The sequence below is a fragment of the Battus philenor genome, unplaced genomic scaffold (assembly GCF_028537555.1).
Source record: "Battus philenor isolate CCGP_79_NKW_IND1 unplaced genomic scaffold, ilBatPhil1.0.hap1 SCAF_22, whole genome shotgun sequence".
Lineage (NCBI taxonomy): Eukaryota > Metazoa > Arthropoda > Insecta > Lepidoptera > Papilionidae > Battus > Battus philenor.
The window spans coordinates 7,539,468-8,116,183 of record NW_027181685.1 but is presented as its reverse complement, the minus strand read 5'-3'; the positions used below and the strand labels follow the sequence as shown (position 1 = coordinate 8,116,183).

Genomic DNA, 576,716 nt, shown 5'->3' with positions numbered 1-576,716 from the left:
ACCATTGTGTATTTTTTACGCTTTTGTATGTAGGCCACTTCCTAGGTGACCCAACGACTTAATCAAGGATGCATAAAGGATGGATGAAGGCAGCGCAAAACCAGCATCCGTGTTAATTATTAGATTATGGTGACCAAGCTTTCGTGTTTGCGATCTGCGGATTTTTTTTAATTATTTATAACTTTGGTAACACTAAACATTTTTATAACTAACCAGTTAAAAGCAAAAAGAACTTTTCAGAAATCCCACTTCAATTACCATGCTCCGACATGTATTTACAATAAAAAATTATGTTTTGCACATTTAAATCGTGAAAATATTCGTTGTGAGATTTTATAAGTTTTGTTGCAGTCTCATTTAGCAAATACAATAGAACTCTGTTAACTTTTGGTGAAAGAGATTCATCACCTGCTTCTTTCCAAAACTGATATAATAAGTTCCAAGGCACTCGTACTGATCTCAGTAACGATCCGCGTAAGAGATATCCTTCAAAAAGGCTACTAAAAGTAACATCAAAGGTTAGCGGCACATGATTTAGTTCTACAAGAGAGTTATAAGTCAGAATCAAAACATTCCGCACTGTTAAACATTTGAATCTTTTTTTTTTATTAGTGTCGCGATAATATATTTAAATTGTAATCGAAGTGTATTGTAATATCATACATGGTGGTAAACAAAAGTATTTAATCCCTATAAATATCTTTATAAAAGCAAGCTTACTTTAAACTATAATTTGAAACACTTTAATGTCGACATTTTAATGTATTTTTTTTTCTTATTTACCTATCGTTATTAGCTTGCTTAAATCTAAACAGCTTGTACTATACTTACGAAATTTAAGCTCTACACTATAAGATAAACTTTGAATATAACATTGTATGCTACATAATATTACTAGAAATGCATATTACCGATAGATATCCGTATTATGTAGAGATGTACACGTTCGGGAAATCGGAACAAACACAAAGTTCTCGCCTGTTCATTAACTTCCAGCTGCGGAGGAATTCAAACTTAATTCCTCCTATCAAAGTTAGCTACAAAGCTGCTAGGTCAGTTTAATAACATATCGATAGCTTTCAGCACGTTATATGATAACTGGTTGCGTAATTAAATTTAACAGTTTGCTTGACTTATGCAAAGGAAATAATTTTATAATGAGTTAAAAATATCAAAGCAATTCTCTTTTACAATTGTACTAGCTGTCACCATGTTCACGTACTGAATTTTGTGGTTGTGATTTCATAAAATATATTCTTAATCATTTTAAAATGCCGAAAAAATATTTTGGCAAATACTGGGGGGACCGGAAAGTAATGTCGCTTTCTTGAGTGAAATTCACACGACTGCATTTTTAACTAGTCTTTATTTCTAATCAATAATATATTTATCTTCGTTATCAACAACCTTTTGCCATCTAGTATACAAATTTACAATGCCGGAGTGATAAAAATCTATAGTTTTTTTCTGTAAAATATGTTGACAGAAACGACATTACTTTCCGATCCTCGATTTATATCCATAACTATATTTTTACATATACTTAAACACTTTGAATATATGTATGTTTTTTTATGTTTTTTCTTCATTTATATCCTCTATTCGGTAAAAGGATGCAATGGTAGCGGAAGAGTACTGAGACCTGCGATCGTAGGTCGCGGATTCGATTTTCAGGATACAATATTTTTATAATTCACACTTTGTGCATTGATAATATAAGATTGCCACTGCTTATAAATAAGTTTCCAGAGGATATGCAGTAGCGTGTTCGGTGTACTATAATACCACGCTGCAATTGCCAACACGCTTGCCAAGCATGGTGATTATAGGATCCCCTTAGATATCTTTGTGGAAGCCTAGTCTATGGGCTAGAACGACTGTATAAGTAAAATTCCTACACAATTACAAATCTCTAAGGCATTATGGTTGAAGAGACATCTTAATAGTACATACTCTTAAATTTATATAGATACAGAACTAATCTTGATGTAAAAGTCTTGTAAAAAATGAATTAATTTCAACATTTTTACTATGCGGCTATTGATTTTATATTAAAAATATATTTAAAACAGTTCAGTAATGAGTTAGCTTGGTAGTTTTTTGTCCTTACGTATTTCTGCTAAATAATATTATGTATATTCGTTACTAAAAATAACTTCAGCTACGCAGTTTGACTGTCGCGTCATGACAACCATAACACCGAGACGTTTCATTTTCCTAGTGCATGACTTATTAAAATGTAAATTTCAATTTATTATTTATCTCGTGTTCAATAAAGGGGAAAATAGAAAGACGTATTCTTGACATTCACTGTCTTGGAGAAATGTTGTGTCGATGTAAAGTAGAGCAAAATATCTAGATCCTGAAGTGTACAGGTCTGTTTATGATAAAAATTTTTGTGTATATTTTTTATTATCATCATTTTTGTAGCGCGAAATCTAAACAATAAGAGAATTCTTATCAACGTAATTTAAAAAAAAAAACCCTTTCGCGGCGCCTAATTTTCGCCCATAACCATAAGATAAGTGAAAGTAAGGTTCTTAGGTTACAGTGATTTCATATCCCTTAAACCGTAAGTCAAAAACTTCCGCACAAACCTTTCCAAGTGAAATATACCAAAACGTGTATGAAAACCCGGATCCGATATTTTATTGTATGTTTTTGTAGAAAGCTCCTTTAAACATAATTTCCTTATGAAATTAAATGTAACGAATTCATTTAAACTACCTGAAACAAAATTGAACTTTCTACCTATAAGAAAATATTAAGAAAAATATCAGCCCCTGGTGGTTGTAGGTAACTTTTTAAAAAGGTAGGTACAACAGACTAATAATAATAAGGTAATCACAATACCGCCAAATAGTAACGCGTATATTTTGTTTTTTTTTAATCTTTATTTGTTTGTTAATTGGAGTATATTATTATTAGGGCATGTGTATTACTCGATAATTTATTTTTAATTATGTGCACTAGTTATAAACAATTGTTTTCTGTCTTTAATCCTCAAATATATAGATTTACATAACAACTTCTGTACATACAATCAAACACAAATAATGTGAAGACTGGATCTTTCATCACCAACTACTACAAAAAGTCGTTTCCACTTATAAATTTATGTTCGTACTGAGGTTTACATTATCGAGCTCTTAAACTGAATTGAAGTGGAACTTTTTCTCGACGCCGGTTCAACGGAAGTTTTTCCAATTATCAGTCGCTCTGTAAACTTCTATAAAATTATTCATAAACTCCAGATTTCAACTGAGGATCTACTCGGAACTTTAAGGTATTCAGTTAGTTCAATTTATTCTCGTTTGCCTTCAAAATTCAAATATTCATTCAATAAAAATAATAACCAAAAATATACCTAGCGTTATTACAAAGGAAAAAATTTCTGCACATATAGTGGACTTGCGGAAAATCTCAAGTGAGGTCAAGTTAGGTAATTATATCCCTTTATGCGAGTACTGTTTATATACTTGAAAGCGACGTATTGTGGGGATTTTAGTCGGTGCAATTCCGACGTTACCTTTCCTTGTCCAAGGGCAAGCAAAAGCATTTCTCCCACGTAAGACAACAATGTTTTTTTTTCGCTTAAAATTTGATTTAACAAAACATGACATTCATAATTGGCATCAATATTAAATTAAGTAAATAATGATTTATATAATGTTATCATAAAATGCGTTTTTTTTCAGCCGACCGAAGTCCATCCATTTAATGTCAGGGTGTTCTTAATGACCAGCATCATTTTGTATAAGAATTTTGCTGTCAAAAGCCCCGACTCGTGAACTGAATGAAGAATTCTGTAAAGAACTGTATGTAACGGGCAGTGCACCATTCTTCTGTCACGTAGTCCAAATAAAAATGTTATTTTTACAGATTACACCTGTTATTTTTGTCATTTTTAGAAAATAAATAGTTTGGACAAATGTTTTTTTTTTCTATTATTCTTATCATATTACATCTTTGATCATATTTATAATAAAATTACGACTCTTAAATATGTAGGTTAAATATATACGTTTTTCGTGGCATATCATATTTTCGGTTCCCTTAATATCTTTTATAGTTGACATTGAATAAGGTAAATCGCGAGTAAGCGGATATTGGAATATATTAAGATTATTGGGATTTCTCTGTCAACAATAAAGTAAAGGATGGAAATTCTCATAAAAGTATATAATTTTAAGATAATCTTTTTTATTTTTAGGCCGTAATTGTGACTGTATTTTTCTGTAAAGTAATTATATCGAAAAGTAGAATCAATTTTACGAGGAGGCTATTTAGATTCTAGCAAGATTTTTAAATTATAAAAAAAACTTTTGACTGTATTTTAGCACTTTGGACACTGTTGCTAGTAAAATTACTATCCCAGCGGATATAAACTGGACATTGCTTAAAGATTTTCTTTGCACAGTTCCATCCAATTTAGAGTTCAATGTTACCAACGAGTCATATCTGTAGTTCAGAACAAGCTTTTGTAGAATTTATAGTTATTAATATTCATTTTTTAATTACGAATCAACATATGCCATGGTGAACAAATTTTTAAAGTGTCAAAACTTATCAAATTACAATAAAATCGAAAGATCACAAGAAGTTGCTGACAATTAAATAGTTTAATAATCGCGTATTGTCATATTCTCTGATGCATATCTAATGTGGTAGATCTATTTATTAAAATAATAGCGATTAATTAAAAGTAACAAAGTCATAATTTTTCACATATCTATTATTGTAAAAGTATTTTCTTATAAACTCTTTCTTTTATTCGCATGTCAATTTATTGATTGCATTATAAACTAAGAAAAGACACGGTTAGGTTATCTCTTTGTGGATTCAGGAATTAATTAAGCAAAGGCATATTTCTCTGTTTCAGAGAATATTTACAACAGAGATGCTTGCAAAGACAATAAACTTAATATCATCTTAACTGATGATGATCATGATTTTTTGTAATGATCTTATATAATAAAGCCATTATGGCTGACTTTACTTTTTTGTTTATAACTTAACAATATTACTATAACCTTAAATGACTATTAGTATTTGTTATTATTTATAAAGTTATATATGTCGTCTGTACTTTAGCACTTATGTTGCTATATGAATGTAATGTTGTGTAATGTTCTGTTTTAACTTTTTAACTTAACTGTTTTGTTTGATGCTATGAGTATTTGATTTAGTTCTCCGGTGCGTATGACACAAGTCAAATTCTTCACTGAATTTACTTTTTATTTCATCTGTTCATTATTAAGTCAATGTGCTCTATGGAATGTACATATTAATTATTGAAATCTTTTATTAATTATTATTTATTTTTAATAAATATAAAAAGTGTAAAATTCTATTGTTTATTTCTCTTAATATTTATGTAGCGTTAGCGATTCTAATTACTGGCCACTAAGGCCATAATACTTTTATGAAAAAAAAATCATTCTTGTGCGGTCAAATTCTAATTCGAACGCCGATTTGAATTCGAACGCAAATTTAAATTCGAAGGCCATCAGTGATGTGGTCGCTGCCATTGTATTAGAGTCGTGTAAATTATCAATACTCTTTGTATATTTGTGAATACACCATGAAACAGGAACGAGTACGTACTCAGTTAACTTTAGTTAAAGATGTGCTTTTTTAAGTAACGATCAGAATTATTTATGCCAAGATTAAAAAAAAGGTTATATACGATAATAAAAAATATTCCAAGACATTTCGGGTCAATGACCGCAGCGGGAAATATTACTCTATTTTATTAGGCAAGGGCTCCCGCTTCAAGGCGGATTTATGATGATATTAATATTCAGAATGATAATACTTTAAAAATATATTTGTGTGATTTCGGTTATTATTTATATTGTAAAGCAGTGATTAATATTCATTTATGAGAAATAAAACGAATATACATCTTCCATAAACATTTATTAATATAATATATCATTTTATATTCCAATATAAGTTATTATATAATACCATATTCCGTTTTCAGGAACGTACAATGTAAGAAGCTACGTACAGAAGAAACTACTAGGCTGCAATACCATATACCCCCTGACCGAGAGTCGCGTACAATATATTAGAGAATAGTTTTATTAATTATATTACTCGTGTGTTGACACATCTACTACACTTTATAATCTAAGTTGCCAATCGCAAATACAAGAGGCGTTGTTCTTTCCAAAGGCTTATTGTAGCGTCTTCCACCAAGTTTCCGTTTATCGTAAGTTTCTTATACAACTATAACATTTATTACGTTACATTTAAGATTTTTTTACTAATCCATAGTGACTGCTACTTCCTATTGACATAAGTTTACCATCGATTTTAGCCGCTACTTTTTTACGTCTCTACGTTTAGCTTACTTAACTCTACATACATACATTCTAATAGATGAACGCTGCCGGCAGAGCACAGGGTTCTTTGGTTAAATTAAAAATTAAAAAAATGCGAGTAAGAACCCAATGCTGTGGGCAGCTGACGGGGTCTGATCGGTCAAGCATGACGTCGAGGCGTACGGATTGGGCAATAAGGCTGGGTGATTGCCCAACCACGTAAGCGGACGCTCGACTCAATCAGACAACTAAAGATTTCCTAAAGACAGAAAAGGAAACATAACCGAAAAGCTTAAGCCAAATCAATCAAGAATATGCATTCTAAATTTTGTATAATAGGTCCAAAAATATTTTTAAACTGAAGTTCTAGGTCCCTGTTTTGGATTTGAATGGCAAATTCAAATCTAAGAAGATGTAAATAGAAAGATGAGGGATAGCAATAGATACAAATGAAGTCGAAAAACGTAACGGGTCCGATGTCGTAATGCTGTGGTTGTCGCGTCCGATGGAGCGGCGGTCAGTCGGCTGTGGACGTGGTCGCCGCTGCAGGGGAAGCAGGAAGGTGTTCACCCCCATTTTTGGAACAGGCCCATCCGCTGGCAGCGGCAGTTGGACCCCCAGAGGTTGCACCGGCACGAGGACGAGTGGCAGCAGTCCCCGGGCCGATGGTCGCAGTTGCCGCCGCGAGGGATACAGGCGCGCCTGAAAACGTAGATCAGCGACGAACGTCTGAAATCACATCATCGAATACTAGCCTAAGTTCCAGGTCACGCTAGTGCTTCAATGATACGTGATAGAAATTATTCAATGATTATTTACTACATTAACATTAAAAGGAAGTGCATCTTCAAAACATGTCAATGTCACAAGAGAGCTAAGATTGAGCGAAAAGTTTCGCGGAGAAAAAATTATCACAGTATATAGTCTATAAACATATATGATAATCTAGTACACAAAATATGTAAAAATATAAAAAATAGTGATACGCAAAAAGTTAGCATGAGAAATAAGGTGAAGATCTTTATAACTTTCTCTGGGTTTTTACTTCTTTTGTTTTAACTTTATCTGGGATAGTATTATAAAATCTCCATGGTCAGACATACGTTTAATAAATTTAAGAAGATTATTTAACAAATATGTTTTATTCTGAATTCGGAATGAACTGCTGTATTACTTTTTTAAGAATATTGTTAAAGTGAGCAAAAAAAACTGACTTTGTTGACAGCTATTAACAGAAAGGGACGCGTTTAGAACCCTCGTAATTTTAAGTTGAAGTTCTCGTAAATAATAAGAATAAATTAACGAAATGATTACTACTTCTAACATCAATATAATATTAATAATTATGAATAGGAACCATTTATTTAAATCATCACAAATTGAAAACAAAGTTGGACAGCAAAAAGCACTGACTACAATCTATTTGTTATTTACGAATTTATACAATCGAAACCGACGCTACAAATATTTCGCTATTTCAAAATACACGTCAAAGACTTAATATATTGATTTTAAATTTTTATTTAGATTCTTTAAAAATGTTATAAGCTTAGAAGTTATCAAACTTGAAGAACACAACAGATAATATCTTAACGTTATAATTTTTTGTCTTTTGCGCTCAGTCTTCGTCCACGTTCACGAACCGTCTGGTGAATATAAGCGGATGTTTTGTGTGGAGTACATCCAGAGAGAGGAGTCTATCCTCCCGTTGATGCAGTTTTAGAATATAAGGCTTTTTCAGGCGTTTGGAATAATTAGCTGATTTGAAAATTTGAGCAGTTATCTGATTGGTTTGGATGGTTAGCAAGCCGTCCTTGGCTATCTTTGGGTGTTTTTTGACTTTATAGTTAATTATGTATCATGGGACATTATATAACAACGTACTCTTTTAAGTATGATTTACTTTCATGCATTGATTGATTTTATATACACTAAATTTGAGATTCTAAAGAGTGAAGTGACCTCTATTAATTACAATATTAATTAATAATAATACCGTTGTCTATAAACTTACTTTCCGACATCCCGCAACACTTGCCATCCGTTCTCGTCGTCGTCATATTCAGAAACATTCAGGTCGACATCTTCATCTTCTGATTACAAATAATAATTTGTGTTTAATTAAATACAATACAAATTGGACTAAAAATATCAATTCTTACATATATATATATACATTTGAATTACATTTAAATCTTATTACCTTATGAGCAACTTTACCCTCTAAATCTTTGCCGATTGTATTAATTAAAATACTACCATTACCCATAACAAAAGGTACCACTAACAAGGTGTGGTGAGTGTTTATTTAATCTGGTCATGATTACACGAATGCGGTCTATACGTTGTCTAACTTTATTGTAATTATTGTTTTTAGTTTTATGAGCATTACTAAAAAAATTGTGAAATATAAATACAATTACATTCAAAGAGGAACAAATACGTTATATTTAACGTTTTATTTATATTGTAATTAAATATCAAGACGAATTATTGTACTATTGTTTAGCATTAATTATTTATTGTGGCATAGTTTCATTAAAGCGTATACAACCTAAACTATGTAAACTTTACTCGAGAAACTTAATCTCCAGGAAATTTTTTTTCATCGACGTTTCATCTGTGAGAGGTCAGGAAATGTTGCCAGAACATGTTTACAGAAACTATGTTTGACGACTCAGAAACCTTGGATTAGTGACATCACCAGCTTTTATTACTGCTATGTGTGGCAATATTTTTAGTAATAAGTTTCAATACAAAGAACAAAGCTAGATCTAAAATTCAGCCAAAGGTCCCTTTCAAAAATTTTACAGGTTTGGCAAAAGTGTTAAAAAATAATTTTAAAATATACTATATGATGCATTTACCAGGATCAATGTACGAGGCTTGCGCCGACTGCAATGCAATCAGGGCAGCCACTAGCGCCAGTAGAAAGGCGCTCGCGCCCGGCATCTTGCTCGCACTCCACCTGCTGTTGGTCTGTAATATAATAACAGTATTAAGCGGCCATTTTTTTTTCGTAGCGGAGTAAGCCACGTTATTTTAAGAAATCATTTCAAACAATAGTTATGACAGTACATAAACTAAATCAATAGCTTCGGTTAAAAACGATTTAAATTAAGTCCAATAACATAGCAATGGAAATGGTTAAGTTCGCGATTTCTGTACGAGATCAAATTACGCATGTAGCGATCAGTAGACAAACACAAGTAACCGATATTACATAAAGGATTAGCAAGTTGAAGTAACATGAAATAACGCGCAGAACAGACGGCCGCTGAGGCCTTAAAGCTCTGGAATGGAAATCATGGAATTGATTGAGTGGATGGATGGCTTCGCTTGCCGCAATTAAGGATGTTCACTGACAGTGGAGACGGACAGACGACCTTATTAAGGTCGTCAAAATACGCTGAATGCAGCCCGCTTCCGGTCATTCGAAATCTACGAGTGAGGCCTAAAGCCGGTGTAATCCGCAAGTGTCTCTAAAAAAATACTTGTTTAAAATTACACCGGCCTTCAAGTTTACTCTCGGATAAATAAATTTATCTTATTTTTATTAGTAAATCGGAACACATTACATAAACTTATTATTTACTATAATATTTAATTGGTCAATTTTTTTTCATTATGTACGAGTTAAATATTTTCTTTCTTCCCGATTAACATTTAAAAAATTTGCTAATTTAAGTCTACCAAAAAGAAATATTGCAAATTTTAAAGGTACTTTTATTCTTACCGTTGAAACATATTTAGAAAACTGTTTTGTTTGTATTATATTGTTGGTATTGTATTATATTGTGTTGTTGTATTGTATTGCACAAACATTAAGCAATAGTTGTTGACGAGTTTGAAAACTAAATTCGCGTTAATTAAATATACACAAATGTTTTTAACTGCTTTATTAAAATTTGGAATGTTTTAATTGCTAATTCTTTTATTGAATCATCTTTTCATGTCATATCTAGTGACAAAATTATATAAAAATATGAAGATCACTATATATTGTGTACAAAATATATAAATTGAGATTAATACAAAATAAAACGTTGGATTGCATCGAATACAAATCATGAGTGTATTGTGTAACATTTTGGATTAAAAATAAAATTGCACCTCATTTTTATATGCTAGATAAATCCTTTACATCATACATAAAAATTTAGTTGTTATGTAGGTAAGTTGAGAGTATTAACATTACTTGAAATATTTCAAGTTCGATTTATAACCCGCATATAGATTATACTGAAAGAGTTTTGGTTAGACACAAATAAAAAAACCGTAAGATTACAATAATTTACGGCATACACCACTCACTTAATTCGGGGCGGTTTCCGACAAATATCACAGGAGACCAAGTAAAAGGTTCGTCGCAAATGACATCTCTTAAAGTTAACGACATAAAGAGAGTATTTTTTCGGCGCCCTTAAGCGTCAGGTCATTTGAACCTTCTTAAAAAATATACTTAGAGGCTTTCAAAGTAAATGATAACAATTTCGTTCATTTTAACATGTTATTTCAAAACGTTGGTACTTTTTTTACAAGCTAAACAACTGTTTTGTTCCTAATCTGAAATAATTTAATAAGTGAATATTTTTTATGAAAATAGGCACAGATTCACTATTTTATAGAGCGCCATACATAGTCCTACCGACCTAAAAAAAATTACACGACTTCCTTAAGTAGTTTTAAGTGAGCACATAGAATGCTACAATAAATACTCAAAATTAAAGTCCAAGTACCCAAAAAATAATCGTTGTTCGAATTTATATTTAGTTATTTTAATTTAAAAATTTTCACATATTTTTCACTCGTATAATATTTTTTTGTTGATAATTACAATATTTTTACGCTATATTTGAATATTAATTTGTAAATTTATTTTTTTCATTATCAACATAGGATTATATTACAGGAATCACTTGCGTATATTATAAAAAGAATGGGAGCAGAGCCTAATTTGATTCTAATACAATATAACTTTGATATCACTTGCCGACGGGCATTCGTAATTAAAGTTAAAGAAATCTTTCAACAAAATTGACTTCGACAGCGGCTCTTCGACTCGGGAGCGATAAATAAAAGAATAGCTTTTATATGATTTGACATTCATTTTTATTATGTTTAAAAAATGCAAAAAGTAAATTTTCTCGGGTAATTTTGTCTGGTTACATCCTTTATATAAATATAATGTAGTAAGTAATGTTACGTAAATTGCAATGGACAAATTATATTATCAAATGTATAACAATACTTTGGCATTATGAGCCATGACACACGTGAATACTGGGAATCCAATAAACAAATAGCCTTTTCTTTAGATAATTTTTCATTGTGTTAATTCTAACGGGATATTTCTATAAGCATTATTTTAGTATAAATATTGTATTATAATTATGTACGATTGCTCGGCTATCAATACAATCTAAGTCAATCATGAATCATAACCTATTCGGCTATGCTCGGTATTTTTCTAAAAGGTCGAATTAAAAATGAGGGAATATATAGTCCTAAATCGGACAAGAGTAACCGACATAGCCCAGTGGATTGACAAGACAGGTCATATAGATGGTTGTTGCGCTATGAAGTTCTAGAGTGGAGGCTTTGAATCAGCAAGTGTATCGGTGTGTATAACCTTGCTAAGGTCGTCAGAAGACGTTGGATGCGGGCTACTTTATATGTTCATATCGTTAATTTCGTTACGGCGGCAATAAATCAAAACACAAAAATGCCACAGGTGTGGGGCAACAATCACTCCCGAATTTTGAGGAACGTTGGCTATGTTTGTCGAATTAAATACGTAGCCATAGAGGTCGACCCACGTGGATCAACCGAAGAGTATCACAGGATCACCCCTAAATCTGTGAGCGAAGTGCTTCCATTGTGAAAAGGGTCATTTAGCAATCCCTTTGACCATGACTATTGTCCCTGTAAGCCTAACGGCCTTATGTAAAATAATCCACGAGTAACATGTAAATTTCAGCACTGTAATTTTTTATCATAATTTACATTTTTACGAATACGCAAAGTTATATCAGTTCTATAACACGGATATAAACGCAATAAAGTGTAAAAATTCTGATGAGATACTTGACCTAAATCGTTATAGTGTGTTGCCTGCTGAACCATCGTAACAGGTTAAACGATGCGCTAAGAAAATATATTTTTACTTTAAACGTTTTGACTCCTTGCACAGAAATCAGGGGACTAAAAGAGTTTATATTTATTTATAACTGTTACTAAAATTTATAAAGTTCGTATATTTTTATATAACGATTGCTATTAAATTCCTTATTATGTATTAATTCAGTAAAGAAATTCCAAAAAAGCGTCGTTAAATATACTAAAGAAAGTACTTTTAAATCATCTTAAATATTCAATTTAACTCTTATCGGATGCCACGTTTCGTGTGCTTAATTTTCACCAGGTTGTAGTTATTTTTAATAAATATAAATAAATATGTTTTTTTTTAATATTCATATCAATTTAAATATTTTCTTAAAAAATATTTATTTTCTGAAAAAGTAATACATTTATTAATATGTATTTAATGTGTAGTATTTTTGAAACAATCTCCAACATGAGGGAATGGTTTTCTTTTTCAAGTTTAACAATATTAAAGTATTGTTTTTCTTCCTCCAGGCTACTTACGATTAGAACATATTAATCAGTCGTTATGTTTTCCTGCACCATCAGGTTGCAAGATATGTAGTTTCCCATCGAATCTCCCCTCAATATCTGATGTTGGAGATACTATTAAAATTAATAAATTTAATTATCTATCAAAAAGAATAATTCACACACTAAAATAATTATTGATATGCTGCATAAGGTAAATGCTTTGTTGGTAACGATAAACTGAAAAGACAGTCGTATGCACATTCAAAAGGCAGCAAGTTTCATCGTGATCCAACTTGTCACCTCACATGTGCCATACGACCGCTGTAGAAAACTACTGTTGTCACGTCAGATGTGACTTGCGACCGATAAGGGTTAATATTAAGCGGTGATAGACTAGCAGTAGGGGATTTCTCGGGTTCGATTACCGAGATACATGCTTGTATTATTCATACTTCGTGCATTATTTATACGACATTGCCACTGCTCACAAATAAGTTTCCAGAAGACAGCAGAGTTCTCATAATACCACCCTTCGATTTTTGGCCTGCCTGCCAAGCGGGGCGATTATGATATACCCCTACTAGATATTATAGGGGATGGTATATGCCTAGTAGCGGACGTCTATGGGCTGAAACTACGATTTAAGATCAAAGCATTAAAGGATGGAAAAAAAATATTTCATATGTCTTTGTACAGAAGTTTCACAATTATGCCTACGATAAATAGATACAGTAGTATTATTGATTAACTTATTTAGTGACAAATTCACTATTCCAATAAAGAGCTCCGAGAATCGTCATGTTTTTGATTAACAGAGGAACAGTTTTCAAATATTAACGAGAAATCTCGCTTCTATGCCGTGGGTTTGTCATTATTTATATCCACCAATTAACTTGTCCACTCTCAATAAGTACTTTTTAACGATTAAATATCTTAAAATGTATGTCAACCGTACAGCAATCAGTTTTACTTTTGTTTGCTATAAATAATTCTTAAATGTATTTTGACCTGTATGTATTGTTACGCCTATAAATACCCTTCGATTAAACGAAAAGAAACAGATGGTGCTTTTTTATTAAACATCTGATTTTTTAGGCATTTTAATTGCATGTTTGACCTTAATACATAAATGGGGTGTAAGGGTCGCATTATGTATTAAGATATAATTAATAAAAAATAAAACTTACAATTGGTAGTATGTACATGAGGCTATTTACTACAACTATATACTTTAATGATTGATATTTTCTATATCTCTATTCTTATTACAACAAAACCTTCAAATTTATTAAGTTATGTGATTGTGTGGCAAGTTAATGGACTAATGAAATTATTAAAGTTGTCCACGACTAAGTACTTTAAGTGAGTGAGACCCCTGTGCGAAAATTAATATTTTCTAATGGATATGCTTCCATCAGTATTTTAACAATGAGTGGTGGATATTATTATTTTTATTCTTAAAAGTGACGTAACACTGGGCGTTCACCTAATGGACAAATGATTCGAATTCCCTAACAATATAGTTGTATAATATTAACAAAACGTTTCCATATTAACACATTGTATTTCATTACCGTAATTTAAATTTAAAAAAAACAGCTTATTGTCGTACTCTTTCTGGAAAATCGTATCGCTCACTCTCTACTGCTGTCCTGCGGAAATAAGCACCTCGGTAGTTCTTACATTTACAGCACCTAACTTTTTTAACATCGTTGAGACCGCGGACAAGCCATCTCAGCATAGGGGATGTTGACCCACAATGTGGACAGACAACCATGTTAAGGTCGGTTGAAGATTCAAGATGAAGGTTGCTTCTAATCGGAAATGAGAGAAGCCTATGTCCATGAGTGCACGTTCTTCGGTAGAAATGATAACGATAGTGTTTTCTGCTCTTTGCCGTTAACAGCTTTACTGGTCACCCAGGGTCACGCTGTAAAGCGCTAAGTCATTTACACTAGAACTATTTATACTAATTAATTTCGAGTACTCCTTCAGCAATGCAATATATATAAAAAAAATAGTATAAAAATAAATAAAACGTTATAATGTAAGAATTGTGGTCAAAGATGGGAGGAGGTGTAAGCCTTCACATTTCATTTAAAGGAATAGAAAATTCAGCAAAAAAGTTTAAAAGCGAAAATTATTAAATTATACAAGATCAAAGTCCCTGTTTTAACTATAATAGGAGGTATAAAATAAAAAACTCCTACAACAGTTGTTTAATTCGATAGGCCAAACTCTTAGATCGCTTGGCCGTATGCTCAATGGGCTCATATGGGCTTGGCTTATTATTTAAGTCGCGTTTAACATGCCGATTCAAGAATGCCCGTGAAGTGTAAATGACAAGACCAGTTGCTGTTATCGTTATATAAGCTTCTTTTTAATACTTTTATCATTATTATTTTTTGTAGACTACTGTTTATGTTACCGACATTAATTGGTAATACTTTTAACATTTACTTATATTTAGAGTTATTTATTTTAGACATTCGTCATGCGTGTGATATACACGCATGACGAATGTCAATGTACTTTGTAAAAATAATAATAAATCCTTTCTTACAGCTTATCTTTTCATTTGATCAATCAATTATTATACGACAATTTAAAAAGTTATCTTAAATATAACCAAACAGTTTTGGTTTACAATAACTGGTCGCCTAGACATTATTTTTCTATGATTCAAAACAAAAAAAATAATTGATTATTCTTTATTTACTTTAAATTTTTTTAGTGTGAATTTTAATGATCATTATTAATATATTTATGTATAGCATAGCGTATACGAGTACACACTCGTATACGCTATCTTACTGGGTACACACTCAGAGTACATGTGTGTTTCTGTCTCCACATGTGTTGTATATTTATTTTTTATGACTTTGAGATCACTTTAGCGATTACTCTGTGTATTGATATCGATCAATATGCGAAAGAAACTTTTTTTATAAAAATGCAAGTATTTCTATCAAGTGATGAATATTTTTATCCCTTATTTCCATGTAAGCAAATAAATATCTCCTTCCTTTTTAAAGATTTCTTTAAGAAAGCATGCGTGGCCACGTCGCACTTAAAAAAAGAAAGCAAATATTTTGTTTATTATATATATATATATTCAACGGAAATGGGTGTATGAATATGGTTGTATGTACGTAACTCTTCTATCTCCTAGTAACTTAGATAGTTTACAATTGTAATTACAAAACTAATTGTAAATATCGTTTGATATAAAACAGCAAACAACATTTTCTGTCTAACCATAACCTTTCCGCATATTTTTACACAAAGTCGCGTAGTATTACGCAATAAATATTTTTGCCGGAGTACACGTAAACATGTCATTCGCCCGGTAATGAAATTTCAACGCTTTGTTGTTTTAGTAGCTTTAATTAATAATACGTAATTAATGAATAACATCAGACATGCCTATTTTCATATACTAGTTCACATTTTGTGTAACGTAAATTTCAAACTATTTCTATGTCGAAATAAAGAGCTAAAAGATGAAGATGTAAATTAAAAATGTAAATTCATTTAACTTTAATAACCAATAAATTTTAAAATAATGTAATATAGAGAGAAAAATTGGGTTTGCTATCAAATCATTTCATTTATATGTATTGTCTAATATAAAAAGTACATGTAAAATCCGCATCTTTTGTTTAGATCATACGTAGGGTATCTTGAACATCTAGACTACCTACAACCTGCCCGAACCCAAAAAATGACTGGTTTATTAACTGGAAAAAAAATTCTCATCGCTCCATTGTTTAAATGATAATAGACAAAATCATATTATCAAAAACAAAAGGGGGTTACGCTGTATATATCACACAAATTCCTTTCTAGAAAGATGATAAAAGTCGGTCTGGGAAACCATTCATTATGAAAGCACCATTCTCAAGCGCATGACTTAAACACTATAGTATATCGGTGACCCAATCGATATTTTCTTTATTGAAAGTGTTTTTCCAATTCAGGTGCTGTCCAATATATTTTACGGCTGTAATAAAAAAACGATCGATTAGCAGTAAAGGAAGACTAAGTGGATTAGATGTCAACTAACTTAACACGTTTTACGAAAATCTAATACAGAAAGTGTTTTAATTTTGCACTGTAAACACTTATTACAACATTCTGAAATTGATTTAATTCTTTAAAAAAATCATCAATAACTATTAGAAATCTCCGTTTGTTAACTAGAAAATAAATTAACCCAAAGACCATACAACTATAGTGGTGATGTACTACAACCTAATCAATCATATAATTAAGAAAAAAATATTAGGAAATTTCTATGCAGTAGGTAAGGATCGAGAGGTATAACAACTAAACTTTCTGTAAGAATTTAGGCCTGTCGAAAGAAAACGTCATTCAGTCAGCTCATTTCTAGAACCGATTTCAACATTGATATGATCATTTTAAATTTGGTTAGTTAGGACAACGATGAGTTGAACGCATAGCAAAGAGGCCTTTCTAAAACTGCTACACGGCTCGTTTACCTCGAACACCTACAACCCGATTGACCCGGCATTGTCCCAGCAGCCGCACGGTAAACCCATGAAATGCTAAAAAGGAAAATATGGCGTCCTTATTTCCAGCTAACTATAACTCGGGAGTTTTCAAGCCAAGAGTGAATAGGTTTCTTCTAGGCAAGCATGTAGCACGTAGGGTACCGTAGTTCTACGGTACATGCTACGTTATCACTTAACATTGAGCGTGACAGAGGTCAAATGTTTTGTCTGTTGCCGATAAAAAAGTTACGTTTCTAATATATCATAAAGTATTCATAGATCCGGTATTTACCTTGTTTATATTACATATTTTTTTCTTTAATTTAACAAATACATTCTTACAAAAACTTCCCAGTTATCCTTTATCCTTTTCAGTTAACTTTACTTCGAATATAATTAAGTTTATTTTATCAGGGCAGCCTGAAGTTTCTTACAGAAAAGGACTTAAAACATTTTGGTTTAAATATCGTCTTATACACAGCTAATTATCCAAGATAAGCCCTGAGAAAGTTGCGAATCATGTTAATTAATAAAATGTTATAATGTATATATATATATATATATATATATATATATATATATATATATATAAGTGTGTGTGTGTATGTATATATATTTACACACTTGGAAGTGTCCTCTATTCCGTTGATATTGACTGGTCGCAAAATCGCCAGTCTGAGTCGCTTCAAATAAACTAGTTGAAATTTACAGTACTTAAATTCTTAATTTATTTAGTTTAAAGTTTACTCTATTGCAACATAAAAGAAAGATTGTAGCCTAGTTGATCGAAGCTACCTATGGTCAGTTCCTGACGAATTACTTTCTGGGCTGAGATTAACTGTAGAATACATATTAGGACAATAGTTTACTATTACGATTATAAATAAGAATAAGATTATAATTTTTTAAAATATTGTTGATCCGATTCCGAAACATAAGCTCATCCTTTTATAGTAAGAAAACAATATTATGAAAAATAAATTCATTTTGAAAACCATGAAGATCTGAATATAATTTATTAAACTGTCGCTTTAAAATTGAATCATTGAAGTAATTAATAGAATACAAGCGATCGAAATCCAAAGTAGGTATTAATATAAATAAATAGAGAGTAATAATATGACGATTTCAGACCGACAATAAATTTACTTTGTCATAAAATAGTTAAAATAGTATCATATAAACTACTTTTACATATATGTATAAAAATGTGCATTTTTATTTACACTACTTTTAAATTTTCAACGCGAATAGAGTTAGGAAAGAGTTAAGGTTCTGCGGGTTGGCAATTTTCCCATATTTCCGTTTTGTTTTTAACTTGCATGTTTGCGAAATATTTATTCTCCAAAGAACGCGTAGAAATTGTTGTTCCAAAAATATTATAGCACAATTTTATTACCATGTTATTAGGAATTTTGCGTAAAATTAAAAGGATATATTTAAATATATGTACATTCAAATATCGTTGCATAGTCATTTTAGGAATATGTTAGAAAATATTTTTTAGGAGATATTAATGACAATTTGTAGATTTTCATAGCAGATATTGCAATTAAAATGTTTAAACTGAGTGCTGAAATCTTGTAGTTTAATTAGCGCAAAGTCGAACAAAAAATACTGCTACTATATAGAAAAAAATCTTTAAAAATTTCAAATAAATTGTTAGACATTTTTGTAACGTCTTTGTTTAAGTTTATTAGTTTTTCTGTACAAAGTAACGTCACATTATGTTGTTTAACTAATGAGTAAATACCGATGACAGTAACATGCAATACCCATAAAAGCACACTGTATGCCAAGGACTGAAATACAAAACTCGTCACAATTACCTTGATGGACATTTGGCTAATAAACGCAAGAGCGAAGTGACTGTCATTCGACCGATAAATAAAACATAAAATATTTTACTACTAATGAATTTAAAGATTTGATTTAAAAATGGTTGTTCATGATATTTAAAATTAACCTGAGCTCGCTCATCTCATATATAAATATTTTCTATAAAACGACCAATCGACTTATTGCTCGCCGCTCAAATATCTGTCGATATTATGTTCGGACACGGATGATACATATCGTTAGCAAAGTAATTGTATTGACAATGCTGCCTTTTAAACCAGAAATCAGTAAAACATGAACTCTTTGGCGGCACTATACTTAACGCCAACAAAATATTCAATTTTACGTGAAATAAATAACTAAAAAAACAGATTACTGTTTGTTTACGTGCATTTTAATAATTAATGCAATTTTAACAAACACATTCCAATAACATAGAAATTGCAAAGTTATTTTATATGAAAATAAATTGTTAATATTTTATTCTTTCGTCGACTAATTATGGACATGTAATTATGCATAATATAATATCTTTTTAATACTTAAATTTAAAAAAAACATAAGTAATTACTAGTGAGTTAATTCATTTACTAATGTAAAAAAATAATTTATTACTTACAACCTTACAAATCGCTCAATCGTTTTGGCGACATATGTAAATCTCTCATCCTAAATTATTACAGAGCAATTCCACCACCCTTTCGAGATATGTAAATTTGTACGTAAAATTTATTACGTTCAAATACAGAAGCAATCATCAAGAATTTTGTATATCAGTCTAATAAATGAATGTTCTCCAGCCAGCTTAAATACGATTTGCTCGCACGTTGAATACATAACTTAAAAAAAAATAACAAATAAAATAGGCATTTTCTACAAGCATATTGTCTTAAAAAAATGATAAATATAATAATATGAGGTAATTGAATGCTGATTAATATAAGTAATAAAAAACAATAAGCACATTGATTTATACGACGCTAACAAACTACTACAGATCAGTCTAAATTATTCTGTTCGTAACTATATTATTTTTAACAAAAACTGATGCGAAAAAGGCAGTTAAAATATGTAACGCGATATTAACCTTGTGTATTTTTCAAAAATTAAATATAGGCAGGAAGTAATTGTGAGATATATATAGAGCAAATAAAAAAAATATTACCTATGGCTGATATAGGAATATTCCAAAGGCACAGAAGTAACTCATGCTCGACTCACCGTTCGCAGTGTACGCACTAAACACGGATGAGAAAATAAATAGTAGTAGGGGATGGTTATACGTACGCGCGCGGTCGCAATGTTTTCGTATCGGCGGGCGCCACCCCGACTGTTCGGGAGGCGATTCGTAGCACGAGTGACTGCTGGCGCGCCGAACCAGCCCTTATACCGACGCCTGGAGCGAAACCAGTGGGCGGAACTCTATAGAGCTGTTTTCTTAATTTTAAAACCTTTTTTTTTTAATATGGATGTATTTTTAAATACGGAAACTTATGTATAAATACCTCAACATGATATTTATGTATACATTGTTTACATCGTGTTAATGTACAATATTTTACATTTTTTTTAGAAATATAAAGTTTAATTGTTCCTTTTTTAAATTTATTACGTATTTTTTTCCTATGAAAGGATATTTTTGATATAATAATATAAAAAAAATCAAGCTCTATGTGTTATCTCAGAAGCGCTGTCTCTGTCACACCACCGCGAGTTGTCAACAAAATGTTATTAGTCGTCATCTGCACCGCTCTTCGCTCGGTTACTGGTCTAGTAGGAAAAATATTCGAGCAAATGCGCCGAAAGGAAAACTCTCAGCAAACACATTCAAATTTTTCCGTTCACTGCAGGAATAAAAATGGCTAAAGATTTAATCAAACTTCAATATTAATAAATTCAATACGTACATGGTGATTGGCATAAAAGTCTTATTTAGCTCATTTTTCAGCCAAAAGTGTTAACACCTATTTCCAAACAAAGTGTGTAAAATAATCTTTTTAAATTATGTTACATTTTTTTTCATTTACTTCCGGCAGTACGAAGTCTGCTGGGATAGATAGTAAACAATAATTTTTAATGCGTAGTAATCACAATTATGGACACACTTGATAAAATACTTGAACACTCTTACTTGATTTCAGAAATAATTAATAAAATAACGATTATACGTCACGTTAATTATTATTACAAAAGCGATTGCTGTTAGATCATAAGTCGTCTTTCATCCTATAGACGCCTACTGCAATAATTAGGCTTCCCCAAAGGTTTAGGGGGGGATACATCATAAACATCACGCTTGACTGGATCGCTGCTGGATCTTGTTTAAATACATTAAGTTAGAGCAAATAATGAGCATTTACTCCTTGAAACTTTTACGCCTATAACCAAACATCCTTTACATGCGATTCCTTTACATTTCCTTTACATCCATTATATGCGATTTCTACCTATGTACTGAGTCATCGTAATGTCTCTGGTAAAATAGTAATAAAGTTTACAGACTTGAAATTTGATTAGAATATTTGTTAAGACGGGTAGAGGTCAGGTAAGAACTAACTTTACGAAACTTAACGAATTCATTCAGTTGCAGGAGCGTTTTTAAAAATACCTGAACAATACTTCATTTAAATATAAAACTTGAGCATTTTTTACACGTGTTAAAAATTAAAAAGAATATATTTTATGAGATTAAACCTACAAAAGACAGTGCGTGACACTAGGCGATGAATAGCTAATACAATACATCCACAATAAATCGATAAATTCAAACTGGTAATTGCACTTTTGTATTTTTCTATTGTAATTTAAGTTTCTTTTTAAGTAAAAAGGTTAAATACTCTACAATAAATAGTCAATAAATAAATTTTATAAATTCCAGAAAATTAATAATAGCTTATTCAAAGGAGGGGTAAAAAAAGTTTTTCATATTTTTCTTCTTCTTTTCAGCCGATGGACGCTCAATGCAAAGATTGCCAAGATGATCGGTCGTACGCTACCCGCATCCAACGACTTCCTGCGATCATAGCTATGTTGTCGGTCTACCTAGTGCCATCGGTTGCTTCCGACAAGCAATTCTTCGGCTACGTAATCTTGGTTTACCTGCGCAGGGAAACTCCGAGCGTAGCCCTCTCCATTACTCTCTAGGTGATCTTTAGTCTTCTTATGATTTTTAGGGGTTAAAATCCTACCATCTAACTATTATTGATACTATGACTTGTAGATATTAATTGTTACAATCTTTCCCCAATGTTCACTACTATAATATATTTAACAAGCTTCAATTTAATAATAATCAACTATCAAACTGAATTATGAGAAATATGAGGAATAACCAACGCGACCCTGACATTGCCTTGTAAATCCATAACTAACTCGATATTTTCAAGGCGCACTGACGTTATAGAGTAAAGTTATAGTAGCGCAGCGTATAGCACTTAAAGTTGCATCCGTAGCGCTATATATTTATTATTCTGATAAATAGCTGCATTTTATAGTATAACTTAAAAGCAAACGGGGACGAAAAGATTTACGATTTTAATCTTAAGGGATTTGTGCTTCGTGAACTTTAGATATACAATGGTATATTTGTATGTATGAATTTCAAATTATTTGTGTATATGTATATTAGAAAGTTAAAGTAGGAGTGAGCAGATAACACACCGCGCGGAACAGATGGCCGCTGGGATGTTAGGTTCTGGAGTGGAGACCAATAACTGGCAAGCAATAGGACTAGAAGATGAGGAGAACAGATGACCGTGTTCAGATCATTAAAACACGTTGGATGCACGTTGGATTAATCGATTTGGATTATGTGGGATGGCATATTTGTATATTTATACATATACATTTATGTATGTATATACATATATATACACATAAAAATACACAATAATTTTATTTCATTAAATAAAGTCGAATTTTTCAGTCTGCACTTTAAATATTAGGTAGTCAATTAATAACACAAAACCTTTGTTTAAATTTACACTGTGTAACTTTGACATTTTGATATTTTCCAAAACATATTTACATTTAAAATATAGTTTGGTGAATAATTAAACCCATACATATTTAAGCTTTTAAGTCAAATGTATTATTATTGTATCCAACATTCCATCGTGTAAAGGTTAATAAAAATTTAAATAAACTTAATAATATAGGCTCGAATACAATACATAATTCACACACCCGTGCCGTTGGAATAATCCCCTGCGGGACTGACATGCTGTTAGGTGAAGGACTTGATCTTGTTCGATGTATTCATTCCCATACGACCTTCTTTACTACTATACTAATCATGGTGCATCACTTCTATGATTTACATACAATGTCTGTATTTCACAAGTCTATCCAGATGATTGCTTTAGGTTTACGTATATCTATACGCTTTATTTAATTTTGTAGTCATGTCATGAAAACAAATCATGGAAACAAAAAGAAGCAGTGTAGAGAACATGTCTTTGTGTTATAATTTGTATAGTAAGTAGTGTAATTATAATATTTTAATTGGCCAGCGTGTATCACCATATGCTACGACGCTGCTACGCGAGTTATTTACATTACCTCTACTAAAAGTCGTAGACTACAGTAGTATGCGGAAACTTTTGCGTAGTTTAGAGCAGTTGCGTAGTTAATAAGCGACAAAAGAAATTAGTCTTTACTGGTAGGGGTCCAAAATATATATTTCGTTATCTCCTTAGCGGTAGATATGCCATGAAGGATTTCCCCACAATAAAAAAAAGTTACACGAAAAGTGCAGTACCCGGCGCATCTCTGTCGCACGAAATACAACGACTGACAAAACGTCACATAGGTAGTGTGGGACAGAGATGGTGCTATACGAAGCCGAAAGTAGTTTATCTCAATATTAGCTAATATTAGTATATTCGTCACATTTTTTCTTATTTATCCATAATTAAAAAAAATTATGATATAATGAACAATAATCAGTACGTGAATTTTGTTTGTTAATAAGCATATAATTTAAATTTGATCTTCCTTTTTAAACTCCCTTCTTTTGCATGAGAGAGGAACTTTCGATTCGACAACAATTATAAACACTCTATACAAAATTATCATTCTCTGTGAAGAACAGAATCAATACAATATTTTCTAAATAATTGTATTGCAATTGGCATAGTTTTCTGCGCAAATGTATTCATGCCATGTAAGACTCTCTGCCTGTTTTCATTCCGAACATTTGTTATAAGCCGTAGAGTTTTCAGAGCGTTAAAATGAAGCAATTCCAATAAGCTTATTAATGAAAATAATTTTAATTAAATTGTTAATTAGATATAGCACTCTTAAATAATTTCAACAATTTTGGAATGATGTTAGCATTATTAGTGAAAATAACGTTAAACCAAGTTGATGTTAAATTAATTATCTTAATTGAACTTTAGCCTTAACCGCAAGTAATATCGGAACCGGAAGACTGTGCTATGATATTGACAAATAGACCGCAGCTGTCTCTGAGAACAATACTGTGGTGAATTAATAATTTTTATAAGGAATTACAATTTATAAAAATATTGCAGAATATATTAATAATGATATATTAGATAATGTATTGTTTTGGAAATGTCTAAACTGTCTGTCTGACCTAAGCTTTCATCAAGATCGCTAGTATATGCTTTAATTCACCAAAACACATACATCATACATCACATAGACCCAGCTCGGTTGGAGAAACTTTCGGTATTTGATAGGAGAATATGGAGGCTACTTGACGAAATCTATTTTCACCTTATTTGTTGCGGTCTTTTTAAATGATTCAAATGTTTTGTGCGTACCGGGAATATAACCTGAGAACGATCATACTAATAAATTCTCGGCCACTTGACTCTCCGTATTAAATAAGATCTAGATTACGGTAATAAAGCAAGCTATGTAGCCGAGGTTCTCAATGGAAACCTTCAGGTGAGGTACTTAAGTATGGTTTAGGCTAAACGCTCTCCGTGCTCTGTCTTATCACGACCGTGGAACCTGCAAATGCCAATAAGGCAATTGTTGATAATCGGGATTGAAAACAAAACTGCACTCTAACAGCATTTAACTCTTTCTTATATAATACACCTGACCCTATTGTTATAATCGTAATCGGGTATTTTTAACTTGCATTATATTGTTACATATCCTCCGACAACAAAAGAAATAAAATAAAAACATATTTAGTAGATATTCCTGCAAATACTAAGGAACACTGATTTGTAATAATTAAAGTCGTATTCTACAATAAATTCAATTTGAAGTCACAAGACGGTTCAATATTAAACTCCAACAAGTACAAACAAGGTTATTTAAGTGTTACAAACTTATTATTGCGCAGAAACTCGCGGGCGTAGAGAAACGAACAATGTATTTAATTGATTTAACTCGATTCATATCTCGTCGGGGTTTTTCAATTCATAATATATAAACACATATAATATATGTAAATATCTTTTGAACATACGTAATATTGTTAATTATCTTTAGTAAAATTAGATAAAGTAAAAAAATTAACAAGGCGCAGAGGGTGCCTGTGCTAAGACATCTTTCAAAGTATTGCAGCTTGAAGGTTCTTGAGGGAGACTTAGCCATAGATACTACTATTTTATCGGATTGGGGGGCTGCCAAGCTCTGATATCGCTTCGGTGGATGAACCATAGAGTGAATAGGCTCAGGGCGTTTCCGAGAGGACCTCGATTTGGGCTGCCATTCGTCGATAACACCCGTTAACGTTCAGATTCAGGGGCGCCAGAGAGGGCCAAACCTCGAGTTGTTCAGTTGCTATTGCCTGGCTAATATCACTACTGCTACTTCGGAGAGCGTTAGTTCTGAGAGAAGTGGCGGAAGAAACTCCTGCAACGCTTCAATCTCGTATAATCGGGAGTTGGCGTCCTCTGTGATATACCATCCGACTAGGCTTACAACGAGACCTGTTGGTGATGAAATGTCATCAACTCTTATTTCGTAATAGGCTATGAATTTAAATTAATTATAATTAAAGGTAAAGTGAGACAACTTTTATTTTTGTTTTTTTTTTAAGTTACAAAATATAGATTTTTACTTGCAGATATATATTTTAAATTTTCATAGATTATTTATTCACTATTTCGCATTTTACATGAAAACCAAAATTTGCATTGTTAAATGTAATTGGTACATAAGTTTAAACGCTGAGATGTCTCAGTGCCTTTTTCTCGTTGACACAATCTTATGCAATTTAGCGCTTTTCAACGTCGACTTATATCTAGTTTTACAATGAAGCGCTTTTTTGTGCTAATAATACATAGATTAGACAGTACATTATTAATAATTATTGGAGAGAAACTAGCCTAATCTGAAAACTAATCCTAAATGTAAACATCATTTCATTAAAAAAACATGTATAAATGTAAAGAATGTTTTAAGTGGTAATATAGCTTGGAAATAAATTACTGTAGTTAAGGAAATTTGTGAAAGCGGTCCCAGAAAACCTATTAAGTTGGTTGTGGTTCTTTAAGACCGTAAAGCTTTTGGAAACGTTTGTTTATTTAGTTGTATTTACTTGCGTCCCAAATCCTGTCAAATACCACTCTTTAGGTATTCTTCTTTTAACCTACACAAGTGATTGATGAATGAACTGTTGAATCAAAGATTGAATTAATTAAAGAACGGATTAATGCATGATATGAAATCACGACATTCGTCGAAAGCGACAAAGTAAGTACAACAAAATATAAGTTTCAACTTTAATACAATGACAGTAACACGAAAATAACTAAGAAATAAAATTTCAGCACCTGAGATTAATGTCAAGTGTATAATGACAAGTGATAGTTCACTTGGCTTAGAATTATAGTACTAATTCGATTTGTGGCACACAAAGACCTCTATAAATAATCGTCTTGGCTCTGTTTTGTAGAGCATTGTCTTAATCACACAGTGCTCTGACGGCTTATTAACTGGGATAGTCAAAGTGTATACTTTGCTAAATACCGATTCATTTTATTATAGCCTCGCACAGATAACATGTTTTCTTATCTGTAATAAACCTAACAAGACTATTATCTAAATTAATAATAAAGCTATGTAAAAATGATATTTAACTCTAGCTTTTAGATTTGTCGCATTCATACAGTTAACGTAAAAGTTATAAATATGTTATTGAGGTACCCCAATAAAATAATTCACCGTTGGAGGACGTCCCCCTCGTCCGGTCTAGTAAAGTGAGAATTAACGAAAGAGAAAGGTAGAATGAACTGTGTAAAGAAAGAATTGAACAATAGATTATGTGAAGAATGATAGTAGAGAATGAAAATGAAAAGGACAGTGAAAAAAAAATACAAATAAGACAAAAACAACCCTGTCCTTCCCAAAGATAGGGGAACGAGAGGCCCCCAACATTGGAGGCCGCTTTAAAAAAAATAGTTCACCGTTTTATTCATATAAAAACAACTTTAATAACATAATATATATATATATATATACACGAAACATGTTTTTAGACGGTGCAGTGACTTTTATAATTTAAAAGGGAATTTTAAAGTCAAATTGAAATTTTCGTCGCCTTTACAGAAACTTCTGACATATCTAATTTACTCTCTTTTGTCGAAATTTTCTTAGTCGTTGAAAGCGCTTGTTCTACAAAGCAAAGTTAACACTATTTAATTTTCCTGCATATTTAGTATTAAATTAAAATTCTAGCGATTACTAAGAATAGCGTGTATACAGAAACAATTTCTTTAAAAGGTTTAGAACCTTTTAATTTTAAGGAACATAATTTTAAAATAAATGTTTTTAGGTCATGATAAAAATTAATAAATTCCATTGAAGGTAAAAATATAAATCTCTTAAATTAGAAAATTCAATATTAAAGCATTGTCATAAATTATATAAACTATAATGATTTATATACAAGTAACAGAACAAAAAATTTTTCAAGCAAATGGTCTAAATTCAAGAAAATCTTTAAGCTTAAATTTGTAAGCTTCAGTAAAGTAGATTAAAAAAATTAAACTCAAATAATTTTAAAAAAAATGTAATAATGTCTGATACATTGCTGCATTTTCTGATCAAATACCGCTGTGACTGGCTAAAGTTCGAATACCGATTCCTGAGAATTAAAGGGTGAAAAACTCATGACATCTCATTGGGTTCCGCTCATCTTTCACCTACGTTACACCGCATCAAGGGAACCTCGTTTAAAATAGCATATACGTATGAAGAAATAGGACAAATCTCCAAAAATCGCAGCAGTGTATTTGCACTTTGAAATTGATAATTTGAAATAAAGAAATTGTCATCATAAAAAAATATTGGTTCTTTTGTTTATTAAATCTAAAAACTTGATTAAAGAAAAAAATCTTAATTTTACTAAAAATGAAATAAATAAATTACAATGTTCAATATGATGGATTGTCTTTCAACTTAACGAGGTTCATTTCTATTATGTTTTCCTATTCAACCAGCATAAAGATATTGTCCATAAAATTTACAATAATTATTACCCAATATAAAAGTGCTTTTATAAGTTATTATCAATGAATGCATATTCCACGAGGAAGCGAAATGTGACAATAGAGACCTGTTCTTGCGAATTGTTCCAAATGAGCTAGGTCGAGGACGATGTGATACATGAAGGCCGAGCAATTGGGGCACGGTCGACGTCGTAAATACTAACCAAAACCATAACACATAAAATATCGTAGTGTCATTTATGTTATATATGAACGCTACTGCGGTTCGCGCATTTAATAATGAAGTTCCAATCTTCAATTGTAAATAATTATCGATTATTTCAAAACATTTTTTTTATTTGTCTCATTTGTGCTGTTACATAAATTCTTCAGACTATATGGTATAGTAAAACAATCATCCAACATCTTCATTCAGCTTAAAGACGTCTGCTGATACACATAGACCACCGCCTTAGATTCCAACTAAAACCGGTTGCAAGCAGCCTGCTACTGACTATTTGCAACGACCTAGTGGTGGATGTCCTACAGTGTGCTTGTTCATCCGTCGTCATTCCAAAACCTTGAGGTCACAGGAGCCATCTGTTCTGTATGCTGTGTAACCTGCCTACTGCTACTTCAACTTAGCTGAGCTATCTCTATTATTATTTATTTCGTCTATATATATTTTTACGTCTAATTCAATTTCGTATAGAAATCTCGAGCATAACCCTCTCCGTAGCACGTCAAGCGACCGTGAGCTTGCCAATGAGACCCAAAGACAAAGTAAACTAAAGTGTTAAGCCGTTCGTACGTATCGATAGTTTAATAAAGTCTCTCGACAGGACAATAGCGCAGCTATTAGCTTTAAGTGCAGATATCTGCAGCGAACAGCAAACTCAGTTAATTATGTACATCCGTACATTGAAATGTTTACTCGTTTAAAAAGTAAAGCAATATTTTTTTTTAAAATAGTAACAAAATAAAACCTCTTATTAATTAAATCGAAATGTGCATAATTTTTCATGATGTGCTGATGTCATTTTATGTGAAGTTCATTTTTATTTTTGCAAAAAAACAACTTTTTTTAATAAAATTAGCTAATTTTAATAAAGTTAAATTATCAGTCAGGGCAAGGTAAGGCGAATATGGTGAATAACAGAAACTTTCCAGTCGTATACTTCTGGTGTGCAAAAAACAGACTAAACTAAAGTCATTGCCCAGGCTGTTATCGATAAAAGACTACCTTTTCCTATATATTATATAATTAATTGACTAGGTCTTCAAAAACTGAAATTATAATACAAGCACACGTGTCTTTTAGCCGACTAAAGATCGCAAGGTTTCACGCTTTTTCATAGCTATCATCATCTTTTCAGTTAAAGAAATGGTGGAAATCCCAGGTGGATATAGAGCGCTTCTATAAATTTCCAATAGGAGCGGTAGGAAGCGCAATGCTTTAAATGACCTTTACAAAATCATCGCTCCACCTTGAAAAGTCACAAGTCTCTCAGCCCCTTTTTGACATTTTTTTTGTCACAAATCAAAATTGCTCCGCCCTTTATGCTTTGAAAAAATTCAATGTCGCCTTCATTTGTTTGTAATTGCCTAACGCTCTCTGTCCTCCACTGGACTAGTTGATTAGAGAAAATACCTAGAACGGAGACATTGGAACCAAAAAGTCGCACTGTGTATTCGTTTGCAGTGATTGACCCGTATTTTTTAAGCAGCTAAACTTTAAGCAACTCGTAGTGGAAAAAAAAAATATTTTTACCTTTGTAACAAACAGAATGAATAAATAAATTATATTTGTTATTCCTGTTTGTAATTGTAATTAAGGTAATGTAATTAAGGCTAATTTAAATAAAATACACATAACCATATTAATAGTACGAATGCCAAATGTTGTCATCATGTACGCTCAAGGCAGTGGCCGAGAAAGTTCTGTCTTTTGAATGCTGAATTCCTTAATCGTAAGTCTGCCAAACTTGAAATTACTTCGACAAATTTCTGTTGAAAAAATTCATTTCGTTCTGTAAATTAGTTTGAATAATATGCCACTAGTTAGTTGTTGCACTACTAAAAAATAAGCTGCGATATTTAACACAGGGTGTGACTGTCGGTAATAAAACCAGCAATGAACAATAGTGAGACGTTGCTTAGTGGTTGACATTTAACTGCCACGGTTCTGTTCAGAACTTTATAGGCTTATTTTATAAAAATGGTATAAAAGTATAAAAAAATAAACATTAAAAATTTTAAGAATTTGAAATGTTGATAACATGGAAAGCAAATCCGTTCTCGAAAGTTCGTTTTGACATGACATGAAAATTCCTTAAGGGCTACATGTATCTTTTGCGAAGTTATAACGAGAAGACACTGAAATGAATTTTAAACATTATGTCTAGCTTTTAAGAAAAAAGTTTAGACAAAATTTTGTTTATTTGTCCTAATTTTTCAAATTTCTTGTTAATTATCACGAATTTATAAAATTAATAATTTAATAATTAACTATTATAGTTTGATTGGAACCGCTACACCGTGCTATAGGTGTTCTTTCTGTCAGACTATTCTTTTATATTCGGATATGTCAAATTAATACATGGACGTGGAATAATTATACTCTTGGACTTGTAAGTTGTCGATATTTTAAAGTAAAAACAGTAAAATTAATCAGAAACAGCAGTCTTAAAGAACCAATAAGATTAAACTTGTTATAAATAAAGCAACCGCTATTTGTATTTATAATTGAAATTTATTGCATCGGCAACGTTAGAAGAAAATAGTTTCAATTCAAACAAACCGACGTAAAATATTGAAGAACGTGCTGCTGCATTAAGTAAAAGAAAACAGAAAGATAGAAACTTAATCACGGCATTTTGATGCAGCACCCTGTTTAAACAATAAAATATCAATATATTTATAAGACTATGGTATTACACACACAAAAAATAAAAATTAATCATTTAGGTATTCATTTATTTATTTTGAGTCACCAGCTACAGTTATAAAAATATGTTATCAAACAAAATAGAACATAAGAGGACTATAACGCCCATCATTATAAGTGGATACAACTATACAAGAGTTAACTAAATTGAGATTTCAAATCATCAAATGCAATCTATATTAATTAGCTACACAATGTATGAAACTAAGATTTAAACACAAGAATTGAAACTTATATCAATAAATATTTTTAACAATAATTCAACCTAAAAAGTAAAGGTGTGAGTGAAGGTAACTGAAGAGGCTATGAACGACAGACATTGAGACCGAATGGTTCTCGAAACTAAAGCCTCACTTCTGGACACTAGCTAAGTAATCTTTAATGGAGACCTTTGCCTTGCAGTGGGCTTCTATCGGCCGATCGATTGACCTACCAAGTATCGATGTTCAAACAAAAATGCAGAAAGTTAAAAATAAAGTTTTCAGTTTGTCTCATGCGCTTATTGTTTTATTTGTAAATTAATTTATACTAATGAAATATTTAGTAAACTAAGTTTGTATTTAAATAAACACTTTATAAAGTAACTGATCTACGTCCTACATATATCCTTTTGTTTGCTCTTCTTTATTTCTTGATTCACTGCTCACTAAAAATATTTCTAGCTTAAAATTTTCTAGTTTATTTTAAAGTATCGAAATATTAAAGTGAATTTATAATAATTACGGTACCTGATATTTATGTCGGAAAAATCGACAACTATATATATGACGGAAAAACTTCTAATACAACACAGTTTCTTAGAATCTTCTACATTAAAATTACCAGCGTAACGTCTTCAGTGATCAACTTCCTTTTGTGTCTTTGGTACTTCGTCATTACAACCCACCAATAAACAGCTCACCTATATTCGTACACCCTAAATGATTAGTCTTTAGCAAAACTTTTTTCCTGTAATAATCAAAATAGAAAAAAAAAAGATTTTCTCTTGACTGTTCAAATCGATACTGATAACTTTGCAGACTTTTACAGCTTCGAACTAAATAAGAAGATTGTTCACAGATGTAAAAGCTTTAAAGGGATCAATATATTGCTTGGTCAGCAAGCAACTTTAAAGCATTTACACTTGTTTCCAACCACCTATAGCAATGATAACCTATAGAAATGATCACTTTGATGATACAAAGTCAGATAGTAAACAATAATTAATTTAAAAAATTAATATTTTGTAGTCATCAATAATCCAAACTTTAAAACGCTTTTTTTTGCTACATAATTATTACGTTGTTTATTATTTCTAAAACCATTGATTTTTGGCTAGTGCATACCATACATCAATTAACAGCGAATAAGACACATTTATCACTTTAGAACTTTTATACCTATAACCATTCACGCTTCATAATGATAAACTAAAATGAAACATGAATTAAATATCCTCCAACTATATTTCTATTGATCCGAAAGAGTATTGATTAAAACCCCTACTTCACTTCTCAGTTTATTATTGGGTTATAATAGTAAATTGAATGAAATCTATAAAAACAAGAATTAAAAGAAATGACCCATAGCTAAATTCAATCCAAGACGTGTGTTAATGTTAGTTCACAATTATAATATTCGTCACGTATGTCGAGGAATTACTGCAAAAAAAACTAAACAAAGAACAACCAACGAACACGTTCGACATAACTTTTTACAAATTGAGCTCAAGGAACTCACACCTTTAACGAACGCCCTCACAAACTTTGGTTCTTTTAATACACGTCCCGTAGTTGGTTATATAAATCGAGATTTTCCTTTACCGCCTCTATTAATTTTTGGAGTCTGCTTGACCTATCTATACTTAAACATTAGTTAAAAGCCAGTGTTATGTTAAAAAAGCTGAATATGGGTATGTTATACAGGGCGCTCATAATAAGATTCTCAATTTGTTTAAAAAAATACATATTCTTTAGAGAACAAGTTATAAGAACAATGTTAACAATCCTTATTGTATAACTACCTTAAAGAATAAGAATTCAAACAGAAACTATTAATTGTTTATTTTACTAGAACAGACATCATAATTTCATTCATTGGACGTCCACTGCTAGACGTAAACTTGCCCCCCCCCCCCCTTAATTTTTTGAAAGATTGGTAAAAAGCGGCCTGCATCCAGCGTCCACCTTGTAAGACGACATCCTACACTACGCTTGCCGATCAATGATTGTCATCTGCCCACTGCCTTTTCCTACGGATCCCCTTATCCTTGATTCGATCACGTAGAACAGAACCAAGAATAACTTAGAATAATAAAAAAACTGTTTTATATTTTCCCTACATACTGCAGGTTTAAAAGCAAACCATAGCAATATTTTCTATACATAACTAGAATCATTAATTTCACACACACTCTACATACGAACTACGTACATACAAATCTCTGTTTCGTTTTTCTGTTTTTAAATCATCTTTAGTTATTTAATTTTAATTGATAATGATACGTACTTCGTAATTGGCTTAGTGTATCTATTAATATTTACATTGTGTTATGTATAATTTTCAAGAAACAAAATACCGCAGAATAAATAAATAAATAAAATTTACATGAGATATGTATTATTCTTGGCAACAAAAATAAGAACAAATCAAGGTGGACGATTGATATCTATTTCTTGTCCTCTTCCCAATTGGACGTCAGAGTAGATTACACTAAAATCACCTCTAACTCCCATAACATCGGAAACGTATCCGTCGCACTTATGTTAAAGCTTTGCAGCGACACGCAAAATAATTCTGTACGTATTTTTATAAACAACGTGTGGTATAACGTGTGAGAGAATAATTAAAAAGGGTTTATAATAATTGATTACTTATTCACAAAGACACAAAGCGAGCGCCAATGATGTTACCGTAATCTACAAAAGTATTGCCATATTTTTCACAAAAAAATCAAAGTGTCAAAAGAACGCCACGGGGTTTTAGCCGATACGGGCCTTATATGACGTTTTAGTTGCATATGCAATGAATAGCTATGGTAGGATTTTCCATTTAAATAAAATATGCCTCTTATAAAAGAGACCAGCTTCTAGTCGAAATACAGAGTGATAGATAAGATTATCAGTGTGATGTTTCTAATGTCTCGTAAAACATCTAAAGTAACGACCGTGCCGAGATTTAATTACTATAAAGATGCTACTACTGTGGCTACAGTGTTTTGCCGCCGTGATGCTGATCGCAGGTCAAGCAAATTAGATAGAAGCATTCAAAAATGATAGCAGAAATTAGGTAATTAATTAACAAGTATGCTTATAAACTAAGTAAAGTGCTCTAGTTATGTAAAGTACATATTGTATTTAAAAAAAAACTACTTTTTATACAGTAGTAGTCATCATATCTAGCAAATATATGAAAAATAATATAAATATACCGGCTGTATTCTGCCCGCGCAAAGTTCTCTATTTAGACAGAGAATGCAAGCTGCATTACAAGTGTCGTTGTCTTTGGAATATAAATGGAATTCCTTGTGAATAATTCATAATCTTCTTATAATCTGTAAGAACACTGTTCATGTATCATGACATTAATTGTGACGTAATGTAAAAATTGTGGTTGAGGAAGGTCCATAAATTATATATAACATAAATACGATGTTTGTGTTATATGTATTGTACATTTGTAGGTACTTATCAATGTTTTCGACGTAAGAGTACCGAAGCGAGTCACCAATTTTGATAACCCCGATGCATTCTTTCTTTGAAATCACGACGGAAAAGGAAACGAACCTGAAAATAAAAGCCCGATTCTATCTAATTTACCCGTTGGAGGATTCTCCGATTTTTCCGAAGACAATTTTTCAGTCAATTTTAAAATTTCATATCTCACTTTTATTTAGTGACTTGTTCGAAGCAGGATTAATAAAATTTAAAATACTGTTCTAATTAAATTTTAACTATGTTTCAAATCATATTACGTATTCAATTTTTGTGGCAAAGAGTTGATTAGCAGTTGATATTTTTTGTTTATAAATACTCTAATGAAATATACTCATTTTTAATTGCTTTTATTTCGTTCAATTATGGCTGGACAGGCTTGTCTATGGTTTTTTAAAAGTCGTGTAAATGACAACTTTTTATTTATATTTATATTTGATCTCTTCTGTCAGTAAGCCGGTAATATTATATTTGATTTCACGCTTTGAGCCATGGTTTTTGAGACCCCGAGATAAGTTACTTAATCGTGGTTTAAGTTAAACTCCTCCCGTGCTCTATATCTTACTAAGCTCGCGGAATCTACAAATGCCAATAAGGCAACAGTGTAGATTCAGACTGAAAAGAAATTCAAGTATATTGAAAATTCCTTAGTCTAATAAATTCTCTGGCGGCAAAATTCGATTGAACAGGATTCAAATTTCCAGGATGCACTTTCGAAGAAAATTAAATCAGTGAACCACCCCTTTGCAGACTTTCATCCGAAAGTAATGGCACTTGTCTAATCCTCTCGTCGATTTAGGGATATTTAAAATTAACTATATTTCTTTGCCAACTAATTAGTATCGTATTCAGAAAGAGAAATGTTGGCTTAAGTAAAGAATTAAAATTTTATTGCAATTCATTTTGTCCCCAGAATATTGTTTCCATCGTGCACAAGTAATTGCGGTCCACAGAGCATTTGCCATTATTTGTCTTGTCTACTTATTTTGTAAATAGAATACTAAAAAGCTGTTCTTAAATAAATGAACTTAAGAAACAAATGACCTGTCAATGCGTAAAAATAAATGACTTTTAAATGAAAACTATACTATATCATTTATTAAAACTTTGAAGTGTATTTATTGCTTATCCACCGATATTATCATTACCTAATTTTAGACTTATGTAAACAAATTAGTTTATTTTATATTTGACATACAATTCTTAATTTCGAACCCATCCCCATAATTATGTCCCTCTTGGGTTGTCTTAACATCGATGTCAGTATATACGTCGTAAAAACTTAATCAAAAGTTAACGTTCTTTTTTATATCCTATTAGCATAGCCAGGGTGTGAATAGAGGAGCCTTAATTTGTTTTTTATTAATATTTTGGAATACTATATATATATATGTAGATTTTTTATTTCATTATTTCGACCGCAAGACGTCGCTGTCCCTTTGATTTCCAATAAGATCGGTAGGAAGGCGCAAATCCGCTTGGATATGTCAGTTGTATTCTTTAGTCTACGGTTCTCTTAATTCCGTAGTAGATTTACTTCGAGCATTGCCATTTCCGTGGCTTGTTGAACAACTATAATATATATACTATACCAATGAGGCAAGGGGTGAGAGACCATATTACTGTACGTCACTAATAACACACAGTGGTTACAGACTTTCGTTTTTAAAAACATCGTTTTAAAATTTTTAAAATACTTGTGATGCCGTCTTTACATACTTTTTTTTATTTTTATAACTATGTGGTGGAGTTTAACAGGTTCGGTAGGCAATGTTAGGGACAACACCTAGTGAGCTGGAGCAAAAAAATTAAAACGGTTGGATGAAAGATAGACAGTTTATTTTAAAAGTTATCCGCCTACAACTTCAGACACCAACGCTGTAATAAATTATTTGTCATGCGAATGAAATAATTTTTACATAAAACTTTCACCGCTCATTTGTACATATTAAACATCGATTCAAAATTAATATAAGATAGTCTTTAATTCCATATTCCATCACAGCACTAAAGATTTGATACAAATTCACAAACAACAATACATATGTCAGTTGACGTCGTTCGCCATTATTATATTTCATAATATTTTTCGGCGTGAGACGCGGTTTTGACAGCCGCCTACAAATCATACGCCGCGCGTCCTTACATTTTGCGCATGCGTAGACCGATGGATTGACAGATAAGCGAAAGCATTTTGACAACTGTGATTATTTTGCTAAAAGTATCAATGTTTCTCAGGCGTTAATACCTTTGTTTTATAATTAAGTTTATATTTCCGATTTTTCTTCGCACACGTTTTTGTTTATTGCAGTGCTTAAGTAAAAAAGTACGTCTCTAAATCTACGATGCTCTAGCAATGTTCAGTTTTAAAGATTACGTTTCATGCGACCGTCATAGTTAAAGTTGGTGGAAGTCGCTTGATGCGGGCAGCGCAGGACTGGACATCGTGACGATATTTGAGGGAGGAAGACTTGCAGTGGATATCTATCGGCTGAAAAGTGGATGCTACATAGTATACATCAAGTACATATTTACCATGCTTTATAATAAACAAAACTAGAAGGGAAAATAGAGAAAAATATGATCATCACCTAAGAAGATCATTATTTTCTTTACAGTTTAAATCAGTTTTGTTAATCTAACATCTATTAAATTTTTTTATGGCCCAAATGGTTAACTAGTAAGGAACGCTATCGATATAAAGTTTGTAGTTATACTTTATATAAGATATGTATAAATTAAAAAAGTAAATAAGCTCATATTCCTAACATAAATAAGATTACCAAATATGATGACAACAAAACAGAGATTATTTTTGTAAAAACAAATCAAATAAATTTGATTAAATACTTCGTACAACTTTGCAATAATGGAATGTTACTTAGAAGGTGACGGTTCTCAACCGTTATCAACGCCCACAATTGGCATAAATTATAATTAGAATTTCTGTTCTAATTGGACCAGAGCACACGGCGATGAAATGGGGATGCGATTTATTCGATGTTCCCAGATATAAAACGAAATTTAATTTCGAAATTAAAGTTTTTAACGATTGTGCAGTAACAGAACCAAAATATGTTGAGAATGTGTACGAATGATAAAAATAAACAATCTATAAACTCATAGACGTTTTTTATCATTGACTAATATAACTTGGGAGTTTTCATTTACATTTTCACTGGGTTAGATGTGGCGGAATGCAAGAAGCGCATAGCCTTAATCTTTTTTACTTAGGTTGCAAGAGTCTCCAGGAGGGGACCTTGACTTGGATTACAACTTCATAGACATTTAGCATTACGATTCAACTCGATCAGTTATTCAAATACTATGGGATCATTAAGAGTGACCACCGGTGTACGTCATGGGAAAAATACCAAGAGTCCAATTTTATACCAACTAGAATCATATTGAGGTCCCTTAGATCCGATCCCTTAGTCCCATCATTAACTTGAAAGCTGCGAATAGTTCCAAATGTGCTCTGGTCTGAGAAGAGCCTACAACAAAGGTATTTTTTTTTTTGTAAACACCTCAACAATATTCTTAATACAGTAAGTTAGAGAAATTTATTTCGTATCTTTATTGTGACTTAAAATTCATTCACACTGATAGAATTATAATCGCGTGCTCTTACCGATTTATAAGAATGTAGAGTTGCTAAAGTTTTTACGTCGCTGGCAGTCACGGATCTGAGTTCTAGAATATGTTGTTTCTATGCTTTTTTTGAGGCACAAGAATAATGCCTCATATTAATATTTACCAGTACTATAAAAACCAAATATCGTTGGGGATTTAAAAACGTTGTCCTTTGTTGAGCAACTTCTCGTTTTTGCTACATAATAATATTTTTTAGAAGGATGAAAGATAAAATCGAGGGAAATTTCGGATCAGAAGAAATTATTTTAGCGCTAAAATTAAAAAAATATAGGACAGAAACGAGGTCCGCTCCCAAAGCGTTTTAATAAAAATTGTAATGAAATCGACTTGTGGTTCTAATGTAATGATTTATATGAAGCTATGAATGTGAATGCTTTTACGAAATAATATTTCTTAGTAATCCATTTTGACGAATTAGATTTAGACATTAAAAATTATTGTCTTTAGACATAGAATGAAAAATTCATTACAATAAATGAAATAAATAAGTTCAAACATTTTTTATTAAACTCATATAGTTAACATACAAAGCATTATTACATTTTTATCCACTTTTACGAACAAGATGCTTACGTATGTAAATTTATGGTTACAAAATTCAGGCGCTTTCGTATGATGTAGCTTATACAGCCTCCTTACGGGACTGTAAACTTTATAGCCCCAATATTCAAATAAAATATGCTTCATGGTCGTGTGAAATGTATTGCGCATTAGACTGTTTTAGACAAGTTTCTATTTTTCGTTTTATCGTGTTTTCGAAATTTTTGGAAAGTAATTATAATGTTTGTTTTGTCATAAGCGTTAGAAGCGTATACATTTAAAATAACAGAATGAGTTGTACAAGAACAAATCGCAATGACGAGGTTTGAACTCATTGAACAAATTTACAGGTAATGTCTACCCATAACTTCAAATTATTAAAGTGATTTACACTGCTGGAAAATTATAACATATTTTCTCAAATTATTCCTGTCATTTACATTAATATTTAAATTAAGATACTTAATTTATTATATGTAAAACTTATATTTTACTTATGACAAATTTGACTTGCGTACGTTAATTTTCTGATCATTTATGAGAACAGCAGTAGTCAAATTATAAATGACTGTGATTTACGAACCAAAGCGGCGGTTTCGACTTCCAAGGCGCATACCTTACGTACTTTACAACTAAGCTATTGTTCCCAATAACCTGCATATTCAGAATAAATTACAGATCCATTGAGCTTGCGCGGTTGATTTCGTGTATCTCATATTCCGATCGTCTTGATAACCAATGACGTTGATTACAATTCGTTTAATGAATAAATTACAATTTAAAGACTTTATATCAAAGGTAATATTTACTTGCTGTCGACTTTATACTACATATTCATTTTTATTTATTCACTCTTTATTGTACATCAGAAGGACGTAAAAAGAAATTACGTGTTATAGGCAAAAACATTAAGTACAATGTGCGGTTTTATCGCAAAACACGATTTCTTCAGACAATATTTATTTTTACAATCGTAATGTTTCTTGGCTTTACAATCTTATTACAGATGATAGTACAGAAATGGATTACTTTTATCTCAATCCTGGTGCCTTAATTACAATAAATTTAATTAGATTTTAATTGTTTAATCTGAACGTAATAATGTAATGTTGGTTTATTCTCCATCATGCTACGTATACTTATAAACGAATTTAAGATGTATCACTGATCTATTAAAAAAAAAGTTTTTTGATATTTTACTCTGCCAGTATCCTGTTATGTATACCCCGTATGTTAATAAAATAAAATTCATAGAATAATTTGATCAAATAAAGAAATACATGATTAGGTTGAGAGCAAGTTTCTAACTGAAACATTGCTTAACTAAGTTTAATTATTTCATGATTAAATGTGTAACTTTTGCTCTAAACTGCGGATTGAAGACCCATTTATATTGTTAGTGCCACTCCAACAGTATACAGGGGCTCTAACCTCCAAATTTAACTTCGCACTTGATAACAATTGCTCTCGACAACTTATGGTCGGGCGCCAGTTAGTAAACACACTACTACCAAGTAGTTATTTTCTCAACAAAACAATGTCGAAACAATATCAGTGTAAAAGTTATTGTAATACCGTACATTTTTAAAATTTGTAGATCTACTATGAACTATTTTGTATGAACTATTTCGAAATCTTATTAAATTAACATTTCAAACGTTGATACTGGTATTTAGTGTTTCCTTAGTGTTAGCAAATTTTGTTAATAGATTTCTTCTTCGTTGTGGACCTTTTGTTCGATTGAAAAAGTATTTGAAAAACAAAAGTATAAAAAGTTATAAAGGCAGTTTTTTTTCAATTAGAATGTAATTTTATGGATAATGCACTGTTATATAATAGTCACGAACGTCAATTACAATAACACCAATTAATATTTTCATAAAACAACTAAGAGAGAATATTGTTTTTAAATTTTCTCGTAACAATTAGAAGTATTTGAATCCAAAGTCTTAATAGATCACAAAAATTAGGTTTATACAAGTTTAGACCACTCTTTACAAATTTTACATGCGTTATATATATTATGATATTTAGTAAAAAAATATATTAATAGTAAAGTGGTAAAAAAGTGAATATTACTTTAACCAATCTTTTTTTCATACAAAAACTAATTATTCGTTTCTGTATGTCGTTGCAAGGATTAAAATTATTCAAACAGACTTTTTCTTGATAGGTGGCTTGCTCTTTTGATTAAATTCAGAAAATTATTAATACCAAATGGTACAAGTACATTAAACAGTAATAGCCCACCTGTAGAGAACTTAGATTTGCGATCGTAGGTTGCGGGTTCGATTAAAGGAATATGATCTTATACAATTCACACTTTTTGCATTAATTATAAAAGATTGCCACATCTCATAAACAAGTTTCCAGAGGATGGGCATCAGCGCCCTTTGCGTACCATAATACCACATTGCGATCGTCAACCTTTGGCTTCTCGAGAGCGTCTATGGGTTGAAACTTCGACGAGTACATTATAATAAATATAATTTAAATAGAAGTTTTTGATGATATTAATTTAAATATTAATATTCTTTTGAGGTAGTCAAAACAATCATGTCTTTTCATAAAACTAAGACATGTTTATTTAATAAATTCAAATTATCCTTGACAGTTTAATGGCCATGTTACTAGGTAGATGAAACAACGAAAATTAAGCAGGAAAAAACCGTACCAAATTTCTATATTGTATTTAAAAATTACGCGATAAACGCGTTTATGTTTTTTTTTAATTCCTTGTCCTCTTTAACGGCCCTAAAACCTTTTTAGCGAAATTTTTAAAAAGCGTTTATTCAGGTGTTATTCAAAAAAGAGGTCTCTTAGAATTAGCGCATTACCGTGATTCAATTTTGAGACTAATATTATTATATTTCTTTTTCGGTAATATATTTTCGTTAAAAGAACAAATTTACTTTACTAATATTACAAAATTAATTACGGATCAAAATTCGAAACAACCTTTTTTTATAATTATGTTTGCTATTATTTATATTTTATTACGTATTTTATTATTAACCTATTATATTATTGCTTTTATTTTTATACCTGTATTTTATTTTGCAGGAAATAGAATTTTGTTATTATAAATTATGACCTATACCTAATACTGGCCTCATTATCCTTTTCACATAAAAGTCTGATTTGTTATTTTTAATTAAAGAAAGTTTAAAGCTTGCTTTAAAATAATGACAATATTTTTTATCAATAAACAGGTTAGTAATAAAGAATAATCGAGTCAGTGATAATTATATTTATTTAAGATCGTATTGTTTTTTCGAAATCATTTTAGTTCTCACTAACTCGCCTGCGAAACGTGGTGATTACGGTACATCCCCCATAAATATCTTTGGGGGAGGTCAATGCCTTGCAGTGGGCATCTATGTGCTGAAAGACGACAACGACGACTCTCCAATAAAATAGACTTTACAATAGACAAAACAAACAATAATCACGAACCGGATTACTGATAGACAAAATATTAATTTGTTACTGTATTGTAAATTGTATTTTAATTTTGCGACAAATCATGAAGATATTAATAAATTATTTTAAATATTTTTAAAAATGCAAAATGCTTGTTTTTTTAACACCTTTATTTTCCGAAATAATTAAGTAAATATTATTATACACGCAGCAACAAACATGATTTGTTTTAATTTTAAGTTTAAACGCCCACAAAAAATATCGAATAATGTATATTTAGATTAAGACATTACAAAAGCTTTTGAATATAATTTCGAATAGTTTTGTTAAAATTATTTGCTTTTTACATAAAGAAGATAGAAGTAATGTTCAGATATAAGCTTCTTGGGAATATTCTAGTACTCATTATAAAATTAATAATATTCTTCTAATCTAATATGACTTAAATCTTTTGAATGGTGAGTTTTATGTTATGCTAAATTTTACTTGCACATGTCCAATTTAACTTGCAGTTGAAGTTAGGGTGTTTAGCTCTGTGTAGCAGTAGTGAACTTGGTAAGCTGAAGTGGCAGCATCAGGAAGGATGGCTGCTGGTACCTCAAGGTTTTGGAGTGGAGACCAACGAGCGCACTAATGGATGTCCTTATAAGATGTACAGACGATCTTTTTAAAATCGCCGGTAGACGCTATATGCAGGACGCTTTCAATCTGGAAATTACGTATGTTTTTCCATAGATTGCAGTAAGAGAAGCTGTGCGATAGTAAATTCCAATACACAAGATAATATGGACAGCGATGTTTTAGTTCACTAATAACTCTATGGATTTTTTCAAGAAAAACACGAAAAGTGACCGAAAAATAAATGTTTTGAAATGTTGTCAGTCTGTCGTTACATATTAGTTTACTGTTACATAGTTTTTCAAAATTTTAATCAAATTACCACCATCATTTTCTTTCATTTAATCTGTTTATACAACCCACACACCCGCCAACATTTTTCCTTATCGGAAATCTATGAATATTTCATTACCTCGTTGTTCATGATATACTTACCTACAAAAATATATGAATCACAAACAAAATAGGGATATATAAATATAAAAAAATAGTATCTGTGGAAAAATTTAATAACATGTATTAAATAAGTATAAAAAATAAGAATGCAAAATGATATAGCACAAAAATAAAGCTAAAAGAAAAAAAAATGATAATTACCTAAACCTGTAATATTTTAGCAACTAGATGAAGGAAGAGATGCGATCCATAAAAGGAAATTCGTATGTAGAAGAATACTAGAGAATTATAGAATAAAAAAGAGAAAGTTACATCAAATGACGAGTAAAAGAAGAGTAAAGAAATAAAAACAAAGATAAAAAATTTTAGTAAAAAAAATTAATTTCCCTGTCCAAAAATCAGATAGGGGAGTAAGAGACGTCCCCAATAACGGGGGCCATAAATAAAAAAACCTTCAGAAAAGACAACTAGACCCTGTGTTTTACCTTCACTTAATACATACAATACAAGAACATCTTTCTTTTTCTTTGTTACTTGTGGTTGGCGCCAGATAATACAAAGAACATGTACATCGATTTGAAGCTACACGTGCCACACGTCTGTACATAATTTGGTACGGTTGCTTAACTATACCCCCATCATTCATAAGAAAATACATGACAGGTAAACAGAGCAATTTATTTTGTAAGGAGAAAACAATAACTACGCAAACAATATTTACACGTTCTTAAAATAAAATAAGTGACTTTGCGCAAACGAACCGCGGATAATTTAATTTCCTATTGTGTTTACATGTCGCCAAATTATACACAATGTATTAAAATATTTTGTAGTGAAGTGAAACAATGCTACTAGCTGTAACTTGTTCCATCCAAAGAGGTGAAGACTTCAATGTAAGTGACATATTCGCTGATGGGTTTTTTCAAAACTCCATAAATTTTCATTATTTCCTTAAAAGGAAGTCCATTCTACGACCTACCTATGTAGAAATCCTTACTGAAATAGAACTATTAAAGAACCATAATTGAACGACATAATGTTTGAAAGTAAGCGCCCGCTTCATTACAAATAATAACAGGCTATATATAACATAAATCATGAAAAAAGGCAGAGTTACTTTTTAAATTCAATGGGACAAGACCATTTATGAATAGTAATACATATTTCTAGCGAGTTCCTAATCATCTTCTTACTTCTTCTTATGCTCTCAGTAGAGCAGTTGTGGTCACGGTGATCGTTGCATGTCCCTTATCACAATCTCCCTCGAACTCTTACTCTTCGATATTATGCATTCTGATAAATGCATGCATTCAGCGACGGTTTCGTGAAAGATTTATCCGTCCATCGCAAATCTAGGTAATCTCTGGATCGGATCAAAGGGAGTAATTTCACGTAATAATGCTCCAATACACCCGAGACCAACACTGCGTGAATTCTGTCTCTCCCTGAATCGTGATACGTAAATAACACCTCTTTAGTCTTTACACTATAACCTAACATAACTACGTCCAATATGTTTCCGAAAAGTTATCAGTAATTCTTGCGCTCATATAAAGTCAGTTTATTACAACTGACTATATACGACTGCAACAAAAACTAATTATAAACAAAAATTTAAAATAGCGTTATATAAAAATCGAAGAGACAATATTAAAAAGACTGAGAGTGGCTAATTGATAATAAAAACGAAACCCGATTTTGATAATAAAGAAGTATGAAGCGGCTCGAGTTAAGCCAGGTAAAGGAGCCCTCGTCCTTTGTTTTAAAAAACGAAGTTTAGGCTACATGTCATTTGCGCCCCGCCTCCTCAAGCCCGCAGAATCTGTAAACGTCAAAAGAGCAACAGTGATAGAAAATAATAAGTTTTGTTTCAATATAAATCATGAAAAAGATACTTTATAATGTAATATTATCTGTCACTAATTACATACAAAAGCAATTTTTAATAATCGACTGAGCAGTGACAGGACTTGCGATCTTAGGTTGTTGGTTCGAATGCCGGGACGCAATCTTATATAACTCACACTGTGTATTAATTGTATAGGTTTACTCACAAACAAGGATCTAGAGAAAGTCTCTGTTTGCCTAGTCCAAGCGTGGCGATTATGTTATATCCCCCATAAATGTGGTTTGGCCTCCCCCTATGCTTTGCAGTGGGCATCTATGGACTGAAAAGACGGCGACGAATAATCTACTGGCGATTTAAATATTAAACTTGAACAGGCTTACCTCGAAAGTATAATAATAAAATTTCTTTTTAAAATATTTAAATAGGAAAAATAATGAAGGAATATCTCCTATTTCCACGAAATTTACAAGTCGTATTTCCAATATGGTAGAAGGTTACGTCCCACGCCTGGTTCTTGTAAATTGAATTTCAAACTCATATCGAAGTAATAGAGCATACTCGTGTCTCCATACAATAGTTCAATGTATCAAAGTCCAATAGAACTCTAGAATATGTTAATCTATGTGTATAGAGCATATTATTTTTAGCAACACATTAACACTTTTGTCAATTTATTATTAAACAAAAAATACGTGATGCTATTCTTATACGGTTGTGACTTACGTATGACCCTTATTAAAAATATTCAATCTGTTTCAGATGGTGATAGATATTAAAAAATATCAAAATAAATATACTTAGATCGTGAACGGATTAAATAATTATAAAACATTTAATAACTTTGAAAAATAGGTATAATGGCGATATTATGTCTTCATTACGAAAACCAACACCTGCTTGCTGTTGATTACTTTGTTCTATTAAGGTACGCTATTTCCGTTTTATCAGAATTTGTGCGCGAACAATACCCAATTGTTTGCTGAAACCCAACGACTATATAAAACATTTTAGGTGGAATTGTGAAAACAAATATCGCCCAGACATTGCCTAAAATCAACAATACGAGCAGTTGATTAAGATACGGGCGCCCTGGACGATGGCCAGTTTTATTTTTTTCTGAATAAAATCGTGTAACAGTAATAAACATGTTATGTGAGTATTTTGTATTAATTAATTACGTTACATTATTTAATTTTTTCTATTAGAAAATATCAGGCCAATTACTTTTAGCAGTAGAAAGTCAGCAGAGACAGATAATAAACAATAATTAATTTTATATTATCATTATGTTACTTATTATTTTTGTAATCATTGCTAAGGGCTACCATACATTAATTGAAAACAAATAAGCTCTATCTAATTCACCTTCTCATTCTCTCTCTAATTAACCCTTTGCAAGCATTTATACCTGTAAACAATCTTTCTATAAATTGTTAAAGTCGATAGTAATCACGTAAAAATAATTTTGTCAAATGCAAATCTTCAAACAATTCAGATAAATGTACGCAGTTAACGTTTCAAGTATTGTTTTTTTTTTTCAATAATTGTGTAAGAACCGTATGTTAGATTTATAACACGTTTGTAAATTTTTGAACAGTGAATATAATGTGTTTGTAATTTTCAGCAATATTTACCATCATGGCATTACATTATTTAGTTTTAAGTGTCGGCTGCTATAAGAACAAGTTTTTTTCCCACGGCCTGGACACTGAGCCGTCTTTATCGATACTATACGCTCGTGATAAAAGAAGCGACGTTGTTACTAACGATTGTTTAATGGAGATGTACCCACGGAATTTATATAAGTATCCATTACGCATTGATAGAAATGATATTCCATGCATCATTCACTGCGTCCTCAAAAAGTTCGGAATAATGTCGAACGATGGAATTATTAATATTAAGAACTATTATAAAAGAGTCCAAGCCTTCCATCGACATGATCCAAGGGTTTTGATCTCGGACGTCGGGGAAACGTGCGCTCAAAACATCAATGGAATGAATTTAGACCATGATGTTTGTAAAAAAGCCAAGGTGTTCAATGACTGTACTCAGTTGTATGTGATTTCGTACAGAGATGCTGATGATTAGTTTTAAGAGTTTTGTTATTTAAGTACTGTTTATAATTTTTTAAAGATTTATAATAAAACGTTTATAGTAAAACTAAAAACAAAAATCAACATGTTTAAATATCCTTTATAATATAAATAAAATATAAATTTGATGAAGTAACCTTTCAGCTTGATTTATTTTTAATAGATTCTTTTTTTGGGAATTAATTATTTCAAATTAAATACTTTCGAAGTAATTCTTAAATTACATAAAAGGAAAATCGAGTTAAAGGGTAAAAGAAAATAAATTAGCTGACTTTTATTTTAATTCTTTGAGTGTCCTCAAAGTTCTATATTCACAAGAGATGTCCTTAACTAATCTACTATTCATGAAGCCCTGTAGCGAAAGAAAAAAGTGTAAATTTTTTGGATAGCATTATAAAAATTATTCGTAATATATTCATGTTTTTTACAAGTACTAAAAAAGAGCTTTTTACTATGACAAATGTTATGTGTTTATATTATGTAATTCCCAGTAAAATACCAAGGAGATATTATATTAGAATAAAATTATGTTCAGTATTTATAACCCGTGTTTTAAATTAAAAATTTAATTATTTTTCCTTTGTTTAAACAATTTTTATTAGATTAAAATATTTATTCAAAATAATATCAATATAAAGAGTAAAAATATATATTACATAATCTTTGGCATGAATTTTTAATAATCAGAAAAATTGTTGTTTTAGCAAAAATCTTCCTAACTTTCGTGGTTTTATCAAGCGTTGATGCCCGTATATCGGTTATTTATGCACACGACAAAGCTTCCGACGTTGTTGCCGACCAGTGTCTTAATGAAATGTATCCTAAAGGAAAACGGGTCGAATTCCAGGAGTCCGACGAAGCTTGTATAATATATTGCGTCTTAAAAAAGTTCGGAATCATTAATACGAATGGGGTAATCGATTTGGAAATCTATCGGTAAGAGTTAAACTGTATGTTTATTTTTCTTTAAATTTACCTCGCCATAATCTTGCTTCAGAAAACTTATTAACCGGTAATGTTTTCTTTCGTCACAAAATTTTTAGGTTAGTTGGTTGGGTTGGTTAAGAATGCTTACAAAGCATTAAGTCAGCCATTACACAAGTTGCAAAAAGAGTAAATTAATAATTATTTCTGTAATAAATTTAGCGAGACTTTAGATATTACGTACGCGCAGGCAAGCACGTGAATTTGTTAAAACGATTAACTGTTTTGTTATTCATATTGATAACTTATACCCTAACACATATATGGGAGTGTTTAGTTTTAGCAGGAACATTTTAAAATGTGATGTAATGAGATCTGTTTAATTTTTAACAGATAATAATTGTTTTTGTGATTAGGAGGAGGACTAATTAAGCAGTTGTATTAATTAATTTTTTATAAGTAAATTCGAGTATTTTACCATTGAGCATACGTAGTGTCAATATATTACAATAACTTAATCTTAATTGTAATACTGTAAATAAATTATTTTTACTCACAACTTCTTATAATACAAAATAATTTTTTAATGGTCCATATTACATATTTGTATTAAAACCTCTATCAGTTCTGGCATGTTTTAATATTATTACAGAGTTGACATTTTAAAAAAATATATATACAAACCAAAGATTATTTTATCGTGAAATAAAGTGTATCTTAAACTTCTTAGATATATTTATGGGTTTTAGTTATTAATAATACTTAAACAGGTCACCTCAGATAGATTAATGCAGTCTCTTACATAACTCTTTAAGCGTCATATGTATTTTGTTGGATAATTTCATGTTTAATAGGTAGACACAAATAACATTTATTAACAATTTGTATTTCAGTAAACGTGTGCAGGTGGCACACCAATTAGACCAGAGGAAGTTGATGAGCGACAATGGCAGTTCTTGTGCAGAAACCGCCGACGGCACACAGCATAAACAAGATGTTTGCAAGAAGGCGAAAATCTTCAACGACTGCACACATCTTTATAAAATACTATTAAAATAAAATACATGCTTCTTTACTATGTTTTCAATCTTTTACATGCTAGTTTACTTAATAAATAAAAAACTTCGTAGACTTGTAGACCAAAATATCAAATGTAATATAGAATACAAATCGTATTAGCCACGTATTATTTTCGCTACTTGGGTATATCTCTTCTCAGACAGTAATGGCGGTTATATAGCAGTTTATACGTCGAATTTTTATTACCATAGCAGTTTGTAGACGAAGTTTGCATTTACCGTTATAATACAGCCAATTTTTTTTAACATAAATTGTAACCACATCTTCTTAAATAAAAACTCGGTGAAAACTGCAATAGACGTAAGGTCTTTTCAGATCAATGGCCTTTAACTGTAGCAAAGCTAACTTAAACCTATCCATGTTAATACTTTATGAAAATAGACTTATCACCGGTAATACTCCAAGATTGCTCTCGAAGCTTTAAGTTGAACGATGCGGTAATAGGTAAGCTTAATCTGATTAAAATTTTAATCAAAATAAACTCTCCTTGTATCGTATTTACCACGTACACGAGTGGTCACTATAAATACCCTTATGTGAAAAATATTATAAATAAATCAACAGATATTGCTTCGCACTGATAACTTTTCCATTTCATGGAATAATAAACAAAGTAACGTGAATGCTCCCCCTCATAGGTGTGACTAAGATTCTCTTATTACAGGTAATTGACCCTTATTGAGGTCAAAGCGGCTGTCGCCTTATCCCTTTGCCTCGGATACGATCCATGTTATAGTCGATCACGTGCGAATGACAGAAAGGTAGGTCTTAAACATCGTTTGATTCTATAAATATTCAAAAGATTTCTTATTTACAATATTTTTGAATTCCTAATATACATATTTGTAACTCGGCTATAAATAAATCCAACACGATTGTTCAAGATAAGAAAAAAACTATAAACATGACTGTTCCGCCATTCTTTGAAAAATACACAAGTTTTCTAATTGGCAAGTTTACAGTGGCTAAACTAGCAGGTGGGCTGTGCTCGTGAGGACTATGAAATCGCATCAAGAATAATGAAATCAAAAGAAAAACCAAAGTAACCGACATAATCCAGTGGATCGTCAAGTTGAAGTTGCACACAATCCGCAATATAAAATGCCACTAAGGCTTTAAGGTTCTGAAGTGGAGAACAAATGACGTTAACCTAAAAGGAGAACAAAAAACGTTGTTTAAGCCTTCAGAAAAGGCAGCGTGCAGGTCACTTTTAATCATTCCTAGTGTAAATGTATTAGGGAAGCATAAAAGCAGCAATGGATATCCTTCTATTCAAGTGAAGATTAATCAAAACACAAGTATAAATTAATGACCTAACAAACCATATCTTGTGACAAAATTTCCTTTTATGTGAATGTTTTTATGTACAAATTAGATTAAAAAATGTCTAAGTCGTTGACATTTTAAATAAAAAAATCATAAACGTTTCATTTTAAAATTAAACCAATAATTTTATTTATTTAACAAAGAACTTAAGCTTACACAAATAACGTTAATCTTCTTTGTTACAAACGCTATAAATAAAATAGTAACCTTATTCCTGTGTTAGATACGTAGCCGTAATACACATAAATCGGAATTCCCTAACAGATAGAAGATAAAGTGCTCGTGGAATAGAAAGCTTTTAATCAAACCACAAAAGCTCATCCTTCACTTAACCACTTGTTTCCCGGTACATGTTTTGCAAAGTGATTTCAACTATTTGTTAAACTTTCGAACATGAAAACTATTTAAAAATAATAAAAATATGTATATCTTGTTTAACATGAATGAATATGAATCCTTAATGGATGCAAACTAATATAATTTTAATATCAATGCCTAATATTTCTAGCTATATATCATAGCTCAAAATGAACAATAAACCATTATACTGCAATTTTAACTAAATTATTATATTCATCTTTAAAACCAAAAGGACTTCCGTAGCTAGACGTAAGCCTCTCACATAGGCATCAATATATTACTATGAGACCGTTTGGAAGCGAACTGTATTTTCCGACGACGTTAACAAAGTCGTCTAAACACTTTGCCGATGGACGCTACTCTCCAGAATCTAAATGGTTCAGCGGCCATCTGTTTTATGCATTATGTGGTCTACCCACTAGCCCTTCAAGTTCCGCTGAGCTATGCCAAATACTTTATTGTTCATGTACAGATCTCTTTATTCCTGATTCGATCTCGTAAAGAAGTCTTGAGTATAACCCTCTCCCAAGCTCTTTGAGCAAGCGTGGGGTAAGAGACCATGTTCCACTGCTGTAGGGCATCAGCGGTAACACACATAATTAAACTAAAAACACAAGTCTAAATTAACAAACTTACAAACTAAAAACTTCTTTATAATTTTCTGTCTGCTAGTCAATTCTCAAAGCAGCTTTTAATTTTCGGCAACATAACGTTCTTTTACTAAATTTTTAATAGCAATAGTGTCCAAATAGGTAGTGGCCGCTACTGGGAAAGATTTTCCTTGTTTATGACAAAGTCAGGAAATTTATGTTCATCAGATTTTAGGTCACTGGTTTTATATGCAAATAATATTCCGCGCAACAAAAAATAAATTACTTCCTTTTTTATAACACTCGCTTTATGATGAAAATACATATAACAACAAAGAAAACAATTTTTTCTATTTATTGGAAAATTTTGTAAATTAGCTTAAGAAATAGAATTGTATCTTTTTAAGCATTTTAAATAAATATAAAAATACCATTTTTATAAAAATATTAGGTCATACTTATGTTAAAATAGTCAGTAAGTATTTTAATTAATTGTTTTTAAATCCAACTCCGAAATTTCTAGACGAAAACGCTTAAACGGGGTAATTAGTAATAGGTGTAAAATAATTAAAGGAGTAAGTGCATATCACATTAGCTATCAATTAATAGAACACAATGTCAAAAAATCAATGGTTTCATAAAAACGAAATAACATAATAATAATGCAGTAAGAAAAAAAATCGAATTTTTACATATTAAAATCAATTATTGTTTACTCCTGTAAACTCTCGGCTTCTGTATCTTTCAAAAAGAAAAATTTAATGAATATGACGTATTACAAAATAATCACATTTTACATACGAGTGATCAGAAATAGATATAAAAGCTTTAAAGCTAAGTAATGAGTAATATTATCATCTCTTTAAATCTTTAATAATCAACCTGTTTATAAATTAAATGAAACATCAAAGACGAAAAATTTAACATTTAATTTATCCACTCAACAACTGTGATATAACGAACATAACTATTTTTTGGATCCAACACCAAATTGAACAACCTTTCTTGGGAGGATCTTCTTCCTCCTCTTCGGCTTTGACAGTAGTTGTATCTGCAGTAGCAGCATCTGGTTCTTGACAACAAGCGTATAAAGCCAACAAAACGGTGATCGACAGTATTAGAACTATCTTGTAGTGATTCCACTTCATTTTTATTTGAACGTTCCTTTTTTCGTTTTACACTTTTTATACTAGGAACTGATCAAACTGAGGCGTCCGGTGTGGATGTAATAACCTTTGCTTGAACAACATTAATGACTTGTATTTTGTAATTCGTATGATCATCAGTAATTTCAAATATAGATATCTGATACGTTCCGGACATTAAATATTTATAATAGCATGCCAGGTATATTACAACATTATGAGCGGTCAAATTTTAAAAAAATGTTTTGATACAATGTATTGTAATTATAGAAACATGATTTAACAATAAATCTTTCGGTTATGTTATTGTACTCTTAGATATTAAAGTCGATTTTATTTGACCCCAATTAAAATATTTTATAATTAATATAAAAAAAACTAAAATATATTGAAACTAATTAATAATATTGTAAAAGAGGTTTTTCAGTTTTTAATATTTTCGCTATAGCACGATGGAAGACATGGGTAATTTACCAAATAAAAATACTTCAACTCTGTTTTAAAAGGATTTATTGAATCATTTAAATGGTCTTGGAAACAAAATTCCAATGACATTTATGTGAATTTTTAGGAGGTACGGTCCACAAAAAGAGGAAAGACTGTTGCACGTACATCATTTATATTCCACGAAACAGCCGTAACAGTTGTCCTAGTTTCTCAGTAAGCATTCAAATTATAACTTAAAGCAATTTTAAAGGGTCCAAAGATTTGTTAAAATATTCACGGGCTAGAACATAAAATAATAAAAAAAATTAGCAATAGGTGCAAAATATTTAAGAATAAGTAAATATTTTTAGTCATCTGTTATAAACAAATCGAAATTTTCATTCGGGATTGGTTATCGTCATCATTACAGCCACTTAATATATGCCTCCTGCATAGGTTGCCACTGGGACCTGGTTGGAAGCGGCCTGTATTTAACATCTTTCGAAGTTTATTATCTATCAAACTTATGGGTGGAGGTCCCACGCTTCGCTCAAATATCTCGAGCTTAGAATAGAACATTAATTATATTTTAATGTACTTTCTTGTCTGTATCTTGGCTATAACATACATCATTAAAGACACCTTATGACTGGCAGAATATTAAGAAATATACTCGTAGAGCACACGGGTTTTTCCATCTATCACTCTAATGCAACAGACAATAACAACGAAATAAAATACATTTGTGATCGCCAACATCTCACGTAATATGAGACGTTGGATCTCGTGTTACTGAAACCATTTGTTATTTTTATTATCTCGGTCATCATTACTTTGATATAAATGATACAAGAAATTTCAGCAACATTAATCAAATGATGGCACCGTTTTATTTCCTAATAAACGGACAAATATAATTCACAACGAAGTCAACATATTGAAAGAACAAATGAGTTCGGTCCGGTTTCCGAAGTCCAAAATTTATTTTCACAACAAAATGATTAAACAAATTAATCGTATAATGGTCTATCAGCGACTTTTTCACACTTTTAGGGCAAAATGAAATTTCATCTCGATAAAGTTTTTAAAGAAATTATAAAGAGTGAATTTAAAAATAAATAATTTTGCTAATCTGTTAAAAAAAATAAACATTAACACAATGATTAAGTGTATGTTATACAATTACGAGCACTAATGATAACAAACATAGAATAATAACCTTGTATAGTTTAAACATTACAGTATATGACAGTAAAATTTGTTTTAAATAAATAATTTCTGCTATATATATTTATAGAGATTTATGTTAGCAAACGTATAACGGATTGATACCAAACTTATCAATAGTTAGCCCGATTTATAATTTTGCATTGGTTAAGAAGATACTCATTACCTTCCTATTAAACCTATGGATTTACTAGAAAACCCCAAAAAAGATTCAATAACAAAGGGTTTTCTTTATTCATGAAAACGCTTCGTTTAAACGCAAAGTACTTTTGTACAGATATTTTTCACATACATTCGAAATGCTTCTTCATTTTTTACCCCAAAGACAAATAAAAATAGGACCGGTCAGAATTTTTGTAATACATACATTGAGTCTTATCAGCACATCTGTTCGACACCAGACGGAAAAATAGAAAGAAAAAAGAAATATTGAAACAATTCGAATTGTTTCCCTGCAAACGAAACTTGTTAATGCGTCTTTTTATATACTAGCTGCAGGCGGTATTTCGCAGAAAATGCATTGAAATTGCCGAGTAAAGTGTTGCCGACAAGTAAACAGTTTTTTCAGTGGCGTGCATACAAATAAAATTTTACTCTTTTCGCAACAGAAAATTTCGACTGTTGCGTTATTACACCACGTTCGTGCATAAACAAGTTGAGTAATTTTGCTAATAAACTCGGTTACTTTAAACGTAAATTCTGTTCTACAAAATCAATATTTTAAACCTACATCTAAAGCCGGATGAAAATCGAGTTTCAGGTAACTCCTATCCCATATACCTATTACACCCGGAGATCTCTTAGTTTTCACATAAAATAAGATATTAAGAGACGAGGTTGAAGAACTTTAACAAAGTTCGTATAACAGTATTTATTTTTATCTATGCCGTAAAAATTTACATAATGGTGTCTTTTATGTACAGAAAGGGAATAAAAGGAAGAAATTGACTATTCTTGTTATAGCTGCAAATTAAACAATAATTATGCATGCACGAAATGCGCGTACATTTTATTTTTATTACTTTCTTTAGCTTTAAAATAATCACAAATATTTCAAGGAATAAACTATCAATATTCACATAAGTACATACATTTTTATTTATTAACAACAATTTTATAATATTCATTTCCAGAATGACGATTCTTAAGATAATTGTGTTTATTCTTCCGACATACGCACTAGCCATGCGACCGAATTCATTTTCTGGAACTATGGTCGACTTCACCAATCCAAAGGTAAATTTTTTTTTACATCTTCATGTTTTATTTATTTAAAAGTCCATAATCGGATTTTGGATATTCGAATGCTTATTTACCTTTAGTTTTTATTTATAACAAAGGAGGTGGCTTAAAATTACAAATATATTTACTTATTATACCACTACAAGAAAAGTTAAAAATGTTCTATTATTTTACATAATCATGTTTATAATTTAACATTGATTATATGTAGCTTGTTTTATAATTAATTATAGAGTCATTTCAATAATATTTCACTATTTTATTCATTTATTAACGTTTAGTTAAAAGCTAACATAATTAATGCCGGAGCTGAGAACGCCTACAATAGGCAAACATATTTAAATTTATTCATTGTTATAGGAAACTTATGTAAACTTTTATTATGTTTTGCTGTTACGATTCTTAATTTAAACAAATAAATAAATTTATTAATAACTTATTGGTACATAAATTATTAAAAGGTCACTATTTTTGAGGCTTTACCAACGCACATGTGTATAGTCTCTCACATTTTCAAGCAGGTATAGTTATCCATCCAATCCGCCCATTCACATTTCGAGATTATTTGATTACAACATTGCTTTTCAGAATAAGCCAATACTTAACCTTTAATTTAGAATTTAATTTATGTACATGGTTTTCCACTAAGGATCATTTATAAGAGCTAAGAGAGTTTCAGACGCTCCTTAAACTAAGAAGAGCAGCAACAAAAGATGGGTTTTTAGATCAAATTTACAAAATTCGTAATGTAGTAGTAGAGCAATTAATTTCCAAGCCTAATTATGAATCAAAAAGCCTTCTCCCTGTAGTAAGGTTTTTATAAGTTTTTGTTCAATAAACTTCTTGAATTTATTACCACATAATTTTAAAACATTACAAGAAAGTGTATTAACGTTGTGCACTGTTATCCACAAAAGTGTTACTAATTTTATAAAGCGTAGAGAAAGGTTTAACAAGCTTATCTTTATTTCTAGTACTAATTTTATATACATCGTTGTTTTTCCTTCTTTATTAATATTTATAAGAGCATATTAATAAAGAAAATATTAATATTGTGAAATATTTTTACAGGTTCAGGGACATCTAGATGCGTTAGTACGTATGGCACAAGCTTGCGTGATCAAAGTCAGAGCTTCGCCTAAAGACGTCCGTGCTTACTTCACAAATTCTTCTCCAATCACCAGGTCTGGGCAATGTTTTGCCGCTTGCATGCTTGAACAAAGCGACGTTATAAATCATGGCAAGGTAAATGTTTTTTTTTACCTGAATGTTAAGAAGATATACACAGTGATTAAATATAGGAGTAAAGATGTAAAGGGATGAGTGTATTGCTTATTAGACAAGCTAGTTTTATAGTTTTTACACCTACTTTCAATCACACTTTATAAAGTGATCAGTGCGATATATTATTAACTAATTTATACATTTTTTCTTACTGGAATGCAAAACTGGCCGTATTCTAAAATTATATGACTATTTGAGACATACACTATACAATAACTAATTTTAAGATGTAGTTATCCGAATTTTGAAAACGTTTTTCTTACAATAATATTGTAATGCTATTTTTTATATACAAAATCTTTAATTTTCAGATCGGATGTACCATAAATTAATTGACACAAAATTAGCAATACTTTCACTCCTACAAAGTTATAACCAATTACCCTGTGTAAATATTCTTACTCTAGGCTATACGCTTACGACCACATTCATTTTAGTAGATCATCAATATAAATCCGGTAATCTCAATACAGACGCGCGCTTTCTCATTGAACGTTTATTATTAGATAAAATCTCTTAATCGCCTATACGTAGAAGGAAAGTAAACACTTCTCTTCGTAAATCTCCCCACATAGATTATATAATCCAGTGTAATACCAAAAGTGGAATCTTGCAACATCTGTGTTGTACGTGAAGCAGAATATTTCACTAAGTTGATTAATGTCTGTATCTGCTTAATGAGTCATATTATAGTGCTGTAACACTAACTGATTTGACTTACGTTGTCCTATCCTGTTCTAAATAAAAAAAAACGTATTTACTTAAAAAAGTGTTTATAGTTATGCTTATGACACAATATTGTTAGTTCTTTATTCTAGTGCGTAATTAAATAATGTATTTGCTCCAATAAGGAAACAACCCTCTGAAAACTTCATTCATTCATCATATTTCAGGTAAACCGTGAACTGTTAATACATCTTGCCAGTTTAGTAAACGGCAAAAACTCCCGCGTGGTAAGAAAACTGCACAGCATATCACGTCTCTGCCTGGACAGCATTGAGGGCATGTCAGATCGATGCCAACTAGCTTCCACGTACAACGACTGCCTGAACGAGAACATGATAGAGTTCGCCTTTCCTTTAGATATAGCAGAGGAAGCTGTAAGAAAAATGCCATTTCATCTAATACAACCCAAGTAAGATATCACTCCGCTTACAAATATGAAGTGTTTTATAATATCGTACATCTATCAATAACCAATTACAAATCTTAAATATTCATACTTGAAATTACATACCCTACGTATTTTTAAACAGCGTACATTGAACCTTTTCGATTATTTGTGTATACAGGATGTTTTTAAGTTGTACCTTTGCACTGCAATGGCAAAGAATAAAGAATCTTTGAAACAAAATGCATCTTAGATTAAACATATGTATGATTGGAGCGGCATTTTTCGTTAAACGAGCCGTCAATAAATATTTAAAAGTATATATAATTAAATAAAATTAGCTATACACACTTTTTAGAATTTATTTACAATTGAGAAAACTCTCTACAATCATTTGTCCTTTTTACTGGCTTACAAAATTATAGTCGAAAAGTATATCCCCAAACAAGATAGCAACTAACCATTGAAAGTTCTTACCTTATTTTGAAATTAGTAAATTAATAATATAGCTTTTAATAGAATCGAAAAACTAAGAATGGAAACACATTGCTACACATCAAAAACATTGCCGGTCTGAACATCCCATTATCAAGTGAAAAAAATTGTATAAAAACTTTTGTTTCAGCTTACCGCAAGAGATGAGACAAGTGCCGTTTTAGCAGCTCCAGTGCTATTTTTTATACCTTTAATAAAGACAACACAATTTTTTGACATTTAACTTTTGTATGATATTCTTTAAAAATATATAATAACATTTTTTGTATTTTTTGTTTTGTTGCTTCTATTACATAGCTTTTAAATAAAAAGAAATATTTTCTTTCCTTATATACACATGTACAATACCCGGCGATAAATATTGCACATCGACCTTTGGAAAGAGACACACTACCTAGGTGTTACCAGTCATTAATATCATCATCGTTATTCAAACGGAGGTTTACAGCTGGACTTATCCTCCCCCCCCCCCCCATAAAATTCCAAAAAATGATCGGACGCAGCATACATCCAGCGCCGTCGTCGTCGGTATCGTATTTGAAAGCACAAATTTTGCCTTTTTAAGCCTTTTTTGTTTTTCGTATACGAAATGCCTTCGCATGCTCACTTTCTCGGAGATAAAAATGGGTTACGTTAGATTTGCACCGATTAAAACACAATAATATTTCTTAACCACCTCTGTATGCCTGGGCGATTGGAACTGTTTCAAACATTCGCTTACCGAGGACGGAGCCTTCGAATTTTGCGCACTTTACGTTCTGTAGCACTTGGTCAGCGATTTGAAATAATACGGTGCAGTAATCAATGTATAATTGAGTATTATTTTTAAATGATATTGTTTCTATGTACAAATTTATGCTGTAAATACCTATAACGCTGTCGATACACGTAGCTGGAAGAAAAAAGATCCGTATCAAATAGCGGCAAACCATCTCGCAACTGTCTGCGCTTTGTAAACAGATAAAATGTAAACAAATCACCCTAGCGATGCAAATTAGAATTAATAAAAAAACCCACCGACACTACATCCGTGGTTTGACTCCTTTTAACTGGAAGGTAAGGAAAGCAGCTCGTCACATCACTGACAGGCGAACAGGTCGCTGTAGATTGAGCTCATTGATAATACTCAAAGCGGCCTGCCATACGAGCAAACCTATTATATATAAAAAATTAATAGATTTTTCTCAGCCGTAGGAGACTAACATTTGTTCAAAAACAAGTCAACATAAAATAAACAGAAGACACTATTCCTTTTAAGGTGTACCTCATAATAAGTATTTTTTTGCCTTTTGGCAGCGACACTATCAAATGTGATATAGTCTATAAAAGCACTTAATATCAATGAACTAATCAACGAGAGTGCCTTCCTTTTAGTGCTCTTTGTCCAAGCCAATTTCGTGCTATAAGTTTTCACTGCTAGCAAGAACTTTTTCATTAAAACCTTTGCGTTTAACTGCAATTCAAAAAAAATATTAATACTTAATTTTTTTAACATCTCATTAATCGACTTATTTAACATTTTTATCTGTTTGTGTGTCTGTACTCGATAAATTTAAAAGCCATGCATCCAAACGCCGTGAAATTTTGGAAAATTATATCCCCGGGATGACATCTGATATTTTTTTTTCATCAAATTATGTTTGAGGTAACAAAACTGCGTATGTGTTCAGATTAATAAACAAATAGCGCAGCAACGCGTGAACGGTGTGACGTGAAATTATTATTCTTTTATTTATTTATTAATATAATATTTCTATGAATAATTGACTGAGGCAAATTTTGGCTAAAAATGAAAGTTAAAATTGAAGCAAACACACTGCTAAAAATTTACTTTTGCGTTTAAACAGAAATCATTTATACAACATTATATATTAAATAATTTAGCAGAATTGTAGATTCTACAATGCACGGCTAGATCAAGTTGCATGAGGCAGCAAGAAAAGCTAAGTCCCAGTTTTCAAAAGGCTAGTAAAAGCTTAGCTACTTGACGCTCTAGCATTTTGTATACGACAATGACAAGTAGAGACGTATTCTTCTGCTTATCACTGGATATAAGTATGTGGAAGTCTTGAGCAATGAACGTCTCATCCTCCCGGAAAAAAATATGTAGTTTCCTTGAAATTTCTTTGACAAAAAATGTTTCGTGTGGACTTTTCTTACCTGAACTTGATAGGCGATATTCTTGTTAAAATTGTAATAATTTTTTCTTATAGACGTCCACTGTTCTCCTCTATGGCGTGTAGGGTTCTCTATACTGTTTTTGCGAATCGTTTTGCTAGCCCGTTTCTAGACGGGGAAAAGGGCAGTTCTACGTGTAATGTCACTATTAGTGAGATAATTTTCAAATTCTTGCGAAATAAATTGAGGTCCCTTGTCCGACACAACGATTCTTATCAGGCCAAAATTACAAAATGATTCTTCAAGCTTCCTAATGCACCAAGATCTTGTGTTGTTGGTATACTTCAAATCCATTTGTTAAAAAAAAAGAGATAAAAGATGAAATTCGTTTATTCAACATTGGAACTTTTAACAGAACTCTTATTGAACATCAACTTCTTATCTATTTATTTTTTTTAATATTTTATTTTTAACTCTACTCTTCTTCGCAAGGTGTTATAGTTGTGAAGAAGAATAAGCTGGAAGAAACTCCACTACAACACATCTTTTAATAAAGTTTAACACAGATTTATACTTATACACTTTAACACATATAGCCTAAATGAAATCAAAATAATCAGGCAACATCACAAGCCAAGGATTCTTTTCATATAAATATTCGTTTATTGAATAATGAGCTTTTTCCGTCAATTTATTATTAACATGCATTTTTAATTTTGTTAGTTACGCGGTATCTTGTGAAAAAATCTAATTCCGCTTATTACAAATAAATTGGAGACTTTTTGAAGATGAAACTTTGATAAACTCAGTTTTTCTCAATGCCTTGTAAATATGCTAAGGGAGTACCCTATTTTTTCGAAATTATTATAATTATTGTAAATGGTACAAGAATGTACAAAATTAAACAAATAATATCCGACCCGAATTTATTTTATGCAGGATTTAACTTTTTTTTTTTCAATACTTTTGTCTTTATTTTTACAGTAGACGTAGCTCTGAGCTAATATTCATTAAACCACGGCGCGTTCCTTATGCTTTAAAACTTAAAGTCGAAGAAATTAATCGTGTTACCTCCCAAGACGTAATTACTAAGATAGATGACTCGGAGAGAAATACTCCGATTATACCTTTCGAGAGACCAAGCGGCAGTACACACCTTTACGCTAATTATAAAATTATTATAAACATAGTAATAAAGGGCTTAAAATACTTAGGGTATTTTGAAGGATATTGAAGACATTTTCGCTGAGATAACTAGAGGTTTGCTATTGAATACGTTAGATATTAGCCAAGCCTACCTTAACATGAGAAAAAGTGATGACAGTGCAGTATTACAAACCCTAAGTACATATAAAGTAAGTAAATTATTGTGTAATTAATAAAAAGTATATAGCAAAACCTTGTCTATCTTTGATAACAGCCTGATCAAATTTTCCTTATTAAAAAAGTTAGTCTAACGGTTATCTGGAAGAAACCATCGTTCGCATTGAGAACACTATTTGTACTTCATCGTTTGGGATTAAATAACTTATTCTCATAAATCTTATACATAGTAACTCAAAATATTACATTATGCTAAATAACATTATTTTAACTATTTTTAAAACGACTCTATAAAATCTCTCTCTATCGGGAGTCTATAAAATAAAGAATGAACACAAGCTTTTAAAGATACCAATATAATTAAATTTTTCTATTGTTGTACAACTGCACGCCTGCAGACAATATAGTTTTCTTTCCGTAGTCGTTGCTGACAGTAATTAATTGCAATAGGTGTCTGTTTCTTAAATTATAACTATGCTGTGTTTTTGTACAATTTATATAAGAATGGGTGGATATCAAATATTTTTTATCATAATATATACAAAATTTGTGTAGGGTTGCTTTGATTTGTTTATTTGAGTTTTTTAATGCAACTGTGTGGTTGGTGTGGAATAATGGAAGTTGTGTAATGCTTTGTTTAATTTATTGTCACTTCTTTGCCTATTTCACGTGTTTTATTTAAATATTCTTAATACAGTAGACAGAAAAAAATAAAAAAACTTTCCTGTGATAGAAATTTTAAGCACATTTTTGTTTAACAAAGTTCTGAAATTCCGTCGTTGATGCATGACAGCACGTAGACGCCTACTGCAAGGCATAGATCTCTCCTTAAGATATTTATGGGGGGATATACCTTAATCGCCACGCTTGGCAGGCGGGTTGGCTATCGCAGTGTGGTATTATGGTACGCCACGGACGCTGCTACCCATCATATGAAAAGTTGTTGGTAAGCAATGACAATCATATATAATTAATGCACAATGTGTGGCAAATCTACTAAGATTCCTTATTCCATATATCCTTTTCTTACTTAGGATGGACTTCCGCAAAGTAACGCCTGAATCCATTAGAAATCCTAGTCCTCTGCTCGTTATTATGTTTCTTTATTTAAATACATATAGTATTGTAATACAGTACATACTTGACCACAAACGAGTTACTAATTTGATGAAGCCCAGAGCACGATGTATCTAGCTTACCTTTATGCTTTTTTATGTAACTCGCCTTGTTTCTAGTATTTATTAATATTGTTATACACATGTTCCAGGTTTTCATACGTAAATCAACTAAGCACTGTCACAATATTTACCTTGCAAATCTTTTCACTTAGAATGAAAAGTTTATCACGTATGATATATTGTAATACTATCGCAAGTTAATCTTAGTCACAGCTAAACCTCGCTTAATGAAATGCTACATGTTTTGTGTTCATTGAAAAAATGATTGAAACAAGCCTTGGTAATAAAACTCTTTCTATATAAAGCTAACTACTTGAAGTTTAGCAACGTTAGCTACACACAACTGCCTATTACCGTTTAGTGGCTTTTACCTTTAACAACTTAACTTTTTGGTGCCACCTGACTAAGTGCAAATAAATGTAAACCTTTATATCCTAATGCTTCTGGGTCCGTAGAATCTACAAAGCTTATGTGTAGATTCACATCTTTGATTTCATTACAGACGTAACCCACTTTTTTTTAACACACACATTTTGGTACGGGGATAAATATAATATAGCTTTTTAAAATATCTATCAACATTAGAGAAAAATATTAACCAAGGAGAGTTGTAGGTGCTTATTGCGGTTTCATACTTCTATAATTTAAAGTATCTTAAGTAATGTAAAAGAAAACTTTAAATATTACAATTTGAAAGCGGCCTGCATGGAAGTTGCTGGCAACTTTCGACGACCTTAACAAAGTCGTTTGTCCACCTTGTGGATGGATGTCCACTCCAGAAATTTAAGACCCCCACGGCCACAGATTCTGCGCGCTTTGTGACCTGTCCACTGCTTCTTCAACTTGCTAATCCAGTGGGCTATATGAGTTACCTTCGTTATCCTACAGATCTCTTCATTCCGTATTTTTCAATCCGGAGCATAACCCTCTCTAAGGCTCGATGAATAACTGTAAGCTTACCAGTGATGCCTAGAGTGAGAGAACACGTTTCACATCACCGATAACACATTGATTGTAGAATTTTACCTTTAGGCACAAGGTTAATAAACAAGAAGACGAGTTTTGTAGTTTTCAACAATTTTTAATTCCTTATACTTTACAATCATTGTTACAATTGCGTTCAAGGTGGAGACATATCTTTTTAAACATTTCACTGTAACCTTTTCAAACAAACATTCAACAGAACATTGAAACTCTCCAACATTTTGTATTGTATTCTTTGCTAATACTGAAAAGGTCACCGTAATGTCCCGACGTATGTGGGCGATTTTCCATGAACTCTGCTATACAAAAGAAATAAGCTTCAATGGACACAAAGAACAAACTTTTACCCTCTAATAAATAAAACTGTTAAAATAAGACTTACTATTAGTGCTAAAATAATAATAATAATATAAAGTAAAATTATACAAAAATTAATCTCTTATTTTTCTTGCTCACGCCGTAATTGGAGAATCACTGTTTACTTACTGTCATTCGTTTATTTTACAGCTTTCTCAACACTTGTTAAAAAATGGAAAGGTGCGCCGAATCTAAAAAGTAAGAAATTGAAATTATATGTTCAATGAAACTATATGTTCATAGTTTACGCTCAGCAAATTTATACTATCGTTAAATAGGTGCATCACTTTGTTCATATATTACACATTTAACCAGTAGTTATCATAAGTCAAGAAAGGTTCGTTTACCTATATTTTCTTTTTCCAACTGTAAATCACCATAAAAATAACAACAAAGGTGCCTTAATTGTTAGAAATATATTTATAACTTCTTAATGTTTAATACCTCTTCGTTTATTATGATTGACCACAACTCTCAACACCATTGAACAGTAACTTTACTCAATACTAAGTCAAATGGTTTTTTTCAACCGACGGGCCGCAAGATTCTCTAGTGAAGAACACGAACACACGGCATGGGTAAGCCCTCCACTACATGGATTAACGAGATCGATAGGACCGATCATCATGGCGCTCTTTGAGGACCCCATCTATTTTAATAAAACTTTAGATACACAGCCACTAAAACTCCGATGTCATACGTACGTGAATGTAGTCATTTTAATACACCGGATTTGCCAACTCACATCAGAGTTTGATGCATTTCAAACGCATATTAATAATCATGATAGTAATAATGAATGAATTCCATTGTAATAGAATACGAAAAAATCTATGGGAAAGGAGTTGATAGAAAAAAATCTCTATCACCTTTATCTCAAAAAGGGTCAATTATTATAATTCAATTACCCTAACTAATGTTGAAATTTTGCGATAAAATAACTGCGTATTTAACCAGCAATCGATGTCTTTGTTTCTCTTAGTGCCATCGTTATTATTTAATTGTTATCAATCAGGAAAACGTTTCTCCTTAAAACTGCTCATTGGTCCTTAGCAAACAGCGTCCATTTGTCTACTAAACAAAAGACAGATCTTCATTATCAAATGGAATTCTATATTAATGGTTGCTGTACAACAATGTAATGGAGAAATTAATTATAAATTAATCAAAGCGATGAACCGTTACAAAAATAAGTTTGATACATATAATATGTATATGTATGTGTGTGTGTGTATATGGGTCATTGTAAGTCGATCAGCGCAAGACGTCGTGGGGATCGTTGAGTTAAACCTATACCTTACAACGGGCGTCTATCAGCTAACATGAAGATGATGATGAAGTATGTTAAGAAATGCATACGAGTACAGAGATAAATCTTACCCAACACCACAAGTTGAGAAATAATTTAAAATATAAACTTATGTGGGAATAAATTCGACGAAACATTACCTTAAAAAATAACACAATGATGTGTAAGCTGTAGTAGTAGTAAAAATATACATCACAGTCTAATGAACAATTCTACTAGAAAAATTAAATTATATTAACTGAAAAAGTTGTAAAAGTGTTAATCTATAAGTAAGTACTTTTAGAGTTTTTCTTTTTGATTTTTTACAATAAATGTATTATATGTAGAATATTAAAAAGTAAAGTAAAATGTATAACAGCTATTTCTAATTACACTACATTCAGTCGTAAAGATGGCAGAATGTAAGCGTATAAAATAAAATCGTTTTTACAAGCGGATACACAAGGCGCACTGTGAACGTAAAATGTTATTTACTTGACTCTAACAACACGTGAGAAATATAACGATTCTGTCGTGTGAAGATGATGGTGTATTATTATAAAGAACGCAATTTCCACGGTCCGTTCAAGAGCGAGTGCGCTGCGAGTTTTGTGCACTTAATATCTTTTTCCAACATTGTGTACAGTCCTCGCGTATACCAACTGTCATCTTAAGTAATAAATTACGCTTAACATAATATTTTTCTAATAATGGCACTTTGTCACATATTTATTAATATTTATAAAATACTAGCCATCCCGTCAAACTTTTTACACCATGACGAAACGCGGTCGCAAGGTGGATACAACGGCGAAATGGTTGTGCGTAATTCTATTGCCTGTTAAAAGTGACCAAGAATTAAAATATCTATTCCGGCGCAACTTCCTATTTTTAATAAAATGGTTAAAAACTATTCACTAGACCTATAATTATTTATCCCTTGGTTCTAATTTTAACAGTTAGAACTCTTATCGATCGACAGCTAATTATGTATTTATTTTTAATATTTTATTTTTTATTCTGCTTCGCAAATAATTGTATGTAAGCAGAAAGAAACTACATAACAACACATTTTTTTATAAAGTTTAACAAGACATATTTGTACATACTTTGTCAGATATAGCTTAATAATCAAGTGCAAGAATTTTTGTCATCTAAATATTCTTTTATTGAATAATAAGCCATTTCCGTCAATTTACCTTTAATATAATAAAAACCACTTGGTAGACGGTGCTACGTCGAGTTATGTCAGTAGCCTTGGTGGACCTTGTTCTCTTGTGGATCCTCTTATATCTGATTCGATCTTGCAGTGAATCTCCAAGCATAACTCTATCCATTGCTCTCTGGGTGATATTGAGCTTTCTTATTACTCCCATTTTGGGTTATATGTTATCAAAGTTAATAACTTTTTTGTTATTAAAATCTAGTCTTTTACCACAAAAGCATTATTATTGCATTACATATATTGAGTAGTAAAAAAAATAAGAATAACCCAACATAATTCCTTACAAAGAAGTAAAAAGGCCAAGTTTTATGAAAAGAATAAATGATAAGTTGCCATCATTCTTACTTAAAGGTATTCTCCCAGCAGAGTTAATTCATCATAGAGAAAGCTTTTTCTTGTAGCAGAAATAAGATTTTAAAAAGGTACGTTACCATAAAATCTACGTGACTTGACGAAATACTATACTTAATACGGTAAGTTTATTTAATTTTCCAATATAGATGTGGGTACTAAAATTTATATTGATTAATATACACCTTTTGGTCACTTACTGGTTATATATATATTATTACATGTTTACAATATTAACAGCTTTTCACCTCGAGACATAGAAGGTAAAACTCATTTATTTTCTATATTACTATAAAATATTCATTGTTACAATGATAATACAATAAAACTCTTCATAAACGTTCTAATCAAATTAACAACAGTTGAAGAAAATAAAATTTACGACTTTAGTGTCATCATGACTACATAACTACCTGACTACGCCTAATTCCTGTGCTATTCATTTATAGAGAGTCATTGATTTTTATTTTATATTATAATTTAGTTAAAATCCTACTATCCTAGAGAAGCAAAGTAAGTGCAAACAGTGATAAGCTTTACGAAACCTTTTCTTTAAAAATAAAAGAATAGTTCACATATGTTAGAGAAATAGTCACAGTTGTCATTATAAAAGTATGATGTCAACAACTCGAACATCGATCATATTATTTCGATGATTACAACATACAATATCTTTCAGAGGTTCGTCTTATATTTAACAGCGTAACAACGTATTGACAGATTAACAATACAACTCTCTTCTGGTACTGTCGATGTGACATTATTTAAACCCACGAATAACCAAGTTATATTTCATCCACTTTCAGTTATGACTTTGTCACAACAGGTGATTATAAAATGTGTTCACAAAAATATTATTTTTCTTTTCAGCCGATAGGCGCTACTGCAAGGCATAGACCTCCGCCCAAAGTTCACCACGATGACCGGGTTTGCGCTGCCTTCATCCAGCGAACTCCTGCGATGCTGACTATCTTGTCGGTCTACCTTGTAGGGGCCCCACCCCGCCGCGTATAACGACTCGTGTTCGCCACTCGAAAATCTCTCTTCCCCAACTGCCATCGGTTTCACCAGTTATAAAGAAATGAATTTTCGACAAAATAGCGATTTTACAACGCGGTCACGTTGACATATATATTTTTTTTCAGAAAAATATTATTACTTCATTTCATAACTTTTCTGCTACGTGAGACATCATCATTTACTTCTGATTCCCAGTGGTCAGCCGAAACTTTTTGCCTTGTGAAATTATTTTTGCTCGCTATAAGTTCCACGCTTACTGACAAATATGTTATACTATAACTATAATAATAAATATTCTCAGTAAATAACAAAAGCAATAACGGCCGACTTATTGGAAAATTGTTCAAATAAAATTGTATAGAGCCGTACAAACAAAGAATCGCTTTCTCCTACGTCTTTAATCATATTTGTTCAGGGTTGACGAGGGCGTTTCAATACTTCAAAAAATTGCTAAGGTTATGTCCGCCTATTGTTATTTCTCAGTAAAATTGTATTGTAAAGTATTGTTCTATTTTTTCTATCGAAATCTTTTTTAAGCTTTGCTTTCACAAAAAGCTTAGTCCAAATGTCTGAAAATCTTTACACATAATTTTTCATAAAAACCTAAAGCTACGAATTTTATTTGGTGCATGAGTTATAGCCTCAGAATTCTAGTGAAAAAAATAACTATAAATAAAGTGATTGTGTGCCTTTAATAGTTTACCGACATCTTTGGAATTACATTTTCATATCACGCCGCTAGTGGAGTCCAATGAATCCGAAACGGAACGTTTATAAACCCAAATGACACCGTATGAATATTGCAGATTCGCCTACTAAAGTAGACGTATATGTTACACTACACATACGTAAACAATTTATAAATATTTTGCATTAGTATAGAAATAAAACAAAATAATGATGTTTCAAAGCACCGGAAGGTATCACGGTCGCTGCACGTAAATAATGACATGCCTGCCTTTACCGCCTCCGTAAAATGCTTAAAACGGGTTCATTACAAAATAATTTGTTGTTCTCTCCTCTCACATTTCTTTTAATGAAATATAATTGTTTTTTGATAACATCTTAACAGTAATTGTTGTATTTTTTTAATCAAAAACTAACTTGTCATACAAAAGAATACAATACTAAACAGGGTTTTAAAACACAAAAACGTAGCGAGCAATCATCTGCTTATTTCTTCGAGGCATTAAAAAAATACACCCTTATAAGTTTACTTTGCTCTTTATAAACCTGAATACTATAACCCTAATCATTTGAATATAATAACTCGTATCTGTATAAACTTATCTATCCTTTATAGGCTGTTATGGACAGCCAGTGTAATATCGTATAGGTGAAATAATATTGACCACGGAAAATTTATTTATTTATTTTCTTAAAGACCAGCAACGATAGGATACAAACATAACGAGTATAACGAACATATTTCTAAATAAAACTGTGACGTGTTCTTCAAAAATAATATTTAATCAATATTTAAATTAAAATGAAGTTAATATTTAGTTAACGAAGCAATTGTAGTAACTTTAGTTAAATATGACATTGTAAAATTAATAAAAATTTTTGAGTAAAGTTGAAACAGGAAACTGAAAATAAAATAATAAAACTTATTTGTTATTTGTTATTTGATAGAAAATATGTCGTGGTGAATTGTAACAAAATAATTAAAATAATCCAAATCTCGCGATTTTAAGGTAATCGTCATTCATAAAATTAAATAATTTTTTTAAGTCTTATGTTTTGTATTGCTACAAATCTAAAATATCAATAAAGCTTCAAATATTTACATTTCTAATTTTCGTTCCCTTTCATGCTACATTGAGTAACCCTTCTGCAAATTACAAACAAAAAATATAAGCCTGATTTAAAAAAAATGAACTTCATTGTAAATACATCAAACTTTAACCATTTTTGTGATATAATGAAGTTTTTAATTAAATTTCTCGTGTTACCAATACCTTTGCTATCATCTGATTTCGGATTGATATTGATTAATAGATCATACCGTTTTCTAAGATTTATTTTATTCAAATCAAATGAAAATATTCTTTATTTAAATAGGCTTTTACAAAAACTTTCGAATCGCCAATCAATATAAAATGTCAATATTGTCAATCCTACGGGAAACTACCGCCGGCTCGGAAAGCGTTTCTGTTGAGAGCCAGCAAGAATTTCGAAATTTAAATTTAATATTTTTATGTGTGGACTTAACAGTATAGTATTCTTGGATAGAATAATTTTTTCAATAAAAATTTTTACCATAAAAATTTTTCAATGATAATAATATGAAATTATTACAATACAGAATTAATTACAAATACACATAGTTCGGAATGCAATATGACAATAATACAATTACAAGAGATACGGTTTCATAGAGTAGAAATGTATAAATAGATCCATTCGTTTCAACGTTTGAATGTTCTGCACTAGGATACAAGCCTCATCCGAGATGATCTCTTCCGTGGGACTAAAATAGGTTTATTTTTTGAAAATCCATTGCATACTCCCACTTTGCCACCGGATGTGAATCCCAGAACGTCTCATTGTTAGAGGAAATAGACCCGTACATAGATAATAACGTCTTCCGCAGAAACAATAGATTTAGTCTATGTCCATTTATCATAACAGATCTCTGCATTGAATATTCAGTTGATTCAGCGCCAGCACTAATTCCCTTTTAACAAGTACTTAAGCGATCTTAATTGGAAATCGTCCTGTGTTAATGCAATGGTAATAATATATACGTGATATAATTTGTATTATCTGTACATTTGATTTATCGTATAATCAAAGAAGTTCCGAAAAAAAATTAATGAATCGGAATAATGAAATAAAAAAAAATGAAAAAAAAAATTATTTACACTTTATTGGACATGTAATATAAGAAAGACGAACTAAAGAAATTACATATAAAAGTACAACGGGCGGCAAAATGAACCACAAATAGCGAGTATTCACCATGAAGTACGAAATGGTTTAGAATATCAAACACACACACACACACACGCACACACACACAAATAATCATTTGTCAACAAAATACTCTTCAACCATTTTCTTTATTATCGGTGGTGATTTCATACGTTCAATAATTACAAACAGCCTGTGTGAAGAAGGATTTAGCCGAGTACACCACGTAATGTGCCCAGCATTTTAATTTACTTTGAATTTTATCTTTAAGACCGTTCGAATCATTCCCACAGAATTATCCGTGTAAAGAAATTTAAGTAACAACCATCTACAATTTATGTTCAGTGATATAGGATATTTTTCTTTAGGCATTTAGTTATTTTAAAATAATATATAGATGCTTCGTACCAGCGTTACTGTTAGTAACTTGGCGATGGCCCATGGACATTCTACAGCTGTAATGATGACGATGAAAATGGATGTAACATAATTTGCAAAAAAAAATTATGTAACATTCATTATTCTAGTTTCTTATTACTAAGTTTTATATAAGCGCTAAACTAATATTTTTTGCACTACTATTAGCGATACATCAATTTCTCTAGTGGTTGCGGAAGTTCGGTTTGTACTTGAGGTATATGAGATACAAAAAGTAAACTAAGGAGCAATTTAGAAAGTATTTATTAATTATTACATTATATTCTTTGTTTCACCTCCGACGCATCAAGCAGCCACCAACCATCATTTGCGCGCACTTTATTGGATAAGTAATATATCCGAAAATCTGTTCTGGTTTGATACACGTCGCTAATGAAATTATTTGTTAATAAGATACCCCGATATATATTGTGAACATAGCTAGAACAAATAACCAGATAAGTCATATTACCTTATTAATTTCAAAATTTATATAAATGTCAAGTTTAAATGCTCAATTGTTTAAATAAATATTTTACCTCCTATCTACATAATAATTACGAATGCGTTGTACAATTTTGCTATTAAATTTTTTCCTGTACATCACATTTTTGTGCTTAAAAACCTTTCTATATACATAATTGAAGATAGCGATAAACGGTTGTTGCCTTATAAATAACAATAGCATCGAGTAAAGCGACTAAACACGGTTTATTTTACTTATTTTTTCATGCCAACAGCATGGCATTCAATATATTTCGTAGATTTTATATAATATTGCATAAATTTTTAACACCTTGGCCTATTGTACACGTACACGGGTACTTGATCGAATCAGGAATAAGAAGATACGTAGATGCACGAAAGTAAACGACATAGTGGTGACAACAGGCCTACCAGCGCAGTGTAAGACGTCGAACCACAAGGTGGACAAACAGACAAACTTGTTAAGATCGTCGAAATACGAAGAATGCACGCCGCTTCTCACCGAAATTCTTAAATATCACCCGTGGACGTCCTAGGGATGAAATTAAAGTGTTGGCGACTTATTAAAGGATGTTTGTAACACTTTATCAATTTATTTAACACACGAACAAATTTTTATTAGCGCTTGAGGGCGAGCAAAAAGGACGTGCATTCGTCGTAGGACTCTGGGGCGCAATGTGCTCGCTGCACTAATTCGGCACACTAAGTTCGCCCGTCGGCTACGCTCGCCCACAAAATCTTACACCTATTATTCATTCAGACATCACATCAGTGTATATACGACTCCCACAGTACTCCCCCGCTGAGACCGAAGGTCACTGAGGTCGATAGTGGTCTGGAAAGCGGACAGTACGTCCCGATCTGGTTTTCCTTACTGGAACGGTTTCTTCTGTCAAAGTGGGGTTGATATTTTCAGGAACGGAATTGGCTAAAGTCGGAGTCTGCTCGGTTCTGGTTTGTGGTGTCGTGTTATCATCTCTGGTCATATATGTTGGTTTCAGTCGATCTATGGTAACGGTGGACTCTCTTCGTAGTCGTAGTGTTTCGCAGTACTGCGACCGGTCCGCAGCACCATACATGTACGCTTGTATGTACGCTGTATGTACTTCATCTTATGAGCTAACACTAACGTCGGTTCGATTGGCCAGACTCTGAATCTTGTAGATAGGTGTGCGTAGTTGCGCTGGCGGCTGCGGTTGTGGTTGCGGTTGTGGTTGCGGTTGCAGTTGCGGTTGTGGTTGTGGTTGCGGTTGCGGTTGTGGTTGCGGTTGCGGTTGCGGTTGCGGTTGCGGTTGCGGTTGCGGTTGCGGTTGCGGTTGCGGTTGCGGTTGCGGTTGCGGTTGCGGTTGCGGTTGCGGTTGCGGTTGCGGTTGCGGTTGCGGTTGCGGTTGCGGTTGTGGTTGTGGTTGCGGTTGCAGTTGCGGTTGCGGTTGCGATTGCGATTGCGATTGCGGTTGCGGTTGCGGTTGCGGTTGCGGTTGCGGTTGCGGTTGCGGTTGCGGTTGCGGTTGCGGTTGCGGTTGTGGTTGCGGTTGCGGTTGCGGTTGTGGTTGCGGTTTCGGTTGCGGTTGCAGTTGCGGTTGTGGTTGCGGTTGCCATTGCCTCCGGTCAGCACTATGTTTACTTCTCCTCTGCGGCATATTGCTGATCCAGTTGGGATATCACATGGTAAAATTTTGTTGCCTCCGATGTAATTCCCGAAACCTGGAATTGGCCTTCACACACGCTCGCCCACAAAATCTTACACCTATTATTCATTCAGACATCACATCAGTGTATATACGACTCCCACAAAATAATGATGATAATGATGACAGCCCTAAACTTAATCATTAAAAACACCGGCTCTTCGAATGGGAAAACTAGCTACAATAAATCGATACTAAATTAATTATAAACAAAATAAAAGAAGACAATATTGAGACATGTTTACATTACAATACTATGATTTGTTGACAAAGGGATCCACAGATATTAGACGCGGTTGAGATTTGTTAAATTATCGATGAATAAATACTTCATATTTATTAATTTCAGTACAGTTATCTATGTAAAATAAATCTCTCTCTAATTTTTTTTTAATTGTACTAAAATCACTATTTATACTTACAGTTAACAGTCATGAGAACCCATAATTATAAGAGCTATTACCACTGTGACCTTACCGTTGTGTGTCATATATTATTAAAAACAAAAAAAAACGTAAGATGGATACTTCCAACGGAAATGTTATGTGATATTATTATTATACGCGTCACGCGTCATAGGCGGTAATCTGTCATATTTATAGAAGATTATCTATATACGTCATGGAGCTTTTACGCCCCACTCCCCACACTTTCATCTCCTTACGGTAACATATTAGATGTATTTATACGTCGAAGACTATATTCATTGCTGAAAGAAAATAGACAAGTCTATAAATTTCTGATAAAAAATGTTGCTATTTTAACAAATTTGCATAAACAAAAATTATATATTTTTTTTTAAATATTGCTAGTAGTAATTTATTTGACGAAAAAAATCTTATGACCGTACATAATAAGAATATTAATATATATATTTTACAGAAAAACCGCTTGATTTTTTTCGTTACTTTCCGGCATTGAAAATTTGTATACTAGATGGCAAAAGGCTGTTGACAACAAAGATGAACACATTGTTGATTAGAAATAAAAACTTGTTAAACAATGTGATTTTAATTTAAGAAAGCGACATTACTTTCCGATTCCCCTAATATAAACAGAAAAATCTTTTATATAACTGTTATACATTTCACTAGGATTAAAAAATGTATTCTTATATAGGCATGTGAGTTCGATAAAAAAATATAATTTCTTGTAACCTCTCTGAATTATTATGTAATAAATTCAAGAAATTCATTAAACGAAAAACTTTAAAAAAAAGCCAGTTATAATTTGAAGTATTTTAAAGGTGATTATAAATCTTTGGAATGAATTGTTGAACTACTGACTTGCGATCGTAGATGCCCGTTTTGATTATCGGGATACAATCTTACATAATTCACACTTAGTGCATTAATTATATAGGATTGCTACTGCTCCCAAAATAGGTTTCAGACGATGGGCAGCAGTATCATCTGCGTAGCAAAATACCACACTGCGATCGCCACACACCCACCAAGCTAAGCCATTATTGTGGCTTTGCAGCGAGCGTCTATCACCTGTAACGACTACGGTAATAAGGATACTGTACAAGTTACAATAATAAAAACACTCGTCTGAATTTTCTATGGGCTCTTCTTAGATTAATGGCGCGTTTTGAACCCAAGTAATTCTATATTCAAGGATGTATTGGAACACTCAGCCGGATTCTACCTTCTATCAATTGAACTCTTCTGGCATTCTTCTCGTAATGTATACATGTCGTCACTGTAAATGATCATATGTGGATAATGATGTGACTAAATGAGTACTCCACGATTGCAGGTCTAAAGCGAATAATATTCACCCTTGATAGGCTACGGTGATAATCTTTCAAGAACTTTGCCCAAGGCTCGCGAAAATTTCACAATCTTTTTGTAGTAATATAGTATATATATCATATCTACGCACATAGATATGATATAAAAATGTACTTTATATATTTTTAAAATTATTATTTAAAACACCTAAAAAGAAGTGACACTATGTTTAAATTTACCGTAAACGCCTTATATGGAATGTATCAGATATTTTTATGAAAATTTTACTATTTTCTAACTTTTTTTCTTCTTCAAGTTCAAGTGCTTCTTTAACTATTGAGGTTAAATTAGGTTACCAGCTGATTCTTAGATTTTATTTTTTGTTCTTAACGCGGGGAAACATCGTCATCGTCTAGAATGATCTTCCTTCACGATATTAATCTTTTATTTTTTTCTTTACTTTGAGCGGTTCTTGTTTTTTCCACCATATCCATTATAGCTAATAGAATCAACCGTCTATGGTGCCAGAGATTGTGACTAATTCCGTTATGAAACTTGTTTTAATATCATTATTGTCGCTTTAGACTGCAACTTTTTATGTACCGACTGCAGGCCACTTAAACCTAGTGTCTAGTGGATCACTACTTCTAGCACCAAACATAAATTCGCAAGCATTGTTCTATTCTAGTCACAAAGCGCACTAAGGTATTAAATTTTAGACAAATAACAACGTAAGGAAATTAAGGTACTTCGTCAGCGCAGAAGGTACATTTAAACACTAACTTTGTTATTAAAGCAAATCTTAATTAAAATCTTCCCCGAACAATACCGCATGCTACAAAGGCTTATTGTATAATCTATCATTATAATTCTGTAAACGTATTAATGTAAGTCTTACTTGTAATATAAAATTATTTTCGGCGACGTTGGGATTAATTGCTTGTACCACGTCGCCCATTGATGCCGAGATTGGATTTACAAAGTAAGCCTTATAAAATAGGCATTATATTTGATAACTGATTGAATTTAATAATGTACAATGTTAAAAATTCAACCAACCCATTAGAACTACAACTTTCTCTGACTTATTTTATTCTTGTGAAAGAAACAAGCACAATATTGTCCCTAAAAAATACTATTTATGCTAACACAAGACCAAAAAAAATTAAAACATCTAAATAAGAATAGTTATAAATCTCCTGGGTTAAACAATGATAGTATTTTATTTGTGTCACTAATTACGTATTCAATATGAATAATTTTTCGATACTAATGACAAGGAAATACCTTCTACTTCTCTTTCGAATTCTAAGTTTTACAAAACACTGTTTATTTCCTCGTGAATTTCTTTCTCGGAAATAAAGATTCTTAAAAAAAAATATGCGAAAATAGAAAAGATCATGAAATATAAATTAAAGATTTTTTTAAAGTTTATACGTCATATCACGAGTTGAATTTATCATTATACTCTTACGAAGCAGTAACTTTTTTAAATAAATTTGTGGCCAACTTTATCGTAGTAACAGGCATCACTCCTCGATCACAATTTATTTACGTAATGTCTAAAACTCTAGATTTCCTCGTTTGTAAATGTACCTGTAGCTTCGTTTATTTTGCGGGTATCGGTAAATTCAATGAACTAAGGAATTTTTTAAGGATTTCTTCCATACTGTTTTTCTTGAGTTTTTTTTTAAATGTTGCCAATAACATTGCGCTGAACCTTAATCATCAACAAATGTCATACATATCTTAAGGTCATCATTATTTTTTTTAGAAACATGACGTCTACTGCTAGTTAACTCTCTCCAATAGATTCCCCGTATCGCTAGTAAGAAGGGGCCAAGATCCAGTATTTTCTTACTACATTAATTAAGCCGTTTGTCTGCGTTGTTCAGCTGTTCTACATTGTGCTCGCCGGTCCGTGGTCTGCAAGACCTTCAGACCCCAGCGGCCATCTGTTCTGCGCACTCTACGCACCTGCCCACTGTCGCTTCAAATTGGCAATCCTTTGGTCTAAGCTCCTCTTCAAGTTTGTGAGGTTTCGAGCAGTCGAATAGTATCCCATATTTCTAATATTTTTTTTTCAATCACTTTCTCGCTCGTTTTTTATATTTTTTGGTCATCTTTCTATCTCTCAATATTCTCTTTGTATTTTTCTACATACACGTTCTTTAAAATTTCATCTAAAAAAACTAATTAACTATTGTCAGATATTCTAATTTAGTTGTTATATCTAAAAGATATGATATTATAAAACATAACTATTAAAAACTAAGTTTGTTGTTAAACTAATAAAATTGTAACAGATCTGTAAGCACGCCTTTTATGCAAATTAGTCCCTAAATAAGTAGTCCCTTAATAATAACGCTATCTAACTGAAAATTTTGTTTAAATTTCAAGAACTTTGCTTTTAATACTTTTACATTTCAACATTTACGACGCAAATTTATCTGGTGACGTTGAAATTATAAGTTTATTATTTAATTTCTGAAACTCAGTTGAACGTTGAACTGAAAGTTGTAGATGTACTGGACTAAACGGCAGTAACTAAATACTATGACAATTTGTTTTTAATTTCTAATCGACACAACAAGCGGTAGCGCTTATTATACTTGGGTGTAAATCTCAAATCTCAACTGTTTTATTACACGAACACTATGCAAAACCATCTCGACCTCGATTCATGGTGATTGTGTTAATCAAACGTCATGAGGACAATTTCATTAGGTTCGATTAACTTCGCAGTCTACAATTTTCATCCTTCGCATTTATCTGTCATCATTTTCTTGAGACATTTCAGCTATGAGACACGCATTATACGATTTTGTGTTGTATTGGGTTTCATTACAGTCAAAAGATATCATTGTCCTGTTCCAAATATCGTAAAAGAGGCCAATAACAAGCTATTACCTGTCTTTTATTTATTAATATACAAGGTATAGTAATAACATAAACTTTGACGTACGTAAACAATGATTTTATGTCAGTAATGTATCTATTACAGACGTGCACAACATTCTTATATATCAACTAAAGGCAAATAACAATTATTAAAATTTCATCAAAAATTAACATGTAATAAAAATATGAAATAAGAATCGTAATTCAATTTGAAATCCTATTCAAAGGTAGATAGTACTAAAGAATATTATTTTTAAAATTAAAATCATCATAAATCCTATTCAAAGGTAGATAGTACTAAAGAATATTATTTTTAAAATTAAAATCATCATTAACATTACAATGCCTGTCGCACTTTAAAAAAAACTTTTTTTTAATTGTAGCTGGCAGTTGAAAATCGTACCTAAGATACATACACAATACAATGGTTCTCAAGTTCTCAGAGTGACGCTCAGTTTGGCATCTGAGGAATATAAATTTTTGTTAAGTTAATAAGAAGATTCAGCGTCCAGATACACTTGTAACCAAGCTTGCAACTTTTTTCCACCAATCATAAACACTGTTCGTGTAGTTAATCAACCAAAGAGAAGTGTTAGATTTAAAAGATCAGTACTTCTCACTTCTTTATTAATATATATTTTTTAAAATAGTTATCGAATAAATAGAGAGAATAAAGAGACAATTTTATAAAGGTCAGTGTGCGAATATTATAGAATGCAAAAGTGATTGCCTCTATGATTTACATGCCCTGTATAAAATCTAGAATTGGACCAGTGCCAAAGACACTAACGTGGAATTGTTCCATACACTGGCAAAAATATCTTTCTCTGTGATCGGAAATTTCTCAATAAAATTCTTATTACATATACCTCTAATCATTATCGTGAATATATGTTTTGATACCATTAAAGTTTAGAATAAGGTTTTAGCTTCCATGAAATGCGAACAAAGTATAACATAAATCAGTAATAAATAATTAGATAAAAAGTCGTACAAATCAATGAAATATTATGAGAGCCAAGATTTTTCTAATTCTGGGACTAGTGGAATAATTAATTACGTATGTAGGAGTTCTTTTAAAGACAATTGAAAATTGCTCATCAAACTAAATAAATGGACAGAAAAAGAAAACACTGTATACTTTATATTCAAATTAATACTAACCGTAAATGTTGAATTTCTTATTCCTATTGCTATAAGGGTTGAATTAACATTAAATTCTATTTCCGCGCAATCTCAAATTTGATTTTCAAGCGGAGCCAGGAAACCATTTAGCAGCTGTGTTATGAATGAAACGTTCGTTGTAAATGATGCCTATTGTCTTAAAGGATGACTCTAAACCAATCAATTTCCTGACACAATAGGGGATGAAGTTTCCGATAAGCTCGCGACACGTGACGAGATGAGTGTAGGTTAAGAGAATTTAACTATAAGTAATTGAATTTGCTTATCGTAGTTCATGTGTCGTTCGTGTTTGTCGCAAATTTATATCATAATATGCCTAACCACGTACAGGCTATCGGAAGTATATATGTATATATATGCATACAACTTTATTAAAAATATTTGTGAAAAATATATAGTGATGATTGGACACCAATATTCTAAATTTGGACAGATATTGGCAATGATGTAGCTTGATTATTTTGTTTTCATTAAAGCTATATCTGACTGAAAATGTGTACGTAAATCAATATTGCTAAACTTTTCCAAAACTGTTATAGTTTGCGAAGTAAATAAAAAAATAAAAAATGAGTTTTGTTAACAGTTTTAATATTAAATAGTTAGTTAATCTTTATCCTTAAAAATAGATATTTGGGAATCCTTAAGTGGCCCAATTAATCTTGTAGGATTGGCGTCGGAATGGAACGAGCACTTAATATATTAATTTAATGATTATGATTACACAGTCTTTAATACCGTACGTTGACAAGTCTCAAACTTCATCTGACAGGCCGGTCAGGGTTTCTTGTACATTAAAATAATTGCGTACAGAAAAACACGACAGAAAGAAACAACACAACATTCTTCCTTATAGCCTCAAAGATTTTTTTTTATATAATTGAATAATATGCACAGTTCACATAATACATTACATACATAAATTAATCTAAAAACGGAAAACTGAACAAGCAGAAGCTTTATTAGTAAATGTAATAAAATATGTCACCTATTTTAGTAAAAGTTTTAGCTAGATAAGGTTGACCAAATGTTATGTCAAAAGGTTCCTTGCAAAATCAGGATTTTTGTTACTCGTCACCAAAAATATTTAATACAATGAAGTTTTTAATAACGATTCGGCTTAGTAAAGAATGCATAAAATTCTTTTTTTTATCAAAATTTTTTATAAAAAAATTGTAACAGATTTTAAATCCTATATTAACCATGACTTATCATTGATCTATGGGACAAATTTATTTTGGTAATTTGTTTATAGATTCATAGTTTATTTAAGAGAATAATTGCACTTTTTTCCACTCAATATGAGCGCAGTGCCGCCAGGTTGCAAAAACCATCCCGCAAAGACAAAACAAGGCAATAATGTTTGCACAACTAATAAGATATTTTAAAAAAAATCCGCTTCGAAAATATCCGTTGTATTATGCATTTTCCAATTACCGCAAGACTCAACTATAAGAAACATGTGAAATTTTCGTGCCCTAATAACAATCATGTTTTCTTTTGTTTACTTGTCAAAACGAAAATCTGTCAGAATTTTTTTCTCCTTATTTTGCCTACGTAATAAAAACCACAATTTTATTATTTTTTCGATTAACACAACACATTTCAAAGCTGTTACGCGAGTATATTGTGATAAACAAAGTAAATATTACCTATTCATTCGCTTTGATACAAACCATTGCAAAATTATTCACAAAAGTAAACCGTAACTAATGAACGTTGTTGTCTCTGTACATAAACCTGCAAAGGTTTGCTGATTGCATTCAACTCCTGTTGATCCAACTGAAACAAATTATGGAAAATGGTTTTCAAAGCAATGGTAAAATACTATGAATTTTTTATCGCAAATATATTATAACAATAAAAGTAAGACTTGATTTTTTTATTTAAAATGCTCAACTCATCATCATCAACATGTACAAGGAATTTGTAGTTTTATTAATATTTCTTCATTTATACATTCATTATTCCACATAAGCTTAACTTCTGATGAGAAGTGACAAGCCGTGTTTCTAACATTAAGAGATACCTAAAATTTTAATGTCAAATTGTAAGCAACTACGCTTTTTGAAAGCATTTACAGATTCCGGGAGCTTGAATGGGTAAGGCTTCTCCTTCGAGAATTCCGAATCAAGCTGCTACATATTTTCTTTGCCGCCGAGCTTTTAGCTTGTTTAGGCTCGTTAAGCTAGTCACTAAAACCGCTTACTATTGCTTTGCTAACTTTTTCTTGATGGGTAGAGGGAACCAGGGACGAAAGCACGCTTAATTCGAACACTGATGACGTGCGCACTGAAACTTTAAATCACAATAACGATGATCGGTGCTTTCATGTTTCCGGTGATGACTTATGGATATAGTCTATAACGATGGGTTTTATAAAAAGACCCAAGGTCTTTTTTTTCGGAAGTTCACTGCGAAATCAAATCAAAAATAAGGAGATCAGCAGAAGAACCAAAGTTACGGATTTAGCTCGAAGAATCGCTTGTCTGAAATGGCAGTGACCGTGGACATCGCTCATGTCACCGGCGATCGCTGAGGCCAAAAGTTTCTCGAGTAACGAACAGCAAACCAATGACATAGTCTAGGTCGCAGAATATTTGTTGAATACGGGCAGCGTCAGACTGATCATCTTGGCGATTTACAAGAAAGGTCTATGCCTCACCATGGGCGTCTATCTGCTGATATGTTTATGACAAATATACTTATTAAATTCTGCGAAATCCTCTGATATATGCGTTAATAATGGAATGAATAAATGCATCAAATTACTAAGTACTAACTCTAAAAATCTGCAATGCTTGTTGATTTAACCGCAGACCTCTAACAATGCGCTGAAAACAAAAGCGTTATTATCGTTTAGATTGCCTTGAGCTACCTTTAAATTAACTGCAGTTTCTCTCGTCTAATTGTTTTCAAGCTACTTAAATCATCTCTGTAGGTTTTTATTTGTATTCCTATAAGTCATATTATTGTATGTATAATGAGCCTTTGTATTTATAGGAAAAGATTAAGTAAAATTTGATAAGAAAGAGGGCCTTGTAAGTTCGCCCCTGCATTTTTTTCCTACAAACGACTTTTCTTTCAAATCTAAGAATCCTTTAAGATATAAATAATTATGTTAATAAATAACGCGTTAATAAGCTGTAGATATTCTAAACAGATTACTTTACACACGACGTGGTCGTACGATAGGTCCCGACTCCAAGACTCAAGTCACCTAGAAAAGAATACAGATGGTCATGCTTGGAGCTTCGTTTTCTTGAAAAGATCTGTAGAAAAGGCACGGTCAATGACGTAGCTCGTCTGAATTTGCAGTGGGCGTGTGTAAGCGTCTCACTAAGTGAATCGTCGAAATAGTTAAAGTCGCGGGAAGTCGTTGGAAGCGGGTAGCGTAAGTCCCATCATAGTGGCGATCTTCGGAGCAAGTCTACGCCTTGCAGTGGGCGTCTATCAGCTAAGTATTACACAAGGATCATTAAAAATCAAATAGACGTTGAACAAGTCAAGGATTGTTTTTATAATAGGAATAATAAAACTCGTTTATTTTAATCTCAATTATGTTTTTATTTCTGCATTAAATATTTCTTTAATTACATTAAAAAAATCAAAAACAGAACAAAATCATTATCCGACAAATTGTAAAATTATTACGCAATCTAGCCTTTTTGTTGCAAATTCTTCACAAGTAATGCAATTAGCAATTCTAACGTCTACGATGAAAAGTCATGTATTATATTTAGACTTTGAACTAAACAAAATTTTTCTTAAATAGAAAATGTAATACTTATTAATACCAAAGTAATGTTTTTTTAAGGGGTTATGAAGTTTTTAAGAAAATAAAACCTTATTACTAAGAACTACGTATAGATTTACATTGGCCAACGTCATCGCATTCGCTGCAGTCAGCGCTATGGAAAAGCCTATAGTTTTCTAACAAGCTCGCTACAGGGCTGCTACTAAATCGCCTGATATTGGCAAGACCGCACGCAAGGAGACACATCGCACCTTCCACGTAAAACCCATACAGAATCCGAACATGAGATTGTACCTGAAAAGAATTAAATATTCTATTTAAGTTTATTAATAAACGTTTAATTGATTTATTTTTACTATCTTTATTAGTTATTTACCGTGTCTTGTTATTAACTTTTTACACATATTTATGTACTTTAGAATGTAACGCTTTACTATTTTATTATGTTATAAGTAATATAAAGTACCTAGGGTGATCGGATATATATGTTAAAGCCTTAAGGGATAAATGTATGTAGCTCATTTGTCAGCAACGGTTTTAAAGATTTTACACCTATTTGAATTACGGTATAAAGTGGTATATCATATAAATCATGGCGTAAGCAAGTAATGGTAATTAATTTTTTTTTGGTTTTACTCTGGAATAGAATTCAATATTTTTCGTATGTACGAGAGTATTATTTTTGCTGACGGCGGACCTCCAGTATTAGACCAGCGGGACACATGCGGCCCGCGGGCCGCGGTCTGTGCATCTATGATTATAAAGTGACCACACTAAAATATGTAATTATTTTTTTTCTTTTGAAACGCTATAGACCAATAACTTCGGGTAATACAAAACCTGAAGGGGCAGATAGTAAATAATATTTAATTTTAATAAGTAGCAATCGGAATTATGAAAACGGTTCTTACTGGATTATCATTACGTTATTTATTATTTCAAGTAACATCTATTTTTCATTCAGATGTACAATACTTTAAATTATTTTATGTATAATCGAGAGCAAATAAACTTTACATTCACATTTTTAAAGCTTTTAACCAATTAGTCTGTAGGACTTTATAGATACTTTTGTAACTAATTTTAATTTTATTTACAAAGAGTGAACTTTAAAAATAGAAGTTCTAAATACTCTGTAATATTAGGTAAATTATATGCATATAATATGAATGTTATAAGATTATGTATTAGGCGGACGGGAAAGTAATGTCGCTTTCTTAAGTTAAATTCACACAACTACATTTTTAACATTTTTTTATTTCTAACCAACATATATTCACCTTCGTTATCAACAATCTTTTGCCATTTAGTATAAAAATTTTCAATTCCGCAACGATAAAAATCAATCGGTTTTTCTGTAAAATCTGTCAACAGAAACGAAATTACTTTCCAGTCCCCCTAGACACCACCAGGACTATATATATAGTATGCGTGCGATTAGGGAAGCAGATGTATGTGAACCATTTATTCTTAAATGTGCATTTGAATTCTGTCAATCAATCCTCCCCTGTCTCTACGCTCACAAACGTCATGTGGAGACTAACACTTCTACTATAGGCCCAGGTTAAAATATTTTTACTCAATAACATTTTCATCACATTAGCAAACATTTTTCCCTTTTAATATAAATAGCCCTTGAGTTATGAAAATGCTAATTATAATATTACGCTAATGTTATCTTATTTAAGGGTATGTTATCAAGCTTTATAGTATCAAATTACGATTTTAGACTGTCGTAAGACTTATTTAAAAATAACTTCCGTTATCTGATTTAAAATATCATCTTGTAGATCTTGAATTGGTTCTGCGAACTAAAGTTTGTATAGTAAATTTAAGAGCATTATTAATTAGTAAAGAAAGGAATGAACTATTATATTTTGTTATTAAAATAAACAAGAGTGAATAAGATAATATCTAATGACAACATAAAAGTACTTAATATAATATTTCGGGGTAAATTATGAGCTTTTAAAGCATCATGTTAACAAAAATATGGATCTAGCCGGTTGCTATACAAGAAAACTTGGGTTTATGAGCTTACGGTTTATGTAAATTAAGATAAAATACTTCTTTTAATAATAAATATATTAGCTATATTATATTAGTCTAATACTAAAATAATTTTCTTATATAATTTCTTCCATATCATCGAGAACTAGAGATTAAGAGAACACAAAACAATTTTTGTTTGTGTGAATAAATAAGTATATAAGATCATCTTCAAACAGAGTCATAAATACATTACGTCAGAAGCATTGATTACATATGTAAATTGAAATTAATATTTAACTAAACATATACTCGTAGGTGAAATAATGTTCTTATTCATACATATACAATTATATAATCACCACTAGGTCAAGAACGGAAGCGAAACGGCGTATTTAGAATTCATGTAAACAATTACTATTCCACTTAAGTTAAAACATGTCGCTCTATTTAAAAATGTATTAGTAAGTGATCGATAGTTTAAAAATAACATGCCTTTTTAACCATCATCATTGTTACTTCCGTAGGAAGTCCATTGCTGGACATAGACCTCCTAATAAGGTACAAAAGCGTCTTTCAACGACTTTAACAATGTCGTCTGTCCACTGGTGAACGTCATTGCTGCGCTTGCAGGCCCGTAATCTCTGCTCAAGAAACTTAAAGCCCCAGTTTCCATCTGTTCTTGTTGCTCACTGGCACTTGCCAACCCACTGGGCTATATCGGTTACTTTTGTTCGACTACCGATTTCCACATTAATATTACAATGACCAATCAAGTAAAAAATATATAATGCTATGGTTATTTGATATTGTGATACACTTAGATCCTTTACATCATATACACATGTGATCACACATGAAAATGATGCCGGAAGAGATAGATTTATGAAGTTAAACAATTTTAATCACAAATTCTTCTTTACTCCTGTCGTTATTGTTGGCTTATACTATTTCCAAATATTAAAAATGTAATCATTTTTATTTCGAAAGAAAATATTCTCTGTAATCATTCAAGAATAAATTTTAAAAAAGTACTTACGCTTTCCAAGCCGCCAGTTGTAGTGAATTCCAGTGGAAACATAATAATTTCTAACGGCATCCTATTCCGTAGCAGACCAAACGCCAGCGCCCCGAATATATAGTAAATTGCCACTGACAGTGAAATAAAGTGACTTAAACAGAAAATCACCAACACACACTGTGGGATTTAAAAAAAATCATATTTTATTTTTAGGAACAACGTGTATGATATCCTATCCCGTGTCCTGTGTATCATAATCCTTAAGTAACCAGTTCTAGGGTATAGCTTTTCGATAAATAACACCCTAAAATTTTCATAAGAAAAAAAATCGTAATTGTTATGTCTTAAAAATATTTTTTATGAAATTCCAGTTGTTAAAGACTTTTTTACTATATTTTTATAACATATATTTATTGACCGTTTACCGGGCACATATTACAATATTTTTTTTGGAAATATTATTGGATGCCGTCTTGGCAAACAAATCTACGACAACAGTCTTCACTGCATTGATTATGTTTATATAGAACTAATAAATGCTGAACATATGGTAACGAAGTAAAATCAAAATTTGATGGTTCTCTGGTCTCAGCATGAATTAAGGATTTTAGTAATTTTAAGACTAACATATCGTAAAAGTTATATCTCAAGCTGTGAACCATACATAAAAATATTATATGCTGTAAGAAATACTCACAATAAGTTTATTGCAGATAACTTTGCTTGGGTCTTTCGAATTTTCATTACCGGAACTTTCTAGAAATTATAAATTCATTATCGGTAGAAGCTTGTAATTAGCGAACAGGTTTGATTTCATATTTTGTCTTGTCTAAACTTACTAAATTGTTTTATATTATATAATTAGTCTGCGAAGTTTATATAATTAAATAAGCTACAAATTCTATCATTTACTAATATTAGATTTTTTTAACGTCTACTTTTTCTATCCTTTCTATCACTGCTACCAAAGTACTGCGCAAATATAAATGTGTTTCGGCTTAAAGAGCGCCGAAGCTGGTGTAAGATCCAGACTAATGAAATGTACTTTATCATGTATCAACATAATGAAGTATAAATGTGACATTGCGCAGGATTTTCATTTTAAAACCTGTCCTACTCCATAATTTTTAAGGGCAAAGCGTACAACGTGGACGAACAGACGACAGTGTGAACGATTTTCTAATCTCATCGTGACTAAGAACGTTTGCGTAGCATCTTCTATTATAGAAAAAAAATATGCATAATAGAATTTAAAATATAGTCGCAGATAATGAACAGTGGTAGCCCATAAGGTAGAGGACTGTCTCTTGTGATCACAGGTTTTGGGTTCGATTCCCGGGATGCAATATTATACAATTCACACTTTGTGTATTAAACTCAAACACGTTTCCAAAGGTTGAACAACAGCGTCCTCTGCGTACCATAATACCGCACTGCGATCGCTAACCCTCTTGCCTAGTCTGGCGATTATGGTATAACCTTTAAATATCTTTTTTGGAAGAACTATGCCTTATAGTGAGCGACAATGGGTTGAAATGACAAACAAACTTAGCAATTTTACATAATGAACATGGTATTTATTTTTTTTAACGGTTTTTATAACTTTGCTAACTACATATAGAAAACGGCCATATGCAATGAATACCTTTCTTTGTTTCAAAAGTTGATTTATCCGTGGATGTATTCTTCATAATACAATATTTCCTCTTTAAACTTTCCGTACATCGTTCAATGGTCACAACTATAAATGCACTAACATTCCACACTTTAAAAACAATAATTGTTATGAATATTACAGCATCTCTGTTAATTCGTACTAAACTAGACTAATGTTTGAGACTTACTTAGATAAATGTGGGTGGGAACAGCCAAAATAGCATAAATTAAGGCAGACATTCTTCCACCAGTAGTATAGGGTACTGGTGCACCAAACCCTAAATAAACAGAATCATAAGAATAAACTTAGCGTAATTTTATGATATTCGTAATATATAACATGGTCATATAATACAATGCCCATAAGATTTACAACAGTATGGTAAACTTTAAAGAAAATTTATTATGGTTTAACATCCATTAATTCAAATTTTTTTTATTAACTAAAAACAATTCCGATGTTTAATAATCTTTTATAATTTGATATATTAACTTTGCATCTGGAATTTAAAACTAATTAAGGTCATCGTTATCATCAGAGAGTATATAAATTAAATAACAATAAAGTTTTTACAAAATCCCTTGATTAATTTGTCTTTGGATTCGGATTTTGCTTGTAGTTAAAGCGCACTTAATGTGTCTTGACATGAACCTAGCTTAATGAGAGTTTAACTGCTGTCTATATAACTTATGATTTTCTTGATTTTTTATTGCTATAGAATTTCATCAGTATTAAAATATGTAAAACTAGAATATAAACATTTTTCTAATACTTTTTCTCAACGGTACAACAAATCATGTAATTAAAATTAGTTTATAAGTAATGTTCATATGCTTCAAGAATAATTTTAATATCATACCTAAAGCAGTCATCACGTAGATAGAAAATAAAAACGTTCCGGGTAAATCCCAAAATAATCCGGGATTCAGTTTTGCGCCTTTTCCCACCGCAAGCATTGTAAGTTGTCGAGCGTCTTCTATTCTTTGCTCTATCGCCTCACGCCACTTAGGCGATAATGGGGTTATCTGTAAACATGCGATACCATTATAGTGTAGTAAGGTTGACATTTAAAGATATAAATAGCCTAAAAGTTTACGTTACGTTATAACATGTGGAAATACTACTATTATACTTATCGGTAAACCGCATAGACTTAAACTATCTGTTTCATATTAGGCTAATCTTTTGCATGTTGCAATGTTTAAAAAAATCCACATATTTTTTTAACTTATTTCCCTCTCAATCTTCCCTCAACTGGTCACAAAGATTGTATGCATTTAATCATTTTTTCACATTGTTAGCGACTAAGGATCGTTTACAGTGGAACACTTGTGAATATCATAAAAAGAATACCATAAGTACTCAATTTAATAAAAACTAGAGTCAGATTAAGCTCTCATCAATAACTTCCTTTATCTTAAAGTATGAGGGTTCCAAACACGCACCGATGTAATAAGACGACGACGTCAAACTCAAACTCAGACTTCTTTCGAAATTCCCCTTAAAATAATAAAAGAACGATTCTTTCGTAAACTTTACTATCACTTAAAAAACCTACACAGACTATTAAGATTTTAGAGTAAGTTTTATTTTAATAAATTATTTGAATTTAATGCATAATAATTTAAAAACATTACGTGGAACAGCAATGTAATTCAGTACAGAGTTGTCCATGAAAGAGTTACCAATTTTATGAAGGCTAGAGAAACGTGATAGTTATAATTTCTACGTCCGAGGAGATCACATGTATTACTTTTATACTATAATCAGAAAAAAGCAATTTTTTGTTAAATTGATTTATTCCCATAGGAATGAATAGTTTTTAAAAACATACTCATAGTCAATATCGCGTTGCGCTTGTCTTGAAACAATATATTAATAGGTTTTTTAATTCAGTAACATATTATAGACGACATGAATAAAACCGTAACTTTATAAAACTAGTACACGGATAATTGAAGGTAGGTCGCGATAGTACCAGTCGAACCCTTTGTAAATTAAACCTGTATCCTGAATATTAAAGTATTTTGCATTTAATATATAGTAACCGCCAAACAAGCCATGGAAATGGCCTGGCCTGGGATATGCTATGGATGGGGCTCAACGAGATATATTAAGGATGTACGAAATGGATTTCATAAACGAAAGTAATCTTAATAGCCTAAAGAATAAGAGCAGATTAAGAGGCAGTGGGCAGGCCACACAGAGCTCAGAAAAGATGGCCAAGGATACGTTTTGAAACAGAAATAACGAATCAGCAAGCGAAACTTTATTAAGGTCATTAGAAGACGCTAAATGTAGGCCGATTGTAGACAGTCTTATTGAAAATATAAAGGGAAAGCCTGTCCAGCAATGGACATCCTAATGTAATGTTCATGTCAATGATCCGCTACTAAATTTAATTGTAACCTCCTTACAATACTCAATTTTATTAATCATGTGGTATTTTTCATATATTAACTGTTCAATAAATGTTGTAGAAGTTTTAAAAATATATCTATTTATGCATATATAGGTACATATGTCCAATAATTTATTTTTTTTAATTCATCGCTCAGTTTTTTCGCCTAGTCAAGAAAGGCGGGAGTAATCGTGTTGCGGATTGATTGGTACGAAAATACGTTTTGTTTTTCAAAATGGCTTACACAAATATGGCAACTTAAATAACACTTACCATAATGCGGACGTTTTCTTAATTTTATATAGAAAACAAAATCTATGAGAAGTACTATATTGATTTGGAGCCACAGGATAAAACGTAAGAAAATATATATGGGAAAGATTTTGTGAAAAAATTATTTCCACAGTAAGCAACACCTCGGAGACAGGAAATCTCATGTTGTATATTCAAATTTCATTTTTATGTGATGTACAAATTGGTGCCGCGCAAATTTTTTCTGAACCAACAGCTCCCAACGTGGCCCATTCAAATGAATAAATTCAGCGTAATTCACGAGACGTTATCTTTCCTTCAATATTATAAGATATTCGTCGGGTGTAAGTGTTTTATAAAATTGTGTTTTATTCTTTATATATATATATATATATATACAAAGTTATACATACACATATAAACAATAAATACACAATATTTTTAAATATCATCATTATATTATTATATATATATATACAATAATACATATATGATCGTGTTAAGAATTATCTTACCTGCCGTAATTCTGTGGCCAAGTCAATGACAAGTTGATTCTGCTCCTTATCAAAATCTAAAGACACTTTAACTTCCTCTGGTCCTATAAATTCGTTATTATCTTTTATACTGTAATATATTATGGTTAGTAAGCGAATGTATTTATAAAATACTAACTGGCCCCCGCCTGAATTTACACGCACAAAGCACAAATTTCATTTAATAAAAAAAAATATTTAGGGGCTAATTTTAAATTAATAGTTAACTTATGCTACTTTTTAAGTAACGACCCTCTCAACCCCCCCGGTGGAATTTTGTATGATTATGCGTTCTTTAAGGACCTTAACGTGAGTAAATATTAAATAACCGAATTAAGAAATATTCAAATTCAAGTCACGAGTCACTCATAAATGAATATATATATGCACATATGTATATATATACACACACACATATATATATATACACATAAATATATATATATATATATATAAATATGTGTGTGTGTGTGTGTATCAATTTGAAGCAATGATAGAAGATAATGAAATGAACTAAAAGGACACCCCAGTAGGTGGACCGATGACATAGTTAAGCTCGCTTGAAATCGCTGGATGCGGGCTGCGCGAAACCGGTTATTGTAGCGATCTTTGGAGGAAGCCTATGCCTTGCAGTGGGTGTCCATCGGTTTACATTATTTTGATGAATTAAAAGAGAATATATTTACCTTCGAATGAATTTATAATAAATACCCAAACAATATTCCATATTACAAGTACCGCTGTCAAGCCAAGTTGGCAAAATACACATCTGATTATTATTGAACACACAGTTTCATCTAGTTTTCTTGGGGCTGGGTATACTCTAAGCCATGCATCCGAAACCTTTGTTAAAGTATATATTATGTTTATAATTATCAAACATTATTGTAATAATACAATCTTTATTATAATTTTTCCAATACCTTGTGTAGTACTATCGATTTATTATTCTTTCCGAATTCTTTGCTTCCTTCGCCTACTTTACTTTCGATTACTTTATCTAACATTTTACTATATTTACGATTCTCCGGTTTGACGGTAAAAAAATCTCCATGTAAATAACTTTTTCGACTTTTATCGTTCTTCTCACTTTCAAAACTCAGACAAGTCTCGCGATCAAAACTTGGCTCACATACACCGGGAAGTGAATGATTAGTATTTTTAACAATATTAATATTTTTCAGGGTTCCTTCGCCTTTCGTATTCACATTTCTACTGACGTATACACCGTCGCCACGTAGATCAATAGAACTATCAAAATTGAGAGCTAATATTTTCACTTTGTCTTTATCAACATGCCTCGATTTTTTGTAAAGCGGTTTAACAAATTTAACTTTACTTTTAAACATGTTGAATAAAACTCCTTTTCGCATGCTTTTCCGTGAAAAACTAAAAGTCGATTGTAGTTTCCAAAACTCTTCTAACCTAGGTAGCGTGTTTATTAACTTCCGATTGTAACCTAGTCTACGGGAAGTGGTTACTCATCAAACTCAAAAGTAAAGTTAGGATGTTGTGAAACCGATGAACTGAACGCGATACTACTTTAACCTAATTTTTAAACAATAAAATTCAATTTTGATTATTGCCTATTATGTTAAACATTATTTGAATTTAAATAATCACTAAACAATAAATTGGGGGTTAAATCTTGATATTTATATATATTACTTAAAATAGCAATGTGTTTTGAACACACGGTTCTGTCGATCCAATCGGATATGAAATTATATATTTAATAAAAAATTAAAACTTATTATTAAAAAAGCCTATTTATTGAAATAAGAAGCAACTAGCAATCGCAAGTCTTAGTATCATCAAGAACAGAATTCTGCGAGTCGGTAATCATCACCCAGTCTCCATCAGCACTAATGAGTTACCAGGCATAACTTAAGTGGTCCCTAATTTTGTGTCTCATTACAACCGCTTAACCAATCAGGATTTATCTTCGAGATCGAAACAGGAATTAGGATTGACAAGACAAAGTGGCAGTGGGCCCTATGTAACCTTCGTACGCAGAACAGGTGGCCGCTAAGTCCTGAAGGTTCGGGAGTGGAGACCAAGGACCGGCAAGCGCATTTGAAAGACGTCTGCTGGGAACGACGAATTTTTTAACCTGAAAGACATAGAATACAGGACCCTTCCAACATACTGCAATTGCGGTAGTTCGTTTGCTACTAGTTATAAGATACCAGAATTTAAATCAAACATTCAATTCTTGAAATTAAAAAGTCTATTTCACTGTTTAAATGATTTGTAAGGAAAGTTAAGAACTCTAATGGATTTTAATCACTTTCTGTATTGCAGTTAGCGATGAAGCAAGACAGAAGTAAAGTTTAAATTGAGTTCGTGCGGTCTGTCACTCAGCAATGCAAATCGCTTTCTATCGTGAATTTCACACTTAAATAAATATCTTTAACTGGTTGTATATAACATACATATATCGTGGACAGGACGAGGAGAATGCTTATCTAATGAATGGTCCTTCGTTTAACAATGCCTTTCCTTCCGCAGATACATCTTACCCATAAATACGGGTACTTGAACACTACAGCTGTCATAATTTAAACTGAAAACCTTAATAATACTGATATTACCTTTTCAACCACTACCTATTTATTTGTAATATATTCTCCATTTCCACAATTACTCGTTACATATTAAAAAGGCAGAAACTTTTTAAAAAGGTACACCGACAATAGACATAGACCAATGATAGTCCGTTTCAAAATATTCGGTATGTGTGAAAGCGTAGGGGGCCCATAGAATCTTCTACTGGTAGGTAGCCACTCATTAATTAATTCATGTTAATTGATAGATACAAGGCATATATATGACTTGCCTAAAATTTGCCACAATGACCAATGTTGGCGGCTGGCTGGGACACTTAAGCCTTTTTTATGTCTATATTTATATTTGTTTTTTACACTTTTTATATTGATAGTTTGTGCCGATTGGCAGTTATACATGTTCGTTTGTTTTGTCTATTGTTACGTATTATTTTACTGTTACCTAGTATTATAAAATTGTAATTAAATTACCATTATCATTTTCATTTGTCAACATTTTTGCGATCTTACTATGTCGCCGGTCCATCTGCCACCACCTGGGGAACCTGCCCACGCCGCATCTACAAGCTGGTCGCTATCAATCGAGAACCTTTCGGCACTAACGGCCATGGGATGCACGTGCGGTCGCCACTATTTAAGTAACATTTACAACTATCAGTCTCTTAAACGAGAAGATGATATGGAAGATCGATTTCAGCGGATCTGCCCGCGAGCCTCGATCCAAGTTAATCCATGATCTCGTCAAAGCGATTAGTAACCAGTAAATAATGAAGGAATAAAAACTTATTTGGTACATTAGAAAAGTAAATAATGATTATCCAATAGCCTCACTTGGTACTCGCTGCTTAAGCACTATAGCTTGTTTGAAATTAATAAAAATAAGCGCTACGAGAAACAACTTGCAAGCACCACCTGCCGCGTGAACTAATAAATCATTGTAACATAAAATTTTCATTACACTAATTTACATAAGTCTTATTACAATATGTAACGTGGAGATTATTCGACGTTAGTATTATAAATTACATAATTAATATCCACTGTAGCAGATGAAAAACGAGTATAGCAAAATTAATTTAATATTGCTAAAATAACGTAACAAAGCGGCCAATGAAATACTTCTTGCCTTAATAACAGCACTACTTGGTAGATTTTGCAAAATAACGTCGTTTCCTAAAGCTATGGCTTTATCCCACCGACACATAACAAGTAATTAAAAATCAATCTGTAAAACTTCATGTTTGTATCGGTTCATTACAGCTATGTCGAATGAGTTTATATTTCCTTTATAACCAAAAATGTGGTGTAAATCAGTAGTGAAATAGAATAAGCTCTAAATGATAATTTTGACCTAGCGGAACATTTCCCTCCGTAGCGCTTGCCTGTATTGATTGTTTAGTAGCGCTTTGCGCCACCAGGCGGCGCGCGCAGTAGCTGTCAAGTCGAAATTGTGTACACTGAAAAAGTAAATATTATTCAGTAAATTATTATTTCTAGTTGTTTTAAAAAGTTCTATATATAGTGTTTAATGGAGAATTAATATATATCTTAGAAAACAAGTTTAAAGTATAGATAAAAGAAACCGTTTTCAAATTAACCTTGGTTCAGTGAAATGTGAGTTATTAAGACAAGGTTAAGTTATTAAGATGATAAACTATTCTTAGAACTTTAAAATAATGTGCGACGGTAAAAACGTTACGTTTACTTAAAAGTATTGTGTTACGGACATTTTTTGATTAAGTTAAACGAATAAAATGAAAAATAGAAATGACGAGATGTCTGCGAATTTTCGGAGCGTACACTTACCGCTTATCACGAAGACATTCGACGATTCTGCTTATAGCAGGTATCATACTTGTTCTCACGACCATATTTCATTTGTATGCTTACAAACAAAAGGATCATCACCGAGCTGCTTTGCAAGTAGGTGACTTTGAATATAGACCTGGTTCTTTTTTGAAAAATATACAACCTAACGAAAGTGTTAATTTTTGTCAGTTTCAATACGGTTTGCCCAAAATGTTGAAATGGGACACCTTGAAAATATACCCTTCTCCAGAAACGGGCACTAAAGGTCCATACAGAGTTATATACAATGCTATTAAAGGTACCGCATATGCAAATAATAGCAAATATGACGCAGTGACTTACGCAACGCAAGCAACACCGGAATTCATTTACCACGTCGCAGAAATCGCCCGTTTCTGGGATGGACCAATCAGCCTTTCAGTTTTTGTTCCAAATTATGACTTAGACATTACAATGCAAATTATGACTCAGCTCTGCCGTTGCTATTCTGGCATGTCTAAAGTTTCCCTTCACTTATTTTATCACAAACATCATCCACCCAAAATAAGAACGGAAAAACAAATTCTTGCTTCTTTAACAACTGAAACACCAACAACAACAGCAAACATAACAATAGAGCAAATATTAAAAAAGAAACTGGAAAACTACAAGAAACTTGATAACAAGACGCGGCCACAATATATTCAATGGGTGCGAAAAAATAAAATAGAAAGAATGATGAAACGCATGTCTCGGAAAAATAATGTAGTGCCCAATTTAAAATTTAACGATTGTTCTGGCTTGGAAAATTTTGATATAGCGACCTTTAGAAAAGAGAACCGGTTAATCTATCCGATAAATGTTGGAAGAAATTCAGCTAGGAATGCGTCAAACACAAATTATTTTATAGTGTCTGACATCGAAATGGTGCCGAGCGACGGACTCGCGCAGAAATTTCTTAAAATGGTAAGAAAGCTAATGGGAGACAAGAAGCGAGATGAAGGATGTATATTCGCTAAAACGATTTTCGTCGTTCCTTTATTCGAAGTGGAAAAAGGAGAAGAAATTCCACGTGATAAAAAAACGTAAGAAGCATTTACTTTACCTCTATTGATTTTTTTTAATATAATTTAATACTCATTGTTGTACATGACCAACATGAAAAAACGTTAATAACATGAAAAAAGTAAAATAGGCGGTAAAATCCCTCGAGGCAATTTCTTAAAAAAACCACAGTATGGAAAAATGAGAAGGACATGTAGCGGGTAGCCAACCTGTTCATTCGAGATAGCTTAGAATATAACAAAAATATAATTTACTCAAAATTACAATTACATACATACATTTACTTGTATACACAAATAAATACATTTATTATAAATAAAAAATATATTCGTATACTAGTAAAAACAAAAGTACATTGAAATATGTTATTTTAAACACAACAATAAGTAATAAAAAAACATGAAATCTTCTTTGATAAAGTACGCACTAGTTCGAATTATAAAAGAATAAATTTAAATATACAAATAAATAAATAATCAACTTTCCAAATTGCATACTCTGAAGAAATTTTCTTGAATATTGGTACTTTTTATTTGGTATTTTATCACGAAACATTTACATTACCAGTTTATTGTAAACAGTTATTTTTAACCGCATGGAGATTAGAATTTAAATTTTATTGACTTATATAATTTAATCTTTACAAACACTAAACTTTGGGTATTATAAAATTCGTAATCTACATAATAATAAAAAATAAGTCTACATCAAAGTCTAAATATATCAACAAATAGCGCGTATTGATCTTGTTCTGATTTAATTTAAAGATAATTCGGTTTTATCATATACACGTACGAGTATATGTTTCCAAAAAGGCTTGAATTTTAACGACTTTTCCAAGCGGGCTCTTTTCCCAGCATATACCAACCGTTTACATTCGTTTTCTTTAATGAATATGAATACATTTACGAAATAGTATTGTGGTAGTCGTATATATACTGATGTGATGTCTGAATGAATAACAGGTGTAAGATTTTGTGGGCGAGCGTAGCCGACGGGCGAACTTAGTGTGCCGAATTAGTGCAGCGAGCACATGCACGCACCGGTGACGCGGGCGCAGACCTTTTATTACTTTTGTTTCTTTTATTTCTTTTGCGCCTTTGTTCTATTGCCCGCTTTCACTCGGTCGCAAACCACATTGCGCCCCAGAGTACTACGACGAATGCACGTCCTTTTTGCTCGCACTCAAGCGCTAATAAAAATTTGTTCGTGTGTTAAATAAATTGATAAAGTGTTACAAACATCTTTTAATAAGATACTAACTCTTTAGTATCTTCACCTGGTTTATATTTATATGTAATTTGTTATGTAACAAAAAAAATATCAATGTATAATAATTATTTTTAACGTTTGCATCTTGTCACTACATTTAAATAACTATATAGCGTTTTTTTCTTTAACTTTAACAGGTTAGTTCGTTTAGTAGCAGCCAACAGAGCGTCTTATTTTCACCAAAAGGTATGTTCCCACTGTCAGCGGTTTCCCGGGCTGCAGTCGTGGTTATTGAGACCGTCGCCTAAAGTTCTGGAGGTTTGTAACAGCATAAAATATTAAATCGCTTAAACTTACAAACGTGTTTTGTTTTAATAACTACTAGTTGACTTCAACATAATCCAAAATTATCACCATATCTATTAAATAATCTCAGTATTAAAAACGATTACTTAAAAAATAAGTTTTCTATTTCGTAATTCCAAGACTTAAGTGATATTAAAATAAAAAGATTTCAACACGCCTGCTTAAATTTATTCTTTTTGATAAAATATTTTAATTACTTCCTCGTAATTTTTTTCTGCGTAAACAGAACCATACTGGAATATTATAAAGCGACTTTGGTGCATCCGATCACGACATTCGCACTCAAAACATGGTAATAGTATTTAATAGACATCAATTTTTACAGCCAATGTTGATTGCACGTCGAGAATATCCGTACCATAGATGGGAACCTTTGTATTTCGGCACACAGCGCGAGCCGTGGTACAGCGAGACGTTGTCATGGGAAGGAAGGCAGGACAAAATGACACAAGTAAGATATCGCAAACACTATTTTATACAATGTGATCTTGATCATTACTTGATATTGTTGACCGATAGGACTTTGTACGACTCTATACGTTAAACTCAAGTGATTAGTAAGTTTAAGTGTCAGTGGGAATGCCACAGTGATCAGACCAGAAAGCCACTATAAACTTAAGGTTTTAAAGTGGAAAATACGAACTGACAAGCTCAGAGAAAGTCGATCACCCAAAAGGTGGATAAAAAACTTTGTTAAGTACGTCGGAAGACGCTGAATACAGGGGACGACCAACCATTGCTATTAGAAGTCTATTTAATCTTTTTTCTTGTATTACATGGTTACCATTTACCTCGGTTCTTTCTCATACAATGGTCCCTTTTGTTTAAATAGATGCTGGAACTGTGTCTTCAAGAATATCGTATGGTGGTGCTGGATGGGGGTTTCCTCAGCCACGCGGCGTCCCCAAAGAGCATGGTTCACCATGGCAATACAGAACGTTTAAACAATCAAAAATATATGAATATCATTGGAAAATTAAAACATAGGTATCCAGACCGGCCACAGTGCAGAGTTATGTGGGGCTGTTAAACATTAACACAAAAACTTACGCACACAGTGTTTAATTTCAAAGAGAAAATTTTAGTGTTATAAAGTTGAGAAAAAAATTATTAATTTAAAAATAAATTAAAACATAAGTAACATTTAATTATTAAGTAAATACTCAAATAGAAACTGACTCATCAGATTTGGCACAGTCTTCCGGTTCCGAGATTGTTAGTGGTTAAGGCTATGGGCTCACTTGCGCTAACTTATTTAACATCAACTTAGCTTAATGATGCTTTAACTAATGAACGTGTAACGTATGATTTGATTCTCTCGTTGCTCCCACTGGTAGCCAACAGACCTGTTAGGTCTGATTTACCAAAAGCTATTCAACCTTATTTTGTTCCTTTACAAATTAGTTTGATTAAGATAAAAACATTAGTTTGATTTACTAATCATCAAAAATTTAAATTAGGCACAAGCTTTTTTTTGCTATCTATAACATATTGGATTAGTTCGAAACTCTTTAGACTTTCTATTTTGACTTAAATAAACTAAAGTTATGTGACACTAATATTTATACTGATTAACATCATATAAAATAAGCAATACTGAGTTTCAATTGTTTTAAATTAATTCATAATAGACATTTCATTTCCTTAATACACTTTATACTACTATAAAAGTTACGAATAATTTATTTATTTACATAAATAAATGATGTTTTGCTTTACACATATTTAATGTTGTATGCTTGAAAGTCTACCATTTTTAAAAACTAATATTAGTATTTAAGCTAACTGTGATTACTTAGAAAAACCTTATTACGAGGGTCAAACTGAAAGTTCTTAGAAAATCAAAAACTAAGCATTCTAGCAAGTTATTAGTTTTATTATAACTTTTCAAAATAGCGTCCATTTACATCAATACATCGCTGCATTCGATGGAACCATTGAGAAAAGCACCTTGCCCACTCGGCCTTAGGGGTCTCTTCGACGGCGTTTTGAAACGCAGCCACTGCTTCTTCGGCGTCCATAAAATGTTTTCCTCGAAGTTTTTCTTTTATTTTCGGGAATAAATAAAAATCGCAGGGTGCGAGGTCGGGGCTATACGGCGGGTGACCCAGTAATTCCACGTCTGAGGTCGCCAAATAGTCGATCGTTTGCCTGGCGGTGTGCGACGAGGCATTGTCGTGATGAAGGAGAATCCTGCTGCGAGGTCGTTTCTCTCGAATTTTTTCCAAGACAAGTGGCAAACAGTTGTTAGTGTACCACTCTGCATTAACCGTTTTCTGATCCTCTAAGACAACTGTCGCGTAATGACCTGTCTTTCCGAAGAACGAGGCCACCATCTTTTTTCCAACACTTCGACCTCTCTTCACTTTAGTTGGCAACTCTTCGGAAGGAAACACCCACTGAGCAGACTGTCTTTTGGTTTCCGGATCATAACAGTAAATCCAGCTTTCGTCACCCGTTAGTATGTCTAACACAGCATTTGAGTCACCTCCGTTAAATTTTTGGTTCATTTCTCGGCACCAATCAACACGGCGGAGTTTTTGAGCCTCGGTCAAATTATGCGGTATCCAGCGGGCACAAAGCTTCCTGACCGCTAAATGTTCATGGAGGATTTTGTGCACTTGACTCATACCTATGCCTAGACTTGTCCGAATCTGCTGATAGGTCACTCTTTTGTCAGTCTCTATCATACGCCGCACAACACTGATATTGTCTTCAGTCGTCGCTGTAGAAGGCCGACCCTCACGCAAATCATCGGTGAGATTATTTCGACCACGTTTGAATTCATTAAACCAGTTGTAAACTGTGGCACGAGATGGGGCTTCATCGTGAAAAGCCAATCGAAGTCTATCATAACTTTCTTGTTGACTTATATGACATCGAAATTCATAAAAAATCATTGCACGAAAATTTTCTTGGCTTAAATTCATTCTGACGTGCACAGACAATTTTCAATTTGCCGCCAAATCGTAAAACAAATGACAAATGAATGAAATGTATACTCAATATTATTGGTAAAAAGTTCTATTCTCAAAATTTAAACTTATTTTTTTAATATAATGCTTTTAAGTTGCCAGTTCTAAAAACTTTCAGTTTGGCCCTCGTACAAACTTTCGTAGTTTGACCGTTCAACAATTCTGTCCTTAATTTTAATAGGTTTAAATGAAACATCATCATGTTTTTTATCTCTAATCGGTTTTTACATAATAGAAATTAAAACTGAAAATTTTCCCTAACGATCGATCAATAATTAAAATAAGCTGTAATAATTTAATAAAAATTATAATTTTGTTATAAACTGTTTTATTTCATCGTTTTGTACAATAAATATAGATCTGTAATAGACGTCCGACAACAGTACCACTTTGATTTTTTCATGCTTTAAATAGAGTTTAATATGGGGTTATAAAATAAAACAATAAGGAAATAAAAAAAATATACTAGTGTAGACATGAAAATTCTCGGCTGTATATATATATATATATATATATATACAGCCTGTATATATATAAATATATTTATATTTATATTTATATATATATATAAAAAAATGTAAATGGTTGCGGTAAGAGAATGGAGTAATGCACTGGTCTTAGCACAACAAACTTATTAGCCAAGATTAGGATGAGGTTTGATGAGCTACGTTGATTACACATTTACTTGTCTATGCTCGCTTGAAGTATACCGCAACACGTACTTCTTCCATACACTTCTTTGAAGCTGTAAGTTATCTTACCGAGCACTTCCACTACCTGACTTATATGTAATAATAATTCTTCTTTCTTTTCATATCACTTAGACATCATTGAATGCCTTACGAAACATTTGAGGCTCTGCCGTATTCACGGACAATTATCATCAGGATTCCACTATTGTACAAAGGCCTCCCTCATAGATTTCTATCGAGATCGGTTGGGAGCGGCCGGCTTTCAGCGTCTATCCATCCTTCTAGTCCATTACTCGTGAAATCCCTCCAGAACCTTAGGGCTCCTGCAGCTATTAGTCTCGACCATATGTTTAAAAAAATATTATTATTATTTTATTTATTTATTTAATTTAAACATAACATAAGGACGTGAGATATTAATATACATTCTTACATAAAATCACCGCACTCTATCCTTTGCTTTTGTGCGATTTTCTCGTTAACATTACAAAGACGAACTTCAGCCCACATCTGAGCAGACGTAATTCAATAGGAGGAAATGTCGTCGTCATGATATTTTATTTATATCAACCTGTTACCGAGTACGCGACATGCCATCTTTTCGAAAACAAATCGTATATAACATTTGCTATCTTGCGAAATATTCTATAGCCACTGCAATGGTCACAGATGTTTAGAATATTTATGTATACTATGCTTATTGTTATATATAATAGGCTTATATTATTTGAAGTAATATTTAAAATTAGTCCCTTAAAAATGCTTACTTTCAATTACCAAACGTCAAAAAGAACATAAATTCAAAACTTGTCTTTCTCGTCTTCTTAAACGCTTACTCTTGATGATCAAGCAACTCTGAAGCTTTTTAATGGTCTCCCGCGAATTGTCTCCCACTAAAGTATTTGTCCATTGCTTGAAAAGATTTTATATTTTCAATATAATAATATTTATTATTATTTTTTAATTTCATAAAACAGAATCACTAGAAATCTTACTGATTAAACAAAACACTCTCAACTAAGCGTTTACCGTCTCATAGAGTAAATTACGTAGAAGTAACATTTTGAATTGGTGTGAAAAAAAACTTAAAAGAAGTTGTTAGAACACAATACGTACCAACTATAAAAAGTATACACTATTACCGACAATAGCAATGTCCAAAAACCTAAAATTAAAGGTTTGTAATATTGGGCATTAATAATACAAGTCGTTTATATTCTTCATCAAGATAACTAAAAACACGACAAATCAAAAATTTATTTGTCTTATAAATTTGTAGCATCTTTAACATTTTTTACTTTTTACTTCAATACAATATCTTTCCAGGCACTATTATTTTTGAGATTCTTCATTTATGATTATTTATAATTATTTTTAAAGTTGTATTAAAATATTTTTATATAAGTATAAGAACGTAATAAGTGTAAGAACGAAGGTCTTTGACTAGTATCTTGCCAAAAATGGCATTTGTCTCTGTGACGTAGACATTAACGATGAAGGAATGAGAAAGCTGATAGTCACCCAGAAAACAACGTAGGAATTGGTAAATCCGCAGAAGAACTGGGGTCAACGCCATATCTCGAACAATTGCTCTTCTGTAGTGCCAATGGGCGCGACACATCGCTTGTGCAACTGAGGACTGTTGGTGCGTTCGTTCACTAGTAGCACAAAACGAGCTGATAGCTACTGTGTCGGTAAGTGAACTGACTGCATGTTCAAGGTCACAAAAAGTCGCTAAATACAGGCATTGTAAGACCGATCATCATAGCAATCTTTGGGGGAAGCCAAAGTCTCGCAGTGGGTGCCTATCGGCTGACATGATGCTGATAGTTTTACACCTAAAGTTGACTACTAGCAGAACACTGTCTAGATATTTTTGTACAACAATGTGGCGGAACTAGCGAATTGCTGAGCCAGCTGTTTCACCTTTCATCTCTCCATGTTCTGACGGGGTACTGCCCAGGATATTGTATAACAAAATCCGATCCGTATCACTGTATCAAATAATGAATTCACTACAATATTTAAAAAAAGGGTCTCGTTAGAACAGTTATTGCACTAAGTACATTGTCTTACAAAACTGGTCATTATAACATGAGTCTACATGTATCTAAGTAGAAGCCTCTTGAAACAAACTTATTTTTACCTTTCCCACTTTAAATATATTGACAGTAATTAAAAGTATATTACGACATTTTCTTTAATCATTGTAATAGTTTATAACAGCTTTTACGATTATGTGTATTTATAAATATAGTTGAATTAAATAAATGATTTAACCGGTATCAATAATAAAAAAAGCATTTTAATAATCACGCGGTTGTATTTGATTCTCGTATTTACATTCAACCCGATCAAATATACAAAGCGAAAATTACGTCTCGCTATCTGAAGGGTTTACACGCCACGTCCCATAGATATTGCGCTGTCACGTCAAATTCTTTTCTATCCATTAGGCAGACATGGGTTTTATTTCAACGGGAAACGGGTGCGGAACAGAAAATAATTCTGCTTTATCGTTTCATTTGTTTAATCAGCTAATTTCTATCCGAAATAATTCCCGAAAATGTATTTTTGAATAAATTTTTATAGGACTAAAATGTTTCCAATAACAAATTTGTAATAGAACACTATTTTATAATACAGTAAAGGTTATTTACACCGATTCAAACAATTCTAGAATAGCAAAAGTAAAAGTAGTTATATGACCGTTAAGTACAAGTACTCTTCTAAATCATCAACATCGTTTTAACCGTAAAACGCCCACAGCTGGACATAAGCATTTTCCAAAGATACTCAATTCTTTCCGAGATCTCGCACCCAGCGTCTTCCAACGACGTCAAAAAGGAACTCTGTCCACTTTGTGAGTTGAACGTTCTATCAATTACCGATACCGACACCGGACGTTCTGCCTTTCCGTGGTCTCGACTTCAGAACCTTAAAGGCGCTACGTCTGCCCACTGTCACTTCCACTTGCCAACCCCCTTGACCATATCGGTTTTTCCTGTTCTCCTATGGATCTCTTTCTTCTGAATTCAATCTCACCGAGAAATCTTAAGCATAGCCTTCTCCATGGCTCGTTGGAACGAGAAAACGAGGACGAGTTCTGGCGAAATATGTAGCAGAAATTCTCTCCTGGTGATCCTGACCATCAAAACACCAAATATCATAAAACATACCAATGTCATATAATTAATCTGTTAAATTTGTTAAAATTTAGTACAGAAAAGGCGTGTAGTCCATAAAATCTGCTAAAAAAATATAAACAGATGCTACAAGACTACAAAGCGGTTAGACATCATTAGCGTCGACGTAACTTTTTAAGCAAACAATAATTTCTTTATGATTATACGTGAATATTTTATGTATTTCAAATACGTACGTACAGCTCTATATGAAGCGGCACAGTATGGGTCTTAAATACAATATCTTAAACTTCAAACTTCTTTCAATTTGATACTTATATACTCGGAGCTATGTGTATCTCGCTTGGGAACAAAAAAAATAACATGTTATATTTGTTTTTTAAAAAATTTCACATTTACTTTACATTGATTTTCAAATTAACCTAGAATCTGCAGAACAATATTTATTAAGTATTTTTACGAAGATTTAGCTGCCACATTTGAACTTACATATATTTTCGCCCCTGCTTCTGCAAATCTCGACCGATGCTACACTTCAAGCAAATAATGCATAATCGTTTTGTCGACAGACTGAAGTGCTACCAGTAATAGCTAAAGTGCAACAGGAATATAACTCATACGCCGCGCGACGCAGAAAACTTTCATGATATTATTCCCCCGGGTGTATAAACAGTCATTAAACTTAGGCAAAACAAGCATTCTGTAATACTATTATGCGAAGTAATAGATTAAAATAAATTTAAATTAAAAAAGTTTATATGTGGTTGAGTAACAAAAGAATTATAAAATAAGAAAGAAGGAAAAAATTAAAAGCTGTGAACTAAATTTTGATAGTAAAAGAATGTGGCAAAGGAAAATAGACGATGTGTGGAACGATTGTGAATGAAAGAAAAGAATATGCTAGAAAATGTAAAAAATGAAGATGTGAACGATGAAAGAAGAGAACGCTAATAAAAAAATTACTAAAAATAAAAAATAAAAAAAATCCCTGTCATAGATTTAAGATAATCATAAAAAATACCATTATGTGTGAACCAATCACATGATTTACTTCAGTACTTTCGTAACTCTATTTTATTTCCTTTAGAATAGAAACCCTTTCTCTACTCCTAAACCGGTGACCTCTGCTACCAACTAACGAATCTGTAACCTTCTTACATTTAAATATTATACAAAATAACAGAACTAAGACCGCAATATTTTTCCAAAAAGTTGTACGTAATTTCTGTAAGAAAATTAAATTTCCACAACCTAAATGCTACATATGCCCTTACATCGTAAACCAGACGACATATACGCGTTAAAAGCTTTCAAGCATAAAAGGACGAGAGACATTGGACTGGACCTTTTTATACCATTAAAACAGAACAGGCCTTTTTTAACTTTAGTATATTATGTGAAGGTTATTGACGATGTTTTTACTACAACGATTCGTTTTTTTAAATATATAAAAGAATTCTTAATATTATACAACGTGGGAATCCGCGAATGTAATATTCAGCCATGTTGAACAAACCCCGGCAACTATGCGCTATCATGTGAGTCGAATAACTCGCGCTGGAGTCAAAATGTGTAAAGATTTTTCTATTACTTTCGCACGTGTGAGCTGTGGATGGTTATATTTGAGATTCAACATTATGATCCTTTTGTTTTTAAAATATTTGTATACCTACGTTCATTTATGAGATTTGTCGAGTGTTGATATCTAATAAAATTATGCAGGTCACTTTCAACCGTTCCTACTGAAAATCTATAGGAGAGATGTCTACCAGTGGACGTCCATGGGCTGAAATAATAAAAAAAAATGACAAACCAGTACTTTGAGTACTCTGGGTGTGAACCGGTTCCAACCTGGAAATATATTGAAGAGTCATAGGCCTCATGGACATGGTCCAACAGCTTACTGCTGAAATGATGTTGATGCATCAATAAGGATGGGTGAATATATGGTACAAACAAAAAGAATTGGCTTGTATATCTCAAAGACAATGTTTAGCTATTAGTCGAATATAAGATTTTCCAAATTTATGTTGTATTAGAAGTTAGTTTGTGATTGTAATCCTCGATACAATATTATGCATGACTACATGGACATAAAAATGAGTATATACATCAAATTTAACTTATGGATTACATCTTGTGTTGACGTCAAGATTAGTATCTGAACAGGTCGATAATAAACGCCTTAGAACTGAGAGAACAAGCAGAAGAAGCTCAGCGGGACTATTGATTTATTTGAAAGATAATATTACACATTTATTTAAGATTGTAATATCCTGTCGTAAAAATTATTTTCATTTGATTGCTACCTTCTATGAATATATTGACAGTGTAATAATCCCAAACCTATAAACGTTCTTTACCATTTTTTTTAAATCGGAACATTATCCATGATCTTATTATAAAAGCGTTTACATGCCTATAGAAAGATTTTCTAAATCAATTTAGTCGAGTCTTAGTATACAAAATAGCATCTGAATATATATACGCATGTATTTAACTATTGACTAATTTTTAGTCGAAACCACGTTTTAGCAATTCCAATTACAAAAGCTTACGTTGGCTGAAAGTTTCGTTTAATTTAAATCCGATGCTAAACCTACAGATAATCTAAACCGTTTCTAAATTTAAACGTATAAACAATTTATTGTTTATTGGTTTAAATATAGTATACGTAAGTGTAATGTAAGTATTGTGGTCAATAAAATAAAAAAAGCTACTTAAAAAATAAACTGTTAATGTTGCTGTTCAAAAAAAACGAACAAAAAGTGTTTATTTATCTAACAGTAATATAAATATTTTTTTTACAGAGTAAGAAATAAATAAAAAGAATATAAACCTTTTGGAATTGTTTAAGAAGAATTTAATTTTCTTTTTATTGTGTTTAGACATTAGGGACTAAAGACTTTACAGCAAGTGGCCAAGAAATGATATCATATTATATTTTTTATATTGTGTAAATTAATATTGCAGAATTAGCACCGTTTATTGGCAACGGTGACGTAATTTTGAAAAAAGTGTGGTCCATATTCCACAACCTTTACTCACACTTCTTCACCACTATAATTCTGCAGCTAATATTTATTTAATATAATTTAGGCAAAAGTTATAATAATTTTTAAGGCGTTCATTTCAATTCACAGTCCTCAAAAGAGTATAAAGTTAAAAGTTTTTAAAACCAAGAGATTTATTTTCATGTTAATCTGTCAGACGATGTACTTTCAGATACTCTATATTAGCTAATTACCGTTGTGGCTAAAAGTTTGTCTATTTAAAATTTAAATGTATTTATTTGTGATTTTCAGAATACATTTAAGGGCTCCTGCGGCTCTTACATAATATTCGATGCTTCAATAAGGTTCAAATTACAGTACCCTATGCAAACAAATACAGTTATGCTTATATGCAACGTATATGGGTAACATAAGCATATAACTAATAGTTAAAATATCTATAAAATCATATGTTATATTATTTTGATTCGATCATGAAAAAGGGTATGCTATTTCACTATAATATCAAATCAGAAATAAGAAGATCCCTAAACGAACGAAAGTATTCAATATAGACCAAAGGATTCGCAAGTGAAAGTGAAAGGGGTTAGGGTATACAGCGCGCAGAACTGATGGCCTCTATGGCCCTTAGCATCTAGAACGGAGACCAACAACTGGCAAGCGCAGTATAGAACTTCCATCCTCAAGGCGGATAGATGCTTTGTTATGGTTGTCGGAAAATGCTAGAAGCAGGCTACTTCCAATTCCTAGTAATAATATGTTAGCAGTGAACATCGTACGGCTGAATTGCATAAATAATTTTGTCGCGAAGTTATTGAAAAAATATCGTACCATTTAGGTATTTGAATGTCCTTTGTATTTAGGCAAAAACCGTTTCACTTCAATGTTGCAATGTACTTTATCATCTTTAGCCGCAAGATTTTTATTGAACTGTTATTGTCGTGTATTATATGTTGTGTAGTGATCAGATAATTCGTTTATTACTTGTTTTGCCGTTACACAGGATTGCTATAATCTGGAATTTAAAGAGATAATCGCCTCTATTATATTAAAAATAATGCATTTTTGTACGCACAAAGCTTTTGAAATACAATACATAATCCTGTACTTTGCACCGTGTTTTAGTGCGTTAATAAAACCTAAGCCACGTAACATATCATATTTAGCAATTTCATTTATAGTATTTCATAACAATTTAATTTCCAACGACACACTTGAACCTGTTATAGACAGTGCATTTTATTTGTACATACATCCCCCAATCATTCTTGTGTAAATACTCAAGCGCTGTTTAACTTAGCAATGTTTCTACACTTTCGCATTTGCCTTAAAGTGAACCAGAGTCAAAGCAAAGGCTATAAAAAGTCGTTAAAGTTAATGTTTAAAATGCATAAGCTTGGGGTTGAGCTAGCTTCATTAGTATTCAGAAATGCAAACGGATTTACTGTGATAAATTGTACCCTTTGAAATTCGTTAAGCTGTAGGAAGCTGTTCGTTCTTATGACGTCAGTTTTTAATGCTAAATGCTGCAACTTAAATTATATCACGAATAAATTCAACGTAAAATTTTATTTATGTTGTGTGCATTGATTTAACTTATGTATACGCCACGCTATATAATATATATAGCGTGGCGTATAATAGTAGATCCCAAATAGATATTTTTGACGAAGGCCTGATCCTTACAGTGGACTTCTTTGGGCTGACATGGTAACAACGACGACAGTCAACATAAAATAAATGTCAAGAAGTGGGCTAGGGGGGGTTTAATTGTTATTTTATTGCATTTATAGATATTTTATGAGAGAAATTTTATTAGCTTTACATCTTATGAATTTTACATATTTTTTATCCAGTTAGACCGCTATGTCTCAATGAAAGTTCAGCTTAATAGCTTTTCAGCCTCTCTAGTCTAGATAATAAAAAAACTCATTTAAAGGCCTTTAAAAATTATTTTCAAGTCATTTTTCAACAGTTTTGTCTGGAACTTAATAATATAAAGCGTAACTGTGTTCATCTCTATAAGTCACGCGAGAGAAGCCAGACAAATTACTGAATTTATTTTTCAGTGTTCAGTTCGATGGGTGAATCAGTCGACCGATAATTTTTAATATTTACTCTCCGAATGCAACACGTGCGATGAAATTGTCCGACGTTTACAGTGTACCTATATTTTTATTCACATTTTAATATCTTTCATGAAAATTATCCTTTTCATAACTTGAACTGGATAAAAAATGGGTTATGTAGATCATGTAAAATAAAATTGTCAAAGAACTAATAGTCAATTTTTCTCCATTTAATGTGCTATTAAAGACAGTGACAGAACGAAGCAGCGCCAGTGAATTTTTTTAATATGCGTTTCCGTTTAACGATAGATAGCGTGCGCAAAGATACATTATTTATTCACTTCTGTAAGCAACATCTATAATCTTATAATAGCATAACGATCGGGACGAGACCTAGTTTGTCTGGCTTTAAGCTACAGTCATATAGGAATACTAAACTAAATGAGAATGACAACCTAAACCGAGTTCCCCCTATCGGGAGCTTTCCACTCAACCGTTGCTTGGAGACTCCATCTTAGTAACCCAAAAGCACCCGAAGTTTCCTTCAGTGTTGAAACGAAACCGTAAATGCTAATGTGCAAAATGCTTTGTCCTCAAAAAAAGTTAATATCAATCTAAACGAATGTTATAAATTCATCATAATCATAATAGCATCACGTGACGCCACGGTGACCGATCATGTTAAATTAATAATAATAATATGTTATAACATTAAAATTACGACTACTAACAAACTAATTTGACATTCATTAAGATTCAATAAAGTTACATATATAGAAAATTAAAAAAAAATCAGTATCTGACAATGTACAAACATAGCCATAAATTTGCTTAATCATTTTCAATGGCACGACCGTTTTTGAGCTTCGTTGAACGCGGCTGGCGGGTGGCTTTTATCGAAAATTGAGCGAAAATTACAGCGAATTCTTGTTCATTCTGCTAAAAATATGAACGCGTACGGACGCAAATTGGAATTATTCCAAATTATGAAATACTCAATCGGCGGAATAAAAAATTTTTATTTCGATAGTATATCGGTATAAAAAAAAATATAGTATAAAAAATTTCAGCGTTACTAACTGATGTTAATGAATTGTTATATATCATGCATTATTATAAAGTATTACTTTTTATGTTAAAGTTTATCATCATTATCATCATCATTTCCGTAGGACGTCCACTGTTGTCCGCCCACTACATGACTTCCTATAGCACTGATTATAAACGGCTTCAATCCATTGCCTTCCAATGCCCTTAACGAGGTCTGTCCACTTTGTGACTAAAAGCCATACGCTGCGATCACCTGTCTAGAACCATAAGGCCCCAGCTTCATTAGATCTGCGTGCTTTGTGACCACTGCGACTAAACTATTTGCATTAATTGTCTTCTTCTGCATCGTAATCGTGTCCTTCATCGATACAGCTCGTGTCAGACTTAAACGCCTTGACAGAGTCGTTGACGTTCTGTTTCCGTGCTATTCTTTCTTTTAATTTTCTCAAAGCGCAAGCAGAAAATCTCCCTTATACAGGCAAGATTTGGACAGGAGATGGTGGACAAGAGCACATTAATGTGCTCTCCGTATTCCCTACGTATATCATCAATCAAGTCAATCTCTTTAAAAAAAAACTGTTCAATTATATACGCAAGGTACATATTTGTTTTCGAAGATAAAGAACTGTGATCAACCGTCTTAAACTTAATACAGAAATCTCTTTAGTACTCGTACACTTCTTGAGTATTAAGTTATTTGATTAATTGTACAAATAGTAAAATGAAAATCTAGTTACATTTTTCCTCAACTAAACAAAAACATATATTTTTTTAACCTACATTAAAGCTAACGTAACGTTAAACGTTAAAGCTAAAAACGTGAATTTACCGAAATATTGATACTCAGATAAGTATTTTTACATCATGGCTGTCCGTTTATATTTATCATAAAATATATAAAAGAAGCTCAAGAAATAAAGGAAAATTAATTGCGATTTATATTGTTTAAGTTTTGTTATAAATACAAAGGCCGCTGTTATACTTCAGAAGCTAAAATAAGACCCCAATTAAAAGTTGACTAAATCCTTGTGTTGTTAATCCGGCCACTAAACCACTGACCGTAAAATAAATGGGTTAATGTGAACTTAGTTCCAGCAACACTATAATTTTTTGTTATACTTTTGTAGTAACTGATTATGATTTGAAGCAGTGAAATTTATGTTAGCATAATTTTGTACAATAGTTATACGCAACACTTATTTTCAATGAAATTATTTACTTTCAAAAATTAAAAAATAAAGTGGTGACTCTGAAATACGTATCGTGTATTAAATTTTATACTGGATTGCTACAGGTCAATTACTTATAGGCCAGCAGTACAAAATCTACCAAAACCAAAATTTAGGAGTAATGGTTAAATATTCAATTACGTTGATTTAAAATTACATTACGAAATACAGCATCATGGCCGAGCGTTCTGTATAATTATGACTTGTAAACGTCACCACTCGCAGGCCTTCCAGCCCAATTTCCTGCGACGTCAGCAAATGTAAAATGTGCCCGTTTGAGGTTTGCGAGCTATAAATAAAATTCTAATACTGGAAAATGACATTTCGAACCGGATTTTCTCTAGTAATTAAATGTCGTTTTAGCTGCAAAAATACTTTAACTCATCCTATTTATAATCGTTATATTATTAAACACCAAGCAAGACTTCAAAGTAAATAAAAATTCAAATTAGTTTTTCATAATTTTAATCTCTTTATTTTTTATTGTCTATTTATATTTTCTATTATAATTAATCTGTACTATACAGATAAGCTGCCGCGGGAAGTCCCTGCAAGGGATTGTACAACCGGTTAACGTTGTTTTCTTTGGAAAAAAAAAACCTATGCCTTGCAGTGGACGTCTATCAGCTTATATTGTGATAATAAAGAAATCTAAATAATTTATGCACAATCCTGTCCGACCCCTCTTGTCACTTGATGATCATTAGCTTTATTTATCCTTCTGAACCAAGCCCATCTAATGGTTGACAGGAAGATATAGTGTTTTGCTCCGCGTGACTTCTTTTAATGTCATGTAAAATAAAGAATTAGAATTGCTAATTTTTGATTTTCTTAATTTTTTTAACCAGCCCGTAAACGCTCACTGCGGTGCATGGGTATATCAACTCACCTTAACACATCAGCACTCTTTTACTATTATAAATCCAAATAGTTTTTATTGTTTGATAATCATCAACGGTGACGACCATTTCACGAATAGGATGTCCGGTGTTGAACATGGGCCTCACTCATACATTAGGAAGACCGGTCAGAAGCGGTCTACGTCTAGCGTTTTTCGAATACCATAACCATTTTTGATTTATTAAAAACAATTAAATCACCTAATTTAAAACTTGTACTGCAAAAAGTTTCGTATTTAGATAGCAATGTAATTCATGCGAAATATGCAAGCGTTTAATATTACCTCGTCTCCAAAAACATACGTTTCATAAAAGTATGCGACCCATCTAAAACTTTCATGACCGAATAAAATTGCTAGAATGTTTTAAAGGAAAGTATTTACGGTTAACATACAGTATTTTCTGACCCAAGGATCGGGAACTAGGCCGGAAAATAGGCCGAGTTTATAAATGGAATACAGATTATATAAACAGTTCCTTTACGTACCGTTCCTTTATCCGCATTCAAAATTTTTAAATTTCTTTGCCTCATAGTGGGTCGTTACGGCTGCTGCCACTGCGGTTTTTTTCTCATTAAAACAATTAAATCAAATTTATACTAACCATAAATATTTGTGATATATCTATTAGTATAATAATGCACTGTTTAACTGCATTAGACCATTTTAAATTATTTGGATATCTAAGTACTACCATTATCACCAGCATTTCATCAGGTCCATTGTTGGAAATAGACCACCCACTTAGATTTCCAATAAGACTGGTTGAAAGCGGCCTGAAAGCAGCATACTTGCCGGGCTGTAGTCTTCACTCTAGAACCTTAAGGCCGCGCTACCATCTGTCTTGTATGCAATGCGATTTGCCCACTGTCGCTATAACTTGCCAATCCGCGGGGATATGGCCCACTCTGTTACTTTCGTTCCTCTACGGAAGAAACTTTCTCCAAAAAGATTCAAAAGAATAATTTTTACTTAAAACTGCAATATAGTTAAAATGGCTGACTAGCGTTTTGATCAGCGAACGGTTAAGCTATGTACGCCTACAAAATATAATATTTTAGAGTACGTGATAAATTCTCAAAGAAATTGTATCATTGAATTCTCGTAACGTGCAACCGACGCCCCTCCCTGGACCAGACGCAGCACACCCGGACAGTTATTGCAAAATTAAATTACGCCGGGTCACTGAACGATATTTTATAACGACCTACGAGAACACCCTTCCTTGAGAACATAAAACGAAATGTTTCACCTTATCAATGTTTAGCAGCATATTTTCAAACGTAAGTTGAGTTAGCTAAGTTATAATATTTATGTAATATAAATAAACCCGTTTTTGCATTAGTTTCCGCTTTATTATGGTGGAGGGCTGAACAAGGAAACCAGGTTAAGAGTTGCCTACAGTAAAACCTCAATTAACCTAAGATATCGTTGACCCACGGTAGCTGCTCTGGGTGGGCTAGATGAGGTAACTTCTGAGACGTGCTAGTGGACTGCGGAGTAGAGAAGTGCCTCTGGTCTGTTTTCACATTGAAAATGATGTTGAGTGATGACGTGAGATAGATGTGATAGTTGGGTGCCCAGAAAGAGACAGACTGTACACGTGTAAGTGTAGAGTGTAGTGAGTGTAAGAGAGTGCGACTTGGAATCGCAGCGAGAACTACTCGGCGATCGAAAGTAGGATATAGATCCTACTCCGGATCCCCCTTGCTATTTATTAAGGGAATATGAATGAACATATACCATTCAAAAACAAAAAAGGGCCTTTTATTGTCAAATTCAAAACAGCTATGCTCTTAAAGCAATCCCCGTAAGCAAATCTTAGCTTAACTCCTGGAGCAAATCTCAGAAATATTTGGTAGATACCCGGATATTTCGCAGGTATGAATTTTAATGAATTGAAGCTTTTATGTTTTCTCTTTTGCCATACGTGTCCGGCTTAAAGCACTATTTGTACCTTATACTTAGAATAATCTAAGGGTGCCTCTTAATAGCTTAGTTTTTAAATTTAGAAAGTAATCATACAACCATACTTATTTGCTTAGTTTTATAATTTCAAACCAGGCGCATTAAAATTTTAAATTGTTATAGGCTTTAACTGTACCATTTTAATGCATATGCTTCTGGTGTGTTTTTCAAATTGATTGATAAATAAATAAATTAACACTGCTGTAAAGTTTTACAGTTTTTTTAATAAATTATTTTCTCATTTTAACAAGAATTTTTTCACTATTCTTTTTCTACAATGTGTAGAAATATTCTTACACAATTTGATGCTTCCACCTCATACAATATCACTTTGTTACCTCGTCACTTCAAATAAGGACTCTCTAGGGATATGGAGCTCCTGGATTTTTTTCCTAATATACGTAAAAGGGTTTTGTGACGGATTGTAATCTAGTAATAAATGACGATAACCGAATTTTAAATTTGTATTATGTCAATACATGTGTATGTACTATATAAGTTGTTACAGGGCCGAATGTATAGCTATTTGTTAGTAATAAGCTAAACCAGGACAAGCTTTAAAATAAAACAAGTTCATTTTTCTAGAACGATGACCAGATGGTCTTTTTAAGAAATTAAGTGCTTTATTTCCAGAGCGAGTAAAGGTGCGTAAACCATTAGCGAATAAATGTCGCCATACTTGCGACATTCGTTCACTAAGGGTTAATTTATGTTTGCTATTGAAACGCGAAAGGTAAAAAAGTTCTGACAGCTTGTAGAAAACTGATAGAAAAGAATAAATAATTTTAATATACGTATTATTATTACGTTATTTAATAAAAATTTACAACCATTGAATTTCCGAAAGACGGTAATAACGAATCCCTTGAATGATATAGAAACTAGCTAACATTGCGAAAATTTATTTCTGTTTTATACTGACTTTTATGTTTATTTTTTATAAAAGAAAGTTAGAAGAATCAAGAAATATCTAATTAACGTAATTGTATATTTAATATTCACCTCCGCGATATAATAAAGTATCATGGCAACGACGGCACTTATTATCAAATTACACCTACAGGCGACAAAAGCTCCATCTTGTTCTCTACATATTAATATACACGTATATTACAGAGAAAGGTTTTATATATATTTACGTAGTAGAAGCTCAGGCAAACATATTTATTATAATTTATTCTAGGCTGTGATGTTTATGTTATCTATACAAATTATTCACAATTTTACTTTTACAAATTATAATATTTACACATTAACTCTCTTATTATCTATGTCTATATCTATAAAACAGATTTTCATCTATGTTTGACCCACCACCATATATATGGAACCATTAGACCAAGAAACCAAAAATTTTCCCGCAAAAGAGCTTGGGGCTATGGCTCTTATAAGTATAATTAAATGGTTTTCAGGATATTCACATCAGATACATTTTCATAAAATTAATTCATAATAAATAATTAGGTAACTACTTAAAAAAATATTTCTCTCCATAATTATAATACCACGCGAAGCGGAAAGAAGTTACTGGTTATTTATATTTTAAATAATAAATTGTTTTTACACCGATATTACATTTTATTATTTTGATAATGTTATACGAGTATCGCTATACAAATTAAATAGAAAATTAAATTCATAATATAAAGAAAATAAATTAATTGACAATATGACAAAAGGATACATACGCAGTACGCAAACACATCGTCAACAAGACTGAGGCTTGCGATGCATAATTCCCAGGATACAATCTTAAATAATTCACACTTTGCACATTAGTTATATAGGATTACCACTGTTCACAAACAATATACCAAAGAAAGCAACAGCGTCCTTTGTGTACCATAATAACATACTGTAATTGCTTATGCGCCTGCCAATCGTAGCGATTGTGGTTTATTTCCCAATAGATATCTTCGGAAGAGGACTGCGCCTTTCAGTGGGCATTCATAAGCTGAAACCACGAAGAACACATACAGATGTCTATTTTTCTTTTTTTCTGTTATCCATAAATAGACCTTTACACCAAACGAACAAGTAAATCGTAAGTAAATCGTAAAGATCTCTTTATCGCATCTAAATGTGGTTCAACCGGTCGTGTTTTTTCATTTGCTTACGCCTTAACGACACACATCGTTTCTGATTTATTTCGCACTCAATCAAAGAGTGTTAATCATTATTCATTTTATTAACATTTCTAGATTCTTCTTAGATACAATTATGTGGGAATCCCACTATAACCCCTTTATTGTCTGACTTCAATGCCTCCGTCATTATGTTGTCTCCTAACCAATATACAGGGTGATTGGTAAAAGATGTAAAAGCTTTAAAGGTGTGAAGCTCACTTGTCAATTCCGATCAACCTGTATACAGTTATCACTCTAAAATATGTTACAAATGTTTTTCTATTGTAATGCGAGAGGCCAATAACTTCAAGAGGTACAAGGTCTGATATATAGTTATTCGAAATTTAAAGTTTAGTGATATGCAATTTATGTGATTTCAATTTTTGTATTTTCTAAAAGCGAACTTAATATAACAGCCTACAGAAATCTTCAAACATTAATATAAATCCATAAAACGTCCAACCTATCATATCATCATCGTAGCCGATAGACTGTAAGTAATGGGTATTACAAGGCATAGGTTTCCCCTATAGATCACCATCTCAGATATATACAATACATTAATGAAATCACATTCGAAACATTATCTTGAAATAATGTGATCGGCTATATTTACTATTTTAAATCTCATTATAGATTCAAAATAAAATAATTAAATTATTATGCAACCTTTACTGTCGTACACCAACAACACGATTATGTAACATAAGTAATGTAACATTATGAATATTTTATACACATTATTACTATAAAATAAACAAGAAATCTATTCAATCCATTACACACTGTACAACAAAACAATGTAGGCAGCTATGATTCAAAAAATTCTAAATGTGCGCTTCAAGTAAAACATTAGAAAGGGATAATAATACAAAGAAAAAAAGATTCTTTAAAAAAACCTTACGTAATAAACTAAAGGAATAACATAGTAATTTTTAAAATAAAATTAAATATCATGTACCCATGCAATTACGATTTAGTTTATGTGTCGAGTTTCCAAGTATCTTGATTAAAAAATAGTAAATTATTATAATTTACCTTATTGTAAGCATACGTAGTGTGTGCTTTATGAAAATAATTGCTTTACACCTAACCCCGGCGAGGTAAAATTACAGGACATTCATTATTTTCACCGCACATTTATTATTAAAATAAAAGCCAACGGTGTTACCTTGATTTGTTAAGGTGTTCGTTATGAATGTACGCGTTAACTTGATTATTTGGGTTCGCAATGAAAATGTTATAGCGGCCGTGAAACCCCTCAATGAGGAAAATTTTAATTTTTCACAATAAGGTCAAAGAAAACACGACAAAGGTAAGGATATTTTGTATTACAATAGTTTCTTTTAGCTAACAATTATTTCAAGGTTTATGTTTTATAAATTATGTACTTACTAGTAAAAGGTATACGATAACAAAATAATTTAAAACTTATAATAAATACGAATAAATAGGTTTATTAAAATAATTGTACATTTTTATATCTGAATTATTTCTATCAAGAAAGATTGACAAGTCGACAAATAAATTATGATAATGTATCCTTGATACGTATACTTAGATAATGTATACTTGAAATGATATTTTGACGTGTATAATAAAGTGAAATTAATGAATTAAAAACCTTACAGTGTTAAAAGTGAGAATCGTTTATATTTTGTAGATTATTATTCGGTCTTTGTAAAAAGCAAACAAAAGAATTTGATACATGATATATAGTATGTTAATATACACATTATTGGACACGAAATATTAGTAAGAAAAAGATAAAGATAATAAATTACAATGGGCGGTTTTATCATTTTGATAATTTTTAGAGAACCATAAAAATGGAAAAAAATTGGAGGATTAGAAGATTAATTAGTCCGTTGTGCGAAATTATTAAGAATTTTAAACGTTACATACGTTGATTTATAATTACTAAACATATAAATACAATAGTAAATAAAAAATAACAAATCCACTTATCATGAAATTGCACTTACCTGAAATAGAATTGAAGAAAAAATCAATTGCAGAGTCGGCACATTCTAAAAAGCGCTGGTGTAGTGCACTCCCACGCAAATTATTAATGTAAACTACATTTCGATTTAATCCATACTATTCTTCTTTCTACTGTACTATACCTCTACAATAGCTTATTATATTTCCTATACCTAAGCGTATATTTCGCGCCAAGTTAAAACGAGTGAAACGTCAGTAATTGCGCTCCTATGAAACAAAGTTCAAAACGATTCCCATACTGTATTCAATAAGAGGAAGAGAGAAGCAACGACATAGGCCAACGTATGAAACAGTACATTTCGTTTGAGAAATTAGTCTGATCTGGAACTGGAAAATATGGTAGTGTACTAAAGAGTAATATATCATGTACTACACCTATATACACAAACAAACGTAACACCTTCCATGGTTACTTTGCATTTTATTTGAACAAGCATTGTTTTTCGACATTAAATAAAATTTAAACGTTTTCGCGAAATGCTCTGGCGCAAGACAGTATTAATGCGTCATTTATGGTAAAGTAGAAAAACGCAAAATTATTTCAATTCCTGATTTTCACAAGACAGTAATAGATAGCTTCGATCGCCAAAAAGACCAACGAATGAATTTTTCGTTCAAATGTAATTTATAGTAAACTAGTTTTTCGGTTTATTTTTTGTGAACCTTCATGAAAAAATGTACCAAGCCACCTCTGATCAGTGGTCTAGAAAATACTCCTGAACTATTTACAAAAAAGTGTTAAATACCAACCGGAGTGTTAAATATTTGTATTAAGTACCGTTATATCCAAAGTTTCTTATACTTTTACTATAGTGAAATAAAAATAATTATTTTCCAAATTAATAATATCGATTAAATAGTGTTAATGGAGAATAACACACGTGTAACGCCGTGCATGACCCCGTCGTCTTTTTGAAAAAGAATACATTTATTTATTTGACATCTATTTTTTATTTTATATTAAGATTAGGTTTAAAAATATAAATATAACTATAAGTTATGACTAAGAATTGATTGTTGAATTATCACTATTTTCTGACGATATTTAAGAAATTAGATATTAAATGTTAAAAGTATCGTTCATAACATGGAAAATGTAAATACACGTGTCACAAATGTAAGTATAATAAATATAAAATTATTTCTAAAGTAAATTCAATTTTACCGCGTTGTACGAAGCCGTATTCGGTTCTCAAGAGTGTGCGAGTGAGGATTTTTCAATAGAACGTAATTCTGTATTCAAGAATGTCGGCCACTATTGAATTTCATTCGTAATATCAACGGCTTCGTTTTCATTAAAGAAACGTCTTATTTATATTAATATGTTTAACTGCCTTTTTTACTTTGCCTTTTTAAATGTGTTTTTAATTTGCACATACTCTCACATTCGTATTTAATAAAACAGTTATCTTCTTATTTACTTAAAAACGTTTTTGTTAGTTTATTAGAAAAAAAGACATTGAGAAGATATACATCTAAATGTAATTCCGATGCTATCAGGTAACAAAGTTCAAACTGTCTCTAATAAAGATCCATAACCTTATCATTTTGGTAAAACAAAAAATAACTCTCTTAAAATATTTCTTTGTGAAATACTCGCACATTATTATAGAAATGATATTTGTTCTTTAGTTCTTTATCGATTATTTATATATATATAGATTGTAATCAAAATCTTACACATAGCAACGCTGTTCTATCTCTTCACCATCTTCACTATTTCAGCCTTAGGACGTCAAATGCTGGTCACGGGCACTAATCGGTGTAACATAACTCCTGAAGATGCCTCGTGGAGGGGTGAAACACGTGTTGAGTGATTTAACAGTGGCAGTTGTGTAATTCGCATTGTTTGCCGCATACGCATTTATCGGCGGGCTGGCGGGCGGTGCACTTTGTTGCACGACTACCACTGCATGTGCGGAAGTGGCTAAATATTGGTCCTTTTCTTACGCCTATAAAGATTTCCAATAGTCTGCATTCTTCCGCCGACCTTAACCTGAATAAAATCGTCTGACCAACTTGTCGGTGGATTTACTTCGCTATGCTTACTTTGTATCTATTCTGAACGCTACGTGGTCTGTACTTCAAGTTTCAATACCCGCTGAGCTATATCGGTTACTCTCGTTCGTCTGCGGATATACTCGTTCCTGTTCTACGTAAACTTAATACAACAAACAGCGTAATGGTACATGATGCTTGGTCCCATTTGACATCATATGTAACGTTTGAAACGAAACACAATAATATTATATCTATACTTTTTGTATAACGAGTTCAAGCAGGAGCATTCTCTCTAAACAAACCTATCAATAACATTTATTTATATTATACTTACACACCAAAAATAAATGTTAAATCTATAATATGATCATATTTTCTACACGTGAACATTAACGAACAGATGAACGAGTCAAACAAGAAGCATCAAACCGATTTTGTGACCCAAGCCCGTTTCACTATTAAATTGATCTTTCCACGCATCAACGGATAAGAGTCGTTCATGCCCACTTCACCAAACATGCCAACCAGGTTACATGTACCAAAAAATGAACAAATCTGTCTTCACGAAAAAAATAGATATTATGTGATTTATTTATAAGAATCGTCTCGTTTTTATCTAAACTCTGTAAATGACAAATCATATTAGTAAAATTACAATAATAAAATCGAGTATTTTTTTAAATAATATTTTCTTTTCTTAATGAAAAATCACACCGTTAGCTTATGCATCAAAATAAGACCTTAACGCGGTATCTATCTACCTTGAAGACAGACGTGCTCCATTGCGCTTGCCGATATGTGGTCTTCACTACAGACTGTTAAAGTAATGAAAAGAAATATTAATGAATATCCAGTTTTGCTATCAGATGATGACAATTTGGTCATCATACTCATAATATATTTTGATTAAAACGACCTAAGTACCCTAAGTGAAGTAAGAAGTAATCACATTATTAACTATATAACTTAAACATAATGCAACTTCTCTTGGGCTTTTGAAATATAAAATCTGCGTTTCGCTTGTCCTTTTCTTATAAACTTAATCATTGTACAAGCTTTACAGTATTAATTAAACAATACATTACTTATATAGGTACTAAGTAAAATTGTTAGTTTAAAAAGTAACGTACATAACCTATGTAGACTGTAAAATATTTCAATAGAGTTGCTTTTTCAATGACAACGCATGACAAAACGTTTAACTTTGTATTTACAAAGTCCGTTAGAACTATAAGCCGTCTAGTTGTGACGCATATATAGGGATTTAGCGTCACCGCTTCATAAGATGAGGAAAGATTTCGCTGGCTATTATATAAAATATTTATCGGAATTTTCAAGGAGACGAAAATTCCACGGTGCTTTACGTAGCTGAGAATTTTCACATCGTTGTAGGCCAATCGATATCTATTATTTTTTCTAATTTCATTTCAAATATCAGTGTTATATACGCTACAATTATTTAAGTAAATAGATACGTGTTTTAAGACCGTTACCTGATTATTTTTATCTTATAACCTGGTTGACAAAGTAGCTCATCATCATTTTAGCCATACGACTTCGAAGTTGAATTCAACATTTCGATGATTTGAAATTGGACCGTTTAGAAGGGATCTGCATGCATCGACTTCTGTCGACTTTTACAAGATGCTACTGTCCATAGTGTCCACATTTACCCCCCTCTGCCACTTCAACTTTCCAATCCGTTGAGCAATATCGATTACTTTTATCCGTTTACAGGTCTCCACATTTTTGATTCAATCTTGTAGGCGCAACTCTTAAAAAGACATAAAATTGAGTTGGACGTATTTAAAAATAAAATGGGCAACCTGCTACTGTTAAAAAACAAGTAAGTTAAAGTGTATTCTAACAATTTTTTACAACAACAAAATATATAACAATGCATATAAAAATTGAATTATTATAGGATTTAAAAATAATATTACAATTTCTGTTAATAATTTAAATAATAATATGGATAACAATTACGAGTATATTACAAATATAGGATGCTTTAAAAAACATTTTTATTATTAATTTATTTATTTATTAATAGCATTATACTCTTAAATTTAATAATGATAGGTTACGGAACATGAAACAACAAAATATTGTAATAAAATAATAAATATAATATTCATGTTTTCATTATAATTGTATGAATAAACCCATATATAGTTTAGTTGAGACTTAAGTTTACTTTTTATATTTCTAACTTTAGCACCATCAATGGGATGTAACATGTTGAAAGAATACCACATCTGTAAGGATACATAAATACTTATGTGTAAACTATTACAATTTTTAAATACCCTTAAAGGATGTAAATGAAATCCACATTTTCCTGGTTTGACGTCATTAAATAAACCAAGGATGACTGCGTTAAAACCTTTTGAAACGACGAAGTAACTAACACCTTAAAGTAACCTTTTAAAGCGGAAATACCAAAAGGGCAAACGTCTAAATACTTCTTGCCCACTTGTATAGCAAACTACATAAAATATCTTTTAATCTCATTTTATAATTATTTTTACTAAACGTTATATTTTAAATACACGAGGATGTTTATATATTTGTTACTTGTTAAGTAGCAGTATTCTGACATATTTTACATGAATTCAACGCTAAATAAAATTTAAAATGCGGGTTAAAATGTTTACACTTACTACTTTAAACAATGTACATTAATAAAAAAAAAAGATTTTAAGGATAAAAATATAATAGTGAAACGTAATTAAAAAAGTATACATCCAACAACATACTGTGTAAAAAAATTAAATACATATTTATTTCTATGTTACAATGAAGGAAACCTCGATAAAATTTCAATTTAAAAAGCGAATAGATTTGTGTATATATGTATTATTACTATTTAAAAGTGAACGTTTTGTAACGAAAGACACAAAACAAAGAAATGGTGGACCTAAAGCGGAGTTGTCAAAACGGCGACTAACTAAAGAATTATTAGAGACCCGATAAACTTTTACGTATTTACAATCTAAGACACTCAATAAGAAATTAGGAGGAAATGTGAATTAAAATTAATTACAAACCCAAAAGCATACTGGAAAGCACATCAGTATTAAAGCAAAGGCATTTTCGTTTAGCGAAGCAAGTTCCAAGCGTTTTCAATAGTAATTGGCGTGAAAGTGCGGTTCTGTCCGGACTCAAAATGGAGGCAAATGAATAATGCGTTAAATGAAAATTTTGAATGTGAACGGGCGAATACATCACGATTAAAATTTATAAACGACATTATTCAATTACTAATTGGCATGCATTAATAAATACTCTGAGTTATAATTGTATTTAAAATAAATATATTACGAGGCGTATATGACATCTATCATTATTATGAGACCTAAAGTCATGTAGTGCCAATAATTTAATATACTTCGTGGGAATTATAGACATAAATTGGCCAAGCTACTGCACCCATATATTTAATGAACTTTGAAATTTCACAAATCTGACAAAGAATCGAAAAAGATCGTTTGAACTTTATCGCAGTGCTTATTCAAATAGAATAGAAAGAAAACAATACCAAAAAACTACAGTGCACATAATAACAGTTGGAGCCAGTTCAAAAGCGATTCGACCCACGTCTGCCGCAATGAGTCGGAAGGAACTCGACTTGACAGCGCGATGTTTTCCGCAGTGCTAATGTTTAAAACCTTTCAACGTCTTGAGCAAATCTACTTAGCTTCTGTTAACGTAGAGTTTCTACACATAATTCTATTGGATAGGTGCATTTAATAAAATTGGAGTCTTTAGACCATAAATTTAGTATTTTTACTTTAAAATTACAAAAAACAGGCAGTAAAAAGGGTCAAAAGGTGAGTAGCGGCCTCGAGTCGATAGACGCGATGTGGAAAACCACTCACAAGTTGGACCTAGTTGATGTCGGAGGAAGTCGCTTGATCGGTCATAGTGGCGAAACTTGCTTTTGCCTTGGAGCGAGCGTCCGTCGGATAATAAGATGATGATGAGGTTCACAAACTAGGTGTAACACTTCATCATCATCACTGTTTTAGCGATAGGACATCCATTGCTTGCCAAGAGCCTCCACCATTCGAGAAAACCTTCTCAGAGTCAGTTATGAATTCTACACATAATTCTATTGATCGGTGTTACAATAATAAAATCTTATATTTTTTTTAATTTTTATATCATTATATTATTGAATTCTTAATTAATATTAGTGATTTCGATATTTTTAATAATATTTATTTCAATGTAAATTTGGACCACATTTAAACAGAAACAATATAAACGAGAACTTTCTTTTAGTTTAAAACAACACAAATTCTCTGCGGTTCATTGTTGCCGGCTCTCAAGAGACTTCGGATATAAAACAAATATTCTTGAGGCTGTAATCGGAAAATTATTTTCTGATTCCAAATTATTAGAAATGGAAATTTATAAGATGTATTCTTTATACCAATCAAGGTCAATCATTTCAAATCAACATTGAAAATAATATTGAAAGAGCATTATGAAATTTTTAACCCGGATTTTTTTTACCTAACCTGATTCAGGCTATTGTGTCCATAGAAAATCTTATTTTTATACAAAACTAAGCATCTTGTAAAATAATGCTGTGGTAGATGATAAAATTTAGACGTACCGAATATGAAATAAAATTGTTTAAATAAGGCAGCTTAGCTTAGCAGGATCTAGTCTGTCATGAAGCTGGTAAGAAGAATATTGAAATGAACACGGCAAGTCACTTGTCATTAGATAAACATCCTTTATAATTGTAAATCTAGTGTACACGAAATACTCTGCGCTCTAAAGGACAAGGTTAAGTGTGATTCCAATTCGTTCTATCCCAAAGGTAGACCAACCCCCGACACAAACTATCCGCCTAAGGAACCTAGCATACCTTACTTCACTTGAGAAGTGCTACCGAAAAGCATCCGGTCTCCGCCGAATGAGTCACCCAGAGGCTAAAGATACCGTAAGAAATACAATATAGCAGCATCACACTATAGTGGCATCACTGTTTTATAGTGGCATTAATCAGAATAATTTCGGAAGATATGGTGTTTGGCACTGGCAACCAGAATTCTGGCGGAAGTGATAGATGGTTTTATGTCATTCCTTTTTACTCGAAGGAAGTTGTGTATATAATACTTTTAAGGAGTCCCAAATCTATCCCCTTCGGACATATCCCTGCCCCATGAAATAGTGCCTAGGTAGCTCCACGAAAGTAGCCTAACCTCCCGTAGCATTTCGGCTTGTGCCATAGCAACGTGGGACCACTTAATTTTTATATCCTTCTTCTAGTTAGTCAGTATGTGTTAAAAGAAATTTTAATCGAATATAATAATATACAGTATAAAAATCTACAACGAAACTCCATTATTGTATATGCATTTATTTTACTCTAGTTATCTAAGTACAGCAGAGAATATTCATTTTACCCTCTTCTTATATTACTTTCTGTTTTAAAAAATGACTTTATTAAATTTTCTGGCTACCAGATTTATATGGTTCAAATACAGATGTCACAAACCTGCGCACACATTGACATATATTCTGTCCGTTCCAGAGTTCACCGCAGCCATAATAAAGGCAAAATAAATGAAAACGTGACTACACTATTTAAATAAAGATAACAATATCATGGCAACATGAATTTAAAAAATACTAATTACATTTTAGGTTAATAAAAGAATAGTAGAAATAAAAAAAAATTGTTGTTAATAAGTATTTATTTACTTCTTTATTTACATTTACTACTCTATATAGTTTGTTTTAAATAATCAGTCCTAAGTTCAGCTGTGGACGTACTAAGACTGATGCTAATGATGATTTAAAAAATTATATTGTAATCAATATGAAGGTAATTGTTTATTTCGAATCCTTTTAATCAAAATATAGTAAAAAGAACAATTAACATTTATGCATTCAATCTCCGGAAACAATCTCAAAGCGATAAAAAAATCTTGAAATGTACTATTTCTGAAAGCTTAATCTTCACTCTGAGCTCGGCTGCATTACTATGCGAGAAATACGAGCGGATTTACTGCGACAATTTGTACCCTTTGAAACTCCGGTAAAGTGATGGAAAAACTTTATGATTGCTTTACAGCTAACTCGCAAAGTTACGGTATTTATTGAATACTTCTGCAACTAACATAAATATTAGTATCTAATTTAAGTTGTCCTAGAAATTGATTATCATTTTTATGACTTAATAATAAATAAAAATTTGAAAGCTTATTGAAAATCTTAAATAATAAACATTTCTAGTAATCGTCTGAGGACCTGCACTGACCTCGACAATACAGACATAAAAGTTATATTCCAATACCTAATTTTTCAATGACTAGCTTCCAGTAATTAGCTGATGATAGGTGCCACCACCTACAATCCAATCACACCTGGTACATTTAATGCCGCAATGTTCTGAGATCAAGACACGTACTTGAGTTTCTGGAGGACGAGACATTAATAAGAGAAGCAACCTACACTGCATACCGACATCGCTGCTACCTTAAAAGAGATCTTAGGCTAGGCGCCTTTTGCGACCTGCAGCTTCGAACCCGCAATATCTGCTAGTTCCATTTGAACAGCACTCAAATTAGCCCGAAACTTAACATGTCTTCACGACGTAACCGTTTTAACCCCACAGCAACATCGTCATCATCAACACCTGTGGGAGAACAGTTATTTTATAACACTACTTAGCTTTTTAAACGTCACATTTTAGGTATCAATATTTTCATTTATTCATTTTATTTTCTATTTTGGATCATTCATAGTGATCACTCGCAGTCGTCTAGAGAATAATGCCAAAAAGATTCGATTTTATATCAACAATAAATTGACCTCTCCGGGCAATTTTCAAGATGTTGTTTTAAAAAGTTAAAAGTGTTGCACAGAATATTTAAGAGACAGTATCGTTTAAAATTCGTTAAAAGTCATCCCGCCAATAAAGCCAATTAATATAATGAAGACCAGTCATAAAAATTACATATTTCTATCAAAGATATATACAGTTTGGTAAATTTTATAATAATAATAATAATAAATCCTTGCAAATTTAGTAACTTGAAATTGGATAAACACGATCAATGAGGATGCGAGGTATTGTAATCCAAATGTTATGATTCTCGGAACTCGACGAAATTGCTTCCACATTTGAACAAATTTCAATAGAGATGATCTCGTTCCCTTATATTTCGAAAAAATATTATTTTTAGGTGAACGGAGGCTACATGTTTATTGTATTCTTGCGTTATTTCAAGCTAAACGAAAAACCAAAATTAGTGCAGTATGCGACGACCATTCGTAACTTAATAGAACAGCACCCATTTTTTTTTAGTAAAATTGTTCTTAATTGTATTTATTTTTTATATCATATCAATATACATAACGGTCAACTGGTAGAGAATGACTTCAGCATGAAGTTCGCCGTTATATATTAAATGTATAAAAAGTGTTTGAATAAATAAACAATCAAACAAATATACTTGTTGTTATGTAATATATACTACTATCACATTGTATAGCTGCCCAAAGTTTTTCAATATAACACTTGCCTTTACCAGGGCGAAGCCTTTTCTGGGGGCCCTTGAGACTAGTCAGTTCGTGGATCGTCCGCCTTAGCAATATAAGAACTCGGTCGATTTCCAATCTAGTGAAATTGTAGTATATATCCGAGCGAAGGCTTTAACGGAGCGATCGAACTTCGCTACCTTAAAAGAAGTTTTAAGCTAAGTACCATCTGGTGTGCGCTCTGCTCACTCAAACTCGCGGAATCTGCAATTACCACTTGAGCACCAAACTAAAATAAGAAAAAAAAAACTAATAATTTTTCATAGTAATTTAACTAAATTGCATGCGAATTTTACAATTTTTCTTGAGGATTAAACTAATTAGCGATAATCTTAAGACATTTCGGTTTAGCCACAATATTAAAAAACGTAAACAATATTGACGTCAATTTCATTTTGAATATTTTAAAAAGTAACTGTTATTTTAAAATGTTGCGCTAAAAAATTAGGGCATTAAACATTGTGTGTGGAACTCGTTTAGCCGTTTTAACTAAAACCACCTAAACTTAATTAAAGTACGGCCAACCGTTATCTTTTATTGCACTGTTGTTGCTTCGTAACGTTACCCAACGGTGACCAAAGTATTGCGGCGTTCTTTTTCTTTTTAGTAAATATTTATTAAGTTTTTGCTTACTACATGCATTTTTAATTACACTGTTGTTCGTGATGTTGATTGACGTTGATAGACGTGATTCATGTATATCAGAATTGTGGAGCCTAATGATGCTATCAACCAATATAGCACAAATTTCAGGCTTCTGTCTGAGAGAATTAAGGCTAATATACAGTGAAGAAATAATAACCTTTTTATTCTTAAAACTTTAAGAGCAAATACGACCCTGGACAAAATATTATATTTCCTTTCTTCATCATGAATTTAATTTGTTTTTAACTTTTTAAAGTGTCCAGGCAGGCAGACCATTTAACTTATGGTTAGTAATATATGTCTACCGTAGAGCTAAACCTATCCAAGGAAACAAAATTGTAGAAAGATGAAAACTTGAAAATTGTGTAAAAAAAAAAACTAGAGTAATAAAAGAAAATTATGCGAAGAATATTAAAAATGTTGTAATAGTATTCATGTCACTGGCGACAAAATCAGAGCGTGGAATTGTTCAGTAACATCACTCGGAGTCTCTGGAAATTCCAGACAGAAACTAAATTATGCTGCATTGTTCCAGGATTAGGTTCGCCTACTAGAGAATGCAAACAATTTCGAGTTGTCATCACGGTTTTACTGTTTTTTTTTTTTTGTAAATTTCATTATAAACATTACTTATAGTGGTGTAAGTATGTAGGTGCTACATCCTTTTATTTATTTCAGCCGATAGACACCCACTGCTAGGCAGACTACTTCCCTCTACCTTATTTCGTCAGTTCACCCAATGAGGAGCCACTCAAGAACCTTTCGGCTCCAATCGGTTATTAGAGTGACGTGTCTCGCTTACTGCCACTTTAGACCAAAAATTCTTCAACCTACGTTGGTAACCTTTGTTTTTTTATTTCTGCTTCGATCTAACAGGCTTAGATATAATTATTTATCTAAATGCTTTATCCACCAGCCAAGCACAATAGACGTTTGCATTACTACATTTCTGGGGTTGTTAAATAACTCCGCGACTTTTTGAATATCCCACTCAGTAGTTTTTAATAGCACACTGCAGGCATTTACCACTATCTACTAATAAGCCACTGTCAAATTTTGAATTAGAAGAATATTACGCTAATAAAAATTAGAGACTTATCGAAGAGCCCTCGTATGTTTTAAAAGCGCCGAGGGCTAGTAAAATTATACACTAATTTACTTGATGTCGTTATGTCAAGGCAGTAAAATTTAAGGTAATAAAATAAGGTTGTATTGGGAGAGGTTTATTAACAGTCTCTGCAATATAAGTAACGACAAAATGATGTCGAAATATTATAGTAACATTTGTCTGTAACATTATGTGTAAATGATTAAGTGAAAGCAATTAGATTAAAATTTCTAAACTTTTAATGTTTTTGTAATTTTTAACTGTCACTATGTAAAATACAATTACCTTAATTACAATAAATTTATATAAAACTTTGTCAATTGCCACTATGTTAGCTAACTTCAACATCATATATTTTATATATATGTTGAAAAGTGGTAAAATGTCTATATTATTTCACAAAACTTTGTGTGACACTTCATATTACGAGGAGAACTAGGTGATGGTCACTAACCATAACTCTTCCCTTCTTGTCCCTTTTTAATATAAAAAAGAAAGGAAAAAGTTAAAGATACTTTAAAAGGATAAGTCCCTTTATGCTGACATACCGATTCTTTTTGATACAGACGATTTCTTGTATGATTTAATCTCGTATCCTCCCTGAACGGCGTAAGCCTCTTTTCATGCACGCGACTATTCGCATGAAGCTTTTATTAGCTTTTGTGAAAATATTACCCACATTTTTTTATCGCTTCAACTATTTATTATTACATTTATTAATACTTTGTATTATACTTTGTTTTGTTAAACTACATGAAATACATTTTGATAAGGATTGCCGGGAATAAGGTAACCAAAGTATATTTAATTAATACGTAAAATGAAAGTCAAAGTTGTATCACCAAAATTTCACGTCAAAGGCTCAATCAAAATATAATTTGCAAGTCTTTAGACATCATGAATAACATTACACGAAAATAATATTAAAACAGATGAAACCCAATTTTCAGTATCTTTCTTGTTATAAATATACTGTATTATTTATTTATAAAGGTTACATTAATCAACATGATTTTACAAAAAAAATATTATATTGTTAACATGGTGATTTAATGTTTACTGCTGAATACATGCGCATTTCTGTATTCCACTTTGTGCGCTAAATGTAAGTTTGGACAGCGCTAAAGCCGCTTCCCCTTTTATAAGATTAGTCTTAGCCTTTGGATAAGATAAAATATTTTTTTTTTCTAAGAAATTACACACACACAAAAGAATTACAAAAATATAAAACTAAAGTCAAAAACCTGCAACAAAATATAATAGGTTTTTATTATATTTTTTTTATTATTTCATTATTAACAAAAATATTCATTGACATGAATAAACTAGTCGACAAAACACTGATTATCAATCATGACTCTGCAAACTGTTACCGGCTGAACAGTGGAATGAGCACAGTTTTTACAATAAATAAACTTGAATTCGGTCTTTATTGCCAAATTCACAGTCGCTCAATAAGTGATAAAGAGGGCTATACTCTGGATTTGTTTACGAGATCGAATAAAAAATGAATAGAACCATAAACGAACGAAACTAACCGGCATTGCTGCTTAGCACGAAGTGGCAGAGAGTAAGCTTCGTCGCTCGCAGAACCAATTTCCGCTGGATCTTAAGATTTAATAAAACATTATTATATTCAGCGCGAAATGCTGAAAGCATGCTAGTATCTAACATTTGCTTACACACTGTTGAGAAAGTTATGCGGAGCAATTTTAACCGTATAATTGCATGCAAAAGGACAATACAAGTTTCGCTAACAAATTTCCTCTCACGTCGACAAATGTTTAAATCTGACTTTAGTAATATTACTTTTGGAATTAATTAAAAACTAGTTTCCTCTTAGTTACATTATTTAAAGCTGTAATAATTATTATTAGAATTGTTTTATTTATTTTAAGTTATTTTAAAATGATTATTAATACAGTAGGAAATGAGAAGATAGACAAACGAAAGTAACCTGTGTGGTCCTGCAGATTGGCAAGTATAAGTAGAAGTGATCAAGCGACATACCATGCAGAATAAATGACTGTTAGGCCTTTAAGGCTCTGAAGTAAGCGCAGGTTAGAACATCCGTCCACAAAACGAACAGACGACCTTCTTAAGGTTGTTGCATAGTTTTCACTAAAGGCCGATTCAAACCGGTCTCATCGGGAATCTATGGAGGTGGCCTATTAACAACAGAAGTAATGATGATGAGGGGGAAAAAATGTCTTCGATTTATCTAAAAAAATTGTTAAAAAACGATATTCAAAATAATATTCGATATTAACCCAAATGTTAGTTTTTAACATTAATTCAACTTTTTACCAATAGGCCTCGTGCAGACTTTAGCTTAAACTATATACTAATAATTGATAATATTATTAAAGTATATAGTAGTATCTTTAGTAACCAAACAATAACATTACTACAAACACAATGCATAACAAAGAACTTTACTTCAAATTTTCTGTTTATTATACTTTTATTTATTCTATTACAACAAAAAACTTTACAAATTTGAAGCGATGAAAGATTACGTAGGCTAAAAGCAATTTTCATTTCCCACCACAAAAATTTTCATCCTCAAACACACGCAAAACGCGTAAAATGCGAGTGCTTACTTAATCTCTCCCGTGCAGTCACTTTATAAAAATATGCCAGTTATTTACGTCAACTACGAAAACATGAACTTTATTCTTTAAATAATACAGTCGCAAATGTCACATTATTTTCCGCGCAACAAATTATAGATGTAGATTTTTTTTTGGTTATTCCAAAGCTTTGTAAGTTTATTTTAGTGATTTATATACTCTTCATTATAATATTTTATATTCAATTAACATGTTTGCGAATACGAGAATGTACATATACAGAAATACCGTAATATGACTGTAAAATTTAAGACGAATCTCATTATAAATATTTTATGTATAGATAAATTGTATTACACTTGTTAAATACCAAGCCCTAAGAAATAGTGCTAACTCAGCATTGATATCAAAAAGACTTACTGTTGCAGAGACAAATCGCTATTCTCTGATGACGTGACATGATGCGTGACCTGATGATGCATAAGCGGACCGGACACTACGCTAGAGTCTCGGTTCGGACGGTTCTCTTCCAAGCGGTCTTTAAGAAAACTATGGAGGAGACCTATCTCCAGTAAAAGACGTTCAAAGGCTAAAATGGTGATGATGATAATTGCATATTCACGCTTGGAATTGTGTAGTTTAGTTAATTAATTGTGTAGTTAAATTAGTTAACCATTGAGATTGATACTGTAATTTTATTCTACAATAAATAATTACAGGTTAAGTAAGCTTTTTCGGTGCTTCTGTTGTAACAATCACAATTTACTAATGTCATATAAATTTATTTGAAATTGTTTACTTGCGAAATATAATGAATCCTTTAATTAAATTATTGTTCAATCCAAAATTTTATGTAAAATAACATGAAAGTTTTCGATCTTGACGAGGAATTTAGCGAATAGATTGAATAGTGAACATTGAGCAATGTTTGTCTCCGTCTCAAGCTAATTCCGTAGACAAATAACAGTGCTGAGTAATGTGCCACGAAGCCGTCAACGAAATCGAACAAGTTCCTTGCATTTATTAAATTCTAAATGAAATTGTTGACATTGCAGAAATTAATTAATAATGAATTTTTGTAAAATCCTTTGTTCTGTTTTTTACCCTGACAAACAAACTTAATCATAATCAATAAAAGCGCGTGTTTTAAGTAAATTAAATATTTTAACGTTTTTATAAGTTATTCGTTTATATGATCATTATGTTTTATGTTAGAAGATTAATACCAGTTCTTATGTTAAGTATTTTATGGATAAAATGATATATATTTATGAATACAATATATATTGTGGAATATTGGTACCGTACCGGTAGTTTTGGCTATATTTTACAACATATTAGTTAAAATTTTATTCTAAAAAGGTTTCTAAAAGGTTGTGCCCATACAGGTGGCTTCTGAAAAAGAAACCTTCTAGAGAAAAAGACACAGCTAGAGAAAATATATTAAAAGGAAAATACTAATTCATAATACACGTTTGTAGTAGATTATTGTTTGCCTTGTGTATAATACGTTAATAAAATTTCTCTGCGCCGGATATCACGCGATTTAAACTAGTTAAGAAACTCTCTGCTTGAGTTCTGCTAGTGAGAGGTTTTTTTTTAATTTATACATAGAGGCTCAGAGACAAGAAAATTTAAACCTGCGTTACGATTTATTTTATTTTAACACAAATGAACTTTAAGCATCATTGGCAAGCGTAACGTAAGACAACCGTCTTCGAGGTAGATAGACGATCTTGTTAAGATGGTTAGAAGACTCTAGATCCAGGTCTATTTGAAATTTGCAGTTGAGGCCGATGTCCAGCGGACATCCTAGGGCGGAAATGAAGAGGATTTGGTATTTAAGACATGGATTATTAAATTTACTATAGACTAACGCATTTCCTTTTTGTATTTTATGTTGTGTGTAAATTACATATTGTTATGTATAATCTTTATCTAATTGGTTTAATTACGTAAATATTTTTTTTTAAATTAACCTTACTGTTTGTCCTCGGTGCCTTATAAGTTCTAATTTCTACATTAATCAAAAGTATTTTTTTCTGGAGTTTAATAAGGAACGTTTTTAAGCGCTAAATCCGCCTCTGTTTTTTACCTGTATCTTTGAACTTTAAAATCAAATGTAAATTTTCAGAGAATTGTATTACTTGTAATATTAGTTAATTTATGTTTAACATATATATTTCTAATGTTATTATTAACGACATAAATTTTCGATTAATCTATTATACAAACACATTTATACAATAGAGCATTTTAAGTATTCTGTTTCAAAAAGGATAGATGGAAAAACGTTTTTAAATAAAGCCCTTGAGATTTAAAGTTTTCATGAAGAAGATATCTGTACAGAACATGTAAAAGAGATTAGTTACGGCTTCTTTAAGGACATTAGAAGATAGCAATTGTACAATAAAAGATAACGTAATGTACTGCGATTAACCTAAGGCCGATGTCGGTAGGAAAAGATTTTATTTGACTAAGAAGACAATGATTACATTTCTTAACTGGAATGAACAGTACTTTTATACATTAAAATACTTTATTTTTAATCCAAATTATAATTTTTAGTAGTCATAGATAAATAGGATTTCAAGTAAATAGAAACTTAAGACAATACTGACTACTTTTATTACATTTAATTTATTCAACAACTTCAAGTCCTTCCTCGCGTCTTTCAAGTAGGAATATAATAATGCATTGCATCATGTCATGTCTAGAATGCCACAAGAGTGTTGTTTTGGTTTAATATTTGTCGGTCTCAGAGTTCGCGAATCGTGAATTAGGTTTATTCTACATGAAACAAAATGTTCGCAAAAGAAACCGCCCCTAGGGTGCTCGCGTTTAATAACTGCCGCTACTGCGCTGTCTGGCCGCTCCTAAACTTTAAATACGTGAATTAGGTTTATTCGACATGAAACAATATGTTCGCAAAAGAAACGTTAGTCCAAAAACGTGATGATAAAATTAAAATTAAATAATAACATTAAATCAATTTAAGAGGTACATACTACATTGAAATAGCGATCGAAATCGAAATATAGATCTTAAAGAAAAGATTAATCGAGTTGAGTGACTGACTGGTTTGTTGAACAGGGTGTACCGGACTTAAACAGGAAACTTCAATTGATTTAAAACGCTTGTAAAGGGTTTTCCGGACCTTTGGTCGATTGCTTTTATGAATTTGTGACTCGTATGTTCATTTATCATATGTCTATTAGAAATAATTTGAAATTTTCACTGCAAATAACTGTAATGTCTTTAACAGTAGTTCAGCTTTTCTTTTTACCTCAAGAAATATTTGTTTTTAAGTAAAATATTATTTATTTTACTACTAAAATCATTTTCAAATATCCACAACACTATAATTCTTGGTATTGATATCGTTGTGAGGTCTTTAAATGGCTTAATAATTAATCTTCAAATTCACAGAAACCGTACTTCCATTAAAATGGTGAAAATGGTGAATTGCCAAATTTTATCGAATAATAATTCAATGATGTAATTTACCCTTTACTGGAATTAACTACCAAGACAACTATTCAAGCCCAAGAAGCCTCTAAATTCCGAGCTCTGAGTGATTCAAACAATTGTGTTGAACCCTCTCTAACCTACCTTAGTAGAAATGTGCGTCGAATTGTTATGATATTAAATTGATTTCGACTAAACTATTGTTAAAAATAAGACATTTGTATAGGTAAGAGAGATATTTAAAAGACAATGTTTAAATATGTAATTTGCTTCATTTGACAATCGTCTATCTTTGCTATCCTTTTCGGCGAATATACAAGTAGTATAATAAAAATATTATGCAAACAAACCATATTATCACACGTCTCAAAGTAATGGCCTTATGACCGTATGTATTTATGTATTTTACTAAAGTAGTCAAATTGTATCAAAGTCCTCATCGTAACGTAACAAATGATGAAAATGATGAAATAATGAAGGTCAACATCACATTATTAGATAAACGATTGATGTTTTTATAGCGCAGCGAAAAGTGCAATTTATTATCAAATTTTAGATTTCATTAATTTTAATATTAATTAACTTTCATATTTAAGAAAAGGACAAATCGCTCGTTTCACTGTTTTGTACAATCTTAACATTTCTATACCTTCTTCTTTTCAATCGACAGACACCCTTTGTAACGCCTCTCTCAAAAATCGCAACGATAGCTGATGCCCGTATCCAGCGCCTCCTCACAACTGAAACTATGACGTAAGCCCACCGGGTGAGGGGCCTATCCACGCCACGTCTTCCGGCTCGAGGTCTCCACTCATCTGGCATCTACTAAGGTTTAATTGGTCTGTTTAAATGTAATGTATTGAAAAAAACACCAACGCACACCAACGTCGTGAAATAGTTGACTACACTCTTTATAAAATTTATGTCTAGCGAAATTAATTGTCCAACCCTATCAAACAAGGTTTTCTTTCACGTTAAAAATTATACTTAATATTACCTTAACCTTAATCCTCTCATCAAAGTCCCATCAGCTTTCTCTAATTACCGACAAAATACTTACACGGTGTGAATAAGGACCAAGATTAACACAATTTGCTAAAAAAACGAACTAGACCTCTTTAACACTAATGCTACAACAGTGCGACAGTTGCTAAGCCTCTTTATCTCCGCGAAGTATTTTGACTTTAGTTGGTGACGTCATAGTTATAAATGTGAAAACCTATAAAGAGTCACTTATTTTTTTTATTTTTTGAATTATTAAGATGTTGTTTGTTGGTATTTGAATAAATAAAGAAATGTAAAAATGATAAAGAATGAATGTATACATTTTAATTTTAGTTTTACTTATTTCATGACATCCAATGTCTTTTCACTTTCTGTCTCATCCTAGTCTAATTCATCAATATCCTAATTATTGTAGATAAAATATTCTACTTACATCTATAGTTTGGTAGTCGTTTTTCTTACAAAGTAGTTATCTAAATTATTTCCTGTTGCGATAAATCCCGGCTCGTAAATCAGGCACCGCAAAATGCTCGTCTCCTTGAATAGTTTGACAAATAATTTACGCTTTAGCCAGCAAAAGCCTCCGCCATTCCTTCAAACGCTCCCTCTAAAATTCGGTAATTCTGGCCAAGCTAAATAAAGCCAAATTCAGCATTCGAAAATGTGGGTACCGAGGAAAATGTTTTACAAGATGAAAACTAATCTTTTTATTACATTATATAGTTCGTGTTCTTTAATAATGATTGCGGCAAATTCCTGGAATACCTTTACTAATATTAATAATCTATTGTCTTTATATTCAGAATAATATCAAACTATGTGATGGCTTAGTAATCTGAAGATTGCAAAAAATTTACAAACTATATTGCCGCTATGAGTACTAGAACAATATTACTTAAATATTATTTACCGTAGTAAAAAGATTAATAATATTTATGAATTTAACAATTATATAAACATTCCGTAAAATCATCAATCCGGAATCCAGGTTGGCCCAAGTTGTCATCATCGTTTCAGTCACAGGAAGTTCACGACTGGATGTCCACGGCTTGCCCCACAGATTTCCGACAGGGCCGCGTGAAAGCGCCCATCGTCTTCTGATGACCTTAATTAGGTCATTTATCCACCTTGTGGGTGAACTCTACAGCCTTAAGGCCTCATTGGCAATCGTTTCTGCGTCACATAGCACTGCCTACTGACTGGCACTTCTGCAGTGGTAGAAAATGATAACATTCGTTCGTTTACAAATCTCGTAAAGAAATCCAGAGTATAGCCGTCGCTATAGCTCATGGAGTAAATACTTTAAAATTATATATATATATATATATATATATATATATATATATATGTGTGTGTGTATATATATATATATATATATATATGTATATACTAGCTGTTCCCGCAAACGTTGTTTTGCAAAAAAAATTAGGGTTTTAATTAACAAAAAAATAAGGGTTGATCGTAGAGGGGTGAAAATTTAAGGTTGTATGTATTTTTGTATATCGTAATGTATATCATAATAAAATAAAAACCAAAAAAATTGTCTAAAAAAATAATTTAGGGGAGGACCACCCTATTATTATCACTAAGGGAAAATAGGGGAAAAATAGATAGTAGCCGATTCTCAGATCTACTGAATACGCATATAAAATTTAGTAAAAGTCGGTCAAGCCGTTTAGGAGGAGTTCAAGTTCGAACACCGTGACGATTTTAAATATATATATATATATACACACATATTACAGTCATACGCATACATATATTACAGTCCTTTGATTACTTATATTGGAACGCAGTTAATTTGCGCTTGCGGCCGTAAGGAATTCAATCCGAATCAAGACTGTGGACCGAAATAGGTCACGTCAATATATCAATGTCTCTAATTCGATCGAAGCGATAGTTCGGTATTCTCATGTCCCTCTCATCGCAAACATATAAACCAAGCATTTCTTATTTTCTCACATTTAATTTATGTTTAGGCTTAGTTTGCTCTTTTGCAAAAGATCTGTTATTACTGAGACACCACCTCGAAGTCTATTTATCTCACCAATCAGTAATGCGTAAAACATCCTATATTACTGTTTATAACTAACCGTAGCTACTACTATCCCGACAGATATTGTACTGCTAAAATATCGGTCTGTGCAGTTCCAAAAGTTAATAGAAATTCATGTAACTTGTTTCGGATTGATTACTCTATTAATTGTTTATATGTGAAATAAAGCGAATATTTTGTGACGGATAAACATTGACCAATGCAAATGGTAAACGACATTAAAATTTTTCAGCGAGATAACAGTCAAACGTATGAAGTTCAAAGCTAACTGATAAATGCGCAAAATTTAAATGGTCACTAAATTTTCTAAAAACAAAGAAACCTAAAAAAAGACGAATGAAACCCTTGAAATCGTTCTCAAGCCATGGTGTGACCAAAGCAAATAAGTATTATTTGTTATATATATGCAGGTTATTAGACACACAAATTCATCTCTCAAGTCAAAAGCTCAATATTGCTTATGTTTTGTAATTTAATACCTTACGAATCTAACAATAGTCATTATAATAGAAAAAACCTCATAGTCGGAATTGTCTGTTGACTACTCACCCTTAATAATATAATTTACGTAAATGCACGTGTTAGTCTTTATTGAACGTGCTGTTAGGCGCAATGTTGACGAATTGATGAAATATACCTAAGTCCGTGTCCTCATTGGGCTCAACCAGTACTCTCTTAAAATCCTTGCTCATACCTCCACAAACATGGCATTTATCAGAATTTTGTAAACTAAAATCCTGTTTGATCTCTACGGTAATCACCATCTCGTTAAACTTTACGTTTACTTCTTAGAGGAAACATACTAAATATAAAGATAACTTTGTCCTTGTAAAATAAGTAAGTCTTCATCTGTGTACTATCTTATAACCCTAAAAGTATTTCTAAATTAATTATAGTGTAAAGTTTATTCAAAATATGAATAAAGCTTGGAAATAAATTGCTCTGTTATTGTAAAGACATTGTGAAAGTGATCACATAAACAAGGGAGTTTGTCGTGGCCTCTTGAAAGATGACGTTACTTCCCTATTCAATCTGTTTCTAGTTTCTATCTAAATGGGCTCCTCTAGCATTTTTCCTACAATAAACACAAATGATCACTGTAAAAGATGACTCAGATAATGATTTTAATGAATAATTATCGAACGAATTGTCTATGAACTACTGATAGATTATTTTTAAATGTTATAATAATTAATATTTATTTTCAAGAACAATCATCGCGATAATCCTAAAATCAGCGTTATTAATAGTTACATAAAATTCGTTTAGTGTCTGTTTTGTGCACGGTACGTAATACAGTATTGATTCCAATCAAAGGTAACTTAATACAAACATTTGTATGCCGAAACGAGATAGGGATTGCAATGTAGATTTCAGAGGCCAAAGAACCAATTCCTCTAAAGTTCTCGTGTAACGGCAAGCTTTCGTGATTCACGCTCGAGGGAAACCTAAATTTTATACAAATCTCTTTACCGAATCTCACACTAGATCCATATTTTCTTCATATCTTATCTTAGTTAGTTTCATTTTACTACGACACTTTCTCCAAAATAACATAATCATTATTCAAGAGTATTTATTAGACATGCAAAGTAATTAATAGAGGCGTACTCCCTTTTGAACCAAAAATATTAGTGGCACAGGTGACATCAAATAATTTACTCAAGTTAATTAAAGTTACCTGAGCTTCCCAGTAAACTATGAACTTAGACATAAGTTATTAATGTGATATCCCTACTAGAGACAAAAAGCTTTTAGAAAAAGCTTAGACCAGGGGTGGCCAATCTTCTTGATAGTCCGAGCCCTTTTTCAAAATTTAAAATTTTTCACTGCTACTGCTACTGCAAGCTGCGATTGAAATCTAAAGGAATTTATTGAATCACATTATTGTACAAACTACGCGCATTGAATTAAAATATTATAAATTAAAGACATTTATTTTCTTCTCTTGGATAAATTTAAAATTTGGTGAATAAATATTCAAAGCCAATAACTTACAAGATATATTGTAAAGAATACGTAAGGATAATATTTTTTAAAATACGGAATGGGCCACAAAATTGCATATTTCGAATTAAGGTACTAATAAACAGACGACGATGTCCCAGCTCAAAAACAATATTCACGAAGGAATGTTCGCTACCACTGCAGCAATGTACCATGGAGTTTGAGGCATGTGTGCGATTATATGACACACCTATAAGTGAAGATATTATTTAAAAATTTAATTCGCTTGTTTACGCTGTATCATAAATAAATATTTTATTTGCAGAACTTTGTATGTTTTTTAAAATCCGCAAATAAATTTTTAAAAAACTTAATGGCCTACTCTGTGTGACAATACAAATAATTAAAGGGTACATCTATTGACCGCCACAAGTAATCCTTCGAAGAGGCCATATGGTTGGCCACCCCTGTTACTCCTTTACTTTTTGATATGCAGTCAAGCTAGTTCAGATTTCTTTTTTTTTTTTTTTCATAGTAAGGTCTACAAGAATCAACAGTCGTGATGATGTATAATTCTGATACCAAGATTCGCCAAGCTCTATATAAATTTCTTTACTCCTACTTTCAAGTAACTTTCTTTTATCCTCTACAATGCAATTTGCTTTTATATCTATAAATATCTATAGTTAATCTATAGTTGTTAATATCTATAGTTAAAATGACTTCCTCAAAAGCAGAATATCTATGATAAGATCTAGAATGTATTGTTATTTGAAGGCAGGAATAAAGATATTTAATACTTGTAGCTATTTAAATAAAAAAAAGGAAATTGGCGTATATAGAGTTGAAAAAAAAAACATTTAATATCCAATATAAGGGTTTAAGAGTTAACGTTCTTCGAATAAGTTTTTCTTTGTAATAAAATATATTTCTACAAAACAACTAGCATTCTTTACGCCAGTAAAAGATTTCTCAAATAAAATTTGTACGCAGCTGCATTTTATTACAGTTCCAGAATACAAGGGTGTCTTAAAAAGTATTTATTGAATAGTTCTGTTTATGCCTTGAATAGTTACGAAGCGTTTTAGTAAGACTTTAGTATAACTTCTTATATCTAAATAGATTTTTACATTAACATGCACTTTTATCATCTAAAAATGTTTCAATTTTTTAACTACTGGCTAATTCGACACACGTTCTCTTTTAGCTATGAATAAACATGTGAACCTAAGTAAAAATAGATAATATATATTTTAAATGAGTGTTTACTGCAAAACTTTTTGATACACAACATTAGTTAGTTCAATTTGTAGTTCAACACAGGAATATGTAAATAACGATGTAAAAACGTGGATTTTCAAGGTCAATAACACAAATACAACGACTAATTCACTTTTGCGATTTATTTATCGACAAAGCAAGCGAAAGCCGCACTGATTTTTTTTATATATAAAATAACACAAATCATCAGAATATATATACCTTAGAAAAAGGAAACAAGGATTAATTAACATAATTAAAAATCAAAAATATATATTCATATCAGCGTCTTGTCTGAATTCTCATATGTAAACATTACGTATGTACTATATATCCGAATCATTTATATTAATTAACATTGGCAACTAAAACTAACAAAGGATGGTGCAATAGTTGCCGTAAACTTGAACAGTAAACACGGTAGGGTTTTCGAAGAAACCTGTCAATTCAAAGTGTATAAGATCAATATTCTCAACCGATATGCTAATGTAACATATTCATTACACTTTCAGGAGTAGAGAGGTTCTGTATTCTAACTGTAATGAAACACTGTTGGGTGTAGTAAACCACACGACTGTTCCGCAGTCAAATTTATTGACAAATTTACATTGCTATTTATAAACTCGCGGGAACAATGTTTTAAAAATTTCCGTCATTCGCAGGTATGGAATGGCACGTAGTTTATGGTTGCCACGTTTATCAACTTTTCGTTATTCGTAAAGACTGGTCGCATGTCAAACAAGAGTGTTGTTTAAAGGGATTTGGTTTCGTGCGTATTAGATGCGTAGCTTATTCTGTTTAACTACACACTCAAAGCCCGTTGGTGATCTAAATTGTTAGATCAATCGGTGAAACGAAGAACTATGTTATATGCACGTATTAAAAGTAGTTCGGCACATAATAATCTTTAAATTTTTTTCATGCTTTTAATTTTTTCATTGGTTTCTTGATCGACATTATCTAGTCTATACATACGGGTGATTGGTTATAGGTGTAAAAGCTTTAAAGTTTTTATATACAATTCCATTCGCCTGTATAAAGTAAGCACCGTGAAATAATAAATAGTATGCTATTGGAATGCGACAGTTTCCTGAGCTTAAAAATTTACATTTCAATTAATGTCTGTAACGTTTGGTGTTACTTAAAATTTTAAGGTTAGTATTAGTAGCATTTTTTTTTGTTATTTCACCCTTCTTTGAGTGTAGGTTGCCTCTAGTGTACTTCATGCTCTCTGGTGTTGATTTAGTCCTTTCCCCCGAGATTTTCGTAATATCAGCAAATAGCAAACATAAACAAGATTTACACTTTTAAAATTTTATTACTGAATTGTATTATGTGTAATGGCATAAAGTATGATGTACAAGGTCATACTTTCAATGTGTTTTGTGCTAAATTTAAAATGAAAAGATTAATATCCTTTTTTAATTAGCGTGCTTTGCTATAGTTATAATTTTACTAGGTATTGTATTTACCGTTGCTTTTAAATCTCTGCGTTTGTAAAAAGGATTAGGAGTGAAAAACTGGAAGAGTATTTGGGAGAGGTTCTTGCTAATAAAATAAAAAGGCAATCGTTTGAAGTTGACCGCATGGCTGTTCCTAACGAAAATCTTTTACGGAGTGCTTGGATTTGTTTTTAACTATTTATTCACTCGCGGGAATAATATCGTGAATAGTTTATTTAAAGTGAATACCTAAGTGGCGTACCGCATGAGTTATAATCTTATTTACTAAGGTTTTAGATTAGAATAACGTTTCAAATTGAATAACAATAATTTCATAGGTATTCTAAGATACAAAACGTTATCGATACTTTGCTGTTATATAATAATAAAATATTAAACCTTGTGAAATAAGTAAAAAACTGATTTTAAAAGATCTTGTAGTTTCTGTATGTTTATTTTTTGATTCCATGAAGTAATTAGATTTTACATTTGCTACATTTACATTTTAAAAGTATGCTGCTATTCGCACGCCGATAATTTTATGATCCTATAATATTCATAGTTGTATAATATTATTGCAAATATCGCTTCGTAACTGTTTATATCTTGAGCATGCTTATTGTTGTTTCATACCGGCACAAATGTTATTTCTATGTAATTAGATCTACGAGCGCTTACTCTAACAGTGCCTACGAGACAAGCTGTAAAAATAACAATTATAACTATATTATTTAGTTAATAAATTAAATTAGTATCTGCTCCTTGAACGGACTTATTTTATCGGCTGCTTTGTAGCTCGCGGGTCCCAGCTAGCGTCAAAATAATCATCTTGTTGACAAACGACGGGTTTTGAGCAACGGCTGTGGTGCAATAGGCGACATTATGACATTCCACGATATAGCACTCTTAAAAAAAATAGACAGTTAACTTTAACAAATACAAGCAGTCCGTAATGGCGTTCCGTATGGAGCAGTTTTGCGGTTTCGAAACTATCTTTACAACTAAGGTAGGTTATTACTAAAAATTTAAACCTAAGAAAATTCGACTAGGGATACAATGTCAGCAAAGAAAACATCTGCCTGGGGTAAATGAGTTTCTTATAATCTATAAAAAATGTTTTAGAACAAAAGGTAAGGCATTATCATCGAAAAGGTAAGAAGGAATAAATTATATAAACAACAAACCTGTTTCACTTTCATAAATATAGCGACCCTTCAACGATGCCGTTTTCTATAAGTTGCCCTTGAACAAAATTAAGAGAAAATGAAGAGATGAAAATTGTTTTGAAAGCACTTGCCCTCTTAATAAATGAGGGAATTAGTATTTTAGTGAATTTGAAATAACAGCGCTTTCGCCATTAAGGTATAATATTTTTTAATTTTTTACTAATTAGTTCTCTTTCGATATTTATCTTCAATATCATAGCGAAACAAAGATCGTGTAATATTGCTATTTTGTTACTTAATTAAATCTTCTAACTTTATGTCATTAGTTACAACTGTATGTTGATATATCATAATACATCTTAATACAATCACTGACATAGTGATCAGGAAAAACAAAATTAAATGATCATCATTTTAGCCGTAAGACACTGCTGAATAGTCCACTTTCAGATATTTTTATTCTTTCTGCTTCCGACGACCTTAACAAGATCAGCTATCCTTTTTGTGGGTGGACATCCTACTCTTCACTTGCCGATCTGTGTTCTCCACACCAGAACCTTTAGGCCACGGCGGCCATTCTGCGTCCTGTGTGGTCACTTCAACATTCTAATCTGCATGGCTAAGTCGGTTATATTCATTCGTTTACGAATCTCTTTATTCCTTATTCAACATTTTAAGCCTTTTTGATAAATCATAGAAAATAAGAAAAAAATTATAAATAAAATATGCGCACTGAATAACTTTACGTAATTTCAACATACTAAAAATAGATTTAAATTCCGCAGGCTAATGTAATAAATCGCTTCTCGTCTATCTGAAGACTTATGAGACATGTTGAATAAGAAGTTGATGAAGGAATTAATAAAAAAAACGAAATTGCTACGTGCTTAGCAGGGAATTTATTTAATTTATTACGTACAAACTTTTTTTCTCATAGTCAACGACATCAAATATTTGATATTACTTTTAAAGTGCAAATTATATCTCTGAAACAGTGTTTATGAATAAGAGGTTCTAAATCTTCAGGGCATATGTTTCAGCTAAGATTTTTCTCTTTGAATCACTCTTCGTTTTACTTTAATTAAGCCTTGTATGATGTGTTCTACGAGGGTGAATCAAAAAATTCTTGGAATCAATATTGTAATACCTCCAATGCGATGCATTTAGAATAACGCGTTTCTAACTTCCTTATTCCTTGTGAAAAAAAATTATTTTCATGACTCTCGAAAAAGTCCTCTACGGCAGCTATAACCGCGTCATTATCGTGAAATTTTGTTCCACGAATTTCCTCTTTTAATTTTGGAAATAAGTGAAAATCACTTGGGGCTAAGTCCGGAGAATATGGTGGGTGGTCAAGGAGATTGAAGCCAGCACAGCGGATTGCGTTGAGCGCAACTTCCGATCGATGAGCAGGAGCGTTATCTTGAAGGAACAACACGCCCAACGACAGTTTTCCACGACGTTTTTCTTTAATCGCTTCACGCACTTTCGGGATTAAATTTGCATAATAGGGTCCAGTAATCGTCTGGCCTTTTGGCATGTAATCAATAAAAAGGATTCCTTCACTATCCCAGAACACAGAAGCCATAACTTTGCCAGCGGTAGGAGCAACTCGAAATTTCTTAATGGATGGAGAGGATGGTCGTTTCCAAGACATGCTTTGTCTTTTAGTTTCAGGATCAAAATGGTGGACCCACGTTTCATCCATGGTGACAAGACGACGGCAAAAATTATCCGAATCACGCTGGAACATTTCGAGATTACGCTTGGAAATTTCCAAACGTCGCTTTTTGTTTTCGTCGGTTAACATTCGTGGCACCCATCTTGCAGACACTTTTTTGAACCCTAGTGAATCAATTAAAATGGATTGAACGCTACCAAAAGATACCTTTAGGATCTCAGCTATATGTTTTATAGTCATTCTTCTGTCTTCCAAAACCAGATTCTCAACCTTTTTGACATTTTCTTCTGTAACGGAGGTTGAAGGCCGCCCAGAACGCGGGTCATCTTTACAGCTTGATCTACCTCTTTTAAATTCAGCCACCCAGTACGCAACCGTAGAATAGGGTACAGCATCACCCCCTAATGTCTGCTGAATGTCCAAAAAAATTTCCTTCGTAGACATTTTTTTCAAACTGAGATATTTTATCACCGCACGTAACTCACTTTTATCCATAATTTTGATTTTTGGCAACTCGTTGCACAAAAAAATTTATTACATGCGAACGAACTGACAAAAACAAGTGACAGTCTGCATAAATATAGTGTGATAGACACTATTTAATTTGAATATCGAACTTGATCCAAAAAGGTTTCATATATATGCACTTCTAAGAACTTTTTGATTCACCCTCGTATTTGCATTTTTATTTTCATACCTATCAAGGTACGGTCACGGTTTTTGTAGCTCGGAAATTTGCGAGTTAAAATGTATTGTAATGGTTTGTTCTTTTTTTACGCCATAAGATGGTATATATATGAAATATAAATAGGTACATATATACCGATCTCATATAATTGAAAATTTTTGCATTAAATAGTTAAGATTGCCACTGCTTACATACAAGCTACCAGAGCATGGAAGCGGCATCTTCTTCGTACCTTAATACCACACTGCGATCGCCAACTCGCCTGTCAAGCGTATCGGTGACGGTGACGGTAAATCCCCCCGATATCTTTGGGGGAGGCCTATGTCTTGTAGTGAGCAATTGGTTAAAACGAGGACGAGACCCAATTCAATAATCAATGCTCTCAGAAATAATTAATAATGTAATGATACTTTTTAGATGAATGAATAAAAGAAACCATTTGGTTTCTTTTATTCATTCATCTAAAAAGTCCATACTGTCATTTAACTATCTTCTAAAAGGGGCGTTGTATTCTTTTCATTGTAATAAAGAGACCGTATCCCATAAAAATATTGGAGATATGTGGTTCAGACCATGGTCTTGGGGCTTTGTTTTTATAAACTGTTACATTACACCAAAATAGTTAATCATAATAACCATTTGTTCCTTCATACTTTATCGGCCGGGTCTGGTCAGGCCAGCGCCAAAATAATCGTCTTGTTGACAGAGGACGGACTTTGAGCAATAGCTGAAGTGTAACAGGTCTATAATTTGTGCACCGCACGACTGTGGGGCTTTCTGTGATATTATTCCTGCTGATAAAATAATTTATTGATTAAATAGTCAACCTTGTCAAATACAAGCATTTCGTCTTGAACAACCAATTGGTCTTCTTCACACAACGGTCTTTTGTTTCAATTAGAAAAGAAAACCTCTCAACTCATAAAGTTCTCTACTCCTAGAGTTTTAACACAGATTAAATTACATCACAGTCGAAATATGGTAAATGTTATTAAATAAATAATAACTGTGTATTAACATTAATTATTTATTTAATTATTGATTTCAAAACATAAAACCAATAAACGAATTAGCTCGTATTTGTAGTACATAATAAATTTAGATTCTTGTTTATTTAAAAACATCAATTTGAATGTAAACTCAACAAAATCTGATAAGTTTAAAATACCTTCCTAAGCGTTTCGGTTTACTGATTAAAGTCTCTTGAACATAACTTTGTCAATTATAGATAAGGGTTGGAATAAATCGACGCCAAAGCCGAACAATCCGTGAAACCTTTGCTAAGTTTAGATTTAACATACTACATATTTGATTTTATTGAATGGATTTAACGTAACGTTATAATGATAATCTATAATTACATATTATTATATATTATTTATATACTATAACTATATATTTTACAATGAGTTTTTCTTTTATGCAGAACAGAAAGAGTAGTAAGAGTGTAGTATAGCACGATGACAAAGTAAAGGAAATATGGATACTTATATACCAGTTTTAGAATAAACAAAAACTAAACTGTGATGCATGGCATTTTAAATTAGGTAACCGTTAAACAACCGTCACTCGACTTATATTACAAAAAGACATCTCTCCAAATGTACTGTTTTCTTTCTCCGCCACGCGTATTATATACAATATAAGCACGTGTTAAAAACTTCGTCTAGTGTCATGAAACCGACCCATAAAACACTTACGTCCATAATAAATAAGTTTTCATACTATTCTATGTTATTCTTATTTTACTTTAAAAGTATTGTTTCATTTTAGCCATGAAGTTTATTTTATAAAAAAGACAAAAGCATTTTTAATATGAATCGCATATTCGAAAAACAAAAATCAGAAAATAATCAACACGAACATTCTGGGTGCCATAAAATAACGACGACGAAACTCTGTTCCTTTAATGTTTTAAAGAAAGAATTCGCGACTCCATTTAAATGAATATTCAAAATGCTTTCGCTTAAAAGTACGATTTACATTTTACTTAAATACTTTTGTATCTTCTCTCTACTCTTGGTCTTGCGACATTTTTTTCAATTATTAAAAATAACTGTGATCAATTATTACAACCCTTAGCGACAGTAAAAATAACCCATTGGTCGTTCAATCAGTAAAATATTATAACGAATATTTCAAAACATAATTACCAATAATTTCTCAAAATTACGATAGCTTCATTTGTCTTTAAGATGCTATACCAATTTGATAATCATCACCATCTTAGCCATAAGACGTCCAATTAGATATAAGTTACGCCCAATGATTTCCAACAGCTATAAAGGCTATAAAGTCATCTCTAGCGCTCTGTCACGCGAAACCCAGAGAAACAATAAATTCCAAAAGACAAACGCCATTATTTTTTGACAAAAAATCGCTACAGTATGCAAATACAGTATCGAATAATAATCTGTAACGTACAAAATCAATATTGAGAAAATTAGAACAAATTGTTATAATTACCTGAAAGAAAAGTTGTTTACGAAATTTTAATTAAAAAATTTAACATAGAGGGTCAACATCACTGCTAGGTTTAAGTTGCAATGAAAGATAATTAAGGTAGCTCCTAAAAAATATATCTTGCCGCGAAAATTCCTGTTTTTAATTAAATAACCCTAACGAAATGAACAGAGCTTAGCGCAACGTCTTAGGTTTCCGACATTTTACTTCCATCTTTAAGAAATTAAGATTTCATACGTTTACAATTTTATATTCAATAGTAATACTTCTAACAATTACAGTGTCCTAGTTTCAAAAAAAAATACGCAAGTCGCATACAAACAAAACGATAATTCTCTATTCGCTCAAAAATTGCCGTCGGTTGGATCTCACGGGTTAAAATTGTCCGATTATAACTCCCAAAGTACCACTATGTTTAGAGACAAAGTTCTTTGACCAGTGTGTGTTGCCAATGATGACTTATGGATCTGAACATGGTCGTTAATGTTTGACCTTATAAGATTTAAGATCACCCAAAGACCAATGGAGAGGAGGTCTATGCCCGGAGATTCGATGTTAGATCGAATCATAAAAGAGATTCGCGGATTCAAAAGTAGATGTAGTTCGAAGAATCGCTGTTAAGAAGAGAGTAGAACAAATCGCTCATGCAACAAACGGCCGTAGGAGCTGGAAAGTTCTAGAGTGACAATCTCGAATCGGCTGACGCGGCGTCGGTAGGTCTCATACTAGGTGGAGAGACGACATAGTCAAAGTCCGGAAGTCATGAGTTGAGAGTAAGGCAAAACTGTCATCGTGGAGAACTTTGGGAGAAGCCCATACTTTGCAGAGGGTCATAATCAGTTGACTTGATAATGATATTATTCTTCGACTTCAGTATTAAAAGAATGTTTTGGGTTTTCATTTATTTATATAACGTGATTAATACATATATAAATAAAACAACATTGTAATATTCGATATTTATTTACCATTTCCTACACACTAGTCAACCGCTATGTACAGCTGTTTGAATGAATATTCAGAGATAAGAATTAACTATGTGCCCTCCGTTCAAGCGAAAACTACGGATAATAGCAAATTTATTTTATATCACAGTACTGAATAAAATGAATGGAATAAAACGTTTTATGAAAATAATATGACAACACAATGACTTAATCATTCATTTATCAATGTAACTAAAATCAGAATTATTTCAACTACATTTCCATTGCCCCACAACCACATGATTCTACTTGGTTATTATATTAAATTTATCCTTTGCTTCTCTTCGATTCTTTTAAGTCTTCAGTTTCAGGAGAATGAGTAGATCCATCAATGCACTTTTTTCCTTTCAAAGCTTCTTTAACAGCGTCCACAAGGTCCTGGGGCTCCGATATCGAAATTTTCTTTCCTGCAAATAAATGATATTACATACATTATACAGAGATAATTGATTATAGGTGTCAATGCTCTGAAGAAATAAATGTATGGCTCATTTGCTGTCCATCAATATATGTATAATATATTACAACCCCCGTGGTTCCTCCTGGTTTCAGAAATAATAAATAACATAGTGATAATATAATAAGAAGAAGGGTGTGTCAAAATTCGAATTACAAATAGACATTGTATGGCATGTAGCACTTCCAATAGAAAAATAAATTAATGTAACAAATTCCAGAGTGATGACTTTATAGGGTAATTGGAAATAGGTACAAAAGCTTTAAAGCTACTTGCTGACAAATGAGCTTGCATAAAACCCTGTACATAAAAACTGTTATAAAATTCATTAACTCATAAACGTGTCGGTGAGACAGATTCGCGAATTCATGGAATTGTGAGAAAATGAAAACATAAAAAGTATATGATATATATATAAAATTATATGAGATATAGATTATGATGGGTCTGGTAAAACACGTGATAGTGTTGTTAAAAACATTAAAATTTAAACACTTTTACATTATTACAAATTGGTTTACAGAAACAAATCTCCAATAAAGATTTAAAACAAGCTTTAAATTTTAGCATTTAATATGTGCTTCACTTTTCTATATTGTGTAATATCATGTATTTCAGGAGTGGTAGAAACAAGATATTACAATAAAGAGAAAAATTTTGAAAGTCAGTCACTTATCATAAGCTGATACAGCTATCCATAATTGTGGTTTTCAATAATATCTTACACAAAATTAAGATAGATGTGGCTACTTATCATATTAAAACTTTGTAGTAGTTAGTCTTATCAAGAGTGAACCTAAAACAGGAACATAGTGTTAAGATAACAATTCCAAAATAAAATTCTGTACTATTAATAACTTTGATGAACTATTTATTATGTCAAATACTTTATATTACGACAAATATTTATAACTACTTTTCCAAAAAAACATTATGGACTAATTATATCTACATTTGATTTATAATATAAACTATGCAACAGCTTATATCAACATTTAAATAACATTTTCTTAAGGTCATGATGAGGTATCAGAATATTATGATGCATTTTATCTAATGTTAAATATACCCCTATGCTAAGGATGTGATAGATATATAGCAGTATAGAACCACATTATTATTCCACTATCCAAAATAATGAAATCAAATCTACATTCTTTAACTACCTTGGTAGATAAACTCACAATAGAAACTTCGGTGTTTATACCTTTCCACCTAGAGGAAAAAACATTTAATTCAACTAGCTTTCATGTCAGGTCGGATTATAGCATGATGGTGGAAAAGGAAACCAAAAGGGTATAAATGAAACAACAATTTCATTTAACTCTCTTTATATTCAATTTATAATTTTCACAATATCACAATGAAATAACCATCATACTATATCCCCTACATACTAATTCATTAAAACAAAAATAACCAATGCAATAAGTACAAATTAAAAATAATATTTACATCAGTATATAGTGTGGCTAAAAGTTTAACAATATTAGCAAAGAAATTGTTTCATTTTTTTGTAAATGGAATCATTTAACAATACTTTATAGTATTCCCAAGAGACTATGTTCTTTTGTAAAAATAATTCATGCTTCATACAATTCTGGATTCCGTTCCCTGTTTCTCTTAATTGTTCTTTGGTAACCCAATGGTTTGTCAATTTCTTTATAACTGTCACCATTATCCTCATTAAGTTTTTCGAAATACTCCTGAACGCCTAATCTATCACTTGAATCAAGGAAACTCATCATAAAAATGGTAACAACCGTCAAGAAGAAACCAGTGCCAAAGGCCATAGTGTTTCGTCGGCAAGAATCGATTAAACTGTCAATAAACGTCCACGGCTTAGACTTATGTCCTGAATAGTCTGAATCTTTATTCATATCATGGATCTTTTGTGAATCCGTATTTCTCGTTTTACCGCTACTATTTTTGATACTTTCTGTAAAATAAATTATTCACAAATAACTGTTGAAACCTTGAACCTTCTTAGAAGCCCATATAGCAATGATTGTCATTGGTTTAAGTTCAAGTAAGTACTAAAGAGCAATTTAAAAATTTTAATTGCATTATTAGATTATTTTCACATCTTTTTTTTTAATTTATCATACTTCCATTTGTTAAGTGATCAATGTTGAATAATGTTCAACTTGTTTTCTGAAAAAAACATTGAAGAATGTTCCACTTCTTGAAATATCTAGACTTTCTTACCATCTCTGTCAAATGAAACCCCATGTATTTGGCCTGGTGTGTCTTCCTCCAATTCAGCATATGCATACATTAGCGCCTTTTGCTTGTCGGTTAATGATTTTGGTACCTATAAAAATAACATATTCTTTGTCACAAAATAGACATGTGAATATCATTATATGAATGAATATAATACCAAATAAAAATAATAATATGAGACCAACAGTTCAACAGTAAAAGGCAATTCTAAATTTTCTTGATATGGTATAGTCTGACCTAAACCGCTATTTCAAAAGATAAAAGGTCTCTCTATAAACACTTTTATAAATTTTATTAGCTTATGTACCACTTTTAATTAACCATATAAGTTAATTTTTAATCTATATAAGACAATACCTTTTACTTATAAAGTATCAATTGCAGACTGGACTATAATAAAAATTATAACTAACTAGATGATATGTTAAAAAATTATAAACAAACCTGTATCTTTATGTGAACATAGTGGTCACCATAGCCATGCTGGCTAACCCTCTTCATACCTTTACGCGACAAGCGTATTGTGCTGTGAGATGAGGTGCCTGGTGTTATCTGTAAAATTGATATAATATATATTAATCATATACTTGATATATGCTGAAATATTTGTAAATTAAAATTTTAGACATTTGGATTGTTTATTCAGTCTTGTACTTAATTTCTTGATAATGTATTTAATTAAAAATAGAAACTTAGCATTTACTTAACATTAACTTAATCTATAAGCCGATTTGTTCTCTTAAGTATATATTAAAAAAAGTTAATTTAGATCAGCTTTGTCAGACAACTTACTTCAAGAAATTTTTCTAAATGCCCCAGTCATTTAGAGCTAATCAATTTATTGGATAATTGAGTCCAGTAGGACTAATTTCAGCATTTTATATAAGCATTATTAACATATCTAAGAAAAAATTAGTTAATAATTATATAAATTTATGAACCTGTAATGTGTGGTCTTCATATAAACCTTGAATCCTAACAGTGCCACCTAACACAGCCTGTGATACTGAAATCTGTAAAAAGAAAGAATATTATTGGACAAAAGTTAACACATTTATACATTTTTCAAATTCTGAGGTAAAAAGATATTTATTTTCAGTATAATCAGAAATAATGATTAATATAATTAAACATTTTTTTTAATTCTTAAACATGATATAATAAGGTTGTAAGTAGATTGACAACAGAATGCTTACAGCACAATCAGTGTGAACGTCAGGTCCATCTCGTTTGAAATAGCTGGACTCTTCAACTTTAAAAGTTATGAAGACTTCATTGTTTCCGACACTCATGCGCACAGTCTGTCCATTCTCTACACCTGCCGGAACTGGAACCGTTACTTTTTTACGCTGCACCTGTTCAACAAGGTTACAAATATATGGTAGGTATTTTGTTGGAAATTAAACCATAGGATATTTATCATTATTATTGACTTGTGGGTTCAAATTAGGCTGATACATTGACCCAACAAACCTAATATTACTCCTTCAAACCCATGAAAAAAAATTATTTATACATACCGATTGTCCTTTCCCTTCACATTCAACACATGGAAATTTGATCAGCATCCGTGTTCCATGACAGTGTCGACAAGTAGAACGCATTACAAATGGACCTGAAATTGAGACATTCAAAAAACTGTAGCATCTGGTTATAACTTTGATTTATTTTCACACATACACAAAATTACCATACTGATGATAGTCCAATGTTTCCAGAGGTTACTGAGTCAGAAATGCAAAATGTTGATATTTGCATAATAAACATTTGCATTTGCCTATTACAACATCAACATATCTACAATTACAACATCACTGGGCAAGGCATTCAGCCTACACTTCTATAGTATGCAAACTTGTGGGCTCCCTTTAAAGCATCGAGTTGGAGAAGCCCCTGAGATTGGACCTCGGATAGGCTTTAACTCAATATACATTTAGCATTCCAATTTGTGGATGCCCAGGAAGGCCAAACATTGATCTAATGCTATCATCAGCATATAATATACCAGGAGACCCCAGCTTGCTTAGTCAGTTTTAACAATGAAATTATTATTTAAACTTCTTGTTGCATAAATATGTACCTTAGCTAAGTTCAAACAATTTAGTATAATTAGGGAATATTTTATGCACCTCTTGAAAAAGTCTCCATCCCGGAGCCATTACAGTAAGTACACTTAATGGCTTTAGTGCCTGGTTCACAACGGGAACCCTGGCATTTTGGACAAGTGTCAACTACATTTAGATTTACTTCCTTATTGACACCTCTTGCAGCTTCAGTGAACCTCAGGTTGACTATAATCTGCAATTATGTAAAATATCCACTTAAATACATTTATACTATAACATCACACTATTCATTCATAATTTTTAAAAAAAACTTCATAGTAATAAAGATTTATTAAACAAAGATTGAATTTTTTAACTACTTAGACAGCTATTCACTTTACTTGGAAAATTTAACACTTGTCCTGTTTTTTTAGTATACAAATATGCTTTCTATTTTATTATTTTATTTAAGCACAATAGACATTATGTGTTTTGTTCCATTTAGTTAGAGGTATATACTTAATAAGCTTATATTTGCAAAGATAGTGGGATAGCACTCTTGAAAAATAGAGGCATTTTTTGTAACCCTAATAAGGAGATCCTTATCAAAAAAATTAAACAAAATCAAAATTACTACTCATCTTATTTATTTGAATAAAAACTAAATGTTCTGCTAGGCATACCTAGAACATCTATTAATTATTTTTATTTTTTATAAAATGGATTTCATTATAATTGGTACATTTTTTATAAAGAGAATGCTTAATTTTTGTCTAATTGATATTTTCAAAGATTTCACATTCCACCAATATTACTATTGGCCTTTATACCTGTTTACCAGGCTACCATGTAACAATTTTCACAAATTTTTAAAAATGATTATCATATTAAAAATTTGATGGATGTAAAAGCTGTGTCCAAGTGCAATACACAGCATACAATATATCAATTTACCCCAATATCCCTTTTTAAATAATTCTTACAAGACCACACTTACATAGGAAAAATAAAGAGTAATATTTGTAATGTTACAATAATCATAACAAAGTAATTTCACTCATAAGTACATACCTCTTGTGATGCACCAAATCCAAACTGACTCTCAGCAAAGTCACTGAATGCCTCACTTTTAAAACCAGCATCACCAAATATCTTACGAAATAATTCCTCTGGGTCTATGGTTGATTTATACTGCCACTGGTGAGTGAATCCATCTGGACCACTAGCACCACCCATACCCATTTGCTCTGATGTAGTTCCATATGTATCATATTGTTTACGTTTATTGTCATCTGAAAGAATCTAAAAAATAATGGTAGCAATTTTAAAGTTTTAAATTTTTTTTATAAAACCAGTAACATAGTTATTACAGTTCCATATCATTAACATTTTTATCACTATATATTACTATATAAGTAATAGAAAGTAACATTTTGTTGTTTCCATATAGTTTTACTGGCGTAAAGGTGGCACAGCATTGAGGAAACATAGCCTGAGTATGAAGCCTCAGAGGTTGCTCAAATGGATATGCAAAGAATGATTAGGAAAAAGAGCTCTCGGTTTGGGAAATTTATTGACTCAGAAATTGCATTCGAACCATTTTGAAACAAAAAAACATTTATGTCAAAATTTTAATCAATTTTCACATAAACATTTATGATAGTTAAATCATTCTACATAAATAAAGATTTTAAATGTAAAAGACAACCAAATAATCTGTGTTAAATTACTTCAACAATCATAAATCATTTTATATTTACCTCATATGCTTCAGAAACTTCTTGGAACTTTTTAGAAGCTTCGGGATCCGACTTATTTGCATCGGGGTGATACTTTTTAGCAAGCTGGTAATAAGCTTTCTTTATATCTTTAGATGAGGCATTTTTTGACACACCAAGAACTTTATAATAGTCGACGCGAGCATTTAAATTATGCGTGGTGTGAATAAATCGATGTTTTGAGCCGCCAAAGTTATCTATAGACATTGAGGTTATAGTTAGAAGACATCATACTGATGTACCAAGTAATGTTTAAAAATTCAAAACGATAAATTCATTTAAAATAAAATTTCAGGTCAGGCTAAAAAAACTATATTATAAGCCTTTTCAGTGATGTAATAACAGCATACAAAACTCACATTTTAAATTTTTAGATCCTAATGTAGCTATAGCTGGGCTTAAGTAAAAATCACGACAATTATTGCACTTATGCAGAAAACGACATGGCGCTTTAGATACATTTTTCGCAAAAACAGAACTAATAGTTTTCGGATTTAAAAATCCGATCAAACTTCGGGTCGGAGCCATTTTTACTGAAAAGGAAAATTGAACTTACACAAATGATAGATTTTATTGAGTGTGGCCAGCTTCCTCTTTCAGGTTACTTTTTTCAGCCATTGTTAAATTATCAGTAAGTACTTTTCATTTTAAATTTATTATTCTTGAGTGATTTTTTCTTCCACTTTTATCAAAAATAATATTTGCAATATTATATAACAACATTCTTTCTAATCTTTAACGTTAAATAACATTTTTATTTGGTACAACGAGGAGTTGTTATAAGTAAACATTTAATATGTTTTGTCTTATACAATTCAGTGCCTTACCATAAAAATTATACTACATCGATCAATATTTTATACAGGGATTTTTCTTTAACTAATTAATGTTTAAACATGGTTTGTTTTCAGAAATGGTTTCTGTGATTAGGTCTAGATCTACCAAAGAATTGAAAACCTGTGCAGATTTTGAGAATTTTGAAAACACATTTATCACTACATCATTTGGAACCATGTGCGTTATATTTTTAATAGCAAAAAAGGAACTAATTTTATTTATTGTCCTTATTATTTGATAAAAATAATTTGTAACATTTTTTTGACACATAAATATAAAGTTGACAACACTGTTATACTCCTAGGGCAACGGTAGGCAAGATGATTTATAAACAAAAAAAATGAGCTTATTTGCGCCAATTATTGTACTTAATAGTATAATTACTTAATCAATTGTGCTATCAAAATATACAAAGAATATTTGCCGTAAAATTGCAATAAAAATGGCATCTATTAATACAAGGGATCAAAAAATCGAGCAGCAAGTGAGTTTTTTACTAGTCTAAGAAGTCCCGATTTATTATTTAACGTGATCGATATTGTACTAATTTTAAATTTGAACTATGATAAAACTCTTATTCTACTTCAGCGACAGTTGATGGAACAAAAAATGAGACAAAAAAGGCAAAATTCTGGCATGGTACAAGCTAACGATTTACGAGTGAGTTCGGCTAAACGTCCTATATCTGGCAGCCGGTCTCGAGAACTTCACGGTATTTATTAAAATTAACGTGGTTAATTTGTTAGTTAGAGTTTTAATTTTTTTTCTGCATGAATGTGAATATTCAATTTGTTTTTGTTATGCGCCTTATTTTTTTATAACAGGCTATGATGGGCCGATGCAATTTCTTATGTCACCAATCAATCCAGATCAAGTAATCCCACTTCAAACAAATAGAATTTCAACTTTTGATGGTAAGTACATGTTTTTATTGGAAGCTTATTGTATTAGTTTCCACAGTTAATACTTTTGAAAATATGTTTGACCTTGCTTTGGTATTATTTATCTCATTGTTGTAATTTTTGTTGCATTTGGTATGTGTTAAATTAAAATTAATATTTTTGTAGTTATAATTTAACATTTTTCTTTTAACATTACTTTTTGATTACATGATGTGAAGTGAACAGACATGCATAGTTATTGTGTGTATGTACTGGGTTTACCATAAATCAATGTTGGGCCAATATTCAGCATAAAGATTGTGGCTTATTAAAAAAAAAACTTAGTAAAAATATTGAAATTAATACTTAAATACTAATAATACATTGTGGCCATGTTCTTGTTGTAATGTTTCATGTTCTCGTAGTAAAAAAGAGCAATAGAATTATATATGGTCTAAATATTATTTTTAAAATAAAACAACAGAAAAACTCCACTTATAGCGATGTAGTGCTTATTTGGCTGTTAAAAAATGAAGGAGCACAGAGCACTAAATTTGCACTCATCTTTAATTGTATAGCACAAGGTACTTGTAAGACAATAATCTTATAAGTCCTGTACAATTTATTAATAAATCTCAATTGATACAAATATATTATGAAGTGAATAAGAATTGAATGCCATTAAATTTTCTTTTTGTAAATTTTATACTGGCATAGCTGTGACATGAACATTGTCTTAAAGTCTTTAATATTTTTTAGAACTGGGTAACCAGATTGAAGTGCTAACAATAGGTGATGGAGACGGAAGTGGAGAAGAAGAAGGGGAGAGTGTACCTGTTTGCAGCATGGGACGTGACATCAGTACTGATGATGTGTGTGCTGATGCTGCAGTTGCGCCCCTTCAGGGCCGAACTGCCCGCCGAGATGTTTCGCCTAGTCAGGTACTTAATCTAAATATAGATAATGAAGTAAAATTTCATATTTTATTTATATGATATCTTTGTGTGTAAGCTTCAAGGACAGATTGTAATATTACTGTTTTGCCAAATTAGATTTAATGCAGAACTTACTTTTTTTAACACATTTTTCTTACTAAGTAGAAAGGATAGACTATTGTTTACATAAACAAATGTATATGAATATAAAGGTATGTATACTTATAAATAGTTTATTTATATCTTTTTTTAATACAATCCAATTTGTAATTTACATATGCTTTCAGTTACTTTTTTCAAATATTATTAATAAAAATGTCAGACATTGTTAAATAAATAGCAAGGTACTTGTTGAGTGTTCGTGAAATCATAGAATTTTTGTTGGAAAAAGAAGATTTTGAACTGATTTTGAATTGGAAGAGCTTGAACATTATTTATTTACACAATTGAAAATAGAACTAAAAATATTGTATGTCAAAAATTGTTAGTACAATGTTATTGGACATATATATATTTAATCTCTTTACTTTTGAATTGATTATTTATAGCTAAGACAAGACAATGACTATTGAGTCAACTAGTTAAAAAAAAATTCAGATGGTGAATGCAGATCCATTACAGGTAGAATTTTGTGTAACAAAACTTTTCTGATAGATAAATCTAAAACTGTTTGATGTTTAATCTAACAGGTAACAACAACACAGTACTTTTAATATGCTATAGTAAATCTTTTTTTAATTTTAGAACACAGAAATAGAAGGTTCAGTAGAAGGCTCAATAGAAACATTTGTTGTTACTCCAGCTAAGCATGGAACCTTATACAAATGTAGGATAGCTCGAGACCGTAAGGGAATGGACCGAGGGCTATACCCAACATACTTCTTACATTTAGAAAAGGACTATGGAAAAAAAGTATTTTTACTAGCAGGTAATGCAAATTTCGATATCAAAAATAAGTTGACATTATCTTAACCTTTTGTTGGCCACAACATGGCGCCTGTCAGAGTCGGCCATGAATTTTTTAAAATGATGAATGAAATATTATTGTTTATGGTACTGTGGTCTGTAGTATATATAGAGTAAGCAATTTTAATGGTATTTTAAGGGAATTAGATAGAATAGACCCATACTCACCTGGGTGTTACAGGCAGATATGTACATAGGCAGTTCCTCTATATTGAGAATAAGATATACAAGTATTGTTAGATATTTATGTACTTGTTTTGATTGTGTTTAAAGATAGTTAATCACTTCCGTAAGCACCTACTTTTTTGGCAACCACGAGCTAGTGGTACACGCACGTAGATGAACCGACTACATAGTTATGTTGCGGGAAGTCGCTATATGCGGGCAGACCCAGACCGGTCATTGTGGCGATCTTTGGGGGAGGCCCATGCCTTGCAGTGGGTGTCTCAGCTGATATGATGATGATGTAACTTACACACGCGATCATCATGCGAATTTAAATTCGTTTTTCTGCATTTAATTTTTGAAGTAACTCCTTTGACACAACTCAATAGAAGACATAACAGACGTAATTTCTTAACACTACATGAGGTCTACACGTGTACTAGTTTCGTACAAGAAGGCCTCCTCTTGTAATGCATTGGCGTTCACCTTCACCGACTAAGGTTCTATTCCCCACCTAATAAAATTTTAAATGCTGCTTTGTAAGCTCGTTACAGAAATGAGCTGATGTTCGTTATTTACAGGCTTGAGTCCTTCAGCGGGTTATTGCAAAATTCGCTGTTATGCACTATGAATTTAATCCTGGACTAGGTCGTAGCACTTGTTCACCCCTTTTCTTCACAAATAGTATTAGTCCGGTTTAGAAAACATCAACACCAAAATAACCGAATGGGATCATTGAGGTTAACAAAATTAAGCGGACAATATTTTTTTACATAATAACATAAAACGTTTACGACTACGTTATAATCTTTTCCTGTTGATTAAGGATCGCTGTGATGCAAAGTAGTGGGTCTAATAGTAAATGTGATATGAAATTTGTTAATGTGAAAATAATTAAATTCAATTTAATGTATTTTATTTCAATATATTTATTTTTATATATTATTATTTAATTAAACATTATGTTTGACATATTGCAGCTCGAAAGCGTAAAAAGTCAGCCACTTCGAACTATCTCATATCAACTGACCCGACCGAGTTGACGCGTCAAGCTGATAGTTTTGCAGGCAAGCTGCGATCGAATCTGCTCGGCACAGCGTTCACTGTATATGATAATGGTAAAGCTTGGCGGAAACATGACCACGCGCATACAAGACAGGAGTTAGCAGCTGTTGTTTATGTAAGTGTTGGTTATTTTTACCGGTCATTCAGCGCTGCTTCCGTGGCTCCCGGTGTTGAATAAAGAAGAAAATTTCAATATCGACAGCTAAGGCAGCAGCTCACTATGACGGTAACAGATAAAGAACGAGGACTGCTCCATCCAACAACATGCGAAGTGGTTTCAATGCGACCGAGTCACAGACGTGACACATAACATCCTAGTACACTTTTTATTAGCAGCCACGTTACTTGCATAAATTAAATCCTTATACAAAAATAGCATTTTTTTGTGAAACTATTATTTAATATTCATCAGCATTTGCTTTTTACCCAACCTAATGATTCTAATCGCATGTCATCTTTTTGCTAATATATCTTTCTCTTTAAAAAAAAAGATAATTGTTCTTTTTCAACTTTCAAATTGTTATTGAATCCAAAAAAAAATGTTTTTTGCAAAAAAAAAAGGTTTTATATGATTGTTGATATAATATTTGGCGGTTTTTCACTCCCGGCCCCCTCTTACGGAAACGTACCGAAAAATCTAACCTGTCTAGCAAGGTCGCTTGTAAATGGAACAAAATGAACGTTATAGAATTCTTTAGTTTTAGAATTCAATATAGTTAGAAATGTTATTCAATATGGTTAGTAAGGAGATAAAATTTTAATTTAAAATTTCTATGTTTTTAATCACACATTTCGGGATTTTTTAGTCACCTGCATAAATTTACACTGCTGTAAATGTTTATTTAATTATAATTCTATTTGTTAAATTGATCATAATCTATATAGATATTTTAATGTAAAGTTATGGGTTTACAGGATACGAACGTCCTCGGTTTTAAGGGACCGCGTAAAATGACGGTAGTGTTACCAGGTATGACGCCCGATCGCCAACGTGTGATGATCGCCCCGCAAGACGACAGTGAAACTCTGCTCGAACGACTAAAGACCCAAACTTTGGACGACATTGTCGTTCTCCATAACAAGACCCCGGTGTGGAACGACGAGACCCAATCTTATGTATTGAACTTCCACGGTCGAGTAACCCAGGCAAGTGTAAAAAACTTTCAAATAGTTCACGACTCAGAACCGGATTACGTTGTGATGCAATTCGGTCGCATATCGGAAGATGTTTTCACCATGGATTTCAGATATCCTTTGTGTGCGCTTCAAGCGTTCGGTATTGCGCTCAGTTCGTTCGATAGCAAACTGGCATGCGAATAAAAAATGAATTGTAAGAAATATTAATACTGGTAGCCCTAAACCAGATTTTTTATTGTATTTTACACTAACTTTCATAATTTAAAAACTCATCAATATAATTCCAACACTTAATCATAAACAAGTATTCCGGTGTACAACTTATTCAAGACATTTTTACTTTTGTAATATTTATTGAAAAAAAATCATGTTATCTTGAAATATTTATGGTGATTTACTATTTGGATTTCATACAATAATAAAAGGAATGGTTCTTGTAAATTTAATCAGGGATCTTAAAAATTATTTTGACAAAAGAGTATGTCTGATCATAAGCAATTGTCATATTATTCTTTTTAGTGATTTTGTATTTTACTAGTAGAATTTTTCCAATGAAGTTAACTTACATTTTGTGTATCACTATTGTAGGTACAAATTAAAAAGCCAGTGAAAACAAAAGTTATTTAGAGTCAACACTGCTTAATCTTAGTTTTAATGATACAGATGAAAAAAAACTGCTTTTAAAATCTTTGCTATAACATATATGTTGTGTGTTACACATAACAATATCTACTGATTTTTGATTGAAATTTTAATAATTTAAAATCATTTGTTCAAAAGTTTTAATTCAATCTTACACCTGTATGAAAAATTAACTAAAATAGACTAAAGTAAACACAGATATTTGTTTCTTTGGTAGCTGCTGTAAAAATATGAAAAAAGAAATAGAAAAATATTTAAATTTATCGAAAATTACTAAAATAATGCACTATAGATTGTGCATGTATTATATAATTTCATCTTTATTCAATTCATTAGAAACATTTCAATGTTTGAACTTTTTGTTGTACTGGTCTAAGTTAATTTTATAATAATATTTGGATATAGTAGTAGCACCTTTATTAGCATTAGTGTATGAATTGAATAAATTTAATATTTTTATTCTTTATGTTATATATATGTAATGATTGCAGGTTTTTCACATTTAGATATCACTATAGATTTCGCACACTAGTCAACATTAAAAAATTTTGGTTTAAATAAATTTCAAATAATTTCACAGATAATAAAACTATATGTAGTCTTAAAATAATAGAAAATTGTAAGTTAATAGAGTATACCTTTTTCATATCGATGGATGAAATATCGACGATAAAATAGTTCTTAATTATGGATGTTAGATTAGATGTGTTTAAGAAATAAGCGCACACATTATTTTTCGGTGCTTTTCATGACATTGGTTGTGTTATATTTTTCATTCATCGACGATCATAAGAACGAATTTAGGATTAATACCTTGAGTTACAATTAGTTTGTATTATTTATTGTAAGAGATATAAAACGAAAAGCGCCTATTTGAGTGCAAGAGCTGCAATTACGTTATTACACATTCTAACTATTCTTGTCACAATGAAACCACGTTGTTAATTACTATATTTTATTACAATGGTCCAATAAAACATAAGGAATTGGTATTGTAGGGTTAGTATTATAGACCATATAAGTTACATTCCAATATGCTTTAATATTAAATGCCATACATAATTGGTGGCATGGTAACTATTTTACGTACAAAATGTTTTTAGAAAACGCCTGGAATAATGTTGTCCTAGTCATTGTATAGTGTAAGCTTGTGTAATTTTAGTTTTAGATGTAATTTGAAGGCATTTGTGTAACCTAAAACACAACAGAATTTAATTTCATTATTAATGTTCAATTCTTGGACTGAAGAAGTAACAATGATTCAGATTACATTGAAAGGAAAAATAAACGTAATTGAACTTGTCTTTCCAATAAAAATATTAATGTCATTATTTTTCATGTAAAAATACCTATTTTGAAACAGATGAACAGTTTTAAAGTGATTTTTTTATTATGTATCTGCTATACGTGTGTTATAATTTAAAATGTTACTTAGCAATGAGTTCTGGAAAAACTTGTTACACAAAAAGATGGTAACACAGTTGTTTTGAATTGTCACAATTTGTTGTAGAACTATAAAATATTAACACTTGATGAGTTATTCCAACTCTTAAAATTAGAATTCTGTCGCGTTCATATATTATGAATTGCACTTTGGCTTTGATATGAACTAGTGGCCCACCCGTGGGAACAAAGTTAGCTCATAATATATTACTTTTTTATTTGCTAGAAATTTGATAAAAAACATTCTTTTTGTACATATCTCAACAAAATAATTACCACATCAGTATTACATTAATCATGAAGACAATAAAAAATTTAAATACACATTCCCAGTCACTGCCTTCTTATTGTCATTATATCTCTAAATTATTAAGTAGCAAGAATTGTCTTTTTTAAATTACTGGTACAAATTTATTTACGTTTTAATAAATAAAATATGTCCTGATTAATACTAAAACGTTTTCAATTATGCAGTGGTTAAATTAATTCATAAAGAATATACATTTATTGGAAAATAGATGTAAATCTGATTGTATTAATGCAACCCATAAATCAGGATACACAAGTTTTAGTGAAAAAGGGAAATGCAGGTAGTGGTAACAAGTATTTTATTTGTATTTATAAGAGTTATTCTCATGCTCCAGTAGGAGTAGTTGGAATTTAAATTTCTCTACTTCATTAATAAACAATTTCTCCATTAAAATAAATTAGGGAACATATTGACAATCAGGTGCTAGATGTGTACTTCTTCAGTATACATTTCCGAGCCTATTGTCATGAACAGAGATCAAATGATAGGATGCCTATTTCCATAACGTTTAATTTATTTCAATGGGTTTCTAATAGAATACTATCAAGAGACACTATTTTCGAAGTGTTTACTTCAGCAGAAGTCTGCATATTCTGCAGTTTGAACAGGACATCATCTCCGAGGATTTTTAAGGAAGTGCTTATGGAAGTGCTTTCTATAATAATTCCTGAACTTACTTTGATATACAACTGGATATGCAACCTCTGGTCACAACATAGCACATCTAGGTTCAGTTGGTAATGGTCAGACAATACATATAGGATTAATATTTGTGTGCCTATATAGGGTATTTGTCTAACTAGTTAGATAAATTGAATATTAAAATGAAATTTGTATAAAATTAAATTGATGGAGTAATTTAAAGCGACATTTTAAATTGAATCGAGCTTCTAGAACTGTATAAAATGTATTTATAGTAAATGTCTGTTTAAAATTAGTGTTTTAAAATGAACTTGAATTTTATTACAGTAGAAAAAAATTTACACATTAATGACAAATTTTCTTTTAATTGTACACACATTTACAAAAAAAAATTAATGTTTGCTAAAAACTCAAAAAAGTCAGAAAATTTATCCGAATACACTGAAAAGGCTTTTCACATACATTATGTATGACTATGTAATGTATGACTTGAGTAAATTTTACTTAACTTAAAATCTGATTTTTATTCGATACGATAATTTTGAGAAATTAAATAGTCATTTAAAATATGGATTTTTGTGGTGTCGTGCCTTTGAATACTATAGGCTAAATGTTTGTGCCTTTTTTTAACTTCAGCATGTATTGTACCTGAAACTGTTTTAGTCAATTTTTAATAATCTGTTTATAACATACCTGTACTGTTAAATGATATGACATGAATGTCACAGAACAAGATATTAAAGAAGATATGACATCTTAGCATTTGTTCTTAGAACAAAAGTTTACCAAAAATAAATATTATTTTCAATTTAACAATGAAACATTGCAATGAATAAAAGCAAACCTAATAAATATATAATTAGTGTTTCCAGTTCATACCATACTCATAACAAATTATAATTCATCATTGTTGTCATAACTGGATACAAGTTTTTAAAATAATATCTTTGCATAAATATAATTTGACACCATTAAATTTATCTCATATGGAGTATTTTAAGTTAAATTTTCGGTTATCTGTGCTGCCGTGATACAATTATTCAAATTTTAAATTACTACTGCATTTTATAAAGTGTCACAATTTTTAATTTAACTAAGAAAAGTAATATAACTTTAACATTATCTTCACTACCATATTAAATACACTCAAAGACTAATCTTCGTTCTCGCAATGGAATTGTGAATGCACCCTATTAAAAATAGATTTATGCTAAAACTCGTACAAGTCGCGATAAAAATATTTTAGTAATTACATGTTAAATTTTCAATTGTAATTAATTAATTGTTGTATTAAATTTGTGTATATTTGCAGATGGATTTGATATTTCAGGATTTTCTTTGCCGCTATGCTATATATTATATATATACACTGTTTTGTGATATTCTTCGTAATTAAAGTCTGCACAAATAAGGGTATGTAATAAATGATAAAGTATTAAGTTCTTTCATTTATATTTTTAAAGTTAATATAATTATTATTGTTCAGCCGTTTGAATATGAAATCATGCATGAGGCTAATTTTTTTTGTATAATTGTATGAAAAGTTTTACATTCCATTTTTATCTCTTGACAGTCATTTGTTTTATCAATAAATGTTTGCAGTATTCTTTGTGTTTCATTTGTTGTCGTTTACAATTTTCATGTCTTAAATTGTAAATTTTATCAAGTGTTAAAGTTTTTATTTACTTGTGAACTATGAAATATGTTTTTTTTTTTCAATGTTGGTGCTGACCGTGATATCAGCACGAATTAGTTGAAGAAGATGCAGAACAAATAGAATCAGAACAAAAAGAAGTCAAACCAGTGCTTGAATTATAGTACTAATTCACAAATATTAAAAATACCTCAATCTTAAACTTTTAAGAACTATTTAACCAGGCATATACTATATACAGGAACCTTGGTTATACGCGTAAAATCTTTAAATGGGTGATAAAAAGTCTTGCATTTGTCAGCAAAAATACCTAATGCTAATCACATTTGTGTAATAAGATCACTGTGAAATATTTTCTCTACATATTATATATTTTACAGTAATTTAGTATCATTATGTGATAGGTTATTAACTACTAGCAGAACGAAGTCTGCTGGTACTCATTGTAAATAATAATTAATTTTAAGTATAGATCCTTATTTTATAGACACCATTTCTTACTATCGTTATGTTGTTTAATATTTCTGAAACCATTCATTTTTGGAAAAGATTACATTCAGAGGAATGGTATTTGACAGCAAATGCATAATATATTCACTGTATTAAAGCTTTTACATAGGTGTAACAATCATTAGACAAAATGCAACCCAATTATACCACTATTGCTGAATGTATTAAAATGAAGAAAATTACAATCTCAATCAATTATTCAGTTTTACAAATGTTAACCTACTATAATCACTGTTTAATCGTTAGAATGTCCATTGCTGCACATAGGCCACCCCTGTTGATTTCCAATATACTAAGTCGGAAATAGTCTGCATCGTCTTACCACATCCTCAACCTTCTATTAACCACAACACATAATAGTAAGATTTTACAAAGTGGTTCAGGTGGAAACAGGAATCCGCAGGAAACTTAGAAGAACATAGAACATATGAGTATGGCAAAAAAGGGGGTTTACAATTCATATGTAGCGATCCATATATCTGCTTTCAATAGTGAAGAACTAAAATGTTGGCTTGACTTCATCTATGTATATAGGCACATTTTACATTCAGCAACTGTTACAAGCAACATCCATATTCCATATATATGCAACACATTTTCTAATGCACCTAAATTTGATTATGTAGAAATGATGCAGCTGGGAATCGGCCAGACCAACCAAACTTTGAAAGTGGTCTAATGGAAGAAAGTCTGGATACCTCTGATCTAAACCAGGCAAGCAAAAATATGTACTGGTTTATAATATAAATTAAGCATGCAGTATATTCCAGTTTTTGAGAACAGTCAAATTAATTATATAGATTTGATTAGACTAAAATGTTCCAACGCTGTTTTGAGTTTACATATTCATGTAATTGTTCAAGAATACTGAACCAAACTTCAAAGTTAACAAACAAGGTATTTTGATGTTTATTAAAAACATTAACCTTAATTCATGACCAATAATACTAAATCATCAAATAATAAAAATATATTTATTTGAATTTTGTGTAAAAAATTAGATAGGTATATTTGAAGCTTACAATTTGGTATTATTATTATGTTACTTTTTTCGAATTTGAATAATATAATGTAAAGAAAAACTGGGCTAACAGAAGAACATGTAATTCGTGAGAATGGATAATATGCTTGACATGTCTTTTATGTGAATGATACTAGGTTTATTTATTAAATATCATCAGCAATGATAACTTTCATCTAAGGTTAGATAATATAATTTAAAATTTTAATTATATTAAACAGTACATAAGATGAGGTTAAGGATATTTCAAAATAATACCAATTCAGACTTTTACATTTTTATTGTTAATTTAAACAAAAATTATTCGCTCTTCGCAGCCGCTGCTTTAGGTTTCTTCGCTTTGATGGGCCTTTGGGAGCGGAGGATGGCTGATGCACGACGGAGTGTAGCTTTAGTCAAGTCGGTACGGTAATTGTTGGCTTTCAGCAGCCTCTTTACCTTGAACAAGGATCGCCTGGCACCAGCTTTAAATGGGCGACGTACAATGTTTTTGGCAGGTTTGTTTGTCGCCCTGGCCTTCTTGTACACTACTGTAAAGCCTTTCCTGTCAGGATTCTCAACCACGCTGACGGCTTTTTTGTGAATCAATCCATTGTATCTGTAAGAGCTGAGGTTAGTTACATTGTTCGGCTCCTTACTGAAAGGTTTCTTGATATTACGTTTCTTCACGAGGAAGGCGTTGTTGTTGCGAATAATCATCCAATTCAAATGAGACGACATTTTTGTATTTTAATATTAACACTACCTAACCACAACGTGCACGCGACGTGTGCTTAGACAAAAAAAGAAAGAAGCTGATAGTGATGTCAAAATGTAGATGACATTACTAATCATTAATCGAAACGAATCGATTATATGAGAAAAGTTTAATTGAATGCTTTAGAATTAGTTGTAACTAATAAACTTTTTTATATTGTTCAATGGATTATATATGAAATATAATGGATTATATATCAAAAGTATTATTTGCAATTCAGTTTTTGGAAAATATTTTGCCATTATAGGAGTTAAACTATTTGTATTGTGGGATATGTTTTAAAATGATTTTCGAACCGTGGACGACCTAGAGCTAAAATAAAGATGATAATGAATCTTCGAGAAGATATTAAAACAAGAGACTTTGTAATCCATTATATATAATAAATGTAAACCATAATTTACACAGTTTGTTGATCAAATTCAATGTTTTCAACAGTGATAATATTAAATCTGTGCAATCATATTCTTATTAACCTACCGGTAACCATATTACATATATTAGAAGAAATTTCTTTCAATTTTTCATTATTTATTAATACGTTGCAAATTCAGAAATTAAATTATTGTAAGAAATTATTTACTCATAATTTGATTCTAGAAAAACGTTTTATCTTTATAAAAACTGCAAGCGAAAACTTTACTACTAAAATACAAATGAGAAAATTTCTTAGAGTTGCACTTTACGTTAATAAATTTTATATTATCTTTGAAGCTCATAACGCATTGGTTAACTCTGTATAAGTAATTTAACTTCTGTGTTTAGTCCAAATCGATTCCCATTAATTACTAGTGTTTATATAATGCCTAGACTATTATACATCTCTCTTGAAAAAATTAAGGTACAAATGAAATATATTTGGATCAGTTTCCGTTGGTTTTTTGTATTGTACGAACGAGTTGTCTATGAATTTTACCGTTGATTCGTCATATTTTTGGCACTTTATGGTGATATGTCAAATTCCAAACTGGTCTGGGACTCGGAGACAAATTGTGTTAGTTTATTTAATAAATCTTTTCTTATTTATTTATAGTGATTTTCTTAGAATAAATGTTAAAACGTGATAGTGTGAAATTTATGTGTTTAGTGTGAAGTGCCAAATTGATGTCTCGCCTATATTGGAATTATGGATCAAGTTGATCAAAATATAAACAAAGATATGATTGATTCTGATCTCATTGACTTGGATTCACTAGATTTTACTAATGATCAAACCTGGTAAGTAATAAAGTTCTCCAAATATTTATAAAAGACCGTTCTACCTTATCTTGTCCAAGCATTTATAAAATCTCTTCTACCTTATCCAAGTAATTATAAAAATACCTTCTACCACCGAAATCTATGTCTTATTAATTTGTCACTGGGCATGTGTTTATCACCGGTTTGTAACTTGTTATATATAGGTTTATTATATGTATTTTTGAAAAATAAAAAAAGTCTTACCTAGTTTTTATATTTTGATACATTTATCTGTGGGTTTTTAATTTTCTAATGTTACTAATATTTGATACATAGAGAATAATCATGTTGTCAAGTAATAAACATTAGTTATATTTAAAACAATAGATATAATAAATTGACCTTATCAAAAGATAATATTAGTACTTGCTAACAGACTTGATTTTTATTTAACTATAAATATTACATTTGAATTATAATCATGTTTTCATGCTATTTATAAATTTATATTCTTGAAATTGTTAATTATATGTCTCTTGCTGTTTTTAAAAGCAATAGTTTTATCCACAATGTTTGACATTATTTACTTATTCTGTAGATTGTATAGTAAACAAGATGAATGTTATATATTCAACAACAATTAAAGTTGAGCTTTTCCCCAAATTTTATGTACATTTTAGTGTTTTTGCCTATTTTATATATATAAAATGTTGAAAGCTATAACCATAGAATTTGAAACTATAAAAGAAATTTCTTGTTAGTTGTACAGGTTTATGTTAGTAATATTAATAAAATATAAATACAAAATAAATATTTTAAGAAAAGACCAGTTAGTCAAAGTGCCTACTTTGACTAACTGATCTCATATTCCTTATCTCTTTCTTTTCATATTTTATTTATATAATATTGAAATCAACAAATAAATTTTTATTATTACTTTGTCTACAGGTTATATGTTGTCCCGGGTGACACTGGTGGAAGAGTGGATTTAGTTGATTGGAATTGTTCTCTTGATGAGTATGTCAACAAGGACTCTGAATACTTTAAATTAGAAAAAGAAATCTATTCTATATTAGATAGTTTGCTCAAAAGTAAGTAAATTATATAATTTTATTCACTTGAATACTCACTTTTATTATATGCAGGAATCTGATGGAAAATGTATTACTAGATACAAATGCAACAATTTAATAGCTTGTCTGCCAGTAGTCCGATAATAGCAACATCTTCGGGTTTATTATTTTACTATTTTGTTTGAATTAAAATGCTATAGAAGAAAGAAAGAAAAAAAGAGGATTATTACAGGCTTAACTTAAAATTATTATAGGCAAGATATTATAAGAGTACTAATAATGGGAACTCTTACACAACTTACTCTCTTCACCAAATCCATGTGGTTGAAACTAATGGCAACATTGAAATGTATACATATGTTGATAGCAACAGCCCAATCAAGGTCTATGAATGCAATAGCTTAAGAAACATAAAAGCGTGCCATCTATGTTAAAATTACTTCTGAATAATGGCATATTTATTATAATGACCTAAACAATCTTAGTGATGATGAATTTCTTTTCATTTCTTAGTGATGTATACACCTCGGGCCATCCCAAACAGATGTTTATTATATTTCTGTTATCCTCATTCATCATAATTTTATGGCTTTCCCCAAAGGTTGCTATGATAATTGGTTTCTCACTGCTAGTGTTCACTTCCCGCAACTTTAATTAAACCAAATTGTTGGTCCACCCAGTATGAGGCATAATGCTGCTTCTACCAACTTGTGGTCACCTCTTGTAAACCATTTTTCGGCAGCAACAGTCAAATTTAATTATTTTTTAAATTAATACCTTTGTTTAACTTAGTCTCAAATTGTTTTCTTTTATGTTATATTTTATCTCTGATAGCACAAATGCTAAGCCAGATGGTATTTTACATTATCCACTATAAAAAGTGTATAAATCTGTTTTATATTATTAAAAAAAAAAACAACAAATAAGTGCATTCAGCTAAGTAGAACTCTTACTGAATATGAGCAAATAGTATTAACATATAATTTTTGGAAAATAGTTAAATTTAAATAATACATTCTAAATTAATCATTATTTATTTTAATACAATGAAACATTCTTAAGATACTCCACACAAATCATCTGCTTATAGTCAATAGACTGATCTGATATTAGATTAGTGTAGAATGAAAAATAATTGTAATAGGTGGTTAAGTTATAGAATACATTGATGTTCTAATATACTGTAATAATAAGTTTATCACAAATTAGTGTTCTCTTTTGTACACTGCAAGACATCACAATTTGATTAAGTTTTCATTGTCATACTTCCTGGTACTTTATTTTATTTTATTAAGGATAAGAAACAATTGTATAATGTAATGTGGCCAAAGAATAGAAGTAAACAAACTTGATACTTACACAATCAACTCCATTGTGCACTAAATAATATTTAAAAATAATGAAAAAAAGCACTCCCATATAAAACACAAGGAAATTACAAAAGTTTGGGAAATACAAGGAAATTTTAGTTATTCCATACTCTCATTTTTCTATATTTCAACTTTATGACATGAATCGTCCTTGACCCTTAATGAAAATTTAAAAACAGGAATTAAATAATTAAGTAATAATATGTAACATTTGTGTAGAGGAGTATTCATCAGGTTGACCATATATAAAATTATATTTTTTTGTCATTAATTACATATTATTTGTATGTATAGGTTATTAATATTGATATTGTTCAAACTCTTTAAGCACTCCCTTTTTTGAGAATGATTAATATCATATGATCAAAATATTAGTCAGTGAACAAAGGAAAGATTTGTAGGATGGGCCGATACGCTTGATGAGCTGTAAACAAAGATCAGACTTCTCTATCTATAGTTGCTATACAAGGTTTAGGACATATTTAATCTTCGAAAATTATAACTAGGTCTGTGAACTAAAGCATATATATATATGTTTATAATTAAAACCTGATTCATTCACACTAACAGTTTTTTTAATCAACTACACTATGAACTACATTATGCAACTACTCTCAGGTCCATGTAATAAAATGTATAATGTATTATTATTGTATTTTTATGTGGAGGCATGTTAATACTTATTTTCAACATTTTATTACATTACATTTGGAAGTTTTTAAAGTCGGTATTTTTTGAATAACAATAATATAATATGTTATATTCATAAAAATTGCTGTCTTTTCAAACAACACTGCAAATGAATTGTGCTTGTACAACAATGACAAAAAATTGAGCAAATTGGTGCTCTGCCTACTACATGTTTAAACAATGACCCAACCGTTGGAAACGAGACTGGTTCGTACGTCACCGGGGACAACTCCCGATCATACTAGCACAAGCGTTGGTGGGGTTTCTTCCACCACTTTTATCCCCATCGCTAACGATTTCTTTAGTGGTAGTACTGTTATAACTTTTTTGGTTTGGCCCTTTCGGGCGCTCTAGGTGTCTTATGGGTCAAAAAGTTCTTAGGCTAGGCGTCGTCTGCCCTTTGCCGCCATGAACCCACGGAATAGGCAAAAGCAATTTTTGATTACTACAAAAAAAATTAGCTATTAATTCATTTAGCTGTACGAGCAATGTTTTAGGGGCAGATGGTAATTGTCGAAGCCATTTTCGAACATAACTATTCTATAGACTTAATTTGTATGCATTTCTGCTTTTTAATTCAAAATTAAATTGTCTCGTCATGGAGCGTTATTTATTCGAATTATTTTTCGTTTACAATGACGACTTGTGTATGTCATGCAAAAAATGCCAGAAGAGCCTCAATTTAACAGAAACCACTCGGATTGAGCTGACTGTAAATAGCATCCCTTAGCTTTAATCTACAAAGGTTCCAAACCTGCCTTGATCTTAGAATCGCCTACAAATTCAGACGGGTATACAAAACTATGATCGTCTAAATATATAATGCTGTAATAAACTTTCCTCTATGTCAAAATAAATAAAATGCATTGTTTCTATAGTGTCTATAAGGCTCACTTGTGATAACATATTTGTTGACTTACTTTAATGATTCTTCAACTAAGATAACTAAAGAAATAAATAATTAGTTCACTCTGCATATCAGATTAGTATAACCATGAAACGGCGAATGAAACTTTAAATAAGAATTAGGCTAAAAAAAAGTTTAAATTTTTGCAAATTAAAAGAAATAAAAGCGTAAACTAAATGCAAGACATTAGGAAAAAATATAAAAGCGAGTTATTGTTTAATATATATATATATATATAGTTTATGACAGACCTTGTAGGCCACAATTTTGTCTCTTATAAATTAAATGTCATCACATTTAAAACGTATTTAGTCATTTTAATCCGAATCAGAGTATGCAAAAATTTAAATTTAATGCACTGCCCGAACTACTCCGCATTCAGAATTTTTTTATTATAATTTACTTATTTATGTAAATTAAATTGTATCTACACGAGCAAATTACTTGCATGTAAATGTGGAACATTATAAATGTATTACATGAATCAAACGGATCGTAAATTAATTAACAAATCAAATATTCTGCAGAAGATGAATTCTATTTGTAACTCGTACATTTGTGTCATGTTACTTATAGTGTGATTACATTACATGCATGTTGCAACGCGTGAAACATAATGATATTTGAGTGCACAAAATTAATTGAAATTAAAGAAACGGTTGGTCAACGTGTTATATAGAATTACGATCCGCGAAGAAGCGATGTAATGACCTGTCATTTTACAATACATTAAGCCAGTCGTAAGATGTCTTCAGCCGGATATGGGCTTCATCTATAGATTCCTAGTAGAACCGGGTAAGAAACGCCTGCATTCATATTTTATTTATTTGCGGTTAATAACGAACTAACGAAAGCTTTGGATAATTAGTGAATTATTAGTTAAGATACTGGTAAAGAAAACATTTCACTGGCGTAAGCAGTCATTAGGTGGCCCGTTTATTTAATCAAAGTCACGGGAAGTCGTAAGTATCTAGATACGGGCATCGTGGGGATTTTTGGTGATCTATTATACCTTGTTCTTAAGACCGAAACTTATTTTAACGGTCTGAAAATCCTCCCACATACAAAGTGTTTAGATTCTTAGTGTAATGATTTTACTGCTTGATGTTTAGTGTAATGATTTTACTACTCGAGTGTTTTATAGGCTGCCCGTACAGCCTCTAGTTTATATATGAATAGGCTAAAACTTGATCAAAGAAGAAAAAATATTGTATTAAAATTGTATTAAAATGGAACATAAAAATCAAGGCCTGGTTTTTTTATTATGTATGGTTTAATTTATAAACAAATTATTATTTATTGTTTTAAAAATGCGAAAAAAAAAACAGCGCAAGACGTGAACGAGTAAAGTTATTTTTACTACAGATCTGGAATCGATTATCTATATCAATGTCTCGCATAAAAGATATCTATCGATTATAACTCGGCCGTTGAGACCTTAAAATTTTCAAGTGGCGACCACTAAGAGGTAGTCGCAGCGTGAGTAGCCTGCGTCCTCTAGGTGGACCGACAACGTAGTCAAAGTCGCTCAAAGTCGCTGAAAGTCGCTAGATGTGGACAGCGTAAGACCTTTTAACGTGTCGATCTGTGAAGGTGGCCTTTTGGCATGTTGGCAGACATGATTAGAATATTCACTTCATTCGAAAGAAGTAGACTGTAGTTATAATAAAGAGGTTCCTTTAAAAAAACTTATGAATGAAAACTAATTATCATATAGCATTAACACTTGATACGCGCGTGTGCAGAACTTATGCCGTAAGTAAGAAACAATGCTATCTATAAAATCACAATGCGAAATAGCATGAAACACTCCCGGCGATTAAAATAAAGCTTTTGGTTTAATTTTAATTGCAAATGAATTAATATAAATGAAGATTTGAATTCAAACATGGTTTTGTGCGATGAATCGAGTAGCTAATAACGAATAGTTTTCGCAATACAATTAAAAAAAAAACTTAGTTTGCAGAAATTAGAGATTCCATAAAAAAGTCTGAGGCAGAAAATAACTTAATACCTTTTCGAAATAACCAGGAATTGCTATAACGTATAATTATTAGCCTTCTTATTCTAACTATTACCGAACTTTTATGCGGTAACTAGCTTAAAATCGCTATCGTTATTACTTTGCACTTGTTTAGAGTTGATATTTTTCAGTTACCAGTCGGTGATCAGTTTGTGAAGAATGTTGGTTTATTAGCTGCTTGTAAATTTCGATATACCCAAATATACAAGAATCTACCCACTGTTTTTTATTGTCAGTGACAATTATGTTCCTATATGATTGGAATTATCATATACCACAAAAAAATCGCATTTAAAAAGACCAAAAAAATACAGGTTACAGGTTTTAACGGTAAAAAAGTGTCATTTCAAGAAATAAAAAGTTAAGAAAGTTGTTAAAGTTTCTAAACTATTTAAATCTTTATCGTTATAAACTGAAAGAATGTTTCTAAAACAAATACAACAACCCGTTAAATTCACACAAGCAGAATTTGAAATAAAAAAAAACAATGGCTTGTAATTATACAATAAATTAATTGCACTTTATATAAACGTGCCAATGAACTTGAATACGTAATCATACAAATAATGTTAAGTTTCCGTTACAGTTCTTTACAATTTTTTTATAACAAATGTGATATTTTCATATATAAATAAAATTTAATTTATTTACATGCGTATGAAAAGCTTTTAAAAATAAAACAGTTCATATCAAAACAAAATTTTAATTCCAGAAAAAAATCACGTTGATTTTTATCTAAAAATATATTTTTAAATTATTAATGATTTTTAGATAAATTTAGCACGCTTTCCTTTAACACTATTAAAAATTCGTTGCGGCAATGAGTTATAATTGCTATTATATGAATACTTAATAAATAATAAATTCCTACATAATGGGCAATCTACCTAAAAAATTCTTAGTTTTTCAAAAAGACAGTTTTTATTTGGTTGACCGTATGTTAATTAACGCCTGCGCTCTATACACTCATTCATGAAGACACTCCAATATTTCTATATGAAAAAGATTGTGAGGTGTTTTGTTTTTTGAATAGAAGTTTGCGCGTCAAACTTCTATTCATTTGCATAGTATATTAAAAGAGTACATTTGAGAGTAACATACTTGTATAACAACAGATTTCGAACGATGAATTTTAAAAACGGGTCCCGCGTTAGTAAAAGGAACTATACTGAATTCGCCGGACATAGTTATTGTAGCAGTCTTTAATACTTTATAAACAAGTGGAAGAAACAGATAGTTGTAGAGAGCGTCAAGTAATCTAAAGACTGTTTAAAGACACATTTATTGATCTATTTTCCTTGCTATTTCATTAAAACCTTTGCAAACAATTATCTCGTATTTTATTAAATGTAATTCATAAATTCGTTTTTATATATAATATTAATTTATATCTGGTTAAATAAAAATCAGTCCAAAAACACAATAAATTCTAGACTTATCAACTACAATCAACGTCCGCATTGTGCAAATGATTGATGTAGACTGACTGTATGACGTGTGTATCTGGTGTTAATACATTGTACACTAAATATCACTAGCCAGCTAAAAACTTCGTTTTACCTCATAAAGATTTATTGTAGAAGTATAACATCATTGTTTTCATGAAGGAGAAATGTATAATTTTAATTTTAGATAAGTATTGGATGAGAACGAAGGTGTAACAAAAATAATTTAAAGATGTATTTAAGTTCTCGCTATGAAGTAATTCTATAGTCAGTAAGGTAGTTTTAAAATAAACTTCTTCTTTGTAAATGTTTATGCGATAGTTAAAACGTAGTTAACTAGCAGTAAAGTTTACGATTTCATTGTTAATGGAGTTACATCAAAACGGTTATTTTATTTATATCATAGTTGAAGCGTAGATTAAATTGTTGTATATTACCTCTTATATTATTTTCATTGATAAAATTGCTCGTTAGCACGTAGAAATTAGGAAGACTGACTGTACCCAAACGGACGTTTAAATCTTTTCACATTGACACACAGACCGATACATAATACATTCTACAGGGTTGCTAGGCTGCCAAGGTCTTAAGATCCGTAGAATGATGCTTTATTAAATCAGCAATTCAGAGAAGACTATTAATGCGATGATGGGGAAGAATTTGTAGCGGGTCTTGTTCGTCTTTATCATTGAAGAATCTTTGATAATGGTTATTTATGTGCGAATGTAAGTTACCGATATAACTCAGCGGATTTCAGCTCAGTGGCATTGGTGTACAGGACGCACTGGGAATATTTTTGGGAAACTTATGTCCAGACGTGGACGTCCTATTGCTAAATTGTGATTATAGTGTGCATTGATCTTTCTTAAGCGAAGATTGTTTTGTTTTTAATTAGAAACACGAAGCTAGTTTATTATGAACACATCGATCTTACACCTGAGAACGTCAGCAACTTCAACGGTCTGCTGGGATTTCTCGAGGAGTTAGGTTGGCTTGTCAAATTCTATTCGAAATGAGCGCATTGCCGCTTGTTTGCGGAAACCAACCCGCTGAGATAGACAATACTTCAACCTTACTATTATTTAAAATTATAACAAATGCCTGTGTTTAGATGTACAAACATATCGTTGTCATCGATAATATCTTAAATGGTGTATTAAGCTTATCAAAGTTATATCGTATGCGTATCGCGGCTAATTGCCGTATTACGTGACATTCGGCATGTTGACTTGTTAATTGTTTAATATTAAACTTGGCGTTTATTCTACTGTTAATCTTACTGTTAGTTCCGTATTAAATTAACTAAATTCTTGAGTAAAAGCAACATAAAATGATAGTTTGTTCAAAGTTGATTAACACGAGATATATAGAAAGTTGTTCTGTCCATCTATATATATATCTTGACCAATATTCTTTTTTACGTAACAATGTTATTAATACTAGATAGAGTTTGGTTTAAATTATTAATAGTTTTAAAAGCCTTCCCACAGAAAGTAACATTTAATTTAGAAAATAATTAACAGTGAAACGTTAAGCTAATTTTTCCATACACATAAAAACGAATTCATTAATGACATGTCTATGATTTTAACATTCAAAACTTAACTATATCTACAGAAAAAACCGTGGCAATTTGACTAAAAAATACACTACACTACACTACAACTGACTAAACTACAGAAAACGCACTAGTAATTGAAATGTTTTAATCCAACATGTGTTTTTTTATCATTTGTTGGTGAAAGACATAGTTTTTTATCTCGTTCATAATTATCTATAAAAATACTTGAATATAAATTTTGAAGACACTCGTATGGTTTTAATAACACGCTATGATTTTTGTAACCCGCGGATAATCACAAGATATAAAGAAAATTTTCCTCGCGGGCTCCCTTGTGCCGGAATTCTAAGCGGGTTTTTACCAGCAAGTGGCAGCCCAAGCCAAGGACACCTCTCGGTGGCTTGCATAGACACTCCATGAAGCATCAGCCGACGCGATCTAAGAGCTCTGCGGTCTCCTAATGGGGTGAAATAGTAGTATGTAAAAAACATTAAAAAAGGTCTTAGATTAGGCGCAAAAGTAAAGAAAATTATTAAGAAATAATTAAAACAAAGATAATTTTTATACTGTTTTTCTTTACATCTTTGAAGTTGACGCATAATTCACTAAGCTTACTTGAAAGGTTTCAGACAAAGTGATAGATTCGAGGTAATAAATTACTTGACTATATGCCGGTTATTAGAACATAACGGTTAAAGTGGTTCTCGTCTTACAATCTCGTCTGACCATACACGATTTTTGCCTTAATCTGTTTTGGTAATTTTGTACCTTTTGAAGAAAGCAAAAAAGTATCAAGATATTATTTAAAACTAATAATAATTACAATACAAGAAGTGCAAGATCGTTTACACAAGGTCGACACAATCAACTTATCAATGTCCTCGGAAAAAGGTACCTTCTAACCGGTTTTATTGGAATTTTTTAGGGCAGCCAATGTTTGGCTGTAGATCTCCTACGGATGTAATGATGATGAACATCATTTATATTTCTTGGACAATAATCGTTTATATAAAACTATGTTTTGTGTATAGAATGTTGTACTTCGTACTGGGTGATAATGCCGATAATCCGATAATTGATCAGCAGCTAACTGAGCCGAAAGACGGCTCTCTCGTATTTTGTACACCTCTGAATAGGATAGGCAAACGCGTTTGTAGCCTCAATCAAAACAGGTCTACCTTACGTGCATCTATTGTAGTGACTCATTAGTCACTACAATAGATGGGTACCAGTTTGGGGTAAAATAAAAAATGAGCCCAATAAACAATTATTCAATATACCCAAGTCGAAGGAGAGTTGAGTTTAGGAACTGCTGACGTTAGTTGCTGTAAAGAAGTTTGGTCTAAGCGCCTTGAGCGCTCTGTTAACTAAAAAAATTATGTCAACGGACAAACGGCATTTGTCTACAAAAAATAACACTGTCTTATGGTTTATAATTTTAACACAATAGTGTCTGATTGAAAATTGAATAAGAACAGATGGCCGCTAGGATCTTAAGGTTCTGGAGTTGAGTAAACGTAGCGGTAAACGTAACGTTGGACGTCCATTTATAAGATTGACAGAAAACGTCAAAAGACGCTAAATAAAGACCGCTTCCATCCGTTCCCATTGATGATAATCTATAGGAAGGTCATGTCCAGCAGTGGACGTCTTACGGCTGGAATAAAGATATTAGTGAGTGTATGATTTAATTTTAATTTCAGGGATGACATTTCGAAAACCCCAAAGTGGCAAAAGTGAAATTCGCATTACAAGGTTTCCTAATACGTTGTGACATTCCGTAATTTTCACAAAGTCATCCAAACAGCGTGATCGTTGACGTCACGAGTGACGCATTGATTATGTCGAAATGTCTTACCGAGCGTTAGCCATTAAATATTATAAACTCCGAAAGGTACATTCGCAATCATACTGGAAAGAAGCGTTGCTAGAGTTTCTTTCGCCACTCGGTTTTCGAAGTGGCAGTAGTTTTTTAAGCCAGGCAATAGTATGCAACCAAATCGAGGTTCGGCCCTCTTAGGCGCCCTTATACAGAAGTGCTAAGCGGGTATTATCGACAACTGACAGCCAAGCCGAGGTCCCCTCGTAAGGGCTTTTGAGCCTAGTCACTTCATGGAACAACTCCCGAAGCTATCTAAGAGCTCGGCGTTCTCTCAATTTAGTAAAGTAGTAGTATGTAGCAGCTAGGCTGCCTAGGGAAACCTCGAGCTTATCTACCTTAAAAGATCTTAGGCTAGGCGCCCGCTACGTCCTGCTGTCTCCAACTCGCGGAATCTGGGCGAATGTGGCACAAGAGAAGTAGCGAAAGTCTGTTCCAAAAAAAAGAAACGTGTAAACAGGAAATAAATAATCTCGACAAGTGAACGGAATAAATAGAGGAAGTGTCAAAGGAAATGAATTAGCGCTATATATTTTCCCTTCCTCGGATAACAAGTGTACTTTTATGTCGTTTATTGCTTTTTACGGATTGTATCAATGTGAACTGGTGTTTATTACTTTGAATGCATATTATGTGTAGAGTTTATTATAAATATCTATTTTAATTAATTTCGTGCCGGTGTTCGTCATATATACCGATAAAATGGTTGCGTTAATGCAAACCGTTGATTTATTAAGATTAGATATCATTTTTTTTTTATTAATATTGGTAGAGAATTTTGAACGACTATTTCAATTATATTAATAATTGACAATATTTTCTAAAGTGAAATTGAACGGAAGTAACAATGTTTCCTGTACTAGTACTGAGATAGACGCGTGTGACCCCAAATAACAAATTGCCTTAATCGTTAGCTAGTGTAAAATGTATTGTGTTCGATCCGACTACACTCCACGGATGAATCATGTCATTTAAAATGTTGCTTTTAAAATCCAAAACACGTGTCTATTTTGCTAGTAACAAAAGTTATTCTTCTGTTACATTCTAATCTTCTACATATTATGATGTTATTCGCTATTTGCAACTTTGTTCATGAGTTTCAATAAATACAAAGTTCTTAAATTTGAAGAAAAAAACGATAAAAAAGTAAACTTGCAACATTATCGTTTTCCGCTTATCATGTTCGTTGACGAATAAGGTCACAAAATGTAAAATTCACCTGAACACGTCATACACAAATGTCACCGACTTGTCTGCAGATTTATCTTCCGAAATCCAAGCTTGTTATACCATCCTTTAGATTTCAAAAATTAGTAACTCTTTTGTTGGCTACTGAGTGTACTTCTACTTTTTAGCCGATAGAAGTCTATTGCAAGACATAAGCCTCTCTCAAAAATCGACACGATGTCCGGTCTTTCGCTAACAGCATCCAATAACTTCCTGCGGTCTTATGTCGTCGGCCCGCTTAGTAGAATGCATACCCACACTGCGTTGGCTCGTGGTCGCTACTTGAGAACCGGTCAGCGCCAATGGCCATCTGTTGCACGAGTGATATGCCCCGCCCACTGACGTGCAATTCTTCGAGCTACAACGGTACCTTCGTTCTGCAAATCTACTCTTGTCTGATTTGATTTCGGAACGAAACTCCGCCCATAGTCCTCTCATCATCTCATTGCTCTCTGGATGGCCTTGTGTTTCTTATGAGCCCCATCGTCATTGATCATGTCTCGGATCCGTATATCATCAGTGACAACATACATTCGTAAAAGACCTTTTTATCTGAGTAAACATAAAAATAGAGTCTCTGAATTATATTGTAACCAATTTAAGAAGTTCATGAAACAAACTTATTACTATTTAATGGATTCAGGCGTTACATTGCGGAAGTCCATCCTAAATAAGAAAGGACCAATATCTAGCCACCTCCGCACATGCAGTGGTTGTCGTGCATGAAAGTGCACCGCCCGCCAGCCCGCTCGCAAATGCGCATGCGACAGACAATGCAAACTACACAACCGCCACCGTAAATTCACTCAACACGTGTTTCACCCCTCCACGGGGCATCTTCAGGAGTTGTTACACAGATTAGTGCTACATACACATACTCGGTGTTTAGCACTAATCTGTGTAACTGTGCACTTTCATGCACGACAACCACTGCATGTGCGGAGGTGGCTAGATATTGGTCCTTTCTTATTTTTAAACTTATTACTACTAATAATGTTATAAAAGTGACCAAAAAAGTGGCGTTTCAAACCCCAGTAGCTTTGAGTTAAAGGATGCGTTATGGATGAGTTCAATGTGATTCTAATTTCTATCAAATGGGGTACTTCTTGAATTCTTCTCACAACGTTTACGTTTACGTGGACAATGCTGTAAATAAATGAACAAGGTTGATCTTTTGGATTCAATATAGGAATAATATAAGTTAAAATAAGTATAAGAAAGTATGTTGATAAAATGTATTACGCTCACATTCAATTAGCTTTAGCCGTCCGTGCACAGTCGGTAATGTCGTTCCGAGAAAAACATATTACGTTTTATAATCAACACAGTGATGAGAAGCAGAAATCGAATCAGACTGCGAGGTTTCAATGGTTAATCAGATTAGTCGAGTGCTGATTTCAAAGTAACACTCGTACTTGTAGGAATGCTTCGAGTGCACAAGGTAAGTTTATACAAATGAGTACCATAGCTGTTGCTTGTATCAGAAATTAATGATACGTTTCTACATATGTGTCCAATATGGTATTTAATTGGATACTCGGAGTCTAGTACTTGTTCTTCACCCATAATTACACTATTAACTTTAATCGTTCCTAGGCGTCAGCGATTACGAAGTAGCCAATTGCTATCCTGAACTTTAATTAGTCAAATACGGAGAGTGAGAATGTCTCAGAAAAATCGATGTTATAATTAAATTACACTTCAACATTTGTTTAGCATTAAACGAATTTATTTATTCATCTATATTATAGATTTCTGATTTAGTGCCAGATTGCAATTCTCATCGTTTATAATGCTGAGCAAAAAAAATCGAGAATTGCACGACTTATTCGACTATATTTTTTTATTTTCATAAAGGTAGGTAGTAGTATCTTAAACAGAGAACTTATGGAATAAATGGCAGGAAAAAATGTGAAAACAATATTTTATAGAAACCATAGAGTAAATTAAAATCCTTGTTTTTTTCTGTAAAAAAATCATTTTTGTCGTCAGGCCGTAGGATGTCCGGATGTTGGATATATGTAGGTCTCCCTCCATAAGTTTCTGTTAAGATCGTTTGGAAGCGGCCCGCATCCAGCGTCTTCTTGACGCCGACTTGAAGACTTGAAGCCGACGCGTGATATCTTTGGTAACCTTCCACGTCTCGCATCCATAAAGCGGTTTTCACGTTGGACCGGAATATTTTGAGCTTAATTCTCCTAGTCAGCTTCCGTGATTGCCACAGAACGGAGCTGGCTAGGAGAATTAGTCCGAAGGCTGCCTTTCCCTTGGAGATTCTTTAAACGGTGTTTTCGAGACAATTACTGGTCATTAAATTTATCCATATTTGACGCTGTAGGAGATTATTCTATACTTCTTTATCAAAATTAGATAAAAATAGAAACTAAACTTTGATATTTTTGGAATTGTGGCTATATATAATTAGCGCAAAATAAAAATCGGTATCGAGTTATAAATGTGAATGAAAATATCAAGTTTAAAAACGTGGGCGCGACCCGTCCCAGTGGCGGTCAAGGTTTATAAGGCATCCGGACGTATTCTATTCACTACGTCGTTGTAATGGCGTTGTGAATACGATTAAATTGCGTACTGCTACGTAATAAAGTCGCAAATAGTTTGAAGTAATCCAGCACGCATGCTGCGAGCGACTTCTGGATACATTGCAAAAGAATTATCACATCTAATTAAAATGTAATAGGAGTAAAAGTCATTTTATCTTCGTGAAATAGTTTTAGGTTTATTTTTGCTACGATTAATACTTATTTAATATTAATATTGAAGTGCATAAGTAACATTATTATTACAAGAGGTAAATCATTATTTTAATTTATTAAAATATTTGTATTAAACCTCCATATTTCGTATATCGACATAACGTCACTTCATTCAATTTCGTCGGTATGCTACAGATTTGACTGATATTTGGAACTACACCTATCCCCCGATTTACACGGTGTAGATACGTTCCTGAGAAAAACGTGTAAATCGAAAATTAATATTTTCCAAGTCAAAACCGTGTAAATCGAAAAACTTGCAGAAAATGCATGATTTTGCTATTCAACAGTTGTAATTTTTTTTTTTCAATATTTTTAGGTGTACACAGAAATAAAATAAAATGCATTGACAAGTCAAAATATTTAATATATTACGGAAACACTGTTTTTTTTTCATTTAATTACAACACATTAAAGAGAAATTACTCTCATTATTTTTTTTGGAATCGAAGGTTCGAATTCACTTTCATCGCCCGAAGTTATTTGTGCCGATTCGATGTTTGAAGCAGGAACATTTACATTATGAGAGATGGTAATAAAATCGATTATTAAAACAAAAAAAAAACAACAAGTACCGTGTAAACGGGGGATAGGTGTACTTGTGATTAATTACATATTAAGGTTTAATATTCATTGAAGTCACGGGAAGACGATGAATGCGGGCAGGGCAAGACTGATGACCGTGGCGATTTTTGGAGGAGGCCAATTACTTGTAGTTGGCGTCTATCAGCTAACATGTTGATGATAATAATTTAACGAATCAATGTAGTGTTTGCTATTTGATATTATGCAAAAGATGAGTTTTCATTTTCTAGATTGTTTTATTGGTTACCTGAAAAAAATAATTAAGGTACGTACATACGTAGTTAATAAATAACAATATTTAGTGACAGGACCGAAACCTTACACCAAAACCGGCATTAATAATTGTATAACCGATGTACAATTTAGAATCGCATAAATTTGCAGAAATTAAAATTGACACTAGAATAAAAGTATAATGGAAATCTTTTTAACAAGAATCCTTTCTTATAACATATACAAATCGACAGTTGTTTGTTATAAAAATTATGTTACATAAATAATGAATATAAACAAGTCTTAGAAAAATTTATTACACTAATTCGATATATTGATACGGTTAGATACATAATTTACGTAAAGAAATGCTCGACTGCGGGAATATTTTAATATATGCCCCTTTCAAAAGAGATCTGTAAGAATAGGATACTATCATTTGGAAGGTAAGGTCACCGATGTAGCTCGAAGAATTACTGGTCTAAAGCGGTAATAGGTGGGGCACATTGCTCGTGTAACCTATAGCCGTTAGGGTCAAAGGTTCTAGAATGTTTCTAGACGTGGTTTGGCTTTCCACTTGGACCGACGACATAATAAATGCGGGCTAGACCTATTAACATGGCGGTCTTTAGGAGAGGCAGATACATTTAATGGAATCAGGCGTTACCTTGCGGAAGTCCATACTAAGTAAGAAAAGGACCAATATTTAGCCACCTCCGCACATGCAATGGTAGTCGTGCAACAAAGTGCAACGTTCGCACACTCCCACACACAGTCTCTATGTTTGGCACTAATCGGTGTAATAAAAAAAATAACTTTTGAAGATGCTCCATGGAGGGGTGAAACACGTTTTGAGTAATTTGGCGATGGCGGTTGTGTGATTCGCATTGATTGTCGCATACGCATTTATCAGCGGGCTGGCGGGCGGTGCACTTTGTTGCACGACTGCCACCGCATGTGCGGAAGTGGCTAAATATTGGTCCTTTTCTATCAGAGGCATATACCTTATGGTTGGAGTCCTATCAGCTGTATTGACAATAATGATCACGTAATAAAAATGTTTATTCCGTACGTTAATGATTTACAAAGTCGACTAATACGTTCAGTTATTAAAGGATATTGAATAAAGTGTGGCAGTGGCTTCGCCCGCCTCGTCTGATGCACTCGAGTAAATATAGCGTATTAACTTTAATAACGAATGATTTATTTTCATTAGCAAGCTCTACCTATCCGATCATACTCATTCGCTCACAATGAAGTGGTATTGAAAGGTCGACTTTCAAAATCAAAATACCCATCTATACAGGAATTTACGTATCAAGTAATACCACAAGCTACCAGGCAAAGATTTGTTGCATTATTTATGATTTAAAAACTCAATCAGTATTTTAGCGGTTGGACGTCTAGTGCTGGACCTCCTAGACCTCCCACATAGATTCATAAAAGACCAGTTGGAAGCGGCTTTCGTCATTTTCCAATGATCTTCACAAAGTTAATGTCCACTTTGGTGGTGGATGTTCTACACTGCGCTTGACGGCCTCTTCATTCTTGATTTGATTTTTTTTTGAAAAAAATCCAGACTTAGCCTTCTCCATAGCTTGTTGAGTAACTATGAACTTGACAATCCTAAAAAGCTTCAGAAAACGTAGCTGGTATAAAAAATTGAGACGTCATGCATTTTAGCTTAATTTTTATGAAAAAATCTTCACCTAATCGACTTAAAAATATAACTATCACTAACTATAAATGAGATTTAATATTTTGTAAAAGAGGGAGAATTTTTTTTTTGTAATAATAATTACAAAAATTGGTCTTTAAATGATAAAAATTTATTATCCAGTTTCTAGAATTCGAATTTAAGATATTGACATAATAGTCATGTAGATGTGTTTTAATTTAAAATTCTCATATGACGCCCAAAATTTTTATTATTTTTTACTACAAATTATTTTCTAAGAGAGCAGAGTTTTTTTTACAAAACATTATAAAGTAGGAACTTATTTTTAATCGCTTATTAAAAGGAAATAATTTGTTAAACACCTGTTATTCGTTTATCACACTTCAAGTTAAATGTGTTGCATCTTCTAAACGGTTACAGGTGCCTCGGACTATTTGCGGTGTCAAACTAGTTTCGTTGACAGGTTAAACTTTTCAGCCGGCCAACTGTCTATTTTTAAACGTTCCGTTAAATTAAACGAGGCCGAGATAGTGCATGCCTAATTGTTCGGCTTATCTATATTAAATAGATTAATTTTTAATATAATTAAATTTAACTAGTTTTTAAAACTACTTAACTATTTAATTACAATTATTTCATTAAAAGTTTTTACTAACATTTATATAGCGAATAATTTCCAAAAGTTAATTTTTTGTTTTAAATTTTATCTCCTATTCTACTACAAATGACATATATTGTGAGTTATATTACTGATATACAATTCACCTTCAATCTTGTGTACAAAGTAGGAGGAAGGCATATTTATTCTGTACTTAAAAGGCTTTGTTGTCACTGGGCAATATGGCTAAAATAATTTAAGACTCGTTGGTATTGTAAATTTTTTTGAGTTTTTCGAGGATTGACTTGTCAAGTTCTGTATACATTGGTATAAAGCAGATGGTATAGATATGTATATTCTTGTTTTAGTATCATAATTTTGGTTTCTTCCGCAATCGTGGAGAACAAAATTCTATAAGAAAAAGTGATATTCTATCGGAGAGACTCAGTCCTAAACACTCCAGTCCGGGAATTTTGTACATTTCCTATGCGATGACGTGATTTGTATAGTCAAAACATTTCATTATAAATCAAGCAACGGAAACTTATGAGTCACTTTCCGAGTGCTTAAAACTTGGATGAATGTATCCAGTCGCAATTTTTTCCTAATTCTCCGTAATTTATCTATGCCTCTTACGTGTTTTTTTTATAAAATTGATTAGCGAGGTCTTTGTCGTTCATTACTCACATCACATTACATCGACGTCTTTATTTCAGCCATAGGCTTTCCCTTTAGATTTCAAATACCGGTTGAAAGCGCTGCAATCAGCATTTTCTAACGAACTTGTGGGTGATTCTTGCCAGTTCGTGGTCTCTATTCCAGAGCCTGAAGGCCACAGCTGCCTTAAGCTCTGTGCGATCTGTGCCTATTACGTCAACTTGGTAATCCGCAGGGCTATGTCAATAACTTTCGTTCGTCTAGGGATCTTCTAATTCCTAATTCGAATACATAGAGAAATCCGGAGCAACTGCGTTTAAAACATACTATATGTAAAGTTATCTATTATATTTTTCTTATTAGCACCTAGAGTCTCAGCGAACATAAGAAGGCTTAGTTTAGATTTAATTTGACTCCAAAATAAGTTAGTAAGTACTCAAACTTATTTTGGTAGTCTATGACAGATATAAAAAGTTAGTTGTTTAAGCGCCCGTTTCGTTATTCAATAGAGGTTGCCGTGATCCAATTCCTCCGCTACGTGTATCAACTTCAGATACACTTGATCGTCATTACTATTTGCGTCTCAAAGCAAGTGCATTTTATCTGTGTCATCACTCACCAACTCGATCAGAGCTCGCACCTACGCGACCATCAGAATTCGAAACTCGTTCCGTTTATATTTGCTTTCACTTTTATATCGTTGTCGTGGCCCATTGATGGCCCGTTTTATCGCGCATGTCTAACTGGTCACTGAACAAGGAGTTCCGTCCGGTATTGCTACTGTGACAAAATGATAAGGGCTCCTTATATGAATCTAGCTGTCGAGTCTTTTGTTTTAATGAAATGCATTGTTATAATTGTCGTTTAATTGCAGTTTTAGAAGCTTATTTAGTTGTTAAACATTTTAGTCGTAAAATCTACAGTTGATTATAATTTTTTATGTGTATTAGTAAATTATTGAAGCCCTCTATAATTTTTTATGACAAAATAATTAAATTATAATTGAGGACTTTATGTTCCAATCGAATTATAGTGACGGCTTTAATAAGTTACAAAAACATAAATAATATTTGTCGTGTGGTATTCGTCTTTTTCGCTCTTTCGTGAAATATTGTTCAAAAGTGCTATCCATTCAAAATATTTAATCTGGCTGGTTAACAAACTAAACTACGAGTTTGTAGGATAGTGTAACGCCTATAAGCATTAGATGCAAACTTATTTATTATTACTTAAATAATCCAACCAAAGACGAACTCAACAACCCGGAATTGCATGCCTTTAGGGCAAGTTCGATCAAAAAAATTAAATAAAAAACAAAATTACATGCATATACACATACGCCTAGTCACTCCGAACAGACACTTGTTCTCTTTTAGACATTGCCATAGTTTATGTTTTTATAATTTTATTTTAAAAAATATGTATTATACCAATGTCAATTTCGTTACTACATTTATAACCCGGGCGGTTTCTTATTCTGCCTTCCATCAAAAATTGTAACTGCTAATAAATAAGAAAAAAATAAAACATGATGTTAAATAGAAGAAAATATAAATATAAAATGATATCGCTTCCAATGTTCAAAAGAGTTACGGCGGTTTATACGACTGTTTTAAATTTTCCGGCTTATTAATGCTATTAAGTATTATAGTAATCGACATAAAATAAAATAAATTAATTATTCATTCCAGTCTAGATTGAAGTATAAATGACTATTTTTATCGCTAACATCCATAGATTATTGCAATGAATGCGCATTTATTATTACGTACTATTGTAATCTTACGACATACCGGTTTTTATAACAATTTTAACAGCTTTTTATATAATCAAATTAATACATTCTTTCTCGATAATATTGTCGTTGAAAAAAAAAAAATACCGTAACATATGTTTATTTCATTGAATTCGTTAATTTGAGACTAGTGACAGCTCTGATGGACTAGTTTTACATTAATTTTGGTAACTCGACAAAAATTTTAGGTAAATTTTTTTGTTTAATACGTGCAAGTTAAGTTACAATTTGATTCAAAGAGTTCTTTTACCATTGTACACGTAATTTGTCATCATTTAATCTATATCGTACTTAACGGAAGTATGTCTGTACGTTTTTATTAAAGCAGATTTCTAATAAATGTAAAAAGACATATAATACATTTTTAGATACAGAAGAGTCAAGGTCAGCAAAAGTCGCTCCATGCCGGAAGCACAAGACCACTCACCGTAGCGTTCATTAGGGTAGGCCTAGGCTTTGCAATTAGCGTCTTTCTGTTGACATGATGATAATGAAATAGAAAAACGCACTAGATTTTTTGAAATAAAAGTGTAGTTATTTAATTTCACTCTTATTTTAAATTGCTTATTTTTATATCCTCTAGAAACTTGGTTGTGCGTAGTGGCAAACCTATATGATTAATGCAAAAATTGTGAATTATATAAGATTTTATACAGGTAATTTAACCCACAAGCAAGTCCACGTCACAAGATCGCAAGTGTTTGTTCTCTACTGCTAGGTTACCACTGCTCTCAATTATATTATCTTGTTTATTATTTTAAAATATGAAAATATTTATTTAACGTGTCAAATAAATTGTTGTTTTTTCTATACCAGATACATGTTTTTTCTTCAGAATTTGTTTTAGTTATAATTAGTTACGAAAAGATTAATTTAATAATTGACATTAAGGTTTAATAAAGCTTTATTTTTTAGATGACGACGTCGCGCTACCAGATAAGCATAAGTTCGACTCGCGAACGTATGTTAAGCCAAAGAAACGAGTTCAGAGGCCGAGCATCCAAAGCATCGTGGAGGTGGCTTCTAATCCGCCATCCATCACGCCGTCTATCACTTTTAATCAGACCAACAGATACCTAACGTACAACAAGTATAACAATCCACTGGGACCAATTTCTCCGATGTTAAGGCTGAAGACATTCAATGTAGACGCGAACACAGATAATAGCCACGCTTTTAAAGAATACTCGATGAAGAGAAGAAGTCTAGCGCAAGATGATGATCCTCAGGTAAATGTTTTTTTATTACTTGATCATTGTCGTGACAAAAATGGTAATTTAAACACATTTATGAATAAAACCTAAGCTCCACAGTCACGTCATGACATGTCCGTACATGTTACCTCAATAGCAGAAAAACAAAATACCAAAACATATCGTAGATTATTTTATTATTATTATTAGTTTTATTTCATTCTCAATGGCGATGGGTTAATGTTTTTTTATGATGATAGTTTTAATTTACATAATCTGGGTTACGATTGAACTTAACTGCTTAATAAAACTAAAAGAAGATTAAGCTGATATAATGTAGGTATGTAGGTACAAACGTTTAAAATTAATGTAGACAATAGTAAGATTTTTCAAAAAAATAAATAAATAAATGTATGGCTTTGATAGTGACTAATCACTAGATGCATTGTATATTGATTTAAAATTTGAATTAATGAGAGAAAAATATTTAAATTTTTACTTTAGATAACCGTATTTATAATATCATTGATTTTATGACGAAATTGTTGTTTACATATCTCCACTTATAATGATGGCACTCATTTGCCTTGGTTTTATATTATATTTTATTTTTGATAATAATATTTTTTAAACCGTCCCTGGTGTATATCGATATTAATTGTAACAATTGATTACCGAGGAACATATCACATTAGCAGATATACAAAAACTAAAACTTTTATTATTTTTGTCTAAAAATTATATTGAAAAGAAATCTATTTTAAATATGAAAATAACATCATGGACGTCAATTTTTCGCGTTGTATTGACAGCGGCTATTGTTCTGCATTCAAACATCAGCATATGGTATTTCAAACATCGCATTATGATATATCTTATTGTTTATTAATGTTTGCAGTATGGATTTGAATGCGATCAACACAGTGGCTTAATAATTAATAAACATAAAAAAGAATGCACTAATTATTTATATTTAACTTTTATAGTGATAACATAAGGTATACATCAAACATGGTTAAATATATTTTAAAAAGGGGCAACTGTTGAATTTCTGGCTGGATCTTTTCATCAGATGCTGTACTGCTGGTACGTGACAGTGGTAGCTTACTACTTATAATATTAAAATAATTGACAAAAATATCTATTGAAATAAAAATATTTTGGTCTCGATATATACACGTGAAAAGAATCTTTGGAAATGGAGATTGCTTACACAGATTTATAATAAAAAAATTTCTTGAGTTAACCACACACGAACTTGTTGAAAATACCACACAGGATTATTGCAGTTTCATATTTCTGCTTCTGTTCGTTGTATAGATAGAATGTTATCTAAATGTTTTGCTATCCTGTTACATTCTCATAAATATATACAGTTGTTTTAATGTATACTTCATTGTATATAATAATCTTTTCAGTGTCATATCTTCAAAAAAATGATAAATGCTTTTATTGTATTTTTATAAGTTGTAAGGTATGTAACTAAAAAAATTACGCTTTAATTTCTAGGCATATGAGAGGATATTTGAAACATCAACATAAAATGCCGTATTTTATTACTCATTGTCTTTGAACATATTAAACCATCAGGTTTAATGCAGAAACAAAAAAAAATGTTATCCGTTGCGAGTTATTACCGGTAAAGAAATTAAAATAACTGAAGGCGTCGTGCGAAAGTCGGGCGCTCTGCATTGTATCCGCAGATAATGACCGCAGTCTTCGACCTCTACAGTTAGTAATTGAAAACGGTTTGTGTGGAACCATTTATGGTCCGCGATCCAATTCATATTTATCATTCTGGACGATGAACTTTAGAGAACAACGATGTTGTGACTCAAGTCGTTAACGCGGGGGCCCTGTTCCGTTAGCCACGATTTTTTTTTATTTCGAAGTAAATCTTCTGGATTTTCAATAACAACCAAAGGTAAACCAACCTGTACTTTGTTTGGTAGGAAAAATCTAATGGAAGCTTAAGATATCCTCTAAAAGAAAGTCGTTTATAGTTATTGTTCTAATTATTCAAGACTTGTTAATTTTAAAAGTTATTTCAAATGCAAACAAAATAAAAACAACATTCGCTTTTATGTACATTGTGAATAATTTACGTTTGTGCCCGGCTAACGGAAAAGCGAAGGCTCAACAAAAAAAAACTGCCCAGCGGCCATCGGTTGCACGAGTGTTGTGCCACGCCAATTCAGAAGAGCAATTCTTCGAGCTGCGTCAGAGACTGGTTCTTCTGCGAATTTCCTTATTTATAATTTGATCTCGCAGCGAAACTCCTATTATACATCTATACTATTAAGTATTGACGAAAAAATTATTCATTTTAAAAATTTCAATTAACCACTCTTAACTCTTATTATCATTTACGACACTATATAAGAGAAATATTTAACCATGTTTAATATCTTCAATTCGTATGAGACTATCTCTATGTGCCATCAAAATCTCATTTTAAACTTAATAGGTAATTAATTTGAAAATTGATTCTATTATGCACCAGATAGCATTACAACTGTATTATTTTATGCGTATAAAGCTACAGTAATGCAATTTGGTGATTGTTGAAATTGAATGCATGTTTCGCAAGTTTATCATACCTTGTAATTCTAGGCTATCACTAGATAAACATTAATATGCCTATCATATATTCCATCGTAATTCATGATAAAAGGTTTATAATCAATTTGTGTGAATTACTTCAGGTTATACTTTAATTAGATTTTAACCGCGAATAAGTTGGCTCGGAATACTCGTACTGTTCGGGCTATGAATCTTTTTCAGCGCACTTAATTTTTCCTACCCTCCCGTGAATGCAACCAACCCGCAGTCAGTCTCCTTCCATCATCCGCAACAAACGGTTGCCTTTTTAATTTGCCTTTTTTCTTTTTCATTCAAAGCCTATTCCCGAGGTTCATAACCTTTTTTTTTTAATTTAATTACTTATTTTTTTATAAAGGCTTAAAGTAGCTTGAGATAATATGCGTCAGTTTTCAAATTGTACACTTTTTCAATCAGATTGTTTGCTTTGAATACAAAATATGAATAGAAATGGTTTGATGATGATATGCATAATGCAACTACAATTTGGAGGTATTGCAATACCTGCAAATTCAATTCGGCGCGCTACACGTTTGTTAATTTGTAATTCAAGTTCGCCCACGGACATAAAGTATGTTATAATTTGGTTACAACCTTCGTATATAAATCGGTACTAAGTTTCATTCACTTTATTTCTACAATTATAAATTTACTTTTAATACGGCTCTATTAATTTTTGGAGACTAATAAAATGGTACTCGATTTTTTGTGTCGTTTATTACAATACATGAAACTAATTTATATTTCATCATCATTTTGGCCGTAGTACATCCACTGCAGGACAAAGGCCTTTCTAATTCCAAAACGAGTAAGATGTGACCTACATCAGAGTTTTTTGGTGTCCGAGTGTCTTGAGGTAAATCAGTAAACAATGAGAGAATCTAATCCCAATTTATTTCTACATTGATGTTAAATAAAATAAACTTTAGTGAGCCTATTCTTAAACAACAAAAAGAATTGTGTCAAGTCTGATAGTGCCAGTTGAAAGTCGTTCGTTGATATTAGCAAGGTTGTCAGTCCACCTTGTAGGTGGGCATCTTTAGCTACGCTTACCCATCCGTGGTTTCCACTACTGAACCATTAAGCCGGTCATCTGGTTTGCATGGTACTTGGAGTGCCCACTACCAGTTCAAGTATATGTTATGCTGCTTATAATAGTGTAATATAGGAAATATTTGTGTTTATCTGGGTTCTTATATCGCTGGTAAGGTGATCGTTTCCCAGACATCAATTGTGGAACTAATTTTTTTTGGTTAAACGTTGACTTTAAGTAGGTTACATTTGTTTCTACTTACAATAATTGCAGTTTCTGACTTAAATGTTAATGTTATGTATTTAAATACGAAACAATAGCTGTAGGAATATAGATAAGCGTTTTGCTTATGTTAGATTGTGGTGAGGAAAGTGGGCCTTGTAATTAGATCAGTCTCGCACATATGCAGTCCGGTTGTACTGGTCCGAAATCTGATATCGAGCGTTTGTGCAATGTTACTGTAAAACTATTAAACATTTTAGTGAAATAAATTTAAATTCTTATTATGTTTATTCAAGTAGACATAAACACGCACTTTTGAATCGTCAATTACTTTAACATTGTGTGCTTTATATGATTAGCTACCACCGGTTCGTAATGCTGATCTGCTGAAAACAGCCAGCTGGAAACTCAACAGTTGCTCTTTTGAAATAAAATTTAACAATGTTTGATGTATATTTTATAACATCTTCCATGTAAATCTGTGTACGAACCAAGTTCCACACATTTCGATCAATTGGAAACTCTTGAATTGTATAATAAGATTTTTTTGATTATATACGTTTAATTTTACATTTAAAATTAAGTACAAAAGGTCAAAGATATGTTGTGAAACTTTATTATTTATGCAGGATCTTTCCAACTTGTATTTGTAGTGTCTTATAGTATTTTTCAAGCAAAAAAGCAAATAATAAATATGTAAGACTAAACCGAAAGTGATAAGCATTTAACAGTCAATTACGTAACATTACTAAATTGGTATTATTGTGTAGCTGAAGTCGGAACAGTACAAACGCGGTAGCTTTCATTTCTTACAGCACGAAACGTGTTACTGTCTTGTTTTTTATGACTTAGTATTTACGATTTGTCGACACAAAATATAACGAATTCATATTATTACTAATCCAATATATATTTAATTTATAAACTTAAACCAATGTAACTTAATCCAATGTTGCTATATAAGTGTCAAAACATGAATATATTGACATATTTAATCTGGTATTATTAACTGGACATAATAACATGAAATTGAGAAAAACAAAAATATAACAAATTGCTAATAACATGCATCCAAATTTATGTTTGTTACACACTAATTTAGCTGTTGTTTATAAACTAAAAAGGGAATTTGACAAAACTTGACAAATATTTATAAAACGTTTGAACCCAACCAATCAAAATTTCCAACGATTTTGGAAAAAGAAATTTCTACTATTTTCGAAAAACTATATTCTGGTGTTAAATTTATCACGATCCGAATGATGAAGTTCGTTAAATGCTTTCGCAAGTCACAAAAGGAACGTATTATTCCTGCAGTAAGTACTTACATAGTAAATAAAAAAGTAAGTCACTTAAATATAAACAATGTAATAGTTTATTAAAAAAACTTTCTTGCGCAGTGTATCTTAATTCGGTTTTTTAATTGGATTTTAAGATAGTTCTTGTCAAATTGTAATAACAAAATATTTGCTCTACTAATTGATGACAAAAAAAAATAGTTACGGCTATTTTTCCAAGACTACCTGCTATATGAATTAATACCGGCAAAAAAAGTTTTTCTAAATTATTTTCAAACTTCTAAATATAACAGTGTTAACTTGGTCAAACTTGTTTAACTACTGGTTACCCTATGTGTCTACACTGCCTTGGTGTTTCGAAACAATGGCTCTCCTGAACCAGGCCGAGCACAAGATTACTATGATTAATCTTTGTCTTCGCTGCAGTTGGAAAATTAAACGAATATTTTGTTTGATATCAAGTACACATTATTAGTTGTTAAAAACGCGAATGAAGTTTGTTAGTTGCCATGTTTTAACTAATACATGAAATTATTTGATCTTAGTAACCCATTGTGATATAGATAATGTTATCCCCTAGAGAGACAAATCTCTATAATGTTTAATATTTTTACATTTTATTTGAATTAAAATATACAATAGCTTCTTAACCTTTTGGGCTTTAAATAGTCCGCGTTGAAATGGAGGAAAGGAATACTTTTTATAATAGACTGAACCGAGTATTGCAACCGCAAGCAGTAATAAATTATTTGATTATTTTTGCATGATGTTAATTAAATAAAAAGTATTATTTTTGTGGATAAATTTTTCCGCATTAAAATTGTCGAAGAAAATCTCAACAATATAATACACAATTTTACAATGAAATCGTCAGATGTATATATAAATATATAAGTGCCTTTGGTCCGCGCCCATGACAGAGAAAACGCATATCTGCCTTCTTCGCCTACACCAGCTACTTTCGCCAAACATATTCGGCCATAGAGCCAAAAATGTTACATATAAATCATTCAATGGTATAGCCTCTTATTCAAAATATAACTGCTTTTAATAAGGTTCTTAAGTTTGGACTTAAGAAGGTCACATTACTCATTTGGAATAAAATGTGCAATGTTAGTAAATATGCACAGCAAATAAATGCCAACACCCACACACATACACATCACTATTATACGTAGTTCCTCATCCGTATTACATCATAAGTCTAAATTAGAACCCATGTGTGAGTAAAGAATGAAAATAGATGTTGAAGGAAAATCAAACGTTGTCACTTTGCGCATTACTTAAACAAATTTAATAGTCAACAATAATATTAGCTTTGGACATATATTTGTGTGTATAAATAAGCTAGTACAATATTTGTGTCATACTTTGAACCCAGATTTCTTTAATATGCTGTTAATAATTATGTATTTAACATTCTTAGTCTTAAACTTTTGATCGCACTGTCGTCGTGGTGATGCATTCCATGCAAGTTGGTTACGGCTTTTGTGATACCTTTCAGTCACATTAGTTTTATCAAATTAGCTATTTAATCGAAAAGGATTGCATTTTTTATTTAATACACTTCCCATCGAACCATTGACAATAATTGAATATGGTTGTGGAATATCGTTTACATGTATAACAACCAATGATACAGTTAACTGAGTCGGCACAGAGGTATTTAAATAAGGATCAAGAACACATGAGTTGATTTACAGTACGTAAAAGGTCGGATCGGTATAATTTTCGTAGGGTGTTCACCGCTAGTCATGGCCTTCCACATAGATTTCCTATAAAACAATTGAAATCGACTAGCATCCGGGGCTTTACCTTTAATACAGAACACTACGCGCTACATGGTCAGCCGTCGTTCAATTGCGATTGCTGTATTCCTGATTTGACGTAGTAGAGAAATTCCGATCATAGTCCTCTTCATGGCTCGCTTGATAAACCAAAAAGTAGTAACCGGAAGTATACTCTGATGTTATTTTTTCTGCTATTTGTCAAGGTTGTCATCAGTTAGCAGCTATTTTTTACAACTCCATTAGTAACAATACGCTCACTCGTATAACGATGGGGAGTTCAATGCTAAAAAAAAACTGTCGTGCGGTAGGCCTCTCTAAGCTTCCGTCATCACATGTCGTGTATGAATCACAGTAAAATAAATCTTAATTCCTACGACATAAATGTTTATTAATGTTAGCAATAATTTCATTACATGATTAAATGAGGGTACTTTTATAAACTATAGTTAATGTAACTGCAAGAAATGTAGGGTAATCATAAAAAATAAGTGATAACTAAAAGTATAGTAGCAATATTTTTGGTTTCTTACATTAATAACATCTATAAGAGACTAGCTTCATAACTAGAGGAACGTGTAAGTGCTTAAAAAAATAATCGTTTTTCCAGCTGGAGGACCAGGACGTTGGTCTGTCGGCGGACGCGTCCGACTGGCTGTCCGGGCCGGCGGCAACGAAGCCAATCAACATAGACCTGTCGCAGCCGGCGCACAACTTGCATAACACGTTCAACAAGTACGTACCCAGATGAACAGCTGTCGCGATCACAATTTCATTAATGTTTACAGTTTCATTCGCACTGGGACAGTATCGGACAATAGCACTTAATTTATTCATGAACGCACAGGTGTCTCGATTCATTTACATATTTTATAACATGAAGTATAAAAATATTTTGCAGAAAAATGTTTTCAAAAACTAAATAAATTATTTATGACTAATTGCCCTAACACTTTCTTAACTTCCTAATGTCAAAAAGTATAGTCCTGTCGCAATGCAACAGAAAATTATGTAAATTAATCATAAGTATTCCGTAAGCGGTGGTGAGGGTAAGCCCCTGCTAGGTAGACCAATGATGAAATCAGGGTCGCAGGACGGACACAGTGAAGGCGTCTCTCGGTAGACATGTTGATGATTTAGTTATATTTTTTATTGATTTCTATATATATATGTCATCATTGTATTATATATATTAATGCTTTATATTTCGTCTTTTTAGTTTTGCTTGACATCAAATGTTTGATATGTAAAGACTAGTATTGGTATTACAATTTCTAACGTCTTTTTTACTTCCATTTCCCCGTGCCACTACTAGAGTACATAAAAATTAAACTGAATGAGTCGTCCCGTGTGTTTTTGATAGTGAAGACAATCTAGTTTTCAGAATTACCAACGTATTATTTAAATAATAAATTTTTAATACTTTTCTGGTTTCGAATGATAAGTCTCTGTTTATTTTATACTATAATCTAAATATATCTTTTTAGTCATAGAAATTTTGTAGTATTAGTATTAATAAAAATATGGCATATTTTTTAATCTTATTTATTATCTACAATAATGAGACGTGCGATGCATTTTCGCGAAGGTTAGTACGATATGTGACCTCGTTTAGGTCATTGGAAGACGCTGGATACAGGCCGTGTCAAACCGGTCCTATTAGAAAGTGTATAAGGAAGACTTATGGCTGAAGTGAAGGTGATGATGAACCGACACGCACAGTCATGATAATGTTATTATGATTACTATGAACAGTTCTGTATTCTCTGCCTTGACGTTAGGTATGACCCGCCTCATTAACCTAGTGATTTTGCTTGTTATGAAACTTAATGGTTCATGTATGAGTTTATGTTGAGGTAGTCAGAAAACGCTCGGTGTAGGCCTCTTTCAGCCAGTCTTATTGCAAATCTATGCGGGAGGACATGTCCAGCAGTGAACGTCTTACGGCTAAAATGATGATGATGATAATAGTATACGGTCGTGAGTATTTTAGCACCTGTACAACCTGTTGTTTTTTTTGTACTTTTTCAATACTAAATTTAGGCAATATGATTAGCTAACTTTTTTCCCTAATGGCTTTATAAATTAAAAAGAAATTCAGATTAAACGTTGAATTATCTGTATTTTAATTATGAGTTTAGTTTTTACATAATAGCATAGTCCTAAATACTGTGAAATTGGCTAAAATCTAATTGCATCTTTTTGCGCCAATTTTCATGTCAAATTTGTTCATGTAAAAATAACACAAATATCGTCTAGACAGTTCAGTGAAAGTGAGAATTATGAAAAATGATCGCAAGAAATTACTAGTAATTGCGTGTATTTTTTTTATTTTTACATTCTCTTTTCGATCCAATTACATATATATGTAAGAAAATAAGATAAATCGAAAAAGTTTCTAGTGAGGGTAATACGTTTTGGACTGACCGTAGCACGTATAGATAAAGCTTAACAGAGGTAGGTTGAAGATTACGAACACCGTTAACCTCCAAGAAATTTATAGAAAATTGTGATGTTATGTTTTGTGAGAAACTTGTGTTGTTATGATTAGCTATGACTTGGTTGATGGCAGACCAATATCTTTAAGGCGCACTTTTATTTCGACAGTGTCTGTATGGAATAGTTTAGTTAAAAATGTATAAAAGATCTGTGTGATAATGTTATTCTAGGCCTTATTGTACTATGGTGCTATTTAAAAAAAAGTCGTGTTCTTCATAAAACAGATTTTTTATGTATATATATAAGACGCGGTACAGCGGTTTCGACAGCAAGTATATATATAGTCGATAAAAAGTGAACTGTATGTTTAGAATATTTTTCATTAATAACAGAAAGTTTTAATTAAAAATTTCTCTTATTAATGAAAAATATGAGAACGATTGTTAATTTTTAAATACAAGCAATTAAAACCCAGGGCTTTCAGACAACGGAAGTCTATATGTTCCTTTACCTACACAAGTGTTGACTTAAGTGCAAAGGGTCAAGAGAAAAGAGGGAATATTTGATGCACGCAGCGTTTTGTCTTTTGTAATATGTGGAGCAACTGACGTTTAATTTTTCTTTTCAATACAGGCCGGGCCACGCTTGGAATTATAAAAAGCTGAACAATGCTGTGACCTATTTAATAGTCAACGTGATTCTTTGCTTTTAGTTCAGCGGCGAAAATTATGAAAGGCTTTTCTTTTTCAATTTTTAATTACCCTTTTTTAAAAAATTTGGCTATATTCATCTTATTTATACAGACTGTCCCATAATGCAACGCCAAGATGGAATTTAATGAAAGGGCTGAAGCGTAGTGGGGTAAAAGCCGTCAGGTGTAGTAATAATTTTGAGATATGTTCTTAAAATATAACAAAAAGTACTATTTTTTAAATCAGGCCATTGTAACAAGAATTCTTATCGTTAGTTTACTGAAGGGTTGCTCACGGTAAAGTGAAAACTAAGAATAAAAACATAAATAAAGATAAGTCTTCATCATAGGTCGTCAGACGACCTTGTTAAGGTCGACGGAAGACGGCTGCTTCCTATCGGAAATAACTGAAGGAGGCCTATATCCAACAGTGGACACCAACGGCCGAAATGATGATGATGTAGTAATAGTAAAAGATACAATGCATGCACTTTTTGAAATGCATTAATTTTAAATTTTAGATACAAATATTATTTTATTAATTTTCTTCCCTAACAATATTTCGGCTTGAAGTTAATTATATGATATCTATATCCGATGCTCACTGTATCGAAATTTTAGCTCTATATTTTAAAAATATGTGCTTAGCAGTAATGCTACAGCTACAACACGAATGAATTCATTAAAATGTATTTGACGACTAGTTAAATGATACAATTATTAGCAGAACTGTGCTGGCATTTCTTTATTAAAAAGTAATTTAATTTGTCACCGTGCAAGAAAATGACGTGACAAGACATAAAAGAACGGTATACTGGATCGACGATCGTTGTATGGTTATTACGCATCGATAACAGAAACGAAACAAAAGACGCAATCAATGGTTACTTTCGTGAGAATCGACCGAGATGAGCGCAAGGCAGAGCAGCGTGAAAGTGATCGGCGCGGAAAGATGCGGCGTCAGGCTTTTTGTTAACGCTTTGTAAGATTCCATCGGACACTTTTGTTTATCGATTTAATTTCAAAGGATAACATGTCTTTAACGACCTTATTGCAAACATTGAGGGCAGTTAAAAAAAATCAACGTACCTTCACCGTAGGTCGGGCCCAGTTTAGACGCGGTATGGTGTGTTTCTAATCCTAATTCAATAATGAATATTAAGTGCATCGTTATTAAAAAAGTCTCGTTATAATGTAGGTACAAAGCTTCGTCTGTTTATTGTATTCAAGTGCTAAAATTATTCCTTTGAACTGTTCAACAATGTTCAAATAATCCTATTTCTTTTTGATTGTTAAATTACTGAATTATAAGTAAATTTATAATATTTTATATGTATGTATGGATTATAAGTATGTATGGATTTTATATGTATGGATGTCTAAAATGGGATAATAATAAATTATTACATTGAAATAACTTTTCCAATGAGCACAAATGAATCTGCGATAAGTGGCTATAATTATGCTTATAATTATTTATAATATTATTTAAATGACATACAAAGTGTATTCATAGTATCGCTAAAGGTATAATGAAAAACTTTAAAACTTTGGGTTGTCAAATGAGCTATACTTTCACTTCTTTCAGGCTTAAATTTTTAAACCGATCACCCTATATAAAACCTTTTTTAAGTTAAAAAGTTTAGAAAATAATTATATGTGTTTTAAGCGAGACTATGTTTTAAGTATTTAAACACATTTAAAACATTATAATGCATATTATTTAAATTTAGCATTAACATATTCTTCATAGTTGTGATTTTACGCTTATTTGTGTGTAATAAAGTTCCAGAAGATTACTAAAACCTTCCTTTTCTTAGTTTTAAATCTAAAATTAAATGTTTATTATTAGATAAATATCAAAATGACTGAAACTTGATTTGTTGTTACGTCAAACATTGTCAAATTTCATTGAAAGAGCTGGAACATTTTCTGATCGGCTCTTCTGAGTAGATCAGCGTTCTTAGCCTGTGGTAGCTTACTGTTTATTAAAATTTTGAAATTGACTGTTCAAGAACGCGTAAATTCCTACTTGAATAAAAACATTTTGAATTTTATATCTACTTGTAATATACCGTAACATATTTGTAGGCAATATAAATATTTTGTCTTTTTTCTGGTTCCAGAGGTCTAACGAACATTCTGAACGAACGCGGAAGTCTCAACATGTACCAAAGCGGCGAATCGCTTATGCGGATGTCACCGCCGAGCCTCGTATCGTCGCTGCTAATGGAAAGTTCTGGAACATTCAACGCTGGCTCTCTAGAGAGTAAAAAATCAATCAATTCTTATAAAGACCCAGGCATGTAATTTATATATTCATAAATCAATCGCCATAATATCCGATGATAGCCTATCATGCTCTTGCTGCATTCAGCGACTTCTCGCGGCCTTCCCTATTTAATCGGTAGACCTAGTGTGGAACTTACCTAAACCGCGACTGTTGACTTATAGTCTCCGCTGGAGAACGTTCGTTCCGAAAGATTGTCGGTTGCACGAGCAATGTGTTCTCAGTCATTTAAGACGAGCAATTCTTGCGTAAAGCATAAAAACATAAGAGCATGAAACAATATCTTTTTTTAGTTGTATATTAGATATTTCTTCAGACTATGTACCATGAAATATATTGTCCTGTTGCAATCCAGTGACATAACAATTAATGTACCTTATTATAAACTAATGAATTTATTTATTAATTTAATGTGAATTAGATAAATACATTTTGTGATCTATAAATACCGACGGGAGCAGCTGTTAAACGTCAATTTAAATATGCATCAACTAAACTGCCAAATGCGTAAAATTCAAAGGAAACTAACGCGCACAATAGTCAACTTAATAGCCTATAGCACAATAGTCTCAACACGTTTAATAGTCGTTATATGTGCTGACATTTTCCAAGTTTCTGTGCAATTTTCTGATTTTATTAATCCTTGTTCAAAGCAATAGGATACTTAAAAAGAAATGCAATCGGTCAAGTCCTGCTTAATTTAGAGCGAGGTATGTGTGTATATCTATACACACACATACCACACGTATATAGATATATGCATATAAAAAAATGACAGTATGATCGTCTGATAGTAATACAGTCCGTTCATAACAGTGCATTGTAATGTAGGGTTTTGCATTATAAAATATAACACAACATCCATAACAGCTCCTGTTATCCTGAAATCGTACGTCGCTTTTATAATGCTTATATACCCTTGGAATGAAACTCGGTTACGAAAAAGACCTTTATCGACAGAAGTCGCTGCTTTGTATGCATGTTTGTTAATAAAACAACGGTATTTATTTTTTATTTGTAACATTACAGGTTTGCCGGTATCGGGTCGTGATAGCTTAGATCCGATGATGACCAGTATGAGCCTTAGCATTTTAGACGAGAAAGATATGAACACTAGCTCTCTATCGCAGACGACCTATACGGACAACGAAAGTCTATTAGATTCCCTTCCACCAAGCTTAGTTAACTCTGTCAACTCCTCATACATCGTCAACACGTCCAAACAAAAAACCGACACCACAGACTCCAACATATTCAGTTCGGCGACGTTCACTCATTTAGAGCAATCGGAAAGACTACTCACTGCACGACCGAGGTGCCAGCTCTACCACAGTTACACGAAGAGAGATTCAGGCATACGAAATACGGAAAGTTACACAAAATCAAGAGAAGAAGCCTGTCAGATAGATCAAGTTAAAATACTTAATGAGAATTTAGATAAGAAAGATACACCAAAAATTACAAGAGCAAATGAAATGAGCGAAACAATAACGCTACATTATGCAAACAATAAATATCAAAAAGATGCAGAAAAAGAAAATCTTTACGAGACGTTTAAGGCAGATGATGCTTTCTACAAAGAAAACGGTATACATAAAACTAACGATTTAGGAAAAAACAGTCTAAACGTGACTTTGGATAAACAGGAGCTGAATGAAATTAAACAAGCACGCCAGAAGCTCTCGTTGGCACGTAAAGGCTTGCCAACCGAGCCAGATAAACCTTTGCCGAATCAAGTTGATATGTTGCCTAACAAAACAATACAGTTGCCCAATCAAATAATAACAGTACCGCGACAGAGCGTCGAGAGCGTTACAGAACTATTAAAAAAAAGGACGATGAACTCTAACAACTATGAAAAATCCGAGGAACCACCGGCGAGGGAGACCCCAAAGAGAAATGCGACATTTAGAAAGGTGTCGCCTAAACAGAATGCAATGGATACCACTGTCGTTTACGTTAACCCAGAAGAGAATCAAATAATCGATATTAATTCAGCGACTATGAACTTAATTGATGCTGGCGTAAGAAATTTAACAGAAAATGTGAGTAGAAGTATTACATTGGTTTGGCAATCTTGTTACTTGCTTATGAAAAATTCTTGGTTTATAAATTATTTATAGATAAAAAGGAGGATTATAATTAAAGAGGTTCCCAATCTTAAATTAAATAAAAGAATATTGTGTGAAGTGAACCACTGTTGTTCTTTAACGAATCAATTCATTTTTATCACTTCAATGTATTTAGACAACTTTTTCAAAAACAGATTTTCTATTTCAACCACTAGATGACTGATATTTCTAGAAGTGTATTGTGAAAAAAAATAATACCTTTGTAGACTATTATTGATTGTAGATAGATAATATTTGTAAAAAGTACTTAAAAATAACCGATTTTAAACAGGATTGGGGTTCCCAAGAAAGAGCAATGGTGGGATCTAGCGAGAGCACTGACACGGGTACGTTCAGTTCGTCCAGCCCACCAGACAGCGTTCCCGATACAGCCGTACATGAGCACGGACGTAAGTTAAAGAAAAAAAATCGAAGTATCTTTTTGCAAGTAACAATTTACACTAAATTTTTATCCTTTGATAATTTTAATATTGGATATAGTAAGCTACCACCGACTCGAATACTAAACTGCTGAGTAGTGCCGAACAGAAAGAAAAAAGTTGTTCTTTTTAAATGAAATTAAAAAAGTAAAAAAATAGTTTAAACAGGTGTCTGAGAGACAATCAATTTTAAAATAAGACTTCATTTACAATGTACAATGTTTAGATGAGTGAGACATATATAATGTAGGAGTCATAAATAAAAAATTTACCTTCTTGGCTTCTATATTGCAAATAGTCTCAAATTGTTTACACTTTTATTTTCTATACATTTTATTAATTTTCAGACTTATGTCAATAGTCACAGGCATTAAAAGTAAAATAAACAATCTATTTTCTTTATATAGGGTGTCTGGTAACAGATTTATGATTCCAAACTGAAAAATGAAGATGTTTTATTTGTACATAGTTTTATTAAAAGCATTGAACATATATGATAGAATAGAAATGCCGATATATTTTTTTAAAGAGTATGCCATTCATGCGTCCTCTGTTGTAACGTAACAAATATTACTGTTAAAAAATGCCTTGACGGCGAACGTGCAAAGCTCACTCGACCATTGCAACATCGTAACTGAGAAATCTGAATGTTCTATGATTCCAATGATACCGTCTAACCCCGTATCGTTTATTGTTTTTTAAAATAATCGAATTTAAAAACATAAATCTGCCACCTGGCACCCTTCTATAGCCATCAAATACATATTTTAGCAATTTGTCTACTTTTTAGCTTCTAATACATCTATTAAAAAACTGAGTTTGATTGTACATATAGGCAAATGACAATGATACAGATGGAAGGATGGAAACTATTTTTAAAATAATAATGTAATTAACTTTTTGTTAATTAATCAATAGAAAGCTGAGTACAGTTCCTAATAAAATATTAGAAGTAATAATTGCTAAAAGCTCCAATGACATTCTTCCAGGGAAATTTAAACGACGCAGGAAAAATTAATTATTGACACAATTAGTTTAAAGTAGCTGCAAATGGCGACAGATTTCAAATTCACTTTTTTATGTCTCAACATTATCGGAAATACTCAGTTTGCAACTCTCTCTAGATATAGTAAACAGATAATAATAACAAGTCTTCAGTAAAGCCAGGACACAGCACGTTAGCTAGTCTTTGTTAGCTATAGTAAAATGTATTTTTTTTGTACATTTCCATGTGGCCAAACCAATTTTAATGCCAGTCTGCAAATAGTTCTTCCTCGCCGGCCACCCCTAAACCAAGTAGCCATCTTTAATTAATTTTATGGTAGAAATCACATGGTGCCAAATATAGCCTCTAAGATGTTGCGTCGCCTAAGAAGAACAACCTTTTTTGCCAAAATTATTCTAGTTCCTTTCAAATAGAAGCTACATGTATTTATGCATACAATATTTTCTCATGAACATAACAAACTTCAGCCACAAAATATTACATAAAAACAGCACTTTCAATTCTTCTATAAAATTCACTTTGCATTCATATTATTGGAAATAGTTGTTCATGATTATTTTTGTAATTAATTCACAGATGCTCAAATTGCCTCCACACCACTGATGGCATTAAAGAAGAGTTCTCATAGCGAACTATTGAACATTCACACAACCATATCGCCCATATACGATGCCTTCGACGACAAATCGTACACACTGACTAAAACGCAAAGCTCTGGATTGGAACGTGTCTTCGACGTGCACAACGCCACGGTTATAAACAGCGCGACTCTTGTAAAAAAAAGTAATCCCAAGAGGGATATATTAGCAGGAAAAACGAGCCCAGAAAAAAGTATACCAACTTATAATACAGCAAAGACTTCTCCTAATCGAATAACTCCTGCTAATGTAGGTAAGGAATTTCCCATAGTGTTTTAATAAAGTATAGCTGTCCAAAAAATAAGAGAATGAAATAAATTACAAAAATATACAAATCATCATCTTCATCATATCAGCCGATATGCGCACAATGAATAACATAGGCCACGGCGTGTCTACCAGCCCAAAATATATAAATAAAACAAATATTTATAACACAACCCTACTTTGCGTCTTATATTTTTACATATAAGACATATATATCATTTTTATATTTTATCACGTTCCAGGACCTTACAGCTCAATTGCTCCCCCGACAGCTATGCCGAGAAAAACTGGCTTGCCTACTTCTAAATTAAGACAATACAGTTCACACAAAGAACTCAATAGGATACCAGGTAAGTTTAAATTTAAAAATTCACTCTGCTATCGTTTATTAGGAAAAATCATCACTTAATACAGAACCTTTGAATTTTCCAATATAACACGTAAGACACGTGTTATACAAAGAGAAACTCATTAATATTTGCGCATCTTCAGTCTGATCTAAACGCTAATTATTTAACACACAATGTTAAACAGTATAATAATTGAAGTGGGTGTTAACAAATATAAAAAATAAGACGCGTTTACAAACAGTTAATTTATGAAAGTTATGCAAATAACATTTTTATTTCGATTGTATTGGTAGTTGAAGAAAAGATCCGTTGCAATTTCTTTGTATCCCACAAGGTTAACAGATAACCACGTTAAGGACACCACTTTCAACTGGCCCTGTTGGAAATCTCTTGGGGAGGCCTTTGTTCAACAGTAAATTCTAGTTCACGGACGCTTCCGCTCCGTGAACTCAGTACCGATGAAGCTGTGTAAAGTGTTAGTAACTTTAGCCAGATAGATGCAACCGATCAAGTAAAAGGTCGGCCCTCTCAGGGCCTTTTAGTTCGAATGCTAGACGGGTATTTTCGACGAGTGATAGCCCGAAGTATCCTCGTGGGGTACCGTTGTCATTTCAAAAAATATTTGTCGAAGCGATCTATGAGCCCTGTGGCCTGCAAATCTAGAGAAATTGTTATATGTAGCGACCCAAGCCAGGGCTTTTTTAAGCAGCCAACAAACCATAAAAGTGGTTTTCAAATGCCACTTGGCAGAAGTTCAAATCAGGTCAAAAAACTATGTTTCGAATAGGTTTCGCACTTTTGAAAAGTCGAGACATTAACATATCGTAATTTAAATATGTGTTGATATATGGTCAATGTTGATTCTATTAAGAATACCTAGCAAGAAACTAGAAAGTTACTCGTTTAACGCTAATTTTAATTTTTTTTCCTATAAAAATCGTCTATTCGCCTGAAAAAACCTGATACTAATCTTAGGCATGTTTATCTCCTAAATATTCTTTAATTGCAATAATAGGCTTTATTGATCAGTGTTTAATTTTTTCATGATAAATTTAAAATTACAAGTCTTGGAATTGAATGTCTTACATCTGAAATGATGAATTTGATCTGTATTTTATTTCAGGAGGCAACCCCAGCGGCATTGCAGCTCCAAGAACGTTCGTGGGGCGTGTGATGGTGCGGCGTGGGGTGTACGCTTCGAATCCCGCGCTCAGTCCCACCGCACCCGCGCCGCCTCAGCAGCTCGCACCGCCCGCACACCCATCCATCCCTCATCCAAAATTCGCACAGCCACCACCACTCACGAACACCGCACCGCCAGTTAGAAGAGACTCTTATACGGTGGCTGTTGATCAGGTTCATTGTCGATCGATTTTTAAACAAAAATATATACAAAACTTTATTCGCCGGACGGAGTTCTTAAGTGAAGGGATAGATTGTATTCATCATCATATCAGCCGATAGACACCCACTGTAAGGCATTGGCCTCCCTCAAAGATCTCTCCGATGACCGGTGCCCGCATCCAGCGACTTCCCGCTACCTTTACTTTGTCGTTGGTCCACCTAGCGGGGGTCACTCAATAGCCTGTAGTGGTTGCAGTGCTTGTCAATAGTTATGAAAAAAATGTAGAGATGTGTTTACAAGCTACATCTTTTTTAACTTTGTCGGTCGATAATATTACCAATATTACCAACTTACAATTAAACAAGAATTTATCCCACATCACGCCCAATTAAAGATCTAATAGAATCCAGATAATTAGGAATAATTAACATAAGAGCAAAAATACACGTCTACATTGTGGAAATAACACGCGCATAAAAGTGCATATTTTTTCACACAGAAGTTTTTCATCACTAACCAATGCCATTTGTTTTTCATTTTGCTCTATTAACTCTGTCCAGTGAATACAGACTCATGTTAAGTTTGTCTCCAAAATTCTTCAATTATCTAGACTTAATTAACATTTTTGTTGATAGCTACTTGATGTCTAAAGACATTTTAATATCATGAGTAAGTAAAGACGTATTGTTGCCTATCATTAACCTAACATGATAATTATTTACTAGACCTATAGGAACTTTTGCTTCGCCAGTTAAGTAGACTGACTGGATCATTCATAATTTATTACTTTTACTCATTAACATTCCATAGTAGAAATATTAATAAATTAATCCATAGTTCTGCTTGCTGATATCACGTTTTTTTTAAGGTAAATTCCTTTAACCTGTAGTGATATATCAGTAATATATTTAAGTAATTGAAAGTATTTCTAAATTGTGTAATTTTTTAATATAATGTACTTAGGAAAATATCAAACGTGTACTTTAGTACTAATAGAAGTAAATTTGAGACGAGGTTGAGGCCCAGGAAAAAAGAAAATGGGAGTCAATATTAGCATTGACGGCAGACTAACGAAACAATGGCTGAAACTTCCACCTTCATGCTGCGCGCAAACATAAGGCATTGTAGTGACTAAGCTAGTCCTATAACAAAGCCGGGTCACCTTGAATTGAAGTTTAAAAATTGTTGCAAGTGAAAACCCAAGCTGAGGTTACTTTTCAGGGTTCCTTGCACAAAATTTACAAGCGTTAAAACTCTCCGTCAACTATGCTACAAGTTCATAAGCGATGGACATTATGTTCGTTGGCATGCGTTATAAATTATCACATAACATATTTATGTGTCCAGGCACCCCCAGATGAAAAGGACAAACAGACGCAAAAGCCCTCTGTGCCCACACTAGTGCGACAAGGAACGGAGACGTTGCGACGAGAGCGACCTCAAAGCCAACTCGTCGCACCCAAAGATGTGAGCGAGCAGGTTTATGTAAATTCTAAAGTTTCCTATAGCTTTTTGTTTTTATGTGTGTTTAAAATTAAATTAAAAGGGTTTTATACGGTGGTTGTTTATAGGTGTAAAAGTTTAAATGTGATAATATTATCAATTACCCTGTATGAAGTGATCATTCTGAAACAATAACATTTATATTTAATTTTAATATTTTGTTATCCGATTTTGAATAAATTTCTTTGTATATTATCATTACATTATTTATTATATGTGAAAACATTGATGCGCTATACATTTACTCATTTAATGCTTATACACCTATAACTAATCGTCCTGTATACATAAACATTAATGTATATAGAGTAACTAACAAAGGTTCATCAATGAGTTTTCATTAAAAATATTTGTGGGGTATAACAAAAAACCTTAAAACAATTATGGAACTTTATATCACAACCATGTATCTAATGCACAGATTAATTGATTAAATAAACACTTAAAGTTTCTTTTATATTATAAATGATTACACAGCAAACTACAGGCTACAATTGTATTATTTAAAAGGTCATAAAGTCTGTGCGGATATGTCAAACATACGAGTGACAGACCACGGCTGTCTTATGAAGCCCTTACCGCTGGTATTCGTAAAGCGACCGCCCGTGTGATCTAAAAGTTAGTCGGCCTCGCGATCCAGTGAAATATTTAATGTAGAGGTTCCAGAGGTAGCCCTGTAGCATATTTATTATTGCAAAAAAAATTAGTATGAGGATACCTTGTGTGGACCTCAAATTATCAATTAAACACTGATCGTTATGTTTCTCTAGTAAGAAAAATTATACTAAAACGGAATTTCAAAATAATATTTAAATAATCTGGTAAAACATTTTCGTTTTTTGAATGCACTCTATGTTCAACTGTATATTGGTGTTATTTTGCAAAAGAAATCATTATTGCATGTCAATTATTTATTTTTATCGTCAATCTGGTTTGGTTTTACTTATTTAATACATTTGTTTTATTTGTTGAGGGGATAAGGTTAAAGGTGAAATTATAACTTTTATTTAACATATCGAAATGTTATAAATCGATAAGGCATGTAGCAGCAGGCAGGTATGACCTGAGCATAGATAATTGGATGCACCTTTGTCAATGTAATCTTTTATGAAGTTACAGAGGCGGCTGTAATAACTTAATCCTCGTCGTCATATCAGCGATACTCCCAATGCAAGGGGTAGGCTTGTTTCAAAGATTGCCACAATGACAGGTTTTGGACCAACTTGACTATGTCGTCGGCTCAATGAGTTACTAATAGATCAATTAACAAAAAAATCTACGTTATTAATTCATAAAGTATCGCGAATGTTGAATTACTGTCGGTTTCGTAATGTGTGCAAAATAAAATTAATTGCGAGCAATCCTTAACTGGTGGTGAGACTGTTCTGCCAAAAGTTCTTACAGAGAAGATGCTTATGAATGTGACTAATAAAGAGGGTATCGGACGGCCGATCTCGTTAACAAAGAACGAAAATAGTTTTGAAGTAGTGAAAATAATATTGTTCAATCACCGTTACGTTTGTTGAAGACATAAACATATTGATTGATTCGTGCCATTACGTAAATTCAACACGAGGTGGAGCGAGAACATAGGTAAAGCTCGAAAGTCGCTGGATAGGGGCAGTTAAAGACCGGTCATTGTCGTGATCTTTGAGGGAGGTCTATGCCTTATTGTGAACTTCTATTCATAGACATGATGATGATGATTCGATTTTACCAATTTTTCACCAATGATTTGAACATGAGACAACACATCTCAAATTTCAATGATGATTTAAAAAAAACTGGGTATACTACTTGAAGAGACCTTCTATGTTAAAAGTTACATATAAGCTTTATCGTCTCACACGCACACTACAATTCATCTTGCTTACAGAATTTTTTTTTAACACAAAAGTGCTTGCTAAAAGAAGTTAACACATCTTAAATGTATATATATATATATATATATATATATCTGAATATACATTCTCTGCTAAATATATATTTTTTTTCATTCATATAATATTCTATGAAAAATAATACACCTTTGCTTGTTTTTATAACCGGTATTGTCGAATATATCATTACTTATAACAACTACATGTGTTAATGCAAAGGCAACGACAAACTACATGTGTTGGTGCAAAGGGCGACTTTAACAGTTTAATTATTATTAATGTGTATGTTATAACCCGTTTTATCTTTTAATTTATAAATTATCTAATTTATTATTATTATATTCTCAGATTTTTGAGTAAAATGAATAATACACATTAATAAAGACAGAAGAAAAGGAAAAAATGTATTTTTTAATAAATATTGACTAATCTTGACGGTTGCTATTTTTAGAAGTAGTGAACATTTGGATTGTCTCTAAGTACACTAACGAAATAAAATAAAGACTACTGGGTGACCCTTTGAGGTTGTTCTTTGGTTTAAGCTTTCATCTAGAAATAATTCCAGGCTAAACAAAAAAGCATTACATATGTAGGTATATTTGTAACGTTATCTAGAAAACAACTTCTAAGGGTATATTCATATTTACTATAAAAATAAAAATTAGAAATGTGGCATTCTTTTTGGTTTAAAGTTCTATTGATGTTGGTTATGATAGTTATGTGTTTGTGATTAACAATGCTTGCTTGTCTGTCTGTCTGTGTGCGTGCAGCATCGTGCATCCGGGGCGAACACGGGAGTGCCGCTTTCATTGAGGAACCATTATATGTTTGTGAGTTTATTTTCTACAGTTGTGTTATTTTAATACGTTTACAGATAACAGTTTGTGAGTTAATTCTTGCATGACTTCTTGACCTATGATAGATAAAGCCATTCATTTGTTTTGCACGCTTTGTTAAGTCATTATCATATCAGACGATTCACACCCACTCCAAGATATAGACTTCCCCTATATATAGCATCTGTTGTAAGATACAAGAGAATATTGTATATATAATATTATAATTACATACCGTAGTTCGTTCGCGTGTGAATCGTTCCTGATTATTAAGTTCACTTGACTTTGACCAGTTGAATGTATATTTTAGAACCGAATGGTTGTGTCCAACGATTTGATTAGTAATCCGGCGTGGCAATGCCGGTGGACAATGATAATAAAACATTCTTAACGCGAATGAGAATCTAGAAATAACAGACATGGTAATCATAAAGGCAACATTCATAAAGATTTCCTGGGACTAAATTGTAATTTCTCATAGTTAGTCAACTCTTAGCACAGAAAATATCCACCTACAAGGTGGACAGACGACTTTGGTAAAATCATCAGAAGACACCGGATGCAGGCTACTTAGAACAGGTTTTTATTGAAAATGTGCTGGACATAGGCTTACAGTGGACGTCTTAAGTCTGGAATTATTATGAGTGAACTTATATTCGGGTAGAAATTATGTTTTACTAACCTGATCGCTTATCCCTTACAGCCACCTGCATCGCGTGCGTACGGCAGTTCGAGCGCGACCATCACGAGAGTATCAAGGCCGACTTCGGTACCAGCACAGAGACCAGTTCAAGGTCAGTAGTGTGTCCCATAAATCAACGTCAAGATAAAATCCGGCGGTAAGGGCAAAACCATAGAAATATAATTTAAAAGGACTATGTCTTTTTTACGCGTATATTTACGCTCGAGATGCCAGTAGATTATCAAGTTCGTCTATCTTTATCAAAGTCGTATTAAATTTTAGTTTAGTTTTAAAATATGTGTATGATTCCATCGATAATTAAATAGTTTCTTTTGGATTAGTGCCAGCGGCCGAAAGCCGCCCAGTCACCGCTGCAGAGACCAGAATTTCGGCCTTGCCCAGACCGTCGCGTCTGCCCGCACCGAGGCGGGCCCCCAGGTAGACATTAGACATAGAAACATTTTTCAGGTAAATGCACTTGTTGTCTACAAGCACTCTATTGGCTGGGGTATGTAATAAATACTTATTAATTGTATTACTAATTTAAATAACAATACTTTAGAATTTTAAAGACTAGAACTTTATTCAGATAGGCACTTTTGTATCGCTAATTATTAACAATATAATCCTCTTTTTAAGCAAAAAATGTTTGAGGTATACATTATAATATCAACCATATAAATAAGTCTACGAACCAAATTCTATATATTTCGATCAACTAAAAACTCTGGAATACTAAACAGGGATCATTTATTAATATACTTTTAACTTAAGCTTTAAAACTAACAAAAGAGGTCTAAAATGTGTTGGGGAACTTTTTTATATATGGCATACTCGCAGACCCATGAAGGGTTCGTTAAGTTTTATTATTATATTAAAAAATTAATGTTTTTCAAAGTCTATTTTTTACGGTGGGGGAAGTAAATAATATTGTTTATTATTAACAAATGTGCTTGTACTAACAAGTTCGCTAATGCGTTACGTGAATGCAATTTATGTTTTTATGAAAACCACTTAATTTTTTATTCAATATTAATAGCGATTTACAATCTACGACAATTTTTAAAAACCATTTGTATGACTATGATTTAAGTATTATTCAGTTGTTGAATATAATTAATAGAGATCATAGACCATATTTGTTTATTTAAGTTATTTAAGTTAGTCTAATTAGTTTTGTAATGTGATTGTAATGTATGTATTTATTAATAATAGGCCTAAAGGTTCTAGATCGGCACCCACGAGCCGAAAGACGCGGTGTGGGCAATTCGATCTTTTGGGGAGGCCTAAGTATTGCAGTGAGCGTCTGATAAGATGATGATGATTGACTAATAGCTGATATGACTGTAAATGAACTAAATATTTTAAATTTTTGCATCCCCACTAGGCGGATCGATCATATTGGTGACAGCGCCAATTGATCATCGTGGGAATCTTTTAGGCCTTGCAGTGGGCGTCTATCGGCTGATATGATGATGATGATGATTGTGAGAAAGTAAAGAGGATGACAATTTCTGTAATCACCTACAGCCATCTAATGAATTTTATATTATGTGACTATGTGTATATTTCGTAAATATTAATTTTATCTCAATATTTTATTTCAGACCACCATCAGTATACTCTGTGGCCCCAACAGCAGACACTGACCATTACTGACTACCTTTCTTTCTGCCCACATTCTGGGCAAAATGCTCACAAATAACTGTGTTAATAATAAATAAACAAAATGTGTTATTATAACAACTGACTGAAGAAAAAAAATTTGGTGTCTTTTAGAGTTTGTATACAGCTTTCATGCGATACGTTTTTTACTGTTTTATTCACAGAATATATTCTTGATATTATTAAATTTGCGATTGTAATGTTTGGCAGTATTGTATTTTATGGTGGTGTCATTTTTACAACTTTATATTTTCTTAAATAAAAGAAACTCGTTTTGAATGTAATAAAAATTCAATTGCTGCATATTGTGTAATATATCGAATATATTTTATATTCCTTTTAAGTTGAGAAAATTGGTACATGATGAATATCTCTTTAAATAGACACCACGTTTAGATATGCGAGATTGGACAATAACATGTTAATTGTATATTGTATAAGTTGCATTGTAATAAAACATTTACAAATATTAATTAACAACAGCATTTGCACCAATACATTCTTAAATAAACTTCCTATTAAACAATTGGGCATTCAAAATTTTTCGAGTAAAAATTTTGTTATGTCTTTTTCAGAGGTGAATTGAAATAGACTTTTCAAATATTAGAAAAGTATTAATTTCTACCTCCTTTTTCTTCTTTGGCTATTATCTGTTTTCTCCGTCAGCCACTACTTAAATTTTCACCTGAATCATTATTTGGTACAAAAATATACAAAGTAGATAATATTTCTATGTTATTTACAAATTAATTATGTAAATTTAGGCAATGACATAAAGGTTAATAATTTATTTTTGAATAAGACATTTTTGCATTTTGAATAGATATTTGTACTTGTTTAGCTTTGTGTAATTCTATTGTATGTTTTTGGTTTAAATTTCATGAACACCGATATTGTAACATACGCACAAAGCACCGATCCATTTCGTCGCTAACAAAGATGTTTAATAGTTATAACGTTTTGTATGCCGAAACGTTCTGCGACACTCGTTTTCCGGGGATGAGTGTACAAATTGTATTTATATCTACATTTTAAAATAAATTTATTGTATATTATGTAAAGTTTGGTATTGCAGTATTATTTAAGATTACTGCTATTCCTGGCACATATCCATATAGCAACTGGCCTGTATACTGTTTGACCATATTCTAGAATAAAATAAATTAAAAATATTGTCTACATCAATACTTTTTTTTTTGAAAGCAGAGAATGATGGTGTGAAAACATGGAAATGCTTGTTTGTCTTCTCATTAGGAATATGACTACAAACTACTAATTTAAAAGGAAATAGATAGTTTAATGCTATTTTATTAGATTATGTGGACTATTGTCTGTATACAAATAATTCCATGACAAAATTTTATGATACGTATTATTTTGGCAAAGTTACTATTTATAATATTAATAAGAAGTTAAATTCGCTGCAGTGTTATGGCTATTTCAAAGTTTGACATATCATTTGATTGCTCTTGCATTTGCATACACCATAGAATTTCATTCCGTCAAAGCGTAAAGTGATAGAACCATGGACCCAATTTTCTAAATTGCATCATTTGTTTGAGAAATATAACTCTTATATCGACTGATTTTTAGAAAGTATAATATACAAATTGTTGATTTACCTAATGAGCCGCATTGCTTTATATTTCTCGTCGTGTTCTACATTTGATTAGTCACGTCGTGCCTTATTTAGGTAGTGTAAGGAATTTTGTTTTTAATTTCTAATAAAATTATGCATGTTTACAATAAGTGTTTTATTTGTCCCTATATTTTAATACCTTCTTCTATTTATTTTAGCGTACATTAGAATTGAAAATGAGTATCAAATTTATTTAATAATTTGTGCAAATCAACATGGATTTAAAAGAAATATAACTCGACATTTGATTACAAACATGGCATGTCAACAAAGTTGACAATCTAGGAGATTATGTGGTGAGATACAATTGTTCAAGTTTATTTGAAATTAATACGTATGATGAGCTAGCACCAATACGTATTGTTTTTATGATTTTGCTATCAATACAACTATCACAAAAGCACAATTACGTATTTGAAACGCATATATTTACGATTTCTATGTAAATAAATAATAAACACAATGCAGCTTCTTATGGAATAATATAAATAAATTATTTAATAAAATGATTTAAAGATAATCCCTTCGTATAAGCATTTAAATATTCGTATATTATAACATAAATTAATCCTGAATACATTTTTACATAAATATACCTACATATTTTCTCGATGTTAAGAATGCTGCAAATATATACCAATATTATTTAATGTGTATATTTTTTAGTGTCAAGACACGAAAAAGTATTGTTAGTTGTTTAATGGTAAATATGAAAAATAAAAACTGGCGTTTTTTCTAGAAAAAATTCTTGTCTTAGAATCGATAACGTAAAGATATTGTAAACAAAAATAGGATATCTATTTTACAAAGTTAGTTATTATTCGGTTATATATAGACATTTGTTTTTTGCTTAGGACAAAACATTTTTAGAAGTTTTTGACATAAAACTTTTTGTCTCGTAGAGAAAATGTTTTTGATAAAATGAAATAAATGTTTTATGAAACGTTGGTTTTGCTTAAATTTCCAAATTATTGAAAATAAAATAATATCTCATACAGGTTAATGTTGCCATAGCGATTGGTACTGATTTGAAGTAGGCCATTGTTATCTGTTACCTTTATTTATACGTGTGTGTGTGTGAGTGTTAAAAAGAAATCGCACGTTATACGCGAGTGTGCAACGTCGCGAGTGCTGTCTGGGAGTAATTTATGCTTTGTACATTTTTATTTTTATAAATAACACACTAAGACGATGTGGTTAGTAATGTAATAACGTCAAGTGATAAGAATTGTGATATTTCGACGCAATGGCTCTGAAAATATACAGTGTTTTCGTCTACTATGTGATCCCGTGCAATAGTTCGTCACTTCGGTTGTTTGTCAATGACGTCTGCGTTTAGCGCAGCGAATAGTGGAATTATATTTTGATTGTGACAAGTAGTGCAAACATAAGTAATATATATTGTGATTGTTTATGCGTGTTTGTAAAATGGATGAGTGTTTTCTTTATTGGAACATTCCTAATACAACCGGGGCCATCGAAGGTGGCTCATGAAGAAAGGGTTAGTTCACCTGTTTTTGTTTACTTTACTTATCAATCGGGTTAAATATAAAAAACAAACCTTAACTTCCAGTCATATGTATTACAATGTATATCTACAAAAATATAGTTAAAATGTATGTACACAGTGCACAATATAGGTTATGAATCAGTTTGTTTGTTATGCATTAAGTCTAGTACGCGCTGATTTAAATTAAAATAAATACTGCTAATTTAACGGGTGATGTGATTATGAAGGCGGATACGGCGTTTGTTGTAGTTTGAGGCTGAAAAGTATTATTTCTCTTTTGTTACTTTCTCTTATCCATGGAGTGAAGGGAGAGAGAGCGATGGCGAGATTGTATTCGTAATGTGAACGAGCGGGACGGCGCTCTACAAAACTAGATATAAGGCTTGTTCACATATGATTATTACCTGACTTTTCCATTCAATAATTAGCAGAACTATATTTCCTAACTATATTAATGAATTGCCTAAATATAAGCTCTTGGTGAAAAGGATTTCAATGTGTTATAAGGTTGACATTGTTAAGTTTTTAATTCTATTTTTTTTAATGCTTAATCTGATTTTTACATTGATAAATCTTGACATTTTATTAAAACTGAAATGTTTCTTACTATTAGCCACCATCAGTCATATTAATAATGATAAGCACTTGGTAAATATAAAAGATGTAACTTTTTAAATACAACTCTACACAGATATATTCTTAACAGTTAAAAAACTTTAAACTTTTGAATTCACTTTAAAGTTTTTTAATTCCAGTAAATATTTTATTTTACTATACTCCCTTTATTTTGTATTTAATAAAGGAAATATTAAAGTTATTTCTTTACATATTAGACAATGTTATATCAGACACTACCATCAGGAATATCATGAAAACTGGAAAAACAATTTTTTATATTGATTTATAAATTTTTGTTTAATACACGGTACACAGACAAAGATGTTTAAATAAAAATCCAAAAAATTGTGATTGTATTTATGATATACTTTTTATAAGCTTAAGAATTTTATTTGAAATGGCTTTTAAATAATTATGAGAATGGTGATAGTATGTATCAGTAAAAATCACTTTATTTCTCATAACGTTATTTTGTTCAGTACATTTTCTCTATAGTAAGTTTTCATAAACTGATGAATCATTGACCAATTTTGTTTTACTCAGCGTTTTGTAAACTAAATTGCCCTGACCCTCTCACAGGAAAATGGTATATCAAGGTCCTGCTTCTTCTTAAAGAGTAATTCTGATTCATTGTCATATATAATTGGTACTATATTGCATGTCTTTTTATGGATATTTTACTGCAATAATGTAAGGGTCCGTCCCAGTTGTAATATTGTTTATTTAAATAATTATTACTTTAATTAAAATTACAAAAAATATTTTAGTTTGTTTTTAAACTTAACTTTTAAACTTAATGCACATATATAGTTTTGGTTAAGCCATAAAAAACATGGTGATTACATCATATTTCTTGGTTGTACTTCAAGCGAATTGCTACTGGAAGGTCACTTTTTAAACTAAAAAAAGTCACATCTACTAGTGAAACTTAAAGTATAATAATGACAAACTAAAAGCATAATAAGAATAAATTCATGCACACAATTAATGAAAATCGCCCTCTACTTGCCTTATGAAGGCTAGGCACCAAAGCTAAGAAATTATATATTTTTTGTGCTTGAATATTATTTTGATATTTAGTCAAATTTTCTAAATCTTGTCTGGTCTCATTTCTAATCCATGTCTTTATTAATTTTGATTATTGAAGGATAGTTGGCAAACTACCAATCTCCAAGGAGAATAAAAATATATTTTGTATCTATGATACATTTTTTTTAGTTACTCCAGTTCGATATTAGATTTAAATAAAAATATTCTATTGGTATATGTTATGAAGTTGACTGCAGAGCTTTTACAGATATGTTTTACTAAGTATAAAACTGTGGTGTGCCCTGTGTGATCAATCTAATTAAGCACATGACTCAAAATGCAAAGAGTATGAGCAAAAGTATATGTGTATAACTTTTCAAAATTTTACTTTACAATAAAATGAGATATAGGTATGAATGTACTTAGTTATTAGACTTTGATTCTTTAAATTAATATATAATTATAAAATAGCTTACGCTATTAGACGATAAACTTCTTTTATTTAAGTTACTAAGGATTGCTAACAAAATTGAGGATATTACTAATAAAATACAAACTAATGACAATAAACTAAATACAGAACTAATTTCAATGATAGGCAATCGCAACATGCACTCAGTTAACATAAAAAGTATTTGAAAAATAAAAATCAAATCAACAATAGTTTTTTTTACCTACATATCTTATTAAAATTTATGAATTTAGTAGGTAATTATTATCTATTTAACTTTTTTTTGTTTGTGGCAATATTGTAATATTTTTTAAGTTACATGTATAAAAAATGATAGGACCTTTAAAGCTAAAGTATTGCTTTAGCCTTTCTTTTAGTAAAAAAAACAATAACTATTGAATTATTACTGTGGGATATAGAATAGGTTAAGTTTGTCTATCTGTCATTATAGAGTATAGAGTAGGTAGAGTGGTAATCTTGTTATTAATGTTGATTGATGAGTATAAAACAGATTTTTGCAGTCTGTGGTTTTACAATAAATAAAGTTTATTTACTATAAGTTATTGTAACATCTAAAGAAATAATTATAGATCAAGAAATTTAAATAACAAAATAGGAATTGTTTAACTTGTAATAAAATTTATTATCATTTAACCACAGCCAGATATGCAATGAATTATCATGTCATTTAAATAAATGTAGACCATGAGCCTACAGTTATAATTTAATTTTAAAACTACATATACTACATAACTACTTTTTCATTGAAAGCAAATTATTATGATCATAGTAGCATAGATTTCCCCAAGAGATTTCTGATGGGACCTGTTGGAAATGTCTGTATTAACAAGATTATCTGTCCACTTAGTGTATAGAAAATGAAGGCTGTAAAAAATTATTATTTATTAACTTATGAACAGTTGACTGCATTATATTAATAACTTAAAATACCAACAATTTATTAGTACCCTTTACTATAAATTTTTCACTGCAGAAAATTGCCCATGTCTCGAAAAGAAAATGTTTCTATTATAATTACTATAAGTGGGCGTGATATATTTAATTTATTATCTATGGTATAATCTGTATATGTACAATAAACATAGATAAAAAGTAAAGTATTAAGAAAATCAGTAAATAATGACATAGTTATAACCATCCACAATGATAACATATTGAATGCTTTATAAGAGAAATGTTGGTAAAAATATGGTGATTGATTTATTATCTGTAGATACACCAACCTGGGAATTCTTATGTTTTAGTTGCATCAGCAAACTTATACATTTTATATAAACATTGGAAAAACTAAGTATGTGCCAATGTTATAATTCAAGATGAGTTCAGTAATATACATTTAAGATTAGTTAAGATAAGTAATTGGTTTATTTGTCGACTACTAGTAATTAGAATCACAAACAAATACATACATATACAATATTTTCTAAAGGATTACATACCAATAGGATGCATTTAATTTTTTTTAAATAATAAAATTCGAGTGATTTTATGAATTCATTAAACGTATTTAAAAGTCATACAATTATGATGTCGGTTTAATATAATTATAATAATACTAGGTAGGCGTAACGATATTACATAATCTATTATGCAGCTGCATAGTTTTTAACAAAAAAAAATTGTCACCAAGCAAAAAAAAATTACAGAATTATACAGCTACAAAAAAAATCGATGCCGTGCTGGACGCACACGTACTCAAATCTAAACCGTAAATAAAGAATAAATTTTCTTTTAGTACATTGACGATACACTTTCATTTTTGGGCACAATGGTTGTAATATATAGTATCGATGTACGAGAAATGTTCGTATTTATAAACTTTGCTTGGCCTGTGTTTACTAGCATATATAAAATAATAATGTTACAATATTTAGTAGACGATATTCATAATCCAAATATGGTAGGCGATTTAAATTTTTGGAATTTTAAAAATTTTGATACTTTACCAAAAATACACGTCATGTGAAATGTATCAAATAATTGAGAAATGATCACCCCGAGCGAAAAAAGATATGTAAAAATATTACAACGACGCACACGCAAGCTTGAAGCATGGTATGTACACCGTATGAATATTTTGCATTCGATAGCTAGCAGAAGGGCCTTAGATGGTTACACTTGGGAATAACTGAGAAGTTACAATACAATACTCATCTGTGTAAGCCGTAAAAGTTAAAATTTAAAATATCTTCTTTCATATAGGCACTTATACGCATTTTTAAAAGAAATATTTTATTATTATAGGTAGTAAAGCTATCGCTGACTCGGAACGCTGATGTGCTGAGAGGAGTCAGCCATAAACTCAAAAGTTTCTCTTTTTAACAATGTTTGATGTATACATTATAATACATTTCGTTCAATTAAAAACTCTTGAATACTGTAAGAACATTTATTTAATATGAATTTTAGATTTCAAACTAAGAATTTGGTCTATGATATATTATGCAACTTTATTTTACTATATAAGAAGAGTAAAATGGTTAAGCATATAAATAAAATAAAATGGTAAAAAACGTATAAAACGTTACTAATTATCAAATTACATTTCTACTGCTCAAAAAGGAGTAACTTACATTTTTTATAGGCATCTTTATCGGTTTTTTTTATGCCATGTACTTATCAGTCGCTAAGTTAGGTCGTTGACACCGATTGTTCTTTTTCAGAAACGAGTTAGTACCTAAAACATAAAAAAAGACTGAGCTTTTGTAATTGCAATAAACTAATTGAAGAAGTAAAATATTTTTAAGTAAACATCTTTATTTTGCATCCTTTCATTTTGTTTTATTTCTGTAGGAATACACAAAAGTACATTTAGATTCAGAGGTCAATGAGGTTAGGTTATTAGATACAATTTTGAGATTATTTTTGAATCCATATGTTATTCAGAATCGAATCGAATATTTACTTTGTTTATAGCAGCGTAGCAGGGCGCATAGCGTACAGATGGTCGCTGTGACCAACAGATTCTGAAGTTGAGACCACAGGCCGGCAAAGGCAGAGTAGGACGTCCACACACACGTTGGACGGATGAGCTTGTTATAGTCATCGGAATGCGCTGGATACTGGATTAGAAATCTTTGGTGGAGACCTATCTCCAGCAGTCCACATCGGGCTTTATAATTTTATAAATTTTGAATTACTAAATTTGTACCTATTAAAAGTATGTGTTTGCTTGTAAAAACATCATGATAATTTTGATGGCTTTTAAAGAAATTTCCCGTATTGTTTATTGTACATACACTATGAGAAGTCACTACGAGTACGGCTATTTTTCATTAGCTGTATCAGATTTTTGACTCGTTTGTAGTACAGATAAAATATCACAAAAGTAACAATCACTTCGTACTTGCATTCTGTGTTTAATGTCCGTACAATGAGGTCATACACTTTTTCAAACAAACGTATCTGTGTGCGTGGGCCCTTATGATTTATAGTGATGTATAACATGATTGTCTCTTGAGTTCTTATTCTACCGTACACTTCAAACACGGATGACCTATTTGATTAAAATTGGACATTAACGTTAGAGTAGATGGCAGAGCTATTGTAATACAATAAACCGATTATGCTTATACGTGTTTGACTTTATTTCCGATTAATCGTACTCTTAGATGGATTAACATAGTTCGCATAGCGTTATGCATTTTACACTGAAAGAAACAGTATTTCGGTGAATTAGGAATTTTATATTTGAAGCATTCGTGTAGTTATATTATTCCGGCACCGAATAAAATCCCTATAGCTGCAATACCGTCGTCTGCAGCGTCAGCGAAGCAACCTTCATATACTTTTGCAAAACTGTCGTGTTGGCAGCAGAATCGGTTCCTTTCCGGATATCATAACATACAAATCTTATAACACCGTCTCCTTCCCCGTCACGACGCTCTTAGAGTACGCGTTCAATTAATCGTCTGTCGTTAAAATAGGACGGGAGTCCTCATTACCTGTACACCGTTGCTGAAAGGTTGAAAGAGGTCGACATTCCTTTTCCTCGGCAATACCACCCCGCTTGTGGAGAAAAAAGACGCCAGAATTGTTTGCACATCACTTTCATGAATGTTGTTTACTCCTTTAAGTAGGTTGCGCATCAGGATATGACTTTTTTATACTACACCTGTATAAATTTGATGTACAACATGCCAGAGAATCTGAAAATGAGAAAATCTCACGGGAAAATCTAAAACGGGTGTTTATATTCGCCTTGATCTTGTGATGTGGGGATTATACAATGTACCTCATGGCGAATATAAGTATTAATTGACGTGGGAAATACTGGAGTAAATCACTATTCTATAAAAAGTTATCATAATACTAGAACTTGTTGAAAAGAGAAGACTAACTCGTAGTAAAAGTCCTGGCTGTGTAATATCAGGGAATTTAAAACGGCGCGTGGTACTGCAGAACTATTTCATCTAGCTAAAGACAAAATAAGCAGAACAGATTGGTCGCATTGTAATGTAAAATAAATCAAGCGCTCATCGTAACTTGTGTTACGTTTGTCAAGACTTGAATTTAGCGATAGCTTAAATGCTTTTTATCTGACTTCTAAAAGTATGTTCTATTAGAACATGTTTGTATGTAGACAACGCTGTTTCTCTAATACGTTGAACGAATATTAAAGTTCCATCCAGCGTACGTACCGCGGACTCCACTGTCAAGAAATCCGCAAATAATTGCAATAAATAGCTAACATCGGGTGCGCGTCGACCGCTTTGGCACGCCGCCCGTCCGACTTAACTATGTCTTTGCGACCACCGACAGTCCTGCGATACTCGCGCACAAATATTTGACTTGCGCTGCGATTTGATAACACTATCGCGAACCGGCATTGTATTCCGTTCTATCATTTTGAAATACAAATGTTTATTATACATAAGTCCTAAAAATGTGACTCAAATTAAACCTTTGTTAATTCATCATTATTTCAGTTATAGGATGTCAACTGCTAGGTATAGGACTCTCGCTATAGATTTCCTCTATGACCTGTTGGAAGCGGCCTACATTTAGTGTCTTTCGTCGACCTTAACAAGGCGAACTGTCCACCTACTACAGGCAGACGTTTCACGCTGCACTTGCTAATCTGTGGGCCAGAACTCCAGTGCTCCAAAATTTTAAGGCCCCATTCAACTGCAAATCCTCGTGATCTCCTGATTCACTTTAATAAGGAAATCCTGAGTATAGGTAGTCATTTGTAAGGCTCGTTGAGCGTCTGCGAGCTGCTGCATGCTATTATGGTCTTTCACGTTTCAGTGCCGACAGTCTTTAAAGATCATCAAAACTATGGTACATTATGTTTCATGGTTTACAAAAATTTAATAAAATAAAAGAGTCATTACCAAAGATCACTAACAAAATCACACATTTTAACTCCTCGAAGCAGTTTAAAACTAAAAGAGAGGGGATCATGACTTAACGTAACAACGTACACGCATACTAATGTCGTGTAAGAACTTTGCTCACCAAATTTACATTTTAACATTAACTCTTGTTAATTTGTTCAACTATGAATAATATTTAATACTAAAATATTACAATATAAATAGAATAATACACCAGAACTATACGCCAATTCTGAGGATAAAATTACTTTCTAATTAAGTATTATACAAATTCGTGTAATTAATGAATTTTCAGTACTTAAATATTATAATTCTAGCTCTACTTGAATATACAAATTATTAATAGTCGCTTCCTCGTATAAAGTAAGAGACAAAAAATCCAGTTTAAAACTTTTTGAAACTGTCTCCCCACGTGACACGATTTAAAAACGTAATCTTGTGCCGTAAACTATTAACAGAAGGGGAAATGCCGTTCCATTAACCTCAGATTAACGAGGAGCCCCTCGTTCACATTTGAACAATCAACTTAATAGTTTCTGATCTCGCCGCAAGATCAACTAATTTTTTTAATGAGTTTTTATTACTTTATCGCCTTATAAACTGCTCATAAAGCTATGATATATTTATTCGCGTGTATGTTATAACATACACTATAAAGTTCCATGAGATATCTAAGACCTTCTTTTTCTTAGTTTTAAATCTAAAACTATAAGTATATTACTAAATAAATCCTATTATAGCATTCAAGAGTTTTTAATTGATCTAAATGTGTTGGACTTGGTATGTTATTTACAATGACACATCGTTGTTAAATTTAATTTAAAAAGAGCAAGTGATGAGTTTCTGGCCTGGTTTTCTCATCTGATCAGCATTCCGAGCCGGTGGTACTTCTACATATAATGTTAAAACAATATATGATTCAAAAGTGCGTATATAGTTAGACTTGAATAAAGATATTTGGTTATAGTTATCTTTATGTATAAATCAAATTTAACGCCAAATTCTTGTTAAGCTGATAACTCGAGGACTATTATATAATTCAGCTTTTTTAAATTTTCGTTAAAGCACGAGCGAGGATTAAAATTATCCCTGGAGAGAGATATGCAAAAAAACTGTACAAAAATTTATTTCTATAGGAACTACTGTCCCTCGCTGTGTTGAGATATTAATTATATAAAAATGTCGATATAAAGAACATAAATATGTTGAACAAAAAAAATTATTAAGTAATTACTGTTTATTATTCATATTAAAATTGCTGTAAATTGCGATTTATTTATTAATTCTTACTGTTAGACTGCGTTAGACTGATACTTAAAGTGTTTCGAAGCGACTAACTAGTTAAAAAAAAACATTAATTACTAAAATGTTAAACGTAAATATCCGGCACTATGTGCGTGTTTTACCAAGGAAACTGAATATGTTTTTTAAAACATACCAAGCGGAACTTTTTACCTTAATCTTATAATGGATTGAGGACGATTACAAAAAGCACAGACGACATCCATTAACCCCACGAATAATTGTCTCGCGCATGTGGTGCTCGTGCCACGGCGCCTAACCGGATGTCGCGGGTCAAAGGCATCCTCCGGCTTGCCTAACCGGATTGTTTGGGCTTTTTGTTGCAACCATTTTTAACTTTGCGTGTAGATGGGATTTTGTTACAATTTAGTTTTCCATTAATCGAATGCGATTTAGAAAAATAAAATATTTTATTAAGAATAAATTAACGTTTTACTAGGCAATAATACAACTAATGTATCATCAAAAAGCTTTAAAAGTTTTACACATATCTCACTCTGATATATGTTACTTTATTATTTTTATATTGAAAAGCGACAGGTCACTTACCACTGAATGTACAGTCTGCTGAGTCAAGTAGTATATAATAATTAATTTTAATACGTAGTCATTCGAATTTTAAAAACGATTTTTCTTACCATGTTGTCATTACATTATTTAGTATTTCTGAAACTAATGATTTTTGTTAATAAGGTCTGCTATGCAGGTATTGACAGCAAATGGTAGTTACAATCAATCATCCGGTAATAAATTTTTGCTTCTTTAAATCATTACACTCAAGGAACAAAGTTATAATAGCACCCAAACATTTGTCTTACATTAAAAAAGTAAATGAGCGTAAACAAATCCAAATACATTTTATTCGATCCTTGAACAAAAGTGTTAATTCGGTAGCAATCAACCCTTCACCTTCACACGACAAGAGCGCTAGCCAGGAGTATATTTTAAGTTCGGGGTTCAACAGTTGGTCGAATGGATACGTTTGGGCCGATGAAAAGCCTACTCGCACCGCTGATCGCGTTAGCGATTTCATTTACATTCAATCGGATAACGAGTCACTAATTTACGTAAACTTTTATTCATTTTTAACACAATTGACTTAAATACTCAGTAATATTTCCAAAAACACTAAATGCATGCAATAACAAGAAAAAACATTATGGATATGCTGTGAGAACAGTTTGTGACGGCGGTTGTACATTATCAATTTTATTTCATAATGATTATAATTGAGGTACAGCTTATTATTTCTTTTTCATTTTTGTTTTTAATATTTCGTATATTTGCTGACTAATTTTCTTACTACTGTGTCCTTATACTTATGATACCCATTGTTTTGCACCGTATTTTCAATGTTAACTTGTTATTATTTCTTGCTTTCAATTATTTGGAGGTTTAAATATAAGAAAAAATCATGAAAATAAACTTAAGTGCATTATACGGGTACGATGTATAATAATTCATTGATTTGAGTAATTACAAGTTTCATAGGGCCTTATTGGTAATTGTAGATATTAATTTTTTATACGAAATTAAGTCTAATTATGGATTGTTTTCGGAGCCCGCACACGTTTAAAGCGAATGCTTCTTTTAGACTTTGCGTTGCGTGACGACTTCACGCTCGTGTGAACAGGACCTAATACAGATGTTTTTACAGTTGCCTCATTTTACCAAGGCTAAAGATAGACGCCTTATGGGCAGGTAGGGTATATAGAAGAATCAATTCTGGTCATATCAACTTTCCTTACTGATATGTTTATATTTCTTTTACGGGTATTTGTTTTTACGAGTTTAGAAATAGATACAGCATTTTAATATTCGTAATAGTTTCTTAAACAACGCTTAAAGTATTGTAAAGTGTTTTAAAATCATGATATATATATATATGATGTGTGTTTGTTTCTCAAACTGTTTGAATGTTACAATAATCATAAACTACAGTCTACTGCGACGTGTACTATTTATCTTTCATTGTCTCCGTTATAAATAAACAAAGTGACTTCTTAAATTTGATATCCATCACGTTAACTCGTAGTTTTATCCATACTCATATTCCACGCGTACTTGAAGAAATAGAAGAGCCGTAAGGAAAATATATATAAAAAGCCGTAGAGGAAAATTTTAAATGTCAGATAAGTTATGGTAAAAAGGTCATATCACTTGTGGCAGTGTCATCTTCCTATGGTTAAAAAATTCTCGTTACTCAATTTTCGAAAATAAATTTAGCTACTAAATTGTAATAAGCACCGGCTTTATAATATTTAGTTTAATTAATTCAACATGCACTGTTTTGTGGGACTGTAATAATAGCGATTAAAAAAATTATTAAAATCTTATCATTAATGTCATTATCGTGTTGTGAAAGCTAGGAGAGGAGCATTTATTAGCTAACCGGTAAACGTAATGTTTACATGTGAACAGTATTTTCGAAAAATGTTTGAACGTGGTCGGTTGAGCTGCTGTGTTTGGAACATGAGTCAGGGCACAGTGTTATCGAACTTCCCTAGTCTGGCGTTCTTTTCCAATAATGCGACGATCGAATCGATTTCAATACAAGCGGGCCCCGGGCCAGGTGTAGTCGATATCCTTATTCCCGTCCACGCCTATATGGGACATGACGATTTGCGCAACTCTTTATATAGATCTTTTTGCTTGTGTAAGTACTAAACTATTTGGCATTTTCTAGTTGGATTAAACACGATATATACTTAATATATAACTTTTTTAAAAGAATGACACTGTTGTTAAATGCACCTCACAACGATTCATTGGACGATGTCTTTTTCACACTAATAATAGCTTATAAAAAACGATCCCCAAAACTACTTTTACAAGACAATTTTGCAATTGTTATAAATAGAGGATACTCTATTTATAACAATTGTAAAATTCCCTCTTTTCAAATACTTTTCATAAAAATAATTTTAGAATATATTTCTATGTAATTTTACCAATTGCTAACACTTGTTTTTTATAATTATAGGTTTTACCGAAATCCTTGTATTTATCTGTACAGATAAAAATAAATCAACAAAAATGTTGCCAAAGGCAAAACTCAAGAAAGGCTCGATCTATTCTGCTATTTTTTAGTTAACATTTTGGTTAAGATACATCAAAGATTTTTACGTTGCGAAAACAAAACTATACTTTTGTTGTCCTATACAAATCACAGAGTAAATTCAAATACGTCACTATTCGTCAAATATTGGACATCAATCGAAATCCAAAAAAATGTATACTCCGATGTAATAAAAAATATGTACCTTGCACATGTGTAATTAAATTCTTGCACTATACGAAATAAATAGCCTATTGTTGAAAGTAACCGTTGTTTATTATAAAACCAATGATAAAGTGATCACTTAATTTCATTCTTTATTTATTGCAATGACCTTTTGACAGAACAAATACTGTCGTGATTGCAAATATAAAATAATTTACTTATTTATTTATTAATTTACATAGTATACGACATTAAGTCCATCTTCACACAACTTGTGGAAAGAGATATTTATATGTAACGTGTATAAAGCTGATCTTAACACTAAAGTAGTTTACAACGAATCTAAAAGATAATTTAAGAAAATCCAATTGCATTTTGCGATGAAGTTTTTTTTTTTAACGAAGAGGCCGTATTTGTTTTAAGGTATCGTATTGTAACTGTTGGATTTGTCAAGGCTCTTTACGAAAAAACATTTTCCTCTTTATATTTATTAATGCAGTGGACATAAGAACTTGTTTCAGGTATGTTTATAAATTTTTCTGTGTTCATTTATTTAAATTCTTAGAATGGCTTTGTTATTTAGCGAATTAAGAGGAATGTGTCTTGATTCTCGCCACGTTTGAGTTGAAAGACTATAGAGAGAGATTTATGTTCAGCTGTGGACGCTCTACGGCTGAAACGTTGATTATAAATAATTCCGTCTTTTAATACGATAGGTCATTGATTTGTTTAGTAATATGATGTATATATTTTTATTATAACAAATTACCGAAACTATAGATTCTATACGTCTTACTTATTTAATTTTCAAATTCAAAATTTCTTTATTCAAATATGCATTTACACTCACTTTTGAATCGTCTATTATTTTAACATTATAAGTTAAACGCTACCACCAGGACTGAATGCAGATTTGCTGAGAAGAACCTGCCAGAAACTCAACAGTTGCTCTTTTTAAATACAATGTAACAATTATTTACACGTATAACAATTGTTTTACACGTTATAACACCAACTATACAAATGAGTCAACAAACTACAGCTTAAAACTTTTGGATGCTGTAGTAAGATTTATGGAATAGTACCTTTATATTTTAGATTTGAAACTCTGAAGGTCTTAGGATACTTTGAGAACTTTATTACTCTTATATATATTCGTACACTCAGACCGATGAAAGATTTGTTAACTTTTATTGAAAATATAGCATATTTTTTTAGAAATATTTTATGGCACAGTTATTTAATTTATTTTGATTTGTTATCATAGCATTTAAATGTGCTTTATTTCTTAATTTTTAATGCAACTGGTTTTTTTTAAACGTTAACACATGGTTGTTTTTTACCCTTAGTATTGAAGTTATATTTATACATGTGGCGTTATCGGTAAAAACTTTCTTTTTTGTGTAAACTAGTTAAGGGACCGCATTACGTGTTTATAAATATATCCCAGAACTGTCTCCTCCACCCCAAACAGTATGTGAGTGCGCTATTTTCTAACTCTCGACGGAACGTACTCTATTAATATCTCGAAAGCGTTATCGCATTCTATTTCCGTGCGCTTGATTCATTGTTTTGTTTCCATTATATATCGGTTTTGAAAAACTTATCATTAGTTATTTAGACCGCTCGTGTCTTTCAATACTTTTAATTAGAAAATCTCCCCTTTGATCTGCTCAAAGTTTGTTTGTTAATCTACCGTTTGCTTCGTCGATATAATATTTTATCAAACCGTTGATCTCATGAGGTTCGGCCTCGATTCGTGACAAAAATATTAGAATATTCTTGGTGTAAATAAACCAGTTTCATACGTAACGCCTGCGGCGGATATCGAGGAAATATCTATGGTTATTTACGGTGTTCGAGTTAGCAGATATATGATTATGTTACGATGGCCCGAAGGTGGCTTTAGATTGCCGTTTTCTATTAAATGGGCTGGTTATTGGCGTGTTAGCGAAAGTGAATCAATTTTTAAAAATCTATCCTCTGAATATGGCGTTTTCATATCATTTTCCTCACAATTTATTTGTAGATTTACCTTTTACATTTACGTAAAAAAAATATATTTTTATTAATCTCCCACTAGGAGGCCCGACGATATAGCTAAGGTCGCGGAAAGTCGCTGGGTGCGGTAACCCAAGACCGATCATCGTGATCATCTTTTGGGAAGGCTTATTGCCTTACAGTGAGCGCCTATCACCTGATATGATGATGATAATGATGGCTATGGAAATTAAGAATACGTGATTTACGATAATATTATGATTTTTCGATCGTCAAATTCATGAAATTACTACTAATGGTATTTTAATATTTGTAGTATAACAAAAAATACTAATACTTGATATTTTGTCTTCTTATTGGGCACGTTAATAACGTTCCCTAATTGCTCAATCTGTATGTCGGCAGTGACATTTTCAATTTACATTAATTACTGATACAAAATCTTTTTATTATTGTCGGTTACAAATCTAAAAACGTTGAAACCAGTTTAATTTTGCCAATCCGTTACAAGCTACAGATATTGAACATTTTAATCACATTGAAAATAGCTTGTGAGACATATTAAGTTTTTTATTGAACATTAATATTATTTGCTTGTGACGATTTTATGGATGTAATTAAAAACGTATTTGTTAACGAATACACGTTATTAAGAGGTTTTGCAAAATTGCAACCATTGTAATAAATTATTAGTAGGTACTTTTGTACTGGTAGGTATTTTTGTACTGAATTTTATATAAACTAATCTGCTAGTAGAAAACAAAGCTCAAAGAATAAAATTGGTCGTCCATGATGGTTTCTAGAAATCTGAATTCGCATAATAATGACTTCTTAACGCACTAATGCTTGTCAACTTACCAGACTTTTCTGACTAATGTGCTATACATTGACCCGCTTGAAAATTTTACACCTTTTCATACCACCTTGTATAAAATAATCACTTTTAAAATTCGTATATAAATTAATTTTTCGAGTATAAAGTCTGCGGTAAGAAATAGTAAACAATAAACAAATAAAACAATAAAGTTATGACGCAATTTGAATTTTCAATAATTTTTTTATTACTCTGTCATTTTATTGTTTATTATGCCTAAAACATGTTGACATGTTATATTTTGGAAACGTACATTCAAATAAAAACTTTAAATATGGATTTGAGGCAAAAATAATGAATTGTACTAAAACAAAAGTTGTACAATTTACAATTTTACAATTTGTAATTTTTTTGAGATACAATGTTTAACCTAATTAATTGGTTTTTAAAAAATTATGAAATCTCTTTCTAATTTTAAATTCTAATATTAACATAGCAAACATTGTTATGATGTTATTTATATATACCATAAAATGATTGACTGCAAATGGGCTTTAAACTCACCTTATTAATATTTTTGTACGTATTTCCCATCACTCTGTATGTTATTTGTTGATCAGCAGACGCCTCTAAAATTCCTTAAGCCCCTTTGTCAGTAAACAAATCCGGGCTCCGGGTCCATTGTTTGCAACTATTGTCGCACTAATTACGATAGTTTGAGAGCGAAACAGTTTGAGTGCGCATTAAAGTTGGCCGATCAGACATCATATGTACGGAGCGGTCGGTGACCCAAATTGCGTTCGGCTCAATTAATACAGCCCGGTTTATGTTAAGTCGACGTATAGCTGCCCTATGACGAAGGTGCCTTATTGTAACTTACTTGCTATCCACATTTTATTCTGCACTATAGTTATATATTTATACAGGGTGCTTTAAATTTATGGATATCAAGTTCATTTATCCTCAATGAATTCTTTGACAATAATAACTTGTATGGTACACACTATCCAAAATTCAAAAAAATAATGAATATCTCAAGTAAGAAAAAGCGTTTTGATAATTTAGACATTAATATTAATTATTGTTAACTATCTATGCCTGCAGGCCTGTGCTTCCAGAAAATGCAGTGTGTTTCTGCCCCGTCGCATGCTAATAGAAAAATTAATGTAACATATTTCAGAATGATCACCTTATATATATCTTGTTGCTGAAAAACGGGCTATATATTCATCCCTTTAAAGCTTTTAGCCCTCCAACCAATTAACCTGTAATGAATGCACATATTTGTGTTATACACAAAGCATTTACTAATTACCATAGTGTAAATACGTTTTTATGTATTTACATCGCTTTATCTACGATGGGAAGTGATTAATTCACTGATTGCTACAATTAAAAATTAATCGGGACGACCAGTAAATAAAAATTCTAGGCTTCATTCTAATCAAAAAATATTACTACTATTATAATCATTTCTGCCGAAGAATATCCACTTCCGGCCCTTCCCAAAGATTCCTAATAGCACCTGTTAGAAACGGCTTGCATGCAGCGTCTTCTGATGACTTTAACAAAATCGTTCGTTCAGATGGAGGTACTACGCTGCGATCGCCCGTCTGTTGACTATTCCAGAACTTTAAGGTATAAGAGGACCATAAGGTATGCGCGATAACACTCCTATCCAGATTACGCGGAAAAAGATTTATAATGACGCAGGCTTTGAAACTATTGTTCTTAATAATCTATTACCACCATAAATTATATTAAAAAAATATCTTTTAATTTTTTATCAATTAAAAATGCAAAAACCGTTTAGGCATAATTTTGTACGTCATTTAACATGTCTTACTCGTTTTCTATCTCCGCAATTACATGCTTTTGCAATATTTATATCTCTATAATGAATGTTAAACATTGTCTATCATAGTAACAGCGATAATGTGGGTTGTGTCTCCGCTTTATTTATAATATTAAGGACGTCCACACCAATGAAACATCTTAGTTTCAAATATTAAAGGTGTTATAGTTATAAATAAATACAAACAAAAAACAACGTAGTCAACGTTGTTTTTTGTTCCGAACATTTTGAGCTTCTGTAGAACTATGTCAACAAATAAAAGGTGTTTCTAGTTTAAGACCAAATTTATTTATAAATGAAGTATGAATACAATAGAATACCTAGTATATCATTGTTGCAAATGGTGAAAAATATATGTTATATAAACATTTTGGATATTTAGAGATTTAGACCATTATGACTTCTTAAGTCGGTATTTGATTTGACACGTAGGAAAATTTAATCTTTAACATAGATATTAATTTAACTATTTTATATTAAAACAATTATTTAGTATGCACATATATATGTATCTCTACTCTATAATAAGTTTTCCGTATGAAATTTATACGTGACTAAGTAATACAGTATGATTAACTGGCATATGCTGCTGCCTAGGAAACAATCCCTTCAGGGATATCCAAACGTCGCGTCGTTTTCATCACTTCTCCCGGCGCTAATGTTTTTACAAGTAATAGACCAATTTAGATTCGGTTATTCCCATGCCAGCGGATCTGTAAATACCAATAAGGCAACAGCGTAGACCCCGACCAAAAAAAAGTTAACTGTGTCGATGAATTTTGATATGTCGTCTTTTTAATACTTTGGCTAAGAAGATACTACTTCTGTATAAACAAAGGCTTACATTGAAAGAGATCGTCTAAACGGGTCACAGCGATTTTTGTGGTCCACTTTGCTTGTGCGGCCGTTTTTATTCGAAGGCAGCAAAATGTAAAGTTGGATTGGCGCAAGACAAAGTCGTGCCAAGTAAACAGTATGCAGCACATCCCACCTTGACACTGAAACATTATATTGTCACTTGCACATTTATCGTTTGGCTAAACTCGTGTTTCAAACTATATTGACGTAGGCGGATTTTTTGTAAACAATACCTTATGTAATAAATAACAATGTAAGCTCTTTGTATATCGCAACGTTCAGTAATATTCGTGTCATTATTTCGTAATCTTATATTATTAGTCTTTTGGCGTTTTCATTTTTAAAACACAAGCCTTCTGTCATGGAGATTACGCGCAATAACTAAACTTAGATATAATTATTAAATTACCCCTTATACGAGTAAACATTGTCAATTCTAAAGTTATTTTTTTATTTGTGAAAGGTTGTTACATGTTTTCTGATAATCCCACAGTGTAATATTAAAAAAAAAAACATTTGTTATGTATTAGTAAAATGAGTTTGCGTTCAAAAGGGAGTGTTAGTATTTAAGAAAACAACCTTTATTATGTTAAGTTGGCACAACTGCACTTGTAGTGTTACGTTGGCTAGATTAGTTTTAAGTTTGCGCTGCATACTGTTGTAAAAGTTCTTCCCTCAATACAAGATCAAATTTATCCGTACTCTGAATGGTTTTATTTAATAACCCGTCTCATTAACAAGAACAAATAAAATTGGAATAACATCGTAAAGTATATTTTTAAAACCTATTATTTATTTTCTACATCTTACATTGTTTAAATTCTCTTTTCCATATTTTTTGGTTTAAAAACCGATCGTATAACTATGTGCGTATATGTATAACTGTCTAACCATTAACATGATCCGATCTCCATCAACATTCTATTCATGCAAACTGCTCAATAAATATTACCATGAAGGTAAACTCTGACAAAAGGACATCTTTTCTATATACTACATTATTTAAAAATAAGAATACCTTAGCTCGCAGATACAATTACAAATTAACATAAAAATCTCTATATCTTAGTATAAAAGAAAAAAAGTTCAGCTTTACGTTGACTTTAAGGCGAAAAACTAAAAGATTTGGTGGTGATTCCATTTAAGCGCGAAAACAATGTTAAACGTAGTATTGATGCGCCATCTTGAATAGTGGCCGCCACTATTGAACCGTTGTCGCTGCGTTATCGCTACAGATCCGTATCGCGAAGTTGAGTTTGTTCTAGTGGTTGCGACTTATATAATTGGATAGCTGCAGTGGTATGAGGACGGTTTGAAGTAGGTCACTCTGGTACGGTAGAAGCGCAATGTTATGTCGTCTTGCTCTATGTAGCTTGTGGTTCTGCAAATCGGTGAAAGTGTTTTCGTTTTAATCATTAGTTCCGAGTAATTTCTTTCGATTGAAACTAAATATCGCTTAACTCTTGTTTAAGTATTATTAGGAAAACTTTGAAGTGGTACTATTATTTATTTATGCTTTTACGAGATTGTTGTTAATATAAAGTATTTACGCAAATTATAGCAAAGCATTGAATGATATATCCTTATAGAAAATCATCATTTATGGCTTTGTATTTATGCATATGGTAACAAGTCCTATTTAAAGTAGTTCTCAGAAAACTATGGAATGGACGATTTGATGTCTGGATTATAATTTTATAAGTATTTGCTAACAATACAAATAACAGGTTTATTTTATGTTTTATATTTGAAATGTTTATATTATATGTTACACTATTTTATTTGCTTATTTATAATAACCAACAAAACACGTAAATCGGCGTGTGTGTGTGTAAGGTTCGTTATTTATATTTGACATGTACTTCACTTGAATAACGTCTTCGAAATAGAGTTTATATCTGTGGGGAGTGATAACTCCTTTGTAGCTATTGGACGGAAAGGAAATAGTAATGCAAACAGTAGAATGATACGTTGGGTAATGGCCGAGGGCAAATGTTTGACGATATTTGTACTCCATTGAACATGCGTGGTCCCGATTAACCCTTTTGATGTCTTGATTATATGCTATATATATAATATAATAAATTTATTTTACCAACTCACAGTCGCTTAATGAGCCATGGAAAGTGATTATGAGACTCGGGATTATGAGAACGAATCAGGAATAGAAACATCAGTAGACGAACAAAACGTAACTATCTTCACTCTGCGGATTAGAAGTAGATTTGGTAGTGGGCAAGCTACATAACGCGTAGAATAGATGGCCGCTCTAGCTTTATGGTTCTGGGATAGAGACTACGGTGTGGGAAGCTCAGCGTTGGACCACCTGTACAGGTTGTCGAAAGACACACCGCGTTTAACTGTTACCATTCGAATCGATCATTGGTGGAAGCCTATGTCTGGTAGTGAAAGTTGTACAGCTAAAACTATTATGATAATATTCCATGTATGTGACTGATTAAGTAGGGATCGTCGAAGAGCTCATTCCTGTTGCCAAATTTTTATATTGTAAATTTTATTACATTTGTTTAAGGAAACAACGTTTATGTAACCGTTGTGAAGTAAAACATCGCCTAAAAGTACTTCTTGTTTGTAAAGTGCCTTATTGAAACGTAATAACGTGAGAGCGAGTCGTCATTGCCTCACACCGGTAACGGGCGAAAATAATCATAAAATCGTTTAATAATACTAACTCAAATGTTAAATTCAACGGTGCCATTAATTTTTACGCGTAATGAATTGTGAGCGGGTCGGAAATAAATTATTTTCATCGGTCGTGCTTCTGATTTATCGCGGCGTGTTGTAATTAATCGATTCAGGAAGTCGGAACGGTAAAAGTGAAGCGTGCCTTGACAAACGCCTGTTTAGCGGCCTCTCTAGTACAATCAGTTCAATTAGCAGCTATGACAAACGCCAGCATTCAATGAAGGACAATACTGCGATTTGTTTCTCAGTCTTTTAAAAGTAAAAAGAAATTCTAATCAACTTAACAAGTTACTTTATTATCCACATAATATAATAACTAATATTAAACACTCGTCCTTGAGACACTAACACGCCCTTATATAAGCGATGCCTCCATTAAAATTTTTTCAAAGATTGCCCTGTATTAATAATCACTCGCTAAAGTATTCTCACTTAATTACATAATTTCACTGACAGCCGACATCTGAAATATATGTTTGTATTAATGCCGTTAGTGTCGAAAGCACAGCCCCACCGAACCAGTGTGACATTAGTTACGTAGCGAAAAAAAAAACATTCGCGGACGCATATTTCCGCGGAGAAAGTGAAAGGTCGTGCTCCTTAGTCCGTGTCCGTGATACAATATATGACCATTTCAAAATGTCTCCTATTAGTAATCTATCTTCTCTAAATGTCGGCCTATCTGTTTTAGTTGGGTTATATTGCGTGCCACTCGTTAGCTATTATTTGTTGATTGGCATGCACGAAATACTATTATATCTGTGTTGCGTAGACGTGACGCGGTACGTTTTACGTTACTTAACGAAACGAAAATCACGGACTTGGTGTCTATACTATAGAGACGATGCTATTAATTTAGCGATTGAAAAATGTTTTACTGAATAAATTCAAAGTCTAATCTCTATTGTATGTACACCGAGGTTGAGTTTACTCATAGTCAGTGACTTAAAGCAGTGAAATAATGTAACGGCCCGACCTAAGGTTTCCGAAGAAACCCTTAAACTTACTTACCTTAAAGAGTTCTGGCCTAAATACCTTTAGGAGTCTGCCATCCAAACCCAATTTAAACTGTCATCTCCAACAAGAAACACATACAACACACAATGTAACATCGATCATTAAGGACAAAAATGTTTGAAAAATGCTGTAGCAGTAAAAATGATCCTGGGTCATAGACAGTCTCTATATTTCGGATGTCGCGACAAGAATAAGAAAAGTAATGCATAAAATAATTCGCACCCAGTCGTGAACAAGCCAATGAAGTCGGCTCATATACTAAAATGGAAAACAACCAAATGATTGATTTAAAACGTCATTGGAGTAGCTTCCGCCCCTTCACCTATCTCTTATATTTACTGAAGTAATGATGGTCAGGCAAAAGCAACCAACAAGGCAAAAGTCAGTTCCTGGCGCCTTACAGTTGCAAAACGTGTTTAAAGCGACAACGAAGCAATATGTAACGGCTTAAGCTGAGACTCCTGAAGCCCGTGTATTCTGCGCCCTGTTCTTTTAAATCCGCGGTGTGTGATAATGTCAAGGGCAACAATTACCATCCATCACAAGATACATATGTGGAATGTCTTCTGTTAACGAAAACAAATTTTTAAAATCCACTATTACCATTAGCAGCAATTACCAACAGATGATAGCTTCTAACATAAGATCACTTTATTACAAAAAAATCTAATTTGATGTTGTGTTTAATTTGTGTACATTTTTGGTCACATTTTTTGTGTGTTGTATTTAAGTTATTTGTAAAGCTTACCGTTCCTAGTTGATTAGCTGAAGCGTTAGAGATTGACCCTGCGCGAGGAAATGGGACCTACGTGTACTGTCCAAGGTACCGGACGCAATTAGTTCATTGCGCGGCAGGGGGAGGCTCTTCCTGCACTCTATAATCATGACTCGACTATATTTCCTCAATGAGTATAATGAGAATAAAACATTTCTCTATTATCTTGTTTTCACTATATCGTTCTATACATATATAAACCTCACCGTCAAATATAGTGCTAAACGGGAAATTCGAAAACGACTAGACTAGCATATTTTTCCTATCTCCGTTATAATACGAAAGTTCTCATGCTGCGATCATGATCGCTAGAAGAATAATAAAAACAAATCTTTGCTTTCACATACAAACCCTATAGTTAATTTAAAACACATATCTCTAACTTCAAAATATGCAGTAAATCAAAACCACACTAAAGTCTTCCAATGTATGAAAATAAAAAAACTTGCTCTTCTTTAGTTTATTATTAAGACATTAAATCAATAAAAAATCACTCTGAATTACTTTTTACTTATATTTATTTACCCTATTCGATTGCCGCGGGCCAATAATTTTAGACAGTACGAAGACTAAGAAGAAAGAATATATAAATGTAATCGTCATACCAGCTACTTGCAAAATGTATTCGAAATATTTATTCTGTATGTGTGATGCACAACGATTAAATATGAATGTTTATACAGCATTAAATTTTGTTCGTCTTATGTATTAATTTCTTGGCAAGAATTTTATTGTTTTTAAATTTTATGATACCTGGTCATTTTATTTTGTCAATAGTAGTTTTGTAAAAAGCAAGTTGAGAAGGTCAGGGCTTAATGGGAAAGTGAAAATAATAATATACTGTATATATTGTTTATGCGAGAATCACGAAGTTTATTGACGTCGTAAAAATAGATTATATAAAAAAGTTGAATAAATTAAAACATTTGTTTGCATTTTGTGGAATGTTCTCAAAAAGTCATTCCGGTTTTCAATGTGATTTTTGTTTATGCAAGTTTTATATTTTAAACATATTTATCTTAACGATACTCTAAATATATAAATTGAAATACTTTTCGATCATGTGCAATTGATAACAAATTGTCAATATTTTACAATTAAAAGCTTTCGAATTTTATATTTGTTAGTTATATGATACATTATTACAACCGTGAGACAGACACTGCTAGACACGGGCCTTCCCCAGAGATTTCCGATAGGACCTGTTATAAGCGGCGAGCATACGGGGTCTTCTATTCACATATTGCTCACTTTGTGATCTACAACGTATAACTAACTCATTCTGCGTACAAATTTATTTAAATATTCCGAATCTACATCTTCGCGTGTTCTTATTCCCGCCCATTCGGCTCTTTTATTGTTAAAAAAAGTATCTGTCATAACAAAGTAGTTATCATATTCACCTCGTCATAACTCGTATCATATAATTAGTTAAATAAGTTTATCAAATACTTTCGTGATTAAAGTGCCAAAACAAGATATTATAATTAATAATATTTTAATGTTACGATATATCATATTAGATGTATGATTTTAGACTATATCATTTTACTATTATAGTTTTTGACAATAAAATGACGAAAAAGAAATTTCCTCCATTATGAACGATTGTAGTGTAATATTTCGCATGTGTCATGAAAGAGTGGATGAACGTGACAACTGCTGCACTTGCTTATCTCCTAATTCCTGATAGAGATCTCTGTAGCGATGAAATTTCTCTATCTGAAATATAAATTTACATCATCATTATTTTACCTCGTAAATCGTCGGTTAGAGATTATGCTTTTTAAATATTTTTGATATACGTTAAAGATATAAGACTGTACAGTAATTAGCATCTTTTAAGCATTTCTATTCTTTTGTTAATTCTACAGGGTGTGATTGATTATAGGAGTAAAATCTATGTATGTACATCCAATGTATGTACATTTCATTTGCTAATGTATCATACACCCTTTACATTTAAGTTTGTAAAAATAAAAAATAACGACAGGATGAAATAGTAAGAAAATGATTTTTCAAGATTCGTATGATTACTTATTAAAAATAATTATAGTTATCTGTCCCAGCAGGCTTTGTACTGGCAGAAGTTAATGGTCTGTCGCATTCTAAGCAAAAATAACTATAAAATATATTTCTGGGTGATCACTTTATACAGATGAATGGAGATAGTTGTAAAAGCTAAAGAATTTTGATAAAAATGAGCTATAGTTTATACCACAAAGCTTCTACGCCTATAATCCTGTAAATAGCAGAGAAAGAATAAAACCGTGTCAATGTTTTGTTGTATAAAACACGAACGAACTAAAGAAAAAATAAAGACACAAAATAAATATTTAAAAGAAATATTAATATTTTGTCACATTTTAATACCGAACTTACAAAAAACTTCGTTGCCAGGCAGCCTGATTTCTACATAGGCCAATAATAACAGGAAATAATTTAATTCATATTTATAAACCGACCTTATCCGATCTAAAATCGATTTAAAGATAAAAACAAAATTTAATCACGTGAAAGTTACGATTACGATTAAATTTTGTCTGTTTTAGTCTAATAAAAATCGTTTTGAAATTTGTTTGGTCTTTTACTAGAGAGGTTTAAAAACTAAATCTGCTAAATATTTGAATGGTAAATAAATTGACATAAAAAAAAATCGCGGAAGTGTCTGCAAAACATATACAATACGGCACGTGCATAAGTATTAAAAATCTAACGTTATTTAATATAAGTTATTTTAAAGTTAAGTGAAATTCATTAATTGAGTGCACTAATAGCGGTCGTCATATAGTTGATATAATGGTGATGAAGATGAAATCCCGTATCAAATCAGTAGGAACATTATGCAAAACTCAATATAGTCAATAAAAAAAAAACTTTAGTAAAAATAATATTTAAAACTGTTCGGCTATCTCCTTGATATTGATAGTTAGCATAATTTTCTTTATCAGAGTTTATCTTATGGGTGTCAGGTAAAAGATTAGATATTGTCTATGTAGCCTTGAATATTTAATTGTGTTGTATAATTTTGTATGTTAATATATTATATTTTAAGTCTACAAATCGTATGTCAGAGAAATATATAAAGTTTGTATATATGCTTATCACTATGAATTATTTATAATTTAGAGAAAAATATACGTTTATAGTATCTTTTAGCCAAGTTAAATTTTTCTTTTTTTACTCTGGTAGCCTCACTCAATGACTTAACTGATGTTGAAACAATTGACGATTCGACAATATAAAGTAATACTTGAATAAAGAAATTTTGAATTTGAACTTTAGTTTCCGGAGGGTGTTGTAAGTGATTTGTATCGAAAGAACCAAATTTTCTCACAACTTTTGCAAGTAAAAACCAAATGTGTATAAATTGAATAGATTGAAGGATGAATAGACATGTCAATTATTTCTGAAAGTACCGTCAAGGTCATTAAGACGTCGTCGTCATTATCATAAAATTTCGCAATAACATACTCATTCGACCTTGTTCGGTTTTATCCGTCATGTGCCATTCAAATTTGTGCTCAGTAATCACGGCTGTAGGATTGGTAATTAGATGTTACCGCAGTCAATGTTATTTATCGCAGTGGTGGTAACGTCGAACGTCAGTGTAACGCTCCACCGGTCAGATTGTGGTATTAGAAGTAGCTTTTCAAAGTATTTGTTATTACTTGTTTTACGGACACTTCATAGAAGACATTATCATATATAAAACAGGATAATGTGATGTGAGGAAAATGATAAAAATAACATGAGTGCTGTATATTGAATGCTAGCGATATATTGTAAAATCTATAACAATACCAACTACCTTTTATTATAGTCGTGTTAGACTTTCAAACTAAGTAGAACAAATTGATTCTTGTAAATATTATTAAAGGATGATTTTGTTTATTGAATTCTGTTTCAAGAATACGGATAAATATGTTAATACTCGATTCTTCCAATTTGTTATACACTATTCTTCAATCCGTTTTATATAATGCAGATGTCCAAAGAGTTAAACAAGTTTGATTTATCTATAATAAACATAATAAACATAAAATTACTATGTTATGTTATGATATATAAGTTTGGTAGAATTTTAGATTGTTTTCAATATTTATACGTTTTCAGAAATGAAACCCTTAATTATAGGTATAAGATATCGAATTTTTAACGCTGTGTTTTATAAACCTATATAAGGCTCATTTGTTACTTACAGCTTACTATTTCATAGTATTCGTAAAAACAGTAAAATACGTTCCGACGTAACTCTGTCGTATGTAAATAAATTTTCATTTGCCAAGAAGTTTTTATGTACTTAGAAACATTTCCTGTTCTATTTACGTAAGTGGAATAAAAAAAATCAATTAATATATTGCGCTGATATAAAAATAACTGTAACAGCTCATTTTCAACGAAGCGAGAAGCGCTTGGTTGGGTTAGTAAATTATTTTATCCTATCCATATGGGCGCGGCGGAGGCGAGACTAACCTTGTCATCTCATCAATGACACACTTAAACAATCATGAAGATAGATAAGCAACGTACATGTATAATTACATGTAGCTGCGCACTATTTAAATCGGAGCATATTTTATACAGATGTGAATATCAAACGTTCCAATCTTTAGCTAGTACGATGTAAACCAGCTTTATAATCAAATACCAAAATAAGTTTACAAACTGAGGTTTATGGTTTTGGTCCTCAGGTAGGAAGGAATATTTGCAATCGATGTTTTGCAGAGAGGCATGTTTAAAAAGAGACATTGAACGTACAGAACACAAAACAACAATTAAAAGTATTTTCGTAATCAATTTTTATGTAAATTTTGGCTGTAATATGATTACAATAATGCTTGAACTTTTTCATAAATATGAGATAACAAGTACAAAATTCTCCGACAATTTTCAAACTGAAATCGGGTCAAACTTCTTTACGTGCTTAAAGAATTTTCAGTTCTAGTAAGTTCAAACTTAGTGTCGAAGGAAATAAGTCCAATTCACACATTTTCCAGTCCCACACACGAGTGCTCCTAAAAGCCTTGAATTTAATACGACCGCTACGTCTAGATTCAGCCTTGCACGGGCGTATAAGGATAGATGATTGTTTTTGAATTTTAGAAAACCTTTCGTCAATTTCCTAACTCTTGCTTTGAATAGTAAATTGCGAACAGGAGATTGTGTACGATGTATTATTTTTAATTACCCATAGACTCTACGTATTTGTTGTACATTTTATAAATACTGGATTGATGTTCATATATACATAATACAACATTAAGGATACCCACGAATTTACTTGTGTTGTCGCTCTTTGAAATTTATCAAACGCGTATATGATTACATCAAAAGGGTTATTTGCACACATTTCAAAACACACGAGTCAGCTACATAAATCTGTTAAAACCAAGATTGCTATTAATTTCCGTTTCAAAGTCGTTAATTAGTTTTTGGTAAGAATCTAAATTACGATTTGTAAACTGTATGGTTTAATTACTGTGTATATTCCTTTCTCTGTTGCTGACATATCTGCATTTTGGTGAAAGGTTGTAACAGTAATGATTAAACCAAAAGGTTTAACTTGTTCTTCTCTACGGATTTGAAGTAACGATCATTTGTGTCGTAGGAACTAAAAATATAGAGTAATTATGATCAATTATTATCAATTATTACAAGTATGTCAATATAATGATTTATGTGTTGGAAATTTCGCCAACAAGAAAACATTACTTAAAATTACCTAATTAGCTCAAAAATTATTATTTTGATTTTAATTGTACTCCTCAATCAAAAGGGTTTTTTTAAGTTATGGTATAAGATACAAAATAAATTTCCACTGGTCGAACAAACAAACCACATGAACTTCCAATTATTGACGCCAACCCCCGATCATACTAGAGATAGAAGCTTTCCTGGAGTTTCTTCTGCCAATTCTCTTCTCAACGCTAACTCTTTTGAAAGTGATAGTAGTGATATTAGCCAAGCAATAGCAAACGAACAAGTCGATGTTTGACCATCTTTAATGAATGCTAAGCGGGTATTATCGACGAGAGATAGGCTTCAACAGTCTGTAAATGCTATTTGCACAGCAGTGAGAGTTCAGTTAAATAAAGAAAAAAATATGCCGATTACTTTCTTCATTTGAAAAATGCTTATGTATATTCTTAAAATAGTCCTAATTAGACATTCTGTTCTATCTAAAAAAAAAACTTAGCGATGAAGTTTCGCCCGGTAATGTTGTTTCAAATGTTATTGTAATACGTTATCTATCGATGTGTAATTAAATACTCGTTATATTCTTCTACCAGATCTAAATTAAACATGACAGTCACGTTACACGTAGCCGTATACATTTTGGTGATGACCTTGTATACGAACCGTGTTAATGAACCACGATCGAAACCGTCTGCTCAATTAGCACCTTCATCCCAGGGTTGCCAAGAGAGCATACGTAAGTATTAAAAATTTTAAAATATTAAAGTACAACGATTAGTATTAAGAATGTTACCAAAGATAAAGAAGACAAAGAAGTTTAACAATGTCCTGATCGATATGGCAACCCTGCATTTATGTGTATTGCTCCCTCTTTCTAATGCATTTGTTGGTAATAATGTTACGTTACTTGAGCTAACATTGAACTTGCGGTGACGCGATATTTTTGTTGCATTTTTCGGCAAAAATTTTACGATGAGGTAAGTCTTTTGTAGTATGAAGTCAACTGTGCGTCCGTTTATACTAAAGCTCACACAATACGTAACATTCGTAGAAGTACGTTTGTGTCGTAAGTTCGCAGTTCCTGTTCCTTCACTTTTGATGTTACTAATGATATTGACTTTTTATAATTACTTTTACGAAATCGCTATTGAATTCCATAAAATAACGCTTAAAGTTTATTATTTTCATTTATAAATTGTCCATATGTTTAGTGGGTTCTTTTAATTTTTTTTTAACGAAATGAATGTCTGAGTTTACCCTTTAATTTATCCCCAGACCAAAGCCGTATCAGCCCCTTTAATTTTACGATTGCAAAAACGTGCACCTGGCACCCCTGTGTACATTTGAAATCACATCCGCTGTACAAACATTGTCGTTAGATTTTAAACAGACACTTAGTGACTAGTGGGCTAGTTTTATAAACCATAATAATTTTTTTTTTCAAGTACAAGTTTATTGTTAATTATTGGCGATGTTTAGGTACTGCCTATTTAATGTCGTCGGAAGATACTGGTTGCAGATCGCTTTCAACGGGTCTTACTATATAGGGGGATATATATGTATAGCAGTGGATAACCTATGGCTAAAATAATCATGATGTTTAAATATTTAGTTGTTATACAACACTAACTGTCTAAATCCTGTCCATATACAAAAAGAAACACTAAAGATAACTTAAATAAATTTATGATTTATTTATTATACAAAGATCAAAACGTACATAAGAATACGATATAATAATAAAAACGATAAATTATTACTACTTTATAATTGATTATTACAGGCCTTGAAAGCGATACTTCGATATATAATTTTATAATCAAACAGTAGCGGACATGCATTATTGTGTTTCGATACAAAAGATAGTGAAAATGTCTAATGACACGTATCATTGAGTGTCACAAGATGGTTAAGCCAAATAGGGCATGTCGCATACCATAATTTGAACGCTTCGAGTCTCATTTGAATGCATCAAAAGTAAACTCGGTAACAGCGCCGTATTTATTCTAATTGCTCTTATTAATTTGGATATTATGTTCATAACCCTTATATATATATATATTTATAGACTTTTCTGTCCGCCGAGTAGAGGCCAGTTGAGAAAGGAACTTAAACGGAGTTGGAAAGGCAATCATTAAGTGTGCAAACCAGGCAGGAGACAGCTAGTTTATAATGAAACGATGTACACAAAATCGTCTAGGCGACTACTTCCCATCGTAGGCGCTATATTTCAGTGGCCAATTCGATTGTTATAATTAAAAAAAATAAAAAATACTTTCAAATATCATCTTCATCACCGTTTCAAACTTATTACATCCCCTGGTGGTCACGTGTCTTCCCATAGATTTCCAATAAGACCGAATACAAACGTCTTCCGATGACCTCAATAATGTCATCTGTCTAATAATAAGTAATTTAAAAATTTAAAGGCTAGTAGATAGCCAATATAATAACATGAGAGCTAAGAAAAATAGATTTCTTGGTCACATAGTTATAGAGTAACTAGAAAATATTATTTGGAGCGAAGCCAAAGAAAGTTGAGAAATACTGGTTTAGACCATGTCCTAGATGACCGGAAGCGCCCAGTGCATCCCGCGCCGTCACGCGAAAAGTGAACGTGATCGCGCACTGTGTCGCCGGCCTTATCGTCGATGTATACCTCCGACTAATGTTCGGTTGAATTTTTGATCTCCATATAGTATTAAAAATAATAACACTCCAGCATAAGTCACCCACGCGTGTACCTGGTGATTGGCTATGGGTGTAAAAGCTTTCGAATGTCAATTAATGTGTACACCTTATTCAAAGTCAATGGTATTAAAAATAATAAATAAAGTTATGATGTAGTAAGAAAAAGCGTTTCCATAATTCGGGCATTACAAAATAAAATTAAATATTTTTTGCTATCTATTCCTGCAGACTTTGTAAAGTTATTGACCTGTCACATTCATACAGAGTTCCAGACTAGTCACTTTACATAAAGTGATTGAAAATAGGCTTTAAAGGTTTAAACTCCTTTAAAGCTTGATATTGAATACTTTATGTACAATATTATCGAGACTAAATAGGTACATTCGAGGTGATATTAATACCTGCATGTGTTTATTTATTTCTTGTTTCTTCGTTTGTGACTGCATTCTTGTCTTATAAATTATATAAAAACCGGTAGTACAGTGTAGCAAGATAAATATTTGGCACCGCCTAACTTCGTGTTTCATTGATTGCTATGTCCAACTTGCATCTTGTTGCTTTTCTTAGAAATGACATTTACATGTAATTTTGATAAAGTTAAAATTTCGAGTTAGTCGAACAAAGTTATTTTTGCCAATTGTTGTCAAAATCCCAGTGAGATTTGGATGGTTGCCCATGCAGAACATTTATTTTTTGTCAGTGCATAAATGATTTTATATTCGAGATATCCAAATCAAAGTGCAATAAACCTTCCTAAAAAGGCTTAACAAATATCTCTAAATTGTATATAATTATTTAACAACATTCCATTATAAGATGTCTCCCTTAAGTTGAAATTTGTTAAACAATTTTTCTACGTTAATAAGTTCTAATAGACTATTATAGTAGACATTTGCCGCATGAGGTCCAATAGGCGGCATCTAACATCGCCTGTTGACTCTTAATGTAAACTGTTAATAAGTGCCATCTATATTCATGTTATAAAATAATGTTACGTAAGTACTGATGTTTACCAAAAGAGGTCGCTGCATCGTGGCTATGTAATGACATCATCGGATTAATCTTTGCTTGTAATACAAGTATATAATTCACCGTGTTATTATTAATTTACGCTCCGATAATCGGTGATTTAAAGATAACGGAGCGGCGGGCGCGTAGCGAGTGCGATGTGGAAATGTTTGTTTATTACGGCGTGTATCGCCCGCCGAGTTAACCTTGTTCGCGCGATGGATGCGGCATGCATCGCGCCCGCTTCATGTCTACATAATGCTCTGCTCTGTCGCTGTTTTCTAAACAAACTACCGTGGATCACTCGCATTTAAATGTCGTTTGTTCGTACAGGTTTTAATATCATCATCATCTACTTGCGAACATGATACAACAACGTAGGTTATACGCTAACAAAGTTTTCTTTATTGAAAATACACTACGTCATTATTCATGTTAGCCTATATACACCTACTGCAAGGCATTCCCGGAGGTCGCCGTTATGACCGGATCCTGCGCGACCCACATCCAGCGACTCCCTTAACTATGACAACGGTCTATCCACCTTGTGGGTAGGCGCCACAATATACCGGTCGTTGTTTCGTAATATACGCTACATAAATGTGTTTTATTAATATTTGCAATTTTCGATGCATTGCAATATATTAAAGATAAGTGTAAGAAATGTATGAAAACAAATTAAATTTGTAATAAATTAGAATAATGCACATACGTAAATATTAATTACACATTTTTCCTGTTTGAAATTAAAAAATTATAAACATGTACACATATAATATATATATGTATATAATCTGTACATGTTCTTCTATCTAAATCAGTTTTCCAACAGGAGGGCCGTTTGATAAAGATTAGAGTGAGCAATTCGAAAGTGGACTCGATACGAGTTTAACCGTTTCGCTTTAATATAAAACTATATACATAGGGGTACATTGAGGAGCGTAAGAATTTTATAAAGGCTGAGGAGGCACATAACAGGTTGAAAAATACTGGTATAAGTTGATTCAACAATAGAAAACAACACGGGTTTTCTTTATATTTTATTTTTTAATTTTATATAAGCTTTCCTGTGGATTGTGTAATTTTCAGGATGAAACAAAATTTTTTTTTGATTTTTAAATGCAATTGCTGTCACCCCATCCATCTATTTTGAAAGTTAATTTTATAATATTTCTTAGGTAGGGAATATTATATAGAATAACAAAGAATATTATAGATACAGTTTTGGAACGATCTCATCTCAATTACATACGAGTGCATATTTCTTGTTACTGAAATGAAATGTATTAACAAGAATTGGTCAAATCGAAATTATTCAAATCGCAATAAAGTGTAGTTGTAAAAAGTTGACAATGTGTTGTTATTTTAGAGATAAACGGCTTTTGGCGTTACAGTGTCGCCGGTCCGTGACATCTGTAGGCGAGCATATCGCGCTTATCGACTTATCTCCCCGCGCGTACCCACTCTGCGGCGCAACCGCTCGTTACACTAACGAGTACAAATCATTTTCGGCCTGCGGATTTAATAGTTTCATTATCTTTCACCAATCTTATAACCAAGAGCATTCTAGTGCCACCATTCTGTTTTCCTGGTACCGACAATTGATGTTAATTATTGTTTGTTACGTAAGTACTTATTTATTTTGTGTATTCTTAACGTCCTATTAATATTTTATCTTCAATAAAACTGAACATGTATTTCTATCGACAAAAACTATGGTACGCCAATTACAGTTAAAGATTTTGAAGGACGTTGATGGTAATGATTACTCAGCTACTTAGAAAATGGTAAATATGCCGAAGCGTTTACGTAGTTTTAGCAAAAAGTATCAAAGAAGGACATAGGGTTTTATTTGGTAGGAGTCTAGCTTAACCCTTTCTTTCACTCCGTAACGAAAAGGTGTCCAATGGAAAAAATTGCTGTCACTCGACTTGCGTTTAATTTAATGGCAATAACACCGTATTTCGGTATGTACATACATAGGCAACCAAAGCGTTAAATATAATCAGGTTAATAGATACATTAATTAATATTGATGAAAATTCGCCAAGTTTGCTAAGGTTTCTACTTTTGTAATTGTATCGTTTGAAAATATTCTTGTTAATTTCAGTTCAAACTGTTTAAATAGTCTATGAATGTATATTGCATGAAAAGCCGTTGAATATGTCGATATGTTAGGGGGGGCACCGGACACTAATGTCGCTTTCTTAAGTTCAATTCACACGACTAAATTTTCAACAAGTTTTTATTTCTAATCAACAATATATTCAACTCCGTTATCAACAACCTTTTGCCATCTAGTATACAAATTTTCAACGCCGGTGCGGAAAAAATCAATCGGTTTTTTTTTTAAATATGTCGACAGAAACGACATTACTTTCCGGTCTCCTAATAGAATAATTGACGGTTTTTGAATTTAGAAGTGACCAAGATGGCACCTAGGTTAGCGAGGCGTTGGTCTATGTTCAAGGTCGCCTGTAGTGTATGGTAATTATAAATGTGGTCTACGCGGAATGCGGTCGAGTTGGTTGTGTGCGTGGAGAGATAACAGTAAAACACGCGTAAGGTCCAAATAAATTATACTAATTATGTCAGTAAAATACTTTCTACGAATTTTTTACTTGTTAAAATGTCGTCATGGTAACACAAAAATAATTGTTTGCTTTATTGATACAGGAAATCCCTTTTCTTATCTCTATCTTCTTATTAGTGATTTTATAAATACTATGTATGAATAGTGGCGTGTGCAAATAGTCGGATTATATATTTGCAAGACCTGAATGTTACTGTATTGGTATAAGTACTGCTCATTACTGCCGTTAAAAGCTTTTCGCAGTTTATGACAAAAGATAAGACAGGTAATATAGGATGTTTTTCTGTTTTGAATATTAATGTCTTTATAGCCATTTTCAATAATTTGTCGTAATAAATTATATTTATCATCAATAAATTCTATTTGCCTTAATCAGTTTACAGTAGCTAATAAATATAGTGATATATAAGCGTTTACATTAAATGTATTTCTACGTATCAAACTGTACGTTGTTGCAGTGTTGTACATATTCAAATGCTTGGGTGATCGAGGAATGCTGCATCAATTTCCGCCTCCACATACGACGAGTTAACGGCCTTGCGACCTATTCGTTACAATATCTCATCATTGTAACATACAGGTTGATTGGTTATAGACATACAAGCTTTGAAGGAGTAAAAGTACTTAATTACTACATTATCATTACATTATTAATTATCTCCATCTTTGTATAGCGTTTATGATACCTTAATTGACAGCAAATTAGTTTGAGCAAATACATTCATCCCTTTAAAGCTATTATACTTGTAAATTAAACTGTCATTTTAAATGTTTTTCTTGGCTATAACAATTTTGTTGTTAAGTATTAAGTTTGGTTATGGAAACATTTGGAGTCACGGTCTTGAAAATTTTGTCTTTCGGTTAGTATTAAAAAAAATTTATTATTAATTAAAATGGGTTTTAATTTTATCTATAATCCGACAGGAACTTCGTTTAGTCGACCTGTCGTTAAAAATATGAATATTGTCTGCAATTGTAAGTAAGGAATTAAGTTTTCAAATAAATTACAATAACTCAAAATATTAATTTGAGTTTATATTTTTATACACACGTATATGAATTAATTAAAATATTGTGTTAAATCTTAATTAGTTAGGCGGCATCGCCGTAGCCGTGTCACTCCGGAGGCAACAATTGGCCGAGTTTAATCCGATCTCCGATTTCTAAGTTGCGCGCGAAGAAAATCTCTTATTAATTATTCAATGTTAGGGATTGCCATTCAGGACCGCAGCGAGCAAGTAGGTCGCCGGAATACCTAATACCGAGAACATTTGTTATGCCGACGTGCCACAATAATGAATTTATTTGGCACCCGCTGCCGCCCGTAAGCTGTGAGCGCCTTTCATTGCTCTAATGATTTTTTCATTTGCGTCTCCATTATTTATGCTTTATTAATACTTATCGGTTAGTTTCCCCGTGCTTTTATAATGACTTCCTGTTAAGTTTGTATGAATATAAAAATCTATTAAAATTTATTTAATTATTCGTTTACTATTATTATTAATGAGGTAAACACATTGATTGTTATTTGCTAAACACATTGCTTATTTACAGACAAATATTGTATGGTACATCCTTTCCAAAAATCAATGTTTTAGAAGATAATGAACATGATTACAATTAAATTGATCACTTACAACCACTTACACCCACAATGTCTTTGTTACGTATATGCGCAATAATAACAATAGAGGAAGGTTTAGTAACGAACAGAAAATAAACGACTTTATATTCTGTTCCCTCTATTATTTCTCCGTTATCAATTGATAAGAATTATTGATTGCCAAAACTAAACTAGTTCCTTACGAAAGTGTGCAATGTCGACAAGGTCGGTAGACGCGTTCAAGTGCGGGCCGGTTCGTTTGTCTAGTGTCGACGTGTTACTACTAACTACACTGTCTTTCTATTAAGCATTCGTAGAATATCTCACCGCTTTGTGACTCTATCGTTTTCCATTATTTACTCATCATTATTACAGCTCTAGAGTCTACTGCTAAACATAGGTTTTCTCTGTAACTTTCCAATAAGACCAGATAAGGTAAGGTTCATGGTCTCCACTCTAAAACCATAAGACCCCAGCTCCCATCTAATCTGCATGCTGTGTTTAATTAGTAAAATATTTGACATTGCAAAGCATTTGGCTGCGATTCGTAGAAGAAAGGATTGGATATTTCCACTATAGTGGATTCGTTTAAAGACTTTAGTGACTCATTCATGACATAGCGTAGCCTCGTTTTAATTAATGATATCACATTAAATTAGAAATCCGTGTTCACATTGAGCAGTTGGTGTTAACTTCAAAAACACCGACGAGTCTTCAGTAAATTTGAATCGTAAAAAAAATGAATACGCGAGCTGCTGGCGTGAGCTAAGTGTGACTCACAATTTCTTTAAGGCGAATACACTATAGTGCAAATATAAAATTGTCTTCCACGAATCGCCGACAAAAGCTCTGTAACGTAGAACATTTCACAGTTTAACCGTTTCTTATATCTCTTTCAAGATATCTTGTTTATGTTACTTACGTACGTAACGTAACGTCTTTCTTTTATCCTACCGAAGTTTTTATTATGTAAAATTTATTACTCAAGGCAAAAGGCGTCCAATCTGTGGGTAACGCACTATGCCTGCAGGGAGGTTTCGTTCAAGGCTTTGAAACTTTTGAAACTGGACCTTGAAAATTAAAACATTATGGCGCCTTTCAAACCGGATATTTTAAGATTTTTCTTATACTCTTTGGTGTAGACGCATGTAAACTTCGCGCTTTGGTAAGCAGCTAGAAGAATGAAAAGCTATGCCAAATTAAAAAATAAACACAAAAATGCCAAATTTATTACTAAACTCAAAATCATGAACCCTCTTGACCAATTAGGCTATTTATTTTCGGTAAAGCGTCGGAAAGTTTCTAATGAAAAAATTGGCAGAAAAAATTTCTTTCAGAAGTGAAAATAAATTGAAATTATTATTAGTTGTCAAAAATTTTAAAGTCAATAAAATCAAAATGGCATATTAAAGTGTATACAAACAAATAAAATCAAGTACCATAAAGCATTATTATGACATTAAATCAATAAATAAAAAAATATGATTACTCTGGTATTTTTCTTTTTTTTTTAATAATTCGCAATAAAAATTCTTGACATTATGAGTTTAATGGAATTGGTTACTTTCATTTAATTTTTCTGTCCGTAATTAAACATATAAAAACCTCTATTAATCAAAATAGAAACAATGTTATCTAATATTTACACGTTCGTATGGAAACAAATAAGTTCGATAAATTTTCTCTATAGCTACGCGCTAAGTAAATTATAAACACAATGTTGTGCTATACAGAAGTAAAAGATTGATAGCCGACCTTTTTGTTGTGTAACATATAAATTTAACTTGTCTTATCTTCAGTACGATATTCATTTGCAAATATGCCGGTGTTATTACAATGTAGAATCCCACGTACAAAAGTGAAATGAACATTTGTTATACGTAATTAAATTTTGTACAATTACTTTTGTCATGTTACTGCGTGTATGTCTACGGTAAAACATTTCTATTTTATTGAAGAATGGGAGTCAAAGCCGTATACAATTCATTTTAAATTAGATAACGTAATCGTTGTAGACAATTGGAATTTAAATCTGCCAAAAGGTCAGTTTAAGCTCTGTTGTTTACAGAGATTGCAAAATCATCAATAAAAAATTTACTTATCATTGGAAATTTATTATTTCGTATTAATTAGGTAACAAATTCAGCTACTCCAGGTGAGGCCGACTCCGCTGTGTGCAGTTTCTTTACTCAATTTTGAAGTTCACCTAATCTAATATCAGTTTAGGATAAAGATAAGTTGAGAACTACGATATAAAATTAGTTAGAGATTCGTAGGTGAACAAAGTTATCGACATAGCTCAGCGGGCTTACAAATTGGTGGCAGTGACCATAACCCGCTCAGAACAAATGGTCGCTGGGGCTTTAATGTCCAGGAGTAGATACCACCAAGGTAGACAGACAAGCTTTTTACTTTCAAACGGATGGTATATGAGGGAGGCTTGTAATCCTTGATCTGTCCAGAACATATCGTTAAGTGCTTAATGTTATATAAAATATATACAGATGCAGTTTCGCGGAGAAAATATAACAACTGTACTTAGTCGATATGTCAATCTGGTCTATGTGCGTAACATTATTATTGATTAGACATTATGTTATATTTCAAAAAGAGCTTTTATGGGTTTCTTTAGATTTGTTGTATAGATTTTAAACTCTTTAAATCACCAATTAAAATACATTAAATTTATGAAGCGTGTGTCTAGTAGTGGACGTCCTTTCTGTTTCTAATTAGGTCGCTGTGAACTTTGCTTTGTAAATTAAAAAACGGATTGTACTATTTCTAACATCGACAAAAGAAGAGTCTGCTCAAGCGTGAAAAGGTTTTGTTATACGTAATTTCTCGAAATACCGCATATATTTTTATCATCTGAAGAGGTAAGAATGTACTTCACAATTATATTAATGGTTATAATGATAATTTCTATCACTTCGGCAATCTGCATTGATGCAACTCGGGGTAATGTTACGTTTGATAATGGTCATAGTCCACAAGTAAATGAAACACACATAACAATATATGTATAGAAACTATAAGAGCAACAGAGTCGCTTGCTCGTTACACGCGACGATTGTAACTCGGAGGAGGACTTTAAAACGTGCCTTTTAAACGTTGAGTGTTGGCTCGGCTTTTCTTGTCTCCTCTCGTTGCATTTCTTCCATTTCCTTAACATCTTATTTATATATATAAAAATGTCATTAGATTTATATAGGTAAACAATTTTATTTACTATTGCATTATGCACAATATAACTTTTAATTTGAACTGTTTGTACGTATTTCTATATATTAAAGTATTGTTTACTATATGTCCGTGCAGACGGTACTGCTAGAAGTTATTGGCCAGTCGCATTACAAAAGACAAAAAAGAATGTGACATATTTCTGGGTAATCGTTTAATACAGGGTGACTGTAAAAAGGTGCTTTGTTGTTTGTTTGTGATTTATTGAACTGTTTAAAGTTTTCGCACTTATAACCAATCACTCTGTATTTACACAACTACAAATTTATCTACATTGGCATAAGCACGTCGGCAGATCTCTCAAAATAATAGTCTTAATAGGATATTACTGAGATGCCTACGAAAACGCTATGTCCAGTATCCCAAATGCCTTTCAAAATATTGCTTTAGTTGTTAAAATCACAGGGCTGTTGGCGTGCGTAACTAAAATAAAATTAAATAAAAGAAATGTAAATTTGTTTGTTTTGTACAAAATAAAAGGGAATGAGAACGGAAACACATGTTGACGTTCAACGTGAACTCATCAATGACGTCGCAAAGAAGGCTGTTTGCATGTAAATCGAGTAACCTCGCGACAGACCCCGCGCGAGTTTATCGCCTCTGCCCCTGGTTAGGCGCTCACGGCTACTTCAGTTTTGTCGATGTACCCCGAGTACATTGTCCTCGAAATTTGATTTTATTCTATTAAACATTTATATTTCGTGTTATTGTAACATGGCATTATGATGCTAAGTGCCAGTTGGTGGCCAAGTGGTGGACTGAAGAGCCTGTGCTTTGCTGCGAAGCTGGAAGCTCCCAGGGAAGCCTCGGCTCTGGATGCAACAGACAACTCATTTTACTGGAGTGCCTGGCCGCTGAGTTCTTACCGTGTTGGCAGACTATCCCTGGAGTGACTACGCTCAAAGATCCATACGAGGATACTTCGGCTTAGACTGTCACTCGTCGACGAGTTAGTGGTCATTGACGTTCCCATCACGATATATTGTACCGTCTTAATAACAATCATATTTATAACAAAAATAGTTTTTCTGTTTAGTATAGTGAAAGACTACAATATTTTTTATTAATTTTATATTCTAACGCCGTTTTCGATTTTGATTGACCTTAAATATTTTACCTAGTGGCAGGTGCTGTATTTTGTAGTTTGTGTAACAAAAATATTTCACCTGTTTTCTCCAATTTTTTTACATTCTATGTTTTCTTAACTGTTTGCGTAGTTCTCGCACTGAGCTTAGCAATACATATGCCGATAATTTTTTATTTGTAAAGATTACAGATTTTAATGAAATGTATTTGTACGCTATTTCAAATATTCGTTCCTAATGAAAGTCGAAATGTTGAATATATTGTGAATTGACTGAGCATTTTTATGCGGTTGTGAGAAACCGTCCCCATTGTTTAGCGGGTGGTAACAAACGTACGTTTTTTGCTCGGCCGTTCAGACCGGCGTGGACGCGTGCATCCGGCCGTTGTGTCGTGGCTGTCTAGTCCGTGTTCCTTACGTTCAATAACTATAACTATTACATATGTTTTTATTTATTTCATTCCCAAAAGATGAAAATACCGAAATTGCACACGGTTGCGTAATTTACATCGAAGGTTTTATTACATAATACACGTTGTTTTTTATTTAATTTATAATTATTTGCAAGAATCACACCGGATAGATACACACTCCACTGCACCATACGTAAACTAGGCACTCGTACACATTGCTTTTTCCACTGATCAACAGGTGGCGGTCTATAGGATCATGATTGAAAATCAGTGTTTCGCCTACTGGGTGATTTTTGTCATTGAATTGTGACCCATTTCACACCACTGCGAATCAAAGCAATTGTACTTGCTAAAATATTAATAATAAATGTTCATTTATTTTTATCATATTCTATTTTAGTGCTGTTTTATGTTTTATCTTTTAATTGTTTTGTGTGGTAATTGTGCATGTCGTTCCAATGTATAACAAATTTTTATCTTATCTTACATTACTTGTATGGAATTTAGTTCTGACTAAATTTATAAAAAAAGTAGTTGAGAATAAGGACCCAACTATCCAGAGTCTGCTTGCGCTAGACACCCGATTATTGCGTCAATATTACTGGAATTCGGAAAATATAATAGTTATCGGCAATGCAGAATATAAAAAGTTTAGTCGACGGTCACCTAATTGACAGACTGATACAGTTGCAAAAGCGGGAATCACCGCCTTGCACGACTTCTTAAAATTGACAAAATAAAAGAGCCTGGAGAGAAATGGTGGCAGAGACTTACATGTTTGACCACGACCCCCAGTCGTAGTAAGCAAGCGATTTAAGAATTTTTTACAACTGGCCGGATTTGTTTAAGAATAGTAAAGGCTTGAATTGCTGTTTATCTATAGTAGTAACAACGCCATTGACGTCTTTAGGTTAGGGTTTCAGATATATATTATTACAAATTTTATATAGTCATAAACAGCTATATCAATTCATTATGTAACAAATATTTCTTTCATAGAAACCGTTAATAATGTAGCATAACCATTAACTTAATTAACGATCAAAAAAAATTTTGTCTTACAGACAAGGCGAGTAAGTTAATTACTTGAAATATTATGTAAAGAATAATTAATTTGCTAGAGGCCGTGTAGAAGCGGAAATAGAAAGAGATTTGCATTCGTTCAAATGGCAATTGCGGATACAACAATATTTACAAACGCATATTCAAACAATGATCAGTCCGAGCATGGTTCGGAAAGCGTGAAACGAGCTGAAAGCCATTTACGGAGGGGCGAGAAATGAGCGAGAATTTCACGTCTTCCTGAAAATTAATGAGGACCGCCGCTTAGGACGTTTGTGAACGCGCCACGTTTCCACAATACGCCGTCGGTGGCGCGCCGACCGCCGTCCGCCAACTAATGACTACTGTACGCAATCTTAAAAACATGTTTGTCTTGCTCATTTACTCCAACCGAACCGAGTGCCTCTCTCTTCCGCACCGCCCGGTGCGGCAACGTAGCGCTTTAAACCCGGATAAATTACATCCTATTAACTTGGTCCCGCTGCTCGATTTACGCTTTAATGTCATTGTCTGTAAGGCTTAAATTCGCATATGTGCATTTGTTTTACAGTAAACGTACAATTTAGACTTTAGGGTTTTCATTATAAAGTCGATGTTCGGGAAGATGTTATGCGCATTAAGGCGTTCCGGTTGCTTTTGTAATTATTAATTTGCTGTCAAATAAAGGGGCCGCTCACTTGGGCGTGCGTGTCGGCGCAAATTTCTGCCATACTTCGAAATCGGTAGTGATTATTTTTTGTTGAGCCGACCGGATTCGCAGACCGACTCGAGCGATCAGAGCGGTAATATTTCAGTCTTATAACACAGGAGGAATGCCTGTTCGTCTTTTAATTGGAGCTGCAGTATCCGAACTTGATACTTGTTCGCCCCAATTTAAAGTTTCATTGACAATTATCGCTGTGACATGTTGAGGTCAATTTTAATTATAGTCCAATCCAACGGAGCGTTGACTAAATTTCAATAATTGTCCGACAAACATTTTCCTCAATTTAACACATTTAAATGTCAAATTGTTGATAAATTTACACACACATTTAAAAAATCTGCGAAGTAAAAATCTTTAATGTATCTAAAATATATCTAGAGAATTATGAACTTTTTGGTCAGAAAAATATTCATTTTGAATATTTTATTTATTAGGATTTGCTATAAAGTAGTTTTTTAATCCTTTCGCATTTTAAGTTAGTCAACTATTGTCTTATTTAACCCTTTTGTGGTTAATCATTTGCTGTCTACTTTGAGAGGTATCTGAAACCTTACACATAAGTACAATTGCGAATGAAAATGCCGAAATTAGCAATGGCTGTTACTTTTCCTCTATCCTCATTTTAGTAACAAGATGATTAGTTACAAGGTTAAAAGGAGTCAATGTATACTTCATTTGTCAGCACAAAAAGCCTTTCACCTATTACCAATCAGCCTGTATGATGTGATCACTGTGAAAAATTTTAAACATCTAGCAATACAAATCACACAACTTACAGTAAACAATGATTAATTTAAATATGTAGTAATTCCAATTTTGAAAACTATTGATTTATGGATAGATTGTACAATACATTGACAATAAATGAGCTTTAGGTTCACCGCCTAAAGCTTTTACTCCTATTAGCAATCACCCTGTACGGTATACTACTTACGTGTCACCTGTATGGTAGACAGTGTAACCCGTGTGGGAAACAGTAAAAGCCAGATTCAATTATAGTAAGTAAATAAAAGTAAAAGCCATATTCAGATATAATTGAAAAACGCCGCGCACCATAAAACTGGCCTCCTATTTTTTTCAACGGCTTTTAGTGATATTTATTTTAAGAATTTTGTGGTAAAAATTTTATGTATTTATATTCAATTTTGATTACATGTAAGTTTTCTAATTTTGGATGAAATCAAAGGTCCCTTTTAACTGTTCTCTATGTCTCAATTTTTAAGGCTATACCATCGTCTTTATAAAGTAATAATGCTAAACGAGTATTGTGTGACAACCGAAGGGATCTGGCAAAGGCCCCGGGAGTGGTCCACAATTCACGAGGCTTTTGCGCCAGGTTCCTCTATGAAGCATCCGCCCAAGTGATCTTAGAGCTCCGGTCTCTGATTATGTAGTAATACAAAGCGGCCTTAGCCAAAGCCGCTGAGGGAGCTCTCGAGTTTTTTTTACCAAAATCGAGGTCAAGGTCGAACAACGTCACAAAAAAATTAATATCGTGAATGTTTTCCTTTACTGTTAGTGTTCAAGGGATCGAATCTACTGACACTTACCCGTAATAATCCCAGAGCTTATACGTGCTGTTTTATATTGATGACTATATCGGTATTTTTAATGTTTAGCATGTTTTGGTCTGTTAATATAATTCGTGACTTCTATTCCTTTTTCTTTTAAACAAGTCAAACGGCGCGCCGGTCATGGGGGTGTTGATCGTAGCACGTTTGTGAGCACAACTTCTTATCATGTTCTCGGAATATCTGCTCTTTGTTATCTACTTTTTTACGACAGCCATAAAACTGGTATGTGATATACATATCATTGTCTGTTATCGGAATGCGCGTATTTATACAACTTAAATAATAAACTTTGATTATAACTGGACACGTTTGAATAATATTAAATGTATATAACAATAGTAGCAAATTCTATATGGGACAAATAAAAAAAATTAAATAAATCATCATCTGCATTTATCCGTAATCATCATTTCTTGCACAGATTTTCCGACTCTCTTCCGCCATTTTTCTTCTCCTGAACGTTTCGTGTTCGTTTTAGTTTTAATTCCGTGGGGACTCTGACTAGGCCCATCTCTCGCAAAACTGGGTGGCCACTCGATCTAGAGCTGTTTACTTTGTCCTTACAACATGTGTCTATAGCTTCGTATTGATGATCGTGGCCAATATTTTGAAATTTGAGTATGAACGATTGCCTAGTGCTATTCCTTGGTCCAAAACTTTTAAAGAACAGAGACATTCGAAGACAATCGAGGACTGGAAAAAGCATTGGCAAGTTTGTTCCATCGGTCGGGATTACTTTGAAGGGGTTGAAAATAGTTTGAAAAATAAATAAAAAATTTACATTTTATAAACAAATTTACATTACTTTTTGATCACAGTTCTATGTCCGAAAGGAAGCCAATAATTTTGCACAGAAAAATATTGAGCAATGCCTTCCGTATATTATATATGATAGGCCGTGTTGTTTTTTGCCATAAGTCGAAAACACGAGGCACATGCTCCCATCGCATAGATGTTATCTCAGCCCGATCCAATTTGACCTCATTCTTATTCAACGCTCGCTCCCAAACGGATTCCGCTGTGTAGGGAACCCTAAATGCGATATAATAAAAGCGGGACGCAGTGGCAACTATGAATTTTAGCGAAGTATTGTGCTTAAAGTATTTCTCTTTTATTTGTAGTTTAAAAAAAAACGATATGTATTGTATACCAATGTATAAAGGTCACATGATTTATTAACACACTTATTAAACTAAAAAGAATCTAAATAGTGATCATACGTAATTTAAGATATGATTGTAAAACGAATGTTGGAGTCGACATTTACCGCTAGGATGTCTACTGCTATACCTAGGCCTAGAGATTGATTGAAAGTAGCCTATATCTCGCGTCTTCAGACGAAATGGTCGTCTATCCACATAGTAGGTACACGTTCTACGCTAGCCCTTTACATATATTGAATATAACAGTATAACACTGTGGCCAAACACTTTCTTTGGTATGTGTTAATCATTTTTTATTAAGTCCATAAAATGAAAAATCCAAGAAAATATAGCTTATTTAATAGGTACTCTTATCAACATTTAAAGCCGAAAAAAATTATTACAATTTTCTTAATACGTATATACAAACATTCCCCGCATGCGAATGAAGAATTTGTTTCGTTTAATGCGCACAAAGGAAAGAAATAGTTTGCCTGCGTTAGTGTTTCCGTTGAAACATGACGTGGATGTCTTCAAAGAAAAGTGAATAAGCTTCTACAGGGTCAGCGCGTTTTACTAAAGAAGTCTCCGGTCACTACTTAACACTAGGAAAGATCAAAGACATGCGGTAGTTTATTATGATCAGTAATCAGGTTATTCCGTTGCTCATTTACCAAAGTTACGTCGATAGAAATAATAACAACAGAACTATTTAAGTTTATAAAAGATTAATTAAGAAAAAAAAAATATCGTTATAGTTTCTGTAAATTATGCAAGCGGCTTCAATTATCCAATAATAGGTCAATTAAAATAACTATTTTCAGAGCTTCGAGGAATTTTAGAGGCGGCTTTAACAATTTATTATGAAAAAAATGAACTATTTTCGAAGTCTCTAACCTTTTTACAAACAGAATTAGTTCTATATCTTTAGCATCGGTCTAATTCTAAAATAATATCATTTTAAGTACAGTGGCTGACTTAGATAAGCCCAAGTGCACTGACTACCACGAGGTACTCGGGGTCCAAATGTTCGAAGTTACTGTTTAAATTTAAATAAATTGGTTACATAAGTTTACATGGTGATTAAATGTAGGTGATATTGCTATTTGCTGTAAAATGAGATATATTTATACCCCTTTAAAGCCTTTACACCTATTTTTAATAATCTTTATAATAGATGATAAAGGATATTAACAAGGTATTGAGAAATTGATTCACCGTTTAAAACTAGCAATTGTATATGTGAAACTTACAACTTTAGAATTTGGAAGTGTGGGTAGAGGATGATAATGTAAAAAAGTGTGTATTATAAAAATATGGGAATAATTCATAGCTTCACAAAAGAATCGTTTAAAAATTCAAACCCTCGACCGTATGATTCTGAGTCCAACTACAATAGTCTTGTGAATGGAATGGAAAGGAGCGCTTCGAAGTGATTTTCTCTTGAAAAAAATTCTTTTGGATATATATCCTTGTATTAAAAAATAGACTTCGCTACTAAACTACAAATACTTTTTTATTATGTCAGGGGTCTGTCTTTACACTATATAAATAATATACATATTTATATTTATGTACGATATTTTAGAATAATACTATTACAAAACCAACTTCATAATAATTATGTACTAGAATATGTATACAAAATAAAATTCTGTAATTGCTGCCACTTAGATCTCTGCGATTCTGGCTTTCTAGCCTAATGAAAAGATTGCGTGTTATTAAAAAATACGATGCTACTAACTTGGAAAATGAATAATTTAGTGTTATCAGCAATAACCAACGGAACTGTTACGTGTTCCCTTTATGAATAAATACGCTTCTTCATACCAATATAATACTACAAATATAATGTTTTTGCGTGATAATGAAATATAAAATTCTTGTAAGTTATAGCGAAGGATGGTAGTAACAATGTATTTCGTAGTACAGTTAATGATTATACACGGACCCTCACACCGTTATTAAGAGACGATTTGTCTGGGCCATAATATAACAAGTGTGATAATTGGTAAGTTGAAGCGGCAGTAAGTAGGCTATATAGCGCACAAGACACATGGCCGTTGATGTCTTAAGGTTCTACAGACCATAGACCAGCAACGGGGGTAGGACATCTACTTAGCAGGATAGACAGCCTTTTTAAACTCGTGTGGGCAACCCCACAAATGTCATTTAAATTTAAGAGTAATAAGATGGACATAAGAACGTCAGTACGACAATGACATGCGTTCTGCTAAATTTGTTATCATTAATCGGAGCACTCCACTATCTCAACACCCGTAAGACGCTGTATGCGGGACGCTTTCGACCGATTCTATTGGGAATCTCGGGGGGGAGGCCAAGTCCAGCTGTGGACGCCTAAAATGATGATAAAAAATAACCATCGGTTTTCCCTTGAATTAACAATTTAAATACACATATTTTTGTCCAGTACAGTTGAATGTGGAAAAAACATAAATATGTTTCATGAAAGAAAAACAATGTTTTGCCTACACGAGAACAGATGTTACATTTCACAGGCGATAAATAATTGAAAGAGTATGCTATCGAGTGTATAATCGGTCGGGGAAAAAAATAAATCGTCAATTATGGGATGCGAAGTAGCAAATCTTGTTATTGCTGTTAGATCGACTTGTCGCCGGTCGTGATGGCGGAGGATAAAAAGACTTAATGGTCCTGTCGGAGGACAATCTAGCAACGCTACATCGCTGCCGTTCAATTATAAAAGTATGCTGTGAAGAAACAAAAGCGTATCTTTTGTGTAAGTTACTGATCTAGTTTTTTATCTTTAAAAATAATATCTGCAATTTAAATAATATGTTATTAGAAAAATTGTTACGGATATAAAATAAAGGGTTAATAATCAAAGAACTACGTTTTTTTGTACTGTTTGTATTAATCTTTTATTTTCCAATCGAATACTATTAACCTACGTAACGTTTTGAACTAAATACTTGTAACTCTATCTTTTGTAGGTTAAAGTTGGATTCCGTTATCGCCATTTATCGAACCATACGCTTGTCAAAATAGAGTAGTAAAAACACGATGATTAGTTTTACTAGCGGGTGGGCAGCTTTTAAAATAAAAGCGACGTTTAACGAAGCTCAGATAACACTATATTACGATCACGTAAACGTCGACGTTGAACCGATGAATAGGCAGAAGTAAGTCCACTGTATTCATAGATAATAAATTTAAAAATCCATACATGAAACTTATTTTCTAAATTTATTATCATAGCGAATGAATAAATAGAAATGAGTAACGTAATTTAATCTTACAACTTTTCTTGTAACAAAGCGTCGGCCACGCCACGCGACGCGCCGACCCGGTGAAGAGATCAAGCGCTGCCTTTACCACGAGCAGGAAGGAAGGTCACCAGCATGAGTTACCACACGGACTAGATACGTCCAGACAAGAAGGCCACTAGAAAGAACAAACCCAAAAAAGAAGGAAACTTCAATACCGAGAGCTACAGAAGCAGCGCAAATCGCAACAGCTACGGAACGAAGACTGCTCCTCCCAACAACAGCCAGAGCAATGAAAAACTATATTCTCGATTCAGGGAGACGTGACACATAACTAATATACAAGTAGCGAACGTGCACGGGCAGAGTTAGAAGGAAAAATTTAAATTTTATCTCTCAGATCTCCAATCCGCGATATGGACCGACGAAGCTGTAACAGCCACACAAGGCTAACATCTTCCGCATTTAACAAAAACTAAAGATAAATAAGAATAATTACTATTGTAATTCAATATAACTTATATCCATTCGAATTTTAATACGTGTGCAATTTATCTTAAAGGATTTTTTATTTTATTTTTTACTTGTGTATATAAATTGGTGATTTAAATTGAAAGAAGAGGAAGAAACACATAAGTTGCATAAAACGCAGTTTCAGTGAGTCGTATTCTACCCACAGTAGAACTTATTAGGGCCAATATTCGTTAAATTTTAAAGTTTATTTTTTACTATCGGATGGTTACAAAATTTATGTTAACCATGTTTGAAAAAGTGACTCGATATAAAAGTGATGCGAAGCGATATTAGGGGTTGGATAACAGTGCGTAAAATGAAAATTAATTGCCTCCCCCGAGTCAAAGGCGCCTTTTATGTTTTATCACTTTTAATCCAAAACACGCTACCTAAGAGATTGAAGGAAAACCTTAAAAAGTCAAGAGTAATTCGGATTAAAACGATTTTATGTAATTTTTTTAATTATATCTATTCCCCTCTTTGCCCGGCGCAGCGGAAGTCGTTACAAATTGAAGTGGTATAATAGACGGCTGTGGGACTCTTTTAACCGCTGAGCCATTTCCTCTCATCCTGGCAAGCATTTGCAGAAATATTAGTGATTATAAATGTCTACACAAACATTTTTTTAGGGAACTCTTATTTTTTATTTGAAGAAAGTAAGAAGATTTTGTTACAATGTAAGTCTAAAGCAATTATCACTTACAGCATCCTTGAATTATTTATTAATTAAGGAAAAATTACAACTAGACGACAGTGTACGAGTTCTGACAAATATTAAATAAATAACACAAAGATATGTGGACGGTATCATAAATATTATTATTACGATTTCTTTACAAATATGACTCAAAAATTTTATCAACGCTAATTTGCCAATCACCAAAGGAAATAGCGGCAAATTCTGTATTTGGCAGTATTTATTAACAATATATAAATGTGAATAGGCTAAAATGATATATTTATGTATCGGTACATCAAGTAGTAATGTACCAAAATACACAAGTGATTTGCATCTGCGGTTTGCACAGCGCGGACGCGTTCTCTTGCTCTAATATTGATTGTTCTTATTTACTCTACTCCAGGCGGACTTCTGGACTGATTTCTGTTTATCCTGTGAATTGGAGTGTTTTTGCGTGTATTAATATTCGATCTAAACTTGGTCTTTTCTCGTAAAACGGATGAAGTATTGGAGGGACCGGAAAGTAATGTCGTTTCTGTCGACATATTTTACAGAAAAACCGTTTATTTTTTACCGCTTCGACGTTGAAAATTTGTATACTAGGTTGCAAAAAGTTGTTGATAACGAATTGTTGACACTCATTACAATCCTAATCCGGTAACGTAGTAGGATTTTTCTCTGGATTTGCTACCTATATAAAAGGTTTTAGCTAAGCGCGATCTGTTCTTTGCTCCTTCGGACACCTGATAACACTGCTGCCATATACTCGAAAAAAAATAACACTATCATCAATTGTCTCTTTCACTTACAAAAGTATGGTTGAAATAATACTTCATTATCTCTGTCATAAGCAGGGTATAAAATATTCTATTTAATTTTTATTTAATATTCTTAATTGTTCACGCATTTAAATAGTTTAATGATAATAAAAAACTGTAAAAAGTATAACTGACGGTCCTATCACACAAGGCAATCTCTTATAGACAACCATACTGTGGAAAGTATAAGTTAGGGTAAAGATACAAAAGATACATCGACATAAATATCAGTTGTATATTAATTATTTTATGTGTTGAAAGTGCTCATTATACAACTTAATTGAAATTCGCAGTGACTCGAATGATTAATTAACAAATTAAAGCCAACTAAATGCATGCTACATGCTCACCTACGCGCCTTTTCAACGTAAACTGATTGACCTTTAAAGGGGAAATCTTATGATCGTTGTTACTGTTTTCGCTCGGAAACGATCCCGTGTGGGATGCTTTGTGCTCGACCTGAACCCTCGAAGGTTCGTCGAGTGTTATTTAACAAATGTTTAGGCGCCGCCTTACGCTATTATATTGAAAGCGAACGAATGTTATCGTTGCTTTTTATGTATGAACATTAAACATTTATTTGTATACCGTGTAAACGATTTTATTGGTTATTTATTATAAACGTTGGAATTTAAAGCTTGATACGGTAATTGGATAAAAGGTTGTCAATAATAAGAGGTCAAGCTCTACCCTAAATCGCCAAGGCATAAAGGCCTACGTGTAATAACAGGCGTCAAAAGAGGATCGTGAGATTTTTAGTTTTAGTTATACTTGTTCCTTTCATGTTAACTGCATTTGTTTAACTCCTAGCAGAACTAAGCTCAGCTATTAATATGTTATTGCTACAATATGTCATAAATACATACTCTCCTTTTATTCTCTATTATCATTATGTATGCCGATAGACGACTATTACAAGACAAAGATCTCTCCCAAAGATGGTCACAATTACTAATATAATTTCTATGCAGTTGATTAATTTATTTAAAGATCTTGTTTACATTAATCAATCTAATATTAAATCTTTTCTTTCTGTGCACAAACTCAGACATTAAATAGTTTATATTTTAACTTGTTTCCGGGTCATAGGCACACGCCGTATCATTACATTTATACCCGTGTCTCCTCTTTGTAGAATTTTGATACGAAAAAAAGTTACTTTTTAAAATCATTCTGGTGTTACAGACAACAGACAACTCTATAGCGCTAGCGAAATTCACCGTGGTATATAGAACTTCCCATATCAGTTACTCTCTTGATACGCAGTACCGATTGATGTGATAAACAGAATCACTACCAACCAATAGAGGAAAGTCCAAGGGTTAGGCAACAATAATGTATATAGGGAATAAGATGTTGTAAAAATCGGGCTTTTAATGTCGACATTTTAAGTTATTGTATTATGTAATCCTCAGTTTCTCAGTCGAGCATTTGTAACTTTGTTTTTAGTTATCAAGGCATCACTACAAAAACTTCGCTCTTGACGTAGTTTATAAGTCGCTCTATTGATCTTGAAATCAAACCGCTAAAATTAAACTTGTCCTGATTATTTCAAAATAATTTCTAAACGATTTTATAACGTTATTCGATTGATATCTATAATCTTTATTAAATTTACAATATGTAATATATATGTAATATATAAACAAGTGTTGTGTTAACTAATATAGTATGGTTGCGGTCAGCCGCTCGATGCGTTCGGTCATCGTGACTATCTTCTGTTATGGCCTAAGCTATGCAGTAGCCATCTATAGGCTAATATAATGATGATTGACATGAATCTCAAGTTATTCGCAACATTAATGTCCAATAGTCACAAGGCATTTTTTATCAAAGACATGTATCAAATAAATAAAACGAAATAAACATCAGTATACCAAGTGTTCTGCACATAAATTATAAATATTTAAGAAAATGTGATTTTAAAGTATATAAATTCACACAAAATTTTCAAAAATATATGAGGCTTAATAGATACATTGCAAATTACGAAGTAAACATTATCTTCAATTTAGATTAAATTACGAAAGTAGAGTTAAAAGAAAACGAAATAGAGTGTAGTAGACGGTGGAGTATATGTTAGATTAATAATTTAGTTAAAGATATATTTACTCGTATAGGATACATCATGTAGTACATTGAATATAAAATATATCGTTTATAAGATAAAAATGGTATATAAATAAGGCATATTTATATTACGTTTAACGAATAGCTCCAAATGGTTAAATTAGCTCAAATGATATTCGTACGCTGTCAGTTTTATCAGATTAGCCCGCTTTAACAATTCCAGCGTATAAACCGTATCTAACTGCATGTCTCGGGGTTCCTTACGTAACAAGTTTGTTTATCACTAACACACGTGCAGTTTGTGGTGCCTCCGCAATTGTGTGCGCAGACTAAAACGAATGATTGTTATAATAACATTGTAGATAAACAATCTTAATCGCAAATAAAAATCATTTTATATTAAAGTTCGTAATGTTTATGTAAGTAGTTTTTATATTTAATAATTTATGAGTTAGTTTATTATGATTTATTATAGAAAAACAGCTATCGTTGAGTAGATCGTGCGCCACATATTCATGTAATAAAACAAACGATTTTGGTTTTAAAATTATTTACTTTTTAAACATAAGAGAGATTTACAAGTTCTGTAAAGATGTGACATAATTATATCTCAAATTTTGGAACACTCTCTTACTATTTCGTAAGTTTTCCCTATAACTTTAATAGAATTTGTACAACATTATAGAGACCAATCATCTTGGCGGTCTTTGGGGAAGGTTTATGCATTGCAGTGGGCGTCTATCGGGTGACATGATCATAACGATCTCCTTTTTCTAAATTAATGTAACAACTGAATTGCTGTAAATATATCGACAAAGTTTATAAAAGCAAATAAAATTTAAATTTAGATTTAGGTATCTAACTGTAACGGAATGTGTAACCTCTTTAAAAGCAATAATAAATATTGATGTATGGGAACACATAGTCACGGGAGCGTGTAACGATCGGCCGTGTTGAACATGTCCCGATTATTCAGTAGCGCCCAGCTGCGAGGCTGCGTAGGCGTTACCGACATTAACGACTTATCTACGAGATCGGCCGCTCAATTAACCGTACCCGTTTAATGTATTTATAAACGCTTAAAAGCCAAAGATTGTAAGACACACCTACGCGCGAAACACGGGTGCACAGCTCGCGTCTCGCTTAATGTATGTCTTAATACTGTTTCTAGTAGTATCTGGAATTATTTTGTAGATCCATCACTCTTATGGGACCACCCACATGAGCTTACGTGAGATGTTTAGAATTTATATACGACTTAATTAATTAATAAACGTGTTTTTTATACGGGTTAATTATATTCTTTGTAGGCATTTAAAACGTCTGTTGATTTGTGGTATTTGATAAGTAAAGACAAACGCCTTGGTTGGTTAAACAACGAAGACTTATATGACTGTGCTTACTTCGCGGGCTGTCCTGTATGTTAGCTGTTTGAGGATGATACAGGATATATTTTGTAATGGATGGCTGTCAAATTGAGTAGTCTCGTAGAACGCTTCAACAGAAGCTCCGTGTTGTAAAAGGTCAAAGAAGTCCCCGCAAGGGTCTTTAGCTGGAGCTGTAACTCGTAACGTGTTAAGCATTCTTATTCGAAAGTGTTTCAGAGGGCCAAATCACAGGTCGATCAGTTTATATTATCGAGTTATCGGAAAAACATTTAAAGCTGTCACTACCACAATTTTAAAACGCGTTAAGTCTGGGAGAAAAGGAGGAAGACACTTACTAGGAAAGTGCATGTAAATACTTAGTTGATTAAAGGTAATTAAAATTTGAATCTCAGGTATGTGATCTGGATAGATGCCTTTCCTTTCCAATGATCGCAACAATGACCGGCCGTGCGCTGCTCGCATCCAGCGACTTCCTTGCCTTGATTATCTCGTCGGTCTACCTAGCGGGGAGCGTATATGTACATGAGCAAAGGTGTAGTGGTGTACTTATAATTAACCGAAGCCGTTTCCGCGACACCGCTAGATATCGCGTCGAAACAAAAAGGTCAAAGCGGCAAGGCCGAATGAAAGGAGGTATCGCCGCTTGGTACGAAGACGATGAAATTGCGATAAGGCGGCGGCTCACCACCTAAATTATAACCAATTTAAATTGAAACCAGGTCGCTCGTCTCTATCACTTCGTTTTAACAATAGCATTACACATTTAACAGAGGATTCCATAATATTAAACGCGTAGACAGACTACATGTTACGAACATCTTATTTAAAGTTTAAAATTTATTTATATTACTTAGTCAAATAACTAATTGTTAAAATCTTTCTCTTTATCATTTGTGAAATATTTTTAACATTTGTCAATGTCAACAGAACAATGCCAGTAGACATCAGTTTGATATAATCTAGTATTAAATAATTTTGTTTTACGTCTAGGGTAGGATACAGCCGTTAGACTGTGCAGAATATATTTTTTTAGTTAACTGTAAGAATGCTTAGAGTCTAAGTCATTTACAAAAATTGGCCAAAGTGATAACTGTAAAGATGTCGTATGACTCATAAAGTACACATTCACGAAAAACAAAGAAGATAAACAGTTTTCGGATAAATACGATCATATTAATAATTCGCGTAGTGCTAAGCTCGCGAAAGATCGGACGTTATTTTTCTCGGTTTGCGCATAGCAATAAGGAATCTAATTTGCTTATATTGTACTCTAAGCTTGAGCGTGTTCGCATTATAACTGTATTTGTTTGTTGTTACAGGTATGTTTTAAGAGGTTGGAATGTTAAAATAGTGCGTCATAAATAGGAATGTGGAGGGTCGCCGCCTCATTCGGTATGTAGAGGTTGTGTTATAAAACATTTACATTTGTTTGTTTCCCACTTGATATAGGGATTCATGTAATGAATTTGTGTTCGTGTTTTTATTTAAATATACAACGCTATTATTACTTTCTTATCAGAATATCCTCAAATGTTGTTTTCATATTAAAATTTACTTTATTTACTCTACAAAAACAAAATTGAAAATTGGAATGTTTAATAAATTCTAAATTATAATACATTTCTTCGAAAACACATGTTTTGTCACTTGTACTATACAATGTATATTAATCACTAATGACCATATTTCGTACTATTTATAAATATATATTAACCTCTTCAACTCTTTTTTAAAAAGTTCAAGTTCTTACATTAATTCGTATAGTTTTTGTGCATATATTAAAAGTTTTCAGAAATTAAGCTATCTTTCGTTATATATTGAGTATTAATTTATAATCAATTGTTAATTTGTTTAGTAAGAGCACACCACCAGAAGCAAATGTGTTAAAATACATGACATACAGTGAAAGGCTGTTAGCAGTTATAAATTGTGAAGCATTTAGCTATTGAAACATTATATTACGGCGAGTAATAAGTATAACTAAGTTTCAATTGTTTTAGTTTTATGGCGAAATACCAATCTATTTACAAAATTGTATACAAACTAAATAGAAAAGGTGTGGTGCCGGCTTTGAAGTTAATCCAATAATATCAAAATCGAAAACATAGGATATGGAACAAGAAATTCTATAAACACGGAGCACTATTCAATCGGAAATTAGTCGCCGGAGAACTACGCCGTCTGCAGGCTGCGGACTCGTCTAAGTACACATTCTGCGCAAAGAGCTGCGACGTAGATGTTTATCAACCGAATGTCCATTATAGTAATTAACGCTCTACTCTTTTGGATTATTATTCAAGTTATTACTTTAGCCAATTATTACAGATTTACAGCAAAACAAAAGTAATTAATAAATTTCAATCTTCATAACCGGAGAGAAATCAAAGAATTTTCTTTTATTTATTCATTCACTAAATTTTCTATTTTCAATTATGTGTTTTGCAAAAATAATAAAAGCATTTAACACTTGAATAGAAAAATGTCCATAGATACCAGTTTGTTAGTAAATGTTATTGGATTTCAGCTACCTTGTAATCACATCCCTTAACTGTATCAGTATCAAAATCATTTTGTATATGGCAGACGATACGGCCTAACCATATCTTTCAATGATAAACAACCCATGATACAAGGTGATAAAACTGGATATAGCTATTGGAATTATATATTACAAAGCTTGTGTAGTATCGTACTCTTATAGGCAAAAGTTAATTTTATTAATAATAATTTAATTTATTGGTATAATAAAAAAACTACAATCTTTTAAACTAAGTAGTCTCTGAAACTAAGTATAAAACAAATTAGAGAAAAAAGAGTAGAAAAATAACCACGTCTTCAAATAGGACACATGTTGATAAGAGGAATTGACTTATAAGGAGGGAAGGATGTGCTGAAGGCCTTAAAAAACCTGTTCCATGTTTTCACCCAAATAAATTACTGTTAAATATTAACACTGAGCCAAATGGCTTTATACTATTTTGGATTATTAAGAAAGTACATATTCAATAAACGAGATAATATTCATAACACATGTATTTGTATTGATTATAAAACTTGATAATGTTGATGGGAGTTATGAAGAAATTTAGTAGTGCATTGTGGGCATTACTTCACAAGAACCTAAAATTGTATTTTCAGCGAGCTCAACGTAAGACGTCCACCGACAAAATGGACAGACGACCTTGCAAGATAGGCGGAACACGATAAAACAAATTGTATTTACGTATAAATAAATAACAAAGAACTAGCATCATTTTCTCATCTCACGTAACTGCATCTGTATCTAATTGTTGAAAGTTGTTTTTTTTTTCGATGGCTATATAGTGATGTGACATTAGAATGATAAACGATAATAAAATTTATATCATTCATTTCTTTTATAACTCACAGCAGTTTACTGTCGCAGGAGGCCGTATAAATCATTATAAAGTATTAAAAAGGGGAGTATCAGGCGAAATCACTTAAATACTAGATTTTTATATCATAACGACGAATCCGTAAGCATTACTCATGTTTATGTATTTAATAAACCATATCGATACTGCTGTAACAGGTAATATAAGGTCAGTGAACTCTCATCATCTGAGTAAACTTGTGCCAATGTATTTCACTATAAAACATTACACTTCATGTACGTACACAGTATGCACATACATAGTCAAAAGGCAAATATAGATGTCTGGTGGCAGATTTATGTTTTAAAAAGTAATACCGTTAGAATCATTGACAGCGGGGATTTATCAGTCAGGATGTTGCAATGGTCGAGTGAGCGTCGTGCGTTTGGGGTAGAAGCATTTTTAAGAGTAATTCTTATGTAATTGCTTGTGGACAATTTTCACGCTAAGTTATTAGATGTATAAGTGATGGACTGTATGTAAATTTAATACGTTTCTGCGTAGAGTACACCCCATGGCCAGAATCTAGTACATCTTCAAGGATTCGCGAAAACATTGAATTAGTTGAAGTTAGTTTTCGTGAAAATTCACGAAACGCTAAAGAGCAGCTTCATAGGGACTTTCAACGATTTATAATAAAATTTAAAAAAAATCTGAAATTCCATCCTTTCAAAAGGCAAAATATTTAATAAAAGATCGTAACTTTATTTTACTCAAAAAAATTTTCTCCAACAATGTCTGGGCGTTTTTGCACTGTACATCTTGTTTATGGGGTGTTCCCATGTGAATGTATGTATGTTATGGCCCGAGCTTTTGAACAATTTCCGCGGGCTTCCTAGACATCATAGTAAGAACGAGGGCCCTAGTGCTCCCTCGAGTGCCTTGTCTAGGACTGCTACATATTATTTTCATTACTGGAGTGGCAGGCTTCTGAGTTTTTATTTCGATTACGCGGACACTACACAGAGTGACCTGGCGCAGGCTTAAGCAAGTCCTTCATTACGCGTTTAGCATCTGGTCACAAAGGCACCCAAGAGAGCCATATCTTTATTTGATCGGTTGCTATTGTTAGGCTAAGATGCGCTTTCAGTGCTCAGCCACCTTTTACCCGGTGAAATTGTAACTACCAACTGAAAAACAGTATTTATCAACAAAAAATACGGAAATAACTAAGAAATGTGTAGTTGTTAAAATCGTTGGCATTACAAAAACTGTTATAAATATCATCATCATCATCATATCAGTCGATGGGCATCTATCTATTGCAAGACAGTTTTCTCCCAAAGACCGCACCGAAGAACCGGCCCAGCGCTGATGGCATCCAGTGACTTCTCGCGACAATATATTTTTTACCGCGGAATTAATTAAAAACAATACTATTGTTTAACCACGCTGGACTGCGTTCAACGTTCACAGAAAAATTCACACGAACGACGTCGCAGGCAACGGCTAGTTATACAAAAGCGACCCGTCATTCCACTTAGTCTGTGCCACTTACAAACGTTTTCTACAATCGTACACACGTGATAAATACTTGTCGCCTCGTTGATATGTCTCATATTTAAGTTTCGGTAAATTGATCACCAAGTTTCACCATATTCTATGAGAAAGTGTTTATTTTTAAAAATTCCCCTATCTTTTATTTTACATACCAACACAGTGTTTACTAATGATTTGGTGCTGATGGTACAAAACGTATCATGAGATATTGCCAGATATGCGAATGGCGTATTTTACTCACCATATATACAACTTATTATGATGTCATCAAATCGATGTTGCTAAATCTCTAATCCACAAACGCTACTTCGAAAACGTGACGTTCATTTTGAGGAATAATGAATTTTATTTAATATTAATTAATTTTAAATTATCATTTCTCATTACTTCTAATGTACAAGTAATAGCGCAAACATCTTAAGGAGCGATAAAATAAATCTTTAGTTTATATTGGCTTGTATAATGATGGGTAGTGTAGCGACTTAGGAGAGAGGGGGGAGGGGAGGGGAGGACCGGGCTGGGTACAGTGCATTCTCACATACCTCGGGGCGGCGATAACCGCTCCAAAGATAAACTGTGAACTAATGTGAACACCGGAAGACTTGGACCACCCATTGCTTGTTGACTAAAGTATCCAGTTTGGCACTTTCATGCTTTAAACTTTTACTTTTAGCTTCATTACTCATTATTGAATAGTGTTTTATTATTATTTACGCCGTAAATCTTTCTGAACAATATATGTAGCATATTTAGTTTTGAATATAGCTAAAAAATATTTTATTTTATATTAAGCTATATGCAGATATGTATGTGCATGTTAAATATTATTTGATATTTTCAATTTAAATTATTAAATCGTTTAATGGGGTCATTTGAAAGAAATCTTCTGTAGCTACATTGCTATTTGTACTTTATGTTTTGCCTATTTTATTATTTATTTTATATCCCGTGATGATGTATAATAAAGAGTTAAATAGATAAAATAACATATGTATCATTCATTAAATTTATTTATTTAACTACTATAATTTACAGAAATATTATTACGTCGTATTTGTTTTTATTTAAATAACCTTTACATCAATATATCTTATTATCATATCAGAATCAAAAGCGAGTAGGTAAATATCTCATTTATCAGGAAATGTAACATGTAATTATTAAACGCACATTTTTACTTAATAAAGGATTTAAATTTTGGTTAAATATTCCCTGAATTAGATGTGTCTCAGCTCGGAAAGAAGTATGTTAATATGTAAGTATTTAACGAAAAGAGTAATCATTATGTTACGTTAAAATATGGATTAAAGTAAATTTGAAATTCGAGTGCACGTCTAATGATGCTATTCAATGTTTGTTTTAGTCCGAAATATACGATTTGTTTTAACTGATCCATAACTGAAAATGCTGTCAGTTTGTTGGTGACAAAATAAAGTCTGGAAATAGTAGAACTGTCACAAAGAGCGTTACATGTTTATTTCGGTCTAATTCCGTACGCGTCACGAGCAGAACTGCCCGGTTGTGTCACTGCGCCTCTGTCGTAGGTCTAGGATTTCTGAGTGTCCTGGACAGTCCGCTTTTTTAACGACACTATCATCCTTATTGTTTGTGTCTTCCTATATCTATCGGCAAAAGTCTTAATGTCTTCCTATATCTATCGGCAAAAGTAATAAATGAACAGCTATAATATTACTTTACATTTTTATTGGATGATTGGAGAGTTCTGATTTTTTAAAAATTAATCAAATAATAAGTAATATAAATTATAACAAGTCATAACATTTTTAGGTTAGAAAATAAATAGAGAAATTCCGTATTCCACTAAAGCTAATTTTTTGGGTTAACAAAATATTTTACAAATAATTTGTTTTATCGTCGTAATCGCAAGTTTATTACATAGTAATTACAATAAAAACAAATAATAAGAATGAGCACGTAGTAGCATGTAGTCTCCCACGGTGTCCGATATTTTTTCGTGTAAATCTGTTTATTCTAATGCTTCGACAGCTTCGCAGAAGGCCCTGTTCACACTTATTAACGTTATTTGTACCGTGAATATCTTATAGAGTAAATTATTATTACTAATGGCGCCTATTGTCCTTATGTGATTAATATCTTTATATTCTCTAATTATATCGTCTTTGTTGTCTCTGTGAATAATTTGATACATATATTTTTATTTTGGCATGGTATTCCTGAATATAAAATTTCATAAAATTCATATGACCATATGCACAAAAATAATTTAACACTTTTTTGTAAATGGTACATTTATTAAAATAAAAACCTCAGAATTCAGCAAATCAAGTAGTGCGTATAATTGTTGAATTTGAAAAAACGTTGGACTGTACAAGTTTCGTGTACAAGTACTTGTATACTTATTAATAAATATAATTAGTTATTAAACAAATGGCAATTTTGTGTATATTCTATTAGATTTATGGTGGATATTTCCTCTTATATTTCGAAATTATATGAAATTTGTTTTTAAAATATAATTTGAAAAAAGCTGTCTAAAAAATAGCACAGAGATGCTTATTTTTGCCGTCACGATGTAATGTTTCCAGTTTTACAGATTTCTCGTTTTAGGGCGACGTAGTTACTGAAATACTCGAGTTAATGAGATATATCAATTTTTATGACTTTTGATGGAACGCAGACCAACTATTTGCGATCTATTTAAATTTCTCTGAGTTCGCTTAGCTAGTCATACACAAAAAAGTTTGATATCATCATATATGTTATACAAATTTTTAATTTTGTAAGCAGTTTTTGTTGGATAAAGGCAGACACAATATTTTTCTTACGTTCATAAGGAAAACTGTCGTGACAAACTGTTCGTTACGTCAACTCTATCGTATCTCCAAAAATAAAACGGCAACCGTGAATACGTTTTCACAATAGAGCTATAGTAGTACATAATAAAAATATACCCTGTATTTAATGCTTCACTTTCCTTTATAAAGAATGTATAGAAGATGCTGGATTATAAATATGAATGCAAATATTTATATTTAAAACACTAGTTATAATTTTGCTATAATTGCAGATCCGCTAAAACAGATTATTGTATAAGATACGCATTCTAATAATTGTAAGATGTTAGAGGTGACTGACAGTAGGTATTATTAATTAATTATTCTCGAGTAAAACCTCAATTATCTCCTAAGCCGAATTATAGGCACCGCAGCAAAAAGTGGAATAAAATTGTTGTTTAATGCAAAGAATCCTCGCAATTTATAAAAACTTTAACAACGGGTCCTTATTTCTCGGAAAGCTTATCGCTTACCGAGCCTCGAGCCCGCAGGCCCGCTGTGCATCGATCGCTTGCTGACCTCTGATGCGGCGCGTTCAGTTTAGCATTTTTTTTTACTTAAAATTGCTATTAACAATATGAAACATGGTAACAATTAAAAACCGCGGAAGACAAATGTTAATTTCTTTGTTTGTTTTCAGACTATTCCTGTATTGAATGTTAGAGTATTGTGATGTTCTGAATAATTGTGCACCTTTCACTATGGCGCGTTTACACTTTATAATGTAAGAAATTGTTATTTACAAAACACAGTCTCAAAAAACCTTATTTTCCAGTCGCTGAAATGATAATGACAACGATGCTGTTGCAATTATAATGAATACCATTACTAATATCATCATTTCAATCGCTGGACATAGGCCGCTTACATTGACTGTTCCGACTGTTTTAATGATGATTAAAAGGCCTAAATGTTTGTGTACTTTTCTGATATAGAAATTAGATATTTTAATTTATATATATATTCATAATTTAACAATTATGCTATTAAACACAACGACAATTTATAAGAACAATTTATTAGAAGTGTCGTGGACGCAAGGCAAATGGAGCTTTACCTTCTAATTGCTATTTCTAAGTAGAGGCGAGCCGGCGTCACGCAACCGGCTAACAGGGTGGCGTGTGGACTTCGGTTGCTCTTCGATGTACACGTGTGATTAGGGTGACCATCATGTTGCACTTATATTTTACTAAACTTTCATTAAATTTTGTTGGAATGAGGAGACGAGTAGACGAACGAAAGTAACAAGAGTATCATATCCAAGCGGATTGTAGTACAGTTGCAGAGGCAGGCAGTGGGCATGTCAATACCGCGAGGAACTGATGACCGTTGGGGCCTTAAGATTCTGTTCTGACGTCCACTCGGTCAAGGCATACAAGTACATTATCTGAAAGGAATAAATCTTCATAAGTCTGCAGCACACAATTAAATCGAAGACAAAGAGAATTTTAGATGCGATTGATATGGTGGTTTTTTCTGCCCAATGACTATTATTTACTAAATTTTTTAAAATAAAAATAAGTTATTAAAGAAAGACGTTAGTTTTTTTTTAAAGAATAACGTGCGTTAATTCGGCAGAATATGAGATATGTAGAAAGATTATGGGCAGGTCTAAAAAGAAAACGTTTTTTGGTCATCAAAAGCACTAATTAAACTTAAGAGATATTCCTAGTGGAAAATTCTTACAGCATATTTTCCGGCCTTATTATCTAAAAGAAATACTTTTTAGTCAGACACACAGTTCGGTATGTCTATGTGTTAACTCCAATCGTTAATCTTCTAAATTTTTTTTAAAACTTTTTTCATCGTTTAGGTCTCCGTGGTCTTCCTTAATTTTTTTCTGTTAAGTCCCATGACCTTTTCTAACTTATTAGGAAGTTTCCGCAGGATGTGTCCAAATTAATTTGAAACTCTGTCTAGTAATATATATACTTAATACAATATTGAGAGCATCTTTTAAAAAGTAGATAATGTTATTTTGTACAGTTTAAGCAAGTTACAAAATATTGTGAAATTTTAAGGAAGCAAAGAATTTCGTCTTGATTAATTTTATTAGCTACCAATTTTACAGTTAAATGCGTTATACGGACGACATGTTGACCGACTTAGCTTGTTTCGAAGCGACAACTCAATCACAAGGTATATTCGAACCGGATGTGTTGTTTACTTAGCAAAATCCACAATCACGTTTGTGTTAATTTCTTATCTTTTCTTATGGTGAATGAATGGCGTATTGCGTACAAGGAATTTGCCTGTATTTAGTGGATAGTAAAAATAAAAATTGCTAATACAACTACTAAGCGGTTCCTGTGGACCCTCAGGGATCTCCAGTTAACATTCAGGGGATCCGTGAAAAATTCAAAATAATTTGGGATCTCCCTATGTAAAGAAATAACACCCAGCATCTCATTAGATGGCACATTTTAATAATTATAATCGTCTTTAACAGTCGCTTAAATATTTGATACACATTTTTTTACATTCTTTTGCTTACACTAGAGTCTAAGTAATAAAAATAAGAATCGTTGTAATGATACTCACCTTTGAGTACGTTAGCGGTAATGCAAATAAAAGATGTTATTAAATTCAATGAACGCTGCACGCACGAGACACCGGATGTCCCGATGTACTGGATAACGTGACCAGTAAGTTATTGGCCGTCGCTTGACCGGCTCGCAGTATCGTTCTTAACGCCTAAAACAAGCTTATTGCGGCTCCAATAATTCTCAAATAAAAATTTAATATTGGTGTTTAATTTTTATTGAAAGAGGACCATCAGTATTAGTTAAAATTATTAACACTATTGTCTACAAATTATAGATAAATTGTAATGGAGTGGAGCACTTGTTAAAGTCAGTCGCAATATCCAACATTTTTGATACGGCTAATTAGCAGCATGGCTTAAATAATTTGGGATTTAAAATTGAAACAGAGTAAAAACTGACTAAAACTTTAATAAACAAATATTTCGAGATTTTAAAAGAAATTGCAAAAATATATTGCACGGCAAAAAAACTAAGTAATTATACGATAATTAAACGGTTACTTATTCAGAATGTTATGAACTCAAGACAACCGATTAAGCTATTGATTATTGAGATTACATAAGATAAACAAAAAATAGTTATAATTACGATATTGATCAGATAATTGAAAAATTATTAGCTGTAATGGTTTGTTGCTCCTTTATTAGTTTAAAACCTTTTATCATGATAAATCTTACATATTCACCTAACAATCTATGAGCTATGAATGTTTTATAATATCGTAATGGTCGTTGGAATTCGTTGGTTGTTGAAAAGGAAGCCTGTCCAACCGTGAACGTTCTATGGCTGAAATGGTCATTAAGATGACTGTAATAGTAAAAAAATCACTATTTACGAAATTTTTAAACCTGACTAATTCGGTTCGCACAAACTTTTACGCTGAAGATATAACAGTGGCCAAGAGGCCGCACCTGCTTTGTATATAACCTCATCAGTTTTTTACGCTTCTTGTTCGTATTGATTTGATTAAACGGTTCTAACACAATAAGTATCCAATACCATTAAGTTACAATTTACCGTTACCTCGTTTTATTGTATAACGGTATGATTCTTATCAGTTTCAATGCCTTATCTATCAGCGTTTAACCACTTGGCTAATGTAAAAATACGCTGATATTATAATTTTCGTTTATTAAATATGGTTATTTAATATACAACAGTGTCTTTAGTGTAATGCCTAAATTCGTTCTTATTGTTTTATTTCGCTGTGTCCACGCATGAATACTACGAACATTTTCTGATTATATTAGGGATAATTTTATATTTTTCTTTATCATCATTTTAGGTGTAAAGATTTCCTGCGGACATAGGGACACATTTTTTGCAATAATACCGCTAGAAAACGGCTTGCATCCAGCGTCAAGGTTGTTTGCTCAAAATGTGGGTAGATGTCCTTCGTAGCGCTTGCCACTCTGTGATCTGTTCTGTATAAAATTAATAACAGCAAAAACGTTCCTTGTAAACCTAAATCATGCATGTTTACTTACCTTTATTAACAACCTTAACCAAAGTCATCCGTCCAATTTTAATAGACATTATGTTAATTCTTTGCTCTAAACACAACAAGTATTTTTACTCCTAGTGATTGAAATTAAATTCTTACTTATAAATTTATTATTCTACATTTTCCAAATACCATTAAACCTTCATTGTTTATTTTAATAGGGAGAGTCGTGTATATAGGACGGTTGTTATATACATTGGGGTGATAGAGATCCTGATAAGACAAGTGTTTTTTCAAATATTAGGAAAATAAGGCACTGCGTAATTTGTACAGTTTGAACCACATATTTAGAATAATGTGCATTATTTAAAAAAAAATGTCGCAAAAAATATTGCAAGGAACAATAACAAAGTCCCGCTAAGCTATTGTTATCGAATAGACACGGAAACCTTATGAATTGTAAACCATCTCTAATCTCCCGTCCCAGCCGGTTACGCGATAATACCGGCTGCTCTAAAACTTTCTTTGCAGCGAACAATACTTTGAGCGTAGTCAAACTTCATTAAAATAGTCCGGCGTTTCAATGGCAACAATACTCTTCTTTCCGAATTGTTTTAATTTAACACATAGTCCATAAGTTTAAAGCTATCTGGCAATTAATCTAATGATTGTGATAAACTTTATTTCAAATCTCTTAAGTTTTATCTGGATGTACGATACAGTTTTGGGGAAGCGATTCAAATGTTTGTGTTACATAGATACGACAGAACGCAATTCTTCGAACCATTAGGTGGTATGGCTCTGGTATGTCACGAATGATAAAATACACCACCACCTAGTTATTCTCTTAGTCAGGAGAGATCTGGCTAACTATAAAAGTACAAGAAAACGCTTAAAAACCCACGCAAACGGTCATTTAAAGTCAGTTCTGGAAAAGGACTGTAAGCAGTAACCAATATATAATTGGCGACACGTGCAGGTAGATGCAGCGTGGGCAGGCCTGCCACTCCGTGGATCAAGGTCACAGTTAAGGTTACGGGAATTCGCTCTATGTGGACAACGTAAGTCTGGTCATCGTAGCGATCTTTAGAGAAAGCCTTTGCCTTTCAGTGGACGTTTATCGGCTGATATGATGATGGTGATAATAGATATACAATTTGTGAACAGATGCTTCGGAGCTGTGTACGCCTGGCTCATCACAAAGCATTCAATATATCTGCTTATAACCCTGAAACATATTATAAATTTAAACAGCAAAATAACTCCACTAAATAGCTTATAATTGTACAGAGTTGTTTTTAGCTTTAAATGTATACTCACTTCTGGTTACAGTTCGCATTTAGGCCACATATCATGATGCGTATCCGCTTTTTACCGTTATCTATAGTATATTTAGTACGAGCTCGTCGCGTTTAGTTTCGGTGCAATTGACACCGTTGCGCTGCTGTCCTCGCTACGGGATTAAATATTGTGGTTATTGCTAAATTCTCGAATAATATTATACTATACAAGGTGATTGGTTAAAGGTGACAGGAAATGCATAGCCTATTTTCTGTCAATTAATATATAGTACATTCTATCAAAAACCTATGGTTTCTGAAATAAACAAGGCAATGATAATTTAGTAAGAAATAGTGTTTATAAATTTTTATTGTTACATTTTAAAACAATGTTTTCGTTACTATCTGTTTCTGTAGATTTCGTACTGCAAGAAGTTATTAGTCTGTCGGTATTTCAATAAAAAAATAAATTATTTTAAAATTTTCAGAGCTATCATTTTACACAGTATGATTGGAAAGAATTATAAAGTTATACAAACTTTTTGCTGACAAATGAACATACGTTCTCACCCCTTTAAAACTTTTAGCTATAACGAATTATTCTATATATTTAATAGATAAACATATTTATCGTTAAACAAGTATTTATCTATTAACAGGTATATCGCGACGAGTATATAATATTTCTACTTATTATTTTAGCTCTGTACTGTTCTCCTTTAAATGCGCTATTCGAACGACTACCTGTTCATCGAATGATTTCATATAATTCTTTTAAATGAAATCCACCAGGTTATTGGCCACAATTGTTAAATAATAAATTGTTTTAATCACACGTGCGAGCGCGAGCGTTATTTAATCTTTCAATTCAGTACGGCCGGCCATTACACGAGCCGCTGGACTTGATGAATAATGTTTTAAATGTACATTATACGGAGTCGCGATATTAAAAGCACACAGCGGGATTATTTCGGAATTAAATCAGCGTAAAATAACAGCTTCATTGCTGCATCTCGCGGTGAGTAACGAAACCGGGCACTTGAATAAATGATGACGCGGCATTTCATCTTAGTCCTCGGCGGCGGCGACGCGTACCTACCGGATATAGATACACGCGGCTATCGCTTAGGTAAATGTGTGTTTATATCGCTTACATATAAGATAACGTCGTTCAATCAAACAAAATTAAATCCATAATAATTCGATAATACACAGAGATGTTATATTTTTTGATAAATTTGTCTCCTTGTCACCGCGGTATAAGCTATATAAGCTCACGTCTTTTTCAAAAGAACTGTTAGTATAACAATTAAAATAAAAACTTAAATTGAGGATTAATAAATTATTTTTGGTTTTATTTTAGATTTATAGACTAGCTGGAGCACCTAAAAAAACTTAGTATTGAGTTTTTGGCGCAAGAAAAAATAAAATGAGAAACTTACTTGATGTGAATTGCATTTAAGTTATGAAATAAATATGTACTTCTCTCGCTCTCTTACAATCAAAAGTTTTAAGAATGTAAGTATATAATAATATTAGATTTAATAATGGTAACTTACAGGATATTAAATAAGGAACATATTTTTTACATGAGTATTTATAATTATTATTAACTTTTTAGTCCTATTTAGAAAAATCAATTTCTATATATTCAAAATGTCTATGTCTAAGAAGCCATTAACACGCACTTATGAATCGTCAATTATTTTATCATTCTTAAACAAACAACGAAGACAAAAAAAAAATCAGCAGTTGCTCTTTTTTAACGAAACTTAACAATTTTGGATGCATACATTATAACATCAATCATGTCAATGAATCAACAAAGTTACATACATTTCGATCAATTGAACAGGTTTGAATGCCATAATATGATTTAATTTATGATATAGTTTTAATTTTAGATTTAACATTAAGAAAAGGAAGGCCTGAGATGTTTTGTGGAACTATAATATATACGCAAAGAGGCCTTCTAACTGAATATGTCGTATGAATGGTTTAGACTTAAAAATAAAAAGTGTGTATCTTAAAAAAATTACGTATAGTGTACACGTATAATATACCAGTTTCGTATTATCTGTTCTCATATGTCCAGTAGTCGAAAGCACAGCTAATTTACTAGTGTTGTGTAGTAGAGTGCAATTAAAGTGTGCGGGGTCAACAACACCAGCTGCGCGTGCACGCCCGCCGAGTGCCGTATCAAGTGAAGCGCCCGAGCCTGATTGCGAATTTTATTTCATTAATAAACCAGTCAAATGTCTCACGGGTCTGCGGACGATGTTCTGAACAGTCTTATTACGACATTGCTTTATAACTAATTGTTTTAATCTATCAATTATTTTATTGTATAAACTGCATTGTTTTTTTAGAACACCTAGTATACATTAAACTTGCTAATAGTGTTTTACATCTCTAATTTTAATTTTTTTTTCTTTTTACACAGACGCTCACTAATATATAATAAATAATATATATAATTATACTCTTTTCGAAAATAGTGTAAATGGGTTGGCGTAGTTCTTTCGGTTTCAATATGAAAATTCGACTTCTCAAGTTTTTTTCGCAGCGTGAGTTACGTTTGTCTCTTTTTTTTAAAGTAAAATTTTGAAATGTATCATATTTATTTAATAGATTCACTCAGAAAAATAAACACAGAAATTACAGAAAGAAAAAAAAAAGAAAATCATGGGTTTTTACAGACTATTTGGGGGGGGGGGGGGACTTTCCCTAATATATACTTATAATAAAGAGAAATTCTATAACAAGTTATACAAGGCTGTACAATTTGCATCTGGCTTTTTCTGTCAAAATAAGTTAATCTCAGAACTGCGAAGTAATTTTTTCTGCAGTGAGTAAAAACTGTCAAAATTCCTAAAATATAAAAGCCGTTGTTTGCAATGTGGTATAAATGTCTTGTTTTCTTTATCAGGGCTAATATTTGATATTTTGAGTTACGTTTGCCAACTAAACATTATTATCGTGAAAATTTTATTACGTTGTAATTGGTAACATAATAATCATTAAGGTTTAAAAAAAACCGAACGCGCCTACGGCTCGCCACAAAACTAAAATTATTTAGTGTATAGAATTAGAGATGCACCGAATATCTATCAGAAATGGAAGCGGCGGCGTTCGGGCGTCTGCGCTTCGTCGTTTATCAAGTGGGTTTGTGATCAATCGCGTTTGATTTACTGCACCATTGTCACGGACAGCGCCGGCCCCGGGACTGGCGCACTCGTGTTATGTCACCGCCGCTGCTGCCGGGGCCAGTCCACGGAGCAGCACTTTACTAAATAAGTACAAAATCTTGACTGTAATTAATTTTAACAAACATTGTTTTTATTACTCACAGAGCCTCTGTTTTATTTATATCTTAACTTATAAATATCAGTTAGTATAATTACGGCTAGTACTTTGTACGCCCACAGTCATTGTAAACATCATCGTTTCAGCTGTAAGACGCTCAATGTTGGACAAAGGCTTCCCCCAAACATGTCTAATAGGACCGATTGGAAGAGGCCTGCATCCAGTGTTTTCCGACCAAATTAACAAGGTCGTCTGTCCAACTCGTAGGTGAACGTCCCACGCTGTACCTACAATAGAGAAACTTATTCAAGTTTACGTAAATCTTTAGTAAGTTTTGTTGTTAGCGTGCCTATTTAAAAAAATACATCGTCAAACGTCCTAGTATGTAAAATGCTATGATATAAAAAATTAAAACATAATATAGCATATTCTTTTAACCTAAACAAATTTTATATATTTTAATTAAAACAAAATCACCAGAAAGAATCTTTTTTTCTTAGTTTAACGATTAATAAGATAATCTAAAATACACTTGGAAGGAAATTAATACCAATGCTTTCTACCTTTTTGAATTTATATCGCGAGCACTTAAGCAGCGAGTATACTGGTCTTGTCGTTTTAATTGAATGTCGATATTTCAGAAATTATCATTTTTGCGCTTTGAGTGATCTGTTAAAATAACGCAGTCACTAACGCAAGCAAGTAGTTTCGATTGTTTAAGCGTACCCATTTTATGCTGTTAATGTATATATGAAAAGATAATTCATGATTGATTATATCATATTGTTAAATGCCATTGTAAGTCTTGACAAAAACTCTTTTACTTTATAAATTACATTAAATTTTATTACTAAAGATTAAAATCTCATTTTGCCTCTGTATAACATAATCCTACTATTGATATTTGTATTAAAATCGAGGTTTTCGAGAGGTCTAATCAATTTTAAAGTTATCAAGTATATAGTAAGTAAGTCAAGAAGTTATTACTAGACGTCGCCTTTTAAACAATTCCAGTAAACAAAAAAAACTAAAAAAACAAACAAAGTAAAACTAAATACAATTAAAAATTGTACATTTCGATATGCCCAGGTTGAAACATAAGAATAACGGATTTGAATTTACAATGTAATAGAAATAAAACTAAAATGTAAAAAAAAATCTCCCTCTGTCCTGTTCAAATCGTATTGGAGTCGTCGGGTCGGCAAACACTACTATTTAAAAAGATATACGAGACCTATTGGCAGAAGAATCCACATCATCACCTAATTGTTTACTTGTAATAGTTACATAAAAATTGTATGTTCTTATTATCTATGTATGTGTGTTAATTAATAATTAGGTTATAAATGTGATGTTTATCATCTGTATAAACTGTATAATATTATGTTTGTTTTGAATTATTTTTCTATAACATTTACGCACCTGCCTACTTATAAACTTTACACCACTTTGCTGTCTAGCAGAGAATGCATGTATGACATGAAGTCCGCTATTGTACCCAGTGTAAAAAGTAAATATATAAATAAAAAAAAATCTTTTTACTTCGTTTTGAAGCACGGGCAAGTCAATTATTTTTAGTTGATGTAACGGGCATATAAAATTCTTTTACTAATTTATTTTGTAATGGATACCCGTCTGCAAAACTGGAGTGCGGTTCATTGACATTATTCAATATTTGGGGAGTCAATGTATTGCGAGACTAGGCGAACAGAGGACGTTAGGAGGTAGGAGTTCGCAGGTCGACCCGACGGGTCGTAGACCGCGGCTCTCCGCCACTCACGCTTGAGGTAGGTCCCGTTACACCACCCGGCCTATATATCCCTTTAAATTTTACGACCCGTTTTTATAACCAAACGGTAAGAATTTTAGCTTAATTGTTTATATTAACAAGCGCGGTGGATTTAAATCGTAAAAAATACACGAAACGTTCGACATCACCGCGTACAGTATGGAGGCGGCGGCCGTGGGAACGGAACTCAAAACGGCCTGTTCACCGAACTGGCTTATCTTGAAATATCTCTGCCGACAGCGAGTCCGGCCGTCGAGGCGCTACCGTGAAATACGTGATCATCGCCCTCGTTTATTTATTTTAATATTAGGACGACAGTGGTCAATATTTGGCTATGAGAATTTTATTCTGTATAAAACCTACTTCAGAAGGAAAATTTTTGTTGAAGCTGCATAAACAGTTCTTTCGAGAATGTATGTATGGAAATAAATTTCTTAATGGGACTAACTTGAATAATAAAAGGTTTAAAGTATTTTTTAAAAAGAGTTCGTAATACCCGAGACAATTCCATAAGTCAGGTACAGTATGCTCCTTTAAACTGGCTTTCATAAATGTTTGCTCTATAGACAAGACTGATATTCTAGATTATGTTATCATTAAATTTCTATGTTTAATTTAATCTTCATCGAGAACTAGGTTTATTGAGATAATACTAGTTTGAATACAATGGAATTTAAGTAATCATTGGTAAGCATTGTTGCATAAATCACATTATTATTAAATATTTTGAAATATGGTGGATATTTTATTAAGGCGTCACTTGAACACACTCGGCCGGTTGACCGATAACGTTATTAAGGTTAAACTAATTGACTTTGCATGTTTAATAAGCATATTTCACAAAACAGAAAGAGACAGCGAGATGCGCGCAAGACAATGCCATCAAAATGTTTGCGTAATTGTTGGTCGGGACGAGGGGCTTGAGGGGTTGCGCCGTGGGTCGTAATTATTAAAATACCGTGTTTAGCGGTTGCTTTGCGCCGGTTTTATGGTAATGTGGCGGTTTGTGTTGCACGCTCGATTCGCCACGTATCGGGATGACATCAGAGCGATGCTCGCTGGTTAAATGTACCATGAAACCCGTGTATTATTAAGGCGGTGTCGAGTTACCGCGGCTTGTAAATGAGATCACTTCATAGATTATCGATTGTGTACTTATGCCTTGAATTAGTTGCACATAACTATATAAACATAAACATAACACCACAAACACAAACTAAATAGTCAATGTAATCGATTTATTTGCATATGTAACCTTATACTACCGTACATAAAATTATAATATATATTGTTTGTAACCTAGCCACGTGCATAGATTTGATCAGAGACATTTAATTCAGAAAAGAGATCATAAAATGTGTTCGGAAATTGTTTTACAAGAATAACGAGTAGTAGTAACGAGCATCTGTGATCGTCTAACACGTGGGAGTGTTACACTAGTATATATATATGTATATACTACGTGCATAGTTGATATGCATCTAATTGGACGTGGTCGTCCATCACTAGATACCTACAGAATAACCATCTCAAGTACCTTTTACTTGCATATTATTATTGTTGATCTGATCTTCGTAGAGATGCTCACGGTATCATTATATTAATATTGGCTTTAAGAAGCACCCGCACATCGCCATCATTGAAATTTGTTTTTTTTTTTGGTTAAATAGACTCGTGAAACTTCCTTGGTATGAACCAATAATTCTAATTCGTTCTTATATTGAATGTACGTTTGTCTTCATGGAGAAATTTCTTACTGTGTTTCAAAATCTGTTTCAAACATTTAATATCATTATTACTGGTTTTTTTTTATAATGTGGCAACAATTGTTCCTCGCCTCTGACGGGGTTGTATTGTTAACTTGATTAACAACGTCTTCGATGCGACAAATGTAGCGTCGAGCAGTCACTGTCCCGTCGGGGATGAAATAAAAATTAAAATGTCGGTTATTCTCGTTTCTGTATCATGTCATATCAAAGTATTGTGATCTAAATTTCAAGATTGTTGAAAGAAAATAATTGGTGTTCGTATAGTGGGTCGAGGCCTGATACGTAACTGAATGAATAGGTTGGCTCGGCCAGATTTCTTGAACGAGAAAAGTCTTTTGCAGAAAATTGCCTGGAAATGTGAGGTTACTGATTCTCTAGTATATTCAATAAGAAAAGAAACTCGAATAAAATGTACTACAGTACAAACACTATTTGTCCTATTTGCCCAGCACCTATTTTTTATACAAAATACTAGCACGAAAGCACTCTGCGGTTTTGGTCCTTTTGGCGTTTGTTAGGCGTTTTGTTAGTATAAGTAATTAACTAATGTGATGTGTTATTTATATCTTGTAGTCGCCTTTGTATCAATGCATTGTCACGAATGAGACAATTTAGTTATAAAACGTAAATTGCTGTACCCATGGATATACCTCTTGCCTCTCCCATAGATTTCCCATACGATTTTAATAACTTTTTCTGTTCACCTTGTGGTTCAACGAGGACGTCCTTTGTTAAGCTGGATAGGACTTGACATCAGGTAAATGTAGATAGTTCATTACCTTTACATATAAAAAATCATCAGTCATAACTTTTAACAACTTAGTAGCAGGTATGTTGTTGTAAAGCTTCATCCTGAAATATATTGCTTAAATTTCGAACACAGCTGTAGATTAAGCAAGAAGGCAAATAATTTGAACGTCACAATTATTAAAGCGGTAAGAGACGATGAATAAAATGATTCGGACTATCCAAACTCTGCAGTAAGCACCTTATATTGGCGCGAATCCAAGCGCGGAGGTATAATAACGTTTACGTAGCACCTTTATGCTTATCCTTAGGCGTTATGAAGTGCGACTGCTGTATGTCGGTTCATTTATACCGAATATAATATTGATTTTTTTTAATCATCGTTGTTTTAAGGAATTTAAATAAAATATTTTTATTTTTACTGCTTTCATCCAGTGGCTTCCAACTGCCTTAACAAATACGTTTGTTCACCTTGTGGGTGGACGTCCTGCGCTCTTGCGTTTGCCAGCTTGCCTATGTCCGAGGTCTTTCGAATGCCCTGCGACTGTAATGATGATAATGATGATGATAACAAAGAAACATTTTGTTTGCGGTGCTTAAATTACCGAAATTTGGCGGCGAAGCTTATTAACTAGTATAATATTAGTTTCGAACAAGCTACGGTTTCTCCAATAAAGCTCAATATAGGTATTATTAGTGTTGTCCCCGTTAGAGGTGCCGCATATGAGCCGAAGTTTATGCGCACATTTATTGGCCTGTACGATAAAGGCTATCAATCAATATTACTTGGCTTTGCTCGGACGATATCGGTCTTCACAGTTAGTGTGTTTATAGTGTACGCGTAAATATCGACTAAGCATTCTTAGCATAAACATGATGAACTCCTTGAGAATGACAACTGGACTAAAAGTAATTATTGGAGATATAGTAACATTGGCACTAGAAATAAAGATAAGTTTATTATACCTTTTTCCAGGCTTCATAAAGTTGTAACAATGTTCTTGCAACTGTTGATGCTATTATATATTTATACATTGTATGATGTATGGTATCACAATGATATTAAGTGATAATAAAGTTTGGTGATGAACTGCTTTCTTTAAATATGTAAAAGTTAACATGAAAAACTGTTTGAGTGTGTAGGTTCTTTTCATATCAGAGCACCTTTCGTACTCTCGTAGCTTTAATTTGAAAAAATGCAATTACAAGGACCTCAAATTGGTTTCTATCAAACAGATTCTTCTGGCTTTCTTTTCATGACGTACACGAGTGGACATTGCAAATGATCCGTATAGGTAAACATATACGTGTTACTAAGAAAAATGCTGTTTATGAACAAACACAAGAGACTTTACTCCTGATTTGAATCTGCGATAAATAATCGTCAGTCAGTTTTAATAACTTCTCAACTCTAGACTTCCCACTATTTCAGTATAGTAATGCAACATAAGAAAAGACTTAGTTGTCCTATCTTGTACGCCCATCTATGTTGAAATAACTTTTGAACTACTTGTCAAGTTGTTACTTAAATTTTGACCGAATTGCATAGTTCATTAAAGAACTTTGCTCACTTCGTTAGCAAAGGATAATGCATTTTATTATTAATAAGGTCATAATTGCTGGCTTGATTATTAATATAAAATTACATTTCTGATACCCATAGTTATACTAATGCTATGAAATCCTTTTTTTATTGATTTTAATGTGTTAAATCGCGATGAAAATTATCTGTGCAATAGAAATGTTAAGATTTTTAATTACATAAGTGTATAATGTGGTCAATTTTTGTTGTTTCCTCTTTATTCATTAATTGCAGACTCGATCGTACGGTGCCTTTTATGCAAACCGCGGCGTAAAAGGTAATAGACCACTAGCGTCATCTATCCGCGCCTTCCCATATTAGAGCTTTGATCATAAAAAAATATTGTTATTATTTAGTTAATACAAATTTTATTTTAATTTCTCGCTTAGCATCTCAAAACGCATTTATATCGACATTAAATAAATTTAATTAGATTTTGCATATTCACTGAAATGTTCTAAAACATTTAGAAAAATTTGCAATGTCACATTTTTAAAACAGCTTGTTAATAAATTTATATAACTTCACATATTTTCTAAACTTTGATATAAAAAAAATCTGTTGTTCTTCCGATTTTGAAAAGAAACCTTTGTCTTTACGATACGAATCCTATGTTTTTTTTTAATTCTGTATCAGAGTCTGTGGCGAGAGTATTCAAAAGCTTGTTTGATGTTAGAAGATTTTCTGGTTTAATTTTTATTTCTCTTTCGTTCATATACCATAGTACATTTTTCTCTTACGTTTTTATTTCCTGGTATCATCGATATTATTATTACCTTCATTACAAAAAAAAATAGATTCCTGAGACCTGATATTAAAGGATTTCTAGTATCCATGTGTTAATGGGTCAAATATATGACTTCAATGTGTTAAACGTTATTTATCCTCTTGCGGTAGAAATTGCATAATATTTGTTTATAAAACAGCATAGAAAAGTTTGCTCTCGGATCATACAGTTAATTGCAAAAATCGCGGGCCATACAACATCCACTGCCTCGTAACGAAATCTGTTATTATAATTGCAAAGCAAACCGGTGTAACATTAAAACCCTTAGGGTCCTTGCGGGTGCAGGCACTTGATTTAATTACCGCTGGAATATTCCTTTTACAAATGACATTTTTTTTTAATTTACCTTTCGAATATGAAATAGCAACACCGACTGCAATTATATCTTTGTGAATCGTAATGGCGGAAGCGTTTTTTGGTACAAAAACTGTTTGTTCATGCGCATAAATACATACATAATTTTCAATCGTCAAATATTTAAATACGGTGTTTTAAGATATTCCATAATTAGTTTTTTGAGACTAATTATATAGGATTAAATGTTATTTAGGTCGTTTTGGTCTTATGTTTTAAAAATACACACACGACTATCTTGGGTTTGGGTAAAAAAACCTACGCATGGAAAATAGTGATAGATTAATTCCTCGAGGTAAATACAGGTTTAAGGAATTAGCTTTTAATTTTATGATAAATTAATAATACACCTTGTATTATTATCAATAATTATAGAATTTGCATTTATAATATGACTTGCAATGCAGTTGAATACTTTAAACCTAAATCGTATATATTCCTTGTGCTCATTCAATTACGTACGAGGAAGTAAACGGTGGAGTTGTTTCAATTCATTTTATGAACCCGATCGGCAGGAAGTGTTTCAACCGAAGTGAAAAATATTCGAGCGATCGTTTTAAAACACCGCACGTGATCAGCGACACTGAAACAAACAACGTGCATCTCGTTTGCGCAGACCAACTCGTAAATGTAAAATAGTAGGACGAAAATTTACATTTTGATTGGAATTTCTCTCTCCAATCCCCTTTCCCTATTGTGAGCGGAAAGTTGTGAACTGAAGAAGATAATGAGCTAGCCCACATCGCGTAATTCTAACTACGTTGCGGAGGATATACTGATTGCGACATACGTTTTAAGGTATCGTAGTGAAAATTTGGAAATATTACATATGGTTTCTTTTCTAAGTTTTTATCAAATTATGATACGCAGCAGGAAATTCTCGCGTGGTTGTGGTAAAGCTTCAAAGTACCAAGGTACAATATCGAGTGGAGGGTGCATACTGTAGAAAATTCCCTGAGCTCCTCAAATCCCTGTTGACTACCGATGGGTTGTTAGTGGATTCAATCTCACATGCTATTTTTTGACCCTGAGCCAGTAAGCAGCCTGAGTAAATACATCGTTTGACACCTTATGTTATTAATATTATTTTATGACTCGTTTGTTGTTATTATAGACTTCCTTATTATGTACTTGTCGAATGATTTTATCGTTATCTGAACTTTGCCCAAAATTATCGGTGATCTTTTACGTAGCAAATTATTTTATGAAACTTTAGACTGCCTTTGATCGTTACGGAGGCAATGTTTAATGAGTTTTGAAAAGTTAATAAATATTGTAACAGACGGTACAAGATTGTTGTTTTATATCCGATTGAAATCGCGAGTATACACAGTGGTTGGTTATAAATGTCAAAGCTTTAAAGAAGTCAATGTATAGCTATTTTGCTGTCAATTATAGTATGGTAGGTACACCCACTCCAAAAATCAATGTTTTTATAAACAACGTTTTCGAATCACTAATATTAAAATAATTATTGTTTACCACATGTGACTGCAGACTGTACAGTCAAAAGTTATTGACCATAATGTGATAAAGTAAGAAATAAATATAAGTTGATTGAAAACAGACGTAAAACTTTTAAACATTTTTCTGATAAATGAGATAAACATTAGCTCTTTAAATCATTTACATCTATGTCTAATTATCCTGAATATTAAATAACAAAAGGCAAATCATCTTGTATATTTAGAAACATTTTTAAACACAACAGTGTGTAGAAAAGCCTTAATTAGTAAAAGCGTCATTGGGTGCCTTATTATATTCCTGTTTAATATCCAACTTTGTATTGTTCTTAACAAGAGTGGTGCTCGTCACAAGAAAATGTTTCATTATACAAAGCAAAACAATTACAGGTATCTGCGTCGTACCGGTTTACGTAAATTAACTTCTCCGTGCCGTGACAATAGTGCTCGTGAACTATTAAACCGGTTGTTGATAAGTTTTTGTAATCGCGTAGAAAAACATTCAGGTCAGCAGCGAGAAACAAAAACTGACCCGACCGCTGATGTTGCGGCGATTAATACTTCAGCTAGGTCGCGCTATTTGCTTCATCTGAAAACATTGCGGTATCCATTTCATGACGACTTCAAAGCGACATATTCAAATTGTCGGACGCTTAAAGACGCTCTACGCTACGATCGGTGTAGTGCGTAACGTTGGATTCCCAGGCAATAGTATCGGGCCATACCTGGTAAATCATCTTCTATGCCAGATCTCATCTCACAGAATTTCACCGAAACGTCTATTTTTTCAGCCAAATATTAGGGAGCACGTATTGTAGTTTGGTTGATTTGTATTCATTTTAATAACGTGTCGGTGTGTAGTCAAAGAAAAAATGTTGTATCCTGTGTAGACGTTACATATTTTATATACCAAAATAAAAATAGTCTTTGTTTCTACTATTAAGCAGCAGTCGCCTATTTCCCTAAATTCAAGCCGAGAGTTATCTCTCTTTCTATTTCTTCTCCTATATTGTCTTCAAATGTTGCGTCACTTCAGATCTATATACTCTTTTACATATTCAATCTTTTAATTCTTTACCGTAATCTCTCGGGGAATTCCATTGGTTAGGATCTTGGTTTTTATGGTCCTTAATAACAATCCTACTTTTTGACTTTCCCTTGCCAATTCATTCATTATGCTCTCTGGTTCAGTAGCACTCCGAAAATCAAAATTTAAGAAGTTTGTTAAAAAAAAACTTGAAAATGAATCTTTTTATAGTGTGAAGAGTTTAAATAAAAATAAAGCTTAGGAATTATAATTGTTCTTCTACTGTGTTAAAAACTACTGTCAAAGTGACCGTAAAAGAAGTCAGAGTTTATTGTGGACTTTTCTTAGATTGGACGCGACTAAGTTGTAAAATGCTATTCCGACCTGCCTTCTTCCTGGATTCTTATACGATGTACATAATTATCAATCTAAATGGTACCATGTGGATAATTTGATTTTAATAAATGAAATAAAATTAAATCTGATAAACATTAAAATATTCCCAAGAACCTATGAATTGTGAAATTTGAAATGAAATATTGCGTTTCATTTTAACGCACAGATGATTTGTAACACTACTATAAGGAAGTTCTTTGAAGTTGCAACAATACCAGTGTAATAAGAATTTTCTCAACGTCAAATATAAAGGGCAACTAGTTTTATAAAACATAAAACCTGCAACGACTGTTCTAAGCTGTTTGCATTACGACATGTCATCTCTATTCGCTGTCAGCGCGACGCGTTAATCATGCCGCGAGGTAACATTTTTACGAAACCGGCGACTCGGGTTTTGTTATGCATTTACTTGCATCTCTTCTTAGAAGCGTACCTCAACCTGTTGTGGAAAACGATTTAGTGCAGCGGAGAAAATTATACGGCCTGCCAGCTATTTAGCGCGGAGTTGCGCGCTCTTAATTACTGTTTGTTAGCGACGGCGGCTTCTAATCAAAATGCTATCATCAAGTCTTTGTTCATTTTATACTTATTTCTTCATTGGTTGTTTTGTGATTGAACTAATATATCAAACAGTAAAATTGAATCATACAATATTGTCTACGTATCAGGTTTTATATCACATTATTATAAATGAAGCTTTCACTTTTATCTATCTAATGTATTCGCCGTCAACCAATAGCGCTGTACCTTGTGCTTTGAGATAGCGTGCCGACATGAGTTTCGATGAAAAAAAAATGAAAAGGACGGAATGGAGCGTCCGGTACCCCGCGTCGATACGTTACGTTTACGATATATATTTTGGTAGCACTATAGTCAAATTGCTGTACTTAAACATATTATGACAAGTCAGCTTTGCTTATCTCGCCGCTGTCAGTATGGATCTGATAATATGATTACACGCTATTGTATATCGTATGCGCAAAGTAGCGAATTTCTAACTTGTTCGGTAAAACATATCCGGAATAAAAAAACTTTTGATTGAAGTAAGTCGTTGTTTTAAACTGTTATGCTATAAACATCATTGTTGGTCATTATTCGTTCAGCCTTAGAATGTCCACTGCTTGACATAGGTCCCCCCCCCCCCAATAAATTTCCAAAGAAAGTCGTCGATACGTCTTGTGAGTAGCCAATGTACGCTTGCCAGTCTATGGTCACCACTCAGAATCATAAAGCTTGAAAAATTTCTGGTCTGAAGTGGAAGTGTAGGCGGCAGATCGCTTATGCAACTGTTGCCGTTGAGGGCAAAAGGTTCTGGAGGTGCGACCATGAGCCGGTGGAAGCAGCGCGGGAAGAACCCTACTAGGTGGACCGACGACATTGTTAGGGACGTACGGAATCGCTAGAGCCGGGCAGTGGAAGACCGGACAACGTCACTATCTTTGGAGAAGAAGGGACGTGGGTTGCAGTCGGCGTCAATCGGCTATAACTTTGTACGTTTCAGTTGAAACAATAGTCTCTTCATCTCACTTTCGGAGTGTACTAAAAGCGTATCATGTATAAATAGTGTTCGCAATGGAACGTCCGGACGAGATGACAGTCGCCGAGTCTATCAGTCAGGTACGTTCGACGTCCAATAGCTTTCGTAACCGGTTGCATTCAACGTTTGCTGAAATTTCGTAAAGGGTACGACTAACTGGTGTCTCTGTTAGGATATGCAGCCTTTGTGGGATATCGAACGTTGTAGGGAAGCCGTCTTGAATGAGAACTTATATGAAGAATTATTAAATGGTACCAATGTGGTTTTGAGGTGGAAAAAAGGTGGATAGATTTTTAGGTGTATGTATAGTGAGTCTAGCCTTTAATATTATAACAAAGGAATATCTTTTTTCAACTGCTAGCTTGCTATTCCCAATTTTTTTTTAAAAGTAATATAATATTTTGTAATTGTTTTGATTTTATTGTAACAGTATTAAAGCTAGACTAAGTACGTCGCATTTTTAATAAGGGTCGTATTAATTTTTATTTTGAAATAGTTCTGGGATCTAATTGTTGGTTCCAAAATTCTACTACACTAAATTAAAATACATTACTACTGAACTAAAATTACCTTCCATATCACAGAGTTTTTTTGTTATTTATCTCGAACACATAGGTCCATAATATTGCTTCAATGTACAGATAAATAATTTGTTGTAATTTTTATTTTGATTGATAACGATGTGACTTTTAATTGGCGCAGTTTATCTATTAATATTTATATTTCGTTTTGTACGAATTTGTCAGTGGTAAATAAATAAATGATTATTCGTTGATTTTATATGGTCTTGTTTAAATAACTGATTTAATAGTTATGTAGAATTCTACAGATTTAAATACTGTTTTTAGTTATAGCAATATGATTTTCAAGTATATTTTCAGAGGCTTGTAAGAGCATACGCAAAAATTAATTAAATAGTTAAGTCTTTGAACGGAGTAGCGCCGCATTAACAATGAAGACTCGTGTATTTGATTAGTAGAAACACTACCTGAGATAGGATTTGCAACCAAAAGCGAGCGTTTGTTCAAATAAGCCCGACGATCGTCCAACAAGATTAACGCGCCGCCCCGGTCGGGACAAATATTCGAAGCACTATCGATGGCTCGCACAACACAGCCTAATTTATACGCCCGTTGTCCAACGTCCAAATATACTGCCTGTGCGGCTTTACACTGATACGGTGCATGCAATTGTAGCCTTTATGCTCGCACCACAAAGTTTTTTTTACGTTTCCTATTACTAAAAACTGTGTTCATATTGTCTGGCAAAGTAGAATCTGTTTTTCTATTTGGTTCAAAACAGTACAGGTCAATTTTGAGTACGTTCTAAAATGTTACGATAAAACTTACACTATGGAGGAGTATTTGCGTGTTCAATTTTTTTAAAATGCTATATTCGACTATTTTTTTATATCTATCAGAAAGTATAATATAAGATTACTGCATTTCTCAATGCGTCAACTTTCTCCATGTTTGTATCCGTAGACACATACCTACTTTACAAGGGAAAGCGGTGACGCCTTGTATCTTTGCATCTGTATAAACCTACAGTAATAATACTACCTGCAGAACTGAGCTAAACGTAAAAAGGATATCAGGGGAAAAATTGGTCAATAAATTTGCACAAAGTTACTGATATTAAATTTTCGATAAAAAAAATTAACAAAGATTGATGAAAATGAAGAGAGAAAAGAAAAAGATATTCATCGACATAGATATTATCGAAAAATTTTACAAAATTATTAGTGGTAACGTTTTGATACAAGTTGTCTAAGTGTGTAGCATCGTGCTGTCTTTCAGACTGAAGGCGCAAAGTTTATATACAGTCCGTTAAAAGGGAGGGTAGAGGCCGACGTACAACATAATTCTCTATAATCTTAATACGAATGGTCTGGAGCCTGTACGCCTATGGTCACCAAAATATGTGTTATGGGACGGCTCTGGAAACACACACATATTTCGTCCCTCCTCTGTGGCAAAGAAAATAAATCTGCTGTCATCTGTATATGGTATATATAAAAAAAATATTTTTAAATCATAATGAACAAAACATTGATGCTCACGTCTATCTAAACTGTCAGCGCTCGAATTCAAATCGACCTCCGAATTCTAACTCTAACAAGAATATGTTACAACTAAAAAGTATGGACGGCCTCGGTTATCATGTTAGCAACCTTCATATTTCGTTTCTTACTGGTATTAAACATGTATTTTAAATCTAAAAACAAAGTTAATTTGTTCTCAAAGCCTCAGAGATCAAATATGTACAGTTCATTTTCTGTTATGGTGCGTAATCAGACTTGTAAAGTACGAAGCGTATAATATAGTACAATACAAGACCCATAGGACTTTGTATTGTTAAACAAAGCATTATGTTTTGATTCCATTCATGAACTCTGCTAATTCGATATTCGCAGCGACTGTGGAATAATCATGTTGCTCGGGAGCAAGGCGCTTGATCTTCTTTCGCGCCGCCGTTATCGAGTGAATCGAATTCAGAGGCGGGCGGCCTTCGTGGCGATAATCGCCAACTTGTTGGATGTGATGACTCCATGCGCCTCGACACCCCTCGGTACCCGGAACTCTTTAACGGCGGAGTTTACACGCTCGCGATGGATTTGTTAATGCTTAATTTACCCTCGCGCCTGTGTAAGGTTTCATATTGATAAAATAAATCAGAGTTTCAGTATCATATTCTGTTTTAGCTCTACCTAACGTACATGTTAATGATACATTTACGAAGTAAGTTGAATAAACAGAAACGAGATGAAAAAGATATAGTTCAATAAGCTAATCAGTGTTTTCATAATCTACCAAAAAATAATAACAATCCTTCGTACCAAAACTTGTTTAAATAACTATATTTCCACTACAGCATTTTATACTTTTTTTTTCGATACAACCTTTTTTTTATTTATTACATAAATTTATAGTTGTTTAAATAGAAAAATACTGTTGATTTATAATATGTATATTCAATATTTTTTGTCTATTTATACCCTAAATATTTTAATCTCATTATCAGGCCTTTGCCTTTTTAAGGAATTTTCGGTTGTAATTGTTAGAAGCATTATAATCAAAATTTCAAGTTCCCCGCGTTCATCTGTTCTGTGCGCTATGTAACCTACCCACTGCCGCTTCATTTTTCTATTCATCTTCCCATTCCCGATTCGATCTTGTAGGGGAAACCTGGATATATCCCTCTACATTGCTCGTTGAGTAATTGGTAAGCTTTCACGATGTCCAAAGTAAAAGATCACGCCCAACGATCAAATGTTTCATATTTAAGTTTACCATATAAGTCATATCTGTCTTCTTTGTAATTTTTCGATAATTGTGTAAATAATAAATTTTTAAAGTGGTGACAGACAATCATATTGATAAAAACAGCACAATATGATATTACTGAATAGTTATGTATGAAAAAGGTAATAAACAGTGACCATTAAAACGTAACTTCTTACTCGCCGCCTATAGACAAGTTCGTAAACTAGTCCGACCGGATGGGCCGAGTGCATTTGCAACTCGTGCCGTATCGATAGCATAGATTCTTTTATGCCTCATTTAAATTCATTTGTAAACCAACTCTTCTATAAAATTACGATAGTATATTGGTACAATCAGTTCGTCCCCGCCCAGTAGGCGTAATGGAACATTTTATTAATATTTAGCGCGAACTATATTAAAGCAGTTTGGCGCCATGGTGCTAATTCGCGGAAATTTTGCAGTCGATTTATAAAATGGAGAGTACTATTCGGCTAATATTTATTATAAGTGTCTGAGAAATATCGTTTTTTTTTTCAGACTTATGTAATTTCGGAGATTGCAGCAATCATCTTATACGAGACAGTACCGGAGAATCTTTTGGTATTTGGCTTACAGCGTAAGCGATCCGGTTGTTCAATCGTGGAATCCATCTCTTCGTGCCGTTAGTGCGACGTTATGTATACCCACCAACATGACTGACAAATACCATTCATCTACCCTCAATAATAAATTTTTAGGCTAAGGTTACAAAATATATTTAGCCTTTTTACAATGCAGTCTCGCCGATTCAACTCGGAGTTGTGTGAGCGACAGTCATCGAATTTAAAAACTTTTTTAGATTGCTTAGTAAATTAAATACCGTTAATGTTTTGAAGCATATTATATTAAAAATTAATTATATCGCGAGGAACTACTCACAATTGGATCTGTATGTTTTGAGTAAAATACAATTCTTAATATAGGTAGTAATTGGAAGCAAGAAATTCTTGTCTATATTTGGGTATTGTAATTCGCTAAATAAGCCAAACGTTATGATTAGTATTCTACGGAGAATATATATCTGTGTTGTAAATGTGTTTTAGATAGACAAACATTCAAAAAGTAGAGTACGAGTTTAGAAGATAGACAGGCTTTCGATAAACTATAGTATGGGTGGAAATAGTCCGGATGAATATCTTCGGCATTCAAGCGTGGTATATGAACGATGCGCTTGATCTTGCAGCGATTTAATAAAATTTGCACTCAACTTTATCCGCTTTTGCTCCAGAGAATTTAAAATTTTAGACATTCTCGAGTCTTATTAACGACGGTCGATGTATTTTCCCAACCACCGATCGCAGGACGTTGATTACAAAATATTTGGGTTAATTAATACTGGTAGCAGTTTTCGGAATAAATATTTCAACTAAATAATTAATTTCTTAGTTATCTTGGTACATTAAACGTACCTTTTATTGATTTGTTTATATAGGGCCTAGCTCGTACGTGTCCATAGCCCACTAAATTTATAAGAATTAATTTTTCTTTAAACCGGCATACAGTTAGCTCTAAAGTGGCAGTAAGACGTTATAGTCGTTTCTATTGGCACAACTTTTGGAAAATCACACCATGTATAAGCTTATAGCTTATTTTTTAATTGCTCACAACATACTTAGCATGATAAAAACATTAATAGCCCGCGTGTTCTTGTAAACTGTTTTTCATGTTTTCAATCGTCTCTTTTACTCATCTCTATATTCGTGTATACTGACGCAAGCAAAATTTTATGCATTGGTTTAATGGAAAAAAACCGCAATTTTCATATAACTGAAACATTTCAGTTTTTACAAACTCATCAGCTATAGTTACTGCAAGGGTATGCGGATGGTTCTAAATTAAAAGAGCAACGACCTCTGCTTTCTGAATAAAAAAAATGTGTTCTCATTGCTGATACGTTCGCAACAGATTAACCGGGGCCTTCTTGTGTTGGACACGTTCTCAATTATTGATATCCTGTCGTTTGGCTAATTCATCAAAATTAAATTACAGGGCTGCGAGCCGAATGTGAGGCAAAGAAAAGCATTTCGGGAATGATTGTTATACTTAGAAATCACAATAATGCTTTTTGGAGATATTTATGGGTTTATTAAAAAACCTATTTTATTTATATAATCGTGGTAAGGACCATATAGATCTTATTGGATAGCGTATATAATATTTTTTAATAGCAGTATACTTTTTGTGTTTATCATAAATGATTTAAAAGTTTAAAAATTCTGCTAAGCGCCATAGGCAACCGTAGAGAATTACCGGCAGTTAGGCTATCTGTCTTATATTAATTAATGAAATTTTATTTTTTGTACCAGTACCATTTTTTTACTACCACTAACTAAACATACTTTGTACTGTATAATCTTTTTTTCAAAAGAAACATTTCCTTATATCTCGTTCTTTTGTTCAAAAAATTATCACCACTAAAGTACCAGTAAACTCCGTATGGAAGTGTGCGTTAAACTTGCATAAAAATACTTTTATGTGAAACGTAAAAGTTAAATTTTATCTTTATGACCATATTTCGATGTTTTAGAAGGTCAAATAAGCATTATTCTATAAAGATTTACCTACATCTATTTCTCTAGCTTATCACCGAACTTACCTTATTAACAATATAAGGTCTTAATATCATTATGAATGAATAAATTTAAACGTAACACATGAATAAGTTTATGAAAACATTTTGTTTTTATTTACCGATGCTAGTTAAATATTACAGTACATTTAATAACTAAATACTGTGTATATAATAACAAATGCACACCAATTAATATACATCCGACAATCAACAAACTCGGCTTGCATATAAATTCGGTATCATTAAATTTGTTCTGTTGCCGATTCAAAAGTTTGTTGCTCCGAGTCTATATATAAGTAATTATTTATTCAATATTTATATACCGGATTGTCATATCTCAATCCGTGCAATTTAGGCATTAAGCAGGCAAGCAAATTAAGAATTGGTTGAGTTGAGAAATTCGCGAATAAATTGTAAAACACCTTTTTATATTACACTGTTTCAAATATTTTTTTATAGTTTAAAAAGTGCAAAACTTGGTCTAAATGTATATAATTCTTTGACATATTCAAGCATCTGTGTAAATAATATTACTATATTTCACAAAAGTAGTGACGCGATGTGTTTTCTTATGACTCATTAAGTACAATGATCCTTCCGTTACTAGAAGAATTCAATATTTTTCAGAAGGATCGCCATTGTAGAATACCGACATTCGCGTTCCCGAAAATAATATCAAAGTAATTTAAACTCCAAGCCTATGTATTAGGATTCAAATTAGTAGCAAAGATTTATGTCACTCAATGCTGTATAAAAATAGACCTTAAATTGAACCAGTTAAAGTTATATATTAGTTTCGCATTGACCATTTTAGTTTCTTATGAAGACACCGAAAGGAACGTTAGGGTATTGCAAAATTTACCTGCTCAGAGAAGTTTAATCTTAGAAGAACTTTAGTTGTGTGAAGATGTGTTCATGTTTGATTTACAATATTAATGAATTACTTTCTGCGACAGGATTTGGATACTTCCTAATTTGTATGACATCAAGTGTTGTGGTGCATGAACGTTTGGACACTCGTGGGATGAATTTAGTGAACTTACGTTTAAATTATATTAACACACTTTAGAAACAGCCTGCGTTACTGATAATTACACATATCTATCAATAAACATATTTTTATACGTAGATCAAAAACAATGTTTAACATTTATTTTTATTCAAAGCAGTTATACTTGGACGTTGCAATTACGTAGAAATGAATGAAACCGCAGAATGATACAACAGGATGTGGTGATACCTTGCACCAGTCAAGTTTTATATATAATTATCGAGCTATAGATTACAGAACTTAACTGTGATAAAAAATATGTAATTTTTTAATGAAGAAAATATGAAGGATATAAAATATATAGAGTGCTAATGATGTTCATGTAGAAAGCGGTTACTATGTATACATAATAAAAGCCAATTGACAAAACATTTATTTAGTAAAAACAATATTACTATTATTGAATGGCAAGGATTTAAGTGGTAGTATAAACATTGCCATCAATTCCATATCAAAACGTGCTAGGAACTGTTAACGTTGCTCTTGACATAATAGCTATATGCGATAACAGAGCTATTTACGATAACGCGCGATAACGTGATGGATGAGTATGGGCTGGCGGAGTAAAAGGTGGTTAAAGCGAAATGACGACCTTGACGACCTTGACAAATTGTTCGAAAAATTATGGTGAGTCAGATTATAATTGAAATTACCTCCACTTTTTATTTTGTATTTAAATTTTTTTTATTTCAATAAGAAAATGTGTAAACTGAAATTACACTTTGGAGAATTAAACACTGAATGACTCCGCGACCAAGATGGGTAACAATCAATGAGTAGACTACGCGGTGTGGATTGTAGCATCAATTCATTATTAACATTGGATAAAATTAATTAACTGTATGAGTTTAATTCACTGTCAAATTAATTACATATGGTTCTGAAAGGCCAACCTTTATACATTGCGAATAATTGGTTTGATATAGGTAAATTACCTATCAAATACGTAGGCAGGGTTATTGAAAAGTTACTTATACCTTTAAAAAATTCAAAAAGTACCATGCTTGCTTTTATAACTACATTAATTGTTACAATGTAAAAACTTCAAAATGGAATCATTATTATGCAGTTAACGTATGATTGATTATATAAAAGCTATGTATAAGACTCATACAAAAGTTCTAGATATAAAATAAAGACATACAAATAGTGCGATAATGTTTACGGGAGCGATCTAAAAATTATTATCTCAATACGAGGATACTGTGGAAAGATTCTATGAAATATTATCTATATAAAGCAAGATAACGCGATAAGAAGTTTCCTCGAGGTGATCGATTAATACCTAATATCGGGGTGGGCGTACGTCGCTTGGGAGATTAGCGTGATTTCTTACGAATTATGTAACGTCTGCGGTCGGCCGGCCGTCACTTAGTACTTTTTTATTTGTTCTTAATAGTTTTTATACATTTAAAGTTGAATTGACGAAAATAATGTGTGTCAAAACAAGCAAGTGGACAGAGGCCATATAACGCGCAGAACAGATAGCCTCTTGATCTTTAAGGATCTGGGGAAGAAACCACGGCAAACTACGGTCTGACAAGATGAAATTATCATTCTAGACGATTTTTGATTGCAGGTTGCATTTGCTTATTGAAATAATCCTAAATTTTGATTTGCAGCTGTGTAAATTTAAAGATCTTTTGATAAACGTGTTCCTTTTTCATTCCATACATTTCCATAGATCTTTGAAAAATTGACTCAAATGTATTGATTTATACATTTGCGTGAATATTTGAATATTTTAAATTATCGTATATGTAAAAAAGTTTGCCATAAACTGTTTACATCCCGCCGCGGTTCAAATGTTACATGTGTATGAATAACTCCGATAACATGCACCTGCCAGTTTTATTGGCTAGTTACGCACCAATAATGTTTTATTTGTAATAAATAACATTTTTATAGCCCTTTATAATTGTGCAATTTAAAATAAGTTTAAATTGACATTTATACTTTTAAGCTAAAAAAAATCATCATCATTATTTCAGCTGTGGGATGTTAAATCCTAAACGCAGTCTTCTTTCATAGACATATTCCTATCCTGGGTTGAAAGAAACCTGCTTACATCCAGCGTCTTCCGATGGCCGTAACAAAATCGTCTGTCCACATTGTGGGTGGATATCCAATTGTGTGCTTGTCGGTGTGTGTACTTAAACAATAGTATGCTTTAATATGTAAGATTTTTTGTTACCCATTTTGTTTACGAAAAATTGCAAAACATAAATTTAAAACTTATAAAAACCATAATTAATTCAATTGTGCTAAACTCTGTCTGTTTGTTCACAGGCCACACAAAATGATGCTGGAGTCGAGCCGGTTAGTATGATACTTCACACACAAACTCACACAAACACGCAACACTAACAAATCGTCAGCCGCGGGGGCACGTGGTTTTTTTTCTTGTAGCCAGATCGTTGCAGCTGCCACCGGCGGCAACTTACAATTGTACCTTATTAATGATTCGACTCGTGCGTGTGCTTAGAGGGAGCGATTCGTGATTTCTTTACTCTTAACTGGCACTTAAATGAACAATGAACAAGCGTAACCCCAACCCAATGCGATGCTAAATGTGATGTTTCTTGAAAGTTATTTTAGTTAATTATAATGTAAGTAGAGGCGTCAGATATAAGTGAGAGGAGGCCGATATGCTAATAAAGACTTCTAAAAAAGTGAAAAATAAAAGTAACTAACACAGTCTAACACATTGGCAGGTTGAACAGGCGCTGGTCAGGCCAAGCGTGCAAGAAAGATGGTCAATTAGGCCTTAAGGTTCTTGGGTGGAGGTCACGGAGCATCAAATGTCCAGTATAGAATGTCCTTCTAAAAAGTGGATTAATTACCTTGTTAATGGTTTCGGAAGACGCTGGATGCAAGCGGCTTGAACTAGTCTTGGAAATACATGTGGAGGCCTAGATCCAGCGTCGTACGTCCTACGGCTGAAATGACAATGACTAGTATAATGTTACATACAGAGCATAATGTAATTGATGTAACACTATAAAGTTGTTTTCGTTTGCCATCCTAAAGGGACATCAGTTGTTGAGTTTGTTTTTAAAATTTCATAATCTGTTCCCCTCATTTCTATCCGTCTTACACTAATCTTAGGCGCCACTTTGAATGGTTTGCATGTATTGCCTATTGTTTTATTAAGTACATTTAACAGTTTTTTGACCCTGCGTTATAATTTGCTGTCATTGCATCAAACTCCACAAGTTTTAAAGTTAATTCCATTCACATTACGTTCATGTATTATCAGTTTGGATACCGCTTATGGGTCGAAGTTTTGCAGGGCGCTTTACTTATAATAGATGGAAAAATGAACGCCGTGTTCCACATAGGGTAGAAGGTATTAGGTAACTCGTATTTCCAGCAGTAAATTAATGTAGGCTCATAGTGAGATTAGTTCAGAGATAATTTTAAATAGATTTTTTTTACTTTAAGACAATATTTGTATATCGTTATCAAAAGTTAAACAACACAAACACACAAAGCTTCGAGCATAGATTCGTTCTGGCGCACCTTTCCTTGTACAAAAGGGGAATTTTATCTTCTACGAGGCGTGGCTTCGTGGGCGTCTGTTGGCGGAGCTAAAAATCTGCGCGAAAACATATCCAGTCTATACTTCCATAAAAGTGAGTATGAGGAAGATCTTCCGTGTAAACCAAAAGTTTGAATGTAAATCACCCGCACCAATGACCCGGAACTGCAGCCGGAACAGCGCTAGATGTATTTGGCTGCAATCAAGCGCTCCTCAGTCACGCATTAATTTATATTTTATTAACAATCCTCACGCCGCAGTACGAGCGATGTCCGCGCGTGATTTGTACCGCTGTTCGACTCGCAGCTTCGTTCGGTTATGTGAAAGAGCGTCATTTGCCGACAACTTGCTTAATCGCCGCCGTACGCGGCTCGCCGCGCCGACAGTTAATTTACGCGATAATTGGTTTAGTAAGTTAATGACGAGGTTTTAGAATTGTTGTAAATCATTGTATAAGGAAATGATTGAACGAAGTCCGACCACCAGTTTTATTAGCGTACCTTGAAGTTGTTTGCTGTTTAAGTTTATCAACTCAATTTTGAACTTAATTTGATATAATACTGTTTATTGTACGTAAAGAATTAGCGTCTTATTACTTGATGTACAAGTTGAGATACGAGTCGAGATCTTTTCAACACGTTCTTAGTAAAATAATTTATTTTTATTTTAATTTTTTTTTGGGAATCCATATTAAATTAAATAAGAGAACGACTCTTTCTCAAGTTAAAATATTTAAGTAAATTGTAATAATATCAATATTTAATGTTTATTTAAGAAATATTCATTTTTTTAAGTTCATAGTCATCTAATAATAACCGCGTAAGCTTTTAACTGGTTGATGTAAGCTGTCATTCACATAGTTTGACAATCTTTACGCATCTCCCCCGCGCTTATTCAACGAGATAAAATAATTACTTTATTGCATCATAATCACAATGCACGGCGCGCTACGGACGATGTAAGTAGCTTCGACTAGTGTGTAAAGCTCCAAAGATCATAAATCACGGTTGGAGAGAGAGAGAACAACTGAATATATATAACTTTGTTCTGCTGAAGCGAGATGCCTATATGTTCCTGCGTACCGTACACATGACGGCCGTGAACCGCGCTCGTAAACATACGGGTTACCAGCCGCCCGGCCTGAGCTGGACTGTTTGTTATTCGCGTGAGAATTTAAACCGTATTAATTACCTGATTTCCTATAGAGTGAGGGTAATTATTAAAGCGCGAAGACATTAATATCATGTCCTCTCAGGGCATACCCTGTACATTTCATTGTACATTTTTTGAACATAGACATTTTCCCGCGGAAATTACGAAACATTTTCTAGTCAAATATTTTTCACTGCATTAGACGAAGGTCTACAACCAATGTGTGTTACCAGTAATGATTAACGGTAGTGAGACCTGGTCTCTTACTATGGGCCTCATTAGCAAGCTCATGGTCGTTTAACTAGCTGTGGAGAGAGATATGTCCCGTACACGGACAAAAGTTACCTATGGCAACAGCGGTTTAGTATGTTGAAGTATCATTAGGTGGTGTACCCAAAAGGTGGACAGACGACCTTGTTAAGGTCGGTCGAAGGTTCTGGATGCAGACTACGAACCGAAATACAGAGTGTGGCCTGGGTCCAGCTGTGGATATTCTACGGCTGAATGATGATGATTTACCTGTATTCAATATATAGCTTTACAGAATTGGTGGCAGGGAACTGGAGGCGTTTAGCTAAATCTCCTCTCACGCTCCTAAACTAAGGGATATCTATCGGCTAGGGTAGTTAGAATATTTATTTCATCAAACAGCCAAGCTCTAAATTTGCTTAGGCGAACGCTCCTAGAAGTGACTTGGCGTAAGAAGTAGAAACTCATCTTGAGCTGTCACCCGAAACACATTTTCAGCATATCAATTAAATTACGAAAAATACGTTAAGTAATGTTACGTTATAATTAAGTACTTTAGTGTAGTTACTTGTTCAATAATTACGATCTTACATCTTTGTGTGATGCGAGTTCATAAGTTTGACTGATATTCAATTATCGAGCTTTCTCTATCTTTCAATAGAAGACTTTGTTATTCTGGTCTATGAGTTTCGTCATATTTAAAAGTTTTAAATGTTTCAGTTAATATCGTGTTGGAGATTGCCGTTCTTTATTTGAAAAGACTATTAATTCGTTGCATATTCTTATCATTTCATAATTCGTCTTCAAAGTAAGAATATTTCCATACATGTCATAATATTTTTATTTACAGTTTCGATATCTCGAACAATAAGCTTCGTGACCGCAATAAACGCTGTCCGTACGGGCATGTTTCTTGTGTAACGTTGTTTCGTCTAGGGGCAGCCGCGTGCACTCAAAATAACACTCAAGGCCCCGTTCAGCGATATTGGTCGTTAATGTCGATTACTTTATTTATTATCCGCTTCATGGCTCTAGTAAGATTTCATTTACTTTGTTTCAATTTTTTTTTTTATAGATGGCGGTAATTCAAAAGTGCTTACAGGTCAACTAAATCGTTTTAATGTAAGCAAGACAAATTTATATGTTTGGACACATCCTGACAGCAATTTTGTCATGTTAAACAATTATGAATATATTCTTTCTTATTATGGTAACAATATATTATTGAAACTATTTTTTTTAAAACAATGATAAACTCTAAAATCGTACGTAGACATCATGAATGAATTAATAAGCAGCTCTTTTAAATGTAACTAGGTTGAAAAGGCATTTTGGGTTGATGCGCAAAGTTAAACAAAACTAAAGGAATTTGAGAAAAAAAAATCTGTTGGAATAGTCGTATTATTAGTAGTATATAAAGTTATACCTATGTAATGAATGTATGTATGATCAAATCATTAGCATATCTCAATAGAAAAGTAGTTGCAGTGGTATGTGTTTAAAAAAATGTGTAATGTGTACACTCTTTTTTAATTCAATACAGTAAAACAGTAGAAATGCATAATGAGGAAAGTGTCCGTGAACAGGAGGTATGGTGGTCGAAGCTACACGTTGCGGAACAATACAGGAAAATATTTTAAAACAAGTAATGCGAGCTTGCATTATTCATGGCTGATTGGCGTCTTGTCTATTGGTGTGCGCATTGTATGTAAATGAATTGTGCTTATCGCTTCCAATTAAATGTTTATTTATATTGAGAGACATTTACACTTTATTATCTTTTTTTGCAAACGTTACGCATAGCATGGACAATAAAATACACACACAAGTCTTTCCATGACCAACCCAAGATCAAGACCATGCAGTCTACAATGTTACCAACGACTCCGTAACTTATTTTATAAATATCACCCACAGTACGATTAAGAACAAAATGAGCGACCACGTGGTCCATCGCCTACCCGCTTATCCGATCAAATGAATAACTGAACTCAGTAGAGGATGGAATAGTAAACATAGATAGGAAAGTCGTCATCGATTCCGTTAAGACTTTTCAAGACGGACACGACCTTTAGTAATTTAGAAACAAGTAGAAGATTTAATATTCAATTACAGAAGTTTACTCAAATACTCGTAGTCAATTTACACAGTCATAAATTCTTAATTTTTGCTGTCAATTAATGTACGGCTTTATAAGGTTGATTTGAATAAGCTTTACTAAATGATAAATGATCATAAGATACAACCGTGTAAAAAATAGCACAACAAACTAAAATTATTTTATTGAATACCTGGTTGCCACAGAACGTAATCACTTCGGCCTTTCAAATGTTTTTCATTGTTAAACACTCTACAAATAAAATTGAGGATAATAGCTACAGCAAATTTTGTTTAACAAGTCCATTGTCTCTTGACAATTCTGGTAAAAATTCTATCATAAACCGAACCCAGGTTTCCGGGTAAGCTTAGTTGTCGAGAAACGAGATTTACCCTTATGTCTCATCACTTCCACTTCACGGAAACTATTAATGCAAAGGTAAACCATAAACCTTCCGAAAAAAAAGAAATACAATAAGAAGTGAACAGTTTTAAAGTTTCTTTTTTATTACCCCAAATACAATAAATAACATCATCATCATATCAGCTGACAGATGCCTCCTGCAAGATATCGGCCTCCATCAAAGAACGCGACGATGACCGGTTTTACTTTGTGTTTTAAACCACTGGGGCAAGTGAGCATTTTTAATATATTATTAAAATGTATTATGTAAATATGCGTTAAAAAGTGTGTAAAGTGTTTCATAAAAATTGATTCGTAGAACGGTTCAGAACGGTAGCCGATTCCGCGCTCGATTCCTATTGCATTATTGTCGTCGGCGCAAGAACGCACTCTCCTTCCTCGCGTTGTCCCATTTCAAGCAGTCGCGCCGATTTATGACTATACGTATGCTGCTTTACGATCCGCCCGCTAAGGCAGTCCCAGACGTGCGTGAGTAACGCTCGTTTTTGTGCCACCAGCACCATATATAGTTTGTGTTTATTAGACTACTATTTGTCACAAATGTTCTTTGTGTTTTTCTTTAGTTATTAACTGTATAACTATGACCTTTTGATAAATTCCCAAGCAAGAAATTTTTTTTTATCTTGTATACATGATAGTATGATTGTTATGAGCGTACAAGCAGGGTGTAAAAATAGTTGAAATCAATGGTTTCTGAAATAGCAAATTACATTCTAAAAAAACGATTTGAAAATTCTGATTACTACGTATTAAAATACTCCCTGTCAAAAAATACAATCTGTCTCTGCAGAGTTTGTACTTCCAAAGTTTATTAGCAGCAATAGCATAATAAGTTAATTTAACATATTTCACAGTGATCACTTCATACATGTTGGTGGGATAGAGGTGTAAAAACTTCGCATTATTTCGCTGAGAAATGTTCACAGTTTCATCCCCTTAAAGCTTTTACACCTATAACCATACAGTATAACACAATCATCAAAAGCATCTCGCCTTACATTTTCTAGCGCAAATTGTAAAGCGCTTGAAGTTGAGAAGTATGCATTTTATTATATGACTGGTTACTGTGCTTTATTTACACCATTAGCCTAGTTAGGCGTTACTGAAACTGTCCTGATCGTGCAATAAAAAGTAAATATGTAGTTACATTAACAACTTTCTCGTTATAATTTCTGTTATGATTATTTTCTTGTTTAATCTTCTAAGTCTTTGTCTAAAGTTAAAAGTGCTTTTAAATAAATTGCTTACATGTGGAAACAATAAAGCGCAGTGATCCTTTAAAAATTTAAGTCTGAAAGGGTCTTTATTGTCCAGTTTACGGTAAAATGGCGCTCATTATAAATACGGAACGGACAAACAATAGGACGACAGCGGCACGAATAGCGCGGCCGTCTGGACTCCGAAATGTTTCGCAAACAAAAAACCTGCATCTAATCAGTCTTGCCGATCCTAAATAATACAAATAAGTGATTTATTTTCATCGTCACTTATTTGCGTATTTCTATTTCACTCACTTGTTAATATTGCAAAACTTTCTGGTTCACCTGTAAGGCAAAAGCCACAAGCAATCATGCTAGACGAGGCTAAGGCAAGTGATCCTTGAGAATTATATATTCAACTTCTGACCTCGGTAAACAGAAGGATGTTTGTGCGACAGTTGCAAGAGCTCCAACGAATAGGTACTCTCTACTAAATAAATTCTATTTGAATATTTTCTTGCGCGGGGGTGATTTCAACAACAACATATAGTGGGTAGGCGTAGTTATTATTTATAACGATTACAGATTATTGAGCTCATAATTCGTGTAAACGATAAGATTTCGCTTATAGCATGTTAACGCAACATTGCTGTTTCATTTGAAGCTTTTTACAATATAATATTATTTTTATTGTCAATTATTTCATAATGTCGCATTAACAAAATATTTGTCTAATTTCGGTTTGGGTTTATGCTATGCCAATCAACGTTTTAATCTTATAAATGTTAAAAGTGAAGTCGTTAAGAAACATAGAGACACTGTGAGAATAAATACTTTCTCTTTGGTACCGCAAGCGAGTTTTTTTTTTCATGTAAAAAGGCCCCAATCTCGGTTCTCACGCTCGCTAATACAGATATAAGAAATGTTAAGAATGGCGCATTCTACAATTATCCATTCACGAGTCCGCGTAAATGGCATGAAATTACAGTTTGTAATTGTACATTACAACTTCGCTGCTGCAACGAGTTCAGTCGCTTGTCCATCGTTGAAATTGATTAATAGAAATTTAAATAAAGCATTTTCCAATAAATTTGTATAGGGTTGTAAAACAATTGATATCATCTTATTAATACCGCTCGTATTGAGATTACCGTTTAAACTAGTTTCCATAAAAGTCAATTAAAGCCGTAGATAGAGACATCTTAAGGGAGGTGATTTAATTTTACGATTTTTAAAGTAAACTGTTCGAAATATATTTTCTAATAACTCCTTGTGCATTACAAAGATTAAGAAACCAGTCAAAGGCTGCCTAACTTACTTGAAGCAATCAATTTTGTCAACACCGAAACGTCGGTCACCCCGGCTCGTTTCGAATCGAGTTCCTTATCTCACGGTCGGACGTGGAAAATTATGTTGTTGTTTCGGATGACCATTGTGGGGAGTAATTACCATAAATCAGACGTGGGAAAGGGCGGGCGGGGGGCTGAAGTGCGGACGTCGCTGCAAGGCGCATGACGCGCTGCCGTCTGATTAATTGTTATGAGGTCGAAGCGTTCCAGGGATTCGCGGAAACTCGAAATTTGATAACGCCACGGGTAACTGCAGCAGCAGATAAAATATAGCGTTAAAATGCTCGTTTTATTTACGAAAAGCCTAATAAATGAGTTTATTTCGAGACATGTAATTTACTCTTTAATTATTGTCAAATCTTTTGGTTGATTAGTGGTTAATAACATTGATGAATCATCTCACTGCGAGCCTCATTGTAAAACTCACAGTTGCCCAACGAGCCATGAAAATGACTTTACTCGAGACTTATCTATAAGATCTAATTAGAAATGAGCAGATCCGTAGACTAGCGAAAGTAATCGACATAACCTAACGGATTGGCAAGTTGAAGTGGCATTGGGGAAGCCAGATAGTGCGCAGAACAATCCCCGGGGACCGTAACGTTCGTATGTCCATAGGACGAAACGCGCAGCGTAAAACTATCGCCCAATAGGTGGACAGATGACGCTGAATGCAAGTCGCTTCTAACCTCTTTTATTTGGACTCTATAGGGGAGGACAATAGTCAGCAGTGGACGTCCAACGGCTGAAATGTTGGTTGTTTCACTTTAAAACGCGAACCTTTTTCAAGTATAATTTTCCAGAAAAATAATGATTAAACTTTTTAACAATTATTTGATGTAGTATAAAATATAAACAATTTTAAAACGCACTCAATCCTTATTATGTATGTATTGAATATATGAATATTAAACTCGGTGTCGCTTTCACGTCATTGCGGCTTGAACGAAAAAGTTCACTTTTATTGGTATTATGTTAAAGTAAGCCGTGATAGATTCAATAAAAAAACTGTATCTAAAAGTGATATCCATTTTCACATAATTCATATGTATGCTTGTTAACATTCTTCGTTAACCTGTTGAGGTACAGTATGCGCTTTGTTACGCGTCTCTAACGGAATCCGTTATCCGAATCTTTCAAGATAAGAAATATTCCATCATTATTAAACGTGACAGGAGAAGGGAGAGATATCTGTACCCCTACGGTATAGTCCTCTCGAATCACAAAAGAACTTAGAATGAGAATTCGGTGATCATCTGTTGAGGTGATAATTTTTCACAATAAAGAATTGCGAGTATAAACTACGTTAATCGATTACAATAAAAACCAACCGTCAAATGACTTATACTGTTCGCCCATAATGATGTCACTTAGTACTGTTTCAGCTTGTACAGACGGAATGACCTGCTGCGACATTGAATTATAAATACATTACATTATCATTGCGAACGAACAAAGCAAGGCGATAACACACAAAAAGTTATTTCGAATTAGTTTCATTATTAACAATTTTTTACAAATCAGACTTGAGATCGAAATCTTATTTTTTTAATATAACGTTTGTGTTAAACAGTTCTGGATAAATCGTAATCAGTCTACATTCTACAAGAGTACACAGACTTTTCCCAAAACTTTCCACTATATGTTATCCAAGAGTTAAAGAATTAAATTTAGATAAGGAATAGCGAAGTAAACTTCTTACATTATAAGACTAATTGCCCCATAGAAGATAGAAGACCGCCGTATTCTGACCAGATCTCTGTGTTAATTAAAATGTAACAAGAAAAATAGATATTTTATATATTGTTTTATATGAAAATTATATGTAGCAGCCATTTTTATTCTGCCGGGCAAACTAACTTTTGATAGTCAATTTTATATATAGTTATCTTTATGAAAATCCTCACCTGCTTTTATATCTTCGTCTGTTGATAGGTAATGTGAAATTCATAATTTATGTAGAGTATACGGTAGATGGGGTAGTTTTATCCACCCGTTCCGCACATATGGCCGAAGCGGGGATTAACAATACAAATGTGTTATATATTATTTATTAACTTCCTCGTAGAAGGGGGAGAGAAAATACATGTCTACGTCTTCTCGTGGGAGTCGTTAGAGGCAACTGATTAAACTTAAACAAGCAAACGGTTAAATTACCTCCGTCTTGTAAGAGCGACGTTCCGCGGTCCTAATTCCTAAGTATAGTAATAATTAATAACACAATGTTGTACCCGTTATAAATATGCTATCTATCATTGTACGACTATAAGCTCAATGCTGTGATTTACTTACGTAGTCAAAATTTAACACAAAATGATATTTGCCGCAATTTTTGCAGTGAAGCGTTAGTAACTGAGAGATCCTTACTGGTGCAGAATATTTTTCAATTAATCCTTTTTTACATAATTTTTTTTTTCAGAATTGCCAAAAAATTCCGAAAAAATGGAGCCAAAGTAAAACTCTAGATCGATTTTGATCGATAACCTATATTTACAGCAACATTACAAAAACTTGTTGATATAGATTAAATCGCTATCTTATTATTGAAATTTTTATTATACATTCATATCAAACTAGATTTTTTTAAGAGTTAAACTTATCTATTTCATATTACCATAGAATAGATAACAATTTTCGGTAGTTTAATAACATCAGTAAACTCATGTCTCATAGTTTCTTAATAGTAACAGAACGGTATCTCGGAGTCCGGTCATTACTTAATTAGATACGCCGCGGCGGCGTCACGTGTGAACCCATTCAGTGAGATATCTACTTACCGCCCAGCGCGCTCAATACATTACGTCTTTAACATCTCGTGACATGTCGAATACCATTCTTCTCTTAAATATTTCAGTCTTTTTTATAAACTCACGTAAAAGTAAACAATAGATCATCATTTCAGCCGTTTGACATCACATGTTGCCTTTAGAGCCATATATTTCCTATAAGACTAGTTGAAAGCAGCCAGTTTTCTACGTCTTCCGAACACTAATAAGGTCGTCTGTACATCTTCTGAAAGGACGCTGGACGCTACGCTGTACATGCCTTTTCGTGGTCTTCGCTTCAGAAACTTAAGGCTCCAGCCATCTGTCTAGGCGCTGTGAGGCCTGCTCGCTGCCTCTTCCGATATCCTTATTCTTGATCGACCACGAAGAGTAATCCCAAACAATGCGTACTCCACGGGGAGCTGAGAGCTTATCAATAAAGCTCAATGTTATTCCTGAAACTTTAAAGTTTGTGTACGTAAAGTTTAGGTAGAAAAAAAATGCTGTCATAACAAAACATGTATAAAGATATATGATTAACCTTATAGTTATATAAAATCGAAATCAGTAAATTGATTGTCGATTATCGATTGTCTATAGGATTGTATGTAAAATGATATTAAAACATTATATTACCGTTACTTTATCAAAACTTCGTCAGTTTTACAATAGTTAAAAGTTTTTCGATCTCTAATTTAAGTTTATTCACTCATTTGAAGCCTTTTTTCTTACGTATTCTTTGAGAGTAAAATATCTTTTCTATTCTACTTATTTAATTATTTTATAAACTTATAAGTTGTGGGTTCATGACAAATGAGCCTTTGTATTATGCTCCTCATAAACAGGCGATTCATCAAACCTAACCCAAAGTGTATAATCATGGTATGACTCATGGACATCACGTTTACAACTAATGAACTTGCATGGAAGAATTCTTCAAATTGACCTACTGCAACTGTTTTTATCTTTTTGATTTATTTAAACAAATTAACAAAAGTTTTTGTTAGAAAGTATCCTGTATGTTACTCGAATAGAAAATCATAATTGCATTTGTATGACTCGAGCATTTGTGTTTCGCTTGTGTATTAATGCGCAGTAAATTAGGGTAGGAAAACATAGAACGACAACGTTAATTTTATGGTTAGCATCCAATTAACTCAAAAATACCAACCATTCTTTACAATCAGTTGATAGATTACCTTCACTTCTAACTTTTCATGGACATCCGTATTGAAAATTTTACCGCGTAATTTGAATGCTTGCTAACACTTATGTGTTCAAATTATACATATACATTCTTAACTGTAATGATTTCTATTAATTTGTCTAGTCTGTTTTCTGCGTAATAGATAAAAATATTTGCATTAGATAATTGTTGCCCCGCCGCAAACAGTTAGTTTGCCTAATTCCGCGATCAAAATCCCGTGCAGCCTTTACAATAGAGCCGATAGAGTGTAATTGATGAGCTATCGAATTAAATTACACACGAGAGCACAATACGGGCCAGCCAACCTGGACACGCGGCCGCTCTCCATTAGCAAATTAATACCGATGTTCCTCAGCGCCCCATGGCTTCCCGTGTTTGTGTAAAGCATTTTCATTTTTAGAAGCACTTTTTTTATTTTTCTTTTTATAACAGTATTTCCATTTTTTAACATAGTTTTCAATTATTATTTATCTATTTCCCTAAACTAAAAAACAAAAGTTACAAATAAATTAGTCTGTATATATACTACACGGTCGGTATTGATAAAAATAAATGGTAACTTCCCGTGTGCGCATACGTACCGACGACAATGTTAGGGTCGTTGAAAAACACCTTGACCATGATCTTTTGGAAATCTACGGAGGAGACCAATGACCAGCAGTAAACGTTTTACGACTAAATCATTAGTTCATGGGATATTGGAAGTGCTTCAATGAATAACATCAGAAAAGATAATTATTACAATATGTAAAATAAATTTATAGGAAAAAGTGCACGTTGTCTAACAAATAGCATCCATATGAGTAATTGTATTTGTTGTTATATGATATTATTGATAAAAGGTTAGCAATCAATTTTAGATCGCGAAGCTCCGAAACATCTCGTTCAAAATACAGCAATGCCTGATGACGAAGGTCTTTGACCAGTGTGCGTTGCCGGTGATAACTTACGGATCCTTGACGAAGTCGCGCTTACGGTAGCACTTATAAGAAGGTCAGTGAGACATGTTTAAAATTTCGCTGCAAGATCGAATCAGAAATAAGAAGATCCGCAGAAGAACCAAGGATACCGACGTATTTCAAAGAATTATTCGTCTGAAGTGGCAGTGGGCGCAGCACAAACGCTCGTGCAACCGATGGTTGTTGGGGCTAAAAGGTTGTCCATTGGCGAGAAGAAAGAAGAAAGAAGCCTCAATTTTATATGAGTCTTTAATAGCGACTGCAAAGAAATTTACAAATGTGTTTACCAACTACCACTTTTTAAATTATCTTCTCGATTGACGAAAAATTTCGTCCCAATCACTTTGTTTTTGTTTTTTCCTATATAACACGCCAAGTCCTAACGTAGGCCCTAACAATATATGTGACACTAAAAGAATGTATTCGCACCGTGCAAACGACAGGACCATGCAAACGTATCCTTAGATGGTCATTAATATATCAATGAGATGTGCGTTTTCTGCTTGGGCGAATAGTTTATGTTTATGTTTACATATTAATGCGATAATTTATCTTGTGTATGGTGTAATGTTATTATTATTTTAACTGTTTCCATTCAAGATTAAGAGGACATGAATCATACGCATAGGTATATTGAGCTTTAGTTAACTTATGTTATCGACATGTATTTGCTTTAAAAACTGATAATTCACTATTAATACGAATTTTAAATGTTTCGTAAATAAGAAATTTTTTATACTATCTAAGTATTTTTACTTGCGTTTTGTTTTGAAAGGGTTTCGTACATGGTATTTTAAAGTAGCGGAGATCTAACCTGCGCGGATTAATTGTTAATAATCAATTTATTAAGCCGTCACCCGCCGATGTCGTGTAGCGACACGATCAATTATTTTCCGCAATATTTCATTAAAGCCCCCGATGAATGATTGAACCAATTCCTATCAGCAAATCGCCCGCGCGCCTGCAAACCCAGACGATATAAGCCTTTTTATTTCCAAGCATTCGACGGTCTAATTATTCGCGGCAGTATTTCGTGTTCGTTTCGTTTGCAGGAGCGACGCCGCCGATGCGTCGCGACCACCGGTACGCTTCGGGCCCATGTTTGTCCAAACATTTGTTTGTTCGCGTGTATCGCGTTTAAAATTAAAATGTACGAATTCGTGCAACGTTGCGTTTAGTTTAGGAATCCCCGGAGAGTTTTTAGTCATGGCTTTTGTACGCCCTTAATTGGAGCTTTTTTTTTCAAAACACATCCAACCTGTTATTTAGCGGGACAGTAGTGGTCTAGTGCTTAAATATTACTTCCGTTTATATATAGTAAAATTATTTGATATTACTAATTTTAAACACTAAAAATTAACGCCTAACGAAAAGAAGCACGTACAAAGTATGACCCATTTTTCCTTTTATTTCGTTTGTTTGTCCTGCTCGGGAGGATGCCCAGATGTCAAGTCATAAAATTCCGGATTAGTCACGATATTTAATCTTTTATAAAACTTAATATGCACGTTCGTTATAAATTTTCGACATAATTTTTCTATATGTTTGTTACATATAGAAAAATTGCGGGAAAATAAAATTAAAATGAACATGGTATATTTACACATAACTATTTATCAGAAAATTGTATCATTTCAAAATAAATTCATTATAATTTTATTTTTCTATATACTTGAAACAATTCTATATACTTAAAATATCTTCAAAGATACTATAAACTTACAAAAGCTAATTTCGTAGCTATATCAGATTTATGTCGCATAAATTGTGGAATATTAAGTTAACATATGTCTAAATGTTTATTTAGTTTCTATTTTCTATTTCTTCAAAGGCGATCTCTATAAAAAAAGCCGCAAACACCTTTCTTCTGTGTCATAATATTGAATAAAATACTTGACCACTTATTTTTACTTTACACGGATTTATTAAAATTTGTTTCAATTGTAACATTTAATTAACCGTTTAAGGAAATTTTGGTAGAGTTATTCTTCAAGGTACGTTCTAAAAGGAGGTTTATTCGAAGAATGCACTTTATTCGAAGGTTGATTCAAGAAGGATCCAAGGAGATTTCTCATTAGTGGAACGGATCCTCCAGGGTCCTCAATGCGCTTGTGATTCTTTGTTTTATAGTTATTAATTGACTGCGATAACCGACTACCTTCTTGGCGATTCTACGCCTATATTAAGTGGGATACAAAGAAAACATCAGAAAGCAGCACGAATGTTATTCATGTTAATTTCAATTTAAATTAAATCTAAAAAAAATGTACAATACCTTGTGTTTATCAAGGTTAGAGACATACGTGTCAATATCTTGTAATAATACACATATTAGAGATTATCGAGGTTAATTTTGTATTATAGCTTTGCTAGGTAAAACGAATAAACGAGCTTCTTATATAAGCGAGTTGGTTCACAGAGTGATTTAGCCACGAACGTATAAGCTAGGTAGATAAGCCGCAGTTTTGTCTTCCAATCTGCTGTTGCATAAGATGGAAAGCTTCTCGTGCAATCTAATCTCGAACGACGGGTGAACGCTGTTTTGTTTTTACAAAAGTCAAGCTGCAATTGATACGATTTTATTATATACCCGGGTACATCATTTAATTGATAATATTCATCTTCTTTTTCTCTCGTGATAACCTTAAGGAAAAAGCTCGTAATTGGTCTTTTTCAATGTTTAATTTAATGTTGTACTTAAACTATTCTTTATATAATTATTATGTTAACTCCACAGTAAATATTTTTATGTGTTAACATTTTTGAAGAAAGTTATTTATAAAAATTTTATCCAAAAGTGTACGTGTACTACATAGCCCTCATTATACGATAAATCAAAAGTTAGTCTAGTTTCATGATTTGTCGTCGTGTTAGATACATTGGGTATTTAAATCAGTAGCATAAGGGAGTGGGAAGCCAACGACATTGTCTGGTGCATCGTCAGGTACAAAATGCATATGTCTCTCTATGCAGAATTCTTTTTCCAATATTACCTAAACGGTTAATTTTTTTAGGTACAAAGTACAATAATTATAATATTTTTTGTAATTGATATTATATGTGACTTTTAAGGTTAGAAGAGACTTAGTTTAGAAATGGATTACTTTGTGCATATGCGGCCAAAAATTATAATAGATTTCATTATATATGAAAAATAAATATGACTTGACTACGACCATGAATATAATAGGATTTAAAACAAGTAATTAATGTTTGGTGTATGCAGTGAAACGTAATATAAATCTGAAAAAGCAGTATAATTTTATTTTTTCTTCCCCCAGGGACCGGCTCCAATAACTCTGGCTTTATTTACCAAAGCGTTCTCTACTCGCCCTTTTGTTTCTCTGTTTGCGAAAACTAAATCCTTTAATACATTTTTCTTTAAATTCCCTCGGCGCTCGATTACGGACTAACGCAACAGGTTTAGCTCGAGACGGACATCTGAACTTACGGAGCCTGGAGTTCTGTTCTTAGATTAATATCGTAGCGTTGTGCCGAGTAATGGCGGTAGCGGTAACACCCGAGTGACAGCAATTTAAGCTCGATGTCTTTTTCCGAGTAAACGATGCGATCACCTAATGCAGCTCGCATTTGCATGTACATAAAATGTTATAGACCTGGAGTGATGTTAATTCGAGAAAACTTAGATTTTCATCTATTTAGTTAATTGGGTCATGCTGCTTATTCGTTATGTTCTAATCCCGGCAACTAATGAAAAGTTGCCGGGATTGTATGACATGATGACGAATGAATGAATTTCATAATGTTAGTTTCAGGACGTCTGCTTTTGGACAACCAACCCCACAGATTTCCAACAACACCAGTTAAAAGCGGCTTAAATCCACCATCTTCCGTCGACCCTTGTGTATAATCTAAGCTAAATGATAGCTAGAACGGGACGCTGAAATTATCTCAAATAATATTAAAATTTTCTTTACAGAGACCATCTTCGTTTTCTTAGTACAGTTAACTGCTTACATAATACAGACAAGACTGAATACAGAATATATTATCATTTATTACCGCGCTGCGATAGTGCTAGTTTTCAAGGTCTAACTTCATTGTTTTGATAATAATTGTATATTAAGAAACACGGTTCGATTTTATACACGTATAAAATAATTTGGATTTTAAAACTGTTTCTTCTTTAACAACGGTGAGAAATTATTTCTGTTTGATATTTGTGCGCTTACTTATTATAATGTGCTTGTACTTTTAATATTGTTAAAGGCATGTCCTCAAATAGTGGTGCATTACTGTTCCAATTTGACATCGCCACAGTTACTGCTCAAGCTCAGGTTAGGATGCCCGCTCATAAGGTGGACAGACGACCTTGTTAAGGTCGTTGAAAGATCGTCAATTTTTCATACAGGACGCTTACAGATAAGCGTAATTAAAATTCGCGTAATTTTTTCTACACATTTTCTACATATTCAAAAACATTTTATATGGAAGGCCTATTTCATGCAGTAGACATCTTTTGGAATTTCACTTACAATTAGGTGAACACTGCCACAATTATATTTAAAGTAAAATACTAAAAATATGTTGCCTTTATACTTTACAGCTGTCAAATAAAACAACAGTTATATAAAGAGAAATGTCGTGTTGATTTTTGCCGCCGCAGCATGCAATGCGGTCAACCATCTTTTAATTCTATCGTCATTGTTCGATTTATCACATGGGCAGTTTCGATCAACATAATGAGGTGACCGCTTATGTCAAGTTTCATTGTGTAGATACCTCGCGTCCGTAAATGGAATCACCAATTTTACATCAGCTCTCAACGACCGTGCGCTTTATGGCCTATTAAATAAATCCCAATGAAATGTACCCTACATCATACGGCTTCTTGACATAAACGAACTACCTCTGGCATTACGCGCGACTCTTTTGGATCGCTGCATAATATAACATACATTGAGCTCTCGGTATTCGTGCTTTAGTACTAGATGGATAAAAGCGGCAATGGGAGCAAAAAGCGTGTCATGTGAAATATCATCGTAGGCAGCCGGCGCCGCAGAGTAGCGAGCGAGGCAATATTTTAGCTTATTTGCCGCTATAGCAGAGCGCCGCTTTGCAATTTAAGAGATGTACATCTATATTTGTTAATGTTTTTTTCGACTTAGTATGTAAAAATGCGCTCGTATCAATAATATGGCAACGTTTTCTGTTATAATTTTATAGTTGTCTTTATTATTGACCGTATGTTTACATTAATTAACAAATTCTTTGTCGGTCCGAGTGTACGTACGTGAGTGTATGCATATGTAATAAAATTCCACACCATGTCTTAGACCATCCTTTTCTAAGTTTCAAATCAAAAAATAAATCTTTTTTAGCATTCAAGAGTTTTTAGTTGATCGAAATGTCTGTAACATTGTTCTTGAACTTATTTACATGGTTGGTATTGTATGTATATATCAAAAATTGTAAAATTTCATTAAAAAAAAAACACAACCGTTGAGTTTGCTTTTCTCAGCAGATTACAATTGCGAACCGGTGGTGGCTTACTGCATATAATCATAAAATAATTGACGATTAAAAAATGCGTGTAAATTCTTACTTGAATGCAGATATTTTAAATTTGAAATTATGTTTGAATATCTTCATTACGCTGACTACGTGCCATTTATCATTCAATACTAACGATGACATCATATTTAATGCAACAGTTTATTTTAGTGCAACACAATACAAAGGAAGCGTTTGTAAATTTGTTCATATAAATGTACATTGCTAATCACAATTTCGAAGGATATAACCGTACATAATATAATATCAAGGAGCCTTACGCCTGCTATTATCACCAAAAGGAGAAGAAATACCTTGTTAGTGTAGTAATGGGTATATATAGGTAATATATATAATAGTAAGGCGCTCTCGAAATATATTGCAGAAGTAATATATCTCTAACTTTTAGCTACATAGTTTAGAGGATTGGCAAGTTGAAGTAGAAGTGGGCAGGACGCCACATGGCGCGCAGAACTATTGGTTTTTGGGACAATAAAATTTTGGATTACCGGCTAGAGCAACTACAGACTACCTTGTTTAAGTCACCAGAAGACGCGAGAGGCCGATTCCGACCGGTCCTATTGGAAATCTACGGGGAAGCCTTTGTCCAATCGACGTCTTACGGCTAAAATAATGATTATTCAAAAAATCATCCCTATAATTTAAACAGTGTCACACTGAGCTGAAAAAGTAGCGAGAACATGGCGCAAGAGGTTGACAAACACGAGCGACCAAAGAACAGAAAACATGGCATAAACAGATAACTACAAGAAAAGTCGCATTCATTCGACAGCAAGTGTCACAAAATGTATATGTGAAGTATTTACTAAAAAGGAGAAACAGTGTCAGATGTAGCACGGTGTAACGGTGAATTATGAATATAGAAACCGAAAATTAAGCCCGTAGACGTACGTTTCTTAACAACTTCAACGAACATAGGAGTTCAAGAATTTGTTTCGCGTTGCTTCCTTATTAAGTTATTTCGAGGAGCAAGAAAATGTGATGTCGATAAAGCAACAAGTTCCTTTCTGGCAGTTTTATGGCAATGGTGTCGCGTATATACCGTGCGAAAGGAGGTGTAAGGGGGTGGGATTGTCGGATTGGGAAACCCGTTGAAAAAAAATGTTAGGGGTGTAAGAAGAGCGACCACATGGGTGGAGCGTTGCGAAATGTTTAAAGCTGAATCGAAAAGTTAAAAGCAGTGGATAACCGTCGCGGCTCCTGCAAATATGCATGAATAAAATATATTTCAGTCCCATATAATTGATAAATAATATTCATTTATAATGTATAACGAATTCAAATTAAAATTATATTTATTTAAGTACGTATTTACATACACTTTTGAATCTTTAATTATTTTAATTATATAAGTAGTAAGATAGCACCGGCCCGGAATGCTGATCTGTTGAAGAGTCGGCCACAAGCTCTACAGGTGCCATTTTTAATTGAAATATGTAATGTCAACCATGTAAATGAGCCAACAAACCAAATTCCACACATTTCGATTAACTAAAAACTCTTGAATGCTATAATAAGATACATTAATAATATATTTTTGATTCTTTAGGTATATTGTGGAACCCTAATTTAATTTGATTTGTCTGTAAAATCCGAGATCAAAGCTCCATTGTCAATAAGGATAAAAATATATTTATACTGTTTTACTTTTTTTGCTTCATTATAACAATAAATGTTTCCTCGTTTTTTAATATTTTATCAAAAGTTCACTATGATAAACAAATAAGAAAAAATTATATTGACTCGTTTAAGATCTTCCGTGTTGTTTCTTGTTTCAAATAGTTATCAGATAGTTAATTGTTTTAATAATCGTTAATTACAAGATTTCTCGAGATAAGAATATCAATTTTGTCATATGTTTCCGACGGCATTAATGATTTGAAGCAGCGGGTGTGTAATCGCAGTGAGATGCTCGCAGCCCTGCGCGGCGGCGGGGCCGGTGGCGGGTGGGTGGGGGGATGTGGCTACATGTCGCGCTGGTATAATTATTTCATACTTTGCATTTCGCGTTCAGAATAGAGAAACAATCCGAACGACTTCGTATTTTTCCGTCCCGGCGGATGGGGCGAGGGTATTTCTCCCCCGTTCTCAATAACTAGAGGCTTCAATGCCGATGTCTTTGTTTACGATTTACTAGCGGTCTCTGCACGGTTGTGCTTTCTGCGATTATTTTTTTACTTTTGTTAGAGTCAATATATTTTGACTTATCATATATTATAATACATTTTACGATGAAGTAGTCAAGGTGGGAAGTGGGAAGTAGTCTGACACGGCCGGACATAACAATTCCTTTCATTCCGGCGATCTTAGAATGAGGCCATGTATTGCAATAGGATTCTATCGACGGTCACCTTTTACTTTAATTTTGTATTTTAAAAACAATTTTTTCTTATCGACTCAGTCTTATACGAAGAAATACGAATATGAATGTGTAAATAGTCTCTGCTAGAGCAACATAAATGGCGCGCAATTAAAGCGGCCTGTCATATCGCAGCGGGGAGCCGTTTCACAATGCGGTTTTTGTTATTATTGTGCACACTCATACACTCCGCTGACCTTTCCCGAGCCACGGCTGCAGTTACAACCGCTACCAATCGATTTTCTTGGCGTTGCGAATAATTTCGTTTCAATTATCGTAGACGACCAGCGTTGCACTGTGATCTTGCCGGATGTTAATTGGCGATGTAGCCTTATTATTTATTAGTTTCTTTATCCCTATCCGTTTTTTAATATTTAATGATAACTAAAAATTATTTACGTGTGAAATGTTTAATGCGAAACGTGCTAGTTTAAGATGGGCCTTATAAGATTGCTCAAGGTCATCCAGTGAGCAATACAAAGAGCTATGCTCAGAGTTTCGTTGCGAGATCAAATCAGAAATTTGGAGATCCGTAGAAGATAGATCCGTCGTAGCTTAGACGTAACTGACGAAATTCGAAGAATTACTCGTCTGAAATGGAGGCGGGCGTCGCTCCGTGTTCGTGCAACCGATGGTCGTTGGAGCCGAAAAGTTTTCGAGTGACGGATACGAGGCGGTAGATGCGGCGCTTATACGCCCCGCACAGGTGTACCGACGACATAGTTATGTTCGCGGGAATTCGCTGCATAGGGCCAGCGCAAGATTGGTCATTGTGGTAATCTTTTGAGAAAGCTTATGCTTTGTAGTAGACGTCTGTCGCCTTATATGATGAAGATGATAATGTTGACATGTATTTTCGTTAAAGATAATATTTAAAACGAGTCGTTGATTTATCTATCATCCTTGTATTACAAACATCCAATATTCATCCAGTTGTTAAAGTTAAATTAAACGTTAATTGAATATAAAATTAACGGTGCTCCACGATTACTTTACCCTTTCCAGATAAGTTAATTACAAAGCAGTTCTTTTCCAGCAATAAAGTCATATGCGTTATTAAAATAGTCTCTTACGGGAGCGCACGTATCGCTTTGCCTCAAATCAGACAAGTACGGAGGCGAGTCGGCTGAAGCAGCGAGTCCCAACTTTGCGCATTAACTTTGTACCGTTTGCACGCGAGCGAATTAGCTCCCGCCCTACTCGCGCTCGGCGGCAAAGCGAGTAGAAACTTCCATAAATATTTAATTTGTCACGCCGAGTTATAATCTTTGTTATTATTTATAGAATTTAATTTGCGCAACGGAGCTCTGTCATAGCAAAAAGGGATCGCGCGTGAATGTAACTGGAGACCTTATTATTGGTAACGGACATCTTTATGGATGCTTGTATGTATAATGGGACCTCAATCTTTAAATAAGGTAAAAAGTTATAAAACATATCTCGTTATTCTAATTGTCGTAGAAAGTAAAATGAGATTTTATTCATTGATATTTCTATAACTGATATTATTTCCTCGATCGCAGTTCGTTTTGATATAAAGAGTGAGCCGCTATCTAGTACAATTTTCCATCCACATTGCAGTAAATAAGTTGCAGATGCACCAGTGCCCCTGAGGACTTAGATCGCCGGCAACTATTTATTTAGTAATTGTGTATTAATCAGAGGTTCTCCGGGCTCTATTCATTTACCGGCCATGTCCCAGAGCTGCAACATTTATAATGACGTTATTTATCGTAAAATGTGACCACAATTATTTGTTGTTAGGTTTTTTTCATTGCACATGATCTGTCTATGTATATGAGATTTCAACTTTTGTCCAAACTTATCACGATATATTCGAAAACATAAGGATTATATATTGTTAATTTGACACAAACATTTCTTTCGCACTATAGAGGTCAGCTAAGAAAGAATTTTAAGTAATTTCACTCGTGAAATGGGCGAAGGTGTTTATTTTATAAAAAAAAAAACTATTTTGGGTTAAAGAAAACTGGATCAAATACTCTTTTTGGTGTGTTAAAATTACAATAATAGAATTTTATGAAATTATGTGTACAAACACAGTGCAAGCCACGTGAAGAAGGCGGAGGACAGCTAGTTTGTTATATAGGCACAACTTTCTTATCGTTTTCTTAAGCCGTTGTTTGTTTGGGTCCTAAAAATGCTGTCTAACCACACAGCTTCACTGGATATGAGAGCAGAGCGTTAAAGACGCTTCATCCCGACCTCTTTACGGTAAATACCCTCGAAGACTGAAAGAACTTCGGCTCGTGAAGCTACATTACTTATCGTAGCTGCTCTACACAGCGAAGGGACTATCATTGGAAAGGAAGAAATGTCAAAGGAATATTAAGGAATATTACTACCAAATTTCAAGATATCGTGAAGAGTCAGTACATAGGTAAAAATCTCTTTTATAGTATTTATAAATATGATATATATTCATGAATAAATCTACAGGGCTGTGGAACTTACATGGTTTGTTACAAGAACAGAATTCATCAAAAGTTAACCGCAGCTGGCTTAAGAAAAAGTCGCGTGAAATAGTGGAGGAAAATTTGTAGTGAAGTGTAAACACATTCATAAATGCGCACTCACGCATCCATTGATGCGAGCGTCGTTACGGGAGCCCCTCGCCGCGTATCTGCATACAGACCCGGCTCGGCCCAGCCCGCTTTAATGCAAATCCCTTATCACACATGAATAAGAAGTAACCTTTATTACTTTCTTCTGAACTCTTGCCACTCGTTTGAATTTTTTTAAGTCTTATATGTAAAGAGTACAATAAATTTGTTACTATTTTATTGGGAGTTATTTATTTAGAAAAATTTAAATAGTCGAGTCTGCGAATGCCATGCTCAGTATATTTAATTACCGGACGGCGTATTTAAATAAATCTTGACCGTTAACTTTTATTTGTTGTATTTAAATGTTAAGGTCACGTTGATCCATAAAACTTTTAAAAATGTAATCATATAGCATTTATATATTTAAGTCAAAACTTTATTCGTAGTTGGCCACAAATTCATTGATTTACACAATTTTAATAACCTATTTTAAATATCAGGCTTTGACGCTTTTATGTAAATAATTTTAAAAGAAGGCTTAAGACGGTCAATGTGTATGTGTTATTAGTGATGACTTACAGCACTGAAACGTGGTCTGCGATTTTGGATCACACTGGCTAGTTTACAATCAGAGAGGCCTATGCTCGGGTTTTGTTTACAATAGAAATTAACAGATCCTAAGACAAATGAAAGTAAATAACATTACCCAGTGCATTGGCTTATTGAAATGGCAGTGAGCAGGCCATCTCGCAGAAATGACCGCTACCGGCAGGCTCAGCATGTCTACCTTCAGAGTCGGAAAAACGATCTTGTTAAGATCATTGGAAAGCATTGGATGTACCCTGCCTTCAGTTTTTATAGTAAATCTAAGTGCGTCATACGACTAAAATGATGATAAGGAGAATATATTACAATTGATTATTAATGTGATGGAAATCGCTTAACAACTTTAGTAACATTTATTATTTCCTCTGGTTACGATATATTGACCTGCGTTGAATGAATTCGATAAAAATCTCAATAATCATTTAAGTAAATAGAAAGTCGCTTTTGCTCGACACCATAACGCTTCAGCCGCCATAAGTCCGCGCTAACGACGCTGCGAATTCAGGCCACTTACGTTACACATATAATCCTGCGTAACAAGCGCCCGCGAATAAACATAAAAGGCAAAAGGATTATAATATCGATATGTACGTTCACTTTCAATATGTATTACTCTTTTCCATTATTATAACTGTTATGTTGGTCAGATCCGGGCAACATTTTTGGGAATAAATACAGGTAAGGAATTCGTATTATTATTAAATAATACATATTTTTTCGACCCGAAAGATCTAAATTCAGTACAATGAGGTTTACAAATTCAAATCTAAAAAATATTTATTTAATTTACCATGGATTGCTCTATGATTGCTCTAATTGGCATCAATAAAAGTATACCGCCTGTTCGGATGATAAATATTTCAGACCCGAAATTAACAGGTGAAAGAACACGCAAAAAATATGTATATAATTCCGTTATACATATAATCATTCATTCAGGTCAGCCAATAAACGCCCATTGCACGGCTTAGGCCTCCCCCAAAGATCACAATGACTAGTCTTGCTCTGTTCGCTTCCGGCAACTTCCCGCGGCTTTGATTATGTCGTCGGTTCACCAAGTAAACAGCTTACTCAAGTGCATTTTATGTAACAATATAAAAATACACATATTTAATTATGATTTAAATAGCCTGAAGCACCTTGGAAATTACGTGTTTGCCAATTTCCAAGTTGTTTTATCTGTTATATTCATTGTAGTAACCTCTAGCCCGCCTAACATTCTTAATATTTCTTTTAAAACCTACCATTAGATTAGCATTGACATTATCTGGAATATTATTGTTAAAGTGTATACTCGACATAGTTCGATTCTTAGGTATATAAAATTTGTTTTTCTTTTGGTATTTCCATTGTATACACTTACTAAGAAAATTGGTAATATTTTTGTAGATACATAATACATTTTTAAAAACGTATTTTGAACCAACAGTCAATATTTTTATCTATAAATTTTTGACCCATTCTGCCAATTTTAAGTCATTGCTGTATGTATTTTGTGTGTCCCTCACAAGTGACGGCAACAAGAGAGCCAAGGTATGCAGTCGTGGTTATAAAAACATCATCAAGATGGATAAAATTTCATTGAACTTTCACTATTTCAATGGTAATAATTTTAAAAAAATGTGACATTTTTTAATTGTTAGTTGACGTTGATTTATTGTAAATACTCTATATTTTAATTTAGTTCCAATGTCCGATGTTTAATATTTATTCTTAATTGCCTTTATTTTTACCACGTTGGGCTGTTCTCGGAAGTAAAATTTTTCAGAGGTTATTTTGGCAAACCTAGGACATGCAATCGGGCGTTTTCCAGACATTGAGTGAAAGCATAGGCACCGCATCGCAAATGTATGTCAGCGAAGTAAATTGGAGCGCTCAATAGAGAAAGATTCACCCTCTTGTGGATCGTTCTCGTATGTATCGCAGGACATGTCTCATAAAGCAACAACTTACAATGAAACCAATGTTACGAAGAAGAAGGAGAAGAAGGCGTATCATTATTCACCACATAAATACTTTGCTATACTTTGATTTTATATTGTTACAGAAAAAGACTCTTTAGAAAAGATATGTCTAACACTGACGTGTGCAGTCTAATATTTTTAGTATCCCGGGCCTATGTTCTTATATTCTAACTTAGAGTAATATACATTTCATTGTGTCACTATGTTCATTTCTCGACGTTTTTTTTTTCGTTGGTTTCGTCCTCTTTAATCATACTTATTGGCACTGATTATCAACCTTTAATAATAATATTAGTTTCATCATATTTTTGTATTCTTTTGTTTACGTATCTAACATACTATCTAGATTCACATCAAAACATTTTTTTTATTATTACATATTCCAATTATTTGTAAAATAAACTATATATTGTAACCGTCGTAAGTTTCTAAAGAAAAAATAAATTATTACGAGACACACTGCCAATGTGCACAGAGTATAACGAGGACACCGCAAATTTCTGTGGTCTGATCCTAAAGCGGACTAAGCACAACCACTTTTAAACATTAAAGCCGTTCCGGTATTTTCCCCCATTGAATTTTTTTATGGCCGAATCATATTCACTTTGTTAAGGCTACTTTATATATATCAGTGACAAATCGTTACGATTATATTATATCATCAATGTTCTTAAGTACATGTATAATTAATTAAACAACTTGTGTATAACATTTCTAAATATCGTAAAAAATCTGATCACATTTTTTAAAGCTAGAACTGTTTGTTTGTTTCGTATAATTTTCTCACAATAAAAAAAAAAACTATTCAGCAAGACTTGTCAATTTTTTATAATATTATCATTAATGCTAGTATTGAAAATATAATCAAGAAAGAAAAAATTAAGGGATTGTGTGAAAAATAGTAGAATCAACACCATACTTCTTGCATGTAAACAAGAGAGTAAATTTTAACATCTCTTGTAATTGTCTAAAAAAAACGACGTTTTTTTTAGTTGTATGTATGTTAATACCCGTTGCGTAAGGATGTTTTCAAACAAACCTTGATATCTACTATGAAGTATTTCCGTGAAAATATAATTAATCATTAAAACACAAAGATATAACATAAAGACTTATTAATTCCATAATGTCGAGTCATTGTCATACAGTTATTTTTTGCTTCCAGTATTTACATTCTGTGTATGACATCTTTGCAGAGTACGAAGTTACAAACTTATATTTGTAAGTAATGATCATTTATTATTATTAGATATTAATTAAGAGTGGTCACTCTAAAAACGTTTTCTTATGTTTGTATTGAACAACGAGCGGTATGAAATCTGTCGAAGAATGTAGTAGATTATAAATGTAATGTACAATGTACAAGTGCCGCTGATACTTTTTATTTATTAAAGCATCTCTGCACTTTTATATTTAAATTTGTTTGATATTAAAAAGCAAATTTATTTAAATAAAAAGTGTTTCTTATAATGCGACGCTCTCACAGAAGGAATGCCATATTTATTATCGACAATACTCGAGGCACGCGTATAAAGCGCTGTACGCTACACTCACCTGCCGTCTAGACGTCTGTGTGCCCGCGAGAATAATAATATCAAAACGAGCTAGCACACCGGAGTTTGCGGACTTCAGTGGTTTCGCGTTCGTGCTGTTTTGTGAGAGATGTCTGCCTTCATTTGCATACTTAATAACGACGATTTTTGTAATTAAAAAAATTAAACTGTTTAATAAAAATATTATAACTAAATATTATAAACATATTAATGATAAATAACTTGAAAAAAAATAAATAGTATAATAATAACCATATGACATAGCCCGTGTACGCAATGACCGTTGGGGCCGAAAGGTTCTAGAGCAGTGACCGCTACCCGATAGATGTGACGTGTGTAGGCTCCGCAGGAGATGGTTCGACGACATATTTAAGGTCGCGGGAAGTCGCTGAATACGTGCAGTGCAGGACCTATCATTGTGCAGATCTTTGACGGCAGCCTATGACTCGTAGTGGGCGCCTATCGGCTGAAAAGAAAAGTTTAAAAATCATTTTTTATGTAGATACATATTTTATAAATAATTCTTACTTACTACTTAGTAATAAACAAAGTGCGGGCAAAACACTTCTAGCTATCCGAGTCGGGCATCAATTCTTGGGCCAGTATATTCATTTGACCGTAAACCTTCGCATGTGCAAGGGATAATCACATTAGAGAGCACTACCTCCCGACGTTGTTCTTTAATGCGCCGTCAGTTCGCCGTTTGCGTGCATATTTAAAGAGTATACGGGGCGGCAACCGCCCGGGGAATGCTCCCGTAAAACGGAATTAGTCGAACAATTCCGAATATAATTAATCGCGGGACGCTTTGAGCTAGTTGCACCTTCGAGCTCAAGTGGGGAGCGACACTAATGCTTTGACCTATGACTTTGTGTCCACTTTGTACGGATCTGTGTGATTTAATGGTAAATTGTCCGTGATACGACGGGGAGTAATGTTGTATATACATGGGCTGCTGATTTACGCGTGGAAGAGCTGCTGGTCTCATAATAAAATTTATTTTTCACTCATACCAACCTAATAATTCATGTATACTTATTAGCCTACCGATCTTACCTGATTTCTCATCTAATTGCCAAGCTTACAATTGACGATCAACGAGCCATAAAGATATATGTTGTTACGGTTTATTGTAGGAGGTCGAATCGGGAATGAGGAGATTCATAAATGACAGAAAGTAACTGACATAGCCAAGCAGGTCGGTAAGTAGGAGTAGTAGTGGGCAGGCAACATAGCGCGCTCACACATGGTCGCTAGGGACTTGAGCGGTCTCTACGAAACCGACAAGCGTAGCGTAGAACGTCCACGCACCAAGTGTGAGATGTTATTGTTAAAGTTTTTTATGACAAATCAACGTAAATGTGCTACAGCTAAAATGATGACGATTACGAAAATACTTACAATGCCTAACTTTAAAGTTTTAACTACAACAGGACGGTGGTGTTACTGCTGATGTAAACATTTAAATTATTGTTTAAGTTTATCATGTAAACATCTTGAGACGTTATACAACTTGTTAAAATTTTAACTGAAAATAATTATTTTATTTAATATAGTACAAAAATACTTAATGTCTTGTTTTTAAATTTACACGAAATAAAGTAAGAGCGTCAAGTCACACGAACTTTGAAGGGAATATAGTCGTTATGCCTTTGCATCCTGAAGCGTAGTACCTTATTGAACATAGTCAAAACTTGGAAATTGATTTTGTATCAATAATAATAATAATAATTGGTACTTATAATGAAAATTATAATATAAGATTAATAGTATAGTTTTTAAACGAATAATATTCTAATTGTACCATTTAATAATTGTATTACGATAAAATTAGATGTTTGTGTAATTTTACCTTTATACTTCATTGTTGTACAAGGAACATGTCCACCATACTTGGTATAAAATCTGTACTTAGACATGTTCTATGATACTTCATTGACAATAAAATAAATGTTAAAATTGTAATTAGCATTGTAATCTTAACATTTATAATAATCTTTTGTTATTCTGGTTTAATTTTTAATCATAATTTTGACCACAATTTTATTTTATTTTTTTACATTTTAATTTTTGCTTTCGTTAAAATTAGCGATTGACATATTGTGACTTGAACAAATGTTAAATGTAAATTTAATTTAAAGTATAATAAAGGTTGATCACTATCGGCATGAGGTGTCACCGCACTAAACGACGACGCACAGTTCCGATGGAATCATCTACTGGCTTCCGTCGCTGGCGCGCCGGGTTGCCAGGTGTCCAATGTGCGCCCAGCGCTCCGGAAGTCCTGCGCGTGAGAAATAAATCCTCCGGATCTTACGTTGCGCATTTGTGATTTTATAAATTTATTCGCTGTACCCCGCAGCTAATAAACTGATCAAATTATGTACCTATAAGAACTATAATACGAAAATGTGCATTTTTAAAAATGAACGCACCAACATTTCTCTTGCAGGAGGTATTTTGTAAAGTTCGTCCTCAGCTGGCCTTTACGGCTTTATTGCTGGCGCTATTACTACAACTATAATTATTTACATATATTTATATAAATCAAAATAGTCTTCTTATCACAAAAATCGTATATATTGAATTGTAGTTCCAGCTTGACCTCGTTGAACATTCTGCAATATTATGTATCGCCGTATTTCTTTTTGTTCTTAACTTTTATGAAAAAAAATGATCACTGACTCAATTAAAATTCTTAGCGGCCACAAATGCAGCCCCTGTTAGGCGATATATAGATAATGACAAATTATTTATTAGCGCAATCCGCCCAAAACAAATCGTGTTTGACCGTGGCGATAGCAATCAGATGGAATTCTACTTTGAAAGATTGTATGACCGAAAATACAATCAACAGGTTCTGAGACGAAAATTCGCAAAATAGAACGCGTGGAAACATATTGTGTATGTGGGAACACGTTGTGCGTTCGGGACACTCAAGAAAAGACTGGTCTGCGTGAGTAAATATTTATTTTTGGTCTATTATGATAACAGGTTTGGTTAATACAATACACACACGCATAAATAGATAATTGTTTAGCTGGGACACGATACAAATGCATGTCTTTAAAATGCAATACGTCTTACTTAACGTAACGTTAACTTTTTTTTTTGTTTTGTATAAGTAGTGCAATATAATATTAATATACTACTTTAGATGTCACAGTTTTTGCATATTATGTGTAAGTCATACGTACAGCTCCATAGATTTTAAGTGATAAGGAAGTTAAACATAGCACTATTAGTATATATTTTGATAATGAGATAAAGTCGATTAAAAGATCTTGTGTATACAAAATTTAATAACACGGTTGTATGAATGTTTATTTACATCACATAAGATTCATTCAGTAGAATCTCCAGTTTCATTTGTCTAGCAAGTTATTTGCGGCAACTAAACATCGAAATGTATTTAGACCCACTGGAGAGCGCGTATGCTAATTGATGTCAGCGTTTATTTTAGCGTCGACTTTGGTACACGGCGCGAAGTACCTAATAAACATTTAGCGTGTATGAGAAACAGTTCTCGAGATTTGCGCTCTAGTCTCGCTTCAACGTGAAACGTAAACAAAGCAAAATCACACGTGTTACACAAATTTAACCAATTTTTAGTCAACCATTCCTCCATCCTCGGTAAGGTAACGGACTGTCGAAATTTTTTTATATGAAGGAGTTCATTGTTTATTTTATTAGTTTGAATGAAACGGTACACTCTTTTGTACACCATTCCATTTTTATTTCGCCGCCAAGACTTAAGTACAGTAAAGGGATATATTTTTTTAGTAGTCGTTATTTTTCAGGATTTTAATTTCCTTTATTTCTTAAAATTTCATGAACAAAATAATTTATCGCTTTTAAATATACCGCACGACTTTAACCGTGAGATACATTCATAAAAATAAAGTACCACTTCAATACTAGCAAAATGTTTTGCTACATTATGGGTTGATAAAGGAAAACATGTACCAATTAGCGAATTAGGCAATTAGGACTTTACGTTGCAGTTAATACGGCTACTTTTTATGCCCTATTCAAGTACTAATAACATTCGATATTTACAGAGCGCGTCACAATAAGGCGCCCAATCCTTTATCAACTTCACGCAATTGGGATACGGTACAAATTTCGGAGATCGCTAAAAATCAACAATTTCCAATAGAATGGAATAAGTGTGCGCAAGTGCGGTCTGCTAAGCGATTTGTTGCCATGCTGTGTTTGGTTTAAGGTAAGTTTTTGTTTACGTCGACACTGATCGGCGTTTAGGACAATAAAATTATCGTGGATGTCGAAGCGCGGCGCCCGACTTGTTTCTGAATTCAACTTTGTCTTTGTTAAGGATCTGTTACTTACACCGTCGAGTGCGTTTTCGTGGCATTGATTTTTATATAGTGATTAGTTTGTTGCTTATTGCTTTGTTAAGCACTGAAATATATTTTTAAACGCGATTGTCATTAAGCTTTCAACCACCTATAAGTATAGGAGAGAAGTTTAAACAAAAAAACAACATACATGGGACACAGCGTGCTGCCCAACAATATTTTTTTAATCCTGTGAAGGTTGGTCGCTGACGCTGCAATTCAGTCCGGTATTCGGGACGTTTACAACATAATAGAGAGCATTAGTCCGATCCACTTTTGACATCATTATCTGTGGACGACTGACGATAACCTGCGAGCGAGCCGTCGCTCCCGCCCCTCAGGCGGCAGTCGCGCGCCACTTCGCTCACCGAACGGTTGTGTCGTGCGTTGCGAGAGTCAGTTCGTCTGAGGGCGTTCGCTTTTGGCGGGCATTCGCACGGACGAGCGAACGTGCACCGAATGCCAATGTCCGCGCACTGGCGGCCCTCCCCTGCGTGCGCGTAAAATCTCACGGACTATTTGGATTGCAGTGTTGGATATTCGGATTGTGGTGCGATCGGCTGCGGTTTTTTAAGAATCCGACGGATGTAATGTCCATAATGTTGACTCATGCATGACGCTCACTTGGTCGCTGGAACTGGGAATTGTTTTCGATAAACGCTTGCAATTTATGGCGTCGCTCATTTTTTTTATTAGGTTTCGAAGTTTTGACAATCATTTCCTCTTTATCGCTGCCCCTTTAAATTATTTCACTGGCGTTCATTAACGTAGAATTAATTAGTTAAAAAATATTTCAATATTATTACCAAATAAACTTCTTTTTAACTACAAACCAAAATTAAAATGAATTAACTGTTTCACACCTGAAAATTTATTTATTTTGGGTTAATCGCGATTATTGCTGACACATTGCTAATGCCATGATTTGCGTATTACAATGTGTCGGTTGTTCGGCTCGCTATCGTTTGATAGCGCTAGTGAGGTCTTTAAAGTCATAATCTTAATAGGTAGCTATTATTTTTCTTGGATCAATTTGGCAATTTTTCAAAAAAGATTGATTGAAGTGATTTAGTTAAAAACAAGTAAATCGTCATAATATTTGGTTACGCTAAATTGATTATAAAATTAAATAAACATATTATATTTCTTACTAACGAACTTTTAATATTTATTACGTGAAGGATACGACTGAAGGTTCATTAGAACAAAGAAGTTAGGCGCTTACGTTACATAACGTCTCGAAAGTTAATTTAAATCTTATAGTCACCAATGGCGAAAGCAATTTGATAAACCAACTTGATATTCGCTGTATAATTTAGAATTAAGCGCTTACATTTATTACGGTGCGGATGTATTGAGTTAGTTGGTTTTGATTTTCTGAATACTGCATTATATGCTTGTTTAGTTTTCTGAGCTTTGTGTTAATGAATTCTTAGGTTAACTTTTAACCCGAATTGATGATTGACCCGACCTGATGATTTATTTTTATTTGTCAATTATCTTTAAAAATATTCTTCATAAAGATGTTACAAATTTATACACTACTCTTATAACTTATTTACTTAATACATTACTTTTCAGAAGTACGGATGATTAATGAGAGGTGGTTCATTTTATGCAACTTTACAATGTTGCCCATGCTCCATTATTAGCTTAATGTGATTTATCAGAACTAAATAAAACAAAACTCTTTCTGTTATTGTATTCTCGTACTATGTTTATTAAACTGAACTTGTTAAAAATCCTAGTACAATGTTAGTAAATAATGTTATTTAAGGGTATTTTGAAAGTAACCACAGCCTGAGATAGTTATGAACTAATCAAATCAGGATGCATTAGGAACCTACTAAACTTTTAGTTGAAGAATACCGCTATAGTTCTATTTGACTTTAGTTTCTATAAAATTATAAACTTTTGGCATTCTTCTCACGACGCTGTGAATGATTCGACGTGGATAATAATATAAATAAATCATTCAATTTCCTTTGCTCACATTTACAATATCGTAATAAATTCAAGTGACGCAATGACATGTCTCCATTTAAAGTAGGCTAATGTATGTGATAACGTAGACCACTTGAGACTACAGACTGAATAGAATTCCCTCTTTTGCGTATGCGCTGGCAATTAACCTTGAGTGATGTAGGTAGCACTAGGATATCTTTTAGTGGATAAAACGTCCGTGAACAAGCAATTCCTTTACAACATCGGCACCTCAACCTACAATCTGCACTTATTAAGTGCCACTTAAACTTTATGAACTCGGTTCCAATGTATTATAATATTTTATTAAGACAGAGGTATTATTGTTAAAAAAAAATTCAACGGTTGACAGTATCGACAGAATAAGTTTTTATATATTATACGTTTTGTTGTGTAAGTTCTATGTCATTCAATCAGACAGTAAATGGTCCGCCTAATGACTCCTTATGGCCGTAGGAAAAACCTTATATTTATAGCGCACCGCTAAATACAAGGAAAACGTTTTTTAGCTTCGTTTCGGACCCGGCCATTAAATACGTTGGGACGTGGAAATTCATACACAATCACTGTTCTTTAAATTGATATTAGTTATTGGGGTGCGGCTCCAGTCAGTTTTTATCGTTTTATGGCCTCTTCTGCTTGGAACTGATCTCGGTTTCTATTTTTTATAAATATTTCAATGCATTTGTTTCATAGTAACTCTTTGGGACGTATTATTTTTTAATAGATACCTTTACTAATCAGTACTACTAAATTGCTAATTTATCATCATGATTCGATTGAAAGACGTGCACTGCTCGATATTGACCTCCACCAAAAATTTCGCATAGAATCGCTTGAATGCGGTTTGCATTCAGCGCCTTTCAACTACCTTAACAAGTTTGTCTATCCACCGTGTGGGTAAACGTTCTACGTTGCGCTTTCTGACCCGTGGTCTCCACTCTATAGCCTTAAGGCTAGGGCGGCTGGCGTTCTGCGCCTTATGTGACCTGACCATTGCCAATTTGCTGGGTTATGTCGGTTACACTTGTTTGTCAAATTATTTATTGGCTCAAATGAGTGTTGAATGATATTAATAATACATGGTTTTTCTTTTACATTATTGCTTGTGACAGTTATATTGGTTTTCTTTCACAACTTGGTTACAAAACACATTTATCGCTCACGCATGTCTAAGAGTTACATGTTTGCATGTTTTCTAGAAGTGTTAAGTTATACTTCGGTGGTCAGCAATCCTGTGGAAACTAAATTGATTTATTATTGTCGATGCTTGTATTACTTTATTTTAACACAATCAGCATCATGCATAATAAAATAATCATATCGTTAGAAAAAGATACATACTCCTTTTATGGTTTTGTTTTCTCTACCCTCAGTTCATAAGTTTGTGCATTTTAACTTCGAAATAAAAATTTAAACAATTATGTGTATTTTTCGTGAGTAAAATAAAGCAATTATACTGAAAACCAATTAATATATTTTAAATACTACGTAATAGGTACATCTTTTTAATTTTATTGTTGGTTTCATTTGTGTCCCATTAGTTACGACTATGGATATGAATATAAATCAGTTACAGCGATCAAATGATACACGTTTCAAAATTTTATAATTAAATTCGATTGATTTAAATGGATCTAGCTACAGCGTAACGGATTATAAATTTGCTCCACAGCTCTCGTCTGGAATGTATCGTGGCTTACTTTAAAGCTAATTGCTGACGAAAATGTTCGTGCGAGGTGTAGATTAAACTATATCGGTGTGAAGTATACGTTTCTGTGAGTGCTTGCGTCATACAATTGTTTGTAATATAGTATTTACAATTGCTTTCGGTGTCAATAAAACGTGTTCGGACATAGCTGGTATGCATATGTGCTATGTGAGGCCTGGCCTGGTGACCCCCTTGAACGGAGGCGTTGGGTAAGAATATTTAATAAATAATGATAATTGTATTTAAGTTATAAATAAACACAAACTGCGTGTAATTTTTACGAATACAGATTACAAGTGTTGTTAAATGTTCAACATCAGCTCAACATGCGAGTAAACTACAAACATGCACAGTTCACACGAACTGGTGGAATCACTAAGCCCGTTGCATATTTATGATGCATAAACACTTAACTCTCCTTCGCGCATTATAACTGTACTGTGCGATGTTTCACTATCACGTTAAAACAACTCACTGTGTGCTTAACGCGTCATGAACTATATTGTTTTTACATATCTGCCTATTTATTTAATAAAATAAATACCAATACCTGTAATGTTGAAGTGGTAGTGGTCCGGCTACCTGTCCACCGTAGTCAGCGTGGTTATCTATCCATCATAGATACATACCATCTGACCCCGGGAAAGTCGTCGAAACTAGAAACCAGCTATTTCTCACGGGCTTTTGTGTAAATTAATCAGACCGCCCTCCAGCTGAAATGATGTTGATGATTACCTCCCTTATGATAACATAAAAGTTATGTTTTCTCCGATATGGGACTTGGATTCGGACGTTTCGTAATTAATGGCGCGAAAATCGCTATTAGTACATTACTGGAGTATTAAGCAACATGTCGTTCGCAAATTGTCAACAACTAACGCCTTGTGCAAATAGCTTGCGCCGCGAACATGCGCGCCCCGCCCGGGGGTAATCCAATAAGCTGAATTGGAAGTGGCTCCGAGTCAACCTCCTTACCCGTACACTAATACTATGTAACCTGATACTGTGCAAGCGACGGAGCTGGTGAAAAAAAAAACCGGTCTAAGTGTAATGTCGTTTACGTAGATTCAAATTATACTACGATCACATTATTTAATGTTGTGAGAAAATTGTTTAGAGCATCTTATAAAATTTGAAGTAGTAGAAGTAACTAACATAGGGTATAAAGATTTAATTTTTTTTACAAACTAAACTATTTTTTAATCCGGCAGGACATCCTGTATATAAAGTAAAGCATGTACAAGTTTTTTTTTAAGTTTGTTTTTAAATATTAAAATATCTTTACATTTCTTCAAATCCTTGAGTAGGATATTGTAAAACGTGTGTGTACTTGTTTAAATAACTTAGTTTTCTTTCCCTAATTTGTTCGGACATGAAGTAATAATAGTTTGCGTAGGTTCCTTAAAATATAACTATGCTGTGTTGTTGTACAATTTATTTTAGAATAAATTTACAATAAATGGATCTCAGAATGTTTTTATTAATAATACATTTGGAGGGCCTTAAGTTTAATGTATATTTTTTGTATATAAATGCGTTGTTGATGTGCGATAGTAGTATATTATCTTTTACAATAATAATGAACGCGATTAACTGCAATTAAAATAACAACATTATAGTTTAATTGATGAAAACGAGTTAGCCATGTCATTCGTTCTTAATTTGATGCGGGTTAATTAAGGTATTCATTTGTCAATCCAACGAAGCAAACGACCGAAACTAATAAATATCCCCAGTGATAGGTTCGTTACAATGGAAGTTTGAAAGGGTCATTGAACAGTGATCCGTCGATATTGAGAGATTTCGCGACACGCTGCCTATGACATTAAAGCAAATAGAGCACCAGACAGCTATTCAACCAATTAGAGCGCTAAACAGATTATAAAATGGTGGGAATTAATTCATCCGGTCCGAGCTCCGCGCCGCGTTTACTTTTTTACATGCACCGACGACGGCGCTTCGGCTGCCTGCTTTATCAAGATTATCGCAAAGACAATATTCAATTATACAACAATATATCATTTTATAGTCGTGTATTTATTCACAATGTTTTAAAATCATCGTATAATCTCATCACTCAACAACATTCTTATAATCTTTAAAATTGTTTTCAATTTTTTTTTACAATATTCTTTTGGAATACTTATAATGGTGTAGGTAGTGTTAATTTAACTACTCTAAAATTGTAAATCTAAAATAATTTCGTTACTTTAGTCAAGCTTTTCATTGTTAAATTTATATCAAATACAGTGCGTTGATTTCCTGTTTTACTTTAAAGATAAAAGTGCTTTAAGTTGTATTTATCATTGAAATTTCAGCCATGTGGGCTCATGTGGACATAGGCTTTCTCTATAGAATTATGACTACCTGGAAGTGGCCTGCATCTAACTTCTTTCGATGCGCTTACCGAGATTATATATCTACCTGTGTAGGTGGACGTACAACGCTGCGTTCCCTAGTCCGTGGCCTCCGCTTCAGAACCTTCGCCAGTCGCCAGCGGCTATTTGCTTTGCGCGCTATAGGACCTGCTAACTGACATTTCAACTTGATACAACAAGCTGAGCTATGTCGGTAACTTTCGTTCGACTATTGTTACCTCATTCCTGTAATGCAAATCATACTCTAAAAAAATACCTAAATTATTTAACCAGAACTAAATTTAATATATCTATAAAGATAGGGTAGTTCTATTATTTTACTGTATTACGACTTACGTACAGTTGCTTTCAACCGTTAAAGCAGTCTTTGTTGTGTGTTCGGCGTTATCAACACTCGGTTGTTGCTCGGTTATGATGCCGCGGCAGTTGAAGCCGTTAATTATTGCGAGCCAACAACATCGTCGGCGACTTGTTACTTCCATCCATTTACTCGCTCTTGTAGCTTTGTGTTTGATTTAATGACGTCACACAAATAACTTGGTATAATCTATACAGATATTTGTAGTTTATTAATTGTAATTATTTTAAATTTGTTTATCAATTGTTGAGGTCTTGATGTTAAAAGCGTAATAGTTTGCGAAACGCTCCGCTCAAGTTCAATCGCTCAGTTAATTGAGTGAACAAATTTTACAGGAAATTTTGAACGGACTGCGGTTGATAACCGAAAGCCTAAGTAGGGCAGGCGCGGTCGAACTAATTGCAAAAACTTGCAGATGTCGATGGGGCTTGTGGAATATTTTGCGTCGCTCCAAAATCGTTCCGACCGCGCCCTCGCATCTCCAGACTCAATCGTTAGCAAGTAGTCGAAATCATTGTCGTCTAGACAGATATTTTAAACGAATGCAATGTCTTTATACATGTCTATTACTGAACGAGGAAAATATGACACAAAATTTTTATCACGTTCTTTCTGGACATCACGTGAATAGGACTAAATTAATATTGGAAATGGTCATTTTAATTTTAAAACCATTGTTAATTTTAGTAATATTTGACTTTTATATTTATCATTATGAATACGTTAGGAGCCGAATTCAACCATCTAGTCTTATTGGAAATCTATTAGATAGGTCCATGTTCAGCAGTGGATGTTTTACAGCTAAAATGATGACGATGAATTTTTATAAATTTGCTATTAATAATTTTAAAGAGGGACAAAATAAATCGGACTGTTAACCTAATTAAAGTTGTTGATGATCAAGAGTATTATAGTAAAGGACATTAAATTCATCGCCGCTTCACATCCGTCACGTTGGGACGAATAATGCCACGTGTTGTTGCTCTAGTAATTTTACTGGCAACAATCTCATAATACAACAGATATGCGTCCTCGACGGAAATTGGTGCCGCGGTACAGTTTCTTTATAGGTGTAAAAGCTGTAAAGGGCTGAATATAAAGCTGAAAAGCCCATTTACGGTCAATCAATGTGTGGTACCTTTTCCAAAAATCAATAGTTAAAGGAATGATAAATAAAATAGTTACGATAAAGTATGAAAAAGCGTTTGCATTACTACTTAAAAAAATTAATTATTGTTTACTATCTGTCTCTGCAGATTTTGTACTACTAGTTACAGGGCAAGATCTTTTTCATTTCAATATAAAAAATAAATTAATTTAAAATACATCAAAGTCGTTTAATATAGTACTACTGAAATTAGGTGTAAAAGCTTTAAGCTTATTGCTGACAGACAAACAACACATTTACCCCTTTAAAAAGTTTATTTCTATAACTAATCGCCGTGTATAGATAGATGGTCTGCTTTTTATTGATGCAATTTCAAACAGAATTAACAATTTACCGGGCCTGATTTTGTTTTTCATGTGGCGTTTCTAATACGTATCGATAAAGTCCACGATGAGGATCCGCGCCTACTCTGTGACGCGGCCGTACGTTTAGAGCATTGTCGCGGCTCCCGTAAGGTCGACGACCTAAGATCCGTACGACATATTATACTGGTCACGACATTATTTTTCCATCTCGCTTTGTACCAATTAAAAAAAAACTATTTACCATCTTCGCATACGAATGTAGATTGTGTCATCTTGATTTTGTTTTCCGTCGATTATTGCCTTCCATAAATTATCTTCGAAAATGTGGCTCAAGTCCACAACTGCGATGAGGGGTGGGTCGATTGAAGCCGGGTGCGTTTACACTCATTGTAAATGATGTTTTATCCTCGATAAAGGAAAAGTACTATCTAGTGAGGCAATATATTTATTTATTTCATATAAGCACCTCAACTGCAAAGTTTATGTTTACATTAGTTTCATATTGCATTGTTTAAAATAAATATGTGAACCGATTGTAAGCGGAGACAACCTTGGCTAAAATTATACTAGACTGTAATTATGTAAATACGTTAAAAACTAAATATTTTTTTTTACCGGATCTCTTAATGATAATAAAACAAGACATGAACAATCTATCGATCAAGATTTTATATACTTACGTGCAGTAGTGATATTTGAGCCGTTTATTTTAAAAGTGGCTTAAGTCACTTTGTTTTTAAGTCCAGATATCTAAAAAAAAAATATACCGTTCAATTGTATTTAGTGTTGCTATTAATTCATTATTTAAAAAAAAAGTAACTTATGCTACTTTAAAAAAAACAACGGCTCATTTTTTACAACTTTTGCTGTTTATAATAAATACAAGAAATTTGCGTCTTTTCCTAGCCCATAATTTTTGTGGTATAGAAAAAAAAACGACAGAACTTAGGTGAAATGAATTTTAAACTAAATTATCTTATTTAATTAACTATTTAATTGATATTGACGATTAAACTGCGGATACTTAAAGATTTTTAAAAGTATTAAGTCTAATATTGCTACCTTGTTTTGTTGTTTTCTTTATCAATATGCATTTTATTATTCCATTTCAAAATTTTAGTGATGTACAATTTTCTTATAATGAATATATCACTGAGCAATGTAAATATCTTTAAATAAAATTTAAGCCATTTTAATAGCTGAAAAGTTAAAAAATGTATAATACAAGAGAACAAATTAAAACGTGATAAAAAGGATAGGAAGGTGTAGTACGGCAAGCTTAAGAGTGAAGTAACAAAGAAAATCATAAATCGAGAAAGTGCTGCATTGTGTTTTAAATAATATTGCATTGTTAGAGAACAATAAAGTAACATAGACAAGTTTTTATGCTTTACTTAAACTTTGTCGTCATAAAACAACCTTTTTTCTACTAGCAGATGTTGTTTTTAAATCGAGTTTTAACAAGAACTTTGAAGTTGCCGGTAATTAAATAATTTAAACCAATAATAAATTTCCATATTATTGCTTGACTTCTAAAACGTAATTTCTTGCGTTATGTGATTTATATATTTTTATCACGAAAATATTGTTATACCCCTAACACAAGCAGTAGTTCTGCGCTCTTAAGATTTAAAATTAAAAAAATCTCATGCTGTACTCTGTGTTTGTGCTATAACAACTATACACAATTTATCGAAATGATTTCTTTAAACATGTATATGATCAGAGAAAAATTAGTGAATGTTTCAGTATTTTTCCTGATCATGGTTGGTTGGTCCAATCAGGTTTTTTTTATATAAAACCTGTATTATGCAGTAATTTTATTAAATTAAACAATAAGTTAAAAATTAATATCATTTAATAAAAAGCAGTGTCTTCTTACGATTGTAACAATAATTCATTAATCTGATGATACCTTCTACAGAAGCAATGAACGTCTGATTTGTTGTCATTAACGGCGTTATTTCACGAACAACAGAGCGTTTCAAACCAGAACACAGTAACGTTTGTAAACAACCGCATAGCGGCACATCAGGAGGCACAGCGATAAACTTCAATATTGGATAATAAAAATGGAACTGATTTACGTTATAGCATATTCGGTTTTCGATATTTAATTTGTGATGTCATCGATAATCTGTTTTGAATGAAATGTGAATATTGCAATGCCGGCCGTCTACATCCATTAGGATTGTAATGAGCGTTGATGTAGTCTCGGGCTCGCTCCTAAATATATTCATTGACGCCTCGAGCTGGATCGAAGTGGTGAGTAATTACGGCGGTAAATCACAGCTGCCACGTGACGGACTGGCGTACGGACGGTGAAAGTGGTATAGCTAGTTTCCATAATTGCACCCGATGCTCGTAAATCCTTGCCGTATCTTTTGTCCTTTCTATACAGGTTTCTTTTTGTGTTCCGGAAGCTATTAATATTTTTAAAAGTAGACATCTTTATGGTTTTACTAGAAATACACAACTTACAGAATTAAGTCACCGTGTCATAGTATTCAATAATTATTGTCAAAACGAGGGTAGAACTAAATATTAATCACAGTTAAAATGTAATAGTTTGACCACTAAAACCACGGACTATTCGACGTACTTAATATTAATTATGTTCTACAATATTAATTACGTCGAACAATACAAAGACTGGTAGTATATATTCCTATTATTTTATCGGTTGTGCAGTCTAGATACTAGATCTAGACTACACAGCCTATGTCTCCGATATCAGAAACTTCGTTTATGATTTGGAACACATTTATATAACTCATAATTGTACCGGAAAAGTAAGAAAAGTGATCCGTTAGATGTACATATAATATCCAATACTGTAGACATTTTTATAGTTATTTTGTTCTTTACAACTTGAATATCGTATTTAAACTCATTTATACATGATTTTTCAATTGAAATCATTTATAACGATCACTTCTACCATAAGTCATCGCACATCTGTTTGTAGACCTTCGTCGTCATACAATTAGGGACATTGAACGAGAAAGATGTTTCGATTGCACTTAATAATATATTTTAGGAGAATAGCGTGTACAACTATGTCAATACGTTCGTCAGAAATCGCTGCCTGTTATAGAGACCTCTGACATCTGCCAATATGAACCTTTTTAATAAGACTATTCTTCTTTTTTCGCAACAAATTTGACGATTCATTGGAGACCAAATAATTGTTTAAAGGCGTTTATTTAACACTATTATTTAAATTTATTTATAGTTTTGGAAAAACTTGGCACTACGAAAAACTGGGTCAAACTGTTTGAAACGGCTAACTTACAAAATATGTAAAACAAGACTAATAACAAATAGAAAGGTTAAATTTAGTATCTCAGTACTTATGGTCTGCTTATCAAGTTATTGAGAAAACTGAATAAATATGCATAAATTTGGACTTAAAACAGTTTAGAAGAAATAACTAGAAGTAGCAGAAAATTAATTCAAAATTATATTTTTGTCATACAATTATTTCGTCCATTTTTCAAATGAATATTTGATGATTTCTCCAACATTCGTCATCGTAATGTTTTTGTGTACTTATCTGTTTATCCCAAGATATTTGTTTTTCAATCACCGACCCATATCTGAACATAGTTCAGAAAACAGGCAAATATCCATATGGACACGTAGACTTTAACAAAGTCAGTTTATTTAACTATTATAAAGTCCATAAATGTTAAAAAAAATACAGATTGTGTCGTATTACATTCTGTTGAGGAAGACCTGTGACAATATAAGGAATTAAATTGCTTGGATTATGATAAATAGTTTTCATAATAGCATATTGCAAAAGCATACGTGATCAATTTATTATTACTAGATGTAGATAAACAATGCGTCACATGTGGACACACAATGGAAATATTATAGCAACGTGATTTTGTTTATTGAATATTGTTCTACTCATAAACAGCGTCTTCACAACTTGCACCTACAATTAAATCTTGTTGTGTTGTTAGTCTAGCGCCTGAGTCTCATTTCGCGTTTAATGTGCAAACATTGCCTATTCCGAATTCACTACGAACGGCACTATCGAAACGCACAGTGCGTAATGTGGCGGAGTGCGTGCTCCGTTATATAACCGGTGACGACGTACACACCCCACGTAAATAACAACACTGTTACACGTCAGAGTACAATAAGTCTCGCTGTTCTCCACGAGTGTACGCAATTTTCATTACTTTATGTTGGTTCTTTGTGACTGTACAGATTTATCAAGTCTATGTCACTACGAAATTACTTTTAAGAAAATTTCCAGATGACCTCCTATCCTAGAACTAAATGCCTGATTCGTATTGATTCACACTATTTCTTTTAGCATGTGTAATTTTTAACAAGTAATAACTTTCTATTTATCTACAGCGATTGCAAATTTTATTAAATAAAAAAAAACAGGTGGTTAATATTTCGATTGCTAAAAGTATATACCCATTGCCGGAATAATGAATTAAAGTGAAAACTTGTTCTCTAATGCAAACGTCAAGGACACTGGGCAAGCGAGGCGCTCGAGCAAGTCGCGGCTGTTGAACACCACGGTAAACATGGTAATAATGCATTGTAGCTATTGTTTGGGAAGCACTGAATTATTTTAAAAGACAACGATACATCGTGGCTAGTGGCGACGGATCAAACAATTGTTTAGCACCATAATTGTGTAGGACGTATTTGAACCCGATTATAAATACATTTTTGATATTTTAATAACCAGTATTTTATGCTGTGTTTAAAGTTTATGATATTAATATTTTCCAACACAAGAAAACCTTTTATTAATACTAGTAGTAATTTATCAGACAAGTTTGTCTAATCTTTTTTCAAAAGCAACTGAAACATCTGCAACTTTCAAGCGTCAAATATAGACATTTTGCTACCATGCAATCGCATCTTTGATTCACGAATAACATGAGATGGAATTTTGACTTTATCCGGCTACTATTGAATTCTCTGGACCAAGTCCGTGCAATCCGTGGAATGTGGGAGCTTGTCTGATATCGGAGAAGCGACCAAAGTTCCTAAGGCCCCAACAGAATTGCATATTATCGCATAAATGCAAAATTCCTCCGAAGATCAGCGGATATCCCTTAAAGTTATGAGTTCTTAATAAGTCTAAATTTATAACATTCTTATATAAGTATCATTTAAGTGCAAAGATACAAGTATAAGCTGTCTATACACATTATTTGTTTTTAAATGTAAAGTTAGTTAATAAGTTCGCTTTCCTTTACTTTCTTGTCTGCTCCGTCAAAATATAAAGTGGTACCGCGATCACTTCGCAGTTAATGTCACGTTTAGATCTCGCACTGTAATGAGAGTCTAACAACGGATATTTTGAAATTTGATATTTGCAGTATTGTGATCTGTATTATAAACATAATTTTATTCGATTCATAATTTGTCTGCAACATTATATAAGCTAAATAGTTTTCTTTGTTTGTTAGGACACTCTTGGCCTCATACCTAATTAATATTCTTTGGCCTTCTAAGAATCCACTTCTACAATTCTATTTAAATTTGATTTCTTTTGTTTTACTGATAGCAAGTTTTCTTTTAATCTCACATTGGCATAGTCGCGAAAGGGCTGCAGCGCGCGCTTTTTGCCCGATGATGAACAGTTACTGCTCAAATAATACTTTAATTTTTATTAATTCCTGATTTATATGACACTAAATAGATAAGATATATAACACTACGCGACCATTTTAAAATCCTTCGCAATAGATGTAGACGAGTGATATTTGCAATCATAATTTAAGCTCTCATTAAAGTGTACAGTTGTATATGAAATATATCCCACTTAATATAAAAATTATACACTCTCCTGGCGCCTCTCCAGAGGGGAGGAAAGCTGTTTTAAAAAAAATTATAAATAAATATTCTCAACGAACCGTTAGTCGCATTTTACGACACGTTAAGAGGGATGCTGGAGTTTTATGATCCCTGCGCCGCGTAGTGCATAGGAAGAGGAAAATTATTTGCCGTTTTAATTTACGAGCGTAAGGCAATCGCCTCGAATAGTCTTGAAGTATTTATTTGGAACGCTCCAGCTCTTCTACATTCTATTTAAATCATTAAATGAATACACTTGATAGGGTAGGGCTATTGATGGAACTTAGCCTAAACCACGTTTTTGGTAGTGATGCTCGTGCTCTCTGTTGGGAGCGTCGGATCGAGCTACAATGTCAAATTATAAAAAATGCTGCGTATTTTTTCTTATTCGTTCACACACAATTCTAATAAGCAACGTTCCTGGGGTTGTTCATATACAGTTTTTTACACTTTATTTGACAATTTTGGCAATAGATTATCATTTTTAAGTTTTCTTTTTAAAATGAAAAATGTAGCGATACGTCTATATATACTAAAATTGTCATACTAAAGTTTTCAAGTTGTGACGTTATAGTTAGTTATTATTTTACAAAAGCGAAGGTATTTTTGTAATTTTTATTATTTAATTAGCACTTTACATATAATACGCAGCAAAAGGTATTGTATTCCATTCGCATCAAGTTCTAAATTACATTGCAACAATACGTTTAACCTGCGCACTAGTTAATTAACGCGTTGTCTTACGTTGCGCGCTACAACTGAATTATGGTGCGAGCGAAGATTTATGACTGCTTCAATAAATGTACTAGGTTTCCACCGGTGTTATTCATTGGCATCGATGTTCTCCGGATTACTGCAGCGTGGAATATTTCAAAACACAAATGTACATTCAACTTTATGCTACAAATTTACTTTTGAATCGTATTACCTTTTTTTTATTAACATAATTAACTCGTATTTTTGTTCTCTTATTGCCTGGTTCTCGATGATATCATCACCATTCTATCCGTAAAATGGTAACGGATGGATATATATCTAGCAGTGACCTACACTACACAGGTATATTATACCTTCCATATGGATAACCGACAGGTAGCGGCCTACATCCAGCGACTTCTGACGACCTTAGCAAGGTCACCTCTGTTCCCCTTATTGATGGACCCTGTTCCATCTGTGTACTGTGTAATATTTCAACGCGTAAATATTGCTATGTAATTTGAAGGAGACTATGTCTGCTAAACTACTAGGTGTGGGCTATTGAAGCATGACTTAGTTTCGTGGCGGTAAGCGTAAAGGCGGTGTTGTGCAGGAATTAGTATTTTATATCTTTGTAGAATCGTACTGTTCGGGCTACTAACTATTGTAACTTTGACGCCGTGTTCTTTATTTCACTTAGCGGCACAGAGTATATTATTCATCTCTACAAGAAAGTACATTTTCTTGTTAGAAAAAAGCAAACTTATACAACACAATTTATAAGTATAAAAGTGGTACTCAAACAATGATACAATTTATTCTTTCATAACTAAAATCGTGCACCCACTTTCCACTAGTCCCTTGTGATAGACGTGGAATAAATTTCTGAACTTTTCCCATCACGAGACTTCTTAATGGGAAACGTGGTAATAAATTAGGATTACATATTATTTAACGGATATAAGAATACTTTGTTGCTTAATTTACTCCTTATTAATTAATCATTACGTTCTAATTAAAAACTCTATGTGAAAGGTTTGAATTACAGTGATAAAGGTTTACTTTTTAAAGTAATTAAATGAGTATTCACGGAGCGGAGTGAAATAATAAATTATTAATAATGATTATAAGCTAATGAAACCAAAAAAGGCGTAATGAAATGTAATTGATGGTCCGAATATTTATGGTAGTTATATTATAATGAATGCACACATCGATACTAATGTTTTTTATGTTCGAAATTTACATAAGAGTAATCGTTCTTTATCATTGTGATAATAATATCAGCAGCATAAACTGCTAGTGATCGTATGGGAATAATCATATGTATATGTGTTTCAGGTACGACAAGTGGGAGCGTGGCGGCGGGGGCGGTGGGGGAGGCGGTGGGGGCGGGGGTGGCGGTGCGGGCGGCGGCGGTGCTGGGGGCGGCGGCGGGGCTGGTGGCGCGTGGGCGGGCCGCGAACGCGAGCGCGAACGCGACCGCGAACGCGAACGCGAGCGGCAGGCTCGCGCGCACCAGATGTCGCACGCGCACGCCGCCGAGCCAGACGCCTCGTCGCTTTTCCCGGCGCCTGTCAGAGTGAGTTCTCATCATTCTATAACTATCTTCCTAGTATTAATAATAAATATTTTCGAATATTCATAGTAGAATATTTGTGGTCATGGGGCTTCTTCTTACAATCCTCCACTCTCTGTCTTTGCTAGAAAACTATGCAAATGGGACGCACAGGTTCAGGTGTAAATCCGAGAGAGAAGGCTCGTAGAATCGCTTAGTTGTTCAATAGCTCACATAATCAAAGCAAAGATGAACGCCAAACTCTGGATGTTGGTCTATTAATTGAACTCTGGGTGACAAACCTTAGCCTTAGCTTCATCTTTCTTTCCCATTTTATTGTAAAATTTCAAAGAGAACGATTGCCGACATTGCCTGATATTAAGCTATTGAAGAACAAACACTAGAGCTAGGCTAAGGCATATGTGTCTTTTACTACGCTAAATATGTTGTATAGCATTATACTACGTAGTTATTATTACGATATATTTCTAACAATATATTTTAGAACATATTGATGATAATCATATAATTCGAAAATAAATAGTTTATTCTAGCATAATAGTTACTATCTAACTTTTTAAAATTATATTATATTAAGGTATGTAGGTAAATAGGTGTATTAAAGAATTGATTTTTTTTTCAAATAATCTTGTTGTTCTATAGCTTGCACCGGTGTTTTCTAAAATGCTTTGTATTAGTATTGTATAGTAAATAGAATTATGAAAGTAGTAAATGAATAAATAAGTTATAATATATATGTATGTACATGTACTTCTAATAGATGGCGCTACATGACCGCCCGCTCTATTTCTCCGTATTAACGAAGTCCTTTTAATGATTGTATGAAGGAAATCGCGTTTTGCGGGGGTCCAATTTTTTTTATTATGGCATGGGATGTTTAGGAAGTATTTATATACAACAAATAGAAAATAAATAAACAAGTAAAAAAAGAGAACTAGTGATTACGTGGTTGTAACACTATCCGATGTTAAATGTGTACATGCAAAACGTAAGCAATGCGAGATGATCAGACGCGGTCGCAATGATTCGGGAAATGCAATCCACTTCCAGTGGCGGTAATGTTTTCGAACCGTCGAGCTTATCGCGGCCGCCCGATGCGACCCACTTCGCGACGTACCGCGCCACAATGCATTTTCAAGTACCCGTACCTACGTCACTGTGAATGTCGTTTGCAGTAAACCTTATATAGTTTTATTCTTTTAATTATGCGGTTTTCAACCATAATTAATTACCTAGTGCCGACTATTGCTATATTGTGTATTACTAACATTTTGTCTTAAATTCGCATTAGAGCGCGCAGGTTCCTAGAGGGCTGAGATAAATTATATTGATGGATATTGGAGACCTAGAAAATTACAGTAACTGATTTTATAAAAAATGTAAATAAAGCAGTTTTTAAAAAAATCAGCTCTGTGTAAATGTATGCTTAAATTTATTTACGATTTTTAGCACTCACTAAAATAATCTGACTGATTTGCTTACAAGTCCGGAAAAAAAGATCTCACTGAACTTTGTTCGGCGAATATAGTAAAGCATATATTTATCACTAGATAGTGATGATATGTTTTACATCGTAAAAATGTACGTGTTAGTCTATACTGCAACGGATAAAATACGCTAGACTTCGAGAGTTAAATTCAATAGTTTCTGCAACAACAAAAGCGATATCTTTCAACACCGCAATTAGTCGCGCCACGAAATAAAAAATTGTTATTAGCAAAGTAACGTCCTACTTGCAGAATAACGATGGGCCGGCACCAAATTTGAAACTTGTGCCACGAATTCCGCTCTGATCCCTTTTTAATGATACCACTTCTAATAAAATGCGACGCTGATCTTCTTTCACTAAACTTTGACTTTTAAATAAGCATCAAGTCGTGTTTTTATTTTAAAATTCTTTAGAAAATAATCAAGTGTATAAACCATATAGATTGTATGAGAAAACATTTACTTTATTATTTGCTTGTATTACAATGAAATACCGAAAGCCGCTAAAACAACCTTTGCGTTGCAAATCAATAAGCAATATTTGAATGTAGTTCTATATTTAAAACTTGGTTTCCCGATATCGAAGAAATTGATATTTTTAGAACAAAGTTTAAGTATAAAGGTTTGCGTTTAATGTTATTCGTAGCCTCTAATTGCCAATCAACCTCTGACTTTATGGCTTCCATTGCTAAGAATACATCCTTAATTCAAGCTAGATCTAATTTGTATTGATTAAGACAAAAATATTTAACAAAATCTTTAAAAAAGTAGGTTAGGCAATATAAAAATATGGTCTAATATTAAAAATGTCTCAACTATAGATTCTTTTTATAGCTATGAAATAATTTCACACTTCACTGGTCGGTGTTTGATAAAAAATATTCTTAAATCAAGAAAGGATGTCTTATCTATTGAATTATTTCTCTACTCTCTCTCACTCCCACTCAGAATTGATAACGCTTTCGCATCGCAGCTTTATTAGTTTTGCGAAGGTGGACGGAGTGGGCGTAAAAAGATCAAAATATTTGTAAATGGTTAATGTTCTTTGTATTAGCTACGTGATTTGTAAGAGATCATTGCTCTTTTCTAAAGTTTTAAGACGTGAGTTTTACGACACAAACTAACAAACGCTATATTCTGTTCGACTTAAAGCGTGTCTGATGAACTTCTTTGCCACCAAAATTTATTGATTATAATTGTCAATCAAACTTTGTCAGCCTGCCCTCGAAGAAATTATTATTAATTCGAAATACCCGATGACTTTTAGAGTCTGTTATAATATTGAGAACAAATCCAACCTTGAAATGTTTGTCAAGATATATTATATTCAATATAATCGAAAGATATATTAGGTATAGCGTACAAGATATTTATAGTTATTCATTTATAAATGATCTTTGATAGCAAACGGAGGAAGCATCATAAGCCGAGAGAAACTGAGTTAAATATTAATTAAAACCATAATTTTACTATTGTCGTTTTAAAAATACAAGAATAAACGGATAGATTGCTAAACTTATCTAAGAAGCCATATCTAAATGAAGCATGCCCAAGTAATTAACGCTGCAATAGCTCGTTACAAAAACCGGTTCCGCTAATGTGCAATTTAAATGCATCTTGGGCATGTGTATTTAATATGCGATACGTCGCTTCAAACTTCGACGCGATCTAAGATTTGCATGATACATTATTACCTCTGTTTGTAATTGAAACAGGTGTTGCTAACAGTGTATTCGCAAGAATATATCTTCTTTAGCTTATATATATTTCATCGCAAGATATCATGAATTATTAGACTATGATCCTTCGTCCCTCACAGCAGACGATCTCTTATACTTGCATGTATGTAAAACGTTACGACTTGTTACTATCATGGCACTCGCGTAAAACCTCGTGGAAAACTCGGAAAATTAACAAAAAGTATTTTTTTAAAGGATGGAATGCTTATACGCGTTTAAAAATTATCATGCATGTGAAGAATTATAAAGCACACATTACCGCCTGCAACAGGTATTTCCTCAAGGGCTGTCTTTAACGCATTTTCTGACGACAGTGTTTACTTTGAGAAACATATAGAATTTGCACTATGCCAAATTAGGGGTGTAAAGCAATTGAGGCAAAAGTTTTACTTTTGTGGAATCTGGATGTCCCTTTTCTTGATCGCGGTGTGTGTGTCACCTTATCGTAAGGTTGTGGAGCTTCCGGTGTGTAACGTTTTTTGAAACCGATTTCTTACGCTCAAGTGTTTCTGTGAATACCAGGTCTCTTAAAGCTGGTTAAAACTTAAAAGGAAATTTAAATTTGAAACAGGTGTACTGAGGTGTGTATAAGGAATGATTGAAAGTAGGTGTTAATGTTTTAAAATAAATAATAAATTGTCGTCGTTTTGTATTTAAAATTATTTTTGACAATATTTTCTGAAGAGCGGCGTACTAGGTCAATTATAATGTTCAATTTAATGTTATTTAGATGTAAACTGTTGTATTATGTGAAATATGAAACGGATTAAACAGAGGTTGCGGCGGGCGCGGCCCGCGGAGCGCCGTGTACTGTGTGCGGTTACATTTGAATATGCAATTAAAGCATTTGGTAGCGCTAAGAATCCCACTGTGTTTTAAGCACACATTCATCAAATGCTTATGATATCTTATGTAAAGTTCTTTCGATATTTGTTACTCGACTAACATTAGTTTTGATTATCACAAAAGCTGTTTTTATTGCAAGCAAATGTCACAAGCTATTTAGATGAATTTAAAGAAGAATATCGCAACAGGTGGAATAATATTTTTAAGATGAAAGCTAAACGCGAAAACTGTCGGTAACTTTAAAAATACAGAATCGTTATGGTTATTATATTAAAAAAAGGTTACGTTTTGCGCAATCTGACAATATAACATACATTTCTCTTCATTCCATCAGTAATTGAATAAATATGACATCACATAAAAAAACCTCTACAGCTATTGCTATTTCTATCATGTAGCCAAAAATTTCTTAAAACTATATTATTTATATAACGCATATTCAGGCGTAGTAAAATATTTAAAAAATCTTTAATTTATTATAGATGAGTCCAAAACTGTTAACACTTATTGTTATATACATGTTTATGTTATATCTTAAGTAGACGACATATAAACATTAACATAAGCGAAACAATCTCAAGTAAATATTGGGTAAATTTAAAAGTTAATTATTCTCCTGAACGGCTCTGAAATAATTTTACATAATAAACAATATTGGCATTGTCAAAGTACAAGTCCAATGCATAGGTTACAATGCTTTCTGATTCGGAACCTTGTTCTGAACATTGATAAAAAAATTATCAATTTAACAATTGCATATAAATAATATTAAAATGTAATTCTCATTTTATAAATATTTAAAACTTTAACCTTCAATACATACACGATCCCTTTTTAGATTTATTCTTAACTATTCCACTAACGCTTTCGTTTTCAAGAATAGTATTTTTATTGAGCAGCCGTTGGTTAATTAATAGTTACGTATGAGTAAGCCGGCGTAGTGGAGACCGTTTTAATGTCGGGTTATACGGCGCAAGCGATGTACTTGCGGCGATGGGTTCCCGATAGCGCGGCTTATGTAAATAGCCTCGGGACTGACGATAAAAATACGGAGCACTCGCGGCAGCCACTGCGTTTGCTGCACTACTCGTCTGCGCTTAATTATCATTGTTAACGTTGGTATGAAATCGTTCTGTGTTATTTTTATGTCTATTAACGAAAATTGCGTCTGTACGTCTATCAAACTAAATGTAATGTAGTGCGCTATTGTCAAGACACGAAAGTTGGAGAACAAACGTCTCGACGTTTTTATACCTTTCCCTTCCTACCACTTGCGTGTATGCCATAGTGTTCTGCACGTTTTACAGTAACTTTTTATCATAATTTAGTTTTTTTCTCTGAAAACACAGCACATTTGAATGTATAGGAAAAATGCTACTGGTCTATGTTGGCACCAACGCAGCGTCTATTATTGCCGACATGCCATACTGATTAACCATTACAATGTTGCTCTCTATAGAAAACGTATTCCATCTTATGTTATAAAATAGCGAACGCAATCCGAGTATAGTGCCACTGAAACTGTACTGCGCCTTTGGTATTCGGGCGGTGAGAAAAGATAAAGTATCGGCCGCCTCCATACTGTCGAATTACCGTCGACACTCGAGGAGACGGTGCTTTTGCTATATTTTCCTCGACCTTCACCTCTCCACCCTTGCTATGGCTCGGTAAGGTACAGTAAAGCGATTTTGTTAGCATTATAGTTTTTTCACTAGATTGAGAGGCTGCAGAGATTTAAGGCGACTTGGACAAATGATTCGTGGAGTGATTAAGCGCGTGGGCGTGCGAGAGGAAATATTGGCTGGAGCTATTACTCCTATCGTATTTGGCATTCGGTAGCACTATAGTATGAACTATTCTACTATTAAAATTAAAAGTTTCAGTAGTAGTTTGTGAGGAGTAAATAACTTTCATCAACGTGAACGAAATGTCGCAACAGTGATTATCTTAATGTCTAAGTGAAGTGGTGTTGTGGTTTTTGTGTTACCCAAGGATGTACGTCCGAAGAACTTTGTCATCGTAACTAACATTGTGCAAATATTTATTGTATGTATATACACAACAATGCGAATCATTTCAACTGTTGAAATTTCGTACAATGTATCAATTTTGATGGACAAAATTCTAAATACCTGCAAAGATACAATGTAACTGTTTTATGTTTTGTTTGGTAAAGCATTGGTGTATAATATCTATGAAATAAAATTGTGTTATGTTTAGCTAATGAATATTCACTCTCTCTAGCCGTGGAAACCTAGTACGTTCTTGTATCGGAATATTAAATAGAATATGAATATCAATATTAAATTATCACCTTTGATTTAATAATCAATGTTAAATAAAACAGTTGTAGTAATTTAGATAAAGGTGTTAACACTGTATATGACCACAAAATACAGTTTTGACGGCAATGGGCCAGTTTCCGTTGTACGCTTCTCCCCAAGTCCGGTGCGGTAAGGGAGGCATGCGGATGTGTGCGTGTATATGTACACACGCCTCTTCGTGTTTGTGTCACGAAGTGGGTCGTGGCAACGCAGCCAGCTGTGATAAGCCAACCGCTTTGGAAACATTACAGTGAGTGGTGCATTTCGCTCTTGCGACTATTCTGGCTAGGGACATGCAATGCTGATATCGTTTAAGTACAGTTTAAAACGGTTGACGCGAGAAATCAGCGCTTGTTGGCGGTTTTTATAATATGTTTGCATGTCTGTGTTATTCCTCTAGTCCACGGTGGATTTGTGAGTTGAGATAAAAAGTAATAGTAACTTTGCAGTGACTTTAATCGAAACAAAGTTCTATAAAGTAAAAAGCACGCCCGGACAATGTATTTGTACTCGGTAATATAATACTCATTAACAAGAAATGCAGTCGTCGAGAAGTGTTTTGGGTGCGACTTTTCTTGACAGGTTTAAAAATTAACTTGGCGCTTTTCCTTATCATTTAATTTCTCGAGCTGTCAAGCGTGGCTTAAAAAAAGATGTTGTTTGGATAGAGTGCGCTTTTAACATTTGAGTGAGCTTTTAACATTTGAGTGAGCTTGATAGCGTATCTCTCTTAGTTCAGTCGAACAATGTTAGTCATTTGAAGGACTTTATGGATCTATGAAATTGCTGTCAAAAATCAATTTAATTTTACAAATTAAAATATTACAAACTCTTCTGTTTGTATATATTCATTCGCTGAAGCCTTAAGGTTCTGGTGTGGGGGCCACAAACCAGAAAGCGCAGCGTAAGACGTCCGCCCACAAAATTGTCAGACGATGGTGCGGGCCTCTTCCAGCTGGTCTTACTGGAAAACTTGTGGAGGGAAGCCTATGTCTAGCGTGAATGTTCTACGTCTAAAACGATAATTACCACGCTTCTTACTAAGCAAAAATTGGGCGATTTTGTGTCTAATGTCGTACGGCATAGAAACAGGCGTCTTAAGAAATAAAATTTAAGTAATTTAGAAACAAGATATATTTATTTAGGCAGCGTGTCGCCGTGTAATTACCGGGCGCGCACCGTAAACAAGCGGCGGCCTCGAACTCCGCTGACATTGTTCCGAGCAACCTCGCGCTCTTCCTCGACACGGTTGATAGTCGAATCGACGAGCGCGCCGAGCCTGTCGCGACACACTATCACGGATCTCATTAAACCGAACGAGCGACGGTTGTCAAGGTGGCCGCCAACGACCGATTCCAACGCGGGGCACGTCCCGCGCTTAACAACTACGTAGTTATAGTGGTAGCGATGGAGTCATCATCTTCTGCCCGTAAAAGGGTTTAATATGGACAAAAACATGAGTGTTTTTCTTGCAAATTTTTATAATGTCAATTCATCGACGTCTGTGTGATATTTACACGTGTAAATGGTATCTCGTAAGTTTTTTTTTTGCGTTCGTGTGTTAGTGGACGTATCGCTTAAACAGTACAAAAGTCAGGTTGCAACGTTTATTATTTCCTGAGGCAAAGGAGGTTCTAGTGAAGTAATGTAAATAAGAAATGGTAATGGTAAAAACAACACCTTTTTTCTTCGCAGATTAAATTAAAACACTCGTCTCAAGCTGTCAAACATTTGATGTCAGTAATAAAGAGCAATGAAGAAGTGTGAGGATTACATATGTAGTTGTAGACTGGAAAAAAATAGGGCTACGAGTAGTCGCAAATCAACAATGCTGTGCGAAATAGAAAGTTTTAATAATATTCATTAATTAGCGAGCACTATGAAATACGATTTATCGGATTGCGAAAGGCAAATAATTTTTGAATGTACGAAGTCTTTCAGACCAGTAAGTTTAAAACATTTGGCTAGTAAGAAAATACTCGTTGCTTCATGACATCTTGTCAGTCGTTTCTCGATAAAGCCGTTGTTCTGTGATCTGGCCTGTACCATTTATAGTTGCCACCTCTGTATTGCATGCTTATATTTTTATATCGCATACTTGCATATTTTACCATAGCTGAGTGTGATCACGCGGTCCCGCGAACAGGCGACCACACCGACTGTTACGTGTTCTGCGCTCGCTCGACATCGGAAGCCGCGCCGCTGATATGATCTCTACGCGGGCTAACGGGATAACTATACGCCTTTTTCATGCGTTCGATTGCGTGATTTAAATAAATACCACTCGACCGGCGTTTGTATGTATATGTTCATAGATTCACACTTAATGACGCGTTCAACTTTACGATCAAAAAAGGGGGTTGACTATTTGCTTGTTACTTATATTATTTATTTATTCACTCTTTATTTTATATATTGTACATCAACAGGACAACGAAGAGGAATAATATTTAACAGAGAAAAGAAAATGAAGTACAAAGGACGATGTTATCGCAAAACGCAATTTCTTACAGGCAAATATTATATATTTTTTATTAATAATTTTAGTTAAGTTACAATTTAAAAATTAATTGATTATCGTCATCAGCTACAGGGACTTCCATTGCTGGACGTAGGCCCTCCTATCGAATTTTCAATATTATAATCAATAGCATCAAAGGCATTTCTATCTTGTTATTGTACAAAATAAAATAAATAAAAAATGAGAAGTCGGTCGGTACATTTGCGAGATTATTAATTTTAGGTAAACACATCTGTTATTACTACAACTCATTTCTATTATATAGTATATTGGAAAGATTACATAAATGTACTTTTGTACAATTAAAGTAATCCGTACCTCTTTTGGCGACAAATCATCATTATCCTGTTAGTCGTTAGTATAGGCTTTGCTCAACGGTCGTGGTGATCGGGCTTCACTACCCGTACCCAGCGACTTTCCGCTACCTTGACGATATCCTATACCCAGTATAAGAAAAAAGTAAAAGACATGATATTGTATTTTAAAAAAAGCATTGTTGTTTATTCTTCATGATTTTATTTTTGAGCAATACGCTCATTAATCTTTGGCATTTAATTAGTTAGTTGAAGATTTGGTAACCTCATCTGAATTTATTAACGGCATTAGCGTTGCGCCAGAAGTAGAGCGGATTGGAGTAAATCAATGAGCGCGTTCCGTGTCGCAATGAGAACACAATTTTGAGGTATGTGGCCCAGATCGGCGACGATCGCGCAACACCGCATTACCTTTCAATGCCACGACCGGCGCTTGATTGGACAGCGTGCAATAAATATACAATGGGTTTTAACGAGAATGTTTTGTATGCGGGCGATAATTAAAAACATGATAGCGGCATGCACGGGAAATTACAGCCAAATCACGTCCGCGCGTGGAATGTTTTCAATTATTTTATCATCCAATACGATTACGTCAATGATATTTCATTTACGTTTCTTATATTCCACTTTTACTACAGTATGGCTGATCCCTGATGCAGTCACATTTTACATTTTGCCGCACGTTTGCCATGAGACTTAATGCTTTTACCTTATTATTTTATAAAACGAACAGTCAGTAGACTCAGCTTGACCCATCGTAAATAGATAAAGAATTTTTGATTTTGAATACTCGTACATTTGAAATAAATTTAGTATATAAATGTGATTCAACTAAATATAATGTATGAATGATATATTTTAAGAGAAAGCCTTTTTAAATTACAATTACTTCAATATATCTTGTAGTAAGTGAAAGAAAATAAAAGACTTAAGTACATATAGTAATGAAATCTGTCTTTTCCGAGGTTTCAGAACGTTAGTTTCCTAACTAAACTTGTGAGCTTGTTGGTGCCACGTGCATCATTTATCACAAGTTGTAAATGTGTACGTACAGTTGTCAGGTTATTAGAAAAAGATAATAACGCAATCAGTCGACCTTCAGGCTATCAACATTCAAATAAAAGCGAAAAAAATTTATTTTTATCTGAACACTAAATTAATAAATTACTAAATTTCCTGTATTATATTTATTTAAAGGGGTGAATGTATTTGCTGTCAATTATTCTACACCCTATCCAAAAATCAATATTTTAAGTTCTTAAAATATTGCTCAATATTTTCAGTAATGCGAAAAAAAAAGTTAAATTCCGGATTACTATTTATCATTCGACTCTACAGTTTTTTACTGCCCGAAACTATTACTCCTTCGAATTTCAAGAAACAAGTTATTGAATGTATGATATTTCAGAGTGATCATAACTGTATTAAATGTTTATAAATAATGTACTGTATATTATATATAAATTGTTTTTGACGTAGTCACCGGTGCACTCAGTAAAAATATAAAACATTTAGCATACGTTCGAAAATACCCGGACAAATGTCAATGTCACCTTAACACAGCACGGCTCCGCGGAAGCGATCGCCGAGGGACATGAAAAGAAAACGACCTTTAGAGTGACGCCGTCCATCTTGCTCGTACGTAAACAGCTTTATCTCGTTATTTCCGAATAATCAGTTATCCGTGACATTTGGTTAATTATACGTAGCTTACGTCATACGGAATCAATGCGTCGACAAAATGAATTGGTTGAAGAAAGTCTGGTCTGATATGACCGGATAGACTTTGTCTTGTCTAAGCTATGAATTATCTCAAAAACATGATCTTTTTCGTAATGTTATTTGACATTACTTTGTTAGTATTGCTTATTCGTGCATAAATAAATAATGTTGATGCTTTTCTAATAGGCGAACGGGCGATTAGCTCACGTTTCTCCTGTTTCCGCCAGCTCAATTTCGATGAAGCTGCATAAAACCTTAGCCGGCTAGCAGCATAACATCTTTCACATCAAATACAATGGAAACAGGCGACATACAGTTGAACTTGAAAATAATCATAAAGCAAACGCATATTATTATTTATTTTATTGCTATTATAATATTTTTTAAACAGTTGTATGTAATTGCTGTTTATTAATAATCCAAAACATTAATAACCTATGCAAAATATCTCTGAAACACGCTTTATTTAAATTTTAATTATATGGAACTTCCTCGGTCTTATAATATTTGACCGTACGAAGTCTATCGACTAGTGTATTAATGATATCCGTTATTATGCTATCGCTTTACTTCCGGCGACTGTACGATACTACAGTCGAAATCGGTCAAGAGGACATTTTCCGGACATTGAATGGAAAGTAATTTGGCTCAACAGTGAGTCGGTCGGTGCCAACGGACGGACAACGTCGTGCACCGCAATCGCCCCGCGGACTAATTATTCAACTCAAACGTTGACCCACACTAATATTTTATTTGCTGATTCTTGTAACGAACGCTGTTGGGATAGAAGTATTTTCTTTAAGAGATAATGCATGTCATACTTTACCTTGCATGATCTGTACGTAATTGATAGTGTTTTTAAGCTAAGATTTAAGCAAAAGATTGCTCCTTTCCTCTTTCATTCTACGTGTTGCTTTAATTTTAAAAAGCTTAGATCTCTTACGTTCTGTTTCAGTTCTTAAAGCTATTACATGAGAGTGTTTAAAATATTTGTAGAATTTACGACGCCATAAACGTTTTTATAGCGCTAAATGAATTTGTTCGAAAGAAACGAGGTTACTGGAGCAACGTTTTTAAATCTGTGTTTGGGTCATTTGGATGCATCTTATCATTCACATAAGTGTTTTGTACTGTTTATACTGTAGTAATAATTACGCAATATATTCCTTTTATCAAACCACGCGTACTTTGATTGCAGTACTCAGAATCTCCAAATATTTCATGTTAAAATTTCTATTAACAAAAGTACTTCTTTTTGTACGCTACACTACATCTCCGAGTATTTCAACTCATCATTTACATCTCTCGTTTGGAAACCTGCAACACTTGTGTGTGTGTGTGGAGTAGGATTATAAATTCGCTGTTAAATTAATCTAGTTACGGCCCTTAAAAAGGCTTAAAACACTCCAATTTTCAAAATTGGTTTAACCCGACTCGAAACCTTCGGAAATGTAGAACAAATTCAGCCCCTCTGATATTCATTTCGTTTCGGGCATCGACTATTTATCCGTGACAAAGCTTGGATGGAGAATCGGTTCATTTTCTTGACCAATGAACCCACATTGTTGTTCTGCGAATTAAAGCTTAACGTGTATAGTCCTACGTATCGTTTTTACATGTCACTATTTTCACGATCACTAGTTAAAGCTTATTACGTAGTACTAAGGCGTATATTACAATGCACTGTACGCGTAGCATTAGTTAACAAGATGAACAGGCTATCAACAATGGTTGCTCGTAATTATGATATATTCATTCCATTATGATGCGGCGCCTAGTCGAATGTCAAAGATATTTTTTAATGCACGAACAGAGCGTAGCTCTATTGAGGCGCGCCCTTTAGAGATATGAACAATATTCGTTATTAAATTTTGATTGGTAATAATATTTTATCATCTTTCACATAATTTCATATAAGACAAATTGATTTTGTGAATTTATGAACTATATATTGTCAACTTGAAATATTAATTTAAAGTTATGATGTAATTCAGAACCGAAGGTAATATCAAAACACGTTGGGTTTTCATCTTAAACTTTCTATGATTCCGTCTTGTCATAAGGGTTGGTATGTTCATTTACATTTTTATCGAACAAACTTGTGCTTCAAGAAGTTTATTGAAAATATATCTTTGTGCAGTAACCTCAGACGCACCGGCGATTGTTAACGCTATTCGTTAAATGTATCTTATTTCGAAATAATCATTTTTAACGTAACAATTTAGTTGACTTCTTCTTCTTTCTTCTTTAAACTTTTGAAAGTGCAGCGCTGGAGTATATATGCTTAATTTTTAAAACTATTTTCTAGTCCCAATCACAGAATTTCGGGTCAGAGAAAAGTGATTGTATATCAAGAAGGCGAAATTGATAATACGTCAAGTCGTGTGTTCGCTAATATCTCATGTGCGTGTAACCATTATAAATTATGTCTGTGTCACAATTGACATATCCTTACTTGGGTGCTTACCTCGGTAAAAATGGTGGGTGTGTTGTTGCAGATCACACCGTATACCTTAGGGTAGAGCCATACTGTCTTGTCAATTGGTAATATTTTAATTTACTTTTCCGACTTAATGAACAGAAAATAATTTAACCTTTTAATCCACACTAATCCAAGCGCATTAATAATACCCTGGTCTCCAGAGTCTCCCTCTGCAGCATAGCATTATATATTATTTAAAATATATTTTATACGTTTAATGTTAACTTTCTTAAAATGGTGTAAATATTACCCGGAACCGTGTGCTGCTCTATCTAGGAGCAACCATAAAATTATGTTTCGGTGTATAATTTATTGTTTGCATCAATATGTAATTAATATAATACGACATTATCCGCCCAACTTTGCCATTAATTGGAGGTAAAGTCGGGATTTTTTGTCCTGTACTTCTTGCTTCGTACTATACCAGTTTTTGTCTCACCTTGCCAAGGCTGTGTACATAAATTCTCAGGTGTTTGCGTATTCTTGTCCCGCTAATATTTCATCATTTTGTTCATGTAAATATTTCCTCTCACTTTTCAATGTACAGGATGTTGTGAGACAGTAAGATAAATGATTACTTTCAGTGAGTAATGGTCCTCGTACTCTTCCTTAATGCTTTCCTATTAGTATTGCCTATTGGTTAATAATCAATAAAAAATAGTCAATAATATTATGAAATAAGGTTAACTGTTACCAAAAACAACTTCGTTTTCGATAAAATGTAGCTGGTGTAGCAAAAACATATTAGTATAACATTATACAAATATATAATTGGAAACTGTCGATGGTTGCATATGTAATCTTATGTTTGTGCGATCGATAAAGAGCAAAAAGTGATTGTGACGTCGCACGTCTACTGATCGTCTTACATTAAATATTTGCGAAGCGTTCGCGTCGCTAACAAAACTCAACGCTCGAGTTATTTTAGATCAGCATTTAAATGTTTTCTGCGAAGTTGTTAGGCAATTTGTTCTCCGTCTTTTCGGCAATCAATGCCTCTATTCGAATCGTCTGTTTCATTATCTCAGATTGTTTGAAATTAAGTTGCCTGCGGAATCCGATTATTTGAGTTTGTTGATTGCATTCTCTGCCGTGCGCGAAAAAATTATCAAAGTTTACTCTTTTCGTTCACGTCTCGGTTACCCTTGTTTTCACTGATTGATATTAAAACTCAAGAGTATTTATTATTTATTGTTGTGCGGCAATCTCTATTTATGTTTAGACAAAAATTCAAATAGACTTTAATTATCTGCAAATAGTCCTTACATGGCCTCTAAACAAAAGTGTATGCAGTACTCAACCTCTAATATGAAAGTTATTTGTTTTATCGATATTAAAATCATTAATAAGATATTACGATAAACTGATTTTTATTGTTATTGAATGTTAAACCTCAAAACCGTTTTAGTTATAAATGAAAGATTAAGTATTTATGTAGAATAGAGAGGCTACAAATTTCAGTAGCTTTTCGTGGTCATTAATCAAACGCAAACGATAAGCTAGGATCGCTCAGTTGTGGCACAATGAGGGCACAGTATAAGTGCGGTATAATAGTACTGTAGCTTTGGGCACGGCGGCGTCTAGACGTCCGCCCTGCTCCCCGGTCGACTCCCAACCCCTCACTCTGATATCTGACGAAAGTATGCCTTCGTTTATTGTATTGTTTGAAGTACCCATCTTTTCTTTACACCATCGGTCGTAATACTGACTAAATGAAACGGGCTTGTCTCCAAATGAACGATAATGTTTATCCAAAACACTTTTAACGCTCTTTAGATGTACGCATTGTGATTGTTAGTCTTCTTGCGTTAGTAGCTTCAAAGTTTCAGAAAGAAGTGTCACAGGACATACTAAGTTATATTTAAAAGACATAATATATTATAAATATTTATGTGAAATACTATCACAAAACACTGAAAAATTATTAAGAGACGTAATAAGTGCTATTAATGGCACATTTGTTCGCCGCCAAACAATTGTTAAAAATTATTGTTTCAGTTTAAAATCCATGTTACTTTGAAATAATTCGTGGAAATTAATAAAGTTACATATTGTAAATTGCAGGATGAGCAAAGAATAATGTTTTGTACTAGACTGTATAGCAGTTTATAGTTATGACACATCGAATCGCATACTTACAGAATGTTCAAAAACAGGTGTAAAAGTTTTAAACTCTCTTTTTCAGAGCGATTTATACTTTTTCGAGGTGTGAACGTATTAGCTGTTAAGTAAAGTATGGTACATTTTTTTCAAAAATCAATGATTTCAGAGATAAAAACAATGTACTTATGTGTTTACATAAGAAGAAAAAGCTCTTAATGACTTATGATTGTTACATATTAAAATGAGATGTTCTATCAGAAGTTATTAGCCGCACGCAAAACAATAGAAAAAATTAAGGTAACATGTTCAAGAATGAACTTTATACCTGCATACCAGATCAACGTAATGCTTATCTTGTAAATTTGTAATATTAAAAAATATGATGAATGTCTGTCATTATCTTAAAATAATAAAAAAAACTAGAAAATATGGGTGTTTTTTATCTATATTTCAATTTAATAATTTAGAATTTGAAGGAAAGATTGAGGAGATCAGACTCTGTCTGATTTGTCATATAAGTTGCCGCAGTAGTACATTATGCTAATGACTAAAGCGTAACGAAAAATGTCAATCAAATACCACACAAGGATCTGACCATAATGAATGAGCAATACGGTTTCTTTACTTGAAACTACGGCAACAGTTGTTTTGCATAGCTACTTTCTGCGACATGTAAATATAGCATCTCAAGTAACGATAAAGTTTCTTTGCAGTTAATGAGGTTTTGGTCTTCCTGCTCATACTTAACAGACATCAGTATTTACAGCGGATTCTTTCTCTCTTTATTCTTGTTAACATAAGTTTTAATTATTAGCGTCCAAATAAAGTCGTGAAACCTATTTATTATATTTTGATCGTTTTCCTCTTAATCTTAGAAAAGTTATTAAGTATGTTTGAAGCTTTATATTGAGAGCTCGTTTTTATCCCTTTTTCTCTATTAACTTGCAGCCTCGAGGAGGGGTTATGTCTTTTTAGTGCAGTGAGTGGAAGCCTTCACTCTTCTAAAGTCGTGTGTCGATGTTAGTGAATGATGTTCATTATCTCTTATTATCATTGTTGATTCTTATTCTCTGATGGACTATATGTGAGCGGTATGGAATTATTCCGGTATCGATATCAATGTATACAAGATGTGAATTTGCGGCTACAGAATTTGCTAGATGCTATTATAAGATGTAAACCATTTGTTTTAAGCCTTAAGAGAGAATACCGAAATTTTTCATTAGTTACATCAGTTGCATCGATATGTGTGATTGTTTTTTATCAATCGATATCACATTTTCGCACATAAGATATCCTTGAACCCAATTTCGTTGTTTAGGTATATAGTGCTCGGTGAAATATCGGTCACCTGGCAACCCTGTCGTATGCGGCGTCGCGCCCCACTGTCAAAGGGGCATTGACACGAGGCGGGGCGTGCCCCAACCTACCGAGATTTATTGTCTACATAGAAAGCAATAACGCACACTCCCCGTGTTTGTTGACGCGATCCTTATTTCGAAAATCTTAATCCGTTAATTGGTTAGTCTAATTGAGATTTGTTTAAATAACTATATTTTTAAAACTATTTTTTACTACGATGATTAATGTATATAATGTACTATACATTGATTAACAGCAAGCAAGTTATAACCAATAACTCTGTATATGTTTTGTCTTTCTTATAAAAATACATTATATGCATTGACTATTTTTCTAACGTGATGCGTATAAAAATGCGTAATTACTATAGACATTTTCTGTCGAGTTTGTAAAGTATTCATTTAAAATTGTGTTTTTTAAGATCGGCACTTAAAATATAAATGTATTTTTATCGTACTTTGTATTAGGAAATTTGGCTGTTTCTGGACAGCCAGAAGTGAACCCACAGAACCTTGATGTTAATCTTGCGTACCCTTGCTCTCATAACTCGTATGACCGCGCCTTGCAGTCCGATCTAAAATAGATTGATCGAGCACGCTTTTTGTATATATGACGAACGTATTTATAATTTGTAACCTCTGGGACATTAGCTTGGTATCAGATTTTTTTGTAAAGATCATCATTGTTTTCTAAACAATAACAAATGTTATTGCAAAAACTTCTTTCTGTATAATTCTTAAACATTGCCATAGTATTTCCGACGATTATAATACAGTATATGTTAATAATTTTATATTACTTCTGTTTCTAACAATTATAACTCCATTATTTTGAATATTCGTTGAAAATGATTAATATAATAGCGTTTTTTTCCTTCTTTTAAATTTTAAGAGTATGAAAATGTTTAAACCACAGATAAGTGACGAAATGTCGAACAATATGTTAGCAGTTCTAGTTAATATGTTAAATATATAACAATAAAACATCTAAGCTCTCTGGGCACTAAGTTATAGATACAAACATAGCAGTTGACAAAGCCGCTGATAAAATAATAGCTGTGAAAATATATCAAATGTATAATAATTTTCACTTAAAAGTAAATACGATCCGCAATTATTCTTAGCGTATTAAATTTTTGTCTATAATATATTCAATAATAATGGACTAACCTTACAAAATAAAATGAAATAATCAATGTGTCATAAAAATACACAGTGACTGATTATAGAAATTTAAAGGTACTTTTTCGCTTACAAAAACATTGTTCTTATCTATAAATTGGTAACCCAAGTTTTTTATTAGTGTATTGTAAATATGTAAGAATTATAGTTTACCGCTAATCCTAATAATGAGCGTTCGTCATAGGCAAAGCGTACAAAGGCACGGTTCACGGTAATGCGATGTGTGAGTTGTTGCGGCGGTGGTCGTCGCGATGAATCACCGGGCGCGGCGCGGCGCGGCGCTGGGCCGGTTTATTTGGGACGCGAACCGGCGTCGCGATGCGCCGGCCTTGTCGCGGTGCATGCGTGTAGACAGCTGTTTACCAAAACACCGATGTAGGTCGCGGGTGCGTGCTGCGGGTATTTGCGGGCGCTACGAATGCGTAGGATGCGTTCGAAAATTAAAAACGTCCGTCTACATTTGTATCCCAAATAAATATACAATAATATTTTATGACGTTCCATCGTCTGTTACAGAAACTATATTAGTTTAAAGTAAAATAAAAAGTGAGTACCATGCCTGTCGCAGTTTCATACAGAAAAATTAACAATTTAATTACTAAATCAAATAACAAATAAAGATTATTTAAAAATATATATAAATTTTTTTGTGATACTGCAAGACAAATTGAAACTTGTAATTTATGATATTGTAACTTTAACTATTATATTTACAGTAGTATTATTACTAGTAGTGTCAACATACCATATTGTATAGATGTGTATACAATATGGGATGCTGGCACGCATTGTTCAAGCGATCAATTCCTCTGCATTTTGTGGACATAACAGTAAGGAACCGAGTAGTGCTTATGTTTTGCAATTATCTCCGTGAGATATGGAAATTATTGTGTAAATTTACTGTTAAATATGATTGCAAAATGATTTAAACAAATACCCGAGTGCGTGGATTTCTGCGAGTACTGTTTGTCGGATTAGCAAGTTGAAGTGGCAGCGGGAAGGCTACACAGCGCGCAGAACAGACTGCTGATGAGGCCTTAAAATCCTGGAGAGGACCACGCAAGCGCATCGTCAACTCACGTGGTAAACAGACAATCTTGTTGCGGTCGCCGGAAGACGCTGGACACGGGCCGCGGGCCGCTTACATCCGGTGCTATTGGATATCCAAAATGATTAGATAAGCGCTGTGGGAACATCACATACAATGAAAGAAAGTTATTACATACTAAATTTAATTTTCTGTCCACCCAATAAAACATAATAAAATTATTTAGCTTGAAATATATAAGCAATATCAGTAAATAAAATCGTTATAGATGAGAATCAACGGGAATTCAAAACAGAACTTAATGCCTGTTCTTTACACATGTAAACTGTAGACGAAGCGTTTCTCCAACCTCGTAAAACTACCAATTAAACGTCAGGACGCGGCTCTCCTGCGGACTTTATTAAGCGGCCGCCCGACGCCGCCAGACGCCGCGCGTCTGTCTGTATGACCTATACGTACCCACAGTACTTACACGTGTACGTTTTAATGTGTTTCAGCAGTAATCGCTCGGCTTGTTTATTGCCAATTACTCGGCTAATACGTAGGTGAAATATAAATAGCCTTTGACGTTTAGCGATATAAAAACAAGTCGTTTTGCCATTTCCTATGAATGTTCGTGAGTAGAAGAGAGAAATAAATGTTTTTTTTTATAAAGTGTCCTTTTGCTATAAACGTGTGGAATGTTGGAGTTCATTATTTTTTTTAAATTAGCAATAATTTTATAAAATCCATTAAAATTCCTTTAAAAAACTTATGTGAAATACAAATATGTATGAGGCATAGTAACTTGACCAATTAAAAATAATAGTTGTCCGATGTTTTTAAATTTAAATATCTGTAAATTTTTATTTATAATCGCGATCGTTTTATTATATCGCCTACTTTATTGAATTATACGATAAAATTGTAATAAAACGTGGTTAAACGGCTTATTACTTCATAATTTTACAAAAAAAAGTTTAAATAAATTGCCCATTCAACCTTACTCTTACCAATTAACTTAACTCTTACCAATCATTAACTGTCAAATATGATAAGTGATAAGCCTGAAACAACTAAAAGTTCTTACTAAAACCTGGAGTAACAATTATTTTGATTACCATATTACGTCAGTGAACGTTAATTTCCACACGTACGGTCCACGTCACGTTATTACACTAACACACGGGTAAATAGATCACGTGAAACGTAAATGTTTGACGTAAAGACCAAACTCGCGTCCGGCTGGGATGCTAATGAATATCTTATTTGTAATGTTAGAACTAGTACGGTGTACTTTATGAATCCTAGTATAAAATAGTGTCGAATGAATACTATATAAATGCAGAGGTATGAACATAATACTGGTAAAACATTCAAGTAGAAGTTTTGTCCGTCAAGGCAGAAGCTACAAATGAAATAAAAGAAAGAGCAATTATAAAAATACAGTCATAACAATGACACACATCTGGTCACGTTACGTGTTCTTCAGACCACGCCCTCGTAGATATACAGTTTAATATGCCGTTTTTATAACGGCGAAAAATTTTAGCTTTAATTCTTAATGCTAACGGGTCGATAAGGACATAGAATTTTGAATTCCATTTACCTACAAGTCTCCGAGTGTGGTATGTAAGGATACGGTTCAACTATCGGGAAATGATCGCTCTGCCCCTTCATTGATAAGGTTTCCATTCTTAATAATTTAAAAAAGATTTATTCCCGTTAATGTAACATGAGGACTTCTATAATTATGTGCAAGGTAATCAAATGCAAAAGATAAAGTAAGTTTTAGCGTGTATAATTATTATTATCATTTCATCCGTAGGACGCTCATTGCCCATATATACTTTCCCCACGGATTTCCTAAAGGACTGGTTAGAAGCATTTTCCGATCTGTCCACCTTGTGCGTGGAGATCCTACGCTGTACTTGTAGTCCGGTGATTACCACTTTAGTATCTTTAGAAGAATTCTGTAATAAACTGGTTATTATACAAACTTCTGCAAATAACAAATAATACATAGGGCATAGCATTTTTTGATGTTAAGTTCTTTGAGGATACATTCATTTGCAAAAGCCTTTCATGGTAGACGATATGATATGTATAATGTTTATGTCTTTTTTAGGACTTTTGATATTTATTATTTTGGATAATCTTTTCTAGACTTTCGGAAGTTCTTATAATGTGGCCAAAGTAGGTTAGAATTCTTTGAGTAACAACTATAGTTACACGTTATAAAACATTTATTTCATTATTAAAAGGACAAGGATAACAGTTTATCTGCCTTTTGGTCGTACTTTAACCAGAAAATTATAACCTTAAAAAACCTCCATTTTATAGCGAAAATTCGTTTCCAGGTCATCGGCAACAGGGACCGCGTGAGCCAGCAGATTCAAATCAAGCTCGGCGACTACCACCTAGCGCAGTCGCTGCTCGACGACCCCAGCAAGTCCATAGGAATTTATGCAGAGCCACCCAGCCCTGCACCATGTGAGTATTCCATATTTACACACACTGTATTTCCATTGTTTACAGAACTAATTTAAGTTAGATAAGCAATACGTAATAACAAAGGTATTTCAGTATGATTGTCGAATGCTTTGTTTATACGAACACTTCACATAAAAACTGTAATATGACAATTAAAGGCAATAAATTTGGAAACACTTAAACATGAATCGATTTAAAAAAAAATATTCGTGGTTATAAATTGTTTCGATCGATTACGTGTATTCTACCCTTGTTGATTATTGTCATTTGCAATTAATAGTTATATATTAAATTGTTTATTATATAAAAATGCAAAAACATATCTTATTTATTAATTCACTAATTTGATGAATGTAAAACTTTCAATTAGTCGTATTAGGTCTTTAAAATCATGCAGTGAATAGCATATAACGAAATAATCTTTAATTAAGATTAGATAATATTTGCTACGCTTAGATTAACTTAGCTAAACTATTTTGTTTGTCTAACGCTAAGCGAAATGTTATGCCGATGTAACTATCTGTATATTATTATTCGTCATGAGCGATGTTTTCGTAAAGATTCTTGTTTTTTTTTACGATGATTTCTTAAATAAAGTATAAGTAGACGAAGTAGCAATAAATCTCAAATACATAAAAAACGCAGCCGTATTAGTTACACTATTAAAAACTGCAGAAAAGCTGAATCAATAGATTTATATGTGTTTGGATTCGATTTCTTCTGTAATAGGGTTATCAAAACATTAACATTAAAAAAAAAGTCAAATTATCAGTTTGGCTGAGTAAAAATTTAAATTACGTATTTTGTGTAAATTTGAAAATCCGAAATCTTCTCATTTATTATCTGTTAGGCGTTAAAGAGGCTCGCTGCGATAGCTAGAAATGATAAAATTCACATTTATCAAAGCATATCTTTCTAATATTACAGAGTCATGTACAATCTAACATATAAAAAGTCTTTGTGTAATTGAAATAAAATTAGTAAATTTGTGTGAATTTCAGCACACATTTTCCTTGTTTACGAAAATTTGCTGTTACATTCTGATTTACTTAATTTAGACGCATTGATCATGCAAAATTTTAATATGAGTAGGTGCATTAGGAACTTTCTATTGCCTGTCTTATTTCTATTTGAAATGAAACTATGTTCATTTTGAACTTTGTACCACTAGAAATATTGATATTTTTCTTAAATATAAGTGTTTTGTAAAATAAGTTATAGGATAGTAATAATAAACATTTCAATTGATTGATAAAAAATACCAGTGTTCATGGTCGTTTCGTGCTCTAAGCTAACACATTGTTGTGATGTACACGGCGAACCGTTTGATCGTCTCTTGAATAACGGACATTCCGATCTCAAAGGCCCCCAAGATTCTCTAACTCGTTGGAGTAGAAATTCGATTTAATTTTGTTCAGATTTGCCCGGGCGGGTTAAGGTGATAGCAGAGGTGGGACAGGGGGGTTTAGGGGGACGGATCACATTCTCAGTAACCCCTCGGAGGCTTCCTTATAAGTACGACAAATTAGAATAAATAATGGCCGCTTTAAGATTTAAACATAGACGTATTAATGAGTCTCCTTTGAGACTTAAAACTTTTAGATGCAATCAAATTTCATATTTATTTTAGACTAACATATGAATATTTCTTTTCGATTTATTAATTTTGTTCGGACTTGGTACATGCTATACAATACAACACAGTAATAATTTTATTTAACGGAATATTACCATTGTATAAATCTACAGAAAGAAAAAGATATTTAGAATATCTATTTATTACTCATATAGATCGAGAAATAATTATATTCTATTACCAGTAAATTATCATTAAAACAACAATAAGTCTCAGATTCGATATATTTAAATATGAAAACCTTTTTTCATAATTGAAAAAAGAAAGTTCTACTTTTAATCTTATCCTAATAGGATTGTTTGCGTGGAAGTTCCTTGAGTTTATTATCTCTGTAAAAGCGGCGGAGGTATAGATTTCAGGTGAAGCCGAAAATAAAGCCAGGTTTTATGTGGCAATGCGTACTTTTTTATTTGTTTCGGGATTATACGCGGAACGGATAATTTCGACGGGGCATTAACATAACAAAAGGTAAGTTATTAGATGCGCGGCGAGCGCCGGGGCTCGCAGCGAATCTACAATTTTTTCAGGTGTCTAAAAAGACACTCGAAGTTTTTTTTTGCCGATTATCTCGTAACAATGTATTATTTTTACGTGGTGGGTATGTCTTCGTATACTCAAATTTGTGACGAGGACGGGTTATAAAGGGTATTAAGAGAGTAAATGCCCAAACCGTGCCCATATCGTTGGGGCTCTTGAACCTAGTGTTTATGGAAGGTTCGCCAACCTAAGCGCTTGTCGGTCACCCAATCCGGTGAAATAGTGATATATATAGCAATCTGAGTCGAGACTCATCCGAAAGCCCTGGAGCATCACTAATTTAAACGAGGTCTGAGGCTAGGGCTCTCTGCGCCCCTGTCGCCTTAAACATGCAAAATCTGATAACTTATGCCACTAAGGTTACTACCTAAATGAAAGAGCGGTTATAAAATAGTACAAAGTAATTTTATGTACGTAATGCGTAATAGGTATCGACGTAATGTATAGAATACGGCCATGGAAACTATTTCGCACACCGTCGCAGTGAGACGGCAACCGTCTTTTCTGCCTTTTGTCTCAATGTGGACAGCGAAATTCTCTACGCGAAAGAACTAAGGATACGAGTGTAATGTCGTTTCCTTGGTTATTACAAGCCCCTTGCAAACCTTTGCTATGGATCTGGTATCTCGTTAATTCGATAGTGAAACATGATTAGTCACAAAAGATTATGCATTAAATTATAAGAATAATTAACCTTTTTCTAGTTAACGTGCCTTATAATTATTGCTTGTTTTATGTTTTATGCCACTTGTTTATGTATTCGTTTAAATAAAACTTATAATTATTATATTATATGTTTTTTAATACTTATTTTATTTTTTAATGAAGATGCACAGAAAGTGATATTAATAGCTAAACAAAGTCCAGTTAGTTATTACAGTTTAATTTATATTTCAATGCTATCTAAACTTTTCTGTTATTACAGGTTTTCAAATGAAGTGTTTGATACCATTAGAGTAATTCGGAAAGCCGTCAGAGCAAAACAAACAAGCCGTCCGAGCTAATATAATTTGAGGGACCTCGTTTCGCTTTTAAATTTTTTCCTAGTCCGTTGGCCATCACGTCCCGCTCACTGTATCGAGTCCTGTTGGTTTTCCGATGATTGATTAGAATTGCGACAATATACTATTAAACTGGTAGAGAGTGCATATCGAGCAATGATTATATATGTACGTACGTGTTTCATTCCACGGCCTTCGTATCAAAATGAAATCCATGCTACAGTATTTGCATCTTTAGGCAAGAGTCATAAAAAGGAGTGTAGGGAGTTCGTTTGATGTTAAGTGGTACTTTATCTACTATAATGCGTTGCTACTGTTTTATTAGAAAAATCCTTGCACTCTACTGTTTAGCGATAAAAATAGTCTCTGAGGTTGGGTTTTAAGGACGACCTGTTGAAAAATAAAGTTATTATTACCAAAGAATTGATATTAGATTTATTTAATATCTCTTATCTCTCCTATCTCCTTTAGGAGCGCACAAGAAACTGAAAGTGTAAAACCTAAATAGTAGCAAGGTAATGTCGTTTCGACTAGGTAGTTCAATGTTAGGTTTTCATTTCTACCACGCTTTTATGATCCTTTTAAATATTGAGCGTTTAATTAATTTTATCGTGGAAATTTCGAATAAATTTTTATTTTTATTACATCATTTTTCTATAATCATTATTTCCACCCTCGGACGTACGCTGCTAGAAAAGCCACCCTGACTAGTTTTTACTCAAAGAGGTTGATAAGATTATACTTTGTATCTGACCTGTGCTTTTATCATCATCATATCAGCCGATAGATGCCCACTGCAACGTATAGGCATCCCCAAAGATGGCTACGGTAAACTATCTTCTGGTGCATCCAGCGACCTCCCGCGACTTTCATTTTGTCGGTGGTCCCACTAATGGGGCGCCTTTCCGCCCTGCATCTGCCGACTCGTGGTCGCCATTTAAGATTTATTTATCATATTTGTTTTTGACTTTTGAAAATAGTATTTTCGTTTGTATGTTTCAATTATGCATATCATTTATTTTGAACTCCTAAAAAATCCCCAATAAGCTATTATCTTTAAGGAAGAGATCTGATGAAAGCGGGACTATAAAGTATAAGCGATCGACAAATTATAAATGAGCTAAAGGGAATTTCAGGTTGGAGCGACGGGCGAACTAATATCGCAGAGTAACGGACGCAGGTACGGAGCCGCCGTAAAGTCGCAACCGCTATAAAAACCAGTAATAATGATATCCAGCGGGAGTAAATAATTGTAAGACACGGCGTTAAGAGGCAATCGCGGCCTCTTTACGATTATTCGCTGCATGAGGAGGTGCTTAATTAAAAGCGATCTTGGACCTGCACTTGTGCTATAGATCTGTCTGTCTATTGATCTAAACAGAAAAAACTCTATAAACTACATCCTATTTTTTATACCGATGTACGTAATTGACGGCAATAGTACGAGTCCCATAGACAGCGCACAGGTACAATAAATCCTTTCTCGACGATATGGAACTGGGGCTTATATATTATCTTCTATTATTATCTTCGTGTTATTTTCGGTTTTTCGTTAAAAACCTAGCGACGGCCTCTTAAAACTCATTTTCACTTACAACGTCGATGGCAAAAAGACATCGAGTAGGCGTATTCCTATGAGCGGGTTTAACAAAGATGTAAGAACATCGTAATAAATAAAAATAAAATAACTGTCTGATTGAGGTCACGAATCTCTGAATTGAGGAAACAATGCAAAAAGCAGTACTAAATAAAGCAAATGCAATGCAAAGATACAAACAATTATATCTGTGAGTGCAGTAGAATGTGAAGTAATTGACGGCGCTGTAGAGACTTGTTGTACAGGGTAGAATGAATGGCTTAAGGTTCAGGTTTGGTCAGCTTACATTACGATGAACAAATAAATTACGTCTCCCATGACTATGGCTAAGACAGACGGCCTCGGAGAAAGAGAAGAGAAAGAATATCAAAGCCTCTCATAAGCAGTCGGAGACCTTGACGTAGAAGGAAATTTTACCACGTTCTCCTACCCGCTTAATCAATCGTGGCGATAAATTCTAGTTACACCGCTGTTAAAACTACAGTAGTGTGAGAAAGCGTTCTCATAGCTATAACAAAAGGCATCAAAGAATTCCGACGGGATTTAGCGGGTAGGAGACGTAACTCTTTTATTGCCCTCTTAACATAAGGGTATCCACCAAAGCACAACTAAGAACAAATTTTGGAAGACGTAAAGATAATTCACATTAAATTTATTTTCGACCTCTGAATGAATAACTATATTTATGTTTGGCGATAATAATACGATGCATCGACAAGTTCAAGTTATTGTTCCTCTTACATGTTGTAGCTCAAATGAAAATTAAATTTGTATTCATAACCAAAATATCGCTTATTATGTAACGATCTAAAGCTGCAACATGTGTGAATAACGTTTTGGTTTATATTTACTTATATTTCTACTTAAATAATATGGTGTATTACTAAATAATTTTTAATTTGATACAGAATTACTGCAAATAGAGAGCGAAAAGTTCACATTCTAAAACTCAAGTCGCCAATTGATAATTTAAAAGGGTCAAGGCTTTTAACCGGTCGGATCGCTAATCCTTTTAGTGTTCGGCCAGTGGTCTACAAATAGGCTCCGGGGAAACTGCGGCTCGCTCGTTATCCTCCTAAACTGACTGGTCTTCAATCGCAATACATATTTTTTACGATCCTTATGTTTACCAGTGTTTCTACAACAGTCGATTTAGGTTATCAAGCATGACTGAGTACTATCATTATTATCATTCATTTCCGTCACATCCAGTGCTTTTCTTATAGATTTCTAAGAAGACCTGTAGAAAGCGGCCAGCATCCAGCGTATATCAATGATCTTAACGCCTATCCACCTGACGGGTGGATGTCTTATCCAACGCTTGCCGCTCTGTTGTCAAAGTATACAGTTCTGTGCAGAACCCTATAATAGTACTATGTGTTATGCAGTCACCCCATTTGCCCTTTGACTTGTCATTTCGCTGGTCTCTTGCCAGTATTTTTAAGCCTTTTAATAGCAAATTACAGGTAATTTATAGAACGGAATTACAAACTACGGTTGGTAGACTTATTTAAAATTTTATTAGGCAGAGAGAGGAGTGTGTCGCTGAAGGCAAACGCCAAAGCATTGCAAGTTACCGATTCTCTCTATTACGTAATAGATCCGTCGTCCGCACGGCGAATACATGGAATGCTTAGTAGTTACGTATTATACAATGTAGTGTATGATTTACATCAATCCGCACTGAAACTTTACAGTCTGTTTACCAGCTTCTGAGAGCAGTCTTGTCCCATAAATACTAAGCAATAAATATAATATTAACGCAGTACTTATACAAACATAGTTATTTATTAACTTTATATAATAAATTGTTAGAGAATTCTACGATATCAAGACACCATCGAGTCCAAATAGTAGAATCAAATGTGTGTACAAATAGCGTGTATCAAACGGGCACAGTGAGTACACCAGTGCACATAGATAAAGCACGCTGTTACATACATCGGTTCGCAGACTAGAAATTCAATCATGTTGAAAACGTGGAACGGATTTTGGAAGCAACCGGCGCGCCTTACGGGCTTTGTAATATCACAATCTTGTTTAAGAATTATAGACCTAAGCAATTTTCGGTAATCGAAAATTTTATATTGACAAAATAGTTTTATCGGAAATAAATATACATATATATGGAGGGCGACTCAAACTTTAGCGTCCAGCGAAAGAATAAATATTTTTTTATTGGTAACTTAGCGCATGTAGTGGTTGCCTGTCATTGTAATTGCAAAAAGTCTTGTATTTTTAATTACTTTGTGGTTGTATGTAACATTGTTATTTTTTAGCAATACTTCATAAACAAATTTAAAAAATAGAATAACTTGCTACTTTTATAACTTCGTATTTGCACTAGCCGGAATTTTTAATGCATTGACTAATTGCAAAAAAACATACAAATTCAAATTAATTCTTAAGAAATGCTTAGGGTTGGCAATATTCCAACGGTACGAGTATCTCACACACGGATGTTCACCGAAGCCGGCCGTAATTTCCACGAGCATATCCGGCACTAGGTATCGAGATGGCGACCCTCGCGCACAACCGTTAGTAACTTACACCGGCGCCTTATCGGCCCCTCCACCGGACGCCTTATTTGCTCACCATTATTTCACGCGACTTGACTTGACTGCGATCGCGGACTACGCTAAACGCCGCTTTCCTGTTCTAATTTATTGTTTTATTTCAATAAACAAAAGCTTAAAAACTATCTTAAAGTGAGTTTAATAATAATATATATTCATTGCACACAATAATTACAGTAATTTAACTTGTGTAAGAAATAACTACACTAATAATAAATAGACACACATAAATGCTTTTCAGTTGTTCCAAACAGAATGCATGTGTGACATAGATGAAATGATCTTAACGTCTTTCCATTTTGCGGGTGGACGTCCTGCGCTACGCTTGCGGGTCCGTTGTGTTTACCCCAGAGCCATCAGACCCCAGTGGCCATCGTTTATGTATTCCATGTTGTTTACCCACTGTTAATATGTATATGCTTTTAGACATTAAAATTTCTTTTTAATTACTTTAATCACTGTTATAATATTTTTAGAAATAGTTCAATCGTTTATCGTCAACTGCGTTATAATCCTGTAAAAATTGTTTGCTTTTTATATTAGTTCTTGTTAAGAATATTTTTTATAAAGTGCTTCGCTTGATAAAGATGTTCAATTACATTTGCATGAACTGACTGATGTCAATAAAATGAAACTCCAAAGCTTTCGGCTTTATAAATAAGTTTAAAAAGTATTCCATATGAAGCAAAGTTTGTAGAATAAACTTTACAAAAGTAGAACATGAAATATAACCAATATGTGATTCTAATGTAACGGAATTTGGGACGAAATGTACGAATTCTCGGAGATAGTTATTGAATAACATCGGCTGGAATTACTCCAGCATTGCTAGCAGCTCGTGAAATTTGCTTTAAAATGTGCAGCTACGGGGCGGTAATTTGTACGCGTGAGAGTCATCTGCCTTTGTCTTCCTGTGCGTTTTTAGGTCCTTCAATACAGTATGAAATTGCTAAAATTAAACAACATTTTCTAATTGTAGTGTAATTTCTGGTCTAAGATCATAACATTTCAGGTGTGTGAGCGACAAGTACAAATGTGTTGTGAGGAGCTATTCGGTTAACGTGTGTTCGGATCGTGTGACCGTCTTGTCATTCCGGTGAAAAAAACAAACTTTTTTTAATACTAACTAGTAGTTTGTAAATTAAGGCTTTGCTACTCATATTGTAGATATATAAGCGATTTATTCCGTGTACTCACGTTATTCATAAATACGATGGTATTCACGATGTCTCTAGAACCATAATACTTAGAGATTTAAAATTTAGTAAAAGTATTCCTGAGTAGACGTCAATTAAGAATGATTTCAAAAATTTCACTGAGGACACGTTCATTAAAATATGAATATGTCCAAATTATAAGTTTTGCAGGTATATAATTTTAAATTACTATGAACAGATTTTATTAAACATAAGGTAGTGCCAGGTGAAACGGGCGGGGAGTAGCTAGTATATTACATAACAGAAATATCAAAGCCTCTTATTGTTATATAACTATAATTTACTTAAGAACTGTTGTAACATACACAGCGTTATTACAATCTATACTTATTAATTTTACTTTAGTGAAAAGAACAAGTCAATATGACTGACAATATGTTATTTAAAAGCTTTTTTAAAAAAATTGCGGTCTTTAAATATATTTAAATGTTCGTGGCAGGTCATCATTACAATGTTCTTGAGATGTAACTGGTTGCGAATATTTAGGCATCACTATTCAGACTTGTCGACTGTGTGTCGGAAATATGGAGCGGTCTTTAGCGTGGTCAGTGTTCCGATTTGACATGTGAACGCTCCGGTTAATTCCGTTAACGAGTTCGCTCGAAACCACGTTGTTGTGTGCGTATGTTTATGCGCACATGTGTGTGTGTGTGTGTGTGTGTAGTGCATTCCGCCGATGTTTAATGCGCTTCGATGATAAACGACTCGGGGCCTCAGGGCGCGCAATTGTTCACAATTTATCTTAGATACATAACGCGGTAGTTTTCTTTGTGAGACATTATTAACTTATGAATCCACAGATATTACTAATAAATATATGACATATACATAAGTAATCTACTTCAGCCATCTCGTGCAACGCAAGACCGGTGATCGCGGGGATCTTTAGTTGAAGCCTATACCTTCCAGTGGGCGTCTATGGATTAATATGATGATGATGAAATAACTGGTACAAATAGAATTCGCTGAGAAATAATAATGAATTTATAATATGAATTAAGGTATTAACTATGTATAAAACCACCCATCTCATTTGCAAGAAAAAAATCTCCTGTCGTGTTTACTGCATGAAAGTATCGTACCAATAATATGAAATTTTGAATGTGTTCAATATCCAGTTTAAATTAGTACGCCCGCTTTTCTCGCATATAAAATTATATAAAGCACAACAAGTGGAAAGGTATATATGTGCATACATTTAGATAAGTAAGGAAACTCGTTTGCGCTACGAGTTCTGTTCAGTTCACGTGGATACGTTAAATACAAAAATAACAATGTGCTCCGGTCCCACGTTAAAAGCTCGACGATGTAAGACGCATCCCGGCCAGAGTAAACACGGAATTTGTGTAAATAATTACGAGACATAACTAGATCGGACATTGTGTATCAACGATATCGAAGACGTGCGTACTTAGCAACACGATTGTAAGCGACTAAGTATTGTACTCGTATTTTACTGTTCGAAACCGTCGCGTGCAGGCGATATGGAAAACGCGATTAATTCATTATGCCACTGAACAATTAAAGTTTATCTACACTTCGAAAAGGTCGAATAAAGATGTGGTTTATTTTCCACTTAGCCTCTTATCCTTTTTTATATATTAACGACCAACGTATATGTACACGTTAGAAAGATGTATCAGTAAGAGGACGTATATTAAAACTATAGAAATAAAAACTATTAGCCGAACGCACTCCACAATTCAGCGATTGTTTTTGATGATTTAGTTAAGGCATTAATAAATTCTCATTAAATAAAAACGAGACAATTTGATTTACACGAGCCATTGAGTAAAATGAATCATGTGCCCTAGCTATCAAACATAAGACGTCAATTAAAACCAAGGAATCATTGTACTTTCGAATTAAATACTTTTTTTTTGTAAACATTTGTATGTTATTATTAAATCAATATCTAGAGTTATTCTGAAACATGTTACATTTTGGCTTTATATTAAAAGGCGGTAAACTAATAACTTTTGCACTATAAAGTATGAAGGGGCGGCCAGTATCACACTAACAATATTTCTATCTTCGACATGTTACAACATGAAAAAGCGCTTTTTGCTTCCAAAAATGTAACTTTTCGTAACTTTATAAACATTAAAAGATTAAGTCTGTGTTAGATAGTGACATATTTTTGATTTTCCTTTCTAACTACTTTCTTTTAAGTGCGAGTATTGACGTGAAGTTTAGTTTAGTTTACATTTAGTAGCTTTGCCGTATGCTAACAACTCCTATTCTATCACAAATTGTGCGAACTCTTTTTAAACCAATTTCTTGAAATTATTAATTATTGACAGCGCATGACATAAATCGTACTATATTAGTGTTACATGAAAAATTCAAAAATTATTATCGTCGGCGTAATGATGCATATAGCTAAGTATACTCGTATATGTAATCGTTCCGGTTTCTATATTTAGTAACGCCATTAGAACATAAAACTAAATGTTTACTTAAAAGTTTTTATAATTTTTAGTTGTGTAGATTTCCAATTTGTGATTGTGAAATAAATATGTTCTTCTAGTCGTGACTAAGATTTTATGAAATCGTATTCTACGTGGACTTTCTCCTGTTTTCCGATTTTTATCCTTATCTGATTCTTATCTGACATACTTTTCATGACGTGTTCAGTAATTACAGTAAATGATTATAAGTGGATATTAATATGGATAAATGTACTTTGATAATAAACTGTTGTGCTGTGTGATCTATTTGTCGATGATTTTGTTGATTATTGTTAAATATCTTTTATTACGAGCAAGGCGCTCGCCTGAAGTTCGAAGTTCGGCTGTCACCAAACAGTAAATAACAAAAATTTTATAATAATCACTACATGAACTATATTATGGTAGCTTTATCACTCCAGTAAGTAATAACTACCGTAAAACTATGGTTTAGCAAGTAGCAGCCCTGCCACTGAGCTGATTAGTCGGGCACGCTTCGACAAGAGCTCATTGCTATCATCGATGCGCGCACTCCAGCACTACGTCACTAATGACGTCAACATGTCAACAGTCCTGGCTTAGTTAGATCGAGAATTGCTGGGGGATTCGAATTGCAATCGAAATATTCGACACCGGCACGTCACAGAGATGTCATGACATATTCGGGCAATCTTGAGTAGGAATGCTGAACTCGAGTGAGGTGAAAGCCATACCGAGGTCCCCTCAGGACCTTCGGAAGTCCTTGTGCCTAATTGAGTGACCGTCTTAGCGATCTAAGAGCTGGGAGTCCCCAGTGGACTATGTAATGTAATCCCAACAAGTGTCTGAGAGAAACGATAAGGTAATTAAATAATATATATAATAATAATAATAACGAATATATATATATATATAGGTTAAGCCTTTAGCACCATGCCATATCAAACCAGTTGAATGAAGATGCAGGACTAGAATAAGGAAAAGATATAACACCGTCGTAAATATTGAAATTATTATTTTGTAGATTATTAGATATTAAACTGATTACTCTTCGATTTTGTACAATATTACGGTCTGACGGGCATGCGGGAGAATATATATTTTAAAACTGTGTACTGACTCCTATGTTTTTTTTTATTAGAAAAGTTATGGTTCAAAGCGCGTCGTGACGTTGAAGGCGCGTCGTTATTTTTATCTCGCGTTTGCAAAATACAGCGTAGAACTTTATAATTCAAAGTCCTTTATAACTACGTCACCGTGGAGGAGCTGAATAGATTTCTATTAAGTGAACTGGTCGATTGCCTAGCACGTCAAAATAATCTCGTAATAAATACCGATGTAATAATTTGAATAAATTAATACTAATATTCTCTATTTTGTGACTAAAACCTATTTTGTGCTTAATATATGACTTATAACGCGATATATTTTTAAACTTCATATTAAATTGGTGGTGATTGGTTATAGGTGTATAGCCATTTTTTGTCAATTGACGATTTGTACACCCTTTTCAAAAATTATAAAACGTTATGAAAAACAAACGTTTTATTTTCACTAAACGATCACTACGTAATAAAATTAGTTGTTTACTTTCTGTCCCTACATTGCACTTCCAGAAGTTGTTGGCTTTGGGCATGCCAATAGAAAAAAATATTTGTGCAACAAATCGGAAGAATCACTTTATACAATAATTATAATTAAAAATAGGTTTAAAGCTTTTTGTTGAACAATAAAGTATACATTGATCCCTTTAAAGCTTTTACTCCTCTGGCAAATCATCTTTGTATTAAGCTGCTATACTATACCTTTTTCTATATTGGTGTATATAGTGTTTATGTTTCCATTTTTAATAACTGGATTACTTACTCAGCCGTGGTCACCCTGTCTGTTTATAATATAAATACGACGTAATCAGAACACGACGTAAAATAAAACCTTCGCACATCATCCCGAATTGCGCGGACCTCGATTTAAAAACCGCTGTCGTGTCCGTTCACGTGCAATAATAAGCAGCTGGATAAAAAGAGGAGGCGATTATGAAGCGTTACAGTAGCCGTTGCTTTATTTACTCTTATTACGGGTAGTATCCGGAGTTTCGGGTGAGCACATTGTGATAAACTGAACGGTTTGGTCTCGACATGTTGCCGTTTGAATCAGGGGCACTAGCGCACACGAACTCTAATATTTTACCTTTTATTATTGTGGTAGAAAATTTTCAAGTTTTTTATTATATTGTTTAATTTTAGTCTTGTTATGGGCAATAAATAAGGTCGTCCAAGACGAGTCTTGAGAAAAAAATCTACGAAGTTTTAATTATACACGTGTATGTATGAAATTAATATTTTAGATATTCAATGGAAATTTACTTGTAACCTATACAGTAATACCTTTCATCAATTGTTGATATTGTGTGTTGTTATGACATTGTGTATTTATTTGTAGTGTTTCATGTTTAGGTTTTGGTTTGTAAAATAGTCGCTGTAGGCTATTTTTAGTATAGTGACTTGTATTAAGAGATTCCAGTAAAACATGTATTGTTTTTCTTCCGTGTACTTATTTCTTGAATCATGCATGTTGATAAAAAAAATATCACAAGTACCCGTATCTAGTAAGTCGTATGACATTGACTCCCCGACCTTACCTTCGATTATCTACGTGTAATTGTCTTGCCTTCGCCGAGTCTCGCGGAGCCGAGTTCTGATGGATACGAATGATGACGATATATTATTATTCTTTAAGCATCTTTGTCTAACAATGTATCAAAGAAGGATAGGATAACTAAAAAAACTTACTTACGTGTAATATATGAAATATGTTATATTTATTATATGTATGTGTTTATTCGTAATTACGTAATAAGTATAGTACAGTGTTAATCTTATTTTCCGTCTACCTGCTTGTGTAGAAATTTACACACTTGCCGTCTAGTTACTCCTGCGCCACTCCAGGTTCACTGGTACAGTATGCATAGACGATATTAATCCAGTTATTAAACTTAATATATGTAATAAGTGTAAAAAGAGTTAATAAATAAATAAAATATGGGTAAAACTTTATAAAAAAATTTATGTGTAGGGTCAAAATTCATTGGACATAATTTTTTTATTTGAAATACCACATCACTACAATACATTGCGAAAAAATTGATTATGAACTAGCAAGATACGAGTAAGTCAATCGTAGGTGGACAGACGATCTGGTTAAGGTCACTCGAAGACGCTGGATTCAGATCGCTTCCAACCGGTTCCATACAAGATCTACGGGAGAGCCCTATGTAATGTGTAGCCCAAAGAACGTCTTGCGGTTGAAATGATGGTGATAAAGAAATAAAAGTTTTTAATGAATATAAAGAATCTTATTAAATGTATAACTAATTATACGTTGGAATAGATGAATTTGCGTTGTCGTACTATATTACCTAAATACTGAAGGACCGCTTTTCGGTATTCGCGTATCCGCTGTCGTAGCCAGCCGTCTGTCAACGTCGCGGACACGCGGCGGGTGTGCGTCGTGCGTGCGGCGTGCGTTCGACGTTCCTCGGTCACCCTTGACATTCATTCGGCTCCGTAACGCGTTACAACACTTTACGTGTTTCGTAAACGCAATCACATTGTATTGTTACAGCGTCGTTCGGAAACGAGGCGAGGTTTTTTTATTATAAATTTAATGCTGATGACTGGACAGAATACAGATGATTAATGGTTAGGCTAGCTGATGTCATATAAGGTTTTGTCGTTAACGCTTCTTCTTTATATAATTAAAAAGGCGATAAACGAAAATTTTTCACACAATTATTAAATCATCATCATATCAGTCGTAGGTCGTTCAATGCTGAAAATAGGAGTTATAGTCAATGTATCCGGTTGTTCACTAACTTATAACAAAATGAGTTGGCAGAAAAAAAACGTGCGAGCGTTGAGCGCCCGAGCTTAGTTCCCAGCGAATGCTCGCGAAAGGTAGATGCGTTGCATAGTTCACAATAATCGGTCGCGTAAGGTAGGTGCAATTTTATACCTCAGATCGTCATTCCATAAATCATCTCTAAAGATTTTCCCAATAGGACCTGCTGAAAACTGCCTGCATCCGGGTTTTTCCGACAAATTTAATAAAGTCTGTCTGCCATGTGGGTGTTATCGCGTACTCTGATCTAGCTCGCTCGTGGTCTCCACTTCAGACCCTTTAGGCCACAGGAGCCATCTATTCTGCGCGATGTTCTCAAACCGTATTATTATTTTTAAAAAATTGTAGCATAATTTTAACAATATCGGTAAAATTTAAAATAACGTGAACCTTACGTTTTTAAATAATTAAATAATCGATCGATACGGTCAGAATTTATTTATGTTAACAATTGGACATTCAAAAATGTTACTTTTTTATCACTGCCAATTATAATTTCGAGATATATAAAACTTTAACATCAAGTAAACAGTGTTCCAGCCTCTAATTAAAGACATAAAGTACCCACGGCATCTTTTAATTTTTTTTCGTAAACGTTGAAGCTTACGCAGTTTCCCTTAATTGTATTTTATTAATTTTAAGTTCGTACTTTTTCTGCAATGCGTTTCTTATTAATTTTTTACATTTGCTTTCTTACACCGGGTCACTTTTTCATTCCACATTAATAGCAAAGTACATGTTTTGTGGTTTGTGATTTGTATTTTGTAGATTGTGATGGTGAGCCTTATTAAATATGTTTTAGTGTTATTTTATATTATAACCGTTACTTAAATTTTAAAAAGGTATTTTGATAATTTTACGTAACAGCAATAATGTCAAGTTTATTTCCATAACACTTACTGCTTAGCATATTACTACACTAGGAATAGCCGATCTCGCAGAGGGAGTTAGACTATTGTAATATTTTGGACTGGTGTACAGCATTAGACAGTATACTAACCATATTTGTTACTTTTACTTTTTGTCATAATATATCGGTATGTGAGTAGGTCCAATTTGTCAATTCTTGAGAGTTTTTTCTAAATAATGAAGAATGTCTTCTCACAACATACTGAGACTATAAGATATTTAAGATTTGCCTGTTTATAATAAATCTCCGTAGACTGAAGAAAACGTTTTTCAACAATACACCACAAATATTATAATTTATTTATGAAGAAACAATATAATAATAATTATTTGTAATATTAAAAAATGTTCGTGTATACGTTAAAATAAATCGCAATCACATTAAAGAAGCTGGAGAAAATCCGCACGCATTAAATCCGGGGGTTATTTTAATAAGCCCGCCCGGCCAGCGGTGATTTACTGCTCGCGAATGAAATATTTATGAGAATCGCTCATTTTAAGCCACCCTAACTGCGCACGGGGTAGGTAAGGCGCTTTGTGTCAAAGTTTCCTGTTTCAGACGCTACCTTACCGCGTTAGCGTCCTTTGATCGTAACCATCCATTGTGAAGGTTCCTGAACCGTGAATGAAATAATATTGGCGATAAAAGTATGGTGATTTCTGTAAATGTCTAACATAAACATTTCCTGTCTTTTGTAATACCGTGTTTGACTTACGCAATTCCTTTGTCAAGAATGATATAAGAAAAATAATAATTATTTAAATTGACTAGCAAGAACGACACAGTTAGGTTTTCAAGTTGAAGTCGCAGTGGGCAGGCCATATAGTGCGCAGAACAGATGATGGAAGCGGTCCTAAGGTGCGGGAGTGGAGACCATGGACCGGCAAGTCCATAACAATATAGACGGGCGACCTTTTTAAGTTAAGGTCAGAAGACGCTCGGTACAGGCCGCTTTCAACTGTTCCTGTTGAATATTTAATAGGGGGTAGAATTTATACACTTGAGGTAACATTGAATAGACACTGGGATTCACGATCCTAACCAGTTAAAGATCAATTGAAAAGAAAAATAAATGATATTAATATATTAAAAATAATATTAATGGTATCTAAACCTGTCTATTACAATGTATTAAAGCATTTGAAGTAAATAAGTAGCAGAGGCGTGGCACTGCCGTAACGGAGGCGACCTCTGCAGGGGTCACTCATTGCGTATTTGTATCAGGCTCGTCCCGGGAGGATAGCGTGATGTACGATCCCCCAGGGGACGCCAACGAATTGATTCTGACACCAGCATAAAAACGCCGAATATAAACAACTGATATTGTTCTGGGCTATCTGGAAAGGTTGAGCTTTAAAAAACAATTTATATTTATAATTACTTCTTAGATTTAAGCACACATATTCTTCAAATACAATTATTTCAAACGTTTCATCATTCATCGCGGTTTATCTTTTTCTCGTGGGCACGGCCCTAACTATAAACATGTGTGCTGCAATGTTTTGAAAATTATATTCATTCGCAAAATATAACTTTTATTTGCTATTTTGATTACTTATAAATTCCAATCGTGGAAACTTTTTAATCTTTTTAATACAAAATAATTACTACTTAGATATAAATTACCATAAGATATTTTACCAAGCTCATCGCATATTTGTTATTTTATTTACGAACACTAAACCTTTGAACCCAGCGTAGCTTCTTATTGCCTCAGTTTAATTTATATGTAACAGAAGTACCGGTCCTAAACATTTATATTTTATGTAAACATTTGCCCAAATAAATCTTACTCAGAAATGAATTTTATTTTCTAAGACGTATCTTCAACAATTACTTTGCTGATGAACGTGTTCTTTCTTACGTATCCCAGTGACATAGACGGCGATAAGCGTAGAATTTAGTTTGAAACCGTGGGAATAGCAGCATTAATATGTGTAAGGATGTTTATATCAGGTGAAAGTGTTGCACCTTTCGTCCCCTTTTTTAAAAATAATAATAAGTTGCATTAGACCCATCGTTTTTGTTATTCACGGCTTTTGTTAAGAGGGTTACATGTGATAGTCGCAATCAGTTATACGTATCAACAAATAGTTGAATAAGAAATATTAATTTATAAAGCATTACATAACAGCGCTTGTTTATTTCTTCAGTTTATAAAAACATGAATTGTTCGCGTCACGGATAGTTTATGGTTGAACTTTAGCCCTTATTAAAGCCCCTTCTTTAGTAAAAATGGTGTTGGTGAGTTATATTTAAACAATCAATGTATTTTTATACTTTTAAAACATGAAATGCGATAAGGCATAAGTTCGTGAAACACTTTATTTTTGAATGCATTTATGATTTATGATGCGTTAAACGCTAACGCCAGTTCGCACATCTGCCAGCCAAGTGTGCCGAAAATCCTCGTGCGGTTGGCTATTAACCCACGGCTGAGGTTGCCAACCTTCGGGAACTAATGTGTGATCTTCGCAGTGCGATATGACGGCTAAGGTTTGCTAACTACACAAATTTGTATATTAAGCATGCATGGTGTTGCATTAACATTATAACTGCTAATTCTAGCACAGTTTTGAATTGCGTTTTTGCCTCAGTTTCGTAAATTCTTATTTGCAACAGAACCTGAGAAAAATGTTTATACCGAAGCGGTAACCGTAAAATATATCAGCGATACATTCGAAATGAGGTTAAACTTGGGAAGTCGAAAAAAGAACCGTAGTCTAATAGAATATTAAATTATTTCCGCAGCTGTGTTTCGTGCGATGCCAGGCTATCGCAATCCCCAAGAGTGATATCATTTTTTTGTGCGCAGTATCAGCAAGTTTACGCAACGGAAGTATGTTGTCTGTTGACTAACATTTAAATAAATCGTTTTTATTATTTAAATCAAAATTATTAAACCGGTAGTAACTAAATAAAGCCTTTAGTGGACGTGGAATCTCCATCCACCTCCGTATATGCTGTCTCTATCAAGTTTCTTAATCAAAGATATGATGATGATATGAGATATGAAGTTTTAATCTCGATACCATTATTGTACTATAAGATATTTTCTGCATACATTGTCAGTAATTTATTCATTACCTATTTGAAGCCTCGTGGGGGAATGTTGTTATTACATGTTATGACTTTTAACATCATGTTATCGAGTTTTTAAGTGTTTATATTCATGTAACACCATCCGCAGTATTAAGGGCTATTATCATTTATAATTTTACGTCAGGTGGTTCGTTTAGCTTATAACATACAAAGTTGTACCAGAGGTCGGTCGCGGGCTGTTTGTGTCACTTATCTGACTTAATGTCCATTTACTAATGGCTAAAATTACACACGATCCGAATAAGTTTGATGTATTCATAATAACTAATATGCATTGTGATTTAATCGTATTTTAATTTACAGAATTCTTAAAGACAGTAAACTTTATAGGATTTCTTTAAATTAATACAGAAGTGGTTTCTAGAATTTCAATGCTGTTCATTTAAAGTTTTTCTTAGCCACTATAGATTATTACTGACCGACCTACTGCAGTGACATATATTTTATTCTTTATTACTTTGTAGCATATATTATATACTCCAAGAATTTACCGAGTTCAAAATACGTAGAGTATTTGTAAAGTTTCAGTTCTATTGTAATTATGTCAACGCTATCCGATATAAAATGTCTGTAATTTGATATTGAATGTTTTATTTAAAATAATCAATTATATCTACATAATTATTTTTTCTCTTTAGACATTTTTATTTACATTATAGTATAATAGGGCGAGTGCAAATCACATTTACACTTAAGTGTTTAATCAATAAAAATCAAAAATTATATTCGCACACGGTTGTTTCGTCCACAAATTATTAGGTGTTTCTCCTTATATTTCCAAGCGTCTTATATTTTTTCTTAGAGTCGGTCTAACGCAATAAATTTACGTAATAAACCGATACATTGATTAAGGCTCTAATTTTTTTACATATAATAGCTATAAATATAATCTCTCATAACCTTTCGATGTAAAAGTTAGCGAGTTCTAGCGAGTATAGTAAACGGATTATAGTATAAACGAATGCAGATTTGTTGTATTTAATAAAGCAAGAATAAACTGGCGAATATTTAAAATCGCTAAAATTCACTAAAACGAACATTTGCGCAAAAAAAATCTTGCTATTTACCTGATACTCATTACTCTACATTAAAATTTACTTTTTTATTTAGGCCTACATCCTCAATTATAATTTGAAACGGCCATTTTTAATCTGTATTAAATAAGCAGCACAAGTTTAAGCTAAAGCTCAAGGCGAGTAATTTTAAATTTAATTTGAAACTTTCCGATGTCGTTCGGCGTACAAATCTGTCGCCTAAGATACGGATACTCTACAGTAGATGTCTATGTTTTTATATGTTATATTTTTATGACGTGTAAAAACTTAGCTGTATCAGACATTATTATAAAAAAGTAAAAAATATTGTTTATGACGACTTCATTCGAATTTAGTAAAATGTTTTTCTCATATTATTATTATTTCGTATAAAGATTATTTAACCCAACACAGAGTAAAAATGTTTAAGATTCTTTCATCAAATTTACGACATGGAGCAAATATCTTATACACTTATCTGTTTAATACATCTTTATGTCACTTTTTAACTAATATTTGTTTGAAAATAAAATAAAAATATCTTGTAACATTAATAATATCATTATTTTATAAGATTATTTTATTTATTCTTAACTTAACTGTAAAGAAAAATTAAAATATGCCGTTATTAGTTAGTTTTGTAAAGTTCTGATTGGTGGGACATTAGCCTTCGCTAAGATAAACACAAAAAAGAAAATATAAATTGATATAACAATGTTGGACGTAGATGTTACTTTCAACCAAGCATTTGTTATTTTTTTGTTTTTAATAATTTAGAAATTTATTATTCTAAACTAACACGTTGAATGAAAAAAAATTAAGCTAGGAGTTTTTAGATTTTAAGCATAAAGTGTATACGATACTAATTTGTAACATAAGGTTTATTTATTTCCAGGAGACTTGCGATTATTCCGCCACTGCTTCCAGCGCTAACGTTTTCTGAAGTGGTAGGAATGTTAGCCAGGCAATAGCAACCGAATAAGTCTAGAACCGTTACCGTAATCTCTGGTTCACTTCTCTTAGGAAGCTAAGAACTTGAGTGTCTAAGAATCCGAGTGTCCTCAAAAACAAAGCTTAGATCACACGCCTTCTACGCCTTGTCCAATCATAGCCCCGGAATCCGTAAATGCATTTGGCATTGACAGTGACAATCCGTCGCACTAATTCTAGAAATGTATTAATAACAATGTAACATAAAGGTTTATTTCTGTGGCCTGTTTTTTTGTCGCAGGTGTATATTGATACCATAAACAGGATTTTTTATTAATTTATTAATTACACAGTACGTAAACAGTTAGCTTGAACAAACTAACAGGAATTATTGGAAACAACACGTACACACGAGGTACGGACGCGCCCGTAGGTCGTGAGTTGTAGTCGCCTTGAAAACATATTCCTCGCTAAAACGGCGAGTTATACGCGCGGCGGAGGCCATGTTTGCGGACGGCTGTCGACTGTCTGCATATTAAATGCGCTTCCCGCGATGCGCTTTATCACAGAAAGCTGCTGATTGTCTCTATAAAGTTGCCTCATATCACGTTTTTATTACGACGCACATTCTTGCATTATTTTAAAGCAGGGGTGTCAACTTAGATGGTTTTTTTCATGTGCGAATATCTGTCAATAAAGGTCAGCCCTATAATATTTTCTTTATGTAAATGTATGTAGTAAGTATTGATACTGTAAATAATTAATGTAAATTCGGTCATATAAAATTCTTCAATACATTCATTAGTGTTATACCAGTTGTTCCTCTTGATGGCGCCCGTCTTAGTAGCTAGTAACTATCTGCAGTTCTCATAGTTTTCGACTATCAATAATGTGTTAATATTATCATATATTACTCCGATCTTAATGCTCCGTGACTTCATTTAATACCAGACAGACCTAATATAGCACCTTTTTACGTTTTAAGGTAGTGGAATGAACAGATATTTGTTAAAAAAAATCTAATGGAGCGTTAAAGAAAAGTTAACTATTTAATTTTTTTTAATATTAATAAAAAATTCGTTGTTTTTTGGTTCACTGTCAGTTTTACATTAGTTATAAAATTATAATTCTACTTTTATTTTGTTCTTAATATTAATTTTTAGTTGTACGACCTTCACATATTTAAATTCAATCAATCAAAGTAAGAGAATTTGCTTGCACCATGCAATTGACAGATGTAACACTAATATTTTGCCCTCGTGTAAACGCATTTTTAGCTAGTTATTACTAAATAGAAAGTCCCAGATGAAAATCGTAAAACATGTCATCTTCTGTCTTAGTGTTATGCTTTAGCGTATGTGTGCAGCATAGTTCAGATCAGATAGTATTATTATTACATATATAGATATACTTATAGTAAAAATATCACTTGTCCACAAAAACATAAAACAAACATGGTCATTTAGACATGTACATTCTTTGTTAGTTTACTTTTAACCCTTCTTTGCATGATTTTTACTATTTTTTTAAAATAATTCAGGGTGATGTAATTAATGCTCTAGATTAAAGGAAAAATATTTAAAAAAATCCTAGTGTGAATAAAAATATGTATTATGTAAAAAACAATATGGAAAATGATGGAAATTTACATCATCATGCAGTTTCACATATTTAGCCCGGTACTAAATAAATAAAAAAAGTTGTTTACTTTGTTCTTAGTGAACGAGCGTTGTCTTCTTTATTCTTAGTGATAATTCAAAAAACAATAATTATTTTATTTAAGCACCAATTGACGCCACATTTATTACACGAAATTGTAGAATAGCCTTTACATTTGGGAAATTTGCACCGGGGTGACCCACCTACTTTTGGTCAATGTTCAGCACCATCTTTTCTTATGTCTTTTGGAGGTGGTGGAGCTGGAGAACCTTTTCTTTTTTTGATTGTAATTCTTCTTCTAGTACACTGGTACCAGGATGCCCTCTTTTAGCTGCTTTGGTGGTTCCTTTGTTGCATAGCACAAAGGACAATTCATTTCTGAATTGGCCCATTGTAAGCAGACTCTTTTTAGGTTCATCACTTTCTTGAGCATTTTTTTTATAAACAATCCAAGAGTTTATAATAGCAAGATCAAATAGATGAAAAAAATACGCAAATACCACTTTTTAGACCCCATTTTTATATGATTTCTGCCCAAAAAGCTATCCATGAGATCTACTCCTCCCATATGTTTATTGTATTCTTGGACAATAAACGGACAAGTAATATCAGTATGTATACCAGTATGATCTTGTGCTAGGAAATTTGATTACTGGCATGTATAATAATATACCAAAGAACTTATACAAATCATATTCTGTAAATGATATAGATGAACTGGGATTACTCTGTTTTTTATATAAATTTGCCTCCTTTAATAATGTTTTGATAAAATCTTCAGTGATAAAATGGTTAAAACATTGATATGGAGTTTCTAGGTGTGATAGACCACCTGAAGCAGCAGAACTCCCCAAGAAAGTAATTTTATCTGTGTCACACACCAGATTCCTTTTTTTCCAAATCAAGTTTCTTTTGTCAAATGGAAAACTGGATGAAGACTGCAAATTAGATGAATTTGATGTGTGAGAGGGTTCTTGATCGTCTGGTTCTACAAGAGGAGGTTCAACGTCAGCAGTTTCATCCACATCGTCATCATCATTCTCCTCCTGCAACACTTATAATTTCATCAGCATCGTGGTTTTCATCATCGGAATCTTGGTCATTGAGACCATCTTCTGAGAGCCAACCGCCTTATAACTTACAAAGATAATCTGCAATATCTCTTTCATTCAAGTTTCCCCAAAAATCAACATAAAATAAACATTTACAAAAAAAATTTCCCTTACATTACAAGTGAAGTTACTGCATAGTGATGTAAATTTCTATCACAACGTTTTGAGAAATTCATTTATAGTGTTTTGATATAAATTGTACATAAAATAACAAAAACATGAAAACAAACCTTTTTTCCACTCATTTTCATTTTTTATTGTATTTTATATCTCCGTTTATTTCCATAAAACAATTTAAAATCTCGCTCCTTTCTTCCAGTCTCAACAAACAGCAGCATAACAAGTTCTTGACCTTTGCTATTTTTCGACAACCGCGTTTTGTTGTACGCAATAGTCGCTTAAAAAGTTGCGAGCAACAACAAATTTACGTTACAAGGGTTTTGAGTATCTTTTTTTGTTGACTAAATGTTATGATGGAAATTTCCATCACCATGCAAAGAAGGGTTAAAACAATAACCGTGTACATAAGCATTGATTAAATATTAAACGTCTTTGTTAATAAAATTAACACTGCGCGGTCCTATCAAACGTAAACAAGCGCGAGATCAACCCGTGATTATCCGAAGGCGCTAAATTGCGAATACCTACATCTCCGTTGTCTAAAGCCACTTGAATTATAATAGAATACTTGATAGAGGCGATACGGTCGGGCCGCTGCTAAGATGTGTCCTTCGTTTATTTTTGCAGCGGAGATACATTTCGTCGATAAGGAAATTTTCTTAATCAAGTTATATTAAAACACTATTTATTTTATTAATAAAGCTTCTTTCGTTAAAAATATATTAAGGAATCAACAAAAATAAAACACAACATTTAAAACTCTTTAAAATATTTTAATAAATATAAGCAATAATAGTTGACAATTGGGCGTCTTACGGCTGAAAAGTTATAAGCAATAAAAACTTTTTGTCAACCCTGTATATAGCATTTATTTTAGTAATAATTAACAATTAAAACATGATCGATTGCAAAACAAGACTAAAGTCGATACTAATAATATAGCATTTTAACCATTTGGACTCGGCGAATGGTCGTTACAGGAAATGAATCATTAGCATTATTACACATTCATTATGTCCCCGAGCGCTCGTTGTAGCGGGTTTGCCATTTCGCTTCTGCATTTATATCTAAAATTAATATACGATTCCCAATAAATTTTATACGGATCTTAAATTATTATGTCATTATTATATTGTGTCTTACCGTTAAAATATATAAATATAATTGGTGTTTTAAAAACTATATTTATAACGAAAATGTGTTGAAAGAGGGTCCCTAAACCTTTAAAATATTACAATTTACGGTTCTGGACTTAAGAAATAAACTATAAGAACATACAGCATCATTAGGAGAAGGTGTAAATGCTTGGAAGGGGTAAATGTATAACTCATTTAATATCCATTGTATACAGTTCATCCTATCCAAAAAGCCATAGTTTCAGAAACAATAACTAACGTAATGATGACACAGCAAGAATAAGCGTTGCCAAGATTCGAATTACTACATATTAATATTAATTATTATTATTTAATATACGTCCTACAGATTAGTACTGCCCGAAGACATTGGCCTGTCGCGTTCTTATGTAACGTTGCAAGTTAACGTCCCATAAATCTTAGTTAAAATTTTAACCAAAAAAATATTATCACGAGAAACGTCTCATAAATTGCAATACAGCAAAAAATTGTTCAACCCTTAGCGGGTAACGGTACGTCTCAAGTGGCGTGGGGTCGTGGGAGCATGCTATTGGTTTAACGGATCTTTGTTTTTATAACAAAAATTCTAATGCGCCCGCGCACCAGCACACAGAGTTTACACAGTGCTCGGGAGAAGGATCCAGGCCTCGGTTGCGTTCACTAGCTAGGTGTCGTCTCACGCACCGACGCACACTCTTTGCGTCGGTTGCGTTCACCAGCTATGTGTCTTCATACGCGCCGGGGCCAATAAGAATTTACGTTATAAATTCACGCCTTGGTCCTATTCATTCTCCGGGCATCATTTAGTTCACGCCACAACCTTTACATCGTCTCGCACCCCAAGGGGTAAGTGTTGAACAAATATTATGAAGACATCATTATTAAGTAGCATTTATCTATAAGTTAGAGCTCAACATTTTGTCTGTGTCCATAGTTCCATCATTATGTATTCATTATTACTTTTTAATTTGTTTAATTGTTTATCTCTCCTATTATTGTTTTACATGCTTTACATTTTGTAACTCCGTTCTGACAGTAAACAATCACATCAACTGCTTTCGGTTTCTGCCCTTACTTCATCGCAAGCCATCTCCGGGTTTAGTGTCAGCGGAGCAAAATGTACATATATTTATATATGTATATCATAACTGTGACATTTATTCACAGGTGCGAATTTTAGACTGCAAGTTTTACGCTACGAGTTTTATACTGCGACTTTTATACTGCGAGTCTCATACTGCAAGGTTTACACTGCAAAGTTTACACTCCGACCTTTACACTGCAAAGTTTATACTACAAGTTTTAGACTGCAAGTTTTACATTGCAAGTTTTAGACTGCAAGTTTTACACTGCAAGTTTTACACTGCAAGTTTTACACCGTTGAAATTATATCACCGTGCACCGGAACCGACACATACTGCAACCTACCGGCGCTCCCTGTTCTCGACTTGCTGCCGCCTGACCAGTCCTGGGAGATCGTGCAGCTGCCTACCACCACCATCAGGGGAGTACCGAACTGCGGTGCAAAATTAGACCAGGCCTTCTGCCCACTACCCTTTTATTAAATATATATTATATATTCATCTTCTTAAAACGGCACACTTATAGAAAAAAATATTCCGGAGTGACGACTTTCTACACGATGGTTGGAAGGTGTTAAATTTTTAAAACGTATACACCTATAACTATTCTCATTATACAATCTCTTAAATAAATAATAATAATATAAATGAAAAGGCGTTGAGGGGTAAATGTGTATCTGATTTTTCAGTCCTTGAGCTATATTTTCTTCTTTTAAGCCGATAAAAACACATTGCAAGGCGTAGGCGTGTTCAGAGATCGTCACAATGACCTATATCTACCGGCGTCTTGCTATGCATAATACTAATTATTTCCAATCCCGTATGTTTTAGTTACAATCACCATTTGTATGGCATAGTAAGTTTTCATAGTTTATTTCTAAATTCTGAACTACACGGTCTCATCAGGAATTAGCTTACTTCGATGTGATTAGTAAACGTGTGCGGGGATACGTGTGTGTACCGAAGTTCCTTAATGTTAAGGTTTTCACCTTGCGTTATGGCGGATTGCATTGACCCTTTTGTTTGCAGCCTCGGAGCTGCCGACGTGCCTCGTATAACGTTAACGGCGCTGAGTTATTTCATGTGACAGCTTTACTGCCATGGGATAAAGAAATTGATTGTTTTAAGGTCAAAGATCTAGTAGCTTCAAGTAAACATTCGGTGCAAACATTATCGCAAAATGAGAGAGAATGTTCGTTAGGATAATTTCTAAATTCTCGATAGCACTCTACCTATTTCTTTTATTAAGCACAAACTCAAAATATTTTTTTTTTCAAATCGACATTTACATGTACTTTTGAATCGTCAATTATTTTAAGATAAGAAGTAGTAAGCAACCACCTCTGATTGCTGCTCTGCTGAGAGGAGATTTGTACCTGGTGTAGCTTTATATTCGAGTTTTCTTAATTGTATGATATAATGAAAAAATATTTATCTGTCGACTCTTCCCACGTAGACAACATATTTTCAGGCGTTGGCGTACGTTCGTAAATCGGTATAGCATGCTAACAAAAACTACACAAACAATAACATTGACTTAGCGCGAACCTGTGGTTTTGAAAAATATAATATTCCGGTCATTCATTTAACGATTATGTCGCTTCTTATAAAATACTTTAAATATCATTAATATTGACCATACATCGATTATTGTTTAAACAACATGTATATTTATTTTCATATCTTTAGTAGCAAGTTTATGGCATAATCTATTTTGTTTTGTGTATTATAATTGAAAAGCAAACATAAAACAGAACACCCACATTTCCTGTTTCCTGTGAAAGTGCACATAATTATCTTGGTAATTATCTCAGTCGTTATCTATTCATTTGCCAAGTTATCCTTTGGAGAATCAAGTGGCAACTGTTGATTTGCAGGTGTTTTATTAATACAACATCAATGTGAACACTGTAAAAAGTGGATTGACTCATATCACATTGTGAAATCGGAGCGATAGATGTCATTAACATCAATGTAAGGTCTTCAACCTGTGTAATCAGACTGAACTGCAACATTTATTTTTAATATTTTAATGCCACTTTCTTTATACAAAAAGATGTTTTTGGCTTGAATATCTTTGTCAATATTTTAAAGTTACAATTTATTGTTTAGTATATATATTTTGTTAAAGGTTTTAAATCTATCTGTTGCTTCAATTCAGTAAAATTGATAATGTAACGGCTCAAGCCTTATTATTGCCTTATTAATTAACAAATTCTGCTGAATTGGAGTAAGGCGCTGAATTCAGAACTAAGCTTGTAATCTTCCATGGGAGCCTTGGCTCGGGCTGTTACACATACATAGACTTATCACGAGATTGTGAGACTTACCAGAACAAACATGTTTAATTCAACAGTTATTTGTACTGTTATTAAAACCTTAGAACGTTGAAGTTGTTCCAAGTTTCACTATACTAAGTACTACTGTCCAAATAATAAGTTATTATTCGCAAGGAAATTGTGATTAAAGGCGAGTATCGCGTGATTTGCGCGCACGCACGTGTCAACGGCCGCAGGTGTGCGAATGTCGTTGCCCAGCAGGCGCCATTGTTCTCCCCGCCGTCTCTCCTCCCGCCACTCATTGTGCACCGCTGATATCGACAGAGGGTGGTTACGATTTTCCCCTATACACATTTATACAATTGTCTATTGATTACGATCTCTTAACATCAATTATTGTTCAATCGCCAATCATACTAGAAAGGTCAAAAAAATATAGTAGCACACCGTCGATGGATTTACAAGTTACAACTTTTTTTTATTACGGAAACCGCTGAAAGTAAGAGGGTCATGTCTAGCAGCGGACGTTGTTCGACTGAAATAATGGTGATAAGCAAATATAAATCTACATATCTCAATTATTTGTCTTCGTACAAATTAAAAGAAATTAATTAATCTAAAAGACAGAAATAACGAAATGACTTACTTACTGAAATATAATACGTAAAAGTAAATTTACAAAACCTTATTAAAATAAAGGCAATGTAAATGCTGTAGTTGATTATTTAAATATGAGACATTGATACAGTCTTTAAGTAAGTGAACCATGAAAGTAGTTGGTGTTAGAAACTGTTTATTATTCATTATGCATATTATGCTCTATAAACATATTAGAACGACAATTACTTGGCGCGAGGGACTAAGTGGATTAGGTACTAATGGACCAATAAAAAAAAGTAAGTAAATACCTATATTTCTGGATGTAAAGTTTACAATATCTTTTTGTTACTCTAATCGTGGATGATGATCAAACTGCATTGAATCTAGAAACTTGACGTTAGTTTAGTCTAGAACATCAGTTCCATCTCTCTTGAGTATGTATTTATGAAAGCCAATTTTGCAGAACTTGGCTTACCCCAAGACACTAGGACCCCAAAGCATAAAATATATTTAGTTTCGCAAAATATATGTATAATGCACATTATGGCGTTATTATACCTCTATCACTTTAATAAAAAACATCACTGAAAGTTTATTCAAACAAATACGAAACGATTACTTTTTTTTTTTCAAAATAAAGTTGAATAAATATATTCAATGAGTAATACGTGAATTCAATGGCCACAATTTTACGATTCGTCTTTGACGTGGTTTCCGGAACGGTCAGTGATCCGACGAATCTTCCATTGGCAAACATTTATACGACCGTAATGTGTGCATTATTAGGTTTTTATTAATATTTCATCATGGAAAACGATGGAACATTCTTTTACCAAACTAACTTCTTACGAGACATTCACAACTATAAGCAATTATAGTTTAGATTCTTCTTTGATTAACATTTTAAGATTTGAGAAGAATAGTCGAAATGGATAATGGCTGCATTACTGACCCTAGAATTAATAATGATAACTGAATAGTAGGTTCATTGTCGGAATTTTTATTAATCTTAATATTTATTCTTTACCGTATGAATACATGTCGGGCATGCATGAAAAAGATTTTTACTAACCACATGCCTTGCACCTGCCTCTCGAGCCGTTTTAATGCTAACCGCTAGGTGGCGTTTAAACCTGATGTGGTGTTGTAAATTTATGCATAAATATTTTTTAACCCTTTTTATCCCGTCGACAAGCTTTTATGGTCGATACGTACGATATTCCAGGACAGATATAAGGATTTATTAGCTACTTTAAGACGTTCAAAGAAGTTATCTCAACACGTTATGTATGTTTTCGCTCGTAATTATTTTGTGAATGTTTATTAACTTTTTTGTACTTAATTAACTATTAATGAGAAAAATGTATTCTTTTTGTTTCGGTATTAAATCTCGATTTTTTGTTTATTTAGAACAGCACTCCACTATTTAACGAAGAGTAACCAAAATACCGATTTTTAGTTTTGAAAATAATTCAAGTCGTCATTCAATGTGCCATCTTGATCATATTGATTTTATGAGTTTTGTTTATTTATTGATAAATACAGAAATAGTAAAATATATGAAAAGAAATTATATTTCTTTTATTAATTTTCATATAGCAATCTTTGTAAAAGGCGTCTTTATGATTGGCGTAGTAGTGGACATACTCTATAAACGGCACTCCAAAAAATGACGTTTGACGCGGCCGCTGAAACAAATCGTTTTTAGATAAATGGCAGAATTAGCTGTAATTTGGATTATTGTTTATTTTGTGATTAAAAAGAATAAATAATATAATTTATAAAGAATAAAAATCGTTATTGTCTTTTAAGAATCATCATCAAGATGTCAGCTGATAGACGTCGACTGCAAGGCGTTGGTATCCAGCGGCTTCCGACGACTTTGACTATGTCCCCGGTCAACCTTATGTAGTGGCTACCCACGGTTAACTTCCGACGTATATTATAATAATAACTACAACAAATGTAGCATTTCTGTCGTTAAAACTATTCTACAGGATTATATTTCCGTGTCTACATGGCCGTTATTTTAAAAATGATTCCGATACGCGGCGCAACATGCGTATGTATTGACTCGGAAGCCTTTGCATTAAACATTAAATGTTTGATTTATGTATGTACACGTGCTGCTGTTAAATTTCTGATTAAATTGCCGCAGAGAAAACAAAAATTTTTCTTTCCCATCATTTCTCTTACGAGTTGGAGAATAACTATTTGATAATTTTAATTTCCATAACATTAGAAGTATGGTAATAAGCTAAAGATTTTGGAGCAAAGTCCATGGACTGACAAGCGCATCGTAGATGGTCAATTCACAAGGTAGGAGACTTTGTTAAAGTCGCCTTTGTTCATAATATGGAACATATTATCAATAGTCATGAAATGATACGTTACGCCAGTATCAAATTATTTTTATAAAAAATAATATTTTTAACGTACATTAAATGCTTAGTCATAAAATAATAGCCTTTTCTACTTTCGTTATGGTGAGACATCTAAAGATAACAGGTGCAAAATCTCGTAAATGCCTGACACAAATGTGAGATGGATATGAGTTCGGTCGAAAAGGGCAAAGAGGCCGATTTGTATTGTGATAGTATCTTGTTAAGCGGCAGCTGAGCCGTTCCGCTCGAACGATAGCCTTATAGAAACGTTGAATTGACCAATCACATTTGAATGGCGCTTCGCCATAACAGAACCGCATGCCAACCACCGAACTACTAGTTTTTAATCCAATAAAGTCTATCAAATGGCCGATCGGCTCTTAAACGTTGTTTTGAACGAGATTATTTCAATGGCAATGATCATCAAATTACTACAGAATATTCCCGGTCACAGGTACACAAATATAATGTACGAAACATTTTTTATCTGCAATATTTATATCGTATATTATATGGTCTTATTATCATTATAAATTTTATATAAATTTTAGTTGTAAATATAGGATTTGTTTTAAAACACTTAATATACAAATGTATTCTCAAGTAGCAAACTTCGACAACATAGTGTTCTAAAGTAGATCAGTCTACGACACCAAAGCGCACTATTCCTCCCTTTGCAAAACTTTTCTGTCTATATGAATATATATTGGTATACTAGATGTTTCTAAACTTTGCAATGTCAGTAGCCTAGTCTACGTGTTGTTACCTATATTGAAAAGGTTTTTGAAATAGTTAAATGTTTTTATAAGTAGAACTATTGGTCAATAAACCAATTAATGGCACTAACTGTAAAGTTTACGCAGGACTATTGCTAAACAGGTTTGTCCTTTAAAAACCAACACAATTGGTAACCTTTACAAAGGTAAAGTCGCCGCTTATTGCGCTCCCTTGGAATTGCAAGTAAATTACGCAATCGAGGGACGCGTAATTTGGTTGCGGAGGCAGCGTGCCTAATGCACCTTATCTAAGCGTCGAGCAATATTGCCGGTAAGGTCTCTTTTTATTTGCTATTCGATGGCTATCTCCCATAATCACACGACCACTCGAGGTTTAATCTGCACGTGCCGCTCGACATGACGCTACATCCAGTACATTCTAAAATGTTTTATTAAAGTTTTAGTTTCGGAAGACCATAATGTCCTAATATGTATCATTGAGTAATAATAATGATGAAGACGGGCAACAGTTTTGATAAGAGTTGATTTAGTTTGTGCGGGTCAAAGATATTATACCATGTGTAATAAATTTCCTTTGTAACAATTTTTTTTTCCAAATTTTATTTCTTTTCAAGAGCTTTCAGATTATTAAATTTGGATAATCTGTTTTTATAGGATTGCATTTAATGTTTGGGAAAATTTGTTATCGAATAACCTTTGCAACGTTCGATAAAATTATATTAACAACACGTGAGGGCTTACTTATGATCCAAATCTTGTTCACATGTAAAAAAATTATACTTTTTCAGTATTTTATTGTTCAGAAAAATTGAACGAAAAGGAAAAAATATTTATAGGGAATCGCAGAAGGCATTAAAACCGCATCACGTGTACGGATCAACCGCAATGTAGGCATATCGTATGTAGCTCCCGACTCCTTTGTCCTGTTCGCAATCTCCATAAACCAGCTAAACACCTACCCACTGTTCCCCTCGCGGTACCCCTGAGACTCGGGTGTGGGGGCGGCCACCCCGTACAGTTATACGAGACTTAAAGTGCCTTATGACGTCCGCCCGCAACTTCAACATCTTACTTCTATTAATTTATAAAAACTGTGCTGTCTCCGTATCAAGAATTTTATTGATTTAATTAGACATAAGAAATAATTTATGCCACTTTTAACCTGTCCTATTGAAAATTTACGAAGTCTACACAGCCGAACATAGGCTATGTTCAGCTGTGGATGTGCTGAGGGTAAAATGACGCCGACAGTGATAATGATTAAAATATTGTAAAAATTTTAAAATGTGTTTCTACATAAATAATTGAATTGATAATATTTATAATTTTAGAATAGGGATAGAGATTTTTTTTCTATCGAATTAAGTTCAAAATTAAAAATACAAAAATCTGTTTGGTAAAATAAGTGGAATAATTTTTCTAGGTATGTATAAAGAAAAGTTCAAATAGACGTAATACTTATCAAATATTTTATCCCACAGGTCACACGTCCCGGCGGGAGAGCGAGTTCAAGAAACCGGTTCACGCTCCTCAGAACGGCCGCGTCCACCACCGACCGCCCTACCCCTACAACAAGGTCTTTTTTTAATTGTTCTTTATGACCTAACATATCATGTGGAACGTGGGATCGAGACCACCTATCTGTTATATGAACAGTCGTCGCTGGATCCAACATCCACCCGAGAAAAACGTATGAAATTACCATTGAACACTTGCCCATAAATGAATATTTATGCATGTACGTTTGATAATATCGTAGACAACTGTGTACATTTTAAAATAAACTCCCTTGTGATGGCTCTGAATTATCCCGTTTTCTTTTTTTTTTTTTAAATATCACCCAAAACTAGTTTACACGATTTTTATAGGATAATATAACACAAATATGATTATCGCCGGCGGCATTTGAAAGGAGGCGTATGCCTTTCAGGGGGGGGGGGTCTATCAGCTGATATAATGGTGATGGCGACGACGACGAAAACGATATGGCTTGAGAATGGATCCTTACTGCTTTATTAAGAATATTTGTAAAAGTGATCATAGAACAAAATAATACCCGACCGTTTCTTGTGGACTGCTGTCAGGTCAGGGCGCGTGTGGAGCCTTCATATCCATGTTTTTTTAAGTTATTAATGAGGGAGCTTAATGGATTTCTTCTCATTGTGTATACGCGTGATCACGGTAAATGATCTGAAGTTGATAACAAATATTATAAATTGCAAAATGAGCGCTGAAATAATATAACAATTATGATTAAAAGGTCGCGGATGTTTGGCTCGGGAGATCCAATTATCTCGTCCTTTTATGTTCCGTCCCGCTGAATTCAATTTATAGTGCGAAACTAACTTCTCGGCAATCGACTTCAAAGTGGCTCGTAGCTCGTGCAAAGTTATAAATTTTTTAAGTTAGTTCACTAACTGCATCTTTGTATAACCATCTCTTATAATGAAATCGCCGTGCACCAGCTAAATTATGCTTAAGTAAGCGCCGCCTCGCTGCGTCGGCTGCAACTTTGAGCTTTCAACCTTCCCAAGGAGTTCGCGGCACCCGCCATCGGTAACAAGCGATATTATGTTTATATTGTGTAAATGTTAAACATAGGTTCCGGCGACTTGAAGTTGCTTAATGAACTTCATATTTAATTTAAAAAGGTATCGAGAACAAAAGTTCGTTTTGTTATTCGATCCTTAGGGGAGGGCTATGCCTAGCAGCGGGCGTATGTCGGCTGCCGCGATGGTGATGAACAACTGAATGTAAAAATATTTTCTTTAAATTCTTTATTTGAAATATAATATTTGTAACTGGCTGCTCGAGAGTTCACGTTACAAGCTTGAATTAAAATAAAAAGTTTTCTCTCGTCATGGACTTTTTTATATAATCGTGACGTTTCACGAGAATATCAGATGATTTGTGTACCGATAAAGTATTTCTAAAAGTTTTTCTACTATTTACGTTCATCGTAAAATATTTTAAAAGTAAATTTTAATTCTGCCGTATAACGGTGTATATAATGTCTTGAAATAGCTATTTAAAATATACGCTCGAAGGTGTATCATGGTGGATGTGAAGCAATTAAAATAATAATTGATCTCTTTATGGTTCCCACAAGAACATCATAACAAAACATATTTTATGCTACGAGTTTAATATTTGCAGCCCGCACGGCGATAAACACATTTAACGTTCACAATAAAAATTGCCTTTCATAAGGTTTACTTACGGGCGGCACGAGCCACTGTCTAGTTTACCTTATATATTAATGTTACTCTACATCGCTTTTGTAAAATAAATTCAAACCGTTTCGCACTAGTTTTCATGTTTTATTTATAAATATTTCTATGTATTTAATTGTTTTATTGTCATAACATGTACGATCTATTTCATTTATTCCTTATCAAAATATATTTAATAATTACCGAAATAAAGCAATTATTGATTTTAGTAAACATATCTACAAAAGTATTTAAGTAAAACGAGGAAACACGTACAATACACAATTTTTAAAAAAATATGCAGGATGATTACTTATAGGTGTTAAAGCCTTAAAAGGATGAATGCATAGCTTATTTTTTATCAATTAAAGTATGATAACCTTAACAAAATCAATAGTACCCGAAATAATAAATAACGTGATAAAGTGATATAGTAAGAAAAAGCGTTTTTAAAATTGGGCTTACTACATACGGAATATATTATTGTTTACTATCTGTCCCTGGAGACTATAGTTGTGTTAGTATTTGCAGACTATTGTTATAGTTCCAGAAGTTAATGACCTGTCGCATTTCAGTAGTAAAATCACTTAATTTCTGTATAAACTAATCACTTTGTTACGAATCAATGTTACATATGAAATATTTTACATAACCTGATTGGACATAGGCGTAATAGCTTTGAAGCTTTTTGCTTACTGAGCTATACATTCACCTCTTTAAAGCTGTAACATCCATAACAAATCACCCTGTATATTGCAGTGAAGATTAGAAATGATATATATGCTACCTTAAGGAATAACATAAGAACTTGGATATTTTGACGTAATTGTGAAAAGATCGAGTGAAATTGTGTGAATCATATAACGATTTTTGTTCCGTACAAGTGGACGGTTTTCGAGAAGTTTATACATTAACGGTTATATACACGGTGTATCTTGTTACAGAGCGAGAGCCTCAGCTCAACGGGGGCTCCCGCGCACCGACCGCCCCCTCTTCGGATATCCAATGGCTTCCAACCACAGGTGAGTGGGCTGATCTTTGCGTAGTTACGCTTAACATTTCGATATGCTTATAATTCATGAGGTAGTTTACCAACTAGCCCATGGATGGCAGTAATCAAATGCGTCGCATTCATAGTTAATATAATAAAGAAGTTTGAACCAACATCCGCTGTATACAAAAAGTACATTTTTTGACGTACGGAACCAAAATTAAAAAAAATCATAAGATCACAGTTAACTGTAAGATGCTTAAAGTTAGATAGCATTATTTTTATACGAAAATTTTCTTAATAAACTAGACATAATGAACAAATATGAAATATCCGGAGTGCCAGGTATTATTTTTTTACAACGAAAGGACTTTGGTATTAAAAAAAAACATCTTTTTTTTTATTAAATGAGCTCTGGAATGTCTTAATATTTTATCATTAGATGAAGGTTGACATTTATGATATTTGTTTTAATATAATAATACACGTAGAGACATTTTTGCTATAGCGCTAGTTAAACTGTTGTACCTCCTCTTAGGTATGCGCGCGGCGAGACAGAGATAGAAAGTATTTTTAAATATAAAATTTGGATAGCATTATACTTATTCTTTTTTCTAGGGTACATTGATTAAATCGTATACTAATACGGGAAACTTCTTATTTTACCTACTTTCCGCTATTTCCGTGTAAACCGTAGGTTAATGGTTTTGTATCATAAAATCGCTATGGTTAAGTCAGTAATATATATAATTATAGTATTAATATTATTCAAAACAAGGAGCCTGGTTATTATTAAAATCTTTATCAAAATCTGAAAGTTCAAGTTTTTTGTTTAGGTTTGTATGAATATAAAATAATATTATTTATTCGCCTTTCTTATTATAATATCAATTTTCTTTATAAGTTGTCATATTGCTCATGTGTAATTTTATTTGCAGAATTCAATCGATAGCAGTCAACCGCCAATAGAAAGTATTTTAAAAGTAAGTTTTTAATTTAATCTTCAAATATTATATTAGATTGACATGATTTAAATCTAAGACTTTTTAATTATTATTAATAAAAAGTAAAATACTTAGTAATAAAATCCTTGACAGCTATATATACGTAGAAACTAATTATAAATTTAAAGTTTATTGTAAACTCTTTCTCTTCATGATTGATATTGATTAGACTCGTTATTTTCAAAAAAGTACTGCAATAAATACAATAAACTACTTTAATGTTAAGAAAACAATTTGCAAGCACATCTCGCGTAATTGCTACAAACCGTTCCGGCGAACTCCAAAGCCGAGACGCAGTTTTACAAATGTCCTAACTTTGGCAATAAGTTCCCACTTGCAAATACACTTCTTATTGCGTCATGATGTTAAGATCTTAATTCGTTTGCCGTTTACAAGTGACGTGCGTAAGCCCAATGATCCACAGTTTCATTACATTGTTACCGGGAACTTATTTACGACAGAGTGTTTACGTTTCAAATAAATTAACAAAATGCAAAAGGAATGTTATTTTACTTTTTCAACTTTTATGGTGATGATATTTGTAATGTTTCTTAATATAAAGTTTAGAATCGGGGTTATTTTATTAGCAGCAATAATTCGGTGCTGTCATTTTTAATATAGCGAAATAAGATATTTGTTTATGAATTTCATTTGTTTTAATATTTATACTTATTTTGAATATTCTTTCCTACATATTGCCAGTTTCCAGTCAGAATCAACGATTATTAGGTGATCCTATGGAAAGTAAAACGCCATGCCTTTAAATTAACATATGGCGTCGCCTATGATGTGAAATAATTACATATTAATTAACATAAATTTGTATATAGAAATTAGCAGTGTTTTAAACCAGAGCACAATGATGCTTACGTAACACTGTTTGGCGCTCAAAATTGAAATCGCAGTGGCATTTAAACAGCCGCACGCAATAAAGACTATTTATTTATATTTGTAAGTAATATGCATCATCATTTTATTTGCTTTTTTCTATAAAGGAAATGAGGTCTCTGCCTACGCCATTGTCCGTAATAGCGGCGACGCCGAGGAAGGAGCTCGAGAATAAATTTATCTTCAACCCCTATACCAATAAGGTAAATATCTAATTCAAAAACTTGATCATTGTAGAATAAACCTATCTTAATCAAAATAATTAAACGATGTAAGCTCATTTATAGAGTATTAAACGCATAGCGGAAAGCGCACTGTAAGACGTCCAGCCATTAGGTAGACAGACGAATTTGTTAAGACGCTGGTTGAAGGTTGCTTCCGGCTGAACTTATTGGAAATCTGTGGCGGAGGCTTATATCTAGTAGTAGACATAGCTGCTCATTTATAAATAACTTAAATTTTGGTTTGTCGGTTCTATTACAAAGAACTGCTACAGAAATATTGTTGGTGTTTTACTACCGGTTTGTAATAAAAGAACATTTCCTTCGTATTTTAAATTAAAGTTTCCAAAGCTTCAACGTTTTGCGCCTTTATTATTTTTTAGAAAATACACCTTTGTATTATTTCGTTTGCAACGGATATCTTGAAATGTGCATTTTCTTTTGTTACTCGAGTACACTTCTCAACTGTAGCGGTCCGAAAGAATTTTGAATGACTAGCAGACTTAAAATTTAAAGAATATTAAAAGCAGTTTCATATTCTAAGGTATTACAATACACAGGCACTGGAATACAGCTAAAATATTAAGCAGTTATATGTAGAATATAATACGTCAGTTTTTAAATTTTCCCACTATTAGGTCACAAATCTTTGACCAAGGATAAAGAGCCCTAACCCAGTACGCTGGTCCAGTGCCGGAATGCCATGATAAGTATTTTAAACAAAATTTACATACAAAGTTCTATAAAAATCTGCGAAGTAAATTTACTGGGGAGAGTAAAAATTACATTCACATTAAGGTTACATATACTGATATTTATTTATAAATGAAATTTATGTATCACAGTGAACATAAATTTTGTTTACGACTGAAAACACATTGAAAGCGTATCTCTCACTTTTCTACGCGATATCCATATTTTTCTCCGTTATTTAGGGACACACTCATGGATTTAGGTTTAATGGAATATGTGTATTTTGTTTAGATTTCCGTTCTCAATTCGTTTTCAGATTTTCTGAGAGTACGTGAGTTGACTTTATGAAATGTAAAATACAATCAATTCGTGTACATTCATATTTATCTTTTTAATATTTAAGAATTTCTATTTATTTCAGTTTTGCAACCATTTATTATTATTTTCTCCTGTTTTTTGTGTTCAACCATCAGCATCTCTCAGAAATTTTATAAATTAGCTTTAAAAATTTAACAGTCAGCATTCTTACAGGTGCAAGAGAATCCTCAGCTCGCGAATAACGATCTCAAAACACCTTTAGCGAAACCCGGTAAGTAGTGTTAATTATGTCTATTTTATTTAATTTCTTCAAGTTTCCTTAGCAAAATAAAGTAACTAAAAGCTGAAAAGTTTGTAGCTAAAAGTAGCTGTCAACAAAAAGTAATATAAGATTTTACAGTTAATATAAACAGTGAAAACCATTTCCTCCTTTTCCCGGACGGACTACGAATAAAGTCCATTACAGCTTTAGTACCACAAGGTGTACCGTGCAAAAGCGACGATGAATAGACGAACCGAACTCTTAAGTTAAGAAAATAAAAGTTTCGATTAAGTAAGGGGAGCTCTCGGAAAATAGTGCAACTAAACCGCTTATGAACAAGAGAAAATAAAATTATAATCAATATTTAAATTTTGTATTCTCGTGGTATTAGGAAAATGGTTGGATGGTTATGTATACATGTGTCTATAATCCTAAAAAAAAGCTGAGTTCTCAACAGTTTGAGATCAGTCATTACGTCGTTGAATCTTAAAACACTTCCCATTCGGAATACCGACGTAATTGATCCAGCAAGTGGCCAAGTCTTACCGACTCGATGCTTTTTGTTACTTAGCAGACTACTTATGACTTTTGTTTGTCGACAATTAGACGTTGAAACCCATTACTCGCTGAAATTAGAGCTATTTCCGACAGTAGATCTTACTGCAATATTACTTCTGTTTTTGGTTGTCTGATCATTAAAACATAATTTTATTGTTTATTGATATTATCAATTTACTAAATCTGTGACAAAATCAATTTATCTTTTAAAAAAAATTTAGTCACATAGTGTTATCAAAAACTAAATTGCCCACAAATGCCTATCAACTAGTCAAATCTGGAAGAATTGAAAGTCAATAATTAGTGTCGTGAAAAGTTGCCAAAATTTATAAATTATACAATCTATCTCTAAATAAATTTCAATTAAAACATTTACAACAATGAACCGATATCTATACAAGTAAATCATTTATATTTTAAATTATTTAAACACAATTAATTGGAACTAATTTTATTTAAAACAAATACACCAGACTTACAAAAAATTGTTTACTCGGGTCTTCCTTGATACCTGGTGGCGGGGTATTATGAACTAGGGCAGGGAATAAGTCTCCCTAGTAAGTTTTAGATTTAAATATTTTCTATACAAGTCTAATACAAGTACAATATATTGTCTACAATCATATTAACATCAAGTGTTCGTGTATTTTATTATTTCTTAGGGTGCCTTTTATTTTTTCTTGTTTTATTTGTTTACTATTGTTTAGGTATAAGCTAGTATAATTATGTCTAGGGTTGTGAATTGTCAGTAATAGCAAAGATGTAAAAATATAAATTTGTGTGTGTTTATGTGTGTGCCAATTTAGAAAAAAAAAACAATAATAAATGAATTAAAAAATATATTTTTTTTTAATTCAAGATCAATCTAATCTAGCTATTCACTTTTGAGGACTGGGGTAAAGCGGATGAATGATAATCATTTAACTAATCAAAGGTGTAATAATTTTGAAAAGGTTTTTTTTCGATATAGAGCCGGAAAGGTCCGTTGAAAAGGGCCAACAGTTTGTCCGCTTGCGCAGGTCTGGTTGCTAATTGGCACTGTAATTGACGGGCTCGGTGCTCGGCGGGTAACCACTCCGTTTAATATTGTATCGCCAACAAAGTCACAGTTTTGCAAAATTAATATTTCATAAATTTCTCTTACTGAATTACTCTACTTGGTTATTTAGCGGCAAACTTGTCACGGTTGTTGGCAGTCAATAAAGGAAAAAAAGAACGTAGATTTTTAACTTTAATTATTACCGTATATCGATCAAATTGAAAAGTCTACTTATAATTTCCAACAGGTCCTATTGGAAATCTATGTTAAGGACTGTCCAGCTGTCCTACAGCGTCCTATAGCTTAAATGATGGTGATTTAAAATTATCTTTACGTAAAAAGTTATATCATTTAATAAATTTAAATCAGCTATTATCTTATTTATTTTTAAACATCGAGTTTACGTGAAGTAACACGCATTTTCAGTAAATACGTAGTCTCAGTAAAACCAGTTGTTAAAATGCATGCATTGGCGTTCGTTTTCTACTGTTTTAGTCCTATAAATCGAATTCAAACCAGTTCAATTCTTTAAAAACATTCTTTTCTGAAAGGGGAAAACTTCTAAATTGGCGTCACTTTGCGTAAAACAAACTTTGAACAACGTCCCGTTTAGGGTTCCTGGCTGAGTAGATTTAAAATATACGCATGTGAATCGAATGTTAAAATAATTTTCGTTAGGTTTATTTTAAATAAAGTAATTAAATGTATTAATTAAACCTTGCTGTAAATTATTTTAATAATTCTGAATCTTAAAACAAATTCATAAGATTAATTAAAAAAAAGATCTTGTGCGTCCTTCCGGTTACCTAATGTGAACATCCTTTATTAATATTTTTATATTTACAGCAAATCTTATTTTGAAATTATTAAACGATTTTGAAAGGCGAAGTGCTCTGCACGATAATAAGATTTTATAATATCGATTCTGAGCCTCAGCGCATTTCCTTTTGCATCTGAGGCACGGGTTCTATAATAGTTATTGAAGTTTACGAGCTCATGTTCTAAACAGTCTAGTAGCGGCGTTTTCAGTGTCAACGTTAACTGTCATTTATGTTTCATTTTGACGGATTCCGGGAAACTGGGCACGTTATACTGGTCTACTAATCCACACAGCCACCGTGCCTCAATTAGATATTACAACATTTCGAAACGTTAAAAAAAAACTATTGATATTCAAACCACCGAAGCACAATATTTTAATGAATTCAGTTACATAAATATAATTCATTGTGCCTCGTTTGAGCCGACTGGCTATTAAATAATAAACAGAAGTGAAATATTATGGGGTCGTTTACACGTTCCTCGCTCACAGCTCGCCGGGCAACGCCACCTGTCGGCGACGTGCGAAAAAAAATTATTTTAATAACACGGAACAAAACGAGTATCAAATACATTCCAGGCCGACCAGTGCAGCCAACTTTTTAAAGACGACGTTGCTTTTAATGACTTCTTTTTAATTGTTAGTTCATATTTGGATGATGATTTAAATGAATTTTAATGTATTTTATTTCAAAATTTTGCTCTTACCCGGTTTGATGCGGGAATTTATTTAAATGAGCAAGATTACATTTTAAATATAAAACCTCCGAGAAATAAAAGCTAAATGATTTTATTTTGGCAGTTTTAATGCCATCTTTTTCACAACGGAAGTAAAACGTTTAAATTCATTTCTATGTTTCTGAGCCTCTATAAAAAATTTCTGTCAACATTCACTGATCAATTAACTTTTTATTTCGATAATTATTTGAAAAAGGATTTAATGCCATAGACGCCCCTTTGCAATTGCAAAAATATCTATGAAGGATATACCAAAATCACTGTGCGGTATATGGGTACGTACAGAGGATGTTGCTGACCATCCTCTGGAAACTTGTTTGTAGTCAGTGACAATCATATATAATTAATACACAACGTGTGAATTATATCAGGTTGTATGTCGTGAAACCCGCAACATACAATTGTTAGTCTCAGTCCAATGGGCATTAGGTTATCACTGCTGATATTTGCGCACTTAATACAATATCAACTAATTACTATTTTTAGTGCCTCTAATAGACACTGATTGCCTTCAAAATTGCTATGACACTACTTGTTTTCATGGAAAAGATTATTAATATTAACAATGACAGACTATGAGTACTGCGAATATTCTATACCCTTTCACTAAACCGAATACCGATCATCACGCGCGAATCTAAAAGACTACTTAAATATCTATATTTGGAATCATACGATACTTTCAAATTCATACTTGTTTGTTGAAGTCGTTGCAGACATATAAAAAAATTTAATTTTTGTCAAAAATTCGTCGTAAAACTTCTCTAACATAAGTATTAGCACTGCGCAACAGTGGAAAGGTTCTCTTTCTTCTCGAAGTAGTCACTTAAGTCTGTGACAACATTATGATAATACACTTATAATTATTAAGCAACACAAATGTGAACATCTACGACATAAATAATCACTTACCTATTTTTTATTTGTTTTAATTATTTTATAATATGTGTGATTGCTGTTGATTTTATAATAAATGATTAAATAATTCTTGGTCAGTTCTTTTCTTGAAAGAAATCATTTTTGGGGCTCCGGCTGCTGGCTGGGGACGTTACGCCAAATACAGATTACCTAAAACTTTACTCTTCCTCCGGTATCTTTTGTTAGAGCTCCTGCTAAGCTTTCTTATAGTACTATATTCAATATGCTATATTCAGTGCTATGTTTCAAAAGCGAGGGCCTTGTGCCTTTTCGACTGATGATAGCTGAAGCTCTTCATTTCTAATAATGTGCGTTTTTAAGAGCGCCGTTGCAAGGCCTTAATGTAGGATCGACGAATCACTCTAACTTATTTTGAACTCGTAGCTGATGTTACAATATACAAGGAACTGTCATAATATTTCCCGATATCCAGAGGATGTCTCCGGCTACAGGTCTAATGTTGTCATTCTCTCCACAATCTACTACCTTAACATGCTATTTAATTCTAGTTTTATTTTGATAACTGATTTGTAATAACTATCGACAACTGTGTATAAGTTCAACAGTAGAAGACTGATTGTTCTACCACAGTAACAACAAAAGGTACAGATAGAATGCAGGTTTTACGTTTAGACGGTATAAGTAAACATACGGCTGCACTCAATGTGATCAACTGTACACTAAAAACGTTCATCTCTAGTTTAATTTAAAATGTTTTTTTTTATTTTTATTTTCGTGCTATTTTTACCTAGAAAGATTTCCTTTTATATCACACGTGTACAATATCTGACAAGGTTTGATAAACAATTTATTTATGTATATATTAGGAGTTCCCGTTCGTCCCTTTGTAACGATCCACTCGACGGATGAGAGCGCAGTACTCGAGAGCGACACAAAGCATTTTCGTTTCCGCTCATAATTAATTAAACAAAATGTCATAATTCTTTAAAATAAAAAGTATTTCTTTTATAAACAGTTTATTGTGCACCTCGGCAATGTTTCGAGTAGGCGACGGACGTAAGCAGGCGGTTCATTCATTAGGCGGTTGTCTCACTTAGGATATGAGCCTCATTAACTGCTTTAATTGGCTAATGTTCACGTACACGGGAGTTTGCGTACGTAATGACATATGGCGGTAGTATTTTTTTTACGTTAACTATATTATTAAAATAATAAGCTGTGTTAACAGACATAATAAGATGTTTTTATTCAACATAACAATAGAAAAATAATACGGACTTGTTAATTATTTTTTTCTTATATCTTTTGTATACAATAGTATTTATTACGTAACGCGTAACTTTTTTTGTCGTTAGAACAAAGAGACGATAAAATGGTTATCTTCTGTGTCGGTTTTGTCGTCGCGAATCTAACCAGTATCTTAATCTAATAGTTGAAGTAATGTTTGTCTGCTTGACTTGTTCATACATTATTTGTGTTACCATCATCATCATTTAAATTTTCTTTCACTATCGGGCTACTAGATGTGCAACACTGACGTGTTTTCATCGTCCTTTTTATTATTTGAGTGGTAGGACGTCCACTGCAGGGCAGAGACCTGGTCCATAGATTACCAAATATTAATTTTGATAAAAAGTAATTAGTCATCGTGTTCTCTTATAATTTTATTAATTGAAAACGCCTATGCATATTTACGTTTCTATTATTTTGATAGTAGCAAGCAGAACGGTTCAGCACAATGACTGTTACTTGCAACGAACAAAAAAATAAACCGAAACGTGAAATGTTTCTTTTTGTCCAATTTTAATAGCTGCATTGAATAGCCTTTACGCCGCTCCCGCAAATTGCTACATACCTGGCAACACTACGAGCAACTCGTCAGCCAGCGCGCGGTGGCGAATGCAAAAATAAAAACTGCAAAGCGCAGATTAAAAAAGCGGCGCGCATTGCTGCGATAGCCGACGGATTGTGAATAATATACTTTAGACCCGTGTCCTAGTGATGTTGAGTTTCGTGTTCCCTGTTGTATCGCGAGTTCAAATTTGCGATGTTATGATTTCTGAGCGGGGGTGTACCCAGCAATATTTTTAAACATATTTAATATAATAATCCACATTCGTTTTACCACAACATGTTATTATTAAAGTTGCCTTTCACTTGTTTAAATTTATCGTGCCATTTGCCATTCATTTAAAATATACAACAGACTGGTTAATCGAAGATGAAAAGGAAACAAAAACAAATATGTTAAGTACTAATAACGCTGTATGTATGACGCAGTTAATCCTATTACGAGAACCATGACGAAAAAAAAAAAACAAAGAAGCAGTAATTGAAAAAAGTTTCATAAAAGTCAATTTGAACCAGTTCCCGCGTCGTGTTGATGACAGTCGTGGCAGTTACCGAATATCGAGCGGATTGAAAAAAAAATCTCTCCCAGGCCCTGCGACCGACACTGCCCATTTTACGTAATTTTCGTTCGATGCCGTCCGTTTGTCTAGCGTACTTTTAGTTTTCTGTTTGCCCCAACCAATTTTTGAAAGCTTTCTGTGAGATCGGCACTGATCGATTATAACACTATTCATTCGCAGTGTGTATTATTTGACTGTAGTTTAACATACTAGTAGTGGTTTCTTGAATAAGATATTTTATGATATCGGATCTAAAGTAAAATACTTAGAAATACTTAAACCAATAATCAGATCTAGTAATCAGTTTTAGCAATGTTCTCATAATAATCTTTAACTTGTTTAACGAGATTGAAAGCTTTTGGTTATAAAACTATTTAGTTATAGGACATGAGAAACGAATTAGTGACTACATTTACCATGTGCAGACCGAATGTACCGCCTCATTTATACTTTTGTAAACACAATTAAAATCGTAATTTTTTGTTCATATCATAATCATGTATTAGGTTAATAATTTATTAACTGGGGTACATAATTACTTAAAATCTTGAAATGACATCAAGTAGAATGCTGCGTTAGATGTCGAATGTCGCAGATTAAATTTTAGCTAGCATTTTTAAAGTCTTGACCACGTTGTGAGACACGGTTTGGGTAGGCCGTTTTGGTGGACAGATGGCATAGTTAAGCAAGGAAATCACTGGGCGGGTAGCGCACGATCGGTTATCGTAGCGACCTTTTGAAGAGGCCTATACATTTAAGTGCGTGTCTGTCGGATGATATGATGATGATTATGATGACTTTTAAGAAACCTTATTAATCGCTAATTTCATTTCAATAAATTCTTTTGCGAATCTTACAGCGGTTAATGATTTCATGTGCATATTTTATTACAACTTAATGGTAATTCATTTTCATTGCTTGCAATAAATTTTTACATGAAATCTGCGCCAATAGCTATCGCGTACCTACGTAAACATGATCGACACGAACGAGGGGAGTGCTGTGATGTGTTTTGTTCTTTTTTTTATATCTGTTACATACAGCGCCGCCGTATTTAAATGGCTTTTTGCAATATTGTTTATAAATTTTAAGGTATGCAATCAATCTGTTGATTAAAATCGTATTCATAACTACCATAAATGTTATTTATTATTGACTCCGTTATAGTCAACTTAAATGTTATGAATTTTACACATACTTTCAGTTAATATTTTCGCTGAGTTTGTTATTTACTAAAAATTGAAATTATAAGGATCCTTTTTAAGTGAATTGCGATTTCATAATATTGAATAGTTTTTGGATTAGTACATGTTAATGAAATTTATACAGTTATATTACTTCGCTCCCAATATAACTTATAATAAATCGATTTATATAATACTTTTTATAAACTAATTTTTATTTGTTTAGAACTTTAAAGGCAAACATTTAAACATTCTTACGGAAAGCAATACAAAGGCACTTATGTAAGTGTATTAAATATTTAAACCATCATTCTTTGAGATTATTTCTTCCGCTGATTTGTGATATCTTTATATGATTTTAACAATTGTTTTGGTTGCTTCATATATATCTTTATCACATTTCATGGGTCTTACCACAGGTTTAATATATTGTGAATTCCATCATCATGTCTTTCTTTATAAGGTAAATTAACCAGGTATTGTATGTTTGCATTCAATCTTACAACAGTAAATAAATACCTACAACTTAAACTCCCCACACCCAGTAAAGGCTCCTTCCCATAATACGTTACGCCGAAGCTAAATTTACGATTCTCGTTCATTCCCTGTAATCCAATCTCCAATGAATCTATCGAACAGTTGGGTACTTTAATCCTACGTCATTTACATGGAAAATATTTACTGTAACAGAATGAATAGCGTTTTGTCTCTTATCTATTTACAAAAGTAACACATTTTTATATTGAATTTCTTATTTTAGGGACTTAAATAATAATTTCTCAATATTTAGAAAATTAATAAATATAAACTTCATATTTGCATTAGGAACCTACATGAAAGTTACTTTAAATAACGATAGCTATCGATATTTTCAAACCATAACATGTATAGTTAATTAATTGGATATCTCCTGCCAGTCTGTTTCATAATCAAGCCGGGAACGTTATACGCCGAAGTTTTGCGGGCGTAGGGGATTATTTAAGTGAAGGTACTTGTTTTATCTATGTTTCAAAAGTGAATACCATGATTTATTAAGCTAAAAAAAGTAATACATATAAATCTTGTGTAATAGATAGGAGTAACTATATAATCATCATTATGCCGTCGATAAATGTTCTGCAAGAAGTAGGCCCCCTCCAAAGATTGCTTCGATGATTCGTTTAGCACCGCTCGTGTCCAGTGACTCCAAGCGACATTAACTATGTGGTCGGTACACCCGGCGGAGGGATCCGCGCCACGTCTACTGGTTCGTGATCGCCACTCGAAAACCTTTCATCACCAACGCTGATACATAACAATATACTTAAAATAATTAAATGTTCTCTTTGAATTCTTTTAAAAATACTAATAAAATGATAAAACTTATTTTTTTATCAATCGTGTAATATTATAATTTAGGAGCATTTTTGCACCGTTTGTATACGTCCTGAGAAGAACGCCAGATCTCAATTTTGAATCAGATTGAGATAATCTACTAATCAGATAAGAGTCGATAATAAACTCGAGCGGGTTTTTGTATTACATTTAAGATTTTGTTTAATTGTAAATTAATAATTTGAGGTTATATGTAATAAAAATTCGTCAACATACATTATTAAAGTAACTTTTATAGTTTTTATTGCAATCTATTATCTTTGCGGCCAGCGTATTTTATGTAAAGCTTTATGTCGCACGCCGTCACGTCGTATTTTAAGGAGATACACGTGCTAAAGTGAACAAAATTAAAACGTTTCTCTTTCATAATCTGGCAACAGAAACCGCTCTGTTTCAACAATGACCCAATATTTTTCGTTTAGGCGAAGTGGCCGCAAGAACGTCGGAAAAAGGAAGCAAAACAAAACACAACACGCTTTTTATTGCGATACCCAAAGCTTATCCTGGATCCGAAGTACGGGTTTTTCTGAACGTACTGTATCATTTCATAAACTCGAACTTTTTATTCTTAATCAGATACATATTGATATTTATTTGTTTTAGATTACAATTTTAGAAAAGGTCATAGACTAATAAGTACTAAAGTTTAAAGGCTACAAGTTTGCTAATAAATTTACAAATGTCATCTATGTAAGCATGTCACCTTTAAAAAAATAGATAATAAGTATTTTGAATTTTTATAGATACGCGTAATAAAAAAACAGATACTGTATAAAATGAAAACAGTTGAAATATACATGAAGAAATGGGTGTACAGTTTAAGTTGCAAAAAAGTGTACAGTTTTAAATTATATTTTGATGTCTATTAATTATATCGCAGGTAAAAAGCTTATAAAGAGCTGAAGGTTATTTCCGTTACTTATTATTCAGGTGTTTTATAAGCTTTTAAACAATAGTATTTAACTTCACAGTCATTTCGTGCGTTAGATGTGCACTATAATATAGCCGCAACTATAGGCGTACCAATATAGTATTATTGTATGACAGAGTCGTGAAGGAATCATAGAAAGGGTTGCTGTGAACACTGGAATATCATAAATTTCACAGGTTGATTTTGAAGAATTAACTGAGCTTTTAAAACCCTTGTTGATTAAATAAATAAAACGGTAATATGTTTATTTTTATGACACTATGCTGGCAAATTCACTGTGTACATATGGTAATAAGAAATTAATATTGCTAACGAGAATTGTGTATACGTTTGAATGGATATTAAACCAACACTGAAGTATTCAAACCTAATATGATACCCGTGAAGGGTAAATTGTTTGCAAACTAAGATACACATTGGAGCATGCTGGCCACCATTATAACAATATCTGCGTTACTATTATCTCAGCGAGCTGCGGTCGGTCGGCTTGAGATCAAAACGGAACGCAAGTGTCCATTAACCCCCATGTATAGATCAATATCGGTTACCGACAATCACAGCGGACTGTAGCCAGCATTGGACGTGTGCCGGCGTTAAAGCTCCGCTCTCCGGCTAATAACTCTGAGGAACTATGGATAGGGTTACCATAATGAAAATCTCAGATAGACAACTAGAATAAATTATATTAGTAACTTATCATCATGTATTTAGTTTTAGGATTTAATTAACCTGTTATCCCTTTTGGTAAACCTTAAAATGTGTGTATAAAAATTATCTGGTCATTAGCATCCGTTGTCTAATTTATTTGATAGTGTACGTAATTATAATGGAAGAAGCAAAATAAACTTTTGTTTATACAAAACAACAATTTGTAGGCAAATACAGTAGGAAATATATTTATTGGGTAATTTCCACTGGTATTATTATAAGCATTTATTTATTACATACACATAAAATATAAGCTATATATATAGTAAGATTTATTAGTACACCGAAGTCCCTGTCGCGTGGTGACTCCAGCTATTCTAACTGCAATAAATCTAGACCCGAGTATGGACACGACAGGTACTGAATTACTATATCTAATAGGATTATACACGTATGAGTTATGTGGGAATAAATAAACTCATTTACTACTACCTTATTGATATTGCGAAGTTATGTTTAAATGAATATACGTGATATATTTATTAACTTATTTTAATAGCGTTTAATAGATATAAAAAACTTTTTTGTTGTTGAAATTGTCAGCGTTATTTTTGGGATTTTGTTTGCGAAATTAACAAATAATTTTTATTATTATTGTTCAATTATGAAAAGTAATTAATGAATGAGGTCTCACTGATGCTTTGTGAAAATAATCGTTATGTTCGAATCCCATATTTCATATTTACAAATGTTTAACTGTTTTGAAACTGCATTGCAACATGGATGTACGTTTTTAATATTTAATTATAATATACGGAATAAAGAGTGCCTTAATCAACTTACCTTTTTTCACATCATAATTTTAGCAAGATCGAAATAGTCACGATGGTTAAATTATATTAAAATGTAAATTATAATTATATTAAAATGTACCAAACTATTTTAATTACAATATGAAGTGAAATATATTTATAATTTGTGTACTTGAAGTTATAATGAACAAACAATATTAACCTAGTTCGACATTTAGTTTCCTTAGGCGTTCGTTAATCTTATTGACCTCTCCGACCAAAATCCCAGAACGGTCTCCATTCGAGTCCCGTTATGCTTTGTACAGACCACGCCCTTTGTGCTTAGGAGTAACTTATGCACTCAGTGGGTTACTTAAATGAAAAGTTCCCAGCGATTTCTTTTACAACTTTCACTTTTAAACTTTTCTACTTAAGTTTAAATGGACAGTTTAATTATATGCTCCTTTAGTTTGAAGCAGACGTAATCAATTCCTTTGTAGTTTATTCAATTCTTTTAGTTGGTAATATTAAACCGATGTTTGTTAAATGATATCTTAAACTCTAATAATATTAAAGTTCATTTTTGTAGTTATTTAATCAGCATTTGATAAATGTCTAATAAAGTTTTTCATTAGAAGTTGTATACAAAGGTTTAAAATCATTACCTTTATTCAACTAACATACTTCTGTGCTTAAGAAAAATAGACATGTTAGGTTGTGGGTCATTAATTGATATTATAGTTTTTAAAATTATACAGACGTGATACGTCTTCCAAGCAGTCAGCCTTATATTCCAATGCGTTTAGTTTAAACATACCTACCTCCTATAAAACTTAATTTGTTTCTTCTTTGACTTTAATTTGTGTTTATTGTATAACACAAGTCGCATCTTCCTTGCCATCCACTCCGTTAACTTTTAATTAAAGCGCGTAGGCAGCGTTTAACCTCAGATATAATTTTGTGTATACGACGCGTTTAGCTGTCGATTTAAGTAGCTCGTTTTCCGCTAACGACCGATCGTTAAGCGACGCGTTGAATAGTTTCATTGGTTTTGTTTCTTCTTGTTCTTTTTATTTTTTAAATTTTGTAGAATCTACTCTAATAAAATAAATAAAACTTCATCAAAACCCTTGTTCATTAAATTATTAAACCTTAAATGAATACAAGAGATTGTTTTATTAACGTGTACATGATTTAAATAAAAGTGTGTCGATTTAATTTCACTTTTTTTTTATTGTGAACTAATATCTTAATATTTCTATGGTATTTCTGTTATACTGATCATTTCACAATTGACATTCTACCTGAACATTTCATGTAAATGATAATAAAATTACATATATAAGTACAAAAACTAGCATTTTGTTTTAAATAATCAAACTACTAATACTGATTTGGAGGAAGGCTCATCTCCAGCAATTGACGTCCTATGACTGAAATGATAATCCTCATGACGATACTGGTTTACCATTAGCTGGATTGTTTTATTGTTGTTCGTAATAAGTAAAACAAACACATTTAGAAGTGAGCACAGATAAAACAGTATTCGAGAAAATAGTAAAAGCTGTTACAATTACTCTTCTTTCCGTAAAATGGACAATCTATCACACTCCGTGTCTGTCGTTAATCCCGATTTGTATAGACGGTGGATTCGCATCGGAGCTTTTCAATCGCAGCTAGTTGGATCCGAAATCGTATCTCAATGTGGCAATTTAATCGCGCAGCGCCATCTATCGAGCGACGCGGGCGGTGGCTACGGGGAGAAGTCCCTCCCTTGCTCCCGTCCCACGTTCTTACTACGTCTACTACGTTGTACGATAACGTAGATTCGTCTATTTTGAGAGCAGACACCGGTCCGAACTGCAACCGCTATAATGTATTGATGCTCAGTGATCCACTTTATTGGATGCAAGCGGCCGTCGAAATCGCAGCTTGGAATATTTAAAAGGGTGGGAAACGTATGTGATTTGGCTTATAAGTTAATTTATTATTTATTTATTTAATATGGATGCGCTTTGCGTAGCTTTTTACATGAATATTTTAAAATAATTTGAATATTTCTTATATTCCTCAAACGATACGGGTAATTAGTTCATGCTGCAAGCGCCTATACGTCGCGTGTGATCATAAACTTGCCTGATAAACATATTTTGATTTAATTGATTATTTTAAATAGATATTAGTTTTTTAATTCTGTAAAAGTTTGCACCTTAGATCAACACAAAATACATTCGCGATATTTAAAATTGAAAATTTTATTTATATTTTTGTTGAAAATGTTTGAACTAATAATGAAGTTCTACTGAATATTTGTAATTCATTCCTGTGAGAAATTATTGAAGTTACGAAATTGTATTTTATTTCGTTTGTAATAAATGTTCAGAACCTGGCAGCCAATCTCTAAGCAAAAGTAATCAATGTCTCTTGAATGGTTTCGAGGTCCCTCGATGAATTTTATCGCGTCAAAAATCTAACCAGAAATTTTATCTTAGCTTATAAATTCCTTTTTTCGATGCATGTGTCACATGGTGTATTTAAATCTCAAGTTTTTATCTATACGGACTAATTGGTTAATAATTGCATAAACTTTAAAGGGGTGCACATGTCAGCAAAAATCTTTCAAGCTTTTTCAAAACTTTTCAATCTCCCTGTATAAAATGAACATTCTGAAATAAGTTGATGTATATTGATTTATTATTTTATTGGAATGTGATTGCGCATGAACTTCTGATAGTAAGTCTGCAGAAAGAGGTAGTAAACAATAATTAATTTTAAAATAAAGCAATTGAGTTTTCGAGAGTCTTTGAACTAGGAAACTATCGATTTGTTTATACGGCGTATCTTACATTAAGCGACAGCAAATAATCTCTATATTGACCCCTTTAAAGTTTAACATCTATTTGTCTTCAACCTGTATTTTTAATTACATACCTTTAAGACTATTTATAGTTTCTTTGTAACTGTAACGTTCGTATGATGGTTACATGTTGTCATCATAATTCAAATGTAGAGTGGCTATAGATCAATTAGTAATAAATGATTCTCTCGCTCCACGCAATCACTTTTAATCAACCTCTCGCCTCAAATAAACCTCTTAGGGATAGCAAGCTCCTTAGAACAAATGTCGGTACAGTTACACTCCGCATCTCGTATCTCCTGAACAAAGGGAGGGGCCGGGTGCGTCGAGTGGGGCGCCGTTTGCAAGCGGCCCGCTCTCTCTTTTTCCCTTTAGTTATTTCCCTTTTTGTAGACATCTGAGGCGGCGCTAAAGCGGTTTGTGTACCTATGTTTATTGCGATATTATTACTGTGAGCCCGTAATGACGAAAGTAAAAAAATAAGTCACATTTGTTGACGATTATAGATCGTATGAGCGCGTTTAAAGTTAATAAATTACAATAGCAGTTCTGTCTAAATGTTTCATAAGAAAAATAAATAAACCCACTTAGTCATATCACTTACGAAAATAAATAAAGTGTAATATTTTGTTCAATGCAAGACTAGTAATAATGTTACATCTATACAAAAACCTTTTTTTTTTAATTCCACGCGGGCACAGCCAGTTTTAAATACAATGATTTATAGTTCATAATGTTTTTTGTTTGATTACATCCTAAAACGTCTCTTTAGTTTTGATTATTGTCAAATATTTGTCAATACGTACGAGTTTTAATTTACTCTGTAGTTTATTTAGTAAAGGGAATTACATCTTTTTTTTATTTGTTTCCTTTAAAACTAACCTCGGGCATTAACGAAAATATTAAGAAATTTCCGAATTAGTGGATGCATTCCAGGGTTTTGCCCTCAGAACACATTTAGCGATTATTATTTTTTTTAAATTATTAGGCAAAGATTTTTTTGAGCATTAAACCTTACATTCTGTGACTCGTTACTGGTCACTATTGAATTTTAGTCTGAAACTCACTGCAAGTGACAATAAAATAGTATACAATCTCAACAAAACTGTTTTTATTATTGTTGTTTGAATAAAATATAGTCTTTGTCAGTCTTCAAAAGTTGGAGATATTTTCTTTCTTATCTTAAAACCGTACTATTTATTTCTTAAAGGATAACAGGTTTGCTTTTGTTTTCCTTTTTAGATGTTACACAAGTCGTATAATATTTTTGCATACATTTTTTTTTGATATCTGATAATGGTGCATCAATTATGCCGTATTTGATACTCGGTGCGTGAAGTTGCTGTTTAACAAGAGAGGCTTTCATGTAGTTGCCGCAGGGCATTTGAGTACATGTCACCGACGTTGTTATTTTGAATCTTTTTCGGATGATGTATTTAATAGAGGTTGTTAATATCACCCTCCTTAGTTATTGCTATAGTAGAATGGATATACTGTCATTTAGCAATTTGCTGCGCTAGTGCGATTCTCCTTTTATATGTAGTTGTTGGAATTAATAATAAGCTTCGTATTAATAAGTTATTATTGATCAGCCATAGGATGTCCACTTATGGACATAGGCATCCATATTGTTGTTGAAAGCAGTCCGCTCTCAGCATCTTCCTACGACCCTAACACGGTTATCTGTCATTTTTTGTCATCTCTCCCTTATTGGTGGTTATTTTACGCTGCACTTACCGAATAACTTCTATAAATCCAATCTAGTGCCTCTAGATCGATACCGACGTTCTAAACTATGTTTTTATTAGTTACTAGATTGTTTATATTAGACGGATTAGAAAGTACAAGTTTACTAAAGTGTTTTTAGATTAATTAGTCCATTATTTGTTTTTATTTATTCGTATAAATCGAACGTAAGTTCAAATATTAGAAGGACCGCAATGTTGCTTGCTTGAGTAAAATTCACGCGACTATAATATTAAGAAATTTTTATTTCTAATCAATAATATATTATATAATAATACCTTCGCTATCAATACCCTTTTGTCAACTTGTATACAAATTTTCAACGCCCGAGCAGTAAAACTCAATAGGTTTGTCTGTAAAATATGTTCACAGAAACGACATTACTTTCCGGTCCCTCTAATATTTGTAATCATCCGTGGTTACTATTCCAAACCTTAAGGCCTTGTGTCCGCCTGTTCTGCCCGATATGTAGCCTATCCACTGGCACTTAAAATTAAAAATCCGCTGGTCTGTATCCATTATTTTCGTTCGCCTGTAATTCTCCTCATTTTAGATTCGATCTGTGTTAAAAATAACTTGATATATTTATGAATAATGCAAAATGCAAAGATATTCACATAATATTTATGAATTGTGTAAATTACTTCAAAACGCAGATATCGCATGTTATATTGGCCTATTAAGTGTGCGTCTAACGGCTGATATGATGACGATGTGTGTTATACGATTATTTAAAACTGCTTTAAAGATTTTAAAATAATTGGGATTTAATATTTCAGAACGACACCAAGATGGCATCGTAAGACATTCCAGATCTTTTTGTAATATCACTTAAGGCGACATTCAGTGTCATTAAAATAAAAAGAGGCCATTCCACTATGATATGAGGTAGTGCCCCCGTGAGGTCTGCGGCACGTCTGTGAGGAGGCAGGGGTTTCGTATGCGGGCCTGCGTATTAGCATGCAGGGAGCGTACAGCCACCCGTCAGCCTTCGGGGACGGTTCGTCACTCTATTATGTTGAATTCTTGCCGATGACATGAACGATGCGGCGAGTGCTTTTATGTCACGTGTTGTGCTCGTTTAAAATGGAATGATGTACGATGAATAAAGAAGTAAAAACCTATTGCTTTTAACGAACCACTAGATCGCCTTTATTTGTAGTTACATAATATATATATATATTTACACCTTCCATCAATAATCTGTTTTTGTTTTTTACAACTAAACATAGTTGTACTAATAAATAATTAAATATTTGTCAAAAATATGTTAATCCTATACTCTCATAAACTATATGTAATAAAAATGCTAGTTTTTCAACATAAGTTTGTTTTTATGTATGTTTATTTCATAAAACCACTCAGTTATAAATCGAAGTAATATTCCCTTAGAATTCGTAACGTTCTAATTCGTAAAAAACGTATTAGTATTGAGGTGTATCTTATATAAATTTACTCATAACTTCAATAAGAATCTCAATATTCAAAAACACTAAACTACTCTGATTGTTATTAAAGATATAATAATTTCCTTTGTTCGAGCTTTATAAAATTTGAAAGAAGATTCACAAGGACGTCTACGACGCGCGTGTGCCACTAGTTCAAAAACGTCGTAACTAAAATCTATTTAAATCAATACGCATTGTATTTCATGAGTAATAAGAACGATATTACAGTACACGAATTTATGTTTGTTAATTCATAAGATCCGCTGTTTCGTGGAGACAGAAAACTGAACTCAATCTGTGAAGTTTTACGGTTTCATTTTAGTTAAATCTTAAAGGTTTACTGTTTATTATGTAGGTAAGATGCAATAATGGTGTCTGAAAGCTGAAGGCGCAGCGCTTTCCGCTTCCGGGTTGAGAACTAATTTTTTCTTTGTCCAAGTTTGTCGTCGCCTCTGATTTATTTCGATATTTTTTTGTTTCGATGTTTAAGTGCAGTTTCAAAGTTTGAACGCTCGCAGCATAGAGACTGGTGGTAAACAGAATTTTAAAACGCCTTTTAAAAGGCTGTATACCACGACTATTATTACTGCTCCGTTGAATTGTTTTATATTTACCTATATCTTGAAATTTTATTTATTTTGGACTTGTTATTACTTGATATTGATTCTTATTCAATTTATTTATCAAATACACACTAACATTACCCTTTGTTACAATGTGTAACAACTTATAATGAGCCCTTGGATTACATTAACATTCCATAGCATCATCGCTGTTTCTATAAACAAACATCGCGGACAAAGAAATTTTCCGGAAGCCCGCTGACGAATTTAGTAGGAGATCTATTTATATGACTGCCTGACGTGATTATGAACGAGGCGTTTCTACTCGCGGGTTTTCTTGTAATGAGAGCGTGATTCATATGGTCATCTAATGAAACTAATTTTACACTACCCAAAATATTGACTGTATACATGATAGGTTTTCAATTATCTATGTACTACCGCCCCCTTTACAAAATAGACTACCTATTGTATATATTTAATTAGATCTAGAAAATATAGGTATTTCGTAACGTCGATCATAATATAAATTAATTAATTGGTTCGAATTTTACAAATGTAAGATATCGCCGTACTATACATACCACAAAACCAATGCCGCCACATTTGTCAACGAAACATGGTGATTCTACTTACAATGAAGTATAAGTTTTTTATTGTTTTAATGGAAAAAAGTAAAAAAAATATCACCAAATACTTTAATAAAAGTTCAATAGACGAATGATCAACGCCCGCATTGCTTATTTATAAGATTTTACCTGATAATATAGTAAAATAATTGATCAAACTCATCACGTATTAACATTAGCAACATGCAAACTCCTCCTGGCGGGCCTCCACTTTGTTGCACGACTACCACTGCATGTGCGGAAGTGGCTAAATATTGGTCCTTTTCTTACTTATGCAAACTCCGTTCATTTATAATACCGTCTTCTGTTTCATTTTTGTCCATAATATCTTACTTTTTTGATTATATTTTTGTATCAAATAAATCGCCCTATTGGAACATAAATCTAGTCCCCGAGCCCGCCACTTAAATCGCGTTCACACACATCAACCCCATCGATTGCAAATGTTGTTTAGCGCCAAAATAAATTGCGTTCTTCTAGAACCTTGCTCCTTCCCCCTTTCATCGGCTAAGGGGCGGTATAATACCGGGAAATGGACAAGGCAACATGGCACACAGTGTTTGTTTGAAACAATTAATTTTTCTATTTGCACGAGTTCCCTGATATTTTTACTGATTTTTTTCGGTAACATAATTAATGTTTAAGCATGGCGTTTGGTGGATTTTGAAATATTACATAGATGATAATTTATTGTCTGTTATTGACTGGGTGACTTGCAGTTGATTTTATGGAGATTATATTATTTCATAGTATTAGGTATGTATATTTTACTACTATTTAAAAAAAATATAGGGACAACAAATAACTTAATCTATTAAAGTGTAATTAATTTATTTTTTAAATTTGAGATTATAAGAACGTGTAATATATATAAAATGTAATTGAATATACTTGCATGGTATTGGATTTTTCATCAATATTTTTTTAGAACAAATTAAAATTTCCTTGTTGTTAGAATTAGACTTTTGCATTAGTCAAGAGTATTACTTTTTAAAAACTCAAGCGTCGCTTCGAGGAGGCAGCGTGGCGTCTCTAATTCGTTACGGAGGGGCAGGTAATGCGACCAAGTATAAATGTTCCTACAAAACAAGCGGCAAAATACTGAGTACGCGACCGTTTAATTTAGCAGAGTGATATTATCATTTAAGGGTTCCGAATTCGCAGTTAAATTCATTCGCGTACACCCCCACCCACGAAACAACGTTAGTAATAACATGGACCATCAAATAAAATTAGATCATCTGATTATAATGAAAACCTTTAACTGGACAAATACCGTCATTATAAAAGCTTTTGTGAATAACATAAAAAACTCCGTAATTAATCTAGACGATTTAATAAAATCATATTTTGAAGTACTTGCTCTAAGAATAGACAAAAAAATGCGATCAAATGTCGTTAAATGGATAGGATTTATTTAATATTCCGAATTCGAGCTATTCTAGTAACTATTTAAATAAATTATTCGATACATAATAATTTGCGCATATTAAAAATAAATTGCTATCATGGTCGCAAATCTTTAAAAGAATATTTTTAATAATACTTATAACTTGTTTAAACCAAACGGGTAAAGTTCAATATATACCCATAATGTTAAAATTCTTACTAATGATAATAGCTGTAATGTTACGTTGTAAAAGCATTACAATATTACGGCGAGTGATTGTATGATAAGTTGCATTTTCACTAATCCACTGACAGATAAAAGTCGACGTCAAAACGTCAATGTCGCCTGTCACTTATCAATCACTTCCGATTTTCTCGCTTCGCAGACATAATGTTATCGTTCCAAAATATCGCCTTTTTGAAAGCCACTCGGTCTGCTTTTATTTCTCAGTTAATTTCATTAACTTTTGCCCATTTTTTGTACTTATAATCATTAATTGTATGCAGATGTAGAGATGTAAAGGTAACATTTTATAAATGTTGTTGCGGTACATTTAATGTATTTAAACATTTGTTTCTTCGTCTAGCGCCTCTTTTATCCCTCGCCTCAGCTATAACTATGTCATCGACTTCGACGTGTACTAACGAAACAGTCTTGAAAAATTTAAATACGAATTCGTGTAATGTATTTCTGTCCGGGAATTAAATTAAAAATAGCTCACTTTGTGTAATACTTATTGTTTATAAGAGGTTATTGCGGCGTATAGCTAAAGTATTATATTACAAATATCTTACGTAATAGTTGGTCTATTTTAAATATATTATCTTTAATTTACACTAACACAATGATAATTTATTTATTTGCAAAGCATGTCTACAATATACATGCTTATTATTTATTAACAATAATAAGTGAATAATATAAATTATAGTTAAATAAGGACATACAATTATCCTTAATAACCAGCTTTATATCTCATATTGACTTGTTCAACATTGAGAATCTATTGCCAAAGAATAACTATAAATACAATTTCAATCACAATCAAAATTAAAAGATAATACTATAATAAAAAATAAAGTCAAAGAAACTATACTTCTGCCAGAGAGCATTATCTTATTAGGTTATATTTTAGCTGTTTGCATAAATTAGTTTACAAGGTTTTCTTCCATTCCAACTGAAGCGCTGAATTTCTAGCCTCTACAGCAAAATTGGGATTGCCACGGAAGCTTTGATTCAAACTATTATTTGATTTCAATTTTTACAACAATTTATTGTGTTAAAATATTTTATCAATATTTACTACATGCAGAAGTAAAATAAACGCAGATAAGTTATTCGGAACTTAATTAGATAAGCTCACCTTTTGTTATACATACTTGTTGATATGTTATCCTGAGTTTTCTTAAATTACAATAATCAATAACACCAGTGTTTATTAAATTCATATGTTAAGGCTGTATGCGTTATGGCTAATATGTAAATATTGATGTACAGATCTAATTCTATTTGTCTACAGATGTAGGCGACATATATGTTCTGAGCTCAATTTTCCATGTATATGGTGTAATCAGTAGATTCACAAGAAATTGATGTTTTCAGTAATTATTTATCAAAATTAAAACACCTTATTATAAAAAGTAATGAGACGCAGTGTATTTGTCAAGTGTTATTTTTATTTTGTTTTGTTTTGTTATAAAATATTTTTTTCTTATTATTTGTAATTCGTTTTTCACACTTTAATTTTTAATAGTACATTTGATATCTATTTTTTTACGTAATTCATGCTATCTCCTTAGACTATAGATACTTATACCTTTCTATTTTACTAATGTTACTTGTAATTATTTCTTGAGTAATTATTTTTAAAAAGTGGTAAATTACTGTAGTGTACGTAAAGTTTTACTTTTTGAGGGAAGCTAAGCGAAGGGCACATTGTGTAGCCACATGTTACCCAGTGTCAGGTGGCGTACAGGTGTTATTTGGTTCCTTTTACAAGAATCACGCAGTGTTTCTTCGTCCAACTTTAGTATAATATAACTAATGTAACTTATATATTTATTCATCGTCGCCACAGACACAAGCCAAATTACTCCTAACCGTCAATCGCAAATTTATATGTCATTAAAACATAGTGATTTAATAGGGGATGTAGTACTGTATATAAATCATACCTAACTGTATTGTAAAGTACAAATTATAACTTAGCAACATCGAGTCATCATTTATCAACAAATATTTAATAGTGTCCACATAAATTATAGGGCCTCAATAAAATTTACCGCAGAATGATGTACTAAAGAGCCCAATACATTAGTTTCAAATTAAACTGTAAACAGTGTATAAAATATCGCTTTATGCTCGACTCCAGTCCGCTTGCTCCTGGGCTACGAAAATAGAATGAGCGGCGACGCTCGGCTCGAGCTTCGACACCTGATTTATGCGCCTAATAACTAATTAATGGTCTCCGGCTGGAATTACCTCGGGCGAGACACAGGCGGCAGATTCCTATAACGCTAGTTTTAAAATCAGTTTGTGGTATAGGTTTTTTCTTTATGTGTTTAACTAATGCGCTTTATCATAATTACTTCAGCGAATGGATTTCCACTGCAAGGCATAGGCCTCCCCTAAAAATCTCCACAATAGCCGTTGTTGCGCTACCAGCATAGCGTCATCCCGCGACCTTGACTACGTTGTCTAATTCGCTTGCATCAGCTTAATTGATAGGCACGTCAACATATCGGGCAGCCCATTTCACTTATGGTATATATTTAATATATTTATTGAGATTAAAGTGTGTGATTTAAAAGTCAATCATAAGACGTCCATTGAAGAATATAGGCTTCCCCTAGATTTCCAATAATACCAGTTGGGTACGACATGCAACCATGCAACGAACGATTCGTGGTCTCCACTTTAGAACCTCGAGGTGGCTATGTCCTGAATTCTGTGGCTCGCCCACTGCCAATTTATCTTGATAACCTACTAGGCTGTGTCGATTTCTTTCATTCAGATCTCAAGCCAAAGCAGTTGAATTAATATTATTTGACATATAATGTTCTGGCCTCCACGACTAAAGAAAAATAAAACGGTACGGAAATGAGGATTTCATTTGTATTAAATAAAAACTACTCGTCGCTGTCATTTGGACCTACATATTTTCAATGAACTAAAAGCAAAACTATAGTGGCTATTATTATATGACCTTTACTGGCCATTTCTATATTAAAAAAAAAAACTCGTTATAAGCAGATAAAGTCATCAACTAATTTTCAATTCGTACGTATACAATTCGAACGCAGTAAAAAGTAATTCACACGGGCATATCCTCATTTCTCTTACGCGGTGCATGCCTAATAGTGCATCGAGTGACGTCCGTCCGAAAGGCGCGTGCGGTCAGTACACTCGCGCGCGCTGTTCCGACGCCACGCCCGCGCGCACTCTCCCGCGACTGTACCCACGTGAGCGTCCGGACAAAACCTCATCCGGACAGTAAACCTTAACCCTGAGGTTATTGTCCGGTATTCCGTGATAACCATTGCTGTTTTTAGGATATAACGTATTATTCCTAAACAAATTTTTACACTCATCCTTTGATTTATGTATGTAAACATTGCAATCTCCTCTGGTAGCAGAAATCATGGGTACATTTATTCATACGGTATCTATATTTGGATGCAATCGCACGAATGTACACGATGATTATTTTTATTTGTACGATGGGAACGCGTCTCGACGGTAGAAATCGATGAAATGCAAACATGTTGATGTGAGAATAATCAAACCCCGATTCAACCCTCCCCGACGCGAGCCGAGTAATAATAGCGACGGCTCCCCATGTACCCGCTCCGTGCACTTTCTGCCGCACCACCATTGTTGCGACCTTATTTCTGAGCCCTCTCAAACATTTCCCTTAAATTTCAAAACTTTGAATTTTTTCAATTTTAAAATCATAACTTTTCATGCTTTATTGTAATTGAATATAGTGTGAGAATTGCTTCGTAATTAAAGTTCATGCAAGGACTTGAATAATTATGTGTTAATTTGCATAATTACATTAAATTTTGCTAACTTAATTGACGATACGAAGAACTGGTTTGAATAAAATAATAATTAAAATTCGTCCTGACGTACATGAAATAGTAAGAACTCGGCCGATCAGTCGGCGGACGAGTTGCCGGAGGTGCGTCGTGAATAGAGGGGAAGTAGGGACTCTTTGTCACCACCTGTCCATCTTTAATGGCTTTCGGAAGACGGCGCAGTAGTAACTCGAAGCCGGCGCGAGCGCATCTGTCGGTTTCTTCGCGCCAAAACGGACGTTTACAATCTTTAAATAGTTTTCCAGTGTTCCATTGTATGACTCTCAGTGTTCAAACGTGAATCGTGAAGTGTTCATGTGTGCGGTGTAGGAATTTATCTTGCAAGTGTGTTTACGATGTGACAATGTTGGGATTACTGACATCGGATTTTGGATACCAGAACCGTCTGACATTGCTTCAGCATCTAATTGAGTGCGGCGATGTGTTGTTGGGCCGGGATTATGTTTATGGTTTGTTTTGACTTGGTTAAGCTTTGCATCTCAGTATGTTCACTGTTGAAATTATTTTATCGAGTCAGAATTTAACTACAATATTTTTGTTTTAACACCATAAGTATTTAATAATGTTTACGAGTACAGCGTCTAAGTTAAAAATTGCATGGTTTAATTTGTTGTGTCGTACAATCACGTTTCGTTAACAAAATTTATATTAAGAGTCCCGAAAAACGTTTATACATTATTGTTATTTATTTAGTAAAATGTTTCCAGCTATGTTCCGACTCATCACCATGTCTGACAAACTTAAGACATTTGAAAATTGGTAGGAATATTTGTTTTGAATACAGGTCCGTTGAGATTTTTTCGGATTTCGGATTTTACAAAGTTTAACGCGAAGAAAGGGCGGGTCAGGCGAGGTACCATAAAAACAATGTATGTTGTCAAACCATAGTTTACAGGTATAATCTTAGAGTCGAAATGTTTTTTCGGTATGTTAAAAACTACCAAAAATACGTTTTATGCATTTACACCCTCAAAAGGCAGTACGAGCCACGCGTATTGGGTGTACATATAATTGATGTAAGATAAAAATATTATTAATACATATTTTATCGACGTCGATGCGAACCCCTTTCACTACAAATTATCTTATGCGTGAATCTAATTCATTTACAAGTGCTAATAAAGATGGGAATGCAATAACGTTGCACGCTCGTTGTTTATGCTGCGAGATAACGTTTGGGCGTCCACAGTGCAATTTAGAAAGTGGCGTATACGCTGAAGCTCGGTCTTTATTTACTTTTATTGCCGCACTAAACCGAGATCAAAGTAACATTTTCCTCGTATCGCTTTGCAAAAACTATGTCCCCCGTCTCCCGGGCACGGTGGGCACGTAACCGATACAGAAGATATCCACTCTGTATTTGCTTTAACGTATGCATAAACAAAATTTAGACGAAATGTTTAAACAAAAATTTTCAATGAGACAAAATGAAATAGTGTTTATGTTAACATTTTGCTGTTTTTTTTTTAAAAATGAAAATAATAATTTAACGTCTCTTGATTATTGCGTTTTATGTTCATCAATAACATGTCACTTACCATCTGAATTGTCCTCGGACTGACACGATGAATATGTAACGTAGTCAATGTGCATATTTAGCTACGAAGTAAATGCAACGAAGACATCCGTACATTGTGTTATTATTACGCTTAAAATTCATTGTTTGTTTACATCCTTTTCTTTTTTGTCTCTTAAACAGGGGTCAGGAATCGAATTCACAAAACGTCGGTCGAGAAAATTTTAAATATAGCAGTTTTGATTTTATATTTTTTTATATTATAATTTTCTCAGACGAACATAAATTTTCAATAAGAAGATGTCCTTTATTAACAAAGTATTTTTTTAATGAAGCCATGAAAGAATCACAAACAATTGGCGACATTCCAATCAACTCTGAGCTTCTGGGACTTTCTCATCTGTTACTCATTTATTTTCCTTCGTCGAATTATGCTAATTATATCACGTTGTATTTATTATTTTGTCTGTGCAGGGTTTATCCATCCATGAAATAATTAAATACTTCCTTAAATTGCTCGATGCTTTAAATGAAGGATAATTTTTTAATCTCTACGTAATTACGTTTAATAAGAACTGAGTTTTTATTGACTGTAAAAGGAAAAGTATTGTAAATTAATCGACTTTCAAAATCGTTGTCATCGATAAACGGTAATATGAATCGAACTATTGATATTACTTCGTAACCTTGAGTTTTTCTACGTGCGTAACATTATTATTATTTGTACATTATGTTAAATTTAAAAAAAAGCTTTTATGGTTTTTTCTCTAGACTTTATAACATTACATTTCTAGACTTCTCGAATAAAAATTTACAACACATTCTCATGTAATGTTTCTCAATTATCACGTAATAAATTTAAGAGGCATGTGTCTAGAAGTGGACATCCTAATTATGAAATATTGATGATGAAGTTTGAGAGATCATTAAACGTATCTTATAATAACATTCTATTATATTGTGAATGATTTTTAAGTGATAATAAAGGTTGGGAATAATTTCCTTTACTACAGTCTTTATGATGTTGTAAAACTGACCACAAAAATGTGTTGTGTGCTCCACTCAGATCAAGGTGTGTTTGGAGTGAAATCCTTGAAGCTTTAAGTTGTAGGATGCCTTATAGGGGGAGCTCAAACTGGTTCTAGTTTCTATCAAAATTGGGTTCTGGATTTCTTCCCATGACTCAGTCAAATGGTCATTAAATATTCCTAAGTGGATAATGACTAAATGAATAAATGCTGCTATTTACTGCCTCCGAGAACGTAATAGTTAAAACGTCATGACATGGCAAAATGCGTGCACGTCAACTGATATCTGTTTACAAAATACTTATCGTTGTATTGCCTACTTACGTCATAAGTATAAAAGCAATTGGCATTTTATACATAATTAAATGGAAACTAGCGCCCTCAATTTAAAATTGAAAAAGTTGTCGAGCTATTGAGTATAAAATAATGGTTTTCAGAATACGATCAATTTTCTTCATACATGATTTCGACTACTGTTATAATCGTGTACGACAAAACTTAAGGCCGAGTTTAAATAAACTTACAATTGAATATCAATTCAGTCAATTGCTTTTACTTTCTGTTCCGCATACGATGTTTATATAATTCTTAAATAATATTTTATGTTCTTGTACCAATGAAAGAATGCAAGTTATAAATCTAAAGATATGTTACTTTTTTTACCTATAAACTGAGTCATCACGATATCTCCGAAACCATATGTCATAGAGACTCGAACTTTGGTAGAAATATTCTTTTTACCAAGAAGAGGTCAGCTAATTTACGAGTATCACGAAATTTCACTCGTAAGGAGAGCTGACTAGTATTCATAAAAAAAAAACAAATTTATCAACGATACTAAACTAGTTCCTATAGATTCAAAACTTGGCGAGTATATTTCTGTTGTGTTTGATTAATATTTTACCCAATATTTTACGTCACGCAAAGTACGATTATATAGTTACAAACAGTTAACGCTCAAATTTTATTTAAAAGTTAAACTAAAACTTGTTTGTAAATATAATGAAGGCCAACGTCACTGTTGCCATTTTAAAAAAGGATGTTGTATAATCTTAAGGTGACCTCGAACGCTGGTAAAGGAAGCAATGTAGTCGCTTCCACGCCAGTCGGCCAGTACTGATCTGCGCTAGTGAAACTAATTAAATTCTTGCTAAATATCGTTATTATGTACTTTTTATACTCGGGTAATTAAATTGTTGACTGTGTATCTTACAAAAACTCTAGACTTGATCACTTATTTTTATATGTTCAAGTTTTATACTTGTGTAAAGAGGGACGTTGTTTATATATTATATATTGAAACTTGTTGCTTATCCTACTCGAATCATATCGAAGCATGTCTGTCCTCTTTCATGAACTTATGAACACCACCTCTAACCTCTCTCAGCGAAAAGAATATTCTTGACAGAGTTCAAGTCTCTAAACCTTATGATTCCAGAGACACCGTAATGAGTCAGTTCCTTCATCGATACAGTTAAAAATTTGAAAATGTTCATGTAAATTAATAAAATAATAAAAACTTTACAAAATATAATAAAAAAAAAAACTATTTTGGTTAAGCCCTCACGAATGAGCTCGCCTTGTATCTATCGTAGATATTTAGTCTGCCGAGACAAATTTAATTAAATGAGACCGTTGATATAATTGTATTTGTTTGAACGGTAACTCTAGCGAGTAGTAGCTAGTTTCAATTGGGGTCCTAAATTCAACACGAACATCTAAATACAATGATGAAATGATTCAACCTGAAGCCACTCTGGATAGAATAATCTCATATTTCATTACGTGCAGTTGCAAAGTGCGCCTGTTTTGAATTATGTCCTTAAGAAAATGTGTCAAGAGTGCATAATCAACGTCACTCTGTTAGCATATCGCCTGCGTACAAAGAAATAAAAGCGCTGGTTCACTATTTCTTTTTTAAAAAACGAAACAAAACACCAACTGCATTAAAAAGTTTTAGAAAAGAAATTTCAAATTATTTTTCTAAATAAAAAATTCGATTACTATTGTATAATATTCGTGTAGTATAATAGTTAACATATAAGTAAACCAGGTATATAAGACAAACATTTTACGATAAAATTTGTGAATAAATTAATTTTTGATATTGATTCTGGAAACATGCTTTTATATGTTACACAAAACATCGTTAATCTTTCTAGAATCATCGTAACTATAAAACCTTTAGCTTCGTTGCTTCGCTCGCAATGCACACAATGAGGCGACTCCCATTACATCACAATTCCTTAGAAGCAATTAAAGCCGCTCGGCTAGTTTTATTCTCCGAATACCCTGCAGTATTACCTGCATACGAGGCGGCTTCCATATAAATCCCGTCGCCGGCATACGGCGCCAGTAATGCGTGGTCATGTACACTGTCCATGTGTCGTATGTTTTTCCAGACTATAATAGAAAAAAATAAAAGCGTTAACCAGAGAGCTCTAACAAATATGAGCACAAATATGAGGGTTACTATTTAAACTATGTAAAATTGATTATAACTTATTTATTTTATATGTAACTGTTTATCCCCTCCGCTAGCTCCTCAAACTCAATGAATGCTTTTTCACATCTCAGAGATATCGTGACGTTGTCAGTTAGTGCCACCTATCTGGTGGAAATCTCTTATATACACGTTTCTATACGCGTTCATTTCACAATAAGGTCGACGACCAATTCTCTTCACTTGGACAATTGTATCTTTTTTTAAATGCAACCATAACTAATCGTTTAGGTTTTCCTCTCTAACGATTTTTGAATTGACCGTTACCTTTTGATCGCAGCATTGGACAAAGTATGTTTCAATGAATGAATGATAAATTAATTTATAATATAGAGCCATGTCATAAAGTCTCGATTTCGTATTAAATTAAGCTTGAAGTATACTTAATTTTTTATTGATTTATTAGCAATGTTGTATTGGAGAATGTACACTTACAGTTGACACTGAGCAAAATAAATAAACAGCACTTATTGAATGATGGTAAGCGAAATGATACCCTGGTCTTAACGTCTTCTAAAATTTACTACACAAATTAACAAAGGAATCTTTCTATAGTCCACGGAGACGTTTCACTCCGATCCTTATTATAAGACTATTTAAAAATATTATGAAGAAACTTGAGTAGTTGAAAAAAAGACTTCAACACCAGCTTTGTTCAGCTCCTTGTTTACATAAAACAATAGGGCGTAGCACAAAGACCGCTAAATACATCGACCTCTTTTCTGCAGTACTCAAGGGTACTTTCTGGGAAAGGTATTTTTATTGCCTTCATACACATCAACAAATACCCGAGCATTAGTTATGTGTACGGTGTCGAAAGAACGGTCACGCGCGACGGGCGGTGTCATTAATAATGTTGCCATCATAAAAAGATTCCTTAGTGTGGAATATTTTACCCTAGATACACGAGCCGAACCAAACGCTTACTACGTCATCATCTCGGGACGCTTTGATCAAATTCATAAGTCAACGATAGTTTATGTTTCGAATACATAAATACTCAAGTCTGTCTTTGAAAGCTAGTCGTTGAGAATATAAACACGTAAACAGTCTAGAATCAAATAAGAGACGCCAGGGTCGATGTTGACATACTAAATTGAATTGATGGAAGGAATTCGGGCAAGCGCAGCGCAGGACGTCCATGTACAAGTTGGAAAGATGAACTTGATGAGATCGGAAGATAGTTGACGGAGGTCGCTCTCAGTTCAGTAGTGAACGTCTTATCACTGTAACGATAAAGATGTTTCCAATCTAAACTTAAAATTGAAAACTTCATAAAATGTAAATTAAATCAAAGTGATGATTATTATGAGGTTTCCACAGACAGCACTGGCTTCCGCAGGACGGGACAGTTGCGCGAGCGCACCTGAAGCGTAAAGCCTTAAGTCTATTGTGAAGAGCTTGCGACAGAATGTTCCCACCATTAGTGGTCGCAACGCAGACCTCTTCGCTTTTTGTCGCTCTTCGATGTTTTATGACATTAGATTTCTATAGATATTATTTGTTTTGAAAGTCAGTACCAAGGTTTTTAAAAAATGTAATACAAAAAACTTTGTTTTTGTTGGAAATTGTTCAATTGCGTTGTAGTCAATATACAATACTTTTTGTAAACATTTTTACTTTTGTATAGCTTCTAATGCAACTAAGGGGACTTTTATTCCAGTCCAATATCCTTTTGACGTCCGGCCGTGTCGAGCGGCCTTTAATAGGAATGCTAAATACGTTCTAAATGACAGCCGAAGTCCTTGCACCCGATTATATCATGGAACGTCTTCCTTAGCAATTTAAGAGCTCGGCGGTCTCCGATTCCAGTAATGAAGTAATATATAGCGGCCCGAACTCTGACTCCTTAAGAGGCCCTCGAAGTTTGCTAAACGAGGTTTAGGCTAAGCAGCATCTCCGCTCTTCCGCTATAAACCTATATACACGCAAAATATACACCAATAAGTCAACAGCTACAACCGAACGCAAAAAACATAAAAGAGACTTCGTTTTTGTGGAAAAGTAGTCTTAACAATATCTATCAATTTAATTAAGAAGGACACTTAATAATTTTTTATTATATGTACAACGTTTTGCAAACGTTTTTTACCATTGTTTAATTTTCTGTGAAAAAGGAAGGTCGTGACTTTAGTCGAATTTGCTTTTTTAACACGAAATCAAGTTAACATTCGTTGTGAATACCTTTGTGTGTACAAGTTTGCATCATTTCTAACGTTGCGTAATCTACGCTTTTAAATTACAATATCCGTTAGAATCCTCACGTCGCTTGAAATGGACCGGGAAACTGGTGAATAAACGGATCGTTTGATGTCGGAAACCGCATAGACGTTTGCGTCATATCCCTTATATTTATTCTCAAGTGTAATAATAATACGAACAAAATTAATTCAGTATTGGCGAAATATTCATTAATCATATTCACTTAATCGAATATTGTTCCTTAACGTATGTCTTTAAAAAAATTGTTTTCTTTTATAAAATAACGATTTAAGTTAAAATTCAAAAGCAATAATAGTGTGTTTTAAAGTAATTAGTTTATTACAAAGATTCAATGCTTTTTCGTTTTTTTATTTTTTTTTTTAAATTCGTACATAAACCAAAAGTGTTTGAACTAAATTTGAATGAGGAACTACAGAAGTATGATGAAAAAGTGCTACATGAAGACCAGGTATTAGACTAATTTCAGAATACCAAAGATTTTCCTAGAAAACATCTGAATAATGAGGGCTCTTCTATTCTGATAAAGCAGAAAAAATTCGAATAAAACCCTTTTTATAGAAAAATGAATTAAATAATTATCGAATTAATGTTAAAAAATTTCGTAAATTTCCTGGCCATGGTAATAAGGAAATGACCTTGATGATTGATTGATGATTTTATTTTAAAAACTTAACGTTGTTCAAATAGAATTGGTTTAGAGTCATGTAGACTTATAAGAGTTTAGAGTTTTTATTTTAAAAATGTTTTAATACAGAGATGCTAATTATATCAAAACATCGTAACGACAAATGTCGTGGTAACTCTGTCTTCAACAATGTTCGTAAACAGAGACTACGTATTTTGCAGTTCAGATTTAAATCCGTCGGATTACAAAATAAAACAAAAACATTTCGAGGAGAAAGGCTACGCTAAACCTTAACAGAATGTGTCGCCTCTGAAAGCATCCCAAATTACAACAGTGACTGATATAGTCATTAACATTCTGCGTGCTGCGGTCCACTAATGGCCCACGACCTCCGGGGCCTGTATTCAAATTCAAGACATTTCGAATTATTCATATAATTAAAAATCAAACTTATTTTTTGTACAAGAAAAAGTAGCTATATATGAGTATATTTATGAGAGAAGTAATGATGGTGTGTATTAGCGGATATTTTCAATTTATTCAAGGGTTATGCAAGATCTCTTTCAATTGATTCTATTTTTAAATGGCACACCTGCGAGATGTCTTTGTATCACTTCATGCTAAAAAAAATAATAAATGAAAAAATAAAGGAAAAAAGGAGTTCGGTTAAAACTTATTCAATGAAAAGCTCATTCTAAAAGTAATTTATGTCACCAGAATTATTATTTTATATCAATAATTAATTTAAAACAATGACTGATCTAGAATCACGAAATCATTCCTTCTCTTACGTAAAGCGATACCGTTGTGAATATAACGAAATCGCGATTCATATATTATACATGAGATTTTGCGCATATTGTTTCTTAAAGTTGGCCGGAACTTCCGTGAACGTGAAATATTGTGATGTTTTAAAACCTGCGGTAACGCTTTATCTGATATTTTCTTTACTAGGAAATAGTTTTTATACTTAAAAAATTAAATTAACGTTTTACAACTGTGATCTTACCATGGAGGGTTTGAAGTGAATTCGAGAAGAATTTTCTAGAATGTTTCATCGGTCTACACCCTTCCGGGGTTTGCATTTTCGTTCAAAAACAAATTGCTTAATGATTATATGCAACGAGGTGTGAAGAAAAAATACTATGAATCAATTTTTCTACCACGAAATACGGTATCTACGTCCTTTTGAATGAATACATTCGTTTGTATGATTCATTTAGATGGTCTGTAGCGAATTTAAACAAGTTACGACTTGTGTCTCAGCTTCCACAGCTAAAAAACTGAACTTATATTTGTTGTATTGGTGGCACATCATGGATTTTGAACAACATGTTTTTTGTTTTTAATTGCAAAGAAACGCCTAAGAAACCCATGAAATATTAAAATCAGTGTATGATAATAACGTGGTGACTTCAGGCTTAAGACTATTTACAAGTGTTATGAGCGATTCAAAAGTAGGAATGTATCAGTTGAGAAAGAGCAAAGGTCGAGGCATCTTTAGACGTCAAAAACCGACGGGAACGTCGAAAGACAAGCAAAAATAGTTCGATCAAACAGGCGATTGACAAATCGAGAGCTTGTCGAGGAAATAAACATTACGTATAGGTCCAATGCAAAGTATGTTAACTGATGATTTGCAAATTAGACGAGTCATTGCGAAATCGTTCCGAGACATCGCTACTGATTTGCGAGTTTTTGACTCACCCGCCTGACACTCGGGATTTAGGACCATGCTATTTTTGACTGAAACCGTTTTAAGACATTTCCCGACATTGAAAGACATTGCAACTGAAGGGCCTTCCGAAAGAAGCATTTTATAAGTGCTTTGGAATCAACGATGGGATAAGTGCATCGTTAGCCAAGGAGAGTACTTTGAAGGCGATTTAAATTTGATATTAACTTTATTCATTGATTTCAATAAAATTAGTCATCGTTTTTTTATCATACCTTGTAGTAGGAAAGGAGAAACGTGTCTTTAAAATTCCTCTCAGGATACTACTGCCATATAGTACAAAACCAATTACATTTCTATTGTTGATAAATCTGAACCTATTTATTGCTCAAGGGTCACTGCTATAGCAGAGACCGGCTTCACTTGGCTATGGGGGCGGGTGTGAATTATGTATTAAACCGTATTCGTTATAGCTAAGTGGACTATTCTATGACATCTTTGCTTTCGGCAACCATACCAGGGGAGCCAGAATAAATTATGATTTCTATACCGTACGTTCATGCGTAATAACCTTGTTGTATTCGAATAAAAAAGGTAGTCGCGACAGATATATTGACGATGCACTTATTCGCATGCACACGACATCGGCTAAGTAACGTCGCTACAGTCTACACAAAACGTGAAAAATTGACAGGCGCAGCCGTGGCGTGCAAACGCCCGATCGAGTTTTAATAATATGTAAGACGAACTTTTAAAAAAAAAACAAGGCTTGTTTGAATAATGTAATCAAACATTGTGACCTTACTTATTATATTTTGTGCTGAGAGTTGTTGCTACTACAGGATACTTAACGGTTTGTGTATATATACCATTTTTCTGGTGATTATTAGATTACATTCCAATTACTGATTAATGTAGTTTACAACATAATAAATGTCACATAGTAGTTCAGAGTTTATCATAAATATATATATATGATAAAATACACTAGATGAAAAGTTTTATAATTTAATAAGTATAATCAAAATGAAAGAACACAATAAAAACTTTATAGATATAAATGAGTTTAGCTTGCGGCATGAGTTAGTTCCGAGAAATGCAACCGCAAACTAATTTTAACACATCGAGTACGGTTTAGTAAACCTACTTGTAATCATCCATTGCCCGATTATAAATTTGCGTTGTGAAGTCGTTTACCTTTACATTTTGTTCGTCGAAACGATTAAAATGTTTGTAGAGGTTCTCAAAGTTCTTTATACGGCGATAGAAGTCACCCAGACTTCCCCGGGTCGTCGACCCTATAGGTCGTTGATATAAGAGTTAATATCTCGTGAAGTTTGGAGGTTGGACCTGGATAGACCGTTTCCTTTAACATTTGGCAAATGAAGAATTGTTTTACTCGATGTTTTTTAAATATAATTGAATTTTAATTAGTAAATTGTAGAACTAAGTTGTAAGTACCTCGCTCGGCAATTATCTTAAGAGATATGCATGGGCGTAGTCATCTTATTGATTTTAACATGCCAATGATAGCAAATATTTTTTTTTATTTCTTAATAGATACGATGTGTTTAATAGCATCAATAGTGATAGATTTAGTTCTTAGTGTCTAAATATTAGCAGCGAGACGTCTTAACTTTGCTCCCCTGCTTAAAATCGGCTCTTTCTTACTTCTAGAACAAAAGGAAGAAGTAAATGATGTATTGGAATATAAGGTTTGTATGTTTAAGCGAAAACTTCTTTGAGTGTTTTTATTGAGTACTCGTAAGAATAGGAGGAAAAAATTTCACAAAAAACGCATAGGTAATTACAAATGTAGAACTGCATTCTATGGTAAAACCCCGCGTTACGGTCGATTGCGGTTTCCATATTACGAATGCAGCGGGCCGACGACGTCAGCACTATGCTAACGTGGATATATGATAAGATCCTGGAAAGTTTTTATCTACAGCCGCGCGACCGCGACGCCTAGGGATAAGAATAACGCCGCTGTTTTTCCCCGCGTGCATTTATCTCGCTTTTTATCTTTTTAAATGTGCGTTTTTTTATACTCTTCTTTTAAAATGTGTACTGTCTTAAATCAGTTTTCACTGCTTTAAGTCGTTTACAAATGGGAAATACAATGTATTTATTATAGTAACAAAATTCTATTTATATCATATATACACCCCATGGTCTTCAATGTATACAAGCCTGTATCGCGATACGAACATGAAACTTAGCTTAATTAACTGCAGTATACGTTTGTTTTGGCAATGGTGTGATCACAAACTTGTACTTAATACAAAATGATTTATATATAAGAGATTTATAAATGTGATAAAACTACTTTATGATATAACCACTATATCATAAATAAATACATTAAAGATTTAATTTAAACTGATATAATTATGACATAATTATGTTAACTTTTCAGCCTCGAACATAGATTTTTCATGAATGTTATAGCATTTTTCTTTGTTTATATTATACAATCAAAACATTTATTATTGTGATTCACTTTACGTATTTGGCTTTGAATGTATAATTAACTTGCATTAGTGCGGTAAGTTCCGTCTTGCCTACTGTAAAGTTCGTAGACCGTCACAGTAAACATGGTATCGACGAACCGAACTTACTATTAACCACTACTGCCTCATGTAGACAATGTTTGCTCGAGTGCTCAAGCCTAAACAAGCATTAGGCCCTTTCCTTAAATCGTATGCACATATTGTGTGTAAAATTAATTTAACGGAAATTCGATCTTATTGCAATGAAATAGAGCTTCGTAAATGTTAACTCACTTCTCATTAAATACATGCTTAACATAAAATATCTCCAAATGTAAGAACGTAAGACATTATTATATTTTTTTACCGATACAAAAGTACGTTTCGAATATATAACAATGCAATATTATGTAAAAATGGGAAGTGCGAAGGATTATTTTGTATGATTTTATAAGGACACCATATCGTTTATGGTGCGAATCGAAATTTTATTTTACAAGAAAACAAGTACTGTCATTGCGTTAAATATTTTATTAATCAATAAAGTAACTAGACGAACAGAATCTGAAGGGATTTAACCGCTAAAATAAATATTATAAGTGTTTGGCTCCGGGAACGTCATTATATGACAGTCCTTCGTTATTTTCAGAATTTATCCTACGGGACTACCACTGATGAACATTGGTCACCTCCCTAGGTTTCTAATAGACGGTCCCATTCGAAATCGGCTAGCATCCAGCGTTATTAACGAAATCTGTTGTCCACTGTATGCACTCTATGTAGCCTTCACGCTGCCATTTCCACTTGCCAATCCGCTGGGTTATTTCAATTATTTTTATTTGTCTACACACCTCCACATTTCTGATTCGATCTCGTAGAGAAATCGAGCATAGCCATCTTCATACCCCGTTGAGTGACTGTGAATTTGTCACGAGGCTCCATAGTCCACGTTTCTGTGCCGATTTTTAGACTAATAGTCCGATTAAAATGGCTAGTCTTAAAAGTGGAAGATCTACTACACACGGCAATATAGGCAAGAACGTGGCAAACATATATCTAATCTACCGGTCATTGGATAGTTAAGGCAAGGTCAACATAACAAACATGCATTGTTATGTCAATAATGAAAAGTAAATACGAAAATACTCAGGAAAATTTTGAATAAACATTTACTTCACTCTACAGTCATACAATATTGACGAGCTTTGTATACACGCAAGCGTTTGTAATTATTTTAAAATAAGTTATTTCGTTTGCCAAATAAATTTCGACGTGTCTTTCAAAGCCTAAATATGTGTACACAACAAAGATTTGCTCTCTTGCTGTATTCATTATTTGAATGATTACTATAGACAAATTGATTATTTTTATGAAAATTGTAGTCTGGTCCATTCATGTATATATTTCTATACTCTTCAGCTACAATAATATAAGTAGTAATTATTTTTCTCTTTAACTTGATTATATTGTCTCATGTCCGTAAAAATAGTAAAAACACATTACTATACATATATAGAGTAAAGATTTTCTAAGGATAATATAATCTTATATGAAGATGGTCACAAAAAACCGACTGTATTTGAGATAGACTTTAATCTCGTACTTTTATTTTCAGTACAAGTAGTTGAGGATAGAGCATAATTTGATTCCTGCTTGTATCTTCTCGTTCTCTAACTATTTTGATATTCTCTTGTCTATAACGTGCACCAACGATCATAGTAATTGATTCAAAGTATAAAAAAAGATAGTATATATATATATAGTCTAGTAGTGAATACCCTATAAATGTCACTACTGGGATCTACCTTTAACCTTTTTTATTGTTATCTTGTAAAATTCGACTATTTCTAAGTATTAATAAATTATAACATGAAGCTGTTTACTACTGGAGTGAAATAAATGCACAACTTTTTCGCATATAGTTATTAGGATATATTTATTTGTGAACGTTACTGACAATATTTTCTCTTATTTCAGGTCTCGACAACCGGATATCTAACTCGAGGAGTTCAGTCTCGCCGTAAGTATTTATGAAAATGATCATTAGTAATAGTGTACACCAAGTATTTAAGTTTAAACTTTAAATTCGAGAAATGCGTGAGTCTACAGAGAATTACCATTCTAAGAGTTCGTCAAGTAATTTCATACTGATCAATTTGAATATACATATAGATTTATGAGTAAAATTATTAGACAGTCAACTTGCAGCTACAAAGAAATGACAACTGAGAGAAAAAGAAAGCATATTCTCTTTATGATTATAATCCGTATCGAATTAATTTTGCTGATCTCTAGATTATTTTAGCCGGGACCAGAGTTCAGGATGTCTTGATCATCATTATCACATCACCTGTACAACGTTGACTGCTGGACATTAGCATTTCCCAACGGTAGCAAGCGATCTGCATCCGTCGTCTGTCGAAGACCTTAAGTCCTCCCGTCAATCTTTAGGGTAGACGTCATACGTTGCGTTTGTCGTTTAATGATCTCCATGACAGAATCTCAACGCCTCAACGAACATGTGGCCTGCTCACTGCGATTTCAACTTGCTAATTTGCTGGACTATTCTGATTACATTCGTCCGTCTCCTCATTCTTGATTCGACCTCGAAAAGAAATTTAGAGCATAGCTCTTAATGAAAATGTCTTATTTAATTAACATTGTCTGTCTTTCTAGTCATCAACTGAACGTCCGAGGTTGCAGTGAGGTAGTGAATAAAGACCTTGGGCTCTCGGAGAGTGACGATGAGGTCGCCGCCACTACCACCAGGCTGGAACCGTAAGTTCTTAACTTTATGCAAGGTGATACATCGAGTTACCAGGTTAAACTCGTGAAAATTGTGGTTGGCCCATCTACTGTTACTTTATTTTAAACGATTTGTAAGTACGTACCTATTAGATAATTTGACCAGGTCACTAAATGGACCCAATGCAGATTTTCTTTTTTGATAACAGTAAATACTCAATTTATTTTCCTACTTGTACTTAGAGACCACTATAACTTTAATAGAATGAATGAAATATTATCATCAAACAAATACTCGCGGCCCCAGACACTGCAACGTATTTGAAACATTACATAGTTTAATAGTTGTTTTTTTTTAAAATAAATATTACTAAATAGTTGTTAATTAAATCATTACATAGTTGTTTACTTAAAATAGCAACTATCTTGAATACCGAAGAATTCATAACTTCACATATTTTGGTAATTATAATTAAAGTTTTTTATTTTAAATTTTGTGGTCAGCTATTATTTGAACTGATGGAAAAAAGTTGATTATTGTAGGATATTATTTTGAGTTAAAGCTATTTCATGTGTAGTGTAGTAGTTTTTGATTGTTTAGAAAAGAAAATCAAACTAAATTTATTTTTCAAAAAAAATATTTATTTCTTTCGTCACTTGTTAGTATTTATTTATCGTGGAGAATATCGTGAAACAAATTTAACTTTCTGAAATAAACGTCATGTATTGGAACAAAATCTGTAAATTTCATCAATAATTACACCACAGGGACTCAAATCAGTGTTGTGTGCCGAAGCAGCCATGGAGTAACACTCATGTACCATATTTAATATTAATAATTTTAATTACGATTTTCTGAAAACATATTTTTCTGTAAAGTTAATGTCTTAATACATTTATTTTCAATAGTACGTGTCCAAAGTGGTAAAAATTTTTCCATAAGCAAGATTAAAGATTACACAATATACATTAAGGGTCATAATTGCTTGCTTTATATACACGTGTCACGGAACACGTGCGAGCAGTTAGCCGCAATCGTTTCTGCGTATATTGTTCTATACGGCCATGTTTATCACGTCACGTGTACAATCGCTAATTTAGAAACGCTAATATTGAAATCAACGTCTAAAAAAGAAATTTATAACAGACAAGGAAACAATATAATACCAAATAAAATTTTTAGTTTAACACGTACAAGTTTCTGAATACACAATCATTTATTTCAATCTTAAATTTAATTCCAGAAAATGGGCAACTAACTTTTTCGTTAGCAATAGGAGTTAAAAATGTGTTAACATATATTTGTAGTTTGCATAAAGTTGAAGCATTTTCTTGTAATAATTCATATTTAACATTAACATATAGTTCTTTTGCGCATATCTAAGGCTCGGCAGAACTGTATTTGAAAATTTATAAAGTAAAGGAATATCATCATCAACATGACAAGCGATAAAATGCAATGCGTTCCTAAATGCTAGGTATAGGCCTCCCAGAGGTTGCCACGAAGACCAGCCTCGCGCTGCCAGTATCCAGCAACTTCACGCGACTTCTGTTTCGGGTGTATAAGAAGTATATATTATTTTCAGGATCCTCTCCCCTATCGGATCCGGTGGCAGTCCGAGTTCCGGTAGCGAATCTTCCCCCTCTGACTCGGAGTCGGAGTCGTCGTCTGGCGAGTCGGCGGCGGAGTCAGCGCCTGCGCCGGCCGCGCAGCCTGCCGAGCGGGCCTCCTGGAGCCTGAGCAACTTCGCGCCGCCGCCCGCGCACCCACCCGACCACGCCGACCATACCGCCTACGACGCGGGCAACGAACTCCGACACGCTCTCGCCGTCGTCAAGGAAAAACCCGTAAGTCTAATAGAAATACTGAAACATTATTTCGTCCTTGTCATACTAACATTATTTAACTACATTCTTTATAGATTTCTATGTTTGATCATCAATTTGGTTTAATAATCAAGTTTTTGTAGAACCATATGCCAGTGCTGCAGAAATTAATACTCTATCTATTTTACCGGAAAAGGGCTGTTGCTGCTTATTTAGAACTTAAAAGCTAAAGTAGAGATTTTTTAAGAGATCCTCTTTATAGAAATAGATATATTATCGGTTGTTTCTGTGAACATTTTGTTTAGCGCCAAAATTTACATACTTACATAAAAATAGTGAGAGAAACACGATAAATACAAGACATAAAAGTAAACTCCTAACGCATAAATTTCGTATTAAAAAGTGAACAAACTCTTCATTAGTGTAAGTGTACGGATATATAATAGAATTCCACGTAATATCTTATTTCTTTTCCTTTTCAATCATATACATTTGTGACTCTCTATATGCGTGGTTTTGGTCTAGGTTTCATTGACTTTTAGTAATTAGAGGATTAATGGTAATTGGATTCCATCACGAGTAAAATATCTTACACCACAAATATTATAAGTGAGATACTTGCGTCATCTGTTGTTTACCTACATACATACAAACTGAGCAATACACCGGTCGATATTCAAAATAGCAGGCGAAAGGTGTGAAATGTCCAGCTAGTTTGTTACACCAGAAGATGGCGCTAAATGTGAAAAATGCATACGTTGTTTCATCGAGTGTGCGTTGCTTTATTACAGAAATTATCATTGACTCCCCTGATGATAAATATCATATTTATGCGGAGGAAACCCAATCATTCGTCCCCTTTAATGCTACACGGACATCATCGGTCGTCTCCATTTCAAATGAAGATCTGGATAGCATTGTTACACGATGTCGTAATTCACTCTTGTTGAACCATCAAGAATTTACATTTATGGTTTTAGGGAATCAAAATCAAATTATAAACATCGTTTCATTGCACCATGCTTATCAAGATCTCGGAACAAAGTGTAGATCCAAACTGCTGGAAACTTAAAAATCGCATAATAGTTGAAAGTTGAAATTGAAAGTTTACTACATGATTTTAAAAAGCGTTACCTTTAGAAAGATATGAGTAAATAGTTTAATTTTGTCATAATAAAATTTTTGCGACGTATTTTACCGCCCCGTGTATATTGTTCCATGTATAATATGTAGCCTTTATATTATTTATATTGCGACTGAAATTAATAGTTTCATCTTTCTTTCTTATTATAAAGTGCGAATATGAAAACACCTTTCTCATTATAAACGTTTCCCTTTAGCTGTTCACACTGTTGTGATTTTGTTATAACATAGAGTCGATAATACTCAGTTATATTGAGTATTCGATCTAGGTCAAGTTTAATTATCACGTGGGCGGTACATTAACCGTAACAAGTTGCAAAGTTCAAGGCTATTCTAGACAGACATTAATATAATACATAACTTCGTGGCCAATCATATTATTATTATTTTGTTTGGTATGTAAAGGGTACATTTGGATAATGTCTTAGTTACTGGTCGACAATTAAACAAAAAAAAAACTATTACATCTTTAAAAGTTTAAATTTTATTACAAATTAACTGCTTCGAAAGACTACTGCTAAAAGTTATAATATAAGGCATATTGGAGTCGAATAGAAAAAGTAAATAAATCAAACGTATTTCAGTGGTTATTCATTTGTTGACTTAACGTCTCATAAAAAACGACTACTTATAAATATATGTTTTTTAATTCGTACACTGTAATGTAATATAATGTGTTTTAACTTTCTGAAGTTTTATGGAAAATATTAAGTATTTTTTTCCTTGGGAATTTTCAATTTCTTTGTTCAAGGCGTTTAAAAGAAAATAAAATATAAGTAAGGCCAAATTTACCGACCTTATAATTTTTGTTTAAAGTATAGTTAATCTTTTAATTTGAATTGATATTTGTGAATATTAATTGCAAGTTATAAACGGACTAGCTACATTGAATGTAACACAAATAAACTTATCTTACAGCAACGACGCTATAAATTCGATGAGTCCGTAATTTCTCAGGTGTCTGTTTGCAACAGTCGGGCAGTTCGCCGTAAAAGGCTACTGAGTAAGCATTCCCCGATGTTTGTCTGCAAAGTTCCCGTTGCCGCTTAGGTTACATTGTACGCCGTTGCAATATGTAGCTCATTCCAGCACCTACCACGCCGGCGATATGGAGCGTCATCCGTTTAATTTTCTAATAAGTTTGCTTGATAGTCTCAATAATGGGCGTGAAATGTCCGGCTATCAGAAATGGATCAATCTTGGAATACTCAAGTATAACCTGCGGAGTTGTCTTCTTGATTTTGAACGATGCTTGGAAACAGTACCCAATGAGAACAGAACCGTAGTGCTTAACGATTTTCTGAGGTTGAAGGATGAGTTGTGGCGGGCAATTGGTGCTCTGCACGGGAATATAGCGACGTCTTCCAACGCAACTGAGGTCTGCCGTTTATCTAAAATCTATTTTATCCGGATTTATTTAAGTAGTTTTAATAAACTGGTCTTATCGTACACGGTTGAAGGTAATTCTTTGCCCCACAGAGCCCAATTTCGGAGCTGTCCGATTCAGAGACTTCCTCACCGTCCCCCGGAACATCAAGACGGAGAAGATCAGCCGCAAATCGCATCTCGACTGCTTCAAGCGACGAAGACACCTCACGCTCTCATAATACGGTGAGATAGAATTAGTAATATTTCCATTTTATTATAAATATCTAGCGGGTTACGGCGGAATTTGATTAATAGCTTCGTAGGACAATAACGTTGTTTTTTTGTCTTTAAATCTACTTCATATTAAAATGACCTATTGCCGAATCATTACATGTTTTTCGCAGCTTTTAAATTCATTATTTCCTTTTACCAATATGTCATGTTAAAAATGTAAAAGTTTAATCAAGAATCGCAGGTTCCCCAGTATTTGCATTATGTGGGTAAACTTACACCTTATATCGAATTATCAACCTTGTTGAATATTAACCAATAAAGTATCGTGATTGTTCCACAGCAAAAGTCTCGACTTAATTGTGAGTTATTGTGCCTATGATTTTTGTATGTACTGTGTCCTATAATGACAGTTAATTTTAAAGTTAAATTTATACGATACATATGAGTTTGCGCTGTCTTTTTCTATAGCACTACAACCCATTGTCAGCATTGTTTCCCGCTTAATATTGGTCGCTCTTTGCAAAGATATCTTCCTACCAATACTCCCAAGATCTTACATTCCAGCCACTTATTTCTGGGTCTACCTCGAGATCTTTTTTGTTGCGAGGTCCATTCGGAGATAACAGACCTGGTGTCAGTCATTCGTTGCAAGTAGCCCGCCCATCTTAGCGTTTCAGACTTCTCATTTTTTTCTCCAATTGTTGTGAATATATGGATCTTTGCATAAATACATATAAATATCTTTACTTTTGGCGGTATATAACAGAAAATTAAAATTTATTAAAATTGTTGTGTGCAGGCGTCCCCTGTGACAGCGAACGCGGCGCTCTCTACTGCCAACGCCCCGGTAAAGAGGGGTCGCCCTCCCAAGCCTCGCACGCCGGAGGAGAGGCCTGTGAAGAAAAAGCGCGGTCGGCCTCCCAAACGGCAGGCTTCCCCCGCCGCACCCGAAAGCGACGTCGAGCCTGATCCACCGCAGCATCATGTCTTACAGGACACCAAGACGCACATTTTCCGAAAAGTAAGAACCAATTTTCAGAATCATTACTGGTCACAAGCAGTGAAGTAAAACGTCATATCCTACTAGGCTACTTATATATACATAATAACTTACATCATTAGAACGTGACAAGCTCACAGCCGCTCAACGAGCCATGGAGAGGACTATAGACAGATGATGGACCATGAGGAGATCCGTAGACGAATAAAAGCAACCTACGTAACCCAACGGATTGCCATGGCTATTACAAAGCTAACGACAATCGATACTAATATTGCATGCATTATAATTAAACAATTGCTGTAGTATCCCATAAAATAGTACACAGTAAAGAAAAAACAACTTTGTAATCAGAATTTACATGTTTTTTATTTAGACAAAACTACTTTATTAAATTATATCAATATTTACCACTTGCGAATACATTGAATATAAAATCATTGTCATAATTTTTGTCGTAGGACGTCCTTTGCTGAATATGTTCCTCTCACGCCGATGACTTAATAAAAAAAGATGACCGAAATCTAAAAATACCTCACAACTATTATCAAATGTCAATCTTAGGCGGTAACTTAAATTCTTCCAATAAAAACTTATACATTCCTTATATAACATATAAATAATATTTTAGAAATCATGAAAATTTACAAGCTAACATTGTAGTGATCTTGAAATTAATAATATAACTGTAGTTTCATAAAGATATTAATTACAGGTGTTCACACCCAAAAAAGGCGATGAATGTGGAGGAAAGGGTGGAAAAGGCGGCAAGGGAAAAGGAGGCAAGGGAAAAGGTCAGGTGACGATTATCGAAGTTACTGCGCCAGAATCCGGTGCTGATGACGAAGACCGACGTCACCGAGAACGATCCACCGAAAGAAGAAATGAAGAGGCCATCGCCAGGGTTTCCCCACCACAGGAACCCGAATCGTTAACCAGAAGGAGGGAAGCAGAAAGAATAGCAAACGAAAGAATACAGGAACGTATGTCCATAGAACGGCCAGACCACAGGCGATCCGACGAAAGAATCCCTGACCGACCGACGGAACGGACGTCAAACGATCGCTTACCGTCTGATCGAATTCCTAACGATCGGTTACAACCCGACCGAGCGTCGAGTGATCGATTTCAAAGTGATCGATTATCCAATGAAAGATCAGACCGGACACCTAACGACCGATTACCCGACCGAACGGTCAGTGATCGCTTCCAAAATGAACGGACGAACGATCGCGTACCAGATCGAATGTCTAACGAACGAGGATCGGAGAGGATGGCGAATGAACGGTTAGCGCCAGAAAGAGCATCTAGTGATCGTTTGCCAATGGAAAGGATACCTAATGATCGTATACCTTCAGACCGCTTGTCAAATGATAGAATATCCACGGAAAGGACGTCGAATGATCGAGTGCCTTCTGATCGGTTATCATCTGACAGGGTGTCAAATAACGATCGGTTATCAACGGACAGGCTCACAGTTGGGATGGCGGCGTCCGGTAAAAATGAACGTCGATCGTCAGAACGGATGCCAAATGAAAGACTTTCGAATGAAAAGATATCAATCGATCGTCTCCCCGGTGATAAGCTAGAACGGTTGTCTGGTGACAAGTTGTCCCACGAACGGTTATCGGCTGACAAATTGTCATTGGAACGTTTGTCAGGAGAGAAGACGTCTCTAGAGAGAATACCGAATGATAAACTAACGTTGCAGCGGTTTGTGTACGCCGAGGCCGATGTCGGTTCAGGGTTAAAGTCTGGACGGGGATCCGAAAGGATGGAGGAAGCGTCGTCCAATGGTAAATTTCATTTTAACTATTTATTGAGTAATTCCTTTGTATAAAACACCGATAGTTCCACTCTAAAGATTAAAAAAAAAATTTTTTTTTTTCATAATTCATAGCCAATTGAGGGACATAGTAACAGATTAAAGCATTGTATTTTTGTTTATTTTAATATTGAAGAGCACACAGTTGTCTAATAGCGTTGTCGAATTTAAACATCCTGCAGCAATAATAAAGCCTATCATAGTTCTATCTTACTACGTCTAGTGGTTTTGTTATGAGGTACGTTGTTAAGTTAGTTGTTAAGTCAAGGATTAAACATTTGTGAAATGGTATGTGCAGTGACGGAGCGTCGTGTCCGCGGGCGCATCCTGGTGCGAGTGCCGCTGAGCAGACTGCGGGCGGAGACGCTGCGAGTGTTGCAGCGTGGGCCCCCGCGACGAGCGCCTGCACCGCGGCCGCCCACGCCCCCCAACGACCAGGTAATATATTTATTTTCAACTAATAGGCAACGAGGGGCGACCATGAACTGGTCGACGTGGTGTGGGTAGGCTGGCGATCTTTCGAGCAGGCCTATTGCCATGCAGTGGGTATCTATCGGCTGATAAGAAGAACTTGAAATCAAATACAAATTTCGATTCTCGAAGCTTAGCTTATCATAATGTATCTATATAAACTTGTATCATATACACTGCATTTATTTTATATCTGTATTTCGTTATCATAAACTTACACATCCGCAAGTGCAGCGATTCCAAACCTTTGGTTAACATATTGGTGATGATAGAAATACTTATAAGTTATCTTGAAATATATAGGGTTACTTGTACAAATATTGTTGTTTTGTGTTATGTCTATAATATATAATTTAAATTAATCCATGAACTGTTAACCAAAAATATTAATGTTGATGACTGATTTTCATAGGCATAGGTTGGTTTAGTTTCAGTTTTTTTATATTTCTGTACCCGCGGCACCGAGTTAAGATATCCGACTCCCGTCCACCATAATAAAGGAGATGCGACTCTTGAGACATACCGCAATGATTGAATTATAAGTAAATTTTGTTAATGTGTGCATATTCTGTATATAAGGAGACTTCAACAGTTAATCTGTATAAATATCTAAAGAAAGTACGACAATTAATAGACTTGTCTATAAATTTAAAAGTATTTACTTTTTATTGGAATAATTTTCATTTTCGTCTGCAGGCGGGTGAAGTGGCTTGCGTGACGCAAGAGCGCGCGGCTGTGGGCCAAACCCCCATCTACTACTCCTACTTCGAACGTCTACCGGCGGACGCGCTGTCCGACGAGGAACGGGATCACAAGTTAGTGTTTACAAAGAAAAAAAATCCTACATAGATCTATATTTGTTTACTAACCATTAAGTTTGTTAAAAGTCCTCTGTCCTTTAGTTTTTACGGTTTTCGTAATACGCATGTTGTTAAACACTGACAACTAAATTCACTTTTACATAAGGTAAGCACCAGGTAGAAAGTGTAAAATGTACAAACCCTGTTGTAAAAGTAACATCTATGGAAAAATAAATTTTTTCATCATGGATATATAGGCCTTTACCCATAAATTTCCCGTAGGACCGGTTGGAAGGGACCTGCATCCGGCGTCCTTCGACTAATCTAAAAAGCTCGTCTGTCTACCTTGTGGTTGGGCTTTTTACATAATACTTTTCGGTCCGAGGTTTCTGATCCAGAATCTTGAATCAGCGACCATCTGTCTTGCGTACTATGCGGTTTGTCTTTCACTCACTTCCATTTCAACGAAAGCATCTATTTTTTTCCCACGGCCTCTACCTCGCTGCGCTCTCTTAAGGCGCAATACAGCAATTTCGGTAGCACTATAGCAAAGCCGTTTTCGTTGGCTGTACTATTTATAAACCATCAAGATGTGTTCCAACAAATTTGAATGGATTTCACTGATATATAGTTTCAAGGAAATATAGCCACCAATTTACCATAATTTGATTGCACTTCAGGTAAAAAAATCGAAATTAATATGCGTCGTCGATATTATATTTCGTTTTCTATAACAGCCCAAACTTATTCTTATTTAAACGAGTAATTTGTGCAACCGACAGCTTTTAAAAGTTGTTGAGTGGGATCCGGTAGTCTAGATCCGTGCATGAGTAGGTTTTCCACTTGGCGGACTGATGACGTGATAAAGGTTGGGGGAAGTCGCAGGATGCGGTCAGCGCATGACCGAGCATCGTGGCGATCTTTGGGGGAGTTCGTTTGCCTTTGAATGAGCGTATTGGCTGACGATTTCCGGTTTTAATCGTAATAAAAACCGGAATTATTTCTTCACACAGATACTACCTGAGTGAAGCAGCTAGGTTGCGGACGGCGGCCGAACGCGAGCAGGAACCTCTGGCTCGGGTTATGCTATACTTGGAGTCTGTATTGTGCTTCGTCCTGACCGGTCGAGTGCTGGAACTGGAGCTGGACACCAAACGCGCCTTCACCATTTACCGCGAGACCATCGAGTACATAAAGTCGATACACTCGATGCCTCAGCGATTCCGAGCGTCGCCGCATTCCACATTCAGTTCAACGTTTAGCAAACTCGATATTTTAAGGTATGTGTTATGTAAAAAAAGTTGATATTTCAATGAACTTGAAGCGACATAACTATAGTTTATTTATAATATCATTTATTTATTTGTCTAACTCACAGTTTTAAATCAATACAAAATAAAGGATAGTGCGTCAGAATACTACTTATGTAAACAGACAGGGCATTCACACACGTGCATACCTTATACAACAAACTCGAGAGCTGTTATTTGCTAACTCGACAAAAATATAGCAAAACATGTTATATTAACAAAATGTACCTGAGTAATAATATACAGGGTGGATAGTAATGGGTTAAAAACTTTAAAGGGGTTAATATCATATAAAATTAGGTTAAATAGTTTTAGATATAATAAATAACGTAATGATAATATAGTAATAAAACATATTTACAAAATGTGGATTGCTACGTTTTAAAATTAAATATTTTTTACCTTCTGTCACTTTAGGTTTTTTAGTGCCAGAAATTATTGATCTGATTGATTAATCAGTTTTTACTCATTTTGGAAATAGATAAATGAGCTTTCAAGCTTTTTCCTGACAACTGACCAATTTACATCTATAACCTATCGTCTCTGTATAAGTATACATAGTATATATATATATATATATATATATATATATATATATATATATATATATATATATATATATATATATATATATATATATATATATATATAGTATACATATATATATAGTTTTTTGTTCGAAAAACAATAGAAGAAAGTTCATTTCTGTGTACTCGTAGTTTACATAAAATGTAGTAAAATTGATGTTTCAATAAAATAAATGTCTCTGAAACCATCATAGTATTATTTATATTATGTATCATCACGTGCATTATGCGGCGGTTTAAGTTTAATATTACGTTTACAGTCTACGAGTTCAAGCGCTGCTTTACTTGCGTATGTTCAAAATGTACAACCGGGAGGTGAAAGAGTACAACAAAATCGTACAGGAGTACCAACAGAAGGTATGGAACCATGACGTTTTTACGTTTTAATAAATATTATACCTTTACTGTCACAACTACTGATTCACTGAATCGATGACAATACAAAAGTTATTTTAGAGTTGAACGGAGCCGCTTTTCTGTTTATTTGTCTTCAGGCCAAAAAAACAAAGAAAACTCTATCTTATCACTATATTAATCAACTTCAAGGAGTCCCCTGGTATGCCCACGCTAGGCGAAAGAAAGACTAAATTATGAAGGCTTATAATATATAGAGTGAATGACACAAGATCCAAAGGTTACCCAGCCGCCCCTGAAAGTATAATTTATGTCCATCTCACTGTATAAAGTACAACTCGAGAGATGGCCGGCATTTTAGATGTCTTAAAAATGTAACCGGTAGTTCTTAAAAAATAACTGAAACTTTTTTCAAATATGACCTTTATAACACCTCTGCACTTATTCCAAGCTAAGATGTGATGTGGCTAATATGTATAAGTTCTTTCGTATTGCATGTAAACTTAGAGCGGAACAGTCTATATATTATACATATTTATAATTACGCTCTGACTCATCACGCTATCTCTGGGTCCATAAGACTTAGAAACCTAAAATTTATTAGAAATATTTCTTTCAAGTAGAGATCAACTAAAAACGGAATTTCTTGGAGGTGGAACAGCTAGCGTATGTGTCGTTAATTCTTATTTTAATATAAAAACTTTATGCAGCCGGCGTGTGCGGAGTCGGTGTCGCCTCTATCTCCGACGCCGTCTCCAGCTGGGTCTGTGGGCTCGGTGGGCTCTGGTGCTTCAGCGTCGTCGGGCTACTGCTCACTGGCGCACTCGGTGCCGGCGCACGCGCACCACGCGCTGCTGCAGCTCACCAAGTACTACACGTTCCTGTACGTCGCGCACGACCTCTGGGAGCAGGCCGACGCGCTCTGTCGCCTGCGCCCCAACCAAGGTACATCCTCATCTCTTAACCTCCTTAAACCTCACGAGTACAGTTTTCTATCCTAATTAAAATAAAACACCTACAGCGTTCACGTTTTAAAGACGGTTGTATAGTGTAAACGTCGTAACTGTTCCATGCTTGTATTTGTCAAAGTGACATGGTTATTTATACACCAGCAGGAATGTATGAAATCTCATGCGGGAGTTACAAAAATTTACCCAGCTTTTACGGTTACTAAGAAGCTTTAGACAACAAATATTTATTTTATTTACTTATTTCATCAAGGTTTATATTGCACACCACACAGTTGTTACAAAATAATCACCATCGTCAGTTCAGACGTAAGACATCCATTGCTGAATATAGGCCTCCCCCATATTTCCTTTAAGATCGGTCAGTAGCCGCCTACATTTAAATAACAATGTACTATTAAATGTTAATTAACCAAATTCTAAACTCAAACCTAAATAGACGAAAAAAAACATTTTATTTTATTGTAATGTGGCCGTAAATCGCTCCACATTAAACTTTTGATAGCTTGTTTATTCTCATTGTATGTGCTTGTGCTGACCCCGTGGCTTATATATCTAAGAAATCGATGATCTTTTGTAAAATTTTATGCATAACAATTAAAGCAGCGTATGACGTCCACTTCTTAGGGGGACAAACGATCTTAGATGTAGAGGGCTGCTTCCAACCGATTCTATCGAAAATTTATGCAGGACTATGCGCAGCAGTGGACATCATCTGGCTGAAATAATAATGATAAATTGAACATTAAAATTAATAACATTTTTTTAATTCCAGATTTATTTATCGCAGTGGACCGCAAGTGCGGCCCTCTCACCTTGTTCTCGACTTTCCGGCATCTGGTCCAGTACGTGCGGCACGCCATCTCGTTGCTGAAGAACGCACCGCGCGAGTGACCGTACGCCTTCCCGCCGGGCCATCGTAGCTTGCGCGCGTTGTACACGATGTACTTTTAAAGAGCCGTACTGTAGCTGCAATGTACGCCGTGCGTGATATACTGCCGCACATCTATGTACGTTGCAAGTACGGGACTTTGCCGCAGAGTGCGTCGTGGTTACTATTAACGATGCGTCGTGTGTTTGTAACGGACTGCGCTGTTACAGTGCTCTTTAGCAGGTCATGCTCTTCTCGACAAAAACTAGACTGTACGTTCAAATCGACGGTTCGATCTATACTATCGAATCCTATTTCGAAAGTACACGGTTTGGGAGATGGTTAATATTTACTTATAACAAATCATTAATTATAAGCATAATTAGATGAATTATTTTAGATCATCATAAATCATTTAAACCATCTATATGTTCAAAAGATAATTTTATACCTATCAAAGAGAATTTGCATTTTCGTGAAGTATTTTTGCTCTTATTACAGCATTTAAAATATTTAGTTAATTTAAAATTATTAAATTTTTTATCATGCATTAATTTATTCGGTAGTTTTTTTTTGTTGTTTTTCGTGTCGTGATTCATGTTGTTGTGAAACAGATCTTTAAACAAATTTGAATTTGACGAAATAGAAATTGAAATGTATTTAATATAATCGTTTCTCAAACCGTGTACCCCTGTATCGGCATCGATCTAAAGCCACAACGTTTGGAAAGTCGCTCAGAACAAACAGAATCAATGATTAGATTCATTTGCGTTATACGGAAATGATCTTTTACGCCAGTAAGTCTCTAAGGCTACATAGATCGGTGCCGGTATATTCCATTCGAAGTTTTCTTCCTTGTTAAATCACCTTGCCCTTTACGAAAACACCAATGTTTACAAATATTTTGATGCTTAAGTTGCATGAAGGTTTTAAAATTTTTATCATATTAATATTATAGAGCGTTTATTGTTTGGTGAAAATGCAGTTTTGTGTATAAAGAATATATTTTTTAATATTTTTATACGTTTGTGTTGTTGTGTAGCTTCTCACTTTCCCGGGAGGCGCGTAATCGATTCTGTCTGGAATGATATGTAACGAGATATTTTTTTATTATTGAAGCGAATGGAGGGCGTTGCGCTAAACGTATAACACAGAAATCATTGTGATAGGATTGTGTGGCGATTGAAGTCGGCCAGGTCAGGATATTTGATCCATTTGCATGTAAATAAATTGGGGGAAATTGATAGTGCAAATTGTATGATGTATTTGATTAGAATAAACTTAATGATAAACTTTCACAAATACATTTGTTTTTTAACTTTAAGCTACGATAAGACGTCAAGTTCACATTGCAATAATTTTAAAATGTATTTGTGAATGATTGTCAATTACTTTAATCGGTGTGAAGCGTTTAAATAAACATTTGACACGCAATGTAACAATTGTTACAAGACGCTTTTTGTTACATTAAAGCTAAAATAAAATGATATCATTTAGATATAATTAAGTTTATGTTTTGGTAAATCAAAACACGTGATTGGTTCAATCGGCAGACGAAATGTCGTCGGTGGATTTATTCGAGGGGCATCAGCACGACAATGTATATAGTTTGTTTACAATAGTTGCGACCAAACACGGGATGTGGGTTCGATGGGATCGATCGGACGGGTCGATTTCGATCTTTGCGCTTCGTTCTGTTCCCAAAACGTTGACCAAAAAATTGTGTAAATTATTACAAAGTAATTGTAAATAGGATCGGATCGCTAAGCGACGCGTGTTCCAGCGCACCCACTCTGTACAGTAAGCGTAGTCGTTAGTTGTTATTCATATCTTAAGTATCATTGTCGCAGTAGTGTTTATCCTCCACCTAAGGAAACTACCGTCGGGAACACTTATACGAATTGATTCGCGTCTAAGTATCGGTTTATTCGTGGAAATTAAATTATTCAGCGCGTGGGCCAATCGAGTATATTACTAATACTTCACTTTGTATGGGAACACTTGTAGGACTTCGCTTTTGACTTACGTTCACCATTTTCATCACCATTCATCTTTTGCGCACTATTATAAACATTATTAACTATACTATATTCGCTGGACATAGTTTATATATCACTCTTTAAAAACACTCTTAAGCAAGTGGAAATTTTATAATTGAAATCATGTTTATAAGAAAATGGATTATGCAAACAACATCTTTTTATTGAACCAAACAGATTTTACAATAAAAAAGGTAAACATGAATTTAGGAATGTATAATTAATTGTTGTCCGGGAAATCCTATTCACAACACTCAACACGACAATCACAGATTAAATGAAAATAAGTCGCAAAAACATCACAAGCCGTTAGATAAACTAGTAGAACCAATAAATAAGAGCAAAAAAACACCTTCGCATCGTCCAAACGAGAGACATACTGCCTGTATTTTTTTTGGTAACATATTTCAACTTCGCCCTGCGAATATAGTATAGTGTAGTCTTATGATTTAAAGCGAAAAATATCAACTGACCTAAAACTTTATTATAAATGAGATTTATTAATAACAGAATCTGAAATCATTTTGAACTTATTTTACATGATAATAAATGAATTAGGAATTAATTGGATGATAAATATATTAGTTAAGTTTTGAATTATTTGAGCATGTATTACACTAGATTTCTAAACAGATATTCAGGTGTTGAATAAATATTGGCACTCCATAAAATAAACAAAATCTATATTTGTGTGACACCAAAACTTGATGCCGCTTCAACGCTTTCTTGAAACTAGCTTGATCGAATAGGATTAGCTTATGTGGACTGAAATGAAACACTGATGTTGTCATTAGCTGATTTTGTTTATCGCGCTCGGAACAAGTCTCAACAAATCGCGCCACGGATCCCTCTGTCGGCGGCGCAGAACAACTTACGAGCAAATACAATAACACATGACGTCACAATTTTTTATTATACATATCAGCGTGTAGTTATCTTTGTAATATCAATCGGTACTACTGGTACGCTAACAGTGTGAACTTTTTCTCTTTGAGTTTAAGGATGAAATTTGAATGACAATAATATTATTTTTAGGGCAACGCTAGATTCGTTTACATTTTATATTCCAAAGCAATCGCCGAGCAGGAGGCATCAGTCCATCAACGCGTTACAGACCGACTAGGCCGGTGCGGGTTCACGTATGCAGATGTATTAATTGACTGCAACAGTTCCTTCAAACCGCAGGAAAGCAGACGACGCCATAACACCCGTATAACTTCTCTCGGTTGTTTATCAAATTTATGTTGTGATTGTAAATACATATATTATTATAAATTTTGTAATGGATATACATATTAGTGCCAGATAGGTTTTTGTATGGACGTTTTTAGTGCGCGAATCGTCGTGGGCGCTGCCAACCCGGCGCCGAGTGAATCGTAGTTGAATATTGATCATAATTTCGGTGTTAGATTTACGCGTGTGGATAGTGGAAACGCTTTCAATTTAGAACGTTCGGAGCTGCCGGGAGTGCCTCCGGAACCTCGATGAAGAAATACAAACGTAACGTTTTAATAAGCCTTGTACATATTAACTTGTAAGAAATGTGTAATTTTCAGTCTATGTTTTAATTTATATGTAAACTATATTTATGGTTAAGCGAACGAGGAGATACAAACCCAACTCTCTTTTACACGAATTTTTCGTTCGAGCACGATACCTTAAAAAAGGCAATTGTCCACGGAGCATATTAAATTTCAAATAACTTTTTTTAGTTTTGTGTAACCGTATATCAAGCAATTTAAGAAACCAAAAATAACGGCCGTTTGCTATGACTATAATAACAAAACCCAACAGATTTCGTTAAAAATTTTCTTCGGATCCGACCTTTGTTTTGTGTTAGCATTTTTGACTTAGTTCGTTATAAACAAGCACGCTTGTTATCAAGTGGCTATGAATATTTTAATTTACGATAAATTGCTATATTTTTATACAATTTTTTGATAGTATTTCTCCTTAACGTATACACCGTGTAAAAAAAGAGTTGGGTGTAATTTGGAATAGGGGAGTGTGGAGTGCGTGGCGTGCGAGAGGGCGTGAGGTAAGGCACTTACGCATGTCCCTGGCCGGTAGAGGAGCTTGCAGTGTCCAGTTGTCAGTATGTTAGTTTAATCCGGTCGCGTTACCGTACGCGAGTTACCTGCTTCGTTGCGTCGATCGTTCTCTTACGTATTTATTGTCTCTCAGACCTCAGTTTATTTCGTTCAGTGACAATCGGTACTTACGGTTCGCACAAATGTTTATATTTAGCAACGCGACCACTGCGCGTGTTGTATTACACACAGCGAAGTTTACTTAACGCCATTGCAACGGCGTTTGTAAAGCGCGCCGCCGCTGGCCTTGCTTTGCGAACGCCCGAGAGTTTGTTATGTTATTAGTATTTTATTTGGCCCGTTACATTTAGGTTTTTGCTTTTTTTATTTCAAAAAATCGCATGTATGTACTTGGTTTTGTATGTCCTTTTTTTGTTATCGTTCTTAGTTCTTATGTGTTGTCTTGGTATACATTTTCATTTTTTGTTTTGTTGCTTATTTATGTTAAGCACGTTGCTAACTGGAACACTTCGATCGTTTATTGTATAAGGTACTGTTGATAAAACCTAGTGCCCTTGTATCGCAATATAAACGTAATGTACTTGTACGTGTAGTGAGAGTATTTGAAGCAATTGTTTAAAAACTCTAAGTTGTCCGTTTGTCATAATTACGTCAATTATGTACCGTAGGATGCCTCGCTCGTGTGCGGTACGATCTGATTGTGCTCAGGCGGAAACTGAGTTAAATCTCAATTAATGTTCTCTGCAATTGACGCCAAATTTCTTCTTGACAATGAATAAAAAATAGACGGTGAAGAAGTGAGCGCTGGATCGAACGTGAGACGATTGTTTTAGGAAATTGTAAAAATTTACTGTTTTCTTTTTTTAAGTAGAATCTTGTGTTGATAGCATGTATAATTTGTTTTTTTATTATTATTATTTTCGCGTTAAGAAATATGTATAAATTTGTTTTCCTCTAATTTTATTATTTGTGTAACTATACTCTACGTTATTGATAATATAATACATTAATTTTTATGTATGGAATATTTTTGGTTCTTTATTTACCTTATTTTCCTTTTGCTTTGAATCTTTTTTTTCTGGCAATGGTTTGATTACGTCTTGAAATTGAGGTCAATTTGAGGTCATGTGTGTATAAAGCGCGAAAATATATGACCTCATAACCCTAGCGTACTTTTTCTACAGTGCTACATAATAAGTAATAATTATAACAAATCTCAATGGTCAATTTAGTAGTTATTTACATAATTGTTGCCAAATGTCTGTTGGGTACTACTACAAGATTTGTGTCCATGAAAACATCAGTCTCGTGTCCTTTTCTTTGATAACATGATTTGCTAGCAACGTAAATCTTATTGCCTTATTTCAAGTGTCTTGCATTATATTGAGTTAATATTAAATATAATTGATTTATGATTTCTGTATGTTAGGTGGCAGTATATCAATGGACAAATTGTTTCAAAAAATTTAATTAAATTATGTAACTTAAAGCACCGTCAAATCGTAATCTCAAACGAATGCCTAGATTTTTAAAATGAATTCCCATAATGACTTATGTGAGAAAGCACGATATATTACTTATAATAAGTGATTACGGATCAAATACAGCCTTCATTTTAAGAAATTCTAACAAGTACAAAAAGATTTGTGCATACAAATACATGGAATTAATAATGAACGCAATAAATACCATGTATGAATTGGTATATATTGTATCATGTACGATTATTCAAACTGTGTGTTGCCCATTCTGGTTCGCTGCAAGCTCATTAACATCTTGTTCGTATCCTGAGACATATTACTAAAAGATGAAAAAGAAATTTAGATACGAACATAAACAATAACATTGCATTTTTTTAAAATTGAAATAAGTAACAGATGCAGCAAGTAAATTAGACCTAGATTACAGCCTTGGCGTATGCTCTTCACACATGCACACACTCAACATCCACGCACTCACACACTCACGCCTTGACGATGTTTCCAAACAAATAATACCTCGCTATTGGAAATTTAAACATCTTGCACGCGATATTACTTAAATCATGAAAATAAGTGAGAAAATTATATACAAAAGTATATTTGACTTCCTCATATTGCAAAAGCAGTTTTAAACAGCGACAAGCTTTTTGTATACGATAGTTAAGTGTATATATATAGACTATATTTTAATGCAGCAATACAGATAGTTATATATTCTAGCACAAGTGGCGAGCTTTAATCAGGATACAATTGAAATGTCCAATTGAAAAGTTAAGAACCGCTCCCATCTTAATGCAGAATTTTCTTTAACTAGTATTTCGCTAGAATCATATAACTTAATATGAAAAAATATTTAAGTTGAATTTCAGAGATATTATAAACATTAAAAATCATCGGACATTGCTTTAGTGGACCAAGTATCATGAAACTGTGACTTTAGCGCGACAGTCGTACGATCCCAGGGCTCGCCACGAATGAGTGCCTCAATAACACGATTCTAAATGAAAAACCAAAGATGACTTTACTTTTACATGATTTATCAATGTTGAAGATGTATTTTGAGGTTAACTTTAATATCTTTATAATAATATTGACACAACAAGCAAATCGCAAAAAGCAGCCTTCTCGTAAAAGTAATGATATAATATAATTAGTTTATAATGCCTTGTGCTATGTAAATGCAATAATGATAAGTTCCGTGGCGACGTACCGGAGGCTCTGTGTTACAATTTGTTAGTCAGTGTTCTTCTGTAAGGGACTCGTGAGGAGCGGTCGCCTCACGCACACAAGAGGGGAATTGACTTTGTTTATTTTATAGTTGAATAAAGTTCAAAGTGGAAACCTAAATTGTGCCTTAGTGAGAAATCGGTTAGCCTCCAATTTCGTTTGGACGCAAATGTTTGACAATTGGTTACGGTTATGGGAATGTTGACATGATTTCGCGGACGCGGCAGTCCGCCCCGCCGGTCGTTCGTAATCTCGCGCACTGTAATAAACTGCACGTATAGTAACGAGACTACGATTGGTTGAACTGAGAACCCCTTTTCTGAGTTATAGTTGAACTAAATTATTGCAATAATGTTTAACATATTTTGTTTTATTGGATGTTGTAACTGATTATTAATTATATTTACATTATTATATAATATACTTAGAGCGGTACGTATATGTCGTAGCAATAACTTAAGCGTGGCAATAAGGTCTAGTGGATTCGCTTTTGTGTCTTTAAGTATTAAGTAGTAAGTTGTATAGAACACCTCCCCTGCGTGCCCGCGACCCGACCCGCTGTACACAGCTTCACACAGCCAATTGACTTTGTTAACTCCTTGAAGTTATATTAAAATATATATTTTATAAAAACGTAACGTCGCAGAGTAAATTAAAAGTAGATCGATTTAAATAAAAATTTACATTTCGTCAAAGCTCTATTCGTGTTTCTTTAGCGTGGTCACCGTAGTCTGTTGAAGTCTTTTTGGTCTCTATGTAAGTATGGGTACGCTTATTTAATCTTCCTTCGTTCTAATTCAAGTAGCTTAGGTGATTCACACCCTGTACCGTTATTCTGGTACTTGTATTAATTTAACGAATCTTGTCTTCTTAAATATATCACGAACAAATTATTTAGCGTAAGATAAAGTGCCAAGACTTTGAAATCCTTTTCTAAACGCAATTCATTCTCAATTACTTTACCTCTACACGTGTACAAACTCCTTTTAGCACGTTTCCACTGACCCTGAACCAAAACCTCCTTAAGTTTCGCTTTTCCTTACCGATACGACAGGATACTTTTAATATTTTAAATATTAATGTAAAATAATTTTTAATACTACTAAGAGTTTTCGTTAGTTATTGTAGCCTAAATATATAATATTATTTTAACTGCATAATGTAATTTCTTAAAAATAATAAGTATCACCAAACAATAACATTCATTTTAGTTTAATGAATGTTGAAAGTATCCTGCGAAGCAACAGTGAGAGTTACTAACGTGTAAATTAATGAAACGCATAATGTAATGACGGCTAATGTTAACGATATTCTAAATTATGTTTTGTAGTGCATGTTTTTATTCTCGTGGATAGTGTGTAGTGTGGAAGAGGCGTACTTCTGCGGCCGCAGGCTCGTCCGGGTCGAGTTGGTGTCGCCGGGGAGAGGCTTAAGATCACGGCGATGACCGCCGGGCCGTTTCTTTTGTAATGAGTAGCGAGTGTATAAATTAAGAGACAAACTAATTATAGTATAAAATTGTTTACCAATCGCCCGCATTCCGGGCGCTAGACGAAAATATTATTTTTCTTAGATCACATTATATTGTAATAAAAGTAAAGTAAAGTATGGTCGTATGCGCGGTGCGGGGCCGCCCGAGTCGGTTACAAAGCAAATGAATATTTTTATACGAGCACCGCAGCCACCGCCCGGGCCCGCGCACCGCTACATATTTGTTATGTTTAAGAGGAAATATCTATTGTCTATTCCAATGGTTGAATAACTACCAACACTTTTTTATATTACAATAATTATAGAAATTATTATTGAACCGTTGTTTCTTTTCTATAACAGTATCCTTTATTCATTATGTCCACATAAAACCTGAATATCGTCATCATTACGAAAGCCGATAGACGCCCACTGAAATGCCCCGGTCTTTCGCTGCCCGCATCCACCGTCTTCCCACGACCTTGACTATGTCGTGGGTTCAACTAGTGAGGGCTTTTTCGCGGCGTTTGGCTGACTCGTAGCATTGGTGATTATAATATTCACGATATGATCAGTGATGAAAGTGTTGTGCCCCTCGTGTCGGAAATATAGTAATGACGAAGAACAAACCGACGCGATGCTTATAAAAGAAAATCAGCTTTTTCGACATAGCTACCATAATTTGTTGTGATGAGGTCAAATACATAACACTTTCAATAATCTTCTTCTTTTCGACCTACGGCATGAAAACAGCAGAGATCCGAAGGTTCTGGCAATTCAACTGACATCTCTGTCAACTCTTTTCTGTCGTGTATGACTGGAGATTGCCGTCCCGCTATAAAGTAGGTATACTCGTTTCTGACGAGACCGGTTGATTATAGAGTAGCTGTCAAGTGTTATACATTGTTATTCTTAGTGCCGCTTCATCCTGAGATTCGAAGACATATTTCGGTCTGCGGCGTATGAATTTAACTAGCACGACGTCGATTATAATAAGAAGTGATCAGCTAGCTGCACATTTCTCGTGAATTTTATAACCAGGGGATGATATTAGATTGGTGATAGTAATTAGCCATGTTCCTGTTTGATAGAGGGCGCAGGTAGGAAGCCCGTGAGTCGGGAGAAAAGTATTGTCCTTGGGAGGAGAACAATCTCGAGGTGCCGTGATCGCCGGGTCACTTTACCCATCAAGCGCGAGCTTCTTAACCCTTTCACGACCACGGGGACGCCGGTGTCCCAAGCAAAAATCATGGATTAATTAAATATTTACGCAACCATTGCAAATTAATTTTTTGTTTTAATATTTCGAAAAGTACCTTTTTATTATTTTTTACTGGCAGTACATGATAACTAACACCGTTTATTGTTTATCGTCACCGGAACGTTAGAGTTCTTTTGGCGCGAATGATCTGCTGTTTGGAATAAATAATTGATATTGTAAAAGTGCTTTTCAAGTTTTTACAGTGTCAAATTATCATTACCTGGTAACTAAATTGTTGTTCTAAATATTCAGTAGTAAGGTATTTATGTTGTATTCTGTGATAAATCGTTATAAAGATTATGGGACACGGATGTCCCTGTCAGCGTAAAGGGATACTTTTTATACGGAATTTCTTAACTTTTGGCTTGGTGATATACCAAAATATAGCATTTTCTTATTCATATTTTTCGCAGAATATGTTTCGTAAGGGACGTGGAGTTTTTGAACTTCGAAAAAATAAAATTCTTCAAATTTTTGTGGGTGACAATAGCGATGAGGAAGATGAGTTAGTGCTTGATGACCAAGATCAAAGACTTCTAGTACAGGATGATGACCAAGGGGTATTTGATGTCGAGGTTGAAGAAACGACGACTCTTCAACGGCAAGAATCACCTGAACCTTCAACATCTCAAAAAAACCATCCATCTAATCATTAACCAATCATCTAACAACAGGAATTGTTTCGCCCAGTACCACAAATAACTTGCCCTATTATATTTATATTATTCATAAACAAGTAAAAAAAGTACACTAAGTAACAAATGTACATTAATTACAATAAAACAGACTTACCAACATATAAACCAAAATTTAGATGTTTAAGTAGAAAGTAACCCTTAGCGACCATAGGGACATATTTGTCCCATAAATTTCCAAAAAAAATGTAAAACTTTTTTGAATTTTTAGTATAAATTATGTTTTTAGGATGCCTATTAATTCATTACATCTAGCTAAATTGATTAAATAAGGTACCGTAACCTTATGGTCCTGAAAGGGTTAACAAATGATCACAAATTTGATCCTTTTGAATTGGATTGATTAGACCCTTTGGCGGCGGATAAACGTTAAGCCTGCATTATATGAACAGGAAAAACATTTTTACTCTCAATACTTTTGTCTGGGGTAATCTGAATATGATCGAGGTGGGTTGGGCTTTCTCTGGTTCATTGCCCTAAAGACGCTGATTGGGGTATTCCCTTATTTTTTGAGGGATTGGATGATTTCCTCCATGGTTATTTTCCTGTGGATTATACTATAATACGACACGGAGTATTCTGTTCCTCGGTAGAACTTAAGTGAGAAAGAATGCACGTCTCACGTATGTTACGCTTCGTCATTCTGGAGCCGACGTGCGTGTTGTGTTGAGAGTTTGAAAGAGTTGCTGGGCGACGTCTCAGATTTTTAACCTGACTTTGCCGTTTGGAGGGACCAGAGCATAAATGTGATACCTAATATTTATTTGACCGTGTTCGCGATTTGCGTCTTGCGACACGGGTGACATCGCTACCTGATAACTGAACGGAGCCCCTATTTGAAATTGCCCGTATAAAACCATAGCGTGTCGCAATAGACTACTAGCGCCATCTATTGATACCGCTCGAAATTGCAAATTTACAACACCTTTACAATATTTATTATATTACTAATATTTATATTAGTCAATTGTTAGCAAAGCTTTTACAACACGATTTCCCATCACTCTGAAATATGATTCATTAATTTTTTTTCTATGGGAAATCAACAGGAAAATAACTTATGGCAACCCTGGGGGGACAAATAGTATATTAATTTAATATGTAATCCGAATTTTGAAAACACTTTGTTACTATATTGTCATAATGTTATTTACTATTTCGAAAACAGATTTTGAATAGGATGTATCATACATTGACAGCAAATGTGCTATACATGCGTGGCGAATATACATATATTCAATAAAAGCTTTTATACCTATAACCAATCACCAAGAATCTATCAGCAGACATTTGATTAGTAGGCATGACATATAGATAGACACCTGTCTATCTTAGGATGATGTTGCATAAGGTATCAATCTCTTAATTCGTTGTATTATGTCTAGCTGCGCAATTAAACTTTTTTTTTAAGAAAAATCAAATTACCCATATAATTTATCTGTATCTGTATGAACATTGTGAATTCAATGTCATCACTTTTAGAAATATTATAAGTTTTAAGAAAACATATATACATATAATAATTATAATATATCTTATAAAATGAAACATTAAAATATTTTTTAATTATTTTTAATTTCTGACATGTTTTTTCTTTTTCTTCTTTTTGTTCGAGTGTGATTCTATCAAATCGTCTATCTCTTTGCTATCATCACCCAGGCGTTTCTCGCCGCTGTAACAATAAAAAAGCCAGTTAAATATGACACACAAACATTACGTAGAGATTATTAACATTTCGGACACTGTAGTGATAAAGAAAAGAATAAATAAAATATAGTCTACTAAATATAATAGTTTTGTTTAAATCAATACCCAATACTATCATACCAATGGAAATTATATAGATTTTAGAGAAACTGTAAAAAATTAGATAACTAAATTTGTCTACAAAATGGACTGTTAAATATCAAATGTTATACAAATATAAGGATATTTGATTTTGATTACAATGAATAAATTATTAATTGATAAAAAAATATTTTTAATCATTGAGGGAGTACTTCAGTAACTCTGTATTGAAGTGAAACTATCACGAAGCAGTCTTCTAGTTTCAATATTACAGCATCTATGTAGTCTCTGGTTTAGAGTACATTTCAAAGTAAAAATTTAAAACTTCGTAAAATTAGTAACCTTTTTTTATGTGCAACTGTGTAAGGTACAACAATACATTCACAAATAATGTCGTTAATTATAATGTAATAAATTTATGAAATCTATTATAGAAAAACTTTTAAAACATTATTACTGTGTGAAAGACTTTTAAATGGTAATAAAGCTTGAGAATTAATTGCTATACAGTAGTACTGTTATAAGAATGTTCGGGGTGTTGTGGGCTCTTCTCTTGAAGTACCCATGAAGATTTTAAGTTTAAAGATTCCATCATAAGGAAACTCGATCCAATTTAAATTTTTATTAAATTGAGCTCTTATATCATTCTTTTCAAGACTTACACAACCAAATATCCTGTTGGATTATAAAAGTGATCAAAAATGTTTAATCAAAGATTACGGAAACGATAAGGTAAGTAATGTTTTAAATAAATATTTGCAACGAAATAAAAAATTAGACATTCAAAGTATCTATATAAATCAATATGTTAATACCTTTTTACTGAAATCAAATTCTTCTGTTTGGATGTTGCCAAAGCCTGGTTCCAGTCCAGATCGCTTCCTTTGATGCGGTACTGCGTGAGGTCTTCTCCCATCAACCGCGACAGTTCCTTACGTTGCTTACGTTCCAATTCCTGGAACGTAAAGTTTATTTGTCAATACGTCTAATAATTTTTTTGTAGTTCTTAGTGATCATAATTATCCACCCAACCTTAGCATGTGGGTAATAACCAATATTATATAGACATGAAAAACAGCCTGCTGTAAATATAAGACTCTCAAATAACCATTGTAAATACTACAGAAAAAAGTTTTTTATGATCTTGTAAACAAGATGTTAAAGACTGAAACTCCGCTTACGCGCTCATTAAAAATCCGTTGAAAAAAAACAACCTAACCTATGTTTGATATATTTCGAGTACTAAGAACAAATTAATATCAATAATTAAAACAAACATACACCGCTAATTCTATAAAATATTTTTTTTATATATTTATATAATAAAAAAGGTAAATCAGATTGTCTACAATGTTAAACGTAAATTATGATTCTCAGTGTAATACTAAGTATATTTGTAATACACTTATGAGTTACAAATAATTTAGACAGAGAATTTGAAATAACAAAGTGTGCTTTGTAGTGTTACTTAAACTGCTATTCCGCGCCTTGGGTACGTGCGGCGAGACAGGGGGAGTATTAACCGCTCCGTCATGTTAACCTTCGTGTTTTTAACCTTACGATTCCTCCTCACCGCCATTTCCTAGGGCGCGGTACAGCGTTTACAGTAACACTAGTAATCTTTAGGGTGAATATTACTGCTAGATAAATAAAAGAATAAAAATTGCACATTACTCATTTACTCCTGAATTTCCAAGCTCCGAAACTTAAAACCATTAAGCAAAGCATTACCTTCGCGGCTTTGGTCAACTCTTCATTGAGGCTCTGCTTCATAGGACCCTGCGTGTTAAGGTCGGCGGCCTTGTCATCGATGCCGATTTCTTTGGCCACGGTGTCCTCCAGGACGGAGTTAACAGCAGCGTTGAACTTCTTACACGCCTCGTAAAACTTCGCGAGGATCTGGGACCCGGGAAGACCCAGCTCGGCCGCAATGTCGTCGACGTCTTTCATTTGGAAGCCCATCGCTACGAATATAACCTGGAAAGTTAGAGTCTATTAAAAGAACAGCTCGCGAATTATTTCCACAGCTTATTTATTTAAGGACTTTCTTCACCTTTATGTTAAATATCAAATGGCCACAGTCAAAAAATCAATTGAAATCATTTCTTAATAATTTCAGTCATAGAAAATTAATGTCGGTTAATTACACGTTACATTACGTTTCATAACCGTACAGAAACAAAGAGAGTAAAACTCCACACGGCTCGTCAAACGACTGAGTTTGCCAATGAAACTTTTCTTTTTCTTGTTGTCTTCAACCGATTAACGCCCTCTGTGTGACATAAAGCTTCCCAAAATATCGACTTCTCGCAACCATAACGATGTCGCCGGTCGAACTAGTGGGGGCACTATTTACGTCACGTCGACGGGTTTGTAGTTGCCAGTTAAACCTGCCACTTCAGATGCCATTATTTCAAAGTACGTGACATTAACTCTTCTGAGGATATCCATATTTCTAATTCGATCTTGCAACGAAGCTTGGAGAATATCTCTCTCCATTACTTTTAGAGTGACCTTGAGCCTTTAGGTCAACCATAAGCGGCCAATGATAATATTATAATTACATAATTACCAAAGTGCGATATAAGGTATTATCTTAAAATATATATTCTTTATTATTAAGAATTTAATTCAACTAAAAATGACCACATTAACATACAATCTATGTTTTTTTTGGCAGCGATTGGTCAATAACTTTAAACTGTACAAAGTTTGTCAAAGCAGCAAGTTAATAAGTAATAAATTATACCTGTTGTATAGCATCAAGTTTGATCGGTGCTTGAGTGTGGAAAACCAAGTATGCGAGTGGTGTGATCAAGTCCGTGATGAGGCGGTAGTCCGCTTGCTGCCTGCAGTACGACTCCAAGCGGCCTAGGTCGTGGCCTGACACCTGCTCGTTTATCAGTTGCTTCGTTAAAACTGAAAACAATTTGTAAAACTCTATATAATTCCTTAACTATGGTTACTGATGATATTTCATACTATACTACCAACATTTTATCAAAGTAAATTCAATCTTTTAGTTACTGGCTTTATTAATACGTTCAATGTATTAGAAAGCTGGTTACTTTGGCAAGACCCTACTAATATCTTGTATTATTTAGACCTGAAGAATATTGAACTTTAGTGTACCTCATTAATTAGAGACTTGGACGTTAGAGACACTACTCCTTCCTCCAATCCACATAACATAAATTTATTAGGTCTGCCGGCTTTCGACGCCTTGGAATGCAAGGCATGTAAAAAATAATTAACAATTATGTTATATTGTTCAGACAAAAATATATGGACACTAACATTAAGTTAAATGATAAGCCTTTGTCTGGCAGCGAACTTGCTACGGCAGAAACTTTGCCGATGATTAAACAATATTGGAACACTATTCTTTTCCCTGGGAGAGGATTCCGGCTTTATAGCCGGCCGGTCGATTATTCGACCATAAAGACCAAGAGCTGATTAGAGGGTTTCACATATAATTAACATTGATGGTCCTAGGCCGTACTATTTGCTTTAAGATATTTTGCAGTAATGTAAATGACAAAAAAAGAGTGAGCAAATACAGGTAATAATCTTTTGACTACTGTTTACCTACCTACCTACCTTACCCATCTTTTTATTTCACGATTTTTCTCTCATCCTTCACAATTTCTCTCTTTCTTCCCTCTTTCATCGCTCATGTTTTCTATCATTCTCATAGCATTCACCCACCTTATATTCACGCATCGCCTCCCATCCCTCGCTACATTTCTTGTTACACGATTTTTCTTACGATTACTCGTCATCTTTTTGTTAATAACTAATAAATAATATACGTGTCGCCGGCAGACACTAAATAACTTATACAAACTACTGGTTGGGGGAAAGTAGACTGTAAAAGGCCAGGTTGACCCGTCGGTCTGAAGCAAATCAATAACTAGACTTTTCATAAATGTCCTGAGCAGAGGATAAGATAGAATAAAAAAAAGCTTGTTATCTATTGCACGTAAGGCCTTTCAAGACACGACCTTCAGAAATGAAGTAACAACTTAATGACTGTATTATTTTCGTTTTGAAGTAATAATTGTAGATTACAATCCTTACCGGGCTTATCAATCTTAACGTTGTCGTTGAGCAATGTGCTGAGTGCGAGCGAAGCGGGAAGACGTCTCAAAGTTCGTGACAGAAGCCTGGAGAATCGCTTTCGGAAGTCCGCACTGTACGCGCCGAGCCAAGCGCCCTCTGTCAGCGCCCGTAGCATTATACACGAATGTTCGCCGGTCAACTCGTTGGATTTTTGACTGTAAATATATAAAACTGTAGATTTATAGCTACCACGATGTCAACCGATTGACGTTCACTGCAAGGCATAGACCTCCCTCAAAGATCGCTAGACTTTCCGCGACCAAGACTATATCGTCGGTTTACCTAGATGAGGGTTATGACACACCACGTCTACAGGCTTGATAGATATATACCATATTATAATAAGAGAATTCTAAGCATGTAATGTTCTTAGTTCTCTCAACAATGTATATCTCTCAACTTACATCATAGATATAAGAACAAGATTAAAGCTGCAAAATATTTCGAATGAATTTTAAAAATTTCCTGAGTTTATTTGCGTAGTTACGTAATTTTACCATGTTTTAACAGCTGTTTAAAACATTGTAAAATCCTAATCTTACAGTGTGTACCCAAAAATAGAAATCTATCTATAATATATAGTCAGTACCCTAGACCTTTATACTTACCTAATCTTTTTCAATATTATCTAATATGGTAAATCAGTTAAAATATTATTTCAATCTAATTAATTTTACGAGATTGTGTTTAATGTAAAGTTCACTGTTAAGTATTAAGTTTTATGGTAATTCCGATGTAAGTTAACCAACTGAAATAGATGGTAGTAGAAGACGTCAAAAATTGTAAATAAATCTAAAGACACGTTCACATATTGCTCCTTTTTAGAAAGATGTGTAAGTAATAATTTGTCTTTTTACTAATATTTTACTAAATAAACATCTGAAACACCGCCTGTTCCAGTTTTCTAAAACTTATAATAATTATTATATTTTTTGCTTCATTTTAACGGTCCGTGGCATTCATTTTTGTTTCTACAAACTCGCTAACACTTTCAACACAATTTTTTCGATGGAAACTTTTTTTGATTTTTTTATAAAAACAACATTTTGTTAACATTATTTTATTACTCAAAATGTAACTGTAAGATGAATTTATTGTTTTTTTTTTATTTATTTAAATAATACAAGTTGTATTGCTTTTTTCCATCAAGTAAACGCATCTTTACCTCACGTTTCATGTGACATTTTACAGACAGTTTACAGGCGAATGTTATATTGTTATTTACAGCTTATAGTTTTTAAATTAAACATATGCTATGTTTGTTACCTTAGGTAAACAGGAACGTATTTCTGAGATTTCCAAAACTTGAGCAGCATCTCTGTCAAGCCGAAACTAGTGCCTAAATAATCCAGATGTTCGGCTCTCACTTCTGTTAACCTTCGCAGAAGAGTCGGCGGTTTCGTTCTGCAAGAAAAATCACAAACTTGAGGCAAAATAACTAAATATTTTTTAGTAGTGTTACTTAAAAAATAGTATAAAGGTAAAACAAATTAAAGGGTACTAATAAGTATCTTTACGTCTTGAATTGAATGAATGATAAGATGGTGTTGAAACGCAGTCTTTCACTTTGGGCCTGTCTGAGATTTCTTTGGACAGATTTCATTCATTCGTCTACGAATTTCCTAAATTCATAGATGAAAGTAACTAGCACAGCCCAGCCTGTTGGCAAGTTAAAGATAGCTACTTTCAACCGGCCCTATTAAAAATTTAGGAAGTCTAGACGATTATATGTAGATCCAGCAGTGCATTTGCGACTGATTTTATGATGATGATGATTAGTGCGTTTCCCAACTAAGACCACACTATTCCACCACCTCACCACCATTACCATATTGGTAGAATTTTAGTTGCGTTATGATAATTTAAGGACTATGATAAGCTTTTCTAGAACATAAAATTAAATTAAACATCTGTTCATATTATTGTACATACAGAATTTATCTTTATTTTTCTCTGACACACATAAAATTTAATATACTAGAAAAATGTCTATATTTCAGGTCGCTAGTAATTATTATTTAACCAAATTTTAAAATATCTATAGATATTAATGTTATCTGTACTACTTTAGTCAGTTAAATTGATAAAAATTACCTTGGCACTATGTTCTCAGTGTGCAACGTGTCATCTTGTCCGTTTGCGTGTTCATCATCATCAGAGGCGTCCTCATCGAGGCACGGGATGTCCCCGGAGTAATACGCCGCAAGTTGCTGCAGCGCTCTCTTGCCATAACCCATCTAACACACACCAAAACATTTTATTTATTACATGACCGAAATTAATTTATCACAAATATATCACTTTTTTCGTATTTTCAAAACGATTTCGCCAGTCGTTGAGCTGGTAGGTCCAACAACAAACTTTCACAGATCACTGTCCCCACTGACATGGGTTGAGAGTTGGGAACTTTGAGGTCAGTACAATTAAAATATTAGATGTAGGTAGGAGAGGGTTCTATCACAGATCACAAAGTCCTGTGCGTGCGATTATCCTGTGCAATAATCTGTGTGAAATTGGCTACAAATCAACAGCATAGGTTTTCGAAACCCAATATGGGAATGACGTACGAGATCCTGGTGAAAAAAGTCGTTAGGTTTTTCTCTTCGATTTTCATATCAACAATTATTGGCGGAGGCTTAAAGGTGTGGTAGAGTGTAAACTCCTAGAGGAAACCGTTACAATATGATTGCACGAGACGTCATCTTGCCATGTCAATGGTTATATGAGTTACTTTTGAATTTTTTTTACCGATTTATTCCCAATGAATAGTTTGTAACACTAATAACAAACCTTTTGATAAGACGGATGTGTAGCGATCCGAACAATCCTGGCGCCCGATAGTTTCGGGAAGTCCTTATCACCGAATTGCTCACAAATGTTCCACGGTATGAGATCCCCTGCCGCCTTTCGACCTCGTCCGAGACTGTCGCGCACTGTCCTAGGAATACATATAGATTATTTTACAAATGAATTAGGAGAAAACGACCATTAGGTGATCACAAAAGGTTCAGGCTGTCGAATAGAAAAAAAAATCTTATATTAATTTTAATAAAAAACAACTATTGCTTACAAACATATTTTTTATTTCATACACTGCAGAGCTAATAATAATATGGTAGACTAAAGACAGTCCAAGTCATTTGTTATATATAGAATGAGACGTAAATATAATAAATATATTTACAAACGAGTAATCAGCAAAAAGAACGTACAGAGATTTATAAAATACTGCACACATATAGCATTAATTGCTATGCTATGTTATAAAGACGGGTGATTTAATGTAAGCTGTAATAAACTTATAGCAATTATTTGGACTCTACATACTAGGATTGTTAAGTTTTAATTCTTTAAAGATAAGTTATTACAATTAGCCCATAATTTAAAAGTTTATATATAAGATGCATAACAATAGTTTGTGTATGGAGCAACGTCCCTGAATAACAAAACAAAATTATCAGGCTACATCATTGCCACGGATTCTTGTCATTTAAATATTTGTCAATAGACTTTTGATATGCGTTTTGAATGTTCCAAATTGCAGTCCAATAATGTTTTGTGGATTTTTATTAAGAAATTTGATTCCGTTCATAACAAATGAATTAAACATTTTTAGCCGTCGAAATCTAGGAACAGCTAGTTTTTCGAAGTGCGATATAAATACACTATTGACGCCCCCTACTTTACTGACCCCCTACTTTTCTGATTCATTATAATTATTGTGAAATATTAAATAGAAGTGTTTGAAAAACGATTTTAAATTACTATTGACTTTAAGAAATATTCGTTTCTCTTTAAGATTATCTCGTACAAAATTAACGTTTTTTTTATTTCAACCAAAGACCTCTATAATTCGTAAACTTAAAATTGATAGTACTCACTGCGATGCTTTTTTTTCTACGTCTATATAATAAACAAAGACTTACTTATCAGAAATATTTCCTTCCAAGCACATTTGCACGACACACAGAATTTCGGGCATAGAGGTGGACTTGGGCGGCGTCGGAGCAAGAAGTACGAACAGACAATGCGCAGGAGCATCCGCCAGTAACTGGATGTCGTTGGGACTGTTCTGAAGAAACAATTACCAATTTAAATGTGAAGTAAGATTAAAATTTTTTGCATATAAACCTAATTGTTTTGCGAAACCGATTCATCATCTTCAAGATCATATCAACCGATAGACGCCAACTAAAATGCATAGGCTTTCCTTAAAGATGGCTACGACGAATTTTTTTATAATCACACATAGCGCGAAAAATCAAATATTAAATATAAATGCTAACAAAGTAATAGAGTAAATTTAAACTATGACACCACAGTATAGATAACATACCTTATAATGGCTGGCTACGTATATAGCAACAAGACGATGTAGAAAAGCCTCTGCCGCTTTATGGTAACAGAACAGGGCGTCTCTGTTTACTCGCAGAAGTTCACACGCCGCTGGTGGAGGAGCTCCCACTCCCAGCGATGGGCTCGGCGCTTCCAAGCACAAGAGAGAATTTAACCATCGCTCTATAGGGTCTCCGGTTCGGTATCGAATAGGCTCTTCTAGTTTTATCTAAACAAATAAACAATAATTAAAAAAAATGATAAATACCAAATAAACATTTTTTAACATCATTTAAGTTTTTTTCTATATATATTTGTGTATTATTCTCATATCCATACACGGTAGTAATTATTTTCATTTATTTATATTGCAACACTCAGTTACTCAAACTGTCAGACAGAAAAATGGATGCTGCGTTTTAATTACCTAGTAAAAATTAAACTGAAAAATTAAAAATCATCTAGCATTTATTTATAAGTTCCCACAAATAGAAAACTATAAAAAGAGATCCAATAGACAAATGGATATTGAAACGCCTGTGGAATTTCTTTATCGGCAAGAAATTCTGGAGGCGGCTTCAATATTCTTATTGAAGTTATTAGTAAATAAACAAAAACATAATATTTTCTAAGCATCTGTCTGAGCACATGTAGGTTGTCGTTATGTATATATACACGGATATATATAGGTAAGTCATTTACATCATCGCAAAAACATTTAAGACTGTTTTCCATAGTAAGCCAACACTTTAATTTTTTATATATGGAATGATTGGTTATAGGTGCAAAAGGTTTATGTACAGGTATTGATTAGAAATATAGGTGTAAAATTTCTTAAACATTTTAATATTCAAGCACCCCATATGTTGAACACTACTTAATTATTCATTATATTATAACATCGCATCTTGAATGTATTATACACTTACTACACAGAATGTCACTGAAATTACTTTTGCAACTTGAATTACAATTTCTGACCAAGACGATCATAACTAAGAGCTATTATTAATACAAGTTAGACAGATGTTTTAATAAATACTCACGGGTGGAGGGGCATTGTGCTGTGTTTGCAACTGAGCAAACAGTTTGAGCGACAAAGCTCGACCTGTGCCCTCGTACCCAGAAACTGTGGACGAGAGCAAAGCGAGCGGAGCCTTCTGTGCAGCTGCCGATACGTGAGTGATAGGTATAGCGGCCGCCTCGTCTACTAATACGAGGTCAGCGGCTGCTAATAGCGAGTGGTCATCAGGAGTTATATACTGTAAATTGATAAAGAGAAACAAATAGTATAATAACCACAGGTGTAAACAACAATTTTATAACAAAAAAAATATCCTAATTGAATTTATAGGAAAAAATAAAAATAGAACACAAATGTAAGACAATAATATTTAAAGACAATAGTCATTATCATTATTTGAGCCGCTCTAAAGTCATTGATATAAATCATTTCGGAACAACCTGCATCTCATTCTGAGGACTTTAATAAAGTCATCTTACGTCCCACGCTACGCTTGCCCGAACCTTTAAGCCGGCAAAGATAATTTAGAAGGCAAAATATTTAGCAGGGGTCGCCAACCTGCAGCACCTGAGCCATGTGCGGATCTTTGAAGGATTATTTGTAGCTCGCGATAAATGTAATCGATTACACTTTTCATTTTTATGTAATTATATATTAAAAATTCGTTATTTATCGTTTCGTATGTTTCAAAACTTTTTTTAAAAAAATACTGTAATGTTTAATTCTAATGCATGTATTTTGTAATTTTCTAAAAAAATAATACCTCTTTAAAAAGTTTTTATTTTCGGCTCGTGAAAAATTTTAAATTTCGTTAATTGGCTCGTTAACAAGGCGCTTGGCCACCCCTGATATATTGTAACCCAACAGACTATAATTTTTTTTCTGAATGATGTGATCCAAGCATGGAAAATATCCATGTCAAGCAGTCTGGGCAAACTGTTAAGTAAGCATCGCAATGGGAGATTTGCATTCAAATTCCTTACGATATCACTTCATCCGTAAGAAGTTCACTGCTGAACATAGGCCTAAACATACAATGGGACTGACTTGCGTTCAGCGTGATCACCTTATCAAAGTGGTCTCTTTACTTTTGCATGAGGACATCCTACGCTGCGTTTGTCGGTAATTATTTACTTTAATTAATGGTTCCAATTTTTGTCACGCATCCATTATAGTTATGCTGAGTATGAATTATTTAACATTCTAAATCATTATTTTCGTACCGGCCGATAGACGCTCACTATAAGGCATAGGCCTCCACTAAAAATCATAATGATGACCGGTCTTATACGACACGCATCTAGTGACTTCCAGCAACCTTATCAATTCGTTAGTTCTACGGACTCGTTGTCGCCAATCGAGAACCTTTCCACTTAAGACCGCCACTTAAGATTGCCACTTAAGACGGGTAATTATTAGAGTTACGTTGGTAACATTGATTCTTCTGCAAATCTGCTTGTTTTAGATTCGACTTCCCGAAGCGTTAAAAACAAAATAAAATAACAATAATTACTTACTTGTACAGTCTGTCTAGAGTTTCTTGCGATATTAATCCTGACAATTGCCTTTTTGAAATCCGGATTAGTTGATCTCACAATATTGTAATCAATGTGCTCTTGATATAAACAAGCGTCCAACCCTTTCAGCACAAATTCGAACAGAGTGATAAGATTCTCCGGATGAGGAGATGTCACGTAGATATTAACATAACCCAAAGACACCGCAGCTGCCACTGCAAGGCCTAGACAAGCAGATTTACCACGTCCTCTGGCTGCTGTGAGACAATGCGGAGGCCTGTTCAAAAACATTAATAGTTTAACATTCAACAAATAAGCAGATTGAGAAATAGAAATGTTGGAATTTTTGATCCTGATAATAACTGACCATAACAATTTTATTGTTATGGTCAGTTATTATCAGGATCAAATTGTATTAAACAAAGTCTTGGCCTAACCAAATAGAGGTTTACAAGTATTTTTATGTGTATTCGAAAGTGGTTTGGTTACTCCATGGAGCATTCATTAAAGCGATTATAGACGTTGGTGGTGTCTCCGGTGAAATTATTAATTTTGCAGGCCATACCGAGGTTCCAATAAAACTCTGAGACAGTTTTTTTTTTCATTTCATTAAAAATTTACGCACACACACGCCACGCACACACACACATATATAGTTGACACAGAGGAATGGATTGTTTACCTTGATTGTTTATCAGCAAGAGTGTCTATGAGTGCAACTAGTGCCGTCGCCTGATCATAAGTGCGACATAAAGCAACCAGTGGACCGGCAGGCGGGGAGTCTGACAGGGATGTTATCAGCTCTGTCAGCTTAGGGTTGACTTTCTACAGAAAAATGGAAAAAATTAGTTCTATGCATTTGTTGCATTAAATATTTAAACAATTTTTATTACAAATCAGTAAGCTTTACTTCTTGATATATTATTAATTAAAATGCCTGTATATATTTTTTATTTTCGTCCAACAGAATTTTCATGGAAGCAAAAAGTTAGTCATTATCTGTAGTTTTCAGATGTGTTATTCCACTCTGTTTATAATATCAGTTAACCACATAAATTGACGTTTTTAGACCGATATTATTTAACCTACAGTTAAAACTTAACATGGAAATAACGACCGAAAAAGCTACAATTAACCTAAATCAGATATTATAAATCAGGCAATGACAAAATTTTGGATTACATTAAAGAGAAGTGTTAAAAATAGCTTTGTGTCACACATTTGTACATTTTTTAAATATTACACAACTTTTTATGATCTATTCGTTACCATTGTTAACACTAATTGCGGTTTATCAACCGCATTGTCGTTCTATCGAACGATTACAAGTCTGTCGGTGAATGTATGGTAGCAAATTTGTATTGTTAATTCAAAATTATATAGGGTCACATACCTCAGGCAAAACATCAACAGGCTCAATTTGAGCTGTTTTCGAAGATATAGGCAAAACAGTAAGTGCATCATCTAGTACAAGGCAACGAGGATTATCAGCGAGGGAAAGCAGGAATCGTTCATTGAATCTATTGACCACTGTGTCATATGCTTCTGTTTTGAACCTGTAGAAAAACAAATGGATGTGTTTTTATTTTTGCCAATACACTATACAGATATCATTTTATAAATAAAAAATAATTCATAAGATGTGTTAAAAACTGTGATAATGGTAATATGTGTAACAGCAACACTAATTATGAACATCACATAAATCTATAAGGGTTTGTATGTGATGCACAGATCACATCACCAACCAATAACGATTTTTGACATTATGAGTATACTTTAAGATTTTAATCTAATTTTTTACATTTAAATGTTCAAATACATAATACACAAAATCAGTATATAGCAGCATATAACTTAAGAGCGCTGTAAATTGCTATAACATATCTACAAAATGTTTGTGACGGTAGAGGTAAGAGTTAAGTTAAGCTAGAGTATCAGTTTTATAAGACTTTATCTTTGCATATTAGAAGATAACATTTTGGTTTTTTTTTACAGTTTTACAGATTCTACAGATTAATTACTTTATTTAATCATAATTAATTTTTGTTCATGTTCATTCATTAAATCAAAGGCAAGTCTTGAAATACTTATGACATTATTTAAGAAATCTCCATTGAAATTCGAAAATTATTTATTTAACATAGGATAGAATAAATCTTTTATTGACATCAGATGATGAATGCCTCAGACCGGAGAAGAACAATTGTAAATAACTCAGTGAGTCTACATATTTTACTAAAAGAATAAAAAATACATATTTGACTAACATTGAAATATTCTGGACAAATATTTCCCAGCGTGTACTATCTTCTATGAAGTCAGTGAACATAAAAACCCTTAGCACATAAACATACTTTAAAAGTAATGGAAGTTTTAAGAACACAACCTAGGATCCTATAGTAAAAGTTTATATTTGCCCAGGGAAAGATTCACTGACTTGACAAAGTATGACTTGATGTATTTTATATCAACAAAGACAATAAGCTTCATATAAAATGTTACTAGAAGATTACTACATAAGATTAGTACATCTTTGCTACCAAAGACACATTAATTTTGCATATGCATAAATAGATGACTAAGAATATTATCCCTTTTATAATGTGATGCAATTAAAATACTTGTAACTTTCTATCCCAAGGAGTAAACAAAATATTGAATTTACCTTGAGTGAACATCCATAGTAATTGAATGCAACTGCCTGAGCGAGTCCATAGATTTAAGAAGGAAGATGATAAGCCCTCCACCTTCCACTGTTTCTATTGTCCGCGCCATTAAATTAGGTGTAAGAGCTTCAAAGTCCTAGAATTAAAACCAGATATTCACCTTGACAAATAAACTGGATAAATTTTTGACAAATTAAGCTAGAACTGCTAGAACAAGGTTCATTCAGGTTGAGATGATTGACAGAAATTTTCCAAAATTTGTTAAATCATAAACTAAAATTACAGTACACAAGGAAAAATGGTATAGTAATTATGCAAACACAGTAAATTTTTTTCATTTTTTACCTAAACATGACTAGTTAGAGCATGATTGGTAGCTATACAACATGATTGGTTACAGAAAAAAGAAAAAGCTTTGTAGAGGTGAATATAGCTCACCATCACACTGAACTCACTCACTATTTTTTTATTGGAATATGACAGGCCAATAAATTCTGGCTACACAAAGTCTGCAAGGACAAATTGTAAACAATAATTGATTTTAATATGTAGTAATTCTAATTTTAAAAACATATTTTTTGCTATATTATTATATTATATATTATTTCTGTAACTATTGATTTCTAGTTAGGGTGTATGATGCATTAACAGGCAGCAAATCAGTTACATATTCACCCCTTTAAAGCTTTTAAATCTATAACCAATCACCTATTACACATGCTGTAGAAAAACATGACAATTTATAATACATAAATATTAAAAATATGTAGACGTAAAGAGTTTACATAATTAAATATTACAATTTATTATTAAAAAAATATTACCTAAGTAAAAGTTTAAAATGGTATTCAAATATATTCAATATTTATAAAAATAAGTTGAACAAACCTGTAATACACAGACACCATATGTTTGACCAAGCATAGCATGGCTCTCAGAGTAATATCTGCCATGAATTGTTGTAGCAACTCTAAATGCATCAAATAATGATTCTTCTGACACCTCAAGCTTGCCTGCTGCTATTTTCTTAGCTCTTTTACGGCCATGACTAAAGTGACAAAATAACAAGTTCATAATTTTTTACAAAATAGTTCCAATATTACAATGCAAAAAATAAAAATGCCCATAAAAGAAACACAAATTATTTGTATTATTTAAATGTGCAGAATCCATTCTGCAAGTTTCAAAATGTGTGTTTTGATGTCTACTAGTGACAAATGAACAATGGTAAAAGTAATTGATGTTAACATTCCCATATTTTTACAAGATGAACCTCAAACTAATGACTCAAATATAAGGTTCTTAAATAATGATAATTAATAGAATTTTATTTCTGTCTTACTGAGACTTAACACAAACAATTATATCGCAACTTATAAAGCTTACTGCAAGTAATTGGTTACAAATCTTTGAATCACCTATGTTGTTGATTGACCATTACTGAAACATTCCTTTGCCTGGTTAAATAAAGCCCTTCACAAAAAGAAAGATTATAAAATGCTGCAAAGCTTCTTTAGTGATGGTGCATAAATTTGACATAAATTGTTATAAATTTGTGTAAAGGTTGTTTTAAACTTTCAATTTATTTTCAGTGGTATTTGATGTTAGTCTACAAGGTTTTTACAGAATTGCCTTTCGAAAATTTCTATCATTGGCATACTGTCAATATATCTTCTCTATATCCATTAGTTAGTATTTGGATTTTGATTAACATTTCCACTTTGTTTATAGAAAAAAATATATAGCAAAATTACTGCTTCTTGCTCTCTATATTTAAAGGGCTCCAAACTAAAACTGCTGCCTAGTTTAATTAAATTTACATTTGGAAGGTTTGTATCAGCTTTCAAAACTCTTCAGTACAGACTCCAATAATACTTGTAGACATTTATATTAAATTTTGTAATCCTCTCAAGTTTCCCCATACATACATTTCCAAAAAGGCTTTCCAAACACCTGGTACTTTTTACATAAGATTTTATATATTAATGTTAATAAAAATAAGCATGTGTTAATTTTTAGTAACAGAATATATTAGGTGGACCAGAAATTAAAGTAGTTTCTGTCAACATATTTTACAGAAAAAGAGATTGATTTTTATCGCTCCAGCATTGAAAATTTTTATACTAGATGGTAAAAGGTTGCTAATAACAAAGATGAATATATTGTTGTTTAGAAATAAAACTATTAATGTGTTCTTGTAAATTTAACTTAAGAGAGCGACATTACTTTACCGGTCCCCCTAATATTGAAATTATCCCCAATAATTTTAAGTATCTTACTTGCTAATAGCTTCGTCCTTGTTTTTATAACACCATAGTACAGTTGGCCTAGATTTTACAGTCGATTTTACCAGCATATCATATAAAATGGGAACCTATAAAGTAAAACATTATTTTATACAATATTAAATTGATTCATTTCAAATTACATTTTTTATGGTAAACGTGCAAATATAACACACTAGTCATAGTATTTTAATATTATACCTGATCTCTGCTCTTGTCTCCCACGAGCAAAAACATAGTACGGTGTCCCAACTTAACGCCATTTTCTATCATTACACGTATACGATTATCTATTTTCTTTTTCACCATTTTAACTTGATCAACGAGCACCACAACAAAGTTTTATAACCTTAAAACCGCATGTCACACACACTTATTTGACAATGACAGCCGACACAAAAATTTGTTATGAACAATAGTTATGTGTTGTCGTCAATTGGTACCGAGGCAATTTCAAATCATGCCAGTTAAAAAAATTGTTGGTCTTGTTTTATTATTTCTTACACCTACCTTTCACCTTAAAATATTACTAAAAATTATGTCTGCGATTTCTAAAACGAAAAATGTCTCTTAATCAATTCCACTTACAATCGACAATAATAGGTATGTAATGTGTGTAGACATGGTTTTCGTTAATAAGAAAATATTGTACATAAACAGTAATTAAGTATAGAATTATTATTTAACAGAATATTTTGTTATATTTAAATAAATAAGTCTTTGCCAAAAAATTCCATCTAAGAGTTTCTTGCTTTTCAAATACACCTATCTAATTTTATGAAGGTTATGCCCTTTTTTATCAGCCATTGCACGAAAAGTTTCTACCTACCTTCTTTAATTCCGTCAGTCCGGTCACGGTCAAATATGAATATTTATTAGCTCCGATCACACTCATGGACAGACCAGTGTCATTGATGGCGATAACAACAAAACAAACCCCTTACACTGCATGCCAACAAGAAACGCCAATCTCCAATACTAGATAGAACCGTTGCTAGAGTTTCTCCTGCCTGCTTTTCCGAGCACTAATGCTTTGTGATCGCCTCAACCGAGGTTCTCTTGTCTTTGAGGGTTTTTGAGCAGAGGCTCCTTCGGGACCTTTCAAGCTATATTTCCTTAATAAGGGTCCTAGGCTAAGCATCTACTGCGCCATGCCGCCTCAAAATCCGCGGAATTTTCAAATGTCATTTGTACAGCATTAAATTCTGATTCAAAAAATTCTTTAATTGCCGTTATGATTAACGTTGCCACATATTTTATCTTTTCGACTTGTAATCCACAGATTGAAAAGTGTCATCTTTAGACATTCATGTTTCAGCAAGGTGAATATGTGAATAAAATTCCTAAATTCTGCGATAAGATGGTGACGGCATATTGGCACTGTATAATTTGAACACAAGTCTATTATGCCAGATATTCTCGAATATTTTAGGCGAGGTAGACGACTCCTGATTGATCTCTACATTCGCTTGAGGAGTATGTCCTCTAGGATACGATGCACTTGATTGTTGCAGCAGTTTTAGGTCAGAAAACCAAACTGTTTAGGGATAGGAAGTTCTTTCGCCTTCATAAATCTCCTAATTCTAGCGAGGATTAATCATTAGTAGATTTGACTTAAAAATATTTAGGGGACTAATAGACGAGGGGACCGATAGGACGTAGTATTAGTTGCGGTTTTAGAAGGTTTCAAGAGCGACTACCGACTACCGCACTCTTTCACTGTTTGGGAAAGAATCCGTTAGACTTTACGGTGCACCTTTAGGAGATCGTTCAAACTCACAGATTGGAGGCTAGGAGAGCATTTCTCTTCAAGGCTATCGGCTAGGCATTTATATTTGATGATGTTTGGTTTCAGAGAGGGTGTAATTCAATCTTTGGTTCCGGACTTAGACGATGCGCTCTTTAACTTCAAGGTGAACTTTACACTCATACCTGCGGTTTGGTTCGTGCGGGAAACGTCAGGAAGAAGATAACTTCCACTGGCGAAGTATATCCAGACGATGGTCAGAGTTAAGCTCGTGAATCACCGAGACATCAATATCATTGAGTAATTAAAATGAGTAGTTACCGAATGTTAAGTGTGGACGATTTTGTGATAAGAGAGAAATGATGATCTCAAATTGAGTTGTTACCGAACGGCAACAGAGGAAACTATACAGCGTGATTTATACTGCTATATTATAAGTAAGATATTACTGAATAGTGAATATGGGGCGTCTGGCATTGCGATAATATTATAAAAACAAAGTGTGATAATAGGGTAAGTGAGTAGTTACTGTATGGTCATAATGTGTACTGCTGTGATTGGCAGCAAAAGTATTGAAGTAACGTGAAGATTTTGTATCGAACTTTTCTTATATAGTGAGCATGTATCTTCACCTGTGGCAGCAATATTAATAAGTTGTTAAAGAAATTTGATACCGATTGTAGTAGTGTTTCGCATAGGACTAGCAGTAATATTATCGAGTGATTGAAGCGAATGGTAATTGACAATTGTCCTACTTGGTAAAAATATTATTTAGTGAATAAAGTGAGTTGTTGCCATAACGGTGACGTTCGGACCGTTCTGTGTGTTAGCAATGTTATTAATGTATAAGAAACAATTAACTTTACACTCTTAATTATTACATCACACTAAATATACTGCCCTTCTAACAAAATAAAACCCTAAAGCAGCGCACGTCAGCGAAACACAAGTTTAACCGTGTCATCACGATACTAAAACCCGTTTTTATAACCTATGAGGATCATAGCCCATAACTAATACTTTTTCCGAAATTACTTTTCATTACAAATCACTCCACACCCCACTTTCTTTTACTAATTTCTATTGCTAAAAAAGTGGAATGTGATAATTTTAAAGTCAACTGAACAGTGTAGATCGATTTTAAAATCAAAAGATATGTTGCAAATTAGATAAGTGAGCATCACTTTAATCGGTTAGTTCTTCATGTAAAGTATAAATATAAAATAAAAAAAAAGTATAAAAAAAAGTTGGCATATGAATAAAAATTACTAATGAAAAGTACTTATGATTTGTATTATTTTACCATAATTGCACTTACCTTTTTGAAAGTCTGTAATACTATTTTACTTTCTATCTGGCATCTCTAATTCCATAGGTCGCGTCGCTTAGCTTGTACTGTCAGTGTCAAAGCTTTTTTAAACTTTATTTTTAAACGCTTTAAATGTATATTAATAATAAGCGACTAAATCGTTTAATTGAGCGATACGTACATAATAAGATTAATTGTTAAGTGCGAATTCTACGGAGCGAGGATTGTATACTTAAGTGCATATGATATTTAGGATAATAGCTGTGCTTCGTATGCCGCTATTACATCTATAAAAATGGCAAAGTTTCAAATAAATACGAAATCAAAGGATTATTTGAGGGATAAAGAGATATTTTTGAAAGATTTGAAGCAATTTAATGAGAGTAAAAAGTAATTATATAGCTTTAATCGTTTAGAATTTAAGCCTTGACATGATGTTTTGATGAGCAAGTCTCTTATTTGATTATTGAATTACATTTATTTTCAGCATCCCTTATAAAATTCCGGTCGTAAATGGCATCGAGATAGATTTATTTTTGTTCTACTCGTTAGTTCAACAGAGGGGAGGACTAGGAAAGGTTAGTATTTGAAAATAACATTCTGCAAAAATTACACACTAACCAATCACATAGATGAGACAGTGTAAATATCTAATAAATAAAAAGAACTGCACATGTTTTACTTTCTAATAATAATCTATCTCGATAAGATACTTCCTTAACCTTAAATATACATAAAATATGGCAAATGTTAACTTTTAAACAATTACCTTGATGCAAGCTAGTATAATCGCTGATCATTCAATATCAATCAATTTTAGGTTAATCAAAATGACACATGGGAGTCATTTTTGCGGCTCTTAAGACTACCACATCCATGTATCAATGGGTCTACTCTCTTGAGAAGAATTTATGGAATGTACTTGGAAAAGTGAGAAACTTTGAATTAAATCTTACTACTATTTCATTATTTGAAATACTTCATATTTGGGTATGTAAAGAGTGTTTTTAGTGGCTGCTTATGGGTAATGTTACAAAACTGTGATTAGATTATTTGAACAAATTCAATTTATGAGATTTTTTAAAAAAAAAACTGACATGTTCATAAAAATTATTTATTTTTCAAGTATTAAATGATTTTGTAAAACAATCACATTTTTTTAGATTTGGAATAGTACTGACATCTTTTTTCCTACTTTGAATACATGCAGCCTTTAATAATATTAACAGCAAGTTAGCTCTTCCACAAAGAATAGTATGAAATACCTAACTTAGGATATTAAAATAATCATTTTATTAATCATACCCACCCTTGATTTGATTTCTTAGAATCATTTTCAACTGTTAACCATAATATTCTTTATATTTTTTACCTTAATTATGAAAATGCCATACAATACTATATATATATATATATATATATATAAGGAATCTTCATTTTTGTTTCAATAAGTTTTAAAAGTTAAAAAAATGTGATGGATCTAAATCATTGTGATCTATAGGCTTTAACTTGCAGTGGCCATTTATCTGCTGACATGATATTGATGATGATTGATAGAAGTTTTCATTTATTTACATAAAAATTATATCTTAGAAATGTGTAAATAAGTGTGCTAGTAATACAAAAAGCGTCACTATATTATACAGATATGAAAGAGCAAAAGGACCTCCGGGTCGAGATGATGACAATGATTTGGATGAAGATCCCAGGAGAGGCAGAGGCGGAGGAATGCCACGTATTACTTTTGGAGGTGGGACTTACATATCAGGTAACTAACAGTAATAATCTACTGTTTTACCTGCTTCTTCTTTTTCTTTTGCACATTCATAGAGCCTTAACTCAAACCTATTTAACATTTTGTTTCAGGTCAAATTAGTTTTTTTTGATCCAGTTGGGCATATATTATTTTATTTTCTTTATTTCAAAGGTTTTTCTTTTTCTAACTAATCTTAGTTTTAGGTATGTTTTTATTGATAAGTAATAACAATGTTTTTATGTCTGAGGTCTATTGTAAAATAAAGGCCTAAACAATGGGATGGAATGGCAAAGGATTTACATTTTCATGAAATGGTTCATTCAAATATATGTAGTAGGAATACACCAAATTCTGTTGCTTTATTTATTCTGTAGCATAGTGTAGTATAGAAATAGATTGTAATGGAAATACAGAGTGCAACAAATGTTGCCATAGTGCATTGCTTATGTAATTATAAGCAGTAAGATGTGGCATTTTGCTACTGGGCGAGATGGTGAAAGTAAGAGTACCTTGACACTGCATTTTGTATTATACTTCCCTAGGTACCTTTGCATAGGTATCCTAAATGCTACAATATTTCAACAGTTTGTGTGCTACCAAAGTCGAAATCCTCTGCTCTTTCATCCCCATATGTACAAGTCCTAACTATAAAACTTGTAAATTTACTTGTCAATTTTGAACTTGTGAGTTTGATGAGTATTTTGTGTTACAAACTTTAATAAATAGACTGGTCAAAGATGTTAATGGTTCCACAGCATCTGGTGAAGCACTTCGTACAAACTCGGCATCAAGGATCGCTGGGCCTTCAGAGAGACTCACATTGTCTCTGCTGTCACCTATGCCCAATGAACAGGATTTCGCAATCAATGTATGTACAGTGTTAGCTGCTGACCATTCAAATCGATTACCACTAAACACAACTCCACATATATTGGATTTTTTGTTGGCACATGCTGGAGTTTATAATCATTGTAAGTATTATTGGAGTGTGATTTTTTTAAATTTAAAATACATGTTTCTTATATTAGTCATAAGAGATGTAAGATATGGACATATTAGACAAGGAGAAGTTATCTCTTCAAAACTGTTCACCGCTACACTGCAAGATGGCATCAACATAAACGGCAAGTGAATCTCTCACCTTTGATTTGCTGAAGACAGATTTATAATGGCTGAGACAATAGAAGACCAGGGTACAATACTGTGATATGATTTCGGTAGAGTCTTAAGACATGTAGGCCTTAAAATGAATGTGGCCAGGATGAAGTTTATGTTTAATGTCATACACTGTTAGTTAAATGTAAGAAGATTCCAAAACTGTGTTTTGTCGAAAGTTTTTTGTTTATTACCTAAATTATGTTAGAGATTTTGGCAAAGTTGACATCATACTTTTTAAAACAACTACTAAATCCAATGAACGAATGAAACATTTATGTATAAATAATTGCATAATTTTACTTTTTCAGCCAGTCTTCGTGACACCATTGGTCGCTCCTACTATGAGGCGCGAGGTCGATATCCACACGAGTTTTGGCAAATGCGTGCTGGCGGTGGTGGTGCGAGGGAATTAGCTGATGAGAGCAAATTTGTACAACCTGGTATTGAACAGCCTGAGTTGATGGTGCAAGCATTAGCTGCACATAATACTCTTACTGACTGTTTGATGCAAGATGGTGGACTAGAAGATTTAGAGAAAATAATGGATCATGGTAGTGTGGTGAGTTCTTATGTATTTGTGAATATTAACATAACTCACCATTTTGTCCACCTTTTCTCCCTTAATTTTTGATTCCTGTAATAGTAATAATTAAAAAAAAATCTGTTTCATATGTGGTTGCAAGCTGGCTGGTTCTAGCATTAAGTGACAGATAAAAGATAGAAAAATATAAAGTTGCCCGACAATTTAATTCATTTTTTAAATATTAAAAGGGTAAATCGTACTATATTCAGTTTATATTGAAATTTTGTTTCAATATAATGGATTATTAAAACAGGAATGATAATACTAATTGTTTGAACTTAACAGCAGAATGTTAGACCACAAAACAGATATAACCTCAAAATATTTGAGTTTTGAAATGAACTGAATAAAAGAAACTAAATGAACCACATACTCATTTGCAATTCTCTACTGAAATTACAATCTTACGACTTTTGGAAACAAGATATTTTAACAATTCGTTAAAATGTTAAATAAGTTAAAAAAATGAACAATTAGTAACATTGTTAAACAATTTGTTAATAATAATAATTCTAATTGGCTTCAAATAAGGACATGCTGGAAGATTGGGTAACCGAGCCTACAGAAGAGAATCAATTATTCGCACCAGAGTTGCCAGGTGGAGCATCATGTGTATATACACAAAGAGTACTGCAAATAGCTTCAATTGTCCGTTCTTTGTCATTCCATGAAGAGAATGTTCAGCATTTAGCTAAAAACACTACACTCATAAGGTAAATTTGTTATGTTTCTTTTTTAACATTTAACAAAGTTCTTGCTGGTTACTGATGAAGGGGTCAGAATGCGTTTACATAACAACCAAATGTCATTTCACATCTATCTTTTGCTAATACGACTGCAACTCTACGATTAGGCATTTTTGTCTTTTACCTGCTTTTGCATTTTCTTACACCGATTCATTTATAATTTCTCATTTGTCTCTGGTTGTTTTTTAAATAACAATGGCAAGTGCAAATGCTGGAAATAAAGCTGTATCTTACTAAAATTATATTAATGTCAGTTATAAGACTGATGTAATATATTTCTTGCACCTCTAGTTTAATATAACAATTGCTATTTTAGTATTTTTTAAATAATAGCCATGTATACTAATTTTTACATTTCTATAATGTAGTTGACGCCCACTTATCTTAAAATTTCTTACTAGAAAGTGCGCCATATTCTGTCTGACAAACATAGTGTGATAATAAATTTATCAAAAAATATATAACATATTTATAAAAAATATATAACATATAAACAATGGGTTATTGTATTAAATTCTGGATATTTCTTGTTTTTGTTGTTTGTTAAATCTTACTACAATTGGTTTACATTTTAGATTCCTTTTGTTATGTGCCAATTGCTGGGTTGGTACTTTACGTCAGAGCGGTTTGGATACACTTGGAAATGTGTCAACAGAATTAATTATAAAGGTTAGTCAAACTAATATAATAGGTTGTCAAATATCTCCCTTCCGCATTTTTGTCTTATGAATTTCGCGGCTATGTACAAAGCGCTACAGAGCTCGTATCTGGCAATACTGTACATAATTTGAAAGGTCTTGACATAACCTACAAAACGACGCTATGCATGATTAGTTTGGATATTGCGTTCAACAGTTATAGACGTGTAAACATGGAGTTCACGAACGCCGAAATTCGCGCTATTTTAAAGTTTTCCTTCGTTAAAGGCAAATCCGCTAGAGAAACGTTCCGTGAGATTAATGGTGTTTTGGGGGATGGTACTCTATCACTTCGAACCGCGGAGGAATGGTTTCGACGATTCAGAGCCGGCGAAAACGACACCATGGATAAGCCAGCCGGCGGAAGACCTGTGACGACAAATACCGATCAAATCATGGACTACATCGAGTTAGACCGGCATGTGGCATCTCGTGACATCGCCCAGGAGATGGGAGTTAGTCACCAAACCATTTTAAACCATCTGCAGAAGGCTGGATACAAAAAAAAGCTTGATGTTTGGGTGCCGCATGATTTGACGCAAAAAAACCTTCTGGACCGAATCAACGCCTGCGATATGCTGCTGAAACGGAACGAACTCGACCCATTCTTGAAGCGGATGGTGACTGGCGACGAAAAATGGATCACATACGACAATATCAAGCGAAGGCCGGTGAATCGTCCCAAACAGTGGATTGACGGCCAGGAAGGTTTTGCTGTGTGTTTGGTGGGATTGGAAGGGAATCATCCACTATGAGCTGCTCCCATATGGCCAGACGCTTAATTCTACCATCTACTGCGAAGAACTGGACCGCTTGAAGCAGGCGATCGACCAGAAGCGTCCAGAATTGGCCAACAGGAAGGGTGTAGTGTTCCACCAGGACAACGCCAGACCACACACTTCGTTGATGACTCGTCAGAAGCTACGGGAGCTCGGATGGGAGGTTTTATCACATCCACCATATAGCCCGGACATAGCGCCAAGTGATTACCACCTGTTCCTGTCCATGGCGAACGCCCTTGGTGGTGTAAAGTTGAACTCAAAAGAGGTTTGTGAAAAGTGGCTGTCCGAGTTCTTCGCAAATAAGGAGGGGGGCTTCTACGAGGGAGGTATTATGAAGTTGCCGTCTAGATGGAAACAGATTATCGAACAAAACGGCACATATTTGAACTAAATCCGATCACTGTAACACTTTTTATAAAGCATTGAATAAAGAGCAAAAAAGCGGAAGGGAGATATTTGACAACCTGTTATATGCAAGCATTTATTGATATTAACTTAATTGTTAATAGATTTACACATGATATTTTTATAATTTAGTCATATACTTAAAAATCTGGACGATAGTTATATGGTACGTTTTGTCATTTGTAAATTATAGTTTCGCCAAACTTGAGATGGCAGAGCGCATATACTGATCTATGTGAATTATAGTGCTACCGAAATTGTTGTACCGGATCTTAGGAAAGTGCGGCGCGGTGGGGGCTGCAGAAAAAAGAGCATTAACGCTGCTTCCGCTATCGCTGATGAAGAACTAACGGAACGGTCTCTCTGTTATACCGTAATGGTTTAGAAGGAGGTAGCCAGATCCCGTCCGGAGACGTCGCTGTCAGCGCAAGAACGCGCCTCTGGAGGCACTGCGGAGAATGATATTTTCAATGTGTTCAGAGTTGCTGATCTGTAGGGTGTGAGCCCTAAACTTCCACTAGCTTCAACGATTCTGAGGAGAACGATAGATCGACGTGGTCTCGGATCATATTAATAGCACCACGAGGATTTTGGAGACAGTATGAAAAATGCATACCCTAGGACGGCCTATCTGAAATAGCACAACGCGATGGACTGCGGATTGTCCTTAACAGGCGACACCGTGGTCCCTCATAAAGTGCAGCGGGGAGACCACAGGGGGGTTATAGTGGGTAGGAATACCACATGACCCTATCCCCCGCAGCTCGGTATTTTGAACACCCATAACATTTCCCCCCGAAACCCAAAAAAAAAGGACTAATAGAACGGAGTAGCCGATATTCCTTTCCTTCTCCCCGCTCGCATACCTTAAACGCGATGAAGCAATTTCGGTAGCATTATAGACCTCTTAATATTCTCTACTGGAGGGTTCCTGAAGTGTCGGCCCGTGTCAATACGCTATACATTTCACTGGATTAGAAAGCTGCTAAGCTTTGGTCATGATCCATGAAGTGACAATGTGCAAGGACCTTCGAGAGGAGACCGCGTTTAGCCGATTCGTAAGTGCCCGAAAGTGCAGTTTCTCGGCTGGTTCGGTTGCGTATTAGCATTATAGGATTATTATGACAGTATGTTTTCTAGTTTTAATATCTTTTAACATAGTCTTCCTTGATATGGATAATATGTCCAAAAATATTATTTTAGGATCCAGCCACATGCCTCATATCTCGTCATATATTATCTACAATTCAATCGGCGTTGGTGTCGCCGGACCGTGCCCGAGTGCTGGCCGCTTTGGAATTGCTCAATAAATTAGCACAAAACGAAGTCAACGAGGATGCATTGCTCAAAGCACTGGAAGCTAAAGTTAGTATTCTATCAAAAAAAATATTAATTTACTTTTTCATGTTGAAGCTGTCCTGACAATGTTTGTACTTTTTTAATTTCATTAATAGGTAAAGCTTATATTTACAATTTTTATCTTAATATCTATGTTCCAAATTTAATTCTCTGTATGCAACTGTAACAACTGTACTTGTTTAATCTATTTCCTATTTACATTTTTAGTCTAATTGTATTACTATGCTTATAATGTATTTTTCCTGATGCTGTCTACTTTACTATTTACATTTTTCCATACATTTTTAATGTAATTTTTTATATGCGTGTCATTTATTATATATAGATTACATTAAGGCACATAGTTTTACATAATTACTATTTTTATATAATATTTTATAATTTATTCTTTATTTAAATTAGAATAAATTATTGTTTATATTTAGACACATAATTGCCATCGATCATTTTATTTCTAATTCTTACAATTTTGTTTTAGACAAATTTTATTTTTACATTATCATAACTTTTAACATGGTTTTGGGATTAAAAAAAAGTTTTCAGCTATTAAAGCGTCAGATTTAAGATTTTTTGGTATATAAGCTGAATCGGTTGATATCTTTGGTTATTATTAATTTTTATTTATTTAACTTTCAGGTATATAGCGACGTGTGTGCCTTACTTACATTGCGCGACATAATGGTGTTAGTTTGTACGTTGGAATGCGTATATGCGCTAACTTCTTTAGGAGATCGCGCCTCCGAGTCCGTGGCTAAAGTACCCGGCTTGATACACACACTTGTTTCACTGGTTACTGTAGAGGTATGTACATTGTATGAGAACGATTCGAGTGGTCCATTGCCTCAGGGCTTAATTTTACAAATATCCATTCATAATAATTTTCAATATTCCCAAAAAAATATATAAGAGTGCAGTTCAAAAATATATTTTATTTTTATGAACGCTCCTCAACACCCTTGCTGGTCGAATTAGTAAATTCAGTTCTAAGATGATCTCTACTCGGCGAAAGAAATTATCAATGTAGATATTGCTATTATTCAGTACAGATGTACTTTTTATTAGTGATATTTTAACTCTGTTTCTATAATAGGGTTTTCATTAAATTTGATTGTATTTGGAACATGTTGCATTATATTTAATAATCATTCATAAACGCATTATAAATCGAAGTACACTTTACTCAAATTCTTATCTTTTTATGAAAAGTGTTAAAAAAAACAATATGCTTAGGCTCAGAGCTACGGACCTCGTGCGTGCATACTAATGCGTGTTGTGGAGACTGTTAGTGGACCGAGTGTGATGCCAGGAAGCAACGAGAGAGAATCCATCCCACCGCCACCTTTGGTTAGTACCATAACTCTTGTATATAACATAATTATTATATGTTTGAATTAATTATGATTCAAATTTATTTATTTATCGCCGCCACACACCCAAATCTTGTGACTTTATTATTAGAAAATATATGCAATATACTTTAGTAAATGATCATTTATTATGTGTTTAGTTACAGGTGAAAAAGCTTTAAACAGGTGAATGTATATCTCATTAGCTTTTACACTAAATTTAATCACCCTGTATAAAGTGATCACTATATATATACTGTCAATAGGAATTCAACAGTTCAGTATGTGGGATTCTTCTTAGGGCTGGTAGGTCTTGAGATATTAATAATGCGGAGCCCGAAGTAGAAGTGTACATATTCATTCAGTATTTATATGGACGTAAGTGAACAATTTTTTGGTGTGGGATTCCCCTATTCGATGTGCCGCTGAAGATGACATAATGTTGCTCCCATGAGTAACTTTTGGCAGCACAATATCTGCAGTGACAAATAGTAAACAATTATTAATAATATGTAGTGATCTGAATTTTAAACTATTTTTATTATATTATCATTACGGTATTTATTATTTATTGTTTTTTTAACTTAATAAAATGTGGCATATAATTATTCACAGTATATGTTCTATATATTCACCGCTTCAAAGCTTTGGCACCTATAATCACTACAGCTAAATATATATATATGGACTTGTCGGTATTACATATATATTATTATATTGTTAACTATATATCGTAAAATGTACAGGTTGATTACTCTATCCATATCCTTCCTTTGTTTCTACACTTTGGCTGTCAATAAGAAGTTGCCTTGAGTGAGAAGATTGTTTATAATATTTGTTTATATTATTTTAACTGTGTTTTTAAATGTTACATGTTCCATTGAGTATAAAATAAAAAAAAATATTGTTTCAGTTACTATATAATATTAATTTCAATTACTATATGATATTGATTACTATATAATTACTATATACTATATTAGTCAAATAATGCATGCAATTGATTTTTAAAATATAATAAAATAAATTCCCAGTGGATAGGTATGGGGTGGACAAAGTATTTTCAGTTGTTTCGTATGTTTAGAAATTAAATATGATTATTAAACATTGTTTTAATTATTAATCTCAATTTCAGAAAACATATCAAGCTTTTATTTATTATTCTCCAACTAATATTTTTTTATTTAGTTATGTATGGCTTTAAAAAAACAAGGCATTTAAAAATATGAGACTAGGTGTAATTTTAATGACTGGCAACTGTAATAGGCGCGAGATTAATAAAAAAATTGAAATAAAGTCGGATTCACACTTAATCTATATTTACTTACATGCTCTAATCGAATGTAAAACTTAGTAGGTAACTTTTATTCTTTAATTAGTTATTTATTTACTATTAACTATTGATGTATAGTCTGAAAGTTTTGCATCATCATATCATAAATATATAATAATTTATTTTTGTTTTTTTTTTTTTTACATAAGACGCAGCCTGTAAAACCTGCACCAGAACCTCCTGCGCCGCCTGTTGTACAACCGCCGCCGCCAACTCCTCAGGCGTCGCCTGCAATCTCATCTATACAGCAATCTCATATGCAGCAACGGACCATACAGGTAACCAAGAACTGGTACGAATGGAATGGAATTTGCAAATGACATTTGGGCCGTGGGTAACAGTGATCCAAAAGAGAATTTTGAATTTTAAAAAATCTCTGGTATGTAATTTGAGTTTTCTACTGAATAGCTTTCGTAATTTTGAAAAATGTAGTCAATATAAACGGGCAAAGGTTTAGATAACGTCTAGGCTATTACATATGGTATTATTAGTGATTCTGTTGAATTAAAAGCGAAAGAATGCGAGTGCAACGTTCAAATGGTAGATGTAGAACGATAATTTGTCCACGTGTAAACACAGACTTATCTCTTGTCTCAGCGGGCTGGCTTCCACACGTCGCTCATTTTGCTTCGGGATTGGCCTTAATCAAGCTAACCCAACCCAACTCCTTGAGGAATCCCCACAGACCTTTGATGTTGCCGGCGGTCTCGGGAAGGCACCTAGGTGATCCAAGATGGGTAGCCCTGTAGGGTGCTACCCCCGTACACGGAAGTAGTACGTTAGCAGCAGTCTCGTCCTCTTTCAGGCACGCTCTGCACAAAGGTTGTTTAATATAAATAGATATTTGTTAAAAAGATCATGACCGGTTAAGGTTCCTGCAGCAAAGCAGCTTATGGTAGACATTGCGGTTTTTTGTCTGTCGCTACTCATCATGGCTCGTCCATTGCTCACTGTGTTGACTCCTAGTACGCTCCGATCGTAGAGATTTGGCCTTACCCATTATTAGTGGGATGTGGACCTCCGGGTCGTATAAAATCGTGCTGGAGCCTCTCTGAGTCAGAAAAAATTTAACCTCATTTATTCTATGAATAAAGTGTGTTAATATTATTTTATAGGAAAACGAGCATTTTGCGCAAGCGTGGCTTCGGTCCAGCTACGAGCCCCTGCCATCAAACGATAACAGCGCCTGTGACGCCGCTGAAGTGTACCGCCAGTACCTTGCCTGTTGCACTAAGTTGGGTAGGAAAGGGGTCATAGCTCCTGCTCACTTTCCCAGACTAGTCAGGTAATTGAATGTTCGTTTTATTTATGACTACGAGAACGAGCTTGAAGTCTATTGTGTTATATTTATGACATAAATTTATAGATCATCGTCTTATGCCATTTTTTTTAACATAGTCATCTTGTAAGTAAGGATTTAGCTTTGATTTAAATTAGCAAATTGGGGTACCATCTTTATTTTAAATTATTAACTATATCTATTATTAAGTGTTATTTTTTTAATTTTCCAATGTATTCATAACCTTATGCCTAGTGTTAGAGACAACATTTTTCTCGTTGGCACACAGAGATTATTAAAACTAATTTTAATTTTATATTGTAATGTGGTTTTATAGGACCAGATCAACCTGGGTCTGGTCTTTCCAAAGCTGCATCGTTTTTTTTGCATAATATGGCTGGAGTTGTATCGAAAAACGACTAAAGATATTATAAGCGTGGTGGAAAAAAAATGAGCGCCAGAGTGCAAATGGAGCGGCCGCTATAACCTCCCTTCCTTCCCCCATTTTGCAGCGCACATAACTAGGGCGAGGTATAACGGTTTTTGTAGCAATACAGTTTCGTCCACGATTTTTGCAGCATTTTTCTCAAGCATCTTTATTCCAATGCATATAACGTAAAAGTATGTCATGTAATTTATCATAAAATTACTTTTAACCGTCACACAACTAAAGAATATTAAAAATTAATTCGAACTTTTATTTCTTGTTGGTCTACGGGTTGCAATTCTGATACGATTTTTTAGAGAAATGCCAAGTATAGCCCTCTACATGGTTTGTTGAGCGATTGCTACCTTGCATATGAAGCCTGAAGCGATAGAGCCACAATTCATCACTCGTAACACAGATGGCCGTAGTTAAGTACCGCTCGTTTAAGTTATTGGAACTGTTTTAGTAAGACATGGTTCTTCTCAAGTCGAACAACCCAATTATCATTTACATTTTTAATAGAAAACTTTATAAATTGTTTATGCTGGCGTGTGCAAACGTCGGTTTTCTTTTCATATTTAAACGAGTCTCCATTAAGAGCTCTGGTTACTTTTAAAGTTACTAATACGCAATGCTTGGCGGATTATTAAAGCCTGGTTAATATTATGACGTAACGTCCTGAATAATTAAAAAAAATATTATTTAATGGTAATTTCTTTTTCAATGTTTTTTCATTAAAATTTTGTTTATATACAGGACGGTGTTTGGCGGGACGGTGGGCCCTAACACGGTAACAATAGCGACAGGAGAAACTCAACAGGTGTATATAGGAATACGATCGAGAAATGCGCAGAATAGAACAAATCCTCCTACTGGTTGGTCCCTTTTATAATAATAATAAATTATGTTTTTTTTTTAAACAGGTAAACACAGGTCTCAATTATAATAATACATCACAATAATATGTTTTTACCTCTAGGGCGTAAAAATATTTCATTCAATGCAATCTCAACAATTTCTATACAAGTTTGAACGAGAAAAAAACAATGCAAATGTAACAAACATAAGTCCATAGACGCCGACTGCAAGCCATATGCCTCCCCCAATGTTATCTATGTGGGGATATACCATAATCGTCTCGCTTGGCAGACGGTTTGGTGATCGCAGTGGTTTTATGGTAGACAAAGGAAGCTGCTTTTCATCCTCTGGAAACTTATTTAAGCAGCCAATCTTATTAATGCACAATGTGTGAGTTATATAAGATTGTATCCCACAAATCGAACCCGCGATGTACGATCTCCACAGTCTTCTGCCACTGGGTTACCACTGGTCTATAATACAACAGTTCTAAAACAATAATTACATAATTTGAAATCGTGTCAAAAAAAGTTTTTTCTATAATATATAATTTAAGATTTCAACTGACGTCTTCTCTTTTATCTTTTTTAACATTCTTTATTTCTTTTTGGTTCTTACGTTTATTAACTTTATTCTTTGGTTTTTTATACTATTGCCGTTGAATTCGAGCGCAATAAGTGTTGCTTAGCGCAAAGCTCAAAAACCAGTAATTTTACCTTAATTTTTTCGTAATGACACAAGGAAGTTTGAAGAGTAAAAATGGAAAAATTGCGAACTTTTGACTATAATAACCAAGAAGCAATAAAATGTTTTCTTTAGCTGTAGCAAATGTTTAGACTTCAACCAAAAAATGTAAAGATGTAATCAAACAACGTAATAAAGTATAATTCAAATTAAAAAAAAAATTGTTCAAGTTGGCATTTACATGCACATTAGAATTGTCGATTATTATAATATTTTAAGTAGTAAGCTGCCACGAGGTCGTAATGCTGACGAAGAGCCGGCCACAAACTCACCTGTTTTTTTTTTTATTTTTAAATCAAATAAACAGTGTTTGATGTATACATATACATCAAATTATAATATCAAACCTGAAAAAAATTTGTCAACTAACCAAGTTTCATACTTTTTGAACAACATGATTAAGATTGTGGAATGTCACTGGATGTGGGTAGCGTATGACCGTCCATCGTGGCGATCTTTAAAGGAGCCTATGCCTGGCAATAGGAGTTTTTTTGCTGAAAAGAAGAAGAGACTGAAATTAACATTTTATTCAAAATAAGACGCAATTATAAATACATAATGCATTGTTTCCGTTTCGCAATAGGACCATCGTCACCGATTTTGAAAGCGCAGTTGACCAATAAAACCTCTCCTGTTGAAGTGAAACCAGTTGTTGTGCAAACTCAGGTAAGAATTGTCTAAATATTATATGCATATATATTTATAAAGTGCTTAAATACTAAAATCGGATAACTGGGGTGGCCAATTATCACCTGTTTAGGATAGCTGTATAATTTATTTATAATCCTATTATTTTTCATATGATTATTTTATCTTAATTATTAATTTAATTTATTTTTATTTGATGGGATGTCATAGTTACCTGTATACAAGTGTTTTCAAAATTCAAATTACTACAATTAAATGTTGTTTACTGTTTGTCCCTGCAGACTTTACTACCAGAAGATATTAGCCTGTTGCATTCCAATTACTAGCTATATGTTCACCACTTTAAAGCTTTTACTACTATAATTAATAACAATATATTGGAATAACGTTGTTTGAAAACTCCATATTTATAATGAAGGCGCAGAGTATACCGGTGCAAGCCGTGCAGCCTCAGCTAACGCAGCCGATAGACGGACAGTCTAACACTGCGATCATCAAGCACTTGCTCGCACACAAAGTAAGCCCTGCCCTACAGCAGCCGCAAGTAAGTGCCTACTAACAACACTAACCGCTTTATTATACCACGTATTTACTAGCAGGCACATCCATCAATTACGCAAAACAAGACAGCAGTCGTTAGGATATCGTTCAGGTAGACATAAGATTTTTTATCTTTATTAGGTAAACTTAAAACTTTATCGTTACTATACTATATTCGCCAAACAGAGCTAATACAGAAACTTTACAACTTTACTTTCAGAAACAAGTGAAAGAGACAGATGATCCTAGTGGACAGCAAATGTAAAGATGCGTTTACAAGAGACTACTTTCTAAATTTTAATAAATTAAGTAATAATTATTTTCATACGTAATGTAAAAATAAGCCGTTATTCATAAATGATTTATTATTATTAATAATAACTCAGAGACAGACTAGTTATTGATCTGTGATGTATTTCATATTACTCTATTTATTGATTAAAGGTGAATTAATAATTTATTTTTCTGATCGATAAATATTGACCGATGCCAGCTTTTAAACGACGACAAATTTAGGACCAGCGAAATTCAAGTTCAAACTGAACTATTAAATGCTCAAAGTCCTCATTAAGTTTTGGCGTTACAAAGGAATACCGGATTTATATATATATATATATATATATATATATATATATATATATATATATATATATATTATTTTTTTAAAGGAAATTAGTCCGACATTTTATACTTTTGTAAACAAGTCATTACTAACAGGATAAGCTGTCTATTATCTAGTATTAACTCTGTCTAGCGTTGACAATAAACTGAAGCAAGCATATTTGGTTCCCTCATATGATGGATATTTTTTAAATTTGTTTTACCTTTACAGACATTTTGTTCATTTCATGTCAAAACATATTTTTGGTAAACCAAATTTTCAGTCAATATTTGTTGAAGTTTAGTTATAGATAAAAGTAATATTGGAAATGGTAGTGTAATTGTTTATTATTATTTTTACAGACTTGTTCATTGTGCCAGTGTTTGAATTAAATTTATCTGAGTTACACTTTTTTAAAACTTACGCCGTTTATGTTTTCAGTATTTTCAATATATTTCTTTTAATCATGCCTATAGTTTATAGATGATATATCGGTTGTCAAAAACAAATCGCAGCAGTTATTGGTAAAACATACATTTTACTTAAATTAAATAACAATTATGCATGCGTATATGAAATAAAAGATTGGTTTTTTTATGTAGTTGGCATGAAAAATAAAAAGTAGACAAATAACAAATAAATAACATGTATGTTGACAAACCGCATGTGAGTTGTTCGGAGCTTAGTCGAGCATGGCGTCTTTAATGAAAGTTTATTAGTTAACTAGCTGTCCCCCGACCTGCTTCGCGTCGTTTCAAAGTACAGAATTTATAAAAGCCTTCTTGGTAATTTTTAATGTGACAAAATAGTTTCTGGCCAATTTTTATACATATGTATAAATACTATTTTTTTTTACGAACTCCACCTCTTCCCCCTTGCAGAAGCTTAATTTCGTATAATCCGTTCTTAGTTGATCTGTACTCGGCAAAAGGAATATTTCTATATATATCACAAGTTTTAAGCCTTATGGTTCTTGAGATATCGTGATGAGTCGATACATGTATATGTGTAAATATTATGTACAATTATATTGGCAGTCCGCCGCCCGCTTAGTGTGCCCCGCACTGCCATTTATGCATTTTCTAAACTCTATTCTTGGTAACTTTTAATGCGTTTTGTAAGAAAATATGCATTTTATAATGAATGTTCCCCTCAACTCTCCTTGCGGAAAAATCGTTAAATCCGTTCTTAGCTGGCTTCTATTCGTCCAAATGAATATTCCTACCAAATTCCAAGTCTTTAAGCCTTATGGTTTCAAAAATATCAGGACGAGTCAGTACGTAGGTGGAAAGAAAAAATTGTTAAACTTTTAAAATTTGCAAAATATGTTATGTCAGCCTCACTTTAATGACAATTCAGTCTTCTTTTCGACTACTGGTCAATTGTAGAATCATAGTTTTTAATTTAAAAAAAACTATGTGTCCAAAGTTCGACACTAACATGTGTATTATTGTAATATATGTATAACATAACATTTTTGTTTATATAATCCAATATTAAATGTTACAACCCATTCCATTTTATAGGTTGCCCAGAGACAACAAAGTCAGCAAAGAGTGGTAGGGCCTTCAACCTCTAGTGCGGTGGTCGTGCAATCTAATGTAACGGTAAGTGCATATTTAATGGAGTATTCCTCTTGTCAGCTCCTCATATGTGTGTGTATGAGAGTAATTGGCTGTGTGCTACTATTATTAAGGTGTAAATATCTGCTAGCTGTAAGTTTTCTTTAATAAATAAAAAATATTTGTCTGTGCGTGTACGCTAATATGTGTGAGTGTGTGTGCGTTTATTGGTATATATTTGTGAGATGCATACTTATGTCTATGAGTGAGTGTGCGTGTATGCGTGCGTGCGAGTGTGTTCACATGTTTGACTGTGAGTGTATTTACATGTTTGTCTGTGAGTGTATTCATATGTTTGACTGTGCGTGTGCTTGATATGCTTGTCTATAGATCTGTGAACGTTTATCAGTGTATCCGTGTGTGCTTACGTCTGTATACTTTTCTGTTCTTGGCTTATAGTGTTAAAAATGATAAAAAATTGTGTTTGTATCTTATGTGGGAGTAACTAAATATTAAAAATTGTAGGGAATGGACGTCGACCCTGAAGCGTTGATCAAATGTACAACGATCACACCAGGCGGTGTTGCCAGTAACACGCCAACTTTGCAAGGAGATAAGGTAAATCTCTTTATGCCTTAATGATATTTTGTATTTAAGGATTTGTGAGAATATTTTTTTGTCACTACAGTTTATTTTTCTGGCCAGGTTATCGTCAATACAGCTGAAGAAGTTTTAGGTAAAGTGCTTATATTCTATATATTAATATAAAAATAAATCACGGTTCTAGCGATTATTTTTCACTTTCAGTTCCTAAAGATGACCCGGTACAAATACAAATAGACGAACAAACGCAATTGACAATCGTGAGTAATAAATTGTTTGTATATTTTACATCACCACTTTTTTGGCCACCTATCGCCCTCCCTGTCTTAAAGTTTAATAATGTTATATATATATATATATATATATATATATATATATATATATATAGTTTATAATATAAAATAATATAAAAGTTTAATAACGTAATGTCTTCTATACATTTCTCTTTTTTTCACAATATCATGCATCTCTTTTCCTTTTGTACATTTTTTTACATTGTACAATTACTATACTATTATTTATAGCAATGTTGTTAGAAAAATTATGGCCTCAGAACAAAAGGCGCATTGTATAGAGACTGGTCTCTGTAGTGACGTAATTCAAGCCAATTATAAGTTAGTTTCAAAGTAGTAATTTTTGGAGGAAAAGAGCTCTAAATCTCTTTTATTCACAGAAAACTGCACAAAACAAAATGCTCGCCGATTTGTTGGAGAAGAAATCTAATCCACCTGTACAGGTTGTCCAAATGAGCCCTCAAATAAATGCTCCAACTATTCAAATAACGGAAACCGGTCAGATTGTTCAAGTGAAATCTGAAGCAAATCCTATCATTCAAATCAATGCTGATCAGGGTCTCGTAACACAAGGAAGCCCGTATTTCCAAATTAAGAACGAACAAGGGCAACTGATACAAATAAAGAACGACCAGGGACAGATAATACAACTTAAAAGTGATCAATTGCAAGGATCAATGCTTCAGTTTAAGAACGATCAGGGCCAGTTCGTTCAGATTAAGAACGACGGTCAGGCGTTGGTACAAAGCGGACAGATTATACAACAAAGCGTGATTCAATCAATAAAAAGCGAGAAGGATCAGATTGTTGAAACCGTGGTGACGGATCACTCGTACACAGAGCCGCCGACGAAAAAATTGAAGACCGATGACAAACGAGAGGTATTTTGGCAATTTTTAACACAAGGCATTTAATACAATATTTGTATTTTCTTATCTATTACGTAGCTTATCGTTATTTCGGCAGAGTTAAGTTGGAATACTCATCTAAGTGTGTAAGTAATTATTGTTGTTTTCGAGTCTTGAATATTCTGTGGATGGCCGTCGTTTTTGCATTATAAAAAATAATTTTTCGTGATTAATCTGGTCGAAGTTAGTTTAAGCGGTAACTTAATCTTAGAAATGACTTAACGTAATCAGATAATATAATAATTTTATAGAACAGTTCACCTCAAGAAAGTGTTTCCAAGACAGCGGCTAACTTATATGCCGCTCTAGCCGCATCCGCGTTAGAAGATGAGGAGGATTTGGTTAGTATTATTCATACTTTCTAGTTTTAGCCAAATCCATAGACTTGGGTGTATGGTGATTTTTTTGTTTCTAATGCTAGATTGTACGTACTAACACATAGTTTAAGTGATTCTTTGATTTTATAATCCATCCTCGCTTCGCACAGATGTTACGCTTTTTTTTCTATAAAAACACCTGTACATTATTTCAAAGCAAACATTCAGAATTCACTTCTTCTAAGTTAAGTTGTTAAAGTTAATACTCACCGTACGCAGTTTTACTTAGTCTTAGAACTCTAGTTTACCGTGATCCTAAATTTAAGCGATCAATTTTGTAAGAGAGACGTTTTAAAAAGTAAGTTATTTGTTAGTCGTAGCAAATTATGAATGAAATTAAATTTTAATATTATGTTCATCATCATATGATCTGGTGAACTCATATTTCACTATAAGGCATGGATGCACAAACCGCGGCCCACCGGTCGAATACTGGTAACCCGCCGACAGCAAAAACAATACTCTCTTGCATTCGAAAAATATTGAATTCTTTTCCAGAATAAAACCAAGAAAATTTAATTACCTATAATTATGGCATCCGGCCCGCCATCAGTTCATGATTTGCCCGAGTGGCCCCTAGTCCTAATAAGTCTGTGCAACCATGCTGTAAGGCATAGGCTTGCCACGAAGATCACTACAATCAGTCTTGCGATGCTCGCAACCACATTCCTCGACCTTGACTATGTCTTAGGTTAGACTAGGATCTTTCTCACGCCGGGGGCATAACGGTATATGGTTGCCACTCGAAAACCTATCAGCCCTATTGGCCGGCGGTTTTACGAGTATTATGCCCCGCCACTATAGATGGCTTCAGTGCAGCTGCGGATTCATTTTAATCCGATCCGTGTGTTGTTGTGATGATGATGAATCAATAATGAATTGGGACTAAATGTAAATTAAAAAAATTCTTCCATGTCTGTGCAACTTGCAGCGGCCCTCTGGAGTCATATTAGCTGGATCTCTCCGCGCCAAGGTTTTTAAATGTTTACCAGTTGTTGTGTTCATATATGTTAGTTATATAGCATTAGATAAGATGTAGATATTAGATGTATATCTGTTGTATATATGTAGGATCTTCTGTGCAAATGTCAAGGGCACCAACGCCGTTTCCTTTTCATGTATTAGCTATTTGGTTTCATTATGCCTTCATCTACATCATCAGCTTCATCTATTATTCTGCCTCTACCTTATTTATTACGCAAAGAATAATTTAAAGTTATATTTGTTCAAAATATATGTTTTTTAAGTTGTATATACTTTCGCATATCAATGCTTAAAATGATAAATGTTTGTGTTTTTTTATTATTTACAAAGTTACATTTAGAAGAGATACTTTCGTGTTCTATGTGGAAGTAATCTGAACGTTATTTATATGTAAATAAATGTTTTTGAATTTTCTGGTGGTGGTCGTTAATGTAAGATTTAGGTAAAATAATTACATATATACTTTGCAATCAACAGCTACCACCAAAACAAGAATCAATGGAGGTGATCCCGTCTTCGGTTTTAGTAACAGGGGGTTCTGACAGCGGGTCTGTCATAATTCAGGAGCCATTGATTCAGGTCTGTAGTCAATATTTGTGTCAAAGCTGGCGTGACACTTCGATATGGTTTTGACCATTTCTTGTTGATTTGTGCGTGTTGCCATTTAGCTAAATTGAGTATAACTTTGTGAATATTATGGTTAGAAGTTTTAATTAAAAAACTAACCATGCAAGCATGATATAATTTCGCTTGAGTGCGAGTATCAGTATTTTGAAAATCGAACGATTATTACACGCTTGGAGGACTTAACAGATAATTTTACACTAAAAACGCTACATTAAAGACGGCAAAGAAATAAATTATTAAGAAGTTTTAATTGGTAGTAATTTTCGAATATACTATTGTATATAAATCAATTATAAAAGAAAAGTACACGTGCTTTAAAATTATTGTTTTGTGCCTACAGATTTACGTAGATTTATTTGTAAACGAGTTGAAAACAACTTATTTCATGTATATTACATGAAATAAGTTGTTGAATAATAGCGTTTATTTTCAGGATATTAAATGAATTTTTAAATATAAGAAAATTAAAAAAAACACTGGCTATATAAAAGACATGTTTAGTAAAAGTACGATCTATGTACACCCAGCCTAATAGCGAATAGTTCTGCCTATGATTCTTTGCACTGCTTAAATTTACTTCGAAGGTTTCTGCAATTTTTGATTGTTGTCTTTACTTGCTTCTTTTCATGATGTAAAAGCTTTTCAAATCGATGCTTAACATGTTTGTCGATGTCGTCCAGTATTACAGAGTGCAGCAGTAGACCGCGAAAGTCATTAGTTTCAGGTATTGTGAAAATAGGTAAAAAAGTAAAGGAATTTTATAGTCGTATGTGTACGCCTTTAACGATTCACTCATTGTCATTGCTTTTATCATAGCTGTCTTTAGAAGTCGCTGTCGTCGTTTCAGCTCAGACGCCCATCGCTAGGCATAGGCATTAGCCTAAAAATCTATGATATTATTGTAATTGTTATTTACAATTACCGTAAAAAAAGGAAAAAGCTTACATGTTATTTTACTTAATTCATTATGACTCTCATTTCATTCGTCTTTGAAAATGGAAATATACATAAATTTCTTTTTGTATCTACACAGCCCCGCTGATAGCCCTGAGGAATGAAATGAAATGCTTGTCATCATCTTTATCATTTCAACCGTAAGACGTCCACTGCTGGATATAGGCTATCCGCATAGATTTACGATAGGATATGTTGGAAGCAACCTCCTTCTAGCGTTCTCCGACCTTAACAAGGTCTAAGAAAGGGACTACTATATAGTTACTTCCGATATGCAGCAATAGTCGTGCAGTGAAGTGCACCGCCCGCCAGCCCGTTGATAAATGCGCGTGCGCATGCATCTACTCTACACGTGTTTCACGGGCTATCGTCAGCAGATGTTATACCGAATCTATTAGATATTTAACAAGGTCGTTGGGCCACCTTGTTGGTAGACGTTCTACGCTGCGCTTGCTACTCCGTGGGGTCCATTCCAGAACCTTATGGCCCCAGCGCATATATAGATGTCATTATTTTATTTTACATCTTAATAGTGAAGCAAAGACGAAGGACAACGTTTGGACGGACGCCTTACAATTGCTGGTGTATCTAAAATAGTTGTGTAATGCGCAGACCATAGGTTATTTTTTTAATTCTTTATTTTACGATATTGCAACTTATAACTAAAGTATTCTAGATTACATCTTCGTTAAAATTAAGTAATGGTACAATTAGAAGTTCCATGAGGTTCACAAATTAGTCCCGTGTTTTGGAAAATCATGTGTATGCTTTGCATATAGAGTGTATTGATGATTGCCACTATTGTATTTAAACATACTTTGTCAAATAAGTTGTGTGTGCATGTGTTATTGAATTGGTTTCGTGTGTCCCCAGGTGCAACAACCGGCTTTGCAAGTCCAGACGCCTACCCTGCAAGTGCAACAACCTACCCTTGTTCAACAACCGTCGATACAAATGCAAGGTTCTGCGATTCAGGTATGTAATGAATACAATTTTTTTTTTATTTTTTATGTACAAACTTAACAACACTTTAATTCATGTCTCTCATCTCTATCTAAAGGTTGTCTGGTAGAGATCGCCTCGACCAAAAAGACAGCCTGGTTGTACCACCTCGGCATAAATTATTTAACTTTTATTTATAATATATTTTTTTTCGTCTTAAATATCTTTTTAGATATGTTTTATTGTTATTTAAGTCTACAATAAAGTGTGAATAAATATGAAAATAAATATACAAGCTATAGCTCCTGAGCTATTTGATCCTGGAAAAATCGAGAATATCTTTTTTATCGACTCTAGGTAAAGCATTTTATCTCTGTCTCGCCTATTGTTAATTAATGACGAGGTCTAGCATATGCGAAGCTTGCCTATAAGAAACCTAATCACTCTTGGCTTAAACTTCCGAATTATAGTTCGATTACTGTCCCATATTTTGCGGCTTGAGAACAGATCTGGAAACAGAAAACAGAGTCAAAATGGACAGAAGCAGCATCGCTTTCCTGGTGAGGGAGGCTAAATTCCTCTGCCACACTTTCTAGCAATATGCAAAAATTATAATTTAGTAGGTACTAAAAATTAAGATCGGGCAAAGAAAAAAAACAGGTGTATATAACTATGTATAGATATACGAGTATATGTATATCTGTGACGTGGAAATAAGACTTAGTTCAAAAATTAGAATTTTATATAAATACTTTTGAATTAAATGAAATGAGAATTGTAAAGGAAAATTTAAAATAAGGAAAAAAATATATAAATGATGTAATATTTAAAAAATAGGCGCGCAAGGATGATAGGTGATGCATAGTAGGTATGTAAATAAAAGCAATAAGAATGAAAGAAAATGTGAAGGAAGCATCCTTCCTTCACATTTTCTTCACATTTTTTAGAATGCCAGATTGTGACAGACGAGTGAAGAAAATTAAAACTATAGAGAAAAACTTAGTGAAATCAAAGTCCCTGTCCCAAAAAATGATAGGGAACGAGAGGTCTCAAAAAACAGGGCCATTAGAATAATTTATAGTTAGCTAAAAACAATGCATGCAAATGCAAAACACCTGTAGGCTGTGCCATACCTTGGTTGTTCGCACTATAAAAGCAGTATCAAAACGTTTAGTGCGGTTGAAGGGATTTCAACTGATGAATGTCATTAATGTGTGCGTCTTGTAGTGCGATGGTAGAATGTAGTGTAGGGAATGGGGTATTAATTGATGTAACTTCGACGCAATCTCCAAAATGCAGTCTGTAGAACACCGATAAACTGGCAACTTTTAGCCAATGCCTCAAGCTCGAAGCTTACCGCTTACCAAAGCATTGTTATATATATATATATAAATCTATTGGCTTGTATAGATGTATGTATGGTGTCCCAGGTCTTAAAACTGGTACTTTGCTGATCCGTCCCACAGATGGCTACAGTATTTCATTAGTTACCGGACTTTTATTAAATATAGGCTCAAAAGCTGTCTTGATGTAAAATACCGCCGTGTTATTTTATGTATATTTTATATTAATACTCTTTGTAGATTTGGGATAAGTATCGAGCACATAGGTTGTACATGAAATGTATTTAAAGACACGTTTATTTACAAAATTATTCAAAGCAATTATTTATACTAAAATATCTAACAATTTTTTGTGTTATATCACAATTAAAAAGTATAGTGTATATTTTGTTAAGATATTAGTTATAATCAAAGAAATATAAAAGAGTTCATCACACTTGAAATTGGTGTTTTCCAGATGCAGCCTCCAGGTCTACAAATGCAGCAGCCGATGTTGCAGGTGCAACCAATGGACGTCCAGAACATAATTGCTTCGCAATCCGGCCAGATCATTTTGCAAGGTAAATTTTTTCGTATCTTTATTTTTATACAGTATATTTATTAGCAGTAAGAAAAAGTGTAAACTGAATTTTGACAACTATAATATCTGTCAATACCAATTTTTTTTATTTCTCTATAGCAACCTGAAAGAATTCACATATTGCATATTTTATAACAAATTATGTTACCTCAAAACGTTTTTGAATCGGAGTTGTTGTCTCTGATTTTTCTAAGATTAAGACTAGACTACGTTAAACTTTACACACTTACCTTAATAAGTGTAACAATGAAATCCGAAATAGTCTACTGTAATGGCACAGCAATTACAACAACTTTACATACATTAAACACATTCACAAATTAACATTTAAATAGATAATGAATAACCATTAGTATTATGGTAACATAAAAACTATATGTATTTCAAATTTAATATATTTTCTATGTATTACCTAACCACTTCTGAATTTAAATGTATAATTTAAATATACATTTCTTTGCTTAGTGACAAGGATGCTATAACAGTTAAATTTGCAATTTTAAATATTCAATTAAGTAGTGTTAATTTCTATGCTTGTTTTTACAATTGCTTCATTATTCATTTTTATAATTAAAATAAGTTTTTGATAAATTATTTGTTTAGCGTGAATTTTATAGCATTTTTGACAGTTTTTTAGCTTCCAGCACATGGCCATTATTACGTACATGCTATAGCTGTTACTTTAATATATCATTAGATATCGAATATAGAAGTGTATTAATAACTAAAGCGATATCGAAACTATAATGTTTATTTGGGATTCATAAATTACTTGGAACACATTTTTATATCGAATAAACTCGAGGATCATTACGTTATTAGTTTAAATTTAGAACATTAGCGTGCGTTTAAGTGTTAGTTATTATGGAATATATTTTGAATACAAAAAAAGTTTTAAAACTTGGAGGCTTGATTATTGAAATGAATGTTCGTATTGTCAGCTGGTTGTCATACGAAACTACGTAATAAGTATTTTTTAAAATAATTGTAACACTTAGTAGCCATTCAATGGTTGTTAATAAATGATTTTCTTTCATTTGTTTTGGTTACAATTTTCGTGAAAGATAAATTTTTTGTGTCCGCTAATGAGACGGTAAATTACTCCTGCTCTTGCATAGATAAATTGATTAGGTAATTACTTTTTTAATTCTTAATTATTACGTATAAACTCGTTGAAGTCACTATACGATAAGGAGCATACTATCGTTCGGGCGCGCTTTTAAAGTGCCCCTTTTAAACACGATACTTCTATAGCGCGTTTTCATATAACATGATTTCCAGTCTCCCATATAACAAGCTGTTACCCGTGTAATTCATAGATTGTTTATATGAGCACACGAATGACGGAAGCATTAGTTATTCTATGAAGCCTTTGCCGTAATTGCCAGGATAGAAATAACGCACCTCCGACTTTTCTTACCAAAAAAAATATTTACATAAAATGGCATTTAAGTTTATACAACTCCAACTATGTGCATTATTGTGTTTGTTAATTTATATAACATATTTTTTTTGTTTCTGTCGTGCCGGTTCTTCGCAAGCGGTTCCATTTCTGGAATTAAAGGATTTAGTATTGTACAAATCGCGATAAAAACGTTTGCGCTTTATTAAAAGAGAGAGATCACCGATTATTGAAGTAATAGATATGTTATCGTCAACTGATAGACGTTTACTGCCATGCAAAGGTCTCTCGCTATGCCATCTCTATGATATCTATTGGGGATATACCATAATCATCACGTTTGGCGGGATGGGTTGGCGGCTGCAGTGTTGTATTATAGTATGCAGAGGACTTTTTTGTGAGCAGTGGCAATCCTATATAATTAATGCAAAAAGTGTGAATTATATAAAATTGTACTCCGGGAACCTAACCCGCGACCTGCGATCGCAAGTCTCAGTTCTCTACTCCTGGGATTACAAATTCTTATATTTAGTAATAGAAATTAGTAAAAAAAATATACATATTTCGTTGTTTATATTAAACTTAAACTTCATATCATATAGGTACCCTATACTATATTATAGGGTCCCATTATTAACCGCGTAGGCCCAATATAAAATGGTCAATCTCATATATATTTAGATTTTAGTTCAAGAAAAGCCTGATTACATATTCATTTTATGCAGTGAACACGTTCTTGAGGTTCACTTCTCAATCACTTTCCTTTCTCATTGCAATCTTTAATTTGTATTCCAAGTTATACCGCTTATTTATAATATACAATTTTTTACTGGGAATTATCTTTTAAAAATATTATCTGCCTTGACTAATAGATGAAGTCAAGCCTACATATATATGAACAATTTTAGTTCTTCACTATCTAAAACAGATAACTTTTCACTTATGAATTGTAAATCCTCATTTTTATGTCACGCCAACGTAGACCCTCGTCGAGTCTCCCGTGAAACTCTTGAGAGTCTTCTTTCTAAGCTTCAATCTTGGTTACCATTTTTTGTTGGTTAAACGCTTTTTGGATATTTAACTTTACATGGCCTTTAATACAATGTAGCTTTAGAACCATCTCCGAAAAATTCATAGAAGTCCCAGATATTAACAAAAATACTCATTCTTATTAAATAACTTTCGTTACATACAGTAGGATAAATTTTTAACAAAGATAAATATTTTCAGAGAAACCAATTACAACGCAAACTACGCAATTCATGCAGCAACCGATGCAAATTATAGCAACACCGGGCACTTCTCAAGGTATTAGTAAAGAAAATTAGTCCGCTGAATAAGGGGGAACTGTATTCACATTTCTGTGCCGCGATCAATGTCATTGCGTGCTTCAGATCCCTAAAGAGGACTTTTCAAATGCGATAAAGCTATTCTTCTTATATATTGTTATATATATCTTCAAATATATCCAGTAGTACATAATGTACATACTAACATTATTAATAAGCAATCTATAAACTAACAAGCTTCGATCTTTTATCGATGTCCCATCTAATATACGACTTAAGCATATATTTTCACATATATAGTCTTTATAACATAATGTGATAAGCTTGACTAAATTGCCTAGGCAAAAATTAAAAGAAATTACTTGTTAAATGTAAATGTTATTTATTACCGAAATAATATATATTCGGTGGACAGGCGTGTGAAAGTGAAGAGCAATTTAAAGTTCGGGGATTTCCTCGCGACACCATTGAGTAAAAATTATCTGTAATTTTTCAAAATAATTCATTGTTTACAACTATATGGTCTTAACAAAATTTCAATTCATAAAAATCTCTAATTTATTTGTAATGAACGAAATCAACTTTAATAATAAAATACTGCAAAACATTATTGGTCTACTATTTATAAAATTAAAAATGCATATTAAAAGTAAATTGGCGGAAAAAGCTTAATGTTTAATAAACTAATATAAATAAAAAAAATCTTCGGCAATTATGTCGCTTGATTATTTTTTTAATTAGGCTATATCTGCTAAAAAGTGTATTTGTACATATTGTATGTGTACATAAATCGACATTGCTAAATTTTCTCAAAAGGTGTGTTGTAGTGGAGTTTCTCTCTGCTTCTTTTCCATAAATATAACAGCCTGCGAAGAAGCAGAGTGGAGTCAAAAATAGGTAAGATTTAAAAAGAAAGTTGACGAATAGAGAAACACCTCGTTAAATATTTCAATGTCGAATAAATTAATTTTGTCTTAACTGTTTAACTTAATTAAAAGCTTCTACAGTATATTCTATAACACTGTTTATTGACCACAATGGTTGCATACATGAGGTATAAAACTAAAATAATGTAAACTAATTGAATGTAAACAAGATATATCATTAATAGCCTCATTTGCAAGGTATCATAAATATTTAAGAAACTCAACGAAGACTTATCTGATAAAATTATGCTGCTTGGCAGTATAACGAGTATTACAAGTTAGTTATTTATAACCCATGTCCCCCTTCCCCCGTGAGGGCCCTAGAGTATAGTCATTCCATGGTCCAGTGGAACTGTATTTAGTAAGTTGTTAGCAGCTGAGGCGTCTTAAGGCGCACAACAGATTAAATAAATATATATCTGTTGTGCGCATTTTTTCACGAATTTCGAACACTTCTGGTTAATTTATTTCCAATTTATTTCATTCTTTTAATAATTGTTGCAAAGCTATACAATTTTTATATAAAAATAAGTAATACCGGACCAGGTGGGAATAGGCAAGGTCGTTGCTTTATTTTCCATCAAAGAAAAAACTTATGTATATAAATAAAAATATGTAAACCAAAAAACCTTTCCTTAATTTCTACTCTAATACATAATCTGAACTTGGAGAGATGGAACATGCTTGTGGTTAACAATTTAGCTACGTCTTGTGAATGTCAAGTTTCACATATGACTATTAATGACTTAGGTATCTACCAAGACCAAAGATGTAAAAGTTTTCTTATGTTATTATTATTATTCTTTCTATGTTAATGTACAGGCCTTCGTTTGGAGAAGAAAGTTTATACATAAAAAACATACTTTTTTCCTTCCACAATATAGAATTGCAACCATTTTGTGTGTATTTTTTAATTTTATATTCTTTATTTTGGTTAGGTCCCCTACTAAGTGCAAGTCCGGTAATCATGGCAATCTTCGGATAATCTGATGATAATGATGACGATGATGATCATTTTTATACATATTAATCTCCACTTAGGATAATAGACAGTAATCATTTTTGTGATCATTAGAATAATACTGGAACAGGCGAACTTGATTGAAACTAGAATCAGATTGGTCTTCTTATATTGACATTTTACAACTTAAAGCAAAGAATGGATAGTTTAAAATTTAATTTTAATTTCACAAAACATTTAAAAAATCGTAAATTTGAATATGTGTTTTTATTTATACCTTAACTAGATGTCACACATTCGAAATCACTACTGGTAATAAAAGATTAAATATTAAAAAAGATCTGTTTTGCCAAATTTTTGTAAATTTTCGGTTCTAAATTTTCATGAGCAAGAAATATGAGATTTTATTTAATGATTATTGGCATTTGATGATATGCTAAACTGTTATTTAACTTGTTAGATGACCTTTTTATAAATCTAAAAGTAACTTTGAATTTTATCGAGTCGTCTTAGTAGAATCTACCGACCATTATAGTCTAATAATTTTTTGACGCAAAGTCCCATATCATTCATATAGTTCATGTCTCTTTGTTTTATTATTTAGTGATGTAAGTTAAACGTAAATTTAGTTTTGTTTTTTTTTTGTTCAAAAATTATCATCACGGAAGTTCACTTTCCCTTTTGAGATCTTTGAAGCTTGTAAGGAATTATTAAAAATAATAATAATTTTCTTTTAATACAGGGGGGCTGAGTTACATCGCGCAGAATATTCCTGGCAATATGATGCAGAAGACCATTATAATAGTGCAGGGTCCAACTGGAGGAGGGCCGCTTACATTGACGGTATTTTTTTTAAACATTTGTAGTAATAGTTTAATATTAGAAAAAGTATGTGCGTGTAAACACCTGTTTGCTAATGGATCAAGTTATTAATATTTTTGGGGATCAGTCATAAGTTTTTTATCTAAAATATTCAGTTTTTCTGGTTAATCAATTAGATAAGGGCTGATGTTTGTAACTAAAAAAAAATAATAATAAAAAAATAAAAACAGAAACCAGGGTAAATATAAAGTAAAATGGGTAACATGTTTTTTATTTAAAATTTATGTAACAATTTAAATCCATATGTAATTAATTACATTTTTCTTCTTCATAAAAAAACTTCTTTTAATTTGATGGAAAAAAAACAAATTAAATAAATACTGCGATACTTCTTGTTGTACAATCCATGGAAATAACACGTAAGAATTTATTTGAAATCGTTATTTATTATTAAAACAAATATATTGGAAATAATATTATGAGAGTATTTGAACGAACAAAAACGTAAATAAAAATGCAGTATAGGATACTAGAAAAGTTTCAATTGTAGTGACTGACAGTTGGTGTCTGTAATAAGTGTATCACAATAAGAAATACATGAGAAGATTAATTTTGCTTCATATCTAAAATTATCTTTAAATAAGTATAAGTTTAAATAAATATTAAGTATTTAAAAGAAAAGTTTACACATAAAAGGTGAACAACCCAGCGGGGCTGGACGAAGCGACGCTAAACAGTCTTATCGCCCAAGCAACAGAGGCGATAACGCAACAGCAAATCATACAGGTTAAAAACCCAGTAGAAAACCGCTAAATACTTTACAGCTTCCTTTTTATCATTTCTGTGGGTTCCATTAACAAGTCTCCGCACAAGATTAATACATTTTCTGGCACCTATTGCGTTTATAATTAATAACTTGATTTTTTTAATTATGCACATGTGGTTATTAGATCTGTTAGGTTGGTAATAAAGAATTTATGTGCCTCCTCTTTTTCTCTTTTCATCTGCTGCTTATTAGTATAAATAGACATAATTTTATGGTGTGGTTCGGATTTTTAATTCAATATTGCCAACCTAACAATATGAAATGTGCAATTTTAAAAATTGAGTTAAAATTGCTTTCTAGGCTTGTCTCTAAAAATAATAAATTTAACTCAACAACTAAATTTTCACTCCACATAATATATTAATTTTTTTGAACTAAAATAGACATAATAATACGGCTAATACAGCTAATAATTACCTACCAAGAAAATAAATTTGCGAATGGTTTGGTTCTGTTTCGTAATGTTATATAGGTAACCAATTGCAATTAATCAAGCTTTAATATCGTTATGGTAGCTGTTCGTACTTGCTATATTAGTTATCGACGCCCAGTCATAATAGTATTACCATCTAGAATAAGAAACAGTAGTTGCTTAACATTCATTCCACAGTAATGTTATCGTTTGGACTTGTTAATAATATAGCTTTTAATAATAAGATGCTTATTGACAAGTTTTAATTTTATTACTGTAAATTCATCGTATCCCGAATATAGTTATTGAATTTTGAAATTAATAAGGAATAGGTTTAGGGTTGCGTAAAAAATTTAAAAATAAATCTACAATATTTTCAATGTTTATAATTTTTTTAAGTCATTCGGGATATTTTGTGTACTACCAACTATTAATAGCAAAACTTTATTTCGACAAAATTGTACCCGAAATTAAAACCCGATAATGTGTTTTACGTAAATTGTTGATTGCTGTAATGTTATTTTACATATTTAATAAAGAAGGTAATAAGAAAAGGAAATATATTTTATATAAATATATCGCTGTTTGTAATGTGAATCTGTTCCGTGTGCAGAACACGGGAGTAATACAATCAACACAGAGGGTGATGGTGAGCCAACCGACTTTAGTGAGCACATCACAGCCCATCACTATGGTCAAAACGGCCATAGCACAGGTTAAAAACATAATTAGATTGTATATCCTTAGTTCCATACATGTATTCTGCTTATGTAGATGAATTTTCGGTACCACGACATAATACCGTTGAACATTTTAATTTATTTTTTAATACTTAATGCAAATATGAATTCGATTTTTAAAATTAACTATAGGTTAATCACTACTGTCAAATGAATTTTAAGATAGATATAAATAGTGCATAAATATGTTTGGTAATAAAAAATGTCACTGGTGATGTCTACAGACCAATAGTCCGGTCTGCCAAATGTCTTTCGATATTATGTCCGGACACGAAATTTTTGGGCATGTTTAATAAATACGAAATCTGCTATGTTGGCAAATACAAATATATGTAGTAGAGTATTGTTTATTTATTTTCAGAAGAATAAATGTGATTCGGATATTGATGGGCAGCTATTTACGATGATAAAATATTTTCAATAATAAAGTATATGTTTATTTTTATAATTTATATTTAAATATGTTAGTCTCTATGAAGTTGACATATAGCTATAACTGGTGGTTGAGACAAATAACGCTATTATGTATATATGTATAAAGGGCATTTGGCAATGTAATGCATGATACTACTAACTATTTCGGTTAATACTTCATATTGTTTGAGGATATGTTCCTCGAATTTAGTATTATAATATGATGTATTATCCTTATATAGTTGGTGCTTTAGTTCAGTGCTGTTATGCAAATTAAGCTAATTTGTATATAATTTCAAGTGAAATTAATATAAACCTACAGAAATTTTCACTAGTTCGTTGATATTTGTAACTTTATTAACATAAGTAAATTTGAAATGAAATTGAGTGAGTGTGTTGTGAGTATATATATTGAAATGATTTATGTTTTAATTAAAACGAAGTAGTGGAAAATATTCTTCTGATAACATTATTTTACTAAATTTGTGTGTATGCGAAGCTTGTTTTTAATCGAATCAACAATTAAAAAGTGTTATACGTTACGATTAATTATTTCATGTTCGTATACCAACAGAATACGCCACAAATCACACCGAGCCAACAGCCAATTATAACAACTCAACCCCAGCCCCATAAAGCGCAAATCGTCAACGCCCCACAAACACAACAAATTGTTGTATCGCAGAAGCAACCTCCTGCGCTTATAGCAACGTCATCGGCAAATCAGATAACCAGTAACCAACAGATTATACAAGGCAACCAACAAATCATTCAAGGCAACCAACAAATTATTCAAGGCAATCAACAATTGTTGCAAGGCAACCAACAAATTATTGCCGTGTCCAGCAATCAGCAAATTATAATGAATGCGCCTATGAAGCCTGGAGTGCATAGAGTAGTTCAGCCGCAGAGAAGTCAAGTGGGGACAACTTCGAGCACTGTCAATCAAACTGTGGTAGCTCAGAGCGATGGTAAACCCAGTGTTATACAAAACAGTCCGGTAAGTGATATATTATTATAATAATTAAAGTACAACAATTTCACAATACATTTCAGAATTTGTTGAAAATATTGTAAGCTTAGTATTATGCTAATTTTTAATTGACAAGTGAATTTATTTTTAACTGCAAAAATTGTAAAATTGGCAATAAAAGCGTAACTATCGAGAGTATTGCCAGGTTCTACTTTATATAATCAACAATCGAAACATGAGAAATAATGTGTATGAATTACATTCAAATGTTTCTTCTTAGTTCTGAACTCCTGTCAGAGTGGTCAGTCATGTCCGGGTCGGTTCTGGTGTCCTCTCTGCTCTAGCTGTGCGTCGCCATGTAGCTTATTAGTGGTACTTTTGATGGTGTCTGTCTATTTTATTAGAATGCGTCCACGAGGTGGCTATTTAAATATACATTATATCTACGACTTGACTTTTGCAGTTGCTTAGCTATAATATAATATAAAAGCTATAAAATAATTTGTTTCGTGTTATTTCATCAATTTAAACGATGAAGTATGAAGAATGATGATGAAAGATGTCTTGATGATGACCTAACTCTACCTGATTAAAGTAAAAGCGAAAATTGTTATTGTTTTAGAAACCGCAACAGCCGATCATGCGACAAGTGATTACCCGTCAGCCTGTGATGGTTGGGAACACTAAGATAGGTGATAAAGAGGTCGTCAGTCAAACAGTTGCAGAGGTGAGTTTGAATTTGGTTCTATTGATTCTGCTAAGAATTCGGCGACCTTTTGATTAGCAAAATAGAGCAAGTCTAGTCTTATACATCTAAGCCTGTACTAAATGCCTTGCACTGGGAGATTGTAGTATATACTTTGAAAGGCATTTTTGTTGTTACACAGTAATGCTTGTTTCTTTGATTCGACATAAGACGATCTCTTGCTAGCACTTTACTGTTTTGGTATGGTGGTTGCATCTATTAGTTTCAATATTCTCAAGTTACTAAGTTGTCTTGTAATAAGAAGATTCTGTACATATAATTTGTTTAGAAGCCTCCGACGCCAAAGCCAACAGTCACCCCGCCTCCCGTAGCTTCTACTTCTGGCGCAATCGACGACACTCCATGGATTTGCCACTGGCGCGGGTGTGGCAAGTAAGTATATATTTATCATTACAATATTGTTACCGTTAATAATATTGAAACTAAATTTAATAAAACTACGTCAGGTTTCATTTTGTAGAACTAATTTCTAATAGAAAAATAATCAAATGTAATAATAATTCAGTGTATTATATAAGATGATTATAGGCGGATTTTTTTTAAAGCGATAAACGTGTTGTGATATTGGGAAAACAGTTTTTTCGTTGTTTCGCTACTGCATTAACGTATGAGCATATCGTAAGTGTACTAAATGCGTTAATTATACAATTAAACATAAATAAATATAATTATTGATTATATCATAGATGTAAAGAAGCTATCAAATACCAATATTTATTTATTTACGCGTGATTGTACATAGTTAAATAAAAGAAATCAGATGAAATAAACAAAAATGAAAAACGAAGGGAGGTTTTATCGCGCACGGCGATTTCTTCCAGACTAGTATTAGTTGGATTTAGTTAATAAGAAATAAAGCGGGTGGTATAAGGAAATCAATGTTTATAAGTATATTTAAAAATGTAATCATCATTACTATAAGGCATAGGCTTTCTCTGAAATTCATCACGATAACAGGTCTTGTGATGTCCGCATTCAGCTACCGTGACTATGTTATCAGTCTATCTAGTCGGGGGTAATCCACGCCGTGTTTACTATTTATTCTTATAAAAAATCTATTATTTATGAAATATATCTATAATTTATAAAAAAAATACTTTCGCAGATCGTTCACGAGCGCGTCTGAAGTATTCACTCACGCGGCGCGCATGCACTGTCCCACGACAGCGGGGGGCGAAGCTCCCTGCATGTGGCTGGACTGCGACCGCGTGCCCAGAAAAACTTTCGCCCTTCTCAACCATCTCACCGACAAACATTGTTCCCCCGCCGTGAGTAATATGTTTGCAGTTAACTAAATAGAAACGTTAAATTAAAATGGAAAATTAGACGTTAAAATTGGCATTTAATAAAGCCAATTTTAACATATGTTATGTTACTACGTTTCTTACTTATGGGGCTACATTGAAAGTTTAAAGAATTTATCATTTTTATGTATAATTATTATAATCTGTTAATGATTATTTATTTATATAAAGGGTACAATAATAGTATACAACCAAAGGACAAAATAAACAATTCAGCGTTACAGTATACAGTTCAGCTTTATTAAAGTTATTATAGATTTAACACTTGAAGAATTTTGTTTTTATCATTTTTTACGTTTTCATTCTTAGCCACCAACAAAGTGATTTTGGCGATGTAGCTGCATCTCGTGCTACTATATAAAACTGGTTTAACGAATTCATACGTGGTCTTTCTAATCTCAGTGGTTTCTTCGATTACGGGGAATTGGTATATCAGTAAACAAATGTTCATGAATAATGTTTAAAAATTACTAAAATTCCTACACTCTTTGCGCAGACATCTTAATAATGTCATAAAATTGTTAAATAAATAACATTTTCATATTTTATTTATGAAATTTGTCACAGGCTTTAAAAGCGATTTTCAATTCGCGACGTCACGCAGCGGCCGAGGCGGAGGCCAGCAAGCCCGTGTCGCTGGGGTACCCACCCAACGCTGCGCTTGCGGCCCTTAATAAGCACGCTGCCGATATGTTCAATCCGCGCGAGTTGATGGTATGTTTCTAATTCGACGTTTCTGTTCGACTTATCTGTATAATTTGAAATCGTCGTTGTTTTAAAAATCAACCCTTTCGACTGCATTTTAACGGTTATTGTGTTGAACGTTTTGTTTTGTTCAACATTATTAACAACATTTTAGACACTTCGTTATGTTCGACACCATCATTGTATTTAAATATTTATTTTCGTTTGACGTCGTCCCTGTGTTTAACTTCGTCGTTCTTCTCGGATTCTAGTTCAACGATGTTTTCGTTGTCGTCGTCGTATTTAGGTTCTTCGTTGTTTTCTACGCAATCCTCATATTGAAGTTCATCATTGTATCCGACGCCTTGTATTCAACTACATCGTTGTGCTAGACGCCATTTTCGTATTCTAGATCATGTGTTAGTTACCATCTTTGTATTAAAGTTCCTTGTTGTGTTCGATGCCATCTTCGCTTCGAGTTTATTGAAGTGTTCGACGCCATCCAGTTATTCAAGTTCATCGTTGTGTTCGTCGCTGTGCTTGTATAAAACTCCTTCTTTTCCTCGTTGTGTTCGATGTCATCTTCGTATTCAACATCGTCATAGGCTCCGATTCCGTCAGAAGCTTCGAGTTCTTTTTGTGGTCGTCGCCGTTGAACTTGCAGTCTCCGTCTAGATATTTCTTTATTAACCATCATATCTATGCAATTACATTTACCATTAAAATATACCAAGCTTCTTCTATGCGGATGATAGCCGAGGCTATTAAGAACTATCAAAAATAAATTACTACTATGAAATTACTTTATTTAAAAATAACAACAGAATAAATTTAAGCTATTGAAATAAATTAAAACGATCCTTTTTTGTAACCAATTCGGGTCACACTATAATGTTAAATACCCATGATAAATACCATCTACATTAATTAAATGTAGTTTTTTTTATAATGCCATGTGTATGTATTTACGTAACAATGACATTTGGTCAAATATATTGCGTATGTATTTAGTACCAAACAACTAACTGTAGCACTTATGTGTGCCGTCACTAACGTGTATGTTTGTGTGCGTGCAGCACAGGGCAGAACTCAGTCGCACACCGGAGCAATTGGTGAGATACATGATTTAAATCGATGCGCACTCAATGGTCGTCACGGTCGTACATTTCTTATCTATCGAGTAGGGGAAAATAGCATTACTTATCTAATACTCTTATATCAAAATAATTAAATAACTGCTTTAAAATGTTTGATAATTAAAAAAAAACACTTGTAATGTTTGTTATTGATTTTTAAATGTAATTGAACAATTATTAAAAAAAATATTTATTTAAAATTCAAATTATAAAATTGATATGTTTGAAATTTAATTTGGGCACATATAGCTTTGGGCGCATATAGCCGGCAAATGGTTTGGCACATCGGATAGCACATCGCACAGCACAGAGATATTCGGCTTCGATTTTGTAAAACGGTGTCAAGCTGTTATTCCACTGGGCGATAAAGGCATTGTCTTTAAAAGCATATCCAGACGATCAATGCCGTTACTCGGTAATAAAGTTAACGAAATAATTAAAATAACATAATAAAGTTATAATATATAGTTTTAATTTAATTACTTGGTGTCGGCCATTGAGTGTGCGGTGATTAAATTCTTTTGTGCTTTAGTGTTTGTCTCTAGCTGTTCACGTTTTCATTTTTGCTGTTTTTTATTTGCAAATAAATGCTTGACTGCAAATTACGTTTTAGCGAATTTTGTTCACACAGGATGAATCAAGATGAAAGATTTTAATATGTACCAATGTATTACAATACAAATTTTGTATGTATTTTTTGTGTTTTATATATTATGGGTATGTAATTTACGATCATAAAATTTGAGTTTTTCTTTTATATTGTTAAGTATTATTTTTGTATATGTATGTTTATTCATAAAGTTTTTGATGAAATTTACTTTTTTAATATAAATTTTGTGTGTGGTGATGGTGTTTATGAAGTTGTATTATCTCTTGTAAACCATCATGGTAGATAAGAATTATTTGAATAAATGAGAATATTACGTCATTAAGGCATTTAATCAATGCAATCGATATAATATTTAGAAATATTTTTTTTTGAATTTATAATGTTGCTTTATTTAGGTACTGGTTTAAAAGTTTTAAAGGTGTGAATGTATAGTTAATTTATATTTAATTTATGTTTGGTACATCCATTCAAAAATAATGGTTTTTGAAAAAAAAAAGGTAGAAACAATATACTAAGAAAAAGCGTTTTCAAAATTCGCTTTACTACATATTGAAATTAATTATTGTTATAATATATCTGTCCTTGCAGAACTTTTACTGCTACTTTATTGGCCTTTTGCAGTCCAATACAAAAAGTAAATTAATGTAACATTTTTCACCGCTATCAGTTTATACAGAGTGATTGAAAATAGGTGTAAAAGATTTAAAAGCCTTTTGCTGTCAAATATATATAAGCTATACATTCATCTTTTTAGAGCTTTTATATTCATAACCAATCTCCCTGTATATGTTAACGGCGTTTGTATTATTCTTAAAGCTTCTTAATTTAAATTTAGGAAATCTAAAATAGTATATCAAGATTCCTCGCTTAAATGTTTAGCTTACTCTGTGTTTTAATGTGCATGCTTTTATGTGTAAATCTCTAGTTGTGTGTGCAATTTATTTTAATAGCGTAGAGTATATAATGTTTCTATTTTTTAACAGGATGAAAACGAAGGTCCTGTTACAAAGAGTATTCGGTTGACTGCTGCTTTGATCCTGAGAAACATTGTGATATATTCCAATACGGGACGAAGGTACTTGTTATTAGACATTGATATAACAATTTTAAAATTTATCAAGCTGTTGCGCCTCTGGACATATTCGACGGAGGCACTTTGACTTTAATATTTACTGGACTGCAGTGTGACACATGATGTATGCTCTTAAAAGAAACCCGTAGGACGAAACAGCACAGAAATTTATATATATATATAATTTTTTTATATATATATATATCACGTGGCGTAGGGTTCCGCGTAGACACGCTCAACTCTTAAAAATGATCGTCATTTGGATTAACACAGTCTTTTGAAGCCAATTATAGAAAGAGTCACGTACTTTCTTCATGGGGAACTTGTTCACTGTCAATGTTGTCAGAGACTATGATAGCGTTTTTAGAATGTCAACTAAAACTCACCATATAGAATAAAGATAGTTTTGGTTTTGATTTAATTTTGAATTAGTTTACTTACAAAATTTTTCTATAAAAAAAGTACCGTGACTCGAAAATGTAAATGTAATTGTGTTCGTTAATTTTTTTATGCATTGATAATTTTTATATGTAGGTAATGTCTCAAATCTCATATTTTGCTTTATCGTCGGACAATCACTCTTGCTTTATTGGCATTTAAAGATTCTCGTTTTAAATTACCATGCTAGACGGCGCCTTTGGTAACCTCGGCTCAAGCCGTTGTATATTATTTTTTGTATAGGCTTAGGAAAGTATCTCTCTAGTATACTTTTTTGCATGTATAATATTTGGTTTCACAGTAAATTTTACACATTTTTTTTATACAGATTACTGCGACCCTACGAAGCCCATCTAGCGTCTATTGCACTGAGCACCGTAGAAGCTTCCAGAACCATTGCCCAGGTTCTCTACGACATGAACAATATATGAGAATCGCTTAACGGGCTTAGACCCGAACAATGATAGTTAAAAGTGAAACAGCACGAAACTGTGACGCGCGTGGTGTACTGGCAACACTGGTTTCGGTTGTGTCGGAAAATGTACATATCGTGAGGACGTTTAACATAAGTAATATAATTTTATTTTAAATAAGAAATAGTTTTTCTTACACGTTTTTTTGATGTTAATATTTAATGTCTAGTTAAATTGTGTAATGTTAGATACATTTTAATTGTTATTTTAAGTTAAGAACATTTAAAACTAATATATGACAGCGTTCGTCTAAATTATTTCTGGCGTGTGACGTCATGTCGTTTTAGAAGTGAAACAAAACTAAATTTTAGTGTTTTATGTAAACCTTGCAAGTTTTTTTAAAAAAAAATCATACTTTCATTTTTGTACTTTTTTATTTGATAAATTTTATTCTAATGATGACGCCTAGAATAGAATAACTAATTTTATTAAAGTCTTAATAAATAAAATTTTGAAGGCAATTGATAGGTTTGAATTGCAACATTATCATTTGCTGTTGACTAAATAAACCTTGAATGGTTTACACGATATTATGGAGGATAATAAACAATTGTGTTTTACTTTTATAGATTTTAATAATTTCCTTACGACATACATTTTATGGATCTTTTTATTTGCTGTTTCATTTCTATTTAGCGTCTTTTGTGCCTCGATATATGTTAATGGGTATATAAACATATAGTATTGATTAAACTACGTCGGTATCTTAAAATTTGACATTTAATATAGAATAAGAAAACAAACTGTTGGTTTTTGTGAGATATATGAAAGTTTCTATTAAATTGGAACATAACTGACGGAGTTATCAATAAAAAAGGTGTAGGTAACATATGGCGCCATTCACAAGTGTTGTGACATAATAGTCGTCGCAAAAACTGATCACAGACTTCATGGTAACTAAAGAAAATACAATTGGAAACTCGTGCGAGGTATTATTTTTAAGTGACGATAGACATTTTTATTAACGACAAACAAGTTTGGCAATTGTCAAACTACAAAGGTTTAGCAAATCATAGTTAATTTGTAAGGAGATAATTTAGTTATTTTCTACGTGAAACTTTTTTTATGCGGTCCATATGCACCGCGTAAAACCAAACTTAAATTGTCAGGATAACTATTTTTATAGCAACTTTTTTCTTTCTTATGCGTTTTCTTTTATACGGTTCCTATCTACCGCACAAAACTGGTTCTAGTGTATATAGTCCATTCGCCTTAAGAATGCATTAAATCAACATTGTCAGCTTATCTGTAACCAATTGATTAGATCCTAATTAGCTGTTACTAAACAAATACCTTTTAATTGGTCACTGTTAACTTGATTTTTTAATTTGATTGGTTACGGCGTATATATAGGCCATAAAAAAAGGATTGTCGCATTATTAACGCTTTGATTTTGCTTTGCTTTATTAAGACTTTGTACCGAAGCCCATTGATATATTTTTAATTATCATATTGAGAGTAGGGAATTCAATCCAGTCCAAATATCTGTGTAATTCGAGTAACGAATCTCTCGGATGTCGAATTAAATTAGTGTTTAAATATGTAAAAGCTATAGTTTTTATATTCCTATATAAAAGAACTCGTGCCGGTTACACGTTTTACTTGTTAGCGAAAAATTAATTATTAAACGCATATGTTAATTGATGAGTGTGTAAATTAAATGATATCAGTGTGAAATCGCCATAACGGTAATTATTTGTAAGTAAACTTAAAGCGGTCTCTGATTTTTAAACTGTACGAATAAAAATCTATTTAAATTAAAAAAAATGTTAATAAGCGTGTATTTTTTTGTTGTTATTTTAATTATCTTAGGTTACGATTAGTTACTTGTATTTTTAAATCAAATTATATATTTAAAAGTATAAGGTTTTGTTTTAAAATAAATAAGTCATCGGACATGAATTAGGTTTGAAACGTGATTCCTCTAGAATTGATCGACGCAGCATAGGACGTCAATCCGCAAGATTGTTAACGACATCTAAAGACGCAAGAAGCAGGCTGTTTCGAATTCGTTAAAAAGAAATCTTTGAGAGAGGCTTATGTCCAGCTGTGGACATACGCCTGTGTAGCCTTAGAAACTTGCTGGGCTTTCCTAAATTATATTCATCGTCTATATATCCCATGTATTATATGGACGATGAATTAGTTTGTATGCATAATTCGCCGATCTTAGCGCTCTTTATTACCATTCGTTAAGAGAAAATAATTGCTAAGAAAAGTAGAGGCGCGTTTACAAGAGTATTTATACTTTTGGTGTTGCTTTCGGAACCATAATCAAAGACCTCCAACCGCAGTCAACATCCTAGTACGATGCTTTCAGAAATGAAGCGAAAGTCCTCCAAAAGCGTGGTAATGCAGTTTTTAAATTCCAACCTCTCTCTACCAGCTCCGATCATATTCATGGACAGTCCAGTGGGTGTATGCAGGTTTCATGCTAGATGACAAACTTATTTTTAACGCGCGCGAATAAGGCTGCTTTTGTATTCGGTCAGTTATTGTTGTATCCGTTGCTAAACAGAGGGAGTAAAATGTCACTGTGAAATAAGTAACTTTAAAGCTGTCCACAGACCCGTCCTTACATATGCAACTCCGTGCTTCGCGCATTGTAATCCACGCGTCAACCTCAGACTTCAGGTCGTACAGAACTTCTCGCGTAGAGCTATGAGCGCACAGTGGTACGTAAGCAACGTAGACATGCATTTTTTTAACAAATGGACGCCCGCTCTAAGGCATAGGCCTCCCTCAAAGATCACGAATACAGGGAATTCCCGCTTAATTATGTCGTAGTTCCACCTAGTTAGGGGCATACCCACGCTGCGTCTACCTGAAGACCTTGTTTCTACCTCGACCTACTTTAAAAGAGATCTTTCGCTAAGCGCTCTGCGCAGTCACAGTCTTTGCGCTTTGTTTTCTAGAATCTTCGGAATCTGCTAATGCTATTCGAACTGCAATATGAGCCCGATCCAAAAAAAAAAATCATACGTTATTGTCCACGAATTCTTGGTTTTCGGCGAATATAGTATAGTTATTGGTTATTATACAAAGTATGTTATTACTTTTGCGTACGTCGAATCTATTGTACATATAATTGTAAGTGTAACATTTTTATAATGGATAATATTTTGATTTAGTTTTTGTTAAGAAAGTTTCGATTTATTTATGAGGAGTATTATTAGTTCGTGGGATAATGTTTTGTAGCTTTATTTAAAATATAGGTGTACAGGAAACTGTGGAATTTTTTTTTTCAATAAATAATTGGTATTCCATTTATTTTTCATTGCTTGAAAAGATATTGTTTTATATGTTTGTGCGTAAGTATATGCTGCTATGGCTGGCATGCCAGGCTATTTTCTTGTGGACAAATTCCAAAATATAGCAGATTCCGGTGGACTTTCTGCTGCTTCATTTATAATCCCAAAGTTCAACATGATGTAAAAATAATTTCTTTGTTATTTAAGTCTTCCTAAAATATTATCTTTCTACATGGATAGGTCAAGTCAAACCAAAGTTGGAGTGCTTTGCTGACTAAAGAAAGTAAATTTTTGCGGATCCCCGTTTTTTTGTCATGTCAATAAAGACCTCCGCCTAGTCTCCCGTGGACCTCTGGGGGTTTCACCTGGAGCACTGAAAACGTAGGCCTTAGGTTCCTACGTAGGAAGGCGGCAGGGAGTAAGGGCTGCTCCGTTCCGTCATTCCGCCTTCAACGCTCGCGGCGCTCATGTTCTTTATTCCCCTGTCTTTCCCTATGGCGCGGTACAGCGGCTTCGGTAGCACTATAATAAATGTGTATATGCCGCAATGAATTACCGAAATCTAAGTAGACACGTTTACTGTTTTTAATAACCAGGGTGATATATTTGAACAATCGTCTCTTATAATCGATTTGTGGTTTTATTTCATAATTAACAGCTTTTAATTTTCAATATTTCGCTTATTCCCGTTGCAGATGTTATAAATGTAATGAAACTGGCAACCCAGAAGCGCAATGATGCGTTAATAATTACAATAAACCATTGCATGTGCATTCAGCACAACTTCATCTTAATCAACATGATGGAGTGGCAATATTAATTTAACTATGCTACAAAATGTTGCTAATTAAGTTATTAAATAGCTGAATAACGAGTCATAGTTTGTGATTTTCATTGTGACGGCGTCAAAAATAATTTTTATATTTATAAAGGAACGTGTAATAAAGGTAGGTTTCTTAGCGCTTGCCAATACCGGAAAAAGTAACAGGTGACTATGTACTTTGACTGGTAGAAAGGGAAGCGGTTGGAAGTGTCAAGAAACATGAGTAAAATTTACATATATTTTTTTACTTTGTATAATTTGACGAAAGTGGGTTAAACGCAGAAAAGATGGCCACTGTCGCCTTAAGTATTTTGAGTAAAAACTACGGACAGCATGGTCACCCTCATGGTTGGCACATGACATTCAGAATAATCGCCTCTAGTACCGCCAGATAAATCGTTCTGATCACCTCTGAGTTCAGACCCCAAGATACCTTTGCAGCCCCACACAACTGACGATAGAGGCCCTATGTCTTCTTGCTCACGTTCTTCACATGAGTGTTAAACGTGAACCTATCATCAACTGTGAGGCCTAGTATCCGGACCTCCCCAGTCCGGCCAAACGGCTCACCTCCCATGCTCAGTAATGGGTTGTCATACTTCAGCTTATTGGTTAGCACCACCATCTTTGTTTTGTGTGGTACAAACCTCAGCTTGTTTTTGTCTCCGCATTCATGAACATGCCCCGAGAAGACCAGCATGATGTCGTCTGCGAACGCCTGTCAATGTGTCCCTGTCCGAGATTTCGACGTTCGATTGAACTCGCCCCAGTCTGCCCTACGGGTATAGTACTTACGTGTAGTCGGCTTGACGTCCGTGCCTTCGGACTTCGCAAACTTTAGATCGAACACAATTGCCCTTTGATCCGACGAGGATATGTTGGTCGCAAGGCTCCAGCTCACCGCTCGGTCGAGCAGGTTGGTCGAGCAAGCAGTAACATCGACGCAGCTGGAGCAGTGCTTCCCGCCTCGATACGTGTCAAACGTCGGCTCAGACCCCTGGTTCAACACATGCAACCCCAGTTGATCGAGTGAGGCTGCCGTTTCAACTTCCCTCCGGTCTGTGGACCGGCTACACCACCAGGTGTTGTGGGCGTTTACGTCGGCACCCAGCACCATGATGGCAGCCCCTAAGCCCTCCAAAACCAAACCGATCCGGTTCAGGTATGGTTCGATCGGCGTGTTTTTTTTTTTTTTTATAATGACCCTCGCTATTGGGGGCCTCTCGTACCCCTATCTGATTTTTAGGACAGGGACCTTTTTTTACAAATATTTTTTCACAATGTTTTTTATTTCCATAATCATCTGTCATTCATCTTATTATCTTTTATTCTTTTCTCTCTATCTTGTTATATTTCTTTTCTTTTATGCCCTTTTACTCTACTCTTCTTTCTTTCATCCTCTTATTTTGTTTTACAAATCTTATTTACTAGGTATGTTATCACAGTTGTTTACTTATAGTTATTATTTATTTTACTTCAGTCTTTTTTGTTTTCTTTTACCTAGTTTTGTTTTTTTGTATTGCTTGTGTTATTATTGTTTTGCAATACTTGAGGAATTCGTTCCTAGTTACACTTTCGCCTATCAGGGAGGCTATTGACTCCTCCCTGATTTGAACCCCAGACCGGCACTCGAAGCCGAACCGGAGTCCCCCGAATGCGGGACACCGGGCCACAAGGTGGATCACGGTCTGGTCCACGCCCGGTTCACAGAAGCACGAGGGGTCCTCCTTGAGCTTAAACCTATGAAGGTACTCAGAGAACCCCCCGTGCCCCGTGAAGAGCTGGGCCGAGACCGCGTCCACCTCGATGCTGCGGAGCACGCGGTAGGCTGAGACGGCGTCCGGGAAAAACATCCTCGTTACCGAAGCCGTCGTTCCTTCCACATACCTCCTGTTCCATTCGTCGAGCGACTCCAGTCTCAGTTGCCGCTTGACGAATGAAACAGGGCATCTCTCGTACTCTGGTCGCCTTTTACTCTTCAGGGCCGCTTCCTTGGCCAGCTGGTCCGCCCTCTCGTTCCCCTCCATCCCCGCGTGCGCTTTCACCCAAAACAACCTTACATCCTTCCCTTTTTCTCTCGCTTTCATCACGTTCTCCTTCACTCTTAACGCTAAGGGATGGAGGGTGTCCGATCTTGCGACAGTTTCGAGGGCGGACCGCGAGTCGCTCAGTATGGCGCAGGCTTGCGCTGACTCGCCGGCCGCGTACCCTGTTGCCTCAGCTAGAGCCAGCAGCTCTGCCTGGTATACGGTGCAGAAGTTGCCCAACTTGAGCTTTTTTGTGTACAGCTCTGCGGCGCCCCGCTTGACGCAGAACGCCGCACCCACCTTATCTTCTATGCGGCTGCCGTCGGTATAAATTACCAAGTCGGCAGCCGCGGTGGCAAGTCGGACTTCCTCCGCACTTTTCCCCAGACAGGAGAACTCCACACCAACTTGACCAGACGGGTGCGGTAGTCTCAGGTAGCTGACCGGTACCTCCAGGTCTCGGTCCCTTACCACCTGCCGGGAATGACCCTTTCTTATCATATCTTATATTCAAATAAGCGGGCTGCTTCTTGGACCCGAAGGTCCAGGGGAAACAACCCGGCAAGTATGAGGGCCGAGTGCAGGGACGCGGTCCTGTGGGTCCTCGCGGTCTTCTGCGCGAAGCCCCGCTGGACCGCGTCCAACTGCCTGCGGACCAGCAGCTTCCTAGCCGCCGGCGCCCATGCACTCGCTGCATACAAAATCGTCGGCTCCAGCACCGCCAGATACATCGCTCTGATTACCTCCGAGTTCAGACCCCAAGATACCTTCGCAGCCCTGCACAGCTGTCGATAGAGGCCCTGTGCCTTCTTGCTCACGTTCTTCACGTGACTGTTGAACGTGAGCCTATCGTCAATTGTGCGATCGGCGTGTTTGGCTCCAGGTAGACTGATATCACCCCTATTTCCCAAGCCCCAGTTCTCAGTCTGGCCACAGAAATGTTTCCAGACGTGAGGTGGAGACATTGAGTGATATCGATGGTATCGTCGAATAGCATAATGGCTGCCTTGACAACCTCACCGCATTGTACTACCCTTGTCTCCGGGTATTGCCGCATCTCACCAGTAGTGTCTATATATGGTTCCTAAACCAGTGCAAACGCCCAGCCTCTCTTCGGCGCTTCGCATATCAGTTCGGCTGTGGAGAGCTCGGAACTTTGCAGGTTCAAGTGCACAACGCGGTGCCGGTGGCGCCCCTGAGTTCTACGGTGGTCCACCGCGGCGCCCTTAGCAATAGACTATGGGCGCTCGTGCAATGGCGTCCCACCTCTTTCTCACGGGGCAGTCTTCGTCAAACGCCCTGTGGTCCCGCCGGTCTGCTTTTGCTTGACAGCCGTTGTAGGCGGGAGGCTTTCCTTGTAGCCTATCCGGTCAATGGGCGCGAAGGTGCCGGCCACCACAATGACTGCATCTGTCCTCCTCCGTGCATTGTCTCTTGGTGTGGCCGTAACCCAGGCACCAGGTGCATTGTACCAGTGGAGAGTGATCCTACACTCTCACTCGCTGGAGGTCGATGTGCAACACGCCAGCGTCTGTTATCCTGTTCCACACGGGCGGGGACACGCGCATGACTACGTGTACCGTCTGTTCATTGCGCGCTCTCCGCCTGAACCTGATCTCCAAACGCAGATCCCTCTCAGGGTAGCCGTCCAGCAAACTTGTTCTGGACTTTGATGGTCCGCACGATGTCCTCGTTTGAGTTGTAGGCCATCACGTCCTTCATTATTATGAGAGGGTCTCTGTTCTTCACGTCCTCAAGCTTCAGGTCCTTCCCGCCCCGGGGGCTCCCGCGCACTCTCGCCAATTCTGCCTCTGGGTTTTCTGATATTGGAAATCTTTAAAGGAGGCTTATGTTCAGTAGTGGACATCTTACTCTTAAAATTAATGTGAATTTGTTAGAGGCAGGCGCAGCGACGGTCATTCTGGGTGGACTGAGGATCTTGTTAAGGTTTCTGAAAACGCTGGACGCAGGGCGCTTGCGACTGATCCTGTTTGAAACTTATAGGAGGCCTACGTTGAGCAGTGGACATCCACGGGCCGATATAAATGATGTTGAAGTCGTTATTTAATACGCATTTGCTACCAAAGCCACCACGAGTACTTCATACTCGCTTATCGCTTACCCCTTTGTTTGGATCAAGTGTTAAGAAAGTTTTAATTTTAGTTTTGTTTTAATTTTTTTTTGCCATAAATTACTTACTTCAATCTTGCGTATATAGTTTTAAATCTATAATTAAAATTTTATTTCAAATTAGTTATTAATTAATGGAAATTATCGTTCAATAAACATAACTGCAATTTGGTAATCTAAACAGATTTAACACAAAGCCTAACGCTCAAGCGCTAACGAGATGAAACCGCAGCTAGGATCCGGCCAACTTTGATGAATGTATGGCGGACCCGCGCAAATATAACCGAACCGCATAACTTTATTTAATACGAAACGAGACACTGCGGCTGAAAGCTCTGACGACTAAATTAAATTACACTTTGAATATACATCAGGGTAATGTAACTACTTCATAGAATGTAAAGGGATTTGTTGGATTTTTCTATACGTTTCGTGTGCTTGACCGTATACTTTATATACTTCGTAATAAATATGCAATGCGTCATGAATAATTTAACTATAAATAATAATTTAAGGAATATCTTTTAAAAAGCTTCGTTAAGTTTCTTCTCGATGCACTTATGTGTAAAGCTTTTTAGAAGTTGCAGTGTTAGTAGTTTTATCGAAGTAGTAATAACAAATCTTTCGAATTTATTTGAATACAGTCATTCACTTCGTACTCTTTTGTTTTTAACAAAAATTGTTTGCCTGTTAGCATTTATAGCTCATCATTATTTCAGCCATTGGATATCCTTTGCTAGATAGGTTCCCACAACAATTTCCCAACAGGATCGGTCGGAAGCGACCTGCATCTAGTCTTCCTCTTTAATAACGTCATCTGTCCACCTTGTGGTCGCACGTTCTAAGACATAACAGTTTAGCGGATGAGAATAACGGTGGCGGTATCGCAATTATGTACAGTTCGTTAGCGCTATAAATAACACGTTAATATGCCGGACAATACTTTAGGAAATCTAGAGGTTTTCTATCCAAACCGAAATTAAGCATTGTTACGTGAAATAAATCGAATGGCTGTTCCATAAATCCTGTATATTGTATCGACATAATTATATGGCTGTTTTTACATCTGCCAGTATAATGTGATAAAAAGGTTTCAACAGTTGCATGGCGTATGGAATGTCATGTCCTTTGTATTAGCGACGTTTTTCATGAAAGTGTCCTGTTGTTGCGGTGTTCTTGAAGGGCATGCTGCATGTCATACAAGACGTTTGTTCTCTCCTCTTTTAAAGAGTACCGTTGGTTGGGACTCGCGGGTTAACAATACTTCGATATGTGTATCTTATACTGTGGCAGCTATTGTTCTTGCATTCATAACGTAAACAAACTTTAGTGGGATATTCTTTACACTAAGGATCTAATAATAAATTGAGGTAGAATATATAGAAGAGTGCAGGGACAGATATTAAGCAATAAAGCGTTTTTTTTTCATTATATTATGATTACGTTATTCATTATTTCTGTAACTGTTGATTTTTGGATATGGTGTACCATACATTAATTGGCAATAAAGCTTTTACAGCAATAATAAATCATCCTTTATATCAATTTATACAGAATTCTGATTAAGGATTTCTAACGAAAATTCCATTTGGTACGTAACGTTACAATGACGAATTACTTTCGTTAAAGATCGTTAAGTGCGAAATTTGCAATAATAACTTTTTACATGTAACTGTATACACTTTTTTTAGTTTTAAAATTATTTCTTACATCCTGTTATTGGCTGATATGAAATTTAAAATGGGCCGGCCGCCTCCGGCAGGTTGCCCCGGTAAAAGCTTTTATGGATCAAAAATTTAAACGCAAATGGAAGGCGTGACGTTAAAATACAGAACGCTTGTCAGTATGTCAACTGTTAACACGCTAACGGCCAATTACGTCGGAGCGTGACAAACCAGCGGACGTGGCGCAAATAAAATACGATGTGTTTTAAAAAGAAGGTATATTTTTAAAATTGCTCTGTGTCTACCATCCGTCCTGACGCGAACCAATAATTAAGGGTCATTAAGGAAAAAACAATGAAAGAAACAAGACTAAAATAAATATTGTAAACAATCGCTATGTCGTTAATTATTCAGTGACTGGTGACACAAATGAAAAATGATTTCGACGATTTTGTTTATAAATTATCTTGTAGTATTTTTATAAGTAACATTAATTAAGATGTATTAGTCTGAAAGAATAAAGACATAATGGATATCTGCAAATAATTTTTCACTAGAAATTTATGGAGGTGATTTGTATCGAGCAGTAGACGCCGTGTAGCTGAAGTGATGATAATGACGCTGAACTATTTTCTAGTCATCATCATCATAACAGGTGATAGACGCCCACTGCAAGACATAGGACACCCCCAACGATCAACTCGATGAGCCATTTTGACCATATCGTCGATCCACTAAATCGGTGGCCTTTTCACGTTGTGTTTACCGGGTCGTGGTTGCCATTCGAGAACCTTTCGGCTCGGTTGCAAGAGAGATGTGGCTCGCACACTGCCTCCTAGTTTCTTTTGCGGACCTCTTCATTTCTGTTTCGATCTTGCAGCGAAGCGATTTACAGTAATTAAATAGGCTAGTATGCTTGGCTACAAAATAAATGTTATTAATAAAATAAAAGTTAAATATCTTAAAGTAAGTTACTTATGACTAGAAGAGACCTGAACTTATTATATATATGCTTACATAATATACAAATGTTGCAATTGAATTTAAACATATTAAAAATGATATAAATTATCATTATTTATTAACCATAGTGCCTCCCTAGTATTTGTATATACTCATGTATATAAACTAAATGGGTATATATTTTCAAATATAATTATAAAGTCGCTGTTCTTTTTTCTGTACTATTACAGAGTAACTTGACCAGGAACTCTATAGAATCGAAGACACACTAGCCCTAGTTCAGATACAAGAGATAACGCGATAAAATGATATAAACTATTAATATTTTTTCAACAATTAATAATTAGAGAAGCTTATACAACTGATAACGGAAAGCAGGACTTCAAATTAACAGCACTAAATCACGTACAGCGGCAATAACTAACAACTACATACAGTACTTAGAAGAATACACATATAGCCAAACAATCTCCAGCTCAACATACCGATAAATAAATTCAAACTAAAATTATCTCATCTTGGAGGAAATATTAAAAATAAAAATAAATTCTAAAGAATCCACAAATACTATCTAAAATAAAAAGACACGCATATAACTATTGTATCCTCCCGGTTATGACGTATGGTTGGCAAATATGTTGTGTCCGGACTATCTAAAAATTAGAAGTATGGCAAAACAACCTGGGAAAAAGTAAGAAAAAAGGTTTGTGCCAACTTCTCATACGGAAAATCCAGATAACATCACATACTCGTATGTAACACGAGCATTGAAACGTCTGAAATGGGAATCAGCTGGACATACTATTAAATCGAAGAAAGGAAAGTGGGCCAAAGATGTAATAGAATGGTACCCAAGAGATGGTAAAGGTAAGAGAGAAAGACTATCATGCATAAAGGAGGATGACCTAAAAGCTACAACACATGGGACATGGATGATAAAACAGCATAATAGTGTACTATGGACGATTGATGGAGGTCTGGAGAGACCTTTTCCGAAAAGTAAAACAAAGAAATTAACTGTAAGATTTGTTCGTGAATAAAGACTTATTGAATTGAATTGAAAAATTACTTTTTAAAACTGTGATAATTGCTATGGAAAGTGTTGACTAACAAACATAATAATATATTACACTATAATAACATTGTTGCAAAATAAAATTAAATACGCCAAGAAATTCTAACTCAACACAATGTTTGTTTTGGTTCTGCTGACACCTTGTTCATAAATAATATTGTATACTATGGTAAAACAATAATGAACAAATTCGTTAAGTTTTATTAATCTGAGAATTCCTTTAAAAATATTAAAATATATTTGTATTGTTTAAATTATTAAGAGTCAATTTGGGGACTCTGTGAGTCTGAGCCAGTATTTAGGTGAGCAGCGATTTCCCCGGAGCCTAACTAAGAGCTGCCGTTATTACCATCTGATGTTCCTCGCGTTGTTTTTCTTGGAAAGGACTTCGGATGTTTAGGTAGTCTTGCAGACAGCTTATTCGTCAAAGAGAAGTCTAAGAAATAGATATCGTCTCTTGCTTAGCTTGCACATTATTCTGCAAGAGTTAAATTGTATTATGTCTTTTTGTTAAGTTGTCTTTGGTCTTTGTTTATAATCAACGCAATATTTATACTGATATTAATGTTATAAATCAAATGCGTGTTAACAAAAATATCATTTTTGAATTTTATCGGTCATCGTGGCGATCTTTGAGGGAGGTATATACCTTGCAATAAAGTTACAAAGCTACCATCAGTGCGACGTACCGGTAGACTTCCTTTCGTCAAAAATGGTGAAGATGTAAATTATATCCATGACTGTCCAATGTTTAGACAAACATTTGGCATCAAATTACCCATTGTGGCATCGACAAAAATTAATATAAGAATACGAACGTCTGGATGTGACTGGGCGAATCTCGGCAATATATAATAAAAGTTTTAAGCACTGTTTAATCTTTAAATTGCCTATAAATAAATTTATTACCAGACTTTCGCTCTTTGAGATTGAATTCAAAGAACATAATGAAGGTATAATGATTTATTAACCATTATTCGCTGAAATATTGGATGTCGTCGTAAATTCAGGTTAAGAAAAAAAAAGTTTATTTTTTCAGTATTTCAATTATTTAAACATTTCTTATATAAATTTTGAACTTCACCCTGAAGGAATTTTCTACCTGTTAATCATTTGAGCAGTGCAGAGAAAAATAATGAAGATACGTGAAGTAAGTAAATATGAAAAAAGAGATAGGTTTTGTCTGTAAAAAGAATTACCTCTGATACACTCCGAGCCTCGTTGGCAAGCTTACTGTCGCTCAACGGGCTATGCTTGATTTCTCTTCGACAGTGATTCGGAAAAACGAATGAAAGTAACTAATAAAAACCAGAGGGTTTAAGTAGCAGGTCACATGGCTCGCTGGATCATGCCGCTGGGAATATAAATTTCTGGTGTAGAGACGGACGTTTACCTTATGACAGGCCACCATAAAGACGGATTGGATTGGCAGACGCTAAATACAGGAAATATGTATCCAACATTGAACTTTCTTTATCCGAACTTAAGTCTTTATTATTAATATTTATATATTTCTAAAATATAGACATATTTCTAAAATTAACACATTCATTTTTTTTTAAATTGACATACAACAAACAATTATAAAACGAATTTAACACGGTAAACTCATTTATTTCATCACTTGGATTTTTATATTAATAGAATGTTCGTACAATAAAGGTTAAATGAAAACCCGTACGAAGCTTTTGTCTGATTCAACACAACCCTCATCACGCGCACGCTCCTGACGTGAACTAAGCTGTGTGATTTTGTTACAATGGAACCAAGTAATGCTTTGTTAAAATGCTTACATAATCGAGTTATACTAGATAATTCTATAAGTTATACGCGTGTACAGTATGATTTGTTACAGGTGTATAATCTTTATAGAGTTGAATATATAGTTCATTTGTCAGCAAAAAGCTTTAAACCTTGTATACCTATTCAACTTTCACCCTGTATAAGGTGGTTGCTCTGATATATGTTAAATTAATTTAGTTTTCATTGGAACGCGATAGGATATTAATATCTAGCAGTCAGTCTGCAGTGACAGATACTAAACAAAAATTAAGTAAGAAAAGGACCAATATTTAGCCACTTCCGCACATGCTGTGGTAGTCGTGCAATGAAATGTACCGCCCGCCAGCCCGCTGATAAATGCGTATGCGGCAAACAATGCAACGACAAACACAGAGGCTCTCTGTTTGACACTAATCGGTGTAACATAACTCCTGAAGATGCCCCGTGGAGGGGTGAAACACGTGTTGAGTGATTTGGTGGTGGCGGTTGTGTGATTCGCAGAAGTGGCTAAATATTGGTCCTTTTCTTACCTAGGATGGACTTCCGCGAAGTAACGCCTGATTCCATTAAATATTAAATAAAAATTAATTTTAATAAGAAATAATGTGAGTTCGGAAAACGTATTTTCTTTCTATATTATCATTACGTTATTTATTATTTCTGGAACTATTCACTTTTGAATAGGGTTTACCATGCATTAATTAACAGTAAATGAGCTATACAATCACCACCATAATAACGCACGATTGTTCTTTGAATTTACATATCAGTATTTAAGACAAAAGATTGAAGTCGCTATGTGCTGGCTGCTTACCAAAAGCTCTATTTCAAATCTATGGGAGGGGCCTATGTTCGGTTATAGACATTGTACTGTTATGTACTGTATTTTATGATGACGACGTAACAAAAATATAGGTTCAGTAAACCATAAATCGATTTAATTATACAAATGGACAAAATTATAGTTAATTTTTATGTGATATAAGTGTCTATTAAAGTTTTACTTACTTAGTCAGTAAAAATTTTACAAATCTCTCAGTTATTATATAGGCGTGCTTAAAGTATACTGCCTGTTTAAGGATTGAGATAATATGAGTTCAAAAACAGGTTTTGGGCATTTTTGTATAATTTATACGAGATTTATGAAACAATTGTAATAAAATATTTATGTACATTCTGATAAAAATATTGCTGTAAAATGCAAACGAGTATTTATTATATATTTATGTACAAATGTATCTGACATTTCAAACATATTTACAAGAATAATATTACTGAATATATGTGGGCAAATCAGGATGAATGAGTAATGCTAGACTAGAAGTAGAGGACTGCGATTTGCGATAGTAGATCGCTGGTTCGATGCCCGGTGTACATTGTCATATAATTCTTATTTTGTGATTTAATTACATAAAATTGACACTGCTCATAAACAAGTTTGCAAATGATGAGAAGCGTACTATAAAACCAAACTGCCACCGTCAAGCGTGGATTTTAATAGTACATCCCTCCATAGATATCTTTTGGGAAGGCCTAAGCCTGACAGAGGGCATCTATGGACTGCAACGTTGATAACGACGACCTTGGAAAAGAAAGGAAACACTTAGAAATTCATCAAGATGGCGACCAATGACGTGGAGTACTTTAGATTCAGAGGGCTTGTAGGAGATCGCTCTTCTAATACGTTTCAAAGAACGCTGAAAAGATGACTTTTGAAATAAGTATGAAGAATTATAATTATAGTGATCTGATCGACCAATAAGGTATCATGTATAAGTTATAATACTAATCGTAATTAATAAGAGAAATATTAAAGGTTGTGCAAAATTGTTCCTCGGCTGTTAACGCACGCATTATTTGTGCGCATAGCAATGGAAACAGCTAGAAAAGTAAATTGAGGTGAAGAACCAACGACATTATAATTAATATAAAAGCATGTGATTGTTTCCAAACCATAAGGTATATTAAAAAAGGCTAAAAGTGATTGATCTCTAGGTATTGATTTTAATAATCTATAAAAAACAATTTGCTTTTTTGTAATGTACTAAACATGAATATTAATCCGTAAATCCTCATAATCATGTCCTTTGGGAACACACTGAGAGCAAGTTTAGTTTCTCGCTGTCTTTGGTGAGGACGTTGATGGATGAAAGCGCTTAGACGGCTCTAATGACTTGTATTTGGTTCGCTTACCGAAGAGAGCCTCAATTTTAAAAAGTAATGTTTTAAAACAGTATCGCCTAGTAAACACGTTATTTAACTTTTATTAGTTAAATAAGTCATTAACCTCAAATTATTTAATTATGTAAGACTTATTGTTGTACACTTAACATCAGAAAGAGAGCATAGAGTTATTAAAACTTAAAAAAAGTACATTGGACGGTCTTGTCACACGAACCAACATATTACATACAACCATAGTATTGAAACAGAAGAAAGTAGTGTAGTCGACGTATAAAGTGTACAATATAGTTCAGGATATGATATATATGTAAAGTAGTTAAATAAACACACCCATACATAAATTTACTTATGATTACTAATTGGATATAGGGGTAAAAGCTTTAAGGAGGTGAACGTATAGCTAGTTAACCAGCAAAAACTTTTAAATTTTTCCAACTTTTCCTATCACTCCGTGTAAAGTATTTTTCGAAATATGTAATATTAATAATTTTTTTCAGTAGGAATATAGTAATCCGAATTTTGGAAACGCTTTCTCTTATTATATATTTATTACAGTATTTTTATTACACATTAATTAAATATTAATAAAGCAAATGAGCTATACAATCACCCTTAATGCTTTAATTAACACATAAAATCAATGAACCTGAAGTGAAAAATGAATAAAGAGTAAAAGGATACTCGAATACTAGAGATGTCCTATTTCATTTGTAAAGCGACAGCTAAGGTTGGACACGCATGGTGAATGGAATAAGAGATATATCGAAGGTACTACGGCTTTGGTAACGAGGAAATTTTTTCAGACGCCTTTCCGGCCCATCTCATGCTTCGTCAAGTTGAGCTGGACTTGCTTTTGGTCTAAATGTTCACCGGGCAAGAGAGAATCTTCGAGTACTTACGTAGCTTCAAGCTCAGGGAGATTTCCTGTGCTACTTTCCCAAATTTGGTGCGGTAAGAACAGAATAAACAGCCTCTGTTAGCAGAGAGAATAGAGGAGATCGCGTCAGTGGTGAGTAAAGAGAAGTGTTATCAAACCTTTTCGGAGTCTGCAAAAGGGTAATAGAAAAAACAATAAATAAATTAAAATGTACAAGAATAATGATAATAATAAACAACGGATAAAATATCTGAGATATGGGAAATGTAAATTAAGTGCGTTTGAGATTGTAAGGAAAAAATAAGAATTAAGTATAAATAAATTGTTAAACAAGTTTATGAATGCTAAAAAATAAAAAATATAATAAATAGTAATTTGCCTGGAAAGAAAGTGAAGGAAGTGAGGCGATGTATGGAAAAGAATCATTGATATTGTGGAGAAAATTAGAGAAAAAAATGAAAGACATTAAAAATGTCAAAAAATTAGTATGAAAATAAAAAAATACGTGATTTTTTTGTAAATAAAGAAAATACTATCCCCCCATTACAGGGGTTCAAAAAGCGGTCTCAAAAACGAGGCCAAACAAAAGAAACCAACGATCCTACATAATAATAACACATCGAAATCCAACAATAAATAAAAAGCATCAAATCAACCTGACAGTGTATTTATTACTAAACAATTCTTGAAATGATTTAAAATCATACTACACTATATTGTCGATGTTTATACTATTTATTAAAAATATGGAATTTCAAAAAAAAAATACAGAAAAATCACTGAATTTAGTCAAAAATTAATATATATTTTATCACATTTTCTGTATATCAGTTTAAATACGATTGTGTATAAAATGAATCTTAATTAAGATTAATAAACATTTAAGCCAATCTCAGTATCGAGTTCGCGAATAAAGTAAAGATTTGAAAACAAGGCTTTGAAGGCTTAAAGCAACAACTCTGAAACGTTTTCTTATTATATAAGAAAGCTTAATTAAAACATTTCTAAAGGAAAAGGAATATCTAAATATCTCGTCGTAAGGATGAAATTAATAATATTATATATATAATATAAATATTATATCTTATATAGGAAATTGAAATGGAATAAGCAGACAATGTAGGAGTATATCTAAATGTTTATTAATAAATTTATTGGTAATACTAGCAGTTTAGGATAAAATTTAAGAACCATTAAAAATTAAAATATTCAGATCGTCAGCGATAAAGGCTCAGTGATTTTAGTTTTCATTACTAAATATAAATGTCAACTCCTGAACCGATTAAAAAGGTTAAAAAGTCTGAGTTCTAGTAATGTAGTCGACATATTTTAAGAAACTCTAATATATATAAAACATGTACCTAAATTCATATCCACAGAATTATTTACATTTTTTGCCAACCTTAATTATTACTCTAAACAAACGGTTTCTGATGACTAAAGCTTTTCTGGTGTAGAGATCATTCGTCTATGGATCTCCACATTCCCGATGCGATCTAGTAAAGAAACCCTTTTTCGGTATTTGTTTTAAAATCAAACGATTACTCGGATTTCCAAACGACCTTTACTTTAGGGATAATAAATTTATGTTATAGTAGCATCGGTTTTTTTATATCTAGAATTAAAAAGTCTAGTCTGTTGAAGTCAACAAAGATTTTTTTACCGGTATTTTTATGTAGCGGTAAAATGTCACATAGTCAATTTATGGTTATTTTCATCGTTAAAACGGATTTATGTCGCTAACTTTTTTATCTGGACTTTTAATCCATTTACAGATATTTTTTCGGTTTACAAATTTAATGAAATATATTTTTATCGCTAAAGATGTAGAATTAATATGTGAATCATTAATTTTTCATTGTAATATTAAGGGTTAAGTAGGGTTTTTCCGTTTTTTATCTTTTTACAATAATATAAGCAAAGAATATGCCCAGTCAAGGAAAATTCATTTTTATTTTTAGTCCCGGCGGAATAGCTTGCAGACCTGGTTATTCACGATGAAGTATTGGAATCTACATAGTCATTTTTAGTCATAAGGCTAACTGGCTGGCTCTTTATTTTCGTAAAATCTATGTAACCTATAAACTTATTAATAAATCAGGGCATTGTATGATGTTAATTACCTAGAATAATTAGTTTTTAATTTTAGGTCTTGAAAAGTCGTGAAATCGGTATTACCTATTGCTGAACCATCTGATACCTAATGGTGCCGTTGAGGAAAAGTAAGGTAGTTGTACTTGTGTTCGGTAACACTTCTCTTTCTCTTTTTGGGCTACTAAATGCGTAGGAGCCAAATACCGGAACCATCGAAGAAGCCGTCTGAGAATTGGGGCTTATACTCACTAAGTAATGCGAGCGAGATAATACTGATGACTGCGGTCTTGCTTTTGAGATAACGTAATCAATGAAACTGTGCAAATTCGTACGGGTTTTAGTTGGGATATCTCCAATATAAGTCGTTCATACACGCGATGCGAGGGCATGTATTTCCTCCGTGTGTTCCTTCTGCATGTATGCTCACAAACATATTTCCAATGTCGAGTACAAGTCCACAAGTTTTTAAATGAAACCAGTATAATAAATAAACCTTTAATATTAAATAAATACATATAAAGGTATAAGATCTTCAATTGTCGTAAAAAATAAGTTTCATTTTATTGTTCCGATGTAATTTTATTTTCAATGTTGTAATTAACTTTTGCGTCTTTGTTTACTCAATTTTTTGCTCCTAATGATTTTTGTATCTCATTAAAAGTTTTTCCTTTAGTTTCAGGTATGCAGAAATAAATAAATAAGATGATTATTGCACATACTATACTGAAGGACCAGTACGTCATCGCTGGACCAATGGCCAATGTAAATGATCCGAAATATTTTGTGGTAAGAAACATTGTGAATGCGGTGACTAATACTGCGACCGACACGCCGAAAGATCTTGCAGGGCCATCAAATAATTCCGATATTACAACCCAAAATAATGCTCCGGTACCTAAAAATAAATACGATATATAGTTGTAATTGCTTCAAAGAGAATATATATGTCAGAAAAAAATTTAAACCATCGCTACTCTACAGGTAGTTTGTTGACTAGTCGCGGTAAAATACATATTAAAAGGCGGTTCTCTACTATAACTACTAGTATTGTTTCAAGTGATGTCACCACTCTTGGCACTGAGGCTCTCACAACTTCATCGAAGTTGAGTTTATGGAATCGGAATCAAAGAGGTCACAATTAGAAACTGAGTTTCTGTATAGAAGACCAAGGAGGAATACTACTCAAGATAATTGTGAGGTAAAGCAATTGTCGGCAAAATTCTTTAAGCATAGCAATATGTTTAATATTTTCAACCATCACTCTGAAATATGTTACATTATTTTTTTTCTATAGCATTGCGAGAGGATAATAACTTCTATGAATAAAAAGTGTGCAGCGACAGTAAACTATTATTTATTTTTATATCCATAATAATTCGAATTCCAAGGACATTTTTTACCGCGGTTTATTTACTATACGTCATTTATTATTTTCTAAATCATGAATGCACCCTATGTGCACAGGAATGCTATGTTTTGCATAAGGTGACCCTACATTAATTGGCAGAAAATGAGCTGTAAATTCACCCTTTCAAAGCTTGTACACCATATAACCAATGACCCTGTATTTAGAATTTAATAAAATAATATAATTATTTTACATTTATAGTTTATGTAAATAAACAAAAACTAACAAAAATATTTTTAACTATAGAGCTATAACAAAGTTCACTATTGTTTTTTAATTAACTTGTTGCTTAAATTGTTCATTGAGTACAACTTAATGATTTGTTTCCAGCTAGACGAAGCCTCTTTCACGTATCTAGTACACCTAGTGGTCGTTCGAGAAATGTTCCCGAGAAAAGTAATATCGAAGAGTGGTGACATTGAGTCAAGACTACGAAGCCCAAATCTGTTGCCTTGTCATTTTATAGGAACATCTCAAAACCAGACTCTTTTGTAAGTTCGAGAAAATATTTGCAGAAATAAATTAAAACTGGCGATGGTTCCATTAGCATAAAATTGAAAGAGTGTTTTTGAAAACCTTTAGTGCCATATGAAAGGATGTTTTTCGAATATATAAAGGACAACTTGAGGATATATTTCTTAAAAATGTTAAATATTCGTGAAAGCACTAGTGTTTTTTTTAAATTTAATTGTCAATAGTGAACTGTATTACGACTCACACTTTGTTTTGAACATCATAAATCTTTCGGCACTACATCTTCGTCATAACAATCCTTAATAAAAAAGCAGTGAAAATTAATCTCACTCTTCCAGAATATTAAAAATATGGCTTCAGAAGAAAGTTTAAATGAAATAAGTTTAAATTAAAAATTTCACAGAGTAGAAAATAAACTTTCAATTTCAATTAAAACAAACCTGCACTGTAACAGTACACGACGAGTATCAGAGATATTACAGGTAAGTAATTAATAAGTCCAGTGATTGTTTGTGTAGTTTCCTTTATTTTGAAGAAAGTGCCCAAACCAATCTGTAATATTAAAATGTGTTAGAAGACAATCTTAGTGTTTTATACGCGAGTAGCGGCTGAAGGTAAGTTACCATTTGTGCACAAATTCTCCTCGTTCTTTTTTCATGGCGAGGAACATGATAGCTAGGGTGATCGAGGTTTAATTTACTATTTCGACCTTAATGCAACGGCAGCGATCACATTACTGATGAAGTTCGATTTAAAATCGGCGTTCGAATTTGAAAACTTACGTACAAATACGGAGCTTGAACGCTACATATATAGGTACATTACTTTTACGTGCAAATGTATTAACTTCAAAAGATACATTTCTCAGTATTATTTCAAGAAAGTTTGAAATGTAGTTGTTATAGTTGTCGTGATAGTGTCATTAACTGCCTTATATATTTGAGACAGGAGAGTGCACCAGTGTCTTAATGTACAAGATATTTTCGTTGACAGATAATTAAAATATTAAAGTAAGGGGTTGTAAGTAAAACCTTAGTAGACTAATGAAAGTAACCGATAAACCTCAGTGGCAGTTGGTAGGTACAGCGCGGAATAGACGGCTGCTAAAGCATTAAAGATCTGGATGACGGTTCGGAAGGTGCAGTAAAGTACGTTTACCTTCTGAGTAGACAGCCGACCTTGTACAGGTCGTTGAAAGACCTTGAATATAGCCACTTCCAACCAGTCTTCTTGGAAATCTACGGGGGAGGTCTATGTTTCAGCGGTGGACGTACTACAGCTAAATGATGATGTCGCAATGATGAACTTGCGCTTGCACTATAGGGACGGTTGATGATTTTTAAAAAGTAACTATTACTAACTTAATTGTAAAGCGGTTCATTATCTGTTGATGCAAGAAAATTTGAAATAAGTTATAAATAATTTCGTCAAGATGGCCAGACCAATTTGTTATGGTCGTATGAAGACTTTAGATAAAAACTGCTTTCAACCGATCCTTTAGACAATCTATGGTGGAAGCCTATATCCAGTAGTGGCTGAAATAATGATGATAAATATCGGTGAATTATAACAAATAAATTTATAAATATTACCATGCCAATTAGCACACCGCACGATGATATTATCATTATATGTCTTCTCTTAAAGCGTTCAGTCACTATTGTTAAACTGGCGCTTGCTAACAGTTGTATCAATCCTATTATAACTGATGCTGTTTCAGGCATTACATTAGTTTTTGTCGATTCTAAAATTGTTTGCAAATAATATGACACCGCATTGAATCCCGACAGTTGTGTTAAAACACCAAACAATATTGATATTATTAGAGATTTTAGTACAATTCGATTCTTTAGTAACTCGAGTATATTAGCTTTTTTATTATTCATCGATGTTGCATATGCAGAAATTTCTTCGTTAGCCTGTTCCTTCGAACCGTATAAGAATTTCAACACTTTTATTGCATCGTCGGTTTTCCCTGAAAATTATAAATAAAATGAAATAATAATAAATATTTATTTATTTAATTAAGACTGATATTATTGTAACTACTTTTTCATTAATAAATAAAACAAGATCAAATTCCATAAACTATAGATGTAAATAACAGTGAAGTGCGAGAACAAATGAATTTGTGATTTATTCATATCGAAAACATTTTAGTATGGCCGATGGCCAATCATTATATATTTATTAGACACAGCACATGCAAATGACACAAGCTAGATTATAATAAAAGAGAAAATAAAATTGAAAGGACGATTTAATAATAATGTACAACTAAACTAATCTAGATATTGTACGAAATTATTAATAATGACTGTTTATATTAACTTTTAATAAATGCTTAAACTACTATTTTAAAATGGAAGAATTCAAGTAAATATTCCTAAGTTGAACCTGACGGAATAGTGTCTGCGTGTGTGTCAATATCGGGGCGCAGTGATTTTAAAACCAGCTCGAAACGCAATGATATAACCCGTGGCTTAAACAACTCTCAGCTGGAATCTCTGGTGTGATGTGCGCTGCAGTTTGTCGACGTGATACGAAAGAGTACGGGACTAAAGTTGAATTATTACATATTTTCTCAGAAAAACTTTACCTTTTGAGTACAAGAAGTACGGACTATCCGGCAGAAACAATGTCGGAATGCTTGTAGCAATAATCAGTCCAGCAAACGTTATACTAAAAGTATTGTATGATACAAAAGGTCCGACTGATAAGGTTATGACGACGCCCAATGAGGAAAAGACTTGTAGAAACGTGCCGAGAGATCCACGTATATTCTTCTGTGGATAAAAATGCACATTTTAGTAATTTGTTAAGATTTAATTTAACTTAAAATACTGCTTTTGAGTCTACGTGAAATGAAAGGTATAAACGTTAGTCACTAATAACTATGCTATTATTAAAATAAGAAATAATTTTGATTTGTATATTATCTTTATACTTAGCTAAAACAGGGCAGCGTCTATCATGTTAGTTGCACAGCCTATAGTCGGTGTTATTTCATAAAACCCATTCTTGATAATTTTTAACACACCGAAAAAAATTCGGGAAAAGTTTATTACTTGTTCTTATAGTTATATGTTCTTATATATATATATTCACTAAATATATATATATATATATATATATATATTCACTATATATACATATATATATATTTAGTGAACGCCCCCTTAATGGAAATGGAATTTCCAAATTTTAAGTACCTAGGATTGTATTAGCTTATTCTTATTATCGCGGAGACTCCTTTATTATTTTATTAAAAACAGATGTTAGAAAACAACTTACACTTTTGAGACTTTTTTTAGACATTTTTGTGTCGATTTTTCAAAAACCGGAAGTTAAGCAAGATTTATGATTTAAAGTTAGAGCATAACATTATTTAAATTTCGGTTGATACACTTCAGAATAAGTATATCTAAAGTGGTCTTTATGTATCTCTTCAAAATTGTTTTCAATCATGGCATGTGATCACTTTGTGTAAATGTGGAAATCTCTTATATAAGTTGATAATCAAACACCAAAGTTCAGTGTTAGAGCAAGTCATGCTAGATGTGTATATCTACGTATATCGCAAATAGATTAAAAGCGAAGCCGTTTACAATGTTAATATTTGTCTCTTTGTAATCGAGATTACAGCAAACAAGAATCTTATTTATCTGCACCAGTTATTCCTGTATTAAGTTAACACGGTGTACGTAATGTATAAATAAAACGCATTAAAAATTATCTTATCTATTAAGCGCTATATTAATGTGGATTCAGTAACATTAACATTCTTTACTTTAATCAATTGTTGGATATATTTATGTATAAATATAAGTATAAATGGTTTTATATAATTTATTTATTTTTATATCACATATAACTGCTATAAACTATAATATTTTATACATCCGATTGAAGGAGATTAAATTAAGTTAAATAAGCTATAAAGGCACATATAGCGCAAGACCGTTCATTATTTCGGTAGGCCACCCTATGCCCTATGCCTTGCAGTGAGCGTCTATAGGTTGATATGATGATGATGATGATAAAGACGGTTATGGGGGAATATACCATAATCGCCACACTTGGCAGGTGTGTTAACGATCGCTGTCTGGTATTATGTTACCCAGAAAACGCCGGGATGGCCTATCCTCTTGAAACTTGTTTGTGAGCAGTGGCATTTCTATATAACTAATACACAAAGTGTGGTTTATAAATCACACTTTGTGTATTAATTATATAGCAACTTTTGTGTATTAATTATATAAGCACTCTGTGTTTGGCACTAATCGGTGTAACGTAAGTTCTGAAGATGCCCCGTGGAGGGGTGAAACACGTGTTGAGTGATTTGGCGGTGGCGGTTGTGTGATTTGCATTGTTTGCCACATACGCATTTATCAGCGGGCTGGCGGGCGGTGCACTTTGTTGCATGACTACCACCGCTACACACCATTGAATTACAGTTGGTCTCATAGCATTTTGTGATTTTTATGGATTAAAAAAGATTTGGTAGTTAATATAGGAGTGTCCTAGAGATCAGGAAGTACAGGGAAGAACGCCGACCTACACGCCGACATGTTTCCTTTTAATGTCGATCACCATTTTTAGTGTCATTTTTACAAATAAAATAATACAATACTTTGATACAATCGGATAAAATAGTGCTGTTTTCCTGATTAATTATTTAAGTCGTAAGTTTAATAATAACGATGTCGTTTGATTTATGTCCTTAATATATTATTTATCTATATTTTATAAATTAAACCTTTGATGTTAAAAAAAGTAAATATAATTTAATCTCACATCGCTGATTTCCGAAGCGTAAATAGGAACTATTGTAAGTAAGAAAATGTCCGCCGTTCCAATAATCGCTCGCCCCAGTATTAATTGCCATGCATCTTTTGCGAATATAAAGATGGTGCTTGCCAAAATTTTCGGAATACAAGCAAGTATTAAGCAATATTTTCTGCCGATGAAGTCCATTAACTTACTAAGAAACATGAGAACTGAAAAGACATTATTGTTAGTACATCAAAACATCTGTTTTAATTCAATGAAATTTGTAAAAATTTTCTGAACAAATCTAGACATTTTTAATTTATTGAAATCGAAGGCATCATCATACGTCATCAACGAAATAAAAGGAAACAAAACTGAATTATTTAATAAGATGATGTTAACGATTTTGTTAGTAGAGCAAGGTCGCTTTCGAGGATATAATGTTTCACAGGGATATTATTGTTATTAAGTTTACTTATTTTAATTTAAAACAATGTTATTAACATTAGTTAGTTTTAATTTTTGAAGTAAGAAGAAAGAGGTTCATCACAGTAGCAATATACATGAATATATTTACCTGTACGGTCGCATAAAGGGAAAGGATTGCATATGCCTTCGTTACCTTGAGAATTTATCTCATTATCAAAAGTAATGGCTCCACAGTTGTTGTCAATAAGTCTAACACCTATTTCTAATAAAATAAGGGCATGAGGGGGTTTCAATATGGTTGCTTACCGAACACAACGGAAAGGGACCCAGAAGACACTATCCACGAGCCTACTTCTAAAGTAATAGGTCGTTTAAGAGGAGTTTCTGTTTCATTGTTTAATTTTACCAGCACTGGAGATGGCCACGACAGACTCATACCAGTAGTTAATATGTTCAGATTCACTGAAACCAAAAACACAAGTCGATATAAAAAATTATATACTAAGTCCCTTTCCTGAATAAATAACTAATTGTGTGTATCAGTCTGTCTTTACTCGACAGATTAAAAAACCATACATTTAATTGCCGTGAAAATTTGGTAAATTGATAGGCAAAAACATGTAAAATTATTTAAAACAATGTTAACACAAGACTGTTAATGCAAGGAATAAAAATAAATTATGTACTTCTAATTTTCATCTTAAAAAATTAAATAAATCGTTATAGCATGTACAATAATACATACTTATGTATAATAATTTTCTGTAAAGAAAGATTAAAAATTAATGTTAAAAAATATTAATGATAAGAGTACATTATTCTGTCCAAGAATGATGTGACGTGGAATTAAATGTTGTTGACGCTCACTCAGGAAGCTAATTATTATCAAGCACTCGTTATAAAACTATATTTATAAAGAGCAACTGTTGAGTTTCTCGCGGGTGTTCTTAGCAGAACTGCCTTCCGAGCCGGTGGTAGCTAGGAGGCTAGGTAGGGACAACTATGTCGACATATTATGTTGATTGACCATCCGAAACTACTTATAACTACTTATAAATTTTCGTATATCCCTGGAAAGGTTTTTTAATAAGATGCCTAATACAGCAACGGGTACATTCGGGAGCATCAGATTAAAATTTTTCTAAACTAAAATTACTTCTTTACACGTGAGCCGTAAGGCATGTGATATAATGTGTCTATATAAAATTACCGTCTCCCACCCGCTTCGAATGGCGTAAAATATTCACCTAATTATTCGCCCTCACAATCTATTTTGCGGTTGAAATTTCTTAAAATCTGTAGCTGAGAAGCATTGACAAAAATTCTGTCTTAAATTAATCAATTTTGTTACAAGATTTATTAATCATTATTATGTATTCCATATCTTACAGTACTTGGTATCGATTATGTATGTGTTAAGTAGGTGTATATGTGTAACTTTGAAGCTGTGTTTATCTAACAACATTAAATCCAAGTCTTTGTCTTATTTTAAATAAATAAAAATTAATTATAAATAATTCATGGCATATTAGTTACGACACTCGTGCATTTGTTTATTTTGTATGCGGGTAAAGTAATAAAGGTATATGATGTTGTGCAAACTGTCTCTAACTAGGTCATGCTAGTATTTACAATTATAATTAAGAATTATTGTATTGAATTACTTTGTAATATCGACACGAGGCGTATGGAATTGATTTGAGTGGTCCAGTTAGTTTACTGACTTAGCGTCAATATGCAGTTTACGAAAATTAAATTGGACAGTTATTTATTTAAACTTTGACGTCTACTGTTGGGCATGGGCTTCTCCTGTACATTTTCTAAACTGTTCGGGAACGGCTTACATCTAACGTTTTCCGACTCCAACGACTTTAATAAGGTCGCCTGTCTACTTTGTGGACAGACGTTATACCTTAATCTTACGAATTTAAGGCCCAATCGGCTATCTGTTCTGCGCGCCATTTCGCCTGCCTATATGCTCACTATAACTTGCCAATCCGCTTAGCTACTTCCCTTCTTCGGATCTCGTTTTTCTGATTCGATCTCGTAGAGAAATTTCTAACATAACTCTCTTCATGGCCCGTTGAACGGTTATAAGCTTGCCATTGTGATCTGAAGTTCGACACCTCGTTCCTGTACCGTAACCTTCACTGGTAACACATATTGGTAATAGACATCTTTACACTAATGGATTTCAACGTAACAGTTTTATCTTGTAGTAACACATAATCGCTTCTTAACAGTTCATTTAAAATTTACCTTATTCGAACAACTTTGATGTTGTTCGAACATTAACTACATAGTTATGTTGGCCAAAATTTTGGTACAATGTGTAAAAGAAAAAGTCTGGGGAAGTTTGATACAGTTGAACACAAGGCCATGAAAAACGTAGGTATTTCGATGCCATTTTATATTCTACTTAATTTATTTCAATGGTTATAAAATCACATAAAAATGAATTAGCAAAGTATGTCCTATAATGATTTAATATCGGCACTAAAACTGTCATAACCAGTTTCACTGTACGAAGGTTAGGCTATTAATTATGTTTTAAAATTCATGGCTTAGTTGTGGCCTAGTGTGTAGAAGTAGTCGTGTTTTCAAAGACTCAGTTTTTATTCTGACCCACTGTGTTTGGTACAAAAGATCCGTAGATTAGAGAAAGTAGCCCAGTGGATTAACAAGTTGGAGAGGTAGTGAGCATAACAGATAGCATGAGTTTTAAGATTCTGGAGAGGAGACTCATGCGTAGCATAGGATATTACACACAAGGAGCACAAACGACCTTGTTAAGGTCGTCGGAAGACGATGAAATAATGCCGAACAGGTCCTTTTGGAATTCTACGGGGGAGTATCATACCCTACAGCTGAAACAATGACGACGATTTTATGTACTTTTTCGTGTATATTTTACTAAGAAGCCATATTTAAGGCAAAATTTATAACACCTTAAGGTCATATTTTAATAAAACGGGATATTTCCTTAACTTGTCGAAATAAAATGGCATTACTAGGTGGTCTTAGAGGCCGTCTATTGCAACTAATTATTGTCATAAACTGTTTCGATTTTATGAAGACTTGACTAATTAAACAAATCGACTTATTTTGTTTTCAATTACGCATGAAAAGATAACATTGTCTCGAAGGTAACGTTGGGAATACATAAACTGCGCTACGCAACTCAAAATGAAAATTGAATTTACGATTATAGACAGTTATAAATGGTCGACTTAACTAAAAATATAAATATTAAGAATATTCCTTGATCATAAAATTAATTTTCTAAGATTTTTGTAATACACATTTTAAATATTATGACAAGAATGACCTCCATGATATGAGCAATGGTTGCCCAGCGGCACGGACTGATACTGGGGTTCGATTTTGGGACACTTTCACACTTTGTATTTATTAACAGTTATTAATTACATGGGATTGCCACTGCTCATAAACAAGTTTCCAGAGGATGACCTGCAGTGTCCCCTGCGTATCATAATACTACACTGCGTTCGCTAGTCCGCCTACCAAGGGTGGCGACTATGCTATGTTCCTCCAGAGATATCTTTGGGGAGGCCTAAACCTTGCAGGAGAACTCTATGGGCTGACGTCGACCTACGTAATATATTTGTCGTGTAATGTCCTATTCTAGTCATTTCTACTACAAATGATAATATTTTTTTGTATTTATTGTTCGTAGTACCCTTTAACAGTATTAATTAACAATGCCAACAACAATAAAAATAAATGAAATTATTAAAAGGTTGCGAGTAGCGGTCAGTCATAAACAAAACAAGTAATTTTCCTTCTTGCAAACACGTGAAATAAATGGAATATTTTTCTATAATCTCAATTAACACTAGCAGTAACAACTTGCTTGTCTATTCACACAATGCAATTAATTATTAAAAATAATGAAAAAAAAAAACATTTAAAAAATTAAGTGACTTATAATATAAAGGATATATAAAATATTACTTACCTATTATAACAATAATACACTGTCTGAAACCAGATTGCTTCAATAGGGAGAGCATTTTATTAAATTTTAGTCACAATGAAACAAATGTTATGATAAATAAAGTTTTTTAAAAATAAATTAACAACTTGTTTGTATTAAAATAAAAATTTAACGCTTTTTATCTGTTTGCTTATATTTTTATTTAATACACTTTTATTAACTATCTTTGTAGATAATTTGTATTAATATTGCAATGAATATAAGTATATATATCACCATAATAAGCAACAATGTTAAAGATTGTAATCTTGTTTAAAAGCGTTTTTCACAACGTCTTTATTACAAGGCTTACAGAATAAGTATGATTATGAAACAAGTGCGAGCCCAGGACCTTTATATATCTATAAATTGTAAATTGTACTGGTGCGTTTCTATGAATGTCAGCAATTCGTAGGTTCAAAAAATTCACTTTAATTACGTCATTTTTTTGTTTGTAACATAGGTTAGTTGTTTTGTTTCAACATGCAAGATTACGTTGACATTTTTTAGCTTCAACAGTATATTACACTAAATTAGATTTCACGAATTAAAAAGCTGATTAAAACATCACCGGTAATATACTTTTAGACGACAACGAAATTCGCATTTCATACAAATATTGATACTTAAATCTATATTTAGCAATTACTTCATATTTAATTTTTCATTTATTAGTTCAGTTTGTTCCAATGTTAAATTGGTTAATTTAACTTAAACACAGATGCAATTTAATAAAAGAAATCACGTGTGACTGTCATGTGCAAAACGTTTGCGCAAACGTTAAACAGTTTTGTGAAGATGTGTATTATGTTTGTACATTTTTATTTAATTTTATTATTAAATATCATCTACGAAACCCGTTGACAGTTGTGTTTTATAGCGTTGTTTCATTTGTTTATTCTTCATACGATAAGAGTCGTACATAGATGATATAATAAAATAAAACATTGTAAACAGAAATAAGTATATTATGGAAATATATATTTTAAGAATAGTCGGTTTCCTGAATTGTTGAGTGTAGTTTTTGTAGTAGTTTGCTGTACGTTATTCGTCGTCTTTCTATCTTCAGCCGAACGCAGAGTATCGTGGATTGTAATATGTGTGGTTTTGAATCTCTTAGCTCAGTGTGTTCGTAGACTACATTTAAGCATTGTTCTTTCCAATTTCTTTGTGATCATCGTCATCACCATCATGATCCTGCAGAGGTAGACGGATTGAAAGTTTGATATTTCTCAAGCACAACTCAAAAGTATCATCATTATTTCAGCCGTGGAATGTTTACCCGGTTAAAAATAACCTCAATCATAGGCGGTTTTCAAGGGTCTCTGATCTGTTTAAATACGTGGAGAACAAATTCAGACACTAGTTTGCTCTTTTATAAGTAGATATGTACTTATGTGTGCATTTAAGTAAACTTACATGTTCATGTATGCACTTAACGTATGTGTGTAAATTATATTCTAGAGGTTTCGGAAAAATTAAAATAAATTAATTGATGATTGAATTAAAATAAATTAGTTGATGTCGTCGAGTGTATGCCATCGAACGTATATGATAGAAGAATAAGAGAAGTAAGAACACGAAGAGATAAGTAAATAAAACCGATACAACCGAAGTCGACTCGATTGTTACGAAAATAGCGAGGAGTTTTCGATTTACCGTATAGCTTAAAGTTACGATGAAATATTAATTACATTATTTTTTATTGGCTCAATAAATCTGCAGTTAACGTTCAGCACTGAAGATTAATGTTCTTAGATGAGGTAATTAATTTTATTTCAATAATGAACATTGATCGTCTTATTTCTAGGTTGTGGATATTCGCTGTATAATGCTTACAGGAATGTTGCAAATTACCACTTGATAAGGACCATGATTAACTACGTGGCTCGAAGAATTGTGAAAGAAAGTGGCAGTGGTTGAGGTACACGTTCTACTTGTCGGTAGACACCGCGTGGTTAGGATCGCCGGAAGACGTTGGATGCGGACAGCGCAAGACCGGTCATCGTGGCGATCTTAGGGGGAGGCTTTTGCCTTGCAGTGGTCCCATGGGCTGAAAAGAGAGAAGGAGGGAGGAAGGTTTTTTGTAATCCAAAAAATAACGGAAGATTTTTCGAAAAATTTCTCTTTTATTTTTTGGCATAGTTAGAAGTGAAACAAGTGGCTAATCGCGATGTAAAATATTAAAAGGGTTTCATAACAATGCCTACCCTACCCTCATTAGACCCTTTTGATGGACAGTGCACTTATGATAATATTAAATAAAACCCTCTTTTATATCAGACATGTGACGTGGGCAAGTTTTGAAATAGTAAATGTAAAAAGGGGTACTTTAGTAGCTAAATAGTTTTACACTGCGATCCGCATATACAGAGTGATTCTGAATGTGTAACTCATTTGCTGTCAACTC

General features: G+C 33.1%; 12 protein-coding genes and 1 long non-coding RNA gene across 19 annotated transcripts; 8 read left to right on the top strand and 5 right to left on the bottom strand.

The window, feature by feature from the left end:
• Nucleotides 1-5,945: 5,945 nt before the first annotated feature.
• LOC137923758 (U8-agatoxin-Ao1a-like) lies at nucleotides 5,946-20,648 on the bottom strand. Its single transcript, XM_068767025.1, has 4 exons — nucleotides 20,591-20,648; nucleotides 9,200-9,311; nucleotides 8,347-8,425; nucleotides 5,946-7,061 (listed from the first exon to the last, which is right to left on the bottom strand). Exons 2-4 carry the CDS (start codon nucleotides 9,282-9,284, stop codon nucleotides 6,899-6,901), a joined length of 327 nt encoding a protein of 108 aa, XP_068623126.1. The 5' UTR covers nucleotides 9,285-9,311; nucleotides 20,591-20,648; the 3' UTR covers nucleotides 5,946-6,898.
• A 26,264-nt stretch (nucleotides 20,649-46,912) lies between these two features.
• On the top strand, nucleotides 46,913-49,920 carry LOC137923605 (uncharacterized). Its single transcript, XM_068766823.1, has 3 exons — nucleotides 46,913-46,993; nucleotides 48,642-48,873; nucleotides 49,755-49,920. The coding sequence occupies exons 1-3, from the start codon at nucleotides 46,987-46,989 to the stop codon at nucleotides 49,918-49,920; spliced, it is 405 nt and encodes a 134-aa protein (XP_068622924.1). The 5' UTR covers nucleotides 46,913-46,986.
• A 6,229-nt stretch (nucleotides 49,921-56,149) lies between these two features.
• On the top strand, nucleotides 56,150-59,311 carry LOC137923822 (general odorant-binding protein 19d-like). Its single transcript, XM_068767095.1, has 4 exons — nucleotides 56,150-56,251; nucleotides 57,329-57,502; nucleotides 58,435-58,676; nucleotides 59,278-59,311. Exons 1-4 carry the CDS (start codon nucleotides 56,150-56,152, stop codon nucleotides 59,309-59,311), a joined length of 552 nt encoding a protein of 183 aa, XP_068623196.1.
• A 36,950-nt stretch (nucleotides 59,312-96,261) lies between these two features.
• Nucleotides 96,262-99,955, top strand: LOC137923844 (beta-1,4-glucuronyltransferase 1-like). The gene is made up of 4 exons (XM_068767122.1): nucleotides 96,262-97,367; nucleotides 98,757-98,877; nucleotides 99,251-99,376; nucleotides 99,758-99,955. Exons 1-4 carry the CDS (start codon nucleotides 96,262-96,264, stop codon nucleotides 99,953-99,955), a joined length of 1,551 nt encoding a protein of 516 aa, XP_068623223.1.
• A 52,180-nt stretch (nucleotides 99,956-152,135) lies between these two features.
• Nucleotides 152,136-159,210, bottom strand: LOC137923645 (protein tumorous imaginal discs, mitochondrial-like). 2 transcript variants are annotated; one of them, XM_068766867.1, is made up of 10 exons: nucleotides 159,014-159,210; nucleotides 158,637-158,851; nucleotides 157,948-158,178; nucleotides 156,961-157,129; nucleotides 156,352-156,446; nucleotides 156,028-156,186; nucleotides 155,773-155,844; nucleotides 155,276-155,383; nucleotides 154,814-154,919; nucleotides 152,136-152,555 (listed from the first exon to the last, which is right to left on the bottom strand). In XM_068766867.1, exons 1-10 carry the CDS (start codon nucleotides 159,180-159,182, stop codon nucleotides 152,416-152,418), a joined length of 1,464 nt encoding a protein of 487 aa, XP_068622968.1. In that variant the 5' UTR covers nucleotides 159,183-159,210; the 3' UTR covers nucleotides 152,136-152,415. The 2 variants fall into 2 exon arrangements, with proteins under 2 accessions (XP_068622968.1, XP_068622967.1); XM_068766866.1 differs by lacking the exon at nucleotides 152,136-152,555 and adding an exon at nucleotides 153,918-154,544.
• A 592-nt stretch (nucleotides 159,211-159,802) lies between these two features.
• On the top strand, nucleotides 159,803-164,961 carry ktub (Tub domain-containing protein ktub). The gene is made up of 7 exons (XM_068767044.1): nucleotides 159,803-159,975; nucleotides 160,080-160,203; nucleotides 160,316-160,405; nucleotides 161,132-161,313; nucleotides 162,052-162,235; nucleotides 163,419-163,618; nucleotides 164,419-164,961. The coding sequence occupies exons 1-7, from the start codon at nucleotides 159,934-159,936 to the stop codon at nucleotides 164,821-164,823; spliced, it is 1,227 nt and encodes a 408-aa protein (XP_068623145.1). The 5' UTR covers nucleotides 159,803-159,933; the 3' UTR covers nucleotides 164,824-164,961.
• A 6,166-nt stretch (nucleotides 164,962-171,127) lies between these two features.
• RpL28 (ribosomal protein L28) lies at nucleotides 171,128-171,663 on the bottom strand. The gene has a single exon (XM_068766904.1). The coding sequence runs from the start codon at nucleotides 171,580-171,582 to the stop codon at nucleotides 171,163-171,165; it is 420 nt and encodes a 139-aa protein (XP_068623005.1). The 5' UTR covers nucleotides 171,583-171,663; the 3' UTR covers nucleotides 171,128-171,162.
• A 901-nt stretch (nucleotides 171,664-172,564) lies between these two features.
• LOC137923721 (immunoglobulin A1 protease autotransporter-like) lies at nucleotides 172,565-220,735 on the top strand. Of its 5 annotated transcripts, none has more exons than XM_068766972.1 (15): nucleotides 172,565-172,837; nucleotides 173,747-173,889; nucleotides 194,189-194,502; nucleotides 202,018-202,142; nucleotides 206,664-206,839; nucleotides 207,857-208,872; nucleotides 209,231-209,348; nucleotides 210,961-211,275; nucleotides 211,532-211,639; nucleotides 212,763-212,995; nucleotides 214,332-214,463; nucleotides 217,138-217,197; nucleotides 217,907-217,997; nucleotides 218,227-218,353; nucleotides 219,493-220,735. In XM_068766972.1, exons 1-14 carry the CDS (start codon nucleotides 172,746-172,748, stop codon nucleotides 218,325-218,327), a joined length of 3,024 nt encoding a protein of 1,007 aa, XP_068623073.1. In that variant the 5' UTR covers nucleotides 172,565-172,745; the 3' UTR covers nucleotides 218,328-218,353; nucleotides 219,493-220,735. The 5 variants fall into 5 exon arrangements, with proteins under 5 accessions (XP_068623073.1, XP_068623072.1, XP_068623071.1 ...); XM_068766971.1 differs by having other exon boundaries at nucleotides 172,566-172,837; nucleotides 214,332-214,451; nucleotides 218,227-218,323; XM_068766970.1 differs by having other exon boundaries at nucleotides 172,566-172,837; nucleotides 218,227-218,323.
• A 1,551-nt stretch (nucleotides 220,736-222,286) lies between these two features.
• On the top strand, nucleotides 222,287-360,600 carry LOC137923629 (uncharacterized). The gene is made up of 3 exons (XR_011107561.1): nucleotides 222,287-222,690; nucleotides 313,196-313,225; nucleotides 360,572-360,600. It is a non-coding gene; the product is annotated as an uncharacterized lncRNA (long non-coding RNA).
• Nucleotides 360,601-360,692: 92 nt separating this feature from the next.
• Nucleotides 360,693-474,674, top strand: lilli (lilliputian). Of its 2 annotated transcripts, XM_068766849.1 has the most exons (19): nucleotides 360,693-360,812; nucleotides 382,282-382,414; nucleotides 415,874-415,968; nucleotides 418,549-418,626; nucleotides 419,534-419,578; nucleotides 420,595-420,690; nucleotides 421,933-421,990; nucleotides 460,126-460,168; nucleotides 460,825-460,926; nucleotides 462,480-462,741; nucleotides 465,343-465,474; nucleotides 466,265-466,486; nucleotides 467,181-468,261; nucleotides 468,589-468,728; nucleotides 469,458-469,576; nucleotides 470,575-470,841; nucleotides 471,719-471,815; nucleotides 472,523-472,757; nucleotides 473,556-474,674. In XM_068766849.1, the coding sequence occupies exons 1-19, from the start codon at nucleotides 360,753-360,755 to the stop codon at nucleotides 473,672-473,674; spliced, it is 3,384 nt and encodes a 1,127-aa protein (XP_068622950.1). In that variant the 5' UTR covers nucleotides 360,693-360,752; the 3' UTR covers nucleotides 473,675-474,674. The 2 variants fall into 2 exon arrangements, with proteins under 2 accessions (XP_068622950.1, XP_068622952.1); XM_068766851.1 differs by lacking the exons at nucleotides 360,693-360,812; nucleotides 382,282-382,414; nucleotides 415,874-415,968; ... (2 more) ...; nucleotides 420,595-420,690; nucleotides 421,933-421,990 and adding an exon at nucleotides 446,078-446,535.
• Nucleotides 474,675-485,447: 10,773 nt separating this feature from the next.
• l(1)G0020 (RNA cytidine acetyltransferase l(1)G0020) lies at nucleotides 485,448-501,999 on the bottom strand. The gene is made up of 18 exons (XM_068766863.1): nucleotides 501,817-501,999; nucleotides 501,610-501,704; nucleotides 500,219-500,378; nucleotides 499,330-499,466; nucleotides 498,055-498,217; nucleotides 497,344-497,486; nucleotides 496,662-496,938; nucleotides 495,167-495,382; nucleotides 494,122-494,349; nucleotides 493,712-493,857; nucleotides 492,576-492,723; nucleotides 491,880-492,022; nucleotides 491,052-491,189; nucleotides 489,744-489,940; nucleotides 488,413-488,582; nucleotides 487,395-487,640; nucleotides 486,479-486,618; nucleotides 485,448-485,547 (listed from the first exon to the last, which is right to left on the bottom strand). Exons 1-18 carry the CDS (start codon nucleotides 501,922-501,924, stop codon nucleotides 485,448-485,450), a joined length of 2,955 nt encoding a protein of 984 aa, XP_068622964.1. The 5' UTR covers nucleotides 501,925-501,999.
• Nucleotides 502,000-504,781: 2,782 nt separating this feature from the next.
• Nucleotides 504,782-564,008, top strand: Bap170 (Brahma associated protein 170kD). The gene is made up of 38 exons (XM_068766854.1): nucleotides 504,782-505,061; nucleotides 505,159-505,249; nucleotides 505,492-505,601; nucleotides 506,318-506,439; nucleotides 507,183-507,398; nucleotides 507,894-508,144; nucleotides 508,700-508,881; nucleotides 509,490-509,583; nucleotides 512,003-512,164; nucleotides 512,795-512,959; nucleotides 513,389-513,502; nucleotides 514,987-515,115; nucleotides 515,953-516,122; nucleotides 517,300-517,418; nucleotides 518,729-518,811; nucleotides 519,212-519,337; nucleotides 521,461-521,541; nucleotides 522,022-522,114; nucleotides 522,202-522,232; nucleotides 522,304-522,359; nucleotides 522,773-523,273; nucleotides 523,552-523,641; nucleotides 525,139-525,240; nucleotides 527,116-527,217; nucleotides 528,985-529,087; nucleotides 531,740-531,817; nucleotides 534,428-534,528; nucleotides 535,204-535,293; nucleotides 536,359-536,460; nucleotides 537,474-537,899; nucleotides 538,495-538,599; nucleotides 538,907-539,010; nucleotides 539,744-539,906; nucleotides 540,510-540,656; nucleotides 541,703-541,738; nucleotides 543,356-543,447; nucleotides 544,211-546,053; nucleotides 563,899-564,008. The coding sequence occupies exons 1-37, from the start codon at nucleotides 504,967-504,969 to the stop codon at nucleotides 544,311-544,313; spliced, it is 4,935 nt and encodes a 1,644-aa protein (XP_068622955.1). The 5' UTR covers nucleotides 504,782-504,966; the 3' UTR covers nucleotides 544,314-546,053; nucleotides 563,899-564,008.
• On the bottom strand, nucleotides 563,757-574,563 carry LOC137923631 (facilitated trehalose transporter Tret1-like). Its single transcript, XM_068766853.1, has 7 exons — nucleotides 574,289-574,563; nucleotides 570,616-570,771; nucleotides 569,905-570,107; nucleotides 567,707-567,893; nucleotides 566,700-567,082; nucleotides 565,548-565,659; nucleotides 563,757-564,120 (listed from the first exon to the last, which is right to left on the bottom strand). The coding sequence occupies exons 1-7, from the start codon at nucleotides 574,341-574,343 to the stop codon at nucleotides 563,846-563,848; spliced, it is 1,371 nt and encodes a 456-aa protein (XP_068622954.1). The 5' UTR covers nucleotides 574,344-574,563; the 3' UTR covers nucleotides 563,757-563,845.
• Between the last annotated feature and the right edge of the window lie 2,153 nt (nucleotides 574,564-576,716).

Excerpts from the sequence above, each read along its gene's own strand:
- LOC137923721 (XM_068766970.1), top strand. The coding sequence starts at position 172,746 with ATGGATCAAGTTGATCAAAATATAAACAAAGATATGATTGATTCTGAT. Across the intron at positions 208,873-209,230 it reads TAAGAAATTTAACAGAAAAT|GATTGGGGTTCCCAAGAAAG; the intron begins GTGAGTAGAAGT and ends GATTTTAAACAG. Across the intron at positions 217,998-218,226 it reads AGCACAGAGACCAGTTCAAG|TGCCAGCGGCCGAAAGCCGC; the intron begins GTCAGTAGTGTG and ends CTTTTGGATTAG.
- RpL28 (XM_068766904.1), bottom strand. The coding sequence starts at position 171,582 with ATGTCGTCTCATTTGAATTGGATGATTATTCGCAACAACAACGCCTTC.
- ktub (XM_068767044.1), top strand. The coding sequence starts at position 159,934 with ATGGCATCTATTAATACAAGGGATCAAAAAATCGAGCAGCAA. Across the intron at positions 159,976-160,079 it reads ATCAAAAAATCGAGCAGCAA|CGACAGTTGATGGAACAAAA; the intron begins GTGAGTTTTTTA and ends ATTCTACTTCAG. Across the intron at positions 160,406-161,131 it reads TAGAATTTCAACTTTTGATG|AACTGGGTAACCAGATTGAA; the intron begins GTAAGTACATGT and ends AATATTTTTTAG.
- LOC137923758 (XM_068767025.1), bottom strand. The coding sequence starts at position 9,284 with ATGCCGGGCGCGAGCGCCTTTCTACTGGCGCTAGTGGCTGCCCTGATT. Across the intron at positions 8,426-9,199 it reads AGCCTCGTACATTGATCCTG|AAGATGAAGATGTCGACCTG; the intron begins GTAAATGCATCA and ends ATTTGTAATCAG. Across the intron at positions 7,062-8,346 it reads GTGTTGCGGGATGTCGGAAA|ACGTTCGTCGCTGATCTACG; the intron begins GTAAGTTTATAG and ends ATGTGATTTCAG.
- LOC137923631 (XM_068766853.1), bottom strand. The coding sequence starts at position 574,343 with ATGCTCTCCCTATTGAAGCAATCTGGTTTCAGACAGTGTATTATTGTT. Across the intron at positions 570,108-570,615 it reads GTCCCTTTCCGTTGTGTTCG|TTCTCATGTTTCTTAGTAAG; the intron begins GTAAGCAACCAT and ends ATGTCTTTTCAG. Across the intron at positions 567,894-569,904 it reads ACGCTTCGGAAATCAGCGAT|AAGAATATACGTGGATCTCT; the intron begins GTGAGATTAAAT and ends TTTTATCCACAG.
- LOC137923645 (XM_068766866.1), bottom strand. The coding sequence starts at position 159,182 with ATGGCTCCGACCCGAAGTTTGATCGGATTTTTAAATCCGAAAACTATT. Across the intron at positions 158,852-159,013 it reads AGGATCTAAAAATTTAAAAT|ATAACTTTGGCGGCTCAAAA; the intron begins GTGAGTTTTGTA and ends CAATGTCTATAG. Across the intron at positions 156,187-156,351 it reads GTGAAGGGAAAGGACAATCG|GTGCAGCGTAAAAAAGTAAC; the intron begins GTATGTATAAAT and ends CTTGTTGAACAG.
- LOC137923605 (XM_068766823.1), top strand. Across the intron at positions 48,874-49,754 it reads ATCGATTTGGAAATCTATCG|TAAACGTGTGCAGGTGGCAC; the intron begins GTAAGAGTTAAA and ends TTTGTATTTCAG.
- LOC137923844 (XM_068767122.1), top strand. The coding sequence starts at position 96,262 with ATGACGAGATGTCTGCGAATTTTCGGAGCGTACACTTACCGCTTATCA. Across the intron at positions 97,368-98,756 it reads ATTCCACGTGATAAAAAAAC|GTTAGTTCGTTTAGTAGCAG; the intron begins GTAAGAAGCATT and ends TAACTTTAACAG. Across the intron at positions 99,377-99,757 it reads GGCAGGACAAAATGACACAA|ATGCTGGAACTGTGTCTTCA; the intron begins GTAAGATATCGC and ends TTGTTTAAATAG.
- Bap170 (XM_068766854.1), top strand. The coding sequence starts at position 504,967 with ATGGCAAAGTTTCAAATAAATACGAAATCAAAGGATTATTTGAGGGAT. Across the intron at positions 515,116-515,952 it reads TGCAGCAACGGACCATACAG|GAAAACGAGCATTTTGCGCA; the intron begins GTAACCAAGAAC and ends ATTATTTTATAG. Across the intron at positions 527,218-528,984 it reads TGCAAGGTTCTGCGATTCAG|ATGCAGCCTCCAGGTCTACA; the intron begins GTATGTAATGAA and ends GGTGTTTTCCAG.
- LOC137923822 (XM_068767095.1), top strand. The coding sequence starts at position 56,150 with ATGACGATTCTTAAGATAATTGTGTTTATTCTTCCGACATACGCACTA. Across the intron at positions 56,252-57,328 it reads TCGACTTCACCAATCCAAAG|GTTCAGGGACATCTAGATGC; the intron begins GTAAATTTTTTT and ends ATATTTTTACAG. Across the intron at positions 57,503-58,434 it reads ACGTTATAAATCATGGCAAG|GTAAACCGTGAACTGTTAAT; the intron begins GTAAATGTTTTT and ends ATCATATTTCAG.
- lilli (XM_068766849.1), top strand. The coding sequence starts at position 360,753 with ATGTCGCACGCGCACGCCGCCGAGCCAGACGCCTCGTCGCTTTTCCCG. Across the intron at positions 420,691-421,932 it reads TCAACCCCTATACCAATAAG|GTGCAAGAGAATCCTCAGCT; the intron begins GTAAATATCTAA and ends GCATTCTTACAG. Across the intron at positions 468,729-469,457 it reads CCACGCCCCCCAACGACCAG|GCGGGTGAAGTGGCTTGCGT; the intron begins GTAATATATTTA and ends TTTCGTCTGCAG.